Source organism: Sus scrofa, chromosome 8, assembly GCF_054392235.1.
Source record: "Sus scrofa isolate SSC_HxYL_T2T_F1_AM1 chromosome 8, Sscrofa_HxYL_maternal_Yorkshire_Landrace_v2.0, whole genome shotgun sequence".
NCBI lineage: Eukaryota > Metazoa > Chordata > Mammalia > Artiodactyla > Suidae > Sus > Sus scrofa.
The window spans coordinates 99,952,829-100,529,544 of record NC_139390.1 but is presented as its reverse complement, the minus strand read 5'-3'; the positions used below and the strand labels follow the sequence as shown (position 1 = coordinate 100,529,544).

General features: G+C 34.0%; 1 long non-coding RNA gene and 1 pseudogene across 2 annotated transcripts; both read left to right on the top strand.

Annotated features, from left to right (window-relative positions):
* Positions 1-142,218: 142,218 nt before the first annotated feature.
* LOC396566 (claudin 1-like) lies at positions 142,219-142,897 on the top strand (annotated as a pseudogene).
* A 55,784-nt stretch (positions 142,898-198,681) lies between these two features.
* On the top strand, positions 198,682-556,906 carry LOC110262017 (uncharacterized). Of its 2 annotated transcripts, XR_014812991.1 has the most exons (6): positions 198,682-199,165; positions 253,781-253,991; positions 449,110-449,186; positions 449,614-449,770; positions 453,791-453,983; positions 458,737-461,449. It is a non-coding gene; the product is annotated as an uncharacterized LOC110262017 (long non-coding RNA). The 2 variants fall into 2 exon arrangements; XR_002346500.2 differs by lacking the exons at positions 449,614-449,770; positions 453,791-453,983; positions 458,737-461,449 and adding an exon at positions 554,008-556,906.
* Positions 556,907-576,716: the final 19,810 nt, after the last annotated feature.

Sequence of the window (576,716 nt, the reverse complement as noted above, 5' to 3'; positions counted from 1 at the left end):
CTAGAAAAATCTTTTTACGGTTTATTTTTCAGAGGATTCATTTAACACCAGGAATTAAATAGTAGTGAATATTTTCATGATTATCATTTACTGATTGTTCCAAGGTAAATAATTGTTCTGGAGGTAAGAAAATGCAGGAGTAACTGAAAATATTTTAAAGCTAGAGGTCATAGATACTTAAAAAGAATTTACGAAAGGTCATCCAGAAGAACGGGAAATTTTGATAGAAAAATTATCTCAGAACCAGTTAGACAGATAATTAAAAGTCTACAGTTGAAATGTCATTAAGGTTAGATGTAATGATATCTATATTCCAAAGAACTGTAAGTCTAATGCTATATAAACGGTCCTAGAAAATAAATGGGATTATTTGACAGTGTATGAATTAGCATAAATATAATGTAAAAATCTGATCTATAATATAAAAATCATAGAATAATATTATTCTGATGATTGTATTATTTTATTAGTATAAAAGGCATTTTAAACATAACCTAAGGGAAGAACAGTGAAGGAGGAACAGATATATTCAGTTCTTTAAGTTTTATCATCTATTTTTCTCTCATTTCTACTTTATGCAGAACAGATCTGGTATCGTTTTTGCTGTTATTGCTCCATTTTTTAATCACATCTTTGCATAAAAGATGTTTCATTATGTTACAATAGGAAACCATAATCAGGACACATAATGCTATGAAGGATTTAAAAGTCTGCATAGGTACTAATAACCAATTCCTACCACTTTAGTATTTCTTTTATGTATTTAGTGAATAGTATTGCATATTATATTGTATGCATTATCTATTGGGTATTGTTGTTTAGAGAGACCCTTTTATTAACTTATTTTTTCTTTCTTCTGTAAAACCCTGAGGATTTTCATATTAAAACAAAACTGAACATATTTTCTAGGTTCTTAACACAGGTAAATATTTCTTAAACATATATTAATATATAATTTTAAAATATTAGACAGATTTTCATTAATTAAAAAATGAAAAATGAGATACACTACTGACAAGTGACGGCTAGGACTAAATTAAGGCAAATGAGATTCATTCAATTGCTGGAAACATCATTTCTTCACCAATATGCACTATCATATAAATCTTGCATATCAACTGAAAGCAAAGTGAGGAGAAGTACTCTAACATGCAAGAAGTTTGAGCTTATTTTATGCATATAATCTTGAAAATTACAAAGAAGGAAGAGACTTCCCTGACTTAAGAGAAAACTGAGATTTTATATGTTATGTGATACTCAACAGCATCAATAAAGGGAACTTATGAGCAGACTCTAGTTCAAATGAGCACTTTTGAAAAAAAAATCCTCAAAAATGTCTTAGTTTACTGCAATATTTTTCAATACTATGTTCCCTCCATCTAATGCTCTCAATTTGAAAATATCAAAACAATCAGCATGGCCTCTCTTCCTTCCATTACATTTGTCTACAGTGGCCTCAGCTTTTTTCAAACAAGTCATTTATTCTTATCTTCCAGCTAGAAAAACACAAGTGAGTTTCTATAACGTACCAATGCAGAGGCTGAATCCCTAAACCCTAGATAATTTTATCAGAATCTCTAGACTAAATCAAATAAAAAATTATTTTTAATTTCTCAGGTGAGTATATATAGTTTTCAGGATTATGGGGCAAATTTACAAATATTCTGAAATAGTGAAATCAATGATATCCAATAACAAAGTATTTTCAGGTGAATCTCTGCATTTTGTCATTCCTGCTAACACAATAAGTTCTAATATCGAGTATCAGTAGATTAAAGAGCCCTCATCAAATCAAATAATTTTCTACATACTAATAAGTAAGGTAAAGTGAAGAAGAAATATTATAAGAAAGCAGAAACTGCAATTTTTCAACAAGTAGTTTCAATAATGGGTGAAGAAATTCAGACTGTATGCTGGATGTTGCATATCTAATGTTGGCATTAACACAGAAGGACATATTAACCAAAACCAAATTTTATTCAGTGCTTCGAAAACACACACACACACACACACACACACACACACACACACATATACACCCTCAAGACACTCTTTTATCTTGGACAAAGCTGTGAATATTAGAAAAATCCCTTGGTATCATGAGCTTAAAGTCTTATGGACAGAGACTGAAAAAAAATTAAAAGGAAAACAATGCTGAATAAAGACAAAGTATGAAAGCAACAAGTCTAGTTAATGTGACAGTGCTTATTCTGATATAATGACCAGCTAAGATTTTTTTGAAAAATTGGAACCTAAATAATGAACAGTGATCAAACACTTTAAGCTCTGAGAGATAATGCCACATTAGGAAAAATTGGCAAAGCCCCTAGCAGAAAAATGTGATGTTTTCCACAAGTAAAAAGAAAATAAAAGTAAGAGTAGAAGAGTGATACATGGTTAAGTTCACAATTTGAAGCAAGGACCAGGACAGAAAAGCCTTCTGCAACAGGAAGTATTTTAATATTTATTTCACCTGCAAAGTACACTAAGGGCGGGGTTGGAAAAAAGGCAGCATAACGTGATTTATATTTTAAATATCTTCCTGACTGTTGTGAGAAAAATGTAAGGTGAACAAGAATGAAAGAAGAAACATTGCTCTGGAAAGACATGATGACAGTTTTAACATCACAGAATGGTAAAAAAATAATGGACTTGCTACACAATGGAAAATAGCATTAGATCTCTGTATTTTAAGTAGATATCAGTAATGATTTTCTTAGCCCAACTGAAACCCCATCTGAAGGGAATTATTATTTTACCATTAAATGTTCACATATAATTCTATCAACTGGCAATTTTAAATTTATAGACTAATGGTTATAAACTGCTCTCCTGAATATATATCTAGTGTTTTAATTTACACAATGGTGAAATACACCTTATATAGATTTATATTATTGGCAACACTAAAAAATTCCAAATCTGTAAATATACAGATTTGTGGTTAACTCAAAAAATCGGGGCTATTTAGGGACCCTAATATTTTTTTTTAATTCCTACCAGAAAGAATGGTTGAAACTAAAAAACAACCCCACTGAGCTGGAATTTAACTCTCCAATTTACCACACTCATTTTCTTTACTCATATGTTTCCTACTTGGCTACTGTTGGACTTATTTTCATATATCTTGTGTGTCAAAATCTGTAAGGAAAGAACCAGCTATAACTAGTCCTGGAAGAAATTTGAACTGAAATCTGCTAGATTATTACTGCTGTTTGATAAAAGAGTATACTTCTCCTTTCTTTTCAGGAAGAAAGTTTTGTTCTAACAATTTTATTTTGTATTGTTCCATTTAAAATTTACTGTTATTTTACTTACTATTGCAGAGTTCCAATGGAATTGTCACCATAACTGAATTCAATCAGCCTTTCTATCCCTTGTCATAGGATTCTGCTCTGACAAGCTAATATATAATGTTATGTCATAACTACAATACTATGGAAATAATAGCCAGGATTTTTCAGTACATGTCATCCCTTTCACAAACTGTATAGGACAGGGAATATGAATTAAAGGAAAAAAATCAGTCTACCCATATTCTTGATGAACTGGCACACAACAGGCTAGGCTTCATCTATACAAAATTTCTAATAGCAAAAATAATTGTGTAACTAGATCTTAAAATGAATAAAACTGGGGCTGGGTACCAGTCAAATTTTTCCTTAGAGCCACTGACATATTTATTATTATAAATTTTACTCAGATGCAATGTCTGAGGCCTACAGAATACAGTGATTTGTATAAGACCAAATCAGTTTTAAAAAGTGGAAGCAGGATTCAGATACACGTTTTTTCATTTGTTTGTTTGTTTTCCTGCTACATGACTCTGCCTGGAAAGAAGTTCCTCAGAATCTTTTTTAACTCTTAAAATAATGAGTCTTGTTTCAAACATAATAGACTACATTATTCTGCAATACAAAACAATTCTAAATTTCACTGCTTTACAATAAAGATTTATTCTTACCCAATCTACATGTCTATAGTGGTTTGGATTTATTCTTTATTACATTTCTCAGGACCCTGGTTGACAGAGCAGTTCTCTTTAAAGCATTTTCTTATTAAGACAAAGCAGGACTTCCCGTCGTGGCTCAGTGGTTAACGAATCTGACTAGGGACATTGAGGTTGTGGGTTCAATCCCTGGCCTTACTCAGTGGGTTAAGGATCTGGTGTTTCCGTGAGCTGTGATGTAGGTCACAAACATGGCTCGGATCCCGCGTTGCTGTGGCTCTGGCGTAGGCCAGTGGCTACAGCTCCGATTTGACCCCTAGCCTGGGAACCTCCATATGCCGTGGGAGGGGCCCAAGAAACGGCAAAAAAAAAAGACAAAGCAGAAAGTAACCTTGTCAACCATGAACTGGCTCTTAAGGTTTCTGCTCAGAAGTAACAAGTGTCACATTTTGATAGCCAGAGCAAGTCCTCTGCTGATGCTTGAGATAAATGATTGGTTATGTATTATCGTCTCAGACAAAGTGGTGCTGAATACTCTGAACAATGCAGTTTGCCAGGAAACCATTACAGAAATTACACCCTCAGAAAATACGCATTGGGAGAAATCATAAAATAATAGATAATCATGGAATCAATGTATATCACATAGTGAAATCTAAGAAGATTCTCAGAGTTGGGTCATAATTGCAGACTGTAATCGGAACTTAAATGGGCAAGTATGGCAGAGTTTGGGGACAATTCTGTGACTAAAAAATGTGAATATAATTAAAATGCTGAGAACTTTCAAGACACATTGAGTAAATAACAAAGTGAACTAATTTAATGACAAAATATATGGGTGACATAGGGAAAAGACTGCAAAGCACTATATTGGTCATATTTCAGCACCTATCAGACATCAACATTTAAGAGAGAACTAAAGAGAAGTTACTCATTAATAAGTGCATCAAAACTATGTACATTTACTCTTAAGATGTGTCCTTGCTATGTTTAAAAATGCGACCTTTTTTCCCATGCAGTTTAGATACAAAGGAAAGTGAAGTCTATGAATGTTTCTGTTTTCCAAATGAGGTTTGCTATTTGATTGCCTGCCAGACCACTTGGACACTCAGTCGGCAGGACAATGCAGATGTCTTGTGTGCTGCTGAACAGCTTTCAGGTGAAATAATGTCACAGGCAAAAAGTAAAACTGCCTTCCAGCATGAAAAATACTGGCTTTTTATTCATCAAGTAAATAACATTTGAAGCAGGCAGCCATATATATACATTTTTTTTTTCCTTGAATAGGTCACCATATATCATGCTAGAAAATTATAAACTCCCTTTGGAGGCAATTGAGCACTTTGTTTCTTTCTGCATATCAAACATGTGTCCTCCTAACTTTAGGATACTTAGTGGATTTTATAAAGGATTTTGACATATTTTGTGCTTTTATCTTCTTTACGATCCTTGAGAATCTTGTTGTTATTTTTCCTATTTCATTTAATAAAACTTAGCATCAGGCAAAAAATCGCATTTCCACATCAACATTGATTGCATTAAAAAAAGACAGCGTATTCATTTCACCACTCTTAGCACATTGTAGAAGTCCCATGTACCAGGTGGGCATAATTAGATTGGAATGTGGTTTGGCTGACAAATAATTTCCTATTGGCTGCATTATGCCTCTGCAGCATCCCCATAGAAAAGGAAATAAAAGGCAATATTATTAAGACCCTTTTGGAAAATACTTGATAGGCAATCATGGTTGATTTATGCAAAAATAGTTTAAAACTCCAACATTCTGGGGCCATACAATTAAGGAGAGCAAAAATTGTTTTAAAGTGATAATTTTCTAAAATCGTCCATTAAAACAAAAGAATTTGATCAATTTAATCTTGATAGTGGATTTACTGAGTTGTTCTATTTCAGTGACAAGTTTATAAGTCATCTACCCAGTAAAGAAGCTATATGGTAACAAAGCAGATATAAATAATAATTGATTTTATATTAACCCATCAAAATGGCCCATTTATTTTATTTGTAATGGGAGCAAGAATCATTAGTTTCAACAACTCCTCATTCCAGTAAGAAGATGAAAAGACACAGAAAGAAATTCTTATTCAAAAAATAAAGAACAAAAGCAAAACAGAGCAACACCAAGAAGCTTTGAAAGTCATTGGAAACAAATTCTGCTAATAACAAGTGAACTGTTACCTTGCATACAAACAGAATAAGATGGACGGCAGAGTTTATTTAACAGTCCAAACCTGGCCTATACCAGGGCATATTGAGAGACATTTACAGATTCAGTATTCTCTGCCATCCTGGTTCCTAGTGGGCTCTTAATAACAACTGTGGACACTTAAATTTGAACACAATTGTGAACTGATTAAAAAACTCCTTTGGGAGTTCCCATCATGGCTTACCCGAAACGAATCCGACTACTATCCATGAGGATGTGGGTTCAATCCCTGGTGACTCAATGGAAAGAAATCTGACTATTATCCTTGAGGATGTGGGTTCAATTCCTGACCTCACTCAGTAGGTTAAGGGTATGGTGTTGCTGTGGCTGTGGTGTAGGCCGGCAACTGCAGCTCCGATGCCACCCTTAGTCTGGGAACCTCCATATGCCGTGGGTGCAACCTAAAAAGCAAATAAATAAATAAAATAAAAATAAATTTAAAAACCCTTCAAAATGTTAATAGTTTACATAAATGTAAATATCATAATCCTATCAATCATCACTAAAAATTAGTGTTTTCTTGGTTACATTATAAATTTTGTCTCAAGTATAAATACATACCTCACTATATTCTATGTGAGATAAATAAATTTGTGGGCCATAATAACAGCAGATTAAATAAAATAAAAATTCAACACTATTAATGTTGATGTTATTAATATCATAATTAATAAAGTGCCTAGATAAGGAATATTCCAGATAGCTGGAAGTGTTGTCTAATTTCTCAGTCACCAAATTAACAAATGTCTTTATTTATTTGATAGTTTTAAACATAAATTTTCTAAAATATGGAGTTGTGAAAATGTTATATAGTTAATATTAAAAAGGCAGGCATGAGAAACAATTCTAGATATGGTAAAAATAATCTTATAAAGTAAATATTACACTAGGGAAAGTCACTGAGTAAAGTATTTTCAAATACAAACCAATCACCTTTTTCTAGAGTTCAGTGAATTTATTTTAATTATATATTTTGTAGTGGAATACTAACCAAGGAATTATTAGTTGTAATAAGATCAATGACAATCAATATTGGTCTTCACACGTGCACCCACATGTTCATTGCAGCACTATTCACAATAGCCAGGACATGGAAACAACCCAAATGTCCATCGACAGATGATTGGATTCGGAAGAGGTGGTATATATACACAATGGAATACTACTCAGCCATAAAAAAGAATAACATAATGCCATTTGCAGCAACATGGATGGAACTAGAGAATCTCATACTGAGTGAAATGAGCCAGAAGGACAAAGACAAATACCATATGATATCACTTATAACTGGAATCTAATATCTAGCACAAATGAACATCTCCTCAGAAAAGAAAATCATGGACTTGGAGAAGAGACTTGTGGTTGCCTGATGGGAGGGGGAGGGAGTGGGAGGGATCGGGAGCTTGGGCTTATCAGACACAACTTAGAATAGATTTACAAGGAGATCCTGCTGAATAGCATTGAGAACTTTGTCTAGATACTCATGTTGCAACAGAAGAAAGGGTGGGGGAAAAATGTAATTGTAATGTATACATGTAAGAATAACCTGACCCCCTTGCTGTGCAGTGGGAAAATAAAAAAATTATTAAAAAAATTAAAAAATAAAGAGATCAAGGGTGAAAAAAAAATATTGGTCTTCATTTGGAACTTCCTCCAAATAAGTCCTAAGAAAGGTCTTGCGTTCAGGTAATTTAGTTGGCTGATAATGATAGGAAGCAAAAGTGATGGATTAGAGAAGTGAGAAAGAGACAGGAGGAAAAGGTGATAAAGAATGTATTGATGAGTGAATTATTGCTATGGGTTAATGATCTTAGTTCTGGAAATCAATGCAGCTGAGAATAAGCACTGTATCTTCTTACTGGGGACTTGAATGACATTAACTTCCCACTCTGTCCCAATATCCTACTCCACCTGTCCAGGCTGTTACTGCCTTGAAGTGAGTCAAGTTCTACTGGAGACAATGCCCTTGGGCAAAGAAGCTAAAAAGAAGTGTGCAGCTGTTGCAGGTGAACTTAGATAGGCTTAAGGAATGTAGGGGTTGGGGTGGGAGGCATCCACAGCATCTTCTGCAAAAGCTACTGAAGGAAGCCATAAGAATAAACCACTTTTGTTATAACAAAATTTAGTGATATTCTTAGAAGAAAAATAGAAAGGGAGAAGAGTGACTTTCTATATTTCATGAAAGGAATATACATATTAACTAATTACATAATTTTTCTATAAGACCAAACACATCCAGTTTGTTGCAAAAAACCTATACAATCAACTTTGTTAATATTTCTTAAGCTCTCTTTTCTCTCCCAACCACCTACAGCCACTAAAATTTAGTCCCTCATTATTTCCCAATTAGAATTTCCTGCTTTCTGCTTTCATTCTTCCTCTTGTAATAACATTCCATTTTGTTCTTGGATATTTTAAATAATATAAAATGATGCAATGCTCTAACTTTAAAGCTCTATGCTTCTTCATTGATCTCAAGATGACAGAGCTTTCTTATCTGATTCATGCATACTTATCAAATGTATTCCCTTAACATTTTCTTCCCATGTTTTTTATTCTAGCAACAAGTAATTAGCTGGAATTAAAAAAAAAAAAACTCAATTAGTTTTGCTTTCAGGTTTCTACAAAATGACTAGCCCTTTGTCCTTCTGTGTGAAGATGCCTTTTTATTTAAGAACATGCTTTTTTATATGACAATTTCTTTTCTTTTTGTTGTTGTTGTTAAACAAGGAAATAATGAGTAGGGTAAGTAATAATTACCACCAACTCACCAAAATGAAAAACGGAATGTTTAAATGACTTTTACTGCCTCAGTTTTGGTTGAGAAACAAGCACATTCCTAAGAGTTCACCACGCAAATATTTCCAACTACAGTAAATGGACAAGGACCCACATGATGATTCTTAAAAGCCACAGACATGTGGAGGACAAAAAAGCCTAAGATTGTGAGAAAGGCAGAATATTGCCGAGGAATATTTCTTTGGAGGGAGCTCTGGTATTCTATAAATCTCATACTCCCTCCACCTCACTTCTAGTCAAATGAGAACAGCATCAATGGACCATTCAAAAAGGTCAAGCTGGAGGGTCACAGTGGACGGGTGTCTGACTCCAACCCAGAACATTCAGAAAACAAGAGAACGACTGCTAGTGGCTTTAGAGGCAGGCAAAAACAAGTTGTTTAAAATTCTTGGTTGCATTTGGGCAAGGGAAAACCAGGGAGTATTTGCTCAGCATTTCATATGAGCCAAATGGAAAGACAGGCAGCCTAAGAAAATTGTGGACTTAATAGGAAAAATTTAGATGAAGCAGGCCAGTGCAAGAAAGCATAATTTGATGAAGAGCCATTAACCAAAGGTGAAAGCAGAATTTGATGAAGAACCATTAACCAGATCTGAATGCATCATTCATTCCAGTGAAATATAGCTAAGAGGGCTTCAGCAGTGCATAGTTCCTAAAAAGGCATTAAACCACCCTCAAAAGGCAGAGGTTTAAATTCTCCTGGGCCCCAAAACTGCCAGAGGATGTAGAAATAGTGCTTGCTAAAGGTAATTTTTGTTTCTCTTAGTTCTCCAATGTGGTCAGAAACCACACTTGGCAAGAGAACAGAGGAAACTAGCTGGGAAGGAAAGACTGACCACATCTCTGTCAACAACCATAGATGATGATGACTCATGAGGGACAGGTGACACTGTTGCATGCAAGTGGATGGTCTAATGATCAAATTAAAGAACATTTAATGATTTAAAGTGAATACAGACACTTGCTTGCATAAAAGTAACCTGAAAAGTCATGAGGCTTACTTCAGTTTTCTTCTGAGAACAGAATAAAACCTTTTCTATTTTAAACAACTTGGGTATATCAATTACTCATAATTATATGGCATGGATCTTGTCAGATACAAATACATAGTTTTCACACATGTAAAAATGTTATCAATTATTATGACCTGCAAAATAATTACTTTTTTCAGATCACTGATGTTATTTAATCTTGTTTTGCTATCTTCAAGCAATTATTTGCCACTATTTAAAAGTGAGAGTTGCCAATTCAGATTTTCTGAGTTTGAATTGTAACTTCCTGTTTAATTAGATATGTGGTTATTAGGAACTTATAAAATTTATGAGCCTTAATTTCATTATATCAAGATACTATGGTACTTAATTGTGGAATTTTGGGGGGTTATTCAATGACTTATAATGTGATATTTCTAGCCTAGTGAGCTCTCAATGTTGCTATTATTATTTATGTTCTACTGGTATTATAATCTAAAGGTCCAACTCTTTGTTAATGCTTTTTTTCTGAGCTCCTACCAAAAGAAATTTTAATCATCTCACTCCAAATAAAGCAATGACCAATTTGCAATATTAGTGGTCTCATGTCAGGAAATTATAGCACTAGTTAAAAGTGCTATAATTTTTTAGACATATTAAAGAGGTCAAATGACATAAGTGAACATAGTATTTCCATACTGTTCACTTGATTTAGAATTATTTCCTTGTTGATAGCATTAATAACTGTCTGGCCAGTATTCAGTGATTTAGATTTGAAGCTTAAAGTAACACACATGTGTAAAACCCCTATATTATGCTAGGAAGCTGAGGATATTATGATGACATTGTCAGATTAACTCCTTCAGTGCTGCTAAAACTGGGCCTTACTATTAGGCTTTACACCCAGGGAAGATTTATAGGGTCTTGACCATGGACCAGATGTCCAAAAGCAGATATAAAAATGTACATTCCCTCGACATCATTATTTTCTTGAAAATAAGTTTATAAAATTTTATCTCTGGGCCTGGGCCTTGCAAGTAGGGGAAAAATCGTAAGACATCTTAGGTTTTTAATTTTAGAATTTCTGTTTTAAAGCCTGAATGTAAACATAGTGATTGATCTAAGTAATACTAAATAGGGTAGACAGTTTAAAAGGGTTGAAAAAGCTGAGAAGTTGTTTTTTCATTGTTTTTATCTGCAACTTAGCCCTCATCTGGAATTTTCAAAATATATTAAAATGAATATACGTGATAACATCACCTATAATATGTATTGATGCTTCAAATATGTCATGACAAATCTTTTTTTTTTTCCTTTTCCATAGTTTACATCTTGTCATAAACTATTTGCATATACTAAAATTATGAAGGATATTTGTAACTATAAAAACTAGGAATAAAATCTCTGAAACAAGATAGCACAAGTAATTGTGTTAGGAAAAAACTCTTTAAAACAAATTTTGTCAATAATGATTTCTCACAGAGAGCAAAAATCTATTTTAAATACACAACACAGGATCTCAGAAATGCTCTGTTCTCCATACATTGATGTGATGCAGAGAAACGCTCTTTACACTTTCTGTCCTATGAGAGGATCAGTAAAGATCAAAGGTCACTGCCCTCGACTCCATAATTTCTTTCTCATGTTTTCAAATGTTGAAGATATATGGCAAATATTTACTTTATTTAATTGAGTAGTGCAAAATAGATTTTCCCCAGAACAGTAATTTTAATCTAAAACTCTTAAGAAATTATATTGTCCATGTAGTGATATCTCAACTTAAATATTTTAAGTACAGAAGAGTAGCAAGTTATATTTTAACAAAAACACGCTATCTCCTTATGTGGATATTTCCAAAGACAGATGACACACTTCTGCATTTCAAAATAAATTTTAATTAAAATATATTCAGGAGTTTCCTTGAGGCTCAGCAGAAATGAACCCAACTAATATCCATGAGGATATGGGTTTGATCCCTGGCCTTGTTCAGAGAGTTAAGATTCTGTTGTTGCTGTGGGATGTGGTGTAGGTCACAGACACCACTCAGTTCCCATGTTGCGATGGCTGTGGCGTAAGCCGGCAGCTGCAGCTCTGATTCACCCCCTAGCCTGGGAACTTCCATGCACCACACCTGTGGCCCTCAAAATTAAATAAATAAATAAGTAAATAAAAATATAACAATGATCATTATACATTTAGATGAAATCATTGAATATTATCCTTTTACACGGAGGAAAATTATCAAAGTGAACACATAAAAAGCATACTATTTTCCGAACATTTAAAGAAAGCCCTTTGTGGGCAGATAAATATTATACAAAACTGTTTTCTAAAAGTAATACCTAGCTAAAAAGCATTGTATTCACCTACTTAGCCTACTTTATAAGTATAGTATTTGCAAGGAATAAATTTTGATTATAATATTTCCATATATTCACCTCTATGTTACTCCTGATAATATGCAGTGGCTAAAAATACACAGTAAGTATTAGATAAAGAGGCATTTTAACTTACACTGTCATTTTAATATAAGAAATAGTCATGACATACAATTTTTTGCAGCACTATATATTATCTTTAAAGAACATTTACATTGCTATTTTAAGTTCTCTTGGAATCTCATTACTGAAGGAAATATACACCAATAGACTAAAGCTGGCATATTTATGATATATATATGCACTTACACATACATATAAATTTTAAAGCAATGAGCACTTTTTTTTTCTCTCTGTAAATGGAGTGGCATCTTCTTCATGTGCTTTCCCATTGAAGAACTTTTCCAAAAATTTAAGTGCATCTATAATACACCAGATTTAATATCCTCAGAGTCAGGGTACTACTGCCAGAAGTGATGTATTTTTTGTGCACTGCTAACACACAAAAAGTGATTTAGAGGCTGCTGCTAGGCTGATATGTAAGTGGGAGCTTCACACAATTCAAAATTCACCAATATAAAACAAATTAAAAGCACAAAAATTATTTTATCCGACTATTTAAAACATAATTCTATATCCTATGATATTTATTACATAAGAAACACTTGCTTATTTTCATATAAACCTCTGAAATACTATCTTTAATAAAAATCACCTTTAGTAAATGATTTTTGTGCTACACTGTGCATATCTTGAGTGTTTTAAAACTCAGATTTTACTCATATTCACAGTAAAATAAAATATGAATTAAAAACTGCATAGCTGCTTATCAGAAAAATAAATTATCACAATAAAACAAATCAACTGATTTTTAAGAGAAAAAATGTAGAAAATATTTAAATATGGCTTGCCTTACATTTATGGGGAAACACTCTCTTGTCACAGAGTTTATGAGTTACAATGTTAATAATAGTAAAGAGTATTATTTTATTGACTATAACTACAAAAACACCTTTGAGAAAATATTTCCTTTCCAGGATCTTGACCTAATTGGACAGTTTTTATGTAAGCTAATTTATGTGGTCAGATAAGGCTTTCAAGGGAGCCAATTATGCCCTTTCCTACCATCAATAACACAGTATACCAGCCTTTTCTGGGGGCTTTTTACCTTTTTCGGTTAATATTGAGTTAAGTTGCACTCTTTGGGATAAATCATTCCTTCTAAGACTGTTATTGCTGCTGACTGTTAGCAAGGATTACCAGTAGAGCCTCTGTTTTGAAGAAAAAGGAAAATATTTTTTCCCAGAAATGATTTATTTTATTTCATAATCCATTAAACTGAGTTTAACTAACACTACAGAGGGAATGGAAAAACACTTTCTATCATAAATGAAAACTCCTGCAAATCATTACGGTAAGTTTTAAATTGAGATGCTAACAGATAAGTGAAACCAATACTTCTACACTTTCTCTGGTTTGGACATTAATGTCTCTGATGAAAACAGCACAAATAACACCTGAGAAAATCCCATCTCCAGTATAATCCTTTATAATATTCAAAGTACCAGAAAAACTGCAAAGCTGCTGTCCAAGATAAGACAAAAATGAGCTTTCTGTGCTCACATTTCATCCTCAATAGGATCTGGGTCCCTGGGACTGAAAAGTAGAACTGACCTCTTAAAGATGATATGTGCAAAATCTTTGTATTCATTCACATCTTTTGTGAGAAATAAAAAGAAATAATGACACTTCTGATTTTATCAAAATAAGGAAATTCTCTATGTTTAGATAATTGTGTATTATGTTTCAAATTCTTTATTATTATTATTATTTTGTCTTATAAAACATTCTGGGACAAGACTCAGATTCCTTTTTTTTCAAATTGCTATGTAATATAATCTAACTTTCAAGGGTAATAAAGTGATCCTTACATGGAAAGTAATTTCTTTAAAACAGTGAGAATATATCTGATTTTTTTCTAAAAAAAAATAGCAACAGTTGTCAATTCTTTCATTTTATATATAGAAAGTTATCAAACAATTTCTGAAAAAATAGAGCAACAAATTCCAAATAATTAAGAGTTTCAGGTAAACTCTTGGCCTGACAAATAATGCACACAAAATGTTCCTCACACTATGTGAATTTTTTGAAATTTCTGTTACATTAAAATTACCATGTACAATATGACTTATGGTACCTCTGCAATAAAGCACAAAGTACTGAATGACAAGAATCAAAAGTGGAAATGGTTTAGATTGCACTGTTTAGTACAAATTTAGAGTGCTCTGGAGTTCTTCAAACACCTAGATTTAACATTTTTGCTTTTTTGATAATCACCTAGTGAGAATGATAGTTAAATTTTGAGTGTTATTCAAAATATTTGTACACATTTAATTATATGAATTCGATACCTTCCTCTATGAATCTCTTTCTTTGGAATGTGCACTTTCCTATCTAGAATGGGAGAGCATCACTTCATTTATTTACCATTTTCCTCTGAATTTAGCTTCTGCTCAAGAACACTCAAATGGAGCTTGTTGATACAATAAAGTTGTTCAACTCAGGTATCATATTAAAAGTTTCTAGAAACAAAGAACATGCATAACATAAAACAATTTCCCTTTCCTGGGTTATAAACTAAACCCAAATTTATTTTTGTAGAGTTTGTCAAAAGTACAATACAGTATTTAATGATTCTATACTTTATGGGATGTAAATTAATTATCCTAAGTATCAGTCTCATTTGAAACTTAAATAATAATGATAAGTATGTTAAGTAATAATGATATGTATGTTAAGTAATAATATGAAAAATAAGTTAATCTAAAAAGAGGAATCTGCACAGTGCCTGCAACATTATGGATATCAATAAAATATCATTAATGTAATCATCACTATTATTGTCATTATTATCACATTTTCTCCATACCAGCCACGTATTTAGTTACATTACAAAATTGTCATAAATAGAAATCTTTCCTTTCAAATTACATTCACAATATTCAGCGAAAAATCACTCTATGATCATATTTAAAAATATATTTCTGTATCTGAGAAAATTATAGCCAAAACAAAGACAAACCAAAATGAAAAGCAACAAACAAAATCCCTTGGTTATACTAGTCTGAGCTCTTGCCTTCGATCAAAAGCTGGAGAGTGAAGGTGAGAATCCCTCAAATTAGTAGCAAATAGTGTGATAGTATCTACCCTCCACTGATTAAAGTCTGTCACAGATTCTGTACATAACAAAAAAAATATATCGTACACATTTTGCTTCCCCATGGGATAGAATTTCTGGCCATAGATGAATGTTCCCACCTGTAAAAACTAGAAAATCCAGATAACATGGAGAAATCATCTATTCACATACAGCAGAGAACTTCCTAACAAGATCTGGTATGGCAAAGATTCTGGAGAAGGAAGAAACTCTGAGGGAAAAGCTGACTTTCTGGAACTGCTTTTACTCCCAGGTACATTTGCCATTTCTGAACACAGCGTTGTGACTGATGCTTCTTTCCAAAACACACTTCCAAACAGGCAGAGAGCTGTTGAGAAGGACAAATGTATATAGAGAGCTTATGATGGAGATTTGAGTGGCTCAAGTACATGATCATTTTCCCCTCAGAATGTTTGACATATACTGAAGCTCCATGAAGTGGGAGGAAAAATCTATAGAAAAAGCTTCTAAAAAACAGAGAAAAAGCCTGCAGTTACAGGAAATAAATATAAAATGTAATTCATCAGATAAAAGGGTCCTAGTGAATATATGGGCTTTTTGTGGAAAACACCAGGATCCAGAGTGAGTAGGAAGCACAATGAGCTAAATGGGGGCTTTTATCCAGCTTTTTCATCCAACAGAGACTGTTCAATTGATAAGATTATGTTGACCACCTTGCATCCAGGAATAGGGCATGATGAGCCCTCTGTGGTACTGTATTTTAATATCTAGTGATTGGCAATGGATATAATATTTATGTGAATACCAAGTAACAGTGTATCCAATAATCAAGAAAAACATAACAGACCCACAGGTAATCCAGATATAATGACAGAGAATTACCAAACTGAAACACACAGTGAGAAGAAAATAAAAAAAGAGAATTAGAAGAATGATAGTCTCTGACTGGAAACGACATAACATATGCATAATTGGTGGCCCAGAAAGAAGAAAGGAGAAAATGTTGCAAATGTAACAAACAGATGATAGCTAAGAAATTTTCCAAATTATTAGATGTCCATTTAGAGACCCAGTAAATTCTGTGAAAGCTAAGGAAAAATCATAAAGAAAAAAAATGAAGTGTATCTTAATATGCCTTTGATTTGTTAAAAAAAAAAAAGGCAAAGAAAATCCTAAAACCAAATGGAAGGGCAAAGGATGGGAGCCAGGCAGAAATGATTATATGCAAACTTACAAGGATTTATAAACCTACTGAGGTCTAATTTTTTAAATTGAAACAAAAAATATTAAATATGTGGAATGTTTGAAAGTGCTGAATGGAAATAACCAATCATATAGAGGTTAATAACCAGCAATATGCCTATCCACAATAAGCCATCAAAATTAAAGAGAAAATTAAAAAATCAAATAAGCAAAATACTTATTCAAAAAATGCAATAAAATTTTAGTAAAAGGATTTCTTAAATTAGAAGAAAATTTATTATTGTGGAAAACATAAAATTTCATTAAAATGAAGAACTTAAAAATATAAACACTAAATCCTGTATTAATAAAAATATAAAATAGAAATATGGTATAAATAAAATTGAATATAATTATTAGATTAAATATTAATAAATTAAAAGCTGTCATTAAGTGACAAAGACTATCAAACAAAAAAGGAATGCATGAAAAACTAAAAGTACTAACTAAATGCTACTTACAACAGATGCATCTTAAACACACCAATTTAGATAAAAGTCTACAAAAATATCATTAAAAAGTACCTAAAAGAAAGCTGATATTTCTAATACTGGACAAAATAAACAAAAAGACACAAAGAACTAAGTGGTTATTATATGTAGTTCACAGTGGTATAGAGCTGAATATGCTGGGAAATTAAAATTATTTGGTGGATATAGATTTAAAATTTTAATATATTCTAGCTAAGATAGAAGTTAAAAAGAAAATTGTGGCATTAAATGTATATATTAGAAAACAAAGAAAAGCTAAAAATAAATTAACTATTAGTCCATCTGATAAAGCAGAAAAAAAAGTAATGAGAATTTTAAAAATAATAAAGACAAGAAAATAATTTAAAAATAAATGCACAATAAAGGGATATTTTACTGCAATATTAAAGATACACAGATATTACAAACACCATTATAACAATACTTTGACACTACTACTACTAATAATAATAATATGGGCAAATTCCTGGGGAAAATTATTAAATGCAAACAATGATAAAAACGTGTAAAGAGACAAACTTATATAAAGTAGAAATAAATTAATAATGTAGAATATTCTCACAAAATAAACCAAAAAACTCAGTAGATTCACTGTTGAATGCTTTCATATTTTTAGGACATGTAAGCAAAGGTAAACTTAAACAAACTCTTTTTTTTTGCTTTTTAGGGCTGCCGCACCTGTGGCATATGGAAGTTCCAAGTCTCGAATCAGAGCTACAGCTGCTGGCCTATGACACAGCTGAGGCAACGCAGGGTCCAAGCCATGTCTGTGACTTATGCCACAGGTCACAACAATGCCAGAACCCCGACCACTGAGTGAGTGAGGCAGGGATTGAATCCTCAATAGTCAGGTTTGTGCTGCTATGCCACAACAGGAACTCCCTACAAACTCTTTAATGGGATAAAATATAGGGGATGGTTTGTAACTTATTCTGTAAAGCCAAAAAGAACTTGCTTTTGACACTAGACAAGAACCAACTACCATCCAAACATTTTCACGAAAATAAATGGCAATTAAATAAAATTTAGCAAATGAGATGCATGAAATGCAATGATGTACACAAAAGAATAATACATCATGAACAAATAGGATATATTCCAGGAAAGCACATGTAGTCCATTACTGAAAAAAGTCAGAAAGAAAAGAGTAGCCCCTGACAGCCAGAAACTCTCCTGTCACTATTGGTTAGGCCTCCTCAATGTTGTTAGAAGTTGGCCTGGTGGACACAGTTAAGCTGTTGTGTGCTATTTAACATAAATATTTTCATAGAACACAAGTATCAGACAAGACCACTCTATGGCCACAAGGAACAAGTAAAATATCAGATTGTTTCACTATCAGTGCTGAAACAGACAAAATTATAAACATTGTCTAAATCACAAAAATGACTACACATTCCTGTATGCTGGTTAATATGAATGACAATTCATATTAACTACTTTTTCAATCTTGGCTGTAGCTTTGCCTTATTACTCTTAGATCTTCTGTCTTCTTAACCCTCAAGTTGCTAAAACCCCAAGATATTTACTGTCATGGAAAGATTGTTATGTTCATGGGGATCTGACTTATAGAATCATGTCATAAAAATATCTTGTGGTTTTCATTATTCAAAAAGAAAAGTTGTGGTTTTCATTATTCAAAAAGAAAACTATTATCCCAATGCATTTCAATATCTCTAAATAAAACTATTTCTGTGGTTTCTTTTTTGTAAAGCAGGATGATTTGCTTCATGGCATTATAGTGGTGTTTAGGATGCTATTATATCTGTTCCTGCTAAAGTTGCTGGTAAGCTTAAGCTTATTGGAAAAGATTCTCCAGTTTAAATGCACCTCTGATAGCACTTTTTCCTTACCAAGTTGCTAGGGATGATATGAAGAATAATTAAATTTAAAAACATGGTTTTCTTGCCTGAAAGAATAGTGTAATATTTGGCATCATTAGTATTCTAGTGCTAGAAAGAAGACCTCTTAGATATAGTTACTTCAAATGATTTATCTGCATGTGCCCATTTGCAATTCTGATATGACTTGGACAGGAGAACTGATAATATAAGACATTAGAGCATCTGGAAGTAGACCAAACTGTAAGTAAAGGAAATTGCCTATTTTTATGGATGACACTTATGCTATGTTTTTTATATAAGTAAAGCACTCAAGAGACACTGACATGGTCCTAAAACATTTTTAAACTATAGATGATTCTATAAAATACCACTCCTGGATTAAAAACCCTAGGTCAAACAAAACTACACTTTAGGTTTCCATTTTTAACCTGGAATAGAATAGAAGAGAGACTTTTAAAATAATGGGCAAGAATAAAACAGGGCTTTTAGGTACTTATCTTTTTAGGCTTATGATAACACATAAACACATATCATTCCCAGGAAGAGGAAAACGTCATTTTAAACCAAGGATGAGTCACTCACTCAACATTCCCTCCACTGTTATGAGCCTGGAGATATAAAACAATATCCATTTTCCCAAAGTTTTGTGTTAATCACAGGCTACTGTAAATTATTTCCATAATCAAGAACAGAAAAAGAGATATTGTTGTTAACAGAATAAATCAAAGAACACTATGGAATTCTAATTATTTTTTGTTGAGTTATTTGTTCTTATATTTCATTAGTCAATAACAGTATGTATTTTGTAAGCACTAAATACAAGAAAAATGAAGCACAGTTATTTGCATATTTTTGCTTTTGTCCCTAATTTAAATTGTTTGAGGGTAGTCATTGGAAGTGAGGGTTTTGTGTGTGTCTGTGTGTGTCTGTGTATTTATGCACATGTGCACATACAAATGCAAATCTAAATGTTTACTCAGAAGTTTAACATCTCAATAAAAAATCATTTGAAAAGCAGTGGCAACTTATATTTACTTCACTTCTGTTATTCTTTTGCTTTTTCTGACAGTTTTCCTCTCACATTTTTTGTTAGCTTTAATTAAGTTTTCTCCTTAGACCTGAAAGAAAACAAAACAAAAAATTGCAGGCTCAGTAAATTTTCTCAGAGCATACACAATTTGATCAGTTACTGCCTAGTGTCCATGTTGGTAATAAATGTTTAAATGCTTTTAAAGCAATTTTGCCTGATTAGTAATTAGTAGGTCAAAAAAATGGACTAAATGTTTTAGTGCTATGATTCCCAAACTTCTTGGGAGTGTAAGAATTTCCTGAAACACAAAAAATGCAGGCTCAGTGCTTTCACAATAGGTAATGAAAGAGACATGAAAGAAACTAACCCTGGTAATCTGTATTTTTAACATAAAATACTGTATTTCAAACATAAAATACTGTATTTCTCAGCATAATCGAGGATTTTGCAATGCAGACTCTCAAAGCCACATTCTACACTTACTAACTCAAAATCTGCATACTAACAAGCTATCAAGATAAATCCTATACTCATTAAAAACTAAAAAAATAATCTTTATCATATTCTTTCACTAATATTAGATAAGTGAAACCTTTTAATTAGTTTCATGCCCAAAGGGCCTGTATTATTTTTCTACTTTATATGAAATAATGCCATACAGAACAACTAGTTTCATCTTCCCAGGTTACAAATCCAAAATCTAAGACCATGGTATATTATTCCGATAAGTAAATGGGTCTTGATATCTAGTCTCCTATTCTTATTTTCTTCAAAGTTTTTTTGTTTTGTTTTGTTTTTTGTTGGTGGTGGGTTTTGTGTGTGTATGTTCTTTACAATGCTCTCTGATCGTAGCCTAATATTCTGCTATGTGATATTGTTTGCCATTTTCATGATACTTCTATTATTTCATAATATTCTTATATGTTCATTTATTAATGCTCTGATTCACTCAAGTAACATACTGAACTCCTACTGATAGCCATTTCATATCACTCATCATTAAAGCTAGTATCACATACACCAGTCTTTGATTATTGAGGACTTGGGATAGGAACATAACCCCATCAATATATGCCAAATAAAATCCTGTAAACCATTAAAAGTACTATTCAGTTGTAATTTTCTTCCCAGTGTATTATCCACCAATTGAGCCAAGAAGGGATTGCTGTTGCCCTAAACCTCCTTTGAAAACATTTGCATTAATTTTCTATCCCTGCTATAACAAGTAAACACCAGTTCTGAAGCTTAAAGCTATACACATTTTTTTTTTTTTTTCTCTCACTGAAGGTCAAAAACATAAATCAAGGAGCTAGCAGGGCTGGGTTCCTTCTGAAGCCTTCAGAAGATATGTTGTCTTGCCTTTTCCAGCTTCCAGAGGCTGCCTGCATTCCTTGACTCAACATCCAGTCCACCTTTGTTCTTCTGCGGTGACATCTCTTACTGTTGACTGGCCCTTCTGTCTCCCTCTGATAAATACCCTTATATTACATCGGGCCCATCTGGATAATTTCCTCAGCTCAAGACCTTTAATTCTAGTTGCAAGGTTCCTTTTGTCATTTATGGTAATTAACATATGCATAGGTATCAGGGATTAGGATGTGGATATCTTTAGAGGGCCATTACTCAGTACCACAATGTCTATACTTGTCATGGTATTTATCACTAATACCATATTAGAAATGTATTGTGTATTAGGAAGAAGGCAAAGAAAGACTAGAAAAAAAACAAATATAGACAAAGTTAGAAAATCAAATTAAGAATCAAATGAGGATATTAAGTGGTTAAGCTTTGATAGTTAAATATTGAGAGTTTTGGTTTTCTTAAGTGTAGGCTTCTTGTTAGGTTAACATGGATGTAATAGGAATTATTATTATTATATATTTTTTTACCCAGTCCTATATTGTTCTTATGGAAAATAGCAAGTAATGGTGCCACACACGCCATTTTGGTTTTTTGTCAAATTGCTTCTTTCTGACCAATATTTTATTCCAAAATGAAGCTGTGCTGTTGACTGCCTCGTAATCATAGTAATTGGATGGAGGTAGGACCCATGATCCAAACCTGACTGATTATACTTTTCTTAAAGTAGCTGAGGGAAAGACCTTTCCTTTCTGGAGGCTAAGCTCAAAGTTTATGAGATCCTTGTGGGAAAAGCCAAGGCAGAGGGCCTAATTCTATGCTTCCCTTTCCTTTTTCTTTCATATTAAAGAAAATTACTGTCTGTCTGTCCATCTACTATCTATCTACCTACCTACCTACCTACTTACCTACCTATTATCTAATCTATCATTCTTATATGGATGCATATATAAGTAGCAGTGTATGTACATAAGTTCTGTATCTCAAACTTTTTATTAAAAATATTTTCCTTACTTATTCTCTATTTATCCATATTGCCATATTTAAAGAATGAGCGCTGGCAAAATTTATTATTTTTTCTTATATTCTAACACTGACATAAAACATTTCAATGGGATACTAATCCTGGTTACCCCATTACCTAGAATACAAACTGTTTATGGCATTTAATCAAGAGTTTCACGGGACCTTGGAAGACTTAAGGCATATTCATACATACATATATATATATATGTATTTATATTTATATACACATATATAAATGGATGATACACAAATACAGAAAGTCAAATACACACACACACACACATATATACAAAATAAGAACTGTATACATGTATTTCTTCAGCTTTGTCCAAATATATTTTTGCAGTAGAACATTCTAACTCTTGGTGAGAAGAATGATTTAATAGTATTCCATTATTCTCTATCTAAATGAAATCACATTGTTTCCCTTTTAGAGCATTACTTAGGCAGTCTGACTTCCTCTGTCTTCCCCGATATTCATTCTACTTAGGATGACTCAAAGAAATCACAAAAGTTATTGATCTATCATAATATTTGTGTTCCTTAGTATGCATGGACTAGAAAGAAATGAGAAGTTAGCTATCTATATTGACCTTCTGGAGGACATTGTTGCCATAAATGCATCATTTAAATATTGCAACAACAGGGTAGGTCAAGCTTAAATGAAAAGCTGCTAAGTGACTCAGATAAAAGTATGCAGCCTGGGAGTTCCTGCTGCGGCACAGTGGAAACAAATCTGACTAGTATCCATGAAGATGAGGGCTTGATCCCTGGCCTTGCTCAGTCGGTCAGGAATCCGGTGTTGCTGTGAGCTGTGGTGTAGGCCGACAGCTATAGCTCTGATTTGACTCGTAGCCTGGGAACTTCCATATGCCATGGGTAGCCCTAAAAAAGTAAAAGGTATGCAGCCTAATATGAAGTTTTCTTTCAACTATGTCTAATTTTCATGTATAAAATACTACTTTTTTTTTTTTTTTTTTTTTTTTAAGGTGGGCTAGAGCACAAGAACCACAAATGTTTTAAAACTACCAGGGGGTAAAAATATTAATTAGTAGCATTGCCTTGTGAACTACTTAACAAGGTTATAAATTAAATTAGCATTGCAGTTTAAATATTAGGGAAAACAATGTGTTTTATTTACCAAAGCAAATAACATGTCATTAAGTAAAGTGTCTGACATGTTGAATAATAAAAGTTTTTTGGCCCATTTCAGAGAAATGCATTTTAGGTATGGAATAGAATGGCAACCTCTGGGGAAGGGCAGCATGGCTCACTACCTGTTAAAGGGAAAAATGAAGCCTAGCTCTTTACTGAGCAGTAAGATGCAAAATGCCTGATGCACAGTTGCATAGGAATTCATGCTTAACAAGAAATAATTTTATAAAACTAGATTTTGCCATCTAGGTCTTACATCTCATAGAACTGGAAATGATTTATTATTGATAGTTTACCTTAAATTCTCAGATTAATGAAGAGTTACAAGTTTCTGAATATAATAGGAATGAATTAAGAAGTTTGCAAATATGAAATAGGAAGTTTGAGTGCTCCAATTTTAGTATGACACATTTATGTATTACTTGGCGGCGGGGGGGGAGATGTACATTAATTTTTGACAATGAAGTCATCCTGACCATAACTGTAGATAAATTAACTAATCACTTCAGGTTGTGAGTCAGATTCTCAGAATGTTTTGCAACATTTATTAAAGCATGTAATTTTAAGACAGTAGTTTGTAATGTTCAGAGAGCCCACAATACACAAAAATACAATGATTACATACATATATCAACTATTATATCCATTATCACATTCACAATTGCTTTGCCTGATTGAGTGGTTGAGAGCATTAAAAATATTATTTTAAAAGCTTGAATGTTAGAGAAAAGAGAAATTAGACCTGACATAGTGAAATTTTCTATCAGCCTCCAAAGATGAATTTGTACTTTCACTAACAATAAATGCTACGTGTTTTTCAGCTAGTAGTATTTTGGCATAAGCTTTCTTTCTGTATTTGACTCTTAATTCACCCAGGTAATGTTCCCAAGATTCCATGTTTCAGTATCAGGTTTGAATGTCACTCTTGCCAGTTCTTATAGGATCTGAAAAAAGAAACTATAAAAAAGTTTTGTTTTGTTTTGTTTTGTTTAAGATAAGGCTTTGTGTACCCTTCCAGCGTATTCATTTGCCTAAAGTTTGAAAGATATACTAACTACTTTACTTTCTACTGGTTCCCACGGTCTAAGGCCACGTAATTTTTGTCACTGCAATGATAGTACTAAATCTATTTGTGTAACATGTTCTCACTCAATCTTAAAAATACAACTTTGTTTCAACACTTCTTTCAGGAATCAATGAATGTTTCTCATTGCCATCTTATCACAAGTTTGAGAAATTTTGTCACCAAATATCCATTGTGTGCTAATATTCTATCAAATTACTCTGTGTATTTTCCATCTATAGATTTATGCAACTGTAATTATAACTAGTTATCATTATAGCTTTTCAATCACATGCTATCTTCCACTTATAAAATAGACATTAAGCAGTTATATAGTTATACTGTGTTATGTATGAAATTTATTCTCCTTTCAATTGTGTGCATCTTGACATCAGCAGTTATGTCATATAAATTAATCTCTATTTCCTAATCTGCACAACAAAATGAATGCTAGAACAATGTAAGCATGTAAATATCTTAAATTTAAATAACAAATGTTCTTGGAGAGTAGTTAAACTTTAAAAAATATATTCAAGGACAAATATGAGATTGAGGTTATGCAACAATTTTATAATATTTAAAATATACTTTTAAAGTATACTTTCATTCACAGTTGATTTGCATTGTATAGTCTTTTGCTGCTCAGTTGAATGTAGAAGCTGAGAACTCTATTTCAGTTCTGGAATCTTAATTTATATTCCATTTAAGAATCAATTCACATTAATATCCAACATGTATAAACAGCTCTTATAACTTAACTTCAAAAAACCAAACAAGCCAATTAAAAAAATGGACAGAAGAACTGAATAGGCATTTTTTCCAAAGAGGAAATGAAGATGGCCAACAGGCACATGAAAAGATTCTCAACGTTGCTAAGCATCAGGGAAATGTAAATCAAATCCACAATGAGACAGCACCCCCATCTGTCAGAATGGCTACTATCAAAAAATAACAAATGTTAGTTAGTAAGGATATGGAGACAAAGGAAACCTCATATGCTGCTGTTGGGAATAAAAACTGGCATGCCCCTGTGGAAAAAAGTATTATGGTTCCTTGAAAAACTAAAAATAGAATTATCATACATATGACCAGCAATTCCACTCCTGGGTATATTTCAAAAAAAAAAAAAAAAAAAAAAAAACAACCAAAAACAAAACAAAACCAAAAATAAAATAAACAAATAAAAAACCCCAGTAATTAAAAAAGATACATGCACCCTAATGTTCAGAGCAGCATTATTTACAATAGTCATGACATAGAAACAACCTAAGTGTCTATTAACAGATGAGTGGATAAAGAAGATGCCATATATACACACAATGGAATATTACTCAGCTATAAAAAGAACATAATTTTGCCACGTGCTGCAACAACATAGATTTGGAGGACATTATGCTAAGAGAAATAACACAGAGAATGACAAGTGTCATATAATATAACTCATACGTGGAATCTAAAATATACAACAAACTAGTGAATGGCACACACAAGAAAAGCAGACTCATAAGAACAAACTAGTGGTTACCAGTAGAGAAGGGGAGAGAGGCCCTATAAGAGTGGGGAAGTGAGAGGCACAAACTACCAGATATAAGACAGGCTCAGAGAGGGAGCAAGATGACAGAGGAATAAGAGGTCATGCTCACCTTCTCCCTCAAACACATCAAAAAAACACATCAACATGTAAGATGACTTGCACAGAACATCAACTGAATGCTGGCAAAAGAACTTAAACCTCCAAAAAGGGCAAGAAACTCTTGACATAACTGGGTAGAACAAAAGAAAAAAAAAAAAAAGAGAGAGAGAAAAAAAAGGAATCAGGACTGCACTAGCATTCCTGAGAGGGAGCTGTGAAGGACAAAAGAAACCCACATCCTGGGAAGCCGCCTAACTGACTGAAAGACCAGCCAAGTCAGAGGATCATCAAAGTTGCCGAGAAAAGTGCAGCAGCTGGACTGAGAAAGGCAAAGCAGAGTGAGAGCTGCATAGATCATCTGAACCATCCCAGACACCACAGCCTGAGATGTTTGGGTGGGGGCTGGATGCTGAGACTTAGGCTCCTCAGGTCAGTCCAGAGGAGAGGACTGGGTTGATGGGGTGAAGATAGCCTAAGGGGCTAAGGAACAGTGCATCGTGGGCAGGGGAGCAGTATGCTATGGGCTGGGGAGTGAAACGCCAAGGCAGGTGGAACCTGGGAGAAGGTCTGGGCCAACAGGAGAGGGAAGGTGCCATTGCTGGGGAGGGCAAGAGAAGGAGGGGCAGACCGCCATAGGACTCTCCTTGCTCCTGAACATGCATGTGCATGCTTGCAGGCTCTCAGAGGGTGGGGAGGCTCTGGTTCAGGCTATGGGGGCTCTGGTGCAGTTTACAGACAGCAAGAAGCCTCTTGCTCATTTAGGGGAGACTGGGTACTTCCTGTGCAGGCTCCCAGTGGCCAGGCACCTTTTGTGTGGGCTAAGGGCACCATGGGGCTAAGTGTGATGTGGTGCCTCTTGCACAATCTACAGGTGGCAGGGATATATTGCAGTGGTCATCTTGGAGGCCAGAGGGAGACATGGCTTGCCAGCACTGGGGGCCTGTAAGTGGGCTCCACCTGGGACCCCAGTCACCTCAGGGGTTGACAAACAAGAAAAAAGGAGGACACTGCAACCAAGCACCATATGCTCACTGTTGCTCTCACTCCCCTGGGAACACACTCACCCTGCAGCTGCCACTGCCAAATGCTCTGGGCAGTACCCAGACACTTGGTTACTGTGCCTTCCCAAGACCCTACAACTAGGAGCAGCTGCATGGACTAAGTGGGACAAGGTGCTTCTTGGGTGGTTTGCAGGTGGCAGAGGCAAACCACTGCAGTTAACTCTGACTTCAGAGATGGGCATGGCCCACCACAACTGAAAAATCATTTGCAGCCCCAACCAACTCAAAGAGCACCACAGAGAAGGACAATGTGACGGAACACCAACTGTTGTTGCTCTCGCTCCCCTGGGAGCACACCTGTCTTGCTGCTGGCACTGCCAAAGGCTCTGGGCCATGCACAGATGCTTGATCACTGTCCCTTCCCAGGAACTGCAAATAGGAGCAGCTTTTGCAGCACCTCCTGTGAGGGCTAAGCAGGATGAAGTGTTTCTTGTATGGTCTACAGGAGTCAGGGGCACATCATCACAGTTATCTCTAGCTCCAGAGGGGGAGTGGCTTGCCACCTAGGAGTCCATGAAGAGTCACCACTTGCAGCCCCATTCACCTCAATGGCACCACAGAGGAGGGCACTGTAACCAAACACCACCTGTTGGTGCTCTCGAACCCGAGAGCACACCTACCCTGCTGCTGCCACTGCTCAATGTTCCAGGCAGTACCCACACGACTGATCTCTGTCATTTCCTAGACTTCTACAGCTAGGAGGAGCCTGTGCAGCACCTCCTATTTGGGCAACGTGAGATGGGCTGCTTCATGCAAGGTCTAGAGGTGGAGAGGCAAATGACCACAGTTATCCTGACTCCAGAGGCTGTCATGGACTGCTACCACCAGGGGTTCCTGAACAGGCATCACCTGTGGTTCCAATCATCTCAGAGGAGGGTATTGCAATCAAACACTAGCTGTTGTTGCTCTCTGCTGGAAACACACTCACCCTGCTGCTGCTACTGCCAAATGCTCTGGTTACCTTGTAGATCTGCCTAGAGCTCATTACCACTTCTAGGGCCCTGTAGCGAGGAGTAGCCTGTGCCACCTTCCTGCAGGTCCTCGCTGTTATTGAGAGCCCAATGACCAAGCACTCACTGCTGACCCTATCCATTGCCTCCTTCTGGCTGAAAACACACTGAGCATCCTGAGGATAATAGCCTGCTCACACCAAAGAAAGAGACAGCAAATATTCAAACTTCCACACCAAAAATAAATAGGAATCCCCCCCCAAAATACAAAGGGATGCTCTTGCCTAGAAGTAGCCTTACAAGGCTACAGTTTGGCTTCCCAAGAACTCACTGAAAAAGAAAAACACAAGCAAGACGAAGAAGCTCAGAAACCATTCCCAGTTAAAGGAACAGGAGCATTCACCTAAAGCAGTGAACAATGAAATAGACCTCTTCAGCCTGACAGTCAGTTCAAAAGAGAGACAGTGAAAATACTGAAGGAATTAAGGCTGAATATCAAAGAATTAAGAGAAGATATGAACAGTAATGCAGATTCCTTTAAAAAGGAACTAGAAAATATAAGGGGGAGCCAAGAAAAATTAGAAAATTCATTTGCAGAGAATGCAAGCTGAGCTAAAGGGAATAAAGAGCAGAATGAATAATGCAGAGGAATGAATTAGCAACATGGAAGATAGAATAATGGAAATCACCCAATCAGGACAGCAGACAGAAAACCAAATGAAGAAAAACATGAAAGCAATATAAGAGACCTATGGGATAATATATAGTGGGCAAATATATGCATAAAAGGAATTCCAGAAGGAGAAGAAAAAGAAAAGGGGATTGAAATTACATTTGAAGAAATTATGTCTGAAAACATTTCAGATCTAAAGGACACTGATATCAAGATACAGGAAGCACAGACGGCCCCAAACAAGTTGAGCCCAAACAGGCCCACACCAAGACATATTAAAATAAAAATGGCAAAAGTTGAAGATAAAGAGAGGATTCTAAAGGTAGTAAGAGAAAAGCAAAGCAGTAATTATAAGGGAACCCCCATAAGGCTATCAGCTGATTTCTCTACAGAAACACTACAGGCCAAGAACGGAGTGGAAAGATATATTTAAAGTGCTGAAAGGAAAAAATTTGCAACCTGGAACATTCTATCCAGCAAGAATGCCATTTAAAGTAGAAGGGGAAATAAAGAATTTCTCCGACAAACAAAAGCTAAAAGAGTACAATAATACAAAACCCACTCTAAAAGAAAAACTGAAAGGGCTTCTCTAATTAAAAAAAAAAAAAAGTAAGAAGAATTAGGATGGAGGAAACCACAATTGGAAAGCAATCACTTAAATAAGCCAGCACACAGATCTAAACATGAAGACGCCAAAAAAAAAAAAAAAAAAAAAAAAAAAAAAAAAAAAAGACATCAAAATCACACAATGTGGGGAAGGAAAGTAAGAAAATAGATTCTTTTTTTTATTTTAATGATGTGTTTGAGCCTGTATGACTATCAGGCTAAAAAGCAAGTAGATATACAAACAGGTTATCATACTTAAAAAATAGGACAACCACAAATCAAAACTAAACATAACTTTCACAAAAACTGAAAAGTACTCAAGCATAAAATAAATGGAAACCATCCAAACCAAGAAAGAAGAGAAATATAGAATCAACTGGAAAACAAGGTTTAAAATGGCAATAAATAAACATCTATCAATAATTACCTTAAATGTCAATAGACTGAACACTCCAATCAAAAGACACAGAGTGGCAGACTGGATAAAAAAGAAAAAATCTTCAATCTGCTGTCTACAAGAAACTCACCTTAGGGCAAAGGACACCTATAGATCGAAAGTGAGGAGATAGAAAAAGATATTTCATGCCAATGGACAAGACAGGAAAGCAGGAGGTGCAACACTCATATCAGACAAAATAGACTTTAAAATGAAGGCCATAAAGACAAAGAAGGACACTATTTAATGGTTAAAGAATCCATTCAAGAAGACGATATTACAATCGTCAATACATATGCCCCTAACATTGAAGCACCCAGATAACTACAACAAATACTAACAGACATAAAAGGAAAAATTGATGAGAATACAATCATAGGAAGAGACTTTAACACCCCACTCACATCAATGGATAGATACTCTAGACAGAAAATCAAAAAGGCAACAGAGAACCTGAAGGACACAATAGAAAAGTTAGACAATTTACATTTTCAGGACATTATACCCTTAAAAATCAGAATACACATTCTTCTCAAATGCACATGGAACATTCTCAAGAATTAATTACGTGGTGGGGCACATAGCTAACCTCAACAAATTTAAGAGTACAGAAATTATTTCAAGTATCTTTCAAGTATCTTCTATGACCACAATGGCATGAAACTAGAAATCAACCATAAGAAAAGAAATGAGAAAAACCTTACCACTTGGAGACTAAACAACATGCTACCTAAAAAACCAATGGGTCAATGAGTAAATCAATAAGGAAATTAAAAACCACCTTGAGACAAATGATAATGAAGACACAATCATTCAAATATATGGCATGACACAAAAGCAGTGCTCTAGAGGGAAATTCATAGCAACACAGGCCTTTCCCAATAAAAATCTCAAATCGAGGAGTTCCTGTCATGGCTCAGTTGTTAATGAATCCAACTAGGAACCATGAGGTTGCAGGTTCGATCCCTGGCCTTGCTCTGTGGGTTAAGGACCCGGCGTTGCCATGAGCTGTGCTGTAGGTTGCAGATGTGGCTCAGATCCCGCATTGCTGTGGCTGTGGTGTAGGCCTGTGGCTACAGCTCTGATTCGACCCCTAGCTTGGGAACCTCCATATGCTGCGGGAGCGGCCCAAGAAAATGGCAAAAAGACAAAAAAGAAAAAATCTCAAATTGACAACTTAACACACCATCTAAATGAATTAGAAAAAGAAGAACAAACAAAACCTAAAGTCAGCATAAGGAAGGAAATCATAAAAATCCCAGAGGAAATCAATAAAATAGAGATTCAAAAAACAATAGACAAAATCAATCAAACCAAGAGCTTGTTCTTTGAGAAGGTAAACAAAATTGACAAACCTCTGACTAGACTCACTAAGAAGAGGAGAGAAAAAAATAAATAAACAAAATAAGAAATGAAAAAGAAGTTACAGCAGATACTACAGAAATACAAACAACCATGAAAGATAACTATCAACAATTGTATGTTAACAAATTTGACAACCTAGGAAAAACGGACAACTTTCTAGAGACTTACAGCTTGCCAAAACCGAATCAAGAAGAAATAGACCAACTGAAAAGAGAGATCACTAGAAATGAAATTGAACATGGCATAAAAACACTCCTTACAAATAAAAGTCCAGCACCAGATGGCGTCACAGGTGAATTCTACCAAACATACAAAGAGGAACTTATACCCATTCTCCTTAAACATTTTCAAAAGGTTGAAGAAGGAACACACCCAAAGACATTCTATGACACCACCATCACCCTAATTCCAAAACCAGACAAAGATACCACCAAAAGAGAAAACTACTGACCAATATCTTTGATGAATATAGACACAAAAATTCTCAATAAAATTTTAGCCCTCTGAATACAGCAACTCGTGAAAAAGAACATACATCACAACCAGGTGGGATTCATCCCAGGTGCACAAGGATGATTCAACATACGCAAATCAATCAATGTCATACATCACATTAACAGAAGAAAACTCAAAAACCACATGATCATCTCAATAGATGCAGAAAATCATTTGACAAAGTACAACATCCATTCATGATCAAAACTCTTATCAAAGTGGGTATAGAGGGAAAATACCTTAACATAATAAAGCCATTTACGACAAACCCACAGCAAATATAATACTTAATAGAGAAAGGCTGAAAGCATTCCCACTAAAATATGAAACAAGAAAAGGATGTCCACTCTCTCCACTGTTATTCAACATAGTACTGGAAGTCCTAGTCACAGAAATCAGACAAACAAAAGAAATAAAAGGCATCCAAATAAGAAGAGAAGAGGTAAAACTGTCACTGTATGCAGATGACATTGTATTATACACAGAAAACCCTAAGGACTCAACCCAAAAACTACTTGAACTGATCAACAAATTCAGCAAAGCAGCAGGATATGACTAACATTCAGAAATCATTCGCATTTCTGTATATTAACAATGAAACATTGGAAAAAACTGTAATTGCAATGTATACATGTAAGGATAACCTGACCCCCTTGCGGTACAGTGGGAAAGTAAAAAAAATTTAAAAAAAAAAATTAAAAAAAGAAAAAAAAAAAAGAATACAAAAATACCTTTTAAAATTGTACCCCCAAAAATCAAATACTTGGGAAAACACCTGACTAAAGAAGTGAAAGACTTACATGCTGAGAACTGTAAATCATTAATCAAAGACATTAACGAGGATTCAAAAAAGTGGAAAGATATTCTGCGGGGAGCTGAGAAAATACAAGATGCCGAGGAAGGGTGCTTGCTTGAACGGTACAACTCCAGGGCAGTCTCCTAATAAAAAAAAAGAGGCCTGCCTGCAGGGCACAGTTCCGAGGACAGGCCCCAGAAGACAATAAGGCTCGCCTGCTGACATAGGTGGAAAACTAAATTTCCCAGGAAATAATTTCCATTTTGTGTTGCTGAGTGGGGATTGTTCCATGGATAACTTAGTCTTTTCTGTTATTCACTTGCTATTCAGTTTTTCTCAGTCTTTCCTGATTATTTACTTATTATTCTTATTTCCCATTATTATTGTCCTGTGGTGATTTGTGACTTAACAAAATTACAACAATAGTATATAATAAAAATTTCATCCTGAAGAACTTTTCCCCTATTTAAATCCAACTTAGTTAAAACATAGTGTTTATCTATTAACTAGTTATATAGTAAACTTTAGAGTTAGGATTTTAATGAGGTCCATAGAAGTTAGCCATATCTTATCCAAAAAAACCTAGCTGTGAGTTTTGTCTTTGATTTTAAAAGCCTTTTAGTGATATCTAATTTAATTAAGTTGGTTTATATTTACTTACACTATCTCCCTGCCATAACACTTTGAAGATAAGCACCAGTCTACAAATAAAGTTTGTAAATGCTAAATTCTTGTGTTTTATGGCCTCTTCAAAGTACTAAGTTTAGTTAAGATAGAGATCTTAAAACAGGATGCATAGCTGCTATACCACGTAATAGTTAACCAATGTACTTTTAACACTGTAATGTAATCTATAGTGAAAAACTGTCTATATAATCAACCACTGTTGCCAATAAAGTTTGAGCAGTCCAGCGCCCTGAAAGAAGGGACAAAGAGGCTGTCTCCGTAACTGTACATTTGCCGACGCCGCATCCCTCTCTGATCGGGAAGTGCACGCTCCCTGGCTGCCGGAGCTGGCCTCTGGCAATATTCCATGCTCCTGGGTTGGAAAAATTAACTTTGTAAAAATGGCCATATTACCCACAGCAATCTACAGATTCAATACAATCCCTATCAAATTACCCATGACATTTTTCACAAAACTAAAACAAACGATCCAAAAATTTATATGGATGGAACCACAAAAGACCCAGAATTGCCAAAGCAATCCTGAGGAACAAAAACCAAGCAGGAGACATAACTCTCCCAGACTTCAGGCAATATTATAAACCCACAGTCATCAAGACAGTGTGGTACTGGTACCAAAGCAGATATACAGACCAATGGAACAGAATAAAGAACCCATAAATAAACCCCAACATCTAGAGTCACTTAATCTTTGACAAAGGAGGCAGGAACATAAAATGGGAAAAGGACAGTTTATTCAGTAAGAATTGATGGGAAACCTGAACAGCTGCATGCAAATCAATGAAACTGGAACACACCTTCACACCATACACAAAAATAAACTCAAAAAGGCTTGAAGATTTAAATTTAAGACAAGACACCATCAAACTCCTGGAAGAGAACATAGGCAAAACATTCTCTGACATCAACCTTATGAGTATTTTCTCAGGTCAGTCTCCTAGAGCAACAGAAATAAAAGCAAAAATAAACCAATGGGACATAATCAAACTGACAAGCTTTTGCACAGCAAAGGAAACCAAAAAGAAAACAAAAAGACAACTTACAGAATGGGAGAAAATAGTGTCAAATGATGCAACTGACAAGGGCCTAATCTCTAAAATATACAAACAATTTATACAACTCAACAGCAAAAAAAGCTGCACACACACACACACACACACACACACAAAAGACAGGCTCAAAGATGTATTATAAAACACAGAGAATATGGCCAATATTTTGTAAAAACTAAAAATGGAAAGTAACCTTTAAAATTGTACAAAAAAATCAATCCATAAAGAGCAGTCTATTTTTTATTTTGTTTAATTTCAAATTAGAGTTTTCATATCTGTTTTCATTTAGGATTACCAAAATATGGAATGGAACATATTTTAATACAAAATTTTGAACCCAGTATTCAAACTCAAATATACCACCTTTCCAAACTCTTTAGTAAGATACTTTTTCTACTCTTGCTCTAACCATCCATCTTACTTTAATACTTCCTTATTTTAATTTATATTTCTTTCTGCTCCATACCCTTCCTGTCTCTCATATTATCAAGTCCACCTCCAAATTTATAATGTCATTATGAAATCTGAAATAAGATCTAAAACAAGTAGCACTTTTAAGTTCCATAAACATTTTTACTGGCACAACAACATAAATAATATTAAAAGCCACGCAACAAGCTAAGCACATTTCTTTGTCAGAAGCTTAACTCAATAATGCACACATGATGTAAACTTCTGATTCCAATGTTCTTTGATAAAAGATTCAAGTACAAATTCACACATTACTTTGGAGATCCTTGAATTCAGTTATTCAGTGATAATTAGTTCCTCTTGTCTTTTAGACTATTGTCCCCAGGAAAAAAAATAGATTACATAACAAGTTCCCTGGGATATATAATTTTCAAGCTCAAAAAAATATATTTTGCAGTTTTCCCTCACATTAGTAGTTATTACCTTTCATTAGTAGACAAGTGGATATACAGTAATAAATTCCTGACTTCAAGCTCTGTGTTCTGTGCTTATTAATGTCTTCATTTTCCATGTTTTTAATAGTAGCTTTATTCAAAATATCAAAAAATGAGTTGAAATATTAGCAGAATGGTCACTAATAAAATTGTTTAAAATTTTTATAATTACTCATAATATGTACAAAAATAACATTGCTGGATTAAACAGTAAAATATACAGTTACTATATATTATTTTACATTCACTTTCTTAATCTTTTGACTTTCTATGAGGTGCATGTGTCATCAAGGGTGAAAATTACATTAGGACAATGAGCTTCCAGGCATTTTACTTTGTTTTTTGTTTGCTCACAGAGAGGAAATCTTGAATAGGACATTTATTTCTAGTTGGGTACCTTCTCTGCTAAAGTTTAAAACAATCAGAAAAACAAAATGAAACTCTCATTGGGTTATTACAGACAATGTAAAAATCACTGGATTTATATGGTATTTAAAACATAAGGATTCTTTTCACACAATGAAGTTTATGAAAAGAGGAAATGTTGGCTCATGGAAAAGAGATGAATGAATACAATATGACTTCTGTTGGAGGGATTTATGATATATATTTAGCATCTTGGATAACATAATAAATCACTGTCACAGTCAATGTGAAAAATACATTAGCTGCCATTTGTTTTTCATCAGTCTATCTGGGTCCTTTTCAGATGTCATTTTCAAGATTTATACACCAGTTTTATTTCATATTATAAAAAGTCTATTACTGATTATAGAGGAACTCTCAAACATGACATTACTTTTAAAAAATTTTGAGACTGCTCACATGCATACTACCAGCTTCAGTGTGAAATCACTGAAAAAAAAAAAAAAGAATTCAATGCCAATGAATCCAAAGAGAACACAAATAATGATAAATGCAAGTCATCACAAATCCTTCTGTAGCTGAATATCATATATTGACATGTTCTATTTAGATAGCACTGACAGATTGAGCTCAAACATTTCATTTAATTCTGTAGAAGCCCATGCCCATTACATGTTATGTATATTGGGAAATCCACTGACAGTTTTCTATGTCCTGCGCTGCTGTGTATGCATCAGTACTGTATAGGATCATAAACTTCTAGTGGTTTTATTCTGTCAACAGGGTATTAATGTTTATATATATCAAGACATGTTATAATTAGCTTTGTTAATGGAGATGAAGAAAAAGAAGACCAAAACTAAGAACACATTTATAGTTCAAAATCATTTAGGAAAATCTCTTTTATCCAAACTATAAATGGAAATGTATAAAAGTCTTCTTGCTGATTAGTTATAAAAACTCAAATATTTGGGTAGAATTGGCTAGAAAGAATATAGTACAAAGAAATGGATACAAACAAGTGCTTTCACGTATCTTTCTATTGTTAAATAATTAATATTTTACTAACTTGCTCCCTGCTTCATTTGAGAGGCAGAGGATTTTTACAAAATCAATTCAAGCATTAAAGATAATTTTCTAAGCCCAAGTTTTTCATTCATTCTCATTATTATCGAATTGATTTTAATATGCTGCTGATTTAAATATTTTAGAGCAGCTATCATGTTAATCTTTAATAATTTATTTATTACATATGTATCAGATAGATGACAAATTTATTTAAAATTAGGGGAGTTTGATATACTATATAGATTAATAAAATAATGACAATTTTTGATTATATTTTCTTTTTAAAAGTTATTTAAAATGTTTTTAGTTGCACATTTAAAATGCTATACTAAATAAGATTTTTTTCCCCATGAGTAATCAAAGAGGAATTTAGAATTTGAATCTTGCCCATTCAAACTGATTTAAGGTGAGGATCTGCCCTTGGTCCTCTAGTGCATTTACATTAACACAAAAATTACATTTAAAAATGTTGTGTCCTCTTCTACCAAGTTAAATCAATGTGACTGCATTTTCCCTGAAGGCCAACATAAATGCAAGAATGCAATTTTAGGTGTGAAGGACCTCTATAAACAATATTCTACTTCCAGTTTCAGGAAGACGAAACCAAAAGATTGAATATGGTAACCTTCTGAACATCTTAATTACTTTTATATAAAAGGGATGATTTCTGTAGTGAACATTATATAATTCATTAAGATTAACATATGAAATAGAACAACAGCCCTAACATCTGTGCACAAGTACTGATGACAAAAGGAAAATAACATATTTGTATATATACACAAATAAATACATGTATACTTATATTTGTATTTTACTAAGTGTCCCACCACATGACCTATTACTTCAACATGCATTTTTCTAAAGGTGAAGCAGACTCCAATCTCGCACCTGAGAGATTAAATGCAAATATTGTCACGAGCATCACTACAATATTTAATTCCATCACTCAGAAATCCTATGCCAATTTGGAAACTGAAAAGACACAAACGTTCAGAGCTTGAAAGGGACTCAATAGTTAATATGGCCCAAAACACTGGTTTGTTTTGCACCATTTAACTTATTTTCTTCTTAGAACTTTCATGTCATGTGTTATTCAATTTAAAGGCAAAGAAACAAAGATGAATCTCAGAAAGTTCAAGTAACTGGCACAAGGAGGCACATGAAGTAACAGGTGTGTTATTGTGTTATTTAAGGCCAGTTCAGTTGTATTCCAGAAGTACATTTTGCTACTGTAGCTACCATTCTATATCCATGCCTATGAAAAGTATTGCCCAAATCATCTCACTTACACATTTGTCAAGAAAAAATACAAATGGCCAATAAGCAAGCACAAGAAAAAATGTTCAACATTGCTAGTTATTAGAGAAATCTAAATCAAAGTTATAATGAGGTACCACCTCACAGTGGTCAGAATGGCCATCATTAAAATACCTACAAATAAATGCTGGAGAGAATGTGGAGAAAAGACAACCCTCCCACAATATTGAGGGGAATGTAAGTTGGTACAGCTGCTGTGGAAAACAGGAACACGACACTGTAAATCAACTATACTTCAGTACTTTTTTTTTTTAAAGAATTAAAACTGGTAGAGCTAGAAGGAACTTTTAAGATCAGTTACCTGATCCCTGTTGTTTTACAGATGAAAAACCTAAGGTCAAATAAGTCATAGGATATTTCTAAGATAAAACATCTTTTAAAACCAGAGGCAGACCTAGAAAGCAGAACAAACAATGGAAGTTCTAGGTACAGCAGAAATGTCTTTCAAAGACCATTTTCATCATATGGATAAACAAATAATTTAAACAGAAATCAAGTAAAACACCTATATGCTGCACCTTATAAGGTAAATTTTGCTCAAAGTTTCATTCACATGCCACATACAGACTTTATTACTATTCTCTCTTGCCAGGTTTGACATTTTTTCCACTACATTTATAGTCTTTGTTCTCAAAGCAAATGTAAAGATAATGTATCCAAAATATCACTGGCAATGTTCTTCTTAAAAAAGGAAGTAAATGTTTTCTTTCAGATATTTTATTCTATTCTTGAGCTTACTTTCTCAGTAAATTATTAAAAACCTACCAAAGATCCTGGCTATAATTGAAGAGGCATGACAACTCAAAGTGGAATGTGGTGGGTAATTGAGGATTAAGCTCTATATTGGATATGGAGAACCTTCCAGAGAAGGTTCAATGAAAATGTGGCTCTGGCTATTTACATGCAGACTGGGAACTTCCACAAGCTGCAGGTAATTAATTGCTAGGTCTTGTGAAGACTAGCAACTGGAAAGACATGGCTGGTAGCAGTATAAGGACAGAAAAAGTTGTCTGATGAAAGATGCTGCAAAGAAAGTTATTGTGCTTTATAGTTCAACATGGCACCCATGGTTGGGATAAGGTATTATTGGTATTTATATATCTCTACTGTCTTAATAAGGAACAGATGACTGGAGGAGTGTTTGGGTATCTTGCCACACTGGAATTGCTGGATACACATAATATATGACAATGCACTTGGAGAGCTTAAGCACTTTCTCAGAATGTAGACAGTTGTAATCCCTTGAGGAAGCCCAGTACTTTGCAGGGTGCTGATATTTGCATAACACCAGGGAGTATTTTTCCATAAAAACCATGGATTATGCAACTCTGACCTTCCTGAGAGTTGATATACAAAGGAGTACATAGTATCAGTGTGACTTATAAAGCCATCTATATTATTATGGAACCCCAGGAAATATACAAAGTTGCATAAAAACTATGTGCATTTTTAATACCTTACCATTACAAAATATAAATAATATAATTGGTTATTAAATTTAATAATGTTATTATGCTTTGGTCACTATAACCAAATATTAGAAGAAAATGTTTATTTCTGCATTACAAGTAAGAATTACATAATTACATTCTATGCACAGTAGAAATTACAGTATAAATGCAAGCTTCGGTACCTCTGAAAATAGGAAAACAAACAAAAAACTATAATGAAAGCTTAAGGACGCTGGGCACTATTAAGAGACATAAACTAAATTTCCTACATCATCCTGTGTTCCTGATAATTAACCTAGGTTCCAAACAACTGAAAGGAAATATTACTAACATTAAATGTGTTTTTTTTTGTTTTTGTTGTTTGTTTGTTTTGCCTTTTCTAGGCTGCTCCCACAGCTTATGGAGGTTCCCAGGCTAGGGTCTAATAGGAGGGGTAGCCACTGGCCTACGCCAGAGCCACAGCAATGCCAGATCTGAGCCACGACTGCAACCCACACCACAGCTCACTGCAACACTGGATCCTTAACCCACTGAGCAAGGCCAGGGATTGAACCCGCAACCTCATGGTTCTTAGTTGGATTCGTTAACCTGAGCCACGACGGGAACCTCAATGTGTCGTTTTTACTACATATTTTATAAGAAAAACTCAGAGTTTCAAATTTGTTAAAAAACATAGTTTTTTGAGTACAATCATATTTATTCTGTGTAGTATTCTTTCCTCTTTTTGTTTTTCAATCTTATTTCTAATCTACTAAATTTTTTAGCCCAAATAGTTGCAATAATCCTATGTGCTTTGATTATTGAAAACACTTCTCTACTTCAATGTCACTTATGATATATCTGAATGTTCTTTTAAAAACCTAGAAGGAAATGAAAAATATTATTTACACACTTTCCTAAATTTGTTTAACTGTAAAATTATTATTAGCCTTTATGTTTATTTTGCTTTGATATTTATATAACATCTAATAAGATGAAATATTTTATGAAATATTTGTTACCATAACTATTATTTGTAATAACAGATTATGTAATTTTAGTACTGTGACTTTTAACCAATAGTTCTCAACTCAGTATCCACTTTTTATAATTTCTAAATTTGAAAATCGGAAAAAAGAAGAAAAAATAAAGATATTTTATTTTATTAAATCATGACTAAATACATTTCCCCCAAATCTCTATGCTATGAAGTTACAGGTAAGAAATTGATAACATACTTACATTTATATCACAGTCTCTTAGTTTATTCCTTTCTCATTTGACAGGCTTATGCATTGTTACAAATTCCTTTTTAATAAAATTAAAGAATGAGACATATGGATTTTGACTTGAATGTCTCAGTGTTAAAAGTTTATTATACAATGTAATTTTCTACTTTCCATATTCAACAAAATTCCACATTTTGGGATAATCCCAAAAGTCTGAGAAATAAAGTTTCACTATATAATAACTGTTTTATTATTATTATATTATTATTACTGGCATTTATAGGAATACTATCATATATCCTCAATAAATAATGAACATTCCTTTATATTTCTAGCTACAGATCTAATTCCTTATAATAGCTAATTATTCTTTTATTTTTTGCATGAGAAACAAATTTGTTTTTACAACCAAAAACATTGTTGTAACAAATTCCCTCATGCATACTTCCCTATGCTCTCCCCTATTACTAAAAAGTAGATAACAAATACTGAAACATATGGGATAAGGAATTAATTAATTTTAATTGTCTTTTTTCCTGATTACTCCGTTGAGAGGTAAAATGCATACTCTGTTTGCCCAATAATGGATACAAAAGACTTTTATATTCCCTAGCATTCCTATGAACACAATCATAAAATGAGGAAATTTTATTTATTGTTTTTTTTATTTCTTGACTCTCTGTGACTTTTGAACTCCATTTCATTTATTTTATTTAATTACTTTTTTGGCTATACCTGCAGCATATGTAAGCTCCTGAGCCAGGGACTGAATTTAAGCCACAGCTGTGCCAGCTTCAATCAGACTCAACCCACTGTGCCATGGCTGGAACTCCCTGAATTCAATTTTAAATGCATACTTTTCACTGGAAATTTCCCTTTCGTGAACTATCTGCTAACACTTGTCCTGAATTTTCTTTTTTTTATATTAAACTGTGTAAGCTCAATACTTCCTGGTTTTCAATATTTCATCAGCTATTTTGTAACTCTCCACCCTCTCACGAGACTTTTTGTTGTTCCTTTAAATATGTGTTTCTTGTTTGCTCTTTAAATTTTTACTTTCATGTAACAAAATATATCCATATTTTCATTTTTGACTTTTGGGATTCATGCCTTTCTTTAGAAAAATACACTCATGTTTAATTTTATATTTTAGATTAGTTACTTGATTTTAATTCATAATCTTTCTAAATTAGTATTTAAATTTGATCAATGTAGAAGACTACCTCTATATTTTCCAGATCATTTCAGAATACATCAAAATTTCATCTGTATCATAAATGCATTTTTTTCATGCAAATATTTTCATTGTGGTAAATATCATAATATTGTGATTAAAGCGATTTTATGGAAGGCTTACTCTCTGGTAGCTATGTCCTTTCATTGCTGTTCTTATTTTTAAATACTTTTTCTTAGTATTTCTGCTTATACTTTTCATTAGATAAATAACTGAGAACGCAATGTTCACAGAATTTCTATTATATGCTAGGTACTTTTCTACATACTGTAGATATGCATAATTAAGATCAACAATGGAAATGTAAAAGAAGTTGACAGAATCAGTGTCAACAGCACCGCTTTAACTGCATCCCTTAGATGCTGATAGGCTTCATCTTTAACATGGTTTCATAGAAATTATGCAATTTTATTTTGCATTTCCATTCTGACCAAGGGATCTCTAACAGTAACTCTCATTACTGTCTATTTTTTCTGTTGTATTCATAAAAGTCTTTGAAAAAAAGCATGCTGAAGTTTAATTTGTGACTTTATATGACCAAATTTGTTAAATGCCCCACAGCACTTGAAAAGAAAGTATAATTTCATTATCATAATTTTAAGTTTCATACACATTTATAAGTTTTTTTCAGTTCTTCCGTAATTTTACTAAGTTTTGTTCATTTGATCATTTGGATCATTTGAGATGACAGGTGCATGAATTTTGGCTATCTATACCACTTATAATATTTTCTATTCGTGTTAAATGCTCATTGGATTATTTTGAAACATTAAGCTACTGTTTTCATGTTTCACATGTACTCTTTCTGACAGTCTCATTTTCTTTCCAGATGCTATATCTTTTTACTTTTTAAAATATTAATTCAAAGGGGTTTTGTTTGTGTTTTCTGTTCCCCATTGATAAATGTGGGAGATTTTTTTTCAGACCCAGTAATGGGCACTCTTACTGAAGGATATGCACTATTCTAGCTTCTGGCTTTACAGACTGAAGACTCTCTTCAATGTGGTTACCAGAAAAGATTCAAAATATGGCTTCAATACATAATTACCATTCCTCAAAATCAAGTCTCATCAAGAACACTTGATAGTTTTAAGATGGAATCTAGTCTTTTGAGCTTCTCCTTATTAGCTATCTGAAACCTTTATTACTCTGTGTGCTCTTGTGTAGCACAATTAAATTTCTGCAGCTATATTATCCCATAAGGGTGAAACTCTGGAAAGAAGCATTTGCTGGATATTTTTCATATTTGGGAAGCCGTATAGTTACTCCTTTTGGAATCTTATATCCACACACAGTTTTCCACATTCATTCACAATTCAGAAACAGTAAGAAATTGTCCTAATTTCCTTATTCTCAGATCTCTGTTTCCTAAATGCCAACAGTCTTCTTCTTGTACGGGTGTGTAGTTGGTAGCAAGATTGTGATTGCTGTAGAGTCAATTTACATCCATAGTAAATTTATTTAATTTATATTTATTGAGAATTTTTTTTTCTTTTTGCCTCTTTGGCCTCAATAGAAAGACAAAATCTATAAGATAGAAAACCAGCATATGAGTTCCATATTAGATTTACAGCTATTTTACTGTTCCATTTCCTTAGAGTCAATACCAAAATAGAATAAAAACACTGCAACGGCTTTGGCTCAGTAAGTTCAAGCTTTCTATACTTTGAAAAGTATATAAATCTATATCTATGCAGTTGTATGTGGTAAAGGTGTCAAAAAGTGGATTATAGTTATGATGTATTTTGTTATAACATTTTAATGAATGCAAACACATAACTAAAACTATATCTTCTTGAAAATGAGGAAGACACATATTTCATGTGCAATAAATTCACAGTATTGAATGACTGACTGACATCCTCAAATATCATCTATTATTGAATAGTTTAATGATGCTTTGAAGCCAAAGAATGACAAAAATTAAATATCAACTGAAGTTGGGGGAATTTCTATGTATAAATGAAAAGAAAATGATGATATATAGAGGCTCCAAAGTTAATTATTATGGGTGTTCCTAAGATTTTAGTCATTTTTAGATTCTGCTGAAAGAAAATAAAGGACACTTATGAGAAAAAGAAAAAAAATAAAACGTGTAGTTAGCCAAACAAGATAGTGTAGGTCATTTTATACTTAGCTGTATAATACATCAAAATAATTCATAATTGTTTCTTCTTCTTTGAATTATGCCTGTTGCCAATAGTTTTATTTAAGTAGATGTTTGTAATCACAGCAAAATAAGTTAATTCTATTTCTTATATAAAACATCTTGGTTAAAAGCAAATACATATGACTAAACTTCACACTAAACTCTATAAAGAGACAAATATAATTTGGGAAACTCATCTTGGCAAGTTCGAATTTATTCAATCCAATCACTTAGTGAGCAACTCTAGGGGACAGAAGCCTATGTATGATCCCACAAAGGATACAAACTTTAGTAACTGGCCATCCATTTCTTCAATGTAAGGATAATCAACGAATAACTGAAACATCTCCGAATTAATTAGAATACAAGACAGGCTTCAAATTGAAGAAATCAATGAAAAAGATGATACAAATTCACAGAATCAAAAGAGTACAAAAGGAAAAACTCAAGAAAACATTCTTGCTTGTGTGAACTTACCTTTTAACAACAAACCTACAAAAAGAGAAGTAAACTTTCCAAACATTTCAAAATTGATTATAGCTATTATAACTTTAGAACCTTGACCTTTTGAAGCATAAGACTAGAACTCTAAAGCAAATATTTTCTGAATAGTGATGAAATCAAGCAGAACACCCTATGGGGCCATCCTGGGACATCCCCCCTTGTCATCTACTTACCTCTTGTCTGTTAAAAAAAATAAACTTTAGCCAAATAATAAATTTAATCACAGTAGTATGAAAATGCAGAAGCAAAGCAAAGCAGTCAAATAAGACTAAATGATAATACTTCAATTATTGAACAAACACAGATTGTTAGTTTATCCTCAAGAGCTATCTATAGACAATATCCTGAGCCACATCCTTGAGCTGTTTTGCAGATACTAAAACCTCCACAGGTGGAACAATTTAAATGATGACCAGACTGTAGCCACGACATAAGCCATTACATCTTACACAATTCCAAGAACTGGCCTCAAGTAGACTGGAGCAAATCAGGCCTTGCTAAAGATTAACTGTACTTAAAACAATCAAGAGGACACTAATCAGACCACCACATGACCAATTTCATGATGACTGTCAGGGCTGCTTGTGCTGATCTACATATACATAGCCCCCTTCTTCCACACATACATCCCTGAAATTCCCCTTTAAAAGCTCACAGCCCCTGATGAGCAGTCAGGAATTGGCTTTTGAACATGAGTCCACTTTCTCCCCAGGTTAGTGGTCTCATGAATGAAGTAAACTTTTTTTTCCAACCAACAACTGTCGCTTTTGAGCAGCTAACAGCAGGAACTGAGTAACAGTGAAAATATGTGTATTTCCACAAAATTATAAAGAACTTGAATCAATTTTGTGGTTATATTATTAACTCTATAATATGAATAATATAACCTGATTTATATGTAAATACCACCCATATAAAAATAACTGCCCATTTATTGTGAACTCATACTGCTTTTAACTGGAAAAGATGTCATCAGTGAAAAAGAAAAGACAGCAGACAATGCGATTATGGCAATAGATAATAGTCTTAGCCACAGCTGCTATAACAAATTACCATAACATGACAGTATATAAATGATAAAAATTTATTTCTTACAGTTCTGGAGACTGGGAAGTCCACAATCAAGGTGCCAGCATAGTAGGTTTCTTCAAAAGTGCCTTCTCTTGGCTTAGTAGGTGGTTACCTACTAAGTGTGCTCACTTCTTTGTGCCTGAAAGGTGGGGGGTTGGGAGGAGAGCAATTTGGAATCACTTTCTCTTCTTATAAAGGCATGAATCCCACTATGGAGCCCTACCTTCATGATTCCATCTAAGCCTAATTATCTCTCAAAAGCCCCACCTCCAAATATCATCATGTTGAAGGCAGGGCTTGTTTAAAAAAAGAAGGGAAAAAAAAAAGAGTGTCTTATGATCCATTTATGCAAGGATTAAGTAGCAACCTACTATAGTCACCCAAGGACAGTGTACTCTGAAGGGAATTCAGGATATAGAAAAATAGGATAAAGCATTTTGTGTTTTGGATATATGGCCTCTAAATAGTTAAGATGCATATATAAGGAAGAATTTCAATGACCTCAGATTCTCATATCTTCCCATACCTAGAAAAACAGTAAAATAATTAACTTGAGATGTCTGTTGTTTGTGATTAGCAGTAATCTTTTACTAAGATGTATGCTTGACCACATGTATACCCCAGCCAAAAAATATATATACTTATATATTTATATTTATACAGGCTTCCCCTATACCTCTTAGAGCTATAGAGGCTATCTCCTGAACTATAGTCCTCAGTAACATCACTGAATAAAACTGAAACTCACCCCTCTTACATTGTGTAATTTTCTCTAAGTCTATTGGTTTCAATATATGAATAGGGGGGTGTTGGGTAGGGGAAGGGTGTGCACAAAAATAGCAAATAAAAAAAAACAATGGCAGGTCAATTGCCTACTGGTATAGACAACCTGGTATAGAACAGAAAAAAGCAAGGAAGGAGAAAAGTAATTTTTATATAAATATTCAGTTTTAGTACACTTGATCAACATCAGTAACACAAAAATACTTAGCTATTCCTGATGATAAATTTTATAAGGTAGCTATCAAGGGGCTTAGTTAGTATTTAGTCATTATCAAAGAAAATGATATATAGCATTTAGTGACTGTGACCTTTCTTCTTCAATTTTGAGTCTATAGTTTTAATTAATGTGCCAGGAGAGGTTAGGGGAACATTCCATATGTGCAATAAGACCTTTCAAACCTAGAGATTTAGGAGGTTTCTTTGGCAAAAGTCCTAAGTCTGACTTCAAGTTATTTCCCCTCCCTCAGAAACAAAATGACCCTACCAGTAGCTCAATTTCAGTTGATCTCATTACAAAACTGACTTTTGCCAAATGTACCTACATAACTGATCGAGACAGTCCAGACAGTTCAACCCACACTCATGATCCATTTCCACAGCCATGTTCTCCATAAAGAGTGTCCTTAATCTGCCCAAGCCTTAGAGTGTGAGTTCTGTGCCCTGAGCATAAAGGGCAAGTCTGTTTCAGTTTGCAATATGTGGAACTGAGGCTAAAATAACTACAGCAGACACCACTGGGTTTTACCTTAGCTAAAAATCAGTCATCCAGACCCTGGCATTTTGTGAAAATTCTGTTAGTTAAGGATTCCAAAGAACCAGAAGATTTGGTTTTGTATCAGGCAGTGGAGTAGGGATAAACCCTATTCCCCTTACTGCCATGCCACCTTATCGCCTCAAAGGATTGATGTCACTTTCTCACATAAAGCCAAGAAGCTGAAGGGATAAGCTGGACACAGTCATCACCAGACCACTCGTTTGGGGGGCCTTTTCTAACTTTTTAGCCATAGATTCCACTTGACTCAAAAAGTAAGATTCACCAGATTTCCATGGCTGATGAATCCAACTGAACAAGATTTCATTAGTAAGCTGCATATCAGAAAAGCCTATTAGCTAGTAGCCCTTTCAAAATCCCAACTCCAAGTCACTCAAGGTTACCTGCCAGTAAGTGGTTCATCCTTGTGGATGAAGCCTCCCTTTGAAAAAGTTCCAATCAGCAAAACCATCACCAACAAATCGACTGGAACTCATGCTAAATCCTAATAAACATAGTAGTGGTAAAAGGCAGGTAAGTTTGCCCCATTAACTCACTTATGTATTCAGCTTTTCTCTTGCCTCATGATCCCTTTGTCACTTATGAGATGGGAAACTACAGGCATCCAAAATAAATTCTTAAGATACATTTATATGTAGATATAATAAAACAATACAAAGTCATTTAATCCTCTTTCATATTTATTCACTGTAATTTTTGCTCTATCCTACAGGTTATGTTCAGCATTTCTAAGTATACATTCAGAGGTCCCAGGTGATCCTTTTATATTCTAGATAGGGACTGGGAAGTACCTAGGGCTTGGAATAGATGATTTGGGGTCAAATTGTGGGCAGGGACTTAGCAGCTTCAGAGATTATTTTTTTCCTCCTTGCCTCCTCACCTGTTCACCTTCCAGTACCTAGACAGTACTCAAACTCAAGGATTCTTTCTATCTTCCCTTCCCCATGATTCCTATACTATGATCCTACATTCCATGGCACCATCACCCATTTCTATGCCCGTAGGTGGGCCAGAGACCTTTCTTGGCTGTCTGTTTCCAAGAGAACTATAAACCTTTGAATCCCTCCCATCCCTAAAATTACAGCACATTTGGATGACTGTATGGGGACTTCAGTCTTTGAAGTCCTAATCCTTAAATCTCCTAATCCTTAAAGCTTCTGAGATCAGGATAGAAGCAAAATAAGGAATAAAGGGAAACATGGAAAATGTCTCCATTCCTGAAATAAATTTGGTTCATCAAAGCCCCACCCGCTTTCGGGACTCCTGGATTTTGTTCCCACTGCTTAGAGGAAAGAGCAAAAACTAAAAGCACTGTGTGGGCTTCTTGTTTCAACCTTAGTTCTATAACATGACTTCAACTACCTTCCCAATTCTTCCTATAGGCAAGAGAGTAGAGAAAAATGTATTTCCCAATAGATCAAGCACTTTTCAACTTATCAACTATCTATTTACATTGACGCACAGGGCACTAATCTTTTCTTTCTGAGGTCATGTTTGTGCAACTATGTCTCATCTTTTTGTCTCCAAAACTTTTAATTAATGTATTTATCCTGACAGGAAACACAAAACTTCTGGTTCATAGGGACAAGTCAATTATTCACTTAACAGGGTATCTTAGCATCTGTTCCCTACGCCCCAGGTCTCTGCAGGACAATGTGTTGAGGGTGACACATGTAAGGGGACTTGTACTATAGCACAAGAACTATAGATGCATGCCTCAGATCAGGAATGAGGTATTAGAACTGAAGGGGAATAAATTATTCTCAGTTCTGGGTGGGTGAGTAGTGATAAAGGGATAACAAAAGCCTTTTTTAAAAAATCTCAGTTTGAATTTATTTTAGTGGACCATGTACTTGTGTTTTCAATGTCCATTCCTTTCCCTTTCTTCATGACTTTAAAATGCTGGGCAGATAATCACTCTCCCTTAATGGGTCAGAGGTGGCAGCACAGTTCCAAGGGTAGATTCAGATAAAGCTATGATAACCATGTTAATATTTGGCTAAGGAAGCACAGTTTATTTCAAATATAGTATATGACTTCTTTTAAAGGCAGCTTTTGCTTTAAATAGTTTGCACATAAGCTAAATCATATTCAAAGACTCCTATTTTGTTAGTATGTGAGGTTACTTTATGTCATGTTCATGAAGCAAATAAAAATAGTCTATTTTTATCAATAACCATATTATGATGACAAGATGACCATGCCTTGCCATATAGCTGACATTGGGAACATCAGAGAGGAGAGGAAGCAAGAATCAGAGTTTTTGATAGCACACTGAGATACTGCTTTCCAACTTATGATACATAATATTATTTTACTTAATCCACAGTGAATTAGAGTTGATATTTGCAGTTGGTATGACACGTCAGTTCTCTGCAGATACCAAACTTGGTACAAGGAAGCAGGGAAATAAAACATTACATTTTCTCAGTGGAGAAAGTAGGATGATGGCCCTCTGTCAGGATACTGCATTACACTCAGGGGACACCACTTCTATAGAATAACATGTCAATCTTACGCATGGAGTTGTGTATTGAGGGGAACATTTTAACTACTGCTTACTGCATCAGTAAAACCATTAATTTTGATACTATTTAGTATTAGTTAATAATGTATAGTTGTCAGAAACATTCATATATGTCATTCCAGTGGCTGCATGTGAAGGTAAATTAAATGTGTTTGATTAGCAAATTATTGAATAGACATAAAATCATATCTATTGCTGTAATAGTTTTCTATTGTTGCTGTACCAAATTATATTCAAAACTTAATGGTATAAAATAATGTAAACATATTACATTACAGTTATGGAGGTCAGAAGTCCAAAATTAATCTTAAAGGGTTAAAGTCAAGATGCGGGCAAGCTGGTTCCTTCTGGAGGTCCCTCGCTTCTTCAGCTTCTAGAGACTGCTGCCTTTTTAAATTCCTGGCCACATCATTCTAATCTTTGCTTTTGTTTGCACATTGCCTTCTCTTTCATTGCCCCTCTTTATCTTCCTACTATTAGGTCATTTGTGATTATACTTAGGATGCAGTAGCAGGATAATCCCCATTTCAAGATCCTTAGTCACATGTGCAAAGTCTCTATTAGTTAACATATTCACAAGTTCTGGGAATGAGGACATGGACATATTTGGAGGGCCATTATCCAGCACACCACAATTGTGTGTTAGGGTATTTTATCAATGATATAGCTTCTTTATTTTATTTCCTAATAATCTGTGCTTTGAAGGAGATAACATAGTTAAAGCAATGTGTAAGGCTTGTTTATCCTACCAAATGATTACTGCTGTGTTCTGTTTTGAGAATGAACTGTGAGAATAAAAATGACAATTTTATTGAAGAATCATGCCTCTCTAATCATGCCAATGATTAATGTTCAGGTAGATTTCCCAAATTCATCCTCTATCTAAATTGTAACAAAAATAAAATTACAGTGGTATATTTGTATCACTGGACAGAATATGTACTGTACTGTTTGTTTGTTTTTTTTTAATTTGTTTTGGTTTCGAATGTATCATGAACTGGTCAGAAAATTTTAATTCACAGAATTTTTTATTAAAAGTTGGATATCTACTTTCTGTTCTTTTCATACCTATACTATTTCCTTATTTTAGTTTCTAAGAATATAATTTTAATACCCTATGAACTGATAAGACAGTTAAATGAAATGCCATATAGTGAGTCCTGCAGTCTGTTCCTAAGATTGCCTTCTCTTAATTTGCATGCAAACTCAGAAAACATGATTCATATGCATGTTGTAATTCCCATATCACTTAAAGGATATTAAACATATAATATTCACAAAATAATTTGATTTTCAATTAGAAAATTATCAGAGGTTAAGAAAATGGTTTAGCAACTTCTCTTCTAGTTAACTGACATTATCCATGTTGACTCAAATTTTCAAATAGATCCCACTTGAAGAAGTGTTTTTTATAAATGTAACAGTTTCAATTTTAATATTATAACTTTTTTTTCTCAACTCAAATATCTTGCTTGCTTAAAAATATAGTATACACTTGGAATAGACATTCTAAATTAATCATTGATAAGGTATGTTATTGTCTACATGGTGGCTTCAACTTATTTTCATTTATACTACTTTAATTTGTGCTCAGAAATCATAATGCAATTTTGTTCATACTATTTTTAATTAGCAAGTTGTATTATAATTTTTCTATTATTTGTGATATTCACAATAAAATCATTTTTATTGTGTATTTTGTTCTTAACTGATATTTCTGTGTAGGAAATAGAACAACCTAAGATCCAAATTGGATATTAGGGTATGCTTTTTCCTCTATTGGCATCAAGATGGCATGACTATCACTACTATACACAGAATGATTCTCGACCACATAGAAATTCAAAGTAAAGTTTAGTGCAATTTTCAAAGTCTAACAATATGCTTGTTTTCCATCCATTTAGTTAGACTGAAGTAACTAATTCTTCTTTATTTTCTGAATTGAGTAAGATTAAACAACATCACTATGAACAACCTGCTATTTATGCATTTGGTAATCACAACTTTAACCATTGTGAAGTACCAATTTCAACCTTAAAAGTTGTTTCATTATAATATGCTGCATAGGTAGGTTATCACAAAGATTTCACAAAAATAAATGATGCCGGTGTCACCTCTATTGTGCTATATCTGATTATCTGTTTCAATACTTTGTCCTCTGGCTATAGTTTTATGCTAATTTAGTCTTCCCATCCTATAGGATATATTTCTTGCCTTGTATTTAGAAACTGAAGAGGCGGCATACTTTGTGCACTGTAATACTAATTATTGCTTGTCTTTAAACATAAAATCAAAACCTAAAATGAACAATTCAAATGCCTACATACTGATAGAAGAGTACTTTAGTGGGTTTATAGCTACTGAGTATATTTTGAACTTCAAAAGAATAGTAGCAACTTAAATATTCCTTAAAAGCACTATAGCCTGACAAAGATACTCGGAATTCAAAGAAGGAAATTCTCTGAAATGCAGATCTTCATTGGCTAGGTGGGCTTTTTCATCTATCTGTTCTACAGACATAAGCATTAAATATTATCCACAAGTTAGTGAATAAAACTCAAAAAAGAGTGGTATAACAGCTTCCAAGAGCTATTCAAAAAGAACAAAAGTGGGAGGGACACTGAAAAGTAGAGTTCTGGTAAGAAACAGGATTATATGTTTTAAATATATCACATAAATTATTTTAAGACAATACATATGGATATATTCTAGCATGCACATTTTTAATGATGGCCATTATACCTGTAAAGAAAGTTCAAATTTATTTGAAATCATGGAAACAATAATCATCATAATTTATTATGTTACTAATTATATAAGTCTATACTTGAAATTTTCTATTTCAGTTAGTTAACTTATTGCTATTTAAATGGACCATAAATCTTAACATGAGGGGAGAGCAGGTCTTTAGAACATTTGATTCTGAATGAAAGTATTAAGAATTTTTTTTAAATTTTTTCAGAATTTACTTAATCATTCATTCATTCATTCATTCATATGATGCTTCGCTGTGGCATACAGTGGCTTGATCTGGGAACTCAGTTCCTAGACCAGGTACTAGAACTTAGGCTGCAGCAGTGGAAAATCTGAGTCCTAACCACTAGACCACCAGGAAACTCACAGAATTTATTTTTAAATCTTGGGAATATTCTTATAGACTGAATTGTGATCTTCTCCACCCTAATTCATATGCTGAAGCCCTAACTCCCAAGGGAACTTCATTTGGAGATAGATCTTTAGGGAGATAATTAAGGTTGAATAAGGTCAAGAATGGGGTTGTAATACTACAGGATGAGTGTCTTTATAAGAAGAGAAAGAGATACTAAAGGTCTCTCTCTCCATGTACGTACAGTGAAAAGGCCATACAAAGACACAGAAGTAAGACGGCCATGTACAAGCCAGGTAAACAACACCTTGATCTTGAACTTCTGGCTTCCAGAAATATTAGAACATAATTTTCTGTTGTTTAAGCATCACAGCCTGTAATACTTTGTTATGGCAGCCCAAGTGGACTAATACAGAAAACATACTATTAAAGATAATAATTCAAAAGTAAACTACAAGATCTAGTAAGCAAAAAGTCCTGCAGTTATATGAACTTGGGTGTAAGGAGCTGAATAATCTCTAGTTCTCTGTAATTTATCTTCTTATAGCAAAAACTTCTATTTTCATATCTTATATTATCTACCTTAAGATAAAGCCAGCTTTTCCAGTTCTTAACGTGTTCATTTAGCTTGTCCTAATTCTTCCTTAGTTAACAGAATTTTTGGAAGAGAAGCAGTCTATAGCATAACATTAAGTCATAGGGTCTTCTGGACCAAAGACATTCTCTATCTCCCACTATGGGAACAAACTCATCTTACCTTTTCATTTATTATTGCTTCATATTTTCGCTACCTTTCTGACATGTCAGTGACTCTAAAACAAGATGTGCTATAGAAAATTGGGATGCTCCATTTAGAAGTAGGTGAAATGCATGGCATCAGAGGTAAAGGTTTTGAAAGGAAATGGTTTCAAGACTCTGCGGGGCAGACTCACTTTGCCACTCATTCTGTGTAATGTTGGCATGGGAAGTCCCTCTTAAAACTCAACCCATCCACAACATTTATATAGATATTGAGGCCAGGTTTTGATCTGAAGGTTTTCCAAACCTGCCTGAGATTTTTATCTTCGACTGTCTCTTCTCAGGAATCAGCTCATGGTAGAAGGAACCAAGAATTTATGTTTTCACTAAGCAACCATACATCTCTCTCTCTTTCTAATAAAGCTTCTACCCACTCCTCCTAAAAGTCTTATTATAAGTTGAGTAGGTCATCTGGTTCTTTACCTAGTATATTTTTCATTTATAAAAAAAATAAACTCTTAAGATCTGGTTTTTGAAATTGAATATCTCAAGTTATTACATCTCATACAGAAATTTTTCACATCAAATTAGCCACCTAAACCCAATTTTTCTCTAATTTTGAAATTCAGTTAATTTTGTTTAACATTTAAAAAAATCCCTTTCACTTTGATTCCTGCTACACTCATTTTCTCCTGTCAGTAGAGAATAGAAAACATCCTTGATGATGACTGAACAAAAAAAGAACTTCAGGCAATCATTTATAAATTTCTATGCATGGTGGAGATATGGACATGAGTTAAGTATCTCAGAATTTTACTATGCTTATTTATTTAGTCTTTATACTTATGATTTTTGTGTTTTAGTTTTGGCACAGTAATCATACGCATACAGTATAATTGTATGTGTCTAAAATATTACAATGGGAGGAACTAGGGCGAATGTTTTACAAGAAAAGTCATGATTTGACATTAAAAGTAAATTTTATTGAGCATTTATTATGTATAAGGACAATTACATAAACTCACGAAGTCTCTGCAAGTTAAGCACTGTGATCTTCATTTTATAGCAAGAGTAACAGTGTCTTAGAGGATTAAATGACTTGCCCACATTCATACAGCTAGTCTAGACAGGGCTTAAGGACAAAACCCATTCTCTTCTCATTATATAATATGTCTTTCAACTCTTTTAAAAATCCTTTAAAAATACCTATTTTGCTGTTTTCTGTATGCTATTTTCGTAACTCCCTCCAGTATACTGGGAGGTAGACAATACCTCAAATTTTAAAATGCATTATGATGGAGCTTAGAATGATAAAATCGCATACCTACCACAGGCTATTTATTAAATGGCAGGACTGTTTGACTGAAAATTTGATTCTTTTACTACAACACAGTGCGTCCTACTATAACTTCGTACAGATTTAATTCCAATGAGTAATCTCTCTCTAGTTTTAATATTCGTCCTAAAGAAAATATTGATAGATCTGCTTACTAATTTAGTAATTAAAATAGTCAAAATGGAAGAAAATTACTTACTTGTATGCAATTATAAAATATTAACACATCATTTGAAAAAAATATGATTTTTATATTCTTCAAAAGATTACTCAAAAGGAAAAACTATGTTTGACCTTATATATTCAGGAAAGTTAAATAATACCATTGAAATGGGATGAATTGTGTCTACCCCCAAATTTATAAACTGATATCCTAATCCCTGATAACTCAAAATATGACTTATTTAGAGATAGGTTCTTTAAGGAAGTGATTAAATTGAAATTATTAGAGTGGGCCCTAATCCAATATGGCCAGTGTCTGCATAAGAAGAGGCAATTAGGACACATAAACACACAGAAGTAAAACCATGTGGAGACACAGGGAAAAGATGGCCATTAGCAAGCCAAAGAGAGAAAAAAGCCTCACAGGAAACCGACTCTGTCAACACTTTTATCTCAGACTTCTGACTTCCAGAATTAAGAGAAAATATTTTTTTTTCTGGTTTAGACATCCAGTGTTTCATACTTTTTTTGGTATCCCTAGAACAACTACTTTTAAAATTTTATTCTGTCAGCAACATCTTCTCAGACCCACCTCTTAGAATATTGACAATAAAAACAAAAATAAACAAATGGGACCTAATCAAACTTAAAAGTTTCTACACAGCAAAGGAAACCCTAAACAAAATAAAAAGACAACCCACAGAATGGGAGAAAATCTTTGCAAACAAAGCAACTGAGAAGGGATTGATTGCCAAAATTTACAAACAACTTCTGCATCTCCATACCAAGAAAACAAACAACCCCATCAAAAATGGGCAGAAGATCAAAACAGACAGTTCTCCAAAGAAGACATACAGATGGCCAAGAAACACATGTAAAGATGTTTGTCATCACTATTAGAGAAATGCAAATCAAAACCACTCTGAGGTACCACCTTACACCAGCCAGAATCGCCATCATCCAAAAGTCTACAAACAATAAGTGCTGGAGAGGGTGTGGAGAAAAAGGAACCCTAGTACACTGTCAGTGGGATTGTAAATTGGTGCAACCACTGTGGAAAGCAGTATGGAGATGCCTCAGAAAACTAAACATAGAACTACCATTTGATCCAGCAATCCCATTCCTGGGCATCTATCCAGAGAAAACCACGACTCGCAAAGACACATGTACTCCGATATTCACTGCAGCATTATTTTCAATAGCCAAGACATGGAAACAACCTAAATGTCCATCGACAGAGGAGTGGATCAAGAAGAGGTGGTACATATAAACAATGGAATATTACTCAGCCATTAAAAGGAATGAAATACCAGCATTCTTAGCAACATGGATGAACCTAGAAGTTATCATGCTAAGTGAAATCAGCCATACAGTGAGACACCAACATCAAATGCTTTCACGGACATGTGGAATATGAAAAAAGGACAGACTGAACTTTGCAGAACAGATGCTGACTCACAGACATTGAAAAACTTATGGTCTCTGGAGGAGACAGTTTGGGGGGTGAGGGGATGTGCTTGAGTTATGGGCTGGAAATCCTGTGAAATTCGGTTATTATGATCACTATACAACTACAGATGTGGTAAATTCATTTGAGTAATAAAAAAAATTTTAAAAATAAAATTGCATATTACTCAAAAAATTTTATTCAGCTCACTTTCCCTCTAATCCTTAATATAAAAAAATTACACATCTGACTTCAAAAAGCACTAGTATTGCATTTACTCTTGAAAATGGAACCAACTGCATTTTCCAAACCCAAATTAGTTATCTTGTCAGAGACCAGAACAATGTGTGATCTGTTCATCAACTCACCTGTAGCAATCAGACACCTGCTAGAAACAGAGAATCTTATTTTCCATCTAAGGTGTGATGAATCTAGATTTTAAAAAGATCTCCCCAGTGATTCACACTCACAATAAAGTCTGAGAATCCTTGCTCTAGATTGACATCCACAGCCTTACAAATTATGAAACATCAAAATTTAGTTGAATTTCTATAAATGTGTTTAGTCTATATTTATAATTAATATTATTTTGTTATTAGTATTTAATCATTTGGGGGGATTTTCTGTGACTATATCTACTTGATCCTTTTGTCACCTGAAAGTGTAGTGGGAATCAAGAGAACAGACGATCTGAAGACTGTAGAGCCTACTCCACAAGGAACCTCCATGATCACATGACTCTGTTCATTAACTATAGCTGGGTGGTCATTATCACTATTATTCAATCAGTGTCCCCCCCCCCATTTTTTTGGCCTCACCTGTGGCATGAGGAATTTCCCGGGCCAGGAACAGAATCTGAGCCACAGCAGTGACAATACTGAATCCTTAACTGCTAGGCCACCAGGTAAGTCCCAAATAGGGATACTTTGAAAAGTGAAATTAGAGTTGTTCAGTACTTGAATAGGAGTCTGGGACAAAATTAAGGACTCTAACTGCCTGTAACTGCAACTGTGGCCAGTGAGAGATGTGTAGGTACTTCCAGACAGATATGGCAGAAGGGATGTTGTTCAAAAAGTGAATATGAGAAGTTCAGGGGGACTTTTAAAATTCATAAGGGCAAGTGGTTACTTTGTGGGTTTTTGCCTCCTTTACAACATCTAACTTGACAACAGTAAGAATCTATAACTTTCATGAGATCTTTCTGTTATGCTACTGCTACTCTGAAGTACTTCTATCCTACTCAGAACCTCTCATGAAAGTGGATGGAGAGTCACATCTAGCCATACATTTGTTTTATATAAATCAATGGAAAGTGCTATGATCTTCAAAATAGATTCCCTGGGAAATAAATGTCTTCATTTTCCTATGTAAAAATCAATAGTCCTTTTTCTGTTACTACAAGTGGGTAGAAGGATAGACTACTAATAACTAGGCTACATGTTAGGAAATCAGTACAGCTGACTGCTCGTGAATATAAAGTAGGTATCATTGGTCTGAGACAATAAAGTAGTGATGACATCAATAATAACAGAGAAGAATCTGTCTCATTTTACAGTGTGTGGCTATCTCTAGAACAATTAGTCCTGTTGATGTGACTTTGGACATTTCTCATTGCTTATTAAACAAATTCTAGTTTTATTTAGGTTGACATTGTGCCCAGACAAAAACAAAGCAATCCAATAAACAAATTTTTTTTTCCTCAGGTTCTTTGGTAACTACAGTTTTTTAAAACACATGTGCATGCACATGCATACACACACACACACACACACAGTCCAAGAAACATATAAAACAGCTACTAGGAGCAGCTATCATAGATTTTTATAAAGGGAATTAGTCACTCAGTTGTCATACATCTTTTCTCTTCCTCCCCATACTCTTCCAACTAGAATTCTAATGAATGGCATGTGGGCAGAAGTAAGGCACATCACTTCCATGTACAAAGCTGTGATTACAGCTCCAGGAGGATTAATGATCCTTTGTGTCTGGCTCACCACTTGAATGAGAACAATCCGAGGAAAAGTATCCAGGACTTTTAACAAAGCATTTATTTGTACCATGTTTCTCCGCCATGGTATATTTTTTGATACTTTGTATAGCAACCAGCAAAATTTTACGAAATGTGCTAAGAATGGGGAAACAGAAAGAGAACCTTTGATCCCTCATGAATTGTACAGCCATCTCACCTTCAAACAAACAAAAATCAAAAACAGGCCAAATTCTAGCACTTCCTCTATTCCAATAACCTTTTTCTGCTCTATCCAACTCTCAAGCAAGTGAAATTTCTAGTTCTATAATGTCTACGCACTCCTAATAAAGCAGTCAAATAAAAACTGGCTTGTAGCCATTGGATTCTTTCTATGTTTATAATGATCTTCACTGACAAGAAAAACTGAAGCAGCTAAATCTCCACATACAAAGTGACTTATTGCAAAATCATTAAAAATTTCTATTGTTTAGATGTATACGCTTGAAAAAAGGAAAATTTAGTGTATATATACACCTGAATATGTAGTATTCCTTTTTCTTATACATTTTCTTGCTCTACTTTAATTTGAGGAGTTGGAAACCAGGCAGTCCCAAAATAGCTTAAATGAATATTTTCATGTATCTGAATTTAAATGACCAGATAATCTTAAGTCAAAGGCAATAAAAAGAAGTATTTCAGCCCACATGTGGAAACCCTGTCTCTGTGGACTATGATATATCTTCACCTGAACTGTTTGAAAAGTCTCATTGATTTGAACAACCAAGAAATTCAATATTTGGGTAACTATTTATTTGTTTTTCTGTGTTTTAGTTTTAAGGATGATGCCCTTGAAACAACCCAAAATGCAAATATCTCTTAGCTTCCTCTCTATCCATAACCTTTTCTTACATACAGAAGTGAGTTACTGGGGTGTTAAAAATGCTGCCGATGGATATCTCAATAAAATTAAAACTAACATAAAAGTAGACCAACTGGTAAAAGGAATATTGACTTTCTCTTTATTGCCCATTTAACAATATGAAAGATAGTAAAATATAATTTTATGTTAGATAATGATAAGATTGTGTTCTACAACATTGTGTATTATGGCATGCTTTCCAGTCCTCTGCTTAATGTCTGCATATGAGAACTCACAACACATTTTCTTCATTAGTTGTGTATTTTCTAGCAAAAGTGACATTTATTCATCACTATTAGTAATTTTCTTTTACCAAATTATTATGTGTTACCAAGCATGTATACATACATAATACATTATAATCACTAAATAAGAAGCTGAGAGGAAATCAGGTTCTAGAAATGGCCGTATATGTTAATAAAGACTGTGTTTAGATGTACAGATAAAGGGAAAGCAGATGACATTAACCTCAGCTCTAAAGAAGGTGACTCTGGTGCAGGCCAGCAGCTACAGCTCCGATTAGACCCCTAGCCTGGGAACCTCCATATGCCGCGGGAGTGGCCCAAGAAATGGCAAAAGACAAAAAGATAAATAAATAAATTTAAAAAAATAAAGAAGGTGACACATTATTATGGTTTACTTAAACTTTTAAAATATTTATCTTCCATTTAATAACTCATTTTATATGTAGTTTTCTTTTAGATATTGCTTCTAGGTATTTTATTTATAATTGAAGGGGAAAATCATACTTTTCCACAGTGTCTTGATTGTTTCATTTTCCCCCAGTTAAACTGCATCATATATATCACACATCATTATTGCTGTGAACTGCAATTGCAACATTTAATATGGAAAAGACTCTTAGTTAAATCTCAGTTAGCTCTTCCTAGAAATTATCGATCTTTCTTTTAACCTTGTCAAAGCAATTTGGGTTTAGGATGAGGAAATGGGCTTATAAAACAAAGATGTTGATAGCACAATTAAAGTCTGTATAGCACATATTCTCAAATTAGAAGTGTGTTTAAGAATGATTGCCCTAGGCTTATAATAAATACGATTAGTGATATAATCATAAAGAAAAAAACTAATCTCTCATTTTATATGTGTGCAATTTGGTTCTATTACTCACACCGTCTGCTATATATCTTGTGTCATAACCCAAATAGCTTTAGTTTTAAGCAACTGAAAATATTAGTATTTTATATATTATTGTCATGTTTGTCAATTTTATTTTAATGATAGGCTATATTTCTCAGGAGTGAGATCCAGTTTTAAATTAAATATACATATAAATATTTGTCTTTCTATAGCTAGCTCAGTGACTTTAATATGAGACTATGCTTTAGAAACAGCTCATTACCCACTGACTTTTCAGCAGCCTCTAAAATTATTGTCAAGCCAGCTTAACACCCCATATTACTGTCTGGAGTTTCCCTGGGCAATGGTTGGAGGAATCTTGCCATATTATAGTTAAACCAAGTGGTGTCTTTTTCCTCTCTACTAAACAAATTCAGAATCTACTTCAAAAATTTCTTAATTTTTGTCTAAATGTGATTTTTGACTTACACTTGATTAAAGCTGTGAATAAGGTGAAAGACCATTCCATTTAACTCTGAAACCAAATTAGAGACTGCATAGATTGAAAGCAGTTTTAGAGTTGCTCACCTGTACTCTTGTAAGAAAGAAATTTACTAACTAGAGTACAGGGTTTACACACTATTCTTTTGACTTTAACATTAGTTTTCAATTAAAAAAAAACACTGTTTGCTAAAGTACTTTTACTCCACCTTTCTAAGAGAGCTTGAATTCTCTGGATCTGTATGTCATCTATCTATGCATCTATCAATCATCTATCAATTCATCTGTCTATCGTCTAATCATCTTTCTATCATATAGTTAACACTCAACTGTTGCAGTCTGTATTTAATCCTGTTGAGATTGCATTTATGTACTTAAGTATGGGGTGTGTGTGTGTGTGTGTGTGTCTGAAAGCTATTTGCCTATAGTTTTTTTCCTTGTGTCTACTTTTGGTATTACTGCAATGCTGGCATCATAGAATGCCTTTGTCTATTTTCTGGAACAGATTGTGAAAAATTTGTATTATTTATTTCTTAAGAGTTTATTAGAATTTATCAGTGAAACTCTCAGAATCAGGTATCTTCTTTTCCAGATAGTTTTAAACAAAAAAATAAATCATTTCGTTTAATAAACATAGGACTATCAAAGGTATCTGTACCTATTTCTTTTATTAATGATTTTTTTAAAAATTTTTCCATTATAGCTGCTTTACAGTCTTCTGACAGTCTTCTACTATACTGTAAGGTGACCCAGTCACGCATACATATATATGCATTCTTTTTGTCACATTATCCTCCATCATGCTCCTGGAATCTGGGTTAATAGATGTACCTATTTCTTCTTGATTGAGTTTTGGTAGTTTGGGTCTTTCAAGGAATTAGTCCATTTCATGTAGGTTGCCAAACTTATTGGCATAGGAATTTTTAAGTAAAATTAACATTATCAGTAATGATGTTTCTTATTTGACTCTTCACATTGAGTTTCTTCTATCTTTTTCTGTTTCTTTCTTGGTCAGCATTTCTAGAGGTTTATCACTTTTATTGATGTTTGCAAAGAGTTGCCTTTTGTTTTTATTCTTTTTTTCCAATTTCATTGATTTTACCCTAATTTTTCAGTATAATTTTCTCATTCAATTTATTCTTTATTTCATTGGTTTCCTTTCCCTAGTTTCTCATGATGGACTTTTAAATTAGTTGATTTTAGATTTTGTGTTTCTTTTGTTCCTTTCATTCTATATTAAAGCAGTGGTTTATGTAAGAAACTCTGATGATAGGAACAATATTGCATCTGTGAAAATATGAGTGTACAGTTCTGTTTATATGCAATTATAAAATGCAATAATTTGAAGTCAACTTTTTTCCTGAACAAAAGTAGTAGTCACTCTCTGAAGAATAAATTGAACAAATAAAATTTGCCTTTTTTTTTTTTTTTTTGCTTTTTAGGGCCACATGTGTGGCACATGGAAGTTTCCAGGCTAGGGGTCAAATCGGAGCTGCAGCTGCAGGCCTATGCCACAGCCATACCAGATCCAAGCCATGAGCAACTTATGTCACAGCTCATGGCAATGTTGGATCCTTAACCGACTGACCAAGGCCATAGATTGAAGCTGCATCCTCATGGATACAAGTTGGGTTACTTACCACTGAGCTACAACAGAAACTCCTGAAACCTTGCTTTTCTAAAGCAAGTCTTGAATGATATAAATTTACCTCTGAGCACTGCTTTAGCTACATCTACACATTAGCTTCTTTCATTTTCACTTTCTTTCATTTGAAATATTGTTAATTTCTCTTAGACTTTAACACATGGGTTACATACAAGTGTATTTTTCCAATTATTTAGAGACTTTCCACAATTTTTTCTTATTTTTTTAACCCATTTCTGTCATCCACCCACCACCTCTGGCAATGATCAATACCTTCTCTGTAACTACAAAATTGATTTTTGATTTTTTTGTTTTGTTTCTTTGTTTTATAGATTCCACATATAAGCAAGATCATATTGTATTTTTTTTCTCTGACTTATTTAACTTAACATAATGGCTTTGAGGTTTATTCATGTTGCTATAAATGGTAAGATTTCATTCTTTTTTTTAAACCACTGAACAATATTCCATTATATATATCACATTTTATTTCCCCATTCATTCAATAGACACTTAGGTTGTTTCCATAGCTTGGCTACTGTAAATAATGTGGCTACAAACATGGGAGAGCATATATCTTTTAGATTTAGTGTTTCCCAGCTATCTTTGCTTTTGATTTTTAATATAACTCCTTTATGATTCAAGAGAACATTTTGTGTAATATTTATTTTAAAAATTCATTAAAGATTATTTTATATAAGATATGGTTTACTGTGGTTATTATTTCTCATGAGTTTGAAAAGAATATGTATTCTGCTCTTTGATAGATGCTCTATATATATTAATCTGACCAAGTTGTCTGATAATGCTGTTCATGTCATTTATGACATCAATGACATTGTACCTACTTATTCTATCAATTACTGAGAGAAGAGGTGAAGTTTCCAACTACAGTTTTAGATCCTTCCCTCCTTCCCTCTTTCCTTCCTTTCTTCCTCGTTTTCCCCCCCCCCTCCCAAATATATCTATCTTGTCTGGGAGTATTTTGAAACTCTGATGTTAGGGGAACAAACACTGCCAATCATTTTAACCTATTATAGATTTCAGTCTATGTCACTATTTAGTTTTTCTCTTAACTACCTTCCTTACAGTTAGTGCTTGGATATTACAAACTTCTCCATTCCTTTAATCTATACAGATTTCTATTTTAAAAAAGATGCTTTCAGTAAGCATTAGGTTAGGTTTCACTTTTGCTTTTTTAATCCAAATTGGCATCTGTCTTCTTTCAACCAGTAAGTTTAGACCATTTCTAATCAAAATGATTATCCATATATTTGTATTAAAATCTATCACCTCCCTTGCTGTTTTATGCTTCCTCTATTTTTACTTCATTTTTTCTTTCTCTGAATTCAATTGTACATTTTTATAATTCCACTTTATCTCCTCTATTGATTATTATATAGTGGCTTTCCTAGAATTTATAGTTCATTTTAAAATAAGGAGTTCCCTATGTGGCTCAGTGGGTTAAGAACCTGACACAGTATTCAGAGGATGTGGGTTAAGGATCCAGCATTGCTGTGGCTGTGGTGTATGCCAGCAGCTGCAGCTGATTTGACCATTAGCCCAGGAACTTCCATGTGCTGCATCTGCAGCCCTAAAAAGAAAAAACATAAAACAATATATCTGCTTTTAAGAAATATTCAACTGTTTCATGTGTAATGTAACAGTATGTGCTGTATTACCCTCTCCTATCTTTGATTCTTCGTCAGGCATTTCATTTTTAAATGTGCTTTAAATGCTTAACTTTTAGAGTAATTACGAATAAAAATACTATTGTTAATGTACCATTATTCCATTTCCAATACTCTTTATTTTGTGTGTAGAACCAAGTGCCCAAATATATAATTTTCCTTCCACAGAAAGAACTTTCTTTTAACATTCTTTCCAGAGTAGTTTTGCTAAACATCAATTTTCTCAATGTTAAATGTCCATTTCTTTTTCACAGTTCAAAATGTTTTATGAAGCTTTATTTCAATACCATTCAGGTTACTTTTTTAAAGTATACAAAGAAATGGTTTTCAGTATAACCACATAGTTATGCAAATATCATGCTAGTTTACTTTTAGAACTTTTTTGTCACCCAAAAAAGAAACTCCATGACCATTAGCAGTCATTCCCTATTCCCCAACTTCCCCATTCCCCAATTTCAAATCTATTTTCTGTCTCTATAGATTTTTCTGTTCTGGACATTTCATACAAATAGACACAAACATTACGTGGGGCTCTTTTATAAATGTATTATATAATGTGAACACACACACACACACACACACACACACACACACACGTTTTCATACACTTTCTAATGGTCATTGCTCCAGGCACAGCTTAAGTAGGTTCTGTGCTCCTATCTCACCAAGCTACATTCAAGGTGTTGGTATAAGCTACAGTCTCTTTAGATTTGTTTAAGGAAGTGTTCACTTTCAAGCTCCTTTAAGTTCTTGGCAGAATTAATTTTCTTGTAGCTATGGAATGTATATCAATTTGCTTACTTGCAGTCAATAATGGAAAAAGAGAGGGAGTACACTGTTTCAGGTCTTTTACTTCTGACCCTCTTTTGTAAGTGCCACTTAGTTAGGGCAGACCATCCCAGATAATATTCCTTTTTAGTAGCATGAAGTCATCTGAGGCATGTGGATGTTCCCATGCCAAGCATCTAATCCATTCAGTGACAATGCTGAATCCTTAAACCACTCACCCACAAGACAACTCCAGCAAGAATATTCTTTTATTATTATTATTTTCTTTTCACAGCTACACCTGTAGCATATGAAAGTTCCCAAGTTAGGGGTAGAATCAGAGCTGCAGCTGAAGTCTATGCCACAGCCACAGCAACACTGGATCTGAGCCACATCTGTAACCTAGGCCCAGGCTTGCAGGCACACCAGATCCTTAACCCACTGAGGGAGTCTGGGGATCAAAACTGCATCCTCAGAGACAGTAAGCCACAACAGGAATTCCCAAGAACATTCTTAACAATATAAATTGATTACAGGAGTTCCCGTCGTGGTGCAAGTGGTTAACGAATCCGACTAGGAACCATGAGGTGGCGGGTTCAATCCCTGGCTTTGCTCAGTGGTTTAAGGATCCAGCAGTGCCGTGAGCTGTGGTGTGGGTTGCAGACGCGGCTAGGATCCCGCGTTGCTGTGGCTCTGACGTAGGCCTGCGGCTATAGCTCCGTTTCGACCCCTAGCCTGGGAACCTCCATATGCCACAGAAGCGGCCCGAGAAATGGCAAAAAGACAAAATATATATATATATATATATATATAGATAGATAGATAAATAGATTATTAACTCGAGGTTGAAATGAAGGAAAATGTAATATTAGAAATTCTCAAAAACCTTATTCATGTATGATATTATCTGCTACAATTGTTTTAGATATGATGACTTGTCAAAGTGGACTGTTATCGATTTGAAGCTGAATGGACAAAGTGCAACATTACTTTACTATTATATTAGAATTCTGGATCAGATTTTTTTTCTTTATTTATTTTGAGAAAGGAAACTTGTGAAAGGCTAGACACTGTAAATGCTACTATATAAAAGAGATGCAACATTTACTTTATTTCATCTCTAAAAGTAAGTCTTTCTCAGGTTTAAATGTGGAAAGTTGGGTTTTGTAAGAAAGATAAACTGGTTTTAAGAGTATTTCAAATGTTCAGCCTTGCTCACCAGAGAGTAACAGTCTCAGCTATACGTTCACAGCATTTTGAATTTTGCTTTATAACTCTGTGGTTCGAATATTTAAGCAAACTGATGCATTAAACTCACGGAATTTCTAAGACAAACTAGATGTCAAGTAGATATACCTGTGTATTTGTATATTATGGACTTTAAAAGGAAGCTGTGTATTTGGCTACATTTTGAATTATATAAACAAATAGTAAGTTTTGACATGAGAGAGTTTTAAACAGCTCAAAATGCCATCTACACAGATTATCTGGTTCTATTAGCACTTGTCTCTTTAAATCTAATCTGTGCTAAAAAGATAGCTTTTCTCTGCACTTATGCACTGTCTTATCACCTAGAAAAGTCTGTCAATTGTTCAAGATTATATTACCCTCCCCTGTGATCTTTAACATAAAGTTGTAACAAAGCTTCCTTCCCTTTTGTTTCATGTTAGAGTGACTGCTTTTATATTTGTTTCCATTTCTTGTTATAAGATATATAGCCAAGTAAAAGATCATTTTGGATACATCTTGTTAAGTAGAAGACAAAATTGGACATTAAGGCATACCTTTTCTACATATATTTGAACTTTCACAAAAGTTTCCAGAAGCCAGACAGCCAAATTTATTCAAACAGGCATACTTATGTCACATACTCCTGCTGTTTATACACTGGGTTTCAAAACAAAACAAAACAAAACAACAACAAAAAAACCATCAGGAATTTGAATTAAAGGAATAGTCCTAATTTTACTTAAACTTCCATGCTTGTGAATATTACATGTCTAGATGATTTAGCCTGCTTTGCGTGAAACCTTTAAGGACTGTAGCAAATGTGCAGCAGAAAACCAAATGATATGTTATTTCTCATTTCAAAGCTAAGGAAAAGATGCACTTACAGATAGAAAACCTCAGTTGGTTCTGTTGGAAAATAATATGTATTTTTAAAAGACAGACTGCTATTAGGGTCTACTGTGTCAATAAAATATCCTTTGCTATATATTTACCTAGTGATCTTTAGTGAATTCAGAGAAAGAATCTTAACATTATGATCAATCAGGTCAATTATAGGGTTGGGGTAAACGATAGTAGTATCTGCATGATAAACTTTCTTTCATCCCTTATACTGCTTCAAACCTGCACCTGCTTATGCAGCTGCAGGAAAAAGAACAGCAAAAAAGTAGTTTTAAAAATATTACAGTGAATTACAACGACAAGATGGGGTTAAACAGAACAAGATTCTAGGTTATAAAGTGCATTATACCAACTAGCTATTAATCTATATTTGCTTCTGTTCAACTTCCCTTCACTAGAGAGGATATGTGATAACTAATACAATAACAGGTGTTTCATAATACAAGAAAATGGAGTCATTACAGAAACTGTGTCCAGAAAAGTATCATAAGCGCATCTCCATGCAGATGAGCAGAACAAATGAGATTACTGAACCAACAGTAATGCACTGCTCAAACTGATATGTTTTCTATGAGACAAAGTTTTTATTCCTGATGAAAGGTGCTGGTGATTTATTGCCCAAAATATTTCAAACTATAAAAGTTTTTAAAATATCAGACATTTACTAAAATGGAGATTACATATGTAGTCTGCGTAAAAAGAACATGTTGTCACATATTACCTGAAAGATAATATTCTCACTTATGGTCCTTAATAATTCTTAGCCGCAACATCTTCCAAAAAAATTTTATGGCTGAAAAAATGTCATTAAACTTCTTGAAAAGTGCTGCCACTACTTCTGATACATGTGATAGAAAAATTTATTATTTGTATTTTAGTTATGTGTGTATATGTCTGTTTCAGATAAGATACTGTATATTTATATATAAGTTAAATGAGTGGAATAGTTTTTTAATGATAAAATGGTTTTAAATGTACTAATTTTCTTTACCTCAAAAGTAAGGCTGCTATATAGACATTTACATCTACATATCATCTATATATAACCATATCTATCTATCTATATCATCTTCACATACACACAAAACACAGTTCCAGCTAAGAAAAAGGAGTAACTGGTATCAAACTTGCCTTATTATCATAAACAACTATCAATTCAATGAAAAGCAGTGGTTTTAGGACATTGACAACAGAACCCAGGACTATAATCCCAGAGGAAAGGCATAAAAATAAGAGAGCCAGGAGATTCCTCTAACTTTTGCTTAAAGGTACTTTCTGGACTGAGGTGTACCAACAGAGCATCACAGTCTGACTTAAGGCGATAGAGATTTAAGACCAGGGAGGAAAAAATGGCTAGAATTCACAGGCAGAGAAGAAAAGGAGATCTACACAGACAAACAGCTACACAAATCTGCAAAGGGTGTCACCTTAACACATTTGCTAAATGACGAGCATTTCACAGAGAGAAGAATGACAAGGGTGTCACGGACTGAAAATGCACAGAACCCACAGAGAATTGGACAGTAATTTGAGTTCCAGCCAGGCACAGTAAGAGTCTTCCTGGAATACCTGGTATATTCAGTACAGATCTGAATAGGGTCACAATATAGTAGTAGGACTAAAGTGTTCTTGGATTAAAAGCTATTCTATACCAGTCCTAATAAAGCATAAAAGCAAGCCTAAAATTGTTAAAGTTTCAAGTTTCTAAACTCTTTAAAGCAAGATAGTAAACTCAGCATTAAAAAATATTAAATATATTATGTCCTACATCTCATCAAAATTAAGAACCACATATAACTTCTTGTTGAAAAGAGATGACAAGTACAATTTTTGGAATTAAAGAAAATCTGGATGGAATAACAATTAGTTACCACAGAGGAAAAGATCAGCCGCTTGATGACAAAGCAACAGAAACTATCCAAAATGAAACACACACACACACACACACACACACACACACACACACACACACACACACGATTAGGGAGAAAAATGAACGGAGATTCTGATTCCATGACAGTGGTAAAGCAGTGACCAGTCTAACAGCCCTGTGTAGAGTATGAAGGAAATAAAGAACTATTGCAGGATAAAAACATAGATACAATATCAAGAATCATTTTAATTATATCTCTGAAAATCAGTAATAAAGAGAAAAATCTTAAAGGCAGATAATACATGTAGACATGTATAAAAGAAAAAATTATAAAATTATTACTGAAAGTAATTTTTCATCAAATATATGCAAATCATAAGAGAATGGAACAATATCTTTAAAGTGCTAAAAATCTTTTTTTTTTTTTTTTTTTTTTTTGTCTTTTTACTATTTCTTTGGGCTGCTCCCGCGGCATATGGAGGTTCCCAGGCTAGGGGTCGAATTGGAGCTGTAGCCACTGGCCTACGCCAGAGCCACAGCAACGCGGGATCCGAGCCGCGTCTGCAACCTACACCACAGCTCACGGCAACGCTGGATCATTAACCCACTGAGCAAGGGTAGGGACCGAACCCGCAACCTCATGGTTTCTAGTTGGATTCGTTAACCACTGCACCACGACGGGAACTCCTAAAAATCTTTTTAAAGTAAAATGAAATCCATTTAAAATTTTACTTGAAAAAAAATTTTAAAAATTTACTCTTGGATATTCACAGAAGTTTTATTCATAATTACCCCAAACTAAAAATTACTCAAAATTACATTCACAGGTAAATAGATAAACAAATTGTGGTACAACCATAATTAGATTATATGCTGTGAAAATAAATAATGATTCACTGCTACATGCAAACATACAGATTTGTTTCAAAAATAGTGTTGTGTTCAAAAGGATATGGACAAACAAGCAGATGTGATATAATATTCAATTTTTACAAAAATCTAAAAAAGGAAATCTAGTTTATACTGACAGATATAACATCAGTGATTGCCTTGGTATGGGAATTGACAGCAAAAGATGACAGAGGAACTTTTAAGGATAATAGAAATGATTTTAATGCTGGTTACATGGGAATATGCATTAGTCAAAACTCATCAAGCTCATGTATTCAATTTCAATAAATTCATGTATAAAGTCTATAGTCAGAAAAATAAACATTAAGAAGAAACATTTTAGGGTTTAGTAACACAATTTAACATTCCTAGTATAAAGGCAAGGCAGTGTAATTAGTCTGTTAAATCTGGCATTGATAATGAGAACTGGTGACTTACAATATGCTAATATTATTTTAATATATTTTACTCCCATTTTATAACCCATGCTATTAATCAAAAGTAAAGTTTGTTGCATTTGTAAATAATTCTCATAACATGAAACTAATTCCTAAGATACTCTAATTTGAGTGATTAATGCTTTTCTTAGTTCCACTGAGCTGCAATAAGAAAGTGCGAGAGACTGGGTGCATGGCTTATAATGAACAGAAATTTATTTCTTAGTTCTGGAGGCTGAGAAGTCAAAGATGAAGCCCATTACCCACTCAGTGTCTGGTGAGAAACCACTTCCTGATTCAGAAATAACCATTTTCTTTCTGCATCCTCACATAGCAGAAGGGTGAGGAAGCTCTTTGGGGTCTCTTTTATAAGGGCATTAATCCCATTCCCAAGTGTTCCATGCTTATGGCTTAATCATTGATCCAAGGGCCCATTTCCAAATAACATCAAATGGGGCCTGGTTTCAACATATGAATGGAGGATCATAAACATGCAATCTATAGTGAATATTTAATATTGTCATTAATTATATTAATATTCACAAATTCTCATGTTCTGATTTTTGTTGTTCTTGTTATGTTGAATGGTTCAACTTATTTTTAAAATTCTCCTTGGTCTGCTCTTTCCCAGCCCTTCCCAAGCAGAAATGTGTGTTACCATTGTATCAGTCACAATTCCTTAGAGTCCACCAGTTTAGCCTGTTTTAAATTGAGAACTGCAAGGAACCCTCAACACACAGGACTCTGTCCAAAACCCTAAACTAAGGGACTTGAACAAACTCTAATATGTCTCCTAACAGCTTAAGACCCTGTCCCAGGAGGGATATGCTTGAGAATGCATGAGGCTGCCCAAAGAATCTCCCATTTGTTCTAGCCAACATCTCCCTTTCCTAGATCATTTATTAAAAAACAAACAAAAACAAACAACCAACCCAAAATCTTACATTTAAAATTCTGAAACTGTTTCTTTGAGAAATACATGTGAATATATCTCCTACAACATAGAACTGTCTTTCTCAAGGACGTGATAACCATTCCTTTGACATATCTATCAGAAAGGATAAGGCTTCTGTCTCCCAGATTCTCTGGCAGTATAAAAACTTAAGTAATTTCCAGCAAGGGAACAACTGGCCTAAGTGCATTTATACTAACCAACTGTGACTAACCATACCGAACACCAACTCGCCCCCTTCTCACTCCTTTCCCCTTAAAGCACCAGGCATCTCTGTACAGGTGGAGGAGAGCTCAACTCTTTCTCCTACTGTCTTTGGCTACAAAATAAAATCTGCAGTTACCACTTTAATGTATAGCTTTATTCATCTTTGACCACATAAAGTTAAATAGGTGATGCATAGTAAGTTAAACATACAAACAATTCTTCAGAATGGACTAATGGGTCAAAACTAAAACAGGCACCATCTTCGTAATTACTTCCATTTCTAACCTTAAATTGTATTTTTAATAAGTACTTTATCAAATTAGCAAACAAAATAAAATCAAGCTTTTATTAAAGTTGATAACCTTCAACATCCAGTTTATTGAAAATCCACTTTTAAGAGCTACTGAACATTCAACAACTTTGAGTTAACCTGTACAATATGGTTCTAATTGTAAGCACTTAAGAATATTTATTACCTTTAAACTGTTCCTTTTTCCCAGGAATCTAGTGAAAGCAAACATAAATTCACCAGATAGAGAAGAGGAAAACAGTAAATAAAGCACTTCTAACAATTATAAAAAGCAATGAATTGTATATTATTTTATAAACACACTTTTAAAATATTACTACTCTTAGAAACTGAATAATGCACATGAATTACTTGCTGCATATTACTCAGGAAATAGTAATTAAAATAAGAATAAAATAAATGCAGTTATTATTACAAATGCTGACAAACAAAAGGTTCTTTAGGAATTTTTAGATTATTAAAAATTATCCCAAGACTGCAAGCCAATCAGAGGTTAAAGCCTAGGATCTTCCTTTTTGCTATTTTTATATTTAACACTAAATCTTAATCCTGTCCTGTATATATTATATTAAAAGTATTTCCATTTTTGCATATATTTCATTTAAAACTGAGTTTCATCAGATTAGTTTTTGTTTTAGAGTCTTTGCAATAAACAGTAATCTAGATTTATTTACTTTTTTATCTCAAGTGATAGCATCTTTCTTCATTCATGAGTGAAAATATAGTGAGATAGATGGATGGACAGATATAGATAGATACTGTATATTATGGATAGCAAGCAATTACTATGAGATAAAAATAGCCTGACACTACTGATGAAAATAAAACATTTCTGCAAGATAGAAATTATAATTGCTTTGCTGAACTTAAGCTGCACTTTATACCCTGAATAAATTAGGCCATTATTATTCTATGTTCAAATTCCTAAGGGTACCTTGCCTTTGGTTTGTGTCTATTTAATTCAGATCAGTTAGTGAACACCTTTGGTTAATGTCATGATATTTCCATTACAGAATTCAAACTCTCCTGAAAGAAGTATGTCAAGTTGCTACCCTTCGGTGAAGGTGCATTGCATTAAAGACTCTTTGATTTTGGAGATTCTTTAGAATATGCTTCAAGAGCAGAAGTTATTAAGAAACACTGTACAAAGGCACAATTGATTCATAGAATCTTTTTCTTGCTAACATGTGCTATTTTTGCACATTTATCTTTTCTAATGAAGTCTTTCATAATTTTTCCTTTTCTTCATTTCAGTTGTCCTGTGCCAATCAATTTTCTTGCACTCCCATATTCAATATATTTACCTGTCACATTTTTATTAATTTCCAATGAATCCTATGAAGAAGAGCTATTTCAGGTGAGTATAGCTCACAGAATTCATTATAACCAATCAATTGTGTGAGTAGTGGTAATGAATAATCAGAATATATGAAATATTATCCAAATAGAAAAGAGTAATACATATAAATGAGACAGGACTAATCATTCCCTGAATATTACCACAATAATATTGCTCTTGATTTCATATGAAATGAAAATTACAAAATATTTATCAATTTGTTTTATCCTGAATACAAATGTCAGATCATATAGGATAATCTTTTGGATTCAAAAAATAGAGAATATTGGGTAAAGATGGTCTATATAAAGTAAAAATCACACATTTAAATGTTTGTATTCATAAGAATTTTGGCTTGAAACATTTCAAAAATAATATTTAGTAGCTAGCAAACTCTTGACGTACTTGAGAGTTCTTAGTTTACAGGAGTCATTGGCAAGAATCCCACTGAGAACAAAAGCATTATTATTCATTAGTTCATTCTGTTGACCTTGAGATATCAGCATCATGTGTACAGCTGGCAATATTGTAGGTAAACAAAAAAAAAATAAGGAAGACAGAGGAAGTAGGGAAAATGCATAAGTAGGAAGTAATACTAATAAAAATGTTCTTTTCTTGAGGCTTGAGGTGAAAGACTAGATTATAGTTTGCAGAATCAAGGGCACATAAGAATGGCACACAATGATCATGATTTATGGAAGTATTTTGGAAGGCAGAAAAATCAATATATATTCCAAAAGTTCTGTTTTGTTCAGATTACTCTGAACTGGTACCTCTCCTCTTATATAACACTGGCTTAAATATAACAGTGACTTAAAATATACACACATAAAATATCAGAACATTTTATTCTAATGAAAATAAAGACTAATTAATGCATGCATTTAGGTTCAAGGCTTATATATATAAATAATTTCTAGAATATTTACACAGAGTTTTGAAATTTGACTACATTAATTTGGAAATTTTAAGAATTGAAATTAATGAATCACTGATCTAAGTTTAAAATGCTCTTGGTCATTTGGCAGAATATAATCTCAATTCTAATTTCCTGTATTTAATTAAGCCCCATAATTTTATGTAGGATTTAGCAAAACTTATGAGTTATTCATGAATCACCTACTAGCTGTAATATACAGGCAAGAGTGTCTATATATACAGAAGCCAGCTTTTTGGTGCTATCCATACTCATTTTGATGAAGTGAAACCAGAGAAAGGCAAGTGGTGAAACAGCTGATTCTAATCATAGTTATTCCCAGCCATGTTTCATGGAGGACATTAAACAGGACATTATCCTTGTCAATATTTATTCTAATTCTTTAATTCTACTGCAAGGAATAAAATAAGTTTTTTTTTAACCTTTGAGAATTTGAATGTTGTTTTAAAAAGTTAGTTACTGAGAAAGTATAAATATTAAAGTATGTTGAGATTGTGTTTTAGTTACAACATAACAAGGAAAATGTTACTGAGGACCCTGAGCATTAAACATAAATGAATAGATGACAGACAAAGAAGCTTGGTATGAAATATGGACTTCAGGCAATACTGTTCATGGTAATTCAATTACTGTTATAACCATCCTCCACAGTGAGTTGTTGACAATATTGAATTTATCTAAACACAATATAACATAAATGTATCTTTTTTCAATGAAAGATTTGTCCAGATATATGCCCAAGATTGGGATTGCTGGGTCACATGGCAGTTCTATATTTAGTTTTTGGAGGCAACTCCATATTGTTTTCCACAGTGATTGCATCAATTTACATTTCACCAACAGGGTAGGAGGGCACCTTTCCTCCACAACCCTCTCTAGCATTTGTTATTTCTTAATTTGTTCATGATGGCCATTCTGGCTGGTGTGAGGTGGTACATCATAGTAGTTTTGATTTGCGTTTCTCTAATAATTAGTGATGTTGAGCATTTTTTCATGTGCTGTTTGGCTGTCTGTATATCTTCTCTGGAAAAATGTCTATTCAGGTCTTTTGCCCATTTTTTAATTGGGTTTTTTTTTTCTTTTTTTGCTTTTGAGTTGTATAAGTTGTTTGTATATTTTAGAGATTAAACCCTTATCAGCTGCATCATTTGAAACTATTTTCTCTCATTCTGAAGGTTGTCATTTTTTAAAATGCTTTTCTTTGTTCAAAAGCTTGTCCAGTTGAGTAGGTCCCATTGGTTTACTTTTTGCTTTTATTTCTGTTGCCTTGGGAGACTGAAAATATTTGTATGGTTGATGGCAGAGAATGTTTTGCCTATGTTCTCTTCAAGGAGTTTGATGGTATCTTGTCTTACGTTTAAGTCTTAAAGCCATTTTGAGTTTATTTTTGTGCATGGTGTGAGGGTGAGTTCCAGTTTCAATGATTTACATGCAGCTGTCCAATTTTCCCAGCATTGGTTTCATTGAAAACATTCATTTTTATTCCCAGCATCAGTTTCATTGAAAACTTTCATTGAAAAAGATACATGTGGGAGTTCCCTTCATGGTTCAGTGGCTAATAAACCTATGATCCATGAGGATGCAGGTTCAATCCCTGGCCTCGCTCAATGAATTAAGGATCCAACATTGCCATGAGCTGTGGTGTAGGTCACAGACATGCCTTGGATAGTGTATCCCTGTGGCTGTGGCCGTGGCTGGCAGCTGTAGCTCTGATTTGACCCCTAACCTGGGAACTTTCATTTGCAGCAGGTGTGGCCCTAAAAAGGAAAAAAAAGAAAGAAAAAGATATATGCACCCCTATGTTCACTGCAGCACTATTCACAACAGCCAAGACATGGAAACAACCTAAATCTCCATCAACAGACGAATGGATTAAGAAGATGTGGTATATATACACAATGGAATAATACTCGGCCATAAAAAAGAACAAAATAATGCCATTTGCAGCAACGTGGATGGAACTAGAGACTCTCATACTAAGTGAAGTAATTCAGAAAGAGAAATACAAATACCATATGATATTACTTATATTTGGAATCTAATACACAGCACAAATGAATCTTCCCACAGAAAAGAAACTCACAGACTTGGAGAGCAGACTTGTTGTTGCCAAGGGGGGAAGGGGGAGGCAGTGGGGTGGACTGTGAGTTTGAGGTTAATTGATGTAAACTACTGCATTTGGAATGGATAAGCAATGAGATCCTGCTGTAGAGAGCAGGGAAATATATCTAGTACTTGTGATGGAACACAATGAAGGATAATGTGAGAAAAAGAATATATATATATACATGCATATATATATATATAAATATATGACTGGGTCATTTTGCTGTACAGTAGAAATTGACAGAACACTGGGAAATCAACTACATAATGGAAAACAAAAAAATCATATTAAAAATAAAAAAAGTATAACATATATATAAATGTTTTCCTAAATTAAATATATGGCGAAAAAGCAAAGCAGAGTAGTGACTCTCTGTGTGTGTATTGTTATGATACTGTGAAGACTATAACAATTGCTTCTGTAAAATTAACTTTTTTTTTAAATTATTGATTTAAAAAAGTTTTCTTTCAAGATCTTTTGATTATTATATCGAGCATAACTTAAACATGATTAAGGAGCTGTAATTCTTACATTACTGTACAGCCATCACAGTATAAGTTTAAAATCAAATCTGAGAAGCTTGTTGACATGATAAATTTAGTATTATTTTTATCCTCAGAACCTATACATTTGTATATTGAGTTTAACTTTATTTCCAAAGCTTATATAAATATAAAATTTCCTAAAAATAACCAGTTTCATATTTTCTATAAATGCAAAATCATATATTTTGATGACCCTTATTAAGAACACCTTTTAATTTACAGGACAAAATACATGCAGAAATAACTGCTGAACAAAAATGTCTACAATATAATGAGTAATCATCTGCCAACAATCACTTCTTGTAATTCGAAACTATTTTTTCTTCTCTTAAAAATATGAAATAAAATAATTACCATGTTTAATTAAGGTCCTCTTTACAGTACAATCTTTTAAGGCCTGTATTTGTTTTTACAAATATAGATCGACAGATGCAGATATACAGACAGATAGTAACACAAAGAAATAATAAATGCTAATGCAAAAATGAAAAAGATGTAAAATAAAAATATATCTAAGTGGCTTTTATAATGAAATATACCTCCATGCATAATATGAAGCACTGAATATGCAAAATGTCTAGTTCAATTAATCATTTCCTTGTCTTTCAGACTGTATGAAATCATTAGCTAGGCAATGTAAAAAAAAAAAATAGTGGTTTATGAGGCCTTAGGGGTAAAGAAATAATAACATAAAACATTTCAAGAATTTTGCAAGGCCAATTCTGAGTATATTCCTTTTCAGACTAGTTTTTAAATTTCATATGCTATATAATACTATTTTATGTGCTTCAAAATATTTAAGTGGCTTCATTGCTTTTTTGTTGTTAAGGCATTTTAACTGGAGATGCTTTGAATTTACTATTTTTGTGTGTTTCATTCACCATGGATACACACCCAAACATTAAAATAAGTCATATCATTTGCAGTTGACCATTCAGAAGTCTGTACTTTCTGAAAAAGGAGTAGCTCAAATTCACATAGCTACTTAAAGCATTTCCAAGTATCTGTTGTCTCTTTAACAAAGATGAGTTCTTAAAATATTAGCAAGTACGTGATTTGGTTGGGTGGATAACAACATTGGTTTTCCACAATCAGGTGACTTTCTTAAATAGAATAAAATTTTTTTTTTAAGATCCCTGGAAAAGAGAAGGTTAAAAATAGAAGGTTGAGCTTGAAACATTGGGATGAACATTACTTAAATGCATTCTCTATTGCAGATTCCATCAATGACAATACATATGGAATACATTGTACTCATAGGCTCTAAAATCTTGCAAATGAGTAAATAACACTTTTTCATCTTGATTTGTGAGTATTATCTTACCTGAGCAGAAATTCCTTGGTGGCTGCATTTCTCTTTTCCCCCCTCTGTCATGAGCATTGTTGCATGAGAAGTATAATGTCAAACTAATCATTTTGCTTTTGTTGTTAAATTTTGCTTTACCTATCTGGAAGCTTGTTTTCTTTCTTTTTTTTTTTTTTAATGGTTATCTGCTTCCATTTTAGAGTTCAACACTTTTACCAGTATTTCTGATCAATCCTGCTAAAACTGAATTAGTCTTCTAAATCTTTTGACTCAAAATCTTTAAGCTAAATAAAATTGTTTCTATGATTTCTAAAAAGTTCCCTTTTCCACAATAAATTTTTATACCTTTAAATGTTCAACCCTTGTATTTTCAGTATTTGCATTGTTCACCAATTTTCTTGTTTTTCATCATTAATTTTATTGCTTTATATTTTGTAATATTTATTGCACTTGATCTTTCAGAATACCAGTGTGGGTCATAACACTAGCATCTACTGAAATAAGTGCATGTGGACACATTACATTTTAAAAGTATTCCACAAATATTGGTTCTAATTAGTAATATCAATCTTCCCCCTTCTCCCTTCCTCTTCTTTCTCTTCCAAAGCTTAATACACTATCAACAACTTTTCTAATGTTTTGCTTAAATTTCCTTTTAGCCTGCTGGATCACCTTAGGTTTAATGCTATTTTCTTTTTGGGTATTCATGACACAATTTATACTGCTGCTCAGACATAGCTCCTGGTTTTTGAGAAGTAGCAGTCTCTGGTCCACCAGCCAGCAATAACCCAGTCTGAGTATTCCTTAAAACCAGTTTCTCTGCTATCCAGTTTTTCAACAGCCAAAATTAGAGCTCTGTTCCATCTGACTCTTTTGATGGAAAACCCAGGGTCAAGTTTAAACTCACCAGACATATCCTGCCTGCAAACAGCAACTGCTAATAGAATTAAGAGGTGAGAGCAAGAAGCATGTGTTCAGAAGAGATGAAAGCAGCTTTTTGACAGTATTATTTCAGAATTATGCTGTGCCTTATATATGCAAGCACTTTAATAGTATCAATAATATAAACTGTAAGACTATTAAACCTTTAGTATGTGTCAAACACAGAGAATACAATGGTCTTAAGGCTTTGGTTGTTAGAAATAAGAAGAAAATGGAAATAGTGCTTTATGAATATTTCTCATAGCTTCCCACAACACTTTAAAAAGAACTTTTTTAAAAGACAGTGATTTAGGTATTTAAAAAAGGGATTTTGCGGGGGAGAGGATTAAGATGGCAGAACAGAAGGACTGGAGCTCAACTTCTTTCCTAAAAACAACAAAATTCACAACTAAAGGCTGAGCAATCTCCACCCAAATGGACTGGAAACCTTAAAAATGATACCTTACTCCAGAAGAAAAAGAGGAGGCCACATCAAGAGGTAGGAGGGGTGATTTTGTGATATAAACAACCCCATACCTCCGGGGTGGGAAGCTCCACAGACTGGAAACTGGTTCACAGAGACTCACCTACAGGAGTGAGAGTTCTGGGCCCCACATCAAACCCTCATGCATGGGGATCTGGCACTGGGAGAAAGAGCCTCTGGAGCATCTGGCATTGAAGGCCAGTGGCGCTTGTGTGCAGGAGCTCCACAGGACTGGGTAAAACAGAGACCCCATTCTTAAAAGGCACACACAGACTTTCACATGCACTGGGTCCTGGGGCGGAGCAGGGTCTCCATCGGGATCTGGGTCAAGCCTGATTGCAGTTCTTGGAAGACATCCTGGGAAGGCAGGGGTGAGTGTGGCTTGTTGTGAGGGATGGACACTGAGGGCAAAGCTCTCAGGAATATTCAGCAGTGTGCCTTTCTCTGGAGGTGGCCATTTTGGGAAAATCTGGCCCCACCCAGCAGTCAGCTGCTGAGAAGCCCCAGGGCAAACAACAACCCAGGTGGGATCACAGCCCCACCCCTCAGTAAATAGGCTACCTAAAGACCCCTCAGGCACACAGCTGCCTCTAATCCCAACCAGAGACTAAGCCCCACCCACCAGAGGGATTAGAATCAGCTCCACCTACCAGTGGGCAGGCATCAACCCCTCCCATCAGGAAGCCTACAGCAAGCCCCCCATACCGACTTTAGCCACAAGGGGGGCAGACACCAGAAGTAAGAGAGGCTACAATTCTATTATCTATAAAACGGTCACCACACAAAAAACCTATAAAAATGAAAAGACAGAGGACTATAACTCAGATGAGGGAGAAAGGAAAAACCCCAGAAAATCAGCTAAATGATGAGGAGATTCTCAGCCTCCAGGAAAACGACTTTAGACTGTCGATGCTGAAGATGATGCAATACATTGGAAATAAACTGGAGGCAAAGATGGATAACTTACAGGAAGCACTGACCAAAGAGGTACAAGATGTAAAACTTAAACAAGAAGAGATGCAAAATACAATAACTGAAATAAAAAATTCACTAGAAGCAGCTAACTGCAGAATACAGGAGGCAGAAAAACGAATAAGTGAAGTGGAGGACAGATTAGTGGAAATTACAGATGCAGAACAGAAAAGAAAAAAGCTTGAAAAAAAATGAAGAGAGTCTCAGAGAACTCTGGGACAACGTTAAATGCACCAACATCCGTATTATAGGGGTGCCAGAAGGAGAAGAGAGAGAGAGAAGGGGACAGAAAAAATATTCCAAGAGATAATAGCCGAAAACTTCCCTAACATGGGGAAGGAATCACTCACTCAAATCCAGGAAGCACAATGAGTACCACATAAAATACACCCAAGGAGGAACACACCGAGACACATAATAATCAAACTGACCAAAATTAAAGACAAAGAGAAAATCTTGAAAGCAGCTAGGGAAAAGAAACAAATCACATACAAGGGAACCCCAATAAGGTTATCGGCAGGTTTTTCAACAGAAACTCTGCAGGCCAGAAGGGAGTGGCATGATATACTTAACACAATGAAAGGAAAAAACCTCCAACCAAGATTACTCTACCTAGCAAGGCTCTCATTCAGATTTGAAGGAGAAATCAAAACCTTCTCAGATAAGCAAAAACTGAGAGAATTCAGCAACACTAAACCAGCCTTACAACAAATACTAAAGGAACTTCTCTAGGCAGAAAAGACAAGACAGTAACAGGAAACAAAAATGCCACACATAACAAGGCACACCATAAAGGTACATATACAGTAAAGATACGAAATCATCTATGCACAATTATACCACCAAAATCAGAAATCATGAGAAGAGGAGGGTACAAATGCAGGACACTGGAGATGCACTTGCAATTAAGAGACCAACAACTTTAAACAATCTCATATACATATAGACTCTTATATCAAAACTCAGAACAACTGCAAACCAAAAATCTACAATTAATACACAAACAAGGAATCTCTGGAGAAGAAATATATCTCATAGTAAATAAGCGCCTAATCCACCATGAAGGGGGTCATTTGACCTCATTCTTGGAATGCTTCTTAGATCTGATTCTGATTTCCTCTCCATCAAAGAATTTATAATAATTAGAATTAAATAATGCCACTGTACAATTAAATAATACAGTTCTACAATTGTATTATTAATAACCATTTCTCTCCATGGTACAATGTAAGGTCTATAATGTCTTGTTTATCACATCACCTAGAATGGTGTAATGCCTATATTGAAGAATCAATAAGATGTAACAAGTTGTGAGGACATATTTATATAATTACACTGTTTTTTAACCAATTTATGCATTTTATATTTTACTTATTTTCAAAGGGTGTATTATTTTTGTTATTCTTACCAGTTAAGTTATTTTTTATTATGCTATATAAAATATTTAATGGTATATAAGGCTTTCTTCTTTATAAATTTTGGTTGTATAATTACAGAATTTTAATATAATGCTAATTTTTAAAGAAAAATTGAAATGTAATAGATAATACTAAATAGTAAGGATGAAAGCCATACAAAATGGGATAAAGTATAGAATAAACTTCCTATTTGTGTCAGCATATTTTCCAACCATTTCTCTAGAGGGAGTCACTTTATCTCTTTCTTAAGATCCATGATATAATAATCTGTGTGAATGTAATTGTGTTTAAATATATGTATTTTATTCTGTAAAAAAAATAAAAATTCAAAAAAAGACAGTGATTTAATGATATCAGTAGTAGTTTGTGTTATAGAGGTTAAACTTTTTTTCTTCTGTGCAAGGAGTTAAAAAATAAAATAATTACTGGTATAGTTGTGCCTGTCTTGGTTCATGATAACATGTCAGCACTTTTGCCCTTCATTGCTTTGTACCATGAGGGAAAATGACAATATAGAAAAACAAAAGGAAAAAAAAAGGCAAATTCTGACTTTGTAGTGTTGTAAAAATAATTTTGACTTGGCAAAATACTGAAAGCACCCCCCCCACACCCGTAACTGGGTCTTCAGGGATATGAGGAATCAATCTTCAGAAATCTTAGATATCACCACATCTGGCACCAAGGTAAGGTGGGAGGTGGTTTGTCCAAAGAAAGGCAAAACAAACCAAAGACAAAACAATCAAATAAAGGGAAGGTGAAAGCTGCTAACACATTTCTCTGACTTTCAAATTTGTTCTGGATCGGCAGTGGTCATCTAATTACTTCTGGATGTTTTATAATACACTGAAAATATGAATATTTATCACAGGCATGCTCTAGTCATTTATTGTGCTTTAGTAGATTTGTATCTAAAATTTATAATTCTTAGACTTTAAATATTATTTAAGTATATAATTTTATTTGATTTTACTGGTGTCCTTAAAAACAACTACTTTCACAAATCAGTGTATGAATAACAACAAAGAAAGGTTGACTGATCAATAGAGAACTTTACTTTCCAAACTACAAAATAAAGCAAAGATCGTATGTACTGAGTTAGCTCTAAGTATGTCTTTTAATTTACATTGTTTTTCAGAATAGTTTCATTATACTTCAGATTATCAGAATAAAAAAAAAATGTCTATCACACACTGTAGAACCTTTCAAAGATCACTGGTGCTTTCACTGTTCCTGCACCATATTAATGACCAACCCAGTAAGAAAGTGTTTATGTATGCAGATCACCTCTAATTTAGTGCAAGTGATAATTCCCTACTGTCTAAAATACACTGCCTTGAAGTAGTATATGTTCTCTACTGTTTTCTATTTCAGCATTCATTAAATATTATTTCACTGCCTCTTACATGTATTGATGCAGGAGAGGTATAGTGGCAAACTAAATCCTTTTCTTTTGGTGTTAAGTTTTCTTTTTCCTATCTAACATGTTTTGGTTTTTAGCTTCCATTTTTAAGAGATTTCAAATTTTACTAGTATTTCTGCTCAATCTGGCTAAACCAAATTACCTAATATGTTAATTTTTCTTGTGCCTGCTCAAATTCACTTTGGAAACTCTACTGAAATTTTTATTTCAGTTATTTTACTTTTCAGCTCCAAGTTTTGTTTTAGGTTCTCTACCTTTTTAATGATATTTCCATTTTGTTCATACATTGTTTTTTTGACTTCATCTATCTCTTATTCTAATTCTTTGAGCATCTTTAGGATAGGTGCTTAAAGTCTTTGGTAGATCGGCCATGTTGAAAGTTTCTTTTTGTTTAATTTTTCTTCTTTTAAGGGACATATTTTTTTTGTTTCTCTATATAGTTTGTGAATTCTTGCTGTTCTTGAAAAGTGAACATATGTATCAAATAATCTGAACGCTCTATACATCAGATTCTTACCCTTTCTAGTGCTTTCTGCTTTGCTTTGGTATTTATAGGTTGTTTTGTGACAAAGATCAGCCTGAGGTGTAAATGTAAGGTCTTTTAAGATCTTTCGGATTTTTCAGCTGTTCCTAGGTATGCAGAGTGAATTAATTTCCCTTGTATACAGAGTTACTTTTCAATGTCTCAGTCTTTAGTGTCTTTCAGGGAAAAAAAGAAAAAATGGAGAGAAGAAAAAGATATCAGCCTTTGAAATTCCCTGGAACTCACTTTAGCCAGATGAGGAGAGTCTTGAATGGAATGATGTAACAACAATGGCTTCCCAAAAATCACTGATCTGAATACAGACCCCTAAGCATCCAACCTGATTCCCACTACCTGCTTGCAAGCTGCTCCAGGAAAACCTGTGCTGCTCTTTGCACGAGGCTGTCGCATGGGGCATGGGGAACCACTGCTAAGCTGATACTGACCAAAATTAACCACAGTTCACCAGCTAAGTCTTCTCCTTGAAGTTGCAAACTTTCATTAGACTCTTGAGCTCCAACACAGTCACATCAGATAGATTCTGCCACTGTAACTAGTGGGGAGATGGATTTCTGGTGTTTCCTACTCTATCAACTTTCTAGAAGCCATTCAAAATTACTTGTTCTTTAAATAAATAAAGTTATATTAAAAATCTTCACACAAAGAAAACTGCAGGCCCAAATGGTTCCAATGGTAAATTCTACCAAACATCTAAATAATTAATAATATAAATAACATATAAAATCTTTTTAACAAAAGAAGAGGGAACATTTTCCAATTAATTTTAATGGGCAACCATAACCCTGATAGCAAGAGCAGATAAGCTATTATAAGAGAATTATAAACCATGATCCTTTAGAAATCTATATGCAAAGATAAACAAAATCACCCCAAACATAAACATAATATTGGCAAATAAACACAGAGATATATAAAGTAATATATTATAATCAAGATGAGTGATTTTTAGAAATAATGATTGGGTTAACATTTAAAAAAGACAATGTAAATCTCCATGTTAATAGGCTTAAAAACAATAGATGCAGAAAAAGCCTTTGACATACTACAAGAACTATTCATGATAAAAATCTCAAGGCAAATAGCAATAGAAACAAGCATATCTAATCTGATTTAAAAAAATCCATTGAAAATCTACAATTAATATACTTAATGGCAAAATATTAATGCTTTTCTATAAGATCAGGAGTAAGTTGAAGATTCCTCTTTCATTACTTATATTCAATAGTTATTGAATGTCTCGGCCATAATAAAAGAAGAATAATACAAATGTTTAATGATTTAGAAGGATGAAAGAAAACTGTTATATATGGTGTATTTTTACACATAGAAAATCCCGAGACTTTATCTCAAATTATTAGAATAATAAATCAGTGCTGCTGCATGCAAAGTAATTTCACAAAAATAAAATTTGTTTATGCTAACCAGAACTAAGATTAAAAAAAATTGCTTCAAATTATAATAACATCAATACTATAAAATGCTTCAGAAGCTTAATAGTATATGCGTAAGGTCTTTAAACTACTGAAATTAAACAAGACCTACAAGAATGAAAAACTGTCCAATGTATATTCATTAGAACATTCAATATGGTTAAAATGTTAATTGCTCCCCAATCAATAGGTTTAATTCACTTTTTATAAAAGATGACAGATTCTAAAATATGTATGAATAAGAAAAATATCTAAAATAACCAAAATAATATTGAAATAAACAAAATGGAGGAAATCAAATTTGAAGTGTATACACGGCTAGATTAATCAATAGACACATTAGCAAAACTAAATTCCATTACAGTCAAAACAGTTTGTTTATTCAAAATACACTATTGAAGAAATACATATGCAAGTCAGATACTAGTAGAGAGAATATCTGTCAAATATTACTGGATAAAGGACTCATATCTAGAATATACAACTAATTTCTATAGAAAACAGAATAGCCAAATTACTTCCCTCTCTCTGACATATGCACAAACATGCAGAAACACATACACACAAATAAGAAGTTCTAAGAAATGATTATTTACTCAATACTTTTCTCCAGTGAAATGCAAGTCAAAGCCACAATAAGATTATTCTACATAACATTAAGAATGAATCATATTAAAAACTGCCTACAGTAGATACTGACGAGAAGATGAACAATCTTGAATTTTCATACATTGTTGGTATTTCTGTACAGGAGTAAACACATAGCTACCCTGAGATGTAGAAAATGCTATGTTCTAGGTAGTAATTCAAGAGAAAAGAAAACAAATCTCCACGAAAGTCTTGAAGAAGAACCTTAAGAGTGGATTTGCTCAAAACAGCCAGAAACTAGAAACTTCTAAAATATCCATCAAGAAGAACAAAGTGTGATATTCATACCACAGTATCACTTATTACATTAAAATAATAAAATTACACAAATTGAACAAATACGTGTATGGACATGCATGAAGCTCAAAAGTGTTACACTGAGAAACAATTGAGTGGATGAAGCCATAAATAAACTGTATATAATGTATAATTCCACTTATTTGAAATTCTAGAACAGCAAAACTAATTTGTGGTGACAGAAATTAGAGCAGTGGTCGATTAGGCATTGGGAAAAGGGTGTTTGACTGGAAAGGAATATGGGGGTGACTCTTGGTGTAATGCAAATGTTCCATTTTTTGATAGAGAGATGGATTACATGAATGTTATGCATTCTTCAAAATTTAAAATACACTTCCTAAAGAATAAAAAGAAAACGGCATCAATCTATTATTCATTCATTTATTTATCTCTGTCTCTATTAAACACTTTAAAAAAAAAAGACTTAGGTAAAATGAAATGCTAGAGACCATAATGAATATACTACACATCAACTAAAATAAATCTAATGTACATGGAATTAGAAATGAACTTTTCAATTTTATTTGGAAATTGTAAACAGATTTTCCTTTTCTTCAGTGTTTCTTGTTATACTGAGATCTTCCACCTACCATTACACAGGGAAAGCTGCTTAGGACAAATGAGCCAATTGTATCATTTACAATATGGTGTGTGTGTGTTTTAAACCATAGCAAAAGTGAGGTTAAGAATAAATTTTTTTTTAAGATTTTAACCAAGGTAAAAGATAAGTATTTGAAAGAGAAAAAAGTTATTGTTTTACTAAAGAATATGAGGCTCCCAATTAAAAAAAAAAAAAGAACAAATGTTTGGGGGGAACAAAAGCATGAGGCTTATTCATAAACAACAAACAAGACAATTATCCATGAATCAGTACTCTATCTAAAAGAAGAAATGTGGATATAACTTGATTACTGAGTCAAATCCTCTTTTGGTTTAAAGCCCAGGGCAAAAGAAATGGTCCAGACAGTAGATGCCACTGCAGAATTAATCTGAGAACTATGAGAAAAAATATCTATTATTCTCTGAGTGTTTCATAAGTGGGTGTTAATGACATTTTGTAGAGGACATTTTTTAAATTTTGGGATCCATCTAAAATATTCACCCCAGTCGTCGTGACAACCAGAAAGGATTCCCCACACATTTACAAATGTGCCCCTAGGAACTCGTATCATCTCCTCAACCCCCCTTTTTTTTCCTACCTGCCACCTTGTAAGCAATTAAACTATAAGTCTTATGAAACTACATTTCTTTCAGGGAAACCCTACAACATTGGTTATGTGAGCAGTGTGGTAAAGAAAGACTTAAAGAGAGCTAAGCTGGGGGGCTAGACTATGAATGGACTTAGAGAACACTGGAAAACATTGTGGTAAGAAGCATTCAATATTTACCACCCTACTTGGAGTGTAAAAGATAGATTGAGCATAGTCTACTCTGTCCAAAAGACTCTTGAGAAAAGTAGGGGTTCAAAGAAATTGTGAAACTGGTGGTCAAGCGATGCTGTAATGAAGGGCTGTGACAGTGGAGGCATGTCTCCACAGTGCCTAGAAACATACTAAGTGACTTGGTAGTTCTGGGGATATCAAGGAGGACAGAAAATGTTTATGAATTAAGCAAGCCACAAGCTCTGAAAAAGAGTGGTTTATAATTCCAAGATTGATCCTGAAACTCAAATCACTTCCAGAGTTCTCAAAGGAAGAAGGAAGAGATTCATGAGATTATTGCCTAAGTGGTTAAAAAACAATCAGAATTTTAAATGAGAGGAGTTTTTATTTTACTATTTTTATTTTCATTGTTTTACCCTTGCTTAGCAATATTTATGGTTACCAAGGGATACTGGTGTTGGGGGGTGAACTAGCGGGTAGGCATATATGCAAACTGAGATCTATGGAATGACTGGCCAATGGGGACATGCTGCATAGCACAGGAAACTCTATATACTATTATAATCTATGTGGGAAAAGAATGTATGTGTGTACATGTATAACTGAATCTTTTTTTTTGTACAGCAGAAATTTATACAACATTGTAAATCAATTATACTTCAATAAAACTTGAATTCAATAAAAAGTGTATTCAAAAATTAGTCAAATTCTTAGGAAGATAGAGAAGAATGAGCAGAAAGAAATTAAGGAGTACAGAAACATAAATTTAAGGCTAAAATACTGGATTCTGTATTTCTGAAATAAAATCTCTTCTGAAAGTTTTAGTAATATAATTGGATGCTGGAGCAGGCTTCAGATAATTTTATTTTGAAAATGGAGAAAGAGACTGTTGCCAGACCAAGAACTTCAGGGTGAAAGTAGCCAATTACTGAGAGTTTGTATATACATATTTTTTCATGGACCTTTTTCTTTTGCTTGCATAAACCCCAAGTTTTTAGAGTACACTGAACTCTTTAGTCAATGACAAGCAATATGAAATTTATAGTTGGGTTTCAGAAGGCAGAGATACATTATCAAGTGCAGTTGCCTGGCCTTCTAGAAGCCCAGGTTCCAGTGACTCTGACTTTCCTCTGGAGTCTCGCATCTCAGGCCTAGAGACTCCTTAGGACCTGAGAGCTAGGTTGTAGGTTTTGGGGGAAATCAACCCAAATGGCCTGTTGTCTTTAAGCAGCAGAGTGTGGTTGTTGCCAAGCTTACTGTTTAATCCCTCACTTTGTCAGGAATTCCAATCAGAAAATTCACCAGAAATTCTAGTAACACCCAAGATGAACTCACTGGAGAGAAGGAAGCCAATGACAGAGAGTAAAAGGATAGCCTTGGGAATTAGGTAGAATAGCCTGAGCTATAAAGAGATCATATTATCTTTTATCTATAAAGGACAGACTTCTGTGAAAGTAAGAAGCTGAGATAATCCTAACAGTTAACATTTAATGAGTACATTTTAGGGCTCTCTTCTAAGAATTTTATAAGAATTAAATCATTTTCTCCTCCAAGGACTCCTCAATAGTAAGTGATAAAATTATTTTATGGTTAGTAACTGAAATACAGAGAAGCTGAGAAACTTGCCGAAATTATAGAGCTACTAAATGGTACAGCCAGGGGATCTGCCTCTAGGAACTTCAGTATCAAGTACCACAAAATATTCAAATTAAATAATACTCTTCCTCAGATAAAAGATATGAGTTTCATTCAGTATGCATACTAACAGGTGTAATATGGATAAATATCTAACACAAAGATTAATGTCTCAATATCTTAGTATAAGAGAACAGCTAGGTGAAAATTACCTAAATATTCTTTATTGGAGACACACTGACGTGCTAGAGTAAATCATATGGCAGATAGACACTGCCATACGATTCCTTCTATGTTTAAGTGTAAATATCACGCACATATATCATATTAATACACTACATAAAACTGTGTCTCTTACAAGGAGTAAAAAATGCCTATCTTTCTAGGCCTGTGGAACAACTTTATAGTAAGTCCACATAGGCCACAAAAAAATGTCAACACTTTTCATATAACATGAACTATATCAGTGATACACTATGATATGTCCAAGATTTATATAAAAGGAAAATAAAACATAAAAATATACCTGAAGAAAATTTAAGAAAACGTTTTATAAAATTAAATAATATTAGAAATAATAAGATAGAATTTTATAAATATAAAGAATACTATGGGAGTTCCTGTTATGGCTCAGCAGAAATGAATCTGACTAGAAGCCCTGGCCTCACCCAGTGGTTATAGACACAGCACTGCTGTGGCTGTGGTGTAGGCCATCAGTTACAGCTCCAATTTGACCCCTAGTTTGGAAACCTTCATATGCCATGGGGGCGGCCCTAAAAAGACCAAAAAGAAAAAAAAAAAAGAAGAGGGGGGAGAGGACAAGATGGTGGAGGAGTAGGAAGACACGCTCGCCCTCTCCCACAAACACAACAAAAAAAGCACATCTACAGAAGAAATGACTCGCACAGAACAGCAACCAATCGCTGGCAGAGGAACCTAAACTCCAATAACGGCAAGAAATTCGTGACATTATTGGGCAGAACAGGAGAAAAGAGGAGAGTGAGAGAAGGTGAATCCGATCGGGATGGGGGCTCCCGAAAGGGAACTGCAGAGGAGAAAGGGATCCTGCACCCTGGAAAGTCACCTACCGGGCGAAAGATCAAATGAACCGGAGGAATCTCCAGATGCAGAGAAGAGTGTAGCAGTAAGTTGGAGTACGGAAAAGCCGATCAAGAACCCAACGGACCATCTGAACTACGGGCACAGTCACCAAAAATTGAGATGCCTGGGTGGGGGCTGGGCACGAGTCCTCGCCTCCTAAGGTTAGTCCCCGGGAAAGGGCCGGGGGATGCCTGGGTGGGGGCTGGGCACCAAGACCTCGCCTCTGAAGGTTAGTCCCTGAGAGGGGGCCAGGGGTCGCCTGGGTGGGGGCTGGGCACCGAGACCTCGCCTCCGAAGGTTAATTCCTGAGAAAGGGCCGGGGAACGCCTGGGAGGGGGGCTGGGCACCGAGACCTCAGCTCCAGAGATTAGTCCCCGGGCTAGGGGGGCGGGGAAGAGCGGAAACTGCTTAGGAGGTCTAGAAACAATTTGACGGGCAGAGACTGCCTGGGAGACTAGAAAACAAAGCTGTCGCAGAGGAAGGGAGCAATACTCCAGGGGCGGGGAAGTGGAAAGCCGCCTCAGAGGGAACCTGGGAGAAAAGCCTGGTCTGCGCCCGTGCTGGGGAGGGGAGAAAAGAAGGGGTGGGTCCCCATAGAATACCCCCCACGCCACAGCAATCTTACAGGCCCACTAGCTAGCTGAAAACTGTGCTTCCCAGTGCGTCCCCTCCCCCCACCCCCGCCTCGCCCTAAGCGCTCACGGACCTGGGGCTGCCTGCCATCCAGGAGGGCTGGCCTCAACAATTGCCTGAAGCCTACCACCGCAGGGGCTGTCCCTGCACAGGCCTGCTTGCCCTTTGGAGGGGCTACACTTCCACAGAGCAGAACCAAACAGCACCAGCCCCCGAGAAAAGGCCTGCAGCCTAGAAAAGCTAGAACAAGCTTAGCCAGGCTGTGAATAGATCGGCCTAATTCTCGGACGGTGTTTCTGAGTCGGGTTGCCCTGGGGAGGAGCCTCTTCGGTATCCAACGGCCCTGCTACCCGCCCAAGCCCCCAGGGGATGCTCTAGTGGATCAGCTGCATAGGACTGCCAGCTCCAGGCAGGACCCCCTGCAGCCCAGAAAAGCTGCAACAAGCTCAGCCAGACTGTGAAAAGATCCACCTACATTCTCAGGCTGTCCTTCTGAGTTGGGCTGCCCTAGGGAAGAGCCTCTTAGGTTCTCAGTGCCCCAGATAGCTGCTCCAGCCCCCAGGGGGTGCTGCACTCCTGAGGAATAGCTGCCCAACACCGCCAACCCCCTGTAAGAACTCCACAGCCTAAAAACACCAGAGCAAGCTCTGCATGACCAAGTGAAATCTGCTACCATCGCGGTGTGGACCTCTCAGTCCTGTCTGCCCTCAGGAAGTCCTCCTTTGCTTCAAAGAAACACTGTTAGCCCCATCAACACTCCAGAAAAGCCACACTGCCTCAAAAAAAGATTGACCAACAACACCAGCCCTCAGGAAATATTCCACGGCAGTGACAAGGCAAACACTGCCCGATAATGGAGAGTACAACTCCCTCAGGAGAAAGAAAACAACAAGCAAGATGAAGAAGCTGAGAAACCACCCCCAGTCAAACCAACAGGAGAACTCACCTAAAACAGTCAACAATGAAACAGATCTCGGCAGTCTGACAGACCTGGAGTTCAAAAGAGAAATAGTGAAAATACTGAAGGAATTAAGAGAAGATATGAACAGTAATGCAGATACCCTAAGAAAGGAACTAGAAAATATAAGGAGGAGCCAAGAAAAACTAGAACATTCATTTGCAGAGATGCAAACTGAACTAGGGGCAGTAAAAACCAGAATGAATAATGCAGAAGAACGAATCAGTGATATGGAAGATAGAATAATGGAAATCACTCAATCTGGTCAACAGACAGAAAACCGAATCAAAAAACTGGAAAGCAATATAAGAGACCTATGGGATAGTATAAAGCAGGCCAATGTATGCATAATAGGAATTCCAGAAGGAGTAGAAAAAGATAAGGGAATGGAAAATATATTTGAAGAAATTATCGCTGGAAACTTCCCAAATCTAAAGGATACTGGGTTCAAGATACAAGAAGCACAGAAGGCCCCAAACAAACTGAACCCAAACAGACCCACACCAAGACACATCATAATAAAAATGGCAAAAGTTAGTGATAAAGAGAGGATCCTAAAGGCAGCAAGAGAAAACCAGAATGTTACCTACAAGGGAACCCCCATAAGAATATCAGCTGATTTCTCTACAGAAACACTACAGGCCAGGAGGGAATGGCAAGAGATATTTAAAGTGCTAAAAGGAAAAAATATGCAACCTAGAATACTCTATCCAGCAAGAACATCATTTAAAATAGAAGGGGAAATAAAAATTTTTCCCAACAAACAAAAACTTAAAGAATACAGCAACACAAAACCCAGGTTAAAGGAAATATTGAAAGGGTTTCTCTAAACCAAAAAGAAAGTAAGGAAAGGGAAGAAAAAAGAAAAGAAAAAAAAAAAAAGAAGAGGAAGAACTAGGCCTGAGGAAATGGCAATCAGAGAGCAGTCACTCAAATAAGCCAGCATACAGATTTAATCATGAACATGCTTCAAACAAAATAAAATTAAAAAGAAAAAAATAAAAAAGAGTCATCAAAATCATAAAATGTGGGCAAGGGATGTTAGTAAGTAAATAACCCTTTTTGTTTATATGTATGTCTCTCTTCTTAATTTTAATATAGTAATGAAGTGTTTGAACTTACAGGACCATCAGGCTAAAACACACATTTATGGGAAGGGGTTAGCATACTTAAAAAACAGGGTAACCACAAGCCAAAACCAAATATTGCATTTGCAAAAAATGAAAAAAAAAACACTCAAGCAGATAATAACAGGAGACCATCCAGCCAAAAAAAAAAGAAAGGAAGAATGGAGAATCATAGAATCAACTGGAACACGAGGTTCAAATGGCAATAAATAATCATCTATCAATTATCACCTTAAATGTCAATGGACTGAATGCCCCAATCAAAAGACACAGAGTGGCTGAGTGGATAAAAAGGCAAAAACCTTCAATACGCTGCCTACAAGAAACTCACCTTAGGACAAAAGATACATATAGATTGAAAGTGAAAGGGTGGGGAAAAGTATTTCAGGCCAATAGACATGACAGAAAAGCAGGAGTCGCAACGCTCATATCAGACAAAATAGACTTTAAAACAAAAGACATAAAGAAAGACAAAGAAAGACACCACTTAATGATTAAGGGATCCATCCAAGGAGAGGATGTTACTATCGTCAACATATATGCCCTAAATACAGGAGCACCCAGATACATACATCAAATATTAACAGACATAAAGGGAGATATTGATGAGAATGCAATCATAGTAGGAGACTTTAATACCCCCCTCACATCAATGGACAGATCCTCTAGACAGAAAACCAATAAAGCAACAGAGGTCCTAAAGGAAACAATAGAAAAGTTAGACTTAATTGATATCTTCAGGACACTACATCCAAAAAAAGCAGAATACACATTCTTCTCAAATGCTCATGGAACATTCTCAAGAATCGACCACATATTGGGACACAAAGCCAATCTCAATAAATTTAGGAGCGTAGAAATTATCTCAAGTATCTTCTCTGACCACAATGCCATGAAATTAGAAATCAACCATGGGAAAAGCAAAGAGAAAAAACCTACTCTATGGAGACTAAACAACATGCTACTAAAAAACCAATGGGTCAATGAGGAAATCAAGAATGAAATTAAAAACTACCTTGAAACAAATGATAATGAAGACACAACCTCTCAAAATCTATGGGATGCTGTGAAAGCAGTGCTCAGAGGGAAATTTATAGCAATACAGGCCTTTCTCAAAAAAGAAGAAAGATCCCAAATGGACAACTTAACCCTCCACCTAAACGAATTAGAAAAAGAAGAACAAAAAAGTCCTAAAGTCAGCAGAAGGAAGGAAATGATAAAGATCAAAGAAGAAATCAATAAAATAGAGACTCAAAAAACAATAGAGAAAATTAATAAAACCAAGAGCTGGTTCTTTGAAAAGGTGAACAAAATTGACAAACCCCTGGCCAGACTCACTAAAAAGAGGAGAGAAGGAACCCAAATCACCAAAATTATAAATGAAAAAGGAGAAATCACAACGGATACAGCAGAAATACAAAAAACCATAAGAGAATACTATGAACAACTACACGGCAACAAGTTTCACAATCTGGAAGAAATGGACAGTTTTCTAGAATCTTACAGCCTGCCAAAACTGAATCAAGCAGAAACAGACCAACTGAACAGACCAATCACTAGAAATGAAATTGAAGAGGTCATAAAATCTCTCCCTACAAATAAAAGTCCAGGACCAGATGGCTTCACAGGTGAATTCTATCAAACATATGAAGAGGAATTGGTGCCCATCCTCCTTAAACTCTTTCAAAAGGTTGAAGAAGAAGGAGTACTCCCAAAGACATTCTATGAGGCCACCATCACCCTCATTCCAAAACCAGACAGAGATACCACCAAAAAAGAAAACTATCGCCCAATATCATTGATGAATATAGATGCAAATATTCTCAACAAAATCTTAGCCAACCGAATCCAACAACATACCAAAAAATTATACACCATGACCAGGTTGGGTTCATCCCAGGTTCACAAGGATGGTTCAACATACGCAAATTAATCAGCATCATACACCACATTAACAAAAAAAAGGTCAAAAATCATATGATCATCTCAATAGACGCAGAAAAAGCATTTGACAAAGTCCAACATTCATTCATGATCAAGACCCTCACCAAAGTGGGTATAGAAGGAACATTCCTGAACATAATCAAAGCCATTTATGATAAACCCACAGCAAATATAATACTCAATGGGGAAAAACTGAAAGCCTTCTCACTCAAATCTGGAACAAGACAGGGATGCCCACTCTCACCACTGCTCTTCAACATAGTTTTGGAAGTCCTAGCCACAGCAATTAGACAAACAAAAGAAATCAAAGGCATCCATATAGGAAGAGAAAAGATCAAACTGTCACTGTATGCAGATGATATGATACTATACCTAGAAAACCCTAAGGACTCAACCCCAAAACTCCTTGAACTGATTAATAAATTCAGCAAAGTGGCAGGATATAAGATTAACATTCAGAAGTCAGTTGCATTTCTGTATACCAGCAATGAAACATTAGGAAAGGAATACAAAAATATGATACCTTTTAAAATTGCACCTCACAAAATCAAATACCTCGGAATACACCTGACCAAGGAGGTAAAGGACCTATACGCCGAGAACTATAAAACCTTAATCAAAGAAATCAAAGAAGATGTAAAGAAATGGAAAGATATTCCATGTTCCTGGATTGGAAAAATCAATATTGTGAAAATGGCCATCCTACCCAAAGCAATCTACAGATTCAATGCAATCCCTATCAAATTACCCAGGACATTTTTCACAGAACTAGAACAAACAATCCAAACATTTATATGGAACCACAAAAGACCCAGAATCGCCAAAGCAATCCTGAGAAACAAAAACCAAGCAGGAGGCATAACTCTCCCAGACTTCAAGAAATACTACAAAGCCACAGTCATCAAAACAGTGCGGTACTGGTATCAAAACAGACACACAGACCAATGGAACAGAATAGAGAATCCGGAAATAAACCCTGACACCTATGGTCAATTAATCTTTGACAAGGGAGGCAAGAACATCAAATGGGAAAAGGAAAGTCTATTCAGCAAGCATTGCTGGGACACCTGGACAGCTGCATGCAAAGCAATGAAACTAGAACACACCCTCACACCATGCACAAAAATAAACTCCACATGGCTGAAAGACTTAAATATACGACAGGACACCATCAAACTCCTAGAAGAAAACATAGGCAAAACACTCTCTGACATCAACATCATGAATTTTTTCTCAGGTCAGTCTCCCAAAGCAATAGAAATTAGAGCAAAAATAAACCCATGGGACCTCATCAAACTGAAAAGCTTTTGCACAGCAAAGGAAACCCAAAAGAAAACAAAAAGACAACTTACAGAATGGGAGAAAATAGTTTCAAATGATGCAACGGACAAGGGCTTAATCTCTAGAATATATAAACAACTTATACAACCCAACAGCAAAAAAAACAATCAATCAATGGAAAAATGGGCAAAAGACCTGAATAGACATTTCTCCAAAGAAGACATACAGATGGCCAACAAACACATGAAAAAATGCTCAACATCGCTGATTATAAGAGAAATGCAAATCAAAACTACCATGAGATACCACCTCACACCAGTCAGAATGGCCATCATTAATAAATCCACAAATAACAAGTGCTGGAGGGGCTGTGGAGAAAAGGGAACCCTCCTGCACTGCTGGTGGGAATGTCAACTGGTACAGCCACTATGGAGAACAGTTTGGAGATACTTTAGAAATCTATACATAGAACTTCCATATGACCCTGCAATCCCACTCTTGGGCATCTATCCAGACAAAGCTCTACTTAAAAGAGACACATGCACCCGCATGTTCATTGCAGCACTATTCACAATAGCCAGGACATGGAAACAACCCAAATGTCCATCGACAGATGATTGGATTCGGAAGAAGTGGTATATATACACAATGGAATACTACTCAGCCATAAAAAAGGATGACATAATGCCATTTGCAGCAACATGGATGGAACTAGAGAATCTCATCCTGAGTGAAATGAGCCAGAAAGACAAAGACAAATACCATATGATATCACTTATAACTGGAATCTAATATCCAGCACAAATGAACATCTCCTCAGAAAAGAAAATCATGGACTTGGAGAAGAGACTTGTGGTTGCCTGATGGGAGGGGGAGGGAGTGGGAGGGATCGGGAGCTTGGGCTTATCAGACACAACTTAGAAGAGATTTACAAGGAGATCCTGCTGAATAGCATTGAGAACTATGTCTAGATACTCATGTTGCAACAGAAGAAAGAGTGGGGGAAAAAACTGTAACTGCAATGTATACATCTAAGGATAACCTGACCCCCTTGCTGTACAGTGGGAAAATAAAATAAAAAAAAAGAAGAATGCTATGTAAATTTATGCATGAATTAGCCCATGGTTTATCTGTGGTCTCAATCAAGAAATTTTATATTCAGACAGGAAAAGGGAAATGAAAATAAAAGACAATCATTGCCATAGCGAAATAGGTAAGGACAGTATATACTTAACTTCTGCAAAGGAATTCAAGTGTCTAAAGTAAAATTATAAAATCTCAAGGTCAAAATTATTCTTAAAGGTTAAATGTCTTTCAACCTTTGAATCCATTTCTTATTTATTTACTGAACAATGAATTTAGCAAAGTAGCTAGATTCAAGATTAACATTCAGAAATCAGTTGAATTTCTGGACACTAACAATGAAATATTAGAAAAGGAATATAAAAATATAATACCTTTTAAAATCACACCCCAAAAAATTAAATACATAAGAATAAACATGACCAACGAGGTGAAAGACTAATATGCTGAGAACTAAAAACATTGAGCAAGGAAATTAAAGAGGACTCAAACAAATGGAAATATATTCCATGCTCCTCAGCTAGAAGAATTAATATAAAAAAGGCCACAATGGCCAAAGCAAGCAATCTAGAGTCAATGCAATCCCTATTAAATTACCCATGACATTTTTCACAAGAACTAGAACAAACACGCCAAAATTTTTACATGGAACCATAAAATACCCAGAATTGCCAAAGCAATCCTGAGGAACAAGAAACAAGCAGGAGGCATAACTCTCCCAGATCTCAGACAATATTACAAAGCTACAATAACCAAGACAGTGTGGTACAGGTACAAAAAGAGACATATGGACCAATGGAACAGAATATAGAATCCACAAATAAACCCAAACACCTATGTTCAATTAATCTTCAACAAAGGGAGCAAGAATATAAAATGGGAAAAAGTCTCTTCAACAAGTGGTGCTGAGAAAACTGGACAGCTACATGTAAATTAATGAAACCATAATACACCCACACACCATGCATAAAAATAAACTCAAAATGGCTTAAAGACTTAAACATAAAACAAGATATCATAAAACTCCTGGACGAGAACACATCCAAGAAACATTTTCTGACATCAACCATACAAATGTTTTCTTAGGTTAGTGTCCCAAAGCAACAGAAATAAAAACAAAAATAAACCAATGGGACCTAATCAATCTTAAACACTTTCACACGGCAAAGGAAACCATAAAAAAATCAAAAAGACAACCTATGGAAATGGGATAAAATAGTTTCAGATGATGCAACCAACAAGGACTTACCCCCTAAAATATGCCAATGACTCATACAACCTAACAGCAAAAAAACCAACAACCCAACAGAAAAATGGGCAGAAGACCTAAACAGACATTTTTCCAAAGACAACATATGGATGGCCAGCAGGCACATGAAAAAATGCTCAACATCACCAATAATTAGAGAAATGCAAGTCAAAACTATATTGAGGTACTACCTCACACTGGGCAGAATAGCCATCATTAGTAATCTATAAATAACAAATGATGGCAAGGGTGTAGAGAAAAGTGAACCCTCCTGCAATGTTGGTGGGAATATAAATTGGTACAACCACTATGGAAAACAGTATGGAGCTATCTCAGAAAACTAAATATAGAACTATGATAAGATCCAGCAATCCACTCCTGGGCATATATCCAGACAAAACTTTCATTGAAAAAGATACATGCACCCACATGTTCATTGCAGCAGCATTCACAATAGCCAACGCATGTAAACAACCTAAATGTCCATCAACAGATGACTGGATTAGGAAGATGTGGTATATATACACAATGGAATACTACTCATCCTTAAAAAAGAACAAAATAATGCCATCTGCAGCAACATGAATGAAACCAGAGACTTTCATACTAAATGAAGTAAGTCAGAAGGAGAAAGACAAATACCATAAGATATTATTTATATCTGGAATCTAATATACAACACAAATGAACCTATCTACAGAAAAGAAAGAAAAACATGGACTTGGAGAACAGACTTGTGGTTGCCAAAAGGGATGAGGAGGGAGTGGGATGGACTGGGAGTTTGGGGTTAGCAGATGCAAACTATTCCATTTGGAATGGATAAGCAATGAGATCCTGCTGTATAGCACAGGGAACTATATCTAGTTACTTGTGATGGAACATGATGAAGGATAATGTGAAAAAAAAGAAAGCATATTGATGTATGGCTGGGTCATTTTGCTGTGCAGCAGAAATTGACAGAACACTGTAAATCAACTATAAAAATTTTTTAAAATAAAAAATACATAACTTCCATGGCAGATACAAGTGCTTATCTGTTAGTGCCAATGTCTTTATATTAAGCTGGGTTAAGTCTTCCTGACATATCTTTCTTCAACATGAGAGTAATTCAGATATTGAAATACTGTTAGCATTTGAAATGTCCTCTATTTTAAACCAAAATATATTAAAATCCTTTACCACTTTTTCATTCAATATAAGTTCTCATTTAGTCTTCAGATTCATCTATTACAAAAATAAATTTTTTAATCTCTAAAAGGTAAACAGTATTTCAAAAATTCCAATTGTAACTGCTTATTTAAACAAAGGTTTTTTTTCTGGTCAAGAGTTTCCTTGCTCACACACCTTCTTCCTTATATGAGCCCCTTCTCAATCTGTTTTCATTTCCTGGCATGATAGATCTCCTTTAGAGCCTATGCCTATCCAATATTTAATCATTCACAAGATTATGAATTTTCTCCCAAACTTCATCCTTTATTTTTCCCCTTTTTCTAGAGACTTATGATTCATAATACAAGTTTGGAATATTTTATTATGCTTTACATTATTTGCTTTCATAATTATCTAGACTTGGAAGTATTTATCTCTGTTCCACCTAATTTATATATCTATTTAAGTCTGAGTTAAAAAATACCTGACCAAATTAATGTAAGTAATGCTGATATTTTAATTGTAAGCCTATTGAAGAAATACTCATTATCAATTAATGAAAGCACTTCTCATTGTAATTAACATCACCAAGGTATTAATGTCTAATTATGATAACATTATCAATTTTCTTAATATCTCCATTAATGAATTGTGGTTCTTTATTATTAGTTGATCTTCTCTAATTACAATTTCAAATGTACTAGTCACAGCAATCAGACAAACAAAAGAAATAAAAGGTATCCAAATAGGAAGAGAAGTGGTAAAACTGTCACTCTATGTAATGACATGATACTATATACAGAAAACCCTAAGGGCTCAACCCAAAAACTACTCCAACTGATCAACAAATTCAGCAAATATGAGGATATAAGATTAACATTCAGAAATAAGATGCATTTCTGTACACTAACAATGAAATACAAGAAAAAGAATACAAAAATATAGTACCTTTTAAAATTGTACCCCCAAAACCAAATAACTTGGGAATACACCTGACCAAAGGAGTGAAAGACTTATATGCTGAGAACTATAAATCATTAATCAAAGACATTAACGAGGATTCAAAAAAAGGAAAGATATTCCATGCTCCTGGGTTGGAAAAATTAATTTTGTAAAAATGGCCATATATCTAAAGCAATCTACAGATTCAATGCAATCCCTATCAAATTACCTATGACTTTTTTCACAGAACAAGAATAAACAATCCAAACATTTATATGGAACCACAAAAGACCCAGAATTGCCAAAACAATTCTGAGGAACAAAAACTGAGCAGGAGACATAACTCTCCCAGACTTCAGACCATATTACAAAGCCACTGTAATCAAGACAGTGTGGGACTGGTGCCAAACAGACAGAGAGACCAATGGAACAGAATAGAGAATCCACAAATAAACCCAGACACCTACAGTCAATTAATCTTTGACAAAGGAGGCAAGAATATAAAATGGGAAAAAGACAGACTTTTCAGCAAGTGGTGCTGGGAATCCTGGACAGCTGCATGCAAATCAATGAAACTAGAACACACCTTCACACCATGCACCAAAATAAACTCAAAATAGCTTAAAGACTTAAACGTAAGATAAGACCCCATCAAACTCCTCTAAGAGAACACAGGCAAAACATTCTCTGACATCAACCTTATGAATGTTTTCTCAGGTCAGTCTCCCAAGGCAACAGAAATAAAAGCAAAAATAAACCAATGGGACCTAGTCAAAATGACAAGTTTTGGCACAGCAAAGGAAACCAAAAAGAAAACAAAAAGACAACTTAATGAATGGGAGAAAGTAGTTTCAAATGATGCAACTGATAAGGTCTTAATCTCTAAAATATACAAACAACTTATACAACTCAACTGCAAAAAAGTCAACAACCCAATTGAAAAATGGGCAAGAGACCTGAATAGACATTTTTCCAAAGAAGATATATAGATGGCCAACAAGCATATGAAAAAATGCTCATGCTCAACATCACTGATTATTAGAGAAATGCAAATCAGAACTACCATGAGATAACACCTCGCACCAGTTAGAATGGCCATCATTAATAAGTTCACAAATAAGAAATACTGGAGAGAGTGTGGAGAAAAGGGAACCCTCCTGCACTGTTGGTGGGAATGTAAATTGGTACTATCACTATGGAAAACAGTATGGAGGACCTTAGAAAACTATATACAGAACTATCATATGACCCAACAATCCCACTCTCAGGCATATATCTGGACAAAACTTTCCTTGAAAAGACACATGCACATGCATGTTCCCTGCGGCACTATTCACAATAGTGAAGACATGGAAACAATCCAAGTTTCCATTGACAGATGAATGGATTAAGAAGATCAGTTATATATACACAATGGAATACTACTCATCCATAAAAAAGAATGAAATAATGCCATTTGCAGCAACGTGGAAGGAACTAGAGACTCTCATACTCAGTGAAGTAACTCAGAAAGAGAAAGACAAATACCATATGGTATCACTTGTATCTGGAATCTAATACACGGCACAAAGGAACCTTTCCACATAAAATCATGGACTTGGAGAACAGATTGTGGTTGCCAAGATCGAGGGTGAAGAGAGTGGGATGGACTGGGAATTTGGCAATCTATTAAAGATGCATACTGTTGCCTTTGGAATGGATAAGGAATGATATCCTGCTGTATAGCACTGGGAACTATATCTAGTCACTTATGATGGAATACGATAATGTGAGAAAAAGGAATGCATATGTGTATGTGTGACTGGGTCACCTTGCTGTACAGTAGGAAATTGACAGAACACTGTAAACCAGCTCTAATGATAAAAATAAAAATCATTAAAATAAAAAAATGAAATGCATCTGAAGCAAAGTCAAATTTAATTCTTAGTATATTGAAACAAATAGATATTTATATTGAAATAAGTAGATATCAGAAGTTGAGAGCAAAAAAAAAAAGTTGAGGTACACATTTCACCAATTTTATGAGCCTCTATTTAAAAGTGTCCTGAAAAGCCAACATATGCTATATATTTGGCAATACTATCCATAGAAAAAGAAACTTTCTTCCATGCCTTAAAGAGTTATTGTTGGAAGGGGGGAGGGAGTGGGATGGATGGGAAGTTTGTGGTTGGTGGATGCAAATTAAAACATTTTTGGAATGGATGGGCAATTGGGTCCTACTGTACATCACAGTGAATTGAGTGTGATTGGGTCACTTTTCTATACAACAAAACTGAAGAAACATTGTAAATCAATTATAATAAAAAGAGTTATTATTATTATTTATTTTTTAAATTCTAGTGACATGAGTATTTACGCCTACTTTGTGTTGTTGTTTGGCCACATCCCCAGTGGCATGCAGAAGTTCCCAGGCCAGGGAGTGAAGTGACCTGAGCCACAGCAGTGACAATGCTGTATCCTCAGTCTTCTGAGCCACCAGGGAGCTCCTCATGTACATTTTTAACCCACAGTTCTCCTCCAATAGGCTAACTTTGGCTTAACCAATTGCATGTGCTTGGTATCAATTGTACACTAGCAATAACATTCAAAGGTTTCAGAAGAAGAAAATATTCTTTCTCCTTAGGATGATATCACACTGTGCAATCCTTATACATGTAAATTGTTATTTTAAGTAATATTCCTTCATGGCTGCTAATAAAACAGTCTACTTTTCTTTTACTTCCTTACTAAAAGAGCATTATTTTATTTGTGCTTTGGGCAGTTGGTTGCTACTGATAAGTATAGGACACAATGACACTTCTGTCCACTTGCCAATGATTACATGAAAATGCCACATCTCTAACCAATAACACTTAAGTACATAAGGTTTCTGAGAAAACAATCCAAATAGGACATAGTATAGAAACTAATATTTTACTGCCTTTGAATACTGTCATGTGAGGACATGATGGTTATCACTCCACGAGTCACTATAAAAGTATCAGAGTGAAGACAAAGAAGTGCTTATAAGACAAAATAGAAAACATTAAAACACTAAATCAACAAATATTTCATCTATTGTATGTAACATATTATGTTTGTTACATTTCTGCATATTATGTTTGTTTCTTGAAGCCAAAGACATCTCAACTGATGCACTATGTTTGTGATACTGTTTTACTATTGAAAAAAACAGTAAATACTTTGTTATACAGCAGAAATTGGTACAACGTTGTACAATATTGTAAATCAATTATAATTAAAAAGGTTAAAAAATTTTTTTAAATGGAAAAGAATATGAAAAAGAATATATGTATGTATAACTAAATCACTTCGCTGTAAGCAAAAATTAACAAAATATTGTAAATCAACTATACTTCAATAATAAAATTAAAAAAAAAAAACAGGTGGTTAACGATCATCGTCAGGTCTCTGCTTAAGCCAGGGTTTGGTCCCTGGCTTGGGAAATTTCATGTCTCAGGTGAGACAAAAAAATAAACAGTAAATAGAAAAGTAACTAAATAGTTCAACCATTTAGTATAAGTTTTAAAAAAAATTACAAAAATTTAAAAATGTCTGTATTTTGGAGTTCCTCTTCATTGTGCTACTCAACCACATAAAATAAGTCTATCCACTATGACCCTTAATTTATTTGCTGGGAAGCAATGATTTTTGGCTCTATGGTAAATACCAAATCAGATGTTCTTAGAATACTGAGATTATCATTTGCTTAATGTGATTGAATAGATTCAGCCTAAAATTTTAGACTACATAATACATTAATTAGATCTGGAAAACTACATTTTTTTTTTATTTGAGCAGGGTTAGATGTAGGTTTGAGGAGACATTTTTGGATTATTCTCAGAAATTTCATTATCTCAATTTTTTACATGGGGATTTTAGTGAGAGATATCATTTTATTTAAATGAGAAAACATTTAAGTAAAATGACAAGTATATGTCTTGTAGGTGACTGTGCTTACTCTCCTCTCCAGGGGATAGGGATTTTTTTGTTCCCTGAGAGAGATGGGAGAGATGAGGAGGCTTTATCTTTCCCTCAGGCTGGTCCATTTATTTATCTTTCATTAGCACCCAAAGCTTTCCCCTAGCCCCTTATCTGACCCAGTCTTTCTCATGAGTACAAGATGCTGTTCTAGAAGAGCCTAAAAGTCTGTGCAAGCCCATTTATTCTTAAAATATGTGGCACCCAGATATTTCATACACTTCAGATAACAGTTGGATTTTAGCAATTCATTGAAATTTTATCTGCTTTTATGGAACTCCCATATTTTTCTGGCCCTCTGCTCCAAGTAAGGCTGTACTTGTATTCATAACTCCCCTTGGAAGTGTGTATTTATCCTTAGATTTCGAGATAGTTTGTTGCCTCCCAGTCTCAGCTCTCTAATGCATTCAAGATTTCTTAGATTATCTTTTTTTTTCTTATTTTTAATGTTTCTGTGACACTCTCTAGCTTTTCACATCCTAAGTAGAAACGAGAAACTGCTGACTCCTTTTAATTAGGCCAGCATAAACTTGATACTTAAAGAACATGAAACAGAAAAGAAATCACACTTCCAACTCTGTTACAATGAGAGACAAAAAATTACCTCACAAAAAACTCTTGTAAATGGAATCTGGCAATAAACAAGAAAAAAATGTCATTTTCAATGACAAAAAAAGAAAAAATATATATACATATATATTACGTTAAAGAGCTTTGTCTCATAAATTCCAATGAAATGTTGAGATAAGTAAATAAATTCTGAATAAATGAACGATGTATCATATTCACTGATTATGAGATCCTCATTTGAAATATGCAACTTCTTCCCAATCTGATCTAGAGATTAGGTAGGTTTACATGTGAGTGTAAATTGACAAACATGTTTCTAAAATTTCTATGGAAATACAAAAAATAAATAATAAGATAATCCTGAAAAAAAGAGGAAAAGATAGATTTTTAAAAATAAGGGTTATCAGGGTCCCTTATAAAGCTGTGGGAATTAAACAGTGTGGTATTTGCGTGAATTTAGAAATTCTCTAATTTCTGTTTGAGAAATAGAGCAATGAAACAGAGTTCAATCAGAGATCACATATATATGGTCACTTAACTTATGATAAATATGACACTGTAGTGCAAGGAGGGTAGGATGGACATTTTAATTAACAAAAAAAGCTTATTAACTGAATCTTCACTGGAAAAAATATATATTAACTTCTATCTATCACACTACACAAAAAGAAATTTCAGATTGCTTGGACATCTTCAAATGAAAGGTAAAGTTACAAAACTTTGAAAACACATGAAACTATCATTGTAGCCTTAGAATAGACTGGCATTTCTTAGAAAAATTACTAAAGGATTACCAAAATATTAATTTGGATATATTGAAATGAGTAATTTATTTGTTATTAAAAGATAGCCCTGAGAGTAAATGTGCTCTGCAGAGCAATACCCAGTCAGTACTTCTGACCATGCACAAAAACTGAAATACATTAAAAAAACACCTCTATATGCCAATTTTTTTTAAGCACATAAAAAAGAAAGCCAATCCAGATTGATAATCAGGCAAAAGAACTAAAAAGACCGTATTAGGGGATGCCCAGCTTAGTAATAAGAATAAGAAAAGGTGTTCAATATCATTATTAAATAAAGGTACACAGAAACCACAATACAATACCACTACACCCATAATAATAGAAAGGCTAAAATGACAGAAAAAGAAAATATGAAGTACACATGGGTATGAAATAACTGGAAATCACGGGGTGCACATACTTTGGAAAATTAATGGCAATACTTTATTAAAGGTGAGGGTATGCACACCTGTGAGATAGGGATTCTATTTCTAGGGTTATGCATTCCATAGTTTGGGTCCTCTGGAAGCCAACTGTGAGATAGAATTTAGAGTGGAAATGAAATTTGGGAGTGTAAGAAGCTTCTAGGAAGCAGATTTGGGCAGAGTCAAAAACTGAACTTCAAACCAAATTTGGACAAAGTCTGGACCAATCCTATGGAAAGCTCTACAAGGAGATCTTTCTGAAAAAAATTGTCTGAAGACAGCCTGAGATGACCGGCCTCCATATCCTCACCTCATTCTTTATTCAGAAGCAAGCTTCCCAGGAAGGGTATGATCAAAGTAGTTTTCTGTGCCTGGGGCAGACCATAAAGAAGATGACAGCTGGGAACTGTTTGCTGACCAAAGACCTTGCAACTGCCAGCATGTTCTTCTGGATCTGGGCTGGTATGTCTTAGTCTATCACAGTATTTAACAGAAACGCATGCACATATTCACATGTGCACAAAACCACAAACTAGTAAATAACAGCTCTGTATATAATGGATAAAAGCCATCTAGAAATAAAATGTTCATTAATGGGAGAACACAACAGGTATGGTTTTTGCAAATGTAGTATTGAGATAAATTCCAGTTGCACAGAGCAAACTTGTGTGAATACATCTATATAAAATTCAGAAACAGGAAAAACTAATTTTGTCATTAGGGAGTTGACACTGAGAAAACTGGTTAATAAAAGTGGATGGAAGAGGCTTTTGTTTCATTTGGGTGTTTTATGCCTTGATTTGGGAGTTGGTTATATGAGTGCATTTATTTTATAAATATGCCACTGAACTAGACATTTATTTTTATTGTACTTTTTTATAAACATTTTAACATAAGGACTTCCAGACATTCAAAATAGCTGAAATAATCTTATAATGAACACCAATATTCCCATTGCCTCTGTTATGCTGCTAACAGTTTAATGTTATATGACTTTTCATAATATCTTCTACATAACAATTTCCATGATTTTTATATATATTTTTATAAATGATACATGCAATATATTCATCTTTAAAACTGAATATAAATTATTACTGAATATTCTTAGAAATCTTTGATGCCTAGAGGTTTTTTTTGAGGAATATAATGTGTCTATATATTCATATGTATGTTTATGTAGAGAATATGCAGGAATCCCTGCTGTGACTCAGTGGGTTAAGAACCTGAATAGTATTCATGAGGACGCAGGGTCAAACTCATTCAGTGGTTTAAGGATCTGGCATTGCTGCAGGTACAGCTCTAAAAAGCAAAAAAAAAAAAAGAAAAAAAAAGAATATATAATGTGTACATGCATAAGAATACATAGTTGAGAATGGTTAAATACTCAAACACACATAGAAGGATACGACATATTCCTACAGCTTAAAAGCTTATAAATGTATTTTGCAAGTTACCACACTCATTCATCCAAATATACACGTATTTTTGAATTCCAGAACTTTTCTTCCTAAATCATATATTGGAAGTGAAATAAAATTATTTCCTTATGATCTAATTTATCAGAATGATACAAAGCTTTGGATAAATAATTTTTATACATTCACTAAAATTGCATTTATGGTTTTGATTGTGAGGTGAAAAGAAAACAAAGCTCTGAAATAATGGAATACGACTAATCAAAAGCATTCTCCCTCAGTGATATCAAGGTTGTCGCAGAATTAGAATTATAGTATTATTACATAACTGAAGGACAAGTGGTTTAAATTTCTGTTTTATTTCCCTATTCGGTGGAGAAAAGAAGATGTACAAGAAAGTATTAGAAAGCTTAATACTTAAAAACAGTCAAAGGTTTTTAAAAATGATGTGTATGACATTGATATTCTCTCTCCAGGCCTACTGTGAATTTCTCTAAATTGTCTGTAGTGGAATCAAAAGGCACTTACTAATAATCCACATAAATAATATAAATGATAAATTCCAACTTAGTGAATCATGTATCATAGACAAGCACTAGCTACAATATATGTATTGTCTTACTTTATCCTCTCCATTACCCTGTCAGTTTATGTGAAAAGATGCTTTAGTTCAAAGCTTCACAGTGTGACTTCCTCTGCTTCAATTGCTAGAGATATTTTTCTGCCCCAAACTCTTCAATTATTTATTTATCCATTATTTATCTATGTCTCAGCAGAACAATGGTTTGCTACCACACATATTTTCTAAATCTGAATGTTCATAATATAACTTCTTGAGGAATCTGGCTAGTCTAGCTGAAAGGAATGAAATTTTTCAATCCAATCAGAACATGCCACTCCTTCTTTCAGGAAGTTTTTCAAACAAATACTTTAACTTGAAACTATCATAAACAATTCTGATGATTTACTTGGAAAAAAAAGAAAACTGAAAATTAGACCCAATGTTTTATTCACTTTTTTTTTTTTGATAGTTGTTTTTCAAATGTCAGTGATCATTGAAAAATGCCACTTTATAAGACATGGTAATATGTCTACTGATCTGAGAGATACTGAGATATCACTGCAACTAATATACTATATACAAAAATAAAGCTATATGAAATATCTATTCTATGTGATTTTAATATTATATTTATATTTTCTTTATGTAATATTTCTTTATTCAATGAATTTTATTACATTTATAGTTGTACAATGATCACCACAACCAAATTACAGCATTTCCATCCAAACCTCCAGCACATCCCCCCACCCCCCAAACTATCTCCTTTGGAAACCATAAGTTTGGAAACCATAACCAAAGTCTGTGAGTTAGTATCTGTTCTGCAAAGTTCATTGTGTCCTTTTCTTAGATTGCACATGTAAGTGATAGCATTTGATGTTGGTATCTCGCTGTCTGACTGATTTCACTTAGCATTATAATTCCTAGGTCCATCCATGTTGCTGTAAATGCTTTTATTTCTTCCCTTTTAATGGCTGAGTAACATTCCATTGTGTATATGTACCACAGCTTCTTTATCCACTTCTCTGTTGATGGACATTTAGGTTGTTTCCATGTACTGGCTACTATATATAGTGCTGCAATGAACATTGGATTACATATACATTTTTGAGTCATGGTTATCTCTGGATAGGGAGAGATTTCTATATCAAATGGTAGTTCTATTTTTAGTTTTCTGAGGAATCTCCATACTGTTTTCCACAGAGGTTACACCAATTTACAATCCCACACCAACAGTGTAACAGGGTTCCCCTTCCTCCACACCTTCTCCAGCACTTATTGTTTGTAGACATTTTGATGATGGCCATTCTGGCTGGTGTAAGGTGGTACCTCATAGTGGTTTTGACTTGTATTTCTCTAATGATGAGTGATGTTGAACGCCTTTTCACGTATTTTTTGGCCATCCATATGTCTTCTTCGGAGAACTGTCTGTTTAGATCTGCACATTTTTTGATGGGGTTGTTTGTTTTTTTGGAATTGAGCTGCAGGAGGTGTTTATTAATTTTAGAGATTAATCCCTTGTTGGTTGCTTCATTTGCAAATATCTTCTCCCATTCTGTGGGTTGTCTTTTCATTTTTTTAGGATTTCCTTTGCTATGCAGAAACTTGTAAGTTCATTTAAGTCCCACTTGTTTATTTTTGTTTTTATTGCCTTTACTCTAGAAGGTGGATCTGAGAAGATACTGCTATGGTTTATGTCAGAGAGTGTTTGGCCTATGTTTTTCTTTAGAGTTTTATAGTATCTGGTCTTATATTTACTTATTTAATCCATTTTGAGTTTACTTTTGTGTATGGTATTAGGAAGTGTTCTAATTTCATTCTTTTACATATGGCTGTCCAGTGTTCCCAGCACCACTTATTTAAAGGGCTGTATTTTCTCCATTGTATATTCTTGCCTCCTTTGTCATAGATTAGTTGATTGTGGGTGTGTGGATTTAATTCTGGGCTTTCTATCCTGTTCCACTAATCTATATTTCTATCTTTGTGCCAGCACCACAGGGTTTTGATGACTGCAACTTTGTAGTAGAGTCAAAGTCAGGGAGCCTGATTCCTCCAGCTCCATCTTTCTTTCTCAGGATGGCTTTGGCTATTCTGGGTCTTTTGTGCTTACAAACAAACTTTAAAATATTTTGTTGTAGTTCTGCAAAAAATATCCTTGGTACTTTGGTAGAGATTGCATTGACTCTGCAGATTGCCTTGGGTAGTATAGTCATTTTGACAATATTCGTTCTTCCAATCCAAGAGCATGGTATGTCTTTCCATCTGTTTGTGTCATCTTTGTTTTCTTTCATCAGCATCTTATAGTTTTCAGAGTATAGGTCTTTTGTCTCTTCAGGTAGGTTTATTCCTAAGTATTTTACTCTTTTTTACGTGACGGTAAATGGGATTGTTTCCCTAATTTCTCTTTCTAATCTTTCATTGTTAGCATATAGACATCCAATTGATTTCCGTGTATTAATTTTGAAACCTGTGACTATGCAAAATTCATTGATGAGCTCCTAACAGTTTTCTGGTAGCATATTTAGGATTTTTAGGTATAGTATCATGTCATATGCAAATAGTGATAGTTTTACTTCCTTTCCAATTTGGGTTCCTTTTACTGCTTTGTCTTCTCTAAGTGGAGTGTTGTATCTGTGTTATCATTTGCTTCTATATATTTTTTAATTTCCTCTTTGATTTCTTCAGGGATCCATTGATTGTTTAGTAGCATGTTGTTTAGTCTCATGTTTGTGTTTCTTGAAGTTTTTTCTTGTTGCTGATTTCTAACTGTATAGTGTTATGGTCAAAAAAAATGCTTGATATGATTTCAATTTTTGTAAAGTTATATAGGCTTGATTTGTGGCGCAGAATGTGATCAATCCTAGAGAATGTTCCATGTGCACTTGAGAAGAATGTGTTTTCTGCTGCTTTTGTATGGAATATCTTATAAATATCTACTAGGTACATCTGGCCTAATGCTTCATTCAGGGCCTGTGTTTCCTTGTTGATTTTCTGTCTGGATGATCTGTTTCTATAAGTGGGGTGTTAAATTCCTCCTCTATTATTGTACTATTGTCAATTTCTCCTTTTAAGGTTGTTAGTAGTTGCCTTATATATTGAGGTGATCCTATGCTGGGTGCATATATATTTACAATTGTTACATATTCTTAGATTGATCCTTTGATTACTATGTAATGTCCTTCCTTGTCTCTTAAAATATACTTTAAGGTCAATTTTTTCTGATATGAGTATTGCTACTCCAGATTTCTTTTGATTCCTGTTTGAATGGAATATTTTCTTCTATCCTCTCACTTTCAACTTGTATGTGTCCCTAGAAGTGAAGTGGGTCTCTTGAAGACAGCATATATATGGACCTGGGTTTTATTTTTATTTATTTATTTATTTATTTATTTATTTTTTGTATCCATTCAGCCAGACTCTGTCTTTAGGTTGGGGCATTTAGTCCATTTACATGTAAGGTAATTATCGATATGTATGTTCTCATTGCCATTTTATCAACTGTGTTGGATTTGGTTTTGTTGCTCTTTTTTCTTTCCTTCTTCTCTTGTTCTCTCCTCTTGTGGTTTGTTGACTATATTTAGTGTTGTATTTGAGTTGATTTTTTGTGTGTTTATCAATTGTGGATTTTTGGTTTGCAGTTAATCTGAAGTTTTGATATAAGTATATATATATATATATATATATATATATATATACGAGATTGCTTTAAGTTGTTGGTCTCTTAATTGCAAGTGCATTTCCAGTGTCCTGCATTGGTACCCTCCTCTTCTCACGATTTCTGATTTTGGTAGCATAATTGTGCATAGATGATTTCACATGTTTACTGTGTATATGCCTTTACTGGTGAGCCTTGTCATTTGTGGCATTTGTGTTTCTAGGTGTGGCCTTTTTTTTTCTGCCTAGAGAATTCCTTTAGTATCTGTTGTAAGGCTGGTTTAGTGTTGCTGAATTCTCTTGGCTTTTGCTTATCTGTGAAGGTTTTGATTTCTCCTTCAAGTCTGAATGAGAGCCTTGCTGTGTAAAATAATATTGGTTGGAGGTTTTTTCCTTTCATCATGTTAAGTATATTATGCCACTCCCTTCTGGCCTACAGAGTTGCTGCTGAAAAATCTGCTGATAACTTTATTGGGGTTCCCTTGTATGTTATGTGTTTCTTTTCCCTAGCTGCTTTCAATACTCTCTCTTGGTCTTTAATTTTGGTTAGTTTGATTAATATGTGCCTTGGGGTGTTCCTTCTTGGGTTTATCTTATATGATACTCATTGTGCTTCCTGGGTTTGAGGGAGCAGCTTCTTTCCCATGTTAGGGAAGTTTTCTGCTATTATCTCTTCGAATATTTTTTCTATCCATTTCTCTCTCCTTCTTCTGGCACCCCTATAATATGGATGTTGCTGCATTTAACATTGTCCCAGAATTCTCTTAGAATGTCATTTCTTTTCAATCTTTTTTCTCTTTTCCAAAGGGAAAAGAAAAAAAGAAATGAAGGAAAAAAGAAGATAATACAATCATTTCAACAGTGATGGCTAGGATAGGGGATGAAATGTTACCTTTGGAGTCATTGAAAATTTTGTATCTTTATTATTCTTGAAGTCAACTGAATAAATCATCATTTTAAGCTACCATGCTTTGGGATGTGATTATCAATAAATAAATATGAATGGATAGTTGCTACAATGGACTTTTTAAAAGAGTCAGTATGAATATAAAGGATTTCATTCAACTAACTGACACAATACATATATTGTGTCAACCTTATTTCTACTATTTCTTTTTTCCTTCATTTCTTTTCTTTTTTTTTTTTAATGCTTTTTAGGACTGCGTCTGTGGCATATAGAATTTCCAAAGCTCCAAAGCTAGGGGTCAGGGTTGAATCAGAGCTGAAGCTGCAGGCCTACACCATAGCCATAGCAACACTGGATTTGAGTCACATCTCCGACCTAGACTACAGCTCACAGCAATGCTGGATCCCAGGCCCACTTAGTGAGGCCAGGGATCAAACCCTCATCCTCATGGAAACTGGTCAGATTCATTTCCGCTGAGCCACAATGGGAACTCCTCTTTCATTTCTGAAGACCCTTCTTTGTCTTCAGTGACCTGACCCCAAAATCAGGAAAAAGGTCATTTTGGAGTCTGATTAACTAGATGTGAATCCAAGCTTTATCAATTTCATGCTGTTAAGATATTGGAAAACTTCTTAACCTAATTCACTTTTCTTATTTGCGAATTAAGGATAACAAAAGCATTTATATCACCGGCTATCTCCGTGAAGTAAATCCTGCCTTGGTATTGCTGAACAGATAGAGAAGAAGCTTTGCAGGGAAGAAGAGCACTTTACCTAGCTGTTATTATTGGTGGACATCTTGATTAGGGCTGCTAACTGATCCCGAAGGGGAAGGAGTCTACTTGGTTTGCCTTCCATTGCTAGGGTGAGAGTCAGAAAACAATAGGTCTGAAAGCCTTCTTCTGTTGAGCAGGGTTGCAAGAGATGCCTTGCTGATGTGCTATTTCTCCAATTCCTAGTATCCCAAAGTAGCTCACCTTCTTTTTATTGCCTTTTAGAGTCTTCTTTTTTTTGTCTCTTGTGTCATTTGCACAATTTATAATTATTCATAGCAGGAAGAAACAAGAAAAAATGGCTCAGTGGAATATTTTTTAGACCAGAAGTCCATTATGTATTTTATATAGAAACATGTTTCATCTGGGAGCTAGTATTCTCTAGCTTCTAATTTACTTCAGGGGTCATATTTCAGAGCTGGTTCAATCATGATGCTAAAATGTTACAGAATAACAATATTCTACAAATAATGCTCTCAATATTTTAATTAAAATTGTTTTTATAAAAGATAATGAAAACAAAAACCTAATGATATAATGACAAAACAATTACAGCATAGTATCTTTTTATTCATAGCATCTTGAAGCAAATGGCAAATTGAAAGAGATAAACAGGATTTTATTTATGATAACTATTAAACTATGAAATAATACTTCCATTGTTTATGCTAAATTGTAAATTTTTTAGTAATGGTCAAATATCATGGTTTTGTTATTAATGGGTATTAGTACAAATATTTGGATTGTATTTTAATACTATTTTTTGAGATATAATTGGCCTGTGCAAAATTTATTGATTTTCATGCAATTAGATGAGATTGACAAATGTGTATAGTTTTGTACTCATTGTAAAAATCCAAATATAAAATATTTTCACTATTGTTTAAATTCAGGTGTACTTTGTTTTAATGCAAGTATAAACATAACATAGATTATATTTACTTATTTAATATAATTGTACAATTAAATCACTCTTTAGTAAGTTTAAAATCAAGTGTTTAAAATAACATTGACACTGTAATTAATTAGGCATCATAAATATTGGACTCAACAAATGAACTATGTTCCATATGCACTTTCTTTTTTTTTTTTTTTTTTTTTTTTTTTTTTTGCTATTTCTTGGGCCACTCCCCCGGCATATGGAGGGTCCCAGGCTAGGGGTCGAATCAGAGCTGTAGCCACTGGCCTACACCAGAGCCACAGCAACGCAGGATCCGAGCCAAGTCTGTAACCTACACCACAGCTCACGGCAACGCCAGATCGTTAACCCACTGAGCAACAGCAGGGGGCGAACCCGCAACCTCATGGTTCCCAGTCGGATTCGTTAACCACTGCGCCACAATGGGAACTCCTCCATATGCACTTTCTATAAAGCTGGAATGTTTATAGAGTTCCTCCCATTACCTAATTGTGTTATATTTTCACTTTTATCTTTTTGTGCTTAAGCTTTCAAGAACTGAACTTATCATTTAAGAGGGAACAATTTCTTTACAGAAATGCAACCTCTTTCATCAGTACGCTTTATGTATTAGTCAATTTTTGGTTGTAGATGATAATAATTCTATAGGTAATACAGGCAGACAAAAACATGACACTAGGAATTAGGTCCTCACCATTATTTGAAGGGCTGGTTAGAGTAGTTTCTGAGGAGAGCTTCTAAAGAATTCCTGGAGCTCATCATAAGAATGGTAGAGCTAGTAGTATGCTACTTTTGTTACAGCTAGGGTGCTGGAGATTCAGAATATTGCCTGTACAACTGCTGGCTCTAGTGCCATGCTACTTTGCTATTTATTTCTCCACAGAATCAAATTTTATCACATTAAGATAAAATCTGGGATTAGCATATGCACTCTGTGGTTTATGTAATGACTGGCCAATGAGGACCAGCTATATAGCACAGGGAATTCTACCTAATATTCTATGATAATCTATATGGGAAAAGAATCTGTAAAAGAATGAATGTGTGTACATGAATAACTGAATCACTTTTCTGTACAGCAGAAATTATCACAAATTATAAATTAATTATTCTTCAATAAAACTTTAAAATGTAAAAGAATCTAAGAAGAATGGTTAGTTCAAATATTAATAAATGTCTGTAAGTTAAATACAAAATAATATGCAATTTCATGTAACTTATGGTACATTGTCCATAAAGTATAGGTTTCCATGAAAACTGCATTGAAAGGCAATGCATTTTCCTTCACACTTCATAAACACTAGATACAAATATCTAATGCAAATTTCTTTACTTCTTTCTCAGCTTTGAAGCTGAAGCTGGAAGGTTTAAATATGTGCATTTCAATTTAATGATGTGAACAAATTTCTTCTGTTACCCCCTTCCCTGTTGGTCATGAATTTACTCTGTGGGCTTCCAATGTCTCTTATAGGAGTACTACATATTTCAACTCAAACCAGGACACTTCTTTATCCCTTTCATTTTATGATTTTCCTCTTACAATTTTCCTTTCTTTGCTAAAGACTTTGGTCATCATTTTTAATGTTTTGTATACTTATTTTTAGTTGTGGTATCATTTTTACTCCATACATTACTGATTTACATGGCAGGAAATGTAAGAGACACTATCGCCCAGGTTCCTGATAATCTGGACCCTAATTGTACCCTTGTATTGAAAATCACAATTGAATTCTCCAGCGTATTTTATATTTATCTCAAGAAATGTCTTAAACTCAACTACCAAGCATATATCTTGGATATCCTCAGCTATATAATTTTTAATAATCTTATCTATAGGAACCATCTGTTTCTGCTATTGTCTTATTGCAATTTAAATTGGGAGGGTAAATATAAAGGAAGTTGCTATGATTAGTGAGTGATTACCAACTTGCGTGTCACTTCCATCCAGGTATCCACAGACTCACTCTAAATTTGCATGTATTTTGTTTTGTTACTCTCTAAGCACCAAGAAATTTCTGCTTCAACCACTGATTCAGCGAACATAGCATTTCAGCCTTGAACCATGTCTGAACAACGCTATCATCAGCTATAAAGCTGAAGACTAGACACTGGCTCCCTTGTTACTGTTAAACCTAAGAACAGCCTTGTTAACCTGCTCGTCAGGAAAAAGAAAAGAAAGGCAACTTCTCCTCTTATAGAAGGTAGGTCATCATGTAAAACCTGAGCTGTAAGGGAGTACAAGAATGCAGTCTTTAACTTTGCCAAATTGAGTAGGTATTTAGTCAAAATATAAGAAATTTAGAATGTGTCTAAATAAGCCAGTCTGAAATATCTGAGCAGTAACCCCCTCCATCCTGAAGCTATTCAATATCCAAACCTACTTTTTCCAAAGTTTAACTTCAAAAGAGTAATAGGACAGGATCCCGTCTAACATAGTTCAACTATACCTTACACAGATTAAAATGTGCTAATCTTTGCCAAAGTAGGTTTGTGAAAAAATTAGAGGGAAAAGTTTGGTAAATAGAAGCATACAGGACATTGCAAGAAGGAAGTAAAAGCAAAAATCCATTATATGCTTGATTTTTTTTCTGATCATGGAATGTTGGACAGTATTTATACCATTCACATTTTTTGATTTGTACTAAATTATCCAGGTTTCCATAGCAAGATTTTGTTCCTCATGATCTGAGCTCTCGTCTTGTCACAATGGAGTCCTTCTAATCCTCCTTAAATTTTACCCCTTGACAAAAAATCTAGGAGGCACTGAGGAGTCCCACTCCAAGTCCAAATCCTCTATGTGATCTTTAATGCTTGCCAAAAAGCAATTATGAAGACTTTATCCAGCAGGCCTTATATGGGAAAGATACCTCCCTAACACCAGCCTTGATGCACAGACAATACATTGCAGTCTCTGGAAGGGGCTTTGGTCAAGGATTCGGATGCCCTTGGCTCACAAACTTTTTGTGCATATCCCTGGCCCAGATGCCTCCATTTGCAGACTCTTTACTGGAGACACTTAGCAGGGGTCTTTTCCAAGTGCCACCGCTCAGACTTCCTTATTGTAAATGGTGGGGGAGAAAAGGGAAATCTTGAGGACATTTTTATCCACCCTGACTTGATACACAGTATATTTCCACTTCTAGACTTTCCTTCCCTGCTCCCTCTCCAACCCTCTAGATCTCTAAAATAGGAGGAGCCTTTCATTCACAAATCCTTGGTGGTGAGATGATCCCTACACCTGTGTTGATCCACCTGACTCTCACCCAGCTGTTCTATGGGGGAAATGTAACATAGGGGAAACCATTAAAATTTCCCCCTTAGCCTCTTATACCATCTCAGTAAGCAGTTAAAGGCTAAACTAACACTATCATTTTAGCTTGATATTTTCATTGACCACAGCAGCTCAGCTCTTGACAGCAATTAAGAGAGTACGTTTGGGCTTTGCTATTTTCACTGATTTTGTTGTGTAACATAAATTTTATTTCTTGATAATAAGGATTTAATAACACCTAGGTTATTTTGGTAACATATTTAATTTTCCACTCAGTGGCATGTAAAAATATCATACGTATAAGTGATCCCACATTATTTCTGTAGTTGGGATCAACTTAAACTTTCTCTTGCACTATCAAATACACTATCCAATTAAAAGTGAACTGTATCCTCTGCCTACAATCTGAGGTGAAACTTACAAAAACTATAAACCTGACTCTTTTATTCTCTATTTTTATTTATTTATATTTTGCCTTTTTTGGGGGTGGGTGGGTGCACATGTGCAGCATATGTAACTTTCCGGGCCAGGGTCAAATCAGAGCTACAGCTGCCGGCCTACACCACAGCCACACCAATGCCATATCTGAGCCGCATCTACAGCCTACACCATAGCTCAAGCCAATGCTGGATCCTTAACCCACTGAATGAGGCCAGGGATCGAATCCATATCCTCATGGATACTAGTTGGGTTCATTTCTGTTGAGCCACAATGGGAACTCCCTATTTTCTATTTTAAGTCCAATTAAATTCTTGTCACTTTTATTAGAACAAGTTATAATCATTGGATGATCTAAAGGCATTTGATATTTAGCCCAAGCTGAATTCTCTACTCTCATCTCTTGACATGTGCCCCCTACACATGCTCACATACACACACACAAATTACTTGCAATTCTCTTAAATTATGTACTCTTTCTCACATAAGTATTCTGTAAAACACACTCTGTATTGCTATAAATATTTTTCAGTTATCTTTCTTAGTCATAATTGATACTTTAATTTCAAACTTACTGTGGGAAGATTTTACTGATATTATAATTTTGTGTCCTTAATGTAGGCATTAGAAATCTATGGTCCATGGTGTTTATATTCAACCTGCAAGATAATAACGCTTTCAGAGTTTCATTTTTTTTTCAATTTTAAATATTTTGTGACTTGAAAAATTACTTAACATTTCAAATTTCTGTTTGTCTATAAATAAAGGTTTTTTTATGGCACAGCCGCAATAATTCATTTCCATAATGCTTATGGATGTTTTATGAAATAATGCAGAGTTGAATAGTTGTAACAGAAACCATATGACTGTCAAAGCCTAAAATATTTGCTATCTGACCCTTACAGAAAACAACGGCTGTTACTCACTCTAAAGTAGTCCATTAAGATATATCTTTATTCCATATTACTGTCATTTTTATGTTTATTTATCTGCCTGCCAGTTACAGTTTTTTATAAAACTCTAGTCTTCTGAGACAATGACATTCATAATTAGTTCTCAAGTACTGGCATGCAGTAAACAAAAAAATATTATGAAAAATGTGGTCTCAATTGTTAAGCAAGTGGGTAAGAATAATCTTCTCTTTTATTAAACCTCTTAGCTTCCAAACCAAGAAGTGATTGCCACTCATTTTTATCTTACTGTTCTTGTCATATTAATTTGAACAGCAATGCTCTCTTCTTCAAATTTCTTAGTAATGTTATAAATCTGAACTTTTTTTTCTAGCCACTAAGAAAACGCAAAGCCTTTCTACATAATAATGAGTCATCTAATTAAAGTGACTGAATTATCCAGTAATGGATATTAAAAATATTTATGTGAAACACTGAGTCCAGGCTTCATAAACTAGGTGCCCTGAAGAGTCTGGGAGTATCATGAATTTAAAATATAAATATAAACATAAAAATAAATATACACACACACACACTGAAGAGTGAAGCAGTGGGAGCGCTGAAAATATTTAACAGCCTAGCCTCTCCTACTTTCTATGGTCAAATCACAGATTCCTCTAAAGGTAGAATCTCTTAAAAGCAAAACTAAAGTAGCAGAGAGGTGGGCAGTAAATAATGTTTAAACCTGCTCTCTTCACATATTTAAACTTAAGCAATGCTGTTGGCTACTTTAAATTCTCTTCTCAGAAAGTTATGAATTGGAAAGAAAAACACCTTTGAAGAATTTAAGCAGTATAATTCAGCATATGTATTATGTTAAGGGTATATCATGTGATCTGGCACAAAATTTCAGCAATTCTAATTAAAATATGGATCAAAAATGTTAAATAGTATCTTTCAGGTTAAAAATGTTCTTTCAGTTAGGATTTTTTCCCATACATATTATGAAGTATTTATGATAAATAAAATTGGTATTTGTGGTTTTATTTAATAGAATAATTGACAATTCTACTTATTTCAAATTAAATAAGGACAATTACACGCCAGCTGAGAGAACTAGTTAACAGCACTATCCGTATTTTCCTTCATCAAGTATATTGAGATAGTTTGATAACAAGGTCTAATAAAACTAATGACTACTCTGGAAAAATATGTATAGAGGTCCATTGCTCATTATTGAAATGGGTGATATTTTTTTGGTTTGTTTTTTGTTTTTTTGTTTTTTGTTTTTGCAACTGATTTAGATGAGTTTCTAATATATTTTAGATATTAATCCTTTATCAAATAGATTGTTGCAAATCTACTCTGTTGAATTTACATATATATATATATTTTATTATCTCCTCTGCCTCACAGATTTTTTTTAAGTTTAATGTAGTCCCATTTATTTATTTTTGGATTTGTTGCTTGAGCTTTAGGTGTCACATCCAAAATATCATTGCCATGACCTATGTCAAGGAGATTTTGCCCTGTATTTTCTTCTATGAGGTTTATGGTTTCAAGTATTGCATTTCAATATTTAAACCACTTTTAGTTGATTTTTGTGATGTAGATAATGCTCCAACTTCATTTTTTTACATATGGATATCCAGTTTTCCCAACACTTTTTATGGCCAACAATTTTATAACAAAAGTGCTCAAAATCACCAACCATCAGGGAAACGCAAATCAAAACCACAATGAGGTATCGCCTTGGAATAGATACTACCAAAAAACAAGAGATAACAAGTGTTGGAAAGGATTTTGAGAAAAAGATTACCCTTGTGCACTAGAAACCCTTGTACACTTGTTGGTAGAAATGTGACTTAGTATAGCCATTGTGGAAAACAGTATGAGGTTTCCTCCAAAGATTGAAAATAGAAATAACATATAATCCAGAAATTCCACTTCTGGGTTCACTAACTCTTTTCTCTCCACTTCCAGAGAAATGTGTGGAGTGTTCTTTGAAAATGAATAAAACAGGTTAAAATTAGAGAAAAAGCTTGTTGTATTGATTTACTCTACTGTCAAACTTGAAGTTTATATTCACTTAGTGGAAAATAAAGATATAATACAGGAGTTACCGTCATGGTGCAGTGGAAATGAATCCGACTAGGAACCATGAGGTCGTGGGTTTGATCCCTGGCCTCACTCAGTGGGATAAGAATCTTGCGTTGCTGGGAGCTGTGGTGTAGGTCGCAGATGCGGCTTGGATCCCGCACTGCTGTGGCTCTGGGGTAGGCCAGAAGCAAGAGCACCAAATAGAACCCTAGCCTGGGAACCTCCAGATGCTGGGGGTGTGGCCCTAAAAGGACAATCAGAAAGATAAAGACAAATACCATATGATATCACTTATATCTGGAACCTAATATACAGCACAAATGAACCATTCCACAGAAAGAAAAATCATGGACTTGGAGAATAGACTTGTGGTTGCCAAGGGGAAAGGGGAGGGAGTAGTATGGATTGGGAGCTGGGGGTTAATTAACAGATGCAGACTATTGCCTTTGGAATGGATTAGTAATGAGATCTTGCTGTGTAGCACTGGGAATTATGTTTAGTAACTTATGATGGAGCATGATAATGTGAGAAAAAAGAATGTATAATGTGTGTGTAACTGGGTCACCATGCTGTACAGTAGAAAAAAAATAATGTATTGGGGAAATTAAAAAAATTTTAAAAAAAGACATGTAATACACATTTGACACATACTTACAAGCTTAACAATAGTCCATGACTATATGAAAGGTACTAAGACATGTTTAAATTTTTTTTCTTTCAGATGTTTTCATGACTTTCAAAGGTTCTATATAGATATAGTTAAAAACAAATTATAGTCTAGCTTGAATTATTTAACTAAAAGTATAAAATGATTAATCTGCTTCCTATTTTCCGAATTTGGGACTCATGCAAATATATTAATTAGCTTGTTCCTTTCCCCTCTACATATGTCATCTTTGATCTTCAGTCTGACAAAACAATACTGTTATTTAATTGCTTTCTCATTCTGATAATAGTGTGATTTTTTTGGAGAATTGTTATAGCTTAATAGTATTTAAAACTATTGGGAGAAATATAAAGGTAAATTAAACTATATTTAAGTAGCATGTGAAAAATACAGATTATGAGCAACTCGTAACCATGTTAAGTCATGAACCCATGAACCAACAAAGGGCTGAATAATTAGTGATATTCAGACAAAATGAAAAAGTTAATGAACAAAAATGAAAAGAATTTTTCACATGATCATTCTTAATTAGTGCGACTGAGAGTGAAGGAAAGAATGTTCAGTGAATGTGAACAATAAACCTTTTCCAAATTATCTCAGAGGCTACATTTTACTACTCTGTGTTAAAGGTACTTTAAAAAAAACTTGGGCATTATAGTAATGCTCTAAATAATAGCTAGATATGCACAGATACATTAGCTTGAACAAATTATTTCTGACAGGAACAGATAGACTCAAGTGTGAATAATCTTAAGCAAAACAATAAAAAGGTTTATTCTAGACACATGTGCTTCATTCAGATGTATGCATGAGTAAGTTAAGTACCTTCATCATTAAAATAAATTGCCTGAAAATAACTAATTCGTTCTTCAGTATATTTATATTATCTAATTTTACTTTGTTTTTTTCTTTTTGGGGAGCATTCCTGCAGCATGCAGAAGCTTCTGGGGCAGGGACTGCATCCAAGCTACACACCAACCTGGGCAACAACAGTAACAAGGCTGAGTCCTCAACCACTAGGACATCAGGAAACTCCTAATTTTACTTTTAATTATTCTGGATGGAAAAGAGATAGCTTAATACTATTTAAAAATATCTCTGAAATATATCCAGTTCTTTCCTATATGATCTTTGATATGTTTAAATAAATAAATGCAAAATGTTGAACAATTTAAGAACTAAATTTTCTCAAAGATTCAGAGTTGAGAGTAGTATCCCTGAAGATGGCTTATCAAAATATGTTTGAAACTAACCAATGTGGGGAGTTTCTGTCGTGGCTCAGTGGTTAACGAATCTGACTAGGAACCATGAGGTTGCAGATTCGATCCCTTGCCTTGCTCAGTGGGTTAAGAATCCAGCACTGCCGTGAGCCGTGGTGTAGGTTGCAGACGCAGCTCGGATCCCGCATTGCTGTGGCTCTGGTGTGGGCCAGTGGCTACAGCTCCGATTTGACCCCTAGCCTGGGAATGTTCATGTGCCGCAGGAGTGGCCCTAGAAATGGCAAAAAGACCAAAAAATAAATTAAAATAAACACGCTACTATACATAAAATAGATAAGTAACAAGGACCTACTGTATAGTGCAAAGAAGTATGCTCAATAGCCTATAGTGGAAAAGAATCTGGAAGGAAATATATATGTTTATATTTATATTTAACCGTGCACAGCTGAATTGTTTGCTGTGCATCTGAAACTAGCATAGTGATGTAAATCAACTGTATTTCACTACAAAAAAACAAAAAATCTCTGTGTTGAGCCATTCTAAATTTTTATTTTCATTTTGCAGTAGCATGTATACCACAGATATTTGAAAAAAAAATACATTATAGCATATAATTAAATTAGGATATACTGCTGTAAATATTCTTCTAGTCTTTCAGCTGACTACATCAGTTCATTTAAGCAGATATTTAAATAGATCAAATATTCAGATACATATTTCCGAACAGGCGGGGAACAGAGTCCTGGCCAGTGTGCTGTGAAGGTCTGCTATACAGCTTTCTGGTCAGCGAAACCCATCCCAGGTGATACACAGGTGATACAATGCTATTCCAGCCCATCTGAATAATAATTGTGATCTAAATAAAGGCTGATGGCTCTAGTGAGAATTTATGGACTTTGAAAAGCCAATTACATATACCACTTTCAAAGAAATAATCCAAAATAAAATACATTAAAAAACAAGTAAAACAGAAAGCTGAGAACTAATTCAGCAGATCAATGAAAATGAAAGAAAGAAACTGTATTGATGTTACTTTCTGAAAGCACAATTCAAGGATTAATTGATATAATGTGTATAGAGTGAACAGAACAATCCATAGCATGTTTTAAGTGCATATAATGGAGAAAAAAAATGTACTATAGCTTGTAACACCAGTATTGTCAATGGTATGATGGAACAGGTATTCTTATACTATACTGTTAAAATTAGGAGACAGTAACTGGAAGCCACTATACAAATTAGGCATATCTGCTTAGAATCAACAATTATACTGATAGAACTCAATCCCACATGAATACTCAAAAACAATGTAATCACTGTAACACTGTGTATGAGGAACATTTAGAAAACAATTAAATGTCCACTTATAAAGAGATAAGTAATAATTACATGCATAGTATGTATTCTAAAGAAGATATTTAAATAATAACATTTTTATCTAAAAATTACAGGGACGTGTGCATTAAAATGGTAGAGTAAATAAAGACAAATTTTGTAGGTGTTGATGTTTGTATATTTTGTTCCTTGAGAGAGTACAATGAACTGTTATTAATGTGTTTATTTATGGGAAATGACTTTAGATAATTATGAGCTCAGGGACCAAGAAGATCAGAACTCTGCTTTTTTATTCATATCTTTTACTTGGTAATTTTGCTAATTTCCTAAAGCATGTTATCATGTTATTTCTAATTTGAATAAATAAGATATCTAACTAGAGAATATTAAAGGAAGTGCGTATTTTATTTGAAAGAGCAATAAAATACAAAATACTGATAGTTTTGATAATAGAGACTTTAGGAGTTAAGAGGAAAACTAACAAGCTAGGTTGGCACCATGGCCTCTCACCTATTATTTAATTTTTCCATATGTGAAAAGCATAAGTTTTAGTTTTACTGTACCTTTATAGTGATTAATAATTCAGAAAACAAGTTATAACAATTTTAGTCCTCTATTTGATTTATATGGATATATTCAGTAAATGTTAATAATTATATAATCATAAACACACTAAAAGACAAAGTCAAATAATGAAATTTGATTAAACTGTGAAGTTATTTTCTTAAATGAACATTTTTAAGTAAATAATTTAATTCCTAATTAGTTTATTACATTTTGGATTTTTAGAACATATAAGTGCATTCTAGCCTTTTTCATTGAATTGATTTAACACAACTACAATCAGTAAAATTTTAGTCTTATATACTATATATGTTCATTACTTAATAACTACATGTATAGCCTCAGCATATATTTTTAAATAATACTGCCCTAGCATACTTCCTGATTTGTTATAGCATAGTTATAAATTACTTTTAGATTATCATATATAAGCACATTTTATAATATGCGTTATTACTAAACCTTTACTTCCAATACTTAACTGTTGTTATTTTCCAAACGTCTCTGAAAGTACACTCATATCGTTTGCAGAAAAAAAGATAATTTGCCCCTATTAATTTTGGCTATCTAATTTTTAGGACATTAGTTAAAAACTTCTACAGAAATGTTAAATAATAGTTGGACTATGTATTTTTCAATTTGAAAAATATAAACTAATTTTTTCATAAAAATATTACTCTGTGTCCATACTTTTAATATTTCCATGAACACAGCCACACATTTTTTATTTACTGGTCTCATTTCAGTCTTTTCAAGATTTTAACTATAGATTTCACTTCTTTGACAAGATAATTATTAGAACTTTATAAATTTGTAAGTAATGACATGTTTTTCTTTCTGAGGGATATTTTTTGGGCCAGTATTGCCTTAATATTTCTACTTTCTGTAGTGCACTGATGGAACTAATTTTCACATCGTGAGGTATGGGGAAGTCATTCTGGCTTATACATGATTTGGCTTGAACTTTATGCTAACTAAAACAGTCTGTCTTGTCGCCTGCCAAACATACATTCTACATCTGCTTTAACCATTAGAGAAAGAAACAAAAATATTTAAAAATCAAAATGGAGTAACAGTGATTCAGGCCTCCAAAATGCAGCTGGGTGGCTAATGTGGATGTAGTTTCATACACTTTCCTGAAAACCTGAACTTTCTGAACTGTATCAGATTCAAGGACACCACCATCCTTTCTCACAACAGTATCTGCCAGTAGCTACCTGTTCCAACGTTCTGGTCTCAAGGTCTCATTGTAACTATGCAAATATATCGGACCCCAAGCAATCCTTGCTTAACAAATAACCTTTCTTCTTTCTACCTCCAATTATAATTCTTGACAAACAGCTTATGTAATTTTGTGGTTTGACTTTATAGGCCTCCCTGCTATTGTGTAGTCCAATGCAACAGAATTCAAGTGCTTCCTGAACCCCGTGTCTCCTGGCTACAGTTCTCAGTTTGGCTCAAATAAAACTCTTTTCTGTTCCTCTTCTAGATTGGCTTATTGATTATTTCCATCAACAGCAACATGGCTTCTTTTATTACAGAAACGTCTGAAAATATTTAACACCCAACTGAAAGATAATTCATGTTATTCAATGCACAATTCTTAAAATATAATCTCTATTTACCTATAGACACTGTGGTTTGCTCTAAAGTGAGAGCTATTCACTTAATTTCTTGATTAGTATATCATTTTTTTTCTTATTTTTTTCTCAGGGTTTTTTTTTTTTCCTTGGTTATTTTGTTTTTGTTTTTGTTTTTTTTTTGCCATTTCTTGGGCCGCTTCCGCGGCATATGGAGGTTCCCAGGCTAGGGGTCGAATCGGAGTTGTAGCTGCCAGCCTACGCCAGAGCCACAGCAACGCAGGATCCGAGCCAAGTCTGCGATCTACACCATAGCTCGCGGCAACGCCGGATCGTTAACCCACTGAGCAAGGGCAGGGGGCGAACCCGCAACCTCATGGTTCCTAGTCGGATTCGTTAACCACTGCATCCTTGGTTATTTTGATACTATGTCAGTTGCCTCAATTATCTCCAGTGTGTGTGTGTGTTACCTTTAATACATTAGTATATTATATATTTTTCTTCTGTATTACTGATCCACATCACAGTATTTCAAATAATTAATTGTATTGGTAACAATTATTACAAATAATTGTTGGTAATTTACTAACATACATAATGGGAACAATTTCATGTTTGGAAAAATCAGAAAATAATAATAAATTTTCATACTTTTAGTGGGAAAATTTATGGACACAGCCCATATAAGTTATCTAAAACAGTACCCTATCAATATAGGCTCTAAGAAAATGTTAACTATTTTAAAGTAAAATCGTAGAGCTTATGTTTTCAAACTTTTATCTTTATGTCTCCATCAGACATTAGCTTAAAACTCATTCCCATATTCTCTTAATCTTTATTCCTAAAGTAAGCAGAACACACAAAAAAATCTACTTCAGACACTACTTCCATCATGATTAGCATGCAGATGTAATGGGATGACATACATGTCATTAACAGCTTCTATGCAATAGTGTGATGAGCATGAGTTTCCATTACATGAAATACAGATTAATGTTTGTTGTCTATCCTCTTCCAAACTCCAATGGAGCACAAGAATTCTTACTTCTCATGCATTTTACTTTGTGAATAAGGCATTATTCCCCAAAATGCCAAATGTCAAAAATAATGTCTAAGACCTAGGATTTACAATAACCTACCTTAATAATTTCTATTTACCTATAATATTGACATAATCATAACAGAACTACATTTTATCCATCATATTACTGCCTAATACACATAAATCGGCATACATGTAATTTATCTCCTCACCTGCTACTTTGCAGGAATTGTTAAATAATGTCATATTTCAAATTCTCATACTTCATCATTCATTCCCTCTTTGTCCTACATAATCAATTTTCTTCCTGTCCTAAGTCATCACCATGGATATAGAAACTTGCCATAGTATCTCCCATTATAACAAAATTAATTTTTAAAAATCCTTTCAATATCCCATTCTTTTCCAACTACAGCTACATTTCTCTACTACTCTTATTAATTCCATCATCTCTCAATGTTTTGAGCAAATTTGAGGTAAGCATTAATCTCCATAATTTCAATGAAACACATCTCTACTTTTTCAAACACCATACTGAATTGTCATGTCTGTCTAAATCAGCCTACCAAGGCATATTTTAAATTGGTTATTTCTTAAAACACTTTCTTCAACTGTCTTCTAAAACATCACTCTGTTGTTATTTCATCAGCAGCTCCTTCATCTTTAAACATCAAGATATGATTTTATCTTTCTATATGTATTTACTTAACAGGTGCTCTCATTCAGTTACATATCCTTTAAAATCCTCTACAATGGATAATCACAAAATCTTTTTTAAAATACTCTGGGCATATACACTGAACAGTAAACAGATACTAATGATCAGTCAATTGCCACTCTTCTGCACATGAGTGTCAAAATATATCTCCAACAACACAAAGCCAAAACCAAACGTGTGATGTCCATATAAGCCACATACATTAAAATTATCTTAACAAAAACCACAATTACTGCTATCTCAATAAATGGAAACACCCTTCTTGTTTCTTGATTAAAAAATCATGAAGCCAATCTTGTTTTTTCTTGTTCTTTCACACTGCATATAAATTCATTAGATTACTTGCTTATCTCACCCTTAAAATATATCAAGATAACTATCTAGTTCTCACCTATGACAATATGTCCACTTTACTAGTGGTCCAGGACAGCATTATTTCTGACTGGATAATTTCAATAGCTTCCTTATCTGCTTCTATATTTATAGCTTTATACTAAATGCAGCTCTCAAAGTGTTATTTAAGCCAAAATGTTCCTCTGGTCTAAATCCTCCATTTTTTCTCACATTTCACTTAAACTAAAATAGAATCCTTTAATAAAGGTTAGAAGTTCTAAATCATCAGGTCCTCTGTCCTGTCTTTGTTTCTTAAGAGTCTCCATCTTAATCATTGCACTCTAACCACATCTATCTTCTGTGTTTTTTTGTTTGTGTGTTTGGTTAATACATAAAGACTATTTCTCCCCAATAGCATAAGAATTTACTGTTTCAAACTCTGACTAATCATCCTTTCTACACATGGCTTTTAGCTCGTGTATATTCTTCTTATCTCTATTAAAATGTCACCTAGTCTTCAAAGCCTTCTATGCCTTCTTTATGTAGGATACTAATCCCTCTTCTTAGTTCCTCCCCACCTCCAATACAGCCCCTAGCCACTTTTCTGATTCTGTTTTTCCCACAGTATATTTTAGCACTTAACAAAGGAGGTATCTTGTGTCTGGTCCATGAAGACAAGATCTTGTCTGTTTTAACCCTACTCTATCCTAGGGGCCAAGAACAATAATTTGGCATATGATATGTAGCCAATGTGCATTGAAGTAATACTTAAATGAGCACATACTTAGTAATGTATAAACAGCACCAATATTTGTCTTTAAAATGCTTAAAATATAAAAAATACAGCCATCAAAAATATGATACTGTGCAGAAATTACTCAAAGGTGATAAAGAGGTAATCAACATCAGGAAATGACTTTAGATCCTAACAGGGACTTAGTGGACATCACAGAACAGCCAGACATTATAAGATGAGGATATAAGACAAGGACATAAGGAGCATCACAGGTAAAGAAATGTCTAACATATACTTTGCTTTGAAATTTTGGACCGGGTATATTTTAAAGGATTACTATTAAATGTTAGCACAGCAGAATCTCTCCCCCCAAAATTCTTTTTCAGAATTTTAGCTTATACTAAAGCTATGATAGTTCCTGACATGAAAATTGGCCTTTTATATATGATGATTTTTTTTTCAAATCCAAGATAAGTACATTATTAAAAAGATTTTTTTATCTTGTTCTGTCTATTATTTGATCAGTAAAGATTATTTTACTGTGATTTCACGTTATCATTCTTTTTTTTAAGAATCCCTATCTATTCCTACTTTAAACAGCAGAAACCCTACTATTATTTTAAGAGAAATGTCCTTTTATCATCTATTTCCAGTGCAGTTCTTTAGAAATCCATCCAATTATAAAAGTCTTAAAAATTGTACTTATTTTACAATGCTTCATTCTGTGTGAGTTCTGTTGTAATTTTTACAAGAAATATCTTGAGAGAAGAGATGCATATTATGCAAAACCTGAAAAAAAAGTCAGTGATTTCCAGCATCAAAGGTCATTTATTCTACTGAGAGCCTAGTGACCTTTAAGTTAATTTCCTATTTTATGGATTTTTATAAATTACTCAGTAGTGTGGATTATGTATAGAGAAAGCAGACTACATAACTTCAAATTTTTTTCAAAACATTTTGTGAATCATGAGATAAACAGCCACTTAAGTAATCTATATAATTGTGATAAATGTTCAAGTAGAAATAATGGAATGAGGGAAGTCCTTATAATGTTGAATAAAACACTTTTTCCACACTTAACCTGTAAGGCAAATAAATCTTTCAAAACTGTGTTCAGTGAGAATACAACATCTGTATTAAGTTAATGTTACAAAGGATAAATGCAAGTGAAACATCTGGGTTACTCACAATAAAAATTCAGTATCTGTATATAAATTACAGGAACAATTACAAGTATGAGTCACCAAGCAGGTAAAATTCTCCTTCTTGGTGGAATGAATAAGGGGATGGCACAAGAATGTCCCTTCACATAGAATTAGAAAGTGAGCGGAAATGAAGTACTTCCCAAAATTGGAGCCAATAGTGACACAAACAAGATTAAAAAGTCATTTGATAGTAGTACTGAGATTTGACACTATACACTCTGGTTGCACAGCTTAAAATGTATTTATTCATCCTACTAAATTTCCATCCTTTCACAAGACCTCTGTGAGCTACCAGCAGGAATTTGGAACACCCATCCAGCCTTTTAGATCCAAACTGTTATGTTTATGGACATTATTATTCCTACTCTCAAGTAAGCCCTGCATTATGCTTTGTCATTCAATATTAACATGCAAAGTCTTGCATTAAACTCATTTATATGAATTACCATTTATTTTATTCAACACTCAACAACTGTGGTTTATGTTTCCCTTTTCTCTGGATTTTAATGTAGGAAGAGAAAATTTTATTGTCACCTCTTCTTTTACTCAAATTTATACTGTTTTGGTCTTTTGACTCTTCTAAAACTTTAGATTTTCTTCCTCTCTGCTCTATCAGTAACTAAAAAGTGTATTCAAGTATATCAACAGTTATAGGATATATTTTAAGGTATAGTCATAAATCATAGCATGTTTTTTAAAATATTTTTGTTATATGCGTAAAGGCAGGCAGGCATGGACTGTGCCGGCCCATATAAAGTCTCTAATTTCTTACTTACAGAATATCAGCTTGGTCAATGAGCCTAAGCCCAGTATTATGTTTGCTCTCATATACTCATGACAATTTTTTCCCCTTGATTTTCCAGCCTTCATCTATGAAGGCTTGATATTGTGATTCATTTCCTATAACAGCAGTATAGGTGGAAATTTCTGTAGAGGTTTCTGTGAAAAAAAGCACAAATGTGCTAGCCAGCCTTCCTGCTTCCACTTATTTTGCATTGACTATGGATGGGATAAATGAATTAACAGCTGATATCTTGCACCATGAAGTAGAAAACATGGGAGAAGATCAGAAGAAGAGGGATACTTTTCCCATGATAACACTGTGTATCTGAAACATTCAAAAATTTATTATTTGCTAAATTTTTCTAAATGAGTAAATACATTTTAATATTCACCCATATTAACAGGCAAATGTTACTTGCAATGAAAATCTGTCTAAATAATTGGGAGTATCTTCCATTCAGGGTAGAAATATTCATATTACTGGCCCATTACATTTTATTAAGCCAGAAGCAAATTCAATCAAAAGAAGTAAATGTTTTCCCTAACTTTTAGGAAGATAATAAAATAGGTAAATTTTATACTAAGATTTTTCTATAGTTTTTCAAAAAATCAGTTTAATAACTACATGGAATATTCTGAATTGATATAATTCATGTTTCAGAGAGATTTGTAATTGGAAATACTGTTTTCATGCAAATCTGTTTTTATTTTAGTGTTTGATATTTACATAATTAATTCACACACTGTGGCATATATATGCCAGACTTAATTTCATTAATTAATTCAAATAAGGTTCAATGAGAGATTCAGACAAAGACTGTAAGGTCATGTTATGTACTTCATAAAAACAATTTCTTGAAAGAACTGAAAGAAATCGGTAACCATTTATATCTCTGTCTTTCATTTTTCCCTTTTTGAAAAATGAGCCTGGCAAATTTTACTTATACTTAATGCACATAATGGTTAGTCTAAAAACTATTTTATAAATCATACATGACCAGAAGAGCTCTGTTTGATTTTTCATATGACTAGATTCATGTTGCCTTTCAAACTTTTTCATAAATTGTTGTATAATCTTATCTCTTTCATAACAGCTCATAACTGAGTCCATTCTTCCATACAACACAGTAATTAGGATGTTCATGGCTGGCTGAATCATAAGTTTAAGAAATGTTTTTAGATGTGACAAATATTCTTTTTTTTTTTTTTGACCAAAATTTAGGCAGGCTCCTCTGAACCCTCTTTTTGATTACATCTCATCTCTGGGCAATATCTAGGCCTAACTAGTCTGGTTGTAGCAAGCATCCTCCTAAGTCAGTTTAAGAAATTAAATTAACCTCACTCTTGATATCTGATCTCTCATGCTATCTGACCGGATTCCTCATCCTCTACCCTTGATGTCTGGTCACTGTGCCTGCTTTCAGCAAGAATCCTGTTCAGTCAGTTTGACAAAATCATGCTATCCTTTTAGGCTTTCTCTTACTAGTTTTCCATCAACTTATGCCTCCTAATCCACTCTGTTACTTGGTTATATATTCCCAGCTATCTTCGATATTTTGAGGGTAGAATCTGATCTCTGTTCTCTATTACAATAATCTTGACACCTAGCAAAATAGTCCTGGATAAGAAAGTATTTTTTATGGTTTTAATAGGTATCAGAATAACTTTTCTTTAACAGAACTACCATAGTTAACTGTTGATGCAGAACTACTCAATATGATCTGCAGTTTTTATTTCAATTATAGTTCACAGTTATATTGTAAAAACATGTTTACTTTGTGTATAGTTTTTTCATACAACAAATTACCTTTTATTTGCCTAGGCATTTGTTTGAGTTGGAAATTTTACCTTCTAAATGTGTATAAAATTAAGTAAGATTGGAATGCTGTAAACAGACCACATGAAAAATAAAACTGTAAAAATCAGTTAATTCTATTCTCAGTGCAACACATTGCTAATGAAGCAACTTCTAAATGTCATCATCCTCGATAAAAAGTCATGAACTAAAATAGTCATGAGTTAATTGGAGAAGAATAACCAAAGTATTGGCCAGGTTGAGGTAAGTCTGTGCTATCTTTAAATGAAATAAAATGAAGTATTCTGAAAAATATTTATTATTTTAAAAGTCCCATTTACTAGCAAACAATCTTATAGTAACTACCCACTGTCACCATAGTCAAGGCAATAGATTGCAGTTATCATCTGTAATTAAATATTTCACATCATAAAAATATTTTAAAACTGAATTGAGTTTTAAGTCTTTAAATATTTGAGAGTTGAAAATTTAAGAGCATATAAAAATTTTAGAAAAGGACTTTCATCAATAAAATATTCAAAAGATGGTAAATTATGCGTGATGATTTAATATATGCAAATTTACAAGTGATATGAATAGTAAATTTGAATAGAGAAAATATGTACATAAATGAATGGTATTTCAAAATCTAAGCAAATTGATGACTATATTATGTACTTGTCCCAAAGGTAAATGAAATATTAATTAAGAAACTTTCTTCCCATTAAAGGGCTAATAAGAGGGTATGAAGGAAAATTACTAATTTGTTCCATTTTCCTTATTTTTAAGAATTTTGTTCAATATATTATTATCTTCATGGTTTACTATTATTTTTATCAAACCGTTGTTCTTATCCCATCTTGCTTAATGCTTAACAATATAAAAAATATGAAATTAAGCCTAATCTTTGGTGGTCCAATTTATCTGGGTTTATTCTTACTGTTTTATCCTTAAAAGTCATTGTTGCTGGTATTACTAGAGATTGAGTCATATGTTATACATGCTTCCAATATGACTTTTTTGAGATCAGGCAGTCAGTTATTCTTACTTGATATAAAAGAGCAATAAAAAATCCATTCCCATTGTTTTGTGTTTTTTTTTTTTTTGTCTTTTTGCCTTTTCTAGGACCTCTCCCGCGGCATATGGAGGTTCCCAGGCTAGGGGTCGAATCGGAGCTGTAGCTGCTGGCCTACGCCACAGCCACAGCAACACAGGATCTGAGCTGTGTCTGCAACCTCCACCACAGCTCATGGCAACGCTGAATCCTTAACCCACTGAGCGAGGTCAGGGATTGAACTCGCAACCTCATGGTTCCTAGACGGATTTGTTAACTACTGAACCACAATGGGAACTCCTCCATTTCCATTTTTAAATGCTTCTGAACTCACAGTGCATTGGTTTATAAATTATTTGATTCAATCAGATGCAAAATCAGTAATATAATTTGACCACAGGTCTGATACTCTGTAAAGTATTTTTAAAAATGTAAAGTTTGGAGTTCCTGTTGTGGCACAGCAGAAATGAATCCGATTAGGAACCATGAGGTTGTGGGTTCGATCCCTGGCCTCATTCAGTGGGTTAAGGATCTGGTTGTCACCACGAGCTGTGGTGTAGGTCGCAGACATGGCTTGGATTCTACATTGCTGTGGCTGTGGTATAGGCTGGCAGCTGTTAGCTCCAATTCAACCCCCAGTCTGGGAACCTCCATATGCCATGGCTGCTAAAAAGCAAAAAAAAAAAAAAAAATTTTTAAATTTTCCAAAATACCATCATTAAGCAACACACTGTTACAAAAATCTAAGTATTTAAATGTGCAACACTTTCTCATAGTGAGTGAATATTTGCTTCTTATCTACTGTCTTGGCCTAATCTATAATTGAGATGTGAACCATCCAACTTTATTGGTCACCTTTGTTTTGGTCTTTAGCTTTAGAATATTATCAAGGGCTCCACATTCATTTGAAATAATAATACTGAAAATGTAGCTCACTGATTAAAGATTCAGTTCCAGAACTCTTCCAGGAGACATATGGGGACTGGGGAAATCACACATATATATATATATATATTTAATTTCCCTCTTCTTAATATAATTATACAAAAATCAGGTTAAAATGAGTAGAAAATAAGAGGTTTTCATTGCAAACTAGCTGAAATACTACATTCCAAAATGTTAAGGAGACAACTTATTTACTTAGCAATAAATAGTTTCATTGTTTTAAATTTCTAGTAAGTATAACTACAGATTTTTAAAGTCTCTCAGTGTTGTCTACCTAAACATTTTCCAGGCTACCTCTCTGAGTCTCTGTCTAACTCAAATAATCATTAAAACACACTATTCAAATTTACCTCACTAAGCACTTGCTTAAAACAAGAAACAAACATTTTTCAACTAACGTCATGTCAAAAAAATTATAATTTTCCATCTAATGGAATTGCAATTCAAAATTTTCTCTTTTGGATGAAAAAATTCCACTTAGGAGTTCCCGTCGTGGCTCAGTGGTTAATGAATCCGACTAGAAACCATGAGGTTGTGGGTTCAATCCCTGGCCCTGCTCAGTGGGTTAAGGATCCGGTGTTGCCGTGAGCTGTGACGTAGGTTGCAGACATAGTTTGGATTCCGTGTTGCTTTGACTATGGCATAGGCTGGCAGCTACATCTCTGATTAGACCCCTAGCCTGGGCATCTCCATATGTTGCGGGTGTAGCCCTAGAAAAAGACACACACACAAAAATTCCACTTATCCTTCTATCATTGAGATTAATAATAATCAAAAGACATAAAAGGCTATTAAGAAAATTTTGTCAACTTAAAAAAATAATTATTTTTGTACTATTCATGCTTTATACTTTTAAGTATACATTTAATAAAATTACATCAGTTTATAAACATCTGATATATATTAAGTTTAGACCGTACTTTTTAATGAGATTCCTAGTTCTCCTTCTGTTTATTACTGATGTTTCACTTATTATATATATTTTATTTTTAAATTTAGAACAGCCTTTTCAGATCCAGTGTGGACAGATCTTTTTGTCTTATCGTTTGAAAAGTTCATCTCTACCATTTAATAAGCATTTTAATTTTTTACTGAAAATGAAAGGTTTCTACTCTAAAAGATGAATCAACTTTCCAATCTTAATTGTACAGATGCATCAAATTGTTCTGACCAAAAGTAAATGATTCTATTATACAATGCAATGGAGGAAAGGATTTAAAGAACATTTCAATCAGACCTGTACTCTGAAAACTATAAAACATTGATGTAGGAATTAGGAAATGATACAAAAAATGGAGCGGAAGAATTACTATTTTTAAAATGTCCATACTACCCAAAGAAATTTATAGATTTAATGTAATCCCTATCAAAATACCCATATCATTTTTCACAGAACTAGAAAAAATAATCCTAAAATTTATATGGAATTACAAAAGGTCACAAATTGCCAAATCAATCTTGAGAAAAAAAGAACAAAAGCAGAGGTGTCATGCTTCCTGAAATCAGACCATACTACAAAGGTACTCTTCCCAGGAAGAATGTCTGTTCAAGTCTTTTGTTTTTTTAATTCAGTTCTGTGTTTGTTGATACTACAGCTGATCACCTGTTACACATTCTGGATATTAACCCCCATTGGTTGTCTTATTTACAATCATTTTCTGTTTCAGTGGGTTGTCTTTTCATTTTGTTGATGGTTTCCTTTGCTGTGCTATCATTTTTAAGTTTAATTAGTTCCCATTTGCTTATTTTTGCTTTTATTTATTTTGCCTTATGAGACAAGTCCCAAAGAGTATTACTGCGATCTGTGCCTATTCTCTCTCTTAGGAGTTTATTAGTTTCAGGTCTTACATTTTGGTCTTTTAAATACATTTCGAATTTATTTTTTTATTTAATATGAGGAAACGTTCCAATCTCATTGCTGTACATGTAGCTGACCAGTTTTCCCAGCACCACTTACTAAAGAGACTGTCATTTCTTCACCTGTCATAGATTAATTGTCATAAATGTGTGGGTTTATTTCTGAGCTCTCTTGTCCTGTTCCATTGATTTGTGTGTCTCTATTTGTGCCAGTATCATGCTGCTTTGATTACTGTACCTTTGTAGTATGAAAAAAAAATGCACAAAACTGCTAATAATCAGAGAAATGCAAATAAAAACAGCAATGATATATCACTTCACTACTGTCAAATCAGCTACTGTTAAAAAAAAAGTCTACTAGTAACAAATTTTGGAGGGGATGTAGGGAAAATGGAACCCTGGTACACTGTAGGTGGGACTGTAAATTGGTTCAGGCACCATGGAAAACATTACTGAGGTCTCATAAAACATAAAAATTGAACTAACACATGATCCAGCAATTCCATCACTGGGTAAATATCTGAAGAAAATGAAAACACTAAGATGAAAAGATGCATGCACCCCAGTGTTCACAGCATCATTATTTATAAGAGCCAAGACATGGAAGTAACCTCAGTGTCTATCAACAGATGAAATATTATTTAGCTGTAAGAAGAATGAAATCCTGCCATTTGCAACAATGTGGATGGACCTAGAGTATTGTGCCTAGTGAAGTAAGTTATAGAAGGACACTCTGTTATCATTTACATGTGGAACCTAAAATGTAAAATAAACAAATGCATATTAAAAAACAGGAAGAGACTTATAGATACTGTAACATTATTTTCTGAAATTTCATCTTTTGTTTTCAGTATTGTTTCAATTTTTCATCTAATTTTAATTTCTGCTCTATTTTTTCTTTATGCATAACTTTTCTCTGTACTGAACTTCTAATTATTGTTCTATCATTCACAAAATGTTGTCAAAATAGTCCAAAATCAATGAAGCATATTCTATTATACTAACTGGTCAATATAAACAACTTGCTTGTTTCTCCATTTAAATATAAAACGGTATTTTTTTCATTTCTCGTCAATTTTTTTTGTCCAAACCCATGACATGCAGAAGTCCCCAGGCCAGGGACTGAACCTGTGCCACAGCAATAAACAGAGCCATGACAGTGACAATGCCAGATCCTTAACCAGATGAGCCATCAGGGAACTCATTTTTCATCAAATGTCATAAAAATATATTATGTTTTTTATAACCGAAGAACTCCAGGAAAATACTTTCTACTGGGAAAACTTTTCCAATCTTCCAATGACCTTAAATTTTATCTTCAAAAATATTTTTACAAGGTATAAAATAATATTCTTAAATATTCTGATGTTAGATTACTGGATTTAATTTGCATACTTCTGAACTTTTGAGTTTTAGATACATTTACCACTTAATAAGTTCCAATGTACTCAACAACAGAAAATAGCTATATCCAGATTATGTTTTTAATAAATTATAAAATTAGAAAATATACTAAACATAGTTGTATAATTTAGAATAAGAATGATAGGAAAAAAGAATAAGAAAGAGAGGTATATATTTCAGCAATGCCTAAAATATGCTATTTTATAATTTGAGACAATATACTATATTATTTAGACTAAAATAACCTAAGGAGGGAATCACAGAAAACTATGTATTTTAATAAAAATACTATAAATAAAAAATTTGATTATTACAATATATATGATAGTTTCAATGATAATGACTTTCTAAATGGTTTCAATAATTTATATTTTAGTCAACATACAAGAACACTACAAAACTGCATTATTTTTATCAATAACTTTATTACACTGAATGTCATCTTACCTGGGTAATATTATTTTAATACATACTCTTTCCATTTCTATCTGACTTATGTGGTCTTCACATAAAGTATATTTAGCTATACTAAATAGAGAATACTAATCCCTTAAGCCCAATATATATAATAGTCCAATATGGGGTAAAAGTTAAAAAATATATAGCTTTAAACTATCTTGATATTGAACTACTGTTGATATATTTCCTCAGTTATTAACATTCCCCTTTCAGGTTAATACCAGTCATCAAAAATGTGGAGTACTCCTGACCCTTTTCCAAATGTGTAAATTAGTAATATAATGGCAATATTCAGATAGGCAAATACAGACTAAGCTCACTTTGATGAAAACAATGTGAGGTAAAGCTTCCCTACTGAGAATCATCTAAGTTTGTGAAATAGTAATTTGGAATGGCTATATGTGCTAAGTATATTGAAGAAAAGAAAATGTGGAACACATCATCTGTATCATCTTTATGTATATCTAATCATTTCATATATATATAATAAAATTGAAATATATATAATTGGAAATGTATTTCCAATTATATAGTTACAAATATATTGTTATATGTATTATATATACAAATATATTTCATATTATACATAATAAAATTGAAATATATATAATTGGATGTATTTCCAATTGTATAGTTACAAATACATTAAGATATATATGCAACTATGTAATCTCAAGTATATGTGGCATTTCAAATTATATAGTAAATATGTATATATCCCACATATAAAATAGCATATATAAATGAAATAGTATCAACAAAATGTCAAAAAAGTATTATTTTATCTATAGTATTCTCACTTAACTTTTTTGGTTTGCTTTCCAAATTTAATTTGAAAAGAAAAAAAAAGCATTTTCCATGAAACAAAAATAATAGTCTCAAAAATAAAGACTTTTTTTCACTTGAAAAAATAAATACTTTAAACAATGGTGCAGTAAAAAATAAATACCCATAAACATTAAATATAAGTCTAACATTTTCAAATTTTATTTTGTTACTTAATTCTCCCCTATCCCTCTCTCATTTCTTCTCTTTCATTTTTAGCATAAAATGAACTATTTTCCAAACACCTATAGATACATCAAACAGAGCATTTTCCTACAATGTCAAAGATAATTTAGCTCATAAACTAGTACTAAGTATTCATTTTCAGAGAAGTATTTTTTGTACTCTAGAGATATTGGAAACAATAGAAATCAAAATTTATTGAAGTTCATATTACTTGATAATTAAACAGAAGTTTCTTTTTCTTTTCTTGTGTGTGTGTGTGTCTTTTTGCCTTTTTCTAGGACCGCTCCTGTGGCATATGGAGGTCCCCAGGCTAGGGGTCTAATCAGAGCTGTAGCCACTGGCCTATGCCAGAGCCACAGCAATGAGGGATCCAAGCTGCGTCTGCGACCTACACCACAGCTCATGACAACGCTGGATCCTTAACCCACTGAGCCAGGCCAGGGATCGAACCTGCAACATAATGGTTCCTAGTCAGATTCGTTAACCACTGAGTCACAAGGGAACTCCCCACAGAACTTTAATTTCTTAAAAAGCATTCTATTTTAAAATTATTTAAAGGATTCTGTATCTGTTATATGGCTTAGGTAACATCCACATTACACTAAGAAAATATTTTGAAAATTAGATAAATTGTCTAAATACTGTATCTACTGAAAGGGTGCACATAGAGCTATCACTAAAAATCTGAAAATAAACAAATATTTTTGAACTATAAAGATCGTAAGTCAGTATCTCTACACTGGCTTTAATTACACAGTAAGTAATTTAATCTTCATTAACCCTCATATATTCATTACAGAAAGCAACTTGGAAAAAAAATCACTCAAAAAAAAAAAACCAAAAGAAGAAAAAAAAACCATAAATAATTTCCATTATTTAGCTAGAAAATTACTAACAATAGATTTAGATTGGAATAATTTGCTTTACAGAACAATGTTATAGTGTTCAAATTAGACACAAATTAAAAAGATAAAACAGATTACTCATTCAATAGTTTGGTGGCTACTATGCAAATCAGATCATCTGTCTAAAATGTGGCCAGATGAACATTTTTCTGTAAAGTATTTCTTGATTTCCATATGGTGTGTCAGTCATTTCACAGGTCCAGATAGCGGTTGACTTAGAAAGATGACAATAAATGCTTTTAAACGCTAAGGTCCAAAAGGCAAGCAGATATTTCTGAAACTGTATACATAGAGTAGATCCTTAAACACGTGAGATATAGCAGGTGCCAATCCTGCAAACTGTTGAAAATTCATAGAGATATAGATATGCATAAGTCAAAAGCATATGTAAAATATTTTATTTGGAATTTAATTTATAAGAAGACTATATGAAAGTCACATATATTTGACTTTCATAAGGTGTTTCTTGAGGTATTTTCATTTTTTTTTAACTTTTTTTTTTGCTTTGCCACAATAAGGTGAGATTCATCATATATGTGGCACCAACGAAAAAATAATGAGAGCACAAGGAAATCTTCCACAGTTAAACATATTACATAGTTAAACATATATATGTTGCACTCATATACGTTGTTCAAATTCAAGCTTTCAGCCCCTTGAATGCTTTTCTTAGTATATATAACACACATACAATTAAAGAAAAAGTTATATAATTGGCCAAGAAGTCTCCAGTTTTTCCACTACTAAATGCTTATAACTCAAGAGGATATATTTTGATGTGTAAGTATAACTGCAACATGAAACTACTGAAAAGCAAGACAAATTTTCAGAGAAAAATTCAAGAGGTTAAAAAAGTATAGTGGGAGCCCAGTGGCTCTGCGTCTCAGTCCCGAGCCGGGAGCAGCAGCAGCTTCTTGCTTCTCAACTTCAGCGCCCACCCGGCCCTAGACCCACACCCCTCGCATCACCACCTGCAGCCCCCGCGCGGCGCCGCCACCCCCGGGAGTCCTGGGTGGGCACCTGCAAACTCCGCCTTGTGCACCTGCGGCCCTTGAGCCGGTGCTAGCGCCTGATCGAGCCAGAGCTATGGCCAACGCGGGGCTGCAGCTGCTGGGCTTCATCCTGGCCTTCCTGGGCTGGATCGGCTCCATCGTCAGCACCGCACTGCTTCAGTGGAAGATTTACTCCTACGCTGGTGACAACATAGTGACGGTCCAGGCCATCTAGGAGGGGCTGTGGATGTCCCGCATGTCGCAGAGCACCGGGAAGATCCAGTGCAAAGTCTTAGACTCCTTGCTGAATCTGAACAGCACTATGCAAGCAACCCGTGCCTTGATAGTGACTGGCATCCTTCTGGGACTATACCCATCTTTGTGGCCACCACTGGCATGAAGTGTATGAAGTGCATGGAAGATGATGAGGTGCAGAAGATGATGAGGTGCAGAAGATGTGGATGGCTGTCATTGGGGGAGTGATCTTTCTTATTTCAGGTCTGGCTATCTTAGTTGCCACAGCATAGTATGGTAACAGAATTGTTCAAGAATTCTATCACCTCATGACCCCGGTCAATGCCAGATATGAATTTGGTCAGGCTCTCTTCACTGGCTGGGCTGCTGCTTCTCTCTGCCTTCTGGGAGGTGCCCTACTTTGCCGCTCCTGTCCCCGAAAAACAACATCTTACCCAACACAAAGGCCCTATCCAAAACCTTCACCTTCCAGTGGGAAAGACTACGTGTGACAGAATCAAAAGGACAAAACCGTGTTGGAACAACCAGAAAATGGACATTGAAATACTGTCATTGACATTGAGATCTTCGACTTTTGACTGTTAGAGTCTGAACTATGGTATAACCAAAAAAATATTATTTTTTTTAAAATACACATTGCTAAAAATGATGAGGTCTTATTTTATCTCCTTTCCTCAATACGGGAGGGAAGCCATTTCCACGTGTATTACTGCTTCCCACTGAGTAATCATCTCAAATGTGGGGAGAGGGCGGTCCTTAAATATATATAGATATGTACATATACATATTTTTTCTATAAAAAATTAGTAAAAACTCTTATTCTCACTATGTTGGTATAAGCATACTTAAAATATACCTAAAAAAGAAAAAATATATATTTAATTCTGTTGATTAAATAAGTAGTTTATTTGGTATTTTTCTCTTTTTTATCTACACATATATAATGGGTCAAATATCATTTACCTCCTTCGTCAGCTTTTAGTGTCTTTCACAGAAGACCTGACCTACTTTACCAAATATGAATTATTTCAGTTCTTCACATGTGCTCTTTTCAGTTCTTCACATATGCTTATGTCATATTTTTTTTTGTTACTATACTCTTACGGCACTTGCTTTGTCATCAGTCCTTCTTCATGCGTTTTTTGTGAGGTTAGGCTTAACTCTTGAGTCTGATAAGACATTTTATATGCATACAGGTTAATTCCTAAAGTCAGTAAGATTTAACAAATTAGAGTTTGGGGAGCAGATCTTTCTGTGCGAGCAAATGATATATTCCTGTTGACCTTTCCACATGCTCCCTGTACTCTGACCTCTGACATGTTTGTTTGCTTTGAAAATATTTGTCCCACTGAGGAGCTGTATGCTGCTTTCAGGTGTTGTAACACAATTCTATTGATTGGATTTTTTTTTAAGCTACTTGTTCACAGTTGTATATCCTCCCAAATAACCTGTTTTCTTCCTCCCTTCCTCAACTGTATTGTTTTGTCATATAGTTTACGTCTTCCCAGAAAGGGATGGCCTGTTTGTCTGAATGAAGCGCTAGGCTTTCCATAGATAATCTGATGACAAATACTCTCTCTGTAGCCATAGGCAAGTCACTTCATTTTTCCCCTCTTTTCCCATCTGTCAAATTGAGATAATGATACTTAACCAGCTGGTAGAGTAGTATAAGTATTAATTAGTTGACATTATGCTCATTCTTTGAACATGAAATATGCCTAAGTAGTGTTTTTATTTGCTAAATTGTTTATTAAGAAGTTGTTGAACCAAACCTACACACAGGCCTTCCCATCATTCAGCACCTTCCTTTTTCCACAGGCCCACTTCCTTCCTTACAGCTGTGGCCACCATGTTGTTGGTGCTCTGTTCCATTTTAACAATTGCTAGGAGTTTTCCAGTCTGTGGAAAACTCTCCTTCACTTGAGCAAGATGATGTCATGGAAAGGGTGTTGACTTCAGGGTCTGATTTGAGCCTTGGTGCTATCAATTACTGTGTCAGTTTGGGCAAGGCTCTTGGTTGCCCTAGATTGCTTCATTCATAAAAAGAGGATTGTAATTCCTGACCTGCCTACCTCACAGGGCTGTTGTGGGGATCCAATGAGAAGGGATACAGGTTAATATGGTTTTGCAAGGTGAAAAGTACTGTACGAGGGGAAAGAATTAAGGAATTTAAGTGCCTAGGTTTTGGATTATTTTTCAAATGACTGAAAAGGGAGAACTCTTAAGAAATAGGTTTCTTGCCTTAACCAGCCTCTCAAGTGAAGAGATACTAAAGTGAGATTCAGCTAACTAACTGAAAAGATTTCTAGAGCAGCCTTAGTTTTCTTCAGTCAGTATGGCCTGATGCTTTTTGTAGCTAAGCTTTTCTCCTTTCAGGAATGCAGACTTGACCTAGGACAGGTTTGCAGATGTAATGGGTAAAACAGAAGTGTAAGGGTTGGCAAAGCAAAGAATGGAAGATTTGTTGAATTGTATTACCTTGTGAGGGTAGACAAGGTGAATGAATATCTGTTAAGTGGTATCATCAGAGTTGTTGCTATTAGCTGGCAGCTAACACTGCTAGAATAGGTAGTTTGGGGATGGAATTCACAGTGAAAGCATGTAGAGGAAGTCATCCAAAGGGATGCATTTTAGGATTTGAACCCAGTCAATTTCAGTGTCTTCCAAACCTGAAGTCTATGCCCCTGGAATGCATAATTTAAAGAACCTCTGCTACCTACATAGATCCTAATGATGGGCAAAAATACATGTGGTTACTAGTGGCTAGACTCAAAAAAGAAATCCATCATCCAAGGTGGCCAACAAAATTGTTAACAGAATTTATCCGATTTTGGTATTTTTGTACTCTGCTACCTTACCTGGAAACAAACAAATAGATGTTTTGGGGGTTTTGTAATAGGAATTTGTATAAAGCATTACTTTTTCAACAAATTGTGTTTTCTTTAATATAAAATTAAAAAAAAATAAGAAAATTTAAAAAGTATAGTATAGTTGATTATTTGTGAATTCATCTGCTGACTAGAAAGTATTTATAACTCCCAGAATCAATACTCATGACACTTTTGTGCTCATTCCCAGACATAATCAGAGCAGCTAAAAATTGAGTTGCCCAACATGCATATTCCCATCTGGACAAAACAAGGTAATGCTTTGGCTTCTTGTGTCAGCTATTATAAGGTAATAAGTGTTCTCATCATGGTTTATTTAGTACTACTCTTTCTGAATTTTGTGATTTTTTTGGAGGGGGTGATTTTGCTTTTAAAATGGCCCACAAAGATAGTGCTGAAAATCTATCTGGTGTACCTAAGAACCAAAAGGAAGTAACATACCTTACAGAAAAAATATATATTAGGTAAACTTCATTCAGGCATGAGTTACAGTGTTGTTGGCCATGAGTTCAATGTTAATGAATCAATAGTATGGTACACACAGGAAATTTGCTGATCTTTATATAAGGATGCTTTGGAAAGTGATGAAGTAACATCTGGAGTGTTTTATGAAGCTATGGAAAAGATGGAAATGTGGCTACATTTATAGGTTGTTGAGATGATGTCTGATTAAAAAAAGAAGTGGACATCATTGTTTTAAGGATTCAAGACAGAGAAATTTACAGTCACTTTATTCAGCATCAGAAAAATGTTAAACCCTTCTCAGCGAGGGTTGGCTGGCTTGCAAGTTTCAAAAGGTAATACAGTGTGAAAAATGTTAAGCTTGCAGGTGAAACAGGTTGTGCAGGTCAGGACGCTATGGAAGAATTTTTTAAGTGTCTGCTAAATGTTATTTAGGAAAAAGGTTACTGAAGAGCAAGTTTTCAATACTGACGAGAAGGCTGATTTTATAAGAACATAATAAAGATATATAGTGAAAATGTAACTTCAGGGATGAAAACATTCTGAACAGAGGGTCAAAAGAACCTGATCTTGTATTTTTCCTAAGGACAGTATTCAGTACTTGGTAATTCAGTATTCATGGTAACATTATGGAATGTAACTACTGCAATTAATAATGACATTGTATAAATAAACATTAACAATAACTCTTCAAAGTACAGAAATAGAAATGTTTTTAAAATTAGTAAAGGATGAGGAAAATTATTTAACCTAAAGTATACTAGAAAAAATGTACACTACAAAATAAAAAAGTTGGCAAATTTAACTATATGACTATAAAAACTAAGATAACGGTTACGTTTTCCATTTAAAAGACAGATATTTTTAAGTGGATTTAAATCCAAAAGACAAACCATGAGAATAAAAAAAGATCAAATTATTTTAGATAAAAGATGACAGAGGGATAGATAGATAATTAGATAGATAGGAAAATACAAAATAGACAAAGCCATTTAAGTCAAAACATGGTGGATATAGAAATGATGGGCAATGCATTATAATGATATCTCTCTTATTGGAAATTATACAATAATTCCAAATATGAATATATCTAATAGAAAAGTCAGATATATGACAAAACTAAAATACATTGAATTAAAAATTAATATTTAAAATACAAATAGGTTTTCTGTTTAAGATTTAGAAAGCTAGAAAGGATTCCACTCCCACCCTGATGACGATAAAAAGACAACCTACAAAAGTGTAACTTTTCTTGCACTTATAAGAAATCCAAGATTGTAGATAACCAACTAGCTAAAATCCAAGACGTCTTCATAGACATATAGATATCTTCAAAAACAGGGAGGAGATATAAGCACCGGCAGAAAAAGTAAGACCAGATTTCTATTAAAATTGGTAAAAAGAATTCTACAGAAATGTTTAACAAATTCCTAAAGATCTAGTGTAGACTAATATGAGCAGACAGAATTCCAAAGAACCACAGACACAGGGAATTAATTCCCATTGGCAAGATTTGATTATGGACCTCATATATTATCATTAAAAACAAAAAACCGACGACAGTAAGATACCCTCTATGGTGCAGGCCTGGAGCAGGGAGCATGGTTGATAATGATATAATGAATCATAAAGAAGAGAATAGCAGAGGAAATACTCTGAAGGATAAGGTTAAACCTTTTTCTCAAATTACAATACAAATCAAACCACGATTTAAGAACTTTTGAAAACATGAATAAAGATATATATCAATAACACATATACACATACTCAACAGAAAGAAAATATTGAAGGCAGCTAGGAAAAAATGACAAATTACATGCAGGGAAAAAAAAAGAATATGGAAGGTTTTTTATCAGTAATAATGCAAGCCAGAGGACAATGAATCAGCATTTTTAAACTGCTGAAAGAAATAACTCAGATTTCTATACCCAGGTAATTCATCTTTCAAAATAAGGGAGAAAGAGTGTTTCAAACAAAGAAAAACTGAGAGAAGACTTTTAAGTGTTGGAGAAAACAAGAACACTCTTGATGAACAATTCTATAATGAAAATATCTTTCAAATATGAAGCCAAACTCCCTCTCCACTTTTTCGGCACATGCAGACATTGAGATATTTTAATAAGTGAACTATAAGAATTGTTAACACTGAGTCCTTGGGTTGAAAGAATATAATACCAGACCAAACAGGAATCTACACAAAAATATAAAAATTTACAGAAATGATTAAAATAAAGGTAAATATAATATATGCATTTCATATTTAAATCACTTTAACTATATTTGCATATCTAAAGAACAAAGAGTGGCAGTGCAGAGTGAGTTTATAAGCATATTCAAAAATAAAATAAAACAAAGGCACAAATATAGAGGAAGAATTTGAGAAACTGTTGAACATTTTCTACACTATATATAAAATGACACAGTAGTCTTATTCAATGTGTTCTGGATTTTTGCTTCTAGAGTCATGAAGTATATTGGTCTAAAGCGCTTGTTTTGTACTGTCTTTGGTCTGGTATTAGTGTAATCTTTGAGTTGGAAATTGTTTCTTCCTCTTTAATTTTCTAAAAAACAGTGTAGCATTGGTGTTCTTTCTTATTTTAATAATTGAGAAAACTCACCAATGAAACACAGTGATAGAGAATGGGCCTGGAGAATTCCCTTTTGTAAGATTTTTTAACAGTGATGCTAACATTGTGAGGGCAACTGCCAGTGTCCGGAGACATTTTTGTCTGTCACAACTAGGTAGGTCCTACTGGCATTTAATGGATAAAGGATGTTGCTAAACATCCTACGTGCACAGGACAGCCTACCATAATGAATATTATTGACATAAAGAATCAATAATGATGAGGATATGTGATGGTTTATAAATATGAATTTAAGTTGTTTATAATTAAAATAATATTCAGATTATCTCTTCATCTTGGATGAGTTTCGGTAGAATGTGGTCCTGTAAGACAAGGTCCCTTTAATATAAATTGTCAAATTCTTATGTGTAGAATTTTCCATAATATTCCTTAATTAAATTTAAATGTATATAAGTTCTGTACTGCTATCTGATGTTTAACTCCTAAAGTGGTCATTTTTACGTTATTTTTTTTGTCAGTCTTATTTGAGATATTTTTCCCCCAAATCACCATTCGATTGCCTTTTTACTGTTTGATTTATTTTTTAATTTTAATATTTCCTCCCTTCTCCTTGCTTAAGCTTTATTTTGCTCTTCATTTTTTAGCTTCTTTTAAGGTGGAAGTTAAAATTAACTTGAGATCTTTCTTCTTTAAATATATAAATATCCCTCTAATCACTTCCCTGGCGCTAATTCAGAGATTTTACTATATTTAATTTCTTTTTTCATTCAGTTCTATTCTAGTTTTTTTATTTACTATTGAATATCTCTCTTTAAACAATAGTTTAGAAATATATTCTTTAATTTCAAATTGCTTGGAGATTATCCTGCTAAATTTTTGCTGTAAATTTCTAGTTTAATTCCATTACAGTCAGAGAATAGAGGTCACAGATTTTATTTTTAATTTTTTCTTTTATGACATATAGGTCATATACTGATTTGAAGAATGCCTTCTTCCAGCCGCCTCCTTTACAGAATCTTCCCATACTCTCTGGTTTAGATAAGAAAGGCTGCTGTCTCTTTGCTCTTGTTTGCTTACTGCCAGATGGCTGTGGCTGAGGAGGCTCTTCACAGTGTCTACATTTGCCATGCAAGTGAGCAGGAGGGAAAATGGGTTGTTACCTTTTTGTGAATGTTTGCTACATGCCAACAGAATACTTCAATAGGGATACCCCACAGTCTCAAAGCACAGGTTGCCGTAGCATCAGAGTGCTTAGCTCTGCTCAATATTGCACAGGGTAGGATATCCACAGGGTTCTACTCCATATTCTCTAGAGAAATACCATCTGTTGAGGAAGAGTAAGGTTACAATTTCCTCTGTGATGGTCACCTAAGGTACAGCAGGTACAATCAAAAGGGTTGATTACATAAAACTGCACTCTTTCCAGTCTTTTGACCAGAGAGAAAGGCTTTTTTTTTTTTTTTTTTTTTTTTTTTTTTTGGTATCCTTTGTGTCTGTGTTGTTTCTTAGAACCCAGGCTGGGATACACAGGAAGCAAAAACAAAACCAAGGAATTCACCATCAGATCACCTTTTAATTCTCAACATTTCTCTCCAGGACCCCCAAGAATCTGAGCTCATCTTTAGGAGAAGAACCAGTACTGCCCTCTAGGTGTGAGCTTGATTCTATATAAATTTTATATTCTTATTTGCTTAGTGTAGCATTAAAGGAATATACTCTTATATTTATCCAATTAAAAAAAATATTATAGTGTCAGAACTGGTTAGGGTTTCCATTCTACTACTTCAGGAAAAAAGGGAAAGAAGATTTTTTTTTTTTTCTGGCAGCCCAGCTCATGGAGTTCCCTGGGCCAGGGGGCAGATCTGAGCCACAATTGCGACTTAAGCCACAGCTAGGGCAATGCTGTATCCTTAACCCACTGTGCCAGGCAGGAATTCCCAAGACTCAGCCAATCCTGTTGCACCACAGCAGGAACTCCAAGGAGATTTTTAAAAATAAGAATTCATTCTTTTGTATTAAAGATTTGAGGTGCACTCTAAATAAAATGGAGATAAAAAAGTTTACATTTTAATTTTAAGGTTATTAGCATACAGAGCCATGAAACTTAAATTTCTCCTGAGAGTTAATTTCTTTCTGGGCTTTATATAAATGTGCCAATATTTATCATTGTCTAATATGAAATATTAGTGAATCTACTAATCCAATATTGATCTCAATTATTTAGGATATTTTGCCTTATACAACATATACAGATGTAGTGTAGGTTAATATACATAAAAAATTATAGGACATTTTGTTCAAACCTATTACACCAATTTTTTCATGTTACATTTTCCAGTATTATAAACATGTGTTATCTTGTTTATCTCATTAAAGAGAATGTTTGAAATGATAACTAAAGAATTTTCGTTAATTTTATAAATATGGTAAATAAAAATATTACTTCAGCATTAATATTGATTTCATGATAGGGAATGTGAGGATTTTATGAACCTACTTAGGAAAAGTTAGTTTTATTTAGCTTTTGTGCTGTACTATTACTATTCCGAATATATGCCAAACTATAGTTATAATAAATTTTCTCATTTATTTTTACATAAAATGTATTTTACTGTTATAAATCCAAAGATACTATAAGTTTCAAAAAGTATAATTAAAAGTATATAACAATTAATTAATACATCCTCTTATTGGATAGCACAAAGTTACTCTTTACAGTGTAAATGATGACAGTGCACATATTCATTTGCAATTTTGGCAGACAGATTTTTTATTACTCACATCTGTCAAATTCAGTAAGATTCACCTCTGAAATATGTAAAAATAAAGGTTGGTCAGTGATATTATATATTATCAAAGGTAAAGTATTCTTACTGAACAAATGTGATCCCATATGACAATTTCAGAGTCTCTTCTATTTGCCCCCTATTATCAACAGGGGAAATCTTCTTTCTTTATTCCCCACTAATCATTTCTGACAAATAGTTGGCAAGCTTAATAGTGAAGAGCTGTCCATAGGGTTCTAGGTCAATTTCACCCCTTGGGAAGAAAGCACACATGTCTAAAAATAAATGCCCTCCAAGAGAGGAAAAGGACAATGCTTTACATGGTGCTTTAGGACTTCTCCCCCCGCCACTCCCCCGCCCCAAGTATTATATAGCTTTGTGATACAATTTAACTGTTGTTTCAGGTGTCTGACATGACTCATGTTTTCCCATCCTATTAAGGAATGCAATGGTTTTATAAAACTCCTTTAGATCATCATTTAGTTTGAGTTAGCCTCAACTAAGAGACAAACAAAAATTCTAAATTCTACTCAAAATACTAATGAAAATACCTCAAGACAGCAGAAATATAATATTTGTGATGTGATTATGTGTTTATATGTGTGTGTATGTGTATTTTTACTAGTTAGAAAGTTTAATAACTTGGAAGAAAAAAATCTAATTCTAGCAAATGTGGTAGATAGATGGGTAATTAAATTTCCTGGATGGCTGAAACAGACTTAGCATTTTAAATCTGATGACCTATGTGTAAATTTAAAGACCACTCACTGTTCCCAATTTTTCCACAAATAGTGATAATTGCACTGAAAATGACTGTGATGACATCCTTGCAACTATGCATCTTTTTGGATCTAAGTGTAATATTTTTGTTCATCTGTTCTAAGATTTATATAGTATTTATATTCTAGATTTGGTACTAATCTCATACAAAATAAAAACATAAACATTTTGTAACCTCATGCTGTAGTACCTGTTATAATGATGAAGTGGATTTTGCTTTTTAATTACTCATTTTTGCTCTCGCCATTAAAAGAAACATATGAGTATACCGTTGGTCTTTTCATTGATGTAACTGTTCCACTATATTTTTATTACTATTATTGCATTACAGTATAAAGTTTAAGACTAACATGGACTTTATGCTAATTGATACTGTGCACTTTTTTTTTTTTTTTTTGGTCTTTTTTAAGGCCACACCCCCAGCATACAGAGGTTCCCAGGGGAGGGGTCAAATCAGAGTTATAGCTGCTAGCCTACAATGCCACAGGCACAGCAGCACCAGATCCAAACTGCATCTGTGACCTATATTGCAGTTTGTGGCAACACTGGATCCTTAAACCACCAAGAAAGGCCAGGGATTGAACCTGTGTTCTCATCGATATAAGCTGTGTTCTTAACTGGCTGAGCCACAATGGGAACTCCAATACTGTGTACTTTTCAAATGTGTATACTTGTATAAATATACGTAAACAAAAATATTAGAGTATTTTCACTCCAAACATATTGGGGATAAAATACTCCCTACAGGAAACATCAACATAGAGTCTACATCGGGGGTAGTTTTTAGTCACTCATTTAAACAGAACAAAAATGAAGTAAGTATTAATTGATTTAAATAGAGAATATTAAATGAAAAGATAAAGCAGTAAAGAGCCTAGAGAAAACTGTTCAGTTTGCATATAAATTAGGTAATTAGCCTCTCACCTGCCCAGGTAGAAGTTTATAACCTTAATTAAAATAATTATATAAACTTCCAAGACTCATTAGGAAAACTGAGAAAGAAAATAAAATGCATTACTGCCCTTTATGTAATTTTACTTGAACTTCATTAACAGCATTTCCATAGATTAAGTTGATTTAAATATTTCCATGCACATATCCTTTTTAGAGCAGAAGATTTGAAAAGTTTTACTTAAAAATAAAATAGAAGATAAAAATTTAATCTCTAGAAAATGAAAGTAAATAGGATGAAAATCTGAATGACTTTAAAAAATAAATTTTGTTGTTTACTCCAAATAAATGTGGTCATCTTATAATGCTTCTACAATTCTTGTTTTTATAAGCATAAATATTAATTTGTATCTTTTTAGGGCCACAGCATATGGAAGTTCCCAGCCCAGTGGTCAAATTAGAGCTGTAGCCACCAGCCTATACCGCAGCTACAGCAATGCCAGATTTAAGCCTCAACTGCAATCCACACCACAGCTCACAGCAACACTGGATCCCTAACCCAAGGAGCGAGGCCAGGGATCAAACTTCTGTCCTCATGGATGCTAGTCAGATTCAATTCCACTGAGCCATGATGGGAACTCCAAACATTAATTTTTAATTATTTCTAAAGACACTTTATTTTAAAAATATTGCAAAAGAGTTAAAATTCTATGGTTTAACAAAGTCTTAGCTACAGAGCAGATCAATTCTTTGATAGTTTAATGGGTAAAGCATGCACCTATTTAACACTAATTCATTTAATAAGCATTTATGTAACATCTATAATTAAGAAATTGCTGAGCAGAGAAGTGGGGTCTTAAAATGAAGGAGACAAGTTTCCTGATTCCAAGGAATTTATGTACTTGTGATGTTTATAAAAACAAACAAATGAACAAGAAAAATACATGGTGGTGGTTATAGATGTCATTAAGCTGTTAATGTGTAAGTGCTAAATTCAAGCACAAAATAAAGGGAAAAAATTTTTAAATTATATATTATAAAATATATAGCATATATTTAAGATATCTTAAACATGTTTTAATATAGTAATAAAGATAAAATATTCTAATTCATGACAGATGATAAAACTGAAGCTAAGAAAAATCTGCAACTTTATATTCTGAAAAGCCTCATGAATTATTTGACTAACATTTGTTAAACAAAACAAGTGGATATTATAGACCCTGATATAGAAATATAAATACTGCAGTTCCCATCATGGAGCAGCGGAAACGAATCCGACTAGGAACCATGAGGTTAAGGGTTTGATCCCTGGCCTCTCTCAGTGAATCAAGGATCTGGCTGGCATTGCTGTGAGCCGTGGTCTAGGTCGCAGACACGGCTTGGATCTGGCGTTGCTGTGGCTGTGGCTGTGGCGTAGTCCAGCAGCTGCAGCTCCAATGAGACCCCTAGCCTGGGAACCTCCAGGGTGTGTGTGGCCCTAAAAAGACAAAAAGACAAAAAAATAAAGAAATATAAACACTGACTCAGAAAAGAAAAAATATTGGAAAATATTAAATTCATGTATGAGAACAACATAGGATTTAAGAAAGGGAATAATAAGAGCCAATACATAGTAGGGAGGATAGAAACAAATAATCAGTAAAGTAGTTAAAGTATTAGAACTGTTCACAGAAGACCTTAAAATAGAATGAGTAAATACATATGGCAGTATGCATAGGGTGAGAGGGTAGTTGAAAATTGACATGATTGGAAGAGTATGATAAAGAAAATAGCATCATTAGGAAAATGAAAACTTCATTAAGGTTTATGAGATGACTGATTTTAAGTCTCTCCCTAATACCTGTGGCATGTGAAGTTTTCCTAAACCAATGCCACAGGTGTAACCAGAGTCATGTCAGTGACAACACCAGATCCTTAACCTGCTGAGATACAAGGGAACTCCAGATAAAACTTCTAAACAAAAATCCTTGAATAGTCTATGGTTGGATTTTGTGTTATCCTAAAATTTACCTTAACTCATTCCATTCCAATCACACCAGCTTTCTTATGGCTTCTTCTATCTGCCAAGAATGACTGTGTCCCAGACCTTTGTCCTGGCTTTTGTATCTGCTCAAAAATTCTGACCCAGATACTTATATGGCTTTTCCCTGTCTTCTTCAAGTCTTGCTCAGCATCCACTGCCACAATAAAGCCAACACCAAACACTCATAATTTTGTATCATTCCCTTAGGCAATTCTTTTCATTCTTTATTTCTGTCTATATGTTAGGAGAATCTGTTAAAATACTCTAAGAGTTACTTCTGTAATATGTTTATTTTCCATTTCCTTTCCACTAATAAAACTATAAGAAAAGGACAGGTAGTACTATCTATTATCCATTGTAAAAAACACCTATAGTTTTATAATCTATATTGATTACTGTTTATCTTCCATGATGTCTCCTCCCATAATTAGGTAATCATGGGTCATGTTTTTCTGATTATTCAGTTAAATATTCTCAGTGAACTGGATATTGGGTGGCATACAGTAGGTATATATGAGTATTTTTAATGAAAAAATTAATTTTCTAATTTTTGCTCAGTCATGTTTATAAGAAGACTACTGTATTTGTCTTATTTATATAGAAGACAAATGTATTATTGAATAAGTTCATTTAATTTTGAGGTAAAAAGTTAATTTACCTGAAACTAATAAGCAATTATAGTAACACTGCAGGTTACAAAACTAATACATAAAATGCAATAGAGTCCAGAAATAGACCTGCATAAATAAAGTCTAGTAACAAAGAAGCAAAGGCAATGCAATGAAGCAAATAAAGTTTTTTTTAAAAAAATAGTGCTGACACAATTAGGTATCCACATGCAAAAAAAAAAAAAATACATCTAGACACGTACTTTACACCTTTCACAGAATTAACTGAAAAATGGGTAACATTTTGTAAAATACAACATTATAAAAATTGTAGAAATAGCATAGGAGAAAACCTAGATGACTCTGTGTATGAAAACATCTTTTTAAATACCACACTCCAAAGACTCATAAATATGAGAGAAATAATTGATAAGCTAGACTCCTTTAAAATTAAACAACAAGAAAAATGCAGTTCTACAAAAGATGATGTCAAGGGAATGAGAAGGCAAGCCACAGTCTGGGAGAAAATATTTGCAAAAGACATATTAGATAAAGGACTTATATCCAAAATATACAAAGAGCACTTAAAGTTCAAGTATAAGAAAACAAGCAATGTGATTTAAAAGGAAGAAGCGATATCATACAGGCACATTGTGACAACCTGAGTTCTATTTCAGGAATCATAAGAGAAGCTGTTTTCCTACTACCTTCAACATATTTTAATATTTATTCACTTGGTTTCATGCACTGTATAATTATTATAAATTAATACCTGATTCTATAAGGTAGCACTTAGTCACATTCCAGTACTGTTTTGCCACTTTTTTTAAACTGTCTTCCTGCTTAAAATTTTTTTTTTAACAATTGGGATAAGTTAGGGATGGTTATTTTATGACAACTAAACTAATACTGTTTTATCAAGTATCAAATGCATCTATTTGGCTTTGTCAGAATTCAGAATAAATGCTTTTAGAAAGAGAGAATTCTAGGAAGTTTTCTTAAAATAAAACTCACTTGATTCAACAAAATATACTTAAAACATACTTAATGTGGTTTTCCTTCCAAAAATGGCTATTCCTTGAGTTCTTGGGAATAAACAATGCCTCTCCATAAAACTGCCTATCAGCAAATCTGCACATTGAGCATCTCAACTATAGTAAGTTTCTGAAAACAGGCTCAATTTGTCGCTTACGTGGTTTTTATAAGCACTTTTCAATTAACCCTCTGGAAAGTAACTCTCAATATATATAATTTTATATTACTTTTCACAGTAGCCACTTAATTCTGAAGCACAATGAACACAATATGAATTAAGCAAATACACAGCTGTTTCAAAAAATTGAATTTCTTTCTTAGTAGTTTATTCTTTCAATAAAAATGGAGAGAAGACCACTAGTCATTTCATTTTTTATGGATGGATTGATTCATTTGAGTTTCATCAGGTGTTCTTATGTTTCAGTTATGATTCCCTTCAGTGAGCTGAAGGAAAATATATTATATGCTACATGAGTTTTTGATCAATTTAACATACATATACAATTACAATATTTTTCCCTATTTGGCTGTTAGGATTTATGATAGTTCTTTATTATTTTACATCTGAATACACTATCTTTATGTCTGTAAGAAAATGCTGGCAGTGAGATTTCTAACAGTTATAACAGATATGTCCCTGTCTTTTTTTTGTTTGTTATGTTTTTCTTTTTTCAGTCTCAAGGCATACGGAACTCCTTGGACTGAATCCAAGCCACAGCTGCAACCTACACCACAGCTGCAGCAATTCTGGGTCTTTAGCCCACCACTCAGGGCCAGGAATAGAACCAGCACTGCCACAGGGACAATTACCAGATCATTACCTCACTCTACAACAGTAGGAACTCCCTCTGTATTTCTTTTTTTCCTCAACAGAATGCAGAATGTAGATTAAGTACACATTCGTAGGGAGTCTCAAAATATATTTTGACTAATAATTCAGTTATCAAGAACTACAAGTAAATGTCATTGCCTCCTATATCTATATTTCTATACATTTAATCACTATATGCTTCCTATTTTACATTCTATAGCATTCAAATAAAACTATCTCACATGTACAATATACTCTTATTTCTGGTTTTCTGTCATTAAATAGGAAAACATTCACACTTTAGTGTAAATCTAAACCATGTCTCTAACTACCAATTCTAATCCGTGTCCACCATTTCCTTAATTATAAAAAAATTTCTATACTTTTCTGAAATAATATATATATATATATATATATATATATATATAGATAGATAGATAGATAGATAGATAGAGAGAGAGAGAGAGAGAGAGAGAGAGAGAGAGAGAGAGAGAGAGTTCCCTTCAGTTTTTTCTCTTCCAACCAATTTATGAGTTAAGACTTACCAGCAGGAAATCTTGACTCCTACAAATAAGTACTTGAGTCTTTCTCAAATAAGTATTTGAGTCTTATTATTTATTTAAATACTACCTACTCAACACTGTGCTAGGTTTTTTTGCACAGTGATGCAGTAGTGAAACAATAAATAAGGCCCTTGTTCTCATGAAACATATATATTCATCACTGGCAAATAGCACAATCCTTAGATTTTGTGATGCAAAGAAACTTATTTGTTACATGTTTACCTCTTTAACATCAAGTATTAACACTTTGGCCATTATATTGATCATATTCCCTTGGCCCCAAGTTTTTGCACAAAGCTGATTCTTGTCAAATCAGAACAAGAATAACAGCAACAGAATCATCAAAGAAAGGATGAGAAAATTTATTAGATACTCACATGTTTGGGTCATTACGGTAAGGACTTTGCGTATGTTTTCATTAACTTATTTTATAAACTCTACATCTTATATCAATCTTCTTTTAATCTGTATTTGCTATTCAGTTTTCACTTTAAATTTCTCTAACCTCTTAAATCTCACTTGTATGAACCAACAGTATTTTTCCCATATTCTTTTTATGGCACATAACAGACTATATATGACTCTAGGCTCCTTGCCATCATTGTTTTCACAATTGCTTCATGTTTAATACATATTTACTGGCTTAATAAATGTGCCAATTATAAAGTTTTTTTACTGAGAGTAAGGAAAACTATGTGAGTTAGGGTCTTCTGAGACCAGATACCAAGATGGAATTCCACATGCAAGAGGTTAATTAGATATAATACCTTTGAAAGAAAAAAGGTGAAGATGGAGCAAGAAGAGAATGACTCCAGATTGTGATGCAAGTCTGCAACTATAAAAGGAAAAAGACCAGGAATGGTGGTTGAGAAAGAGGAACTTCCGACAACAGTATGAAGCTGAGAGGTTCTCAGCCAGTGAAAAGGCACCAGAACAAACATTGTCATTTAGAAGAACGACTCAGGAAATATGATCTCACTTACATGTGGAACCTAAAAACCTTCAATATGGCAGTACAATGGTTGTTACCAAGAATAGAGAGGAAGAAGAAACTGGCACTGCTAACTAATCAAAGGGTACACAGTTGCAGTTATGCAGGATAAAAGAGTTCTAGAGATAGTTATGTAGGATGAATATGATGGCTACAGTTAAAAACACTGTATTTGAATACTCCAAATTCGTTAATGGAGTAGATTACAGGTGCTATCACCAAAAAAAACCAAAAAAAAATTAGCTTTAGTTTGATTATAATCTTTTCACGTGTGTACATATCTATTTATGTATATTTATATATATATATATGAGACATCATGTTGTACATTTTTAAATACATAGTTTTTATTAAAATTTTAAATAGGAAATAAATTCTTATTGAATGTATGCAACTTTATAGTCATCTTCCCATTTCAAATCTTGTTTCTATTAAGTGTACCATTAAATTCTACTAATATAGTCTTCAAAATAGTTCCCCATTTCCTATTTCTAATTTTTCTATTTTCTTTGAATTACCTTAGTAAAGACCTATTTCATCTCTATTATAAATAATTTCATATAGATTTTGCCTGTATCATGTATATTTAAAAGTTATTATTTATCTGTATCATATCCTCACTGTTTATTATAGGTTAGGTTTGCCTTCCTAATGTTAGATAATCTTTTAGACAGTCATATATACTGCTTAAGCATTTCATGGTACCTTGAATAACATGATCATACGCAATTTTAGGCATATAGCAGACAATCAATAAAACTATTACGTTGAGTTAAAAATTAAAAGGCATTAGCAAGTTATAGTGCAAATATTGATATTTATATTATTATGAGCTCAACTCTCAAATGATAACCCATCATCAGATGATAAGCATTTTTTTTCAGCAGACGCTATTAATAGTCACTGCTCAACATATAGTGTAAAATATTTGAGATTGATAAATATTTTATAACTAAAGGTAAGAAAGCCATTAAGGAAACCCCACAATTTTTATTGCTTCTAAAAACATATCATAATTTAGGTTTATTGAATAGCCTTCTTTCTCTGCAGAAAACCACAACATCAACTCCGCCCTCAAAAAAATCCTATAATAAATCAACATTGTTAACGTACAACAAATAATGATTCTTTTTTAAACTTCAGGATTTTTTTAAAGCAAATGCTAAGTATAATGGATCAATTAAAATAAGACTTATGTCCTTGGAAGTTTTAAAATTCAATAAAAATAGATATGGTATTCTAAACATAGGGTATGACAAATAGCCAGGGATAATCTAGCTATCAAAAATAATTGATTAGGAATAATTGATTATTCCTAATCAAAATAATTGTCATTAGGTAATTTTATAACAAAATTTGTACTCATTAGACTAGTAGGCAATTTCTATATACATCTCCGTATCATTACTCTTAATCTTTCATGTTACCTCTTATTTTGACAGACATTCTATTTTCATATCATCTAAAAATTATATCACATTTGTCATTTGATGAAATTATTCTTCATTTACTTGAAAAGGACCCATGTATATATTCAATGTAATTATTCTAACTCAAAACTATCTTATATAAAAAAGAATTGCAGCATTGCCGATCTATCTTTCAACATCTCATATGTTGATGTACATAAGTGGCTGGTATGTACTGCCTCTTTTGATTCATTTCTAGCAAGTAATAATGAAGAATTATGCACATTTGAAAGTAGATTAAAGAATATAGAAATAATAATATTTCCATTTTAAAAGTTACTATATCAGTGAACCACTGCAAAAAATTCTGGCAAGGATACCTAAGACAGAAAAATTACAAGTATATATTCTGAATTCTCCCAAGCAATTAGTCCATTGAGAATAGGACTGAAATAAGTCCCTACAAGAATCACTGCCACTAAACAGAAATTATAGACAGGGAGCTGAAAGAAGTAGTCAGATAAGAATTAGGGATATTCATTCTTTGAGAATGCACACTGACACATGGGAGTTAAAGTGACTGACACTTCTAATTTCTTTTCTCTTTTATCATCTCTCTCTATATATATATATATGTATCCCTATTATTTTTCAGAACACTTGGAAAACTCAAATCTGCATTTATCAGCCTTCTTGCACTTTGCTAAATGTACTTAGAAGCAACGCAACTAATTTCATGTGAGCAGAAATGGTATATGCAGCATACAATTGGTATTTTTAAAAGAAATGTGTGTCCTCTATATCTGTTACTAGAGTAAAGAATTCATAACCTGTTTTATTTCATACATGAAGAGAGAGATGAATCTAGATCTAAGAGCAACAAAATAACCCAACATAATGGAACTAGTATAACATTAGCGAACTTCTCAAATTTTTATATGGAAGACAGGTCTGTTTCCTTAAGTCATTCTTCCTGTTTTTCATGGAATTTAAGATATCATTAACTATTGCTTTATTTGCATTATTAAACATTTTGGAATTATTTCCAATTAAATTCTAGCATACTGATAAATATTTTCTATATTCACCAAACAGGATTTTAAGTTAAACAGTAGTGTTTTGGATGCCACTGATTTCAAATATCCTGTAACTTTATATTACAGTTTATTTTACAGTATAAATTATACAAAATTAATTATATATTATATACTACACACACATATTTCCTTACATTAAGTAAAAATGAAAGTGGAAAAGCACTACCCAGTATAGATAACTAGTATGTCTCACATATAGAAAAAAATCTTAATATCTATATTCTCTGTATCTCCCTCCATTATTAACCCCATATTTTCTGAATCTGTTAATGTGACACTGGTCAGGGTTACACCTCTGATCTGTGAGGATCCACTTAGTCTCACAACCAGGTCCCTACATGCAGCACCAGTGCTAAGGATTTAACCTCTATTCCTATGATCTAATTGTCATTTCTACTTTTTAATCTATTTAATAACTCCATTATTGCTCTAGAGGAGAGCAAGTTGTTTACACCCTAATGGCAGTTCTTTTCTCTTTATCTCTTTTTTTTTAGTCATCTTTAAAAAGTTTAATATCTGCTAAATAAAAATTCCTTTCAGTATTTACATCAAATAGGTAATTCCTCCTATGATCTGACTCAATTTATACAATGGGTTTATATCTATGCTCTGTCCCTACAATGATGTTCTATTTTTTAGTTAAGACACACCCAGTCCTCTTCTAATATCCTTAATTTTAATCAAGCAGATTCTACAGATTCATTATTTTATCATTTTTAATATCTATTCATTCCCTTTGCAAACTTCCTATTTTTTAAACCACTCTTCTCACACTACCCCAGGTTCAAAATTCTCTCAAAGTCTCCTTATGAAAGCAAATATCCTAATCAAATTATAACTATTTTAAATAGTATGCAAGCTTTATACATTAATAGAATGCTATAAACCTTTCGGAAATGACATGTCCAAACTCTCATTTACTCTAAACAGAAGTTAGCTGTCACTAAAAAAAAAAGAAAAAATATTTTGATGAAAACATTTTCACACATATAGTAAAAATATTTTTAATCATGGAAAATTTTTCAATTTGAAATTGCAGAAGTAGTAAATGCATTTCTGTTACTTCTAGAAAAATCTGTTTTTTATAAAGATAAAAATAAAACTGTGTTCTCTAATAGAATGGGGTTCATGTGTCCTGATTTGCCTGGAACAGTCAAGTGCATTGATCTGGGCAATAAATGAAATGAGCCTCTCATAACATTTAATTATGGGAAATGGGATTACTGCTCACATTAAGTAAAAGTGGAAAAGCAGCAACACTCAGGATACTAGATGGCAAAACCGGGTGGATAAAATGCCAGAAAATAGTCAATAAGGAATAGGTGAGGGTGGACAATATAGGAGTAGAATGTGTCTGAAGTCAATAAAAGTGAAGTAATCTGTTTTAGGGAATGTTTAAGTAGAAGTACATGGAAAAAGCCTACACAGACAATGGTATTTATTTTGTTTAGAAATTTTCTTATATATTTCTAATATGCCTTGGTAGGGTTGGCATCCTAAGGACAGTGATTCTGATTTTTATAGATAAGTTATTCTTCTCTCCAAATATCTCAGTTCAAATTATAAGCAGTTAAAGAAAATTAAACTAATAAAATATTGATAATGTTAAGAGAAAGAAAAAATTTTGTGAACTTAATGTAAAAATCTTTTCTTAGCCTTAATATTTGCAAGTAATTTACCAACAGATTTACCATGCACAATTATGTTGAATGAGAATCGAAACTTTTGGAATAAAAAAAGTTTGTTTTTAATTATGTTGTGACTGATGCCCTGAAGTATATTTACTGGATATTTTATCTATTGTTAATACTGTATCTCATGAATTACTTATAAACAAGGGAGATCAATATTTTTGAAAGTTCTGCAAATAATTTTATAATTCAGCTAGGAATTGCCTTCTTCATTTGCCAACATTATTATATTCTATGAAAAGTAAACAGCAAAAATAATTTCCAACTGCTACTCATATGGAATTCTTACTCTTCAACCACCTCAAATTGACTAGATTTTCTGTAAATCATTTTCCTATCGATTTTATCATATGAATTAGAAATAAGTATTCTCATACAAAAATAGTGTCCATCCCCCAGTCCTCCTAAATATTTACTACAAATCTTAATAACCCATGAATAACAGAGATATTTAGTGCCTAATGTCTAAATTCTATTTCCTCTTTCAAGCCTTATACATAAAGAGACTAGTAGAAATCTCACTGCTAGAACTGTGCAAAGTTATCAAGGATAATTGGTTTCAGAAAGAAGGTTACTTGCCAGGCATTAGATGAATCAGACATTACTTTCTGTTTACTGAATTCTCTGCAGGCAAACAAATACCAAGGGCTCAGAAACATTTGTTAAAATAGTGAATTAAATCTACATTAAATACAGGATTCATATGCTTTCAGTGAAACAATTGAAATAGATGTTATAAAAAGTATTTGAAAATTTCTATCAGAATGTTTTAAATGGCATAAATGTGCAGAGTTACAAAAACAAATTTTGGAAAAATTCTTTAAGTAGTTTTAAACCACTGCAAAAATAGCAGTGTAGGGAAACTGTTGACCGAAACTACCCACCTTGGCCCGGCAGGTTAATCTGCTTGCATGAGCTGTCTCACAATAGGACACCCCAATAAGGAATACAGTGCTGCCTGGAAAACTAACCTGGAGAATCTGGGAGACCCAAGAAGACAGAGGAAACACCAGCCCATGATATGTATTATTAAACTAATGGAAAGAATTGAGGAGAGACCAATGGGAGGAAAGAGATGGCCAATTCCAAGAATCCTGAGTGCTAGAAGCTAACTCGGCTAAGAGGTGCACATAGACCTGGAAGGACCATGAGTCAGACCAGATATGGGCCCAGTGACATAAATGGTCAGAGACAACCTGGAAACTAATCTCATTAGCATAAAACCTGAGGCTATGATCCACATGAGAGCAGTTCTCCTAGGTCCCCTTATCCTGCTGCTCTCTCCCTGGGCAATCCTTTCCAATAAAGTCTTTTGATTTGTTAACACATGTGTCTCCAAGGACCATTCATTTCCAAGTGTTAAACAGAAGCCCACTCTTGGGCCCTGGAAGGGGGTGCAAGAGTAAGGAGATAGTAAGAAGATGGGCAACACAAGTATCTAAAAGTAGAGGTCAAGGATAGGAAGAGAAAATGAAGTTGCTACCAATGGAGTTTAAATATATAAGTGAAATCATTTTCAACAAGTAATTCTATGTCATTCAAGCCAAAAAGTGATACATTATAAATCAACTAAAATTTATTAAAAGTGTTAAAATTTTTAAATCAGGTTAAGGAAAAAAAAAAAAAAAAAAAAGCGAAGCCTAAAATAAAGAGAACTTAGCCTAGTGAGAAACCATAATTTAGCTTCTTATATACTTTGATCTAGAAGATTAAGAATTTGAAATGTTACTATACATGTAGGATTGTGACTCTGAGTCATTTATTAAAAATAAATCAGAACAGTTATTTAACATTAAGAGCTAAATAGCTTGCTTTGATGATACATATTTATTTCAGATATTTGGACCTGCGATTATATTTTTCAGGACTTGTCAAGGAAGAAGAAAATGTAAGAGAACTTTCTTACAAGTATACTTAGTGTAAATGAAACTGAGAGGATCATATGGGCCCTTATGGGTATAAAAGCCCCTTGTTCCCCAGTTCTTTGTAAAGGGAAAAAAAAAAATCTTTAGTTTCCCAGGCCTTTCCTGAGTTCCAAAGAGCAAGCATAGGTAGTTACTAATTAAGCAAGAGGAGGGGAGGATGCAGAAACAAAAGAAAAGCAGTCAACCAGTAATAGAGGGATAAAGCAGAGTGGCAGTTCCTCCCCAAGGGGTATACATAACAATGTATCTCTGAGTTTTCCTATTGGAACTAAGCTCCCCACTCAGCTGGAGGATGGTAACTTCCAGTGGAGTATCAAAGTCCTGGAGCACCATCTTGTTGCCTCATCACCAGCCAATCAGAAGAAAGTCATACAACCCACAGGCCTCATCCAAAATTTTGCCTTTAAAAACTCTTCCCTGAAAATCATTGGGAAGTTTGGGTCTTTTGAGCAGAAGCTGTCCCTACGCTTTGCGTGGGCCCTGCAATAAAACACTGTGCTTTTCCTTTCCCTTCACCACAACTCAATGTCAGTAACTGGGTTTGCTAGATGGCAGGTGAGTGCACCCACGTTGGGCTCAATCATATAAGCATAACCACTGGTTCCAGAAGTTGGTGTCATATACCATTTCTTCTGTGTGGGCCTGTACCATGGCATGGACTTCTCCTGAATTTTGTCAAGTGAGAGTTTTCAGCATTTTTTTTTTCTTCATTTTTTTTTGCTGTCCCATGGCATATGGAGCTTCAGAGATTAGATCTGGGTCGCAGTTTCAACGGAAACTGCAGCTGCGACAATCCCAGATCCTTAAGCAATGTGCCTGGCCAGGGATCAATCCTGTGTCCCAGCACTCCCAATGTGCCATGGATCCTTGGGCCACAACAGGAACTCCTCGGCTATTTTGTAGTGCAGGGTAGTGCTGCTCCTTTCCTTCATCTTCCTGTTCTTTCACATCTTCAAGGGCTTTCACAAGGTTATCACGCTCCTAAATCAATTCCATTAGTGTTTTTCAAAATATTCATCTTGCCAACACTAGAGATCAGGATGAGGTAGAATGTGATTTGTTTTCCCCAAACACCATTGATTTTAATGAACAAATTATTTTTTCATGAAAGGGCTGTTCCCAAAATTTAATTTCACTTCAGTCCTGCAAAGAGTCTTCATGATTTAACAATTCATACTATTCAACAGTTTCATATTGCTTTTTTTTTTTTCTTTTTTTGTCTTTTCTAGGGCTGCACCCACGGCAAATGGAGGTTCCCAGGCTAGGGGTCGAATTGGAGCTGTAGCCACAGGCCTACGCCACAGCCACAGCAAAGTGGGATCCGAGCTGCTTCTGTGACCTACACCACAGCTCACGGCAATGCCGGATCCTTAACCCACTGAGCAAGCCCAGGGATCGAACCCGCAACCTCATGCTTCCTAGTTGAGTTCGTTAACCACTGTGCCATGACAGGAACCCCTCATATTGCTTTCAATGTTCATTCTGTCTTGGACTTTTCTCAAAGCACAACTCTTTTTTTATTTTTATTTTTTTGGTCTTTTGTCTTTTTAGTGCCACACCTTCGGCATGTGGAGGTTTCCAGACAAGGGGTCTAATCGGAGCTTTAGCTTCCAGCCTATGCCACAGCCACAGCAATGCCAGATCTGGGCCGTGTCCACAACCTACACCGCAGCTTATGGCAACGCCGGATCCTTAACCCACTGAGCCCCTAACCCACTGAGTGAGGCCAGGATCGAACCTGCGTCCTCGTAGATGCTAGTCAGATTTGTTTCCCCTGCACCATGACAGGAACTCCAAAAGCACAACTCATTTTTAAGCAGTCTTGGATGACTAGGGATCTTCCTCTTACTGCCAAGAGTTTAAATTGATTTTACTTAATTTTCTCTGAAATAAGAACACCAATTCTCTTTTTACTGTTTAATCAGACAGTCTACAAATTTAATTATTCAGATTCTGATGCTCTAATATCTTTGAGTGGAAGCTAAGCCCTTTACACTCTCAATTCCTATTTCATATTCATTCATTCACTCACCTACTCAACAAAACTTGGTAACTTGTTTGTTGAGTCTTATATTCATCTTTATGCATTTCATCTTGACTATATACACACGTATTCTCAGTCATTCACATCTCTACATAATGTGTCTTGACTATCCCTTGTCCCTGGCTTTAGCTGTGGGAAAAAGTGATGAGAGTCAGGTCAATTGGACTAGTGAGTACCCAGATTCGCTATGGACAGGATAGGAAAAATATTTTTATCTCTGCTTATAAAAGGAAGAAAGCAGCTATCCTCTTTCCATCCTGAAAGGGTCTCCTCCGTTTGCCAATCTTTTGTAATTAAAGTAAAACCTCTCCAGGAGCTTGATGGCTTTTATGACCTATAGTTGCCTCTAAATTCTGGAGTTTCAGCTTTTGACATTTAAACACACAGAGATAAAGCTCTAGATTTCCTAATACCCTGTGGCTTAATTTGGGGACTTAGTAACTGAAGATTTAGTAATTTTAAGAATAATTGTAACAATGTGACCCTTTTAAGAAGGTAAGGGATGTGTGACTGCTTTCATATCAGACTGATTAACTAGAGAAATGCCTACAAATTTAACTCTCATGATTCTCAGGGTATGTGTGAGTTCTAAGAGGCTAGGGCTTTTGATAGGATCATAGAGCACGTCAAGAAAGTTTTACTTTTCACACTGCTGCTTGTACAGCACAGCACCAGGTGGAAGTAGCAGTTCTGTACTACTCCTGGGAAATTCAAATAGTTATATTTTGCAAGTATTTTAAGTTATCTTAATCCTGGGGCTTTGCCAGACCTTTTAAAAGTAGCATAATATTTATTCTGCATGTCTTTAGTAATGTTTTTCCAAAATAGAATAGCCCACTGAGTTTTCATTATAACCTATACTTTGACACTAATATCTATTTTCCACAAACTCTGCTCTAAGTAGCTTGATTTATCTTGTACATTTGGAATTTGTATAAACTCATGAAATTATTTTTATTTATGTATCATTACTTATCTGGATTCATGTGACTTTTTTATCTAATAATTATTTTCTAATAATTTGATATTCTGCCAAAACACTTTAAGTATACATCTGGTATGTTAACAAGTAATAAGCCCAAAATGTAGTCATTTGACCCCTGACAGCAAACCAGCTAGTCTAAAATTTCCTGATCAGTCCTACTAAGGTTCTACATAATAAGACTCCTGCAGTTCCTCCCCACCAAAAAGGATGACCTGGCCTGAAACAGGGCCCCCTTCCCCCATCCTATTAATAACTTCCTTGTCCCACCCTCCTTCTACATGCAATAACCTTTCCTTTTGTACAACTCCTAGGAATGTCCTTCTGTTTATTAGAAGGGACACTGCCTGATTCATTGAATCATTGAATAAAGCTAGTCAGATCTTCAAACTCACCCAGTTGAATTTTTTTTAAGAGGTATCTTAGTAAATAACTAAAAAAAAATTTCAAGTAAAGACACCGCTGATGCTAATTCTTGTTTTGAAAAATAAAACCTGACAAATCACATTAAGGTAGATAAAATATTACTCAGACATCCACTTATGGTTTGGGTATACAGTTTGACAGGCATTGTGAAAAAATGCCTCCAAGTGTCTTCACTTTAGGATATAAAAATCACTTTGTTATTTTTCTAAAAGCTATTTTTAAAAACGTCAACATCCTTTTAAAGTCATGCGTCCACAGATTGGAAAGAATGCCTGTTGATGTTTGTAAGCAAAATTATAATATTTAGAGATGGCTTGATTTAGTTATTCTTAAACATCTAATATTTGGCATCGATGTCTGAAAATTAACAAACATTCATCCCTTATATTTACAGGATTTTTCATCTCAAAACTCTTTTTACTTGCTGATTTCTTTTTTGGTTCTGCAAAATTAGGCTTCCATTTCCAAAATATATTCTTTGCAAAAATTAACAATGAACAACAAAATCCACTTTTTGTTAATTGTAAAAAATATACATATATATCTGCCATAGTAATAACTTAAAACTATGCAAGCTAATGATTGTTATGAATGTAATTCTTATTAAACCTCACTTCTAGAAAGCACCTAAATTTATGTTTTAACATAAAAAACAGATGAAAAGATGACACTAAAATAGATGAAAAGATATTTGCTATTCAATTAATCAAATGTCTGTGAATTAGCATCCATTCAGATGCTTTGAAGATTCTGCTAGGTGGATGAGAAAATGTGAGCAAGTACTAACACAACATTTGATACCTTGTTAATTGAATTTATTTCCTCAGTGACTGACAAGTTAATGTCTACATTGCTAAAATAAAGTATAAGAAGCACTTTCCCACAGTTCAGCAATTAGTTTAAAAGACAGATTTCAATAGGAATTTCTATATTTTTCTTTAATTAAAAACATTTCTCTTTAAAGGTGTACCACACTTATTATACCAAAGAACTGCAGAAAAAAAAAAAAAAAAAGATTAGAAAACATCAGGCTATCTTACTAGGATCTCTTTCTTTAATCTGTTTAATGTTTTACTACCTACAGCAATTTTCAATCTGATATAGCAGGTCCCCATTGGCAATCATTCAATATACCACAGTGTGCATATGCCAAGTCCAAACCCCCAGACTATAGAGCACAGGGACCTCCACCCAATATTCTGTGATAATGTATATGGGAAAAAATCTGAAAAATAATGGATGTGTGTATATGCATAACTGAATCGCTTTATTTTACAGCAGAGATTATCACAACATTGTAAATCAATCATACTTCAATAAAACTTTTAAAAATTAAAAAAATATAAAAATCCGCACTGATACATTCATGCTTTTCCTATCATGAATTTTTTTTGATCTACTTTCTAAAGTAAGCTTTATGAGATATCTTACCTAGACATTTGCCTTTAATAAGCATAAATAACTTTCCATTTATTATAATCCTAATTTTTACAGTATTAGAGAGGTATACACAGGTGAAAGCATACATAATAATGACAGCAGCTCTTTTGCTCCTTTCCTGTTTGCCTATTTCTATTCCCCTATAACCTTAAAATAACAAACAAAAATAAGACCTAATTAATTATAGGAATGAAAATGTTATGGTTGTGCTGTCTTCCTGGTTCTTGTATGCATGCAGCAAGTAATTGAAGCGGCAGATGCATCAGAAAGGTCAGAAAGCGTAATCGAGTTTATTGAAGCAAAAGCACACTCTCAGAGGGAAAACAGGCTTCCTGGCACCGCCTTAAAATTGAGTTTTTCTTTATATCCCCATGCTGCAGACAGGAGTGAAGACCCAATTTTTCCTGTCCAGGCCCACTATGTGTCCATGTAAGGGCTGAGTGCTGACTGGCCTCAAGTGTATGTCTCATCTGCATGGGGCATATTTGATCTTCTGGTTGGTCTCCGGCAGGATACCTCATCTGCCTAGGGAATGGGGCATAGGGATGTCTCCGAAAAGGTCCCTTGACTGCACCTGCTCTTGTTGTTGTGTTCTTACTGTTTAACCATGGGCATCCTATTTCTGGTGATGATTAATGGGCTGTTCTGACTCATCCATGTCAGGTTCCTTATCCTATCCTATCTAACAAGATCACTAGGCAGTTTAATATAACTCCTGACTTACGATCTCCTGAATGCACACCATGCCTTACCTAATGTGTTGATTTTTTTCCTAGATAAAAAGAAGAATGAACAATTAAAGCAGTTAAAAAATGACTAGCTTTCTACCCTCAACAGCCCTCTTAGCAATCCTGTAGGCAGATCACTTGGGCAAGATAACATCTGTAGAAAAATTCAGCTAGTCTGCATACAATGGAGAATGGTGCAGAACCCAGCCCCTTCCTCAGAGATTCATTGAGATTCTTCTTCCTTTATTCCCTTTGAAGACTATCATGGTGAAACCATGTACCAGACCCTAAGTCCTTGTGTTTTGAAGGAAAAGGCTTTACTTTAGCCTCCAGGCCTCCCCTCAGTCTCAACAAGGCTGACTCAAGAATTAATGATTAGGAAATTTTGTTATAGCTAAAAAAATAGCTAGTTAAAACAGTCTCCATTACGATAAGCTTTGCCTTGGCCCATTAACTTACTACTAATGATTACTTTCTAGTTATAGTTTATATAGCATCTAGTGTTTTCTTTTGTAATTGAAACACTCCCTAACAACCATTCCCTATAAGGAATCTTCTTTCCAGAGAAAAGATCAAGGAACCATAACCCCTGAGACAACCAGAAACCATCACTGGACTGACTGACACCAGATAGGACGACTCTGAAATGATCTATGGAGGGAAAATAACGTAGACACTTTAAACAATAACCCTGTTTTCCAAAATAAACCTATAAAACCCCTTGCGATTCCCTCCCAAGGCAGAACACACTTTTGACACATGAGCCTGCTGTGGTCTCCTTTGCCTGGCAAAGCAATAAAGCTGCTTTTTCTGCTTCACCCAAAACTCTTGTCTCCAAGACTTAATTGGTGCTAGTGTACAGAGGCCGTGTTTCAGCTACAATGGCTGAGCAGAATGTCTGGAGTTGGTCCCTGGACATGAATAACACCTTCTCCCCAGATTGCCAGCTTTTGTGATTAAAGGACATTCTCTTTTTATTGACACTTGGCAAGCAGCCAAGCCTGAATTCGATAACAGTAATTTTGAGACTACATGATATTTTACTTATGCTTTAGCCACTGATGATTATTTCAGTTCCACAAGACAAATATTTATCAATCCTTTATTTATTCAAAACCTACATAATATTGTTTAGAATGCGAAGAAAGCTATGTAACTCATTGCCACCAAAGTATTTATAATCGGACTGAAAGGTAAAAACAAAAACAATGAAAATTCTCTACTTACCAAGGGCACCAATTAAACTATAAAATCTTAGCAGGAAAGGGAACTAGGTAGGAAGGAAGGAGTAAAGCATAAGGCAGCAAAATGTGCTACCCCAAAATTTATCTCTTTGGCATTAATCATTTTAAGCTATTTATTTTTCAAGAAACAGTAGACATGGGAGAATCCCTAAAAACCGAATAGGAATTACCCTTTTGCAAACAATATTTATATTTGTATGGGTGCCTTCCTTTGCTGTATCTAGAAAAGGAGCATGACCAAATCATTAGAAACTCTCATCAGCAGATAAAGCCATGATTTAAATATGCATCACATGATTAATCCTATTTACTGTGCTTTTCCTGGCAACCTCTCATAACTTACTCTCCCCACCCTTGGCATCCTCTTTTGTCTTTAGCTAAAGATAATATTTAAGGTGAGGGTTCTGGCCATTTTGACAAGTTACTCAGTTCGCCTTGGTCTCTCCCATGTATGCCTGTAATTTAAATTTTTGTTTGTTTCCCTATTAATCTTTATCATGTAAATTTAATCCTTAGGCCAACCTAAGAAAAACCTAGAGGATAAAGGAAAAGTTCTTCCTCAGGACAGTAGGCAGAAAAGGACGGAGAGAATAAGAGAGGGAAGGAGGGAAAGAAGAAAGCAACAGAAATAACCCAAAAAAGGAATATTTTAAAGTGGTGGGTTGGAGGAGTTCCCACTGTGTCTCAGTGGTTAATGAATCTGACTAGGAACCATGAGGTTGCAGGTTCAATCCCTGACCTTGCTCAGTGGGTTAATGATCCGGCATTGCTGTGAGCTGTGGTGTAGGTCGCAGATGCGGCTTGGATCCCGAGTTGCTCTGGTCTGGCGTAGGCAGGCAGCTACAGCCCCAATTAGACCCCTAGCCTGGGAACCTCCATATGCCGCGGGAGCGGCCCCAGAAAAAGGCAGAAAGACAAAAAGACAAAAAAACAAAAAAATAAAAAGATAAAGTGGTGGGTTGGAGTTCCCATTGTGGTGCAGCCGAACAAAACCTAACTAGTATCCATGAGGATACAGGCTCAATCCCTGGCCTCACTCAGTGGGTTAAGAATCCGGCACCGTGGTGAGCTGTAATATAGGCTGCAAACGTTTTGTTGTGGCTGAGGATTAGGCTGGCAGCTGTGGCTCCAATTCAAACCCTAGCCTGGGAACTTCCATATGCTGCAAATTTGGCCCTAAAAAAGCAAAAAAAAAAAAAAGTGGTGGGTGATTTAGCCTACCATTAAATTTAATGATATTGTGCTTCCTTGGAAAAGAAAACAGGAAAACAAATCAAATGCCATGGGTGGGGAGAGAGGATGACAAAAGGGGAAAAAAAAAAGTAAAACAAAAAAAAATTATGACTAAATGATAATTAGTGGAAGTGGTACCATTATGTATAAAAGGCACCTTATCTGGAAGATAGTTTTTGGTGTTTTTTAGGGATATGTTGACTATACTCAAGATTTTAAATTCTCCCTCATAAGACTCTATGTATATAGATATAGTGATATATATATATATCTTTATGTTTATATATTAAGTCATATATACATACTATCTCATAATATATACATACATATTATACATAACATAATATACATCATATATATAACATATATAACTATCCAAAAGTATAAAATTAAATAGCAATAAGAGAGGCAGAAACTAACCATTATTTAAATTCAGAAGGGAAAAGATAATTTTATTGAGTGTTGAATAACGTTTTTATGGAATTGCAACTGGTCAAGAAAGGCTGAATAAGGACACTTCAGTTTAAGCAGAAAAGAAAGATAACTTGAAATCCTTTACAGTGTAAATGCCTAGAAATGCTGAATAGAATATAATTATCATTGCTTAAAGTGCATAGTTGAGCTAAATAAAATAATATAGAAATAAGAATATCCAAAGAGAAGTAAAAATTTAATCCTTTGAGTAGGAATGGGGTAGAGAAAAGGAAATAGAAGGGACTGGATTTTAAGATATAAATGCCCTTAGCAGTGTGGTGGGAGGGTCAGTAATTTATTTCCTTGAGAATAAATTTGAAGGAAGGAAGGAAGAAAGAAGACAAGGAAGGAAGAAAAGAATGGGAGGGAGAAAGAAAGGAAGGGAGTGAGAAAGATAGGAGAAAGAAAAAGTTTCACAGCATGTACTTCAATGCACTTAGTTCATCTCACTCTTTGGTAATGATTAAAGACTTAGTAAAGGGATGTATTAATTTTCGTTTCCTGTACAGATACAAGTATTTCTTCCTATGGAACATATAAACTCACAGATTTACTACCTTATAATATATCTAACCTGGTGCTCATAATTTAACATTCTTTGTTTAAATTGCTTCTAAATACCTCAGCTTATCAGTGGAACTTTGGACTATTTAAAATCACCTTAGTAGTTCTTTCATTAATTCATAAGTTAGATAAGCTATTTAAAATATATGTATTCTATATTTGTTCAAGAGCTATGATTTTAACTTTCTAAAAATTCTACTTAATGGAGAATCAGAGATTAGGTATCTCTGACCTCCTGGCAATTCCACATACTAAGTACCCACAAGTCAATGTCTAGACGAACATTTTTGCTAAATCTCAAGGGGCATAAGGTATTTTCCACTATTTTCAAATGTTAAGAGAAGAAAACATAGCTGACGATCTGTCACTAGCACCCTGTGCCTTATTCAGAATTAAAATGAGAATTTGTAATAATCATGTGGGCCAGAAACCTTAAACATGAGAAACTAAAATCAAAATTATTATTGGAAAAATCAATATTGTGAAAATGGCCATACTACCCAAAGCAATCTACAAATTCAATGCAATCCCTATCAAATTACCCAGGACATTTTTCACAGAACTAGAACAAACAATCCAAACATTTATATGGAACCACAAAAGACCCAGAATTGCCAAAGCAATCCTGAGGAACAAAAACCAAGCAGGAGGCATAACTCTCCCAGACTTCAAGAAATACTACAAAGCCACAGTCATCAAAACAGTGTGGTACTGGTATCAAAACAGACACACAGACCAATGGAACAGAATAGAGAATCCGGAAATAAACCCTGATACCTATGGTCAATTAATCTTTGACAAGGGAGGCAAGAACATCAAATGGGAAAAGGAAAGTCTATTCAGCAAGCATTGCTGGGAAACCTGGACAGCAACATGCAAATCAATGAAACTAGAACACACCCTCACACCATGCACAAAAATAAACCCAAAATGGCTGAAAGACTTAAATATAGGACAGGACACCATCAAACTCCTAGAAAAAAACATAGGCAAAACACTCTCTGACATCAACATCATGAATATTTTCTCAGGTCAGTCTCCCAAAGCAATAGAAATTAGAGCAAAAATAAACCCATGGGACCTCATCAAACTGAAAAGCTTTTGCACAGCAAAGGAAACCCAAAAGAAAACAAAAAGACAACTTACAGAATGGGAGAAAATAGTTTCAAATGATGCAATGGACAAGGGCTTAATCTCTAGAATATATAAACAACTTATACAACCCAACAGCAAAAAAGCCCATCAATCAATGGAAAAATGGGCAAAAGACCTGAATAGACATTTCTCCAAAGAAGATATACAGATGGCCAACAAACACATGAAAAAATGCTCAACATCGCTGATTATAAGAGAAATGCAAATCAAAACTACCATGAGATACCACCTCACACCAGTCAGAATGGCCCTCATTAATAAATCCACAAATAACAAGTGCTGGAGGGGCTGTGGAGAAAAGGGAACCCTCCTGCACTGTTGGTGGGAATGTCAACTGGTACAGCCACTATGGAGAACAGTTTGGAGATACCTTAGAAATCTATACATAGAACTTCCATATGACCCTGCAATCCCACTCTTGGGCATCTATCTGGACAAAACTCTCCTTAAAAGAGACACATGCACCCGCATGTTCATTGCAGCACTATTCACAATAGCCAGGACATGGAAACAACCCAAATGTCCATCGACAGATGATTGGATTCGGAAGAAGTGGTATATATACACAATGGAATACTACTCAGCCATAAAAAAGGATGACATAATGCCATGTGCAGCAACATGGATGGAACTAGAGAATCTCATACTGAGTGAAATGAGCCAGAAGGACAAAGACAAATACCATATGATATCACTTATAACTGGAATCTAATATCCAGCACAAATGAACATCTCCTCAGAAAAGAAAATCATGGACTTGGAGAAGAGACTTGTGGTTGCCTGATGGGAGGGGGAGGGAGTGGGAGGGATTGGGAGCTTGGGCTTATCAGACAAAACTTAGAAGAGATTTACAAGGAGATCCTGCTGAATAGCATTGAGAACTATGTCTAGATACTCATGTTGCAACAGAAGAAAGTGTGGGGGGAAAACTGTAATTGTAATGTATACATGTAAGGATAACCTGACCCCCTTGCTGTACAGTGGGAAAAAAATATATATATATATTAAAAGTAAATTCAAAATCAACTATAATGGAAAAAATAAAAATCATAAAAAAGAGTAAACCAATTATAATGGAAAAAATAAAAATCATTTAAATAAATATTACAAATAAAATAAAATAAAAGTAGGGGACAGCTATAAAAAAAGTAAATTCACAAACAAAAACGGTAAAATACACAGTGAAGAAAAATCCACTATCAGCAAGAATGAGCTGACACAAAATAGCAGGATTATAAAATTTTGTGATAATAGATTAATAATCTGAAAGAAATTTACTACATAATAAACGTATATGTAATAGGTAAATTTTTAAAAAGGAATAATAAGTAACTGTTGGCAAATAAGATAGCTAAAAGTAAAAATAAAATCACTGAATTTAAGTAAAGTTTCTATAAAGAAATAATTATAATAGTAAAAAGAAATGACAGAGAAATACAAAAATAAAATTATAAAGCATAGATAGAGATGGTCCAACAGACATTTTTAGATCTTTCAGATGCAAAGGTAAAGAGGCAACACCCAAGGGTAATAATAGGGCATTTTCAATAAATCATTAAATAAAATCATCCTCAGATTTAGAAATTTGACAAGGTTTTAACAGCAAATATAAATAAATTCAAACAAGAAGTAACATTTATTTGGTGAATTTTAAAGAAAAAGTTCACCAAAAACAATACACAGCAATGCAATGGAATAAACTTCTAAGTGCAAAAGAAATAAAATATCATATACAGCAATGAAAGTAGAAAAAAAGACAAAATTTAAGGCCAACAAAAGTTTTAAGAAATCATAACTCTTTGACTGACTGAACTATTATAAAAAATAGTACAGGAAGAAGGAAATAAAGCTCAAAAGGAAAGCATAGGAAACAAGAAGGAGTGGTAAATACAAGAACTGTTAAATGTCAGAGAAAATCTAAATAATCACTGATTCCTGGAAAATTATAATACTATGGTTATTAATAGTAATTGCAAAAACTCATTGCAAGGATAAAATATAAGATGCTTCAAATACTGGAAAACTATATGGTGACTATAGTTAGAAGTAATTATTATGTATGAAGTTAGTTAAGATAAGGAGATCTCAAATATTCTGACTTCACACATAAGAAAGGTAAATACATGACGTGATAGTTATATTAATTAGCTTGATTGTCATCATTTCATAATACATATGTTTATTAAAACTTACTTTGTATATAGAGAAGATGGCTATATGAGGAGAGAGGCAGAGGCTGGAGCTATGCATTCATAAGTGAAGAATGCTTGGAGTCACCTAAAGCCAGAAGCAAAGAAAGATTCACCCCAAGAACCTTTGGAAGGATCATGACATAACTACACCTTTGTTTTGGACTTCATGTCTCAGAAACCATGAAAAAAATATTTTTCTGTTGCTTTAAGCCAAAAATGTTTGTGCTAATTTATTGACAACCCTAGTAAACTTTATACTGGCCCTACGAGTAGACACTAAATAAACACTGATTATAAATCTACAATAATCATGACAATGTGGCCTTGACTCAGAAATGAAGAATTTAACTATTGGAGCATAACAGGGAAATAATAAATAAATGTGAGACTTTTGATATCTTATGTATAATTATATATCAACAATGAAAATGAGTATTCAAAAAATAGCAGTGGTACAGCTGAAAACACTATGGAAAAATTACAAATTGTTTCCCAGCATCACACTAAGTTCAAATGTGGAAAACATGTTATGCCACATCTAAAGAAAATATATCTTATTTAAGCAAATGGAATATTTCAGGTGATTCCATTGATCATTTTACATTATCATTTAGTGCTTGAGAAAGTCTCCTCTATTTGGTGAGGCTATGGGGAAAAGGAACTCTAGTCTTTGTATAGTGGGAAGAGAAATTCACACAACTACTTTGCAAAGTACTTGTCAATACCCAGAATAAATGAGGATCCACATGCTCAAAGTTGTGAAATCCCCTCCTCCACACCTGTCCTGCAGAAATTCTAACGTGAACAAGGACTCCATGAACAGTAATTTCATGACTGTTTTTAACATTTAACATAATCTTTAAATGTCTTAAATATTTCTTAATATGTAAATGATTTCTATTATTTATTTAATGAAATCCTACATACAAATTTAATAAAAATGGATTTTCAAGTGTCATGGGGAATGGATCTCCAAAATAGTAAATTAGAAAGTATGCACCAAATTACAAATTAAAACAGTAATATTTTAATTTTGATGATATAAACAATATTACATGCTGTGTATAAATAGTCTATACATACATTTATAGTTAAGGGTATAGAAATATGCCTGGGGATAATAAACATCAAATTTAAACCAGGATTTACCTCTTACAGAATTTCTAATAGTAAAATCTTTTTTATGGTTTTGTAGCTGTATCAAAAGCTTTTTTCTATTTTTGGCATGTTTGAAATATTTTATAATTAGAAGCTGAATATTTTAATAAATATATTGCTTTTTAAAAAATGATAGATGATTGGGTACTATTAGTTAACACATGACTGGATTAATCATTTATTCTAATTCTGTTAAAATTCAGTGGAAACTCTGAAGATTTGCGAACAGAATTTTAATTTGTCATAACACTAAGAGAACTGTTAGATTAAGTGAAACAAATTTATGATGGGAAGGAGATCAAAATCTTTGCTATTTTGATATTTAAGGTGAGGCATAATGGTCCTAGAAAACAAGATATAAAAAAGATGTAAATTATTTACCATTTGACTCGGTGTATCAGAAGGATAGGAATGATGGTGGTCACACTGGATGGAACAGGGAGGTCTTCAGTAGCAGAACTTTTTGAATACAAATTTGTTATATTCTGCTTTTTAAATTTTGAAAGAACATTTTCAGTTTCAAATAAAATCATAAAGATGCTTTGTATGAATAAATACAAAAATTAAAGAAATACAAAAGAAAAAACATAAAATAGTTATTATGGAAGTGTCAACATAAAAATGAGAGGTGAATTATGTAAACCTGTGTGGCTGGTTAAAAACAAGACAACACAACAAACTTTAGACTGTAAAAAATACTGCTTTCCTGACAGTATTCTTTCTTCTTAAACTCCATAATAGTTTCTGGAAATCAGAGGTAACACATTTTATGACTCTATCCTACTCTAATTTTACAGAAATCACATCCTTAAACTTTCTCTTTACATCATTCATGACTGTGGTTCTATTGGCATGATTGTGGTTTATGACAATGGTTCTACTGAACACCGTGACACTTTCTATTTGACAAAAAATTAGGATTTCTTAAAAAACACTTTTTTTAATGGCAGACATGGACTACAACTGAAATTAGGATTCATCTATCCTAGTTTCTATTCTTTCATAGATGCTCTAACATTTTCAATTAACATATGAAAAAAAATTTTTCTCAAAGATAAAAATTAATTACAAATAGAACAAAACTATTAAATTCTTCAAACATAGTAATTTGAGTTATTGGATATAAAATACTAAATTAAATTAAATCCTATAATTAAATTATTCAATGTTGTAGAATTCTCATTTAGAAATGCTTTTTTTTACCCTACTGAAAGACTTTTAAGAAAAATTCTATGGTACCATAACAAATAATTATACAAAGCAACTGCTTCATATTTTCAAGGATTGTGATAATGATTACCACCTTCAAAATACTATTTCTACTGCTGCCTCAAATTCTATGACTAGTATCTTATTTTAAGGAAAGTTCATGAACTCAAGTCTCCAGCTGAATAAATGCTTAGCGATCAAATTTTTTTATAATTTTGATATAACATTTTATAATTAAAATAATTCACAGAAAATTCCCATTTCTGGCCTACCTGGGAAAAATAAAAACTACCAATATGTGCCCTCAGTCTCATATGGCAAGGAAATGTAAATAATGGGTATTCCTTTTAGACAGGACAAATGCTCTCCAATTCACAGTGTTTACACTAAAATAATATATGTATATTTATTATACCTTATCCAGACTCTTTATTTACCTTTGCACTCTGGCTTACTTAGGAAATGGAATTTAATTGTGTAGATTTGTAATTTTGTGAATTAAATATACCTCCCCATGAAAATGGCAAAATTTCAAAATAATCATTATAATTTAATGTAAAATAACTGATTAGAATAACCCCTAAAAGGCAATGTTTAATGGGAAAAAATAAGGAGGACTGTGAGTATCAGAGCATGAAGAGGGGTGAAAAGTCAGTACTTTGAGGGAAAATGGATGCAGTGAAAATATGTAATGTATTGATTTTCCTCCCATTTGATATATAGTATTGCAACAATAAAATACAGCCTCAACAATCTTTAACTCTCATTCCATTGAGAGATGGGGTCTAACATCTCTGACCTTGAATCTGGGAAGCACCTATGACTTCTTAGACTAATACAATGCACCAGAAACAATACAGTGTAACTTTTTAGATCTGGTCAGGATTGACCATGGGACTTGTGCTCAGCCCTCTCAGGACAATTACTCTCAGAATGTCCTCTCTCTGCCAGGCTGGGAGAAACTAAGCTATGTGAAGAGATTTTGCATAAGAGTCCAGGTGACAGGCCTAGTTCACCCCAGCTTTCATAACCTCAAGGCCAGGTGACAGGTATGTAAGTACAGAAGCAGCCTCACAGGTGGACTTTCCCCCAGATATCTGAGTCACCTCCAGGCATGTGTGCCTTTTCAGCTGATACCCTATCATGAGAAGTAGACAAGGGCCATCCCCACCATACCTTTTATGAATTCCTGACCCACAAAACTTGTGATTACCATAAAAGTATACTGTCTTATACCCTACTGGAATATATAGAAAACATTTTATTTTTTACAAGCCTCTATATAATTGAGCATTGGTTTGTCTCTTCAATATTTCTTCCAACTACTCTCCTTACACTCAAACTAATGAAGTTTTCTTTTATTACCACCAAAAACCCAGGGCGTTTTTTTTTTTTTTTTTTTTTTTTTTAATACATTAGGTAGGCTGAACTGTTAATTCATAAAATATCCTACATTCCCAGGATATTTTACAAAGCTGGACCCATCTCATTTGTTTAGTTGCAAATGTCCCTCTCTTCAAATGTTATCATTAGAGGACATTTCCTTCACTACCTTTTCATAGCACCTGTGCTTCCTCTACTCCTACACTTATAGTCCTTTATGCCATATTTATCACATTTATAGAATCAGTTAAAACCTGATATTCTCTATTTATTTACTTGCTTTCTGTTGTCCTCATGTAAGGTACAAGAGTCCCAGGATACAACCTCAGTTTTCCACATTATTCTGGTAGCTTTAATCACTTAAAATACTGTTAACTGAATGAATGGAACTCTGTACTTAATAACATCTTCAGACTGAATCTGTGACATAAGTATTAGTACTGCTTTCAGTTAGTACAGGGTTTGACTGTAGGTAACACAGACTGCAAATAAAAGCACTCAGCATACAATAGGTTTATCTTCCCTTGCAAAAAAATCAGATGAAGGCAGTCCACAACTGGGAAAAAAGCAGCAGCACAGTGACATTCAAGATTTGAGTTATAGTCATAAACTGACATTATTAACAGGTCCTTAGAGTCCAGTGTCACATAAGGTTGCATGATGTCTCCAGCATCTTGAGGCATGCTAGCCATATTCTAGGCAATTAGGAGAGAAAAGGCTAAAGCACCAAGGAACAAAGGATCAACTACATACAAATGAAGTGTGTACTGTTTTAAAGACTCCTGGAAACCTCAACTGTGAGATCCACTTATATTTCATCTAGGTTAACAGCCAAACCAGGAAGCACTGATATTTTAGCTTACCAGATGAAAAAATGCAGGTAAGAGAAAACATTTACGAATAGCTTTTGCATAGTCTATCGTATAGCCTATCAACATTGTTTCTCAAGATCTTTCTTTCTTTTTAATGTATATCAGAAAATCATCACACAAAGTGGCTGGCTAATTAACTTATTTTTTACATTTTAAGTAAAAAAGAAACGTGTGTGTGTATAAAACTAACTTGTATTTCGTAAAAACCTTTTTTTTTCCTTCATAGGTATGTGCCCTCTGAAGGCAGCCTTCACATCTAGGAGATATTAATAATAACAAGAATAGCTGTGATTTATTGAGTTCTTCCTATATAGCATTTTAATTTACTCATCTAGAGTCAATATTAATATTTCTACTTTTCAAATAAGGAAGCTACAAATAAGAGAGATTCAAAAAATGTGCTCTTATTTTATACAGCTAATCAGCCACACAATTGAAATATGATTCCATATTTATGAAATTCCAAAGCCCCCATTCTTACCCTCTATGCTAAAGGTGAAACTTGACCAAAGGGAAGATATGCACTGCTATGGCTGATTGCAATCAGAGAAAACACCTGAGAAAACAGGGAAGCTACTAAATATTTTCCAAAGTGAACGGCACTGATTCTATGAGAAACAAATATTGCCAAGTAACTGCATTTACTACCCAGCAATTCCTCTAAGAAATATTGACATAAATGTATATCCATTTCATGAAAAAGGTCTGCACAATACTTGCCACAAGAAACACTACATAGATAAGCCATTTAATGTATTCTGAAAGAGCAATCCTGATGGGAGAAAGATCTCTCCTGTTAAATAAGCTTTTTCTTTATACTAGCTTAAACAGTTATATATTTTTTGTCTTATAGCTGGTAACATGCCACTTTTTTTTCTGAATCTCCAAGAGGAAGCTATCTAATTTTCCCAAATTTATTTACATGTGCATATCAATTTCCCCTTACATTCTATCTCAAGAAACAAGTGTTCTCAAGAAACACTATATAGGAGACTTGTTCTTTGAGATCATTACTGGCCTATTTTTGATCCTTCAACAACTATTCCTGGGTAATAATACTTTATAGATTATTAAAACACTGGTGCTCTGTTACATATATAGGCAGAATCCTTTATAGGAGCAGAAAGTAAACACTTGAAGAGACTGAACTGGGGACCATGATCACTTCAAGCTGCTTCTCAACATTTGCCTGTGGGCAATTTACCAAATAAAATATTCAATTATTAACTTGATTCCTATATCCTTGAATTTTTTTCAATATGTTTATGGATTCTGATAAATAAGACTCTAATTCTAGGGGTATATAGCATTAGTTCTGGAATTTCTAAAGTAATTTTCATGACTTCTTATCATCCATGGAGTTCAAAAGATTAAACTGTCCTTACTAGTTAAGAGTCATGTGGGGAAATGTTTAAACCTGAGGGAGACACAGAGTCAACTATATGAGAGAATCTTTTATTTGGTTGAAATTTCCAAACAAGCCTCACTCACACGCTGAATTCTATTGAAGTTTAGTCTTTTTATCTCTTACTGTCTTAAGTCACGTATTTCATAATATTATGCAGAATGACTCTCAAATGAATAAGCTAAATAATAACTGTATGAGTATTTCACAATCACCTTTTCAAATAATGGAACAAGTTTCCATTTTTCTATGAGTTTTTCAGGATTTTTTTTAAATTACCTGATGATTCTTTATAATTTAATGAAAGGGCTTTTTAAAAAAATTCTCCTGAATGATAAAAATCAGAGAAGTTTCCAGACAAATGATGAACTGCTCTTACAATATACAGAGCAATCCTCATTATTTATAACAGGTCATTTTTCCAATATGAATGATTATAAAAGGATTTTTTTTGTTTGCTTTTAATTGTTTCAAAATAAGCCGTGCCAAAAATGACGTCTCTCAGGAGGTGACATATATAATAACTGAAAAAAAATTAAAAGCAAAATTAATTAAAATTTTCATTAATTAAAATTTTCATTTTAACTTTTGTTAATTTTAATGAGTCATAAAGATTAATCGACATAAACTATCCTCTAAAAGAAATTACAGTGAAGATTAGATAATACAGAAATAGCAATTACACAAAGAAGATAGTGATGTCATAAGAGAAGTGCAGATAAAATACTATAAAAACCAAATGAGGAAGAGAGTGTTTCAAGTTTTGGGAACCAGGGAAGTTTCTTCTGAAAAGTTGGCATTTAAACTCAACATAATAGAAAACCAGGCAAAAGATACGAACAGTTATTCTGGATTAGGGGAAATACAAATAGTGATAAACATATGAAATGATCCAAACATTACTAAAAAACAGGTACATTAATTAAGATAACTAAGTACCACTTTTTCCTCCAAGACAAAAATAAAAATATAAACAAGGAATATGAGAATGTGGGGAAACAGGCAGGTTCGAACTATGCTGGTGTAAGTGCATAACTGGGAGTTACTCTTAATTACAATTCTTACATATTCTGTAGTCTATAAATAAGGCTCTGCCTTTCCACTTTTGGAAATACTTTGTTGATAACTGTGCAAGAATGTCAACTGCAGTATTGTGCTGCAATTAGAAAAACTCTAAATATTCATCAGTATAAGAATGGCTAAATGAAAACTTTATTCATTATGCAGACTATAATACTGCCATTATAGCACAATGGTTAACGACATGACCTATCTGGATTTGAATCATTTGTTCCTTGTACTGACCTGGAGAAAGTACTTCAGTTGGTTGTTTTTTTTTTTTTCCCCTCCTCTGTAAAATGGACATTAACAGTGTTACCTCTTTCATTACTTTGTCATGATGGTTAAATGAGATAATGTATATATCATACTTAATACTTGGTGCACAGAGAGAATCCAAATAAATCCATGATTACTTTTCATATTTTTAATCTTAATGTTATTCTCATGATAAAACTTTTATCATATCATCATATACAAAAAAAAAAGAACATTTCAAACTAACCCATTCTGAAACACTTTAAGGAAAGTATACTCACAAAAGTCAATTGTGCATATTTTCAAAAGGTAAATGTACATGTATTTATAAAGCATTTAATTATATTTAGGGAAAATAACATCAAAATGGAAACAACGGTTATCTCTGAAGAAGGGACTATGTTTGGATAATATTCAAATAAGGCTTTAAGGGTTTTTGAAATGTTTTAATTTTCTGTAAGGAATATATATTACTTATGCAATTAAAAGGATTTGCATATTAAATATTAAGTGGCCAATTGAAACCTGTTAAAATGGATGGAGATGGGTGCATGTGAGTAGTAATGTACTCAGGTAATGAGAAATCGTGGTCTCCTGCAGATGTCTAGAGTAGTAGCCTTTGGGTAGCATAGTTATTTTGGTTGAGATGATTATTACTGTTAATTATTATGAGGTTATTTCTCAACACAGAAGAGATATTACTGTTTCAAAATTTTCATTGTACATTATCTGCAGAACTCTGACACCTCTCTCCATTCCAGTTCAGTATTCTGGTTACAAGAAAGCATTCTTTCTCTATTTACTCTTCAGTGATCTAACACCAATAATACCAGTCTATAGAAACAGTCAAATATAACAAAAAAGCACATTAAAGAGTCAAACATCACCATGTAATAGACATAAAAACACCTCATTAACATTTTTATAACACCCTCAACTGAAATAAGCAGACCACTCTCAACTTTAACATCTGGTTCCCAACAATTCTTATTTGGGTGATAACTTTTTAAAAAACAAATGCTGGGCATTTTTCATTGACTTTTCCTCAAGTAACAGCTGTTCCTTTAGAACAAAGTATATGTGTGTTGAAAGCATTACTGATGCTCACGTCTGTTTTGTTCTGCATGAAAAAGCTTCACATTGGGTGCGATTCAAAAAGGCAAATAATTTCAAATGTTTTAAATGGATTCCATGGCACTAGTTTGAATGTGGATTCTTGTGATTTTTAGAGTATTTTCAGCCTCAATTCTTATATTCAAATTTTACATTCAAATTATAGTTGGAAGAACACATTCATCTTCAGGACAAAAACATTTGTTTTCATGTACTCTTGTGCATCTTTAGGTTATCCATTACATTGACAGCTTATTCTCATAAAGTGTTTGGCCATGAACAGTAACATAATACATCAAAACACAGAAAATATCCATGAAAAAAAATAGATATGGTTCTTCTTCTCCTGAGTGCATTTCTACCAGATTCCCTTAGGATAATTCCTGTTTCAACTTAGGCTATTAAAATTTTTGCTGAATTCAAATCACCTCATCTGCTGGAACATGTGGAGACAAATACCCACAGATGTTTGCCTGAAGGTTCAGGCATATTTAAAGGCAACTTAATTATAAGACACTATGAAGTTCTCCCAATTAATTTGCAGCTAAATATTCTACATCTGCTTAGTCTTTTGAAAAAATTAAAGAAATATTTATTTTCACATAATTATGGATTTGGTCATAGGTTAAAACTGATATATGTTGTCATTCTGAAACTAAATTAGACCAAATTATTTTTTGATAATGTTTATTATAACACAAACATACAAGTTTCTGCTAGTAATCTCTATTTTGTCATCTATTTATTTCATGGTATATTTGCATATACTCTTTAACTTCTTGGAAATAAATACTAGATACTTCTTAAAACTTCTTAGAAATAACACTAAACCTGTACAATTAAATTAAAATTGTGACTTCTCCTTCCACGACACACAGTTTACTTGGTTCTTTGACTTTGTGAATGACAGAAGCTGTTTGGATCACTTTTCCATATTATCACTTTAAATTACTCTATTTTTGTTCATTTTTTTTTCTTTTTTCCATATAGTGGATATTCTAAACATTCACCAACTTTTCAAATAATCCAAACCACACTTGATCCTCCTATTCTTAGCAGAAAGACTGTGTCTTCTATTTTCCAAAATAATGTTAATTTTATCATTTTTAAATTGCTGACTTTTTTTTTGTCTTTTTACGGCTGCACCCAGGGCATATGGAAGTTCCCAAGCTAGGGGCAGAATCAGATGGAGTGGCAGCTGCCGGCATATACCACAGCTCAGGGCAACACCAGGTCTTTAACCTATCTGCCGAGGCCGGAGATTGAGAGCACACATCCTCACAGATACTCGTCTGGTTCGTTACCGCTGAGCCCCAACAAGACTCATACATTTCTAAGTCATATGAGGATTTTATTTCTCCTCTACTCTAACTCCTAAGTATTGAAATCTTTCAATGTTTCTCAACTCATTCCTTTACATTAACATGATTTCTTGAGATAATACAAAATGACTGTATTGTGAAATTAGACTTGCATAAACATGAAATCTTACCGAATATCAAGATTTACTAGTCATTTCAATAATTCAGGCAATGATTAGTCACTGAAAAGGTGTGGTGTTCAGTCAATTTAATCTAATTCCCTGGTCCCTGGTTCTTTTGTCAGATATTCCTTTACCCAAGCAGATAGACAGGATTTCTAGGGAAGTGTCTGAACACTTCACTTACATGGAGGGAACTTGTCGGTTATAAAATATTCTCATTCTCTTACCTAGAAAGTTACAGAGCATATGGGACATTTCCTAGGGAGTCATCTTCCATAAGCGCATGGATCCCTGCTTCTGCAACCAAAGCAAACCTAAATGGCCAGTATCATTTTGGTAAAAGCATTTCATAGGTAATCATTATCCTGCTAGCAAAAAAACCCAGTTTGATTGTGGTATCCTTGTTGTTAGTTGGGTTTATTGCTGGGCTTTCCAAACTGTTCCATTGATCTGTATTTCTTCTTTCATTACACTTTATTTAGGGTCTTAATATCAGCTTTTTTTCTTATACATCATATATTTCTAGTAATTGGAGTGGTGATTACAGGTTCATATTTGAAAAACAAATAAATAAAAAAGTCCATGTTTATTAAACTCTGTATTTTATATGATTCATGGACATAACCATATACTATGTACATTCCAGGTCTTTTCAGATACTGACTGCCATTAATCTTAATGTAATAGGGCCCATACCACAGCCCAGAGGTATCAGAGAATAATATTTTATCCATCCAAATCCAAAAAATTCTATAACATGAAAGACTAACTCTTTTTATCCACATTCTGTTAGGGAATAATACTAAAGGCCACAATGTCTAGTGATATCTAGACACAACTTCTGCTAAATGGAGTTTTTCCAAAATTTTATTTCCTTAGTTTGTCTCTCCAAGAATTCCTGTCCCTGAAATTTAGACAGAATATTCTATAGTGATTAAAATATCCAATGGTCCTTCCTGAGTGAAGGTTCAAATTTATTTCTACTGTTGTTGAGTATGGAAGAGTCATCATTTACTAGGTGCATTCAGTCAGAACTTTTTCTTCGACACAGGATGATTTTCAGCAGCAAAATCCCCCCAAAACAAGCTCTCTCTAGTGTCCCTATTTGAAGTGCTGAGTCTTTGGAATCACAATGATGTCTCAAAAAGAGACAATACTCCTATGACCAACTCCCACAGTTCTTGCAAAATGCCTGATACAGGGAGACCAGTGTTGAATCTGCCACGTATGTTTTTGGCATTACAACATAAAGTATTTTTCTCTGATACCTATGAGCTGTGCATGAGGAAAAGACGGGTCCTATTACATAAAAATTAATTAAATGTGTATAGTTTTATCTGCACCCCACAATATTGTATTTCATGACACTCTCAATTAGGAATTTTCTATCGCCAACTATAATATGGTTGTGCCATATGACTTCCCATAAATGTCCACTGTGAATCTCTGAGAGGAGTTATTTGTGATTTCAGACCAGCAAATCAAACCCAAACCCACCTTCCCCTGGGGCTTTCTGGGTTTCATTTTTTCATTCTTTAAATTAATTCCTTCCACACTCACACTGATATATTTGAAGGAACAGATGATATCAAGCTGTGACATACCAAGCAGGGGGCCACTATCTGCTTTCCACCGTACCTAGGGAGTTGTCTTAGCAATGTATCATCTTGTTTTATGTGCACATGGGGCACAGAAAGTGTTGCACAGAATCCTCTGCTCTATGCAATTCATTGGTAGTTTTTTTCTGGGGGAAAAAAAATCCTAGAATGGTAAACAAAGCCTAGGAATTAAATAATATCTACAGTCAATTACTGATAAGCTGAGTAATTAGGGGGCACACCGTCACTTACCTTCTCTAAATTATACAGGTAAAACATTCAAATCAGTAGCAGTCCAATTTCCCTCTTCTATAGAAAATAGGCCATCCAATTTCTATCAACATTGGCCATTTGCTGGGGCAAGAATGGCAACAGGTAGTTACACCCTGCTCTCAGCTACTTGTATGGAAATGATGAGTTCCCTCAATGGGGGTATAGTCTTCTTATAAACAATGTTCCCATACACTATGATTTCATCCTACTTTCAAACACTCCCTTTCAATATCAGGCTTTGCAACTCTTCACATATAATGTTTACACATGCATAAAGTAACAAGAGCTTTGCAAATATACCCAGTAAACATTTGACAAAGTACCTCGGGGGTGTCTGAGCATCAAAAACTAGCTTCCTTTTCTTTTAAACTTAACATTGCCAATCTTTTTTCTTTACTGCAGTGCAATTCTGATTATTCCAAAATGATCATTTGATTACTTAGCCCAGGTTCAACATAATTTACTCTCTGCCCATTTTAACAAACACAAAATGAATTCACAGTTGTTATTTCTTCTCCAAGGTGTATTACATAATCACCACTACATAAGTTTATCTGCTGCTTTGTAAATATGCTTCATTATTTCATAATTTATTCTTTTTTTTTAGGGCTACACCCACAGCATATGGAGGTTCCCAAGCTTGGAGGTGAAGAGCAGCTGTAGACATTGGCCTATGCCACAGCCACATAGGATCCAAGTCACGTCTGCGATCTACATCACAGCTACGGCAACGCCAGATCCTTAACCCTCTGAGTGAGGATGGGGATTGAACCTGCATCCTCATGGATACTAGTCAGGTTCATTACTGCTGAGCCACAACAGGAATTCAAAATTTATTCCTCAAATGTTTTGTTCTATCTTTAGTCATCAAACAAAATTTTATCTACTTCCCATGACTCACTTGGTAAAACTACAGCCCTGATTTCATGCATGTCTCCACTAATTCTGGAATTGTTTTCAAGCACGTGAATGCAGTTGTAGAAAAACACACAGCTGAATCATGCTGCCATACCTGTTTATGTTTCTCCATGAAATATAGCAATGTGGTATTTATCAAGATGGGATACAATAACAAATAACTCTTCTCATTTTTACATCTGCCACAGGAAGTTTTTTTGTTTGTCTGTCTGGTTGATTGCTTGGGTTTTTTTTTGGCTGCACCTGCAGCACGTAATCTCTTGGAAACTATGACCTTAAAAATCAAGTGTGTCCCTAAGGCTCCCAAATAAATCCATTATTCTCCCATAAACCATCACATTTTTCTCTCATGTAAGATTAGTTTATAGATTCTTTTCTCATTTCAAATCTCTCAGTGTCTTCTTCCACAATCTAACTGCCAGCTGATAATTTTGGGGGATTTTTGGTTTTTTTTTTTTTTTTGTCTTTTTTTGTCTTTTTTTGGCCTTTTTCCAGGGCCGCTCCTGTGGCATATGGAGGTTCCCAGGCTAGGGTTTGAATCGGAGCTGTAGCCACCAGCCTAGGCCAGAGCCACAGCAACGCGGGATCTGAGCCGCATCTGCAACCTACATCACAGCTCATGGCAACGTCGGATCCTTAACCCACTGAGCAAGGCCAGGGATCGAACTCGCAACCTCACGGTTCCTAGTCAGATTCATTAACCACTGCGCCACAACAGGAACTCCATGATTTTGTTTTTAATGCAGTGAAAAAATAAAATGAAAGCAATCAGGAGAAAAAGTGAACAGGCTCCCACTACAGCATATACTTAATACCAGTATCTTAGCATACCATTCATCTTGTGTATTACTATAGAGCACTGTTTCTCAGCCTTGTTTCTATTGACAGATTGAGCTTGATAAGGCTTTGTTGGGCCGGGCTTGGGGAGAGTGGGAGCTGTCTTGTGCATTGCAGGATGTGATTCGGCATCTGTAACCTCTCCTATTTCAAATCAGTAGCTCCTTCTTCCCTATTCACCAACTGTGACAACCAAAAATATCTCCAAACATTGCCAATTTTTGCAAAATTACCTTTTTGAGAACCATTGCCAGAAAGGAAATACTCTTGCCAACCACATCTTTTCTTTTTTACTCATTCTCTCTGGTTACACCCAGACCTCTTTCAAGGAATGCTTTTCTCTCTTACATAACTAATTTGTTCTTCCTTACTGGGTCATTTCACTGTCATACACATACACTATTATTTCTCCCATCTTAGAAAACAAAAGTAAATAATCAACTAAAAACCTTTTCATATCAAATCTTCCTTGCCGGATACCAACAGGGAATTTAATTCCGTTTTCACCAAAACTCCTCAAACAAATCTTTTATACTCAATATCTCCATGGCTACTCATTTCATTCTTAAATATCCTCTATGTAAGTTTTTGCCCCAGCACAATAATTAAACTTCTCCTCTGCTCTTAATGGCTCTTTCTTTTTCTCACATTACCTAATCTATTAGTTTCTTGTTTTTTTTTATTATTTCTCTAGTCTATTTTTATTTAATACTCATTTAGTTTCTTGGTTTTCTATTATTTCTCTAGTCTATTTTTATTTAATACTCTTTTAGTTTCTTGGTTTTCTATTATTTCTCTAGTCTATTTTTATTTAATACTCTTTTAGTCTCTTTCACTGGTTTCTCCTCATTGCCTAGAATTCTTAATGTTGGAATATCCTACATCTCAGCATTTGATTTTCCCCTCTCTCATCTTTCCTTGCACTTGCTTTCTTGGTGATCTCATTCCATCTCACGGCATTATGTGCAATCTAAATGCTAACGACTCCCAAATTTATATTCCCATGCCACTTCTCTATCCAGAATTCAACACTTTTAAATTCAATTGCATTTTTTAAACTTCTACTTGAATGTTGTGACTGGTCTATTTTTCCTGAAATCCATTCCTCACTCTCCCCTGCTCGATTCATGACACAGATAACCTGAACTTGGTAGGTTGTGTATCTCAGGATTTCCTAAAAACTGGTGTCCACGTGGGATCAAATCTTGGGAGACGTATGAAGAAGGATGAAAAGCAAGAGAAAGGAAGGATATAGCTATTCTTTCAACCCCTCTCTGTCTTGGTGTCAGCCCTCATAACAAGTGAATTCCTCCATGGCTCCAGCTCCTTTTACACAGGCTCACTGTAGTTCCAATTTCAACCAGCAGCCCCTCTCCTGAGCTCTGGTAATGCAGTCTCCTTTCTTTGTCTCTCCTTCTAAAAGTGGTAGCAGTCTCCTGTTGTTGCTGGTTCTGAGTTGCCTATTTCTTGACTGGCTTTTTTAAAGCTATTTTTATCATCAATTACCTGTACTAATTCCCTTTGTTTTAAGTTCTCAATGATTTCTATTTTCTTGATTGGGTTCTCACTGTCTAATAGACATGTCATAATAAGGATGACTAAAAATAAATGCTGATCTTTATTTCCCTGGATCTGCCATACCTGTTTATGTTTCTCCATGAAATATAGCAATGTGGTATTTATCAAGATGGGATACAATAACAAATAACTCTTCCCATTTTTACATCTGCCACAGGAAGTTTTTTTGTTTGTCTGTCTGGTTGATTGCTTGGGTTTTTTTTTTTGGCTGCACCTGCAGCACGTGGAAGTGCTCTGGCCAGGGATCAAACCCCCACCAAAGCTGGAAACTTTCACCACACAGGAACCTCCTGCCACAGGATGTTTTAAGAGAAACTCTTGAAAATAGTTTATGTGACTTCCATCCACACATTACTTGCCAGAAGTTGCTCAGTGACCTTGAACACAACTGCATATACCACTGTCATTCCAAGATACCATTATCCAAGCCAGACATCTACCTTTAGTTCTCCTTAACATACCACCTTTCTAAGTCACTGATTTAGATTCAGCTTACTTGAGTAATTAACTTTGACTTTCATCTAATTCTCACTTAGATCATTGCTAAAGACTCTTATTTTACCTTCTTATCTGCAGGGTCAAACTTCTCTGGTCCTTTCTTTAAAATTATTTTCTTGAAAATTGCATTCTCATATCAACTCCTGCTTAAAAGTACCAATAAGCTTCTATTGCCCCAAACAAAAGCTCAAATTCCCTTACTTGTAATGTTTCATATGACCTAGCCTCCTATCTATTCTATGTCCTTATCCTCATCTCTCATTTATTACTGTGGCCCCTCCCTCATGCAGCATAAATTTACTTAGCTCAGCTTATATTCAATCCCTTACTGGTAATAGACAAATGTGTTTGCTACGTTCTCTCAAAGTTCTTCGTATTTTTAATAGTAATTGTCACATACGATTTTATTTGCTTACATTACTTTTCATCAATATTCACTTCAAACGCTGTTCTCTTTGAAGACATCCTTTACTCGATGCTATATCAATAAAGCCCAGGAAAATAAGCATATGTAAAAATAGCTTAAATAATTTTGCTTTCAATTACTATGTACCTATCAATTCAAAGTATTTGTTTCTCTTTTTCTGAGAAATCTATACTAGAATTTTTCATTTTATTATATAAATATTACATAGTACAACATGTATTTTCCACTTCTAATGTACTGTTATTATTATTCTACTAGATATTACTTTCATTCCTACAATCAATCATAAGGTCTATATTATCTTCTCTACTGCACTTAACTGGAGATTGAAAAGAGTTAGGAAACATGTATTTGAAAGCAATAACGAACATACTTTGAAAGATTTCAACATCTGGAGTTCCCATCGTGGCTCAGTGGTTAATGAATCCGACTAGGAATCATGAGGTTGCGAGTTCGATCCCTGGCCTCGCTCAGTGGATTAAGGATCCCAGTGCTGCCATGAGCTGTGGTGTAGGTCGCAGAGTGGCTTGGATCCTGCGTTGCTGTGGCTCTGGCATAGGCCAGCAGCTACAACTCCGATTAGACCCCTAGCCTGGGAACCTCCATATGCCACAGGAATAGCCCTAGAAAAGGCAAAAAGACAAAAAAAAAAAAAAAAAAAAAGGATTTCAACCCATATCACACAGATGTTATATTTAATTACTAATTATATTAAGTGGTGTATTTATTTATATTTTTAATTATACAATATATTTTGTCATCCTTAACACTGATATTAGGCTTATGGAAGTGTAATATGCACCATACCTCAGGATGCATAACCTGAATTGTATATAAATATACAAGAAAAATATGATTTGAAAAATACAGGATCAATTCATATTGCTGGCTTATATAGTGATTATTTATGCAAAATTTTTTTTTGTTTTACAACTCCATCCATCATAACCAGTTGTTATATAAATAAAAGTTTAAAAATATATATTAAAGTGAAAATTTAATGTGCTTAGTAATAAATAAAACTAATAATAATCCAGCAGTTCTAAATTCACAAAAATTAAATATGCCTGGTAAACCAAAGATATCCAACCTAAATTCTATGTACTTAATTATTTTCACTTTTTATAGATTTAGGACTTCTAATTTTATTACTTTTTTTTTCTATGTGATATGATGAGTTGGCCTCAGGAGACCTTTATTTACAACTAGTTTATTCCATTACATACATTTGGGTTTTGTGATTTCCTGGACTAAGAGAAATCTATTTATGTAGTCAAAGTTCAGGCCATTTAAAATCTTGCCTGCATTCAGTTACATTTTTGTTTTTTGTTTCAATGTGTTAAAAGTTACCTCATTTCATTATATTGCATTTCTATTATTTAATATTTTTAAAAAATACATATCTTGAGACATATGAATAGAATGAATGCATGTGAGCACATAGTCTAATTTAAAAATAGGAACAGATAAATAGTTCTGTAGTTATTTTTCATTATCTGCCACATAAATGCAGTTATACTTTTGCTTTTGTGCTTAGAATTCCCTTCTTTTCTTAATAAGCATGCACTTAAAACTCTGTTTTGGGATCCGGACAAGCTGTATTTGAAATCTGTTTCCTTCTTCTTCCAGTTGCTTTTGAATCTATTCCTAATCTTTATCCCCGGTTCCTTTCCAGAAATTTAAGTAATTTTGAAAAGAATAGAAAACAGTGAATTCATGAAATAGAGTGTTTTCAGATTACAAAAGCACAATGTGAAGTCTTTTATTGTAAAGGATATTTAGCTGGAAAATAACTAAGTAGGACCAACACTATATATCAGGCTATGCAAAGAAAGATCCTAGGTGATATATGCAATTCCATTAGTAATCTCAGGAAAAGATGATTAAATTTAGATCAATGGTACATGTAAAACACTGTGGAAAGGAAAGAATTTGTGCAAGCCTGCTTATTCCAAAGGCTACATTTAAAGAGCAGCACCTGACCTAGTAATGAACACTGGTTATCCACAAATAGTTTCAAATATGAAACTCAAAGACTGGTAAGTAACATAACGGTGTTTTCACTTAGTAAAAAATATTAACAAACCAAAAACCATCAGAAAAATAAAAGCACCAGTGAAGAAGCCCCTGTCTTATCCATAAGCCATTTCAAAGACCGTACCTACAAAACTAGGAAGAAACTTCTAAGTGTGAGAAGCCCCACAGAAAATATTTTTAGCAAACACTATTAGGAATGACTCTGAAAGAGGCCAGAGAAGGGCCTAACTGGGTAAAAATTTGAAAGAGACAGAATTTGCTACAATTGTCATATTTTTTCAAGGGCATCTAGTCAACAGACCAATTCCCATGAATTTAATGATCTAATCATGTATCTAATTTTTGCTATTCATCCTAAAACAGGTCACCATTTTCTCCCATCCCATCCATGCAATAGATTCACTCAAATATTCTACCCACTTCAACACTTGCTGTCAAGTAATTCTCTTCTCTGCAAAGCAGCCAGCACTGTCTTTTTCTAACTTAATTATGCCACTTTAGATTAATTGGAGGATAATCCAATTAATCCAGACGGTTCAACATTTATTTAACATGAACTCTGAACACAAAAAGAATGAAAAATATGTAGAGTTGCAAATGCTAAATAAATAAAATAAGAAAACTCTCCTGTACTAAATACTTTTATAACCGATCACGTAAAAGTTTTCATTGACTGCCAGTATCCTCATCTTAACACATACGGTGATATTTCAAATAAACAGAAAGATTACCAATGGGAAGAAAAAAGTTATATTGATATTTTTCCTAGATAGGAAAAAATTATATTGAAATCAGATCTCTTATTAACAACATTAGATACCAGCTGACAAGAACAATATCTTTACAAGTATAGAGGAATCCTCCTTTACCAGAATTCTATACAGAGGCAAAACAAAGGATAATGTATTTAGCTAACAAATACAATTTCATAAACAATAAAAATAACCAAAATAATTCCCAGGCTCTTCAAAAAAAAAACAAAACAAAACAAAAAAAAACCTTTATGTATTATTTAGCAAAGTGAAAAATTGAGATAAAAAAGTTATTCCACCCAAGAAACAGAACTAATCCCGAAGTAACAAGAAATTCTATGTTGACCACTATGAGGCAGACTGATAGAGGATGTCAAAATTAGACCTTCTTAGATTCCCCTTCTACAAGAAAGTAGATTCAACTTCATAAACTGTGTGATTAAAGACCCAGATGATCTTAAATATAGATACACTGTACCCTCCATCGTTAAGAACACAGAGAAATGAATATTAATTCAGTCAGATTAGTCTTCATACACCGTAAGCCTGGGACCTCTATCTGTTCTATTCATCAGCATGTTGAACAGAGACTGACCTCGCATTTGTGATTAATACACTTTAAGTGAATGAATAAATGGACAATTGAAAGCATTTTTATAGTCTGTTTTTCAAATGTTAGCTCTGATTGGGAGCTTGTACGTATGAAAAGCAGACATATAGAAAGGAGCTGCAAATATTCGTCAAATCTAATCTTTCAGTTTCGCCCTATCAGTTACTTTACTTTAGCATTACACCTTTCAAGATTATGGTGTAATGTGAGGACCCAGCACTGACAGTTGCCTGCCTAGGGTAACACTGGGAAGCCAGGGGGCAGGCAAGGGCTCCATCTTCTTGGGGCCCTTCATCCCCACCTGGTTCGCCTACCCACCTGGGGCCTGCCACCTCTCCACCCACCTAGTGCCTCTAGTATCCTGGAACACCTGCCACCACCAACCCTCCCAACTTCGCAACCAGCAGTCAGAGCCCCGAAAGCCAGCAGGGCTGGGAAGTCCATGAGATGGTGTCCCTGACAGGCAGGATGAGAGCCTGGCTCCACGTGCTGTGGATCAAAGTGGGTGAATGAGTCTCACCTGAGTGGTCTCTCCCCTCCAAGGAGGGAGGTGAGCAGCTAATGGCCTGAGACTACTTGAGACTCCCATCAGGGCTTGTGTAAAAATCCACGAGAGGAGGTGATGACAGGCCATGTCAAAGAATGCTAAGTGGCTAAGCCACTGTCAACCACCTCTTCCCTCACTGACCTCACTTGCCAGCTGTGGCTGCCACTATCTAGGGAAGGTAAAGACAATTTGACACCCCACCCCCACCCCCTGGCCATCTTGGCTGCCCTTCCCCAGCCAAGGGCTTGGTGCTCACCCATCTTCCCACCTGTTCATGCCCCACCCTCTGTCTCCTCATCCCCACATGGGCATCAGTGGCCTCTCCTCAGCCACTGTCCCATCCTGCCACTGCTGGCCCCCTTTCCTGTGGTGCATCTGCTTTCTCCTCACCTCCTTGTCCTCATCTCAGCCTTTTCCAGCCAGGTTCTGCCCTCGTCCTTGTCAGGGTCACAATCTTACCTGAACTTCCTCTGCTGATGCAGTGGTGGAAGAAGTGCAAGAAGTCCAAGGCTGCAGAAGGACAAGCACTGGAAGGTGTACCAGATGTCAGGTCTGCAAATGACTGTCCAGTAAGGCTCCCAGCTCTAAGGCCACTCAGCCAGGAGCCTGGCCAAGGAGGCCAGCGGCAGCCAACACAAGGCAGCTTAAAGCTCAGATGGAAACTTTACAGATTTAAAAACCTGTCTCTGATGCAGGGAGAGTCTGTTTATTTCCTTCCACCGTTTGTCTCCATAAGGCTGCAGGATATAGAAGCCTCCTCTCCCTCTAGGCCTGGAGTAGGAGTCAGTGCAGGCCTTCCTCCACCTGTCGCCAGTAGATGAGAACCAGGACCAGGACCAGTCCAGGGAGCTGACGTCCTGTGAGCCCGGGTGGGCTGCCACTATGTTCACCATCACTTCCAAAGGGCTGGCCTACAGGCCAGTGACAACAGGTCTCTGAAGGTCTTCTCTTCCGAGCCTGGGGGTCAGGGCACTTTTGCCGGACCCAGTGTTCTGGCTCGCGTCCCGCGAGGCTACCGTTGCTTTTGCTTTTCCTCCTAAAAAAAGTTTCTGGTAGAACTTGACAGTCTTTCGGAAGTTTCTTTTCTCTATCCTGAGCTGCTGTGCCAGCTCCCAGTGAGGAAGGAGGTGCGGTGAACCCATGGTGCCTGACCCTCTACCTTCGCACAGCCTCTAGGAGACAAGTTAACAAGCGTCTGGTGGCGGGTTTGAGAAGAGGGTCGGCAGTGCGCAGGCGTCTGCTCAGTGCTGAGTGGAAAACAGGAACCAGCCCACAGGTGAATTAGCAAACATCTTGGTAACCTGGAGGGAAGCAGATTGGATTGACTAACGTTAAGAAAAAAAAAAAAAGCCAAAATGTGTGAGGCAACCAGTGGAGAAGCAGAACCCTTTACCAACTGTCCTCCAAGATCTCCGGCCCCCAACAGCCACTCTAGAGGAAAGGCGGGCAGAGCGGAATGGGGCTTGTCCACTGCTGCAGTGGGTCCGAACTGCATAGGACCTGGCCTTCTGGAGAGTTCTCCAGGCACTGCATCCAGGGCTGGAGGGGTGGAGCCTAACGGCATAGACCACACCTGTGGCACAAAGACAATCCCGCCTCAGAGCTCAGCATGTAGAACCTCTGAAGCCGCCACTTTCCGCCCAGGGATTCCATCCGGAGAATAACAGCCAGTTGGGGTTTCTGCCAGCCCAGGTCTCAATGAGGGAAGCGGAACCAAGACTCCGAGGCTGCAGGTGAGCCAGAAACCCCTCAGTTCTGCTTGTTGTGCCCAACACTACGAGGGGGATCCCACCTTCTTCCTGGAGAACTTCTATCCTTAGGAAGAGGATTCGGCATCTCCCCAGTAGGGCCCACAAGCTCATCTGGAGGGTCAGCACCCTAACCACCATATGCTCCCCTCTGTCCTGTGGAGACAGGCGTGGTTCTTCTCTCACATCCAGTGCTGAGGTGGTGATGGTGGTTAGGGAAGCCCTGAGAACAGGGCCTGCTCCCGTCAAGCGGGGAGAGGACAGCTTTGCCCAGTTGCTCTCACAGAGGGAGACCTGAGAAGCCTTAGGGGTCCCTGTGAGCTAGGCCTTGAGTCCTAGTGCGCTTTTAGCCGGTATGGGGAGGTTTCTGCCGTCAAGGGCTGGGCTGAGGGCGGAGGGCAGTGTCCCAGGGAGGTTTGGGGCTGACAGAGGCCCAGGGGAAACCACTTTCTGTTAACGAGGGTCAAGGTGCCTCCAAGCCCTGAAATAGCCACACTAATGGGAGCAGGAGCATTATTCTAACAGCTAAATATTTGGGCTTTCATTTTTGCAAAGTCTAATCAGATTAGGTCCAGACAAGGTTTCTCTCAGTCTCATTATCCTACAACAATGGACTTTATGGGGAGCATCTAGTTCTGAACAGTTTTGCAGAAGTAAAAGTGCAGGTGGCATTTTTAATTAAACATCTAAAAAGGGAAAAAAAAAATGTAAAATTGGGCTTCTTTATTAATTTGCTTTTGTCATACATTAATCATCTTAATGGTTTTTTGCTGATTGTTAGTAACTGGTTTGACCATCTTCAGCTTGTGAAAAAATACCTCTTTATTCCTCCAAATAGTTATTTAAGAATTCATTCTCCCCTAGTGCCATAAATTCTGTATATCTGAAAGCCATATTTTTTTTTTCTCTGTACTTCTCAAGACGCTGTAAGATGAGTTATCACAGTGGATTTGTCCTGTTGGAATAAATTACCTTTCATGAACCTGAACCCTCTGTCTTTAGCCAAGTTTTCTCCTGTCTTTAGGTGTATTTTCTTTGGAGTCACTTTCCCCCTTTTTTTTCAGAGAGGAAACATTAGTTTGAGAAACCTGAGATTACCCTATACTTTAATATTCAATAAGAAAGATCTGTGTATTTTAAAAATTTCTGCCGGAGGTCCTTGGATTTTCAAGTAATTTAGACATTTTTCCCTTTCTAGGTGGCTTGTGTAAAATAAGACTTTAACCAGGCCACAAAATAAGCTAATACAAATATCTGTGTTTATGTGGGAAATAGATTCTAAATGAACATATTTGATGGGAAACATTTAGATAATCTCTGACTGAGATAGTCTAATAGATGTGATTTAATACACTTTGACAGATCATCTTTAGAATGATTGAGTCACTTTGCATATTTTATATATTATGTGTTGGCTGTCCTTTGTCAGAGATAAAATTATTGTACCTGACCTACTTCTCACATTACTGGCTAATGAGTGTTACTCCTCATGGTATCATGTATCTATCATCTGTCATAAAAATGCTTTAAAATTTTCACTTATATTCAGGCCCCTAATTTCAGTTTTCCAAATTCATACCCATGAGCAAGAAGAGAACAGGGATGAAGTTTTCAGTACCTCAGAAAAAGGAATCGGGGAGGTTGGCTCTCAGGTGGAGTAAGTGTGACCTTTCAGGGGCAGGGAATTTATTGAGATTGGGCAATTAGTAAAGGATTGGTAAATAGAATGAAGTAAAGATCTGGAAGTGAGTTTTAACAAGCCATTGATTGTTAAGGGAGCTGTTTACCTAGGTGAGTAGAATACTGCTTCAGATAAATTGATCTACAAGAATTTCCTAAAGCAAATGGTCATTTATTTACAGTTTTATTTTTTTCTGAGCAAAAATTTTTTGGAACAACCAATTCGTTTTGACTCAGTTTGTCTTGGTTCTTAGTTTTAAGTAGTGTGTTATGTTAACACAGAACATTGGGTTTCAGTACCTGATTTCCATTGTATCAATTTTCTGAAGTTGGTAATAGATGGGCAGATGTTTTTTGTAAAGCTCCAACTAGAAAATGCTTTAGGCTTTGGGGTCCATGCAGTCTCTTGCAACTACTTGATTTTACTATTTTGGCCCCAAAGCAGGCACAGATGATACATAAATGAATGTGCCTGCATGTGTTCCAGAAGTTTTATTTAAAACATTAGATTAAATGCAGAATTACCTCAAAGCATCAAAATTCTATAGACATTTTTCATGACATACACATTCATCTATCACATATACACATAACCAACAAGTAGAGTGCCCAAGATAAGTGCACATGTGTACATAGACTCAATAAAACACTGCTTCAATTGGCATTCACTTTAACCTAATTTCTCATCTGTAATAAAGCATAGGATTTTTATAGGATTTTGTGATATTTAAACTAATGCTAAAATACATAAATCAGTCTATAATTTTGATAATTTTTCATGTAAATCAGCAGAAATGATTGAGATCAGTGGGTTTTGAGTGTCTTAATGTAATCAGTATTTGTTTTTGATATGTCAGTTGTAGAGAAAGTGTATTTTATTTTACCTTAAATGTAATTCCTAGCAAGTAAGAAGCTAAAAATTTCCATACTCCTAATTTCAAACATAAGCCTAGAGTCACTCTGAATTGCTATTACATACTTGTAGGCAATTTGGAATTTTCTGTAATATCCTATTTCTTTTGGGGAAAAAAAACTTATCCAAGTAGGAAAATATTCTTACAGTTTTTAAAAATTATCTTGATTTTATTTAAAATACTATAATAATGACAAAATTTATTAAATACGTATGTATATATTTCATATTAGGTAATTTATTAGGTTGTATTTTCTGACACCAAGATGTTATTGGTTGCACAAAAGATTTATAGGGAGAAATTTCTGTTAAGTGTTAAGGAGAAGCAGCAGATATTAAGTATAGGGAGGCTTCAGACAGAAGTGCAGTTCTGATTCTTCTCAGGAGAAGGATTAGGACAGAAGATCTTCAGCCTATAGCACTGTTTTAGTTAGTTTTGCACAGGCCATTGAGGAGTACTAAACCCAAAGTCTTATGCAAGAAGAGTCCCAGGATTCCTAACAATGTTTCTTTAACTAGTACTCTCACCACGAGCCAGGAGCAGCCTTAGGAAACATGACCTCAATGCAAATACACTCATAAAATCAGATGGGCAGCAGCTGGGGCTGCCTGTCATCTATGTTCCTTGAAGCAAGAGTTTATGGCTACCACAGAAACGAAATATTGATGTGTTAAAAAAAGGAAAAAGAGAAAACAAAACCTTGCAGTGATAACTTTTGGTGCCATTAGATGACATGAGTCATAGGTTTCATAATTTCTTAAGGATGTAATTATTATATATGCATGTATATAAGTTTTCTCACTTTAGGAATTCTTCAATAATAACATTCTGTTTTATGTAATCCTGATTTTTTAAAAAGTGACTTAAAAGGAGAAGCTAAAATCTTCAGCTTTAATTTTACCAGTAGATTTTTAATGTTTTGTAATCATAATGTTTAATTTGTGCTGTTCTTAGAACTTTAATTATGAAGCTAAATTGTACTAATACCCATTAGGTACTTCTTAATTGAAGGCACATCATATGTCTGATGTGGCAGTACTAATTGGTGTAATTAAATTCTAATATGCATCAGTAGCCTAATTTTAAAAAGTGAATAAAAAGCAGACAGAAATAAGTCAGTTCTTGAAACTGCATAGCTGTAAAATACATAAATACATTTGTGTTTGTAACATATGCGTTTATTCAGTACAGACAACCCATCAATTATTATTTCAAATTAATTTTACCAGGTAACTTGAAATAGAGAGTAAGAAGGATTGGTCAGGTGAACATACATGTGAATTCAGAAAGATGGTCATTAAATTCAAGAAGGAAAATGACTTTCTTTTACAAATTCTTACGTAAGTCAAATCCTGTGAGAGTAAATGCATTTCTTATTGTAATATATTTTTGTGTGAAATTACAACCTGCTTGCAAATTACATTACTGGTTGTTCAAGCAGGAGGTGGATCAGGAGTGAGCTCCTGCTCTGCTAAAACTTATCACTAAAACATCCAGAAAATGTTTTTTACATGTTCAAAAATGCTCATTCTTTCCTGCTCTTACATCTTATTTGTTCATGCAATAAATATAATTTTAAAATAAGTAGAGTAACCACTTACTGATGATACATTTTATCTTGATCTTTTTACTGTAATTAGTAATGGAATATATATTTTATTTTTATACTTACCTGCGAACTTAAAATACAGAATTACGAATCATTTTAATTTCCTTATTTCTGAAATCATCTTCTTCGAGTAATCTTTTTTAAAGAAATAATTAATACAGAAATTTTATTAGGCAAACTGAGCTTCTGAGCACAAATCCCAGTATCTGTGCCAGTTTAATTCATAATGATTGAAATAACTGAGTATACATATGAAATGTATTTTCTCTTTTTAGTTTTGAGAATCTATAAAGTTAACCTGTCTGGATATAGGTTTAGAGCCAACTTCATGTTTGCGTGCCCTGTGCAGTCACACAGGAGACAATGGGTATAATGACATCATATTTGGTTTAATGCTCTGCTCACACCATCTTGAAATTCTTTTTATTTTATTTTATTTTCATTATTGCTGGTTTAGTGTTCTGTCAGCATCTTGAAATTCTTGATAGGTTTTAAACAGGACACCACACCCAGGTTGGTTTTGCACTGGGCCCCCAAAATTATACAGCAGTAATTTCTTACAATCAAACCTTTTAATGTACTGAAGACATGGGATACTAATGTTTGAAAATTCAAAAGGAAAATTTCAAAGTACATTGTACTTTGCAGAGGTAATAGATTTAAAAGATTAAAAGAGAATATGCCATTATTAAAGACATGTATTATTGTTATTGTTGAAAATGTTGCAGCTCACTTTCAGAATGTTCACTGCCCATTTACTTTACTACTGTACTTTGAATTATTGGCAGCACTACATTTCAAAAAGAGATTTTTATTGAATTCAGGTACTGTAAAAGTTATTAGTTCTCTTAGGCCTGTCTGAAAGAAATAAAGATTTTTCCTCAATTTGCAAAAATATTAAAGTAGTTCCATAGCCTTATACATTCTGATGTTGGTCTGAACAATTTAACTGGACTCAGGAAATCACCAAAGCATGAAACAAAATAAACTTATCACAGCTTACTGTTATCAGTGACTTGTTAAGATTTTGGAAAAATAAAGATTCTCCACTCTAAGGTATTTGGAAATGGAGAAGGTAAAGAAAAGGATACTTATGGAGGCAATATTACTGAGTTTAAAATAAATTAGTAAATACCACAAATAATCAGTACAATTACTAGATGAATCTTTCTCGGTGGCTGATTGTTGCTGTTTATAATCTAGATATCTACTTCATAAATGTATGGAGATAACATTCACAAAGGTAACAAGTTTAGATGAATAAATCAATCCACTAATATATTAACCAGCTAAAGTCAGAGCAATGATAAGATGTTGACAAGGAAATAATTTGAGAAAATATAGTGAAAATTGGTCGTGTGATTTTATTTTGGCATTGCTTTCTACTTGGAACAGCGGTTCAGGGAGTGTTAACATAGAAAAAGCAATATCAGAGTTGTGGAATAAATTGCAAACTTAAAATATAACTTAATTCTATAAGAGAAGTTAAATATTTCATGGAAATATTTTAGGGATGGGGAATCCAGACACAGATTGAAATTAAATGAATGTTCAAGCTGGGGGCAGGGATTCATCATCGAATGGAACACTCCAATAAGCAAGTGATTTTTCACCATTTTAAAATTTTCTAACACATTTTTTTCCCAAACCATCTTTAACCTAGAAGCAGAAACAAAAGACACAAAATTACAGCTAATTTTGTTGAATCTGGGTTGGCTCCACAGAGCACAGTTGGAAAATGATTGCATTTAAGCTAAACATATGCAGAATTCCTATAAATTTCATTGCCGTAGACAAAAATCTATAAATATGGTAAAATAACAGTAATACGTTAAGCATAATATGCATTCATTTTGTTTCCTTAATGGTATAGTCCTGTATTAATTTGCCGAATGTGATAAAATTTCATTTTAAAAATAACCAAAAAGCAATATATTTCTCTCTCAAAAAAGTGTAGCAAAAAGGTGAGAAAAATACCTGTAATCATAACTTCGAAGTATACCAGTTTGGATTTATATAATACTAGACAATTTTCTGTATGTTCAAACATGAGGAGATTTTTCATTAAGTAAAATCATCATAAGAACTTCACCTTGAGTGATGTTCCAGGTACTGGAAATCCTTTAAGTGATCAGAACGATTCTTGAAGTCACTGAAAATATTAGGTTAAGTATTCTGAAAGTCACAACTTTTCACTTCTTTCAGATGCTGTCAGGAATGAAACACTGTACCTCATGCTTCTATTTCTCTCTCACTTCTTACTTTCACATCACCTATTATTATACTTTTTTTCTTTTTTTCTTTTTTTTTTGTCTTTTTGCCATTTCTTGGGTCACTCCTGCGGCATACGGAGGTTCCCAGGCTAGGGGTCCAATTGGAGCTGTAGCTGCCAGCCTACGCCAGAGCCACAGCAACACAGGATCTGAGCCGCGTCTGCGACCTACACCACAGCTCACGGCAACACCGGATCCTTAACCCACTGAGCAAGGGCAGGGATCGAGCCCACAGCCTCATGGTTCCTAGTCGGATTCGTTAACCACTATCCCACCACGGGAACTCCAATTATTATACTTTTATCACCATATGGCTCTGTATCTCCACCAGAATCTATCTCCTTTCCTCCTCCATCTCACATCTTGATCGGTTTTCTCGAATGATTGTGCTCTCATTAACAAACACTTCCATATTTTCAGTGAAAGCTAGAACACAGTATACCTGGAAAATATAAACCTTGATAGCCCTTTCAGCAAGATGCTGTCTTTTGCTCACCCCAGTTTCATATACCTAATGGTTGAGAGGTTTGGTGTGTGTGTGTGTGTGTGTGTGCACGCATATATGTACACACACACACACACACATACATATAATTCGTAGCTTCCAGGCTATTACTGTTCTTTCGTTATGCAAACAAATATTACCAATGAACTTTGCACTCGTATTACTTATGAAATTTATCTGTACCAAGTATTCCATTTCTATATGCTCTTTCAAACCATTTAGTTTCTTTCCACCATGACACTTTTGCATTTGGTTTTCAAAGACATTATTTCAGTTGAAACCCCACTATTCTCTATTACTTCTACCTCAAATTGGTATCTCTTCAAAATACTACACCTCAATTTCTTGATCATCACATTCATAATAACTTTCCTCTTCTTTGTTTTGGAGAGCAAGTGTTTCTTGATATTTAAAAATTAATTTAAAATGTTTTACTCTTTGATCATCTATACTGTTCATTTCATCCATCACCACTTGTTCAAGACTTGCCCTAGGTCAGGTTTTAACCTCTTGATTGTCAGTCATTGGACTCCACTATCTTGTGTCTCCCATTTAGACTTGTCATTACTTTTCCAGGAAGAATTTCATATTCCGTCATTATAATTACCTGAAAGGGTTTTAGAAAAAGTACATTTTTGTAGGATATAGATAGATAATGAGAATATGTTGCTAAACAGTGGTTTATTTTAATAATTTTCAGGTTTATTTCTCCAAAGCAACTTTGTAAGTAGCACTTATTTTGGATTTTGTGAATCTATCTCAGGTTACTTAATTTAATTCCTATATATGCTTTTCTTTCGTATGCGGTGAAGCAAGTGCCAATAGTTTAATAGTTCCAATTCAATTCAATTGTAATGCTGTCTGCCTATATTGTACTGAATTTTTTGTCTTTTTCCAAACCATTTTAAATTATTTTTATTGTAGTATATTGATTTACAATATTGTGTTTTGGGTGTACAATGAAGTTATTCAGTTATACATAAATATAAATCTCTTTTTTAGATTATACACTCTTATAGGTTATTATAAGATATTACATATATTTCCCTGTACCATATAGTAGGTTCTTGTTGATATCTATTTTATATATAGTTGTGTATATATGTTAATTCCAAACTCCTAATTTATCCCTCCCCTCCTTCCCTTTTGGTAATTATAAGTTTGTTTTCTATGTCTGTGGGTCTATTTCTGTTGTATGTATAAGATTATCTGTATCACATATAAGTGATATCATATGAAATTTGTCTTTCTCTCTCTGGCTTACCTCACTTAGTATGAAGATCTCTAGGTCTATCTGTGTTGCTATAAAATGCATTATATCATTCTTTTTTATGGCCGAGTAATATTTTATTGTATAAATATACCATATCTTCTTTATCCATTCATCTGTCAGTAGACATGTAGGTTGTTTTCATGTCTTGTCTATCATAAATAGTGTAGCAATGAACATTTAGGTGCATATGTGGTTGCAAATAATGGTTTTCTCTACATACATATATGCCCAGGAATGGGATTGCAGGATCATATGATAGTTATATTATGAAGCTACAGTGTTCAAAACAGTATGGTACTGGCACAAAAAGAGAATTATAGGCCAATGGAACAGGATAGCCCAAAAATAAGCCCACACACCTATAGTCAGCTAATCTATAATGAAGGAACTAAGACTACAGGATGGAGAAAAGACAGTCTCTTCAATACATAGTACTGGGAAAACTGGACAGCTACAGGGAAAAGAATCAAATTAGAACATTCTCTAATATCACACACGAAAAATAAACTCAAAATGGATTAAAGGGGAGTTCCTGTCGTGGCTTAATGGCTAATGAATCCGACTGGGAACCATGAGGTTGCGGGTTCGATTCCTGGCTTTACTCAGTGGGTTAAGGATCTGGCATTGATGTGAGCTGTGGTGTAGTTTGCAGATGTGGCTCAGATCCTGTGTTGCCGTGCCTGTGGCATAAGCCGACAGCTATAGCTCCGATTAGACCCCTAGCCTGGGAACCTCCATATGCCACAGGAGCGGCCTTAGAAAAGGCAAAAAGACAAAACAAAAAAAAAGCAAAAAACAAAATGGATTAAAGGCCTTGATTTAATACTGAAAACTCTAAAATTTCTAGAGGAAAATATAGACAGAACACTGACATAATTTGCGGCAATATTTTTTTTTTTTTTTTTTGGATCTGTCTTCTAGTGCCAGTAATGGGAATAAAAACAAAAATAAACAAATGGGAACTAATTAAAAGTTCCTGCACAGCAAAGGAAATCATAAAAAAAAATAAAAAGCCTACAGAATGGGAGAAAATATTTGCAAATGATGAGGCTGAAAAGGAATTAATCTGTAAAATACTCAAACAGCTCATACAGCTCAATATCAAAAAAACAAACAACCCAGTCAAAAAATGGACAGAAGACCTAAATAGACATTCTCCAAAGAAGATATATGGATGTCCAAAAGGCACATGAAAATATGTTCAATATCACTAATTGAGAAATCCAAAACAAAAATATAATCAGGTATCACCTCACATCAATCAGAATGACCATCATCAAGTATTCTACAAATTACAAATTCCAGAGAGGTTGTGAAGGAAAGGGAACCCTTCTACATTTTTGGTGCTAAGGTAAGTTGTACAGCCACTGTGAAAAACAGTATGGAGTTTCCTTAAAAAAACTAAAAATTGTACTGAGTTTTTTTGTATTTCTAGATTGTGGCTTTCACCCTACTATAATATTTCTCCTTGATATATTTGTTACATCTGTGAAAAGACACAGATTGTGTCATCCTCTTGAAACAGTAACTAAACACTGCTAAAAGTATGTAACTTTTGAGTTGAATGCTTCATTTTGGGGGAGGAAATAAAACATTGTAGGTAGATTTTATTAGTGTGATTGATGAGTATAGTCAAAATCTTCAGGAAGGATGATTTCTTATGACTTTTGACTGTATTACAATGAAATCAGATGATTTTTATTGTTTTCTTCTTAATGTTAAATCTGAAAGAATGGTTATTTACATCCAAAATTTCCACTTATCATTAACTCTAAGAAAATTTCCTTTTTTAAAATTGACATCATTCTATAAATCTCTACAAGATTTGATTTAACTAGAAGGTATATTTAGTCCAAATTGGGAAAGACTAAAACCTATGTGACATCATTTCAATTCATTGTGTTGAAGCAAAGTGAACCATAATCATTTTAGCATATATTCAAGGCCATTACTAAATTATGTACAGCTGTAGAAACAAAAGATGGGTCTGCGTCTGCCTTGCTTGTTAACTTTTATAAGTGGCTTGAAAATGGTAATTAAAATCTCATTTAAGCTCACTTGTGAAGTTGTGACACTTAATTCTTAGATTCTGAACATGCTAGTGACTGTTGATTTCTCTTGCAAGTTTTCAATAGCATTTTCAGAGGTGCATAGCAAAATGACAGTATTTGCGTTAAAAGAGAAAAACAGCAAACCTCAGAGTTTATAAGAGGATGCTATTCCTGAAGCCCAGAGTGTTTTAGAGTTTTTTGGAGTCTGATACATTTTTTTGGACTTAAAATGATATTTTAAAATTCTGAGGCCATGAACATAACCTCCCATGTTATAGTCTATAAGCTGTTGTTTTGATTTTTAGATCCAAAAAACAGCATGGGTTTAATTGTATGATGCTATGTGTTAGGAGCTGTAATAGGCTAATATAATTTTTCTGATGGAGTTCATATGATTTACTATTATAAAAATATATTGAGTTGCCTAGATAAAAAATTTAACTTCTCCAAATCTTACTATATAAAATAAAACATCTCCCTCAACAAATTAGCCCAAATCAGTTGTAGACTATTTTTTTTTTTTTTTTTTTGCCTCTTTCCTTTTTGCCTTTTCTAGGGCCACTCCCGTGGCATATGGAGATTCCTAGGCTAGGGGTCTAATCAGAGCTGTGGCCTCTGGCCTATACCAAAGCCACAGCAATGCAGGATCTGAGCCGTGTCTTAGACCTACACCACAGTTCACGGCAACAACGCCGGACCCTTAACCCGCTGAGCAAGACCAGGGATTGAATCCACAACCTCATGGTTCCTAGTCGGATTCGTTAACCACTGAATCACGACGGGAATTCCAGTTTTAGACTATTTCTGAGCGATTTTTATTTTTACCTTAGAAACTGTTAACTGATACAATTTTTTCCTCTTTTTTTTTTTGTTAGTTTGTATGTATTTATTTACTGGATGTCCTCTTTTTAAGGCAAATGTAGGGATGGTAGGCACTTCCTATCCTAGAATTATGATGCAAAAATAAACCTGATATTATTTTGCCAAAGATTTTTATGTTAATAGAAGTTAGAAAGTGGAAAAAAAATGCAAAATGAGTTCAAAAACTTTGAGGAAAAAGTGGTATGTCTAGTTATGTCAACCGTTTTATGTTAAGTAAACCTTTCAGAGGGAGATTCCAAATAAGGCTGAACAGCTGGCAGAAGTTCTGGACTTCATATAAATTTTTTGCTGCATGGCATTTAGGCTATTGACTCAAGTGGCATAAAGCCATTAGGAATTAACAGAATAATGATAAATCATATGAATTTTTGCTTATAATAGTAATTTTATTGCCCACATGTAGGTACTATAGGGGCATACTTACAGCAATAAAGCATAGGAAATCATATTTGTATTTGGGTATTGACCTGTTGCAGCAAAATGGAGCAATAACGGGTTTGGACTGATCTTTCTACTTATTGTTTAGAACAGATCAAAATCCCTTTGAATTAAGGAAACTCTAGAAATATTGAAAGTACTAAATTCATGTATACATTTCAAAAGGAAGAAGATGAATAATTTATTACAAGTAATACATAGGGAAGAGCAGACCCAAAGGAACAATTAGATTTTTTTTATAATGATAATATCCATTTGCAGATTAAGAAATGTCCAGCTACTGAAAGTTAACTTTGTTTCTTAACAGATTTTTCTATACAATAATTTATTTTACTTCTACATTTGATTTGATTTTTAAATCAATTATACAAGTTATCTCATGGCTGAATGAACAATTTTTTTTCTCACTTTTAATTTATTTATCTGCCAAACTATACATTATCCACTTCCTATGCCAGTTTTGGCCATAATATTGTGGGCAACCATTGTACAGTTTACCAGTTAACCAATGTATTTATGTGACGACAAATGCAAAATATAACTTTGCAAAAAAATCAAAAGAACATAGGAAAAATTGAGCACAGTCAGGTTTAATATGATATTAAATATTTTCAACATTTTGTACTATACACTTCCTCAAATAAAGACTAAATCAATGCTGAATGTATAAAATTAATGTTGGGTAAAATACAAATAAACATTTTATCTCCATATAATAAAAAGAATTTAAGACTAGTTCCTATTTAATCTTAAGCATAAAACTTTGAAAATACTGACAACACATATTAATGTTTAAATTTAAAATTAACACAAATTGCGTTATTACTGCTATAATTTTGTACACTTCAGATATTATTAAGCTTTAAGATATAATTTGCATATAAAATTGTAGGAAACATTAAGGATAAAAGAATATGTTTTGGGAGTTCCCATTGAGGTGCATCAGAAATGAATCTAACTAGGAACCATGAGGTTGCGGGCTCGATCCCTGGCCTCAATGAGTTAAGGATCTGGCCTTTCCATGAGCTGTGGTGTAGGTTGCAGACATGGCTCAGATCCCGTGTTGCTGTGGCTGCAGCACAGGCCAGCAGATGTAGCTCCGATTAGACCCCTAGCCTGGGAACCTCCATATGCCTTGGGTGTGGCCCTAAAAAAAAAAAATACAGGGGATATGTTTTCTACATACTATTTGAATAGCATTACAATCTCCATATAAATTTGGCCTGATTTTTAGCTTCTATCTATTCAGAAAAATATTTTCTAATTTTATTATTATAGTTGATTTACAGTGTTCTGTCAGTTTCTGTAGCACAGCAAAGTGACCCAGCCATATATATATATATATATACACTCCTTTCTCATAGTAAATTCCATCATGTTCAATTACAAGTGATTGGAAATATTTCCTGTCCTATGCAGTAGGGCACCATTGGTTATTCATTCTAAATGTAATAGTTTGTATCTACTAACCCAAACTCCCTATCCACCCCATTCCCTCCCTCTCTCCTTTGGCAACCACAAGTCTGCTCTCCATGTCTGTGAGTCTTTTTCAGTTCTGCAGATAGGTTCATCTGTAACATATGACTCTACATATGAGATGCAATATGATATTTGTCTTTCTTTTTTTTTTTCCTTTTTGTCTTTTGTAGGGCTACACCTGCGGCATATGGAGGTCCCCAGGCTACTGGTCTAATCGGAGCTGCAGCCATCGGCCTATACCAGAGCCACAGCAACATGTGATCCAAGCTTCGTCTGTGACCTACACCACAGCTCACAGCAACGCAGGATCCTTAACCCACTGAGCAAGGCCAGGGATCGAACCTGCAGCCCCATGGTTCCTAGTCGGATTCGTTAACCACTGAGCCACGATGGGAACTCCTGGTATTTGTCTTTCTGACTGAACTTCACTTAGTATGAGGGTTTCTAGTTCCATCCATGTTGCTGCACATGATGTTATTTCGTTCTCTTTTATGGCTGAGTAATATTCCATTGTATATACATACTACATCTTAATCTAGTCATCTGTAGATGGACATTTAAGTTGGTTTCCATGTCTTGGCTATTTGAATATTCTGCAGTGAACATAGGGATGCATATATCTTTTTGGATAAAAGTTTTGTCCAGATATATGCCTAAGAGTGGGATTGCTAGATCATAAGGTAGTTCTATATTTAGTTTTCAGAGGAACCTCCATACTGTTTTCCATAGTGGTTGTACCAATTTACATTCTCACCAACAGTGTAGGTGGTTCCCTTTTCCCCACACCTTCTCCAGCATTTGTTATTTGTTGATTTGATAATGATGGCCATTCTGACTGGTGGAGATGGTACCTCATTGTAGTTTTGATTTTCGTATCTCTAATAATTAGTGATGTTGATGAACATTTTTTCATGTGCTTGTTGGCCATCTGTTTGTTTTCTTTGGAGAAATGTCTGTTTAAGCCCATTTTTTGATTGGGTTGTTTTTTTGCTGTTGAGTTGTGTGAGTTGTTTGTGTATTTTGGAGATTAACCCCTTGTCAGTTGTATCATTTGAAACTATTTTCTCTCATTCTGTAGGTTTATCTTTCTTTTTTCTTATGGTTTCCTTTGCTTTGCAAAAGCTTGTAAGTTTGGTCAGGTCTCATTACTTTATTTTTTGTTTTTATTTCTAATGCCTTAGAAGATTGACTTAAGACAAATTTGTGTGGTTTATTGCAGAGAATGCTTTGGCTATGATCTCTTCTAGGAGTTTTATGGTGTCTTATCTTAAGTTTAAGTCTTTAAGCTATTTTGAGTTTATTTTTGTGCAGGGTGTGAGGATGTGTTCTAATTTAATTGATTTACATGTGGCTGTCTAGTTTTCCCAGCACCACTTGTTGAAGAGACTGTCATTTTCCCATTTTATATTCTTGCCTCCTTTGTTGAAGATTAATTGACTGGAGACATCTGGGTTTATTTTTGGGTTCTCTGTTCTGTTCCGTTGGTACCTGTGTCTATTTTGTACCACACTGTCTCGATTACTGTGGTTTTGTAATATTGTCTGAAGTCTAGGAGAGTTATGCCTCGTGCTTGTTTTTTTGTATTTTTTTGTTTGTTTGTTTTCCCCACTCAGGATTGCTTTGGAAATTCCTGGTCTTTTATGTTTCCATAAACATTTTTGGATTGTTAGTTCTAGTTCTGTGAAAAATGTCATGGGTAATTTGATAGGGATCATATTAAAACTGTAGATTGCTTTGGATAGTATTGCCATTTTAATGACTTTACTTCTTTTAATCCAGGAACATGGAATATCTTTCCATTCCTTTGAATCCTCTTTAATTTCCTTGATTGATGTTTTATACTTCTCAGTATGTCTTTCACCTCATTGGTCAGGCTTATTTCTAGGCATTTAATTTTTTGAGAAGCAGTTTTAAAAAGTATATATTTTTATATTCCTTTTCTAATACTCCATTGTTAGGGTACCGAAATGCAACTGATTTCTGAATGTTAATCTTGTATCCTACTGCTTTGCTGAATTTGTTGAAATGTTCAAGTAGTTTTTGTCAGGAGTCCTTAGGGTTTTTCTATATATAGTATCATGTCATCTGCATAGAATGACAATTTTATCTCTTCTCTTTCAATTTGAATATGCCTTTTATTTCTTTTCTTTGTCTGATTTCTGTGGCTAGGACTTCCAATACTATGTTGAATAAAAGTGGTGAGAAAGGGCATCCTTGTCTTATTCCAGATTTTAGTGGGAAGGCTTTCAGCTTTTCTCCATTGAGTATTACATTTGCTGTGGGTTTATTGTAAACAACTTTAATTATGTTAGGTTCTTTCTTTACCCACTCTGGTAAGGGTTTTTATCATGAATGGATGTTGGATTTTGTTAAACACTTTTTCTGAATCTATTGTGATGATCATGTAATTTTTGACTTTTATTAATGAGGTGTATGACTTTGATTTATTGACATATATTGAACCATCCTTGTGAACTTGGGATGAATAACACTTGATAATGGTGTATGATATTTTTTATATGTTGTTGCATTGGGTTGACCAAATTTTTGTTGAGAATTTTTGTGTCTGTATTCATCAAAGATACTGGCCTGTAATTTTTTGGGGGCATAGTATCTTTGGTTTTGGTATTAAGATGATGGTGGCATCATAGAATGTCTTCAGAAATGTTCCTTCTTCCTCAATATTTATTATTTGTTTCTTTGTTTTTGTCTTTTTAGGGCCATACTTGTGGCATAAGGAAGTTCCCAGGCTAGAGTTTGAATTGGAACTGTAGCTGATGTCCTACACCACAGCCACAGCAATGTGGGATCTAAGCTACGCCTGAGACCTGCGCTGCAGCTAACAGCAGTGCTGGATCTTTAACCCACTGAGTAAGGCCAGGGATCAAATCCACATCTTCATGGGTACTAGTCAGTTTCTTTACTGCTGAGCCACGATGGAGCTCCTCCTTCTTCCTCAGTCCTTTGGAAAAGTTTTCATAGTATGGATGTAAGTTATTTGTATGTTTAGTAGAATTTGCCTATGAAGCCATCTGGTCCTGGACCTTTCTTTGTAGGAAGTGTTTTTATTACATATTCAATTTCATTTCTAGTGATTAATCTGTTCAGGTAATCTCTTTCTTCTTGATTCAGTTTTGATGGGCTGTATGTCTCTAGAAAGTCCATTTCTTCTATGTTGTCAGATTTGTTGGCATATAATTGTTCATAATATTCTCTTATATATTTTTTTGTATTTATGAAGTATCCCTTGAGATTTCTCTTTTTTCGTTTCCTATTTTGTTTATTTGGGTTCTGTCTCTCTTCTTCCTGGGGAGTCTGGCCAGAGGTTTGTCAATCTTGTTTGCCCTTTCAAAGATTCAGCTCTTGGTTTTACTGATTTTTTACTGTTGTTTTTTGAATCTGTTTTATTGGTTTCCTCTCTGATCTTTATGATTTCCTTCCTTCTGCTGACTTTAGGTTTTGTTTGTTCTTCTTTTTCTAATTCTTTTATGTGGTGGGTTAATTTTTCTTTATCTTTTTTTAATTTTGCCTTTTCTAGGGCCGCACGCACAGCATGTGGAGGTTTCCAGGCTAGGGGTTTAATCGGAGCTGTAGCTGCCGGCCTACACCAGAGCCACAGCAACACAGGATTGGAGCCACATCTGCAACCTACACCACAGCTCACGGCAACAACGCCAGATCCTTAACCCACTGAGCAAGGCCAGGGATCAAACCCACAAACTCATAGTTCCTAGTCGGATTTGTTAACCACTGAGCCATGATGGGAACTACGGGTTAATTTTCAGTCTGAAATTTTTTCTTCTTTTTTAACGTATGCCTAAATTACTATGAACTTCCCTCTAAGAAGTGCTTTTGTGTCATCCCATAGATTTTGAGTGGTTGTGTTTTCATTAATAGTTGTCTTGAGGAATATTTTAATTTCCCTGCTGATTTTCTCATTGGCCCTATGGCTTTTTCATAGCATGTTTTTTAGTCTCTATGTAGTCTGTTTTTTCTACTTTATTTTCCTGTGGTTGATTTCTAGTTTCATACCATTTTGGTCAGAGAATATGCTTGAAATAATTTCTGTATTCTTAAATTTGTTGAGGTTACTTTTGTGTCCCAGTATGTGGTCAGTCCTTAAGATTATTCCATGTGCATTTGAAAAGAATGTATATTCTTTATTTTATTTTATTTTCTGGATGTAACGTCCTGAAAATATCAGTTAAGTATAACTGTTGTGTTGAGTCATTTAGTATCTCTATTACCTTAATTGACTTTTGGTCAGAGTATCTGTCCATTGATAAGAGTGGGGTGTTAAAATCTCCTATTACTGGGAGTTCCCATTGTGGCTCAGCAGAAATAAACCTTACTAGCATCCATGAGAATGCAGGTTCAATCCCTGGCCTCGCTCAGTGGGTTAAGGATCTGGCATTGCCATGAGCTGTGGTGTAGGTTTCAAACACAGCTCAGATCTGGCATTGCTGTGGCTCTGGTTAGGCCAGTGGCTACAGCTCCAATTAGACCCCTAGCCTAGATACCTCCACATGCCATGAGTGTAGCCCTAAAAAAAAATTTCCTGCAATATTCCCATCAATATCACCTTTTATATCTGTTAGTATTTGTTCTGTGTATTAGGTTGCTCCTATATTAAGGGCATATATATTGAAAAGTATAATATCCTCTTCTTGAAATAATCCTTTTATAATTAAAGAGTGTCCTTTATTGTTTTTATAGCCTTTGTTTTAAAATCTAGTTTGTCTGATGAGTATTGCTACTCTCTCTTTACTGTCATATCTATTCAAATGAAATATATTTTTCCTTCCATCACTTTCAATTTATGTGTCCTTTTGCCCTAAGTTGAGTCTCTTGGAGGCAGCATATTGTAGGCTTTCGTTTTTGTTTTTGTTTTTTTAATCTATGTCTTTTGATTGGAGAATTCAGTCCATTGACATTTAAGGTAATTATTGGTAAATACATATTTATTGCCATTTCAACCCTTGTTTTCTAGCTGATTTTTTTGTTCCTTTATTTCGTTATGTGATTTCCTTTTATGCATGTATTCTCTTCTTTTTGGTTTTGGTGAATTTTTTTTTCTTTTTCTTTGTAGGACCACATCCATGGCATATGGAAGTTTCCAGGCTAGGGGTTGAATTGGAGCTACAGCTGCCATCTTTTGCTCCAGCCACAGCAACAGGGGATCCAAGTCATGTCTGCAGTCTACACCACAGCTCAAAGCAGTGCCATATCCTTAACCCACTGAGCCAGGTCAGGGATTTAATCCACATCCTCATGGATCCTAGTTGGATTCATTACCACTGAGCCACGATGGAAAATGTGCAGGTATTTTTTTTTTTTTGGTTTTGATTTGCAGTTGCCCTGTTTTTCAAATGTGTTAATGCCTTCCTATATTTGCTTTCTGTAGCCTGATAGTCATAAAACCTCGAAAACATTCTAAAAAAAAATAACAATCTAGATTTTCTTTCTTTCCCAACATTTTATGATTTTTATTTTCCTTTACTACATCTTTAGTTTATCCTTTTTCTATTCCTTGTGTTTATCATTGCTTTTACACAGTTTTTTTTTTTTTTTTAGAGCTATATACTGACTTATTTCAGTGAATATGTTCCAATTGTGATTTCCTCCATCCTATATATTCTTACTTCTTTTACTTCTTTCCTTTTTAGAGGAGACCTTTCAGTGTTTCTCTTTGAATGGATTTGTACTCTTTTTTTTCTCTTGTTCGAGAAATTATTTATTTCTTCCTTCTATTTTACATTGTAATCTTGCTGAGTAGAGTATTCTAGGCTGCATATTTTCCTTTTAGAATTTTGAGCATATCTTGCTATGCTCTTCTGGGGTGTAGTATGTCTGTAGAGAGATAAGATGATAGCCTTTTTTTTTTTTTGTCCTTTTAGAGCTTTACCTGTGACATATGGATGCTCCCAGGCTAGGGGCTGACTCACAGCTGCTGGACGATACTGCAGCCACAGCATCATAGGATCTGAGAGATTTCTATGACCTACACCATAGTTCATAGCATCTCCGGATCCTTAACTCACTGAGTAAGGCCAGGCATCAAACCTGCGCCTTATGGATACCAGTCAGGTTTGTTTCTGCTGAGCTACATGGGAATGCCTGAGAAGTCAGCTTATGGGGGTTCCCTTTAAGCACCTTATGGTGATTCAGCCTTCTGGGGGTTCCCTTTTAATTAACTCTTTTTTTCTTCCCTTCCTGCCTTTAGAATCTTCTTCTAATCTTTAAATTTTGCCATTTGTATTACATGTCTCATTGTGCATCTTTTTGGGTTCAACTTGTTTGGGGCCTTTTGTGCTTCCTGTATCTTGATAACTGTTTCGTATAGATTTGTAAAGTTTTCAGCTGTAATTTCTTTAAATACATTTTTTTGGTTTAATTTTAATTTATTTTTATTTTTTTCCACTGTACAGCATGGGGACCAAGTTACACTTACATGTATACATTTTTTTCCCCACCCTTTGTTCTGTTGCAATATGAGTATCTAGACATAGTTCTCAGTGCTACTCAGCAGGATCTGCTTGTAAATCTAAGTTATATCTGGTAACTCCAAGCTCCCAATCCCTCCCATTCCCTCCCTCTCCCATCAGGCAGACTCAAGTCTATTCTCCTAGTCCATGATTTTCTATTCTGAGGAGATGTTCATTTGTGCTGGATATTAGATTCCAGTTATAAGTGATATCATATGGTCTTTGTCTTTGTCTCTCTGACTCATTTCACTCAGGATGAGATTCTCTAGTGCCATCCATGTTGCTGCAAATGGCATTATGTCATTCTTTTTTATGGCTGAGTAGTATTCCATTGTGTATATATACCACTTCTTCCGAATCCAATCATCTGTTGATGGACATTTGGGTTGTTTCCATGTCCTGGCTATTGTGAATAGTGCTGCAATGAACATGCGGGTGCATGTGTCTCTTTTAAGTAGAGTTTTGTCCGGATAGATGCCCAAGAGTGGGATTGTGGGGTCATATGGAAGTTCTATGTATAGATTTCTAAGGTATCTCCAAACTGTTCTCCATAGTGGCTGTACCAGTTGACATTCCCACCAGCAGTGCAGGAGGGTTCCCTTTTCTCCACAGCCCCTCCAGCACTTGTTATTTGTGGACTTATTAATGAGGGCCATTCTGACTGGTGTGAGGTGGTATCTCGTGGTAGTTTTGAATTGCATTTCTCTTATAATCAGTGATGTTGAGCATTTTTTCATGTTTGCTGGCCATCTGTATATATTCCTTGGAGAACAGTCTATTCAGGACTTTTGCCCATTTTTCCATTGATTGATGGGCTTTTTTGCTGTTGAGTTGTATAAGTTGTTTATATATTCTAGAGATTAAGCCCTTGTCCGTTGCATCATTTGAAACTATTTTCTCCCATTCTGTAAGTTGTCTTTTTGTTTTCTTTTGGGTTTCCTTTGCTGTGCAAAAGCTTTTCAGTTTGATGAGGTCCCATGGGTTTATTTCTGCTCTAATTTCTATTGCTTTGGGAGACTGACCTGAGAAAATATTCATGATGTTGATGTCAGAGAGTGTTTTGCCTATGTTTTCTTCTAGGAGTTTGATGGTGTCCTGTCGTATATTTAAGTCTTTCAGCCATGTGGAGTTTATTTTTGTGCATGGTGTGAGGGTGTGTTCTAGTTTCATTGCTTTGCATGTTGCTGTCCAGGTTTCCCAGCAATGCTTGCTGAATAGACTTTCCTTTTCCCATTTGATGTTCTTGCCTCCCTTGTCAAAGATTAATTGACCATAGGTGTCAGGGTTTATTTCCGGATTCTCTATTCTGTTCCATTGGTCTGTGTGTCTGTTTTGATAGCAGTACCACACTGTTTTGATGACTGTGGCTTTGTAGTATTTCTTGAAGTCTGGGAGAGTTATGCCTCCTGCTTGGTTTTTGTTCCTCAGGATTGCCTTGGCAATTCTGGGTCTTTTGTGGTTCCATATAAATGTTTGGATTGTTTGTTCTAGTTCTGTGAAAAATGTCCTGGGTAATTTGATAGGGATTGCATTGAATCTGTAGATTGCTTTGGGTAGTATGGCCATTTTCACAATATTGATTTTCCCAATCCAGGAACATGGAATATCTTTCCATTTCTTTACATCTTCTTTGATTTCTTTGATTAAAGTTTTATAGTTTTCGGCATATAGGTCCTTTACCTCCTTGGTCAGGTGTAGTCCGAGGTATTTGATTTTGTGGGGTGCAATTTTAAAAGGCATTGTATTTTTGTATTCCTTTTCTAATATTTCATTGCTGGTATACAGAAATGCAACTGACTTCTGAATGTTAATCTTATATCCTGCTACTTTGCTGAATTTATTAATCAGTTCAAGTAGTTTTTGGGTTGAGTCCTTAGGGTTTTCTAGGTATAGTATCATGTCATCTGCATACAGTGACAGTTTGATCTCTTCTCTTCCTATATGGATGCCTTTTATTTCTTTTGTTTGTCTAATTGCTGTGGCTAGGACCTCCAAAACTATGTTGAAGAGCAGTGGTGAGAGTGGGCATCCCTGTCTTGTTCCAGATTTGAGTGAGAAGGCTTTCAGTTTTTCCCCGTTGAGTATTATATTTTCTGTGGGTTTATCATAAATGGCTTTGATTATATTCAGGAATGTTCCGTCTATACCCACTTTGGCGAGGGTCTTGATCATGAATGAATGTTGCACTTTGTCAAATGCTTTTTCTGCATCTATTGAGATGATCATATGATTTTTGACTTTTTTTTTGTTAATGTGGTGTATGATGCTGATTGATTTGCGTATGGTGAACCATCCTTGTGAACCTGGGATGAACCCAACCTGGTCATGGTGTATAATTTTTTGGTATGTTGTTGGATTCGGTTGGCTAAGATTTTGTTGAGAATTTTTGCATCTATATTCATCAATGATATTGGGCGATAGTTTTCTTTTTTGGTGGTATCTCTGTCTGGTTTTGGAATGAGGGTGATGGTGGCCTCATAGAATGTCTTTGGAAGTATTCCTTCTTCTTCAACCTTTTCAAAGAGGTTAAGGAGGATGGGCACCAATTCCTCTTTATATGTTTGATAAAATTCACCTGTGAAGCCATCTGGTCCTGGAGTTTTATTTGTAGGGAGTGATTTTATGACCTCTTCAATTTCATTTCTAGTGATCGGTCTGTTCAGTTGGTCTGTTTCTACTAGATTCAGTTTTGGCAGGCTGTGAGATTCTAGGAAATTGTCCATTTCTTCCAGATTGTCAAACTTGTTGCCATACAGTTGTTCATAGTATTCTCTTATGGTTTTTTGTATTTCTGCTGTATCTGTTGTGATTTCTCCTTTTTCATTTATAATTTTGGTGATTTGGGTTCTTTTTCTCTCTTTTTAGTGAGTCTGCCCAGGGGTTTGTCAATTTTGTTCACCTTTTCAAAGAACCAGCTCTTGGTTTTATTAATTTTCTCTATTGTTTTTTGAGTCTCTATTTTATTGATTTCTTCTTTGATCTTTATAATTTCCTTCCTTCTGCTGACTTTAGGACTTTTTTGTTCTTCTTTTTCTAATTCGTTTAGGTGGAGGGTTAAGTTGTCCATTTGGGATCTTTCTTCTTTTTTGAGAAAGGCCTGTATTGCTATAAATTTCCCTCTGAGCACTGCTTTCACAGCATCCCATAGATTTTGAGAGGTTGTGTCTTCATTACCATTTGTTTCAAGGTAGTTTTTAATTTCCTTCTTGATTTCCTCATTGACCCATTGGTTTTTTAGTAGCATGTTGTTTAGTCTCCATGTAGTAGGTTTTTTCTCTTTCCTTTTCCCATGGTTGATTTCTAATTTCATGGCATTGTGGTCAGAGAAGATACTTGAGATAATTTCTACGCTCCTAAATTTATTGAGATTGGCTTTGTGTCCCAATATGTGGTCGATTCTTGAGAATGTTCCATGAGCATTTGAGAAGAATGTGTATTCTGCTTTTTTTGGATGTAGTGTCCTGAAGATATCAATTAAGTCTAACTTTTCTATTGTTTCCTTTAGGATCTCTGTTGCTTTATTGGTTTTCTGTCTAGAGGATCTGTCCATTGGTGTGAGGGGGGTATTAAGGTCTCCTACTATGATTGTATTCTCATCAATATCTCCCTTTATGTCTGTTAATATTTGTTGTATGTATCTGGGTGCTCCTGTATTTGGGGCATATATGTTGATGATAGTAACATCCTCTCCTTGGATGGATCCCTTAATCATTAAATAGTGTCCTTCTTTGTCTTTCTTTATGCCTTTTGTTTTAAAGTCTATTTTGTCTGATATGAGTGTTGCAACTCCTGCTTTTCTGTCATGTCTATTGGCGTGAAATATTTTTCCCCACCCTTTCACTTTCAATCTATATGTATCCTTTGTCCTAATGTGAGTTTCTTGTAGGCAGCATATTGAAGGTTTTTGCCTTTTTATCCACTCAGTCAGTCTGTGTCTTTTGATTGGGGCATTCAGCCCATTGACATTTAAGGTGATAATTGATAGATGATTATTTATTGCCATTTGAAGCTCGTGTTCCAGTTGATTCTATGGTTGTCCATTCTTCCTTTCTTTTTTTTTCTTTTTTTTTTTTCTTTGGTTGGATGGTCTCCTGTTATTATCTGCTTGAGTGTTTTGGTTTTTTTTTTCATTTTTTGCAAATGCAATATTTGGTTTTGGCTTGTGGTTGCCCTGTTTTTTAAGTATGCTAACCCCTTCCCATAATTGTGTGTTTTAGCCTGATGGTCCTGTAAGTTCAAACACTTCATTACCATATTAAAATTAAGAAGAGAAACATACAAACAAACAAAAAGGGTTATTTACTTCCTAACATCCCTTGCCCACATTTTATGATTTTGATGACTCTTTTTTATTTTTTTCTTTTTAATTTTATTTTGTTTGAAGCATGTTCATGATTAAATCTGTATGCTGGCTTATTTGAGTGACTGCTCTCTGATTGCCGTTTGCTCAGTCCTAGTTCTTCCTCTTCTTCTTTTTTTTTTTTTCTTTTCTTTTTTCTTCCCTTTCCTTCCTTTCTTTTTGGTTTAGAGAAGCCCTTTCAATATTTCTTTTAACCTGGGTTTTGTGTTGCTGTGTTCTTTTAGTTTTTGTTTGTTGGAAAAAGTTTTTGTTTCCCCTTCTATTTTAAATGATATTCTTGCTGGATAGAATATTCTAGGTTGCATATTTTTTTCCTTTCAGCACTTTAAATATCTCTTGCCATTCCCTCCTGGCCTGTAGTGTTTCTGTAGAGAAATCAGCTGATATTCTTATGGGGGTTCCCTTGTAGGTAACATTCTGTTTTTCTCTTGCTGCCTTTAGGATCCTCTCTTTATCACTAACTTTTGCCATTTTTATCATGATGTGTCTTGGTGTAGGTCTATTTGGGTTCAGTTTGTTTGGGGCTCTCTGTGCTTCTTGTATCTTGAACCCAGTATCCTTTAGATTTGGGAAGTTTCCAGCGATAATTTCTTCAAATATATTTTCCATCCCCTTATCTTTTTCTACTCCTTCTGGAATTCCTATTATGCGTAGATTGGCCCGCTTTATATTATCCCATAGGTCTCTTATATTGCTTTCCAGTTTTTTTATTTGGTTTTATGTCTGCTGACCTGATTGGGTGATTTCCATTATTCTATCTTCCATATCACTGATTCGTTCTTCTGCATTATTCATTCTGGTTTTTACTGCCCTTAGTTCAGTTTGCATCTCTGCAAATGAATGTTCTAGTTTTTCTTGGCTCCTCCTTATATTTTGTAGTTCCTTTCTGAGGGTATCTGCGTTACTGTTCATATCTTCTCTTAATTCCTTCAGTATTTTCACTATTTCTCTTTTGAACTCCAGGTCTGTCAGACTGCAGAGATCAGTTTCATTGTTGACTGTTTTAGGTGAGTTTTCCTGTTGGTTTGACTGGGGGTGGTTTCTCAGCTTCTTCATCTTGCTTGTTGTTTTCTTTTTCCTAGTGGAGTTGTACTCTCCATGGCCTGGCAGTATTTGCCTTGTCACTGCCGTGGAATGTTTCCTGAGGGCTGGCGTTGTTGGTCAATCTTTTTTGAGGCAGTGTGGCTTTTCTGGAGTGTTGTGGGGGGCTAACAGGGTCTTTCTGAAGCAAAGGAGGACTTCCTGAGAGCAGAAAGGACTGGGAGGTCCCTACCATGATGGAAGCAGATTTCACTTGGCCAGGCAGAGCTTACTCTGGTGTTTTTGGGCTGTGGGGCTCTTGCAGGGGGCTGGCAGTGCCAGGCAGCTGTTCTGCAGTAGTGCAGCACCTCCCCAGGGTTGGAGCAGCTATCTGGGTTACTGAGAACCCAAAAGGCTCTTCCCCAGGGCAGCCTGACTCAGAAGGACTCTCTGAGAATATAGGCAGATCTTTACATGGCCTGGCCAAGCTTCGTCTAGCTTTTCTGGGCTGCAGGGGCTCTTGCAGGTTGCTGGCAATCCTCGGGAGCTGTTCTGCAGGAGTGCAGCACCCCCGAGGGAGGGAGAAGCTAGCTGGGCTGCTGGAAACCCAAGAGGCTCTTCCCCAGGCAGCCCGACTCAGAAGGACTGTCCAAGAATTAGGCGGATCTTCTCATGGCCTGGCCAAGCTTGTTCTAGCTTTTCTGGGCTGCAGGCCTTTTCCTGGGGGCTGTCAATGTTTGGTACTTCTCCGCAGGGGTGTAGCCCCTCCAAAGGACAAGCAGGCCAGGGAAGGGACAGCCCCTGCAGTGGTAGGCTTCTGGCAGTTGTTGAGACCAGCCCTCCCTGATGTCAGGAAGCCCCAAGTCCAGCGTGTACATTATAGGTGGCGGGGGGAGGGGGAATGCACTGGGAAGCACAACTTTCTGATAGCTAGAGGGCTGGTAAGCTTGCTGTGGCGTGGGGAGAATTCTATGGGGGCCCACCCCTTCTTCTCTGCCCCCCCCAACTCTGGCACAGACACTGCTCTTCTCCCAGGTTCCCTCTGATGTGACTTTCCACTTCCCTGCCCTTAGCGCATTGCTCCCTCCCCCTGCGACCCTCTGCTTTCTAGTCTCCCAGGCAGTCTCTGCCCCATCATACTTGACAGACCAGTTTTTAGACCTCCCAAGCAGTCTCCGCTCCACCCCCTCCCAGCCCTTTCCCAGAGACTAACCTCTGGAGCCAAGGTCTCAGTGCCCAGCCCCCACCCAGGTGGCTCAATTTTTGGTGACTGTGCTGGTAGTTCAGACGATCTGTTCGGTTCTCGCTCTGCTTTTCAGAACTCCAACTTACTGCTACACTCTTCTCTGCACCTGGAGATTCCTCCAGTTCGGTTGATCTTTCTGTCGATCTAGGTGACTTTCTAGGGTGCAGGATCCCTTTCTCCTCCACAGTTCCCTTTCAGGAGCATCCATCCAGCTCGGATTCCCCTTCTCTCACTCTCCTCTTCTCTCTTGTTTTACCTAGTAATGTCACGAGATTCTTGCCATTATTGGGGCTTAGGTTCTTCTGCCAATGATTGGTTGCTGTTCTGTGCGAGTCATTTATCCTGTAGATGTGTTTTTTTTTGTTGTGTTTGTGGGAGAGGGTGAGCATGTCCCCCTACTCTTCTGCCATCTTGCCTCCTCTTTAAATACATTTTCAATAACCTTTTTTCTTTTTCTTCTCCTTCTGGAATCCCTATTATGCATAGATTGGCCCACTTCATTGTTTTCATGTTTTTTTTCATTGATTTTCAGTCTTCTGTCCTGATTTCCATCACTCTGTATCGAAGTCACTTATTAGTTCCCCTACAATATTCATCTGCTGTTCAGTGCCTATAACTCGGCTTGTGTCTCTGCAAATGAATTTTCTAATATTTCTTGGCTCCTCCTTATATATTCTAGTTCCTTTCTAAAGTAATCTGCATTACTGTTCATATCCACTCTTAATTTTTTAATGTATTTTCACTATCTCCTTTTTGAATTTGGTGTGTCTTATCCTGCAGAGGTCTGTTTTAATGTGTGCTCATTCAGGGCAATTCTCCTGTTCTTTTAACTGGGAATGACTCCTGAGCTTCTTCATTTTGCTTATGTTTTTCTTATTCTGTGATTTTATGGAAAACAACTCCTTTAGTCTTGGAGACCTAATTATATGTGAACCTGCCCAAGTAGTTTATAAGGACTTACAAGTTTGTGTTTTTCATTTTTTTTTTTTTTCCATGAAGGCTGCTTTTGGTTTGGATGCTTGCTGTCTCTTTCCTCAGTGTGTGAAGACTGTTATCCCCTTGATAGTGGGTGTGCCAGTATATGGCTTTCACTTGTTTCCTGGGAGATGAAGGCAATGGGCAGGGCCTGTAGTCATTGCCTGGTTGGTGGGCCCTTGACAGTGACCAGGACCCATGTGGAGGCAGAGCAAGCTGCTCCTGATTGCAGGGCTCTGGAAAGTGGCAGTGACCCTCAGAGAGGTGTAGGCAGTGCCCAGAACCTTTGGCTGTGGCCACAGTAGGGCATGTTCATTTCCAGGGTATTGTAGGCAGTGGGGTGGATTTTGGTTTCAGTGTTGTCCTCTGTGGTGACCCCTGAGGTGACTGGAGCCACAGGTGGTGCTTTTTTACTGACCCCTAGTGGGGCAGGTCATACCCACCTCTGGAGTCTGAAATGGCTGTGGCAATTTGCCCTTGCTACCCATAGCCCTTGCAAGAGGTACCCTGTCATCCAAGACCCCGTATGTGTGCAGAAAAAGATATTCCTACGGTGGTCTCACCACTGCTCCTCTGGCTCTCACCAGCAATGGCACCTTGCTTCATCTGTGGGCCCAGGCCTCCTCCTGTGCTCCCATGGCTTTGGCACTCCACTCCCCAACCTGTGGGGTACCACTTCTTAGCCCCTAATCAGACAGACAACCATAGTTCTCTCCCCAGAACTGACCCACATAACCCGAATTTCAGCACCCAGCCCCAGCCTGATTGTCTTAGGCCGTGGTCCTGGCAGTGGTACCAATGGTCTGTGCAGCTCTCTCTCTGTTTTTCCCTCCTCAGTCTGGCTGCTGCACTTTTCTTCAAGGCTTTGAGGCCCCCTGTTGGCAGCAGCTGATTTTCCCATCAGTTAGGTGTCCTCCCAGGGTGTAGGTTCCTTTTCTCTTTCACAGTTCTCTCTCAGGAATGCTAGTCCCTGTACCTTTCTTTTTTTAATCCTTTTTTTTTCTCTCTCTCTCTCCCTTTTTCCTTTTGTTCTACCCAGTTATGCAGAGATTTCTTGCCCTTTTTGGAGGTTTAAGATCTTCTGCCAGTGATCTGTACATGTTCTTTGTGAGTCGTCTATTTGTAGATAGTTTTTTTTTTTTTTTTTTGAGGTGTTTGTGGGAGAGGATGAGTGCCACATCTTACTCCTCTGCCATCTGGAGTCTTCTTTCCCTGAAAAATATTTTAATAGATAATCCCCTTTCCTTATCTCTCATCATATATTTATGTTTCTGAATTCTTGAAGTTTAGGGCATGTACACATATATTGTTCTGATTGTGTGCCTCTGTGTTCATAAATAATTCATGATGCAAGCAGTAGACTTGACTCTTCTTCTTATTTTGCATTTATAATAATAAATTTGTGTCAGTTTTTGCTCTAAATTAAATGATAAACCTCTTGATTTTTACTTTTATATACTCTTAAATTTGAACTTTGCTTCATATTGTGTTGATAACTTCTGAAAAAATATACATCTGTTTTCTATGATTTAATATTGACAGAAACAAATCCAACAACCATTAATTATAATGCATAAAGGTGTGCATTTAGATGACAGAAATATGTTTTTGTTTTTATGGACCTTAATGTAAACCATGTTCCTCAGGTTAATGCACTTCATTTAAGTTTCCAAATACAAACTATTCTAGTACTTATTTGGAACATATGTAGATAGGAATTCATCTTAATATGTAGTAGTTACATATGTAGGAGTCTCCACCAATTAAAGAAAAGCAAAATAAAAATTACAGTTAATGCAGTATTTATTATATATTCTTTCTGATTTATTTTCTGAAGACAAGTTGTAGAACTTTTTTGAAAAACTGATGACAAATTCCCAGTGTAGAAAAAGTTGGCTCTGAGGAATTTTTTGAGGAAATTATCTATGTTTCAGTAACAGAAACTCCTTGAATCAGTACCAAGCTCCTACTTTTCTGCTCATGTGGACACTATCTAAGTATAGTTACAAAGTTGTAACTATAGGGATTGAGTAATATGTGAAATAATGTTATAAAATATCCTAAAAATATATTAATGTCTACATAAATATTTGAAAATTAATTTTTCAGAACTTTTAAGGTAAAGAGGATTTTAATATAACTGTAAAAAGTTATCTCTTTTAAAAGATAAAGTGTTGCTTTTTTCTTATTGTTTTTAATCAGATGCGAGAACAATTCACAAATTCAGAATTCCACTGTAATCACAATATCTACTTTGAATTTTTATTGTTGAAATAATGCTCATTTTTAAGTAGTAGTTATATGAGTAAGAAAATATATTTCTTCATGACTTTTACCTACAAAATTATAAAATAAATATATTTGCTGCTGATGACTTATTACCTAATTATTTAATATATTTCTTTCTCTCATAAGAATGATTAAATGAATTAAACAACAGTTACATGATTAGATTCAGTAGGAACATTTATGTGATACTGTGCATACTTTTGAATTTTCAAGGTCAATCATTGCATAGAAAAAAATTATTTCTTTAGAAGACAAAATACAGTACTTAGTCTTGAATACATTTGTTAGTAACTAGAATACATTCAAAAACATATTTAAGAAGAAGTAGTATAATCCTATTTTAACATACATGTAAGAGGTTGTCATTAGGATATCAACAAAAGAAAAATAAGTTAAAAATAAAAACATTCCAAAGTCAAAAACAAACTCATGAAAAAAATATGCCACAATATCTGTGGTTTTATTTTAGTTGTGAAAAGTAGAAACAAAAACTGAGCCAGCTATTATTTTTCATGGATTCTTCATTGTTGATTTTGCAGGATTAAGTAATTAGGGCATTCAGATTTTTCTCAATATTACCTTGATTGTCTAACTTCAAATTTAGAGCCCACCATCATTTCCCTCTTCATTTTCCCACCAGTCATACACACTAAGATATTATTCCACTTATAATCCAATGAATGACTTATTCAGGTATCTATTGTGTGCTTGTGCATTTTCATCTTTCAGAATACCTTTTCACAAATTTACACCTATAATAAATAAATATAAAAAACAAATATAAAAATAGTATATTAAGAAGTTCTCACTGTGGCATAGTGGGTTAATACTGCTGTGGCTCCAGTCACTGTGGAGGTATGGGTACAATCCCTGATCTGGTGCAATTGGTTAAAGGACCAAGCATTGCCACAGCTTTGTTGTCAATTGCATCTGCAGCTCAGATTCAGTCTGGTTGGTTAAAGGACCAAGCATTGCCACAGCTTTGTTGTCAATTGCATCTGCAGCTCAGATTCAGTCCTTGGCCTGAGAGCATCCATATGCCACAGGTGTTAAATATATATATATATATATATTTAATTAATAGAAAATGTGAAGTATAGGAAGACCAACAGGAGATAAGTGACTCTGAGAAGATAGTTTATTACTTATAGTTCCCCAGAGAAGGGAACATGTCACACCAAAGATGGACAGACACATGGGGAATCACCAGGGTTACTCACAAGGCAGAAGAAGGAGGAATTTTGAGCAGCAAACTTTATTGTGGTTTTTGTGGAAGGAACAAGAAAAGCAAAGTAAGCAGGCTTAAAAGACTGGTTAGTTTGAATAATTTCAGTGGCTCTGGAACACAGGGTCATCTCTAGTTGTCTGGTACCTGGGGATTGGGTAATAAAGGCAGTGGTACAGTGGGCAAGAATGTGAAAACCTGATAAGGGATGTGTTTGGGAAATGCCTGGTTTGTTTTTGAAAACTGAACCTCCCAGGAGGGATCAGAAGGATGTGAGGTGGTGAGAAGGAGGTAAAGGACTGACTCAGTGAGACTCAGGCAGATAATTGGATTGTCAGAATAGGATGTACCTGGCATATGCATATAAGCAGAAAGCATTAAATTTAAGAAGCTAGAAACATATTAATACAATTATTCCTCTACATATTACATAAACAGTTACATAAACTTTTCCATAGCCAGTATATCATAATTGATTTTTTGTAAGACTTAACACTTGTAAAATTTTTGATGCACCTCCCACTCTTCGAGTAGATACTCATAACTCCTATTTGAAGGTGAAAAGTATGTTAATATGCCTACATTGGTACATTACATAGCTTACAACATGCAAAAACATTTACATCTTTATGTCCATCCATAACTTCCTTGATCCAATAAAAGAGCCTGTTAATTTTTTTCATTTAATGATAAACCCTCAAATCGAACTGGCTCTATACTAATTTCTTAAAAATACTTTTTTCTTTCTTATCTGTGTTTAATATTTCTGCCTCACCTGAATTCCCTTCATTGACATTTTTCTTTTCTACTATGTTTTTATATTGAAATATAGCATATATAAGTACACAAATCATAAGTACTCTGCTCAGTTAAATATCAAGTGACCCAAATTTTCAATATTACCAGAAAATAAATTTAATCTCACCAGCATCTTATAATCTCTCTTCGAAATTCCCAAAGGCATACTATCTTATGCCCCTACCAGCAGTGTATGAATGTTCCCACTTAATTCCATTTTTTTTCCAATACATTTTTTTTCCCACCAAATTGCCAAGTCTGTTGGGTAGGTGAATTGTGATTTGACTTTTTAAATCACTTAATTACTAAAGCCATTGGGCATATTTTCATATGTTCATATTTAGTCTTTTGAATTGTTTATTGTATGTGTTTTTCCAGGACTCTTAAACATGTTTATGTTTCACTTAAAAATTTTTTTTTGTTTCTGAAGAACCATGAACATAAATTTTTATGTGCTAGTCTACCAGCTATTGTTTTGATTTTTGATTGACAGTCAGCATAGATTTGATTTTGTGATGATGCATTTTATGAGCCAAGATTTTTTTTTTTTCATTTCAGGAATTTACATTTTTTTTAATATTTTTTTTTATTTTCCCACTGTACAGCAAGGGGGTCAGTTTATTCTTACATGTATACATTACAATTACATTTTTTCCCCCACCCTTTCTTCTGTTGCAACATGAGTATCTAGACATAGTTCTCAATGCTATTCAGCAGGATCTCCTTGTAAATCTATTCTAAGTTTTGTCTGATAAGCCCAAGCTCCCGATCCCTCCCACTCCCTCCCCCTCCCATCAGGCAGCCACAAGTCTCTTCTCCAAGTCCATGATTTTCTTTTCTGAGGAGATGTTCATTTGTGCTGGATATTAGATTCCAGTTATAAGTGATATCATATGGTATTTGTCTTTGTCTCTCTGACTCATTTCACTCAGGATGAGATTCTCTAGTTCCATCCATGTTGCTGCAAATGGCATTATGTTATTCTTTTTTATGGCTGAGTAGTATTCCATGTGTATATATACCACTTCTTCCGAATCCAATCATCTGTCGATGGACATTTGGGTTGTTTCCATGTCCTGGCTATTGTGAATAGTGCTGCAATGAACATGCGGGTGCATGTGTCTCTTTTAAGTAGAGTTTTGTCCGGATAGATGCCCAAGAGTGGGATTGCAGGGTCATATGGAAGGTCTATGTATAGATTTCTAAGGTATCTCCAAACTGTTCTCCATAGTGGCTGTACCAGTTGACATTCCCACCAGCAGTGCAGGAGGGTTCCCTTTTCTCCACAGCCCCTCCAGCACTTGTTATTTGTGGACTTATTAATGATGGCCATTCTGACTGGTGTGAGGTGGTATCTCATGGTAGTTTTGATTTGTATTTCTCTTATAACCAGCGATGTTGAGCATTTTTTCATGTGTTTGTTGGCCATCTGTATACAAGATTTTGTCTTTAATGTAGACATACAGTCAGTAGTACATTGAGTGGAGAGTCATTTCTATTATTTATCAGTTGAAATGCATTTATGCATGAAATTTTGACAAAAGCTAAGTGTCCACATATGCAGGAATCTCACTGTGCCCCCTCTAACTTTATTTGTATTTGCATAAATCACTGTCTGAATTGCTCTGCTACTTTTATTAACTAACTGAACAAATCTTTTCACTCAGTTTTTCCTTTTTAAGATTTACTTTGATATTTTTCTCTATAATTAATGATCTTGGAATAAACCAATTTGATGTATGTGTTAGTATTCCAGTGGTTGAGTAGATTCTCCTTAGCTTTTCTGTTACAAATGACATTAATTTTTCCATTTTTTTCTTTTGTTAACAATGTTATTTTGTTCACACTTGTCATTTGGAGCACATGAACAAGAATTTCTCTAGGAATGAAATTCTTGGGTCACAGGGTTGTGCATGCTTAACTATGTTAAATGCTAATGTTTACCAGTCTAAATAATGCAAAATTGTTATACGTTGTGATCACATCAATTTGCATGCTAAAAAGCAGTTAAAAATTTTGTATTTCATATTAATTTTCTTGACAACACATATGAAATGAGATAGGAATATATGCTTTTTTAACAATATAAATCAATCAACTTACTTTAGCAGTTACTAAAATATATTTTTCAAAATTGTATTTCCTAAATATTTTTAATCATTGAAATGCAATGGATTTTGATATTTTCTCTTATATCCACCCACTTTGCTAAACTTTTTTAGTAATTCTGATAATTCTAGGTCTTCAGCTATGCAGTGTCAGATATATTATACATTTCATAGGATGACAAGTTTTATATATGCTTGAAGGTATGAGGCCACAGATTATTGGAATATTCTTAGATTTATTATTGTCACATTCTTTATCCTTAAGTGAAAATCCTAAACAATTTCAACTATATGTGAGAATATCTTTGGGTGGTAATAAGACAGGAGCCTTTTGTTTTTTCCAAATTCTTTTTTTTTTTTTTAATTTTTTATCTTTTTAGGGCCTCACCTGCCGCATATGGAGGTTCCCAGGCTAGGGGTCTAATCAGAGCTATTGCTGCCAGCCTACACTAGAGCCTCAGCAATGCCAGATCTGAACTGCATCTGTGACCTACACCATAGCTCACAGCAATGCTGATCCTTAACCCACTGAGCAAGGCCAGGGATTGAACCTGCAAACTCATGGTTCCTAGTTGGATTCATTTCCTCTGTGCCAAGACAGAAACTCCATGTTTTTTCCAAATTATTTTCTTATCAAAAATAATGACCCTATTTTTTTTTCAGTTTGAAAATATGCTCATTAATTTAAAATGCAGGCATTATGAACTAAATGTTTATGTCCTCCCACAATTCATATGGTGAAGTCATAATCCTCAAAGTGATAGTATTTTGAAGACGGGGCCTTTGGGAGGTAATTAAGTTTAGATAAGATCATAAGAAGGGGTTCTCATGATGGGATACATACACTTGAAAGACACCAGATATCTCATTCTTATTCTCTCTCTGTCAACTCTTTCCTGGCCATATAAGGGCACAGCCAGAATGCAGTCATCTCTAAGCCAGGAATAGAGCCTCTACCATAACCTGACCATGTTAGTGTCCTGATCTTGGACTTCCCAGCCTCCAGAAAGTGAGAAACAAATTATTTTTGTTTGTTCACCAATCTGTGTTATTTTGCATGTCAGCCCAGGCTAAGATAACAAGCAATAACAAATATAAAGTAAGTAACAGGAAACTAAATCCATCATGCAAAATTCCATCAACAATAACCATTTTCAAAATTTACTGACTGGCATTTCAGGTGTTTCCCTAAAGCTTAGAGGTTAATAAAAATATAGGTAAAGGAAGATTTTATAAAATCAAATATTAAAAAAGAATTGTATGTGATTACATCAGAGGATACATATTTTGTGCATATAGACTGATTAGGATCTGCATATTAGTTCCAAAATAATTTTAAAGTAGAGAACATATTTTGAAAAAAAATAGAATTATAGATTTCTTGCAAGGAACAAGAGAGCAAAGTAACTTTTATATGGATAAAGCAGATATTGTAGAATGTGGTTTATATCCTGACATGAGTCAGCTTCCTAAACTTGAATTTCAATGTGACATAGCTATACCCATGCAGACAGAAGCAATATTGAACCAGACCAGGACTCCTTTCATAGGTGATTGCACATGTTTCTGGAAGAGCAGAATGGATGCTTATTGCTTGTGTTTTCTTCTAGGAGTTTTATGGTTTCAGGTCTTATATTCAAATCTTTAATCTTTTTTCAAGTTAATTTTTATATATGGTATAAAAAATGGCTATTTCATTCTTTTGAATGTAGCTACCTACTTTTCCAGTACCATTTATTGAAGAGACGCTCCTTTCCTCTTTGTATATTCCTGTCTTGTTTGTTGTAAATCAGTTAACCATATGTGTATGGGTTTATTTCTCAGTTCTCTGTTCCGTTCCACTGATTTATATACCTGTTTTTAATGCCAATACTATACTGTTTTATCACCATTTTGTAATACAGCTAATATGATATCTTTGCTTTGTTCTTCATTCTCAAGTTTGCTTTTGTTACTCGGGGTTTTTAGTGATTTATTTATAAATTATAGGATTATTTGTTCCATTTCTTTGAAAAACGCTATTGGGATTTTGATTGTATTGAATCTGGATTGCTTTGGGGAGTAATTTGGACTTTTTAACAATATCAATTATTCTTATCCATGACTGTGAATATCTTCTCATTTATTTGTGTATTCTTCTTTCTTTTTATTAATGTCTTAGAGTTTTCAATATATAGATTTTTCACCTCCTTGATAAAAATTACTCCTAGGTATTTTATGATTTTTGCTGCAGTAGTAAATGGGAGTGTTGTATTTATCTTTCTCATAGGTAATTATTAATATATATCAACATAACATATTTTTGTATTGATTTTTATTCCTGTACTTTTACAGATTTATTGATTTAGTTCTAATAGTTTTGCAATAGAATCTTTAGGGTTTTCTATATATTGTATCATGTCTTCTGTGAATAGTGACGGTTAAGTCTATTTATCTGTCTGCACCTGGTAGACATGTACATAGGTACATAGTATTACAGTATTTCTCAAAACAGAAATGTCAAGAAGCAGTCCCAACTTCGAGCCCCAAATTTGCAAATTAGCTTAACATACTTAAAACATTTGTTTGAGTTTGACTGTTTCTTTTTTTTTGGCTTTTTAGGGCCACACCCCCGGCATATGGAGGTTCCCAGGCTAGGGATCTAATTGGAGCTACAGCTGATGGTCTACGCCACAGCCATAGCAACACTGGATCTGAGCTGCATCTGCGAGCTTCACCACAGCTCATGGCAATGCCAGATCCTTAACTCACTGAGCAAGGCCAGGAGTCAAACCCGCAACCACATGGGTCCTAGTTGTGTTTCCTCTGCTCCACAAGAACCCCTAGTTTGACTATTTTATGCCTGCTTTGCAGTGTGTCTAGTATGCGTGGTGACACATAAGCAGAATTATGTATGGTGTTAAAGTAATCTAGTACTAAATTTGTTTTTTTATTTGACCCAGAACCATGTGTGTATAGAAACTTTGGCGTGTCTTATAATGGTGTCTTGAGATAAAAGGATTAGCCTTTTCTATAGATGGTATGTAGTGAAAGAGATACGGCATTTGGTCGCTTTTGTCCTTTCTGATCCTAAATTTTTCTTCTCTGTGTAAATTTTTTGGGGGAGGTCTTTTTATGTCCACACCCATGGCATATGGAAGTTCCCAGGCTAGGAATGAAATCAGAGCTGCAGCTGCCAGTTTAAGCCACAACCACAGCAATGCAGGATCCACTGTGTCTATGACCTACACCACAGCTTGTGGTAAAACAGGATCCTTAACCACTGAGTAAGGCCAGGGATTGAACCTGCATTCTCATGGATACTAATCAGGTTGTTTACTGCTGGGCCACAGCAGGAATTCCTCTCTCTGTATATATTAACCTGGATTTAATTCAGGTCTCTTTCCCTTCACAATTATAAATATCATTCTGGGTATACCAAAATCTAAGAACTTTATTTCTTATCACTGCTAGTGCCTTTTTTTTCTGTTACCACCTTTTTGTCACAGTTTTCTACCATGGTCTGTGCCGGCTTTCATGAGCAAGATACATATACATTTGCCCTTCTTTAGTCTTTTCAAATTCAAAAATGAAAAGAAGAGTCAGGAATTGCTAAAAGCTGGTTACTCAAAACCTTAGGTGTCAAAATCTGATATAGACAATCATGTGCAATACTTAATATTTTATTAATATCAATAAGTGCATCCATTTGATAATAAGATTTTGACTTGATTTCTAAATCAGTGACCTTAAATGAAAAATTTCAAAATAGAGACCTTCAGAAACATTATCATTTAGGGCATGTTTTGCTTTAAACAGTCTTTTAAAGTTATTCTTAATGTTTAATCCATCATACTCTGACCTTCTCCATAGGAAAAGAAAATGTAAATCTTCTAGACAGTAGAGAACAAACTGTCAGAAAAATGAAACTATTTTATAATACCTGTACTTCTATAATTCAGTGCTAAACCCAACTGTCACTTCAGTTGCTTTACATTTTTAACAGAAAATATTTACCTTCTAGCTTTGAGCATGAGAAAAAAAAATCATCATTTTCCATAAGGAAGAAATCCATGTATTAGGTTCATTAAAAGAAAATAATGGCGCAATTAGTCTAGATACTCTTTACTAAATTGTTGAAGGGACGAGAACAACACAAGAGAATGCAGTACCCTGGATTAGTGAGATTGAAGATTTTAATCACCACTTGGTTTAAAAGGCCACTGGCAGGGCAAGTAGACTGAACCTCAGAAGGAGAGAGGAGAACCATCTTGAAAGGAGCAAAAATCTATGCTTTAGGGACAAAGCCAGCACCAAGTTGGAAGCCAGAGTTAAAAATAGCCTATCTTGCTCTTTGCCTTCCTCAAATCTAAGTCCTTTGCTCCACCCCATTCAGTTCACCAAGCAGCCAGAGGAAGAATGAGCACTTGTCGATAGATTCCATGCCAAGCAACTTCCAGGGCAGAAAGTACAGGAGAAGCCAAGAGTAGATCTGTAGGGCAAGCTGGTGTCCACAAATAAGGATATATACATTGTTCATTGGATTGACTGATTGATTGATTACTGATCCTTTTGGGGGCTACACAGGTACATATGGAAGTTTCCAGGCTAGTGGTTGAATCAGAGCTGCAGCTCCCAGCTTTGCCTTAGCCACAGCAATGCAGGTTCCAAGCCTCATCTTTAACCTATGCTGTAGCTTTTGACAGTACTGGATCTTCAACCCACTAAGGAGGCCAGAGATTGAACCTGCATCCTCATGGATACTAGTCAGGTTCTTAACCTGCCGAGCCACAATGGGAATTCCTGACCTAATTTATTTTAGTATGCTTATTTTATGTTTAAGATATTTCAGCTTTTTTATTTCTATATATTCATTTAGTCACTTCTTAGTGTTAGATTATTATATGTATTATTTATTTCAGTGATTTCATTGTTAAACCTCTCACTTTTCTAAAGATATAGAAAGTTCTTGTATCCCTCAGGATATTAATTATACTCATTTGGAAGTCCTTTTATTGTTCTTTATTGTCATTCCTCTGCTATTGTATAGATCCTTTGTTTGTTTATTTTATTTTAAATTTTGCCCTCTGAACTTATAGACTTGGCATGTCTCTAAATGACTATTGACCTTCCTTTCCAACTTTGCATTTACTTTAAAAGATGAATTTCTGCCAGATTCCTTGATTTTACTGAGCAGTGTGCTTGGTGGAGAACAGATTTTTATGCTACTGTAGTCCATGTTTTGCTTCCTTGACCATAGGAGTTTTTTCAGTCAGGGAAGAAGGCCATTAGGCAATGTGTATCTAAATGTTGCCAGCTGATAACTTTTCTTTGTATCTTATCCAAGTTCCTACATTCAGCATACCTGCATAAGTTGTGACTCACTCACTTTCTAAAACAAGACTCAAAAATTAATAGGCCTAAGATAATTTACTTGACTACGCTGGATTTAAATTATTTTCTACTAGTAAAAAATATCAAACAGATTTCAGAGATAGTTGACAGACTGGGAGATAATTAAAACATAGATGAAGAATGATAGTAGAACACCTACAGATCATTTAGGAAAATGAAAGTATCTGAGTAGAAAAATGGTAAAAGCACATGAATGGAAAATTTAGTGCAGTAGATCCAGAGACCTCTAAGTGTATCAGTCATTAGGTAAAGCAGATTAAATTTATGAGATAGAACCTTTTAATTTGATATGTAAAAAAGCTAATCAGTGAAGTTTAAATTTTAATAATTATAAAACTAATCATGTAAAAAATTAGACCACAACTTTTTTATTTGACATTTATTTATGAGACATCCTTGTTATTGCAGTAGCTATAGTTTATTTTTGACTGTTCTATAGTGTTCCATCATTTATATAGATTTCAGTTTCTCTATTTTTTTATACATATTTGTGTTGTCTGAAACTTTGGATGCTTAGGAACAAAGCATCACAAAGGTGATATCAAAAAGGACTTTAAATGGCAATTTTTGACATCTATTAAATTTTGCAACACATATCTTATAAATGCAGCTTAATTTCAGGCACCATCTGTCTTAGAGAAATAGTAACACATATGCCCATAAAATGCTATAAAAGAATGTCTGTTGCAGCTTTTTGGGGGTAACACTCAGATCCTTATAAATATTTTAAATGTCCGTCAATAGAGAAATGGCTAAATAAACAATGGTATATGGAAGGTTAAAGGATGATATAGATTAACATGTGCTGCATCAATAAGATTTAGAAAGCATATTAAACTTATATGTGTATATATATATATATATATATATATATTTTTTTTTTTTTTTTTTTTTTTTTTGCTTTTCAGGACTGCACCCACGACATATGAAAGTTCCCAGGCTAGGGGTTGAGTTGGAGCTGTAGCCGCTGACCTATGCCACAGCCACAGCAACCCAGAATCTGAGCTGAGTCTGCAGCCTACACACCACAGGTCATGGCAATGCCATATCCTTAACCCACTGAGCAAGGCCAGGGATTGTACTTGTGTCCTCATGGATGCCAGTCACATTCGTTAACCACTGAGCCACGACAGGAACTCCTAAAAATAAAAATATATTTTGTGCTTAGAAATGCACAAAACATTAGATTATCAAATCTGACATGCATCAGAGGTCTTGAGAAAAAAAAAAAAAAACAAAAAAACAATTGCAAGTATAAAAAGTATTTCAAGGCACACGTAAAGTGAGATTAGGCCAAGTCATATTGTAAGGCTGTCTAGCCCACATCTTTCCATGTCAGACATGCTCTGGCCAAGGATGACAGTTGTTATTTCTAAGTAAAGTGTTTAGTCACCTCTCTTAGCCAGAGGAAACATTTAGATCATGAAATACCTCTTTGTCTTTGGATGGTCCACAAAAGTATGTTTCATAAGTCAAAGGATTTTAAGTTTATTTGCTATAAATAATCCTAGAAGTAAATGTATGTTTTGCTTAAAGTATTCTGTGGATAAGGAATTCACTACTGGAAAATCATCAGTTTGTTTGCCAGGAGGTCTGTAAGTACCATATTTACCAAGACATCTGCCCCCTTTCTTTGTGTCTCAGCATGTTCCATCTTAAAAGGAAGGGATGAATTACACACCTATTGTTTATCTATTTTCTTTCTAGATGGTTTATGGCTAAAATATGTGATAGGTTTTTCTGTAAACTTATATGATATTTGGGAAATGTCTGGAAGTATGCTAACCATGCTGGTAACAGGAATTGAGGATGAACTACCACACAATAGCTTTCTTTCTAATTATTCAATATTTTTTTGAGGGTAATACTGTACATACCTGTGTTACTTGTATAACTAAAATGTATTTAATATAATTTCAATATGTTATAATTACATTGTGTCTAAGTAGGACACTGTCATTGGTTTTAGGAGACACACATAGTAGTGTTCATGAGTGAAGCACAGGGTTCAGCAATCTGCTGTCCATCCACTTGAATCTGTACTGCTGCTTATTTGTACAACCTGCAAGCTAAGAATGATTTTTACATTTTTTAAATGGTTGAAAAAAAAGTCAACAGAAGAATAGTATTTCATGATATTTAAAATTTTATCATAGCCAGACCCATTCATTTGCATATAGTCTGTAGCTGCTTTTGCTCTACATCGGAAGATTTTAGTAGTTGTGACAGAGACGACAATAAGGCTCACAAAGCTTAAAATAGGTACTATTTTGCCATTCGTAGAGGTAATAATTTGCTGACTCCTGGGGGGAATCATCATGGTGTTCACAAGCAATTTTTGAATCAGCTTAAGAAAATTTGCATACACATACATAGATTGAGTTACAAATATACGCCTATTTATTATTTTGCAACTTTTCATGTGATGTGACATATTTTCTACATAGTAAAGAAAACTTTTTTGCAGCTGATGAATTTCTAGACAACATAGTCTCAGTTCATATTATAATAATGACTTTGGCTGTTGATGTCATAAAATCTTAGGAGGGAATCTATATTGAGGAAATTATTTGAACAGTGAAGAGGGGGAAAGACAGAAATAAATAAAACAAAATACAAGATGAAATGAACTAAAGATGGGAGTATAATGTCATGGTAGGGTAGAGATTTACAGAAGTTCCAAAAATTATTTGGGTAAAAGAGGCCATGTGTTTTTTTGCAACATCCAAATGGCTCTTACTTCTGTTTTATTTCCAGCCTTTACATTCTAATAATCTTTTCTAACATGATGAATTGAGCTCTGTAGCTTCTGTCATTTAGACTAAAATTTGGTTTACTTGAAGGTAAGAACTATCATACTCTTAGTTATTTTTCAGAGTTGGGGATATATGTGAAAGTCATTATCCATGTGTTAAATTGAATTAGATGGCCAGCTGGCATATAGTCAGTGAATTCAAGTGGACAATGAGCTAAAAATGAGCTCATTAAAACAATGTGTTAAAAAAATAATTTCAGTGAATGGAAATGTAATCAATAATTACTCTCTTATTGAGGTAATACATCCAATTACTACTTTACAGAATGAAACTTTCTAGTCTTGCTTTTATATCTCTACCAAACTGAAATAATTTTGGTCTCTTCTAAATATCATTCTGAGGACCTTACTAAGCTAATTTCTATGTTGGAATACAATAGCGGAATGAATTTCAATACTTCCTTGTAACCACTGTATTTTACTTGTTTTCCTGAGGAATAGAAATGTTTTTACCTTCGACCCAAGAGAGCTGTGGAATAAACTCTCCAATTATTTTCAATCTAAACATATTTGATAAAACAGGTAGAGGAATTTTGATCAAATAGATACTCATATTTTTGTGATTATTTTTTAGGAGTTTGCATACTTTATAATTTTAAAACTTTAAATTTTGCTTAAAAATGAAGTGGTGATTTAAATCTTTTAACTCATTATTTTTTTTATCTTTCTTTTTATTCTCTGAAGGTTTCTTGCAAGTTTTCCTTTTTCTAGAATGATTCAAGAAAAAATTAGTTGACATACCAAAAAATGTTAACACAGAATCCTTCAACTGTACAGCACCTCTACTAAGTAGCAGGTTACAGTTCATTGTATTAAAACTCATGAGTTGTCTCTATGTGGTGCTGAAAAACGTAGCTTTCAATCTTAACAGTGTTTCTCCTGAGATTTCAGTGGCTAGGTCATAATCTCATTTTAAGGATTAGGATATTTTTAGATAGAAGAATGGAAAGAAAAAATATCATATATGAATTTCTAGTATTCTGAGGATTATGAAAGCTTACTCTTCATAGCATGTCCACCTACAGTTTTTAAGATACATAGAAATATTCTCTACTGGCAATAAATGGCACACAAGTGCTCGTTTGTTGATTCCTTTGAAAGACAATTTTTTAAAAAATTGATTCATTACTGTAAATGTTATCACATGTATTTGTGTTGTTAAAAGTTTGTATATGAAAAACTATGAATTGGGTACTAGGTTTATTATTCATAGATTATAAAAGAATGATGAGGGAGTTCCCGTTGTGGCGCAGTGGTTAATGAATCCGACTAGGAACCATGAGGCTGCGGGTTCGATCCCTGCCCTTGCTCAGTGGGTTAAGGATCCCGGCATTGCTGTGAGCTGTGGTGTAGGTTGCAGATGCGGCTCGGATCCTGCGTTGCTGTGGCTCTGGAGTAGGCCGGTGGCTACAGCTCCGATTCGACCCCTAGCCTGGGAACTTTCATATGCCGCAGGAGCAGCCCAAGAAATGGCAAAAATCCAAATATATATATATATATATATATATATATATATATATATATGATGATAGTAAAGGAGAGTGGAGAAGGTCTTGAAAGAAGACAGTACTTTCCAAAACTAATAACAGATTCAGTCATTCATTAGACAGCCTAATGAATTCTAACCTAATGAAATTATTTAACTTTCAAATTCTTAATTCAGGTTATTAACAACAATGAAGTATTTATATACCCTCTCCACATTAATATACTTTGGGAATTAAGATAAATAAATAAACAACCAAACCTTTCTTGTGTTGTTGAGAAGGTAAGTTAGTATTATGGGAGAAACTAGCTTCTAGCCAAGTCTTAATTAGGCTACCTGATTTCTTTCATTTTTGTAAACTGTTAGTAATACTTATAAGAACAGTGTGTGGATAAATGAAATAAGATGTGTAATAGTCATTCAGTGCATATGGTTTTCACACATAGACAAGCTAACGTCCTTTCTCACTATTAAGTAGACCTTATCAGACAGGGACAACCTCGTTTTTCCATCACGAGTTTTACAACTTCTCTACATGTGCTCCTCTTTTCTTCTATTTTCCTGTCTTCATAGCAGAATTGTTTCCTTCTATCAAATTCCAATCCCTCCCTCAACTCTGCCTCTTACTCTACTAAGTTTTTCTCATTAACAAGTTATTCCTTTTTTAATATTTTTCATACTTTTATTTTTTTTCTGTTATGGTTGTATTACAGTGTTCTGTCAATTTCTGCTGTACAACAAAGTGACCCATATATACATTCTTTTTCTCATATTGTCCTTCATCATGTTTCATCACAAGTGACTAGATACAGTTCCCTGTGCTATACAGAAGGATCTCATAGCTTATCCACTACAATGCAATAGTTTACATCTACTAAACCTAAAGTCCAAGTCCATCCCACTCCCTCCTCCTCTCCCTTTGGCAACCACAAGTCTGTTCGTCAAGTTCATGAGTTTGTTTCTTTTCTGTATATAGGTTCATTTGTGCTGTATATTAGATTCCACGTGAGTGATATCATACAGTATTTATCTTTCACTTTCTGACTTATTTCACCTAGTATTAAAGTGTATAGTTCCATCCATGTTGCTGCAAATGGCATTATGTTGTTCTTTTTATGGCTGAGTAGTATTTCATTGTGTATATGTATATATATATCATCTTCTTAATCTATTTCTGTGTCAATGGACATTTAGGTCATTTCCATGTCTTCACTGTTGTGAACTGTGCTGCAATGAATATGAGGGTGCATATATCTTTTTCAATGCAAATTTTGTCTGAATATATGCCCAGGGATGGTATTGCTGGGTCATATGGTAGTTCTATATTTAGTTTTCTGAGATACCTCCATACTGTTTTCCATACTGGTTGACCAGTTTACTTTCCCCCCACACCCTCTCCAGCATTTGTTATTTGAGGACTAGTTAATGATGGCCATTCTGATCAGTGTGAGGTACTCTGTTACCTCTTAGTAATTCCAATTTGCATTTCTCTAATAATTAGTGATGCTGAGCATTTTTTTCATGTGCCTGTTGGCCATTTGTATGTCTTCTTTGGAGAAATGTCTATTCAGGTCTTTTGCCCATTTTTCGATTGGGTTTTTGGGTTTTTTTGCTGTTGATTTGTATAAGTTATTTGTATATTTTAGAGATAGGCCCTTGTCAGTTGGATCATTTGTGACTATGTTCTCCCATTCTGTAGTTTGTCTTTCTTTTTTTTTTTTTTTATGGTTTCCTGTGTTATGCAAAAGCTTGTAAATTTGATTAAGTCCCATTGGTTTATTTTTGTTTTTATTTCTATTGCCTTGGGAGACTGACCTAAGAAAACATTTGTACAGTTGATTTCAGAGAATGTTTGCCTATGTTCTCTTCTAGGAGTTTTATGGTGTCTTGTCTTATGTTTAAGTCTTTCAGCCATTTTGAGTTTATTTTTGTGCATGGTGTGAGGGTTTGTTCTAGTTTCACTGATTTATATGCAGCTCCTTTCTTATTGAAAGTTTATAGTGACCTTCTGTTTCTCTTCATTTATCACTTCATTTTTAAATCTTCTTCCCCCCACCCAAAAAAAAAAAAAAAACTCAACAAAATAATTAGTTACAAAATCTTCTCTAGTATATCCGGCACTGTCTTTAATCCAGCTAGTCAACTTATTTCATTCCCTAAAGTATTTCTTCTCTATATACCTTTTCTGCCTTAGGTTTCACATGCGTCTTCATAGGTTGGAAGGCCATTTTATATGATGATGACTCCTCAGAATATTTCAAACGCTGATAAATTGTTTGAGCTATATTCTGATATAATCATCTACTTATATCTAATATAGGATCTACTTATATCCTCATCTGAATGTTTCATGGGCAACTCAAAATCATACTCTTTCAAACAGAATTTTAGTTCTCTGCTTCAAAGCTGTTTTTTTTCCTCCCCTCTTTTTCCTACCGTATCCAGTACTGTCACTGATTTTGTCATGTCTAATACTTTCTAATCCTACCCATCAGTAGTTCTTGTTCTTCAAATATCATTTCTTAAATATATCTTCCATTATACTCAAAAGACCCTATCTTCTCATCTTCTCATGCTTTTGGTTAGTTTCCTGATTTTACTGTGTTTATTCTCATTCCTATGAAAATCATTCTCAGTTTAGAAGACCTTGTTTTTTATTTGTGTACTGTAACTAAGGTACTTTCCTTCTTCTGCCTCAGCTCCTTAAATCACATTTTGAATACAGTTAAACATCTTTTTTCAAGGATGAAGGATCCCTCCATGTTTTGAGCCCTGCCTACTCTCTACCCAAGGCACCATTTACCACCCTGATTGTGATGATTCCAGCCCCTTGTGATGCTTAGAGCACACTTTTCCCATATCAGAGACTTTTCCACAAGGTAGTACTTTGTCTTAGAAGACTCTTTGTTTGATTCTTCAATAAAATTATTCCTTTCCATTTTATGTTTAATTTTCTCAGAGGGGCCTTACCTTCTGACTCCATGATATCACATTATTTGCTATAACAAAATGGTTTATTTCTTCACAGATTTTGTCATATTCTATCATGTTTTTGCTTATTAGATTATGTCAATTTTGTATTTTAGACACTGTAATATAAAAGCCCTCATGGATAGCCATTAATTTCATAATTTAGTGCAATGCTTAATAAAATTTAAAAATCTTATTTTTTTAAGTTATTTTACAATTTTCATCTTGAAGTAAGTTCAGACCTAAAAAAATATGCAAAAGTACTGCAAAGAATTATTATATATTCTTCACCTAGTTTTCCCCAATATTAACATACATAGTATGGAATTATTGAAATTAGGAAATAGACATAGTATGAGGTATTAATCTACAGTATCTATAGTCTCTATTCATATATTTTGTTAATGCTTCCACTAATGATCTTTGACCAGAATCAAAACCAGGTCATCCATTGCATTTACTTGCTGCATTTCTTTAGCTTTAATGTGTTTTTTTTTTTTTTTTCTTTTTTTCCCGTACATACAGCATGCATAATTTCCTGGGCCAGGGATCCAACCCCACAACCATAGTCACCCAAGACATTGCAGTGTGCGATAACAATGTTGTATCCTTAACTCTTTGAGCCACAAAGAAATTCAATTTCTTTAGTCTTTCTTTTTTTTTTATTTCTAGGATAATTCCTCAGATTTTCTCTGTCTTTAATGATTTTGAAACTTTCAAAGAGTACTGACAAGTTATTGTATAGATTATTCTGAACTTTGTGTTTTTCTGATATTTCCTTATGGTTAAATTCATTTTGACAAAAGCATCACAATTCTAAGCCTGCCTTTCTTGATGCATTCTATTAGGAGGCACGTGATGTCACCATGTCACATTTCTGATGATGTTAACTCTAATTGCTTGGTTAAGATGTTGTCCATCAGATTTTTCTATTTTAAAATTATTATTTTAAATAATTATTTTGTTGGAATATAACTTGGACACTATGTAAATATCCTGTTTCTCATCATAACATAACCTCCAAATTTAGCACTCTTGACTGAAACAATTATTTGGTATTTTGAAAGTACTGAGCTTCTATTTACATTATTTCTTCTGTATTTATTAATTAGGACTCTACCATATGGGGGGAATTTCCCTTTTCCCTTTTCATTTATTTATTCAGTTATTAATTTAGATTATTATGGATTCATGTATATTTGGTTTAGTTAATCTTAGAAATATATAACCTTTTTTTTCTGCTCAAATTATTTCAGTTTTGGCTATTGAGAGCCACTTCAAGTTAGCTCCAGTGTTCTTTGGCTTATCTTCATTATTTCCTGAGACCTCATTTTCTTACATCAGAAATTATTCTGGACTTATATTTCTTTGCTCCAGCACAGCAATCAGTCATTGCTTCAAGAAGTCCTAGTTCATTTAATAGGAGAATAATGTGAAACCAGAGGGCGAGGTATGCTCATTGCTATTAGAGTTTTACTGCTTCTAGATCTTCTCAGTGATTAAAGCTAAGCAATATATAAATGTATATACACACATAAATATATCTATGTCTGTTTCTTTATGTATCTGTTTCTCTTTTTATCTTAGGGGAAAAAAAAAACACATAAGTGCAGACTGGTATCTCTATTTCTTTCTTTTTTTTTTTTTTTTTTATCTTTCTGTCTTTTCTAGGGCTGCACCCATGGCATATGGAGGTTCCCAGAATAGGGGTCTAATTGGAACTGTAGCCACCAGTCTACACCAGAGCCACAGGAATGCCAGATCTGAGCTGTGTCTGTGACCTACACCACAGCTCACGGCAACACAGGATCCTTAACCCACTGAGCAAGGTCAGGGATCGAACCTGCAACCTCATGGTTCACAGTCAGATCCGTTAACCACTGAGCCATGGTGGGAACTCTGGTATCTCTATTTCTAATCCAACACTGCAAGGTTTATTCTAGTCTACCCTCATTCTTACTATAATTTTTTCTGTAATACTGAGATAAATGGCTTTTTCTCTAAGAGTGAGATACTTGTTATGTATTTGCTTTTTATTTCTGTGCACATTCTACTTTCTAGCAGATTGGCTTTGCATCTGTAATAGTGACTGATATGCACTTAATACTCAAAAAATATTTGTTAAATTAACAAATGAATGAAAATTGTGAAATATACTTCATATATGATGTCATTCCAAAGGAGAAGTCTTTTGTGGTAATGTTCACTTGATTTACCATCCTGCTTTACTATTTCCCTAAAATCTATATTAAGACATTATTGTTTGCAACTTTTAGGTGTTAATAAATAAAACATATGGACCATACCATAGTTATTTAACTGCATTCATTTCTTGAGAAATATGAATATATTTGAAATCTTTGTCCACCATGTATTTTATCTTATTGCTTTTGTTGTTACGTGAGAACTTTTGGGAGAAGGGCTGTGAGAAATATTAATACATTACTTAGGGTTAATAGATGCAGACTATTGCCTTTGAAATGGATAAGCAATGAGAGCCTGCTATGTAGCACTGGGAACTATGTCTAGTCACTTACGATGGAGCATGATAATGTGAGAAAAGAGGATCTATACATGTACGTGTAACTGGGTCGCCATGCTGTATAGTAGAAAATTGTCAGATCACTATAAATCAGCTATAATAAAAAAATAAAAATCATTATATAAAAAATATTAATTACATTATAGATTATGAAAGGATGATTATAATACAGCTTCCTTTAAAATGATAATCACCTCCAAATTAATCACACTATAATATTTTTAAAATAAAGTGCTTAATTTTTATTTTATAGAAAATAATTTTATTTGGATAGTCAGAATATTATGGAATAAACTCACATAGGATATTTTGACACTACTACTTGGGGAAAACGTATTGAAAAGGTTTTAAGACTAAAGAATATTTGTTTAATCGTTTCAGAATTCATTTTAACACCATGAAAGAGTATGTATTTGTTCAATTTTCACTCACTACACAAAGCATTAGATAAAAGAAGATTTTCAGTAATAGCATTTCATTTTGAGTCTTACCAATCCTTTTAGTTTTGGTATAAAAAAAGACTATTAGCTTTTACTCTGTTGTGTTGAATTTTGATGATTTTTGACAGTCTTCACCAAGACACTAAAAGAAATGAGACTTGCCAGTCGAATAAAATATGGTTTCATTAAATTTACCAGCAAAAAAATAGCTGTTTCTGCCTCTTAACTTTTTGACGTGTTGTCTTTTCCTAATTCTCTTTTCAGCATCTATATAAAAGACAATAAAAAAATGTTATTTTTGTGTGTTCAAATGTTTATCTATAATCAAGATAATAAGCAAGCTTTACACTTTAGAACTACTGCATTTATAAATATAAAAATGAGTACAAAATCACAAAAGCAATCAATAGGAATTTTGTATTAGCATGTAGTAACAGTAACATAAATATTTTATATGATATTTTGTAGCATTTATGTAATATATATATAATATCTTGTTTAATTTTGTCACAAAAATAATCATCAGATAGTAATATAATTTTTATAGGTTAAAAAAAATGGCCTGTGAAAAAGTACACATTTTTTTCCAAAAGTTGTTAGTAAGATACTAAAAACTCTAAATATTGTAAAATTTCCATTTTATTTTCTTTTTTTTTAAATTTCCATTTTCAAATGATACATTCCTTCGTCTTTAGATTGTATTGTTTTCAAATGTGTGTTTTGTTACCTCTGATAATTTGAACTGGCTATCTGAACACATTATTGAAAAAAAAAAGTTTAAATTAAGCATATGGGATGAGTGTGGAGTTAGTTTCCTTAACTTTAGAGGATATGTTTTGAAAAAATGGGTTTCCATGAAATAGCCTGTTATGATCTTGCTTTCTAGAATGCCTAGATGTAGAAGTGTATACTTAAAATCACTTTTGAGAAGAAAATTGATCTCGTTTAACTTTTCTGCAAGTGAGCATTATATTAGATTATGAAAATATATTATAAAACATGGAGAATAAATTTATTAAGGGAAGGAAACTAGGCAGTCATATAATTCCTATTATAAAATAACTAATGCATGTAAACTGTGTTATTTTGAAAGGTATTTTAAAGGATGTGAAAAACAAAAAGCAGATTGTTTCATATATCAGATACTCCAAGAAGCAGTCATAAAACTCATTGTTTTTTCATATCGGTGCATTTTTGGAACTTGCTGTTTTTACTATTCCCATTTTATAGATGAAGAACACAAGATTCATTTTAGTGTCATTTAATCATGTCATCAAGCCAGTTCCCAGATACATTATTTTTCCTTCTTTTGTCATGAAACAAACAAACAAAAAAAAACCTGAGAGATAAAATCAGCATCAAGTATGTGCTAAGCAAATAGCATATTAAGAAAGCACAGTAAATACTGATTAGGGGTTGTAAGAATATTTTTGTTTTTAGGCTACTAAGGTAAGATATAATATGGGAGCCAATAAAAGCAGATAATTAGGAGTCTCCCTTGTGGCTCAGTGGTTTAAGAACTGGCAGTGTCCCTGAGGATGCAGGTTCAATCCCTGGCTTCACTCAGTGGGTTAAGGATCTGGCATTGCCACAAGCATGGCATAGGTCATAGATGCGGCTCAGATCCTGTCTTGCTCTGGCTGTTAGACAGGCCGACAGCTGAGGCTCCAGTTCAACCCCAGTCCCAGAGCTTCCATATGCTGCAGGTGTGGCTGTAAAAAGAAAACAAAACAAAACCACAGATAAATATATGAATGAGGACCTGGGGTATAAATGAGCCAGTGTGAAATAAGAGCCATTTCTTATTTAAACCAAGATAGAGATAAACTCATTCAATCTTTAGATATTTATTTTTATACCACATTAGATGCAAATATCTTCTCTGAGAAAGGCCACATTTTATTTAATCTGTTACAATACCTAAAAAATAATAGTATACTAGGGAAGAGACCAACCAAAATGTTTCATAGTTATTTATTTTCATGCAACATATAACCTTAGGCATACTGAGTTATTAGCTGCACCATATTTTGCAGCTTACTGCCTGAAAACAAAATTATTTTATTGTTGTAGGGGATAGCTTCTTGTGAATGAGTCATTTAAATAATATAAACTTGAGAGACTTTCAACACGACACTGAGGTATTAATGTCTATGCATATCTTTAACAAATGTCTGGGTCAGCTAAAAACATCAGGCTGAGTTGTTAGGAGACGTAATGGAAAAACTCAGGGTAACATCACCAACAAAAGCGGATGACAGGTAATCAACATGAAATTCAGAATATAAGATTAATTACAAATTATAAATCCATGGTAGAATGGGCAGCACTGAACTGTTTTTGGCAAAGATAAAATGGAGATAAAGGGAAGTATTGAAAGATCCTGCAGTCCATAGACCACAACCATAAATCACCAAAATTACTTGCCCCAAGGGAAAAAACCTACTCTGAAGAAAAACACTGGGAACAAAATCAAAATGAATCAGAGACTGAGTAAGACAGAGGAAGAGAGAGGAATAGTCTGATGAAGGGTGAGAGGAGAGAAGAGAAGGAAGATAATTTTTAGAAAATAATTTGCAGAAATAAAGACATATTTAAAGGGAACATCAAATTAAATCAAATGGAAATGATGTAGAATATAATAAGTGATACAGAGGAGAAAAACAAGAATGAATAGGGAAATCTCTCCAAAAATGGGAAGATTAAAAATTGAGAAGAATATTCTAAATCTGGAACTTGGACAAAGGAGAGCATATGTGATGATTTCCCCTTTCTAAAGGAGAAAATTGAATTAAAAAGATTATATAAATTATTTAAGAAAGTGGATAGAAAAGTAGGGAATATTGACAAGACATTGATAGCAGTGTTTTATTAGGAAGATATTGAAGAATTGTTTTAATGATTATAAAAGAATATAGTACCCAACTTATATTTTATTAATTTAAATGTATATTATGCCCAAGGAACACAGGACATCATGGACTATTCAGAACTTCGGAAATATGGTTCTTGGGATCACTTTCTGAGATACTTCCTAGTTCTTACAACAAATGATCAGTTCAGACAAACATAGCATTAAGCCTGTAGATAATTATTATGTATGTTAAATTTTGAATTATGACTGTTATTCTGCTTTTAAATGTATTGAAAGGTAAAGATAATATAATTCACAAAAAAATTGAAGAGGAAGGTAAATGAAAGAAGAATATAATGAATGCTTTAGCCAATAAAAGGATAGTGAATAAACATAAACATTAGGCCAAAAAAAGAGAGAAAAAATAATGGAGGGAGGGAAAAGAGGATATTAGAGAACATTATCATTAGTCATTGAAAAAAATCAATGGAGAACATTAAAATGCATTGAAAGACTGGTGTATTTTATTACATACGATTATGTAAGATAATGGCACAAAAAGATATAAAAATATTTATTAATATCAAATGAATCCCCCAACCTCTCCCAAATGTAAATATAGAGTAAGATATACACACATATATACATATTTTAAATTATATATATATAGTTTATAAAGTAAAATATATCATGACAGAACTGATAACCACCATACTAAGTATAGCAAACATAAATGAGCTAAACACTTCAGTCAGTAAAATATTTTCAGATTGACTAATGAAGCAGAATCTAATTCATTCTGTGCACCAGAGCATACCTAAACAAGCAATTCAGAAAGATTTAAAATTAAAGGAAGATTAAATATTGCTCTTGTCTGATAGTAAGTTTGTGCAGCAGGTGTCAAAATTTTGTTTGATGCATGATAGTATTTAGTGCAAAATATATGTAACAAGGTAAGGGAGGAAATTTTGTTCCTAAGATTTGATTCTATATTCAAGGTGTAAGAGATAAGGTGCCAAATTACAAGTTTCAGAAAGCAGAAATGACGGGAGATGAAAGGAGAAATAGATATATATATTAAAACTGTGCATTTTAACATAGTTTATCCCATTGCAAGTTATTGATAAAATTAAATAAACCTCACTTTCAATTTTTAAAAATGCTCTAGTTACTGATACTTTCTCTTTGACCGAACTTCTGTACTTCTTCTTTGATTTTGCACCTTCCTTGCCAGGCCCACATAGCCCAGTTTTTGCAAGAATTCTACTAAGCCAGTTTAGAGAGAATGTTCCCCCTCTGGTGTCTGATTACCTTTGATATCTGATCCCACTGTCCAACCTTCAGCAAGAATTCTTTTAAGCTGGTTTAGCAAGACTCCCCCTTGATCTCTCTGCTTACTATTTTTCCATCCATTGACTGCCTCACCTCCCACCCAACTGTGCTCTTTGGCTATAAATTCTTGCTTTTCTTTGTTGTATTTGGAACATAGCTCATTTTTATACTGAAATCTCTTTTACACCATTGCAGTAGTATCGCTATAAAATTTATCTTTACCCAGTTTACCTACTGTCTGGCTCTCATTCTCTGTTACACTAATCTCTGAAGGATCAATTTCAAGGAAAAGTAATGGATGGAAGAGTCTGTTGTCCAGTCTAGAATGGAGAGGATGATGGTAATAGCTTTGATAATAATAGTGGCAACGGTGATAGAAGGGAGTACATGTGTTGGGATATATTTTGGAGAAAGAAATAACAGGACTATCAGTTATTTATATGAGAGAAATGAAAGATAGTAAATGACAGTTCCAAGTCTCAAAAACTTAGAGAACACTCAGAGGTAGAAATAAAATTGTGGGAGTTTTTCACATATAGGCATTTAGAGCAATGATTTTTTTTTTTTTTTTTGCTAAATCGATCAAGCAAAATTTTCGACGAACAATAGAAATTAATACAAAATAAGCCAAGAAAATAAGTATGTCAAAATTAAGCTGAGAACAAACAGTTGAGAGTGATAAGAAGAAATCTAGATTAGTTTCTGTTCTTGTTTTTTTTGAAGAGAAGCAAGTTGTTCATTATTTGAAATGCTCCTGAAACTTTGGGAAATATAGAAGTTATCGGTAGCCATTAAAAGAACACTTGCATTAAAGTTTTGGACAAGAAACTAGATTAGAATAAGATAAATAGGTCTGTAATGTCAGAATTGTGGCATAATAGAAAACCTAAAAGCTCTCATTAGAGAAAAGAAGAAATGCAACATGAACTGTAACAATTCTCCATTTAAATATATATTAGAGGATTTCAGGTTCAGGCCCTCACAAAGTAGCTCACAGTGAACAAGCCCACACATTGAAGTCAGCTATGAAAACTGGGCAAAATTCTTTGAAGGCATTAAAGAACAACCAACCCATAGGAGACTTGAGAGGGCTTATTATTAGGAAGAAATAAGCCAACAAGATGAATTGCATTTCCAACTTTTTTTTTTCCTGACAGATACTTCCCAAATACTGATGTGAAAAAGAGACCATAAGAAGAAAGGAAGTTTCCCCATATTGAGGGATGGAGTTCAGAGTCCAAGGCACCCAATGAGTATGGGACTCATGGAACCAAGGTCTGAGACTGGGGTAACCGCAGAGAAGATGACCACAGATCTACAAACAGATCTCCTTTTCTGTGGCCCACTTCAATGACACACAGGTACAAGGTAAGACTTCAAGAGTCCCCACAAAAAAACAGTAGATGGGAGACTGAGTGCTGAGCTTAGATTTCAGCTAGTGGTGAAGAAGAGAAAGAATTGTATTCAAACAGAATCGTGGCTGGTTTGGGAGTGGGGAACTACATGGTTAAATGTGGTTATTCTCCAGGTTTTAGCTTTCATGTAATGCACAGTGCATTCTGGGTGCATCTCAAAGTATTAAAATAATTATTTAATCAACTATATATAAACACTGACCTTGAATAGGCATGGAGAAAAAAGCATGCCATAAACCAGGGTAATGATTAATCTAATTTTTATAAATGAGATCCAATTTAAAGTATGGGAGTGACCACATTCTCAATTTAAATGAGAAAAAATATGGGAGTCCCTGTTGTGGCTCAATGGGTTGCAAACCCGACTAGTATCCATGAGGATGCAGGTTCAATCTCTGGCCTGTCTCAGTGAGTTAGGAATCCAGCATTGCCGTGAGCTGTGCTGTCAATTGCTTGGATCCTGCATTCCATGGCTGTGTTGAAGGCTGCAGCTGTAGCTCTGATTCGACCCCTAGCCTAGGGACTTCCATATGCCGCAGGTGCAGCCCTAAAAAGGAAAAAATACATACATACATACATACATAAATAAGAAAAATTCCATCATCTCAATACGAATACATAAGATGTATCTTAACAGATATAGATACAGAAAAAGTATTGAGAGAATTCATTATGAATTTACGATATATATACACACATACACTTATTAAAGAAAAATTTTAAAAGAACATTATTAACCTGATAAAATGTATCTTTTGAAATCCTGTAAGTGGCTTATGATATAATGTGAAATAATAGGAGTTCCCTTGTTACATAATGGGTTACAGATTGTGGGTTGTCGCCACAGCTGCTCAGGTTGCTGCTGTGGTGCAGGTTTAATTCCTGGCCCAGGAGCTTGCACATACCACAGGCATGGGAAAAAGAAAAAAACCTCTTTTTAAATCTATGAATAAGAAAATGTGTTAGTTAGCTTCCTGTGACTGTTGTAACAAATTAACACAAACTGGATAATACACACTTTTACAATTTGTAAGCCAGAAATCCAAAGTCATTTTCATTGGGCCAAAACCAAGGTGTTAGCAGGGCCATGATCCCTCCATAGACTCTAGGGAGAATCTGTTTCTTTGCCATTTCCAATTTCTAGGGCTACATTTTTTGGCTTATGGCCCCTCCTTCCATCTTCAAGGAAGCAATGTAGCCCCTTCAAATCCAGCATCACATAACCTTCTGTCTTCTGGGTCGCATATTTTTCCCCCTCTTATGACGCTTGCATTTACATTTAAGTCTCACCAAGATAATCCATATAATCTGCCATCCAGAGAAGCTTAACTTTATCAGGTCTGTAAGTCCTTTTTCTTGTATAATGTAACATTTACTGATTCCAGGGATTGGGACCTGGATGTCTTTGGAGGCTATCATTTAGCCAATACAAATGACCTCTCTTGCTGCTTCCATTAGGCAGTGTATTTCATGAATAACTTTAAAAGAAGGCCTGCTCTTAAGGAGAATTGAGAAATGGTTCAACATTTGTGGGATATGTTGGATAAGGGGAATTTTATATTTTTAATGGAGTATATAAAATACACTCATCTGAAGATAATAATGACAGGAAAAAAATGGAAATGATGCAGTGTGGAGAAAGATCGACTATAGCAACCAGGTAATCCTTTAGGAGAAAAGTTTGAATGAGAAACTGAGTAATAATTGTAGGATTGCTGTTTGATAGATAAATTTCACAACCTTTTTTTTTTTTTCACAATGCTTCTGGACTGATCTTAATGACTTTACTGTCAATAGATAATAATTTGAGTGAAAATTAATGCCTGAGATACTAAATCTGTAAAAGAAGAGAGCATAGGGAATTCATAATAGTTTAAATGGAAAAAGTAATTGGTAGACATTGAATGAGAGCAGTCACTTGATGTGACATAAAAAAGCATCTATATGTGGGACAAGAAGTTTTAAAATTTGTACATCATTGATTTCTCAAATTTCTATCCTAAATAAATTACATGTTCATAAAATGACTTACGAGCTCACTAAGGATAATTCATATACTCTATTACTTACATAATTTGTTTCCTACTTTTTTTTTGGATGGGTCATATTGTGAAGTTTTTATGTGGCCACTATTATCATTACTTATCAATTTAAAATTTAAAATAATCATGCCTTTCATAGGGTCTAAATTTCTATGTATCCTAAACCTTAATATCTCAAAATGCTAAATTACAGAGAAAGAAAAATATGTGCTAAGTACATTTCAATGTAATTTATTAGAATATTGTATATGATAAAGGTGCTTAAAACTTCAGCCTCATGGTTGATAGTTGCGAACTGGAACCTAGGTTGTAATACTAAAAAATCCAAAAATACAGTAAAGATGAGTTAAATAATTTGATCCACCATTGAAGGTCATCAGACTGCTGACAAAAGGCTAATAAAGCCCATGACCATTTTTGGTAAATAAAGTTTTATTGAAATAGAGCAACATCCTTATTTTTACATACTGTCTATGGCTACTTTTGTGCTACAATGACAGATTTTGAGTGATTGTGGTGGAGACCACATGGCACACAAGGTCTGACATCATTAGCAGCTGGCCTTTTACAGAATGGTTTCTGAACAATTGCCCTAGTTAATCTCAGATTCAGTGTCACTTGTGAAACAGTTTTGCTTATTGTGGCCATGTTTGATTCTCTTTCCATGGACAATAATTATTACAGCCTCTAGCCAGAAGATTACAATTATTTTAAGATTACATTATTAGGAATGGTACACTTAATTAAGGCATAGTTGTTACTTCAAGTATAATTAATGAATTCAGGTATATTGCCCTTATGGGATATAATTAATAGGCAGTTATATCACTACTGTGTAACATAGTTAAAATTTAAATGCTCATGACTTTATAGAAGTTAAGGATAGTCTGTTTATTGTTAATTATAGCACGCATGATCTACTTCATGTGATAGTACTCATGTAGCAAGTTATGTTGTAGATAATTTTTTTATATATAGTAGTTGATTAAGAGAGAATTCCTGATGATTAAGGAAGAATTCATGGAAATGTGGTTGAGAGGGTGATGGAGAAGACAAATTAATATATTCATTTACCAAGTTATATTGTCCTTCAAGCAAGAAAAGATGGTTTTCACTGTCAACATCCATATAAATGCATTTGTCATATAATTGATCTTTTATTTCTGAATGAAATGAATGAAACATAATTTACACTGATTTGATGTACTCTTAGACATTATTTATTTAAAATTTAGCCTAAAAACTGATATTTGATTTTATTAGTAACATATTCCAAACTTGAAATGTGTTAAATACAGATGAAGAATTCTAGATCATAAAGACCCTGAAATGTAGGGCTTCAAGATTTACTTTAATTATTTATATTGCATATTCAAGTTTGTAATGAGGACAATACATATACCTTCTGTGTCTGTTTGAGGATAGTAAGGTGTCAAGTACTTGAGTAAAAGATTTGGGCCACAGATGACAAATAGTTACAGGGGCATACACCATAAACTGCACGTGGACCTAAAAAATATTTGGATTATTATACTTTGTACTTGGTCTTTGTTTCCAAAAAGAAAACAACTTAGAAAGGAGAAATGGTATAAATCTTGAGTACAAGTACTTTCTTAGACCCTTAATTTTTAGGAAAGAATACACTAGAAATATGTAAGTTGGTTTCTTGAGAGACAACTCTCAGCTTGTTGTATTGCTCTGCATTTTATGAATAGAAGCACAAGCTATAGTTTTTCTATTTCATTTTCAAAGATGTCTAAATAGTGGAAGACTAAGATAGCGTTTATGACAAGATAACAGATTTTCTTATTTTCCAGTGTAAAAAGATAGTGTCTCCCTCCATAGGAAACATCAGACAAGTTTGCTTACTGCTCATGTATTAAAGATTTGGGTTACCTATACTTGAGGTTCTCCAGCTGTAACACAAACTGTGTGTACAGCATCCTTTAGGGCCCCTTTATACCATCTCCATCAGGATTGAGGAAAGAGAAACCAACATGAACAGAAGCTCATGCATCTATGTGCCTTTTCCAAAAAATAAGGTCCTTTGTTTCGGACCAAGGTTCTACATGTCTCCTGCCAGTATCCATGAGGTTGGCTACTTTGTAAGATTGCTAGGAGTGTGTTATCTCAGATCTTTCACAGTTCCTGACACTATTTCTTTAAAACTCTGTGGATGTATGCCCCTTGGAAAAATTATTCATACTTAATGCTTATTAATATCCCAGTTAAATGACAACTATATGGAAGAATAGATCACTTAAATCTGTGTCTCAGATTGCTCTCTTTAAGGTAAATAAGATATGTACACATTTCTCTGACTGTTTAGCTATGTTTCTGTATTGAAAAGAACTTTATATAAAGTCACATAAAATAAGCCAAAAACAGACAGTTGTCAATTTAACTTTTACTTTTCAAAACAATTTTACTGCTTTGGTAAGTGTCCTAATCATCAGCATTACCTTGAATAAGACCAAAGTTTAAGATTTATTGTGGTTCAAGTGCATTTTTCCCATCTATAGAAAATTAGGAATTAACAATTGGCATAGTTTTAGAACAATCTTGGATAATGCCATTTGGAATTAGGTTATGTGATAGTTCTTTCTTTCCTTGAGAATATACATAGTTAGTAAACTATTGATAAATATTCTTCACTATTTCTGATGTTGATAATGCATGAAATAAATTACAGATATTGCAGCAAGTTTAGGAAATGGAAGAGTATAAGTCTTTGAAAATATTGTGATAGCCCTCTCAGGTTGGAAATTGGATAATCTGTTTTTCTTTTTCTTTTTGTTTTGTGGGTGTTTTTTTGTTGTTTTGTTTTGTTGGCTGTTCCTTTCCCTTTTGGAGAATTAAAGAAGTCTGCCTCTCAATAACTGTGGAAGAAAAAGTAAAGTTACAGATAATGTCATTATCTCTTAATCAAGAATGATCATTATAAGAAGTGGCACTTAATGCAGTGTTATGTGTCTCTCTAATAATTGGAAGGGCTTGTGGAGATGGTCTTTTCCATTAGTTAATTCTGCGCCTAGATAACTTCTATCTTATTGCTCTCCTTAATCCTCTTGCAGTGTTATCCTTATGGTTAAAGGAGTTTAGCAGCACTCCTGCATTCCAGCTAGGGGAGTGGTGTAAGAAAAAGCCTAATACAATCAGCTTTGTATTTAGGAGATAACTTGGAATATATGCCCCTGGTATCATTCACATTATGATTATCATTCACATTCACATTAATAGTTGTGTAGGAAGCTATGAAATGTAATCTACTCATGATCATATTACTGAAGATTCTTTTTCTATCATTCATAGATAAGTAAAGCATATTAGTGACAATTAGTAAACTCTACTTTGAAGAAGTTGCCAAGTCTTTTCCAACTATGAATATTGAGAAGGTTTTGCAGCTGCACTTTCAACTTGGAAATATGTATACAGGCATGCAATGATAAGAATATGAATAACAGTAACCACAAGATGTAATAACAGACATGAAAAACATTTATGTTAATATTTTATTATTGCTTTTTATTGCCTTTGGTAGAAAATAAATTAACTAGAGAAAAATCAATTTGATATATGTGTGTTAAATGGATTTATAAAATTTATAGATCACTGAAATCCTTTTAAAAGATAAATTAATTAGAGCCTAGCAAAAATAAATAAATATGTATTTTGGTAAATTATTTTTATTTAATTATTCTTCACCCAAGGCTAGATAATAGGTACTATATTCCCTACAAACTTGAATTCTTTTAAGCTTTGAAATTCCATCTAGAGAAAGTAGGAGCACAGTTTAACTTAAGTTTGAATGAAGGATGTGTAAATATATATATAACTCTTAGAGTAGAAAGAACCCAAAATGAAATAGAAGAACAAACTATTATCAATGATCTTTCTATACTATTAGCAAATTTATTATGATTTACTATGAGAAGATTGTTTTAGCTTCCTTGGTTCCACTCTCCCAAGTCCCTAACTATTAATTCAGTGGAAAGGAAACTTCAGCTGTAGTTTCAGTTTAATTTCTTTGCTTGAGATATGCGGTGCAGTTAATTAGAATCATACAATCTTAAAACAAAAAGGATCCTTAGAGATTGTCTAATCCTATTCTTTCATTTAAGCATGTGGAAATGGGTTTAGCAATCTTACTAAGGTCACACAAATTCAAAAATATATACTTAGAAAGTCTTTATGATAAAATGCAAATTAAAAGTATAAAACTTAAATGGTATTTTTTAAAATTATAGTTGATTTACACTGGTGTGCCAGTTTCTCTCATACTATCTTCTACCATGTTCTATCCCAAGAGATTGAATGAAATTCCCTGTGCTATATAAAGAATTGCATTACTTATCCAGTCTAAATGTAATAGTTTGTATCTACCAACCCCAAATTTTCTATCCATCCTACTCCCTCCCCTTTCCCCCTTGATACCCACAGGTCTGTTCTCTATGTCTGTGAATCTGTTTCTGCTTTGTAGATAGGTTCATTTGTGCCATATTTTAAATTCCATATGTAAGTGATATCACATAGTATTTATTGTTCTCTTTCTGACTCATCTCACTTAGTATGAGAATCACTGGTTGCATCCATGTTGCCGGAAATGGTATTACTTTGTTCTTATGGCGTAGTAGTTCTCCATTGTATATATGTAATGCGTTTTCTTAATCCATCCATCTGTCGATGGACATTTAGGTGATTTCCAGGTCTTGGCTACTGAATATGCTGCGGTGAACATAGGGGTGCATGTACCTTTTTAAATTATAGTTTTGTCTGATAGATCCCAGGAGTGGGATTGCTGAATCGTATGGTAGGCTAACTGGTAGTCCCTTTTCACAAATTAGTCATAGGTGATATTGCTAAATCTTTAAAGAAGTTATTACTTTTTTCTTTTCACAACCCTTAATTGACTGCCAATCAAAAAAAATGTTCAAAATCTTTACCATTTCCTATGAAGTCTGTGTGCACTTACCCCTGCTGTGTCTCTGACTTCATCTCTGCTCTGCATGGGCATCCTTATGGGAATATCACAAGTACATTCCTACACCCAGGCCTTGTATGATGCTTCTACTTTCTGCAAGAATCTCCCCTTAATTATGCTCCTGCTAACTCTCTTATAACTGCTCATTATATTCAAATGGTACTATTCTGTGATGGCTTCCTCAACAATCTTGTTCAGAATCTAACACTTTCTCATTTCAGAACTTTCTAACCCCTCCCTTGCTCTTTTGTGTGTGTGTGTTGGGGGGGGGGATAGAATTTAGCACTATCTGGCATAAAACACATTATACTTTGCGATATTGTCTATTGTCTTTCTCATAATACCAGAACATAACTTCTATGAGGACAATACAGTTTCAAAGTTTTATTCATTGCTTTGCTCCATCCACATAAATGTATCTAACACATAGTAAATGCTCTTTAAGTCTGAAAAGTTATCCTTCATTATATTTTATAATGGATATGCATGCATCTATCGATAAGCCATAATTTATCTAGCAATCTCTAAATTTGAGTACTTTTGCAAGTAAGAATAACATAGTCATGAAAATAATTATAAGTACATATATGTATACATATGTGTTGTCATGGAAATTATATGCATATGTACATAGATGATCTTATCTAATAACATTTATAGGTGCTTTTGTTTGTGTTATATAAAATTTGCAATTTTAAGCTAGTGTTCCGGATATTGATAAAACTTTAATAAAATAGAGACTAGTATTAAGAAATACTTGTTAAAGTAGCATCAAAATACCTCTTCCCATAATATTCATCAGAGAATTCCAAAGAACTCTTTTTAAATCTCTGGGATAGTGTGTGTAATATTTTCCAATGTTTTCTATATTGTTTTACAAACAACTTCTACTCTAGAATTTCAAGTTTTACGTGTGCATGTTGAATCATTGTACTATTCATTTGTGAGCCTGAAATGAGAACATACAGAATCTCAATGTGTTTAAATTATGCATCTATGTAATAAGAAATATATATAAACAGAAACAGATCATTTGTTTTACTATTCATTAATAAAGTAGGGATAACACTGCTTTTACTCTCTATTTTGATACAGTGTTGGAATTACTAATATAAGGTATGAATTTAGGAGTAAATTTGAGGTTAGAAAGTTGGAAAGATCAACAGTTTTATTTTTTCACATGTTTAGTTTGAAATGGATATTTAATTGAAACATTTTTTTCAGCAAAACATTAATTATAAATAAAAATCAGCTATATTTTTATTTTTACCTAAGATATAAGTAAAATAGGAAAATACATAAAGACCACAATAGCTGTTGTAGTTGGGTAGTAGGATGTCTTCTGATCTTTTGGATATAGTGCATTGTTCAGGTTTTTAACAATGAAACTTTGCTAATTTAAAAATCTTCAGGGAGTTCCCATCATGGCTCAGTGGAAACGAATCTGACTAGGAACCATGAGGTTGCAGGTTCGATCCCTGGCCTCGCTCAGTGGGTTAAAGATCTGGCGTTGCCATGAGCTGTGGTGTAGGTTGCAGAAACGGCTTGGATCTGACATTTCTGTGGCTCTGGCATAGGCCAGCAGCTACATCTCCGATGAGACCCCTAGCCTGGGAACTCCATATGCCACGGGTGCTGCCCTAAAAAGACAAAAAAAAAAAAAAAAAGACAAAAATAAATAAATAAATAAATAAATAAAAATAAAAATCTTCAAAGATGTTATAAAAAGAAATAATTATATTACTTTTATTTTTATTACTTATGCTGTGACATTTCAGTTGAGTTGACTGACACAAAAACAGCATTAAGAGTTTTATAAATATCTACTGTATGTGTTTTACTTGCACTGCTAACCCAGCTCCTTTTAAGCATGTCTTGTCATTGTCTAGTTGATATAATTCATAGGCTACACTTGGACTGATGAGTTCCAGCTATTCCAATATAAATTTCTCTTTATTTACGGGCTGTTTCTGGAGATGTGGGATAATTTGAGTATTTAATTTGGTGACTCAGTATGACCTATTTTATATTAATGTGTGAAAAATATAAGTGCTAGAATATGTGTACAAGAGAACATTTGTCTTTTAATTACATTTGGAAACATACCATTTCAGCGTCTTGTTTCAGCATAAGACATTTTTTAAGATGATATTACATATGTGTATATTCTTTTAAAAATCTAAGAAAGTATATTCCACTCACATAAAATATGGAAGACAGTAGGAATAAGTGAAAATAAATGTATTTCAGGATGCAAATATTTATATGATTACATTTTTCTTTGCTTAAAAATAATATATTCAAATCTATTGAGGGGAAAACTGCAATGTTATAGTTATAAGAAGCCCTTAATTCAAATACTGTTATTTGAATTAATAATGCACAAGCTCTAGAGAGATGTTTATCTAGTAGAGCCTCTCACATCAGGGTTTTTACCCCAAGTGATGCCCCAGGATCCCTAATTCTTGCTCAGCCACCCAACCCTGGAGTAATTCATTACATCAACTTTGAATGTTAATATAACAATCACAGTTACCTCAGGTATTTGGGCTATTAGTTAATTGAATTGATATATTTGAACATGTTTTGTATAAAGGAAAATTCTAAACAACTGCTAAGTATACAGAGAAATTAGGCAGCAATCATATGTAATCCTGTGCTTTTTCAGTTGTTTTGCCATAGAAACATAATGCAAAGGAAAATTTATATAGAACTCCAGCTCATAAAACTAGAAATAATGGAGATATTTTCAGTAAGTCAAGGACTAAATTGAATTGAGGAGCCATGTGTTTCAAATGCAAAGTCTATTCTTTATTCTAATGCCAATTCTTTATTCTACTGCCAATGTTAAGGCATCTCTATACAAATCCAGTAGATGGGACAAGTGAATTTGAGTTCTGCAGTTCTGTTTATATCATGACTTTACAAATTAATTACTATAATTACTGTCTTAAAATTTTAATATTATGAGGTATCATCATAAAGATAAAACTATAGTCAGTAAATTATTTACAGGGGAAAAAAAGCTTCACTGAGGCAATGCTTTGTCAGTGAGTTTATTTGCATCTTAGACAATATGATGATTCTCTAAAATGGTTAACATGATCAAGGATTTTTCCTTCAGATATATATTTCTAATATCCAGAAGTCTTTATCAGTGTCACTAAAATATAAATATATTATTATCCTTAAAAATAATTAAATCTGTGTGATGCTAATAAGTAATTTTACATCTTTTCTGTGACTGTGAAAACATTTTTTTTATTTGATACCCAAAAGTTTAATATACATGACAACTAAATCAATAAACTTTCCTCATTTTAACAGTTAGATTTAAGGATATTTGGTGTTTCAGAAAAAGAGTTTTAGCAACTGAAAATATGAAAAATATTCAACAAAATAGCAGAAGAAAATCTCCCTGTAATAAAGGGCTACACATATTTCAAACACAAAGATACATCATGTACTTGGAAAATTATTTCAAGAATAGAAAATAAGTTGCATACTGGTTATGTTATAAGCTTCAGTGATTAAAAAATAAAGAATTATTTTATGGAAACAATATTTTTAAAAGAAAAATTCAGCATGCAATTAGACCATGTAACCATTAGCATTCATTTACAGAAAAAAAAATGTGTTAATGAGAGAGGGATTTATGACCTAAAATTATAGCCAAATAATATATTCAATTATTAAACATTTAAAATAGCAGTTCTTTACAAGCATAAAATAAATGAGGGAGATGGGAACTTTCCTTCTTTAGAAAAAAAGTGATGAATTGCACATATCCTAGAGATAAATGCAGATGTGGCAATCAAGTGGTTGACAATGAACTGTACACACACTATGTAAGAACAGAAAAAACAAAAAATAAACATAAAATGTTGAGTTACACAACTTAAATATGATAAACTTTAAAAATATGTGAGAAGTATTGAGAAAATAAGGAACATATGGAAGGAAGCATAAATGCATTAATCTTTTGCTTAGCATGGAATCAGACATTCAAGTTGCATAATTCAAGAGAGAGGAGAAATATATAATTTCATATGTGGTCATGTTACATGGTATATTTCAGTCTCCCCAAATCTTATGAATAACAGCAGAGCGGATCTGTCAGAAAAAGCTAAAACAAGAAAGACATGCTAGGTGACATTTTAAATAAAACTGAATGCCAGGTAATCTCCACAAACCTCATGATTCAATTGCACAATTAAATTGTCCAAAACCCCACAATACTGGTCTTATAAAAGATAGAATGATGTATATGTAATAGAGCAAATAGTGAAACAGGGCTATTCACTTACCTGCAAGCTTTAGAAATGTTTTAAATGAAAAAAAAAAAAAAAGTGATATCTGAAAGGAGAGGACCCTAGGAAGAAACCTGCATGGATAGGCCTGAAAAGTTGAAATCATAAAAGAAAAATCTTCACATGCTGTGAATTTCAAGTAAGTTTGAAATCCTGTATATGGAGAAGGTGGAACAAAGAGGACCAAAAAAAGTCTCAAGCCCTTTAAAACTATGAAATATCCAGTAAGGCTGAAAAGGTAATGGCAAACAACTAGAATAATTAACTAAATTGCAGGATGTTGAGGAGAAAAGAAAGAAAAGGTAAAGGAGTAACAGAAGAAGACCCCAGAATAAGTAGATCACAGAAAGCTCTGTAAGTAAAAGCCAACATCTGACATTCAAGGCACTGTCAAGAAAGGAATCTCCAAGAGAGAACAAAAGGCAAGAAGCAGGAAATCTCTCTAAACCATTTTAGTCCTTAGACTCAGAAGGGCTGTATTTTGAGGAGGCAGCCCTCAAGCCATGAAGCTGAGAAAGCTATCTTAACCCAGCTCCCCACATAAAGTTTCTAGTACTCCATCAAGAGTAAACTTGTTTAAATATAGAGAACATAAACAGATTCTGTAGTCAACAAGTATAGAACAAGATAAACCATGAAAATGAATATCCTAACATAGAGACAGACAAAAAGAGTGATAATTTAAAAAACACACAAAATGGAGGAAAACTCTAACATTATATTTTAGCTAATATTTATTTCTTAGTTTAATATTTTAAAATAATTTTATATTTACAAAAAAAATGCAAAATATTACAGAGAGCTCCTGTATACTTACATCTAGCTTGTCTTAATTGACCTATGGTCTTATTAAGATGTTAATATTATCAAAACCAAGATATTAAATTGGGAACAATATCACTAACTGAATGGCAAACTTTATTCAAATTTGCCAGTTTTCCATTGTCTTTTATCTATTTCAGGATACTATCAAGGATCCAGTTGCATTTGGTTATCATATCACCTTAGATGGTGAATAATATTTCCTTGACATTAATGACCCTGTAACTTTGAAGACTAGTTTTGAGATATTTTGTTAAATGCATGTAGAGTTTGCCTAGTATTTCCTCATGATTAAATTGAAATTATGTATCTTTGGAAAGTGATGTGTCCTCAGTGCATCCTACTGGGGTACATAATGTAGCTATGATTTATTATTTGTGGTGGTAATCTTGATTATTTCAATAAAGTAGTGTCTGCTAGGTTTCTTTATTGTAAAAATATGATAGTCCCTTTGTATTTAATAAATATCTTAAGGAAGACATTTTGAGATTATGCAAATATCTTATTTATTCTCTGAGTTTTTCTCAATTTTAGTATCCACTGGTGTTAAAATAGCATCCTATTCCCTCTTGCATTCTACCTTTTGCTATTTACTTCCTGAAGGTAACCAGTCTCATTATTTATGGGTTATCTTTCATGTGACTTTTGTACAAGTGAGTGGATCTTTGTATATTTTCTTTTCTTTTTTTTCTTTCTTTCTTTCTTTCTTTCTTTCTTTCTTTCTTTCTTTCTTTCTTTCTTTCTTTCTTTCTTTTTTTTTTTTTCTTTTTAGGCCTGCACCTGTGGCATATGGAAATTCCCAGCCCTGAGGTCCAATCAGAGCTACAGCTGCCGGCCACAGCCACAGCCACTTCAGATCTGAGCCTCATCTGCACCCTACACCACAGCTCGTGGCAACACCGCATCCTTAACTACTAAGTGAGGCCAAGGATTCAATCTGGAACATCATGGTTCCTAGTTGGATTAGTTTCTGCTGCATCACAACAGGAACTCCCCATGTATATCTTCTTATATCTCCTTATTTCTTACATGAAGTGTAGCACTCTATATATATTCTTTTGCGATTTGCTTTTTTTGACCTTACAGTATATCTTAAAAATCATCAGTTCACCTCTCTCATTCTTTCTTATAAATGCATAATACTCCTTTGTGCAAGCATTTGTAAGTTATTCAAATATCGCATATATGTGGGCATTTAGGTTGTTTCTAATATTTTGTAGCTACTGACATGCTGCAAGGAATGATGTAAATACATATGTTTTATTGTAGTTGGAGGTATGTTTTCAGGGTAGATTTTTTTAAAGTGGAATTTCTGCCTCAAAAGGTAAGCACATAGGTAGTTTTGTTAGATTTTACTAAGATCTCCTCCAGGAAAGTTATGTGAGTAGAGTTTCTGTTCTCACCAGCAATGAGTGGAAGTGCTTGTTTCCTTACAGATTCATCAGAAGTGTTGTCACTCCTTGTCATTTCAAATAGTCTGATAGATAACAGTGGTATATGAGTGTTATTTTAATTGGCGTTTCCCTAATTATGAGTAGAAAATTGAATATCAGAAGATGTACACAGAAAACATGCAATAGTGGGACAGAGATAATTCTAGTCTAAAGGCTGCTTTCACTCAATCTAATTAAGCTTAAAAACAGATCTTTTTTCCCAAGTAATTGAGCTATGTCCCAAAATAAGGTTCACGAATTTTTACAAGGGCACAAAAATATCCACTACCTAACAAAATAAAACTCATTATGTTTATCAATAAAAATTACCAGGAAGGCACAGTAGCAGAAAATATGGAATCTTAGGATAAGATGAGCTAATAGAAATAGACCCAGAGAAGATATAAATGATAGAATTAGAGACACAAATATTAATGTCAGATTTAATATTATGGTGAATAAAATACAAGTTGTAGACATATTGCAATGAGTGGTGGTTATTACTAGGTTTAAAATTGTGTTTTTTATTGTTTTCTTACATATCTATCTGTAGTTATCAAAGCTATAATAATCATTTAGTTTTTTACTTTTTACTTTTTATTTTAAATAAAATATGCTAATGTATGTTTATTATTAAAGTTTATCAAGACATATTTCAATTTGTTAATCTATATATACACTAAATATATAGATTTAAACATAGGATTGCAGGTATTAAATATATATATTTAAACCATAGGATTACAAGTATGTATTCCTGGAATACCATAAATTTTAGGAAATTGTATGGAACACATTCACATTCCTTTGTGAACTAAGAATAACCTTAATACAGAAATAACTGAATTTTGAGGAATCTATTTTATTACTGTTCGATGAGTAGATAAATATATTATCATTACACTTGTCACTTTGATTGACAGTGGTTGTTTTATTATGTTTGGAAAAGTTAAATATTACTGTTTGGTAATGCATTGTGATCCAGTATCTGTGCCACTGACTTCCCAGATACCAGTATGATCAAATGGAATCAAATCCAATATATTCTTTGGTGCCTACTTTTCTATATCTTTCACTTTTTTACCGAAATTATTGGTACATAGTTTTCTTTCAGATTATCCTTGTATAATCTATTGATGAGAAAATTTACCAAATGGCATTTATCAGAGCTTTTCAGGTGGATTATAAATGACTTACTTGCAACTCGTTTCACTGAAGAATGTAATGAGGAGTTCCCGTCGTGGCGCAGTGGTTAACGAATCCGACTAGGAACCATGAGGTTGCGGGTTCGGTCCCTGCCCTTGCTCAGTGGGTTAACGATCTGGCGTTGCCGTGAGCTGTGGTGTAGGTTGCAGACACGGCTCGGATCCTGCGTTGCTGTGGCTCTGGCGTAGGCCGGCGGCTGTAGCTCCGATTCGACCCCTAGCCTGGGAACCTCCATGTGCCGCGGAAGCGGCCCAAAGAAATAGCAAAAAAAAAAAAAAAAAAAAAAAGAATGTAATGAAAAGTTTCTGTCCATACTGAATAATACTGGAATTTAAACAGAAAAGAGATTTCCATGAAAACACCACCACTATGATCGAAATGTGAAGTTCATTAAGTTTTGACAACTTCTCAACTGTTAATATGGTGGCTTAATAGGGTAACTTGCTTTTATATGCTGCTGTGTTAAAAGGGCAAAAGGGTACTAGAGTTTTGAAAGGCTGACATTTTTGAGAAAATTTGTAAGAAATTTTCTAAATGAAGTGTTTTGATTTTGACTTATAAGTCATTTTGTCCTAACATAGCACATACTATTCCTTTCATTATTACCAGCTAGTATTTAAAATTTCATCAAAACTCATGGTAGCTTGGAGTCTTTTCCTTAACTCACTACCTGAACCATAAGGTTTTTTTGTAATTGTATTCTTATTCAAACAGTGGCTCTTAAGGGGATAAATTCAGGTTATAGAAATGTTTCCATGCACACCAAAAATACTCATTATACCAGAAATTTAGGTCTTAGGAAATGGATTGTCTCTCATTAAAACTGGTTTGCTGGGAAAAATGGTTGATCTGTATTTTTAGTTCTTTTTGTTTAAGTAAATTGAATGAACTTTCAAATATATATACATTTTTCATATATATATATATATATACATATATATATATGAAAACCCTGGAAAAAAGAAAGAAAAGTAAATCAGTTGAGATACATTCGTTGTTCATGATCAAAAGACCCAATATTATTAAATGTCAATTCTTAAATTGATTTAAAGATCCAGTGTTATCCCAATTAAGTCTCAGCAAGTTATTTTGTAGATAACAATAAACTAATTTATTTTTTTATAATATGAAATGCTAAATGTTTTATTTTTTTATTTTTAAATTACTCAATGAATTTTATTACATTTATAGTTGTATAACAATCATCACAACCAAATTTTAAAGCATTTCCATCCCTAACCCTCAGTGTATCCCCCTACCCCCAAACCTCTCTCATTTGGAAACCGTAAGTTTTTCAAAGTCTGTGAGTCAGTATCTGTTCTGCAAAGAAGTTCATTTTGTCCTTTTTTTTTTTATATTCCACATGTAAGTGACAGCATTTGATGTTGGTGTCTCACTGTCTGACTGACTTCATTTAGTATGATAATTTCTAGGTCCATCCATGTTGCTGCAAATGCCGTCATTTATTTCCTTTTAATGGATGTGTACTATTCCATTGTGTACATGTACCACATCTTCTTTATCCACTCCTCTGTTGATGGACATTTAAGTTGTTTCCGTGTCTTGGCCATTGTATGTAGTGCTTCAATGAGCACTAGCATAGGCCAAACACTCTCCAACATAAACAACAGCAATGTCTTCTCAGATCCACCTCCTAGAGTAATGACAATAAAAACAAAAATAAGCAAATGGGACTTAATTAAGCTCAAAAGTTTCTTCACAGCAATGGAAACCCTAAACAAAATGAAAAGACAACCCACAGAATGGGAGAAAATCTTTGCAAGCAAAGCAACTGACAAGGGATTAATCGCCAGAATTTATAAACACCTTCTGCAGCTCCATACCAAAAAAATGAACAACCCCATCAAAAAATGGGCAGAAGATCTAAGCAGACAGTTCTCCAAAGACATACAGATGGCCAAGAAACACTTGAAATGTTGTTCAACATGTCTAATTGTTAGAGAAATGCAAATCAAAACCACTCTGAGATACCACCGTACACCAGCCAGAATGGCCATCATCCAAAAGTCTACAAACAATAAGTGCTGGAGAGGGTGTGGAGAAAAAGGAACCCTATTACACTGTTGGTGGGAATGTAATTTGGTGCCACCACTGTGCAAAACAAACTCATTTTAAACATTGAGTTGTCTAGACAGTACTGTTGAAGAACATATTGACGAAATCACATTTCCTAATTTTGCCATTTGTGATAAAGCTATAATAGAGCATGCTATTTTAAAATGACTAGACACATGGATAGATGGAATAGAACAGAGAGTCCACAAAAAGACCTAGGCAAATACAGCTTGACCTTGTTCAAAGTAATAAAGACACATTAACACAGAAAAGATAGACTAGTAGGCTTTAGCTGTCACCAACAAATAATGAAGGTATAATTTGGTGACCACCAGGAAATAAATAAATCATGCACCTTTCACTTTAGATATAAATTCACTGAAGATCTTTATTTGCCTTAAATATAAAATAACAAAACTACAAAATTTATAGTGGGAAATTTAGGAGAAAATCTACATGATTTAAAAGTTGATTAGTTTTCATATGCAACACGAAATTACAATCCATGAAAAATAATATGGACTTTATTCAATTTTAGCTGTTTACTCTGTAAAGGACAGTGTTCAAGGAATAGAAAGACAGACCCTTGACTAGGAAAATATATTTTCAAGACATATCTAAAGAAAGACTTCCATGAAAAATATTCAAAGAATTAATAAAACTTCACGATAAGAAAACCCTCAAATTAAAAAGTAAAATAGGAGTTCCCATTGTGGCTTAGTGGTAACAAAGTCGACTGGTATCCTTGAGAACATGGGCTTTATCCCTGGTCTTGCTCAGTGGGTTAAGGATCCAATGTTGCTGTGAACTGTGGTGTAGGTCACAGACGCAGCTCCGCCCCTGCTTTGCTGTGGTCTAGGCTGCAGCTGCAGCTCCAACTCAAACCCTATCCTGGGAATTTTGGTATGCTGCAGGTGTGGCCCTAAAAGACAAAGTAAAATAAATAGGTCAGTAAGAGTAGAAACCTTACCAAATGTTTTATACACACACACACACACACACACACTAACATGTATACATATATAAATTCCTCAACATTGGGGGATTAGGAAAACAATATGCATTGTACATTAGGGAAAAGCAAATTAAAATACTAATGAGATACCCTGCTCATATATTAGAATAGCTAAATACCAAAAACTGACAATACCAATTAATTTTTGTTAAGAATGTGGGACAACAGAAAATCTCATTCATTGCTGATAGGTGGGACCTCCATATGTCGCGGGAGCAGCCCAAGAAATGGCAAAAAGACAAAAAAAAAAAAAAAAGTACAATCTCTTGAGAGGACATCTGGCCAGATTCTTAAGCTAAGCATAGTGTTACTATAGGTGCAGCAGTTGTGCCCTGGTGTATTTACCCCACTGGTGTGAAAACACACAAAGAAATTAAAAAAAAAAAAAAACCCAACAACTGAGCACATATGTAGAAGTCAGTTTTATTAGAAATGGGCAAAACCTAGAAGAAACCAAGATGTCCTTCAATAGCTGAATGACAAGCAAGTGAGGTACAGTATGTGGAGATGTTTGAGTTGCACATGGTCTGCAGGCACAGGGTGGGAAACAGGAATTCAGACAAGGGCTAGAGGAGCAGTTGATGAAAACATATGTTGCTTAGATAGACTGGAGGCACATAGAATGCTGACAGTTGTAGGCTGAAGCACAGGGATAGACACACTCTGAAGGGACAGAAAGGATCCAAAAAAGTTTTAAAAAAACTGGTTTACTTTTCTCAGTTTATTAGCTTAACAAATAAACATTTTTGTTTATACTTCAGTTTTTTGTGTATAATAGTGCATCAATTAAAAATTGAAGATTTCTCATTGTCAATTTAATACTTAGTACATAGTTTTTATATTTATATATATTCTATAGGGTTGTCACATGTCAGCAACTTAGAACACCCCCAAATTATGGATATATAAATTTGAAAGCACTGCCAAAAGTAAAATTACAGTGAAAATGCTTCTTTTAAAAAGTAAAATTTATTGATATAGGATGATTTATTTTAAAATTGTTGTACTTTGTGTCAAGCATTAGTCTGAATGTTCATACTATGAAAAGATCTCTGCTTTTATATCAATAGATGTATGGAAGAATTATTTTAATGCTATGGAATAAGTGGGTCTATAATTCATAGTATACTTGCAATTACAAAATCATTTGAGATTCTATTAAATATAATGTCATGAAACTGTACAGTAGTTCTCAAGTAGATGTAATAGCATTTCTACTCACTGGAAACATTATTGATTTATTTCCTCAAGACTATTAAAAAACAAGTTTGATTAAATATCTTGTTCTCTTAAAGTCAGGTTTATATATTCCCATTGGCATGGCCATTTTGGATTCAAACATTATTTTTGCCATTTCAGACAAGCTCTAGGTAATCTAGCTCACAAATCCAATTGAAGGGCATTTTCATAAGGATAAACAAATAGAAGGCTGTTCACTCAATAATTGTTTATTTTCTTAAAAGTATTTATATAATTCTAATTTATTTTAATAAATGTTGAAATGCATACTTACTTTGTGAGATCCTTTGGTTATAAATTCCTTATCCTACTTGTGGTTTTGTGCATGTGTGTGCATGCCTTTGCACACATTTGGATTTGGATTTCATCACATTCTCTCTAAGGCTTTTTTAAAAATAACTTCTAAGACCGTTTATAGAATGGATTTGAATATGGGCCAAAGGTCTTCTGATGATGAGTTAATTATAGGACTGTAGAAACTATTTTGATACTTTACAGTTTCAGGTGTGAAACATTGTATGATATTGTCCACTTAATAAATTTGCTTTAGTATTTATAGTCTGCAAATGAAGTATTTTACTCAGTAGATAGGTATCTTTGCTATTTTGTTTACTTAAAATTTTGAGACAAAGCTTTTTATGTGTGCATAATTTCTTTTATTGTAGAATGAAGATCTTCATTTTGATAAAAAGGACATGACTGCCTCTTTAATATTAAAATAATATGAACTTTTCATTTTTTTCTTTGTATTAACAGCCTCTATCTTTTACTGAATAATATACATTACTTATGTAGTAAGATTGAATATATAATAATTTAAATAAAAATTTATGTTAATCTGAAATGATCCTGAATATTTTTTCAAGCTCTGAAAGTTCAAAACTTTAAGAAGTTTTAAGTTTTAAACTTTAGCATCGATTTTTCCTTTTTTTTAAGTTTATGTGATTTTTATTTTTTCCATTATAATTGATTTACAGTGTTCTATCAATTTCTACTGTACAGCTGATTGACCCAGTCCTTTTCTCACATTATCCTCCATCATGTTCCTTCACAAGTGACTAGCTATAGTTCCTTTTGTTATAGAGCAGGATCTCATTGCGTATTCACTCCAAATGCAATAGTTTGCATCTACTAACCCCAAACTTCCAGTCATCCCACTTCCTCCCTCCCCCTCCCCACAAGTCTGTCCTCCAAGTGCATGAGATTCTTTTCTGTAGAAAGTTTATTTTTGCCATATTTTAGATTCCAGATATAAGTGATAGCATATGGTGTTTGTCTTTTTCTCTCTGACTTACTTCACTTAGTATGAGAGTCTCTGGTTCCATCCATGTTTCTGCAAATGCCATTATTTTGTCCTTAGTGGTATACCACTGTGAAGTTATTTGTGAACTTGTTAATAATGTCCATTCTGACCAGTGTGAGGTGGTACCTCATAGTAGTTTTGATTTGCATTTCTCTAATAATTAGTGATGTTGGGCACTTTTTATTGTACCTCTTGGCCATCTGTATGTCTTCTTTGGAGAAATGTCTATTCAGGTCTTTTGCCCACTTTTCAATTAGGTTGTAGTTTTTTTGCTGCTGACTTGAGTTGTGTAAGTTGTTTTTATATTTTAGAGATTAAGCCCTTGTTGGTTGCATCATTTGACACTATTTTATCCCATTCCCTAGGTTGTCTTTTTTTATAGTTTCCTTTGCTGTGCAAAACCTTCTCAGTTTGATTAGGTCTCCTTGGTTTATTTTTGCTTTTATTTCTGTTGCTTTGGGAAACTGATCTAAGAAAGTATTTATACAGTTCATTTCAAAGAATATTTTGCCGATGTTCTCTATAGGAGTTTTATAGTGTCTCTTCTTGTCTTTAAGTCTTTTAAGCCATTTTGTGTTTATTTTTGTGCATGGTGTGAGAGTGTGTTCCAGTTTGACTTACATGTGGTTGTCCAGTTTTCCCAGAACCATTTGTTGAAAAGACTGTCTTTTTCCCATTTTATATTCTTGTCTCCTTTGTAGAAGATTAATTAACCATAGTTGTCTGGGTTATTTCAGGATTCTCTATTATGTTCCATTGGTCTGTATATATGTTTTGGTACCAGTACCACACTGGCTTGTTGATTACTGTGGTTTTGTAATATTATCTGAAGTCTGGGAGAGTTACACCTCCTGTGTGGTTTTTGTTCCTTATGATTGCTTTGGCATTCTGGGTCTTATGTGGTTCCATATAAATTTTTGGATTGCTTGTTCTAGTTCTGTGAAAAGTGTCATGGGTAACTAGACAGGGATTGCATTGAATCTGTAGATTATTTTGGATAGTATGGCTGTTTTCACAATATTAATTTTTTAAACCCAGGAGCATGGACTATCTTTCCATTTCTTTGAATCCTCTTTAATTTCCTTGATTAATGTTTTAAAGTTCTCAGAATTTAAGTCTTTAACCTCCCTGGTCAAGTTTATTCCTAGATATTTAATTTTGGGGAGTGTGATTTTAAAAGGCATTGTAATCTTTTTTTTTTTTTTTTTTTTTTTTTTTGTCTTTTTGCCATTTCTTGGGCCGCTCCCATGGCATATGGAGATTCCCAGGCTAGGGGTCGAATTGGAGCTGTAGCCACTGGCCTATGCCAGAGCCACAGCAACGCCGGATCTGAGCCATGTCTGCAAACTACACTACAGCTCACGGCAACGCCAGATCCTTAACCCACTGAGCAAGTCCAGGGATTGAACCCGCAGTGTCATAGTTCTCAGTTGGATTTTCTAACCACTGTGCCACGATGGGAACTCCAGGCATTGTATTTTTATATTCCTTTTCTAATATTTCATTGTTAATGTACAGTAATGCAACCAATTTCTGAATGTTAATCTTGGATCCTGCCACTTTGCTGAATCTGTTGATCAGTTCAAGTAGTTTTTGTGTGGAGTCCTTAGGGTTTTTTATATATAGTATCATGTCATCTGCATACCGTGATAATTTTACCTCTTCTCTTCTGATTTGGATTCCTTTTATTTCTTTTGTTTGTCTGATTGATGTGGCTAGGTCTTCCAGTACAATGTTGAACAAAAGTGGTGGGAGTGGGCATCCTTGTCTTGTTCCAGATTTTAGTAGGAAAGCTTTCAGCTTTTCTTCATTGAGTATTATGTTTGCTGTGTGTTTGTCATAAATGGCTGTTATTATGTTGAGCTAAAAACATCTATTTTTCTGATGTTACTTTTGCATTCTGTGTATTTGCATTTTTACTTGTGTTCCAAGAACATGTTATGTCTGAATTTTTAAAGATTTCATTTTATTAACACTTCATTATAGAATAAGATGAAAAAATTACATTAAATTAGAAATAATATAAAGGAGAAGCTTAAATGTATATCTAAATTATACCATAATATATAGCAATGTCACTTATACTTTTTGTTCCAGTATCACAATTTTAAACATGATATAATGGGAAAATAAGTGCCAATGAAGTAAGCATGTGACTTTGACAAGCAAAAAGACTAAGGGAAATAATTGACATTTGACTCACTTGATTTTTTTTCCTTCAGTTTTGAAAAAAAAATGTGAATTTTGTAAGTCTGTATCAATTTATATTTCTATTTTTCAAAAGAGTTATTTTTTGTTTAATTTGACTATAACTTTAGGATAATTTCATGTGTATATACATTTAATCACTTTAAGTTTTTAGTCCATGAACTTTCAGGAACAAAGTTAATTGTTCTGAACTAAAATTCTTGATTTTACATCAAAATCCAAATGTTACTACAGTATGATGGTCCTAAATGAAATCTTTTTTTCCAGCACAAATTGCAATTTCAAGATAAATAATGTTGAGATTCCACAAACCAATAAAAGGGCTTCTCTTTGTGAAAATTTAGGCTCCAAATGCAGAAGAAATATAATGGCAGCAAGACTATAGAATGCATTAACCATTGTTAAAAGTACGATTTTTTTCCATGGGGCAAGGAGCCTGGGACTTATGTTAAGGTATGTTCCCTCTATACCCACTTTGGTAAGAGTTTTTATCATGAATGGATATTGGACTTTGTCAGAGGGTTTTTCTGCATCTATTGAGATGATCATGTGGTTTTTGTTTTTTGTTTTTTTTTTTTTTTGTTAGTGTGGTGTATGATGTTGATTGATTTGTGTGTGTTGAACCATCCTTGGGAATCTGTGATGAATCCCACCTGGTCGTGGTGTATGGTCTTTTTTATATGTTGCTGTATTCGGATGGCTAAAATTTTGTTGAGAATTTTTGCATCTATATTCATCAAAGATATTGGCCTATAGTTTTCTCTTTTGGTGGTATCTCTGGTTTTGGAATTAGGGTGATAGCATCATTATAGAATGTCTTTGGGAGTGTTCCTTCTTCTTCAACCTTTTGAAAAAGTTTAAGGAGGATGGGTCTAAGTACCTCTTTGTATGTTTGGTAGAAATTGTCTGTGAAGCCTCTGGTCCTAGACTTTTATTTGTAGGAGTGTTTTTATGACATATTCCATTTCATTTCTAGTGATCAGTATGCTCAGTTGATCTATTTCTTCTTGATTCAGTTTTGGCAGGCTGTAAGTCTCTAGAAAGTTGTCCATTTCTTCTAGGTTGTCAAATATGTTCGCATACAATTGTTGATAGTATTCTCTCATAGTTTCTTGTATTTCTCTTATCGATTGTGACTTCTTTTTCATTTCTTATTTTGTTTATTTGGGTTTTTTATCTCCTCTTCTTGGTGAGTCTAGCCAGAGGTTTTTCAATTTTGTTTACCTTCTCAAAGAACCAGTTCTTGGTTTGATTGATTTCATCTGTTGTTTTTTGAATCTCTATTTTATTGATTTCCTCTCTGATCTTTATGATTTCCTTCCTTATGCTGACTTTAGGTTTTATTTTTTCTTCTTTTATGAGGAAGGCCTGTATTGCTATGAATTTTCCTCTAGAGCACTGCTTCTGTGGCATGCCATAGATTTTGAATGGTTGTGTCTTCATTATCATTTGTGTCTAGGTATTTTTTAATTTCCTTCTTGATTTCCTCATTGACCCATAGGTTTTTTAGTAGCATGTTGTTTAGTCTCCATGTAGTCAATTTTTTCTCATTTCTTTTCCCGTGGTTGGTTTCTAGTTTAATGCCATTGTGGTCATAGAAGATACTTGAAATAATTTCTATACTCTTAAATTTGTTAAGGTTAGCTTTTGTGCCCCAGTATGTGATCAATTCTTGAGAATGTTCCATGTGCACTTGATAAGAATGTATATTATGATTTTTTTGGATGTAATGTCCTGAAAAAGTCAATTAAGTCTAACTTTTCTGTTGTGTCATTTAGTATCTCTGTTGCCTTTTTGATTTTCTGTCTAGAGGATCTGTCCATTGATGTAAGCAGGGTGTTAAAGTCTCCTGCTATGATTGTATTCCCATCAATTTTTTCCTTTTACGTCTGTTAGTATTTGTTGTATGTGTTTGGGTGCTCCTATATTAGGTGCATATATATTGACAATTGTAATATCCTTTTCTTAAATAGTGTCCTTCTTTGTCTTTCCTTATGGCCTTCGTTTTAAAGTCTATTTTGTCTGATGAGTATTGCAACTCCTGCTTTCCTGTCTTGTCCATTGGCATGAAATATCTTTTTCTGTCTCCTCACTTTCAATCTATAGGTGTCCTTTGCCCTAAGGTGAGTTTCTTATAGACAGCAGATTGAAGGTTTTTTCTTTTTTATCCAATCTGCCACTCTGTGTCTTTTGATTGGAGCATTCAGTCCATTGACATTTAAGGTAAGTATTGATAGATATGTATTTACTGCCTTGTTTTCCAGTTGATTCTATGTTTCTCTTCTTTTTTGGTTTGGGTAGTTTCCATTTATTTTATGCTTGATTCCTTTTCAGTTTTTGTGAATGTAATGTTCGGTTTTGATTTGTGGTTTCCCTGTTTTTTAAGTGTGTTAACCTCTTCCTATATCTCTTTGGTTTAGCCTGATAGTCATATAGGGTCAAACACATCATTAAAATAAAAAAGAATCTATATTTTCTTACTTTCCTTCCCAACATTGTGTGATTTTGATGTCTTCTTTTTAACATCTTCATGTTGAGATCTGCATGCTGGCTTATTTAAGTGATTGCTTTCCCATTGTGGTTTCCTCCATCCTAATTCTTCTTACTTTTTTTTTTTTCTTTTAAATTTAGAGAAGCCCTTTCAGTTTTTCTTTTAGAATGGGTTTAGTATTGCTCTGTTCTTTTAGCCTTTGTTTGTTGGGGAAATTCTTTATTTTCAATTCTATTTTAAATGATATTCTTGCTGTATAGAGTATTCTAGGTTGCAATTTTTTTTTCCCTTCAGCACTTTAAATATACCTTGCCACTCCCTGCTGGCCTGTGGTGTTTTGGTAGAGAAATCAACTGATAGCCTTATGGGGGTTCCCTTATAAATAACGTTTTGGTTTTCTCTTGCTGCCTTTAGAATCCTCTTTAACTTTTGGCATTTTTATCATAACATGTCTTGGTGTGGGCCTGTTTGTGTTCAACTTGTTTGGGGCCCTCTGTGCTTCCTGTATCTTGATATCAGTATCCTTTGTATTTGGAAAGTTTTTAGCCATAATTTATTCAAATATATTTTCAATCCCCTTTTCTCTTTCTTTTCCTTCTGGAATTACTATTATTCATAGATTTGCCTGCTATATATTATCCCATAGATCTCTTATATTGCTTTCATGTTTTTTTTCACTTGGTTTTCTGTCTACTCTCCTGATTGGGTGATTTCCATTATTCTGTCTTCCATGTTGCTAATTCATTCCTCTGTGTTATTCATCCTGCTCTTTATTCCTTTAGCTCAGCTTGCATTCTCTGCAAATGAATTTTCTAATTTTTCTTGGCTCCTCATATTTTCTAGTTCCTTTCTAAAGGAATCTGCAGTACTGTTCATATCCTTTCTAAATTCCTTCAGTATTTTTTTTTTTGTACATTTTTTTTTTTGTCATTTCTTGGGCTGCTCCCATGGCATATGGAGGTTCCCAGGCCAGGGGTCGAATCGGAGCTGTAGCTGCCAGCCTATGCCAGAGCCACAGCAACACGGGATCCGAGCCACATCTGCGACCTACACCACAGCTCACAGCAACGCCGGATTGTTAACCCACTGAGCAAAGGCAGGTATCGAACCCACAGCCTCACGGTTCCTAGTCGGATTCGTTAACCACTGCGCCATGATGGGAACTCCTCCTTCAGTATTTTCAATAACTCCCTTTTAACTCACTGTCTGTCAGGCTGCAGAGGTCTGTTTCATTGTTGACTGCATTAGATGAAATCTCCTATAGCTTTAACTGGGAATGGTTTCTGAGCTTCTTCATCTTGCTTGTGTTTTTCTTTCTCTGTGAGTTTGGGGAAGCCAAAATGAAGGCTTATAAGGCTACTTCTGTAAAATGGCGCCTTTGTATTTTTGATGGGGTTCCTATTTATTTTTGGTCTGGGAATTTGAATATTTGCTTTCTCTTGCTTCAGTGTGAGCAGGCTGTTATCCCCAGGATGCTCAGTATGTTTTCAGGGAGAAGGAGGCAATGGGTAGGGCCAGCAGTGAGTGCCTGGTTATTGGGCTCTCAATAGCCCAAGGACCTGCAGGAAGGTTGCACAGGCTACACCTATTTTCAGGACCCTGTGTAATGATCTCTAGGCAGATCTACAAGGTGACCAGAGCATTTGGCAGCCCCATTCACCTCAAGGGCACCACAGAGGAGGGCCCTATGACCTAACACCATCTGTAGTGGCCATAGGGTTTGTGAGTTCCCAGGGGAGTGAGAGCAACAACTTGTGTTTGACTACAATGTCCTCCTCTGAGGTGATTGGAACCACAGGTTATGCCTGTTTAGGGACCCCTATTGGTAGCAGCCCACAACCGCCACTGGAGTCAGTGATAACTGCTGTGGTTTTCCCCTGCCACAGGTAGACCTTGCATGAAGCAACCTATCTCACTTAGCCCACATAGGAGGTGCTACACAGGCTACTCCTAGTTGCAGGATCCTGGGAAGTGACAGAAATCAGGCGTGTGGGTACTTCTTGGAGCGTTTGGCAGGGGCAGCAGCGGGGCAGGTGTGTTCCCAGGGGTGTAAGAGCACCAACAGGTGGTGTTCGGTCACATTGCCCTCCTCTTTGGTGCCATTGAGGTGAATGGGACTGTAAGTGGTGTCTGTTCACAGACCCCTAGTGGTGGCTAGCCACTCCTACAGCTGGAGCCAGAGATAACTGCCGTAGTTTGCCCCTGACTCCTGTAGACCATGCAGGAACCACCTCCTCCTGCTTAGCCCCCACAGAAGATGCTGCACAAGCTGCTCCTAGTTGCAGGTTCCTGAGAATGGACAGTGATCAAGCATCTGGGTACTGCCCAGAGCATTTGGCAGTGGCAGCAGCAGAGCAGGTGTGCTCACAGGGGAGCAAGAGCAACAACAGGGTGGTGTTCCATTGCAGTGTCCTTCTCTGTAGTGTCCTCTGAGGTGGTTGGGGCTGCAAGTGATTTTTGTTCAGGTATCCCCAGTGGCAGCGGGCCACCCCACCTCTAGAATCTGAGATAGATAACTGCAGCAGTTTGCCTGTACCACCTGCAGGCAACACAAGAAGCACCCTGTCCCACTTAGCCCACACATCAGGTGCTGCACCAGCTACTCCTAGTTGTAGGGCCTTGGGAAGGGACAGTGACCAAGTGTCTGGGCACCACCCAGAATGTTTGGCAGTGGCAGTGGCAGGCCACGTGTGTTTTCAGGGGAGTGAGAGCAACAGTGTATGTTGCTTGGTTGCAGGGCCCTCTTTTTTGCTTTTTTTTGCCAAGCCCCGAGGTGACTGGGGTCGCAGGTGGATCCCACTCACTGGCCCCCAGTGGTGGCAAGAAATGCCTCCCTCTGGACTCTGAGACAACCACCAGGGTCTGTCCCTGCCACCTGTAGGTCATGCAAGAGGCACCACATCGCACTTAGCCCCCTAATGCCTTTAGCCCACACAAGAGATGCCTGGCCACAGATAGCCTGAACAAGAAGCATCCAGTCTCCTCTACATGAGCAAGACGCTTCTTGCCACCGCCACCCCATCCTGTGAGAACCTGTGGGTGCACATGAGCCTGCTCTGGTGCTGGGAGTTCCCTGTGGCAGTCCGCCCCTCCTCCTCTCGCCCTCCCCAGCAGTGGCACCTTGCCTGTCATGCAGGTCCGGACCTCCTCCCAGGTTCCCCCTGCTTTGGTGTTCCACTCCCTAGCCCATAGCATACTGCTCCCCCTCCCATGGTGCACTGCTTCTTAGCCCCTTTAGGCTGTCTCCACACCGCCAACCCCAGTTTTCTTCCCAGGACTGACATCAGGAACCTAAGTCTCAGAGCACAGTCCCCACCTGAGCAGCTCAAGCTATGATGTCTGGGCTGGTGGTTCAGATGATCTTTGCAGCTCTCACTCTGCTTTGCCATTCTCTGTCCAGCTGCTGCACTTTTCTCGGCAACTTGAGGTCCCTCAGACTCAGTTGATCTTTCCGTCTGTTAGTGGCTTCCCAGGGTATGGGTTCCTTTTCTCCTTCACAGCTCCCTCTCTGGAATGCTAGTGCAGTCCTGATTCCTGTTCTCTCTCTCTCTCTTTTTTTCTTTTGTTCTACCCAGTTATGTCAAGAGCTTCTTGCTCTTTTTGGAGGTTTAAGTTCTTATGCCAGTATTTAGTGGATGTTCTGTACAAGTCGTTTTACATGTTGATGTTTTTTTTGATGTGTTTGTGGGAGAAGCTAACCGTGACCTCTTATTCCTCTGCCATCTTACTCTACCCTCCCATCATTGGTTCTTAAGCTTACCCACGTGTAAGAATAATGTGAGATATTTCAAACTACCCACACCCCTTCTTAAAAACTGGTTTGTTTTCAGTGAACCCGAGTGAGACCTAGAAGTATTTTCAGACTCATTGTGTGATTTTATGATTAGCCAGGGTACAGAGCCACAGATTCCATCTCTAACAAAAATATCATTATTAGTTAAAGTGATTTTAAACTTGAATATTTGTAATCTTGATTGAAAGCAGAGTACTTATAATAGCACCCTACCTTGGGCTTTCAAGTATTTATAATATTCTTCTATTTTTATTTCATTAAATATAATCTGTCATTCATTCATTTAAACATGATTCTGAAACACATTACAAATTTCACAAAGCTTGCATTTTCTAAATACCAACACACTAAATATGCCATTCATTTCTTAAAATAGTATGTTTACTTAAAATTTACTTGTTGCATTGAGTCAGTTGAACTTAAAAATGTAATTATTAGTTACTCAGCAACAATAGGAAGATTTTTACCATGTCTAAAGAAATATTTCAACAGTGATTTCAAAAGACCGGTATTTTCTTTAGGTTTTAAGCACAAGCTTTTCCTTTGTTCTCTTTCTTTTTCTTTCTTTTCTTTCTTTCTTTCTTTTTTTTTTTTGTCTGTGTATTTGAGGTTTAAATTAAAAAAAAAATCCTATGATTATCTTTAAAGCTTCTTTCTCAAAGTAATTAATCCTTTTTCTTAGGAAATTACCAAGGTAAATTAAGAATATCATAATTGAAGTTTTCTCATGTAAATGAAATGTGCTGAGAGACTGTGTTGGAAAATTACTATTTTAAAAAACAATCAAATTAAGTCCTATACCCCAGAGTTTCAGAAATGTATATGTCACTTAAATTTTTTCTATGATGACCATTGCATTTTTCTAACTAGAAGATTACCTATTCTTGCCTCAGATAATTTGTGCAGTGTATTATTAGTCTATTTTGTTAAAAGTAAGAATTACTGATGTTTATCTCATGGTGCATAATCAAATAAAATTTTGATTATGAAATTGATATTTATATCAGTAAATATTGTATAACCATATTTACTAAGCATTTCTCTTTCAAAAACTTTTCTAGAACTTACTAGTAAGTTCAGTTTTTATATCTGAGAAAATACATCTTGGATTTTAGAATTAGATTTAGTCTTTATGGTAAGTCAGTTTACCTGACAAATCTCAATAGCAAATGCTAATATTAAAATATTAGAAATTTTCTTATATATGTAAACTTCAAACTACAGGAAAATAGACCCTACTAGAAATACAAGTGAGACTTACAACAACGTGGCCAATTTCTCTATTTTGGTAGCAAGATAGATGGGCTACAAATTTGGGCTTTATCACTCATCAGTGAGTAGGTGATTAATAGCTATACCCATAATGAAATAGTAGACAAAAAAAAATATCAAGTGACACAAGGTTTTGAAGAGGAAGTTCATTTATCAGTACTACAGCAATTGGTAGGGGAAAAAGTGTATATTCTACCCTGAGAATTTGTAACATAAGGGATATTCATCATGTTATTTTTCTTATGGATTATATGGTCTTCAATTACCAAATTAAAAATTATGTTATTTTCTGGCCAGTGATGCTTTGGGGGTTATTCAGAGGAAATACAAAATCATTCTAGAGCAGCAGTTAGAAAATTTTCCTCTGTAAAGGGCTAGAGAGTAAATATTTTAGATCTTGGTCATTGTAAAGAGTAACATATAGCAGAATATTAGCAAAAAGATAGAAAATATGAGAAGACAAAAGACATGGAGGATAAAACTTGAAAAAATCAAGGAACATCTAATATAAGTTCCTGAATAGAGAGAATGGAAACTATGAAATAACAATGACTTGCTTCTACTTCTGGGAAGGATGGAGTAGTTGGATGACCCATATCCCCAGTGTAATGACAAGAAAAAACTGAATTAATTTTAAAAATCATATTTTTAGAATATCAGAGAACTTTGGAAACAATGATGAATAAATACAGTGCATGCTCAAAAGAGGCACAATATTAATACATGTGAACAGGTGGTTGTCTAAAACATTTGCTATGTAGAAGCAAAAATATGGAATAAAACAAATTCTGAAAAACACTCAAATAGCTATAAAATGAGAAGGGAATCAATATTCAGACATTATTAGGTATTGTGTGTTAAAAGGAATAAACTAGTGGTATTGATCCACTTTAAGTCAAGAATATTTGTACGGGAATGAAAAGCAATTATTCGGTCAATCTAGTGAAAGTCAGAGGAAGAGCAAAGTCATGGGAAAGATGTGGCGACAATTAGAGAAGATGGATATCAGGGAGGACCGTTAACTCGGAATTGGGTGCATGTTCCTATCCAATACATGTGAACTTTTATCCTGATGGAATCCTCAGGTGAAGAGACAGAAAGTAAAGCCTTTAATTGACATAAAATAAATAGTCAGAGACTTATTTATACTAAGCCAGAGTATTCAAAGCTATTGGAGTGTATTGAAGGATTAAAGCAAGAATGAACTAGAATATCTGAGAATACCTTTAGACTGTGATTATCTTGGTGTTCCAGCTATTTTCAAATTTTGAGGTGGAGTTAAAGTGGTCTGGGATTGGTAATGCCTACAAAAGCGTAGCTTCTGGACGAAATTACCTCCACAGTAGATCCCAAAGCATTATTAGAAATTGTTTACACTAATTGTGTGAACTTGGCCAAGTCATTCATTCTCTGAGATTCTCAGTTTCCTCAACTGTAAAGTGAATGTAAAAGTGACTACCTTGTAGGTATGTATTGAGAATTAAGTTAATTAATTTTGTAAATCATTTAGAACTGAGCCTGACACAAGCGTATGCAGTATAGTGTGTATGTGTGTCTGTTGCTTTCCTATGTGCATGCTCAAATCATGCATACATGAGAGAAAGAGAACAATAAACATGCTGTCAAGGATAACAAATCAACAAAAGAGAAATAGAATATAACTTTAAATTACAGAATTATTAAATAGACTGACCTTAAAGAAAAGTAAAGTTTAACCACATTTAAAGGAACAAAATACAACCTTGAAGATGCAGGTAGGAAAATATAAAAGTGAACTTGAAATATTTTAAAAAAGAAACATTGATTACAAAATAACATAAAACTGCTAGAAAATAAGCCAAGGGAAATAGCAAGAAAGAAAATGAGAGAAAATATTGTTGAGTTAAAAGACAAGTTAAAAGATAGAATAGGAGATAGAGTTCAAAGGACAAAGGCAATAACTAAGGAGATAATGGATGATACTTTTTAAAGTACTGATGAAAGACAAATATAAACAGATTTAAGGAGGCCAACAAATTCCCAAAATAATTGAATTGCAGAAAACAGAAGAGAAAAATCTTAAAAACTGTGTGAAAATAAGAAAGATTCACTCTAAAGAAGCAGCAAAAAGGCTGATAGCTAATTTCTCACAAGAAAAAAAAAAAGTGAAATCACAGTAAGACGTGTAAAAATTTAGTGAACAGAAATCTCTGTTAAATAGAGTTTGGAGACCAGAAGGAGGCTCTCTTGTGCTGTGACAGCAACAGAGCCCAATAGGAAAAAGAAAGACTGATGTTTTTTCCTGGCAAGGACTTAGACAATAAAAAACATGTATATGGATTCTTTTACCATAGGCCATACAACTTCCTTTTCTCTTTTATAAAAATGGGTCTTGCTTCGTGGGGGGCTTGCATGTGGCTAACCATGGTTGTAGCCCCAAAATTTCAGTTCTTATAAACTCATATTTTCTGGATAAACATCTAACAGTTCATTTATTTCAGGTCAGCAGTTGAAATGAGAACTGCAACATGTTTAAAAAATGCAGAATTCCATATTTATTAAAATATATTCCAATAGTGAAAGTAATATAAATATTTAAGATAAATCAAGACTGATAATGAGGTGTAAATATAACTTAAATAAATAAAATTCTAGAGGATGTAATTCAAATTGAAGGAAAATAACCTTCATGTTTTAAGCAAAAATTTACCTCTTAAGTACTTTGCATAACACATAAAATTAAGTTGCAGTTTTTTAAAATTGGTTCCTTTATAAATGGGGTTAAATTTCTTACATAATTCTAGAAGACGACATAGGTATTTATTAACATTAGAGTTAAATATGTGTTTAATTTCTAGATCTACCAGTAAAAGATAGAAATTGAAATGTAATTTCCAAACTAAGAAAAACAGATAATAGAAATAAAAATGAATGGATGAAAACAGAGAACTAATTTCATCAAGCTGGATAGATATAACTTAACAGATTTAACACACCTACACATACATATACACACACATACACATAATTTAATTTATATAAATAGATAAATATCTTGCATGAGTCATCCAAAGGCATCAGACTTGAAGGTGGAGGAACAAAATCTCAGTATATTCTGTCCAAAATTAATAAATTTGAGGTACAGTAAAACAAACAATAAAACAATAGAAAAGTTGTAACATGGGAATGCCAGCCAAAAGAGAGCTGACATAACCATATTCGTATAACCAAAAATAATCTTATACAGCAGGCTGTAAAGCACAGAATTTTACCTAGTATTCTGTAATATCTATGTGGGAAAAGAATCTGAGAGAGAATGAATATGTGTATATGTATGACTGGGTCACTTTGCTTTTACAACAGAAATTTTCACAACCTTGTAAATTACCTATACTTCATTAAAACTTAAAAAAAAAAAGTCTTGGAGTTCCCATCGTGGTGCAGTGGTTAACGAATCTAACTAGGAACCATGAGGTTGCGGGTTCAATCCCTGGCCTTGCTCAATGGGTTAAGGATCCGGTGTTGCCGTGAGCTGTGGTGTAGGTTGCAGACTTGCAGACGTGGCTCAGATCCCGTGTTGCTGTGGCGTAGGCCAGTGGCTACAGCTCCGATTCAACCCCTAGCCTGGGAACCTCCATATGCCACAGGAGCGGCCCAAGAAATGGCAAAAAGACAAAAAAAAAAGTCTTGGAGGCAAAATGATTATTAGAGATAATGATAAAGAATTATACCAACGTCTTAAAATACATAAGGTAAAAGTTTTTATATTTCAAGGAAATTATAGTCACAATAGAACATTTTAACTTAATTTCTCAGTCACTTATATAAGTAGGGGAGAAATATTAGTAGAAATGTGGGAAGATTTGGACTACCTTAAATGCATTTGATCTAACAGGCATATATAAAATACATAACTACTGCAGAATGACCTTCAATAACAAAAAGCATATAGTGGGTCTGCTTGTAATAATGGTGATGTAATATGCAAGGATTATATCCTCCCACAGATAACAGACATACACTTTGGACAGAATATAATAAGGACCAAAGACCAATAACAAGCTGATAGAGACTAAAGGAGAGTTAAACTAAAAAAGGAGAAATGCATGAGATGAAAACATGCACTGATACCGCTTTTGACCTCCCCTTCTTTTGATACCAATACCTCTTTACCAATGTACTTCTCCTGGGCTTCTAATCACAGATTTTTCTCTCTGGTAAAAAGGATGAGGACATCATCTAAGGCCAATTGAATTCTCTTCCAGAAATGCACATCTTTAAAGGAAGCACACAAGACTAGAAAGGAATGAGAGCTCAATTTTGTGATTCCTGTGTCCATGAGAAAAGCTCACTAGTTTTGCTACTGATGCCTAATTCTTCTTTGGCTCCTTTCCTTTTCATGACTTTGTTTTTCATTGTGTTATTCAATTCTGTAAGCTTACCAGTGTGTTTCATATATGTATATATTTATTTATCAGATATATATATACACACACATATATGTATTTGCTTCAATTAGAGTGGATTTCTATTTTCTGCAAATAACTTCAATAACAAAAAGAAAAGAGCTTAGAGTATATTCCATATGTTGTTCCTAATGGAACGCATCAATAATAATAACTGTATTAGTAAACATAAATAAAAATGTCTATAGGATGGAATACAAAAACAGTGCAAAAAGGAAATGGAAAAACACCCTTAAAAATCAGTGCTAATTATGACTCTGAAAGTAATCTGCTTACAATTCCAGATTTTGTTAGAGAACAGTTAGAAACCCATTTCAGTAGCTTGCAAGAAGTGGCTTGTATGAAACAGGAAGAAACAGGGGAAAATGCAAATGAAGAATGAGCAGACTTTTCTTCTGCACCTTCCTTACCTCTCTCAGACTTAATATCATTGAAAAGACTTACACCCTGACTCTGGATTAGGCTTTAGCTTAAGGGAATCTTGTGGCTGCTTTAATTTTGTATCCAGAACACTGATACTTTCTCCATATTAGCATTAAGGCTGTTTCACTTTATCATTTGTGTATTATTTGGAGTATTACTTTAATTTCCTTTTAGAACTTTTGTATTACAATTTGGCTAACTGACAAAGACGATTAATTTTTTTTTTACCTTTTTTTTATTACTCAAATGAATTTATCACATCTGTAGTTGTATAATGATCATAACAATCTGATTTCACAGGATTTCCATCCCACAGCCCAAGCACATCCCCCCACCCCCCAAAACTGTCTCCTCTGGAGACCGTATGTTTTTCAATGTCTGTGCATCAGCATCTGTTCTGCAAAGAAGTTCAGTCTGTCCTTTTTTCAGATTCCACATGTCAGTGGAAGCATTTGATGTTGGTGTCTCATTGTATGACTGACTTCACTTAGCATGATAGTTTCTAGGTCCATCCATGTTGCAAAAAATGCTGGTATTTCATTCTTTTTAATGGCTGAGTAATATTCCATTGTGTGTATGTACCACCTCTTCTTGATCCACTCCTCTGTCAATTTAGGTTGTTTCCATGTTTTGGCTATTGTAAATAGTGCTGCAATGAACATTGGAGTACATGTGTCTTTGTGAGTCATGGTTTTCTCTGGATAGATGCCCAGGAGTTGGATTGCTGGATCAAATGGTAGTTGTATGTTTCTGAGGTATCTCCATACTGTTTTCCACAGTGGTTGCACTGATTTACAATCCCGCTGACAGTGTACTAGCGTTCCTTTTTCTCCACACCCTCTCCAGCACTTCTTGTTTGTAGACTTTTGGATGATGGCCATTCTGGCTGTTGTAAGGTGGTACCTCATCATGGTTTTGATTTGCATCTCTCTGAGTGACGTTGAACATCTTTTCATGTGTTTTTTGGCCATCTGTATGTCTTCTTTGGAGAATTGTCTGTTTAGATCTTCTGCCCATTTTTTGATGGGGTTGTTTGTTTTTGGTTTTTTTTTTTTGGTACTGAGCTGCAGAAGTTGTTTACAAATTTTGGAGATTAATCCCTTGTCAGTTGCTTTGTTTCCAAAGATTTTCTCCCATTCTGTGGGTTGTCTTTTCATTTTGTTTAAGGTTTCCTTTGCTGTGCAGAAACTTTTAAGTTTGATTAGGTCCCTTTTGTTTATTTTTGTTTTTATTGTCAATATTCTAAGAGGTGGGTCTGAGAAGATGTTGCTCTTGTTTATGTCAGAGAGTGTTTGGCCTATGTTTTCCTCTAAGAGTTTTATAGCGTCAGGTTTTATATCTAGGTCTTTAATCCATTTGGAGTTTATTTTTGTGTATGATGTTAGGGAGTGTTCTAATTTCATTCTTTTCCATGTGGCTGTCCAGTTTTTCCAGCACCACTTATTGAACAAACTGTCCTTTCTTCATTGTATGTCCTTGCCTCCTTTGTCATAGATGAGTTGGCTGTAGGTGCGTGGGTTGAATTCTGGGCTTTCTATCCTGTTCCACTGATTGATATTTCTGTCTTTGTGCCAGTATCATGCGGTTTTGATGATTGTTACTTTGTAGTATAGTCTTAAGTCTGAGACCTGATTCCTCCAGCTCCATTTTTCCTTTTTCAGGATGTCTTCGGCTAGTCTGGGTCTGTTGTGCTTCCAAACAAACTTTAAAATATTTTGTTCAAATTCTGTGAAAAATGTCCTTGTTAATTTGCTAGGGATTGCATTGAATCTGTAGATTGCCTTAGGTAGTACAGTCATTTTGATAATATTAACTCTTCCAATCCAAGAGCATGGTATGTCTTTCAATCTATTTGTGTCATCTTTGATTTCTTTCATCAGTGACTTACAGTTTTCAGAGTACAGGTCTTTTGTCTCTTTAGGTGGGTTTCTCCCAAGTATTTTATTCTTTTGGATGCAATGGTAAACAGGATTACTTCCCTAATTTCTTTTTCTGCTCTTTCATTGTTAGTGTATAGAAATACCATCGATTTCTGAGTATGAATTTTGTATCCTGTGACTTTGCCAAATTCATTGATGAGCTCTAACAGTTTCCTGGTAGAGTCTTTAGGATTCTCTAGGCATAGTATCATGTCATCTGCAAATAGTGATAGTTTTACTTTTTCCTTTCCAATTTGGATTCCTTTTATTTCTTTTACTTCTCTGATTGCTCTGGCTAGGACTTCCAGAACTATGTTGAAGAGTAGTGGCGAGAGCGGACATCCTTGTCTTGTTCCTGATCTCAGAGGGAATTCTTTCAGCTTTTCACCATTGAGAATGATGTTCGCTGTGGGTTTGTCATATATGGCCTTTTATCATGTTGAGGTAGGTACCCGTTATGCCCACTTTCTGAAGGGTTTTTATCAGAAATGGGTGTTGGATTTTGTCAAAGACTTTTTCCGCATCTATTGAGAGGATCATATGGTTTTTATTCTTCAGTGTGTTAATGTAGTGTATTACACTGATTGATTTGCAGATATTGAAGAACCCTTGCATCCCTGGGATAAATCCCACGTGATCATGATGTACAATCCTTTTAATGTATTGTTGGATGTGGTTTGCTAGCATTTTGTTGAGGATTTTTGCATCGATGGTCATCAGTGAAATTGGCCATTAGCTTTCTTTTTTTGTGGTATCTTTGTCTGGTTTTGGTATCAGGGTGATGGGGGCCTCATAGAATGAGTTTCAGAGAATCCCTTCCTCTGCAATTTTTTGGAATAGTTTCAGAAGGATAGGCGTTAGCTCCTCTCTAAATGTTTGATAGCATTTGCCTGTGAAGCCATCTGGTCCTGGACTTTTGGTTGTTGGAAGTTTTTTAATCATAGTTTCAATTTCAGTTCTTGTAATTGGTCCATTCATGTTTTCTATTTCATCTTGGTTTAGTATTGGAAGATTGTACTTTTCTAAGAATTTGTCCATTTCTTCTAGGTTTTCCGTTTTATTGGCATATAGTTGCATATAGTAGTCTCTTATGATCCTTTGTATTTCTGTGATGTCCGTTGTAACTTCTCCTTTTTCATTTCTAATTTTATCAATTTGAGTCCTCTCTCTTTTTTGCTTGATAAATCTGGCTAGGGGTTTATCAATTTTGTTGATTGTTTCAAAGAACCAGCTTTTCATTTGCTTGATCATTTCTATGGTTTTCTTCATTTCTATTTCATTGATTTCTGCTCTAATCTTTGTGATTTCTTTCTTTCTACTAACTTTCAGTCTTGTCTGTTCTCTCTCAAGCTGCTTTAGATGTAACGTTAGCTTGTTTATTTGGGCTTGTTCTTGTTTCCTGAGGTGGGCTTGTATTGCTCTAAACTTCCCTCTTAGAAGAGCTTTTGCTGCATCCCATAGGTTTTGGAGTGTCGTATCTTTGTTGTCATTTGCTTCTAGGTATTTTTTAACTTACTCTTTGATTTCTTCAGTGATCCATTGGTTGTTTTGTATCCATTCAGCCAGTCTATGTCTTTTGGTTGGGGCATTTAGTCCATTAACATTTAAGGTAATTATTTATATGTATGTTCTTATTGCCATTTTAGTAATTACTTTGGATTTGTTTTTGTTGCTCTTTTTTCCTTCCTTCTTCTCTTGTTCTTTTCTGCCTATAGAAGTTGCTTTAGTATTTGTTGTAAGGCTGGTTTAGTGTTGCTGAATTCTCTCAGCTTTTGCTTATCTGTGAAGGTTTTGATTTCTCCTTCAAATCTGAATGAGAGTCTTGCTAGGTAGAGTAGTCTTGGTTGGAGGTTTTTTCCTTTCATCGTGTTAAGTATATCATGCCACTCCCTTCTGGCCTGCAGAGTTTCTGTTGAAAAATCTGCCAATAACCTTATCAGGGTTCCCTTGTATGTTATTGGTTTCTTTTCCCTAGTTGCTTTCAAGATTTTCTCTTTGTCTTTAATTTTGTTTAGTTTGATTAATATGTGTCTCGGTGTGTTCCTCCTTGGGTTTATTTTATGTGGTACTCATTGTGCTTCCTGGATTTGAGTGAGTGATTCCTTCCCCATGTTAGGGAAGTTTTCAGCTGTTATCTCTTGGAATATTTTTTCTGTCCCCTTCTCTCTCTCTCTTCTCCTTCTGGCACCCCTATAATATGGATGTTGGTGCATTTAACGTTGTCCCAGAGTTCCCTGAGATTCTCTTCATTTCTTTTCAGTCTTCTTTCTCTTTTCTGTTCTGCATCCGTAATTTCCACTAATCTGTCCTCCACCTCACTTATTCATTCTTCTGCCTCCTGTATTCTGCTGTTAGCTGCTTCTAGTGAATTTTTTATTTCAATTATTGTATTTTGCATCTCTTCTTGTTTAAATGTTATATCTTCTGTCTCTTTGGTCAGTGTTTCCTTTAAGTTATCCATCTTTGCCTCCAGTTTATTTCCAATGTCTTGCATCATCTTCAGCATCAACAGTCTAAAGTCTTTTTCCTGGAGGCTAAGAATCTTCTCATCACTTAGCTGATTTTCTGGGGTTTTTTATTTCTCCCTTATCTGAGTTATAGTTCTCTGTCATTTCACTTTTATAGGTTTTTGGTGTGGTGACCTTTTTGCAGATAGTAGAATTGTAGCCTCTCTTACTTCTGGTGTCTGCCCCCCTGTGGCTGATGTCGGTATGGGGAGCTTGCTGTAGGCTTCCTGATGAGAGGGACTGATGCCTGCCCACTGGTAGGTGGAGCCGGTTCTAATCCCTCTGGTGGGTGGGGCTTAATCTCTGGATGGGATTAGAGGCAGCTGTGTGCCTGAGGGGTCTTTAGGTAGCCTGTTTACTGAGGGGTGGGGCTGTGATCTCACCTGGATTGTTGTTTGCCCTGGGGCTTCTCAGCAGCTGACTGATGGGTGGGGCCAGATTTTCCCAAAATGGCCACCTCCAGAGAAAGGCAGGGCTGCTGAGTATTCCTGAGAGCTTTGCCCTCAGTGTCTGTCCCTCACAACAAGCCACATTCACCTCTGTTTTCCCATGATGTCCTCCAAGTACTGCAGTCAGGTTTGACTCAGATTCCCATGGAGACTTTGCTTTGCCCTGGGACCCAGTGCATGTAAAAGTCTGTCTGCACCTTTCAAGAATGAGGTCTCCGTTTCTCCCAGTCCTGTGGAGCTCCTGCACACAAGCCCCATTGGCTTTCAATGCAAGATTCTCCAGGGGCTCTTTCTAACCGTGCCAGATCCCCACACATGAGAGTTTGATGTGGGGCTCAGAACTCTCACTCCTGAAGGTGAGTCTCTGTGAACTAGTTAGTTTCCAATCTGTGGAGCTTCCCACCCCAGAGGTATGGGGTTGTTTATATCACGAAATTGCCCCTCCTACCTCTTTTTATGTCCTCCTCTTTTTCTTCTGGAGTGGGATGTCTTTTTTAAGATTTCCAGTACATTTGGGTGAAGAGTGTTCAGCTTTTAGTTGTAAATTTTGTTGTTTTTAGGAGAGAAGCTGAGCTCCAGTCCTTCTATTCCACCCTCTTAATCTCATCTCTGATTGAGGCTTATTTTTTGACTGTCAAATTTCAACAAACCTTCCTCACTAAACTGAATTATTTCTAGCTTTTAATTTAAAAGGAGAGATCTGTGACTTTTCCTTTCACTTGAACACTTAGGGGCCATTGTAGGTTTATTAATTGGCTTGATTTCATTATTTCAGTATTTTTGTGTATCATGGAATAGGGAAGTTTGAGGAAAGACAGGGGAGTGGTAGTCAGTGGAACAGTCAGAACGCATTAATCAATTAAATTTACCCTCTTTTATGTGCCTGATTTGCAAATGCCTCTAAATAATTACAAAAATAATATCAAAGATCATCATAACAAAATAATAATTAAAAAGTTTGAAATATTGTGAGAATTATCAAGTTGTCACTGAGACATGAAGTGATCAAACAGTGTTGAAATACAGTACCTCTAGACTTACTTAGGCCAGTATAGCATCAAACTTGTTTGTAAAAGGGTAATAGCTATGAAGCACAATAAAACGATGTATGCCTGTATTCAACTGGGTAAGGTAGATTCCTTTGTAACTTCTATCATGTTCATATTCTTTATTCCCTAAACTCTGGCTTAAATTGTAAATACCTCAAATGCATTTTACAAATATTAGTGAAACAAAGTGAAAATATCTCTACAAACCAAGGAAGGGATATAGGTAGTTACTTTATTTCTAATTTCCTTCACTACAACAGGTAGTAATTGATAGTTACCACACCTTTCCTCCACTAGCCACTTTGTTTGCTTTATCTACAGAGAGATTTTTTTTTTTTTTTTGGTTTTGATAAAAAGAAATATGCCTTTTTTTAAATTTCTGAAATATCAGAATGTTTGTGGAACTATTTTCCTTTGACTTCTAACATTTGAGTAATACTGCTAAAATATATAGAAATTGATCCACTGACACAACCCTCCCTTTAGAAAAATTGTAGGTAGACCATAAGGAAATTTTTATCTTGGTGTTTGTCAAGGTAGATAAACTGAGTATGGGAGAATAAAGAAATACAATTTATCCAACATTGTTAGGTTGGTGGTTCTTACAGTAATAAAGATCAGGAGATATAGGATAGGAACCCAGATAACGCATATTTGAAAGTATACAGGCTTTAAATGCCTGTGGATGGAACACAAAGATTTTCTGATTTCTTTTAGTGTCTAGATCCCAAGTAAATTCCTTAAGCATTCCAGCCCATCCCAGATAAGTTAATGGAAACCAAAGGAGAGGTTCCTATTAAAATATTTACAGAAAGAACAACACATGACTCTGTTGACTCCTTTGGGCTTAGAGTTCAAAATGTGAATCTGAATACTGAGTTTGTCTTCATAGTTGAGAGCATCCTTGTGAATCTGAGATCTCTCAAGCAACCACTTCTGTATAGAGTTCTAAAAACAATATAGAAAGATAGTATATGTGATACATAGTTTTTCTGATATATTTAATTACAATAAATAAAATTAAAACCATAAAGTAAGTTAAAAATAAATTCAGTTTAAAGTTTAAAAAGAAAGTTTCCTGGTGGCTTAGTGGGTGAAAGATCTGTCATTGTTACTGGTGTGATGCAGTGAGGCAGGTCTGCTTCCTGACCTAGGAACTTCTGCATGCTGCAGACATGGCCGGGTGAAAACACAGAGAGAGAGAGATTGTAACTAACTCCTCTGGATTATTATGTGATGAGAAAATGTGATAACCCCAAGACTGTTAGCCATGGAGCAGATTAGAAGTAATATGAATGACTACTTCTGTTACTTCCTAATGTGGAAATTTTCTTTGCAAACTCAGCTCTGGGGACTTTAGGGTTTATTCTATCTTTTGAATTTTGCCTTTCTGCTATGTTTAAATTAGTAGTATGCTTCTATTGGAAAATATACCATCTAGTCTATTAAAAAGTATATGCAGATTGGTTTAGGAAATGTTTTTAAAAAGATTAACAACTCTGCAGGGGAAAAAAAATGCTTTTAACTTTATTTCCACAACTACTCACTAATTGAAAATAGAACTTTGCTATATACTCCTACATGGCTCTGTTTATGATTTTGATGAAAATAGCAGTAACTAATATCCAGATCTCATATTAATTAGTGCATCTTCTTAGGAATAATGGAGTTTAAAATTAACTTAGAAGGAGTTTTTAAGAAGCAAATATGTAATTCAGTGGTGGTTTAGAACTAATCATTAGATAATAAACCATAGGAAATTCTATATTATAATTACTGTTAACATAATTTGTAGGACCATGTTTTTAGTATTAAATTTTAAAAATAGTATCTAAAATTTCATTAATTCTCTACAAAGCTAGTGTATCCATTAAAAAATCAAGCAAAATATTGACTCTTGAAGGTTTATAAAGAGAAATCACATTATACAGTACCTCTTCTTATAGAGTTGTAAACTATTTTCAGACTTTATCAGGTTCTAAATGAATAAGTGTATAGTAGAAAATATGAGGTTTTTCTAGTATGGGCAATATATGAAATTACTGTATTTGAAGAGATGACTAGAATACTCCTGCCCATTCAACTATGAACCATAGAATTCCTCTGAATTATAAATCAGATCCTCTATCAGCATTTCACTACCAGTTTCAACTGTACTGCTTTCAAATAAGTTAATCGTAGTTGTAGAACATGCTGCTTATGCCTGAGAACTAGTGACTTGAAGGTCCTGGCTGTACAGGGTCCACCTGATTGGATAACAGCTATAGGGATCAGATGTCATCTCTCCTGTAACATACCTTTCACATCAGTGTGTACTGCAGACAGCTGAGAAGTTTTGCTCTAAGCTGCAAATATACCTGACAAATAATACGTAAGGGTAGAAATGTCAAAATGCTTTTAAAATAGACAACAGATTTTCTGCTCTTAGCTTGTTTTATCGCTAAAAAAGATTTGCTCTTGTGGCACAGTGGGAATGAATACAACTAGTATCCATAGGATGTGTGTTCGATCCCTGGCTTCGCTCAGTGGGTCGAGGATCCAGTATTGCCATGAGCTGAGGTGTAAGTCACAGATGCGGCTCCAGTCCCGTGATGCTATGGTTGTAGCCTAGGCCAGCAGCTTTAACTCCAATTCAACCCTTAGCCTGGGAACATTCATATGCCTCAAGTGAAACCCTAAAAAAAAACCAAAAAACAAAAAAGGTTTCCGATTCTGTCCTAAAGAAGCAAGTGTTTCATATTACAGCTTTTTTCTTTTCTGGTAACAGTTGTATGATGCAGCATGCTTCATAATTCATATGTTGAAAGGAAATGGGAAATTTCTATTCCAATAATGAAATGCAGGTTCATCTTTTGAGCCTGATTAGGCCATAGTTAGTCACCTGTACACCGTGAATTATTATCAATCTGGAAGTAATGTATGAACTATTAGATGTTAAGTCTGGGTTCCTCTGGAAACTTTGAAGTATAAAATGGAAAGAACTTGCCATGATCATTTGACCAAAAAAGGGCTCATCTCTGTCCTTTGAGGTGGGGTGAGATTGCCCTTATTCACCAATGCTGTATGGGGAAAGAGTAGATACTTGCATAATACCAGAATTCCATTTAGAAGAAGAAAAGAGGAATGGACTGATGGTTAGGCAATTAACAGTGTTTATCCATTGCAAGATGAAAGACAATGTTTTATTTCTATTGTGATGGCTCAGAAGAAGAACATAGTGGGCTTTCCAATTTTGATTAGATTTTTGTGGGAAATGGATTAAAACAAAACAAAACAAAAACCCTCCTACAGTTTAATCTCTATCCATGTTTCTCTATACTAGATATCTCTTGGATTAGTTATTTTAAAAGTATATTTGACTTTCTTTTATAAAATTATCATTTTGCAATTTCAAACACATGCAGATAATGTGTTTTTCCCCAACAGAATTTTCCTTTTTTAAATCTAAAACTACTTTTCAAAAACAAAAAGTGACTTTCATAAACTTGTGTCTTATTAAATATGATGCCTTTATTAACATTATAGTTTCTAAACACAATTTAAAACATAAATATATATTTTTAAGAAGTTGGTAATATTGTTTCAACTTAACCTTGAAAAAGTAAAAAAAAAAAAAAAAAAAAAAAAAAATTGAGAGTCTCAGTCCTCTAGCAGGCAAAGGAGCTCAGAAACAGTAATCTTAGTGCTAGCCTGGCAGACACAATCTACACGGAACTTAATCAAAATAAGATTAAAAGTCCATAGCAATTTCCTTGAGTGGCCAGTCAGATGTCCCCCATTACAGTCACGAACCAGTCTGCCCCTGGGACCTATTTCAGAAATAAATTGGTTCGTAGATGAGCTGATGCAGAAGAAGGAAAAAAATAATGTTTTCTTGAGATTGTGCCCTAAATTGTATCAAGTAATACAGGAAACTTCAAAGTCTTTTTATTCTGAAATTTTTTCTTGCTTTATATCTTCTTAAGTGTATTAGTATCGTATTAACTAATAGTTTATGTGAACTTATTATTCAAATTCGTATTTAATAGGTGGCATTAAATAAGCAACAGTCACACTTTGGCAGTTGTTCAGAGGACACTATTCAGTTATTGGAAGAATTGCATAATTATTTTATTATTATGGCTTAGCAATCACAAACATTGCATAATATGGGAGATGCACCTCAAAAAGAAACTATCAATCTGAGGAAAACTTCCAGACACATTTCTTTTTTTTTTTTTTTTTTTTTTTATTATTTTCCCACTGTACAGCAAGGGGGTCAAGTTATCCTTACATGTATACATTGCAGTTACAGTTTTTTCCCCCACCCTTTCTTCTGTTGCAACATGAGTATCTAGACATAGTTCTCAATGCTATTCAGCAGGATCTCCTTATAAATCTATTCTAGGTTGTGTCTGATAAGCCCAAGCTCCCAATCCCTCCCACTCCCTCCCCCTCCCATCAGGCAACCACAAGTCTCTTCTCCAAGTCCATGATTTTCTTTTCTGAGGAGATGTTCATTTGTGCTGGATATTAGATTCCAGTTATAAGTGAGATCATATGGTATTTGTCTTTGTCTTTCTGGCTCATTTCACTTAGTATGAGATTCTCTAGTTCCATCCATGTTGCTGCAAATGGCATTATGTCATCCTTTTTTATGGCTGAGCAGTTTTCCATTGTGTATATATACCACTTCTTCCGAATCCAATCATCTGTTGATGGACATTTGGGTTGTTTCCATGTCCTGGCTATTGTGAATAGTGCTGCAATGAACATGCGGGTGCATGTGTCTCTTTTAAGTAGGGTTTTGTCCGGATAGGTGCCCAAGAGTGGGATTGCAGGGTCATATGGAAGTTCTATGTATAGATTTCTAAGGTATCTCCAAACTGTTCTCCATAGTGGCTGTACCAGTTGACATTCCCACCAACAGTGCAGGAGGGTTCCCTTTTCTCCACAGCCCCTCCAGCACTTGCCATTTGTGGATTTATTAATGAGGGCCATTCTGACTGGTGTGAGGTGGTATCTCATGGTAGTTTTGATTTGCATTTCTCTTATAACCAGCGATGTTGAGCATTTTTTCATGTGTTTGTTGGCCATCTGTATATCTTCTTTGGAGAAATGTCTATTCAGGTCTTTTGCCCATTTTTCCATTGGCTTTTTTGCTGTTGAGTTGTATAAGTTGTTTATATATTCTAGAGATTAAGCCCTTGTCAGTTGCATCATTTGAAACTATTTTCTCCCATTCTGTAAGTTGTCTTTTTGTTTTCTTTTGGGTTTCCTTTGCTGTGCAAAAGCTTTTCAGTTTGATGAGGTCCCATGGGTTTATTTTTGCTCTAATTTCTATTGCTTTGGGAGACTGACCTGAGAAAATATTCATGATGATGATGTCAGAGAGTGTTTTGCCTATGTTTTCTTCTAGGAGTTTGATGGTGTCCTGTCGTATATTTAAGTCTTTCAGCCATTTTGAGTTTATTTTTGTGCATGGTGTGAGGGTGTGTTCTAGTTTCATTGCTTTGCATGTTGCTGTCCAGGTTTCCCAGCAATGCTTGCTGAATAGACTTTCCTTTTCCCATTTGATGTTCTTGCCTCCCTTGTCAAAGATTAATTGACCATAGGTGTCAGGGTTTATTTCCGGGTTCTCTGTTCTGTTCCATTGGTCTGTCTGTCTGTTTTGGTACCAATACCACACTGTTTTGATGACTGTGGCTTTGTAGTATTTCTTGAAGTCTGGGAGAGTTATGCCTCCTGCTTGGTTTTTGTTTCTCAGGATTGCTTTGGCGATTCTGGGTCTTTTGTGGTTCTATATAAATGTTTGGATTGTTTGTTCTAGTTCCGTGAAAAATGTCATGGGTAATTTGATAGGGATTGCATTGAATCTGTAGATTGCTTTGGGTAGTATGGCCATTTTTACAATATTGATTTTTCCAATCCAGGAACATGGAATATCTTTCCATTTCTTTACATCTTCTTTGATTTCTTTAATTAAAGTTTTATAGTTCTCGGCATATAGGTCCTTTACCTCCTTGGTCAGGTGTATTCCGAGGTATTTGATTTTGTGAGGTACAATTTTAAAAGGTATCATTTTTTTGTATTCCTTTTCTAATATTTCATTGCTGGTATACAGAAATGCAACTGACTTCTGAATGTTAATCTTATATCCTGCTACTTTGCTGAATTTATTAATCAGTTCAAGTAGTTTTGGGTAGACACATTTCTTAAAGGGAGAGTAGATTATTTCTAAAAGTACTATATCACTGAAACTTCTTATCTAGATAGAGGTATCTCCCCCATTCTTGTTATTTAAAGTAATTGATCCAGATTTTTCATAGGGCAACTATCAATTTAAAAAGATGACTAACACCAAACTATATAAAATGATCTATGGATTTTTTGCATTACTTTTGCATTATTGCCACATTTGATTATCTCAAAAACTCGAATATCTCACGAAATTTTACAGACTATCATTACAATTTTATTGAAAAGAAAACTGTGGATATTAGAAGTTATAAGATGTTTTTCTCACGTGGATACAAGTATATGGTAACAAGTACCCTAAAACCCAGTTTTATCATTCCAAGTTTAAACAGCCTGGTACCTCATCAGATTGCCTCACCTTATCAGTGGCCTTTCTAAGGACTTTGTTTTCTTTAGACAGTGTTCTCAAATTCAGTTGTGCATGTAAATCACCATTGGTTTTTAATAAAAGATGGATGCTTTTGCCATGACCCCAGAGAGTCTGACTGTAAGTTCAGACTGGGAACCAATTGAAGGATGCAGGTCATGGGGAGTTCCCTCAATTGTGTATAGAAGAGTTGGCCATGAAGACTCAAGATGTCTCAAGAGTTCTCTGTCTTTTACTTTAGACTTTGGTCTAATTTGCACAGAAATGCCACTTTTGAATTTGAGTAAACACATGGAATTTTCCTGCTTTTATCTTTAAAGTAATTACAGCTTTTTTCTTAAACTAAGTTTGTTTTGTATAGATTCTATCCTGAAACATAATAAAGGGCCAGGTATAAGATCTCTATGGGAATTCCTCCTCCTAACCTCAATTATACCCTTTGCAATTTGACACAGAAATATCAGCGCCATTTAAATTTGCTACCTCAAAAAGATCCTTACATAAAGGAGTAATTTGTATAAGTTAGACTTTATTTGGGCAATATAGAAAATGTCAACAAGGAAATAAGTTGCTGAAGCTAATTTACCCAAATGACAATTTTACCTGAAATAATACATTTCCATCCACTGCAGAAATTAATGTTTAGTTCATTAAGTTCTAAGTTTAATGGTAGTAAATAAGTAGCAGAAATTGACCACACCTTCCCAACAATATTTTTTTGTAAAAGAGAAATTTCCTGCTTATGTTTACTATATAATTTTATATATCAGGCTAAGACATCTGGCTATTTCTATGCTTTCAGTGTTTAACAAATTCCTCATCTATACATTTTCCAACTGTCAAACATTTTAATTTCTTGACTAGAATATTTATTTATTTATTTATTTATTTATTTATTTAATTTATTTATTTAGTGTGTTTCCTAGGGCCGCACCCACGGCATATGGAGGGTCACAGGCTAGCAGTCTAATCAGAGCTGTAGAACATTTAATAAACATTTGTGCAAATAATTTTAGACCTCATTGTTTCATAAAGATCAATATTTTACTATTTCTATGTAAAAATGAATCTTTATTGACTCTCATATTCCAAATTTGAACATACTTCCTCATCATTTATTCTTACACTTTAATACTTGCCTTGGTTAAAGATATTTCATGATATCATCAAGATTCACTAGTACTTTTTCATCTTGTATTATTTTAATTTATTCATCCAAAAATAACTTTGAACTACTACTAAATGTAATTCAACCAACAGTATTTAGTGGGTGATTATTAGTGTACAAAGCACCATGGTAGATTTGTGAGGGATATAAAAACAAGTGTGACTGGTCCACATTCAAAATATCTGCAGTCAAATAGGGGGAAAGAAGCTCTGTTATAAAATATATATATATTAAAAGGACATACTAAAATACATTTTGACTGCCTTCAGCTCTCTTTGCTGAACTATGAAAGTTTAAGTAATTATTTTCACCTCACTCCATCTGATATTTTTTTTTATGCTTTTATTTTTCTTTTTGTGGGCCATCAGCACTATATAGTTGCACACACCTGGTGTGTCTGGTCTTCAGAGGCTAATCATCACATGATAGTATTTATGCTTTTTGGTCTGAGGATAGTGGGTGCTTTGGGGCAAAACTGAATGACTCTCCCTTAGCCAATCCAAAATTACAAGAAATCCAGACACAGAATGCCTGAGGTATCCTCAAATGAAGTTAGATTTTAATTGCATTGCATATCCTTTAGTACAATGTATAGATGCTCAAAGCAAGTACAATTGTTTCTGCTTGACTCTGTGACTTATGTTCATGGTGTTAGGTTTAAATATAGTTTTTGTAATGTCTGCTTCAGTGAGGAAATGAAAAAAAAAATTGACCCAGAACAACAACTTTCTGTAACAACCTATTGGAGATTGGTTTGTGAGGCAAAACAGGGATGCCAATACAGTACCAATTGAATGAATAAAGTTTTGTCAATTGGGCTTCCACTCATAAATGATTTAAGTTGTTTAGGTTAAAATATTTCATGTTAACATTAAATTAAAACCATGAACATATTAAGAAGTAATAAAAATATATTCAGAGAATAAATTTTTTCAAGGATATGTCTTAAAGATGCTATATCTCATGTATCATCATTATAAATAAAACATACTACATTCATGTCATATTTTAAACCATTAATACATAGTTTCAAATCATTTCTTATGTTAGTAGGCAATTTGTGTGTGGTAGCCTAATGTGGTAATAAGACCATAATTATTGGTTTCAGACAGGATTATGTTTTAATCTGGCTTTTGTAATGTGCCAGTTAAGTAAACTTGATTAAATTAAGTTGAATTTCAGATTTCATGCTTATAAAGTAGTAATAATATTGATTCCCCAAGAGTAGTATATTAACCATCTGTATGAAGTTCCTGGAAATATTAATCTATAAACAAAGTACTGTCATTAGGTATCATTCCTAGGCCTGGTGCTGAATATGCAGGATTTCTTTAAACGAAATCCATGGTATAATCTTTTCACTTATGGTAATGGGGTTTTTGTCAGTTTGTTTGAATTAGCAAGGATTACCGATTTGCCATAGCATAAAATACACATTTAGATTATAAACAAATCTTCCTTATATAATTTCAAATTGAGAAACATTCCCCTGCTACACTTCTTCAGTGCCAGAAAACCTACTTTTAACCAGCACAAAATAGAGTACGAGTTAACTGTGATCATGACAGAGACTCTATGGACGGCATAAGAGGAGGTGATACCATGTATCTGTCAAATGACTAAGAAATGCAATTTCATTCTCTTAAAGATATTTTTTTTTCTTACCCAATAGCATTGAATGAACACTAAGCCCTGACCAGTTTTCCACTTTTATGACTCTATCATTTCTCACAGAATTTCCCTCCCCCATAGTGTGAGGAGGTAAAACCCACTCCTACCATCTGTTCTCATCTCAAACCTCCAGTATTTTCCATCTTCCTCCCAACTCTGCTTATAGCACTTCTTATGATTTACTGATAAAAAAGCACTTAGAAGTTCCTAATGTTCCTTCCTATCCATGTATCTACCACCCTATTTGCCTCTGTACTCCCCATCCACACACACACTCTTTCTTCTCATGGCACATAAGCTCTTTAATGTAAAGCCAACCCTCACACCGTTGTGTTGGATAATATTCTCTCTTGCTCCATTAAAGACTTTTTCCATAAATTACTCTCTCTTTATTCTGAATTACAAATTTTACTCTCCTTTGACCCCATGTTACCCAGTAACACCCTTCAGATTTGTTTACAATTTTAAAAGATTAAACATGAAACAGAGAAACTATCACACAGATATATCAAGAGGCTGAAAAATAAATGTAAAATGAGAACGGTGGAAATCTCACACTTGCCCTTCAGAAATTACTACAGAATTTAACGTGTGTAAATATTAGATACACTAATCACATCAATTACTAGTTGTAAGTACACCTTTTCCTTCACCAGCAGCTGTCCTGAATCACCTATTAGTTGACTATTAACATCTCAAAGTAATATTCAAAGACACAGTTTGATAGGTTAAAATATTTTGTATTTACATCAAAATTTTCTTTTAGATAATAATTTCAAAAACATGTTAATATGAGGTTCTGAATAATTTATGTTCATTACATACCGTATTATTTAAGTTTACATTTACTTTTTCAGTAACCATTATGCACAAGTATTTCCTAAAATATACTTCTCAAATTGCTTTTGATTTCATTATCCATTTCATTATTTTGAAATTTTATATTACAAAATTATTATTTGCAGTTATTAAAGGTAGGCTCTTTCTAGATTTCTTTTAATCTATAGCTGTTGGTTTCTCTATGCAGATGTTCAAGCATAGACCTTTTAAAATTCACATTTTTGAAAAAAAAAGTATGACTACTCTCTAGTTCAGTTCTAAAAGACATTTGCCATAACAACAGCACAATCACTTTGTATTGAGTCTTAAACCTCTTAGCAACTAGCAACTAGAAGTTCGGAGACATTTTCTTCCTAATGTTTTATAAAAACATGAAACCATCTGAAATCGCAGAGTGATTTCCACTTCTATTTCTAGCTATGATTGTATAAAAATATTTTACTTTCAAGAGTAGCTCTTTGACTTTTTTAAGCTGTTTTTTTTTTTTTTTTTTTCCTCCTTTCTCCTTGGCTTAGAAATAGATTCTAATGTGGAATTTTAAGATCAAAGATCACCTCAGAGTTCCCTAGTGGCCTAGTAGTTAAGGATCTGGCATTCTGGAATTTTCACTGCTGTGGCACAGGTTCATTCTCTGGCCTGGGACTTTTCATATGGCATGGGCATAGCCAAAATTTTTTTTAAAAAAGATCATTTCCATTAAGTAACAAATGAATGTCCATTTCTAATATTTGGGTACATACATGATTTTTTTTAAATTTATTAATACTCTCTGTTGCCTGCATTTACCTCTTTACAAAAAGAAAAAAAATACTATTCTGAATAAGTCAGACTTTTCCACATCTTTGATAGAATACATTGGTCAAACAAAGCAATGGTAGATAGGCAAACTGTGATATAATTGGCCCCTTTGAGCACTCAATACAATTAATTGTCAAAAAAAGCATGCCCCACACCATCAGTCTCCTGTTTTTCCACTTAATTTCTCTCTGCTTCTTCTTGACCTCTGCTAAAATATTTATTTTTTTATAATATTTCCTTCAAGTCTGCATGTAAGGGACTTGCATGTCTCTATTTGCAGATAACATGACAAATGAAGAAAACCTTAAAGACTCCACCAACAACCTGTTAAAACTAATTTTTAAAACTAAAAATTCAGTAAATGTGGATAATATAAATCAATATATAGAAATCACTGGTATTTCACACTGACAACAGATGATTAGAGAAAGAAAACAGTCCCATTTACAGTAGAATCAAAAAGAGCAAAATACCTAGAAATAAATTTAACCAAGGAGGTGAAAATTTACACATTGAAAACTATATGACATTGATTAAAGTAATTAAGATACAAGTGAATAAAAAATATTCCATGCTCATGGATGGGCTGGAAGAATTAATTTTGTTAAAATGTGCATATTACCCAGAGGAATCTGTGGATTCAGTGTAATGCCTATCAACATTCCAATGGTATTTTTCACAGAAATAGGAAAAATAGTCCTAAATTTGTACACAATTAGAGAAGACCCCTAATAGCCAAATTTGCCACTGATCAATGTCTAGGGATAAAAATCTATATGTTTCTCTCTTTCACTCTTTCTTTCTCTCTTTCATTCTTTCTTTTCTCAGTACTGTTTTCCATAGTGGCTACACCAGTTTACATTCCCATTAAGGGTATACAGGGTCCTCATTTCTTCACATCCTCACCAACATTTTTTGTCTGTGGCCTTTTTGATGATAGCCGTTTTAACAGGTGTGAGGTGATATATCATTGTGATTTTGATTTGCATTTCCCTGATGATTAGTAATCATGCATGTGTTGGCCCTCTGTATGTCATCTTTGGGAAAACATTGATGTAGGTGTGATTCCCATTTTTAAAATAAGGTTTCTTTTTCCTTCTTTTTTTTCGGTATTGAGTTGTTTATATATTTTGAATATTAACCCCTTATTGGTCATATCATTTGCAAACATTTTCTCCATTTGGTGGGTTATATTTTCATTTTGTTGATGGTTTCCTTTGCTGTACAAAAGCTTTTAAGTTTAATTAGGTTGCACTCGGTTTGTTTGTGATTTTGTTTCTTTTACCTTAGGAGACAGAGCCGGAGACATATTTTTATGATTTATATCAAAGAGTGTTCTGCCTATGTTTTCTTCTAGGAGTTTGATGGTTTCCAGTCTTAGATTTGGGTCTTTAATCTATTTTGAGTTTCTTTTGTATATGGTGTAAGACTGATTTTTAAGAATTCTTTCTTTCTGCTTGCTCTTGTCAGAGGTCCCAGGATCTCTCAGCTTTGGCAGGCCGTAAGCAAGCAGTGTCTAGCCAGTGGAGAGTCCCATGGATGTGCAGCATATAGCAGCCAATAAATTGTTCCTTCTTCCCTTCTAGATTCTTTGGTTTGTCTAATAATTAGTTGGACATGAGACAGATTAACAAAAGAACAAAATTTAATTTTGTACATACAAGGGTCCCATAAAAATATGAGTCAAAAAATGACAAAAGCAGGAATGTTTTAGACAAACAATAAAGCTGTGAAGAATTGACAGGACTAAGAGGTTTGGGCTTAGTGTAATAAAGTGGTGAAGAAATAACAAGGTTTGTTTATTCAGCCTTCTCAGCTCTAGGTTCTCTGATTCTGGTACAAAGAATGCCCTCTCCCTTCCTAATACAGGGAAAGTACCCTCCAAATGGAATATTTATCTCCTGCTTTCAGAGGGACAAAGGAGAGTCAGAGTGTCCTTCTTGCCTTATCTGTTTCTCAGATACTTTTAATTCAAAATAATCAGTATTCCAAAGTGGAATATTTGGGGTTCTGTATTCTGAACCCCTACATCTGAAATTCAGACAGAATTGGCCTTTGAGCTCAACAGTAGGTAGTATACTAGAATAAAGCTAACTTTATCTTCTACATGTTCATCAGTTTTTCATTCATTCATAGATTTAAATTTGTATGTTGTGTGTGAACTGTTACAAGAGTTATGTTTTGGGTTAATGTTGTTCAATGAATATAAAGTTATACAAATGAATAAATTCTAGATATATGCTATACAATGCAGTGACTGTCATTAGCGGTATGTTGTTGTACACTTCAAAAGTTTGTTAAGAAGCTAGATTTTATTTATGTTAAGTATTCTTACCACAAACACATACACAGCAAAAGGACACAAGATAACTCCTGGAAGGATGAATATGTATTATCTTAACAGTGTGATAGTATCACAACTGTTTGCATACGCCCAAAGTCACAAAATTGTGTGCATTATATATGTGCACTTTTTGTAAGTCAAATATATTTCAATAAAGCTGTAAAAAAAAAAAAAGGCTCTAACAGTCATGCTATAAAATGCAGTAAGAAAATGTCGTATCTAAGTGTTGTAAATAGGGCAACTGATATGAAGAATTCTTTAATAAATCATCATACCATGAAAAGCATGAAGACACATTTTTTAAATTCACCTTTTCAATATATATGGTGATCTAGTTTAAAATTGGGATGCGCCAAAATAAAATGTATTTAGAGTCTTCCATAAATAAGCCATACAGAAAAGATGACACAATCAAACAAACCAAACAGGGAAGGACACACAATTTTTATCCTCAAAATACAATAAATGCAAATATCTTTAAACAATATGGGAAATTTATGAATCAGGAAAGTGTCTTGTTTCAAAGAGAGTAAATAGGTAAGTAGTTATATTTTAATTAGATTAAGATTGGATGAATTAGATTAAGCCTCTAAGGGAGTCTTATTTGGACCAAGCCACTAATGATGGTGATCAATGATTGAGGAAGAATGTGCCACTGTATTGACTACAGACGGGGCAGAAGTCTACAAAAGAGTTCATTGAGGAATAGAGTAGTAAATAAATGGCTTCATAATGAGAATTTGTATCGATCCAGTTCTGGGGAAAATATGCAGGATTTGGATAGAGAAAGGGCAAGAAGGAGGGCTTCCCAGATTGGATCAATAATGTAAGCAGCATCAATCTGCTATAGGTATTCTTAAATAGAGATGTTTGTTATGCTTTCCATTACATTTATTAAGTAATTTTCTACTCACCTGTTTCATTCTGCCAAGCAACTGATCCCCCTCAAGTTAGTCACATTCACTTTTGATTCCCTCTTAACTCATAAAATAGCATCTGACACTCTTGAGTTTAAAAATTTGACACAGCTTCACTGAGGTCAGGCAAGATGTGAGGACAGTCAGATAAATACACCTCCCCTCTTTTTTATGGATCTGAAATATCTTTTCTCTAGAAAGTTGTATTGTTATACAAAAGATCTATTTGGCAATTCGTGGTTAGCTTTTTATCTATTCAATTGTTCCCTGGCATTCTTAGAATAGAAAAGAGAACCTTTTAAGAATAATAACACACCAATTACCTTTAATTACTCTCTACCTTTTTCAGTTAAAAAAAAAAAAACCAAAAAAGAAAAAAAAACAGCCACTTTCATTTCAGGTTTAGTTTATGTCTGAATAGAACATTTCATATTTGAAACCCTTAATGGAAAGGCTTTCCTATTTTCCACTATGTTCTTTTTCTATTTAATATATTCTCTAAATTCAACACATTATTTAAAGTGCCATCCATCTTCCTAATCAACTTAAAACGATGAAGAAGCACAAAAGTAAAGCTTATTCTCTATCTATATTTCATTCGGTAAGTTCCATTTGCACAATCAAGTAAATATTGACTGTAAAACACATATTTTAAATTCTGTCTGTTTACATAATACTGTTTGCAGAAATTGGATAAAGCAGTAGTATAAGCAAGGTAGAAAGTAAAATTATGTATATTATTTGCCTGGTTCAAACCCTTGTACCTTTAAATAAAAAAAAAAAAAAAGTAAAACATAGGGAAAAAAGAGGCAGTTATGAAATTTGAAGGACTAAAAAGAGAAAATGAACTGGGAATTTTACCTTTTTTATTAGAAAGAAACATTGAACTTTAGGCAAAACTTTTACATTATGCGTTTCATTTACCCCCCAGAAAAATAGTAAATATTCATAAAATCAATAAGGTACATTTGGGTTTAATAACTACATGGGTTTAAATGTAAAATCTGTTACTTGTTCCAGTTATTGAAATAATAATTTTATATATTCTTTTCGAGTCCTATAACTTATGTCAAAATTTTCCTCAGAATTCTATTTACTAATCTTTGTTGAAATTTTGGTATAGGGAGTTCCTGCTGTGGCACAGCAAGTTAAGAACTCGACTAGTATTGCGTCATAGCATCATTTTTTTTGAGGGAATATGATTTCTGTCTGAACATCTATAACAAAATTTTAGCACATAGAAGCTACAGTAGGGAGTTCCCGTCGTGGCGCAGTGGTTAATGAATCCGACTAAGAACCATGAGGTTGCGGGTTCGGTCCCTGCCCTTGCTCAGTGGGTTAACGATCCGACATTGCCCTGAGCTGTGGTGTAGGTTGCAGACGCGGCTGGGATACCGCGTTGCTGTGGCTGTGGCATAGGCTGGCGGCTACAGCTCCGATTAGACCCCTAGCCTGGGAACCTCCATGTGCTGCAGGAGCGCCCCAAGAAATGGCAAAAAGACAAAAAAAAAAAAAAAAAAAAGCTACAGTAATTCTAATAAATAGTAAAGTAGAAATATCACCCTTTGTAACAACATTTTAAAATATATACTTAGTATATACACTAATCCCCATTTCTAATAATAACTAATAAATAAAACTGTGTTGTCTTTATCATATAATTAATAGCTGGTTTCTTAAGGAAAAAACTGTAATTAAATATTTTACTTTTATTTAAACCATGTGAATCTATATTTATTTGCATTCCCTTGATAAATGACCAGGGCATTCCTTTCAATACAGGTGGCCATTAAAAAAAAAAAAAAAAAAATGTGTCTTTTGGAGTGTAAAAAGTTAGCAAAGGTACTTATGAAGTGATCTTAAGGCAGAAATCATAATGGAGTTTCAATTTTTCTCTTTTTTCATCTTCTAATATTCTCCTACATTTGCTTTATCAGGTAAACTTTATTGAATGTATCCACAGTTTCCAATTCATTTTTAGCATAGAAATAATAGCTTTTAACTTTTAAATTTCTGTGACTATTCATTTGACTATTGTCTTTCTAAATTACTAGCTTTCTGAGGGTAAATAAAATGATGGCTTAGTCTGGTGATGTAAATCCAGTGACTAGTACAAGGTCTCTGGTATAATTCAAAAAGGTTTTGTTAAATAATTAAATAAACAAACAAATGTATATATGGCACAAATAGAATTAGATTGGAATAAACCTACCAAACTATCTCTTTAGAGGAGAATAAAAGGATTAGGATTAGTAGAGTAGACACTTTATTTACCCTCACAAAACTTGTAATTTAGACAGGGTTAATTATATTTGTATTCATATATTTCCACTTACTACTCTTGTTATCTTTGGCACGTTTTCTAACCATTCTAGTCCTAGTTTTCTAAACTGTGAAGTGAGGGTGGTAATAGCAACCAACACATTCATGTATCATTAGCATTGAATGCTTTTTTTTTTTTTTTTGTCTTTTTGCCATTTCTTGGGCCGCTCCCGCAGCATACGGAGTTTCCCAGGCTAGAGGTCCAATCGGAGCTGTAGCTGGCAGCCTATGCCAGAGCAACAGCAACTTGGGATCTGAGCCGCGTCTGCTACCTACACCACAGCTCAGGGAAACGCCGGATCGTCAACCCACTGAGCAAGGGCAGGGATCGAACCCACAACCTCATGGTTCCTAGTCGGATTTGTTAACCACTGCGCCACGACGGGAACTCTGCATTGAATGCTTTTATTTAAAGCACTGAATCTTTCTAATGCATAAGTACTCAAAAAGGTTTGCCATTTCTGTGTTAATATCAACTTTTTAAATATAACTTTTTTAAGTTGATTTTAAACACTTTTTTATTTGTGAATTAATTTTATCATTTTAAAAGTAATTTAAAAGTTTGCTTCATTGAGTTCCCTTTGTGGTGCAGCAGAAATGAATCTGACTAGGAACCGTGAGGTTGCTGATTCGATCCCTGTCCTTGCTCAGTGGGTTAAGGATCCAGTGTTGCCATGAGCTGTGGTGTAGGTCACACATGCGGCTTGGATCCAGCGTGGCTGTGGCTGTGGCATAGGCGGGCAGCTGTAGCTCCAATTAGTCCCCTAGCCTGGGACCTTCCATATGCCATGCGTGCAGCCCCAAGACAAAACAAAACAAAACAAAAAAGGATTTGCTTCTATATATGATTCGTTTCCTTCCTTTGCCCCTTAAAAGTAGAAATTGTGACTTGATAAAATGGTTCAATCTCAAAACTTCATTCTTCATTTGCTACATTTGCTTAGTGCCTGATAGGAAATTTACTCTCTGCTTTTTGTCATTTCAGTTATATTTTGATCCATATCCTTATAGCTGGATTTACAACTTTTGTTTTCAGTCTAAACAGAATTAAGAATATGTAGATAAGAGCTTAGAAACATCTGATTTGCTAAAGATAAAAATAGTGATTAAAAGTAAAAGACTGTAAAAAAAGTTCTTTGGGATCCAATAGCTAAACTGAAGAACATTTTTTGATCTTATATGTTGTTTTAATAGATTTATATTTCCTTTAAATGGTTTTGGAATGCCATGTGCTTGACAATCATGATTTATTTTCTTGTTTGAATGTTGATTTGTATATATTGGGATTCAAGTCCCCTTCAAGGAGATTAAAGTCTCTGGCCAAAACAAGAATGACCAGACCCTTATAACCTCACCCTCATTGTAATGCCCCTTCCCCCACCTTGAGCACCCTGGCCAACTCCCTGCTACACCCTCCTAGGAAAGATGTGTCGCCTACTCCTCACCCGGCCTCTGTAGGGGAGATGTACACACAAAGACAAGGGAATTTCCAGAGACCTTTCCCAGCAACCCATCTGCCGTGCAAATGAGGTACCATGCCTGAAACCAATCAGAAGATCCAATATGCCCTATGCAGGAGACCAGTCAACATTCAGCCCTCACACAGGTGCAATTGGCCAGGGCTAGAAGAATCAATGGGCCTGGGCAGGGAAGAATCAGGTCCTCAATCCAGTCAACAGGGTTATAAAGGGAAACCCAATTGTAAAGTAGGGTCAGTCCCTACTCGGAGGATGGCCCACTCTCCCTCTGAGGGTGCACTCCCACTTTAATAAACTTGCTGTAAAATTTTGCTTTGAGGAACCTGCTTGCGCTTCCTAAAAGATCTGTAAGACTTTTGAGCTGCAGCACTTCTGCTTTAAATGCTGACTTATGTTTTTCGGTGAGTTTACCACTACAATTCTTTGCTAGGAGAAAGAGCCTAGAAAACAATGCAGCCATGAGGTTCATACTAGGGCTGTAACATATAAAGCTCAATAAACTTTTTAGAAATTGTGAATTTATATAGTCTGTACAGAGAAGTTAAAGCTTTGCCTCTTCTTGGAGTTCCCAATGTGGCTCAGCGGGAATGAACCCAACTAGTATCCATGAGGATGCAGGTTCAATCCCTGGCCTCGGTCAGTGGATTAAGGATCCAGCATTATCATGAGCTGTGGTATAGACACAGCCATAGCTTGGATCCCACATTGCTATAGCTGTGGCATGGGCTGGCAGCCGCAGTTCCCATTCAACCTCTAGCCTGGGAACTTCCATATGCCACAGGTGTGGCCATTAAAAAAGGAAAATTGCCTCTTTTTCTCAATTGAGACTATCCTGGGAGCATAATCATTGTCATATAGTGTTTCTCTAGCAGTTTCCTCTGTTTTAGTGAGGCAGAGAAAGCAGCAAAGTAGTATATTGAAATTCTGTTGATCCTTCTTCATATGAACTCTTCAAGGAATGTATTGTGATACATAGCAATTTGGGTTAGGTGTTCAGTATACCTCTACTCAATAGAGAGAAAAAAGTTATCTCCAAATTCTTTAATTAAATTTAAAGAAAGATTTTTTAATATTATCTCTTTTAATAAAATATATGATATGAAAATTAGAGAAGATAGTTTCAGAGTCTAGTATTTACATATGAGAGCAATGGTATAACACTAAAAGTGAATTTGTCTAGAATATTAAAAAATAAATAAATTCCAATAATAACAATTGTGGAAATTAGGAAACTACTTTATGGAGTTCCCATTGTGGTGCAGCGGAAACAAATCCAAATGGTGTGTCATGAAAAAAACAATTATGTTTTAGCATCAATACTAAGCTAGCTAGTATAACCAAATTCCCACAGACTTTGTACTGATAAAACTTTGGCTAGTATAACCAAATTCCCACAGACTTTGTACTGATAAAACTTTGGCTAGTATAACCAAATTCCCACAGACTTTGTACTGATAAAACTTTGGCTAGTATAACCAAATTCCCACAGACTTTGTACTGATAAAACTTTGTTACTAATATGTTTTACTTATATTTTTAGAAGTAGCATTAACTGAGAAAAGTTTGATTATTGGTTAAATTATAAAAATTCAACATCATGTTAAGAAAATCTGTAATGTGCCTGAGAGCTTTAAACTGGAAGCTAACTAAATTTCAAAAGGAGAATACCAGCATTTGCACAGTATTATGTTATTCACAGTTAACTGCACTAAGGGTAGAAAGTTATAATTCAACTATAATTACCCAGTGTCACTTGCCCTTATGATAAACTCATAATATCAAAAGTGGGAAGTATATTGTGTTTGAGTCATTTCCCTCTTCATGTCTGAGGGAGTAACTCTTTATTTAATCAATCTTTGAGGAATAATCACCAAAGACTTAGACTTCTCTAGAGATTTCCTTTATATAGGTCAAATCTCTGCTATAACTTCAAATTGAATATAATTTTCACCAATAAAGAATACAGAGAGTCAGAGTTCCTTGGTTCCTAGGCCTAATGGTCACTGCAGTGGTAGGGGTTTGATCTAGAAACTTCCCTATGACACAAGTGCAGCAAAAACAAAGCAAAACAAAACAAAAAAAAAAAAACAGAATGTGAAATAAATCAAGGAAAAAAAATGTATATGGTATATTTGAGCCCTCATATTGAAAGATATAATTAACCGTATGTCAAATAACCATATAAAATACTATAAGGTTAGAAAATGTTTAATTTTAATAAATTACAAGTGAATATTATTAAAAATTGAACATATCACTGCTACTAAATAATTTTAAATATTAAAAATTATGTAAAATTATTTTCAAATGTTCTATTATACTGACAGTTATCTATATATCAATTGATACTGTGCTATATTGGTGCATTTTTTTGGAGAAGATGAATGCATATACACAGAAAATTGCAAAGTTAAAGTTCATTTCTTGACTATATTAAATATATCTATTAATCTCTCATCATATTTCTCAATACTACTTGAAGTTTTGAAGGTAGGCCGTTTTGAAGAATGAGGAAGTTAAATGTAGATACACATAAATCCTGCAAAATCCTATATAATCCTAAAGTAATTGTGAAAGGCACAGATTTTTTAATGTTTTTCTGTGAGTTGTACTGACTTTTAAAATCTATTTATTCATTTTTTCCCAAAGCGCAGCATTTCTCAATGTAAAAATACAATTTAGAAGAAAACAAGAAGAAATGGACAAGTAATATCCATAATATAAACTAAACTTAAATCTTAGGGTATCTGGCAGATATATATACTATTAGCATCCTAGGAAGCAAAGTAGAATGAAACATTCTTTAATTGACTATATTTTACAAAGATAGAATAGATGAATAGATTTTATATTTAAAACTTGTTCCTGTGTGATTTATTTGCTGAAAAATTGTTTTCATATTGAAAAAAAATTATCTTCAATATATCACATATGAAAAATTAGTGAATAAAAAGGAAAACGCTAGCTTAACAGAAAGTGCTGAAGTTGCTCTGTTGCTCAAGTATTGCCTTATGAAATCCTGACTAACCTAGGTCAAAAGGAGAGCTGAAGCAAAGACATACTGACACTTTATTTTTGTCTTTTTCTCTTGGCCTGGATCTTCTTTTTGTACAGCTCTCCAAAGAGAATCTGTCCCTTGCAGTGTCACAGCTGTACTCCTCTCTTCTCACTCAATTATTGTTAGTTGTAGTGATGTGTGTGTGTGTGTGTGTGTGTGTGTGCGTGTGTGCACCTGTGTGTTTTCTGAGGTTATGACTCTGCTTCAGTCTTAGGCAGGCACTATGACATGTCTTGGAGGTGTGGCCTTCACAGATGATTTCAGACTTGCTTCAAATAAAAATTATCTTATGTGCATTTTCTATTCCTCCACTAGAGAGGAGGTATTTCCCTATTTCTCCTAAGTGCAGAGGGTTTTCACTGATGTCCTCAGGCTAGAAGCCAATAATTTAAAATTGTATGTGTCAACTTGACTGGGCCACAGGGTACCCAGGTATTTGTCAGACATTATTCTGGGCATGTCTATGATGTTGTTTTTGAATAAGATTAACTATTGAATTTGGAGAATGAGTAGAGCCACTCCCTAGTGTGAGTGCCTTTTATCCAGTCAGTAGAAGGCCTGAATAGAACAAAAAGTCTAACCCTCCTACAAGTAACAGGAAACTCTTTCTTCCTATGTGTTTGAGCTGGGACATCAGTCTTTTCCTGCCTTGGGCCTCAAGTTAAAACATTGGACTTTCTGGACTACAACCTGCACCATTAGCTATCCTGATTCTCAGATGTTCAACTTAGTGTGAAACCACGTCATCAGCCCTCTGGGCCTCTAGCTTGCCAATGGAAGACCTTGGGACTTCTCAGTTTCCGTAACGGCATGAGCCAATTCCTTATAATAGATCTCTTTCTACATACATATATAATATTGCTTGTGTTTCTCTGTAGAACTTTGACTACAATATAGTAGGTTAAGGCTTTTTTTTTTTTTTTTTTTTTTTTTTTTTTTGTCTTTTTATGGCCGCACCTGTGGCATATGGAAGTTCCCAGGCTAGGAGTCGAACTGGAGCTACAGCTGCCATCCTACGCCACAGCCACGGCAACATTGGATCCAAGCCAAATCTGTGATCTACACCACAGTTCACAGCAACGCCAGGTGCTTAACCCACTGAGCAAGGCCAGGGATCAAACCCACATCCTCATGGATCCTAGTCAGGTTAATTACTGCTGAGCCACGACATGAATTCCTAGATTAAGTCTTTTATTCCATATAGAAGATAGGTAAGATGTATCTGCATAGAGTTTCTATAGCAGCTGCTGTTCTACTTTCCCAGCCAGTCCAGAGGGGTGGCTTCTCAGCATTTCCCCCTAAGTGTCCCTTAAGTGTCCAGTGAAATTTTTGGAAGAAAAGTCTTAATAGTGTGTGAGCACTTGATGTCTGCAGTCCCTAGTGACACCGTACTCCCATGCTAATATGTTATTGGCCATTAGCAATTCAGTTAGAATCCTAGTTTCATCTTCTTATTGGTGTTTATGGTATTTGAAAGTGTCTATTTCAGTTGAACAAATGTTCAGGTCCTATTTTTCCACTTGAATATTTGGTAGACACTTCACATGTAATGTGTTTGCAATGAAACTATTATTTGTTTCCTCCATAACTCCACGAAACGTTTCTTTGCCTGCTCATTCCTATGTAAGTTGTATCATCCTGCATCCTAGAGGGTCAAGTTAAAAATATGAATTCATGTTTGATATCTCTCTTTCCCTTAATCCTATATCTGAACTCACAGAAAAAAAAAGTGCATTCTTCCTATGTTCTGATACATTAGAAAATATATTCCTAAAGTTCCTGTGTTATTATCTCTCACCTCCAGAATTCTGCTTTTATTTTCAGCATCGAGATATATTCTAATGTTCAAAATATAAATCATGTCACTCCATAACTCTGCTCAAAACCTAGCAATGACTTTGTCTTGCTCTAGAATAAAGTTTAAACCCTATGCTAGGGCCATTTAGAGCCTAAATCACTCCCTCTACAAAACTGCTTCTCAAATAGTTCTGTTCCTCATACTACATGCTATAAACTCAAGTCGCAAAGTCTTTCTTGTCCTTCTTCTCTTTCCTGAAATACATTGACATTAATTTCCACATGAACAGTTTCACCTCTGTTTTATTTTAATGTTTGTGTGGCTATTTCCTTAAAAAGGCCTTTCCAAATAACCCTAGGATTCTGCTTCTATCATAGTCACCCTTTATCTGTTAGAATAGTTTTATTATCTTTGTAACATGTAATCCAATTATTGTCTTTGTTTTTTGTCTTGGAGCTGGTTGCTTTTCTATCTTTGGAACCTAAGCTTCATGTAGGAAGAAATTATTCATTGCTCTTGAACTACATTGGTCAATCAGTAAATATGGACTAAGGGCATGGAATCAATGTCCTGGAAAATAGCATTCCTGAATATCTAATTGAAATATAAAATGAGATGTAATATGAGACTCTTCTAGATGCCCCAATATTGGTTATTATGACTCCAGGCTAAAATTTAACTGCCACATTTTCTAAAGGGAGTTGAAAGCAATTGATAAGCAGATCCCCCCAATCACCACTTCTACTTCTCCATTTACTCACCCCCAAATAAAAAGCAGAAAAGAAGAAAAGTGGGAAAGAATATGAGGAAAATATGCAAGGAAAGTGAAGAGTCTCAAAGAAAATTATTCATAGAGCCTGAGGTGTCTGAACAACAGAAAGCCTGCTGTCAAACTCTCTGATTTGAGGTCTGCTCACATAGAGGACCAGCTAAACCAAGGTTAATGCCTATTTAAGTGCAGAGAAAGCTGAAGAGAAAATTTAGGAAAGGTAAATGTTTCAAAAGTGGATAAGCATGCATTCTCACCATTTAGTTTGGCAAGGATGAGTGCATTTTTAGGTATGCCATGAAGTTCAGTAATGTTTGAGTTGTCTTAGATGTTCTCACCAAAAACAAACAAAAACACAAAACAGCTTCCCAAGCAACTTTGTGAGGTGTACTTCTGCAGTTGGAGCTAGCAGAGGAAAGGAAAAGCTTAACTCATTAAAACTGTGCAGCAGGGTGATCCCCTCCACGATCCTCTGAACATTTATACTTGCAGTATTCAAAGTCATTTGGGCACTAGTCATTCTCTACACAGCAGGTACCTGACAGAGGCCCGCCAACCTTACCTAGAGACTCAGATGCTTCCTCAAGGAGTATATATGTTTATTAAGAGATTCTTGTCTCCTCCTTCTCCTTCTCTCTGACTCTCTGACTCTCAACACAATGGAGATCAGAAAGCCCAGTGGAGGAAGGAAAAACATCTACATTTCATTTCTTTCTCTCTCTCTCGCTCTCTCTTTTTTTTTTTTTTTTTTTTTTTTTTTGCTTTTTAGGGCTGCACCCGTGGCATATGGACCTTCCAAGGCAAGGGGTCAAATTGGAGCTGCAGCTGCTGCTGACCTACACCACAACCACAGCAATGCCAGATCCAAGTCGTGTCTGTGACCTACACCACAGCTCACAGCAATGCCAGATCCCCAACCCACTAGTGAGGCCAGGGATCGAACCCACATCCTCATGGATATTAGTCAGATTCGTTTCCGCTGCACCGCAAGGCAACTCCCTACATGTGATTTCTGATTTTGCACATTTCTTTGCCTTAAAACTGTGGTAATGTGATTCCTGCTTGCACATGCAGCTATTATTTTGTCTTCAGAATTAACTCTTATTTTAAGCAGAGCTTTAAAAAATGTAACCAAATACCTATTACCAAGTCATCTTTTTATGTGATAACTAAGAATCATCCATCACTTTATGAGTCTGAGTCTCTCTTTTTTATTAGAATATAATACAGTTTCCCTCTATATTTCATTAGACTATCAGAATCCTATTTTCCTCCATCTAATGAGTTCTTACAGTTATGATTCTTTTAGGAAGAAATATTTGCCTTAATTAAACTCAAAGCGAATATCCTTTATTCCTGCTGTTTATTAGTCAATATTTAGAAGTGCATTCCACTTCCTTACTTGGTCTGAGCATCTGATTTTTCATCCCAGTCTCTCCTAGGCCTACTTTGCACCACAGTGTAGCTGGTACACTGTACAAAGGAGCTTCTGCTAAGGTTTTTCATCTATTTACATAATAAATATCTTTGAAGTAACTTATATAATCTAGGTTATCCTCAATGTTAGTGCCTACATATTATAATAAATTTCCAGCAGAAATTCATGGTAGCGAAAATCAACATTTTACAGTAATTTTCTCTCACATGAAAGTTAAGCATATTGTCCTAAATTGGTCAATATATTATTCTACAGCTTTGACTTAAGTAGGAAGAACAAATTTAAAAATCAAGAACAGTAATTGATCTAATAACATACTAAGTAAAAAACCTACTTCCTCAAATGATACATTGATAGGGAAATATTTGAAAAAAATCCTATTTATTAGTTTGCCAATTAAGTTAGATATTCATAAGGCATTTCTTGCCATCTGCTTTATTTAAAGTCTCAGTAGAATATGACTGAATTTTCAGTTTCAGTCTACAACTACTTTTATTATGATTTAAATCAGAAATAGCATTCATTCTCTGTTAAAAGACAAAGGTATTATAAAAAGCCTGCTTAGAAATCACTGCATAATGAACCACTAATCATGACACCTGTCTGTTTGCTGCTATGGACATTTCCATAGTACAAAACTTCTGTTAAAATTCAGTACAGGGTTTTATAACAGTATATTTATAGCTATAAAGTCTATATTTTTAAATCTAATATTTTTTCTTTTTTTTTTGTCTTTTTGCCATTTCTTGGGCCGCTTTCCCGCGGCATATGGGGGTTCCAAGGCTAGGGGTTGAATCGGAGCTGTAGCCGCCGGCCTACGCCACAGCCACAGCAACGCGGGATCCGAGCCGTGTCTGCAACCTACACCACAGCTCACGGCAACACCGGATCCTTAACCCACTAAGCAAGGCCAGGGGTCGAACCTGCAACCTCATGGTTCCTAGTCAGATTCGTTAACCACTGAGCCACGATGGGAACTCCCCTAAATCTAATTTTTAAAGTCTAAATTAAATATTAAAGTTTTTATTATTTCTCCACAAAAATTAGAAAAAAAAATAACATTTTCAAGAGAAAAATATAGAAGCAAAAAGACATCAGAAAAGAAAATTAAATAATAGCAGGTATATCACTGAAGACATATTTTTGAGGGGAAAAAGGATGGAGAGCTGAATGGAGTGGAAGGAAATATAAAACTGTGTAACTAAGATTTACTGCAGTTTCTTACAGATAACTTCTAGTTCTGTATCAACTGTTAATAATTAATCTTTATTGCTTTAAGAAATACTAAATAATCCATTAAGTGAAAATAAAACCTGATCTAAAACAGCAATTTTTTATTTTTTTACAGCTTTATCATTTGGCAGGCCTGAGTAGACATGGCATCACTGAGAATAGCTCTGGAAATTCCAAATGAATTTCTGGAAGATCACTTGGAATTTCCAGAGAGCTTGGAAATTCACTTCCAAGACAACTAACAACTACATAATGAACCACTAATGTTTAAGGGCTGGTGGTTGATGGTAGGTAGGGGTTTGGACCTAGCTGGGGCTGTCAGCTGACTCCCATAGGTGGCTTGTCCCTCTCCCAATTTGGTGACATGGTATTTACTGAAAGAGAACAATTCATAGCAAGCATTTCAAGAAAGAAAATGGGATAATCAGGGTCTAATAAGGGGTAGATCCATAACTGATTCTCAAGGAAAGTGATGTTTTCCTTGTATTCTATTTGCTAAAGTATTCAAAGACCCACCATCACCAGCATAGGAGGCAAAATAAAACCCTTTATGATGGAGAGATATGAACTGTCTTTCCTTGAGAGTAATTACAGAAGATGTGTGGTCATCTTTGTTTCTCCTTGCCTAGTTATCAGTGCATTTATGATTCCAAACTGTATTTCAACATTATTTTTTTCTATTATTATATGAATCAGTATGATCTTTAAAAACAGGTTCACAAAAATAAAAGAATACTTTTGTTCTAAATGACTTGTAATTTTAAAAAGTATAATAAAAATGTTTGCTCCAGCAGCCATATAAAATTTTTAAAATTGGAAGTGGCTGATGAATATATTAAGTGATATAATATTGATGGAATATCAGTGCCTAAGAAGATTTAAAACATTTGGTTTATTTTCCCTTAAAATCTAGAATAATTCTTATTGAAGCATTGCGGTGTGTTTTATGCAGTAATTTACTGGATACATTTTTGTAGTTTTCGAATATGTTTATCTTCATCAATAACAAAAGATACTGTAGATTTTAAAATCAGCATCACTTAAAACCACTTAATGTAAAATATAACAGTCATATCTATGAAAAAATAAGAAATAGAACAAGGAGTCATGAAGTATAATTTTCATGAATTTATATGTGGAATGGATTTATTATTTTCTGGTGAATTTGAGCTCTTAATTGATTAAACTAATATATTATTTAATATTCAATAATTAGGTATGTATAATATATAATGAGTTAGCAGTTTTATTTTTATTGAGAAGTGAATATATGAAATTAAATTTTTCTATTTAAGAAGGATTGCTTTTTTCTAATTCATATAAATGTGGCTTAGTGTTTATATAGCCTTTTCAATCTACTTTGTCAGGCTAAAATTTTCAATTCATGTTCAGTCATTCTTCGAAGAAAAATGAAGCAATAATGTTTATGAACAATATATTCTTAATGCTAGATGTATTGCAGGAGTTGATGGATATGGATGTCACCTCCTCCATAAAGAACAAAACAACACAAAAATAAAAAGACTGAAAACCTCATCATCAGCTCCTCTAGAATCCATTGACAGAGAAAATAATTGGTGGCTTCCAAAGTAATTAGCTGATGGACAGAATTTTGTATTGTTTCCCAACATGAATAATAGGATCAGGAATATGGTTACTGAGTGATGGGATTAATTTTACCAAATAGCACAAGGAAGGCAACCTAAGAATGTATTTACTGTGGGTGAAATGGCATAAAGAGGAAATTAACCAGATATCCTAATTTTTACTATCTCTATAAGATATACTTTCTGGGAGACAGTTATATACTCTAGGCTTCATAATGTCATAGTTAAGACCAAAGATATATCTGAGCTTAAGCTTGTAAAATCAATGTTTTTAAAAAATAAAATTGCAAGACATTTATTTCTTTAATGTATTTACTTTTTTTAAGTTAAGAAAAATAATTTGAGATGTAGAGTAGTATCTTGATTTACTCCCTCAAAGTATATTTCTCCTTTGTCCTTTATAAATACTATTTCTGTATATTAGTTTCTCATTCTAGTCACCATTTTCATTTTGAGGAATAAATCTATCACATATCATGTTAATATTGTAATTCTGCTCATTTCCTTTTATTCAAGGAATTTAGGTGAATTAAAATAAAACAGTCTCGTGGACATGCCAAAATTATATTTGTAAATTCACTTTGAAATGTACTTCTTATAAATTAATTGGGTAGAAAGTGAAATGAAAATGAATTTAGTAGAAATAAAGAAAAAATAATTTTAAAATGACAGTTCTGTATTTGGGAATGGATTTCTTTCAAGTATATTACATGAACATGAAAATTATGATATGTGGACTTTTTAGCAGCCTAACCATCCCTTTCATGAGTGTCCCTACAGATGGCATGGAAGTAATGTATGATTTAAAACTTAAGAAAAGTGGTAAGAACAAATGTAAATCTTATTTGCGATATATTCTGAAATTCTTTTAGTAAAAACAATCTGGTAGTAATAATCTAGACATTCTAAAGAAAAGAGTCTCAGGAAGTTAGATGCCAGAATATTCTTACTGTCAGCCTCTACTTTTCCTTATGGCAGGTAATTGGCAAGCTAAACTCTGAACATTGTCTCCAATTAATTATAAGTAATCAAAGTCAGCCTGAATATGGATTTAGCACCATGTAATTTATTGCTAAGTCACAAATGGTCTGAATAAGTTATATTCAAATAATTTATTATTTCTAGTGATAAATATAGAATTATTTTTATAACAAAATATTTATCCTCAAATTTGGGGCTGTGTAGGATACATAGATTATAAACAAATGTAAAGTTGACATTTAAATGGAATTCTGAAATAGATTACTTCTGTTAATATATATAATACTGATCTTTGTTGAATTTAAATGACAACTGTTTACAAGAAACTATTTCTAAGTAAATATTTCTTGACTGTGGCCATTATTGCTTTGTGTTTCTAAGAGCACATAAAAACCAACTGGTATGAGGTGCACCACTACCTCCAAATGACTTTTCAGGGTTATAAGAAAACATTTTTCCTGGCAGTAGTTTAAAATATTGCCCAGGTATTTAATTTTTTTAAGCCTCAACAATAAGGAGTGTGAGAATATTCAGTAGAAAAATATATTTCTATTTTTACATAAGAGTAGATTTAATATTTTTCTCTCAATCTTAATTTTTGTGGCAGAACCCAACCAGCTATTGCCTTACTTGTTCTTACAAATGTAATAATACTGTGTTGCTATTAAGCACCCCCCAAAAATGTAGTCAGTTGATAATCTTTAATAGGTTTCATAAATCAACCAATGTTTTTCTTATGTGCACATAGACAGGTAGTACCAAATAAGAAGCAAAAAATATCTTTTATTCCTATTCTTTGGCACAGTAAATTGCTTTTGGTTCCTCATCACACTAATTCCAGAACATGATGATCCTTGAACTCAAACTCCTCGTTTCGTATCTGGATAAGAGAGGATAAAACTTCATTGTTTCTCTGGAGTCCTCTTAGTATAATTTAGTAAACAAGACTTTAATCCTGTTAGATTATATTTTGCAACACATTTGAAATCTGAAATCTTTTTTTTTTTTTTTTCTTTGTCTTTTTGCCATTTCTTGGGCCACTCCCTCGGCATACGGAGGTTCCCAGGCTAGGGGTCTAATCAGAGCTGTAGCTGCCGGCCTATACCAGAGCCACAGCAACACGGGATCCGAGCCATGCTTGCAACCTACACCACAGCTCAAGGCAATTCCAGATCCTTAACCCACTGACCAAGGCCAGGGATGAAACCCACAACCTCATGGTTCCTAGTCAGACTGAGTCGTTAACCACTGAGCCATGACGGGAACTCCCTGAAATCCTTTAAATCCCAACTGAGATGTGATCTTTTCATGAAGCTTTCTTTGGCCAACCCCTCCGAGGTGATCTCTCCCTTTTCTGGTACATTTTAGCACTTATTCTTGGTATTATTTTGAGGGGAACATAGGGATAGGACTCACTTTTTTTTTTTTATTTGGTCTTTTGTCTTTTTAGGGCCGCACCCACCACATATGGAGGTTCCCAGGCTAGGGGTCTAATTGGAGTTACAGACGCTGGCCTATATCACAGCTACAGCAATGCCAGATGCAAGCCACGTCTGCAACCCACACCACAGCTCAAGGCAATGCCAGATCCTTAACCCACTGAGCAAGGCCAGGGATCAAACCGGCACCTCATGGTTCCTAGTCAGATTCATTTCTGCTGCGCCAGGACTGACTTCATTTTTTTTTTGTTTTGTTTTGTTTTTGGCCTCTTTTAGAGCCACATGTGTGTCAAATCGAAGTTTCCAGGCTAAGGGTTTGAGTCAGAGCTGCAGCTGCTGGCCACAGCCACAGTCACGCAATGCGGGATCTCAGTCACATATGTGACCAACACCACATCTCACGGCAACACTGGATCCTTAACCCACTGAACGAGGCCAGGGATCAAACCTGAATCATCATGGATCCTAATCAGGTTCCTTTCCACTGAGCCACAACAGTAACTCTGGTATATGTCTCATCTGTATATAATTTATACATGCATTAGGTATCAGAATTATAATATATAGTTTGGCATTTTTTTCCTCACTAGCTTAGTACCATATATCTCATATTTGGTGTATTGGAAAATAAGTATTAAAAGCAAATGAAAAACTCTTCTACTTTAGGTCTTACTACAAAGGCATTGTTTACTGTGACTCAGCCCCGTCAGAACCTTGACATTCTGGTCCCAGAAAGTTCAGAAAAGTTCTGTATATTATGAAGAGCCCAGAAAGAATATCATAAGCATAAAGGTTGTCCTAAAATATGAAGGAAATACTCTGGAACAGTAGTCTCATTTGTCATTTAAAATGAAAGTTTCACTCAGGATAGGTCAGCCTCCCTCAATGTGGAGCATAAAAATGTGGAATTTTGTTCTATCAGGACTCTTAACTTTAGGCATCACCGTTAGTGGGTATTAAACACATGAGAGCACCCACCTTATGCTGACCTAGTATATATGACAACACACATTAATTTACTTGGACTTACTAATGACATGATAAAAATAAGTAAAAAAAAAAAAAAAAAAAAGTAGTATCATTTGCCCTAAGGAGAATACTTTTATCTCTTTAATGAAAATTCCCATGTCGTGGTATTACATAAAAATAGGGTAGTCCATTCATCTACCCTTTAAAATATTTTTTTATTTTTTGACCACCCTGCAGCAAATGGAATTCCCCACCCAGTGATCAGATCCAAGCTGTAATTGTGACCTAAGTCGCAGATGTGGCAACGCTAGATCTTTAACCCAGTGTGCCAAGCCAGGGATTGAACCTGAGTTCCAGCACTCCCAAGACACCACTGATCCCATTGTGCAACAGTGGGAACTTCTATGTGTGCTACGTTTTTAAATTAACAGACTTTTTTTTAGAGTAGTTTTATGTTTACAGAAAAATAGAGCAGAAAATCTAAAGTTCCCATGTATCCCCTTCCCATCTCTCACAGCTTCCCCTTTTATTAACATCTCACATTAGTGTAGTACATTTGTTACTACAAATTGATGAACCAATACTGTTGAACTAATGTTGACGCATTATTGCTGAGTCAGTTGTTTGCGTTGATTCACTCTGTATTGTACAGTTCTATGGGTTTGACAAATACTTAACGTATCCACGATTACAGTATCATACAGAATAGTTGGAGTGCCCTAAACATCCCCTCTCACACCTATTTATCCTTCCCGTCCCTAACCAGGAACCCCTGGTAATCATTGAGCTTTTACTGTATTTGTGGTTTTTCCCTTTCCAAAATGTTTTGTGGATTGAATAATACAGCTTGGTTTCTTTCACCTACTGATATGTATTTAAGTTTCTTGTGACATTCCATGGCTCCACCATAGAGTGGATAGCCTTTCCGTGGCATGATAATTCATTTCTTTCTTTTACTAAGCAGAAAATTTTAACAATAGAGAAATTGATTCACTTGAGTGACCTCTTCACAGAGAAGAATGGAAACACATTTTTCTTCTAGAGAAACTAAGGAAAAACTAGAGCCAAAATTTGAATTTGACAGGTAAATTATATTATTTCATGCTCTTTTGAGCAACTTATTTGTATTGAGAGGAGTGAAATTACTAAGCACATCAAGATGACAACATTTAATTGCCTTAATTGACTTATTAGATATTGAATTTTGTTAAACAGTGTCAGGGGTTGCTTTTTATTATGCATTATTATCACATTTTAAAGTAAAATTCATTTTCTGATAGTATACAGAATTATGTTATTTCCTGAATACATATAGCTGTCTCATTTTTCATTCCTATAGAAATCCACTTTATTTATAGAACTGTAAATCCATTCTAATTTTAATTTATTTTTTTCCTTGTTTGCTATTTTTAAAACAGCTTCAGTGAACGCATATATGTATTTTTCCGGTGAGAATCTGAACATATCCCTTGAAGTAGAATTGATTTGTCAAATACTGCAACATATTTTTCAACCGGAAGTGTGTAATTGTATTTCAAATGATTTAAATTTGTATTTCCCTGATTCTTATATGTATTGATTATTTGGATATCCTCTTTTAGGAATGTTGGACCCTAACGGATTTTTTATTTATAATGGCCACACCAGCGGAATATGAAAGTTCCCAGGCTAGGGGTCAAATCAGAGCTTCAGCTGGGACCAACACCACAGCAATGCCAGATGCGAGCCACATCTGCACCTATGCCACAGTTTGCAGCAATGCTGGATCCTTAACCCACTGAGCAAGGCTAGGGATTGAAACTGCATCCTCACAGACACTATGTCAGGTTCTTAAAGCTGCTGAGCCACAATGGGAACTCCTCTAATGGGAATATTTGATATATATTTTATGTAATGATCCTTTGTTATTTTGAGATAATGGAGGACAAATCATCAGATTAAGGAATTTCTGTTTCCAGTTTGCTAAACATCTTTCATGAATAAGTGGAATATCATTATTGGATTTTCTTTGCGGTGTATATAAAACATAGGAAGAGATAATCATCTCTGAGATTAGATTTACTTTTTTATTTTATAGTTTTCTTACCTAGTTTTGGTCTCAAAGTTATACAGCACAAGAAAACAAACAAAAAACACTGAAGAAAATTGTCTCTTTTTAGTCTCCAGATTTGCTTTTTAAATAGAAATTCCTTGAATACTTAGGAATCTGCTTTGTTAAATATTTTGGCCAGTTATGTGTGTGTGTGTGTTTAAAATTCATTTAGTTATGTAAATAGTTATGTTTCTATTGTCGTTTTTCTACTTATTCTTCACCTTGGATAAGAAATGTTCTTTAAGATCATGAATTTCAGTTAAGTTTTCCACTTATCTCCAAATACTGCATATTGTTTTGCATTTGTTTTAGTCTTTTGTGATCCATAACATGTCCATTTGTATTCTTGATACTGTTCATGTGTGCCTTTATTTTTTTTGTCTTCTTTTGCCAGAATTTTGTCTATGTTTAGTCTTTGCATAGCTAGGCTATCATTTTGTTCTCTCAATTGTATTATTATCTATCATTTTTTCAGTATTTTTCATTCATCACTATTCCTAATATCCTCCCAACTAATTCAAAAAAATAAAAGTACTTTAACTTGGATAATATTTCAACATTTTTTTGCCTACTATTTGAATTTCATCTTATTTTTATACCCTCTGTGTAGTCCTTCTCAGCAGTTCATACAGTCATTTATACGAATTAATTAGTTTCTTCACTCCTTTACTTTGGTGTAAATTTTCCCACCATGGCCAATTTCAAACTAGTTATGCTTGTTAAAAATTGCCTTGAAAATAATGATTTGCTCTCACAAGGCTATTTGAACAAGTTCTAGCACACTGTTCTTTTCTCCCTTTTCATCTTTATTTCTTAATTCCTTTTACAAACAGCTTTCTCTTTTCTAAATCTCATTCTTTGATAGTAACTTTAGTAATGATCTAAAAATGGTGGAATCTCATTTAATGTGTCACCAAACCTGTTTAGTAGAACAGGTTGAATCTTTGATCTAGAGATTGACTTACTAGTTTTGTGATGTTTGCAAAAATACTTAATCTCTCTATACTTCAGCTTCTACATCTAGAAAATCAGATACTTGATACAGTCTACTTAATACAATTACTGTAAAGACCAAATAAGTTTGTGTGTGTAATGCTTTAAAATAAAATGACTGAGGAGTTCCCATGATGGCGCAGTGGCTAACGAATCTGACTAGGAACCATGAGGTTGTGGGTTCAATCCTTGGCCTTGCTCAGTGGGTTAGGGATCCAGCGTTGCCGTGAGCAGTGGTGTAGGTCGCAGACACGGCTTGGATCCCACATTGCTGTGGCTCTGGTGTAAGCCGGCAATAACAGCTCTGATTAGACCCCTAGCCTGGAAACCTCCATATGCTGAGGAAGCAGCCCTAGAAAAGGCAAAAAGAAAAAAAAATGTAATAGTAATAATAAAATAAAATAACAATAAAATGACTGATGTGGAAGTATTCATTTTTTTATACACTCATGTATTTATTTGCCTTGTAACGTAATTTAACTGGACACTGAACTGCACAAAGAGTAATTTTCTCTTATTACTTTGGAGGTGCAATTGTATTTTTTCCAGCTAATATTATTGCTATGGCAAAATATTAGGTAACCAAAATATCAGTGTTTTTACTCTTGTTTCTTCTTTGGGTGCATGTGAGATTTTCCTTTGTCTTTCGTGTTCTGCAGTTTTATAATGTTATTGTGATGTTTGATTCTTATTTATACTGTGTTTGAAATAGAGTTTTTTGTTTGCTTTAATGCTGTCTAAACTCAATTTTGAGGCCCTGGCTAGAGGCCAGTCCATTTCCTATCTTGAGCATTTACTTAAGTGTATACCTTTAACAATCTGTCTTATTGAATTCTCATTTTCTGACCAATGTACAACTGCCTTGATCACCACAGGGTCAAGTACCAGACAAGAGACCGGCCCTGTGCCCCAGGGTCAAACAAAATGACTTTAATTAGCCAATCCTAAGAGTGCTTACCCTGCCTTGACCCTTCCTGTTTGTAGAAACCACAGCAAAGGAACCTGTCCACAGTTCCTTCCTCTCCCTCTGTCTTATAATCAATCCCTGTGCTTTACCTAACTGGTCCTATTTATGTGCTTGGTTCTCCGTGGGAAACTCCGAGAAATAAAATTAAAAAACTTGTTCTGGTTTCCATCTCTCCATCTGTGCCTAGCCTCATCATACCTAAAGCATTATGGTTAAACAGTGCTAACCTTAAGTTATTAATAATTTTTATATATCCTGAAGGCCTCAAGGATAGATACAAAATTTATGCTGTTTTCCTATCTCTCTGTGTGAGTCAGTCAGTCTATCCTTCCAGTAATCAATTAGTCCTTGAAATTAAGTTTTTATTTTATAGTCTTGGTTACCACCTTCCACACTGATTAACTTCACCTGATTTACTCATATGACTGTGAACTCCAAGCTTCTTGACTCCTAAGAATGCCAAACCCAATTGCCAGACCCATCTCTGAATAGCTCAAACATCAGCTTTCACTTAGTTCTGGGGTATGCCTTGCTTTCTTGCAGCGATGTTTTCCATCAGCTATACGTTTAAGAGAAGTATTTTCAGTTGCAGCTTCTACATAGTATATATGAAGGAGGATATCAGGTTATATTCTGCATAATTTTAGTAAGAAATGTACGACATCCACTCTTTAAACAACTGAAATGTATCATCTATCTGCAAGCAACCCCTGCCTTAAAGGGTTCTTGTTAATGTTGCAGTTGATCTCCACAGTAACATCTTCAAAGAAATGTTTGTCTTACTGTTTCATCTTTGCTCCTAGCTCTTCATTCACTCCATCTCAGTCTTGTTTTCCCTATATTCTTGGCAAACTACTTTTTTGATTCTCCTGTCCTGCCACCTTGAGCCTTTCTCCTAATACTTCTTCTTATCCTGTTTCTGGATTAAGTAAAGCTATTTCTTTGTTCTCTGTGCTGGCTGTTTATGAATCTTGGAAAGCACTCCATACATTTTTTTCATGCGGCTGAATGTTCTTATTTACTCTTAAATTCTTAGAGTATTTGTCAATTCTTCAGAGTGTGTTTATTTAACCATCCAAACCTAAGCACTCACCCTCTCCCTTCATTCTCATCTTTGTATACTGGTTGTTTTTCTTTAGAATCCTGAGAAAACCTCCAGTTATATTTTACTATATCTGTATGTTTTTATTCATTTAATAATCTTTTGGTTAATTTATTTAGGCATAAATATAAACTTGGAAGACTCAGTTTAATGATCCCCGTTATTAGTACATAAATAGGTGTGTCTGAAGCATAAATAATATGATCAATATCTTTCAGTTACAATAATGGAGCTGAGACTCACAGGTTGATTTTTCAAGCCCAGTGTTCTTTTTACCATATTGACCTTTCTTACATGTGATTATACACTAAATCTTAACTAGTTTTGTGTAGTGAGTACATACTACAAATCCGTGATTACCCACCAAATATCTTTCACCAAGCATTGGTCTGGATAATTGTATCTTCAGTTTACTAAGATTATGATACAGTAAGATAATTACTGTATTCTATGCTAATTTTCTATTTTTATTCACTTGAAAAGTCTGTTTCATATTAAATCACCTGACTCTTGTTAGAAATTATAAATAAAGTTAGACCCATTTTTGCATCATGTTCTTAGTGGTATCAATGTTCAAGGAGATAATAGAAGTCATTATTGCCATTGACACCAATTAATCCCTATTAGACACCCACAGAGTTCCTGGCACTTTAACAAAATGCAGAAGAAAAATTATGTAGTAAAAAGCCCTTGAATAACTTAAAATTTAGTCCATAAAATTAAACACTATTAAGTAGTATCCTGAAAGGAATGTATGTTTAGGTCTAGAATTAAGAGAAGTTGAAATTTTTTGAAAATTGCAAGTATATTTCAAACAGCATTTTTTCCATAGTTGAAGTTAATCTTGTGTCACAATTTATTGTTGGATTACATATGTTATCAATATGCCTAGTTGAAACATAGATATGTTTGAACAAGATAAAACATCACCTATCAACTTTAATTTTAAATTGGTACATCAAAATTTTAAGCTGAAAATAATCTATAATAATTGTTGTCATATAAAATAATAGCTATAAAACTTGTGAGTCAGAATAAGTTTTAATTTCTGCTTTTCCAATTACTCAGTGTGTCTTAGTTTCATCTTACACATCTGGAAAATAATATTTATAATAATACTTATATGGATGTGAATAAAATTTAATTATGTCTAAAATGGTACTTAGCCATATGTGTTTGGTATTGTCTGTATATATTGCTTATTGTTTTAGCTGCCTAATAGCTGTTCAAACTGAACTTAATCATTTTAAATGAATAGAGAGTAATCTTAGGTTTATTTTTGTCATTGTTTGGATTTGGTTTTGAACTTTATAGGTCGCTTTTATTCAGATGGTTTTTTTATTTATCTGTTTTTGCTCTTTAACCTATCTAAGAAAAAGCTTAAGTGGATTATTTTAATTTCATCTGTTGTGACTGACCCCACACATATGTCTGTTTCTAATTTATTACTTTTAATTTTTGATACTGGCTTGCTCATATTTTTTTCCATATTTAAACTCTGGCAGGTTTTATTTTTCAGATACAACTACATCATTATGTTTTATTCCTTCTTACAATGTAACAATGACAGCACTTTGCGGAGCGATGAGCTCTAATCTCCTCCAAATCTAGATTGAGCTTGGTGACATGTTTCTATTGAATAGAATGTGGTAGAAGGATAGGTCACAAAAGTTAGCTTTCAGCATCCTCTCTTTCAAGAAATGTTCCCCAGCTCGTAAGTAAACTTCAATAACATGGAGAGGCCACATATAGGTGTTCTTCCCAACCAGCTAGTTAAATGAAGGATCAACGTCTTAACACTGAGTGAGATAAGTGTCACATGATTCCAGCTTCCAGTCTTTCATTTGTATAAATGAGAAAGTAGTAGAGCAGAGGTAAAACATCCCTGGTATACTCCATTTAAATTCTTGAACGTTAGAATCAGTATAATATTATTTTTTTGACATTTGAGGTAATTTGTTATGCACTAGTAACTAAAATAAATAGCTTTTAAAATTATTTTTTTAAAAATTTCTATCCACATGTATTATGTTTTCAATGTATTATTTTGGTTATGGGATTTTTGTTTGTTAGTTGTTTGTATTTAGGTGCATGTATGTATTTTCTGTTTCCTGAGGTATTTCTTATCTTTAATTTTTGCGTAGGCTCGCTTCATACATTTTTGTATTAAATTTAAATCTCCATTTCTTGATGAGTCAAAATTAAACAGTATTCATAGAAATCCTAATATATAAAAAAAAAAAAAAATGGGAGTTCCCTTCATGGCTTAGCAGTTATCAGACCCAACTGGGATACATGAGAATGCAGGTTTGATCCCTGGCCTCGCTAAGTGGGTTAAGGCTCCGGCCTTGATGTGAGCTGTGGTGTAGGTCACATATGTGCTCAGATCCCGCATTGCTGTGGCCATAGCATAGACCAGCAGCTGTAGCTCCAATTCTACCCCTAGCCTGGGAACTTCCATATGCTGTGGGAGTATGACCCTAAAAAAGCTAAAAAAAAAAAAAAAATGAACTTAAATTTCCTTCATAGTTATTATTCATGCCCCTTCTCAATCTAGGTTTTTTTTTATATTATTATGGATTCTTGATATTCTAATAGTTATCCTTATAATTTTCAATAAAACTGAAATTTTATTTACTTATTTAATTTTTATAACCCCACAATATATATCTCCTCCTACTATTTAATTACTAATGCATTGAGAATTCATGTCATCATCTAATAGTATCTATATATTTTTGTATTTATTTAGTTTTAAATATAAGCAGGTTCAACATCTCCACTAATGTTATTGTAAAACATCAGTCATGGAAATATGGCTGCCACATTTTCTTCTTAATTCTTTTGAGTCTGTTCTCTAGGTTTTTTATTTTTTCTTTTCCTTTCCCCAGTTATATTTTTTCTCATGTTTAAAAATATATCTACAAGATCCCTTTGTATTTGAGTCATTATGTACCTTTTTAAAATCATTTAAACATTTCTGTTGCATTTGGCACTTGATGCTGACAGTGAAATACCTCTGTCCAGCACCCATCATCCTTCCTGTCACCTAAGCTAGCTGACACTTAGACCTCACACAATTAAAATTCTGTCTAGATAACAAAGCACTTTTATTTTGTAGATATTTAACTGCTGAAAGTTTTTGCCAAAATAACATGTGATGTTCAAACTATAATGTCAATTCTTCCTTCAATAAATTAAAATCTATTTTCTTTTTTACTCATAGGACAGCATTTTTGGTAAAAACTACACTGTTGAAATGTTTTGACCATATTTTATGTCTTTTTTTACCTTATTTATTAATCTTTGATACTTTGTATTATTGCTGATTATCTCAAGCCATTTCCCATATGATATCTATCTATATAAAACACATTCTTATATTTTCTGCTGCAGTGCTTTTGATTAAGTTTGAGCTATACTTTTCCTATATTCCCAAGAAATTTTAAACCGAAATTTATCTAATCTAGTTATTTTAATATTTTATTTTTTTGGTTTCTTTATTATACTCAATGATAATTCAGTTTTTTATCACATGACAAACTTTTTTAGGTTATTAGCTCCAGCTTTAGCTACTTATATAAAATTTCATTGAAGAGGTAATATTTATTTGTGCTATTAAATGAGAATTGAAAACACAGAGATGGGGCAAGAGTACAAATTTTTTTCTCATATTCATTCACAGAAAAAAACATGAATTAAGATAAATATGTGAAAAAAATAGTCAAGTATAAATAGTTAAATTTAAATTATAATGCAATATTGTAGGGATTATGAAGAGACTCAGGCTGGAATTTGAAGTTAAGTGATACAATGTAGACAACTTTGACAAACATTCACAAGATTGTGAATGTTTTTGAATATAGATAACTGAGTTTCCATTTTAATCTGTGTATAAAGGAAAGTTGTTAATTTAGGAAAAAGTAAATGACATTATTAGATCAGTAGTTCATGGGAAACAAACAGTAAAACATAATGCACACATTGGTGGTAATTAGCAATAGGAAGATAAATTCAAAGCATAACAGCATTCCAGTTTTTTCTCTAGTTTAAAAAAATGGGGTTCTAAAATAGTAGAATTGCAAATACAGTGGAGGGGGAATTAATAGAGATGTTATAGAGGTGAAAGTAACAGAGTTTAATTATTTTCATTAGAAGAATGATAGTTTTTTTTAATTGCACACATTTGAACAGTAGATATAGGGTGATTTAATCAATTTTCTCTTTCCATGTGCTGATTCTTATTAAATTTCTTCTTTTGACGGACACCACCTTTTATGTTAGTTTTCTCATTTGAAATAATAGTATTATAACACATGATATTTTTGCGAAAAACCCCAAACAACTGGTTAGGAGATATAGTCAGTGGTGTCTCTAAGCAGAGAGCCTAGCATGATACAGGTAAACAGAAATGTCCATGTGCTTTTGCTTCTTTCTGTACACATATTCCTCCACCTTCCTGACCAAGCAAACAATAAATGGAAAATTAAACTTTGTGCTTATATATGTCTTTATTGTATTCAGACCTTGTTATTAGTTGGCAAAAATGTTATGAAAAAATGTTATAGATTCCCACAGTAAGGTAAAAAGCAAAATTAATTATAGAACAGTGAAAATTGGTTATGAATAGATAATATGCATTCTAAGACTTAGTTTACCTATTGAAAAAAGATGGCAATGACCTCATTGATAGCAGGAATTTCTTGTAGCATTAAATTATTTTATGTTCTAATGTCCATACCAAGAAAAAAAAAAAAAAAGGAATGAGACAGAACTATAGAACTCTGAAGAGTTTGAATTTCTGTAAGCCTTTTTAAGTGCATGAATGTATAAGGTGTTTATTTTCTAAAATGTCAATGTTAGCACTTTATTTTTAAGAAACAAAGACTACAATACTGTTCTGAATGACAGGAAAACAAGATTAGGATATTTATTTTGAAAACCTATTATGTGAGCATTCAAAGCAAAAAAAAAATTCTATAAATAGAATGAATTTTAGGTTCTCTGTATGTTGAACATTATGTTTCAGTCACAGAAACATTTGTGTGATTTTTGCCTTGCTAATCAGTTATAAAATAAAAGCAGTGGAATTGTTTATAGAAAATGTTTAAAAGCCAGAAAGAGCATTTATGTGGCTGACAGAAAGTTTTGTCTTTCCATAAAAAAAACTTGAAACGTCCAAAAGAGTATACAAAGTGAAAGTTCGTATACTTAAAGTGTTTTTATTTATGAGATTAAAAGAAAAAAAACTACTGTTACGTTGTTTCCATAAAATGTTATAAATGTGAGCAGTGGAGACAATAACTTCTGAAATATGATTGATATTGTAGATTTCATGAAATATAAACTGTCATATATATACAATTAATATACATGAAGGATTTAAGTTTAAATAGATTTATATATTCTCCATATTAAAATAATTTATGGATCATAACAGGATATTCCTCTTATATCTGAATAAAATCATATAAGAATAGTAGCTTAGCAAAACTATAAGACAAGCAATAATTCACATTAGAAGTGTTCTACAAAATTACAAAATCCATGATTAGAGAAAATTTATTTGTCAAAGGAATTTCAAAGATGGGTCACCCTTCTTCAAGATTTCTGTCTTTCTCTTTTGTAATGGAATGAATTTCTATTAATCACTTCAATTTATCATGTCAAAATCCATTTTTAACTTTTAATTAAGCCTGTGAAATATAATATCTTTCAAGATGTAAAAATATATCTGAATTGTTCGATGAAGTATTCTGATAGTGTTTTGATTTTTATTAAAGTGAGTTTTAGTCAGATTCAGTAATGTAAGTTTTAAAAAACACTTCCATAAAAGCTTTCATAGAATGCTTATTTTAATTAATAGAAAAATATTGCATCTTAGCAGAATATTTCAATGTACAGGAAACATGTTTTCCTCTAGCAAGTGACTGGTGTTTATTTATATTTCCTTTTCATCATTATTAAACAAAATAATAACAGCAGCATTTAATAAGTTTTTATATCCTCAGAGCACTCTCATAGGAGGCTGAATATAGCATATAAAATATTTATAATTGTTGTCCTCTGAAAAAAAGTTTAATATAAGTAGCACTATTATGAAAATATGTGTCTGAAGATACAAACACACAATAAAGAGTTTAGGATTAATCTAAATGTTTATATGAAATGCCATCAGCTAAACTAATACTATTTTGAGGCAACTGGTTAGAAACAGATGTCTTAGTATTTTATTTCTCTATATTCTTCATCTTAGTTATTGGCTGTTTTTTTGAACTTTATTCATAAGGGAGAATAAATTCACTTTATTGAGTCAATAGCATAAACCCTCTATTGTACCAGTGATCTACTCTCTCCTATTCATAAGGTTTGGACAACATTTTTTTGTTTTTGATTAAGAAATTTTGAGTGATTTATTGTCTAATTTTAGTCATCTATTGTGTTTCCCACTAATACAGTCCTGCCTGATATTGTGATAATACTCTTTGATATTTGGTAAAAGAAATACTTATGACTTCTGGTTTATAGTCTCTGCACTTGTGGCTTCTTCTGTGTAACAACTCTGGTTCCTCTCCAGAATGCTGAGTGGTTTATGGAGATTTTAGTTTCAGGAAAAAAATAGGCCCAGAATTATATTATATAATAATTATATATAATATATAATTATATGTTTTTTTACTTAACAGGGTTAAAACATGATATAGACAGAGATTAATAAACTGAAAGAAATGGATTTCTCACTGTCTTGGAAAATGCTAATCTGATGTAATTATGTGATGCAAATATTCTATATTTTTTTCTACTTTAGAATGGAAAATTTTTAAATTTTATTCTATTCTGTTTTATTCCTATATAGAAGGAATAAAAAAGTCAATATAAATTTTTATACACATAAATATTCTTGAGAAAAGGGATAAAGATGATAGTTTTACTAGCACACTCATTTTAAGATTTTAGGTAGAGGAATGATAGTCAAAATAACAGATTAAAATTTTGTAAGTATTTTTATAGTCATTGAGAGAAATTAGGGATAGGTAAGTATTCAATGAATTGTTGTTCTAAGCAACAATATTTCTAGAGATAAAGAATTCTAGGGTAATAAAATATGTAGATAACATTGCTGATATGTAGTTATTAATGTTAACTATTATTTTATGATCTTGTAGTATGTTGAGATAGCAATCTCTTGAGTTTAGATTATGAAAAATACCATAGTTTTCATGTATTTGAGCAATTTATTATGAATTGCAAGTTTTCTTTTCTTTTTAACTAACTGAATTGTTGATTTTTATTGTCTGTCCCCAGTGATAAGTAGATTATTGGTGATATGTCCCTTTAGAATTTAATAATAAGCCAGAAGTTCAGGGTTCTGTAAGCCCACTTAAAGAGTATTTAAAATTGTATATGTCTAGAAACTTGAGATTCTCTTCCAAAAATGGCCGTAGGTTTCAGTATATTCTAGAAAATGTCCTGCTTAAAAAATAAACGTAGACACATACAGAGTTCCTTTAAAAATTTTAAGGGGAAATTGCTATATTTGAATTATTTAAAATAATATTAAAGATTTTTTTAAAAGGGAAGAAAATACCCCTAAAATCTAAAAGATGTAAAGCAGAATTAGAGCAACAAAATTTTATCAACATAAATTTCTGGTTTATGAAAAAATAAAATTTTAGGAGTAAAGCATGAAAGGTACAGAGAGGGAAATTAGAAAACAAAACAAAAAAACAAGAATATATAATAACCCAGAGTGTAAATGACAGATCTGATTCAAAACTTATTAGGCACAAACTGACAAAAAGCAGAAAGAAGAAATCAGAGAGAATTTTAGCACAAGTCTTGGGAATGCTGGTACTTTAAACAAACAAAACAAATGGTAAAGCTGTAGGATTTCTGAATAAGATTATTGAAAAGAATAATCCACATACAAAAGTAGTCTTATTTCCATATAACATAATTTGCATATTATTTTTTCAGCCACATAGAAAATTTACATGTATTGATGGGATATTAGGCTTTAAAGAATGAAAACACATGTCAAAAAATTGACATCAGGCACATTCTCAGAATACAAGATAACATTTAAATAATAAAAAAAATCCTTCTATATAGCATTGGAAACTATATCTAGTCACATGATGGAGCATGATGGAGGATAATGTGAGAAAAAGAATTATATGTATATACATATGTGTGTGACTCGGTCACTTTGCTGTGCAGTAGAAAATCGACAGAACTCTGTAAACCAACTATAATGGAAAACATAAAAATCATTAAAAAAAGATGTTTTTTGGCTAATCTAAGGTAAACCAAGTTTGTTGGAAACTAAAGATAAAATTATTTTTCCAATATGTTCAAAAAATTTTGAGTGCTGCATGGGAGAAGTGATTCAGTTTTTCTATGTAAGTAGTGCTTCCTTGAACTTGTTCCTTTTTATCCCATGCATATTTGCCAAATATGTTGTTTATTTTATTAATCAATGCAAATAACACACTTTGAGCTTTACTGATCATTCCTCTTGCTTTTTTTATGTAAAATCTCTTTATTTTACATATTTAAATATTTTACGTGCTTTACATTTTGCTTGAGATGATTCATAGAGTAGGCAGTTTCTATTATAATGAGTAATCTAAGGACAGATACTATAACATGCATCCTACTATTAATTACATTTAAATCATTTATGGTTTTCCTATCCATGGATCATATCTTTATGTGAAAAAAACACCATAATCACGATTTTCTTGCTATTATAATGATTGAAGTAAAATAACCAGGCCTATGTTGGAGATTGCACTACTCAGAATGAGAATGGGTATGTAATAGCGATATTGAGAATATGAATATGAGATATGAAAAATTCCAGAAATGCCAATGGAAACAAAATGAGATACAGTTACTAATTAATCATTTCATTTAAAAAATATTGTAGTAAATACAAATGGGAATGTGAAAAATGATGGGAGTTTAGTACAACCTCTTTTGAAAGCAATCTACAATACCTAAGAAAATAGAAAATTCATTGACTTTAAAACCAAATATTTTTATTCTGCAGAGAGAGAGAGTCTTGTGGATATCTGGAAAGGATTCTCTCAAGAAAAGAATGTGGCCAGTGCAACCCTGTGACCCATAGCTGTCTGGAGGGTTAAAGCAAATGGCTAGAGCTGAGGGGCTGTGAGCCATTGAGTAATAGGACATGGGAGTAGTGCGATGGGTGGTGAGATCCCAGGCTAGCAAAAAATTTGACTTTTATTCTGAGCAAATGAAAAGGCATGGGAGAGTTTTAAGATAATAATTCATTTTAAGTTTTAAGTCATTCTGGATACTAAGAACATGCTGTAGTACTATGTTCATGCCCTTGTGACTAGAATGAGGACACCAGTTAAGTGGGAAGCTAGTGTGCATTGATCCATGGCAGCTTGGTTGTGTTATTCCTAGAAGGCACAAGGTTGGTAGTAAGACAAGCGGTCAGATACTTGGTTTATGGAAATATCTGGAAGGTGTTGACCTAAAATTTCTGAGATTTTTATAAGGTAAAGTATTTAAATTTCAGTATTTTTAAAATATTTTACATGTTGGAAATATGAAATATGACTAGATGTTTATAAATATTGAGTATTACTAAAATGTATACTATTATCCTCTAAGGTTGTATGTTTGTTTGGTAAAGAGAATCTGAGGTTTTAAATATTTAGGAATGTATTTATGTTTTAATATATATTCAAAGACAACCAAACTGTCAATAACAAGAATGTTGCTATTGATGGCATTAGATATAAATTATTATAATCCATGAAGTTAGTTTAGGATGCCTCTCAGAAATGTGAGTTTCAGTGATTGGTTTGCATATAAAAATACTAAGTTACCAGTTTAGGTTTGGTGACTGTAATCTCTTTATCAATGTACCTTTAGTAAATGTAGGCAAGAGGGAATTTTAAAAGATTTAGATGAAAATACCTGAGGAAGATATTTATAGAGAGTATATTGTGCATATTTGGCTGGCACACATGGAACTAAAATAAGGTTTGTTTTAAATAAATAGGATGATCTATTTGTTTAGAATAAATAATATTGAAAACTTTAACTTAATAAGGTTAAATATTATGTTAACTACTATTGCTGGACATTGGCCAAACAAAGCAGAGTAAAACCCTGGCTTCCTAAGTCCACTTTCTCAACCTTTGTATAGTTAAGAACAAGATAAAACAAACATACAAGTGACTATCAATACTTCTGAAAGCATCTTAGATGATCACTAGGCATAAAATGTATACACTGATAAATAACTTTGTTGAAACATAACATTGTGGAAATAGTCATAAAATTAAATTCTGGTAGATTGTTTGGCATGCATAAATATATAGCTTTTCCTGCTAGAAAACCTGATATTGACACATACAAAAAGAATACTCTGCTACTTCTTTCTCAAGTGCGTTCTTTATATTTCTTTGTGAGGGTTTCAAGAAGAGAGTTGAAATACAGCAATCACAACTGTATTACTCTACAATATGAATGATAAGCAGATCTTGAATAAAATTGTCACAACTATTTGTGAACTCAAGGCAATATAGTACAATCTGGGTAACATTTTAACAGTATTTAAAGTGTGTTTTGTGAATCATCTTGGAATGCTTATTTCCTTATGTTTGTTTTATAAAATGATGTGTCAAACTAAGGTCTCATGGTGACTCCTGACACAAGGGTATAAAGGTTTTAAAAAATAAAGTTGACAGGTATTTTATAAAATTCATAATGCAGAAAATTTGGTTTGCACAAAGCCCACATTTGAGTGTCAGAATTGAGACGTTTTAAAAATGTAGAAAGTCTTATGTGAAAATATTATCTTTTAATAAAATTGTCCTTAATGTTATTAGTATAAAAAAGGTAATGCTTCGAGTCCCCACTGTGGCACAGTAAGGATCTAACTGCAGAGCCTCAGGTCACTGCCAAGGAAAGTGTTCAATCCTTGGCCTGGCACAGTTGGTTAAAGGATCTGGAAATGCCTCACCTGTGACATAGGTTGCAGATGTGGCTCAGATTCAGTCCCTGGCCTGGGAACTTTCACATGCCATGGGTGTGGCCATTAAAAAAAATACACTTTCAAAGTCCTTTGGTTAATTTTTTGGACCACAAGCGAAATTTTGAGAGTATTCATTTATTTTTTTAATTTATTTTATTGAAGTATAGTTGATTTACAATATTGTATGAATTTCTGCTTTTCAGCAAAGTGATTCAGTTTTACATATGTATATATTATTTTTCATATTCTTTTCCATTATGCTTTATTATAGGATATTGAATAGAGTTCCTTGTGCCATACAGTAGGACCTTGTTGTTTATCTATTATTTATGTAATAGTTTTCATATTCTAACCCCAGACTCCTAATTCATCTCTCCCTCACCCTTCCTCATCCTGGTAACCACAGATATGTTCCGTGAGTCTGTTTCTGTTTCATAGATAGGCTCATTTGTGTCATACTTTAGATTGGACATATAAATGGTACCATGGATTATTTGGCTTTCTTATTCTGATTTACTTGACTCAGTATGATAATCTCTAATCTCTAATCTCATCTGTGTTGCTGCATACGGCATTATTTTAATCGTTTTTGTAGCTTAATAATATTCCAGTGTGTGTGTGTGTGTCTGTGTCTATGTTTTTGTGGCTGTTTGTTCATCTGTTGATCATTTAGTTTGCTTCCATGTCTTGAGTATTGTAAATTGTGCTGTTATGAGCATTGGGGTGTGTATCTTTTCGAATTATAGTTTTGTCTAGATATATGCCTAGGATTGTGCTTGCAGGACCACATGTCAACTCTATTTTTAGTTTTTAGGGAACCTCCTTATTTTTTTAATTTTTTGGTCTTTTTAGGGCTGCATCCATAGCAGTCACATCAGCGATGTTGCAGCCACGGCAACACCAGATTCACCTCTGCGACCTACACTGCAGGTCACAGCAGCGCCATATCCTTAACCCACTTAGTGAGGCCAGGGATTGAACTTGTGTCCTCATGGATACAGTCAGACTCATTGCCGCTGAGCCACAACAGGAACTCCTACTTTTTAATTCATGACTGCACCAATTTGTACCTCCACCATAGCATAGGAAAGTTCCTTTCTCCACACTCTCTCCAGTATTTATTATTTGTAGGCTTTTTAATGACAGCCATTCTGACGGGTATGAGGTGATACCTCGTTGTGGTTTTGATTTGTTTCTCTCTAATTATTAGCTATTATGGGTGTCTTTTCATATACCTATTGTGGACTGCCTACCCATTTATCATCAATAGCATAAAGAAATATGTTATAAATCCTAATAAGAATAAATATGTTTTGATAGCTGGATGATAGCTGAGTTGGTTGCTGATGTTTCATTCATAACTTTAATTCATATAGCCTCTCACTACAGACAATTTTGCACTTCATTTAGGGAAACTCTTGTAGGGAGAAGATAATTCAATTTCTTCTTTTTGATCAATTAATATTTATTCAGTAAAATATGGACCCCCCTAAGAAACTCATTCTTTTTTTAATCCCTGTGGCTCAGCCTTTGGAGAAGTAAAAGAGCCTGAGCTAGAAGGGTGGACTCTGCTGTTCCTTTTACTTTTGTATGCTCTCTGAAGAAGGAAATTGGCTTGTGACCCCTCTTTAAGCCTGTTGTCCTCCTCTTAAAAATATCTTTGTACCTTCATTTTGCTTACGGTGTTTTATTAATAATTATTGACTAATTTTGCATGTTTTGTAGGCAGAATGGTTCTTCTATTTACATTGTTTATGCCTGATAAATTGCATAGCAACCTTCACTGTTCAAGTACAGGGCAGCCTTGAATGGAGTGTCTGGTTATCATTTAAGAAATCTATCTGTCTCTATCTTAGCTTATTTATCTGATGCTTAGGACTAAATCAAGTAAAACAAATTGTTTATATTCTTGGAGTGGAAAAACATGTATGGACTAGTTAAGCATCTCATTGACTAAGAGTGTTTCTGTCTCTGTCTATCTGTCTATCTGCCTACCTGTCTTTATCCTCCTCCTTCTCATCATCATCTATCATCTTTCATCAACTAAGAGACAACATGGTCACTTACTTCTTTTCAATTGGCCAATAAGTCAACATCTGTATTCTATCTTCGATTGTTTTTAAAGTTCCTTTGTGTAGGTACTCATTTTGAAGGCATATAATACTCACTCATAAGGCTCTTGAGATTAAAAATTCATTTAACATTATACATTTATTCACATGTTGTATTCTTTTAAACAAGATTCAGGAACAGGATGAATAAATTTTCTTACCTAAAAATGAATGTTAAGGTATAAAACTAAGTAATAGATCAGGTTTAATAACATAGGAAAATAACACTGAGTAAAGAATCAAAGTGAAATTCTTAGTCTATATAAATCATTTTATACATTCTGGGTATAAATCAATGCATGCCTAAGGTGGGAGAGTTATCACTCCATTCCAGATCATTGTTCAAAAATAATAACAAACTTCCAGAATATCATCCTCTTCTGATATTGTTTGTTCCTATTTGAGAATTACTTATATGTTTATATCCAACTAAAAGTGCACTGTGTTACATAAACCTAAGTACATAGTTTCAATAATTTTTATAAAGAAAATTGTGATAGAAAATGTTTATGGAATCACTGTAATATTAATTTTTATTAGAAAAAAAATTGAGGTCTACTTAAAATTCTAAAATTATATGTAGTGTGTGAAAAATGTATATTTTTGTTTTTCTATAAAGGTAACTAATGAGTAAAATTAGTACTGTATTTGAATAACATTTTGGTGAAAAAAATATTTTATTATAATATGTAAATAATTCATTTAAACACAAACTTTAGATTCATTCTGAAATTATATATATAAATATATGATAAATTATATACATATAAGATGTTGATGGTGGTTCAAGGTTCCTGAGCTCCTGGAGTTCCTGTCTTGGCACAGTGGAAACGAAACTGATTAGGAACCATGAGGTTGCGGGTTTGATCCCTGGCCTTACTCAGTGGGTTGAAGATCTGGTGTTGCAGCTCAGATCTCGCTTGGCTGTGGCCTAAGTCTGCAGCTATAGCCTGACTAGACCCTTAGGCTAGAAACCTCTGTATGCCATAGGTATGGCCCTAAAAAGCAAAAAACAAACAAAAAGTTTCTGAACTCCTGTGATTGCTTCTTTCGGGTATTTTTTTCTCGTGAGAATTTGGGCAAGTAATTTTCTAAATCTCTTCTTCCTCATAAATAAAAATGAAAACATAGTCATCTTTATGGACTGGTTGTTAGGATCAAATTAAACAATAAAATTATAGCTCTGTATCAGTGCCTGGACAGATAACAACAAATTATCAGTATGGTCAGTATGGTGATTCTATAAATAAGTATAATTCAAATTAGTGTGTATATGCAGCCTATTTCCTTAATTGCTATATATAAGCATTTATAACAAGTGAGGGGTATAAATATAAATATAATTGTCACATATCATCTTCTAATTCTACTCTTAAATAATTCGTTTTAACCTCAAAAAGCATTGAGAAATATTTATTTCTTCTATTGTATTTTTAACAAAATGTATGGAGACAAAAGAATTCCAAATTTTTTTAGAAAGAAAATTTAAATTTAGCTTCATTATAATCAATATGACATTACTTTTAGCCTGTTTTTTTCTGATTTGGAGAGATATGACTTTGCATATGTTGGTTTACAACGATTTTAAGCTTAGTGTTGGTGGCTTAAATCATATATAAATATGTATATGTAAATATGGCATGTATATACATAGCACTGGTGGATACAAACTCAGCTGTTATTCATTCTGAATAAATTTTCCTTACTAATAAAAAGCAATCTAAGAAATTTTGACGGGATAGAGGGAAACTGGGGAATGTTACATATAAAATGACGGATTACATAGGAATGTTTGCTTCCCATGTTTTCTTTATGCATGGGAATTAGACCATAATTACAGTACAGTATTCAGGCTTTTCCACCAATTTTTAATGGTAATTGCACTTTTTCAGGCCTGAGAATGTATCCCACTAAGATAAGCCGTCAGTGTCAGTGTACTATGTTCACTTCCAAGTTCTGATATATGTTAGATTTGAAACAACAAGTTGTGACTTGGTTTCAGCTAACAGAATTGAGTATTGAGTTTTGATTGGTTGCCTGTGATTTTGGGTTTTTTTTGTCATTTGCCTTTTTTTTAGGGTCGCACCCATGGCATATGGAGGTTCCCAGGCTAGGGATCCATTCGGAGCTACAGCTGCTGGCCTACGCTAGAGCCACAGAAACGTGGGATTCACGCCGCGTCTGTGACCTACACCACAGCTCACCACAACGCCAGATCCTTAACCCACTGAGCGAGGCCAGGGATGGAACCCACAACCTCATGGTTACTAGTCGGATTCGTTAACCACTGAGCCACTATGGGAACTCCTGGTTACCTGTGCTCTTACTCCCCAGTAGTCAGGAGAGAAATGGAACTGGTCAGGCTAGTTACTTTAATCTTCCACTATACCCTGTTACCTATGTTGAGATCTCCTTACCACATATATTGTTGAGTATTTTCTTACTACTTTTTTCTCAATATTTGTTTTTTATTTATTTATTTATTTATTTATTTATTTATTTATTTATCTTTTTGCCTTTTCTTGAGCTGCTCCTGCGGCTTATGGAGGTTCCCAGGCTAGGGGTCCAATCGGAGCTGTAGCCACAGGCCTACACCAGAGCCACAGCAATGCGGGATCTGAGCCACGTCTGTGACCCACACCACAGCTCACGGCAACGCCAGATCCTTAACCCACTGAGCAACGGCAGGGATCGAACCCGCAACCTCATGGTTCCTAGTTGGATTCGTTAACCACTACGCCATGACGGGAACTCCTCTCTCAATATTTGTGTGAATACTTTATAAAAAGAAGATGCCTATTAATAAAAAAAGAATTTGAACTACTTAGTACAGAATAGGAATTCATTCTATAAAGCATGTAAATTGTGACCATATCCCTTCACAGCTGTTCTTTTGGTGCCAATTCAATTAATCTTTTATATCTATTACCTACAGATATGTGAAACTTCTTTTATGCGAAGTTTTGCATTTAATATGTATGTAATTTTTCTAAGGTCAAATTCATTTCATTTTCTAGTTTCCATGATATTACAATAATTGGGGCCCTCAGCTCACCAAAATATTTTCTCATTCTGAGGATCAGTGTTGTCATACATCTTAGTTGCATGTAATTTTATCAGTGAACTTTCAAACTTTTGCTGTACTGGGCACCTGTAGCAGAGAAGTAAAGTAGTATTTGACTTAAAATTACTACAGCATTCTCCATGTCATCCACTCCTGATAGTTTCAGTGACTTGAATGGTTACTATAAACAAATGTTTAATAAATTCTGAATTCTATATGGTATGTTGTAACAGTTTCAGAAATCTCATGGTATAGAGTTTTACAGATACCACCCATGTACCATCCCACAGAGATGACACAGTGTTATATCTTTATCTGTTTAATTTCATCATTTAAACCTCAGAAAAAGGTTTTATTTTACTCATGGTAGTTGAGTAATAAATAAGAGTGATAAAGGCCACAATTTATTTCCTTTTTTTCTTGACCTGATTTTCTAGCAAATTAAGCCACTAAAATTTAAAGACATCACATTCTGTGCTAATTAGAATACCAGTTCTCTTTACTGGCTAAGGCTACAAGTTAGCTTCCAGGAATGTTGATGGATATGAAGTTCTGTATACAGACTTTACCAACCAGCCTCCTGTAAAAGATTTCCAAAGAGTGACCCTATTTTGGTTAGCAAGTCTTTTTTTTTTTTTTTTTTTTTTTGGTCAAGAAGATGAGTCTTTAGGAAATATTTATATCTGCCTGACTCATTCCTGAAGATATCTGCAGAATGTTTGCAATGACAAACCCAGTGTTACTCAAACGACTGTGTATGTTGCTGCAGACTGATGGAATGTGTTCAGTTAGGAAAAATGATCTGTACCAAAAATAACCATGCCGTGAAGCTTCAAAGGGGCATGGTCAACACCCAGTAAAGTTCTGCTTACTAAAGTGGGCCATAGAGATTTCCATAAACACACGTCAAAATAATCTGTAATGTTCCATTGCCAAGTCTCCCTTGCTCAGGGTTGCATTTCCATTTTCCTTAAATGATTTCATACATATACTCATTTGGCATATTTGAGGGAGCGTGTTAAGCTGTGATATACCAGGTAGGCAGCAGCAATCCATTTCCCGTCTCACCCAGGCAGCTATCTTAGCAACCCATCATCCTGATTTATGGCCACAAAAAGTGCAGAAGATCAGCTCTTCAAATTCTTTTGCCCTATTGATATGATTTATAGTATTTACTTCAGGCCATCTTAAAATTAACCAAAAGCATAAGCAAAACCTATAAACCATGTACTGAATGATCATTGCAGTCAAGTACCCATAAATTGAGTCATCGGGTGATTCTTAGCGCATAAAGATCAGTAGGAATCCAAATTTCTTAAGTGAAAAACCTGTTTGGAGATTTCTACTAATAGCAGCCACTAGTACACACCATGTACACATTCTTAGTTTTGTCTCTTGGGCAGAGATGATGGCATGGAAATAGCATGATTACACCAAACACTGTTTGTGACATCATTTGTGACCATTTTATCCATCTGCTCTGATTTATCCCTATTTCCATTTGTTTGAATCTTATCATCCCCCTCCGCATAACCACCATGGCCATACTTTCTTAGCTCAGGAAAGGCCTTAGCCTCAATCAGAGCTGTTAATAATAGCAACACCGCTAATATTTCCACTTTGTGCCACCCCTGGCAGATGTCATGGGATTGCAAAGATAAATAATCACAGGATATATAAAAATTAAGGTAATTATTTTAAAATCTACTAATATCATAGTAACAGGTTAAATTTTTCTATATACTGTGTTCATTAAAGTTTTAAGGATTTTTGACAAATTCAACATCAGTTACTGTTTAAAAAATTTGTCTCTTTTTCCCTTCCTCTCCCATAATTCCCTCCATTCATCATTCTTCATCCTTTTCCTTTGCACATTCTTTCACTCTTACTCTCTTACTCTCTACCTTGCATCCCTCCATCTATCCATGGATAAACCTAAAACTAATGTCTAAATGGTGAAACACCAGAGGTATAAGTCAGGACTCAATCAAATTAAGACAAGTAGGCTCAAAATCATTTTTATTTACCATATTTTTTTTCCCCTGGAATCACCACCAACTCAAGCATTTAAGAAAAATAAATCAATTAAAATAATAGAAATGACACAAATTTATTTTTATTTTATGCAGTGTGATGTAGTATTTAAATCAATACTATAAGTAAGTGAAAAATTAATATGTACAAGAACAAATGTACATAATATTAGTATAAAATTTGTATATGAATAGCAACAGTTTATTTTCTGCATCAACAGCTGACCCAAAAATTTTAACAAAATAATTTGTGATAGCAGTAAAAATGATAAATTATACAACAAATCACTTAGGAACAATAACAACCCTACTAGAAAAACTTTTACATTATATTGATTTAATATAATGTAATATATATATATAATATATATAATGTAATATATTTAATATATATATAAGTGTGAGGATGTGAAGTGTTTTTAGAGGTAAATCAATACTTTAAATATGTTTATTCTCATATTAATTAATTTGATGTATGTTTACTTACATTTTCCTTTTAAACCTGGGAAAGCATATTATAAAACTCACATAGAATAAAATATAGGAAAAGAGGGAAAGTGTGGACAATTGAAAGTAAAGATGAAAGACCAAGCTAATAAATTTGGTTACTGGCAAATAAATAGGCAAATTGTACAAGGAAATAGAATACTGATGCTTAGAGCAATTCAAATATATGTGAAAATCCAGTGTACAGTTGGGGCAGCACATGTGGAGAATATAATCAGATTATGACAAATTACTAATCATTTAAAGAATAAAAATTGGGAAATCTCTCATTTCATACCCCAAAATTAATTCCAAAGTGATTAAATATTTCTTTCTGTTAAAATTTGTGGAATAAATAATTGGAAATATTTCCATAATTTTTTAGTGGAACATTTTATTAATAGGAAAGAAGAAATAGCTAGGTAACAGTTAAAAAAACTATCATCTTTAGTTGGGAATAAGAAATTATACCTTAAACCAGCTAAATGCTGTCTTGGTTTGTTTTGCAAATACTTCAAAAGGTCAAATGGTATAAATAATTTGGCTTTGTTTACAGATAGGCAGGTGCCCTTATACATTGCTGGTGTAAACTTTAAGGACTTGAATATAATACTTATCAATTTTTTAATCCAGTAATAACTACACTAAAGAAATAACCACAAAGGATAACCTGACCCCCTTGCTGTACAGTGGGAAAATAAAAAATTTAAAAAAAAATAACCACACGCACAAATATATGTGTATATGTATTTGTGTATATATATATATATGTATATATATATATATATATATATATGCATGTGTGTGTGGTATATATATATACAAATATATACACACACATTTATACACATATAGATATAAATGTGTATTTATACTCAAATGCATGTATACATACAGTAGGTCTTTGGAAACAGTCTAAATACTTAAAATTTTTATAGTGATTTTTATTTTTTCCGTTATAGCTGGTTTACAGTGTTCTGTCAATTTTCTACTGTACAGCAGGGTGACCCAGTCACACATACATGTATACATTCTTTTTTTCTTACATTATCATGCTACATCACAAGTGACTAGATATAGTTCCCAGTGCTCTACAGAAGGATCTCATTACTTAAAATTTAAAAAGTTGAACATTTTTAGGAAGGTCTGTTTGAGCAGACACCTAGGAGAAGTGAGGGAACAGAGTGGGTATCAACAGAGAGAATGCCAAGTTCAAAGGTTACAAGACAGAAGTATGCTTGATGACTTAGGGAAACATCTTAGAGCCCAGTGTAGTTAGGTCACAGTGAGCTGGCAAAAATATTGTTAGGCAAGTGGATGAGTGGTAGAGAAATTCAGCATCATCTGAAGCTTTTCAAGGCAAAAAAAGGCACTTTGCTTTACTCTAACAAAAGGTACAAGCTACTGAAATGTTTTGGGGAGCATAGTGTTTAACATTAACCAAACTTTCAAGTCTGAAGTAAAGTTTTATATTCAGACCTTCTTCTGTGGGTGTGGATTTCTGAAGAAATAATTTGAGTAATTGTAAATGGATGATTTAGGTTACAATTGTATTATAGGTTTTTTTAATTTAAAGCATGCATAATGCATAAAAATTAATCTTTGAAGACAAAAAGTGTACATAAAATTCATTTAACTCCTTAAAATTTAACATCATTACCTACAACTTGCCTTATACATTCAGCTTAATTATAAAAATATAATGAGCTAATGTACAAATGTGACAGATAGAGGATATTGATATTCAATGACTTATTTGCCCTCCATTTGGAAAAATACTTCATGCTTTATAATTAAGAATTATCTTGATTCAAAGTACTGCTTATAATACTTTGTAATTTATTTAAAGTCTTAGGGTCTCAGTTATATAATATAGAAAATAGTAATAATGAGATCAAGCTTGAATTGTTACTACTTGGATTGAAATTCCTAGACTTCGTTATAAAATTCCTTCAAAGTAGATTGTGTATAGCAGTACTCACAAAAGTAAGCTTTTGCATTTTATATGTATCATGTCATAGTAAATGTGTGTGTGTGTACATATCCTTTACATATACACAAAACGTATCTAGGTATAAAAGGAGAAACTAATGTTCTATTACTAAAATTTGCTTGGAGAAAAGCAGTCATATGTATTTTTTTAAATGCAAAAAATTGCTACAGCAGTTGCCACTTTTATCTAGCTTTTTGTTTGTTTTCGTCTTTTTCCCCATTGAGATATAATTTACTATGTTATGTTAAATTTAGTTGTAAAGCAAAGTGATTCTATCATACTTTTTTTTTCAGATTCTTTTCCATTTTAAGTTATTATAAGGTAATCAGCATAATTCCCTTTTATTACACAGTAGGTCCCTGTTGGTTATTTATTTCATATTTAGTAGTGTGTATATGTTAATCTCAACTCCTAATTTAACTCCCCCTGCCACTGTTCCCCTTGGTAAGGGAAGATGTTTTCTGTCAGTAAGTCTATTTTTGTTTTGTAAATAAGTTTTATTATTATTTTTACTCTTTATAGGGCCACACCTGTGGAATATGGATGTTCCCAGGCTAGGGGTCAAATCAGAGCAGTAGCCACTGGCCTACGCCTTAACCACAGCAATGCCAGATCCTTAACCCACTGAGCGAGGCCAGGGATCAAACCTGCGTCTTCATGCATACTAGTCAGATATGTTTCTGCTGAGCTATGATGGGAACGCCCATTTGTATTATTTTTTAGATTTGCACATGCAAGAGATATCATATGGTATTTGTTTTTTTTTCTCTTCACTTGCTGTGATAATCTCTAGATCCATCCCTGTTGCTGCAAATAACATGATTTATTCTTTTTTATGGCTGAGTAGCATTCCATTGTGTATATGTACCACATCTTCTTTATCCATTCATCTGTCAGTGGGCATTTGGGTTGCTTCCATGTCTTGGCTATCAGAAGCAGTGCTTCTGTGAACATCAGGGTGCATGTATCTCTTTGAATGAGAGATTTCTTCAGATATTTGCACAGGAGGGGCATTACAGGATCACATGGCAACTCTTTTTAGTTTTTTGTTTTGTTTTGTTGCTTTTTTAGGGCCACACCTTGGCATATGGAAGTTCCCAGGCTAGGGGTTGAATTGGAACTACAGCTGTTGGCTTATACCACAGCCACAACAATGCAGCATCCTAAGCCACATCTGTGACCTATACCATAGCTCATGACAATGCTGGATCCCTAATCCACTGAGCAAGTCCAGGGATTAAACCTGCATCCTCATGGATACTAGTCAGATATTTTTCTACTGCACCACAAAGGGAACTCCTTATTTTTAGATTTGTAAGGAACCTCTATACCGTTCTCCATAGTGGTCACACTGATTTACATTCCTTTCCTCCACATCCTCTCCAGTATTTATTATTTCTAGAATTTTTAATGGCCAATCTGACTGGTATGAGGTGGTATCTTATTGATTTGTATTTCTCTAATTCATAGAAATATTGAGCATCTTTTCCTGTGCCTTTTGCCCATCTGTATGTCTTCTTGTGAGAAATGTCTGTTTAGATGTTTTGTTCATTTTTTCATTTGCATTGGTTTCTTTTTTGTTGTTATTGAGTTTAATGAGCCTATTGTACATTTTGGAAATTAATCCCTTGTCAGTAGCATCATTGGCAAATATCTTCTCCCAGTCTGTAAGTTGTCTTTTTGTTTTGTTTATGATTTTTTTCCCTTGCTGTGTAAATCTTGTATGTTTAATTAGGTATTATTAATTTATTTTTGTTTTTGTTATCATTACTTAGGAGATGGATCCCAAAACATATTATTGTGATTTATGTCAAAGAGTGCTCTGCCTATGTCTTCCTCTAGAAGATTTATAGTATCCAGCCTTACAGTTAGGTCTTTAATCCATTTTGATTTTATTTTATATATAGTGATACTGAATGTTCTAATTTCATTCTTTTATGTGTAGCTGTCCAGTTTTCCCAGTGCGTGTTATTGAAGAGAATGTCTTTTCTACATTGTATATACTTGCCTCCTTTGTCAAAGATTAGTTGACTATAAATGTGAGGATTTATTTCTGGGCTTTCCCTGTCCCATTCCACTGATCCATATGTCTGTTTTGGTGCCTGATGACTGTAGCTTTGTAGTATAGTCTGAAGTCAGACAGTATGATTCCTGCAGCTCCATTCTTCCTTCTCAAGATTTTTGGGTATTTAGTATCTTTTGCGTTTCTACACACATTTTAAAATGTTTTGTTCTAGTTCTGTGAGAATTGCCATTGGTAATTTGATAGGTATTGTATTGATCTGTAGATTGTTTTGGGTAGTATGGTCATTTTAACAATATTGATTCTTTGAATACAGTATTTCTTTCCATCTCTTTGTGTCATCTTCAGTTTCTTTCATCAATGTCTTATAGTTTTTGGAGTACAGATGTTTTGCCTCCTTAGGTAGGATTGTCCCTAGGCCATTTCATTCTTTTTGATGCAGTAGTAATGAGATTGTTTCCTTAATTTATCTTACTTAATATTCATTGTCAGTGTATAGAAATTCAGCAGATTCCTATGAATTAATTTTGTATGTAGCGACTCTACCAGATTCATTAATAAACTCTAGTAGTTTTCTTATAGTATCTTTAGTGTTTTCTATGTATATTATCATGTCATCTGCAAACAGTGATAGTTTTACTTTATTTCCAATTTGGATTCCTTATATTTATTTTTTTTCCTTCTTTGATTGCTGTGGCTAATACTTCCAAAACTATGATGAATAAAACTGGGGAGAACAGGCATCCTTGTCTTATTCCTGATCTTAGAGGAAACCCTTTCAATTTTTCACTGTTGAGTATGATAACTCTGTGTTTGGCATATATGACTGTTACTATATTGAGGTATGTCTCTGAAGAGATTTTACCATAAATGGATGTTAAATTTTATCAAAAGCTATTCATTGTTGTTGAGATAATCATATGGTTTTCACTCCTCAATTTGCTAATGTGGTATATTATAGTGATTGATTTGCAGATATTGAAAAATCCTTGCAACCCTGGGGTAAAACCCACTTGATCATTGTGTATCATCTTTTTAATGCATCATTGGAGTCAGCTTGCTAGTATTTTCTTAGAATTTTTGCACCCATGTTCATCAGTGATATTTTAGTTTGTAGTGATATAAGTTTACCTTAGGATACAAGAAAAACCTCTAATAAACAACCTACCTTATGCCTAAAGCAACTAGAGAAATAAGAACAGACAAATCCCAGAGTTAGTAGAAGGAGAGAAAAAAGAGCAGAGCACAGATAAATGACGTAGAGACTAAAAAAAAAAAATCAATGAAACTAAAAGCTTGTTGTTTGAAAAGATAAGTAAAATTGGTAAATCTTTAGCCAGACTCACCAAGAAAAAAGGGCCAAAGTCAATAAAATCTGAAATGAAAAATGAGAAGTTACAATAAACACCAAAGAAATTCAAAGGATCATAAGAGACTACTACAAGCAACTGTATGCCAATAAAATGGACAACCTAGAAGAAATCAACAAATTCTTGAAAAGTACAGTTTCCCAAGACTGAACCAGGATGACAGAAAATATGGACAGGCCAATTACCAATTCTGAAATTGAATCAGTAATTTAGGAACTCCCAGCAAGCAAAAATCCAGGACGAAATGGATTTACAGATGAATTCTACCAAATATTTAGGAAAGAGGTAATGCCTATCCTTCTGAAATTATTCCAAAACATTGCATAAGCAGGAACACGTCTGAACTCATTCAATGAGGCCACATCACGCTGATACCACAACCACAGGAAAAAAAAAAAAAAAAAAAAAAAAAGAAGAAAGTTATAGGCCAATATTTCCAGTGTTTCTTTTTCTTCTCTTTTTAGTTTTTTTTTTTTTTGTATAATGTTTTGAAATAACTTCTTTTGAGACATGTTTGAGGATATTATAAAATTATTTTGTTCCTAGCAGATGTCACTTAATGATATCTTTACAAATTTAATTTTGGAATTTCAACCAATTAGCCAAACAAATCAATTAAAAAAAAAATACTCACAGGAGGTTTCTTTCTCTTTTTTAATGGCCACAAGGGTGCAATTTACCTTACAAGAATTGGTTCCAGTGTGTTTATGCTCTAATAAATAACAAAAAGCACTTTAGTTTGACAACCACTCAACTGTTTCCACATAATCTGGCTATGGACGTATAGTAGATGCTCAATAAAATGTGATGAGTTTTAATTTATAATTTAGTGTTCAGAGAAGAATGAGGGAAATGCAGCACTTCTCAGATAGACATACTTTGACACAGTGACTTAACATCAATTATCAAGAGCCAGTGTTGCCTGGGTATGTTTTCCTTATCATGAAGCTTTAGGTAATTTGCTGACCATATACATTGGAGACAGTGAGAAAACCAGTAAATGAGGAACCATAGAAATATTGACTCTTAATAAGTTCTGAGACCAAGAATCATTTTTCTACCTTAAAATATTTCCTATTGAGGATTTGTGATTTTCACTGGGGACAGAGCATGTATTTAGTAATTGAAATCTGAAAATGAAGATAGCTGATTTAACAAATTAGTATTAAGTAATACTAATGAAACAATAATTAAAGGCAAAATATATTTTCTTGTTTTATCTCTGCAAAAGATTATAGTTTAGAAAGCATTGTTTTACTCTGGTGGAATAGAGCATTTGTCTTGATACATCTGTCAGAGATAAACCATCTTTTTGACTAAACTTTATTGTTTTTATCACACTATATAATGAAGTATGATCTATTCATAAAAATGTTATAATGTATGTGTATTAAGTGTACCATGAACATTACTAAATCATGAGAATATAGTAAATTTTTTGAATCTGTTAACGTACACAGAGCAAAGGCTGTATATAATTGGAAAGGTTTTTCTACCCCTTAATTGTATGTGATGCCTCTTAATAATGTTTATTCTTAAAGAAACTTAAGATAATTTTAAAATGACATTTCCTAAATGATCATTATGAAAAAGTGAGATAATATTATTTTATAGTATTTTATTAGGTGATATTAGGTGATGTTTAAAAGCAGGAGCTAAAAGAACAGCATTTTTAAACGTGTTCCTGCTGGTAAACAAGTAAAATGAGACATTTTACTCTCACATTTGTTAATACTGTCTGATTTAATTAGGTTGATTTATTATCACTTCCTTTAAAGAGTTTACTTTATTGTGTCTCTGTGAGTACTATTGTTGTTATATTTGCCAGTGTTTTCCAGATTCCTTAAGAACCAACTGTCACTTCATTTTGTTTAGATAACTGGTCAGCCTTGTTATAGGTGATCATAAATATGACCAATTACCATATAACTCCAAAAAATGCTCATTTTAATAGTCCTGTAGTAACTGGGTTTGGCACCTCTAGTAATATATCAGAGTTGGGTTTACTCTAGTACAAATTTGGTATATATTTCATGGAGCACACTTCGCAAAACATTATTTTGAGAGATGGTCTCCTGATTGTGTTAATGATTTTAAAAATACAGCATTATGTGAGTTAAGTTGAAATATTAAGACAGTTAGAAGTAAAATATTTGATAAAATATGTATCTTTTAATAACTAATGTTTATTATTGTTATGTAGTCTGGGAAGGCTTTACAGTTTATAAAGCCTTAAGATAACATAGGCTAATTCTGTATTTTATTGACTAAAAATATGTTTTTTTAGAATCTGAACTCCATACAAACGGTAATCATATATTTGGGGTATGGATGTATAGAAGAACTTTGACAGGGCATTCATTCTTATTTGAGCTTTTAGTGATAAAGAATGGCTTAAGAAGGAAAAGAGAAATGTATCTTTAGCTAAGCTAAAGGACTGTTTTAATTCAGTCAATTCATGCACATGTAATCATAAAATAACAACTTACCAATATAATTGGTTTATATTGGTATAGAAACATATGCTATATTTAATTTTTCAGTATATAGCATAAAATTTATATCTTTGCAGTGTTTGGAGTCAATCTATTCTATTTGGCTGAATCTAACATTTTTTCTTATTTGGGGAAAATACAGTTTTATTAGACTGATATGGCTAGTTATTTAAATTTGAATAACATCTTCCAATAATCAAATGGACGTTTGTTCTGTCTACTTTAAGAAACTTCAGCCTCTTTTGTAGAGCTGATTTTGATGAGAAGATATATTATGTAATATTTTGGACTTGTGTTTTATTTCATTTTGCTAACCTTTTATTAAGATATAACACATATTCACAAAAGTACACAATTCACTGAATCTTTTACATTTTTATATTTTACGCACTTGTATAATCAGAACTAGATTCATAAATAGAATTTGACAAGAATTCAGAAGCGCTCCAAAATATCCTTCCAGTTACTCCTAAACCAATGGTAATCATCAGTTTGACTTCTACCATTGTTATATTTCTTATTTGTCAACTTTATACAAATATAATCATACAGCATGTATTCTTTTGTTTGTGACTTCTTCCTCTATCATAGTTGTGCAATTCATCAGTCGTGCATTATTGTAACTTTTCATTGTCATTATTGTCTAATGCACCATTTTATGAATATTTCACAATTTACTTATCCATTCTACTCTTGATGGACATTTGCGTAGTCTCCAGTTTGGTCCTTCAAACAGGAGAAGACTAAAGGAGTCTCATTTTTGCACAGTGTCACCAAGTCAGGTGTCTTGGTCTATGGTAGTGGGGGTCACAAATTTTTATAGGACATATCCCTATATAAGCCTACTAACCAAAGACCACTTGCAACACACCTTCAGTTAAACAAAGTAGGATGTATTGGTTTGTTGTGGCAGTGGAAAATGGAAACAGAGATTCATGAGATATTTCAAGGGGGAGTCAATGAAGGGTACTTATAGAATATGAAGGGCTGGAGTTAGCTGTATGATTCGTCAGATCTGTAAACCAGCCAAGTGACTGAAAAAGTCAATTCCTTTAGTTTCAGAAATATGATTCTGGGCAGAGTTACTGTTAGGCATATCAGTAGTCTTATATGTGGAAATAAATGCACTGATGAGGTATTTGAGCTTAGAGATCTGTCTTTTATGTTATGTTTGATATTTTTTACTTATTTTGCAAGCAGTAATAGCATTTGGAAAGTTGTTTCTGCTTCAATTATTTTTTAAATTGTTATTTCCCCAATACAGTTTTTTTTTTTTCTTCTGTACAGCCTGGTGACCCAGTTACACAAACAGGTACACATTCTATTTTCTCATATTATCATGCTCCATCATATGTGACTAGACATAGTTCCCAGTGCTACACAGCAGAACTTCTTCAATTTTTAATTCTACTGTCATAGCCTAACTGCTTGTAGGCCTGCTTTTTACTTCACAGATATTTATGTCTCAGGAAGAGAACCAAAACAGTAATCTGATGCTCCCATAACAATTTTACTTTTGTTTTAAAAATTATTATTAAATAAAATGTGTCCATGCATATCAATGCCAACACACCTGATCACATTGTGCAAGGAGAAAATCTATACATTCAGTTTAGAGAATGTACGGAAAAAAGACATGGTGAACATTATCTTTCCAAATATCTCTTTGTCAAATCAATTTCAGCTCAGAAGTTTAGAAGAGATTATTTTTTTAGGCCAACCAGTTTGCCAGAAGACAAATTACTACCACTTAGAAGAGTGTAGACTCCAAATGGAGTGATTGTAGGACAAATATAGTGCTTTTCTGAGAGATATATACTGCTTTTCCATAGGGATTCTGTTGGCTAATAAGACGGAAAACATATTTATCAAAAAAAAGACTGTTCCTAATGTCTCAAATACAAGCAAGCTGAAAAATTTAGTGGTCTTCATAAACATTTGTACTTAACTGAAGATTTTTTCTTTCTAAATTAACCGTGAAAAGGGGAACAAATATTTATGCTAATCTACATGGGAAAACTAGTTTTTTGGACAGTGGAAGTGAAGACATGGCCTATAGCTTCAGTTTTAAAAAATCTAAAAATGCTTTGAAATGTAGAGATTAAATAGAAAACAAAAACTGGATAATAAGGAGATGTGTTTACTTCTCAACACTTTAAGAAGATGATAACTAATATCCTCATTGATTTCATGGAGAATTCAGTTGTCTTTCACATAAATGTTTCACCATCAGCAACTATATATTTCCACAATCCTCATAAGTGCTTGAGTCAAAACCTGTGTAGAATGTCTTCTTGTTTGTTCTCTTTTATCATATCCTATACCCAGTTCACATGAAGGCATTGGATATATGGGAAAAAAGCACACTTCAATTCTGAAGTGGCCTAGCTTCCTAAGGGCTTGGCAGGCAAAGAACCTCTGAGAAAATTAGAAAACAATCACCCCCCTATTTCTCAAGGTATTCTCAGTCTTGCCCTAGGGCTTGGAGAGTAAACAACTAGCTTCTCTCCTGGAGGCCTTTGTGAGAATGTCAACCTTCACACACTAAGACCATATTTTTAGCGTTTAATTCCAGCAAATCCAATCAGTTTTATCTCCAAAATATGTTTTAAAAGATAGCTACTCTTATACACTCCATTGCTACCACCATTTTCCAATAAACTAACATTTCCTTTCTTTAGGATTGAGACTGTGTCCCACTCTCTGGTCTTCCCGATCATGCAGTTGGGGTGTTGTAGTCTATTCTTCACACAGCAACTTAAGACTTTACTTCAGTGCCTTTTAACATCCTTTAGTACCTTTCCATGTCCCTCTAGCTAAAAGAGAAATGACTCATATTCATCAGAAATGCCCTGATTGAGTCTCCTTAGTAATCCTCAAAAATGCTAACTACAGTTCTGATAACTACAGTTTTGTTAGAACATTTGAACTTGCTGTCCACCCTAACTGAAGTGATTTCTCCTACAAATAAAGATGGCTGCATCACACTTTTGTTTAAGTGTAGTTTCTTCTGAATATATTTAGAATTTCAACCATAATGGCAAAAAAATCTCAGCTAACACTGACTAGCTAACTAGTTGGTTAAATTTATCTCTGATAGCACAAACTAGATCTTTAAACAGTGCTAGCAACAACAGCAGAGGCTATCTAAGCCGTCAAAAAAGTTCCATCTAACTACAACACAGATGTATTAAATGCTATATTTTATCTTCAAAATAGACTTGAATAATTAATATGGTCACTATTTTTAAAAAATAAACTGAGTTTTAGAGCTATTAATTTGCTCAAGAGCAAAGGATTTAAGACAGTAGAAAGTCAACTCTAGGTCATTCTGAATTAACACCTGCGGGTTATAAAGAAACTGCTGGTAAAGTAGTCAACTTCTGTCTCTTTTTTATTAGAACTTCCATGATATTTGACACACTAGATTTACCTTCCTCCTTGAAACAGTGTCCTGTTCCATCACCAGAAAAACAGGAAATGGAAATAAAAGATTCTAAAACTGCTTGATTTTCCAATCACTCCTTTACCTGCTCTGGCACCCTAACTATGCATACTAGCCAACACTTCATATTCATTTCTAGATTTAGAATACCCTAATAGGTTTTCTAATCCAATTGTTTCCAAATTACAGATGAAATTAAAATATAATTGCATCTCTCCTGGGTCTCCTCATTCCCAGTCCTGCCTCTGTAAGATAAGCGTGTTCCAACTGAGCTATGCTGCTCTTCCTCTCTAGAGAAACTTCTTATCTCATAAAAATCATCTTTTTTGAATAAAAAAGGAAGGATATGGGGTAAAGGTCATTCATCTTTAGATATTACAGAGCTGAAATTGGAACTTCAGAAATCTGAATTTCTTTTATTGCTTCTTCTGTCTTATGATCTCTCATTAAATAGTTCACCAAATGTTAATCAAAAATGGACAGTTCTAATTTCCCATCCAAGTCCAAGTATATATCTTCAATTACACATTTAATCTTGGTGACTAGCATACGTTCCAATTCATCATGTATGAATCATGTATGAATGAAGTTTCATATTTTCACCAGTCATTTTTTAAAATTCCTCTATTTAGCTTTTCTTTAGTTTTTGATAGACACAGATCTTTTCCTAGAAATATACACTAGACAAAACAGAGATTTTTCACTTCCTTTGATCTTTATCCATCATCAACTATTCAGCTACAATAATTTCCTTTTGGGTAAATATTTATGTTTGGACATTTGTTTACTAACTGTTCTTTATTTTCTTGAAATACTATATGCACATACTGTATTTTTCAAATAATGTTAATAATCACAAAAGTTATAGAATAAAAAAGTAAAATTTCTGCTAGGCTCTTTACATTTCCCAGTGTTTGTTTGGATAAAGAAAAATATTATTATTTACTCATTATGCATCAAGGATTGTATTTTCTATTAGACTCATTAACTTATGTGTTCGTAGTCACTTTTCTATATTGCTTGCTCTAATTGATATGAGCATTATTTTACTTGTTCTTTTATGTCCATGATTGGACTTCTGCTCTATAATGACTCCTTAAAAATATGTAGTGGCAGATCAGATTATTTCTATTAATTACTGTCTATTAAGAACAAACTCAGTAGTGTAGAAATACAACTTCTATCTCCAAAGGATAAAATAAATGACTCATATCAAGATCAATTTTGAGAACAGGTTATCCCACCCAGTCCACTAATAGGTGTCTAATGTATAGTTTAAGATTGGAATAGGAAGGTTGAATTGTCCTATGTGAGAGAATAGGACTAAAGTTCTATTAAGAAATTATTAAAGTGCTACTTAAAATGCCAAGTAGATTTGATAGAAATAGAAGATTTAAACCATTCAAAAGAAGACAAGGAGCAGGTAGTTGTATTCAAATAGTTATCATCATTGGTATCTCTTTTGCCCCTCAGCTTTAAAGGGCCTGGGAAAAACAAAGAAACATCACACCACTATGAGATCTGGAAATAGTGGATTCAGGCAAATGGCTTGGCTCCCAAAGCTATCAGATCTAGGATGGAAGTAAAATCTCCCACCCCATTTAATTATAGACTGGCAATGCCATATATCACTAATAATTTTCAAGTTGAATATAATTGATAAATTATGTAGCTGCTTTTTTATATTCTAGAAGAAATAAAAATTATTATGCAGAGGCTTTATGCATTCTAAACTAACAATATGACTAAAGCATGCAAGCACTATGCTAAGTTAGTCTATTTAGCAGTGATTTTTTTTTAGCTTAGCTTACTCTGCTAAAGAGCACTCAATTATGTGTGTTACCAAATATAAATTCCTCTCACTGCCTTCTTTCAAGTCATTTTATAATCTGTCATATCACATTTATTCACCTTTATTTTATATTTTTAAAAGTTTGCTTCTTGTAAGTCTTACACTATCTGCTAGGCTCCTTGAATGGATATCCATCTACCTAGAATATTCTTTCCAGTATTTATTATCTAAGCCATTTTTGCTGCCAGTTACATAGACATTCTGTCATGTTAATTGGCCGTTTCATACATGTGCTTCATTCTAGAGTATACTTAAGAGACCTGAAAGTAAAAAATATGTCTTATTTATACCTTATCAAGTAATTCTGAGATTATAATGAATTTGAAGACTTTTTGTCTTTTTAGGGCCACACCTGGCACCATATGAAAGTTCCCAGGCTGGGGGTGGAATCATAGCTGTAGCTGCCAGCCTATACAATAGCTACAGCATTGCAGAACCTGAGCCACATCTGCAACCTACACCAGAGTTCATGGCAACACCAGATCCTTAACCCTCCGAGCAAGGCCAGGGGTTAAACCTGCATCCTTATGGATACTAGTCGGGTTTATTACCACTAAGCCACAACAGACACTCTCAATTTGAAGATTAATCATTTTAATTGATATTTTCCACAAATACCATAAGCCTATTTCTGCATACAAATGGTAGTATCTGAGTACCCATTTTGTTATTCTTTACCTTAGGTGCACAATTAATTAATGTGTATTCTGAGAAGATATAAAATTATTTCAGATACATATTTTCCCAAAATAGAATCATACAATTAAAGTGCTTTTTTTGTTTGTTTGTTTTTTGGGTTTTTTTTTTTTTTTTTTTTTTTTGTCTTTTTTAGGGGCGCACCCTCAGCATATGGAGGTTCCCAGGCTAGGGGTCTAATTGGAGCTCTAGCCGCCAGCCTACACCACAGCCACAGCAATGCGAGATCTGAGCCATGTCTGCGACCTACACCACAGCTCATGGCAACGCTGGATCCTCAACCCACTGAGCAAGCCAGGGATCAAACCTGCAACCTCATGGTTCCCAGTCAGATTCGTTAACCACTGAGCCATGACGGGAACTCCTAAAGTGTTTTAATATTCTTTTTAAATACACAAAAAAGTGTCAGAATTCAGTGACCTTTATTTTTTATTTTGTTATGTACTACTTAAAGCATAGTGCTAAAAAGTGGGATAAATTAAGCCCTAATTTATCTTACAAATAATATTATGATCTGAAGAGAAATAAAACCAAAGCTTTTTTTTTTTCTGTAGTGACATATCATCTATAAATCAAATAAATTACATCATTTGTATCTTAGATGATAAGTAGATATATCTGAGAATTTATTTTATATTTAAAAAAAATCTTTGTATCATTGAAATTATAGCCAGTGCCACTTTTCCCAGATTAATATCCTGGTTATTCTACAGGAGAAAAATAAACTAATAAAAAGTGTATGAATATAAGTATTTCATTAGGTGCTTAGTATGCTCTATAGTTAAATTACTGCATAAGATTACATGGATTATCTACTTCCATAAATCATCTGTCTGGATTAATCAGTATGTTTGCTAAGTATAACAGGTACCTTTTATGCACTGTTAGTTGGGAAGATTATAAAAATTACATCAGTAAATTAAGACTAGCTATGCACTTCACATTTGAAGATGTAACTATTATCCACTTATTTGAAGAGTGGTATATTTTTTATATTAATGTATTTTCAATTTTACAATAGTAAATATTACAGTAAAGTGTCAAACACTGTGAAAGCAGAATATATTATTATCCATAATTAAAATAAAAATTTGAAAAAAGAGAGACTTAGATATATGGAATCAGGTAGGAAAACCAAGAACATAGCAATTGAAAGGGTTAATGCAGAGGTTAGCCTGCCTTTTCTGGATATTTAACAATGGACTTAAAGCATTTAAATTCAATGTTTATTGTAACATATACATGTAAAGATAACCTGACCCCCTTGCTGTACAGTGGGAAAAAAATAAAATAAAATAAAACAAATAAATAAATAAATAAATTCAATGTAGACACTAAGAATGAATTTCTGTGAAAGCATTCACAAGCTGTCAGCTGTACATACCCAATTTTATTCAACTATCAAATTCTGGCTATATCAAGGCAGCAGTCACGAGTTGGAGGAGACTTGAGGTGCAATCACCACAACAGCAATTATAGGTTTCATGTTGCAGCATATTTCAAGTCAAATCAAATATTTTATAAAATAGAATTCATAATATTGACCTACTCTCTCCACCCCATTCTACTTTGGTAATTATAAGCTTGTTTTCTGTAGCTGTGAATCTATTTCTGTTTTGTAAATAAGTTCATTGGTATCATTTTTTTTTTAGATTTAACATATGAATGATATCATATGGTATTTGCTTTTCTCTTTCTGACTTACTTTACTTAGTATGATAATCTCCAGGACCATCCATGTGTGGAAATGGCATTATTTCATTATTTTTTATAGCTGAGAGGTATTCCATTATATGTATTTCTTGATCCATTCATCTCTCAGTAGACACTTACATTGCTTCTATGTCTTCACTATTAGAAATAGCACTTTTGTGAAAGTTGAGATGCATACATTTTTTCAAAACAGAGGTTTGTGCAGATGTATTCCCAGAAGTGTGATTTTTTAATCATTTTGACAACGGTATTTTTAGTTTTTTAGGGATTCTCTATACTGGTTACCATAGTGACTATACCGATTTACATTCCCACAAACAGTATGGGAAGGTTCCCTTTTCTCCACACCCTCTCCATCATTTGTTATTTGTAGACTTTTTAATGATGGCCATTCTATCTGGTGTGAGGTGGTGCCTTATTGTAGTTTTGATTTCCATTTCTTTCATAATTAGCAATATTGAGCATCTTTTCACATGTCTGTTGGTCACCTGTATGTCTTCTTTAAAGAAATATCTGTTTAAATCTTCTCACTTTTCATTTGGATTATTTGTTTATTATTGAATAGTATCAGCTGTTTGTATATTTTGGAAATTAATTCCTTATTGGTAGCTTCATTTTAAAATATTTCTCACAGGGTGTAGATTGTCTTTTCATTCTTTTTTTCAGTTTTTGTTCATGGTTTCCTTTACTTTGCAGAAGCTTACGAATTTGATTAACTCCCATTTGTTTATTTTTGCTCTTATTTCTATTTTCTTGGGAGATTGACATAAGAAAACATGGTACAATTTATGTCAGAGAACATTGTTTTGTCCATGTTCTCTTCTAGGAGTTTCATGGTGTCATGTCTTATATTCAGGTCTTTAAGCCATTTTAACTTTATATTTGTGTATGATGTGAGAATGTGTTCTAACTTCATTGATTAATATTCATCTGTATTGCTTTCTTGGCACCACTTACTGAAGAGACTATCTTTTCTCGGTTAGATATCCTACCTCCTCTGTCAAAGTTTAACTGTAGGTGTGTGGGTTTAATTCTGGGCTCTCTGATCCGTATGTCTGTTTCTGTACCAGTACCACATTGTCTTGATCACTTTAACTTTGTCACATTGTCTTAAGTCTGGGAGAGTGATGTATTGCCTCCTGCCTTTTTTTTTTTTTTTTTTTCCTGAGGATTGCTTTGGCAATTCTGGGTCTTTAATGCTTCCCTATAAATTGTAGGATTATTTGTTCCAGTGCTGTGAAAAATAATGGGTAATTTGATAGGGATCACATTAAATCTGTAGATTGCTTTGGGTAGTGTGGCCATTTTAACACTATTAATCCTTCCAGTCCAAAAGTGTGAAATATATTTCCATCTCTTTGACTTATCTTCAGTTTCCTTTATCAGTGTTTTATAGTTCTCAGCATGTAAGTCTTTCTGTGGGAAATAGCTAAATGAAGACATAATATAATTTAAATGACAATATCAGTCCAAAATGCTGTTATTAGAATATGTTACTATATCAGTTATATGCATATACCATTATAAAGGCATATTTTGAATATTATTAATGTTGACTGTTTATTGGATGTTTATATATCCTTTGGTTAAAAAGAGGGAAACTGTAACTTTTCATCTTTTAAATTTTGTTCACTGTGTGACTAATTCAGATATTGAGATCAAATATATTTCAGTAGCCAGGCACTGAATATAAGTATAAATGGAATTTCTTCTTCTATTAGAGAATACACTTCAGTTAATACTAAATTTGACATTGGGTACACCTGAGAACCTTCAATAGCCAACTAATTTAGAAAGATGATTTACTGAAGACAAACCAGAGAGTGAGTTATTAAAGCAATTATCTATAAATGAGAAATGAGAAATGTTAAATCCCTTTTATTTAAATCTCAAGTGGATAATACATGACTCTGCATCAATCGTAAAAATGATTCTTTGGATTTCCAAGCTGATTTCATTGGAAAAGCAAATTTGTCATTTGCACATCTCATCTTCCTGAATATAAAGAAAACAAAATTCATTTTGTCTCTTTTACATTTAGTCAGTATTTATTTATTTATTTATTTTGCTTTTTAGGGCCATACCTGTGGCATATGGACGTTCCTAAGCTAGGTGTCAAATTGCAGCTATAGTTGCCAGCCTACGCAACAACCACAGCCATGCCAGATCTGAACAGCATCTGTGATCTACAGCACAGCTTACGGCAACACCAGATCCTTAACCCACTGAGTGAGGCTAGGGATCAAACCAGCATCCTTATAGATACTAGTCATATTCATTTGTGCTGAGCCACAAGGGGATTTTGGTTATTTTATATATATATAAGGACTTATTTATGTAATTATATTCCTTATTTATATAAATAAAGGGTTATTTTATATATAAAAATACATGGAAGAATCACAATTTAAAATATGGTAATGGACGAATCACATTTCCATATTTTAATACATGGAAGAATCATAGTTTAAAAAACTGATGTAAAACAGGTTGGAATATAAAGCTATTACAAATTTTGTCCTTGTTCTGATTTGTTCTATAACATACAACTGATAAATTTTAATTGCCTCAATTTCAGTTTGTTTTTTGTTTTTGTTTTTTTTTTAAATATCTAGGGTCAAGTTTTCATTTCAAAGCTTTAGTGAAGATTGTTAATATCTGTGTTTATGTTTGAGATTATCCAGTTAGTTAATGCCATTTATAAACCTGATTATTTCATGAAGTCTGGAAAAAAAATATATTTTCCCTAAAATTTAACTTCTTGACACCAATACATGTATTTTTCAGGGTGTATTATTGCTAGTATTTCAAAGAGAGATGAGATTAGCCATGTGAATTTTCATGCCACATGAGGGAGAAATAGGGGAAGATGAGGGAGGAATAGGTGCAGGGGGAGAAAAGATGCTAAGGATCTGAGAGGGCTTCATCTTACATATGCAACAGTCTCTGCATTTTTATTCTCTTCAGCGTTTTCTGTCTAGAGTAACAAAACTTCAAAATTTAATGGGTTCCCATTAAATAGCATCTTATCAAAATCTTATCTTTAGAGAACCTAGTTAAGAACATATAAATGATGAAAAACTATTTTGCATTTATTTGTTGTCCATAAACTTTTGGCCATCTCTCTGATAATTTAGTATGGGTTTAGTGGGGACTGCTTCTACTTTATTCTTACTTGATAAGAAGCCAATAATCTGAATATTATATATTTATAAATAGTAGCATATATTATTAAAATTATTAAAGACTTAATATTGATGTATAACACACACATAAAGAACTGCATAGATTATACGTGTACAGCTTAATAAATTAAAGTGAACAGAATCACCAAATAAAACATTATTCTCAAACTAAAAACCTTCTTACTCCTGTCCCTGTTTATCTCCTCAATCCTCCTGAGACATAAACTCAATTCTGACTTGTAAAATCATAGATTAGGTTTGCTGACTTTGGAAATGTGTGCAGTGGAAAATATTTCCATGAAAATATATTCCTTTGTGAGTGGCTTAATATTCTCAGTATAATTTGTCACGTATTTTTGAATATTATCCATCATTATTTCTTCAAGTAATGATTCTGTCTCATGTCTCTTTCATTTCTTCCGGGACCCCAATATCATGTACGCTGCCCTCACTGTATCCTATATATCATGTATGCTCTTTTTAAATTAACCTTATAATTGTCTCTCTAAAGTTCAGTGTGTGCATTTTCTTCTGATAAATCTTTGAGTTTAAACGAATTTTTTTCAGCTTTTTAAAATCTGTTGTAAAATCTACTCATTGAATTTTGAATTTTAATTTTTGATCTTCAGTTTTGCAATTTCCACTTAACTATTATATTGTTTTGCAATTTCTTACTCTGCTGGAAAATTTTACCTTACCATTTTTCATCTGAAACATACTAAATTATTTTAAGATGTATATCTGGTAAATACATGGCTGGATCATTTTTTCACTTGGCTTAATGTCAGTTCATATACATTTACATAACTTATTGTTTTTATTATCAGAGTTTTCCATGGAAATATAGACATTATTTGAGGTTTAGGATAGTGCTATTATTTGAGGTTTAGGATAGTACTATCTTACATGAAGTTTGTTAGGGTAAATTAATCTTAGATTAGTATGGTAGGAATATATTGCCTGGATATAATCAGTCACTAATGTTAGTTTTGAATCTTTAAGTCTTTGTGAAGTATTGGCTCAGTCTATTATTAATCTTAATCCTAGAGTGACTTTCTCCCTATTTCCCATTCTAAACATTTCTAACAATAGTCTCCTTTTTGAAAGACCCTGAACTTCAAATTTTTCCTCTGCTTCGTAAGACCACTAGAAGCTTTGTATTAACTTTGTAGCCTCTTATTAACAGACTTTGGCTCAGATCTTTAGGCTTTCAACTATGCTTTTTGAATCAATGTCACAAGGAACCAGCAGTGCCAAATATTGTGCTGACATTTCTTGACTTTCCTTATTTCTTTCATTTTGGTCCTTCAAGTCTTCATTGATTAAGAGCTTTTTAGAGCCGTTAAACTTTTTTAACACACTTGAGATTTCTTAGTATTTCTTACTAGTATTCTTAGTTCAAAACCACCTATGCCAGAAATAGAACTAATGCATTGTTAGATTTGTCACCTGCAAGAAAATGAAATAGGCAATTTATGTGTTTTATAACAAATAATGTTCATAACAACCATAAAGTTATATAATATTCACTATTATAGATCTTCACATCCGTATTATCCAAAATTATTTAAATTAGAATAAAACATGCTCTTGAATAATTTGAATGGAAGCCTAAAAATGTGACCATATACAAATACATGGCTTCACTCTGGGTTTCAATGGAATACAGTTTGGTACCATCAAAACAGACTTTGAAAAACTTATTTAATGATTAGATAAACTGGTTTTATGAAAATCTCTATGATACCTAGAAAATACATGTTTGGTCAAGTACTTACAAGGTTCAGATTCATTACAAAGAAAGTTTGATTGATAGATGTCTGATTGAGGAAAAAAGTAACTAAAAAGGGACCAATCTGATCACTTCATATTTTATAGGTAGTTGAAAATTTATAGCCATAAAATAAAGAGGTAGGAGTGTCAAATATAAAAAAAGTAGGTTACTAAAGAACTGTTTCTTATTTCATAAATTATAATGGTTCACAAGTAATACTCTTTAAGCAATAGTAAAATTTATAAGAAAATTATGTATGAAAGTAATGACTAAAGATGGTCTCTACAGGAATTCTGTTTTTTCTGCAATGCAAGTAGTTAGGGGTGTGTGTGTGCATGTCTGTATGCATGTACTTTGTAAAAGCCTATGTAAACATTACAGTTGCTCATATAATCCCATCTCCACAAATTTGTTTTAATGCCAGTGCCACATAAGAATTGAATGACAATGTTAGTGTGGGTATACTCCAGAGAAGAATAACCGATAGGATGTGTGTGCATAGAGAGAGACATTTATTTTAAGGAATTCAGTTATATACTTGTAGGCGCTGCTGTGTCTGAAATCTGCATGGCAGGCTGGCAGACTAGAGACCCAGGGAAAGGCTCATGTTGTGGCCCAAGACAAAAGGCAGTGTGAAGGCAGAATTCTTTTTTCTTTCCAAGATGTCAGTCTTTCACTATATAGGCCTTCAACTGATTGGAAGAGGCCCACTCATATTATGAAGAGTGATCTGGTCTATACTCAGTGTGTTGATACAGACATTAATCCCATTTTTAGAATTCCTTCACAGCAACCTCTGAACTGGTGTTGGAACACATATATGAGTACTGTAGTATAGCCATGTTGGCATATAAAATTGACCAGTGCAATATCCCAGCAGTTCCTAATTCATGACATTACACACACAGAATGTTGAACTTTATTTTTCTTCAGAAAAACAGCAAGTTCAGACTGTCCAGTGAATCATAAAATCTAGTGTTTAGAGTATTTCAAGAGCTTTATGGAAGGAGAGGTAAAAATATGTTAGATTCAGTGATAGTCCCACATCTTAGTTGAGCAGAGAGAATATAAGGGAGTTGATATGTTTCTAGACTTTAGTAAAGCTAATATAGAAACCATTCGAGATGTGTATTCTTCTATCAAACTCTGAAGTGGTTCTGGTAAGCAGGTTCTCAGGAAAAGACAGAGTCTCTGCCTGTAACTGATCCTCAGAATATAAAATATTTGCTTCCTTAAAGAGAAATTGCAATTCTTCAGTAAAAATACACATTGATGTGTGTATATATACACAGTCATCATTATTCATTAATTCTATTTTTGCACATTTCCCTGCTCAATAAAATTTATTTTTAACCCCCAAATCAACATTCCTTGGTACTTCTGTGGTTATTTGCAGACACACCAATGTGGGAAAATTTCAGCTACCTACATGTTCCCATCTAAGATGAAACAAGGTGGTTCTATTTTCTGTATTCAGCTCTTATACTATAAATATATCCTTTCTGTGGTCTGTTTAATACCATACTTCTTGGACTTCTGTGCTTTTTGTTGGTGATTTCACTGTTTAAAATGTCCTTCAAAGGTAGTGCTAAAGTACTGTACAGTGTTCTAAGCATGTCTGTGATGTGACTTACAAAGAAAATATATGTGTTAGATAAACTTCATTCAGACTTGAGTTATAGTGCTATTGGCTGTTCTTTCAATATTAATGAAGCAACAATATGTATTAAATAGGGTGTCTTTAAAAAGAAACACACATAAAAAGAGATTATGTGTTGCTCAGTTGATGAAAATGCTGAGCCCAGAGGCTCACAAGTACCTAACCCTGTATTTCGCTTAGGAGTAAATTTTCAGTATATGTTGATTGAGTGTTCCTAGTTACTATATAAAACATGACTACTGTAGATAATGAGAATCAACTGCGTGTATGTGCATGTATCTGAAATAGCTGTCTATCAAGACATGTATTTAATATTATATAAGGAAAGCAGTCATCAGTTTACTATGTGAGCTTTTAGGTTGAAAATAAGATTATCAGTTCAGACCCACCTTACTAAATTACTGATGAGTATTAGCCAGTCTAGCACTTCACCTTTGATGCATAGGCATGCTATGGGCACAATAAATATTTCGGATGGCACATATAAAACTTTTTCTTAATGTTTGTTGAAATTTTAGCCATCAGAGCTATTGCAAGAGTGATAGCTGTTGTGTTTTTAACCACCTTTTCTCCCTTTTATCAGATGTAGACTCATTTTTGTAATTTAAGCTATAATCTTCCTATGGCTGAAGTTTAATGACAGAGTGATCATGACTCTCTGAGTGAGCTCACAAACCAAAAGCATTTCATGTGGTCTGTTTCCAAAATGGATTTAATAAACACCACTTGGTATATGTCAAGAAAAAAATATACATGTATATTTTAGTAATGTAATAATGCTGTAATATATATCTATACACATATATATGTAGAAATAGATAGTAAGAAAGATAGATATGGCAAGAGGTTGTGAGTGAGACTCACTCATTTTAGCTTTGGGGTAATTATTAGTGAATTTAACTTTCAAAGGACCATTCTGATTATAGGCCTTATGATTTAAAAAAAAAGTCACATAATTCCTTTAACCCTAGCATGTCCCAGTTTTAAGCCAGCAATAATGATGGAATTTTTCATTAACTTTATTGAGGAATAATTTACATTCATTAAAACTCTTATATCTTAAGTGTACACATCCTTGACTTGTGACAAGTATATACACTTGTGTTCCACTCTCAGCTCCATAGTAGCTGCTATGTATGAAGCATTTGGTGGTGTCCCTCTGTACATACAATCTATAGCTCTCCCCAGGTCACTTTCGGGTGATCCCCACATTGATTCCTTGGATAACCTTTCTAAGCAGCCCCCTACTTTGGTGCATTCCTGCTTCCCTAAACTCTCATCTGTGCCTGCTCAGTTTAGTAAGACCACTATGCTGTGTTTGGAATTCAGTTCTCTTTGCTACTATTGGGAATCTTTTCCCAGGCATAGATCTGGCCTTACCATGGAATCTTGCTTTCTTTTTTCTCTCCTCTCTGAGATTACAGTCTTGTATTGACTTTTGTCACTGTCTTAAAGCAGTTACTTCATATTTTCTATCCAGTTTTATACTTTATTGTGGGTAAGTGTAAGTGTATTGCTAGCTACTCCTTTTTTAATGGAAGCTAGTAGTGTAGGTTTTGCACCTCTATGGGGGAGGAGAAATCCAAAGAAAGGTGTGTATGCCCAAAGAAAGGTGTGTATGCTTAGTTATTCCTTTTTTTTTTTTTTTTTTTTTTTTTTTTAGATAAACACTCTATTTCTTATTAGTGATTTTGTCTCCTGTTCCCTCTTCCTCTAGATACTCGTGGTACCTCAAGGGAGTCTTACTGGGAAAGTATTTCCATAACGTAACTTTGGCTTTCTTACCTGCAAACTTTTGTGTGAAATAGAGATTGGGGAGGCATCTGCTTTCTGCTATTTCTTGGCTTATAATATGTTTCTTAATAATTTGTAACTTATATACATTCCATGAAAGTAGTGGATTTGCCCACTCCCTTGTCATAGTTTGAGTTTTCTGGAATGGAGAGAGGGATATGGACTTAGCCATGCAAAATATTTCTGGTAATAACACCTGTGAAAGGAAAAGTGAGGAAGGAGGACTAGACAGGGTTAACCACATGCTTGCAATGAAGATATGACTGTGAGCCCAGTAGGCAGGTCTGAAGCATAAATTGCCCATTAGAAGTATACCAAGTACAGTGGAAATGAGAAAGCCATCATACACTTTTTTGCTTAGTCACTGACTGGGGACCATCCTGAGAAGAAGTGTTATCAGTCACTACCATAATGTTTGTTCATTGGCTGAGGGTCACCTTGTCCTTGGCTTGTCTGGGTCATGGTTTTGGAAAGTGTGCCAGAGTGGAGATTATTAAGCATGCCTTGGGCTGAACTTTCTGTTAATGTGGAAGAAGATTGACAAATACAGGAGAGTCGGAGCAAATAAGTATTAGAACCAGATTTTTTTTACTATACAAATAAGAAAAAGTGGATGCCAGAATAAATCCTGTGGTGATGGATTAAAATTGGAGGGAGTGGCATGAACTTATAGTTCACAGAGAGAGAGGTAAATAGATTAATAGATAGGCAGATGATAGATAGGTATATAAGATAAAAATAACATGCATATATTTTTGTGTATTTGATTTTTAAACATCATTCTTGACTTAAAGAAAAAGGAAAAAAAAGAGGTTCTTGAATTAGTGGCTGATTCCAGAAATAAGACAAAATCTATCAGGCAAAACCAAAAGAAATTTTACTGAAAAGTAAGAAATTATTCAGATAGTGTTAGTAATATGCCTAAGAGTTTTAAGAGGCTCTTACTAAACTGGGAAAATATGAAAATATATATATATTTAAATTATAAAACATGAGTTAAATAAGAGCCCATAATTCTTATCTGATATAAATAAGTGAAACAAAAAATAAATGAGGAAGAAGAGACAGTTCTACCCTGTGGTATAAGTGTTAATATCTTATAAAATACTTATTAATTACTTATTAATTAGTAATTTAATATACTTATCATTAACCTTACAGTGGAGAATTCAGGAAGTACCATCTTAAACAAGTGATGAAAGGTAGTAACTCCAGTAATGGAAAAAAGTACCATCATGTGATTGCTGATATAATCCAATGACAAGAACACAGAACCACTTTTTGTGTGTTTCTTGACTCACCACACACTGTTTATGCATAAGTTGTGCATAATTTGTAAGGGAAATTAATCGAGGAAAATTCTGCAAAATAGGTGGCCTATATTCTTCAATTATAACAATGTTATGAAAGAAAAGGAAATACCAAGGCACTATTCCAAACTTAAAGTTACTAAAAAGATGTGATGACCAAAATCATCACATGACTCTTGACATTACAAATATAACTGAGAATACTGGTAAAATTTGAATGGTATTGGTAGCTAAGATGGTAATAAAATTCAATATTAATTTTCTGATTTTGCTAGTTGTACTGATATTATGAGGAGCGGGTCTCTTTTTTGCATATATGCATTAAAGGTTAATGGACATCATGTTTGCTATTTACTTTCAAATAGTACAGGAAAAGAAAATGAAGACATGGAAATGCTAAGGCAAATGTGGCAAGGACATTAATTATAGAGGCTTAGTAAAGGCTATATGAGAGCTTTTTGTGCTATTGCAGTCTTTCTGTGAAATTTGAAATTATTTTAAGATAAACAAATAATATTGCTGAAAAACAAAAAGTTGAGGCCACTCTGACAAAGAGCTGGAGGTTGCCAGCTAGCCACACTGCAGGCAATGGAAAAATGAGGATTTCTTTAAAAAAAATCTGGGTAACACATCACATATCTGCCACAACTCTAAGACACTTACTGCTTCAAGTGATTACTAGGAGAATCAAATTAAATAAACTGTCACGTTATAAACTATAAAGCCGTCTATAAGTTATATTACTTCACTATATTTTCATTAGTACAAATTTCTTCCTTCCTGCCTTTTTCTTCCTGGGTCTATCTTCATAGTACAGAATTTGGTTTTTAGTATTTCTAAATCAATTTAGTGCTTAATTTAATTCTGTGTTACATTTGTTTTTGTATTCCTGTTAAGTTTCTATAGTGATTTTGATACAGCAACTTAGTCAAAGTTTACTTTGTAGCTGGGAAAAGTTAATTCAGTTTCTATAAAATATTTCATTTACTATCAGTAGCTACTTTAGGCCCTGGGAGAATCTTCCTTATCTCTATTATTTTCACTCTCTTCAAAGTAAACAGAGGCAGGTATTGTTATCATATCTTGGAAACTGGAAAATTGAACCTTGGAAATTTAATGGCATGCCAAGGTCATTTTAACTTGAAAACACAGCTGAATCCATATTTCGTGTGTAGAATAAAGATTTTTAAAAATTCAGTATAATCATATTTGGGTATTTGCAAAAGGTTACAATTTTTAAAAATCAACAGAAAGATAAGCCATTTCATGGCACCTAGGCAATCAATGATAATGAATATTATGTAGATTTATGTGCAACAGTGAGGAAGCTAGGCAAGATTTTGAAGCTTAAAAAAAATATACTATAATTTCTCGTTTCCATTTGTGCCATGAACTCATTGGGAAAATTGAAACCTCTTTTTAATACTCGGTCCTACGGTAATGACATCTGTTTCACTACTTACACAAATTCTAATAAAAGTAAGTAGTAACCATATTATTGACAACTAAGCTTCCCTTAGCTGATTTCATGGAAGAATAATCTATTTGCATTTGCCAGGATAAAATTATTTCTGTATCCATGCAAATTATACTATTTTGTAAATTATATTGCAATTCTGATTGCCCTGTTAACATAATTTGTAGTATTTATATTTTAAAGCTTAGATTTTACAGAGATATTTAGATTAGCTAAAATAATCGCTAATATAGTGTTTTATGATTTCTAAAATATTAAACATAAACTTTTGAAAATTATCTTTTCCATTAAGTATTTTCAAGTATTCCTTGTTATAACGTATTTGAAGTTTGAAGAATATTCACATTATTGTTTTATTGATTGATGCTAAAGACACCTGGAATAATTTCTAACCCATTTTAAAAGATATGTGTCCTTAAGTATATACATTTTATGGAAAATTGCAAATTGCAGAGAATTATAGCTATTTAATGTTGAGTTTCTATGTAATGGTTAGGTAATGTTCAAGAAGTTACTAAAAACAAAGTATCTCTATACCAGCTTTATTGACCTTGCAAGAAAGATACACTGTTATTTACTGTATTGAGCTGAAGCATTTTAAAGGGCCCACTGGGTCATTTTACAATACATTTTACAAGTGTGTATCGTTTTAATGACCAAGCAGTTACCCTCTTTTGGTAATATTCTTTTTCCTTTATGTCAAGCTTGTTGGAAATTTCATGATCAGAATGAGAATGAGGGGGCAGTTTATTATAATAAAAATGTAAGTATTTTCCTTTTAGGAAACATTAAGTTAAAAATTTTAAAATACGGTAGTAAACAAGCAAACAACAACAAAAACAAAAGAACTTCAAAGTTTTATTTATAATGTAATTTCACTTTTCTCTTCCCCTAAAGTAGAGGTATATTTAATGCATTTTTTATTCACAAATGTAATCTCTCACAAATTATAATGAGTTAGTATACCCCAATATAAAATAGAATCCCCTAATTTTGTCTTGAGACCAGTAGCTTACTTGAGTTCTAATAACCCTATTGTGATCAAACCTGAAAGTATTAGTATGTGCCTTTTTAAAGCTTAACTTGGTAAAAGCTGTTACTTTATTGCACTGCTAAATGTTAGATTATATTTTTAAAAAGTTACGAATGTTCCTATATTAGTCAAGGTTCTCTATAAAAAGAGAACCAATGTAGTTAGATGATAGGGAGATAGATAGGCATATATTTATTCAGGAGATTATGAGGAATTGACTCACATGATTATGGAGGCTGAGAAGTTTTACAGTCTGCCATCTTCAAGCTGGAGACCTAGGAAAGCCAAGGGAGTAGTTGCAGTCTGAGTCCCACGGCCTGAGAACCAGGAGACCTGATGGTATAAGTCCTAGTCCAGGGCACAAGAAGCCTTACGTCCCAGCTTAGCAGTCAGGCAGAGAGAGTGAATTCTCCCTTCCTCCACCTTTTTATTCTCTTCAGACCCTCAACGGACTGGATCACAGTTTACCCTGAGGGCCATCTGCTTTAATCATTCTACAGATTCAAATGTTACTCTCTTCCTGAAACATCCTCAGAGCTACACCCAGACAGAAAATTATACTAGATATCTGGGAATCCCGAGGCTCAGTCAAGCTGATGCAAAATTAACTTCACATTTTTTGTATTTCAAAATTTATGTAATTCAAATTGTAGTTTAATCTTCCTTAGTGTTTTCTGCATAGAATAAATGCCGTCTATATGGTATATGCAAAAATATTTTTATATTTAATGTATAAAAACAAATTATGTTAACATGGTGTCTAATCAAGAAATTTAATGTAAAATATAAAGTTTGACGTTGTAACTCAGGTAATTTTAGTATTCTGAGTTTACCCTAAGTATGAGATTTATGAGTAGAAAATGTGGTTCATGCAATAATATGCCTTCTGTAGAACCAGCAGACAAACCACAATCATAGCAACATATAGATGCTAAACTTGATGGCCCAAATGAACAGCTGACCTTGTGTTCTAATAAGCATCAGGCAGTCAAGGAAATTTTTATTTTTTTAGCTGTGTATCTGAGGTGCGTAAATTTGTCATTTTGCATAATAAAGTTGTCTAATATGTAATAATTATAATCTAATATAGTTGTATAATAATAAATACAATCTAATATAAAGATGTATCTAATATTAAAACCAATGCTGACATACCTAGAAATGTTTTTTAAGATGATAAAGACAATAGAAAACTTTGGAAGTGGGCATTCTTCTCCTTGTTGCTAATATAGTGTCTATTCCCTTTGTTTACTCCTGTAATTCTTCTGACTGGAAACAAAAATTCTCACTTGCTTTCTTTCCTTCTAGTCCAAGAGCTTAAAATTCACATTTATTCTGGTACCACAGCATACAACTCAGTTGGGGTGAATTTTGCACCTCAGGCTTGTTTTCTTGCTCCTCCTAAGAATTTAATTAGATAATTAGCTTTCTCAGGTGTAAGCAACAGATGCCTCACATCTGCTCTTTGTATGTGACTAGCCAGGAGCACTTTCCCCCCAACTTTGGACTGAAGAAATTCATTGTGTCTCTTTAGTTGGCTTTTTCTTGCAGACATGATTCCAACTGGTCCTGAAGCTAGTATATTGGTCCTTAATATTATTTCTCCCCAAGGAAAGTAACCTACTTTATCTCTTAGCTTGTGCTGTATGATCAATGATTGTTCCTGTCTTTCTGTCTCTGTCTAGGACTCTAGCTTTTGCACTTGTCTCTGAACTATTTGCATATAAAGAAGTCTTTTTTTTTTTTTTTTTTTTCTGATGTAGTTTGGCTTTCGTAGACTGAATATGTTCTCACTATTTCTTAGGATATGTGTGAGCATTTTTGTTTTGTTTTGTTTTTCCTGTCATAGATAAATACATATTTATTTATATGACTTGGCACCTTTAGAGGCAAGCATTGAAAATGACTAGCTGATCTGAATTAAAATTACTTTATGGACTTCAGTTATCTTAGAGAATCATCCAGAAGAATAGAGGAATCTGTTGGAAAATAGAAAGAAACAAAGGGGGCCACAGAGCTAAGGCAAAATCATAGGACAGAACATTCAGAGTAAAAGTCGTCCCAGTTCCCATCAGAACTGTCAGCACTTAAGGCCTGGTGGCTATAGTGGATGTTGCTGCTTTTACTGCAGCTATAACAGAGGGGATCTTCACCATACTCTTTTTTTTTTTTTTTTTTTTTTTTTTTTTCACCCTAGTTCCCAGTTCAAAGTCTGGTGCAGAAGTCATCAATTATCAGTGCCTAGATCACATGCACTAAATTCCAGCTTCTAGGAAAGAAATTTAAAACCAGTCTTATCCTGGAAATCAACAATAAAAAAAAAAGAAACCTCAAATATGAGTAAATAGTGAGAAACTAGGCTAGCTATATAAATGCAAAAGTATACTACTCAAGTGCAGCATAATTGATATCATGCAATCACAAATACAGATACCTAAAATTATACAACACATATCTGCAGTGTTTTAGTTGAAAAAATTTTAGAGGGTGATGGAAAAGTTGTACATTTTGATTGTTAAATGGTTAAGCATTTGCCCAAGTTAATCAAATCTGTGCTACGTGTGTGTGTATACATGCACATTAATAGCTGTGAAAAATTACATTGTATTAGCATTTTTATCTGCATAATCCACTTTGATATATAGTTCTGAATATATCTGATACAATCCCATTTCTAATATATACACTTAATATATAGATGATATAAAGTTATATAATTCACATTTACGCAAACACTAATACACAAATACCCATGAAAATAAGGTTCAAAAGGAAACAAAATCAGAATTTGAAAATATTGTGTTTAATGAATAAAAATATGCTGTTCCTTACTGTGATCCATATATATATATATATACTTTCGGTACAAATTTATGCTGTACTTAATTGTTTTAATTTCACAGTATGTTTCAGAGCAAAGTAGATAGACTTTGTCAACATTTTTTGGAGCTAATATGTCTTTACTATTTCTAAATTATCTTCTAGTTTCTTAAGGTAAAACTATAAAGCATTTGTCAGCAATTTCCCAAGATAAAATAAAGAAGTAATAATTAGGCCGCAATTCAAGTTTTATAATGTCACATTTATACCACTGTAATTAAGGGTCTTCAAGCTTTTCAATTACATTCTTATACCTTTTTTTATTTATAATTATACTTCAAGAAAATAATTTGTCAATTTTTCGAAATGGAAGGGAAAATCAAAGCTTATTTTTGAGCTAGAATATTTAACAAATTTTGCAAAGGAATAAATAATTTCTTCTTTCAATACTGTAACTATTCCTCTTTCTCAACAGTCCTAGAATATAAACTGTTCAAAAATACTATACAAAAATTACATCACCTAAATAACTATTTATGAACATTTCCTATCCATATGTAGATTAAATAGGCAAGGTATCTTTATGTAGATTAAGCAATTAATGATTTAAGAAAAAATATCTTCAACCAATGTATTGTATGATATGTATTATATAGTATATATATGTTTTACATTTTAAAAATCCTATATTAAAATTTCGTAAAGGCATTAAAGTATTTTTTAGAGTAAGTTCGTACAAGGCACCTACGGAAGTTTAATACTGAACTAATGGTGGCAAAAATGACTCAGGCATATATGAAATAGTATGACTCTTTTTCAGACTGAGTCCCTACTCTATCCACATTTGTGTTATATTCCTGTCTGTGCTATTCATTTACATCCTTTACACGAACATTTCCTGACTCTTATGCTTGTATCTGAGATGGGAAGTTTAGATATTTTACCAGTACATTGTATGCTTAGGTAATGTAGACCTCTAACTACTTCTAAGAATACTAAATGAAGCTATAAACCTGATTGGGGAATAAAATTATAGGTTTATCATCTTCATCGTGAAATGGGTTTGATAAGTGACTTGCAGGTTTTTTGTTTTTTTTGGTTTTTTTCATGTAAGGAAATGTGTGGTGGGAGGTAGGGATGCTGATGGAAGTCTCCTTCATTGACCAAGTGCTTTTAAGCTGAGCATTCTCATAGTAGAGGCATTCTGAAGCAGTTATCAAATAGCCTTGGTCTCCAGACATGTAGACCTGCAAAGAAGTTTTTAAAAGTCCCTGAAGTCTCAAGACAACATTTTTAAATACCTATTTTTCAGTTAAACTTGTTTTTATGTAACTTTTTTAACATATGAACTATTTTAAGCACATATTCTGGCTTACTAATTAAATAGTAGTTTTATGACCAATCCAATAATTTTTCTTCATTGCAAATTGCACTTTGCAATAATTCAGATACATACGATCAATACCTAATTACTTAGAATTTAAGTATTTTCAAATGCAACTAAGCTAAATTTAAAAAAATAATTCAGACTAACTGTATGTGAAAAATTGACTAAATTTTGCTTTCCCAAAACTCATTAGAGTATTTGTAGTTATGCTTTAAATCTTTATGATATTGAGTCCATTTGGGGGAGTCAAGAAAAGTATAGCTAGCATATATGAAACTAGACAAAAATTACTATTATTTTTAGGGATTACTGCTTTTAAGGTTTTATAGGCATTAAATGTGTAATTTATAAAGTAGCAATATAAAAATTTATTAAATTATATTACATATTTCAATTTAAAGATCCACATTTTTCTGTCTCTAAGCATATTTTTTAAAAGTTTATTATATTATATACTAACTATAAAGTACTAATAATTGATATATATATAAATTTAATACATGTTTTACCATTGTGTAATATCTGTTGAATGTATCTTAAAAGCAATATCTTCTTATTGTGCATTAAAATGTGACTGTTGCTATGTAATTTCAACATTGATGTAGGGGATATAAAAAGAAAATGACTCAAACCAGGCAATGATGCAAACACCCACCCCAACAACACACACATACCGTGAACAAGAGTATGACTACCCAGTGTAGGTCTTTATTTCCTGAAAAAATAGTAGTCTAATTGTAAAGTTTGGATGCATAATTTAAAAAGGATTACAATATATATAGGTATTCAGGTACTCACTAAATAGCTCAGTAGCACAGACATGCCAATTCTAAGCCATTAAGCAACAATAAAATGAAGTATGAAAATCTGAAATTACCACTCTCTTACTATTCCTTGTGTTGTTCTAAGTAAATGAGGTCATTTTCCATAAAGAAAGTTGCTATCTTCAGGGAAGCTATGTAGAAATCAGAAAAGAAAATAAACTTTATGCTACCATAAATAATAATAATATCAATAGATTTTGTTTCAAAGTAGTTTTCTCACTGTAAATATACATACAAATATATTTTTTCAGCTTTTAAGTAATTATAATAATATAATAATAACTATTTTCATTGTTAAATAAGTACTGAATTATGAGGTTCTCTACCCAAAGGTTTTGGATTGACAACCTGTCATTTACATTATTTCTCTATTTTTAAAAGCCTTTGTTCTTTATAACTTTATCTCTGTGGAAAAGTAGAACTGTATTTTTCACAAGTAAGATGGTTCAAGGGTTGGATGATTAAATAATTACAGATATGCGACATTTTCAATAAATGAAATGATGAAGTCATGATTAGAGTACTACAAAGTTTCTGATACCATAGACTTCCAGTTCATGGATTCAATTTCTCTGCATTGGATATATTCTCTCATTTTATGGAAAACTTAAAACTCTGTATCAGAACCTTTGGGAAATCTCAAAATTGTTAGTGAAGTAATTTTATTGACTTTGCATTACCTGTATTTGACCCTAAGGATATTTTCAGGGTGTTCTCTTTGCTTGGTTCCCAAACAGGTATGCTTATATTACCAATCACACAACACAAAATGTAAACTAACACCTCAATATTTTATTAAAAATATTCAATTTCACATTGGCATCCAAGTTACTATAAGTCTTTTGTGGATAGATTATTCCCTTTGCTCATTTAAAAAAGAATTCAAATAAAACATTAAAAAAATTCCAATAGTAAGAGCTTAGAAGATTTGCTTTAGCAAATATTAAAACAATAGCTGTTGGACTAAGGGTTTCAGGGTGGGATAAACTCTTCTTGAGACCAAAAATATGTATTACTTTATGATCTCATAAAATGGTATATTGTGCAGCCAAGAGGGAAAAGAGAAAGAACTTTCTCTTAATCGGAAGATAGGAAGTCCTTTCAAAGAAAATGTCATATAACTTTCAGTATTCATTGAATTTAACTATTTTTCTAAAGTTTAAAGAAAGGAGACTATTAGATAATTTATTCAATATTTATTGAGTGCTTATTATTTGTTGGGAGTGTTTTATGTGCCAAAGATAACAGTAGATTAAAATCAGAACAATTTCTCCTTTTTTGGAGTTTGCATCTAGAGGAGAAAACATAACAGATGAATAAACAACCATATAATACAATATTGGTTATAGGTTCTGTGAGGGTAAATCATGCACACCAAGTGGACCAAGTGCTGGTTTAGATAGAAGAGCTGGCATTTGACAGGCGAACCAACCCTGGTGTAACTTAGGGTATTACATTCCAGAAAGCTGGGGAAGGAGAGGCAGCTGGATGGAGGTGCGTAGGGATCCATCCTAAAATTCTTGAGCCTCATGTTTGCATGGAGAATTTGATGACCAAAGTACTTGTGGGTAATAAGAGGAAAAGTGGGAGATAGAAGGTTAGACAGAAGTTGACAGAGGCTGGGTCTTATAGCACCTTCCAGGCCAAATAAAGAATTTTATTCCAAGTGGAAGAAAAGCTATTCAAATATAAACAAAGAGAAATGACATACTGTAATTAAAAGAAAAAAAAAGTTTTCTCTTGTTTTATGGAGAATTGATTTGGAGATCCATTAGGGAAATAGGCAAAAGCAGAAGCAAGGAATTAGTAGCTGTGTTGATAGCCTAGGCGAAAGATATTAGTTTTGGCAGTGATGATTAAAAATTACTTAGAATGAGGCCATATTTTCACTATACATCTAAAGGAATTTTCTAAATGATTTGAAGATGAGTTTAAAGAGAGAGGATTAAAAGTTGATGGCTGGGAAATTGCAATATTTTAGCTTCTTGAAAATTGCCCTAAAATATCCCTAAAGACAATGATTCTCAATATCTGTGGTGGGTTAGGAGAGAGGAAGTTTCCATATCCTATAGAGTATTTGGAAATTTGAGTTTGTATTTTGTTGCCCTAATGATTGAAGGGACCAAACTATTTATTCTTGAGGATGTTTATCTTTGATGTACTTGACATCCTGGGTTTGGGACAATCTCACATAATGAAGAATTGTCCCTTGCCTTGAACAAATTTTGGAGCCTAAAATAACTATTTCTAGATCCAAACATTACACATTTTGAATAGTTTCAATATATGTTGATATTTCCAGAATTATACATAACATACAAATTAAAATATTTACCAAGAATCACTCTCATGAGAATTTTTTGGAGAAGTCATACTATTAAAAATAATTCTACTGGAGTTCCCGTCGTGGCGCAGTGGTTAACAAATCCGACTAGGAACCATGAGGTTGCGGGTTCGGTCCCTGCCCTTGCTCAGTGGGTTAAAGATCCGGCGTTGCCGTGAGCTGTGGTGTAGGTTGCAGACGCGGCTAGGATCCTGCGTTGCTGTGGCTCTGGCGTAGGCTGATGGCTACAGCTCCGATTGGACCCCTAGCCTGGGAACCTCCATATGCCGTGGGAGTGGCCCAAAGAAATAGCAAAAAGACAAAAAAAAAAATAATAATAATAATAATTCTACTTATTGCCAGTTGGAAAATCAAATACAATAAAGATAAATATGGGGATTTCCCAGTGTGGTACAGTGGGTCAAAGATCTGACATTGCCGCAGGTATAGCATAGGTTGCAGCTCAGATTTGATCCCTGGCCTGGAAACCTGTGTATGCTGTGGATGATGGCCTCCTCCTCCCCCCCGAAAAGGAGAGAGAGATATATGTGTCTGCATATTTATCTATTGCATGCATTATGTACCAGAATTTTTTTTTTAATGTCCACCCCCCTGGCATATGGAAGTTCCCTAGCCAGGGATTAAATCCTAGCCACAGTGAACTCATCTTTTCTCCCTTCTATATTAATTACTCTTGCTCAAAAAATAATTGCATACTTAGTTACATTGTATAACTATTCCAATAAAAGTGAGTATTAATAGACAGTTTATATTTAGAGTAAATCATAAGAACAATGACTAAATTTCATTAATTTTAGCATAATAAACATGTATCAGGAAGACTTGGGTTTAAGTTTAATCTCTGCCATTTCAGTTCTTGCAACTAACCCTTAGTGTCAACTGTATTGTTTACATTACAATTTAAAACATACATTGTGTTTTGCAAAGACATTTCTCAGAGTCTTTGAAGAAACATAATGAAAAGTTGAAGTGGTTTTTTAATGGCATAATGATTCATACAAAGGGGTTACTATCAGAATCATGAAAAAACTCTATTGATATTTATAATTTACTACAGTAACTCCCAGAGAAGTCTACATCCTAATTCCCAGCACCTGTGAATGTATTAATTACATGGCAAAAGAGTAGTGTAAGTGAGAGAAAAACATGTATAGCGTTATTTAATAGCATTACTTCCTATCAGTTATATATTAATATCTAGTTTAATCCTCACAATAATCCTCTGAAAAAAAAATACTTTCATTTTCTCAGTTTCACAGGTAAGGAAATAGAGGCTGAAGGAGGTAAAGTTGCCTAAGCGACCTGCCCAAAGTAAAACAGTTGCCAAACAGTAACTGTTTAATAAATTTAAGCCTCATGCCTTCCTATGTATTCTACCCTCTACTATTCTCAGCATTGTTTTGTCTGTACTAAGTGTAAGTAAATCATGGCTACTTTACAGAGTCAGAAATTGCATATTTTTCAAATATGAAATGACTTTACAAACATTAACATATTTACCTTTTTACTTTTCTTCTGTGGGAAAATTCTGATAAATTATATTTGCAATTCACTGTTGAGTATTTACTCTTTCTAAAAACTCTTCTAGAAAATTGAAACAGTTACTTTAGAACCTCATGTATTCAATTTGAATGGTCATTCAGAAGAAGGAAAATCAGAGTCAGAAATATGAAAAAGGATGGGTATTTCTCAGTATAGTAGAAGTACGTCTTTTTTGGCAAGATGTTGGGTATTGGTGTCTCATTTCTTAACCTCTACTCTTTTATCTTCTTAAATTAGCTGTCATTTGGGTTCTGACTTCACAGAGACAGATTTTCTGATGATTTTACTCCTTCTTTTCTGGGCATTTCAGTAGCCTCTTAACTGGTTTCTCTTCACTCCCCAAAATCTCAAACTGTGCTCACAGATTAGTTACAGAAATTTCCTTAAAATGTAAATTAAATCAAGTAATATATTTGCTTAAAACCTTTCCTCATGGCTTCCTGTGTAATTTGAGCACAGTTGTACCCCATACTTTGAGTGCAAATCCACTATGCCTTTCTTACACTGTGTAAGCTGGCCCATATCATCATTTCTAAGCTTGCTTTCTTCACTGGCTATGTTCCAGTCCAAACACTCCATTAGTTTGATTTTTCTTCTTCCTTTTTTTAGCCAGTATGTGGTTTTTACCTCTTTCTTCAAAGTACTTCCTCAAATAGCCCCTATATCCCTACATTCTGTTTTTATTTATTATAAAATGTATTGAGAAATGACAATATCTTTTTTATTTCCTCTCACCATTTGAGCTTTAGTTGCACTTATAATAACCGTGAGAGTATGTTTGTCTGATATGTGTAAAAAATATTTTTTGAATTAGTAACTATTAACCTTGAGTCCATCTCAGTGACCAGGTACATCAATGTTTAAAGCTCATTTCTTAGACATACACATTGAATACATATTTTCTACCGTTAAATTTGTACACATCTGAATTAAGCAAAACTAGGAAATATATTCATATCTAATTCTAGTCTATAATCTTGGTATATTTTAATTAGGTCTTACTAATTTGGTATCAAGTATAATGATCTTCAAAAATATATCAATTTACTATATGTTATATCATGTTATGCATCATATATAAATGCATTATACTATTATACAAATGTATTACATATTATCAGATGGGCTTCCTGAAACTCAGGAAAGGAATAGGTGAACTATTATTGCTAAAACATCATTTTCATGTCTGCAGAAAGATTAGTTACATTTTTTCACCATCATTATGCTCATTATATGTATATATATATATGTGTGTGTGTATATATATATGTACATGAATATATGCTTCAATATTGTGAAGTCTTATCTTAGATTTAATGTATCTCTCATATATTTTATATAGCTCTTCAAAATTGATCAACCTGAAATAAAAATAAGTTTGGGGAATGTAATTCATGATAAAATGGACATATAGCTTTTGTTTTTGGTTGGGCCCATACATAACATGTGGAAGTTCTCAGGCCAGGGATACAACCTACACCACAGCAGTGACAACACAGGATCCTTAACCCACTGAACCACACAGGAATTCCTGTAACATTTTTTAAAATACACACATGTTGGAGTTCCCATCATGGCGCAGCGAAAATGAATCCAACTAGGAGCGATGAGGTTGTGGCTTCCATCCCTGGCCTCACTCAGTTGGTTAAGGGTCCAGCATTGCAGTGAGCTGTGGTGTAGGTTGAAGATGTGGCTTGGATCCTACATGGCTGTGGCTGTGGCATAGGCCGGCAGCGGTAGCTCCGATTCTACCCCTAGCCTGGGAACCTCCATATGCCATGGGTATGGCCCTAAAAAGCAAAAAAAAATGAAACGAAAAAGATGTTGTAAAACTAACACATATATTTATCTTTAATCCCTTTATTCTTATTTTAAAATTAGATATTAAAATGAAAGTAAAGTTTATTAGAAAAATATGGGAATACATAAATAATATTGATTTTTATTCTCACTGAAAAATCTGAATTTCACAGTTTCAGTGTCAGTAAAGAAATGTATTTAGTTCTTCAATTTTATTGTGAAAGCAATGTGAAACAATGCTCATTGAAAAGTCATGTGGACTTAAATTTAAACCCTGGCTATGAAATTGCTTCAGTATTAAGATAAGCTCCAGGGATGGGTTTTAAATTCCAGTCTTTTAAAAAATTTTATATGTCTTTGATGAGCAATTTCTCATGTTCATTCCAATGAACAATAATGTCAGGGTAATCAAAAACAAGAATTTCAATTCCAAACATATCCCTAGAGATGGCATCAATATAAAAGCAATTTTTATCTGGATAGGCTTTGAATTTCTACTATTTCTGGGGAATTTGTTCTGTTTCTTTATTGATGGTAAATAACACAGTAATACTTATTTTGATACTAAAGCAGATTAATGTATTATGTCACATCATATTTATTTCATATGCCACTCTAGTGCAGAAAACATAATTTTTAAATCCTTCTTATCTATTTAGTTATCAATTTATCACAATGTATATTTAATACCTATTTCAACTTCTATTTCACATTATTTTAATCTTCCATTACAAAATAGTTTATGACAACTTTTGTTTAGTGTGTGTTGATAGTGCTCTGAAGACCTAATATGTTTTAACTCACGTGATTCTCCCAATAACTCAGGAAGGAGCCAAGTCATGGAGAGAATATACATGAACTTCTAGATCAAAGAGCAGGTCAGGGTCAGGATCAAGATTTTAGGCTAATAGCCTGAATCTAGAGTCTATGCTTCTAATCAATAATGGACAGGCTCTAAACAGACATTTTCCAGGAATGAATTTAGTGACCAAATATATGTGTTTGTATATTATACATAAAATAATATGATACATTATAATTTTAGCATTTAAAGTTTTAAAGAATATTCTGAATATTTTAAGCATATGTTTGGAATTTAATTTTTTATCTCTGTATATACTTTAATATTAGCATGGTGTATAAAAAGATAAATATCAATTGTATCCTTTGAGTAAAAATCAATAGAAAAGTCAAAGTTAGTTTTAAATCTTCTTTCAGCAACTTAAAAATAATTATTTTACTTATGTACTTTTCTATCTAAACTAATTCTAATACAGTTTTAAATACAAATAACGTCATATAAGTTAGATGATAGATAGATGATAAATAGATGGAAGAAGGAGTGGGGGAAGTATAGGACTTCCCAAAGAGAAGAGAGGCATCCAAAGGAGACTAAAACCAAAAGCAACATGGATTAGAAAAAAAACTAGTCATTTTTGCTTGGTAGGAGTCAAAGTTTTTGATAGGTTCACAAGATGATGTGATTAATAACAAGAATATAGTCATTTTGTATGCCTAGTTTATACATATGTGGTCACAGTTCTACCAGAGAAAATAAATTACATTACAGTCAATTATTTCAGAAAAGTGAAACCTAGAAAGAGAGAGAAGGTATAAAATAAAGAGATGAGTGTTGGTTACCTATACATGTAGGAAATGAGCAGCACATCAGGAACATTCCCTCTCTCTGACCTTTTCTTCCTTCTAACCACTGTCAGGAAAGGTTCTCAGTTTCTAGAGATACCTGTGATTAGATTTAGCCCACCCAAGTAATCCAAGATTAAATCTGCACCTCAAGATCTTTAATTTGCTCATCCCTGAAAAATATTTTTTTCACATTATATAGAAAGAGTAAGGCATTCCAGATAAGAGTAAGTACATAAATAAATGTATGATAGGAAACACTTTCAACTGGAAAGAAGTTCCCTTCCTGTTCTCTAAGAGAGAGTTCCACATGAATGACACCAGCCAAGTTATGGGACTTCAAATTCAATACCCTTTCGTTATTTTCTGTGAATCCTCCTTCTGCTGCTGCTTTTTTTTTTTTTTTTTTTCATGTAATGCATAAGCTCGTAGATTTATCTGATCAGGCTCTCTAGTTTAGAGACAAATTAAAAGGCCAGCTAATTTCAAAGCAAATATAGTTTCTTTTATCCCCCATACAATGTACTCCAACCCTTGTCATGTCTTAATCATTCTGATCTCTTAAGTGATGGCACAGTAATTTTATTTAAGCCATTTAACAGATTATTCACTTTTAGGAAGAAGTCATAAAAATTATTTGTAACACAAAAAATATAAATATGCCTTTAACCCTCCAGACTTTCAGATGTTTGTGTAACTTGAGTCCATATATGCTTTTTGTCTCTTTTGGTGCCATTGTTTTGAAACATACCAGCCAGTGCCAGTTGTATTTAGCAGATTCTCTGTAAGGGCAAAGTCAGAAAGGGCTGGTGGGTAAGTGGGCCTGTAGTACTGTGTACTCTGTAGTAACCTACTCAGGTTTGGATTCAGACTGGATACATATCAGTTTTGTGATCTTGGACAACTTTATTTTGATTTTTCTTATCTGTAAAAAAAAATATAGTGATAATAATGACTTAATTTCTATCACTGTCAAATGGAAAAAATGAGTTAATATTTGTAAAGCAAATAGAGCTAATGCGTAACAGATTCTATATACAATGTAAATAAAGAAAACAGACTTTGGTCATGTAGTTTCATAATATGATTCTTTCCAGGTTGTCAGATTAAAGTTTGCATCATTGATTTTTTTCTCTAATATAAAGATTTAATTAGTCAATATGTATAATAAAGATAACAATAACATGGTGTTTTATTCATAAAGAATACTCAATACATTGTATATGTTATTCATTTTGGTATCATTATGAGACAGTAACTTAATTTTATTTACTGAAAAATCAATCTACTTAGTACAAGAAACCCTAACTCATACAATATGGCACAAATGAGCAAATATATGCTTAAAAATAATCATATCTTGAAAAAAAAAATCCTCCTAAGGCTTCAGAAGGAAAGAATGTATAAAAACAGGAGTTTATAATAGTTTATAATAAATGAAAAATATGAAAACTAGTAATTTCATCTTCACTCAGTGTTGGGCAGAAAAAAGTCAAATGAGTTATGACTGAAGATCATATAAAATTTTATTATTTTAAATATAGCAAATTGAATAAAATAGATGAAATGCTCTAAATAATGACAATTATTTTTTAAGTGAAAGTTAGGAAAGAATATAAGAATCAGTGGAAAATAAATATCTACCTCTCTCTGTCAAAGCATGAGTCAGGGAGTTATCAGAGAGAAAGGTACAAAATTCAAGGAAGGTCTATCTGGTAACATCACCTTAAGTGTAGCAGGCAATAGTTACCTAGGAACAGAAATTACCCCATACCATTAAGAAAAGAACTTCTTTTGAATTCCATTAATGGGCAGTGTATTTAAAGAATTGTGGCACAAAATGACAAGCAGCAAATAACTAATAGCTTGTCATGGTAAAAAAAAAAAAAAAAAAAAAAAAAAAAAAAAAAAAATTAGGTTGATATATGTGTTGTATCTGTGTAACACAAGGATATAACATCTTTGTGTCAAAAGACCATACTTTGATGTGTAAGTGTCTACAGAAAGGCCAAAATAATTAAGAAACCAACCTATCTACATGCTAAAAATCTGACAAAGATATAATAAAAGTGAATCTAAGTCAGTAGTTATTTATTTAAGGGAAAAAAAGCATTAGTAACAGCAATATAGAATCATGGAGAACACAAGGCAAGTTTAATAATATCTTTATTCCTCTAGAAAATTTTGGGAACTTTCATCTATTTTTAGAATAAATTCTCTATACAGGAGTCCTGCAATGTTATATTAGAAGTAGAAACTTTGCTAAATTCCTAAATGTAAAAATCTTGGTGATCTCTAGTGTACCCTTGTAATATGCTAATTTATGAAAATAAATTATTTCTATCACTTAATAACATTAATAGATTTTTGTCTGTATGAATGAGCTGCATACACACAAAAAAGTTTGAAAAATACTTCCCTAGGTGTTCATAAAAATTATTTGGTTGGCACTTTCTTGTAATTTAATCACCTCTCATACTACTTCAAGTCAAGAAAGGAACAAAATGGGTGCTATTTATCTGCTCTGAAGGTTTTTTAAAGCTGGTTGGAGTGACCCATCTTTGTAATCTGATGCCTCGCTAAATGACATTGAGTTTCATTATACTCTTATATTTCTGAGTACAGGAAAGAAGTAATTTGTCTTCAATGCAAAATAGAAAGCAAAGAGCTCATTTGGGCATTGTATAGAGAATAAAAAAGAAGGGACTGACCTGGTGAAAATTACGTATTCATGGAATATATTACACTAAATTGCTCTGTTTCTAAACGCAATCCTATAATCTTTAGGTGGAAAATCTCCTTCGGCTATGGTGAGTTTTTCCTGCATATGGACTACAGTACTACATTTTTATTTGCTTATTATTGATTCATGTTGTTCATTTTTCAAAAGCAAGCCATTTTGTAAAAAATATTTGCAAATAAAAACATAAAACTAGGCAATATATTCTTCAAATGGAGGTTTATATAAATAGGCTATAATCTGATTTTTCACTTAAAAATCACAGTGTCTAAGGATCACTATTGTTTTCATCATTGTATTTTTAATAACCGAGCAGTATTTTTAATAATTGAGCAGACCGAATCTTTCAATTTAGTGTTTCTTTTTACTTCTAGGAGAGAAATTATAACTACTATACTTTGCATCTTTTCAATGTAATTAAAAGTCATTTAAAAATATAAATATTTAAGATTCTCTTGTATCATAGGATTTTGTATTGCTAAACCTCATATGAGAAAATCATATGTATTCATCTGTGTATGCACATATAGAGAAATAGATATGGATCATAAATATATATTTGTATGTATATGCATGTACACATAAATATCAAAATACAAAAATATATGCACATGTATACACACTGATATATTCTAACACAGTTATCCCACATACACATATAAAGCAAATACACATAAAGCAAATATCTGAATTCTGGATTGGAGGAAGACATCTTATTTCCTCAGAGAGTATCCAACATTTGATTCTGCTGTTGGCTTTAAATAAGGAAAAATAATGAGGTTAATTCATTATTAAAGAAATCCTTGGAATAATTTAAAATGTTAATTTCCTTTCAAGATTTTCTTTGTTTTTCAGTATTGTTATATTAAAATAGCATTAGAATGCAAATTGCATAACCATAAACTTGGGTAAAACTTTTTTTTAAAGGAACCTTATTTTAATTTCTTAGGAAAGTAGTCATATGTGGATTGTAAAAAAATCACAGTTTGCCAGAGTAAAGTCATGCTCAGGTGCCCAATAACTATTAAACAAAGATGAATAATAAATGACAGGTTAATTACAGAAAAAAAAAAACTTTTTAAAAATCCTTTTTTTGGGAGTTCCCGTCATGACGCAGTGGTTAACGAATCCGACTAGGAACCATGAGGTTGCGGGTTCGGTCCCTGCCCTTGTTCAGTGGGTTAACGATCTGGCATTGCCGTGAGCTGTGATGTAGTTTGCAGATGCGGCTCGGATCCTGCGTTCCTGTGGCTCTGGCGTAGGCCGGTGGCTACAGCTCCGATTGGACCCCTAGCCTGGGAACCTCCATATGCCGTGGGAGCCGCCCAAGAAATAGCAAAAAGACAAAAAAAAAAAAAAAAAAAATCCTTTTTTTTTTTGCTTTTTAGGGCTGTACCAGAGGCATGTGGAAGTTCCCAGGCCAGGGGTCGAATTGAAGCTACAGCTGCCACCCTACACCACAGCTCATGGCAATGCTGAACTTTAACCCACTGAGCGAGGGTGGGGATCGAACCCACATCCTTATGGATCCTAATCAGGTTTGTTAACCTCTGAGCCATAAAGGGAACTCCCAAAATTACATATTCTTGAGTTCCCATTGTGACTTAGTGGTAATGATCCCGACTAGGATCCATGACAATGCAGGTTTGACCCCTGGCCCTGCTCAGTGGGTTAAGGATCCAGCTTTGCCACAAGTCACAGATGTGGCTAGGATCTAGCATTGCTGTGCATTTGGATAGTCCAGCAGCTGCAGCTCAGATTCGACCCCTAGCCTGGGAACTCCATGTGCCACAGGTGTGGCCCTAAAAAAATAAATAAAAATAAATAAACTTATTGAACTTCATCATGTAAATGAAATAAACATATAAACTAATTTACCTGTATTTATGAAGGTACAAGTGAATTCTTAGATTTACTACTATATTAATTTAATTCACTGTCCCTCTAATGAGTATAGTTTCATGCTGTTCCATGATATAATAGAATAAAAATTCACATGAATTTTATGCCCTAAGCATTATATTGAATTAAGTAATTATGAGATTATGATAGTACCTACCCATACAAAATTTATCCTTTTGTCTGTATCCTAATAGACTGAAATATCACAGTAAAATTTTCTAGTACAGATAATGTGAAATCCCCACAAGTACCTATAATTTTAAGTACAAGTAATATGAATATGTTTTCAAGATTAATAGAAATATTTATTATTCTCCTGATACAATACCTGAAATTTTGCTTTTAATGTCTTTCAAGGAATGACAAAAATGTCATTTAAAAATTATATTATTGACATGTCATAAGTCAGAAGCTTCTTTATCTGTTTCTAGCCTTAGCAAAGAAAATAAACAGTTTATGCAAGCATGACAATTTTAGATTCAAATCTGTTTTGCAGTTCCCTTTGTGGCTCAGGAGGTTACAAACCCAACTAGTATACATGAAGATGCAGGTTCAGTCCCAGGACTCATTCAGTGGCTTGAGGATCTGGCATTGCCATGAACTGTGGTGTAGGTTGCAGATGCAGCTCAGATCTTGTGTTTCTGTGGCTGTAGCGCTGGGTGGAAGCTACAGCTCCAGTTTGACCACTAGCCTGGAAAATTCCTTATGCTGCAGATATGGCACTAAAATGAAACAAATAAAATTCAATTCTAGTTCAGTCATGTATTTTAGGTTCATTTCAAGCAAAATCCTAATTAAAATATTCACAAAGAGCTGGGCTTTTCTATTAAAAAATAAAGTTAAAAGTGATTTTCTTGTTTGTAATATCCTGTGGCTTTCTATGTAAATGTCTTTTAGAATATGCTTTATCCCAGATTCTAATTTTTATTAAAATTATGTTTAAAAAGTTATACCCTGTTTTTGAATTCCTGGACGTATCTACATCTCTGACCCCATTTTTAGGGTAAATTGACGAAGTTAGACAATGTGTTCAGTTTCCTCAGAAAACTCCATAGTGTTATAAAATGACTGGCAAGATTAATTAATTACATAATGTGAAATTTAGTTCTTAGTTATTTGCACTAATGTAGCCTGAAGATGTGAATAACCTCAAATGAATTCGTATTCATTCATGGCGAATGTTTGAATTTATATTGGAATGTGGAAGTGGTGAAGATCTGGAAGCTTATTTAATACAATATAACAACATGAACAAGAACATGAGTAGAGGTTGCTAAATTGTGAAGTATCCTCATCTGTCTTCAATATACAGCTATTCCTTGAAATCTCCTCTCAGTAGGAAACACTTTGCTTTCTCAATTTTTCTTATAATGTTTTCGTGAAGTGAAGCCTTCAGATATTCTCAATTTATATTCCCTCTTTGTCTGCTAAGGAAAACTTTTAAACTGCATATATTAAAAAGCAAATAGAGGAATTTGAGATGTATTCAAGTGAATATTAATTAGAGTAGAAGTCTGGAAACAATTGTAATGGAAAAATAAAACAATATGTGGTAAGAAGCCATTTTTATAAAACCTGGAGTGATAATATCCAGATTAGTTTCTGATGAATGCCTAAGTGTAAAAAGACTTCCATAAAAGTATGTCTTGCAATTTCAGATGCATAAATATACATATTACTAATTAACATTAAGAACACATATATATATATATTAATCACTAAGAAAAGTAGAAAAAAGTGGGGAGGGTAGATAAATATTAATTTCTCTAGTAAAATTACCTAGTAGAATGTAATATTTTTAAATGTTTCAGAATTCAAATCAAACCTAAAATATCTAGTGTGGAGAGACAAAGTAAACAAAAGTGGGATACCAATATATATATTTTTGTTTTTTATGGCTGCACCCTCAATATGTGGAAGTTCCTAGACTAGGGGTCAAATTGGAGCTGCACCTGCTGGCTCGTGCTATAGCCAAAGCAATGCAGGATCCAAGCTTCATCTGTCTTTCTCTTTCTGACTTACCTCACTTAGTATGACAGTCTCTAATTCCATCCATGTTGCTGCAAGTGGCATTATTTTGCTCTTTTTTATGGCTGAGTAATACTCCATCATGTATATATACCACATCTTCTTAATCCATTTACCTGAATATGGACATTTAGGTTGTTTTCATGTCTTGGCTATTGCCAGTAGTGCTGCAATGAACACAGGGATGCATGTGTCTTTTTGATGGAAAGTTTTGTCCGGATATATGCCCAAGAGTGAGATTGCTGGGTCATATGGTAGTTCTATGTGTAGTTTTCTAAAGTACCTACATACTATTGTCCAAAGTGGTTATACCAGTTTACATTCCCACCAACAATGTAGGAGGGTTCCTTTTTCTCCTCACCCTCTAGAGCATTTGTTATTTGTCGTCTTACTAATGACGACCATTCTGACCAGTGAGAAATGGTACCTCATTATAGTTTTGATTTGCATTTCTTTAATAATTAGTGATGTTGAGCACTGTGCCTGTTGGCCATCTGTATATCTTCTTTGGAGAAATGTTTATTCAGGTCTTCTGTCCATTTTTCAATTGGGTTGTTTGTTTTTTGGTGTTGAGTTGTATGAGTTGTTTGTATATTTTGAAGATTAAATTCTTGTTGGTTGCATCATTTGAAACTATTTTCTCCCATTACATTGGTTGTCTTTTTGTGTTTTTTATGGTTTCATTTGCTGTGCAAAAGCTGGTAAGTTTGATTAGGTTCCATTGGTTTATTTTTGTTTCTAATTTTTATTACTTTGGGAGACTGATCTAAGAAAACATTTGTACAGCTGATGTCAGAGAATGCTTTGCCTATGTTCTCTTCTAGGAGTTTTATGGTGTCTTGTCTTATGTTTAATATATGGCACAAGTGAACCTATATACAGAAAAGAAACAAACTCATGGACATGAAGAGACAGACTTACGGTTGCCAAGGGGGAGAGGGAGGCAATGGGATGGACTTGGAGTTTGGGGTTAGTAGATGCAAACTATTGCCTTTGGAGCAGATAAGCAGTGAGATCCTGCTGTATAGCGCAGGAAACTGTATCTATTAATTTATGATAGAACATGATGGAGGATAATATGAGAAAAAGAATATATGTATATATATGTATAACTGGGTCACTTCACTGTATAGCAGAAATTGACAGAACATTGTAAATCAAGTATAAAAAAAGTTTTAAAAAACACAATAAATTTTAAAACCTTAGCAAAGAAATGGAAAATCTCAGTAGACAAAGGATGCAGTAATGAAGAACTAAATGGATAGTTTTTTTGTGTGTGTCTTTTTTTTTTTTTTTTTTTGTCTTTTTAGGGACGCACTCACGGCATATGTAGATTACCAGGCTGCAGGTCTAATCAGAGCTGTAGCCATCGGCCTACGCCACAGCCACAGCAACGCCAGATCTGAGCCTGGTCTGTGACCTATACCACAGCTCACGGCAACGCCAGATCCTTAACCCACTGAGCAAGGCCAGGGATCGAACCTGCAACCTCGTGGTTCCTAGTCAGATTCGTTTCCACTGTGCCAAGACAGGAACTCCTCAAATGGAAATTTTAAAACTGAAAAATACTATTGGGAAAAAAAATCCCTGTGGATATATTTAACATCAGACAGAGGTGACAAAATAACAAATCAATGGACTTAAATATCAGAAAAAAATTGTCCAGTGTACGCAGAAGAGAAACTAGGTTGAAAAAATATTGGCAGATCTCCATGGACACACGGGACTATAAAAAATCCCCACCATTTATGGAATCATGGTCATCTACAACTAATAATAATATGATTTATGCTAAAATAGTCAAGTTTTAGTCCTATATGCTATGAACTATATGTGTTCTAAGGTGCAAGGAGTTTCTTAGGAATTATCCTTCGAAAACAAGAATTATGATAAGGTATTATTTATTTTTACCTTTTACTGTCCTCACTTGCATTGAGCAGTTGGGATAGTGACTGCATGGCAACTTGGGAGAATAGTACATTCTAAACCAGGAATTTTGAGTTTCCAGACTTCGGTTCAGTTTCCTCTTAAACCTGCCTAAAATTTAAGTCAGTCATTATGTTATGTCTCCTTTTTAGGAAAAACTGTTGTGATCTCTAGTATGCTATGGTTTTTCCAACTGATGAGCAAAATGAAAGAAAGCACTGCACAATGGAAGCCCTAGGGATTTTGTCACCTTCCCTTAAAAATCAAATTCTTCTAAAAAGAACATCATGAGTGCCTTCCAACTTTGCTCCCCAACTTCAGAAATGTAAAGAAAAGAAATAACGGCATGGATTATGAGAATTACCTAAATTGAAGTAATAGAAATAAAATCGCTTTAAAAACCAATACACATTTTTGTACTTTCCAGTTTAGATTACTTTTTTATAACCAGTGGTGGAATCATAGGAAAGCAGATAACAATGCTGCACATTACTTACTAAGAAAGCTTTAACATAACAGTTGTAACTGCTGCTGTCTAGGACTTAATATTATTTGTACCATAATTTTAAAAAATATACATATCCCATAAGGGACTTTGATATTAATAACAGTTGTTGATCTTAGATAAAGTTGCTGATTCTAACTTAAGATAAATATTAGTATTTTTAATTTTCCTTAAAAGTGAAAAAAGAAATGTCTCAATTGATACTGTTCTATGCTAAGTATTCTGGATCATTAAAGCAATTTTGAGTGCTGAATATCTGTATATTTCTTTATAGAAACATACCTAGATAAATATTCTGGTGTTAAAAGGAATGTAGATACTCATACTGATGGTGCTGGGGTTTATCACCTTGATGAGAAGGCAAGCTCTGTTCCCAAGAAATAATTAAATAACAATATTAGCCAACATTATTATAAATAATAGAAGAGATGAATGTGACATTTTGCCTTTGACAGTTTCTCTAAATACTTACTAGTCTACACAATATATCCTTTATTATATTGGTAATATAAATAATATCCTTTATAATACTGATAATATAATACTGGTATATATAATATTGGTAATAATAACCAGTAATATAATAATTGTATTTAAACCATTTGCCATTCAGTTGACTTGGATTAGAATTATTTATTTTATAAATCAGGTATTTGTGTTTATTATTAACCTATAGCTATCATAGAAACAAAAAATTATATAATTTTTATGTTATTTTATATTACATAATTTACTTTTATACAAGCAAGTCTGTTAAATTAAATCATGTCTTCTCTTTTATTGAATAGGTACATTCAATAAAATAATGTACAGCATTCTTCCAGTCTGTACACCACAAGAATGCATGAATTGAGACCATTTACTACTTCTCAACTTTCCAATAACTTCATCGTGTTTTAAATACATGTGCTTAAATACCACACACACATATCCACACAAACACACACATATATATAAAAAACACTTTCACTGAAATATGTGATAACAAATGAAACATTTTCTTAATAGTAATAGGTAATTATTTCATATTAAGGTTAGTTATTAAATTAAAAATAGTTATTAAATTCAAACAAATATTTTAGATTTAAAGCAGCCAGGATTACTCCAATTATAATACAAGGACACTATAGGGACAGCTGCTATACATTCTATGTGCCAGGTGCAAAAACAATATACTTTTCTGGTTGTAATTAAAAAGTACAATAAATCCTCTTTTAATACTCTGAATGTTACACATAAAATATTTCCAACTCAGTTGTATTTTATTACCTTTTTTTATTCTGTTTGAATACCAACTTTCTGTTCTATTTGAACATTAATTTGTAGGTAAAATAATTCTAAATTTTATATTAAAACATTATTTACAAATGTGAAGTTAATTAAACCAGAAAAATTCAATGGAAATATTGTGTTATTTAGTCACTTGGAATGCCTAATTAACTAATATTTCACAATACTCTTCTTAAAGAAAGCTTGCTTAAGGAAGACAGTTTTATAGGCTGGCAAAATACTTGACAAAATTCTAAATTCCATATCCATACTCATTGCAGACAGTATACATTACATCATAATTTTAAAATAATTGCGTAAAATGACAGTATGCTGTGTAAACTAAAACATAATCATATCTAATTCACAGTTAAGAACTCAGTATTGTGCAAATCCATTTAATGTAATTAGCCCCATCCTTTCTATACACTCACGTTTTTAAATGTATAATAGTGCCCGAATGTAAATTTCTTAGGAGAATTCTAAGAAATAGTATATAGATACAGATGATTATCAACTATGAAAGACATATGTTCTCTAAGCATTAAAATAACAGTTTAATCTTTTCATTCTCTTTGCCCAACCTAGAAAAGTTAGGTTAAGCTAGGCTACACTTGGGTAGCAAATAAGATATCAGAGCTTTGCCACAATAAATGGTTTATTCTCTCTGGTATTAAAATCCAAGCATGTTAGGTGGGCAATCTTCTATTTGATGATTCAGAACTTCAAGTTTCTTTCTTACAGGAGCTCCCAATCCACTAGAGTTTCAGGGGTCTCCATTGGATACATTGTATTCAGCAAGGGAAAACAAGAACATGGGACCTCATGAGAGGTGTTAAACATCTAGCCTAGGACTATCACTTGTAACCTCGTTTCTTTAGCCAGAACTTTCTTATAGCTTCGTCTTTTAATAAAGTTGAGAAATGTAGTTTATCTCCATATCCATGAAGAAAATAACTGGGTCTGGTGAATTCCTATCATCATTCCAGCTATACTGGCAAACTCAAAAATCGACCTGCCTAAATATGACAATTTGCTTGTTAAATTATTTTTGGTGTGGTTGTGTTTTGGTAGCATGCTAGAATTGCAAATTCATCACCAGTCTCTCCCAGGCCAACTTGAAAAACCACAGACCCAGATGAGCTGCCATCCCTATGACATCAGCATTTGCCTCTAGCAATGATAACTCCCCCATTTTTATTTTCAGGCAACTAATTGTATCCAGAGCTGTATAGCTAATAGGAATATAATCTCTATGTTAAAGATAAATTTTCTAAAGTGATTTTGTTGCCTTCCATCTCCCTTTAGAAAAAAATATTATTTATATATGCACACAAATCTATTCATTATTAAACACTGACAATAAATACAATAGAAATATATAATTTCCCATATGAAATTATAAGCTCTTTAAAGGTAAGAATTAAGCCTTAAAAGTTTTATATTCACAGAATTGGCAAGTCTTAAAACTCATATAATTTCCCCAGTGTGAAAAAAGCTAACTTAGGTATAAAGCCTCTAGTCCTTAAATCATATATATACACAATCCAACATTTTCTGTTATTTGTCTACCTCTCCAGCATTATTCTGTGATATGTATCCCCTTTCTCTAGACATAATATCCTTCTTTTGAGTTCATTATATATCCCTTCCCAGTCAGAATCTTTAAGCATATTGCTATTTTTTCCTGGAACTCTCTCTTGGCACTCTCACAATCAAAATTCTATCAATGTTTATATGTTTATGTATATTATACAAACAGAAATGTATATTGAAAGCTTTTGCTAAGACATCCTGCCATTAGTTCTTCCCATTTTTTTCCACTGCTTCACCTGTGGAATCACGTAATCTTATAGCATCTTGTCCTTCTCATAACAATTGTCACAATTAAATCCTTTAAATACTCATGCAGGTTTTCATTTTGTCAATCTCACACGTAAAACTGTCAGTGACCGTTAATATATTTTTTGCACTGTATTCTTAGAAAATAAAACTGCACACGACACACATTAGGCCCTAAATAAATATTTCTAGATTCAGTCAGTGGGAAATAGGCATCTAAGTTTGTTTACTTTACACAACATCCAAATACACCAGAAGAAGGAGGCTAAATACATATGAAAGACACACTTGTGCAAACATAACTACAAGTCCTCTCATAGTTGACCCATAACTTATTCTATGAGACACACACATGCACATTCAATTTTTTTTCTTCTCCTTTCAAATGGTGTCATATCTTTCACCAGGCTATTCAGGCTACTTCCCATGGTAGTGCCATGGTTCCAAGACAATGTGGTTGTTTCTTAAGACCTAGGTTCAAAATCTGCAAAAGATCACTTCTACCACATCCCCTTGGCAAAAGCAAGTCACAGGGCAAGCTCACATACAGGAGGTGTGAAATTAGACTTTGCTTCTTCAGAGGGAAAGCTGCAAATTCACACTAGGAAGGACATGGCACAGGGGTAAATAATTGTGGGAAGTTTCACAATTAATCTACCACCATCTCTCCCTGAATGGTCAGATCAAATTTGTTATATCACATAACCTTGCCACCTAGTCACTACCATAGAAAGAAAAAAAAAAATGTTGCTTCTCTCTGAATCTCCCATATGGCTAACGTCAAAAAAAACGTTTTAACAAAGTTAAAAAGACAAGGAAGACATTTGAGACTCTTGCAATTCAACTCCAGTAAAACAAAAGTCAGGAGGGTTTTAGGTGCTGAGGTATGCTGGTGGAAAAGTACTGGAGGACATTTTGTGAAAGGGGAGGTAAGTCAATGGAATGTATGAAGCACTTTGAGTTATTTCTGAGTTTGCAAATGCTTCTCTCTGTGTTTTGGCCAACTGTGTTTGCTACTTGGCTACCAGGAAAGTTAGGCTTATAATTCCAACAGAGACCACAATGCAGGGGTTCTATTTTTCTTGAGAATTACCTTTCAAAGGGGTGGCTCCCAGGTCCTTAAGAAAGACATTTCTGGGATCCTAAATCAGGCAAGAAGAGATTTATATGCATTTCACAGTGGACCAGAGAAAAAAATTGCAGTGACATGTTATCTAATGTAAATGCTTTAAGAAGAGGGAGGTCAGAGACCTACCATCAGAAAAAAAATTTATCTAAAATTGAGTCAACCAGAGGAGAATGGTAACAAGGCTATCTTGGTCACCAAATGTATTTCATGCACACAATCACCTTCTCTATCAACTGCCTCCTCTAATTATATTGTATGTTAAATTAAATTTATTACTTCAAAAGCAATTGTATTTATCTTCTTTCTCACTTCATTGATTATATGTATGGTTATATTTATGTACATATATAATCCTTTTTTTCTAAATCTATGAAAATAGTTTCTAAATCTATTTTATTGTTAGTGTTACATGTATAAATATTACAGGCAAAGTGAAATTATTTTACCATTTTATAGTTAATTTGTTTACGTAAGTAACTCTGAATTATTTAGATTAAGAAAAAGAAAACCCTGCTTTACTTCAATTGGACGTTTTTATCTTAGACTAAATTAGCCAGCAGTTTTACTATCACATGCTATCTCTTAAAAGTGGAGTAGCATTTATCCTTATGAACAAACTTGTAGAAGAAATAAGATTTTGCCATTTAGACTTTGCTCATGAATAAAATGCCTTTAGGGGAAAATAGAAATGACTTTTTTCTCCCCATTTTCTTACCCAGAATAACAGCTCAACTGACATAAGTGAAATTTTATAAAAAGAGACACATTTTGTTTGGAGACAAGTATGAAATATTCCAACCTTAAAGGTGGACTTTTCTGAAAATGGTGTGCAGAGAAAAACAACAATGTTAATGGGAGAGCAGTTATAGGCTCATCTATGTTGTTAACATAAATTGCATTGCCATAAAATTGTACCATCCTTTTCTACACAGAATCAAGAGCATTTTATCATAACAAAAGACTATTCTTTTCAAACTCAATGGGAAAGAGGCAGTAGTAGAATTCTTATTAGAATGCACAGTGATAAAGAATTCAGCTCAGCTATGTCTTGTAAATGTGCAAGTTCAAAGAAACTTTCTTATAAATGGACTGACCTTCAAAATAGTAATATCATACCTAAAACAAATCTGCTGCTTAGGTACCCTGGGACTTTTATATACATATATATATACATATATATATATAGTAAAACTAATACATGTTTTACTAATACAGGTAAAACATGTATTAGTACAAAATAAAATAGGTCTCCAACTTTAGAGAAATACATGAACAAATAATTTTCATCTATGTGTCATCAACTTCCTGATCTTCAGAGTAATGGTGTTGTCCCTCCTCTTTATGGCTCTGGTAGTTGAACTTGCCACAGACATCCATTCAGTTTCATGAGTTGTCTCATCAGTAATCTGGGAATCAGACTTTACATCATACAGCAAGACATGATCAACATCAGTGAGGTAGTGAAATGCAGTCAATCCATCAGAATTGATGTTATGTTAGCTGTGACCCTGCTCTACAAGGCTGGTCATGTTCAGAAGATGGATTTACTTGGATTACATGAGCAGCTGCTGAAGGTAAGTAAGAGCAAGGTGAATATGGGGAAAGTGTAGAGAAGTGAAAAAGAAATCATGATTGGTACCAAAATACCATTTCAGAGCATGGAGATATTATTAGTTAAATTACTGAAAATAAGTTTGTATAAATACACATATTTCTTCATTTTCACATTTGATACATTTTTAGCATGTTTTTTTTATCTATTTTGTATTTCCCCAATACATTATTTTTTTTCTACTGTACAGCATGGTGACCCAGTTACACATACATGTATACATTCTTTTTTCTTACATTATCATGCTCCATCATAAGTGACTAGACATAGTTCCCAGTGCTACACAGCAGCATCTCATTGCTAATCCATTCCAAAGGCAATAGTCTGCATCTTTTAACCCCAAGCTCCCAATCTACCCCACTCCCTCCCCTTCCCCCTTGGCAACCACAAGTCTATTCTCCAAGTCCATGATTTTCTTTTCTGTGGAAAGGTTCATTTGTGCCGTATATCAGATTCCAGATATGAGTTATAGCATATGATATCTGTCTTTCTCTCTCTTACTTCACTCAGTATGAGAGTCTCTAGTTCCATCCATGTTGCTGCAAATGGCATTATTTTGTTCTTTTTGATGGCTGAGTAGTATTCCATTGTGTGTATATACCACTTTTTCCTAATCCAGTCATCTTTCAGTGGACATTTGGGTTGTTTCCATGTTTGGCTATTGTGACTATTGCTACAGTGAACATACGGGTGCATGTGTCTTTTTCAAGGAAAGTTTTGTCCAGATAGATGCCCAAGAGTGGGATTGCTGGGTCATATGGTAGTTCTATGTATAGGTTTCTAAAGTACCTCCATTCTGTTCTCCATAGTGGTTGTACCAGCTTCCATTCCCACCAACAGTGCAGGAGGGTTCCCTTTCCTCCACACCCCCTCCAGTACTTGCTATTTGTGGACTTCTTAATGATGGCCATTCTGACTGGTGTGAGGTGGTATCTCACAGGAGTTTTGATTTGCATTTCTCTAATAATCAGGGATGTGGAGCATTGTTTTGTGTGCTTGTTGGCCATCTGTATATCTTCCTTGGAGAAATGTCTCTTCAGGTCTTTTGCCCATTTTTCTATTGGGTTGTTGGCTTTTTTGCTTTTGAGTTGTATAAGTTGCTTGTATATTTTAGAGATTAAGCTCTTGTCCGTTGCATCATTTGACACTTTTCTCCCATTCTGTAAGTTGTCTTTTTGTTTTCATTTTGGTTTCCTTTGCTGTGCAAAAGCTTGTCATTTTGATACATTTTTAATGCTCATTTAGAACCAAAAATAAAAAATTGCAACCTGGCAAACACACCTTTATTTTACTTTATGGTAGTAATAAGATTTATATTTTAAAATCTGAGGCAAGGAGTTCCCATTGTGGCTCAGTGGTTAACGAATCTGACTAGGAACCATGAGGTTGTGGGTTCGATCCCTGGCCTCTCTCAGTGGGTTGAGGATCCGGCGTTGCCATGAGATGTGGTGTAGGTCACAGACCAGGCTCAGATCTCAAGTTGCTGTGGCTGTGGCATAGACCGGCGGCTATAGCTCCGATTGGACCCCAAGCCTGGGAACCTTCATATGCTGTGGGTGCAACCCTAGAAAAGACAAAAAAAATTAATAAAAAAATAAAATCTGAGGCAAAAGAAAAAAAGGAAGTTTTTTTTTTTCTAATGCTGTTTGACTTAGTTATCAGATTAATATCCAATTACAATTTAACTTTTCTGTAATTCAGGTGGTTCTCAATCCTGCCACATCTTATGTGTTGTGTTGGAAGAAAAAAAATGATCATTAAACAGCAATCAAAGGCTATCTCTTCTGTAAATAACCTCTGGAGTAAAATGAAAGTTTTATTTGTTTTTTGAAGTATAGTTGATTTACAATGTTGTGTTAGTTGCTGGTGTATAGCAAAGTGATTCAAATACATACATATCTTCTTTTTCAATTTCTTTTCCACTATGGGTTATTATAAGATATTGAATATTCATTCTCTGTGCTCTGCAATAAGACCTGTGTCTATTTTATATATAGTAATGTATATCTGTCAATATCATGTTCCTATTTTATGCCTACATTTCACCTTTGGTAACTATAAATTTGTTTTCTATATCTGTAAATCTGTTTCAGTTTTGTAAATAAGTTCTCTTGTATCTTTTTTTGTTTCTTTTGTTTTTAGGGCTGCATCTGTGGCATATGGACATTCCCAGACTAGGAATCAAATCAGAGCTGTAGCCACAGACAAAGGAACACAGGATCTGAGCCACGTCTGTGACTTTCACCACAGCTCATGTCAATGCAGATCCTTAATCCATTGAGCAAGGCCAGGAATTAAACCTGAATTCTCATGGATACTAGTTAGGTTTGTAACCTGCTGAGTCACAATGGAAACTCCTATATCATTTTTTTTTTAGATACCACATATGAGTGATATCATATGATATTTGTCTTTCTTTGGCTGACTTCACTTACTATGGTAATGTATAGGTCCATCCATGTTGCTGCAAATGGCATTATTTTGTTCTTTTTATGGCTGTATAATATTCCATTTGTATATGTACCACTTCTTCTTTATCCATTTATCTGTCTGTGTGCACTTATGTTGCTTCCATATCTTGGCTATGGTAAATAGTGCTGCTATGGGGTTCATGTATCTCTTTGAATTTGAGTATTCTCAGGGTATTTGTCCAGGATTGGAATTGCAGAATCATAGTTTTTTTAAGGAACCTCCGTATGGTTCTCCACAGTGGCTGCACCAAAATACATTCCCAACAATAATGTAAGAGGACTCCTTTTTCTCCACACTCTCTCTAGCATTTATTATTTGTAGAATTTTTGATGATGCACATAAAAATGCTAATTCTCCCATGAACTATAATATATGCTAATGAAATATTTTAAATATCTTATATGATTTTAATCTTCAAATAAAATCATAAAATTTACATATTTTATGTATTGGCTTTTTCTACTAATTACTGTATATATACCTATATATATCTCTATGTGAGATTTATCCCTGTTCTTTTGTATAATAGAAATTCATTTATTTTTATGATGTAATATTTTATTGAATAAATATAACACAATAAAGTTGACTTCGAAGTTTTTACAATTACAAGTAAAAAATAAATGAATGTTCTTATACATGTCTTTTTATAAAAATATGATTACAGGAGTTCCCATTGTGGCTCAGTTGAAACAAATCTGACTAGCATCAATGAGGATGCAGGTTTGATCCTTGGCCTTGCTCAGTGGGTTAAGGATCTGGGGCTGCTGTGAGCTATGGTGTAGGTCACAGAGGCAGCTCAGATCTGGCATGGCTGTGGCTGTTGCATAAGCCAGCAGCCACATCTCCAATTAGACCCCTAGCCTGGGAACCTCCATATGCTGCGGGTGCGGCCCTAAAAAGAAAAAAATAATAAAAATTTAAAAAATGTGATTACATGTAAGAGAAGGGTAATGTAAATAATGAGTGAAGTTGCTAGGTCATTATAAGTTGTTTTATTTTGTTTTAAAAGATCCTCACAATTTTTCTAATTGTATGTACCCACTTGTAAATCCACAATCAATGTATAAGAGTTCCAATTGCTCCAGAATGTCACCCATACAAGTTATTGAAAATCTTTCTCGTATTAGCCATTTCAATGAGTTTATAGTGCCTGTATTTATTCTGTATGGTTCTCCATGAATAATAAGGCACTATACTTACACCTATTTGTGTTTTTATTGACTATATTAGTATCTCTTTGTGATATCTTCAAATTTCGCTTCCATTTTTCAACTAGATCATCTAGCTTTCTCTTACTAATTTGTGTATTTTCTTACAGATAGATATATTTTGGATATAAGAACTTTGCAAGTTGCATGTAGCACAAATGGATTTTTCTAGTCTTTTATTTTACATTAATAGTGATGTTCTTACATGAACAGAATATGGCATATTAATTAACTTCATATTTACACCGGTGAACTTTTCGCATTTCAATTGTGAATTAATTTTTTGCATGTAGTGTTTGGCAGGGGTCATGAATAATTTTCTTCCGTCTCAATATTCATTTGACACCAGCATTTATTTAAAAATGATCCTAGCCAAATGTAAACATTGCCATAAATCAAGTTTATGCTTATATGTAGGGGTAGTTTTAAACCATTTATTCCCCTGCACTTCTCTATTTGTCTTTCTTTTTTTTTTTTTTTTTTTTTTCGTCTTTTTTTTTGCTATTTCTTTGGGCTGCTCCCACGGCATATGGAGGTTCCCAGGCTAGGGGTCGAATCGGAGCTGTAGCCACTGGCCTACGCCAGAGCCACAGCAACACGGGATCCGAGCCACGTCTGCAACCTACACCACAGCTCAGGGCAACGCCAGATCGTTAACCCACTGAGCAGGGGCAGGGACCGAACCTGCAACCTCATGGTTCCTAGTCGGATTCGTTAACCACCGCGCCACGACGGGAACTCCTCTATTTGTCTTTCTTTATGGCAATATTACATTGTTGTGTTTACTATTTGTCCTAATTACTAAATGCTGATAATTTATCAAATTTAAGTCCAGTAATTTTGTGTTTGTTTTTGCTTTTTGCTTTTTAGGGCCATACCTGTGGCATATGGAAGTTCCCAGGCCAGGGGTCGAATTGGAGATATTGCCGCTGGCCTAAGCCACAGCCAGAGCAACATGGGATCTAAGCAGCATCTGCAACCTACACCACAGCTCAGGGCAGTGCCAGATCCCGAACCCACTGAGCAGAGCTAGGGATTGAACCCACAGCCTCATGGATACTAGTTAGATTCATTTCCACTGTGTCACAACAGAAACTCCCACTAATTCTGTTTTTGGTTTGTTTGCTTTTGAGACTGTCATGTAGCTTCTTAGCCATTTATGTTATCACAAATATTACAAAACAAGCTTTTCATTTTATATTAGATATCCTGGTAGGGTTGTGTTTGGAAACACTGGATTTATAGATCAATTGGTGTAGCACTCACATCTTTACATCTCCTTATATATGACCTCAGTGTATACAGTATTTAAGTCTCCTTTAATTTCAATAATATTTTGCAGTTTTTTGGGTACAGATCTTGGCCATATTTGGTTGGGTTTTGCATCAGTTAGCTTTGGAATATTATGTGGCATCCCCATATTATCAGCACGAAACAATATATACACAGTTTAGTTCCCAATTTTATGGGTTAGCAATTTGGCCTAGCCTTGGAGTGGTTCTACTGATGTGAGCTTTGCTCAGCTGATTTTAGTTGAGTTCACTTATGGATCTGTATTTTGTTACTATTGTATGTCAGTCTCTAAAATAATACCAGTGACTCCTGCAAATTTAAATCCCACGGTTCTGGGGCTGTGTACCATATCCTGTGTGCTGACATCTAGCCTGCCAGTTTTCCATGATGGTCATAGGAACTATTTGTTTAAATGTCTTCCACTGTATGATTTCACTGTATGCAGCTGTAATAATTTAACCACGTGGCCATTTTCCATTATGTGCACTATGTATATAGATAGAACTCATATTTTATTTGTATGATATGATGTCTTGGATATATTGGGAAGGTCTGAATACAGATACCTAGTATACAATTATATATGTCTTTTTGAATATTACTTTAGAGTTTTTTTTACCTTCTAATATTTGTCCATGTTTATTAGTGAATAGATAATTAAAAAAATACAAATAGCTCAAGGTGAGTTCTGTTCTTCCATCTCCTGATCCTGCCTCAGGACATGGAGAGAATGCCACAATAATATAATCATGAATGTCAGGAGTCTTTCTAGATGCTAATAGTGGATGACACAGAAAGTCAGGGGCAGTACCAGGATTCAGTTCAGTCCTAGGAATTGAGGTCGGGGGAGGGAGAGGTAGGGAAAAAAAAATGTTGTTTCTTCAATAACCCTTCCTATAAACATAGACATGTACTTCTGCAATTAAAGGGAACTCTTTCATGCACTGAGTGCAATGTATTTTGATTAAAATTTCCCTGGTTGTTAAATATTTCAGAAGAAGTATATTTAAATATTTCAGTAACATTAAAATTTTCAATGAGACATTTTATTTCTAATACATTAATAATGACAAATTTAGAAACTTGTTTCTTATATTCTTTAATTAGCTAACAAAGGAAGCAGAAAAGGAAGCTAATGTTCCTTAACCTTGGCACTATACTAAATACTTTTTGTTTCATTTTGCATTTGTGTGTACGTTTGGAAAAGCTTTGATATCAGTGTTTCAAAATGTAAAAAATTATATAAGGAATACATAAATAAAACCAAGCTTTTAAATATAGCTTGGAAAAGTAATCAATACTTTTACAAATTGGAGAGTGACACAGATGTTAACTATTTCAAATATAACAGTCTTTATTAAAATTATTAAAATGTTTGAAATTATGTAGCTGAGAGGAGACCTCACATAACTTTATAGTTGAAAAATTGCAACATATATGAGATATAGATGAGTCAGAAAACTCTGTAGATAAATTTGGCACATCCACATAAGTTAATCTCTTTGATCACATCACACATAGATAATTAAAAAGTCCATACATGTAAACAAAGAAAAATAGAGTGCATCAAAATGTTTACCCAGTATAAAATATTATGGGAAGAAATATATTACACAATGTCCTATTTTTAATAATATAAGATGTTTTAAATTAAAGCTACTTATGATCACTTAAGAAAAGTAAATTTGTGTTGAATTCTCCTATATATTTTTAATTTGCAGACTTTTAAGAAAAGAGTATATTAAGTAGTTTGATAATAAGAATAAAAAAAAGTGACTCAAAGCAAAATGTCAATTTTTGTTAATAATCATTAAATTTATCCATTCATTTGTTTTTGTTATAATACTTATTAACCCCTTGCTATTCCTCAGGTTTTCCATTAAACATTAGGAATTCAAAGACAAAGTGGGATGGTAAGCTATATAATAATTCCAAAAGATTTGTCCACATCCTAATCCCTGGAATTTTTGAGAGCTCTTTACATGGGGGGATCAGGGGATGGGGAGGCTTTGCAGATGTGACTAAACATCATGACACTGGAAAATTATCTGGGATTTTCTGGGTGGGCCCTAGTGTAATAATTGTATCCTCCTAAAGGAAGACAGAGGGAGATTTCCTACACAGAGGGTAAGGTGATATGAAGTGGAAGCAGGCAGAGATTTGAAAATGCTGCCCTTGAAGATCGGAGTGATGCAGCTAAGGAAAGCCTGCAGCCAACAGAAACTGGGACTAGATAATGAGATTATCTGATAGTTGCACCAGAGCCAGTGTGGACTAGTCAGCACCTTGATTTCATCCCAGTGATACTGATTTCAAACTTCTGGTTTCTATAACTGTGATACAATAGATTTCTGTTGTTTGAGCCATCCAGTTAGTAGTAATTTGTTACAGCAACCATAGGAAACTGATAAAATTGGGCTTTCAAAGCTGTCATAAGGTAATTAAATATGTATAGATTTCTTAGACCTCTTTGGTGGACTTCCTAGTTGATACTAGAATTAGAGCCTTTTGATGATTTCTGCAAATTTATGCCAGGTTATAATTAAAATATTTTTAAATAGATACCTGTACAATGAACATGGGCGCAGTTCTGATTATATGTGTCTTTGATTCTCCTAACATTATACAAACATAGGAAAAAGTGATTTGTTTTTTCTGAATCTCAGTTCCTTGCTTTTCATCCATTCTATCCACATTAAAAAAGCAAATATAAATATCTAAACCCAGAAACTTTACATCCAAGGCCACAGAAAGCGTATCATTATCACATATTTGGAATAAGATGGAAATAAACTTTTATAACTTTAGAGACCATTCTATACATTAAAAATAAAAACACCTTAGATTTTTTCTATAAAGGTTTTCAAATATTTTTCTAGTTTATCAAAATCATTTATTATAAAAGCATTGAAAAATCAAAGGAAATATTTTAATATTTTCAAAATTTTTATTCATGCTCATTTTTGGAAAATTATATTTCACCTGTATTACTATTTTAGGAATAATAAGGAGTATTCTTGGGGTTTATTTATTTATTTATTTTTAGCGCCACAGGTGTGGCATATGGAAGTTCCAAGGGTAGGGGTCGAATCGAAGCTGCTGCTGGCCTACACCACAGCCACAGCAATGCAGGATCCAAGCTGCATCTGCAACCTATGCAACAGCTCATGGCAATGCTGGATCCTTAACCCATTGATCAAGGCCAGGAATCGATCCCACATCCTCATGGATACTAGTCAGGTTCATTATTGCTGAGCCACGACATGAATTCCTGGGTTTAGTTTTTTAAAAACATAGAATACTATTGAACTCTGAGAATAATGGTTCTAGTGTATAACGCCCATGTTAAATTATTTACTTAAGATGGTTACATTTTGGTATTTACTAGGTTAATTGGACCCTCTCAATTAATGAAATATAATTATCCAACTAATCTTAATAGAGCAGTTCTGATGTTCAGATGTAATGCTAGGTGTCACATGAAAGTTTAAGGCCAATATTTACGGCTCTAGAAGAAAAAGTAACATAAATACTGGGCAATTATATGAAAAGATTTAATTGAGAAACCACTTAAAATGGTTTGAAAGGGTTTTAAGGAAACTGAGAAGGTATACATGGTCCAGAAAGCCTGAGGAGGAGTTGGGGAGGTGGATCAGGAGCTCGCATCACCCAGGCAGCATCAATTACCGGAAGTGTGCTTAAATGCAAAAGTCTATGTGCCTTACTGGTGAGCTCTTGTAAAATACCTGCTTAACTGCAGCATAGGGAGTTGTTGGAGTGTCACAGATATTCATGAGAATTTCAGGAGCTGTAGCAAGTTCTGAGAACCACTCACTACTGCATCAGAGGAAGATTTTTATGGTTACCCTAACCTTTGTTGGCAGCTTTATAACCTGCAGCATCAGTTTCTCTGACGTTCAGCCTCCCAGCTTTTTCTCAAGACATACAGGTCATTAGTTATATATTACATCCTTTATATCAGGCCTTGAGAAAGTGGCGTCTGCTCTACCAACTGAAGTTGAATGATTGTTTCTACGAAAACTCCTTTCTCTTTGTGGATTAAAGTCTAAGCTTCTTTGTGAAGCACATATGCCTTTCATGAATGCACATTTAGCTTTATCTTCACTTCTCAAGGTCATTATTCTTTGAACACCATGTTCTATGCACACTGATAGTACATGGCCTAATGGTGGAATACTGGAGGCTGGAAAGCAGTTAATAAAAAACTGTATGTATGGTCTTTAGTCCTGTTTCAGGGATGCACCTGCCCATGGGGATTAGCAAAATAAAATATACAGGACAAAACTATAATTTCACTTGAGAAACCAGATCAGGGTGTACCTTGGTAGGACTGCATGCATGTCTTCCAATGCTGCAGAAATATGTGTGTGAGTGTGTGTTTGTGTTGTGTTTGTGTAATCACATGGAAGCCAGAACATTATTTCTAAATGTATAGTATTATTTGTCACTTGCATTAGCATTAATGCAGTTTTATTATTTCCACTCTAGACAGACAGAAGTAGAAACTTTTTTTACTGGAGCCAACAAATCTACATTTTTAAAGGTCTCTTTAAATCATTCTGAAAATGATTAAATTTGAGAGACTTTATTTTAATTAATAGTGTTATTTAGAGTTCTTAAGATGAGTTTGTGTGGTGCTTCAGGCTACAATTTTTTAGTAAACTAAGGACTTAAATTTAGAAGTTTGAGGTTTACTGGTAGGAGGGTGACACCAAGTTAAAAAGAAATTGTACATATTTGAAGGGTTTTGATATTGTTTGAGCTTTCTCCCTGCTTCTAAGTTTGATTTTTATAAACAACAATAAGGCTGTCTTTTCTCCATTGTATATTCTTGCCACCTTTGTCATAGATTACTTGGCTGTAGGGGTGTGGGTTTAATTATGGACTTTCTATCCTGTTCCACTGATCTATATTTCTGTTTATCAGTTTTGTTGATTTTTTCAAAGAACCAGCTTTTCGTTTCATTGATCTTTTGCATGGTTTTCCTCATTTCTATTTCATTGATTTCTTCTCTGATCTTTATGATTTCTTTCCTTCTACTAACTTTAGGTCATGTCTGTTCTTCTCTCTCTAGATGCTTTAGATGTAAAGTTAGGCTGTTTATTTGAGCTTTTTCTTGCATGCTGAGGTAGGCTTGTATTGCAATAACTTGCCTTTTATAACTGCTTTTGCTGCATCCCATAGGTTTTGGAGTGTTGTATCTTTGTTGTCATTTGTTTCTAGGTATTTTTTCATTTCCTCTTTGAATTCTTCAGTGATCCATTGGTTGTTTAGTAGAATGTTGTTTAGTCTCCACATGTTTGTGTTTTTTGAAGTTTTTTGTTGTTGTTGTTGATTTCCAGTTGTATAGCATTGTGTTCAGAAAAGATGCTTGATATGATTTCAGTTTTCTTAAAGTTACTGAGGCTTGATTTGTGGCCTAGAATGTGATCAATCCTAGAGAATGTTCCATGTGCACTTGAGAAGAATGTGTATTCTGCTGCTTTTGGATGGAATGTCCTATGAATATCTGTGAAGTCCATCTGGTCTAATGCTTCATTCAGGGCCTGTGTTTCCTTGTTGGTTTTTTGTCTGGATGATCTGTTCATTGGTGTATGTGGGGTGTTAAAGTCCCCCACTATTATTGCGTTATTTTCAATTTCTCATTTTAAGGCTGTTAGCAGTTGCCTTAAACATTGAGGTGATCCTGTGTTGGGTGCATATATATTTACAATTGTTATATCTTCTTCCTTTGATCATTAGATAACGTCCTTCCTTGTCTCTTATAATATTCTTTAAGGTCTATTTTGTCTGATATGAGTATTGCAACTCCAGCTTTCTTTTGATTCTTGTTTACATGGAATATTTTCTTCTATTCTCTCACTTTCAATTTGTATGTGTCCCTAGAAGTGAAGTGGGTCTCTTGAAGACAGAATATATGTTGATCTTGTTTTTTTGTTTTTTGGGTTTTTTTTGTTGTTTTTTTTGGTTTTTTTGTTTTTTTTGTTTTTTTTGTTTTTTTGTTTTTTTGTTTTTTTTTTTGTATCCATTCAGCCAGTCTCTGTCTTTAGGTTGGGGCATTTAGTCCATTTACATGTAAGGTAATTATTGATATGTATGTTCTTATTGCCATTTTATCAGCTGTGTTGGATTTGGTTTTGTTGCTCTTTTTTCTTTCCTTCTTCTCTTGTTCTCTCCTCTTGTAGTTTGTTGACTATATTTAGTGTTGTATTTGAGTTGATTTTTCTTGTTTGTATGTTTATCAGTTGTAAATTTTTGGTTTGCAGTTACCCTGAAGTTTTGATGTAGAAGTCTATACATATTCAGTATTGGTTTAAGTTGTTGGTCTCTTAGTTGCAAGTGCATCTCCAGTGTCCTGCATTTGTACCCTCTTCATATGATTTCTGATTTTGGTAGCATATTTGTGCATGGATGATTTCCTCCCTTTACTGTATATATGCCTTTACAGGTGAGCCTTGCTATTTGTGTTGTTTTGTTTTTTGTTTCCCAGATCACATAGAGAATAAAGTAAAACATTAATTGTCATCTTCTTAACCAAATGTTACTGTGTATACCACATAGGTGTTAAATACAACCACTGAGGAATCACAGACTGTGTGGGAAAAATCAAGATTGAATATGTGTAATGCTTTTATACGTGTCTTTCCAGAAAATGGACCATATTAGAAGAGTATCAATCACAGTAGAGATCATTCTGCCATTGGAATTTATAAGAAATCTTTATGATTTAAGAGAAAATTGCCTCAAAAGATGAATGAAAATCCATCTAATCTTGATGACTTGTTTTAGATAGTCCCCAGGTAGTCAAAATTATCAACTCAAATATCTAAAAATTATTGAAGTAATATCTGGAGAGCCCTCTCAGATACATGGGAAATGTGTTCAGAGTGGTGCAATGTCAACACACTATGGTATTTTCATTTTATTTTTCTTTCAGTATTGACTAAAAAGATATAAAAATTAGGTCCCTGTGTTCTGAGAAATGAAGTCTTCTTTAGTTTTGAGATGTATAACACATATAATGAATTTTTTTCATTCTCTTAGATGCTATGGTAATGAGTGCCTGCAAATGATTATTATTTTGAAGAATAAAAAATAAATTTATATATTTTAGAGAGAAAGCCCTTGTCAGTGGCATCATTTGAAACTATTTTCTCCCATTATGTAAGTTGTCTTTTTGGTTTTTTTTTTTTTTTAAATGGATTCCTTTGCTTTGCAAAAGCTTGTCAGTTTGGTTAGGTCTGATTGGTTTATTTTTGGTTTTATTTCTGTTGCCTTGGGAGACTGACCTAAGATAACATTTGCATGGTTGATATCCAGAGAATGTTTTGTCTATGTTCTCTTCTAGGAGATTGGTGGTACCTTGTCTTACATTTAAGTATTTAAGCCATTTTGAGTTTATTTTTGTGCATGGTGTGAGGGCGTGTTCCAGTTTCATTGATTTACATTCTGCTGTCCAGTTTTTGCAGCACCACTTGATGAAAAGACTGCCTTTTTCTCATTTTATGTCCTTGCCTCCTTTGTCGAAAATTAATTGAATGTCAGTGTCTGGGTTTATTTCTGGATTCTCTGTTCTGTTCCATTGGTCTGTCTGTTTTGGTGCCATACCACACTGTCTTGATTACCATGGCTTTGTAAAACTGCCTGAAATCTGGGAGAATTATGCTCCTGCTTGGTTTTTGTTCCTCAAGATTGCTTTGGCAATTCTGGGTCTTTTATGGTTCCATATAACTTTTTGGATTGTTTGTTCTAGTTCTGTGAAAAATGTCATGGGTAATTTGATAGGGATTGTATTGAATCTGTAGATTGCTTTGGGTAATATGGCCATTTTTACAATATTAATTTTTCTAACCTATGAGCATGGAATATCTTTCAATTTTTTGAATCCTCTTTAATTTCCTTGATTAATGTTTTATAGTTCTCAGCATATAAGTCTTTCACCTTCTTAGGCAGGTTTATTCACAGGTATTTAATTTTGGGGGTACAATTTTAAAAGGTATTTTGTTTTTGTATTCCTTGTATAATATTTCATTGTTAGTATACAGAAAGGTAACCAATTTCTGAATGTTAATCTTATATCCAGCTACTTTGCTGAATTTTTTGATCAGTTCGAGCAGTTTTTGCATTGAGTCTTTAGGGTTTTCCCAGTACAGTATCATGTCATCTGCATAGAGTGACAGTTTTACCTCTTCTCTTCCAATTTGGATATCATTTATTTCTTTTGTTGTCTGATTGCTGTGGCTAGGACTACCAATATTATGTTTAATGAAAGTGGTGAGAGTGGGCATCCTTGTCTTGTTCCAGATTTTAGTGGGAAGGCTCTCAGCTTTTCTCCATTAAGTATTATATTTGCTGCAAGTTTGTCATAAATGGCTTTTATTATATTAAGTTATGTTCCCTCTATACCCACTTTGGTTAGAGTTTTTATCATGAATGGATGTTGGACTTTGTCAAAGGTTTTTTCTACATCATGTGGTTTTTGACATTTCTTTTGTTAATGTGGTGTATGACACTGGTTCATTGGCATATGTTGAACCATCCTTGTGAACCTGGGATGAATCCCACTTGTTCATGATGTATGATCTTTTTTATATATTACTGGATTCAGTTAGCTAAAATGTTGTTGAGAATATTTGCATCTATATTCATCAAAGATATTGGCCTATACTTTTATTTTTTGGTGGTGTCTTTGGCTTTGGCATTAGGGTAATTGTGGCTTCATAGAATGTTATTGGGAGTGTTCCTTCTTCTTCAACCTTTTGGAAACAACTTATACAACTCAACAGCAAAAAAGCCAACCACCCAATGGAAAAATGGGCAAAAGACCTGAATAGACTGTTCTCCAAGGAAGATATACAGATGGCCAACAAGCACATGAAAAAATGCTCAACATCACTGATTATTAGAGAAATGCAGATCAAAACTGCTATGAGATACCACTTCAGACTGGTCAGAATGACCATCATTAATAAGTCCACAAATAGCAAATGCTGGAGCGGTTGTGGAGAAAAGGGAGCCCTCTTACATTGTTGGTGGAAATATATATTGGTATAACCCCTATGGAAAACAGTATGGATGTACCACAGAAGACTATACATAGACCCAGAAATCCCACTCTTGAGCATATATCTGGACAGAACTCCTTTAAAAACGCACAATTGTTCATTGCAGCACTATTCACAATAGCCAAGACATGGAAACAACCTAAATGTCCATCAAGAGATGAATGGATTAGGAAGATGTGGTGTATACACAATGGAGTACTACTCAGCCATAAAAAATAATGAAATAATGCCATGTGCAGCAACATGGATGGAGTAAGAGATTCTCATACTGAGTGAAGTAAGTCAGAAAGAGAAAGACAAATACTATGTGATATCACTTATATCTGAAATCTAATATATGGCACAAATAAACCTTTCCATAAAAAAGAAATTCATGAACTTGGAAAACAGACCTGTGGTTGCCTAGTGGGAAGGGAGAGATTGGGATGAACTGGGAATCAGTAGTTAATAGATGCAAACTAGTGCCTTTAGAATGGACAAGCAATGAGATCCTGCTGTATAGCACTGGGAACTATATCTAGTCACTTATGATGGAGCATGATAGAGGATAATGTGTGAAAAAGAATGTATATATGTAAGTGTGATTGGGTCACTTTGCTGAACAGTAGAAGATTGACCCAACACTGTAAACCAGCTGTAATGGAAATAATAAAAATCATTAAAAAAAAGAAAAATAGTTTTTTCTAACTTGTGTTTCCCTTTTGAATCCTGGATATGATTGTTGAACTATTTATCTGTGGCATGTTGGCTGAAACAATTAGAGATAGATCAGAATTAATTCTTTGAAGCATTTGTGGTTTTATGTGTATCTAGTTAAACTATATTTAGATTTTCTGTAGTTACAGGGTTTTGTAATGTGAATATTATAAAAAAATATATTGAATCTATGTGCATATCATATGCTTTGAAAGAGACCATCTGCTCTTTTACACTGCGTTATCACAACATTTACACATAGTTCTGAAAATAACCATTTAAGATTGAAATCTTAAAATACCCATAAAAATTAATTGGTTTTTTTACTACCCTTCTGAGTTCATTGCATTACCAGTATGGATATATATTACACTGTATTATCTTTTTTCCATCTCATTACTCTTTTTTGGCATCATAAGAACAGAATGTTTTAAGATTAAGAACATTGTAGAATTTAAAACTCATGATAGTTCACTTTTATTAAAGAAAAAATTACTGTTTTAAAAAATATTTTTTCTATATCCACATTAGTATGAAAAGTATAAAACATTGAAAGTTATCTAAATTATACAAACAACCAACATTCATTCTTTGATGCATTTACAAACCAATAAACCTGGTTTTCTAATTTATTTTACATATGAATAAATTTAAAGGTAAAGATCTCTCTTTTGCCAAACCTATCTTATTCAAGTATACATTTCATTTATTATAACATAGTTTAATATTGTGTATTTCAATCTATTTAAAAATACACAGAAAAGTTGAAGACTGATAATTGAAAAGTATAATGAAACATGATGGAAGTCATCTTATTTGAGATGATCTCTGGTTCATTTCTTTGGTTCCATTCAGTTTTCAGGTGAGTCAGTGTAAGTCTGCTGAGGTCACATGACCTTTGCATTTGTAAGTGAACCAAATATCCATTCACAGATTCTGGAAAGCTTAATGCATTCCAAGACTTCTTGCCATTTCTGTAGTTTTATAATACCTCAATCTCCTCTACCCATAGATTTTGATTCTATTGTCCTCCTGATGTTTGGTTCAGTGTCAGACCAGCTGCCATCTCTTCATTACATCTGCAGTGGATTTTGCTTGAACTGTCCATTGAGCCAAGAGTATGCTTGTCACATAAAACTTAATATTTTGTTGTAGGGGTCTCTGTTCTGCACTGCAAAATATTTAGCAGTATCTGTGGCCTCTGCCCTTTAGGCACCAGTGTCAATCCCCACCAAATGATAACAACCAAAAGTGTCTACTGACAGATATCCCCTAAGGGGGCCTCCTTTCCCTGGTGAGAAAAACTGTACCAGAAAAAAAAAAATTAAGTCATTAGTTTTCAAATATACAGTACCTCTCTGCTACCTCTTCTTATCCATTTCTGAAAACTCAAATTTGTAATTATTTTTTCAACATTGATCAACCATGGTTTCTATCATGGAGAGTTCATATTTTCATTAAAAAATGAGGTAAATATCTGATTTTTAATACATACATGTATATTATATGAGTATATTAGTGTGCATGTGTGTTTAGTATATTCAGTCAGAAGTTCTGAAGAGTTTACATTAATAGATAACATCCCCAATAAATAGCAATCTTTAATAAATATAAATTTGGATATCAAAGGTATATAAAATGTACCTAGAATCATTTTACTTTATCTTTGAAATTTTACCGTTAAAATATCTGTCATGTAATTACCCAATTGCAATGTTATTTTATACCACATATTAAATATTTTTATATAACACATTTAAGTTATTGATAAGTACATAAATACATCTTTAGAGGTGAAAAACCATTTCAAGAATAAAAAACAATCTCTAATCTTTAAGAATAAGTTCATGTAGGGAGTTCCCATCGTGGCGCAGTGGTTAACGAATCCGACTAGGAACCATGAGGTTGCAGGTTCGGTCCCTGTCCTTGCTCGGTGGGTTAACGATCCGGCGTTGCTGTGAGCTGTGGTGTAGGTTGCAGACGCGGCTCGGATCCCGCGTTGCTGTGGCTCTGGTGTAGGCTGGCGGCTACGGCTCCGATTCGACCCCTAGCCTGGGAACCTCCATATGCCGCGGGAGTGGCCCAAGAAATGGCAAAAAGACAAAAAAATAAATAAATAAGTTCATGCAAATATTTAACTACATAGTAACTTTATACACACACACACACACACACACACACACACACACACACACACACATAAATATCTTTACTACCAGGCCTAAAATACTGCAGATTTACATTAAGAGAACCTGGTATAAATTTTGTCATCTTTTTCCACAAGCAGTACTCTCCAGATGAAATTTGTCATGCTGTATGTTAAACTAATATGTTATACTTAATTGGAAAAAAAAAAGGCTATAATTACTTGGTCTAATGAGTATTTTTAGGGAAAGAGTTTAGGCCTCCTTTTAGTGTATAACTGTAATACTCTGCTGACAGAGAAAAGATAAGTCATTTTCATTTTTAAGAAAAGTAGGGTAATAAAGTTGAGTCAATATTACTGACTTGGTGTCTGCATTGAAATGATTTTTTTAAGAGTTTTCAACAGATAGGTAACTAAGAAAATGATTCCTGAAGGAACAAAACATCATTTGCAAGTAAATAAAAAATAGAAAAAACAAATTTTTATTACAATTAAATTCAAATAACATCGTAAGACTTTAAAAATATACATCATCAACACAGATGCACAAATGAAAGAATTCATGTAATATTGAATACAAAGAGGTACATAAGCTGAAGTATTTTATAATGAATGATAGGTCTCTGTAGTATCAATAATTTAGGAAATCAACCAACCTCAGAAGGCAAGAGGAAATCTGTTTTTCTTGTGACCTTTCCAGTAGTCCCGAGGACCAAGTAAGTAGAAGCAGCTATAGTGAGACATCAAATACAACTGATTTCTATCTTTCTTCTCTTACTTTTACTATTGTTATTACTACAGTGTTATCAGTATTTTAATTCTCACTCTCCTGAATGTATGTTTTCCAAACAGTGTTAGCACCCTTTCTTTTTTTTTTTTTCCCCCTAACTTTCATTTTAGTCTCTGCTTTAAGCAAAAACAATTAGGATTTACAATTAAAAGGAAAGTTGAATATAATTTTTGTAGGTACTTTAAAGCAGAACTTATCTTGCAATTTTTTTTTGATACTCAAAAAGTATTTTTAGAGAAAAACTATCTACAGGCAACTTATTTGGCAGGCATTTATGAAGGAGTTTTTAAGTTATACTTTATATGCATCAATCACTTGTGGATGAAAAATATAAAACTTAGCACACCTATCTAAGAAGAATATACTCTTATTTAAATTTAAATAAGATAAAAGTTAACTAATAATCCTTGATATTAGTATAGGCAAAGCATATCCATTCTAAGTACTTTTTCGTACTTGAGTACATTTGTCTTCCCCCCTTAAACATGCTTTTCAATTTCAGTTTCAAAAGTAACAAAATATCTGATAATATTCTGTGTAAGATAATGATTTCAATAACTTTGTGTCTCAAAGCATGTAAACAACACATTTATCTATCTATCCTATCTATCTTTGATCATTTTTATTCTGGTATTGGAGGTTCAGTGAGCTCTTATTCTCTCTCAAAACCTGTGTTTTACTCTTAATTGTTGCAAAACAGTGAAATTAATAGAAGAGCTGACTGTGGGAAGTTAAGCTGGTATTCATTTGAATTCTTTTTGACTGTGTATCTTTCCTTTTTTTCCTAAACAAATTACTTAACTGCTCCAAATCACAGCTTAGTCACCTGAACAAGAGATGATAGCAATTTCCTCCTTGTACTGTTAGGTCAGCTTTGCAAATATTGTCGCAAAATTCTTTTGTTCCCAATGTTCCCATGAAATAAAGCTATTCTATTAAAAATATTTTGGTTTTCTAGATTAGCAAATATACTCGTGCAACAGGGTGCACCTTTGGATAGAATATATTAACTCTGTGTAATTACAAAGGAGCATTTAGATCAATGCAAAAATATTTAAATCACCAGAATGCTCTGAAAAGAATGCTTATCCTTATTATGCAAATATTTAATTATGGTTTATTCTTGGACAGATCAAATCATTGAACTCTTTAAAATAAGAACATGTCCTAACCTTGAGAACTTCTGCTTTAATCTCTTAAACAGAGGAAAAACTACTATCCCAGACCTAGGAAGAGTCAGCTTATGTGTTTCAGTATCTTTTTTTGTTTTGCTTTTGTCAGAACCATGGCTCTAATGGTGAAATGGCCACCAGAACATTTGAAGATAAGTACTTTTCTGTGCAGAGTTTTCATTTAGGAGCCCCTTATTCATAACATCTTTTACTATATATTCGATTTGATTTGATTTGATTTGATTCAATTTGATTCTACTTTTCCATTATGGTTCTGATTAATATGTTCTGCTAAATGTTGACCAGACCAAGTGATTAGTGGACGCATTATCTTCCTCCTTCTTTAATGGTAATTCTTCTAATGTTTACCATAATGTTTGTTTATGAAGATGTTGTTTGTTTACCATGATAATGTGATGATTTTCTAACATATTAGTCATTATATTAGGAAGATGCTTTACATTTACAGTTTGCTAAATACTTTTGCCAGAATTTTCCATGGTTTGTATACTTATTGAGCATCTCTTTTTTTTTTTTTTTTTGTTTTTTTGTATTTTTTTTTTTTTTTAATTTTATTTTCCCACTGTACAGCAAGGGGGTCAGGTTATCCTTACATGTATACATTACAATTACAGTTTTTCCCCCACCATTTCTTCTGTTGCAACATGAGTATCTAGACATAGTTCTCAATGCTATTCAGCGGGATCTCCTTGTAAATCTATTCTACGTTGTGACTGATAAGCCCAAGCTCCCGATCCCTCCCACTCCCTCCCCCTCCCATCAGGCAACCACAAGTCTCTTCTCCAAGTCCATGATTTTCTTTTCTGAGGAGATGTTCATTTGTGCTGGATATTAGATTCCAGTTATAAGTGATGTCATATGGTATTTGTCTTTGTCTTTCTGGCTCATTTCACTCAGTATGAGATTCTCTAGTTCCATCCATGTTGCTGCAAATGGCATGATGTCTTCCTTTTTTATGGCTGAGTAGTATTCCATCGTGTATATATACCACATCTTCCGAATCCAATCCTCTGTCGATGGACATTTGGATTGTTTCCATGTCCTGGCTATTGTGAATAGTGCTGCAATGAACATGTGGGTGCATGTGTCTCTTTTAAGTAGAGCTTTGTCCGGATAGATGCCCAAGAGTGGGATTGCAGGGTCATATGGAAGTTCTATGTCTAGATTTCTAAGGTATCTCCAAACTGTTCTCCATAGTGGCTGTACCAGTTGACATTCCCACCAACAGTGCAGGAGGGTTCCCTTTTCTCCACAGCCCCTCCAGCACTTGTTATTTGTGGATTTATTAATGATGGCCATTCTGACTGGTGTGAGGTGGTATCTCATGGTAGTTTTGATTTGCATTTCTCTTATAATCAGCGATGTTGAGCATTTTTTCATGTGTTTGTTGGCCATCTGTATATCTTCCTTGGAGAACAGTCTATTCAGGTCTTTTGCCCATTTTTCCATTGATTGATTGGTTTTTTTGCTGTTGAGTTGTATAAGTTGCTTGTATATTCTAGAGATTAAGCCCTTGTCAGTTGCATCATTTGAAACTATTTTCTCCCATTCTGTAAGTTGTCTTTTTGTTTTCTTTTGGGTTTCCTTTGCTGTGCAAAAGCTTTTCAGTTTGATGAGGTCCCATGGGTTTATTTTTGCTCTAATTTCTATTGCTTTGGGAGACTGACCTGAGAAAATATTCATGATGTTGATGTCAGAGAGTGTTTTGCCTATGTTTTCTTCTAGGAGTTTGATGGTGTCCTGTCGTATATTTAAGTCTTTCAGCCATTTGGAGTTTATTTTTGTGCATGGTGTGAGGGTGTGTTCTAGTTTCATTGCTTTGCATACAGCTGTCCAGGTTTCCCAGCAATGCTTGCTGAATAGACTTTCCTTTTCCCATTTGATGTTCTTGCCTCCCTTGTCAAAGATTAATTGACCATAGGTGTCAGGGTTAATTTCGAGATTCTCTATTCTGTTCCATTGGTCTGTCTGTCTGTTTTGATACCAGTACCACACTGTTTTGATGACTGTGGCTTTGTAGTATTTCTTGAAGTCTGGGAGAGTGATGCCTCCTGCTTGGTTTTTGTTTCTCAGGATTGCTTTGGCGATTCTCGGTCTTTTGTGGTTCCATATAAATGTTTGGATTGTTTGTTCTAGTTCTGTGAACAATGTCATGGGTAATTTGATAGGGATTGCATTGAATCTGTAGATTGCTTTGGGTAGGATGGCCATTTTCACAATATTGATTTTTCCAATCCAGGAACATGGAATATCTTTCCATTTTTTTACATCTTCTTTGATTTCTTTGATTAAGGTTTTATAGTTCTCGGCATATAGGTCCTTTACCTCTTTGGTTAGGTGTGTTCCGAGGTATTTGATTTTGTGAGGTACAATTTTAAAAGGTATCGTATTTTTGTATTCCTTTTCTAATGTTTCATTGCTGGTATACAGAAATGCAACTGACTTCTGAATGTTAATCTTATATCCTGCCACTTTGCTGAATTTATTAATCAGTTCAAGGAGTTTTGGGGTTGTGTCCTTAGGGTTTTCTAGGTATAGAATCATGTCATCTGCATACAGTGACAGTTTGATCTCTTCTCTTCCTATATGGATGCCTTTTATTTCCTTTGTTTGTCTAATTGCTGTGGCTAAGACTTCCAAAACGATGTTGAAGAGCAGTGGTGAGAGTGGGCATCCCTGTCTTGTTCCAGATTTGAGTGAGAAGGCTTTCAGTTTTTCCCCATTGAGGATTATATTTGCTGTGGGTTTATCATAAATGGCTTTGATTATATTCAGGAATGTTCCCTCTATACCCACTTTGGCGAGGGTCTTGATCATGAATGGATGTTGAACTTTGTCAAATGCTTTTTCTGCATCTATTGAGATGATCATATGATTTTTGACTTTTTTTTTGTTAATGTGGTGTATGATGTTGATTGATTTGCGTATGTTGAACCATCCTTGTGAACCTGGGATGAACCCAACCTGGTCATGGTGTATAATTTTTTTGATATGTTGTTGGATTCGGTTGGCTAAGATTTTGTTGAGAATTTTTGCATCTATATTCATCAATGATATTGGGCGATAGTTTTCTTTTTTGGTGGTATCTCTGCCTGGTTTTGGAATGAGGGTGATGGTGGCCTCATAGAATGTCTTTGGGAGTTTTCCTTCTTCAACCTTTTGAAAGAGTTTAAGGAGGATGGGCACCAATTCCTCTTTATATGTTTGATAAAATTCACCTGTGAAGCCATCTGGTCCTGGGCTTTTATTTGTAGGGAGTGATTTTATGACCTCTTCAATTTCATTTCTGGTGATTGGTCTGTTCAGTTGGTCTGTTTCTGCTTGATTCAGTTTTGGCAGGCTGTAAGATTCTAGAAAATTGTCCATTTCTTCCAGATTGTCAAACTTATTGCCATATAGTTGTTCATAGTATTCTCTTATGGTTTTTTGTATTTCTGCTGTATCCGTTGTGATTTCTCCTTTTTCATTTATAATTTTGGTGATTTGGGTTCTTTCTCTCCTCTTTTTAGTGAGTCTGGCCAGGGGTTTATCAATTTTGTTCACCTTTTCAAAGAACCAGCTCTTGGTTTTATTAATTTTCTCTATTGTTTTTTGAGTCTCTATTTTATTGATTTCTTCTTTGATCTTTACAATTTCCTTCCTTCTGCTGACTTTAGGACTTCTTTGTTCTTCTTTTTCTAATTCATTTAGGTGGAGGGTTAAGTTGTCAATTTGGGATCTTTCTTCTTTTTTGAGAAAGGCCTGGATTGCTATAAATTTCCCTCTGAGCACTGCTTTCGCAGCATCCCATAGATTTTGAGAGGTTGTGTCTTCATTATCATTTGTTTCAAGATAGTTTTTAATTTCCTTCTTGATTTCCTCATTGACCCATTGGTTTTTTAGTAGCATGTTGTTTAGTCTCCATGGAGTAGGTTTTTTCTCTTTCCTTTTCCCATGGTTGATTTCTAATTTCATGGCATTGTGGTCAGAGAAGATACTTGAGATAATTTCTATGCTCCTAAATTTATTGAGATTCGCTTTATGACCCAATATGTGGTCGATTCTTGAGAATGTTCCATGAGCATTTGAGAAGAATGTGTATTCTGATTTTTTTGGATGTAGTGTCCTGAAGATATCAATTAAGTCTAACTTTTCTATTGTTTCCTTTAGGATCTCTGTTGCTTTATTGGTTTTCTGTCTAGAGGATCTGTCCATTGATGTGAGGGGGGTATTTAGGTCTCCTACTATGATTGTATTCTCATCAATATCTCCCTTTATGTCTGTTAATATTTGTTGTGTGTATCTGGGTGCTCCTGTATTTGGGGCATATATGTTGACGATAGTAACATCCTCTCCTTGGATGGATCCCTTAATCATTAAATAGTGTCCTTCTTTGTCTTTCTTTATGTCTTTTGTTTTAAAGTCTATTTTGTCTGATATGAGCGTTGCAACTCCTGCTTTTCTGTCATGTCTATTGGCATGAAATACTTTTCCCCAGCCTTTCACTTTCAATCTATATGTATCTTTTGTCCTAAGGTGAGTTTCTTGTAGGCAGCATATTGAAGGTTTTTGCCGTTTTATCCACTCAGCCATTCTGTGTCTTTTGATTGGGGCATTCAGTCCATTGACATTTAAGGTGATAATTGATAGATGATTATTTATTGCCATTTGATCCTCGTGTTCCAGTTGATTCTATGGTTCTCCATTCTTCTTTTTTTTTTTTTTTTTTTTTTTTTTTTTGGTTGGATGGTCTCCTGTTATTATCTGCTTGAGTGTATTTTTTTTTTTTCATTTTTTGCAAATGCAATATTTGGTTTTGGCTTGTGGTTGCCCTGTTTTTTAAGTATGCTAACCCCTTCCCATAATTGTGTGTTTTAGCCTGATGGTCCTGTAAGTTCAAACACTTCATTATTATATTAAAATTAAGAAGAGAGACATACATACAAACAAAAAGGATTATTTACCTCCTAACATCCCTTGCCCACATTTTATGGTTTTGATGACTCTTTTATTTTTTTCTTTTTAATTTTATTTTGTTTGAAGCATGTTCATGATTAAATCTGTATGCTGGCTTATTTGAGTGACTGCTCTCTGATTATGGTTTCCTCAATCCTAGTTCTTCCTCTTCTTCTTCTTCTTCTTTTTTTTTTTTTCTTTTCTTTTTTCTTCCCTTTCCTTCCTTTCTTTTTGGTTTAGAGAAGCCCTTTCAATGTTTCCTTTAACCTGGGTTTTGTGTTGCTGTATTCTTTAAGTTTTTGTTTGTTGGGAAAAATTTTTATTTCCCCTTCTATTTTAAATGATATTCTTGCTGGATAAAGTATTCTAGGTTGCATATTTTTTCCTTTGAGCACTTTAAATATCTCTTGCCATTCCCTCCTGGCCTGTAGTGTTTCTGTAGAGAAATCAGCTGATATTCTTATGGGGGTTCCCTTGTAGGTAACATTCTGTTTTTCTCTTGCTGCCTTTAGGATCCTCTCTTTATCACTAACTTTTGCCATTTTTATTATGATGTGTCTTGGTGTGGGTCTGTTTGGGTTCAGTTTGTTTGGGGCCCTCTGTGCTTCTTGTATCTTGAATCCAGTATCCTTTAGATTTGGGAAGTTTCCAGCGATAATTTCTTCAAATATATTTTCCATTCCCTTATCTTTTTCTACTCCTTCTGGAATTCCTATTATGCGTAGATTGGCCCGTTTTATATTATCCCATAGGTCTCTTATATTGCTTTCCAGTTTTTTGATTCGGTTTTCTGTCTGTTGACCAGATTGAGTGATTTCCATTATTCTATCTTCCATATCACTGATTCGTTCTTCTGCATTATTCATTCTGGTTTTTACTGCCCCTAGTTCAGTTTGCATCTCTGCAAATGAATGTTCTAGTTTTTCTTGGCTCCTCCTTATATTTTCTAGCTCCTTTCTGAGGGTATCTGCATTGCTGTTCATATCTTCTCTTAATTCCTTCAGTATTTTCACTATTTCTCTTTTGAACTCCAGGTCTGTCAGACTGCAGAGATCAGTTTCATTGTTGACTGTTTTAGGTGAGTTCTCCTGTTGGTTTGACTGGGGGTGGTTTCTCAGCTTCTTCATCTTGCTTGTTGTCTTCTTTCTCCTGAGGGAGTTGTACTCTCCGTTATCGGGTAGTGTTTGCCTTGTCACTGCCCTGGAATATTTCCTGAGGGCTGTCGTTGTTGGTCAATCTTTTTTTGAGGCAGTGTGGCTTTTCTGGAGTGTTGATGGGACTAACAGTGTTTCTTTGAAGCAAAGGAGGACTTCCTGAGGGCAGACAGGACTGGGAGGTCCACCCCACGATGGTAGCAGATTTCACTTGGTTCTCAGCACCCCCTGGGGTCTTGGGCGGGTAGCAGGGCCCTTGGAGACTCAAGAGCCTCCTCCCCAGGGCAGCCCGACTCAGAAAGACCGTCTGAGATCTTTTCCCGATTCGGCCAGGCTTGTTGCAGCTTTTCTGGGCTGCAGGGGGTCCTGCCTGGAGCTGGCAGTCCTATGCAGCTGGTCCACTAGGTCTCAGCACCCCCTGGGGTCTTGGGCGGGTAGCAGGGCCCTTGGAGACTCAAGAGCCTCCTCCCCAGGGCAGCCCGACTCAGAAAGACCGTCTGAGATCTTTTCCCGATTCGGCCAGGCTTGTTGCAGCTTTTCTGGGCTGCAGGGGGTCCTGCCTGGAGCTGGCAGTCCTATGCAGCTGGTCCACTAGGTCTCAGCACCCCCTGGGGTCTTGGGCGGGTAGCAGGGCCCTTGGAGACTCAAGAGGCTCCTCCCCCGGACAGCCCGACTCAGAAAGACCGTCTGAGATCTTTTCCCAATTCGGCCAGGCTTGTTGCAGCTTTTCTGGGCTGCAGGGGGTCCTGCCTGGAGCTGGCAGTCCTATGCAGCTGGTCCACTAGGTCTTAGCACCCCCTGGGGTCTTGGGCGTGTAGCAAGGCCCTTGGAGACTCAAGAGGCTCCTCCCCGGGGGAGCCTGTCTCAGAAAAACCGTCGGAGAATTAGGTCGATCTATTCACGGCCTGGCTAGGCTTGTTCTAGCTTTTCTGGGCTGCAGGCCTTTTCTAGGGGGCTGGTGGTGTTTGGTGCTGCTCTGTGGAAGTGTAGCCCCTCCAAAGGGCAAGCAGGCCTGTGCAGGGAGAGCCCCTGCGTTGGTAGGCTTCAGGCAATTGTTGAGGCCAGCCCTCCTGGGTGGCAGGCAGCCCCAGGTTCCGCGAGAGCGTAGGGGGTGGCGGGGGTGGGGGGAGGGAATGCACTGGGAAGCACAGCTTTCTGCTAGCTAGCGGGCCTGTAAGCTTGCTGTGGCGTGGGGGGTATTCTATGGGGACCCACCCCTTCTTCTCTCCACTCCCCAGCACGGGCGCAGACCAGGCTCTTCTCCCAGGTTCCCTCTGAGGCGGCTTTCCACTTCCCCGCCCCTAGAGTATTGCTCCCTTCCTCTGCGACAGCTTTGTTTTCTAGTCTCCCAGGCAGTCTCTGCCCCGTCAAATGGTTTAGAGACCTCCCAAGCAGTTTCCGCTCTTCCCCGCCCCCCTAGCCGGGGGACTAATCTCTGGAGCCGAGGTCTCGGTGCCCAGCCCCCACCCAGGCGTCCCCCGGCCCCCTCTCGGGGACCAACCTTCAGAGGCGAGGTCTCGGTGCCCAGCCCCCACCCAGGCGTCCCCCGGCCCTTTCCCGGGGACTAACCTCTGGAGCCGAGGATTCGGTGCCCAGCCCCCACCCAGGCGTCTCAATTTTTGGTGACTGTGCCCGTAGTTCAGATGGTCCGTTGGGTTCTTGATCGTTTTTCCGTACTCCGACTTACTGCTACACTCTTCTCTGCATCTGGAGATTCCTCCGGTTCGTTTGATCTTTCCCCCGGTAGGAGACTTTCCAGGGTGCGGGGTCCCTTTCTCCTCCGCAGTTCCCTTTCGGGAGCGCCCGTCCCGCTCAGATTCACCTTCTCTCACTCTCTTCTTTTCTCCCGTTCTGCCCAATAATGTCACGAACTTCTTGCCGTTATTGGAGTTTAGGTTCCTCTGCCAGCGATTGGTTGTTGTTCTGTGCGAGTCATTTCTTCTGTAGATGTGCTTTTTTTGTTGTGTTTGTGGGAGAGGGCGAGCGTGTCCCCCTACTCCTCCGCCATCTTGTCCTCACACAGCATCTCTTTTTTTAAGAAGCATTTTCATGAATAACACCTGATGAACATAAGTCATAATATTTATTGGAATATTTGAATACCAATATGCCTCAAGCAAATAGGAGTGGTCTCTTTCTAACAGAAGGGGATTCGGACTTCCCTTGTGGCTCATAACAGAAGGAGATCCAAGAAGAATTTTAAAATACAACCTGTATTCCCATCAGTAACTTTAAAACTTACACTAGCTTGTTTATTTATAAAATTTACTGTTACTTTTATAGTTCTTTACAAATAACTTTTAAATAGAAAATTTCACATGGATTACCTTATAGAAGAAAAAACAGCATTAAATGTAATCAAAATGCACAATTTTGGGGAAAATATTTACAGGTCCATATCTGATAAGCATTACTGTCTATAATACATACCAAACAGCTCAGTGACAAAAAGACAAGCCAATTAAAACTGGGTAAAATACTTAAATAGGTATTTCTCTAAAGAATATACACAAATGACCAATAAATACATAAAAAGATGCTTAGAGTAATTAGTCCTTAGGGGAATTAAAATTAATGAGATATCACTTCATGTCTCCTATGATGTTTCCATTATTAATACCTGAAAGAGATGGAAAATAAGATACGATGAAGATGTGAAACAATTAGAACATTTGTAAATTGTTGGTGGGAATGTTAGATGGTGTAGCCACTGTGGAAAACAGTTTGAAACAGTTTGGTTCCTCAAAATGTGAAATACAGAATTACTGTATAAGCTAGCAATTTGACTACCCATTATATACCCCAAAAAATTTTAAATGGGGATTTTAACAGATTCTTATACAAAAATGTTTATTGCAGAATTGTTCACAATAGCCAAAAGGTCCAAAAACTGATGAATGAATATAGTGTTCAGATATAAAAGGAATGAAATTCTGGTGCGTGCTACAATGTGACTGAACCTTAAAATGTTAAGTTAAATAAACCAGACACAAAAGGATAAATATGATATGATTCCACATGTATGAAATATCTAGAACAGGAAAATTCATAAAGAGATAATGTAGATTAAAATTTACCAGGGACTAGGGAGGAGAAGTGGTAAATTACTGGGGATACAGAGTTTCTGTTTATGTGGGGAAAATTTTTGGAAATAAATAGTAGTGATGGTTGCATAGCACTGTGAATGTAATTACACCACTGGATTGCTCATTTAAAATGGTGTTACATTTTATGATATATATAGATGTATGATAAATATATAGATATATATTCCCACTATAATAAAATCTGTGTATCTGTATAAAAAAACAAAAACAAATGTCAATTTGCAGATTTGCAGTGATTTTTGTTTACCAATTAAAAATACTTAAACATTAGAGATAAAGGAAGAAGGCAGTTTGAACTTAGTATGAGCTAAGCTAAGTAACAAATCCAATAATCAATCTTGTAAAATTTTCTTTCTTTTTTGGGGTGGGGGGGCTTTTCATCTTTTTAGGGCTGCACCCGCAGCATATGGATGTTTAGAGGCTAGGGGTCGAATTGGAGTTATAGCTGCTGGTTTATGCCAGAGCCATAGGAACTCAGAGTCCCAGCCGTATCTGTGACCTACACCACAGCTCTGGCAACCCCGGAACCTTGGCCCACTGAGCAAGGCCAGGGATCGAACCCAAGTCCTAGTGGTTACTAGTCAGGTTCATTAACCACTGAGTCATGATAGGAACTCTAGAAATTTTTAACAGATTATTTTAAACATTGATCCTGAAATAATAATAAATAATAGTTGAATGATTGGAAGTCAGAATTCCATTTTCTCACATCTGTAAAATGAGGGCATTGGAGGTTTCACGGACTCAGATATACTGATTTATGTCGAATTTTTCTGTTCATCTTAACAAGTTGATGTAAATGTCATTAAAAACATGAACTATCAACAAGATGCATTTATTATAGAAACCACATCTATGATTGTATCGATTCCCTCAGTTTCATGGATTATGAGACTGAGTAAAAGTATTGAGTATAACAAGTAATATAGAGGAAAACTAGCATTACTGGTATATCATCTTGGAAGTAAGCAGTTTTAGTTGTATTGTGAATAAAGAATTTCTTGTCATGTGAAATAAATGTGGAAAGCTCTGTCTCCTTTCAGCGAATAAACGAAACCAGAACTTTCCGATTTCTTGGACGGCTGAATTGCCAATCACTTATAAATTGGTTCAGTGGCCTTCACAGAAAGGTTGACTTCCTTTCTCAGAGTCTCAGACACTCAGAAAAATTCTATAATTATGACAGTAAGTTTTATTCTTCTTTATAAGAAAAATCAAATAAGGTGTATTTATCATTTAATGTATTTGTAAATACTGAGGAAATTTTATATGTTGAAGTGATTCGTATAATTCTCACAAATGGAAAATGTATAAACAGCACTTATGATATCATAGAATAAGTAAGGAATTGAGTCTGCTTTGAAATTTTGGACTATAATAACATATGGAGTTATTTCCTGTACTAGTTAAGAAATGAAGTTTATAGGACTAGGTATTAGCATGTAAAAGTGTATAGACCAAGCTCATGTATTTTCTTATAATGTAGTTTCACTGTAGATCAATTCCCATTAAACAATCACATTTACTTTCATAAGCTTATGTTCATGATATCTAAAATTGCTTTTTTATGACCTCATTTTGGAGATGAATAATCTGCATATTCAGGAATCAACTAAATTTGAAAAGTGAGGCTAAAAATGAGGGCTACATTGTTTCAATGATTATTTAAATAAACTCAAGTATTTGTGTTAAGTTTCAGGCTTCCTGATCCAGATTTTTTGTCCTCTTTTTATCTACTGTATCTATTTATAATCCTTTTCCTCCCACAAAGATGTTGGTCACAGCCTGCTGTGAGGAGCTTTCTTTACTCTTATGTTTCCTTTATGGAGGTAAGGGTTAATGGCAGCAGGCAAGACTCCCTGCAGTAATCTGGGTCAGTTATGTTTTACAGATCAGTGATTTCTTTACCAAAAAGAATCTTAAATTACAGCTATGAATACACACACACACACACACACGTACACGCACACACAGACACCCACTAACCTTTCACTTTGTGCAAGAGTTAATATAAATGGAATGAATGTCTAATGGAACATAAAAAATGAAAATAAAAAGTAATATGATGGAGAGAAGATACATAACATCATGGTTACTATTTCTGTATATTTTCCTAGGATTGTATCCTCCTTTGAGTAGTCTCATTTATGAAAAGATGTAATCTCCAAGAGAAAATGTAATTCCATGGCCATTTCTAAGCTTTAAAAAATGTTTTAATCCACAATCTGTAGGTTCTCTTATCATAACCATCATGACCCAAGTAACTACATCAAGCATGCATATTACTCTGGTAAAATTTTGAGATACATTACAACCCAGCCCATACCCACCACCCAAAAACTATAAATTAATGGCACATGAAACTTTAAGCTATCTTTTACTAATATCTAAGAATTAAAATTTACTTTTCATGCTCTTCTGTGATTATAATAAAAAATTCACTCTAAATAAGTAACCATCCATACAAATAGCATACTATCAAAAGTAGTTCAACTATAAATTGCTATTTTGATATGTAAAGAAAATGAAAGAATCACCACTCTAACAAAAATATTTAATTTTTATTCATTATGTTTATGCTTTTCTTTTCATAAAATGTCAGGCAAAAGAATGTATTTTCTGGGAGTTCCCATAGTGGCTCGGGGATTAACAAACCTGACTAGTAACCACGAGGTTGCGGGTTCGATCCTTGACCTTGCTCAGTGGGTTAAGGATCTGGCATTACCATGAGCTGTGGTGTAGGTTGCAGATGCAGCTTGGATCCTGCATTGCTGTGGCTGTGGTGTAGGCCAGCAGCTGTAGCTTCAATTGGACCCCTAGCCTGGGGACCTCCATATGGTGCAGGTGCAGCCTAAAAAGACAAAAGAAAAAAAAATGTATTTTCTCTCTTTAATTAAAGCATGTCTGTTATACACATAGACATTGTAAAAAAGTTGTAAGCTAGGAGTTCGCATGTTAAATTGTAGTGAACGTCTTAACAATATTAAACAATTTTATAATTCTATAATTTTTTAATGATTGAATATTATTTATGACTGACCATCATATAGATTTAATGTAACATTTTTAGTCTTTAGAAAATGTTCATCTTTTCATGTTAATAACAAATGTAATGAAAAAAGCTTCAAATTAAATATATACATATGTGTATATAATTATAATTTTATGGGACAGATTTCTACAAGTGACAGCACAAAACCCTATAGATTCTGAGATATATTGTGAAATGGTGTTCTAGTTGGTCTTCTAGAATGATATACCTTCTACAAACAGTGCATGCAGTTTCCTATTTTCTTTGATTCTTGGTATCATTTTATACTGCAAATTTATTAATAACAATTTTGAGGTAGACACTACTGGAAAAATTAAAATTTCCTTTATTTCTATGCCCATCTTTTTTTATTAGATATTTGTTTGAATTTGAAAAGTTCTGTTAACCTGTTGCAGCTATTCTTATTATTGATGTCTTTTAAGAATGATCAGATGTTTGAAAAAAAATAGTTTTCTAATGTTGATGTTAATCATATTGTACTACATTTATACATCAGATATTTGTTTCACTTATAAAATTCTAGTAGCAGTTTAAGGTTATTTCTTACAATATTAAGTCACTAAAGTAACTAGTATATTTGTACAGATTAAAATTTGATTCAACAATTAATAACCTCTCTAGAGGGAAATAAAAATAACTGAAATTTTGGCAGGAAATTTCTTTGAATTATCATTATAAAATCTAATTAGAATACAGTCTTACAAATAAAAGATTTAGCAGTAGCACAAGTTTTAGTATGAAAAAGTAAATCACAAATTGAATGTGAATTGGACCATATATTCCAATTGCTATCTTTCAGACTGTATAAAAAATACTGGTATCTTATGAATTATAACATTAAAACGTAATTAAATCAAGCTTAAAATCTATTAAAAGATAAATATGAATGCATTTGTCTCACTCTTACCAACAATCACACAATTTTTATATTGTTATTCCTGGCTGGATTTCTAAAGCAGAAAATTTTAATAAATGTAGATTTTTTTTAGCTATTAATCCTTAATTTTATTTTCAACCAAAATAGAAATATGTTTATTTTCATAAAAATTTTTAAATTAAGATTATATGATTATTTTTCAAAATAATTTTTCACAGTTTCAAAATACATAAAAGCAAAATCTCTCAACACAAACATCTATACATAATAGAATAATTGCATTGTGCACCTTTACAATTCTGATTTAATTATGTGCATGTGTGAACCATTATAAGGGTGGGTCTGTAATTATTTACAAAATAAGACCATTGTGGTCAATATTGCATGCTGAACACAACACTAGATAAAATAATTTGGGATACTTAGTCCTGCACATTGAAAAGTTACACTTCTGAAACATACATTATCACAAATTTTAAGTAAGAGTGCAGGGAACCTCGTCCCTCAATACAATTGCTAAGAGTGTGCTTAATCATCATGCAAAATTTAATTTCCAGTTGTAACATTATTTCAGATTGCATTTCTATGAATACCAGTAACATGAAACAATTTTTTGCCTATTTTTGCTTTTTTTTGGACAATTTTGTCAAATTTTTTTTAACATACATGACTTTTTCCTCCTTTGAGTTATTCATTTTCTGTATCAACAGGTTTTTCTCTATTGCTGATAATAAGTTCATATTACTTGTGATATAAATATTTCTCATAGTTTCAAATATTTGAGCTAATATTTGTGTTTGTTTATATTTAAAATTCCTTGAGTTGTAATTCTTATCTCTTTTTTCCTTTACACAGGAAAGTGATTTTGTTTCTATGTTTTCCATATCTTATGTTTAGTGTATAAATACCCACATGCACCAAAGCCGATTATTTATTTTTCTTGTACTTTATAGTTTTATTTTTTTAATTTTTTTAAATTTATTTTTTACTGTTGTTCCCCCAACACACCTTTTTTTTCCCACTCGTACAACATAGGGACCCAGTCACACATACATATATACATAATATTTTCTCCCAGTGTCACACTTCATTGTAAGTATCTAGACATAGTTCTCAGTGCTACACAGCAGGATCTCATTGCTAATCCATTCCAAAGGCAATAGTTTGCATCCCTTAACCCCAAGCTCCCAATCTACCCCACTCCCTCTCCCACCCCCTTGGCAACCACACATCTATTCTCCAAGTCTATGATTTACTTTTCTGTGGAAAGGTTCATTTGTGCCATGTATCAGATTCCAGATATGAGTGATATCGTATGGTATTTGTCCTTCTCTTTCTGACTGACTACACTCAGTATGAGAATCTCTAGTTCCATCCATGTTGCTGCAAATGGCATTATTTTGTTCTTTTTGATGGCTGAGTAGTATTCCATTGTGTGTATATATCACTTCTTCCTAATCCAGTCATCTGTCGATGGACATTTGGGTTTCTTCCATGTCTTGGCTATTGTGAATAGAGCAGCAATGAACATGCGGGCGCATGTGTCTTTTTCAAGGAAAGTTTTGTCCAGATAGATGCCCAAGAGTGGGATTGCTGGGTCATATGGTAGTTCTATGTATAGGTTTCTAAAGTACCTCCATTCTGTTCTCCATAGTGGTTGTACCAGCTTCCATTCCCACCAACAGTGCAGGAGGGTTCCCTTTCCTCCACACCCCCTCCAGTACTTGCTATTTGTGGACTTCTTAATGATGGCCATTGTGGCTGGTATGAGGTGGTATCTCATGGGAGTTTTGATTTGCATTTCTCTAATAATCAGGGATGTGGAGCATTGTTTTGTGTGCTTGTTGGCCATCTGTATATCTTCCTTGGAGAAATGTCTCTTCAGGTCTTTTGCCCATTTTTCTATTGGGTTGTTGGCTTTTTTGCTTTTGAGTTGTATAAGTTGCTTGTATATTTTAGAGATTAAGCCCTTGTCCGTTGCATCATTTGACACTTTTCTCCCTTTCTGTAAGTTGTCTTTTTGTTTTCATTTTGGTTTCCTTTGCTGTGCAAAAGCTTGTCAGTTTCATTAGGTCCCCTTGGTTTACATCCTGTAACATAACATTAACTCATTCTCTTAGTTACAAATTGATTTTGTTTTTATTCTTTTACATTTTATAAGATCACAAAAATTGACCAGGTAATATAATAAACTGTAGTGAAAATAATTGAAAGTATCAGGGCATGTAAAGACTGCTGGGAAAAAGTTGATTCCTGTGGAGTCCTTTTGACCTCTAAAATGATATTTATTTAACTTGTAGTATTTTTAGAAGATGTGAAAACTGTAGAAATTCTAATATGACTGATAACTAGACACATACTCAGTTATAATAGAAAATTTTATAGAACTGAATGTTCTTACGTAAATACATCATATATGTGTATATTCATATATATGTATTTATGCTTATATGTGTATTTATGTATATATATATGTGTGTGTATACATATATGTGTAATTGGAACATATACTTGATTCTTATGTATATACCAATTTAAAAAAAAAAAGGTTTGCTAGATTCGTGTACACCAAAATTGAACCTGAAAGTACACTTTAAAATGTTAGCAGTCTGCTCTTATATTTACAAAAATAAATTATTTTTCCTTTGATTAACTACAGTTTTCATGAATTATTTCTGGTAGGTTTTTTTTCCTTTAACTTATTTGTTCTCTGAAAACTACCCTTTAGCTTGAGACATTACAATGCCCTCCAAATTAGTCATATTGAGTTTCTTATCTTAATAAATCATGGCAAATATACTTAAAAGGAAAATTCATTTATTTTACTCAGAGTGTTTATAATTTCAAGACAAATAAAAATGATAGATTTCAATAAAGGATGATATATATATATGTAGAGTGAGTATAAATATAGATAGTTAATGGAGTATTAATTTTAATATGACAGTAAAAATAGCCTGAATTTACTCTGATTATTTGTGTATCATTTCTATGTTTAGTTGGACTGAGCACCAGAAATCAGTATAAATGTACAGGAAAGAGCACAACATAGTATTTAAAGGTAATAGCTTACTGTTATTGATAGAAATGGAATTCCAGTCCTCTAATAGAAAAGTAAATATTACCTGGGTTTACAGAAATTGTAAAGCATCTTTTCTACAAAAGTATTGTATTTTGACATGGGAATTGTTTTTATAATTAAGAAAAATGGGGAGTTCCCGTCGTGGCGCAGTGGTTAACGAATCCGACTAGGAACCATGAGGTTGCGGGTTCGATCCCTGCCCTTGCTCAGTGGGTTAACGATCCGGCCTTGCCGTGAGCTGTGGTGTAGTTTGCAGATGCGGCTCGGATCCTGCGTTGCTGTGGCTGTGGCATAGGCCGGTGGCTACAGCTCCGATTAGACCCCTAGCCTGGGAACCTCCATATGCCACGGGAGCCGCCCAAGAAATGGCAAAAAGATAAAAAAAAAAAAAAAAAAAAAGAAAGAAAGAAAAATGGCACAGATAGTTACACAAGCATTCTTATTTCATCATACTATCCTTTCAGACTATGATTAATACCTTTTTATAATCACCTTATGAATAGTTCACTTGTGTACATTTTCACCCTTGAAGATAGCATATCTTTTTGTTTTTTCAATAAATTCTTGAAAATCTCCCCTCCTTTCAGGTTGTGCTTTGAATTTGACAGAATATATAGCATTTCATTTATACCTACCAGTAATTATATGTAAGTGCAATTTTTCATTTATTCTCTGTAATATTCCTATTTGCAGGCAATATTTGGTCCCGGAATAATTTTAAAATTTGAAATGCAAAAAATGAGTATTTTTTTCTTAAGAAAAACAAAATAATGGACTCCATTGAGTCACTGCCATGTTGAAGAGAGTTTTCTGTAGAAATTATAGCTAGTAACCCTGGAGTATAATCCTGACTAGAACTTTTATCAAATACGCCATTGATTTTTGTACCACATTCATTTTGTTTTGTAGAGAGAGTGGCAACATAGGGCTCACATTCTAAGGGCAGTATAGAACTTCTATGGGCTGGCAGATAGAAAAGAAAATAATTAGCTATATTCACACACTGTATATTGTGCATAATAGCTTATTCTGCCTAAAGGAGTGTATAGGTTCCTTCAGACCACACCTCATCCCACTGTGTGGAGAACATGTCAGAACACAAGAAAAATAAAAGTTCCTATCCTTAGTTCAAAACTCATTTATCAAGAGAGAGCTAGGAGTTGCTGGTGAAAGAAAAATAAGTATATTTAACAATCCAGTAGGATTTGTTATACTTTGAACATATATATATTCATGATTAAAAGTAAATAAAGGAAAAAGAGAAACACAGGTATTGCCTTTTTATAAAGCCATGGCCACCACAAACTGAAAGACCTTTTTATAATGGATGGACACAGAGGAAGCATTGATTACAGAGTTTTTTTTTTGTTTTGTTTTTTGGTTTTTGTTTGTCTTTTGTTTTTTTAGGGCCAACCTGCAGCGTATGGCGGTTCCTAGGCTAGGGGTCTAATCAGAGCTACAGCTGCCAGCCTACACCATGGCCACAGCAATGCCAGATCCGAGCCACCTCTGCAACCTACACCACAGCTCACGGCAGTGCCAGATCCTTAAACCCACTAAGCAAAGCAAGGGATCGAACCTGCAACCTCATGGTTCCTAGTCAGATTCATTTCCACTGCACCACAACGGGAACTCCAATTACATAGTTTTTAAATTAAATCCCTTATGGTTTCACACATTCTTCAGTGGCAATAGTTTGATAAAACACTAGAAAATTCTAAAATGAGAGAATTGTGTCGGGGGGAAAATTGAAGATTAGAAAAACTACATGATTTCTTTCTATTTGAAGATAGATTAATGCATGTATAATGTAATGCATTAACAAATATATTATGTTCACATATTTGTGCAAAAAGTTTTTCTTCAATATATGTTTTGTAGTAAAGAATAATAAAATTGTATTTTAGGGTTTTTCTACTTTTTTCAGACCGAACACTCGAAACAGTGGAGAGCTCAATAATTAGTTTAAAAATGTATCATGATCACAGCTCAAAGTAAGAAATCCCTTTGATTAAAAAAAACAGCAGAGTGGCAAATGAAATGGGGTTCAGAAAGTGAACTATATTTTTCTCATGTGAGAAAATCTAAAGATTTTATTGACTGTTTTCCCTGTTTCTAACAAAAATGTCTCTGAACATTTCTTAGATGTGAACACTCAGAAACTTGAAAAATAAACTATGATTTACACTTATGTGATAAGTCCAGATATATAAAGGTGGCTATATTTTGATGCAATGCTATTTCAAAACTTAAGGAAAATATATGGAATATAAAATACCAATTTTATATATCTAATGCATTTGTAAGATTTAGTATGATGGTTTCTGTGTGGGAGTTTCTGGTTCAGTTAAAACTGTTCTATATTTAATTATAATTTAAACCTTTAAAATGCTTTTATTTTCTTTTTGCAGACAATAGAAGACCTAGTTTAATGTAACCTATTTTCTAATATTAAGTAGATAATTTAGAACATAGTGATCTACATTTTTATTGAGTTATTTATCAGATATGTTAGAGAAAGATAATACATATACACATAGCCATACTCTTACATATGTATGAGTATTATATTCACATGAATTTACATTAATGTCTACATGTGAGTATTTGTACATACATATGTACTTATATATTTATTCTGGAAATTTAAAGGATTATTCAGTAAATGTATTAACTTAAAAAAACCCAGCTCTCCAAAATTCAATAACATTTTTAACTTTAATAGAAAATATTTTACCTTAACAATATAGCAACTTTTCCTTAATGCATTATTTGAGGTCATTTAAAGGACATGATGCTGGTACATGAGCTGGACCCAGGCAGTCAAAGGCTTTTTATCACTTCCTCTGTCCATGGGATGGTTCTCTGCCTGCTTTCCCCACACTAGAAGCTGCCTTAGGATATAACCTTGACAGAGCAATGCAATATTGAGACCATCTGGACTGTAGATGTGACTGAACCCAGTTAAAGCCTCTCTATAAACTTTAAAGATTTTGGCAGGTGGATGTGGAGATAAACTTGTCTTGCCTCCACACAAGACAAGCCTGTATGTTAAGGTCTCTAGCTTATTAAATCTGCCACCTACCAACCTGGAAAGTCCTGCCTTTTTCATCAGTCTCTCCTTGCCCTCTGTGTACGGGGGCCAGTTGCACATCTCACCAGGAGAGTGCCCATGATTGCAAATCAACACACATGTAGTGATTATGTTTAACTATTAAGAAAACTGTGAGCAAAACTTTGAAAGAATAGAGGTCAAAATATTGAAGTTAAAAATTTTAATGCAGCCTGAGAATAACAATATTCAAGAGTAATGGAAAATGTCATACTAATCAACAGCCTTAACTATGATACTCCTCAACCATAAAAAGAACAAAATAATGCCATTTGCAACATCATGGATGGAACTAGAGATTCTCATACTGAGTGTAGTCAGTCAGAAAGAGAAAGAAAAATACCATATGATATCACTTATATCTGGAATCTAATATATAGCGCAAATGAACCTTTCCACAGAAAAGAAAATCATGGACTTGGAGAATATACTTGTGGTTGCCAAGGGGGAAGGGGGAGGGAGTGGGATGGATTGGGAGCTTGGGGTTAATAGATCAGACTATTGCCTTTGGAATGGATTATCAATGAGATCCTTCTGTGTAGCACTGGGAACTATGTATGGTCACTTATGATGGAGCATAATTGAGAAAAAAGAATGTATACATGTATGTGTAACTGGGTCACCTTGCTGTCCAGTAGAAAATTGACAGAACACTGTAAGCCAGTATAATGAAAAGAAATAAAAATAATTATATTAAAAATTTTTAATAAAATTCAAAAAAATAGACTTAACTATGGTTTATTATTAACTGTATATAGGGTGAAAAGCTCACAAAGTATAGCCATAAAGCAGTACATATATAGGTATGCAGATATAGGACACAGGTTGTGTATTTTTTAAAGGTAAGCCAGTGTATCAGGGTGGTATCTGTTTATGTGATTTATGTCTTGGAAATACTAGTAATTTTTTGTTGTGGGTATTTTGGTGACTGTTGAGAAAGTTCCATGGAGAACTGAAAACACAGAAAGAAAATGATTTCCTGGTATCAGAAAACCTCTTAATTCTCCTAATATATTAAAGGTTACTAAGATAGCTAAATATAAAGTCTAATATTTAGGTTTCTGGAAGTTTTGGAGTTGATCTTTTTTTTCCTGATTTTTGCTTAGGATAATTTATATGATATATAAAATCTGAAACAGGGGGTTATATAAGTAATTTCCCATCTATAAAGTAAAGATCAAAATTACATAAATCCTTCAGGGAAGATATAGAGAAACTTAGTTTCACATCTAACAAATTAACTACCCCCACATTATAATAAACAATAAATAAGGAAGGATTCTAAGAAATCAGGGAATGTAGGGCTTTACTAGAGAGCATAATCTTAAAGAAGTGTGTGGCATATTAAAGAGTTCTGTTTCATAGTAAAAAAAAAAAGCAGTCTCCAAGAGGAAGAGAATAGAAGTGCAGGGATTATTTCACAATGTATAAAAGTATTGAATCGCTTTACTCTTCATCTGAAACTAATACAATATTACATGTTAATAATAACTCAAAAATTAAGTGGGAAAAAAGCACATTGCTTCTTACTTCAGTGTCAGTAGATCTTATCCAATAAATATGTGTATCATCCTCATCTTTGTAGTTATCCCCTCAAAACAGATAAAAGGGATGGAAAATAATTTTCTAAGGATAAGGAAGAATACATAATGAATAGAGATGACATATTAAAAATATTACAGTAGCAGGCAGGAATTATTTTTTGATCTGTAAAATCTTGAAAAGTGAAAAAAAGGAAAGAAACTGCTGACCAAAGGGAGTGAGATCAGCAGAGACCACTAGAAGACTGAACAGTATGGTAAGAAGAAATAGAAGCTCAGGGAATCCTACTGGAAAGTTCCTTGAAGGAACTAATGAAGTGTAAATTCATTTAAGAGCAAAGTACATGTGCACTGGTGGAAGAAAAACTGTGCATGAAGTGGATGGCCAGAAGAATGTATGTAGTCAACTCAGCTATAAAAGATGACAACCTCCAAGATTTGAATGTTCAATAATGCAACTATTTTCAAAGCTTTACTGGGAACTTAATGGGTTGCTAATACTACAGTCCCCCAGTAATTCTCATGTATTTCTCATGTATTTACTCTAAGTATTAATCACTTCATGATCCATTCATTTCCATTTTTCTCTACCTCCTTCATTTTTATACAACGTTTACCAATGTAGATACAGTCCCTCCAGGACAAAAAGATAAAATGTAGATGCATTTTGAGGAACCATGTCCTTCTCCCAAATAACTGATATGATACAAACTTAGAAAGTGAAGAAAAGGAGCACAAATGGTGAATGGATCTTGAGAGGAAAAAAAAAAGGGATACACAGAGCTTTATAAGTGGGAAGCAGCGCAAGGTTTTTCTATCCTGTAGATGACAAAGTAGCATTGATAGAAATTATCATCAAGCGACTTAGGGTGTTGTAGTGTATGTTTTTTCAATAGAGCAATGTCTCTCTTTTAGGGACACTTGCAGACTTCATGACAAACAATAACTAGTATGGTTCATGCAGACATGCGGGGAACCACTTATCAGTGACTAGGATAGAAATGAATGGAGTGTGAAGTGTCCTGGAAGCCTAGGAAGCTTGCACTTTTCCATAATCATAATGAATTTAACTGGGATATGGATTTTTATTTTTATTTTTATTTTTTTGTCTTTTTGCAACTTCTTGGGCCGCTCTTGCAGCACATGGAGGTTCCCGGCTAGGGGTCTAATCGGAACTCTTTGCCTACGCCAGAGCCACAGCAACGCAGGATCCGAGCCACATCTGCGACCTACACCACAGCTCATGGCAATGCCAGATCCTTAACCCACTAAGCAAGGGCAGGAATGGAACCCGCAAACTCATGGTTACCTAGTTAGATTCGTTAATCACTGCGCCACGACAGGAACCCCTGGGATGTGGATTTTTAAATAGATAATGTATTTTGTTAAATAAGAATCTTAATATGTTAACATTTTCTTAGTATCTTCGGGGAATTTTTTTTTTCCATTGAATTACGCACACCAGGGTGCTAGGAATGGAGAAAACACCAAAAAAAGAGATAAATTAATGGTGAGCACGAATATATCTTTAAAATATGTATGTGCAGGTGTCAATTTTTTAAAATGATACAAAATCAAATTGCAAGAGATTTTAACTAAAAAACTTCAGATAAAAGCTGAAGTCAAAAATAAGCAATTAGTATGAAATCTTAATTAACTTATTATATCAAGAATAATTTAGGGTATGAAGTTAATTAGATTGCAGAGTAATGTGTTGTAGGGATATAGAGACACATTTTAATTATCAAGTGTTTATAATTCAATCTAACTTACACTGCCACAAATGAGAATAAAAATGGATAATTACTATGGATAATTTTGACTTTGAGTCATGAAATTTATATTAATAATAGTGTATGATTTCACAATATAGAAAAGTTAATTGAAATTTTATTTTGTGTTAGTTCTGCTCTTCCGGAGACTTTTAGCAAGGAACAAAAGACCATGTATTTCTGTGTGCAATGCAAATGTCTTTCAGTTACTATGCATATGTCTTCCATATTCTGTGCTGTGCCACAGTACCATTAACTATGTGGCTTGTAAACATCAGAAATGTATTTCTCATAAATTTGGAGGCTAGAAGTCTGAGATCAGGGTCCTAGCCTGATCAAGATCTGGTGAGAGCCTTTCTCTGGGTTCGCAGATGGCAATTTCTTATTCTATCTTCTCAGGGTGTAGAGCAGAGCAAGAGGAACCAAAATCTCTTATGACCCATAAGGACACTAATCCCATTCATAAGGGCTCCACTTTCATGATCTCATCATTTTTAATTATCCATATCTCAAAGAGCTCACCTCCTAATACTCTCACTTGGGAAATAGGATTTTAAAATAGAAATTTTGGGGGATACAAACACTCATTCCATAATTGTATTTTTCTGTGTCCTCATAAGTGACTCAGAAAAACAGGAACTTTTAGAATGGATTGGTTGCAAAAGAAAAACAATATTCAGCAGTATCCCAGTTTAAGGCATCACTTTAAATGGTATGTACTGAGAAGTAACACTTTCCTGAATATCTGTTATCAGCCTTTAAGATGGTCCAAGCGGGAGTTCCCATCGTGGCGCAGTGGTTAACGAATCCGACTAACAACCATGAGGTTGCGGGTTCAGTCCCTGCCCTTGCTCAGTGGGTTAACGATCCGGCCTTGCCGTGAGCTGTGGTGTAGGTCGCAGACACGGCTCGGATCCCGTGTTGCTGTGGCTCTGGTGTAGGCTGGTGGCTACAGCTCCAATTAGACCCCTAGCCTGGGAACATCCATATGCCGCAGGAGCGGCCCAAGAAATGGCAAAAGGACAAAAAAAAAAAAAAAAGATAGTCCAAGTAGAATGTTTATATACAAACTGGGGGACATTTTTCATACTGCCTATAATTTATGGAATAGAATGAATAAATGTTGAGACTATTCATTGCCAACGCACCTAGTATCAATGAGAATTACAGCTTAATTAGCAATGAGAGTCTCTTCAGAAATAGCATATCTAAATCCACAAAATTCCTTATACCTCAAAACAGTGAAGTATTCATTAATTCTTTTTTCCCCCCAATAAATATGTATTTAGAGCATTCCCCCAATAAGTATGTATTTAGAGCATGCTTAGTGTGGGAGCAACTATGCAAGTTCATGCCTATAAAGAAATGAAGATCTAGAATCTGTCCTCAACTTATGAGTCCATCACAGTGGGTAGGATAAAGGTATTGTAATGGATTTTAAATATAGCAAGTTAAATGAATAAACAGTACTGATCCTAACAGCTTTCTCTCCCTTTTCCCTGTCTAGGTCTCTTGGTATTGTTTCAGTTTTTAAATAATTGAATACATCAAAACCTATAAAGTCCCTAGATCCAAGAGGCTTCTCTTGCTCTCTCTCTACATTAATCACAACTGCAGCAGTCTCTTTAAATATATAAATTTTATCATAGTTGAAATTATTGTACATATTTTTTCTTTCATTTGATTTCCAAACCAGACCCGAAGAATGAGGAGGGAAAATTTTGTCTGTTTGGTACCTTGTTCAAGATCTTGTCTTTTTGGGGAGTTTGAACCCCACCAGCATCCATGAGGATTTGGGTTCAATCCCTGGCCTCGCTCAGTGGGTTAAGGATTTGGTGTTGCTGTGAGCTGTGGTGTAGGTCACAGACACAGCTTGGATCTGGCATTGCTGTGGCTCTGGCATAGGCCAGAAGCTACAGCTCCAATTCAACCCGTAGCCTGGGAACCTCCATGTGCCTCGGTGTGGGCCTAAAAGATCAAAAAAAAAAAAAAAAAAAAAAAAAAAGATCTTATCTTTTTTATTCACCATTTTTTCATTGTCTGACACATAAGTATTTGAATGAACTTCTAATATATTCTTCAAGTCTTATGAAATCCCTTTAATGATGTTTTTATCCCTATTTTCTCTTCTAGGGCTTCCTCAAAGGCATATATTTGCTTTGCTTACTGACGTAATGGACACTTTTAGAAGACAAAGTCCTCCAAATATTGTAAGTTTAGCAAGTTAAATTTTCCTTTGTGATTACTTTATCTTCCATCATCTTTTTTTTTGGCCAAAAGTAACAGAAATTTATTGGCTCATAGTTTTTGGAGGCTAGAAGTTTAATATCAAAGTGTCATAAGGTCCAGGCTACTTCTGAAACCTGTGGGGTTATCCTTCCTCTTCCTCTTTTTACCTTTTGCTGACCCCAGATGTTCTTCAGCTTTTGGCTTATGGATACTCCATTTTCACATGATTTTCCCTCTGTATGTGTCTACTTCCATATCCAAATTTCCCTTTTTATAAGGACACCAGTCACATTGGATTAGGATGTATCCTAAGGACTGTGATTAGCTATAAAGACCCTATTTCCAAAAAAGGTCACATTATGTGGTACTAGGGGCTAGGACATCAACATGTTTTCTTTTTTTTTGCAGAGGGGATGTAACTCAACCTATAGAAAATGGTGATATATGGAAATATACAAAGAACAATACCATAAATTTTCAAGAGTTTATATGTACATGTGTAAACACAGATAAACATATTTAGAAATGGACAGACTGAACTGATAATTAGTTCCTGCTGCTGGTGGTGGGTATTCATAGTAGATTTTAGCCTTTCCCCTTATCCACAGTGTTTACATTTTTATTTACTTATTTATCTTTAAATTTGTTTGGCTGCACCTGCAGCATATCACATTTCCCAGGCCAGGGATTGAATCTGAACCACAGCTGTGTCCTATGCCACAGCATCTTCTACCACCTTGAAAAGAGTAGAGTTTCAAAAAATAATTGTCTCATTTTGATAATATTATAAAATTTCTCTACTTCCTCTAAAGATAAAATTATGAGTTTTACATTCCTATATAAAATCAATTCGTAATCATGATGTCTCTGTTAAACTTTGTATTCATTGAAATATGTCATCCATCAGAATACTACCAGTTCAGACATTTAAATTAACATTATTAATATTTCAATAATCACTAGGGGTAAATGTTTGTAATTAAATAATCTGACATGTTGGGTATCTATAACAAAGTGTTTGATTTAATAGGTATGGTACCACACTGTATTTAGCATGAAAATTATGTTTGATTTTCTAGGTGGAACAGATATTTTCTATCTATTTGTCTATCTGTCTTGCTAATAATGAGTGGTTCTTTCAGCTGAGTTACTCAAATTCCAAAGGCCAGAGGGATCTACTCTTTCTTATATATGTATATGATTTTCATTATATGCTACTGGAATTTATGGGCATTTAAAATGAGTTAATTAAACTCAAATAATCTAATTTAATACAGAGTGGAATGTGATATATGTTTCCAGGAAAGGAGGAATTAATCAAAATGCCTAATTTTAAGTTATCCAAAAATAATTTAACATGCATTGGCAATGATAAGAAAATATTATAATCTTTGCATGTAACTACTATTCTTAAATATACCCAATTTTTATATAAATTGAAAGTTATATGAAAGTGGTGTTTCTTTTTATTCATCCCATTAAATGAAGAAAAGGCATAAAACACCCCAATCAACCTTCATATTATTATTATAAAGGGAGTGAACTGTGGAGATGATATGCCTAATTATCCCTTTTATAATAATTTTGTTTTTCTTTAAAGTATGAAAATTGTGTGCCTCCTAGACAAATCAAGAGCATTTATACTCAGACAGGGAATATATATTTATAATGAAAATTTAGATTTATAGTAATGAGTTAATTATAAACTTGGTCTGAATATTAAAATTTTACTTGCACTGAAGATAAAATGTCCACTATACTTATATTCTCCTCAATATATAGCACCTATCACTGCAAGATAAGGAGAAAAAATGTATACAACTTTATGCTAGGATTTTTAAAGTAAATTATACTCAGTTCTTAAAAGTAACATAAAACTTTAATACTCTTAAAGTAACAGATTTTCTGCTTTAGTTTATTTGGAATATAAACATTGATTTTATGTAATTTGAGTATGGTGTTGTGTAAATATTTTTTATCATCATTAATATATGAGAAAGACTCATATTTATGTTCTTATTTAAACATGTCAAATATAGCTTAATACTTAATTTATATTTCAAATTAATTGTAAAAATAATCAGAGTTTTGGAAATTAATTTAAAATCATATTGTATCTTTTTTATTTAATGGAAAGTACTAATTGTAGAAAGGTTAGAATATACATAATCAAAGTAAAAAATTACTTGTTACTTGTCCATGATAGAAATATTGGCAACAGTTTGGTGGAAAATCTTCTCATGTATAATTCCATTTGCAAGCAAGTATATATTTTTGCTATGTAGTAATTTGATTTTGATGCTCAGATATCTTTGCACTCTGCTTTGGTTAACTGCAACTCATTCAATTATTTAATCATTGTTTTCTTTGCTAGGGCTCAGTTAGGTTTTGGAGATTAGGTTTAGTGATTAGTGAGTACATGTCAGTCATATTCTAAGAGCTGGAGATAGAGCAGTAAACAGAGGAAACAAAGGTTTTGTCCTTTATGTGATAATGAGGTAGACTGACATTAGCATATGAAGAAATTGTGGGGCAAAAATCAAATGGTAGAAAAAGCTATACTGTGCAAAGTATGAGACAGAGTATGATTTTCAATGAAGAAAGGAAACATTACATATAAGGTGATGTTTACATAGAAACATAAAATATAGAAGCCGTGGAAATATCTGAGGGTAAATATCTGATTCCAAATAAAGATAAGAAAAAAATTCAAACATTCTGCAATGATGCCATGCTTGCCCTATTCTGGGTAAAGGAACAACCATAGGAAGCTCATTTGGGGATGTGTCCTGGAAACAATACATGTCACTCTTTGTAGCCCTAAATAGGGTTCTTTTTTTTTTTTTTTTTTTTTTTTTTTGCCTTTTCTAGGGCCGCTTCCCATGGCATATGGAGGTTCCCAGGCTAGGGGTCGAATCAGAGCTGTAGCTGCTGGCCTACGCCAGAGCCACAGCAATGCCAGATCTGAGCTGCGTCTGCAACCTACACCACAGCTCACGGCAACGCCGGATCCTTAACCCACTGAGCAAGGCCAGGAACCGAACCCACAACCTCATGGTTCCTAGTCAGATTCATTAACCACTGCGCCACGACGGGAACTCCTAAATAGGGTTCTTGAAATTCACCATAAATTTGATGAGAATCCATTGATAAGGTTGAACTGAAGATAAAATGTCCACTACACTCATATTCCCCTCAATATATAGCACCTATCACTACAAGATAAGGAGAAAAAATATGTGTCTTAAATGAAATAAATTACACATTGCTACTGTGTCATATCATCCTGCATACCTCAAGGAAACTGCTGTGAATTGGTGATGATCATTCCCTTGATTTTTCTTTCTAACAGAGTTTCTCAATAAAAATATAGTGAGAGCCAAATATTTAATTTTTCTGATAGAAAGAGTTGAAATTATTTTAGTATATTTTATTTAACCCAATATATCCAAAATATTACTTCAACATTTTACAATATTAATGACATATTGTACATACTTTTATAAATCAGTGATCCATCTGTTAATTATAAAACATTTGACACATCTTGCCTTAACAAAATCTAAAAACTCTACAAGTAAAACTCCACATAATAATTCAGTATCAGAAAGGTTACTCCTATTTTTCATTTTACCCATACGATATTTATAATGAAATAGTTTTGCCATTTAAAATATATGACTTAAATATAATTTTTTAGATTTCAAAAATATCTTCAGTAGTAGTAAGCATATTCTCCATGAAATTATTTCTAACAATCTTATTTCTCAGAATCAAATATATGTGTATATGTGTATATATATATCTATAGCTATGATTTTGTGAGTTTAAATTTGGATTTCTGATGTATTATACACATAAAAATATTGTATAATTCTGTGATAATGCAGCTGCCAAAATATCTACTTTAAAAATACATGTTAGGAGTTCCCATAGTGGTTCAGCAGGTTAAGAACCCAACATAATGTCCTTGAGGATGCAGGTTTGATCCCTGGCCTTGGTTGGTGGGTTAAAGATCTGGCGTTGCCACAGATGTGGCTCAGATCCCCTGTTGCCGTGGCTGTGGTGTGGGCAGCAGCTGCAGCTCTGATTTGAACCCCTAGCACAGGAACTTCCATATGTGGCAAGTGTGGTCCTAAAAAGGTTTTAAAAAAAGGACATGTTAATGATAAACACAGGAGTTCCCTGATGCCTCAGTGGGTTAAGGATCTGGCATTGTCACTGCTATAGCATAGGTTTGATTCCTGGCCGTGGAACTTCCACATGCTGTGGGCATGGCCAAAAAAAAGTTAGTACATAGGTTTAAAGATCTTGTAACACTTTTTTCACTTGCCATTTGAACTATTTGCAGTCAATATACCTTTCTTAGTCCTTTGAGATCTGATACGAAGCCTTTGATGTTGAGTGTTTATTTTATACTTAAAGCATATCACAATTCAAACTTGACACATGTCATGTGCTCAAGAGCTGTATGTGGCTAATAGCTATAATATTATATAACTTCTCTTTATATTTTATAAAATGCATTTATGTGTCTAAAATATATACACACACATATATATATTTATATTTGTTTTGAATATAGGCTTTTGTGCTTTGTGAAAAGTGATGATAGCAGTTCCTACTGTGGCATGGTGGTTTAATGATGTGCCTTGTCTCTGTGGAAGCACTGATTAGATCCCAGGCCCAGCACAGTGGGTTAAGGATTCAGCATTGCTGCAGCTGTGGCATGGGTCACAGCTCCAGCTAGGATTCGATCCCTGGCCCAAGAACTAACTGTAAGTCACAGGGCAGCTGAAAAAGGAAAAAAAAAAAAAAAAGTGGCAATAAATTTGATAATTTGTTTTAAATTCTAGGAGTTGTAATTTATTTGTAGCATTGACACATTACTGGATGAAAAATATTCTATGTTATTCAAATGATAAAAATCTGCAAATGATAGAATGTAAGTTGTATTGGTGTTTTATGGAAGTTAGGCATAAAGTGCATGGATGTTCTTTGGATTCTATGCCCCTTACCTCTCATACCCAATACATAGTCTTTCCTAAATGTGTCAGGAAATATATTTTAAAATAAAAATATTTAAAAAGGCAAAAGAAGAAGAAACAACAGGAAAAAAAAATCCTTTCAGAAGTATTAGTGGCAGAGATAGCAGCATCCATATCCTTGTCTCAAGCTGTGTCCTAAGCTGCTTCTTTGTGCTCTGCTGCGGGTGGCATCTCAGGCTCTTCAGTGGGACTATCAGGACCTTCTGAGGACCAGCTCTTTTTTTTTTTATTTTATTTTATTGGAGTATAGTTGACTTGTATTTGTTTCAAGTATATAGCAAAGTGAAATCAGTCATGCATATAAATATATTCATTCTTTTTTCCCATATAGATTATTACAAACTATTGAGTAGATTTTCCTTTGCTGTATGGTAGGTTCTCATTCAATAAATGCTGGAGAGGGTATGGAGAAAAGGGGACCCTCCTACACTGTTGTTTAGAATATAAAATGTTTTCAAGGACAAGTTTTGAGGCCAAAGTATCCATGGTCCCCAAACCCGATTACACTGCTACCCCAGTATTTCAAGTGATTAAATTACTCCCAACAGATTTATTTCCTTCCCCTGTCTTTTTTAAAAAGAGACTTTTAAAATTTATATGTTTGTTTACTAAAGAAAACATGCAAATAGTAACAATGGACTCCTAGGAGAAATACAGTGACCATGATCAAAACAGTGCACACAAAATTTTATGAAAGAGAGATGAAAATATTCAGGATAAGGTAAAAACAACAAAACTTAAATAGCTCAATAAGCATACAGTACATTAAAATCATAAACAGCATTTACTGGTAAAGAGATATCCTGTCTTATATTATCTATCCTGTCTATCTACCCTGTCTATATTAAGGTGAGTTCTGACAAATATCCAAAAAGATTTAACCCCCCTATTATGGAGATTTTTCAAGAAACAAGATAAAAAGGGGTAATATACTCAATTCTATAAGGTTAGTAGAATCTTGCCAATAATACTGGATAAGGAAAGTTCAAAAGGGGTTATTATTAAATTTTACCTATATGCGAACACAAATGCAAAATTCCTAATCTAATGACCTAACTACTTATTCAACAGTATATTTTAAAACAATATGTCAGATCCAAGCAGAATATATTCCAGTGGGCAATCATAGTTCAAATCATTATATAATTAATTCAATGAGCCACGGGGTGCCCAGACATTTACTCACACATGGTATTCTAGCTATGTCTGGGAGGGTGTTTCTGGATGAGATTAACATCTGAATCAGCAAACTGAGTAAAGTAATTTGCTCCCTCTAATGCAAGTGAACCTCATCCAATCAATTGAAGGCCTGAATTGAATAAAAAGGCAAACTTTATTAGGAGTAGGAGGAAATTTCCTCCTTCTTGGCTGCCTTTGACCCAGGCTGTGGGTTCTTTCTTGCTTTTGGGCTCAAACTGAAAGATGGGTTCTTCCTAGATTTCAAGTTTACCAGGCTTTAAGCTGGAACTGCACCATCAGGTCACCTGCCTTCTTCGCTTGCTAACTGCCAATTTGGGGATTTTTCAGCTTCCATAACCAATGGAACCAATTCCTTATAATAAATATTTTTTCTCCCTTTCTCTATATATTTCCATACTATTTGTTTTGTTTCTTTGGAAAACCAATACAGCTGGTTTAGCCATATTAACATAATAAATATTACATATGTCTTTTATTATTCTTTGTATGCATAGATAACAAATCATTATTTTTTTTCTCTTTCCCTAAATCTCTCTCCTCACTTCCTAATCTTTATCCCTGTGTTCATTTCTCAACTGAACAATTTGTATGTAGTTTTATTGCAAGTTCTACTTTCAGGGAAAATCACACTTAAAAGAATACTTACCAGGAAGTGTTGTAGGAAGCAGATCCATGGGATTAAAGTCGGGAAAAGGAGCTATCAGTAGCTTGATGGCAAGAAAGGACACAATATCAAGTGACTGAGGATAATCCCTATTATGCAGTAGCATCCAGCAACTAAAGATTTCACTTATGGTGACTTAGAAATAAGTGGATGGAAATTGTTACATTTAGAATGGAAAAATAACAAGATACTACTGTATAGACAAGGAACTATATCCAATCTCCTGGGATAGACTATGATGGAAAATAATATAAAAAAGTATATATCTTATATATACACACACACAGACTATATATATCATATATACACATACACACACACATATATATATGACTGAGTCACTTTGCTGTACAGCAGAAATTGGCATAGCATTGTAAATCAACCATACTTCAATTAAAAAAAATAAAATTAAAAATAGAACTAAGTACAAGCAAAAGAGACAGCCCTAGGCTATGCAGAAGTTGTATCACTATATTTCTTGAGGTGTGAACCAAGCCTAAACTGACAGCATCAGCGTTAGCAGGAAATTTGTTCAAAATGGTAACTCTTAGGTGCACTATAGCTGTACTGAATCAGAAACTTATCTTCAGGACCCACAATTTGTGTTTTAATAAGTCCTCCAGGGGCACTGATGCTCAACTGATGCTTTAGGATTTGAGAACAGTAATGATCATAAGGATTATACAGTCAATACCTTTTTTAATGCTTTATAAGCCTTGAAGAAAAAAATTACAGCCTCAGGTTAGCTAACTTTCAACTAGGCATGTCAAAAAAGCAAAAGTGATCTAGGGCTGGCTATGTGTGTCAAAGTCAGTGCCCTGATTGGAAATGAGTGGGTCTCTTGAGACCTATGATGAAAACATTTGAATGGATGCATATGAGAATCTTTAACACCAGATAATACTGCTGGGCCAGCATAGGCAGCCAATCTTCATTGAAAGAAAAGTCTTTTTCTCTGTCTGGAGGATACCATGCCAAAAAAAAGAAGAAGAAGGAAAAAAGAAAAAAAAGAAATCAAACAAAAATTTCATCTTATGTGAATACTCTACATTGGTGATTATCTTCCTCAATACCCCGTTCTCGTTCCCTAATTGTTTCCACATCACTAACAAAGGTGAGGTCACAGAGCACTTTAAGTTGGGTAATACAGTCATTGCTCTAAGAAGAAAGAATTTACCCATTACATTAATTGTAGTACTTGAGTAATAACACAAATGAGAATGGGTCTTGAGGGGATTGGACCTGGAAGTAGAATACAAGGCTAGTTGGAACAGATTATTGAAATGAGATTTAAGATCCTGGCAAGAATAACAAAAAGGGTCATAATACTCTGCTGGGATGATCCTTTGATGTTTTGCTGTCAGTGTCCTGAAGAAGTGAAGTAGCAATGTCCAAACTGTCCTGTGGAGTATGCAGAAGACTTTAGGATGCACAGTGATGTGACATAGTCAAAACAAATATATTACATAAGACCAAGGAATATATAAATGGATGATGTTCTCATAAAAGGCTAAAGAGACTTTATCATTACAAAAAAAGGATACATCATTGTTTGCTAAGTGTTTGATTTCTTTGGAATGCCAGCATTGACCTTGACAGCTGTGAAACTGGGCTTTTTTGTTAATGGGAATGATAGTATTCTTGAATAGCAAAGGCCAGATAGTGACAGTTAAATATCAAATACAAGGCAGAAATAATTATTGTAATGAACAATAAGGGCTAAGTGGCATTCGAAAGTCTCTATGTCTGTAGGGATTTCTAGTGATAGCTAATAGACCACAGTTCACCAAGAGTGAGCAAAGTAGCAAGTGATCTGATTGTTGCTTGAATTTTAGAACAGAAAAATCAAGTCAAAAGCTGGTGAAAATTATGTCAACTGTCAAAAAGGAAAATCTTGATTCCTCATCCAGTTTCCATATCCGAGAAGTTCTTAAGCTCAGATCCCATAGTTTGGAATGGAGGCAAGATTTCTTTGAGAATGACCCTGAATCACTACAAATAAGAACAATACATATTTTTCCTATTCTTCCAAAAGTATTCCTAATTATTTATCAGAATAATTTATATGGTTGGAGGCAGAAAGGAGAAATAACTAGATCTATTGAATGTTGTAGATTCTATAGGTTTGGAATTCAGATAGGCTTGTCTTTACTGCATGATGCTGCAGTCTCAGCTTGAAAGACCCAACAGTCTTAGCTGGAATCATCTGAAGTTTCATTTACTCACCCATCGGGACCAAGGCCAAAATAATTAGAAGACCGGGACTGCTGACTGAAGTCCCTACATGTGGGATTTGGCTTCCTCACAGCATGGCTCCCTCAGGGGATTCCAACTTATGACAGGGCATCTCAAGGCTGCAGATGCAGGTGTTAAAGGAAATGAGGTAGAAGATGAATGGCTTTTTATGACCCAGGCTCAGAAGTCATACAGCAACACTTCTGCCATACTTCCCTGGTTACAAATGAGATTTGAGGGAAAGGGACAGAGATCCCATTTTTTAAAGGGAGGAGTGCCAGTGATTTTGTGAATATGCTTTAAAAACTTTCAGGTGTGGTAGCAGAGGATGGCTTATAATGTCATCTCCCTCTGTGTTATCTCTTGATTCTTGCCCACACACAGCAACTATCTGGAGGTGCAGGCATCTGGCCAGGGGTTCTTCCAGCTGGGAAGTGCTGCAGTGATACTGGGATGGAGCCAGTGGTCTTGCTGTGCAGGGCTGGAGCAGGCAGTCTCTCATGGCAGGAACGTTTGGTTCAGGACTGGAGTGGCTCTGGATGCTACCTCGCCTCAGTTTGAAAGTTACAGCTCTTTGATAGGGCAGTCTTAATGGCCCATTCCCACCCCAAGTGAACAAAAAATGCTACCTGTCGCTGGTTGCCTCTTGATCACAATCAGGAGTCAAGTTCGTAGCAGTGTAGAGCAGATTTTACTTACGCTCTCAGAGAGAGCTGTCCTGGGTAGGAACTGGCCTGACTACAACTGAGTCTTTCCTTATATCTCCATACAGCAGACATGTTTGGGGACCCCATTCTCCTGTCCCACGCCCACTACTTTTCCTGTCCCAGCACCGCTGCATGGTGTGAAAGGGCTGAGTGTTGTTTGATCTCTCGATGGGGGATGCATTTCGATCCTCTGATTAGTTCCAGTTGGGAATGCCTTATTTGCATGGGTAACAAGTAAGGGTGAGTGGGTGAGGAATGGGTGGCATTCCTTCCACATGAGCATCCCAAGCTATTAAAGGTGGGGGAAGGGCCATTACAATGAGGCATGGCCCGAGGCTTTTGGGTTTAATCTCCTTGAAGGGGACTTGAAGCCTGTAACAAAACCACACAGTTAGCTTCCTAATGTTTATCCCCCACTTCATCCTTGCTGCAATGGACTGAATGCCTGTGTCCCTCAAAGTTCATATGTTGAAATCCTAATCTCCAAGGTGAGGGTGTTAGGAGGTGGAGCTGTTAGGAGGTGGTCAGGTCATCAGGATGGGGGCCTCCTGAAAAGGATTAGTCCCTCATAAAGGGTACCCCAGAGAGCTCTCTTGCTATCTTTCCACCATGTGAGGACACACAGGAAGATAGCCATCTATGAACTCGGAAGTGGGCCCTCAGCAGTCCTCAGATTTGCTGGTTCCTTAATCTTGGACTTCCCAGCCCCCAGGACTGTAAGAAATATGTATTTGCTGTGTATGCCAAAAACAAACAAACAAAAAATTGTAGACCAGAAGCTCTGAGATGACTCTGATAAGTAATGGACTTTGTAGGCAGGGAGTATACAGAGACCAGATGATAAATGTAGTTCTAGTGTACCTCAGCATTTCAGCAAATAAAATAACCACAGGTTCTCAGTTTCTTCATTCCCCTGAGTCTCAAGTAGTTGCTTACAAGAGGTACATTTAGAATTGACAGAGCTCTCACTTGGGTCCACTGACCTTTAATGTAAGAGCCCTTAATGAACAGCAGGGTATAATTGGAGGCCTCTGAAATGGAAAAGCTACATCCTCTCCTCCTTTAAGGTATTAAGGCTAGCTGAGCAGTGACACTCATCATGTCCACACTTATTTCCCATTCAAAGTGGTAAATAATGCCAGAAAACTTAACCAAATAGTAGTCTCAATTCTAACTGAACTGAGTCATCGTCCCCATTACAGCTTTTATAAAATCCACACTGGGGGCAAAATATAGACTTTGGAAATTTTTATAACTTATTGATCTGGATAATGCATTAGTTTCAACCCTGATCAATAAAAAAGATAAAAATCAGTTCTTGTGCACATAAGAATAGCAATTTACATATATTTTGCACCAGAATTATGTTAACTGTCCTGCCCTGCCAAAAGATAGTTCAAAAAGGCCTTGAGCATTCTGATATACCACATAATTCATACTGGCTCATTGCATTCATGCATGACATCATGCTAATCCTATCTAAAGAACAGGAAGTAAAATGTACACTAGGTGCCCGAATGAAATGTATGCCTGCTAGGAAGTGAAAGAAACCCTACAAAGATTCAGACTTACTGCACAGAAATCTTTAATAAGAGTTCAGTGATTTGGGCAATGGACCAGGAATTCTATTAAGGTAAAGGAGAAGGTACTGGATGTTGCATCTTCTACCACTATGAATGAAGCAGAGGTTATGGTGCATCTCTGGAGTTTGTACTCTCTCAGAAGACTACTTTAATAGATGATTTTATGTGTCAGCTTGCTAGGTCATGGGGTACTCGGATGGATATTTAGTTAAACATTATTTTGGGGTGTTTTGTGAGGTTTTTTCACTGGATGAAATTAACATCTGAGTTGCTAGACCAAGTTAACCAGATATCCTTCCCAAAGTGGGTGGTTATCTTTCTATCCATTCAGAGCCTGATTAGAATGAAAAGGTGAAGGAAGGGAGAGTTTGCTCTTTGAGGGCTTGAGCTGTAAACTTGTTTTCCCGCCCTCAAACTGGGATTTAAAGCACTGGTGTTCCTGGTTCTTAGGGCTTCAGGCTTAGACTGGAACTGTATCACTGGCTTTCCTGGATCTTGCCTTGTGGGACTTTTCAGCCTCTACAATCTCATGAGCCAATTCTTTGAAAATCTCTATACTAGATAAGAAAACATCTTACCTCATCTTTTCCCACCAGAACTCCTTAGGTTGTTACTTGTCTTGAGTTGGAAAATAATTTGTATTTATACCAATAAATTTATACATCTTTGTAATTTACGTACTTTGTAGAGAATTCTAAGTTCTTTAAGAGATGACAAAATATTTTGGTTTTCTACTGCCATGAACATTAGGTCCCTGCATCATGCCATTATATGTGGAAAATAAAGTGCTGCAGTTAAAAAACAAAATCTTATAGTTGTCTCTCTCTCCCTCCCTCTCTCTTTCTCTGACACTGTTGATTTTGTTTCCATAACAGGTTGCAGTGCAATCTGCCCTGTCTTTGGGCTGTATGCTGTATCAGATACAACAGGGCTAAATCAGGTGTGTTAGATGGGCAGTGTTAATCATAAATATCTACCTTCATTCTCCAAATTTCTATCATTTCATTTTAGTAGGGATTAATTTACACCGTGATAAGGTCCCATGTGCTTACTTATATGTGTATGGCTAATGATTAAACTTGAAATTTTAATAGTCTGTCTTATAAATCTATTTGTTACCCATGTAACATAACCTGTCAATACTTTTACTGACGCATTATCAGAAAAAAAGTGTGCTTTTTTAACTATGGATTAGGTGTACTTTTAGAGAGAAAAATGAAATGTCTCAAAGACAGTATTCCTTTGATTTTTGTGTAATTTCCTGACAATTTCTATGTAAATATAATTTGATTTAGGGTAGTTTGCAAAATAGGGCAGTCACAATTATTTACTTTTAGATACTTTTATATATTTTGATACAGAAAGATATCCATGATACTACAGAATTCAGTGTATATGGTAACAGATTGGCAAAACCTTTAAAATGTATATTTTTAAATATATATGTAAATATACATTAAATATGTATATTATATTTATATGATATAAATATAATATTTATATAAAACCTTAAATATATACAAATATATATTTTAAAATATATCTTAATATATAGAAATATATATATTTCTATGAAGATGTCCATGATACTACAGAATTAAGTGTATATGATAACAGATTGGCAAAACCTTAAAATATATATAAATATATGTTTTAAAACATATATTTCAAGGGTATAAGGTAGTTGTTATTATGTATATCATTTTATAGATGAAGAAGGTGGGATGGCTGTGATTTAAAACTAAGCCTGCTGTCACCAGAACTGTACCTATAATCATTATACTATGCTACTTCTCTTTGTATATTTATTATTATCACATTTTGATATATTATAAATATATATTCATAGGTGCATGGGAAAAGTCCTACCAGAATTATACTAAATTGTTAACAAAGCTGTCTCTGACAAATAGAATCAGAATTGTTGTGATATTATTTAAATAATAATTCCTGGGAATACATTGCATTATATCAAATAGGATATGCATTATATTGTGTTTCATTATAATTAAATCACAAAAACAAAAAGTTGCATTAAAAAGCAAAATAAATTTAGATCAACAGATGTAGAAAACAGTGCAACTAATAATTCAAGAGAATTACAAAAATTACAAAATAAAAAAAACAAGAGAACTCAAAAATTACATAGGAAAGATTATATAACATAGAACATTAAGTGAATTAGCTATGAATAATATTTAGCTCCTTATAATGTTGTGCATAGTGATCAACAATGTTTGAAAAATAAATATATAGCTACATTGGATCTAGGAGTTGGGAGAGTGAGTTTAGGGGTTTGTGGATATGTGTGCACATCAGTGTATGTGCACAGCTCTTCGAGTGGGGCAGGAGGGAGAGGCAGAAATGTGGAATAAAGTTAAATGTTTATGTTCCATAATTTTTTAGTAAAGAGAAAAATCTCAAATGAAAATACCAAAAAGTAGAAATATAACCTTAGTAAACCCTGAAAAAGAAACTACAGTTTTAAAGTCCAAAAGTTTCTTAGGAGCTACAGTGTGCATTATCGAGGATGCAGAATAGTAATAACAGCAGTGCTTTTTATCAGACAGATTTACAATTGTATGCAGCACACTGGCATGCCATGGTGACCTCTGTTCTCATGGGGACGATGAGACAAATGGATATACGAGCATTTCACCACTGTGGGTTGAGCTCACAGTGGGTCTGCTGGGTCTGCAAACCCATCAGGTGTCTATTTCTTCAGTCCCCAAATATATGTCAATTGGAATAGGCACAGTGGGTAACTGGAATAATCTTTTCTTTGAGCCTTGCCTGGCAGGGTAAGAGCTATCATAGTGAAACCCAAGTGCATATTTCTAAGACTGCTATCTTCTGTAGGGAAGACGTTTTCATACTTCTGCATTGGCAGGACTTTTTTGAGCAAGGAAAACTGACATACAGAGAATGTGCCATTTCCTGCAGTATTATTTGTTCTTCACATTTTAAAGATGTTATATCTAGTTGTATTATTACATTTTAAAGGTAATAAATCTTTGATGCATTTGTTTATATTCCAAAAAGCTGTAAAAACAGGCTTCTTTTCAAAGAGAGTATTTACTTACATTTTAAAGAAGATTTCTCTCCCTCTCTCCTGGGTAGGAGTTTGGGGAGTTGAATGGGAGTAGTATAAAGAGTTCTTATACGAACTCCCAGTCACATAATTAAAGGCCCCTCTCCTGTAAACATACAGGTGACATCTGTCCTCCTCTGTAGCCCAATGGGGATTAGGGCACAGGAAACCAGTGCTGTTATTGCTGTGATAAATCTGATCTCTAATCTAAAAACCTCATGTTTGCTCTCAGGGCAAAATAAATATTGTGAGATATTATAATACAGATTTATTATATATTTAAATGAATATATCTAAATAAATAGTATATATTGAATAACATAGATATTAACAACATACTAACCTCCAGCCAATAAAGTAGATTTTAAAAAATTTTGAATCCCATGGGAAATGGCAGACATTAGTACAACTCTTAAATATCTAAAGGATCCAAGGATTCATCATATCTGCATTTTAACCATCTGGCTCAATTATAAACCAGATGGAACCTAGAGACAGAAGGTGGATAACTGCAAACTCAACCAGGTAATAAACTATATCTTCTCTGCCAGATGTGATATTTTTGCTAGAGAAAATTAACATGGCCTCTGGTACATGGTATGCAGCCATTGATCTGGCAAATTGGTTCTTTTCCATTTCTATCAGAACAGAGGATCTGAAGTGATTTGTAATTCTTGGAACAGATCTCAGCATTCATTTACTGCCTTGCCTAGGGCTGTGTTATTTCTTCTTCTATCTTAACATCATCCAGAAAGACCAGGACCAGCTGGCCATGCTACCAATATTGAATTCTTCCACATTGATGAATGAGAGTCTGAATCCCACCACCAGAGAAGCCACCAATACTAGCAGAATTGCTAGTTTAGTTTGTCGGGAACCTCGACTAGACAACAGGGAGGGAGATGATAAGAGATGCTGGATACCAGTTATAGTCCAGAGCTCAGCTGCCTTAGTGGAGGATATAGTTTGTCTCACTAACCTTCCTATTTGATGTTGCCCTTCAGATAATAAGTATGCCAGGATCCTGGAACTCATAAAAGATCTGCTCTCAATGTAGCTGAAAGTATAAATCCTAGTGGATTGTGTGACGTACTACCCAGATTCCCTTTCAGTTCCTTGCAGCACTCCCAATAGATGTTTTTAGTTGTCTGATCTCTTCTGCATTTGCCTCATCTAAAACAAACAAACACCTCCGCTTAAGGTTACGTTTTGTCTTTCTAAGGTAGCCCACAAACAATAATTACATGTGATGAGGGTACACAAGCCCAGCCTCCTCACCCCAGTTGAGAACTGCTCTGAATGGGTAGTAATTCCCTTGAAACTGGTTGAGGTTTTTGTTAAGACTGCATCACAGCCTAACTTCTCCCACTAACCCGGTCCTGCTTCTTTCCTTTCCCCTTCAGAGGTTTTTGCCTCAAGAATATTCCCTAATACATTTCTGTGTGCTATTCTCCATCTGAGAGTTTGCTACCTGGGAAAGCCAATGTGCAGCAGTTGGTAAAAGATTGTTTAGTATCTTGAAATCCTTAGCAAAAGTGAGATTACATTATGTATGTTTTCATAATTAATAGCATTACCATATATTGGAAATGGCAGTGCAGCTCTTAATAGATTCTTTTCCATACAACATTTAGTTCAGCATGAATTTTTAACATTCTCTTGCTTGAAACACTCTGATGATATGTACTAGCAGCCAAGTGAGCATGTACTGTAATTCCATGTAACCTGTCATCGTAACCAGCAATGTGTCAAGCCCGAGATATTTAACAAGACAGTTCAGTAAAATTATTCATTGTTTTGTTACCAACACAGTTCTTTTGTTTTATTTCATGTTTTTTGAATTTTACAGTCTTTAACATCAAAAATAAGTGAACAGTCTATGAAAATTGTCCACTTGATAGGGCTTGATATAAAATTGATATTTTTACAAAATTTAATAACTATTGTCATAAAATTTTTTGTCAGAGAGAAAGCTTGTCATTTCCCCCTGAGGCATTTTCTCAATTCTAAAAAAAGTAAAGAAAAATGTTCTCAGTTGATATTTAACAAAATGTGTAGCATCAAATGTATATCAGTAAATTACAAATAATTTCCATAAATTTAACCTTAAAATTCATAGAAGTATATTTTATATTTCTAAAAAAATGTATAGTTCTAGGAATTAGGTCATAATGATTTTAAGTACAGATAACATTTTCCCTGTTGCATAATTTTGCATTAATATAATATTTACAAAACATATTTTAATAGAAAACAAAGTTAGAATTATTTTTAAACTTTCATATATGTTTATTTTGAATTTACATTTACCTTTATAAAATGGTACTATGTTTCCATATAGCTAAGTTCACTGAGGTAAGATCTCCAATTATTTTCTGTGTATTTTTGTTCTGAGAGGTAAGTTTTATTCAGGTTGTATGTGTGAGCAAATTGAATGAATTATTTAATTTTTTAAGACCATGGATTGCAAATATCAGTCTTTGATAATTAGTTGCATTTGGGACGCAGTGTTGTTTTATAGCCTTTCAGATATATGGTTAAAAATCTGTTTAAAAACAGACATTAAAGTGTACTTCTTTAAAAAGCAAAAAAAAGGTAAAAAATGGAGATCCCATCGTGGCTCACTGGAAACTTATCTGACTAGTATCCATGAGGACACAGGTTCAATCCCTGGCCTCACTCAGTGGGTTAAGAATCCTGCATTGTCATGAGCTGTGGTATAGTTTGCAGGTGTGGCTTGGATCTGGTGTGGCTGCGGCTGCGGCATTGGCCAGCGGCTACAACTCCAGTTTGACCCCTAGACTGGGAACCTCCATATGCCTTGGGTGTGGCCCTAAAAAGATTTAAAAAAATAAAATTTAAAAAAGTGTACTTCTTTGGTAACTCTAGTTAAGCAGCAATTACCTCTCTTCACTCCAAAACACCCAGTTATATAAAATTACGGGAATCAAAAAGGCATTGACCCAGAAAGACAGGAATGGGAGAAGAAATAGTAGAAGACTAGTAAGGTAAAAAAACAAAACAAACAAAAAACTTGGAATATTAACAGCAGGTTTCAGCATATGCTGCTGATGACCCGGGACACAGCCCTCCAGCCCACGTATAATTTCAGTTTCAGCTGTGGTGGTCAGTGTTTTCAGAGATCAGACTCACTTCATCACACAAAATTCCCATCTCAAGTTCGCACCATGAATTCCACTTTTGGATTTAGAGCTGACTCTTGAGCAACATGAATCTAACCCACTGAGAAGGACAGCCAGAAAATGCAAAGTACGCACTGAGGAGAGAAACCTTCAAAGAAAGGAATGAAAGTCATAAGTCCTCCAGAATTTTCTCTTTTAGGTTAACAATTCTGGGTTGCATTTGATAGACATCGTAGGAGTAAAGACAAATCAGCACTAGTGATGGTATCATTGCCCACAGCAGTGCCCTCAATAATGGAAATTTAGCTGCAAAACAGACGGATGTGCACCCTTAATGGTCTCCTATGATAAACTCAGAATCCTTGTGATATTTGCTTTCTATCTGGATTTTACTTATTATATATCTTGGCATGGTTTTCTTTGAATTTGTACTCTTAGAGGTTTGAACCTGTAAATTTATTTCACTAAATTGGCCAAATTTAGGATTTTTTTTTCAGCTATTATTTTTCCAATTTTTTTTTTCATGGCCCAAACTCTCTGATATCACCTTCTGGAAGAATGAGATACATAGCTTTTGCTATTAGACTTCTTGATAGTGTCCCACCTGTCACTGAGTTTGTTCATTATTTTCACCCTAAGCAACCATAAAAATGGACAAAATATATAACAAAATTATTTTCAGATGTTGGTAAACATTATAGAACACTGATTTTTGATGCAATAAGAGTACTTGGGTGGAATCCTAGTAACCCCCTGACTTTCTGCCTGGAGTGCTTTTTAGGCTGTAGTACAGGGAGGTAATATTCAAGCAGATCATAACAATGAAGCTCATGATGCTCAAGACACACCTTCAAATTTCTTAACACAGCTGAAAACTTTGAGGGAAGTTTTAATACCATCTAGGATGCTCAATATTTGTTTAAATAGTAAAAATATGTCTTTATTTTTTCTAAATTAATAAAAAGAATCATAAAACACCCAACAATATGGAAGTAAATAGATCAGACATGTATGGCAGCTAGAGCCAGTGTTATGGGCATGTGACCTGGGCAGTTACACAGGGCCCTGCTCTCAGAAGGGACCCATGCTTTGTTTTATGCTCTGCTGTCTTGAAATTCTGTATAATTTTTGAACAAGAATCTCTGCCGTTTCATTTTGTTCTAAGCTTACAAATTATGTTACTGGTCTTATGGATAGCAAACTCCTCCAACCCAGAGTACTGGTAAGAAATTTTATAGTTCATGGGGTAATGCAGCAAAATGGGCAACCTCATGTGAACAACTATGTTCAAAATTCCTGTATTTCTTCTCAACAAATATTTGATTTTTACTGAATGTGACATACCCAATTTTTACTTAAGAAAATATGCTAACATATTTCAATATCAATTGATATTCTTTTTTTTTTTTTTTTCCTTTTTAGGGCTGCACCCTCAGCATATGGAAGTTCTCAGGCTAGGGGTGAAATTGGAGCTGTAGCTGCCAGCCTATACCACAGCCACAGCAATGTAAGATCTGAGCATTTCTGTGACCTACACCACAGCTCACTGCAATGGTGGATCCTTAACTCACTGAGCAAGGCCAGGGATCGACCCTGCATCTTCATGAATACTAGTCAGATTTTAACCTGCTGAGCCACAGCGAGAACTCCCTTAATTGATATTCTTATCCTAAGTAATTTTAGATAAGTACTTGATATTGTATAGATGTCCTGGTGTCTATTTTAATCAGTATTTCTATCATTGAACATATATACTTTCCAATATTTTGCAATTAGAAACAACTTTTGAGTGGAAAATTTATTTTTCCTATAAATTTAGTTGCTAGGTTAAACAGTAAAGAAAAGTCATATAATATCCTATCAGCATAACTTCCTTGGCCTGTAAGTTTAATATTGTTAAATTTCTTTCAGTGATGAATGTTCAAAATATATGTGAAAGAGTTATACTGAACATGCATGTAACTGGTAATTATTTTTTAAATATGTATTTAGCTCATAGAGAAGTAAAATATGCAGGAAAAAAGTATGTAATTTTATACATTTTGTTTAAGAACATGAAATAAACCTAATTAGTTTAATTAACCTTGGATTTGGCATCTCAAATTCACGGTTCCTAAATGTATAAAAGTATCTGTTTTCTATTATGCCTTTTTTCCCCTGTGCTTTATACATAGGTAAATATTCACATCTCTCATTTGTAAACACAGCTAGAAAAATTATGCCATGCCATTATTCTTGAAAAATTAATTTTATCTATAACTTCTCTCTTATTATTTCACATTTATAAAGATTGGTGAGTGAACACCTCCTAGGAATATATTATTGAGAGTGAGAAGAGCTCAGTAGATTAAAAAATCTAATTTTTTTTTCTTGATTTCCTCAGGGTCTTTTATTTATTTTTTTCTCTTTTTTATTTATTTTATTTTATTTTTTATATTACTCAATGAATTTATTACCTTTATAGTTGTACAATGATCATTACAACCCAATTTTATAGCATTTCCATCCCAAACCCCCAGTGCAAAAGATCTAAATTTTTACGGCTCTTCAAATTTGTTTCTGCACAAAATTTTAAGTAAATTGAAGCAATATTTGATGCACTGATGTTGTCATCAACATTACTGTAAGATGTTTCATTTTATTCTTTTCTAAATGAACATAAGCAAAGCAACTGTTCAAGGGAATTTTCATTTGCATAACAGTTAAATTGAACTCTTTGCCAAATTTGTTGTGACGTATTCTTTCACTTCTGTGAAATGTTTACCATTTTTCTATTTACCCACATGTTTGGATAGTTTTTGTAGTGATTTTCTGTAATAAGAAACAAAGAGATCTTGATCTAAGGCATTAGAAATTTACTTGAAGAGGAAAGACGTATTTCAAAGAGCACTTTGTTGGGTTAAACCAATGCAATTTATTGATTGATTGCATGTGAGGTAGAGAAGAAGGAAAAGTCTTGTCTGTTGTATGATTATATGACTGGATGAATGACCCCACAGATCATCAAGACAGGGATTATATTTAAAAGAGCAATGACAATAAATACTTGTTTTGGGCATGTTAAATTAAAGAAGACTTGGGGGATATCCATGTTATGAATATACCAGGATATAAAGGACTACTGTTCAATGAAAATTTCAAGAAAGATAAAAATTTATATTATTTATGAGTCACTAGAATAGCTGTGGAATATGGTTGTACCTAGGGAAAAGCCTGTTAGCATGAAAATATTAAAGAGATGAATAAACTCCCCTAAAATATATATAGATTGAACAGGAATTTTTTAACTTTGAAATTTCACCACAGTTAGAAATTGTCTTGTTTTAAAACGTGTCCCAAAGATTAGAGAATATTAAACATACATTTTAACCCTTACCATTTTGGTCTTCCTAAAATTAATATTTATCTACAACTTGGATTTTTTTATAAAAATGTGGCAACTATAACATTGAGTGTACTCAGGTTGAAATTTCTTTGAGATACCCTATTGGCAATTTGTACCTTCAGATTTTATTGCTTCATGTTATGCTATATAAATTTCCCAAAGTTTAAAACACCAGGCATATGCTCTTTTCCTTATGAGGATGAATAGGTTAACAGGACAGTATTTGTCAGAGGTTTTGTTATGAGGCCCATCTGGTTGGTTAAGCTACTGTTGCTTTTCTTATTGTATGTTTCTCCCTAATTACCTATGTGTTGAAAAATAGACTTCACCTAGATCAAGAGCATACAGATAGGGTTGTTACCCTTCTGGATTCTCAAGGTCATCCTTTCAAGTAGCTCTTTCCATCCAAAGAGTTTGCCTTCTTGTATTTATAGTTCATGAAATAAATATCCTATGTTACAGTGCTAATTCTAACACTGTCAAAGAGATAGTTAAATGACTTGTGTAAGCTAGGTTGTAAACCTGACTAGTATAGAATGCATTGTTTTATCAGTGAGCAAAAGAAAACTTATTACCTCCAAATTCAGGTTTCTCTCCTTTCATTTCTCTTGTCTTACAATGTTTTAGAATCAACATTTAGTTTAAATGTATTTTAATAACTAATTATGAGATTTATCTAGATTGATTATAGTTACAAAGGAAATCATGATCTCTAAACCATTCACTTGTCCATAATACAGTAGAATGACAAGCTCATAATAAAAGGAAATGTTTTTGGACAGGGGAAGAAATATAACCTGAGGGTATCTGTGGTGGAATAAATATCATAAAGGACTTCCATCATGGCTCTTAAATGGGAAATGGCATTTTCAGCTACAGCGCTCAATAAAGGCTTTGTAAACCCTAAAGTAAAGAAAAACCAAGTATCAATTAGTTCCATTTTTTTTCATGATTGAAGGTGACATTTTAATACAAACACAGAAACTTACAATCTTTGTTAAGTTACAATCCCTAATGATAGGGAGAATTTTTGATTAAAACTATGTTATTATTTCACATTTATCAATAGAAATTATAGTGTCTTGGGTCAAATACAATTTTATGGTAATATGATCAAGGTTCTAATGAGCAAAAATTTTATTATCTTTCATTTTGTGTTTAATTTCAGTACTTGACTTTCAATTAAATTCTAAACAGTTTGTATTTCTTAACACACTACTGAATTTGACAAATATTTTGACTACTTATTACATATAGATTACTTTATAGCCACCAACGATTTGTGAACTAAACATAACTATTAACACAATATTTGTGCTGTAGCATATATACTTGCAATGATAACATTTTCTTTTCAGGGGAGGAGGGTGATAAGTACACTTTTTAGTTTTCCATGATTGCCTTAAAATTGAACTTACAAAAAGATGGTATTGTTCTTGTAAACTGACTTCTTATCAAAATATTGACTTTGCAAGTTGTAATTTAAAAACAAATAAAATATATATAATTTAAAGCTTCATGCATGTCTAAAATTCTCAGGAAAATATGTAGATTTATGAATTTAAACACCTCTATCCAAGTTTTTATTTTTACTGTGGTTTTGTTTCTTTCCATACTTCAAAATTGGTTTTCCCTAAGGAATTATTTTCCTATTTTTTTTTTCTTTGCTACCTTGCACTTTTTTACAGTGCTTTTCAGCTTCCGGGATTCAAATGCATGTGTGAATCCTCTATCTCTAACTACAGCTATAACTTCTTATCCTTAAAGTGCTCATTTTACAGAGGCACGGTAGTCCCCCCCTTATTGCATCCCAGATACCCCAGTGGATGCCTGAAACCTTTGATAATACAGCATCCTATTCAAACTATGTTATTTCTTATACATACGTACCCATGGTGAAGTGTAATTGATAATATAGGCAGGGTAAAACAATATCCAAACTGCCAGATTTACAACTTTTGTGTTTGCAGGCCATTGTAGAGAAAAATAGTAATAATAATAATAATAATACTTGAACACAAGTGCAGTGATGGGGAAACTGTCGATCTGATAACCAAGATGGCTGCCAAGTGACTGAAGGGCAGAATACACCGGAAAGGGATGAATCAAATCCAGGAAGGATGGAGTAGGGTAGTAGGAGATTTCATCATGCTGCCCAGAATGGCATGCAATTTAAAATTTATGAATTGTTTATGTCTGTAGTTTTCCATGTATTATTTTCAGACTACGGTTGGCCACAGGTAAATGAAACCATGGGAACTGAAACTGTGGATAAGAGGGAGCTACTGTATAATCAAAGTCTCCACTTGGAAGTCTCAGACTCACATACAAATTTAACTCATTTTCTTCTTTTCTGTAACAGCTCTTCCTACTTATATGTTTATTTTTTGATAGTTAATATCCTCCCAATCATCCATGTTTAAAATAGTTCCACTTCTTTTGTACTCCATGCCTACATGTAATCTATCTCTCCAGTGTTACTCAACCCTAGTCTTTCTTCTTGATTCTCTTTTTATGAAATATAACAAGCATGCACAGGCTATTGTAATATCAGTTCCCTGTTTCTCCGGCCTTCAAACTTGCCCAGGGAATCTAACACCCAACTGCAAAGTAATCTCTATACAACACAGTTTAAAATGTTTTCTTTCCAATATATATTTGATGACTGTTTTTTTTAATAATGTGAAAACTGTATCTAGGAGTTCCATACCTTCAATCAAATATCTTTCTAGCTTTATTCCTTATTTCATTCAATCAGAATAAACTTGTGTCCCTCATATATGATTCAAGATTATGTGTGTACCCTCATAGTAACCTTTGAACCCTTCCTAAATCCTCTGCACATTTGAAAGCATGGTTCAAATTCTGACTCACCTAAGAAGCCCTCCCTAAATATATGAAAATGCCCCCATTCTTACCTGAGTCCTCATAATTCTTCTTTTGTTAACCCTTTATGACTCATTACTTTCTCAACTTAGTTATTCTGTAAATTACCCTTCAAAATAGTCATCCTGTTTTCATATGCTCCACCCACCACAACTAGTACAGAACACATTAAGTATATTTCTGGTAAATCTTTTTTGAATGAATTATATTTACCTTAAAATTTAAGTGATTAGATTACTTTAAGTTCACAAGGAGCACTATCCTAATTTAAAAATAAAAATAAGAAAAATAGCATGATTATTAAGGGCTATATTTTGGTAGTGCACTGACAGGTTACAAATTTCACTTTTACAGATTAGAATAAGTCAGCAGTGGGGGATATTTTCCAGAAAGAACAGTGCAGCTATCCTCAAAAGGACTGAAAAAAAGGAAATAATATTTATTCACACTGAAGAAAAAAATGACCTTAGCCAAAAAAATACCAAATTTTTGAAACAAATCTATATTATTGATTTTTTTTTTCCAGACATGGGCAGTGTTACATCTTCTGCAGGATCATTGTTTAGTTCTATAAACATATGAGAATACCTCTTAGGATTCCTGAATGTGATTAAAACATGCTGCTTCTTATACTCCTTGGAACATTGCCTCAGTGTTCAGATATTAGTTGGATAATTTGGAAAACACCTCTGGAAATTCTATTATTTTGCACTTTTTAAGTTGGGATGGAATACGACAGCAGCTCTCAATCACACATGGAACCACTTCCACAGAGTCAAGTTTCACGGGAATTTACCAATCTGATCTGTGAAAGTCACATGAAATACATATCATGTGAAGTTACATATCATGGAAGATGTTAGCCCATTAATTAGATTTGGTTAATTATCAATTGCTATAGTCAGTGGCATATAATCAATGAAAATTTGATTTTTTAGGTACCCTAATTATATCAAAGTTAAATGGAAGTGAGTAACACTAAAGCACCATTTTATTAGTGAACACTGGTTCACAGAGATGAAATAACTCCACTAGGAATGTTCAGCAACTTTATCGATTGGTCTCATTTTATGATTATGAATGCAAGGGAATCCTTAATCCTATCCAGGACTCATATTGTACTTCTCTGGTCAGATCACTCTTTCCTTTATTTCTGCATAATATCTCAACAGCTCCTTATCCTTCCTAACTCTTAGATGAGTCCTTTTTTCTCCATTTCAAAGAGAAAATAGAATCAATCAGAGAGAACTTCTACAAGCTCTCACAACCACAATCACCCATCTTTCAGCATCTGAATCCATCTACTCTGCTTTCCTGCCTGTTACAGGACAGACAGTGCAGAAGCTGTGTAGACATCCATTAAGGCCAACTTTTTCACAAATTTAATTTATATCTTCTTCCATTGCCTATTCAAGATACTACTCAGGTCAGCCTCTTTTCTCTTTTCCACATCATATTTCTAGTGGATGGTTCCCTTTAGTGTACAAAAATGCCTTTATCCTCTATTTCTTTGGCCAGAATAATCCCTACCACTTGCACCTCCCCACCCCCACCAAATCCAGGTAATTTTTCTCTGGAAAAATTTAGCACTGGATCCAGGAGTGCCAACTTTTTAAGTTTTTGAAAAGATGCTGTAACTACTTAATTATTGGGATATTGACAACCAATTTAAAAATTATTTATTTTGAAATAGGTATTGAGATTATTATCAGATGTCAAAATCACTGTTATTGCTATATATATATTGCAAATGGGGGATTGCCTGGATTTTGAGAAAAAAAAATGGTACCCATTTAGGAAAACTATTTGCTACAAATGTTCAAGTATGCATTCATACTCACTTGCTTCATGTATTTGTGGAGGTGGATGTTCATAGATAGGGACTAACACCTAACACAGTCAGTATTCATGAGAATGAGAAAGGATTAGTGAAGCAGAGCATCTCTACATAAAGGAGTATCATATCTTTCCATAATTGCCATGCATTTTGCTTTTCAAGTCTTGTACCCCATAACCAATATGGCTCTTATTTGTACTCTGACTGAAAAATTGAATTTGTTGTGTACTGTTTAAATACTTTGAAGAACAACTCTACCATATCTGGCAAAATCTAATTTATAAGTCAGTTGTTGTCAGGAAAGGCAATGGTAGTGCAAATATGTCCTATATGACAAAACTCTGCATTTCTAAAAGCAAGTGCACTTTTAAAGTAGTTACTGTTTAAACATATTTAATACTAAGAACACTAATGGCTCTCTTTACCTAGTAAAGAGAGCATGTCAACTAGTATGTTAGCCATTGGAAAATTTGACTTATTAGTATTCTAGTTATTTATATTTCTTCTTCCTTCTCCTTCAGATGAATTACAGTGCAAAAGAATCTTTTTTTTTTTTTTTTTTTTTTTTTTTTGGTCTTTTTGCCTTTTCTAGGGCCGCTTCCGTGACAAATGGAGCTTCCCAGGCTAGGGGTCGAATCGGAGCCGTAGCCACCAGCCTACGCCAGAGCCACAGCAACGCAGGATCTGAGCCGCGTCTGCAACCTTCACCACAGCTCACTGCAACGCCGGGTCTCAACCCACTGAGCAAGGCTAGGGATCGAACCCGCAACCTCATGGTTCCTAGTCGGATTCGTTAACCACTGCGCCACAATGGGAACTCCTACAGTGCAAAAGAATCTTAACATGAACATTTTGATGAATGCCTTAAAATAAGAATCAGATGCAAAAGTATATTGTGAGAAAGACCATTTTGCAAAAATTAAATGGCTAAGAATCAGTTTTACATATTTAAATGCCTCGCTCACATCAAGTATCTAAAATTATTGGTATTACATTCTGACCTGAGAAAATATTAAGTAGCTTTCTTTGAAAAAAGGTACTGCCATGCTATAATTCTATGTAAAAATTTGAACTGATTATACACTATAAAAAAATGAATAACAAGCTTACAGTAGAAAAGCTGACTGAGAAACAACATTCCCCTTCAAGTAGATGAGACATTTCTCTGGACCTCATGGTAGCAGGCGAGGAGAAGATGTGTGTAACTTTGAAAGAAATTAGAAACTTGGGTATTACAAAACCTAATATTCTAAGTGCAGATTAGTAATCATGTTTGCAGTTTAAGGGACCGTAAGATTATGGATTATTAGTTAACAGAGGATCATGGGACTGCTAGAGTTTTCATTCATGCAGAGAAAGAACAGAGGGAGCCAAAACAGGATACTTTTGTTGCTATTATCAATGAGTCCTGATCTTCATCTGTGAGATTACAAAATTTACACAAAGCTGTCTTCTGACAATAGCCATATTTTTATCCAGTGAATTAGGCAAAAGAGAAACCAAAAAATAATGTATTTTTCCAAATAAGATTAGTTTAATTTTATTTTTATTTATTTATTTATTTATTTATTTGTCTTTTTGCCATTTCTTGGGCCGCCCCCACAGAATATGGAGGTTCCCAGGCTAGGAGTCGAATTGGAGCTGTAGCCGCTGGCCTACGCCAGAGCCGCAGCAACGCGGGATCTGAGCCACATCTGTGACCTACACCACAGGTCACAGCAATGCCGGATCCTTAACCCACTGAGCAAGGCCAGGAATGGAACCTGCAACCTCATGGTTCCTAGTCAGATTGGTTAACCACTGAGCCATGACGGGAACTCCCCTAGTTTTATTTTTAGATTAATAGTATTTTAGCTATAAACCTAAAATTTAATTTATCCCTCTGTCCACTTTTGCTATTGTTTCTCAAGATATCAAACTATATTTTTAATCTCTAAAGAAACTTAATTTTAGAATTATTTTTTAAAGTTTATATTTAACTATAGTAATAATGGACTTTCTTTTAAAAGGAAATAAAATCCTAAATTCTCATTGTATAATTTTATTTTCTGTATTGTGTTTTAATCAAATGGACATGTTGTGGGCTTGCTATATCTGGCCTGGGACAAAGTCAACAATAACTTAGATTTGTCTATTTTACAAGATTTTAAAGTGACTTAGATTTGTCTACTTTATTTTATGAGATTTTAAAGTGACTAACAATACTAAGGAAAAAAGAAATCAAAGAAAATTTTGATATTTTCAATAAAATCACAAATTCAAGTGTATTCTTTTATATAGCAGGCATTATAATACATTTTTTAATATCATCTGGGATCCTCTAAATACTAACATTGAGAAAACAATAATGTATTAAAATAAACAGTATAGTGGTTAAGAGGCCAGACTTGTAGCCTAAGTACTATACATGATCTGTCATTAACCTGCTGTATGACCTTGAATGTATTATATAAAGTCTTTGTGCCTAAATTAGTCATTTAACATAAGAATAAGATGAGAATCTACCTCCTAACATTTTTTGTGATGATTAAATGAGCTCTTACCCATTAAGTGTTTAAAATAGAATGCTTGGCATATTGTGAACATTTAGAAATGTGTTCTTTTGTTAATTATTCAGTTTTTTTGGCCATGCCCACAGCATGTGGAAGTTCCCAGGCCAGAAATGGAACCCACACCACAGCAATCACAGTGCTGGATCCTAACCTGCTGTACCACCAAAGGATTCCCCCAAATTAGTTGTTGTTGCTAAATTTAATATGCATTTCTTCATTTAATTTGTATGTCAGCAGTAAAAATTGGAATATTTTAATCTCCCTTTTAATTTTGAGAAAATGGAGCTCCAAAAAAATCTGAATACCCTAACTAAAATCTTGTTTAGTTCCAGGATTTAAAACAGGCAATCTGTCTCAATACCCCTGTATATTTAAGAGAATTTCACCGTTCTTCAGACTAACAAACATAGGAAGTAAAAAAAAAAAAAAAAAAAAAAGTTGAAGAAGAATTAAATTCCTACTCTTTTCTTGAATTAGACACATTTCTTTTAATAACTTACCACTAAGTGTCCATCTCCAGTTGTACCTGATATGTGTATGCTTAGTGTACTTTCATTTCTTCAAATAGTCTCTTAGTTCTCAATTTTCATTCTCTTCAGGTGTTGGTATCAAATATCATGTCCACATGTAAAGCACTGTTGTATCACGGCTTGACTTATAACAAAAGTCCGTTGAAGACAGATCATTTTGTTTCTAAATGAGAGCTGTGCTGACACATTTTTTAATTGTTCCATCTTTCTGCTCTAACTAGATTCTGTTTAGATAATTCTCCCCAATTTGATGTGACAGTTTAAATTGTGTTCCACTCAAACCTTAAACTCTGCCAAGAAATTATGAAGTGCCAGGAATAACTGACAACACATAGAGCCAAATACTATTTGTTTCAATGAAACGGTATTTGCAAATACATTGTAAGCAATTATCAAATATGTTTATATTGCCTTTCTCTGATGCCAATCCATAATTTTTGTTAACAGTACATACAATCAGTTTACATAAAACCATTTCCTCCAAGGTGTCCTTATAGAAATGTGTTCCAAATGGCATTCAGTCATAGGTGCCAAAAGGGAATCCATACTGGGCTTTACATGCAGACAGTAAACCATCTGCTAATGAGCTATCACATTTTTACTACCTAAATATTTTGGCACATAGTATCTTAACTAGCAAAAACACTGAACAAAAAGCTTATTTACTGCAGGATCAAAGGTCAAACATGTATCATCACAAAAATCAAGGGAGACTTTAGCATTTTCACTTTAAAATCCTCTTTATTATATTTTTGTGTTGTTTCTAACAAGAAGGAGATTTTTTTCTTCTATACATTGTTTTAAGTGTATATCTATAATCACTTTTATTTGTTTTGTTTTGTTTTTTAATGACCTAACCTATGGCATATGGAACTTCCTGGGCCAGGGATTGAATCCAACCTGCAGCTACAAGCTATGACATAACTGTGGCAACATCAGATCTTTCAACACACTGAGCCGGGCCAGAGATCCAACCCATGCTTCCTCAGCAACTCAAGCTGCTGCAGTTGGATTCTTAACCCACTTCATCATAGTGGGAGCTCTATAATCACATGTCTTATTTAACAAAGATGTTTGTGTAAAAGGCACCAAACTGAGCAATTAAAGACACATACTTATGCATGAGAGGGAGTAAATACGTATACATAATGTGTCTGTAAAGAGGAATAGATGATAGAAGGGATAGACAATATATATTCACACACATATAAGATGTTTGATTAAATTTATATATAAATATAGAAAGATGTTTACATACATACATACAGGTATATCTGTGAGTATGTGTGTCTGTGTTTCTCTGTGTATTTTGCCTTAGTATTTGGATATTTTGAATGTTTTAGATAAATTTTAAGTAATTATTGTTAGGCATGCCCTTAAACCACCTTCCATTAAAAGAATGAGAGAAACAAACTGATGTACTACTTCAAATTTTATTGCACAAGGAAGAGGTTATTTCTATTACTCCAAAAACAAGACATTATCTTTCAGCTGCAAAAATCTTAGGTATTTCATCCAGTAAATATCTTGATAATTTTTTTCTCTATTAATTCTATTAAGATTAAATTAAACATAGACTAAAACATAGTGTAATTAAAGTAGAAGATTTAGCATCTTTTCTTTTTTATGCTGTTCATTTTTAGTCTTTACAATTTAATTGAAGGATAGTTACTCTTAGAGAGGATCTGAATAATAAAAAAAGACATATTTCTATTATTATTTCTGAATAATAACAAAAGACATATTTCTAACAATCTCTTTGCAAATGACATGAAATTATAGCTCATCATTACTAGTTTATAGGTTTCTTTTCCTTTTTTTGAGAAACGTAAAAATACTAATCCAACTACACCGAATTTGAGGGAGTTCAAGTTTAAAACAGAGTTTGTGGTGTTTTCGGATATAACTTAGAGCTTTGTATCTCCTTTAATAAAGAATTATGCAGTTTTTATTTCTGTTTTATTTGAGTATGCAAATATTAATTATGAAAAGCAAAAGCTATAAATACCTTTAAGATATTTTAGCAGGTGTCAAAACTTCTTGAACTTATGAAACTTATTTATTTTTAAGGTATTAATAAAACTATGCAAAAGGAATAATTATTTTTCAATAATTAGTGACAGTTACATGGAAAAAATAACAGAAGTTATAAATATATGCTATTAAATATTGACTAGCATTCCTAAATATTTATCTGTCCCCATCATCGTGCATTTTAATTGCACATATACAGCTCAAACTACCATATCTACTCTAGTAAGTGATTTAAAATAAAAAATATTTTTTAAAAAATATAAGAATTAAGTCACATTTAGGTGATTATTTTGTTTTCTTTGTGCTTAGTTGGTTTGTTGTCTCTGAGTTGGTAAGAAAGTGTTGCATATATATACACACAGGCACATATATAGCATATTTAATGTTAACAAACTATTCTTTTGTGAAGAGACTTCACTAGCTGATAAACAGAAATACTGTTTAAAACTTCAGCAGATATCATACAATTATAATTATAAAATAAAATATCAGCTAAGAATAAATGAATCACAAGGAAATATCTAAATAGACATTTATCCATTAAAAATGCTTCTTATAGGTTCTAAAATAGAAATTAATACAGGGCACACAGGTTTTTTTTATTATACTTGATATGTGATTATTTGCATTTTTTGAAGATGGTTCCCAAACTTGTATATATATTATAATTATGTTTGAAACTTTAAATATTATTGGTGCCTGAATCTCAACCTAAAGATTCTAATTTAATTCATCTGCAATATAGCCTGGCTATCTGTATTTTTTAATTTTCCAGGGTATTTTTAATGTAAAGCCCATGAAACACTAACTTGTATCTCTAGGAGAATGAAGAAATTGAATTTTGAAGTCTAACATAAGTATAAAGAAATATCATTCATGACTCCAAGCATAAAGTATAGTTTCTCTATAAAATCTTCTCTGTTTTCACTAGTATTTTTCATTTAAAATCTGTTTCTATTCTTCTGGTATAATGTGTATTATAGCTTCTTTTCAGAACTCTAAAGTGTAGTGGTGTGCAAGGTCTCCAAATTTCCTATTTAACTTAGAACAATTCTGGCTTAAAATAGCCATTAGGATTTTAAATATTAAATTTGTTCTTTCTTCAAAGATGCAAAAGATCAGTGTGGAAGTTGAAAATGCTTTCAGCTTAGAGGAAGCATCTGGGAACAGAAATTTCTCCATGTTCAGATTTTGCATATTAAATTTGGAGTATTATATCACTACCTAGCATGTAGAAAATCCATTACACATACACAGGCACACATGTTTACATGCTCACTCACATACAGGCATATGTGTTTAAAAGACATTAGCAGAAAATACATGTTTATATTAACTAAGCAAATATATGTCTGTAACTATTTTATTTATATCGGTAAGATAGTTTTTATTCAAAGAATACATTAACATAAACCTGATACTTCTCTGTGTGGGATTTCTTTTTAATTATAGAAGGAATGATTTTCACATATACACAGTAAAGTAATTATATTAAGAGAACCGAATTTTAAATTACTATAGCATATGTCTAGCTAATTCTAAAACACGTAATTTTAAATATCTGATGTTCAGGCAAGCTAAACATGATATTTCAATTGTTTGCTATCAAATTGCTCCATTTTAGTATTTCCAACACAAATACAAAATTTTTTTCTGTGCAAAAAAGTGTAGTAAAGCCCAAAGGATTTTATCCTCACTCTAAAATATACACTACAAGAGGTTCTTAAATATCATAAATATTATTAATAATATGTTCTGTTGTTTGTTGGCATATGTTTGGCAAAGAACAGTAGTAAAAGACTTTGAAGTTGGAATATACATTTTGAGAGAATCTTTCACAGGTGTTGAAGCTGTATGGGCCTCAGATGTTCTTAAAGATCTGAGACAACAGAATTTCTCTCCAAACCATTAAAGTTTGAAGAGCAACTGAACAGATGTTCATTCTTTCATTTAATATTTCAGACAGCTGCATAATGGCACTGTGTTGTTTTTTCATCTCTTTTTTTAAAAATTACATTTAAAACTAAACTTGGTTTAAGGTCACTTCTGATGACAGTTTGAACTGGTCTGACAGCTGTTTAAATGTTTTTGACATCTGCCCAGGAAAGTGGAATTCCTGTCTTTCTTCTGACTGAATTGATGTTACATTAAAAAAAAAAAAAAAACCCAGAAAACAAAAAGTTTGTTCTTTAAGAAAGTCAGTAAAAATGAAATAATTTATTGAAAGGTGATATATTTGTGTGTGCATACTTGCATATATTCCTTTCATATATAATTTGCCTAAGCAAGAGACACATAATATTCCCAGAACTGGCATAATATAAATGCCTCACGTGTGATTAAAATTAAAAGGGTTTATTTCATTCTTACTTTATGAAGTATAAAACATTATTGCTTTTAAAAAAAGAATTCCCAAATGCTCAGTGTCACTTCCTCAAGCGGTATGGCAGATGGCGAGCACAGATATATTAAAAGTAATCTGTGCAGTAACCTTAAATATACATTCAATTATTAGAGATTAGTCTGAGTTAGATTGCATGAAAGACCTATGGGATGCCCAAGTCTGGTCTGGCTGGACTTTGTTTTTCCTCATGGCTATGGGTTTTATTTAGGGAACTGAAAGACCTCTGGGATGTTTCAAGGTCCGGTGAGTACCTGAGTTGAGAAATTGCCTGTCGGACATATTTTACACTGTATGACAGACAGGAAAGGAAAACTCTGAAAGTTTGAGGTTTGAACCTGATCTCAAGGGATATCAGTATTGTGTTTTGCCTCTGAGTAAGCAAAAATGAGTTGTGTACAAATACGACAAAATGTGGTATGTAAAATACACTTATAGACGTTTATCTGAAGAACTTGGGGCACCTTTCTGAAAGTTCTGTGCATGGTTTACTTAGATACAGATCTTAAAAGGAGGGCTACCATAAACAGCCTAGTAGTATTCATGGTAGTGAATGTAAACTTAGGAAGCTGAGAGCTACTTGGACAAATCTTAAAAGAAATTGGACATTACTGGAAACTACCATCAGGAAACTACCTATTCACACATAATGTCACAGTGGTGTCTCTTATATTCTTTAGTTCCTATTTTAAACAGAACTTCTTTAAATTACAGTGTCTTTTTTTAGTTTTAAGAAAAATACACCCTTATAGGATAATTAAAATTTTAAATAGGTTTATTTTATTTAAACTCAATGATCATTTACTTAAGCACCAAAAAAATCCCAGTCCCCTTGCTTAGAGGCAGGGATAAAAAAAGAAAGGAGGGGAAAGAAAATAAAATTCAAGTTCTTAAGGTACAGTCAAGAATGTTGTATAGGATAAAAAAATAAGTAAACAAAATTAAGTGAGCTTGTTAATATCGTGTCAAATTAAAATGTATCTTTTCAAAACTGTGATGACTTTTAGTTTGTTTTAATAAGCATCATAAATCTTCAATAAGAAGATAGAGAATTAGGCCAGACATTATCCCTATGTGTTACATATTGAGTCCAAACATAGTTTATCTTTTTTATTTCCTGCTACAGTTTTTTTTTTTAATTTTAATTTTATGTATGTGTTCTGCATCTTCAAGAAAGGGATAGTCTATATAGCACCTGTATGCAAATGAGGAAGAAGTCCCCTGGCAGCTTAGCCTTACAGGAGAATCCTGGTGACAGAGGCCTTGTCTCTTCACATTCTTGTACCCATGCTCCAACCTACACCCGCACATGTCAGGAATTTGGTTTGGTCTGACATTTACACCATTAGTAGTAGAAATAATCCAAAATTTTCTCATCCTAAATTGAAGGAAAGTTATTGGATTTGATATTAGCCAAGTATAAGAATCAAGAACCATGAAGTGACAGATTGGAAAAGAAAGGACCTGAGGACATAGTCCATCTGATGCATGTCAGAACGGACTCATTTGTCCATTCCATTAGAAAAGGTTTCCATGTGTGTCAAGGGAGTTTGTGGCCTCATGAAAATCTGTGAATTTATGAGAAGGAGGTGTCTCTCCTCTACTGCTTTCAGATCTCTTCAAGGGGCCTGTTACCTCTTGCTTGTCCTTACTCTTTAATCTATCATTATGTATATGCATTGTGAATTATTTATTTTAAGTGGAACACTTTTGCACTGGATAGCCTGTTTTGTATACCTGTACTGTGTAGTTCTGAATATAATATAGTATTTCATAAATTCATTTGACTGTAAAATTATCTAGTACATGCAGAGAAGAGATTGGTCATTGTCAGAGGCAGGAAGTAAGGGTGGATGAAATGGGTGAAGATGGTAAAAAGGTACAAACTTCCAATTATAAAATATATAAGTCATAGGGATATAATATGCAATAAGGTGACTGTATTTAATATTACTACATGATATATTTGAATTTCTAGAAGAGTAGGTCTTGAAAGTTTTCAAGAAAAAAATTGTATCTGTGTATGGTGATGGATATTAACTAGACTTGTTTCCATGATCATTTTGCAGTACATACAAATATCAGATAATATGTTGTACACCTGAAACTACTATAATATTATATGTCAATTATAGCTCAATTTCAAAAATTATCCTCCTTCCAGGAACATTTTGGAAGACTTTTCTGTAGAGATCAGTAAATATTGAAAATATTAAATTATATTAAACAAGTATATTATTAAATTCACTTAATTTTAAAAAAACTTGACTTCATCATAAAATGCTAATTAAATCAGTACAAGTTATATCTTAAAAACTATATCTATACTCATGTCTGTATATATTGAGCACACAATTTCTATTTATTTATTTATTTTGCTTTTTTTAAATTTTTTTCCACTGTACAGCAAAGGATCAAGTTATATACATTATATTTTTCCCCCCCACCCTTTGTTCTGTTGCAACATGAGTATCTAGACATAGTTCTCAGTGCTACTCAGCAGGATCTCCTTGTAAATCTATTCTAAGTTGTGTCTGATAACCCCAAGCTCCTGATCCCTCCCACTCCCTCCCCCTCCCATCAGGCAACCACAAGTCTCTTCTCCAAGTCCATGATTTTCTTTTCTGAGGAGATGTTCATTTGTGCTGGATATTAGATTCCAGTTATAAGTGATATCATATGGTATTTGTCTTTGTCTTTCTTGCTCATTTCACTCAGGATGAGAGTCTCTAGTCCCATCCATGTTGCTGCAAATGGCATTATGTCATTCTTTTTTATGGCTGAGCAGTATTCCATTGTGTATATATACCACTTCTTCCTAATCCAGTCATCTGTTGATGGACATTTGGGTTGTTTCCATGTCCTGGCTATTGTGAATAGTGCTGCAATGAACATGCGGGTGCATGTGTCTCTTTTAAGGAGAGTTTTGTCCGGATAGATGCCCAAGAGTGGGATTGCGGGGTCATATGGAAGTTCTATGTATAGATTTCTAAGGTATCTCCAAACTGTTCTCCATAGTGGCTGTACCAGTTTACATTCCCACCAACAGTGCAGGAGGGTTCCCTTTTCTCCACACCCCCTCCAGCACTTGTTATTTGTGGACTTCTTAATGATGGCCATTGTGACTGGTGTGAGGTGGTATCTCATGGTTGTTTTGATTTGCATTTCTCTTATGATCAGGGATGTGGAGCATTTTCTCATGTGTTTGCTGGCCATCTGTATATCTTCCTTGGAGAAATGTCTCTTCAGGTCTTTTGCCCATTTTTCCATTGGGTTGTTGGCTTTTTTGCTGTTGGGTTGTAAAAGTTGCTTATATATTCTAGAGATTAAGCACCACTGCTATTCAACATAGCTTTGGAAGTCCTAGCCACAGCAATTGGACTAACAAAAGAAATAAAAGGCATCCATATAGGAAGAGAAGAGATCAAACTGTCACTGTATGCAGATGACATGATACTATACATAGAAAACCCTAAGGACTCAACCCCAAAACTACTTGAACTGATTAATAAATTCAGCAAAGTAGCGGGATATAAAATTAACATTCAGAAGTCAGTCGCATTTCTGTATACCAGCAATGAAATATTAGAAAAGGAATACAAAAATACGATACCTTTTAAAATTGCACTTCACAAAATCAAATACCTCGGAATACACCTGACCAAGGAGGTAAAGGACCTATATGCCGAGAACTGTAAAACTTTAATCAAAGAAGATGTAAAGAAATGGAAAGATATTCCATGTTCCTGTATTGGAAAAATCAATATTGGAAAAATGGCCATACTACCCAAAGCAATCTACAGATTCAATGCAATTCCTATCAAATTACCCATGACATTTTTCACAGAACTAGAACAAACAATCCAAAAATTTATGTTTATTTTTTCCATTTTTTTTATTACTCAAATAAATTGATCACATCTGTAGTTGTATAATGATTACAACAATCTGATTTCGCAGGATTTCCATCCCACAGCCCAGGCACATTCCCCCACCCCCCAAACTGTCTCCTCTGGAGACCATAAGTTTTTCAATGTCTGTGAGTCAGCATCTGTTCTGCAAAGAAGTTCAGTCTGTCCTTTTTTCAGATTCCACATGTCAGTGGAAGCATTTGATGTTGGTGTCTCATTGTATGGCTGACTTCACTTAGCATGATAGTTTCTAGGTCCATCCATGTTGCTAAAAATGCTGGTATTTCGTTCTTTTTAATGGATGAGTAATATTCCATTGTGTATATGTACCACCTCTTCTTGATCCACTCCTCTGTCAATGGACATTTAGGTTGTTTCCATGTTTTGGCTATTGTAAATAGTGCTGCAATGAACATTGGAGTACATGTGTCTTTGTGAGTCGTAGTTTCTCTGGATAGATGCCCAGGAATGGGATTGCTGGATCAAATGGTAGTTCTATGTTTAGTTTTCTGAGGAATCTCCATACTGCTTTCCACAGTGGTTTCACCAATTTACAATCCCACTGACAGTGTACTAGTGTTCCTTTTTCTCCACACCCTCTCCAGCACTTCTTGTTTGTAGACTTTTGGATGATGGCCATTCTGGCTGGTGTAAGGTGGTACCTCATCATGGTTTTGATTTGCATTTCTCTGATAATGAGTGATGTTGAACATCTTTTCATGTGTTTTTTGGCCATCTGTATGTCTTCTTTGGAGAATTGTCTGTTTAGATCTTCTGCCCATTTTTTGATAGGCTTGTTAAAATGGACAAAAGATTTGGACAGGAACTTCACCAAAGAAGATAGATGAGATGTAAATAAGGAAATTTTAAAAATGTTCATTGTTATTAGTTATTTCATCATTATGGAAATCCAAATTAATGAATACACAATAAATTACACAAAATAATGAATACACAATATATTAGAATGGCTAAAATTTAAAAGGAATAATGCAAGACAGTAGAAACACTCAAGCATTAATGGGAATGCAAAATGATATTGTTTTTCTGAACTATGGTGTGGAAATTGATTTTAAACTTAAAAAATACTTACTGAATCACCTGGGTTAGCATTTATTCTAAGTATTAATGCTAAAGAAATGAAGATAAGTTCATAGAAAACCTAAATATAAATGTGTTAAAGTGGCATTATTGATAATTGACAAGACCTGGAAACAGTCTCAATGTTCATTAACAGGTAAATGGTTAAACAGTGTTATATCATTCAATCAGGTTATTGGCTAGCCACAATGAGAAAAATTCTCAAAGGCAGTATACTAGGTGCAAGAATCCAGACTCAAAAGGTGATATCATCTATGATTTACTTGACATTCTAGAAAAGACACAAATGTAGGAGCAGCATGACAGAATTATTTGGGATATTTGAAATGTCTGTTAATTGTCTGTGGTTGTGGTTGTTAGAAACTATTCATATATAAAAATATAAATACCTATTCACCAAAAGGTGCTTTTCTTAGTATGTTTATTAATAATAATAGTAACCAGTAATAATAGTAACACCAAGATGGAGCTAAAGCAATATCACTGGAGATTATTTTTAATAATTAAATGTATTACTCTTCTTTGTTAAATGTCTTTTATAAAACAAATTTTTCAATATGGTTAATATGCTAATTATTCTTTTAGAAAAGGATACCAACCTAGAAAAAACTTTATCTTTTAAAAATGTGGTTGCAAACTAAGAGTGCATTCCTTGCCCTATTGTGTTTTGAAATTCTAAGTTTTATGCTTCTTCAGAGAATAAAATTATTTGCTACCAATACTGTAGAAAAATAATTTGAAAACTCATAGTAGTGGGTGAGACAGCAGGTAATAGAAGTCTTCTTCATGTAATGGTGGCCAAATCAATATGGAGTTGAGGTCATCACAGTCAGTAATAGGAGCTGATTCAGAAAGACAGCTACTTACCACCATAGGTTGAAATCAGACAGCTGTGTTATGATTCTAGGGATGGCCGAGTAATTTATAGCAGTTATATTCACACCTTTAAATGAGAAAAGTGAACTCCACAACCTGAGATTTAGAGCAGTGGGCGGGGGGAATTGCAGTACTGCAACTCTTGACTTAAAAGGAAAAGGAAAAACAGGAAAAACGGTAGTATATATTTTAAATACATCTTTCAACTTACCTAAAACTGTTATAATTAAGAAGAATGAATTAATGTTCAACCTAACATGTTTATTCTGCATTTCTTCATGGAAAGCTGCTTTAAAATAGTTTACTAATGTATCAAAAATACTCAAGACATAATTAAATGATTGTTTCTTTTATATTTCATTCTTTCAAGTTCAGGAAATTTAAATAATGTTAATATTTTTAATATTTTAAATTGGTTAATTAAAAAAAGTACCCTACTTGGAGTTCCCTCATGGTTCAGTGGGTTAAGTATCACACAGCGTTGTCATTGCTGTGGCTCTGGTTGGAGCTGTGGTGCAGGTTCGATCTTTTGTCCAGGAATTTCCACATGCCAGAGGTATGGAAAAAAGAAATTGCCCTACTTAATTTTCTTCCCTTCTTGCATGACAATATCTTGGAGCTTTGGTTACTTTTAGGTCCCTAGTATTACTTCACCATCTCCATTTGAATATATCCTTTTTTACCAAATTTTGAAAGAATATTTATCATGAATTTTTCTCCTCATCCCCATCAAATTTTAAATACCATTCTTAGAAAACACAAAGTATTGCTTTCAATAAAATTCTAATTATTTATACTTAGAAAGCACTTTTTGCTATATTTAGAGTTGAATGTTATAGTATCCTAAGAAAATTGCTATCATAGGGATTCTGAAGTAAGCTAGACTAGAGGAAGTTATTGTTTATTTCTTTCCTTTTTTTGAAGGAAGATGGGCACCAACAGCAATGATACTGGGAAGGAAAAATCTCAGATTTATGAGATTGAGTAGGTAAAATACATAAAATGTTTGATTAAATAGTTGTTGAGGATGATTAAGAAGAATGAGTCAGGATGACTGCTATGTTTCAAGTTTGATTGACCTAGAAGACAATGCTGTCATTCAACAATCAATAAAATGCAGGAGGTACAGTCTGGGGGGAGAGAATGAGGTTACATTTGGATGAGAAGTAAATTTTACTCTTGTGAACTATGCATTGTTTGCATTTGTTACATTATTTCCAAAGAAAGGTTATTAATATGCATCATCTAGCATTTTGTGCTGTGAGTCCAAATCCACTCAAAGTCAGAGCTGAAAAAAATTGGTACTTAAACTCAACATCTTGTGATTTAGTTTCTGCCTGTAGAATACTGCTGTCACCAAAATATCACAAGGGAAATGACATCTTATTCTTCATGAGAAAATTAAAAATTTATCTTAAGAATAAAATTTCAAGCTAGTTAATTTCTTAGCCAGCCACAATGATACAAGATAGATGACTGATACTTGTATTTTCTTCAATATGTTAACCAAAGCTCCAAATATGGAACAAAATGAGTTCTTAAATTTAACACATTTTGCCATAAAATTTGATCTTTACAGGCTTCTATTTTATCTCTATATAATAATTTATAAATATATTTAATATAAACTGGAATATTATAAAATCGTATAAATTCATTAGCTTTAAGAAAATGATGCAAATGAGGGTGTGTGTGTTCTGTAGTCCTGAATGTTTATTTTCTCTCACCTTTTTTTCTTCCTTTCTTTCCTTTCTTTTCTTCTTTTTAGGGCTGCACCTGTGGCTTATGGAAATTACTTGGCTAGAGGTCGAATCAGAACTGCAGCTGCCAGCCACAGCTACAGCCACAGCAATGCAGGATCCAAGCCGTGTTTGTGACCTACACCACAGCTCACAGCAACAATGGATCCTTAACCCACTGAGTGAGAACAGGGATTCTAATCAGATCCATAACCCACTGAGCCACAACTGGAACTCTTGTTTCTATATTTCAAATCCCATCCACCTACAGAATATGTTTCACCAATCAAAATGAAAGTTTAGCCCATTATTCATAATTAGATTTAAATAATTTTTACTTATGTCAGAGTTCATTGTAACCAGCATGTTTTGTTTGCTGGTTTTAATGCACAAACCTTGACAAATTCTACCTCGTTTTTAATATCAACTAGTAATTGCTCATACATTAATATAAAAACAGTCCACAAAGAAGAAAATATTTGCAAAATATATAAGTGATAAAGGACTGCTATGCAAAACATAAAAAGAAATCTAAATGATATGAAATCAAACCAGGCTGTTTAAAAGTGGGCCAAAGACTTTGAGACACCTCATAAAAAATGTATAGATGCAAATAAGCATATGAAAAGATGTTCCACATCATCTTGTCTTCAGGGAAATGCAAATGAAAACAGCAATGAGGTACCATTTAACTCCCATTAGAGTAGCCAAAATCCAGAATACTAACAACACTGAATGCTGGCAGGGATATGGGGCAACAGGAACTCTCATTTATTGCTGGTAGGAATGCAGAATAGCACAGCCACTTTAGAAACATAATGTTTGCTATAATCCAACAATCGCATTCCTTGATACTTGCCCAAAGGAGTTGAAAACTCATGTCCACACAAAAATCTACATTCAGACAAATGTACCACTCTGATGGGCAGTATTAATGATGAAGAGGCTCTGCATGTTTGGGTACACAGAATGTATTGGAAATCTCTGTACCTTCCTCTCAATTTTACTATTAACTTAAAACTTCTCTAAATAATACAGTATTAAAGAAAGGTGACCTTACCTACAGAAGAGTAGAATGAAATTGAAAAATATTAAAAAATAAGTATAAGAGTTCCCATTGTGTCACAGTTGAAACGAATCAGACTAGTAACTATGAGGTTATGAGTTTGATTCCTGGCCTAACTCAGTGGGTTAAGGATCTGGCATTGCCATCAGCTGTGGTGTAGGTTGCAGATGTGGCTCGGATCCTGTGATGCTCTGGCTGTGGCATAGGCTGGCAGATGTAGCTCCTATTCGATCACACTTGGAGTGTGACCTAAAAACAAACAAAAAAATTAAAATTAAAAAAAGGCGTGGATCATGAGCTTATAATTTATTCTCTTTAGACACCCAAAATATATTAATTGCAAATAAATAAACGTTAGAATAGAATACTATCCCCATACTCATATATACTCATCCTTAAAACATTTATTGTTTGAGGAGTTCCCGTCATGGCTAAGTGGTTAATGAATCTGACTAGCATCCATGAGGACACAGGTTCGATCCCTGGCCTTGCTCAGTGGGTTAAGGATCCTACGTTGCTATGGCTGTGGTGTAGGCCAGTAGCTGTAGCTCTGATTTGACTCCTAGCCTGAGAACCTCCATTTGCCATGTGTGTGGCTCTAAAAAGCAAAAAAAAAAAAAAAAAAAAAAAAAAAAGTATTGTTTGAATACACTTTCATAAATTATCATATTGTATTTATTAAATATATACTTTAGTTTTAATTTAATTTAGCCATAGCCATACATAAATTTTACATATTTTCCCCATTACACTGTATGATCATTATTATCTCACACATATATTTTATTTCCATTTTTTTCTTAGAGAAGTTTTCTATGAATAAATGACACATTAAAATTACATGCACTTTGAAAATTTATAATTTTTTTATTTAAATATAGATGATGTACAATATTGTATTTTACAGTTGTGAATATACATTTATATTTATTATAAAATATTTTCTATATTCCTCGTGTTGTACAGTATATCCTTGTGCCTTATTTTATACCTAATAATGGGTACTTCATTATCCCCTACCACTATACTGCCCCTACGCCCTGATGTTCCCCTACTGGTAACTACTAATTTTTTTTCTATATCTATGAGTCTGCTCCTTTTTTGCTATATTCACTAATTTGCTGTATTTTTTAATTTAGATTCCACATCTTAGTGATATCATATAGTGTTTGTTTTTCTCTGTCTGAATATTTCACTGAGCACAATGCTCTCCCTTGTTGTTGCAAATGGTAAAATTTTATTTTTTATGGATGAGTAGTATTCCATTCCGTTGTGTCTGTGTGTGCGTGTGTGTGTATACACCAACCACATCTTTATATCTATCTCTTGATGGACACTTAGGTTGCTTCCATATATTGGCTATTATAAATAATGCTATTATAAACATTGGGTGTATGTACTTTTGTAACCTGCCTTCACTGATCAAGATCAAGCTTTAATTGTTCTTGCAAATTGAATGTGGCTTCATGTAGTTTAGACAGTATATCACAAGTTTCCTTTAATGTAGCTTATGTAATGTATCACAAGATTACTTTAATCACACCCTATATCTAGAACACCAATGAGATATGGGTCACTATAGTAATGGGTGCCTAAGTTGTTTTCAAGATCTTGGAACTAGTTCTTACCCACAGCTCAAACTGGTCAAGACTACCAACAATTCAACCAGGCCTGCCTGAGTGCAGGATGGACAGATAGACATCAGTGGGCCAAAAACCCCATGCTCAGATCATGTTAATACTACCATTTTCTGAACTTGAGTCCCATGAGGAAGCATTTAACTCTGATAAGCCTGAGCAGAACAGTGTTCATCCTTGCCTTTACCTGCCTTCAGTCACCTTCCCCCATACCTCTGACCACCACATACATGTACCCATAAATATCCCGAGCCCCTATCCTTTTGGGATGTGGATTTGAGGCATGTTCTCCCATCTCCTCCCGTGGCTGCCTCGTAAATAAACCCTTTCTCTGACACAAGTATTTGACTTTCTGTACATTGCCTAAACAAACCCAGTTTGATAATATAAATAGGTATTCATCAGTTAACATTTTTAAAATGATTATCTCTATTTCTTTTTGAGACAATTTCCTAGTAAACTCTAAGACAGTCGAAGGTGAATTGTACCATCAAGTCTCCTCCCAAACTCTTCACAGACTAAGGAGCTGCTGTTTTTCCTCCACTCAGGGGCATCTAAGAGGACTGGAAAGTGGCAGCAACTCCAGCCACTTTTTCTTGTCACTTCTGGCTTTTCCTCAAAGCTGAACTATGCCTCATTTCTTCCCCAATGGGAACTGTCCATCCTAAGCTGATTGTTAGGGCAGAATCAGTCAAAAGAGGAGGGTTAGAGCCTGCATGCAGGTGCCCTTTGGAGAAGTCAACTACCTTCCCACTCCTCCAGTCACAGGATCCCAGATGCCCTCTTGGAGATGTGACACATCTCTCTTCTTGTACTTCTTGGTAGTGTCACAGGGTTGTTAGGACCCACCCTCCATTACACTATTTCTCTTTTTCTCATATTCCAAAAGGAGTTCCCAAAAGGAAGGGCTATGTTTGTTCTAGCTATTTATTGTTCTATCCTAAGGTCCTGAACCCAGGACAGTAAGTTCAAGCTCAGAAAGAGGCTCAAGTGCTAGCCTTGCCCAGGAATATCTCAGACCCGTGACTGGGAAGGGAGTTGGTGGAGGGAGATCTAAATGTCCATCAGGCAGCAGAGCTGACATGCAGGAGAACCAAGATTGCTTCCTATGTAAATCCCTCCCACATACAGAAATACATATGCTCCTCTCTCCCATCTCCCAGACGTGTATGGGCCCAAGCATTGATGATGGAGCAGGCATTGCAGGGACCTTACATTTTTCCTCTTCTGCACTGAAACGAATTCAGCTTAGAAAATAAGATATTTCTACTTTTCCTAAATTTGTAGAGAAACAAGTGCCATGATACAGAGGACAGCCTCCCTCCTGTTTGCTTTTGAAGCATTTCTTCAAACACCAAAGATCCTCTGGAGGACGACAAGATGGACAAAAGGGCAGGAGTGTAGAGAGGTCCTGCTTCATGAATTTATGGGTGTTTAGAACTTTAGAGTGTCTGAGAATTTACCTACTTTTCAGTTAACAAGTTAGCTTGCAAAACTATTATAGATACTTGCATAACACAGGAAACCCCTGGGTCAGAGACAAAATAATGTATTACTTACAGCACCGCAGGCAGCCTTAGCTTGATGTTCCAGTAGGTTTCTATTGCCCTCACCAGGGCAATGCAGGGCACATCTAGGGGTGACGTGTTTGTGTTACATCTGAGAACCTATGAGTTTAGAAAAATCCCATGTTTTATAAGAAGTCTTAGAGTAAATATGTCTGGCATTTGCCTCAGAGGGAGACATATTATCCTGGTCAGGAAACATCAGTCTTCTTCTCCCAGAGGAGACACTCCTTTTATCTTTCAAGGTTCTTTGTGTTATAAACATCCTTGAAATGATAGTCTAGGACAGAAACTATCACAAGCTGAGTAGAAACACTGGAAAACCACTGTCCTCCACAGACATACCTCATAGCATGTTCTGTTTGGCAAGGAACTATCCTTATATTTTAATTTGTTTTTGTTTTGTTTGGAGGACCAATTTATTTATATCTTGCACATATTATAGGAATAATTTGTGTTTTTTCATCTTTTTAAAGATTCATTTATAGCCCATTACCTTAATATGGAAATTAAATGTCAGAGGAGTGCCTCAAAAATATCACACTTGAAAAACAAGGGGAGGTGATTGTATCATTCAGGGTTGGTATAGGCATTGGGCTTATGTATCACTTAGTAAATATGGGAGAAGTTTAAAGATTCTCCTTTCTATTGCTGCTTCTCTAAGTAAGCCCTCAGTAAATTTATATTAATCAAGTACTTCTGCCTTTACATTTAATGTTTGTTTTCTATTAGTTTTCAGTGCTGTGATAATTTATAATGTTTAATGTTTAATAAGCATTTAGATAGGAGGTCGAGAAGTTGCAATGACACCTGCTAGTCAAGTAAAAGTTTGAATTAGAATAGTATTTTGTATTCCCTTCTCTTCAGAATGTATGGAAATGAAAATCATGTATGCCTGGTCAGGAAAAACAGGTAACTGCTTCCTTAACTAATATTTTTCTCATATAATCTATAATCTCTGTTTACATCCTTTCAGTTTTTTTCTCTTTCTACATTTTTTCTTATTTTCCACCCTCAACATATTTGTATGCATCTTGGCAATCTTTTTTTTTTTTCTGATTTAACGACCCTTAAGTTTCTTGGATTAATAAATCAACAGTGATTTTACTTAAGGCTTGTTATTTTCATTTCAGAATCATATATTTACTTCAGATTCGATCTAACAGGCATATGTGAATCTTCTAACATCTCGAGGCATATTTTTCTCTCCTTTGGCCTTGGCGATCTTTAGTATTTTAAATAGCTTGCTGTTACTTTCAGTTGCTTTCTGCTAAGTTAACCATGCTACTTCCAACACTTAGCTTATAATTCCCTTTTGTACCTTTTTTCCAACCTGTTCCTAATGAATATTTAAGATTTAATTTCCATATCACTGACACTTTTCTACACTCTGCATTTGTTATAATCATACATCCAATGTATAATTTGATATATTTCGTATCTTCCAGAAGACCCCACAAAACCCTGAAATTAATCAAATGTCAATCATGCTTTATGATAGAGCCACTGTAAATGTGGTATGGGACATGTAATACAAAAAAAATCTTAAGGAAAAGTTAATTACTAACAATGTAGCAAGAGATAGTCTTCCAAAGGTCCTGCACATTACTAGTATGCTGAGAACAGAAGCAGTGGACTGGTCACTTTTTCTTTCTTTCTTTTTTGGCCATACTCCCAGCATATGGAAGTTCCTTGGCCAGGGATTGAACCTGTGCCACAGCAGCGACCTGAGGTGCTGCAGAGACAATGCCAGATCCTTAACCCGCTGAACTACAAGAGAACTCTTGGTCACTCTTTAAATGGGCCATTTCTCAGAGAAGATGCTTGCAGTCTTGATGTTATACCACCCCTCCAGAGAAAGAACAGGTTTACAACAAAGGTAGTGGATGACTTTAGCTCAGTGTTTTCTCTCCTATAGTGTTATCAGATGAATCAGATCCCAGAACTTGCCACTTAGAAAAATCAATACTGAGAGAAAGAAAAGGTGCAGAGTTCCTGTTGTGGCTCAGCAGGTTAAGAACCCAACTAGTGTCTGTGAGGATAAGGGTTCAATCCCTAGCCTCGCTTAGTGGGTTAAGGATCCAGTGTTATCCTGGGCTGTAGTGTAGGTCGCAGATGTGGCTCTGATTCAACTCCTAACCTAGGAATTCCCATATGCTGCAGATGTGGCCCTAATTTTAACAAAAAAAAAAAAAAGAAAGGAAAGGTGCCTTTAATCAGAATGCTGGGGAGATGGTAGCCTCAAATATCTCCCCAAAAACACCTCCGAAGAATCTGTTCAGCCCTGAAAGTTATAGAGGGAAGAAGGGAAATTATGTCAGTTCATCACTGAGATAGGGGGTCAGAGTCATTGCCATCCCCCAGTGTGCAGGCTTGTTGACTCCTTATAACCTTCCTCTAGATGCTGTCTTGTTCGCACAGTTTGGTCACACAGTTTGTTTGCAAGATTACTGAAGGAGAAGTTAGGGAAAAGATCTGGTTATCGTACATTACTTATTTTTTATTTCAACTTCTTTGATCTACAGAAAGAACAAGTTAGGCAAGGTATGGTGTGAATAAAAGAATTGAAAGATGTGCTTGGACCAGAGATGAGTAGACCATGGGGGTGCCTGTTTAAAAAAATATATAGTAATAATATAGCTTTGCTAAAGTGACAAGGAAAGGGGGTTTCTACTATGGGCAGTTTCCTTCAAAGAACTGCTTACAATAGCATAACGCTCTGTGTGCGTAGTCCTCCACCTCAGCCCACCTGTGCTGACTCTCAGGGGTTGAGGGACACGGGGAAAGAGCACTAACAAGAAACTCTTGCTACAACTTTTGTGTCTAGTAGTAAAGTTACTTGTCTTTGATCCAGGTGTGTTGTGTATTATGTCAACATCCATAATTTATTTTATTTTATTGGGATATAGTTGATATACAATATTGTATTCGTGTCATGTTTACAGCAAAGTGGTTATACAGATATCCATTCTCCATACCCCCACCCCCGTAGGTAATTACAGAACATTGAGGAAACCTCCCTGCCCTGTCCTTGAGAGTTATCTATTTTGTATACAGTAAAGTGTGTATGTTAAGTCTATCCTCCCAGTTTATCCCTCCTCCCCACAGTTTCCCCTTTGGTAATCCTAAATTTAATTTTGAAATCTTTGAGTTTATTTATGTTTTATAAATTAGGTTCTTTTGTATCATTTTTATTAGATTCCACATATGTGATATCATATGATATTTGTCTTTGGCTTACTTTACCTAATGTGATAATCTCTACGTCCATCTATGCTGCTGTGAATGATATTATTTCATTCTTTTTTACGTCTAAGTAATATCCCATTGTATATTTGTACCACTTCTTTATCCATTCCTCTGCCGAGGAACCTTTAAGTTGTATCTATGTCTTGGCCTTTGTAAACGGTGCTGCAAACAACATTGGAGTGCATGTATCTTTCTGAATTATGGTTTTCTCCAGATATATGCCCTGGGTTGGGATTGCTGAATCATATGGTATTTCTATATTCAGTTTTTTTAAGGAAACTCCATACTGTTCTCCATAGTAATTGTACAAATTTATTTCCCACCAACAGTATAGAAGTGTTCCTGCATCCATAAATATTAACCAACTGTTTTTTTAGCTTGTAACTAGGGTAAAATCTCAGACCTTTCACAATTCTGTATAATACTGTATACTCTCTGTTATCAAAAATAATTGAGAGCTAAATATTTATACTTGCATAAATATTTATAGCTAGTTCAGTTTAATGAAGTATATAGTTTGTTTAGTACTTATTTATTTAATGAAGTATATGTTTATTGAAACCAAAGAATAATCTTTATTAGTTTTTACTGATCCAGAATTGGAATAGGAAAAAACTTTAACTGGCTGTTACAGATACAATTAGAAATTACTGAATGTAGTAAAAATGCAATTGTACAAAAAGTTCAGTTTTGTGAAATTATGTTAACATGTGTCTGTCGCCGGTTGTAAGCATGGCCTCAATTCCTTCTTTAAATGTTAAAAAGTACTTAATTAGTAAAGGAAATGTCTGAATTCAGAATTATACAAGGCTTCTGCAGATGGTGAAAATCATGAATTGAAATGATAACCAACAGTTTGGGTAAAAATGGTTATTTTTATTGTTCTAATGAGTAAAATCATTATACTTTTATATAATAGTATCTTTTTCAATATGCATAATCATTTTCCCTAGACAATGGTACTAAAATATTAAGCAAGTGAATCTTTTATTTTCCGTAAATTTTTTGAATATCAGTAGATGAAAGAATAGGATATTCAAGTTTTCAGACTTCTAGAGCTTAGTTAGGAGCTTCCATAAGAGACAAATTAGTTTTATAGTTATTTATTTTTAATAAAACAATACTATCCTCTGGAGTGGCATATGATTTTTAAAATTTTAATAATAATTATTCATTTAAAAAATAAATAGTACAAAAGAGAACTTTAAGATGACTCATTATTCCTTATATCATTCTGAATATTACAAATAGGCACATATTTAATGAATGCAAAAAGTCAGCCAACCCATTAAGATATGAAATAAAAATAAATGTTACTCCACAGCTTTTTAACCTTATTAAATATATTACTGAAAACATTTTCTTATCCTTCCATAAAAATATTTTTAGCTACTTATATTATTTTTATAATATAGTTCCCATGCCTGCACCAAATTTGTACAACCTTATTTTTTTAACATACTCAGAGTAATTTGTTGTATGAATGTAAAACAATTTAATTATCAGTTGTGTATTAATTATCATTTGTAGGTTTTAGCCCCCACTCACATCTCAATACACATCATATAAACAGTGCATATTATCTTACCTATGTATTGATGTAATTTTTAAAATATACTGGTGGCTTAATTTTTAGTAGTGAAGTTGTTGGATAGAGACTATATGTTTATCATGAAAAGGTGAACAATTTGTATTCCCATTCACAAAGGAAGTTCCTATTTTAGAAGAATATGATAGAAAATTCTTGTTAACAAATTTCTATACATCCTCTACTTCTTATAATATTAGAACTTATTTAGCTCATTAATCAGTCTGTTAATACACTGAAAAGACCAACAAATACAAAAGATTTTTAAATACATAACAGTAAGTAACTGGTATTGGAAAATTAAAGCAGCTAGAACATTTTGTGAAATCTGTGTGATCAGCTTCTTGGTAGCTAGAACATTTTATAGGAGTAAAAAATACAAATTGGTGTGATCTAGGTCCTATTAACAGTGCTATTGTTGATGAAATCCTATGATAAAACGTATGGAAATCTGGAGTTCCCTGGTAGCTCATCAAGTTAAGGATCCAGCATTGTCATTGCTGTGGATGAGGTTGCTGCTGTGGCACGGGTTCAGTTTCTGGCCTCAGAACTTCCACATGCCACAGGTGTGGCTAAAAAACAGAATATAGGGAAATTAAATCCAAAATATGGCAAATACATTAACATAATTTTATGCAAATAATTATTTTACGATATAGCATTCTGATTTTTTTTCTTTTTTTTCTTTTCTTTTTTTTTTTTTTTTTGTTATGTCCATAGTATGTGGAAGTTCCCAGGCCAGGGAATGAACCACAGCAGTTACCCAAGCCACAGCAGTGACAACACCAAATCCTTAGGCACTAGGCTATCAGGGAACTCCCAATATAGCATTCTGAATTTGCTAACTCACATGTCTCCCTATGGTTTTTACTGACAGCCACTTATTCTATTTTTATTTTCTGCCAAATAACTTAAATGCTTAGAAACAACATGTTATAACATGAAATATAGAATTTCATAAAAATATATGGTACCTTCATTAGAGTATAAATTTTAAATCTACCCTTACTACTGTTACAAAGTTATATTTGCCTTGTATTTTTCTATTCCTTTTGATGTATTACTTTGCCATTATTATATAAAAACTACTTACTTTGAATAGCAACAACCTTTTAAGTCTATGTTAATATACCAACATGATGGTTTCCTAAAATCAACCATACTAGCCCTGGGTACTACATAATATTATATCCCAGTGATAAAACCTCAAAAGTTTCACAATTATTTTATTGCTTCAAAAGATAAAACAGTACTTGCTTTTAGAACACTGTTCTGATTTTTCTAAAATTTAAGTATTTGTTATAACAGAAATTTTAGCCTTCAAAATAGAATCCTAAATAATTAAATATGCATATGTACTCTATTTGATATTCTCTTTAAATGTAGGGCAACAGAAGGGCTGCTGTAACAGAGAGTTAGACACAGAGCTTACTGATGGGTCTCAGACTGTGCCATTCTGCGTAAGACTGGGCCTGCTGTGCAAGCTCTCCTCCCTTCCACAGGCTCCACAACCAAGCTTCTAAATGGCCACATCTTTGTGCATGTGGTGAGCTCTGTGGATGCTTATACACATCTGAATACTTTTTACTCTATGCCTAAAGAAGTAATTTGAAATGAATATTTTTGCTAAATTCCCATCCCATGAAACATTAAGTAAGTGTTTGAAAGAGGCTGCACTTACTTCAAATGTATGTATAATAAAATATTTAAATCTGCTTTAAAATTCTCCAGTGATAACCAAATAGAAATTATACTAAAACAGTAATGTTGATAACAATAATATGAAATGTTATTGCTAAAATTATGTAAGGCAGAAATGAATACTTTTGAACATACTTATCAATGAATATATAATTAAATATATGGGCTGTTTTGTTTGGGAATGTGTATGTGAATGCATGTATACATAGGCACATTCAAATCCACTTAAAAGCAGTTTTAAAAAATTACTTAATCTATAAATTTTTAATACTTGTCTTTAGCTAACCTTGTCTTAGTTGTAAGTTTTCTGCTGTTGCCCATAACAATAGGCAAAAGATTCAAAGAATTATAAACATTAAAAAGTCTTGTCATAAACATAAATTCCCATAATGAGCAGTTGAATCCAAAAATGAAATATAAGTTGCATTGCTTTTAGGACTACAAACTCAGCAGCTTCTAGTTTTGCTTTCACGGTATACATAGTTTTAAAACTTTTTAAAAACAAGATCAACAGAGCTATCAGACTTGAATCACAGCGTTCCAGTACTCTGATCTTCTCTTCCTCAGCGGCAAGCATTCACTTGGTTCATCGCACAAATATGATCATTTTAGAAGTTCAGTCACATAGTATAGTGAATATAACTGGAACAACTTTCTAAGAAGTCTAAAGCTGTGTATGAATATATATTAAATCATCTCTACATTTTACAAACAGCACACAAGCATTTTCTTTTATTGATTTTTTTTTTACAATAATTGTACTAAGTTAGCAAGGATTTTAAGAGTATAGAAATTGAGACTAGGCCGAAGGGAACTAAATTTTTCTGAGGACTTTCTATTTTCTATTTTGCTTATACTTTTCTAAGCTAAGATCGCTTCGCTTATGCTATTTTTCATCTTTTTGGAATTGGTTAAGTGGTTGTTCATAGTCTTAGAGTTTTTTTTTTTTTTTAATTATACAATAGAAAGATTCTATTTCTACTGAAAAGGTAAAGTCACATGAAAATCAAACCCACCACCACATCAATATACACAAGGTATTAGTCTCTTTATATTATTTAAACATAGAACTAATATTATAGATTTGTGATAACAATAACAAAAGCAATAATCATAACCATAACAATAATTTCAGATGTTTTTATTTACTGAGCCTTTTCTATATTCCAAACACTTATCCTTCCTATCTTTTGTTTCAGAAAACTTAAGCATCTTAGAATATTGTCCTAAGGGTAGTGAAAAGTGGGGTATCTAGGGGTATGGAGTAGGGAGGTGGGGGCTGACTTTTCAGTGGAGGTATGTTAGAAAGAAATGAAAGTTTCTCATAAATGAGGAAAGAGTCAATTGGTTCTGTGCAGGGTATTTATGTGTGCTTACCTTCCTTCAGTCATTCAGGGGAGGTAAGGAATGATTTTGTGGTACTCTCTGGAAGTTTAGACTCTATACATTAAAACACTCTTTTCAAAAGGATGCCTGGCACTTCCAAGAGTGTTCTTAGCACAAAAGCAACAGAACTACCTGTGGATGGAAGACCAAAGGTGCTTTCTCCAATTATGCTATGAAAACCTTTATACTAACCAGTGGGGTGAGAAAATCCAAGGAGCCTCCCAAATAAGCAGACTGATTTCCTGTTAGCTAAATGGAGTGAAAGATTAGGATCAGATTTATTCTGATTTTTACCAGATCAGTTAATGTAGCAGCATTTCTCATTTTTCAGAGTAATATTAATTACTGATACATATATAGAACCATTTTAAAATAAAAAAGTTGTGTAGTGTATTTTATGTCCTTCAGTATCACAAAAATCAAAAGCTTTGGATGAAGGGAGGATATGTCTTCCATTCACCTATTTGTAACTGAATAAATTGATACTTGGTGTGTGAAATAATACAAAGTTATCCTCCACCCGCCTCTGATTTCATAGTTTGAAAAAGTGGCAGAACCTCACTGATCCCTTGTACTGAAAGGAAGGAATGAGAGATTATTTTTGTTTGTGTGTTTATGTGCTTTATTTTTAATTGTTTTTAGTGATGATGTCTGTGTGTTACATCTCTTATGTACTATTATAATTCTACACGATAAACACTGAGTACTTTTATATGATTTAAGCTAAGCTTTTCAGACGTGAAGATAAATAATTCATTGTTTTATCCTCACTGTATATACTTTTATAATTGAACTTCATATTTCATTAAATTTAAGTTAGGTTTATAATTATAAGTAGGCTTGTGCTCTCACCAAAAGTAGAAAGCACGTATATTCACAGAAACATAGCAGAAACACAGGGTAAGTAAAACACTAATTGATGGAATCAGATAAGGATAGTAATTCAGATTAGAAGAACACTAGTTTCTACTCAAAAGAAATAATATAAAGATAATAAAAAGTCCTAATGCTAGGTATAGAAACTTAGTATGTTACATCAAAACTGCATTGTCTTTCAGGGAAAAAAAAAAGTTTTTAAAGGAGTATAAAACCAAGGACAATAATGTTGCAAATACCTTTTTAATTGAATGAGCAGTGCTTGATCCAAGAGCTGGAAAAATCCAAAATTTAAGCTAAATAAAACCAACAGTATTAAAGGAAAATAGATACAAAACTAGATTTGTGCATTTATGATTATATTTATAATATTTTTGTTTATGTTTGAGAAGGAAACTGCTACGTTCTATTCAAAGCTGAGAGGGGCTATGATAGCTGATCAGGGACTTTTAGGAGGAAAAGAAGAACAAATTAAATAAAAGTAAAAAGAAGATAGTTTTAATTAATAAGTGTGAGAAGGCTTCGCATTTGTGTTAATACCAGCAAGAAACTAGTCTTCTTACATATTTTAAATACTAAAACTAATATTGGAGATTTGCTATAACAACAATAATCATAACCATAACAGTAATTTTCAAATCTCTTATTTATGAGCCTCTTCTGTATTCCAAACACTTACCTTCCTCTCTTTTGTTTCAGAAAACAAAACTTAAAACATACTAGGAGATTGTCTTAAGGGTAGTGAAAAGTGGAGTATTGAGGAGTGTGATAGGAAGGTGGGGGGGTGACTTTTCGATATATTGTGTTAGAATAGTGAGCCTGGCTCAACTAAAAGCAGGTTAAAGAATATATATTCTTGCCCACTAAATTTGGGATGCAAATGTGGACACCAAAATAGCATGTTTTACACAAGAGGGATTCCAATTTCTATTTAAGCTGCATTTTCTGAGTCATTCCTCTTCCTTAATCCGCTTTTAGTTTAAATAGGCTCATTTTTCACACAAGCACCAAGCCTTCTCATATCAAATTAATTAAAATCATTTTCTGGTTTATAGATTACACACCTTATTTTTGCTTTTATTTAACCTGTTAACTTCTCTTAGTAACAAGAAACACTTTCACCAGCTATCCCCTCTGTTCTAGGATTGTTTTCCAGTACATGTTGACAGTCTTGGCTCTTTAAGAAAGCAGTTAATCAACTCTGGCTCACTTGACAGACAAGGGTAGATAGAACTCTTTAACTCAAGATTCCAACCCAGTAGCCTTGAGGTGGTGTTTGGGCATCTACATTTCTTTTTTCATCTACATTGTGTTACCACTGCACACTTAGGTTAAGGAAGCACTAGTGGGTAGCAATTAATATTCTGCAAGTAGCAACTCTGCAGCAGTGTTCATTTGCAATTCAGTGGAATTTAAAGGTTCATTACTTTGTCACTTTCACAAAAGATGAGAAGGCTATACCAAATTTGAGTTAATTAACTTATTAGAGGTTATAAAATGCTATAAGGGTTTTATCATTGGCCAATCTAGTCCAGGCCTCTGACATGGAAGTGGAAAATACAAAGCATTACTGGGGAATTTTTAATTTAAAGCAGTTAGTGATTTTTTTTTTTTTTCCTTTTCTCCTTTGGGCCAGTAGTTTGTGATTTTTCACAAAGGCTGTGGGAAAAAGGGAGGACCTGCAGGGATATATGGTTGTTTTAGTGCTTTTCCTGGTTCTAAGCAGGTGAGTAGGTCCTGATTCTATAATAGGTCACCCCTTTGCCTCAGACAAAGGTTTAATCTCTGATCCAATTTTATTTATTTACTTTTTTGTCTTTTGTCCTTTTAGGGCCACACCAGTGGCATGTGGAGGTTCCCAGGCTAGGGATCTAATCGGAGCTTTAGCTGCCAGCCTACACCACAGCCACAGCAATGTGGGGTCTGAGCAACGTCTGTGACCTACACCACTGCTCACGGCAACACCAGATCCTTAACCCACTGAGCAAGGCCAGAGATCGAACTTGCAACCTCATGGTTCCTAGTCAGATTCGTTTCCACTGCACCACAACAGGAAATCCTGATCCAATTTTATAAAGCTGGCACTTTGGTCTTGATCTCAGTTTTCTCTATTATTCGCTTACTGCAAACCCTGTACTGGGTTATGACTATGAACTGTGGAACAAGACTGTCTATTTGAATATTAACTTTGACACTAGCTATGTGACCTTGATGATCACAGTGTTTATGTATTTATCTACGTGAGGACTGTGTATGTGATCTATGTATGTGTGTGTGATTTATCTGTGTATGTGGGGAACATATGATTTAATTAATCTAAAGTGATTAGAATGTTCCTTGGTGCACATTGCTGTTGCTATTATTATTGAGAAAAATACATAATTAACTGACTTTTTATAAACCCCATTAAAATAATGCTATTTTGGTAAATTTTAAAAATGGAAATGTTGAGTACAACAGAATGTTCATCAATATATTAATGCATTCTCTGGATCTAAAGAGGCAAGCTAATTGGGTTACCACATTATAATGCTTATTCTTGAAATGAAGAATGATAAAGATATGAGTTAGCCATACAATTAAAAACACAGACATATTTGTTCTAAAGTTTAAGCAGCCATAATCTCATTGATTAATAATCTTTCCAAAGTATGTATTTATCCAATAAATAACATCTATTGAATATTATGTGATAGAGCTATATACAGTAGGCATGGTTTAATCTTGAAGAATCTAGAGTGGAAATAAGCAGAAGCCTTATCAAGTGTTCTAATATGGAAAAATTAAGATTTTTATTAAAGTCCTGAATAGAAACTTCTGCCTAGATAAGGGCAGTGTCAGGATTGCTTTCCACAATGGGGAAAAAGCAAAAGAACAACAACAACAAGAAAAACAATACGGCAACAACATTAAAAGAGAAGAGGTTGATTACAATTTAGCTATGTGGTGTGTAATAAGCACATGCCTTTTGTTAGGTTGAAAGAGCTGAAAGAGATCCAGTGTGACAGGAGCAAGGACTGGGGAGGCGATAAGGTAGATGAGAAATAGAAAGTGATTAGAGAGCTTGGGCTTATCAGACACAACTTAGAATAGATTTACAAGGAGATCCTGCTAAATAGCATTGAGAACTTTGTCTAGATACTCATGTTGCAACAGAACAAAGGGTGGGGGAAAAAATCTAATTGTAATGTATACATGTAAGGATAACCTGACCCCCTTGCTGTGCAGTGGGAAAATAAAAAGATTATAAAAAAAAAAAAAAAAGAAAGTGATTAGTTAGGCATAAGACAACTATGAGATGCCTGTTCTCAGTCTTTTTCCAAGGGGACGAGAACATAAAATGGGAAACAGTCTTTTCAGCAGGTATTGCTGGGAAACCTGGACAGCTACATGCAAAGCAGTGAAACTAGAACACACCCTCACACAATGCACAAAAATAAACTCAAAATGGCTTAAAGACTTAAATATAAGACAAGACACCATCAAACTCCTGGAAGAAAACATAGGCAAAACATTCTCTGACATCAACCTTACAAATGTTTTCTCAGGTCAGTTCCCAAAGCAACAGAAACAAAAGCAAAAATAAACCAATGGGACCTAAACAAACTGACAAGCTTTTGCACAGCAAAGGAAACCAAAAAGAAAACAGAAAGACAACTTACAGAATGGTAAATTGCAACGGACAAGGGCTTAATCTCTAGAATATGCAAGCAAGTTTTACTACTCAACAGCAAAAAAGCCAACAACCCAATGGAAAAATGGGCAAAAGACCTGAAGAGACATTTCTCCAAGGAAGATATACAGATGGCCAACAAGCACACAAAACAATGCTCCACATCCCCAATTATTAAAGAAATGCAAATCAAAACTCCTGTGAGATACCACCTCACACCAGTCACAATGGCCATCATTAAGAAGTCCACAAATAGCAAGTGCTGGAGGGGGTGTGGAGAAAAGGGAACCCTCCTGCACTGTTGGTGGGAATGTAAGCTGGTACAACCACTATGGAGAACAATAAGGAAATACCTCAGAAAAGTATACCTAGAATTACCATATGACCCAGCAGTCCCACTCTTGGGCATATATCTGGACAAAACTCTACTTAAAAGAGACACATGCACCCGTGTGTTCATTGCAGCTCTATTCACAATAGCCAAGATATGGAATCAACCCAAATGTCCATCGACAGATGACTGGATTAGGAAGAAGTGGTATATATACACAATGGAATACTACTCAGCCATCAGAAAGAATGAAATAATGCCATTTGCAGCAACTTGGATGGAACTAGAGTCTCTCATCCTGAGTGAAGTCAGTCAGAAAGAGAAAGACAAATACCATATGCTATCACTTATATCTGGAATATGATATGGCACAAATGAACCTTTCCACAGAAAAGAAAATCATGAACTTGGAGAATAGACTTATGGTTGCCAAGGGGGAGGAAGTAGGGTAGATTGGGAGCTTGGGGTTGACAGATGCAAACTATTGCTTTTGGAATGGATTAGTGATGAGATCCTGCTGTGTAGCACTGGGAACTATGTCTAGTCACTTATGATGGAGCATGATAATGTGTGAAAAAAGAATATGTACATGTATGTGTAACTGGGTCACCATGCTGTACAGTAGAAAAAAATTGTGTTGGGGAAATAACTGTTAAAAAATAAAGTAGCAGTCTGCCCTCAGAGTTTTTAATCCATATCTCTCACTACCTAAAACATGTCCCCTCCTTCACACACGCACACACACATGCACATAAACACATGCACATACACACACATGCACATACACACACATGCACATACACACACATGCACATACACACATGCACATGCACACACATGCACATACACACACACAAGCTAAGGAGTAAACGTGTAAGCTTGGTGAGTCTGATGCTGAAAAATTTTTGAATCTTTCATGAGTGATACCAAGATAGAATATTGGTAGGCTAAGATAGAGTATTCATGGGATAAAATGGAATATTAATGGAATAAGATGGAATAGCATTGATGAAACAAGGAGAAAGGGCACAGTGATTACATAGAAGCAGCATGGCAAATAATATTTCCCCCTACTAGCCCTTCATCATTTTTAGCCTCCTCTTCATCATTTGAATCCAATATAGTCATATGATAACCAAAATATGTTTTGTTGCTTGTGATCAATAATTCAGAATTGTAAAATTACCCAGTAAGAGTATATCAGGTAATAAGAAAAAAAGCAACTGGTAGTTCTCTGGGGAGGACCCAACAGTTGGTGTTGGTAGAGCATTCATACTGCTTGAGAGAAGCCTTGAGGTAGGAGGGAACAAGGCAGAGTTTGCTGACTCAGACATCAAGGAAGGAGGTTTGAAAAAGAACAGTGTGTTCAACTGTGGGACTATTACCTAGTGGTTAAGTAAGATTAGGAATAAATACTAATCTTTGAATATATAGGGACCAAGAAAATATTATGACCTATGCAAGATGTAGGGATTATGGGCACAAAGTGATCTGATGAGGTTGAGGAGTAATTGGAGAAGAAAAAAAATTAGGAATCCTTGTTACTGTAACCCTATCCAGTTGTAAAATGATATTTACATTCTAATTTCCATTTTTCTAAAAAACTCTAAATCCAGCCCCACTATAGAATTTCACACATTTAATTTAAACTTATTTTATATCTCCATATTAATAAACCCAATAATGTACTTGTCTTCTTCTACCCCAAATCTGTTTTACCACAATTTTCCCCATCTTGGTTGATAAAAACTTTATAATAATTGTTGCTCAGAGAAAAACCATAGAGACATTCTTGATCCTTCTTTTTCTTTTATTCGAAACACCCAATCATCCACACATTCTTTGACCTTTAAGATTATTTCAGAATCTGACCACTTCTCATCTCCTCCCAGCTACCTCCATGCTCCTGGCAAAATACCTGTAAACATGACTTCCCGAAGCCTTCCTGCTGGCTTCTCTTATCTTACCCTTGCTACAGTGCTTAGCCTTATCCTTTAAAAATGCAATCTGATCACGTAATGTCTCTGTTCAAGACATTTCAAGTGTTTCTGTTTCATTCAAGGTAAAAGCTAAAGCCCCAGCTGGGTTCACAAAGCCCTACATTATATTCTGCGTTTTCCATGCTCATTTTTTTTTCTGGCCTCAGGATTCATTCTACTCTAAGAACTCTGGACCCTTTTGTGCTTAAGTCTAACCATAATCCTACTTTTAGCATTGATGCAAAAATGCTAAAAGTATTCTCTGCCTGGAATACTTTTCCCAAAGATATCAACACAACTAAACCTCTCACCTTAAAATATTTATTCCAACATTGTGCTTTCACAAAGCCTATCATGATTCTTTTTGCAAATTGCAACATGACTTCAGCAAACACCTAATTCCTTACCCTCTGTTGCAACTGCTACCATCTAATATACTATGTATTTATTCTATTTATTTTTGGTATCCCACTCTAGAATACAAGCTATATATTTTTGTAGTATTTTTATATAATAAGGTACTAATTACAAGTGATAGCAGTTATGGAAGCAAAGTAGTTGCTTGATATTTAATTATATTGAATATAAATATATTTTTCATGAAGTTTAACTATAAAGGAAAGAGAAAGATCAGGGAGGAAATGAAGAGGACATAGGGTTGAGAGGCTGAATTTTCTGTTTCTACTTTCTTTTGTTTTGTAGAGGAATAATAAACATGTATCACAATGCTAGGAAGGCACCTATAAAGAATAGATTAAAATGATAGAAGAGAGAAAAAGTCAAAGCATTTTTTGATATCTGTTTTTTCCTATTCTCTAACATCTTTATGCTCTATATAATTTTACACGTATAGAATAAAACCAATAATAGACTTTCTGCTTATGCATCATAATTTCTTGAGAATAAGAATTTAAGAAAATTTACTTTGGTTCTAGGTGTTGTCAACTTTTTCAGTTACAGAAATTGCATCTGTATTTTTCTAGATTTCAGTGTTTAACCCTTAGGAAGTAACATCATTTCTTTTCAAACTCTTAAGAGAAAATTATAGTTGTATTTATGTATTAAGCCTTTCAAATCAGATGATAATTCTCATATTCTACATTAATTATAAAAATAATAGTCTGCTAATTTATAACCATTAAAATATATGCTAATATTGGTAACAACTGTTCATGTTGAATTCATACCTAAACCCATAATCTCATAAGAATTTGGGAAATACTAGAAGAGGAAATATCTACTACCCACCTCACAATAAAACATTATTTTTTTCATATAGTCTAGGAGGAAAGCTTTTCTAACATATATCTGTATTGCATTAAGAGGGGAGACTAGTTTTTGTTACCAAACCAAACTTGGGTTCCATTTGCCCCCCTCGCAGCAGTCTGCTGACATCAGGCTGTGGTGAAGGAAAGTACACAGTTTATTGCAAGGTGTTCTACATGGGGCCAAACAAGGAGCACAGGCACCTCATGATCAGAAGACCTGGATGGATTTCAAGGAAGGGTTGTTTTTGTTGTTGTTGTTGTTGTTGTTTAATTTTATTGGAGTAAGTTAACTTACAAAGTTGTTTTAGTTTCAGGTATACAGCAAAGTGAATCAGTTGTATGTATAAATATATCCATTCCTTTTCAGATTCTTCTCCCATATAGGTTATTACACACTGTTGAGTAGATTTTCTACTCAACAGTGTGTAATAACAGTAGGTCCCTGTTACCCATCTATTTTATATATAGTAGTGTGTAGGGATGAGGTGAGGGAGAAGGTCGTGAGGTGCTTGATCAGCTCATGTGCTTCCTTCTGATTGGTTGGTGGTAAGGTAACATGATAATATTTCCAGAACCCCAGTCATACAGTCTTCTGCTTCCATCCAGTCTGGGTCTCTGTGCTGGTGGTCAGAATGCAGTTAATTTTTCATACCAGGTGGTGGTTTTACTATCTGCAAAGCAATTTAATATGACTAAGAATGTTATCTGTAGCTCTTTAGGAGGCACTAAAGAAGGCCCTGAACTTCGTTTTCTGACTTAACTATTATTTAGTCCGGCTTGACTGTTTTCCTTTGTTTTTGTATTTTCTCACTTCTCTGGTTGAATGTGCTCTTTGGAACTTGGAGAAGGTATGGGAGCTATAACTTTTCTTTAAACAAGATGTGGGAACAAGGTAGGGGTGAGGGTGGGGTCCGTCTCTGCGAAGGCCCCACAGGGTCTTACTTGGTTTTATTTCTAAATGTAGGGTAGTGGTTACCTAATAGATATCTTCCCTGAGAAAAATATAGTCAGATCAACAAATACCAAAATGCTCTTTCAAGATATGCATTACAGAGAATTCAGAGGCAGGATAAATATAATATATGAGCGTGTGTACATTTTCAAGTGAAATTTAAATTGTCTAATTAATATATATATACTTTGTATACAATTTCATCATTTATTTTTTATTTCTTAAAAATCATATTTAAACACTACTATATATAAAATTAATAACTAACAAGGATGTATGAATAACACAGGGAAATCTACTCAATATTCTGTAATAACCTATATGGGAAAAGAAGCTGAGAAAGAGTGGACATATGTATACATATAACTAATTCACTTTGCTGTACCCCTGAAACTAATACAATATTGTAAATCAACTCTACTCTAAAATTTAAGTAAAATAAAATAAAAAATAAAACATGCCATAAAAATTTTTAAATAAAAAACTATTTTTCTTTATAAGAAAAAATATGGTCAATGTGATTTTTATATAATAATGCCAGTTTGATTTTTAAAGCATCATCTTTTAATCTGGATTTAATGTGTTGTGTTGTAGAGAGAGTCTTGTTTGTCTCAGTCTAACTGAATGTAGGCCACTGGCCTCCTCCTATAGCACAACTTTTTCTCATAAATGATAAATCTTTATTTTTTTTTCTTATACTCAAAATAAGACTCTTTGTTTCCCCTTTCTCTTCTCCTTTCTGTAAGTAAATACTGAGCCAAAAGACAAATTCTTCTTCAATGCTAAGATTTCCTGAATCCTCAGAAGGGGTATTGTATATATAGAACACACACCCCTCAGCAAACTCACCCACCCACAAACACACATTAATTTTTACTGTTATTTTCAGTAATTAGATTCACATTTTTGGGTACCATACAAATAAAATTTACACACGCTCAGTCAGCCTTATTAAAATCTTTATCTCGTAATATTTGGTTCTACTTGATTGTGGAAAAATACTCTTTAAAAAGTTAGAATAGCATTCCACAAACTGTGTTTTTGTCTTTTTTTTTCTGGGGTGATGAACCATAGAATTTTGGTCAAATGATCTGAAATTTCTTATGGTGGATATGGTTTTTGTCATAATCAAATTTGAAATGTTAAAACATTTTATGATTTAATTAAACTAACCTACTTGAGATGATGTTGAAAACTACAACACAGTGGTATAGCTTTCACACAAAACTGTACACCAAGAAACAAATAATTTACAGCAGTGTTTTAAAACTTTTTAATGGTTCTGGCCTAAATGAATTGATTAATTCAATTAGATTTTTATACTCTGTTTTCCTTTGGAGCAATGATCTTCTCTATAGAGTGCCTTCATCTATAGAGCTCCTTTATTTTTGAATGTGAAGAGGAATTCATTTATTCGTCACTGTAACCAATGAATACTTGGGTTCTTACAGCAGTTTTTAATCCACTTCTAGTCCCTGGGGACTCAAATGAGATGTTGTGCTTGCCCTAAGAACCTACTCTGAGTTGAAAAAAAAAAAAAAAGGTAATTGAAATCAGAATGGTAGGTCTAATAATTAGACTATAAACAAATCATGGAAGGGCAGCTGTTGAGGTTGCCCCCTTTGGATCAACATATAAAGGAACTACTGGGGAGAACAAAACCCCAAGTTAACTTTAGTAAAGGTATAGAAAAATTAGAAAATTGAGGCAAAATTATCTAGGTTTATTTACCAATATAGAGGTACTATGTATGTGCAAAAGAGGAGCCCCTTCTTGCATCTTTTCTCTCTCTTTGTCTCTCTGTTCAGGCCCCCCAAATTTCCATTGTCACTGAAAAGGTCTCAAAAAGCAAGTAAGAGGAAGGTAACCCATCTGCATCTTCACTGTTTATTCAGCTTTAGAAAACCAAGCATATTTCTTGGTATATTTCTTGGAGAAGAGAGGTTCTGGATCTTTTTGCTACAATCCCCCACCTGTCTCCCCATCTCCAAAGCTTACACCCATGTTTGGAAGAAGGAAAAGAGACAGACAAGTTCCTGCTAATGGGAAGATCCAACTGGGGAGCATCCTGGCTTTAGTCCTGCCCTCCAACCCCATATCTAAATCATCTAGATACAACCCCTCAAAGATGGGGATGGAACAAAAGATCTTGTGCTGAACATTTATTTTAGAATATCATAAGAAAAACTAATTTGATATAGCACCTTTTCATGATGGGGATAAGTAACAGTAAAAAAAAAAAAATGCAAAAGATGATTGACTAATGCACACAAAATACTTCATCTCTAATTTTAATTGTTTTTATAATCTGAAATGCTTGTAAACCATTAATAATATTCATTTTTAACCAATATATTGAAAAAGTATAGCATTATATTGCTACAGATAAAATAAGTTTAGAATGAAAAAAAACATTTAAATAATAAGAATAGTTTTTATTTGTTTGTTTTTTGTCTTTCTATTGCTGCACCAGTGGCATATAGAGGTTCCCAGGCTAGGGGTTGAATTGGAGATTTAGTTCCTGGCCTGCACCACAGCCACAGCAATGTAGGATCCAAGCCATGTCTGTGACATATACCACAGCTCAACACGGATCCTTAACCCACTGAGTGAGGCCAGGTATCGAACCTGGATCCTCATGGATACTAGTCAGATTTGTTTCCACTGAGTCATGATGAGAACTCTAGAATTAGTCCATTATTTTATCAATGTTGATTGATTTTGTAAAGTGAAATATACATTTTCTGTTCATTTATAACTTTTTATTTAAATAATAAGTTTTGTTTTCTATTCTAGAACTTTCTTCTCCTTGTTTACATGGTGTTTATTGGTTCTTGCAGAAAAATATATGTTTTATTTTACAGTCACTTAATAAAATAACTGCTTATTCTCCTGATATCCTTTTTAAGCTAGATTAATTGTTAGCATGTTAACTCTTAACAACTTCTTCCCCAAGATAACATACTCAGATTCACATTCATATGTGTTGAAAACTGAAGTATGGACTGATGGAATAATAGAGACTGACTAATTCCTATGTTAAAGATAACATTAGAGAATATATTTTTTCTAAAAAAACTACCTAAGATATTTACTCAAATATTCAAGTTTTTGTTCTAGTCTTCCTTTCCATGTCCAGTGTGAATTCATGTACTTATTATAAGATTGGTGATGAAATGGATGAGTTTACCACTTTAAGATGTTAAAAGTCTAATGTTTCTTTGTTTGTTTTTATTTGTCTTTTTTTCAGATATACATGCTGTAAATCATTTATCATAGTCTGTAGAACACATATGTTTTCTTATTGGTGTAATTTTACTTGAATTTTTTCTGAGAAAATTCTAGAATTAAATACATAAATAATACAGAGAGAACCTATTGAAACCTTTACTCAGTTTCCCCTAGTGGTAAACTATTGCAAAATATAGTACAATATCACAATGCTCACATTGATACAGTCAAAACAGAACATTTTCTGCAATAAGAAGAGCTCTTACTATCTTTTGAGTGATGTGTAAAGGGTATTGTGCCTTCTTTTTTCCTTTTTGATCTTCTTCATCCAGTTCTTCTACCCCTCATCCCCACCTCTGGCAACCACCAATCTATTCTCTGTGTTTATGAGTTTGTTTTTGGCTTTTTGTTTGTTTTTAGATTGCAATAAAAAATGATTCTCCACTTATATCACTTAGCATACTGCCTTTTAGGCCCATCCACATTGTCACAAATAGCAAAATTTCATTCTTTTTATGAGTAATATTAACTTACTTTCTTTAATAATTTCTTTATCCATCCAAAGGTGGACACTTAGGTTTTTCTATAGCTCAGCTGTTGTGATAATGCTGCACTTAACATAAGGATGCATGTATCTTTCCCAGTTAGTGTTTTTGTTTTCTTTGGATAAATACCTCTAAGTAATATCGCTAGATCATATGAAGTTCTCTTTACTATATACTATTTTTATAGCGGTCGCACCAATTTACATTCCCAGCAACAGTCCAAAAGTGTTCCTTTTCCTCCAAATCCTCATCAACATTTGTTATTTCATGTCTTTTTGATAATAGCTATTCTAACTGGTGTGAAGTGATATATGTCACTATAGTTTTGATCAGTATATCCCTGATTATTAATGTTGCTGAATATTTTTTCATATACCTCTTGGCCATATGTATTTTCTTTGGAAAAATGTCTATTCATATTGTTTGTGGGTTTTTTGCTATTGTGTTGTATAAGTTCTTTATTTATTTTGTATATTACCACCTTATCAGATATATAACTGCATATATTTCCTCCCATTTGGTATGTTGCCTTTTCATTTTTTTTTTTTTTTTGTCTTTTTGTCTTTTGTTTGTTGTTGTTGTTGTTGTTGCTGTTTCTTGGGCCGCTCCCGCGGCATATGGAGGTTCCCAGGCTAGGGGTCGAATCGGAGCTGTAGCCACTGGCCTACGCCAGAGCCACAGCAACGTGGGATCCGAGCCGCGTCTGCAACCTACACCACAGCTCACGGCAACGCCGGATCGTTAACCCACTGAGCAAGGGCAGGGATCGAACCCGCAACCTCATGGTTCCTAGTCGGATTCGTTAACCGCTGCGCCACGACGGGAACTCCTGCCTTTTCATTTTGTTGATGGTTTAATTTTGTTGATGGTTTCCTTTGCTATATGGAAGCTTTTTAATTTGATGTCATCTCACTTGTTCATTTTTGCTTTTGTTGTTTTCTCTTTTGATGTCAAATTCAAAAAATCATAACCAAGACCTCTGTCAAGGAGTTTACCACCTATATTTTCTTCTAGGAATTTCACAGTTTCAGGTGTTATGGTCAAGTCTTTATCTATTTTGAGTTAATTTTTGAGCATGTTATAAGACAGTGGTCAAGTTTCTTTCTTCTGTATGTGGCTGTCCACTTTTCTCAACACCATTTGCTAAAGAGACTGTCCTTTCACCATGATGTATTATTTACTCCTTTGTCATAAATTAATTGAATATATATGTTGTTCATTGGCATTTCCCTGAGGACATATGTTGTGAAGCATTTTTACATGTTTATTTGCCATCTCTATGTCTTCTTTGATGAGGTGTCCATTAAGGTATTTAGCCATTTTTAAAGTGGATTATTTATTTTATTTTTGTGGAATTCTAGAATTCTAGGGACTAGAGGCTTGGGGTATTTATGGTTGTCTATAGGATAGTCAGAGGTATAGGAGAAGGGAAGCAAAAAGCAAGGTAACCATTGCTCTGTTTAGGCCTATCTGAGTTGTATGCTTCTTCATGGGACTCATGTTTAGAAAACAGCATTGTTAGTATGATTTGAGGGTGGAGTTTTTGGCCCACTGCTGTCAAAAGGTCATCCATCCATCCACCTAGCACTTAGGTGGTTCTGGTTGAATGGTTGGTGATCTCGACCTGTTTGAGCTGAGTAAGAACTATTTCCAAGTTCCTGAAAACAACTAGGAAACCATTGCCATAGTGAGCCATACCTCAGAGATATTATATCTATAGGGAGTGTTTAAAAGAGTCTTATAATATATTATCTAAGCTACATGAAGCTTGGAGGGTATTCAGTTTACAAGAACAATTAAAGTGAGCTTGACCTTGATCAGTGAAGGCAAGTTACAAAAATATATGCACCCCAGTGTTCATAGTAGCATTATTTACAATAGCCAAGATGTGGAAACAAACTGTCCATCAGTAGATGAATTATTTTAAAAAGATTGTGTGTGTGTGTGTGTGTGTGTGTGTGTGTGTGTGTGTGCATGCTCATGTGTACGTGAGTGCATGTGGTATTACTCAACCATAAAGAATGAAATTCTGCATTTGCAACAACATGAGTGGACCTAGAGGGTATTATGTTTAGGGAAATAAGTCAGACAGAGAAAGGCAAATAGTGTATGTTATGTATCTTATCACTTATATGTGGAATCTAAAAAATAAAATGAAATAACAAAACAGAAGCAGACTCATGGAGAACAACCTAATGGTTCCCAGGCTGGAAAATGAAGTGGGGTGTGGAGGAAGAGGTAAGAAAGGAGTAGGGAATTAAAAGATTCAAATGATCATGTATAAAATAAATAAGCTACAAGAATATGTTGTACAGCATGGGGAAATATAGTCATTAGTTTACAGTAACATTAAATGGGGTATAATCCATAAAAATATGAAATCACTGCATTGTTCACCTGAAACTAACATTGTAAATCAACTATATGTCAAAAAATAAATTAATTAATTAATTAATTAAAAAATAAATAAATAATCATTATCACTCAATTTTAAAGTATTTATTTAATACCTTTAACCTTGAATACTGATAAAATTATATAAATAATTTTGTTGTTCATTTTAAGATTTATATGTTGCTAACAACATATTTTTAAATGGTAGCCTATACATATATGATACTGTATTTTTAAGACATTTATAGATTAGACAATATTTCAGATGGGTTAAAATTAGTAATATCTAATATTCCTTAAGTCATATATCAGATCTAATGATATTTTGTGTTACTTCAAGTTTTTTGATACATACATACAATATATAATGTCTATGATATTTATACCACATACTAGATACTCAGGGTTTATTTTCATTTGAATCAATGAAGGAATTATAAGGTGTAAGAATTAACTGTACTGGAATGAGGAGTTCCCTGGTGGCCTAGCACAGTTAAGAATTCAGTGTCGTCAAGGTTGTGGCTTGGGTTCAAGCCCTGGCTCAGGAACTTCTTCCACATGCCATGGGTGCATCCAAAGAAAAAAAAGAAAGATTTAACTATATTAGAATGAGGTTAAATGATAAAATGGATATAAATACTAAAAAGAATAAATAAATATGTAAATTTTTAAACTCCTGTTTTCTGTGATTATACAAAATAACTTGAATATTGTTTAAAATTAATGTAATTCCATACACTAAGTCTGTTTTGATCATATTGCTGTCATTGTTCATGTTGTATAATTTGCAGATACACTTCAATAAATATGATTTAATAGTTGTTAAGTGCACGTTATGCAGTGTTCATTTAAAGACTTAAGCTTTTACTATATTTATCTCGATTTTCAAACAAAATTTTAATTCACAGTACATTAATTTCTATTATGTCTTCATGCTTTGTCATTAACATACTTTCATTATTTCAATAAGCAAAACCAAATATGATATTAGCTGTTTGGTTCCATGCTTCAGTAATTTCACCGAACAGCTGGAAGATGAATGTAGATGCCTATTGCTTTAATTATATTTATTGATTCTAGTATGTTTACATTCTTATTTATTTTTGAGCAATAGTGTATTTATATCTATAAATTGATTAATGGATAGTAATCTTAATCATGAATTAGTAGAATCTGTGGCTGGCAAAATAATATGTTTTCTTGCAAATTACTTAAAGTACAGATGCCAAGTGTATTGCATTCTCCATTTAACAGGAGAATTGGTTTGCCAAAAAGTCCTTTTATCATTAGCTATTCTCATATAGCTGTCTATTTCAAATAAGCTGCTTCACAAAATGCGATTTCCAAATACCCAGAATCTCAAAATGATTCCAATCTTGAAGTGATATATAAATGATTCCAAATCTTGAAGTGATATATACATTCCAATCTTGAAGTGATATATACATTCTGATACTGTCCCAGTAACAATACTTGAAAAAGTTAACTTACATTAATTCTTAGCTATTTGCATAATGTTCACTATGTTTTTGAATAATGGGAATATCCTGCATTGAATAGCAATTAAAATGTTACACAACTAGGATTTTAATGTGTGAAGTTATCAAAATTATAACATCATTAGGTAACAGATATTGAAAAACTTTATAGCGCTAAAACTCATTTGTTTTATTATCATTTCATGATATACAAAATTAAAATATTACTTATCTTGATCTCATTTTTATTAAAATATAAGCAGTTATATCTAAGTTCTGATTTGTTTTGTTTTTATAATCGAGTGATATTTATTTCTTACAGTAATTTACAGGAATGGAAGGAATATAAGTAGCTTTCATTCATATGCATATATGATATTATTCTGACTATGGGAGAAAGTATTACAGCTATTCAGTGATTTACTAGTTAGAATGAAAAAGTCCATTGATAATCTTATCAAAAGTTCTAATTCCTTTATCATAGATTTTATAGTGTATTACTGACATGAATTTTCTTATTTTGAAATTAAGGATTTCCCATTGTGATGCGCAGAGGAAATGAATACAGCTAGTAACCATAAGGTGGCAGGTTGGATCCCTAGCCTTGCTCAGTGGGTTAAGGATCTGGCATTGCTGTGAGCTGTAGTGTAGGCTGTGGACACAGGTGGGATCCTGCATTTCTGCGGCTGTGGCATAGGCCGGTAGCTGTAGCTCCCAGGTTCCCAGCCTGGGAACCTCCATATGCAGCGGGTGTGCTCTAAAAAGCAAAAAAAAGAAAGAAAGAAAGAAATTGAGATGTCAGTTGATTGTGTACACAGATATAAACAGGGATGAGATTTTTGTCCTTAAAGATAAATTTCAAAGGAAGAAAAAGTCTGATGCTATTCAAAATCAAGAAAAAAAAAAACCCTGTTATTCAAAAGGAGGTAAATGAGTCACCAATAAGTACTAATTAGTAGTTTAAAAAAAAAAAAAAAACAAAAACAAAAACAGGAGTTCCCGTTGTGGCTCAGTGGTTAAAGAATCCGACTAGGAACCATGAGGTTATGGGTTCGATCCCTGCCCTTGCTCAGTGGGTTAAGGATCTGGTGTTGCCATGAAATGTGGTGTAGGTCGCAGATGTGGCTCAGATCCTACGTTGCTGTGGCTTTGGTGTGGGCCGGTGGCTACAGTTCCGATTGGAGCCCTAGCCTGGGAACCTCCATATGCCACAGGAGCAGCCCTAGAAAAGTCAAAAAGACAAAAAAAGAAAAACTGTAAAAGTTAAACTTTACATTTTTTTCATTTCAAAGACAATGAAATTTTGATCGTTTTAAAATTAAGGCTCATATGGGTAGAAGGGAATCTTCAGAAGTATGCATTACTTAAGTAATCTTATCAACTATGCTGGATTGCCTCAATACATGATTCTGAAAATATTTAAATTATTGTTTTACTCACAGTAAAAGCACACATCATGTCGCTTATTCATGAGTTATCACCCATTTTTTATTGAGACATAATGGACGTATGACATTGTGTTAGTTTAAGGTATGTAACATAACGATTTGCTGTATGTATATATTACAAAGTGATTGCCATGATAATTTAGTTAATATCCATCACCTCAAGTAGTGACAGTTTTTTTACTCGTTATGAAAACTTTTTTGTTCTACTGTCTTAGCAACTTTTAAATTTAGAATCTAGGATAGTTATAGTAACCTGCTGTACATTATATACCTAGGACTCATTTATCTTATAATTGGAATTTTGTACTTTTTGGTCAACTTCGTCCACTTTTCTCATTCCTTAGCCCTTATTTCTGGCAACCACGTATCTGTTCTCTGTATTTATGATTTTTTTTTCAATTCTACAAGTAAATCAGATAATACAAAATGTGTCTTTATCTTTTTGACTTATTTCACTTAGCATAATGCCCCCAAGATCCATCCTTGTTGTAACAAGTTATCATGGCTGTATATATATATATATATATGTGTGTGTGTGGGTGTACATTTATATATTTAAATTTTGTGTATATAATTTAGTTCAAATATCAATATATATACAAATGTTGATATGATTTGAACAAAATTATAGATATTTTTGATTATTAATAATATAGCCAATTAGCAATATCTCAATACATAAATGGTACTTGATACCATGATTCATGTATAGATAAAATTGTTTTCTGTTATCTGCTAGTTTTGGAAATACTCTGTTCTTGTAATAGCAGAGAAATGTGAAACACTGTATAAATGTACAGCCTTGTATAAATGCGTGGTGTACAGTGTTTGATTTGAAACACATATATTATACAGTAATCACTACTATGGTGTTAACTAACACCTACATCCTTCCATATAATGACCATTTCTTTTTTATGATGTGGACATCTAAAATTTACTTTTCTGGAAGCTTTTAAGTATATAAAATACATCATTAGCTATATTCACCGTGTTATACATTAGTTTCCCAAAGCTTATTCATCTTATAACTGGGAGTTTGTACTCTTTGACTGAATATCCCTGATTTCCCAACCCCCACAGCCCTTGGAAACCACCATTCTAGTCTCTGTTTCCATGAATTTGATTCCACATGTTTGTAAAGTCACATGGCATTTGTCTTTCTCTGTCTGATCTATTTTACAGAGCATAATGCCTTTAAGATCCATCTCTATTGTCACAAGTGTCAGGATGTCCTTATGTCTCATGGCTAAATAATATTCCATTGTGTGTGTGTGTGTGTTGTGCATGCTCTATCCATATATGGCATCTATATACCCCTTCTTATTTATCCACTTATCCTTTGACGGACAGACACTTAGGTGTTTTCATATTTTGGCTATTGTGAATAGCCCTGCAGTGGATATGGGAATGCAGATATCTCTTCAAAATCCAGTTTTTCTTTCCTTTGGGTACCTACCAAGAAGCAGAATTGCTAGATCATATGGTAGTTCTATTTTTAATTTTTGAGGAACTTCCATACTCTTTTCCACAGTATCTGCACCAGTTTACATCCCCACCAACAGTGCGTAAGTGTTCCCTTTTATTCACATCCTCACCAGCACTTGTTATCTCTTGTCTTTCAGTAATAGCAATTGTAAAAGGTGTGAGGTGATAGCTCATTGTGGTTTTGATTTGCATTTCTCTGATGAATGGTGATGTTCAGCATCTTTTCATATACTTGGTGGCCATCTGTATATCTTCATTGGAAGAATGTCAGTTCTGTTCTTCTACCCATTTTTTAACCAGATTTTTGTTGTTATTATTGTTATTTTGCTATCGACATATATGATGTCTATAAATTTTGGATATTAAACCCTTATCATATATATGATTTGCAAATATTTTCTACCATTTTGCAGATTACCTTATCATTCTCCTGATGGTTTCATTTGTTGCACAACCTCCATTAGTTTCTAAGTCTCATTCTCACCTTTGTTCTGTTCCCACACCAGTTCTTACATGTTTTTCTTTAAATAGTGTTAAATGATTTTGTTCTGAGTAATTCTTTCAATGTTTTCAATGTTCCTCCAGTTTCAGAACAACAATAACTTCACTAAGGTAATTGAATACTCACCAAAAAAAAAAAGAGGTGATCACAGAGAGGAAAAAGATTTAATTTAGATTTTAATTTAGATAAGATATTGATAACTTTCCCAGGCTCTAGGTTGCATGACCATCATTTTGGGAGGAAAGAAATCCTTCATTAATTTCCAAGGAGATAAACAAACATTACAGGTATAAAAACTGCTTTCAAAAAAATTATATGCTCTTCTTTTATAAAAGTACCCCAACTGAAAAATGCATTAACTTTGTGAGCACAGAAATACACCACAATCAGAAAAAATGAAAATGTTTTTTTAGATTTGGGAGCTAAATTTTCACATATCAGATTGTGTAATTTAGAATATAATAAAGATCAAATAAAAATAATTTTAATTATTAAAGATAATTTAATTGTGTGGGAGTTGTAAACTGCAATGAATAGGAAAATACGATATTCTTTTATTTAAAATCTTCAGCTATGTAATCAAGTAAAGAAGAGTATTCTTTCTTCCTTTCTCTCTTTCCTTCTTCTTTTCTCTCAATCTGTCTATTCCCCGCCCCCCCCCCCATACACACATCTCCTTCTCTTTCACAGCTTTATAAAGTTTCTTCCTTTTTATCCCACCAAAATTTAGGTTGCAGATGCAAATTCATTTTGAAAAAAATTTATAAACAGTTAAAATTTAGCATCCACTGAATTTCCAGTTTTCTCAGAGTCCTCCCTTCCTTATAATTATTTTAAGATACCTTTATTTTTTTTCATTTTACTTTCCCATTATATCTCCCATATTGTAAACACATCAAAATATGTTGATAATTATTTTACAAGTATAGAAATGTATTAAATGTAGGAAGCTCAGTAATGCATAACACAACTTGATGAATATCCAGAGGGAGAATACATTAAAGGAAAAATGTAATGCCTATTTCATGGAGGAATATTTAAATATGCATTCATTTACAATTTTATTTTGGTGCAGTTATATATTAGACTTAAGAATGGTGAATTTATAAGATGTTCTAGATTTAATTGATCTAATAGAGTAAATACTATACTTGCAATTCAAGGGCAAATACAACACTTGGGTTATCCAATACTGAGTTAGAGGACAGGTAGACAAATTGTGTAAACTGTTATAAATATCTATCGCTATTAAAATTACTACATAAATAAAATTTAAAATAGTATTTAAGGATACCACAAAATAGTAATTATCCTTTTCATGTCAGAAAAGATTGTGTAATATAGCAGGAAATGGTTCTAGAACTGCATTAATTTTGTGGGACACAGGGAGATTTACCAGAAATATGAGACAGCGCTAGTGTTATAACAATGGCACTGTATGTAAAAACAGATACAGATGCCTAAACTAACACTATTGTACTCGTTATAAAAGAGAAATTGGTGAGAATAATATGTTTATATGAAAAAAACTAAAAATGTTCATAGCAGATGATATTTTAAATATTTAATTGGAGTCATTGTAAAGTGTTTCACTAAGACTAACTGGTATCTCTAAAGCAGTTGTTTTTAGTTTCCCCAGTGTAGCTTCTGTGAATATTCCTTCTTCAAGATACCTAAAGCTAGATAGAAAACAGAAGTCCAATTAAAATGACTTAAATTAGAAAAAGGAGAGTTTATTAACTCATATAACAACATTCAAAAGAATAAGGACCATCAAATAAGATTGTTTTCTTGCCCCTTTCACTTTTAGTTTAGAAAAGAAACACTTTTCTCCTCAAGATCTAGAGCCATGGTGGGGGTGGGGATGAAGCATTTAGAAGGATTGGGTTTGCTTGCTAAGCGGCAGACTCCTTCTTGACAGTTTTGGGAGATGGGGGCCTCTGGCAGTCAGGACAAGTGTGTAGTTCTCATTCTTCCTGCCACTGAGTAGAATTCCCAAGATCCAGCGAGTCTGTAACATTAATCACATCTGAAACTGTTTTTTTTGTTTTTTGTTTTTTGTTTTTGTCTTTTTGCCATTTCTTGGGCCGCTCCCGCGGCATATGGAGGTTCCCAGGCTAGGGGTCAAATCAGAGCTGTAGCCACTGGCCTACGCCAGAGCCACAGCAATGCGTTATCCGAGCCGCATCTGTGACCTACACCACAGCTCACGGCAACGCCGGATCCTTAACCCACTGAGCAAGGCCAAGGATCAAACCCGCAACCTCCTGGTTCCTAGTCGGATTCATTAACCACTGCGCCACGATGGGAACTCCTCACATCAGAAACCTAATTTTAGCCACATGGTGTAATATTTTCATAGGTTCTGGGGTTTAAGGCACAGCCATATTTGTGGAGAAGTATTATTCTGACTTCTGTGCATGGCATTCACAGTGTGCCACAATAACTTTTATCATAATTGCAGGACTTAATTTTTCTTCTAGGTACAGTGTACTTCACTGACTAAACTTCTCAACCGTATAGGAATTCTTTCATGACTTAGTTTCCCCTAATCTTGGAATTGACTCAAAAGTTCTAATAGTCAAGTCTCCTTTGAATCAAGATGAAGTAGACGTCTACTCCAAAACTGTATTAAATTATCAGTGTGCTCTACTCTAACTCATGGCTTTAGTTCTAACCATCACAAATTCCTAAAATTCCAGAAGAGAGAGTTTGGAAAACAAACAATAAAATGCAAAATATAAAAATTTTAAAAGGTTTCAAAATGAAATTTCAATACAATATTAGGGAGGTAAAAGTAATAGAACATTTCTTTGACTCCAAAAAAAAAGTAAGAAAAGGAATCAGAACACTGATGGGACTTTGCATTTTTTAAGTTATTTAAGTTATTATTATTTTATGTAATAGTTTAATCTGAAAAAAAGTAAGTCAGGTTTATTTCTATTTAACTTGCTCTTTTTTTGTCAAAATTCTAAGTATTATGCTCAAGTATATTATAAAAACTCTACCAAGGAAGAAACAAAATGTTAAATTCAGAAGTGCTTTAACATTTGATATTAAAAGTCTGAGAATATTATCTTCTCATTTCTCTTCCTACTGACACAATAAAAAGAAAATGAGTTGATGATATTCAAAGAAAAGTAAAATGAAATTCAATGAAATATAAATAATAGTAGTAAATCTGTCATATGTTTACAATCCTTTGATTTCTGCCCAAGTACTCAGGCTATTTATTCATAGATGAAAATGTTTTATAACATGGTTAGAGTGGAGACTGTTCTCATTTGACTAAAAACAAGAGATATAAATCTATCCCTTTCTTCTGTAGACTGACGTACCTGTATGAAGTAATGTGATGCACAGAGATAACCCCTTCTCTGTCTGTTTTGAAAATAGCATCATTCTTGTCTTTCTTTTGTGTAATAGAGCTTGACATCTGCTTTTCCATATATAAAATCTAGATTTCTGACTTTTCTATCAAGATAAGATATATTCTTTTTTTTTTTTTTTCTTTTACAGTCTCACCCATGGCATATGGAAGTTCCCAGCTAGGGATTGAATCAGAGCTTCAGCTGCCAGCCTATACCACAGCCACAGCAAAGTGATCCAAGCCTCGTCTGTGACCTACACTGCAGCTTATGGCAATGCCGAATCCTTCTGAGTGAAGCCAGAGATTGAACCCATATCCTGAAATGAATGATGCTAGTTGGGTTCTTAACACATTGAGCCACAACCAGAACTACAAGATAAGATACATTCTTACTTATGCTCTTTCCTTTCTTAAATGCTATGTCCGCACAATCAGATTTAGACTTAACTCTGATTTCCCAGTACCAACAGAATAGATTTATTAAATCTAAGCCCATTACCTCATAACAAGCTCCATACTGCATATCCAGATTGATTTCACTTTCATATTCTAAACTCGAACCATCAATAACATTTCACCTCTCTCTGATCATTTGGAGATTTTCAAAATTGTGTACCTTTCCCATAATATTTATTCTGCCCTAAGATACTTTTCTTCTAGTTTTTTATATGAAAATTTGTTAAAAATTATAATATTGCCATATCATCTTTCTTAACTCTGATTTCCATCATTCAAAGAAGCAAGGAATAGTAGAAAAATTGTGGGTCAGCTTTGGATTCAACTTGAATTAGATTGAAGAACACATCCTGCTACTTCGTAGCTATAGGAAAGGACAGTAATAAAGTTATATAGTAGATTCTAGAAATAATCTTCAAAATGTTATTATAAATATCATTAAATATATTACAAAGAGTTATAAGTGTTTCTCAAGTAAGATATGCAACACTTGGCTCAATGTTTGACTTGACAACAAAAAATATCTTATTTTTGTACTTTGTAGGAGTGCTTTTGTGAGTAAAAAAGAGAGTACTTTGGACACCTTGGCATAGACGATATAAAGGTGAACTTCTTTTCTGCCTTATCATTACATAAATAGAAATAGGGGTTGTTTGTCTTTTTCACAACTCATTCCAAATATTTCTATAGTGCGAGGTTCTACAATTAACATTAACAATTAACATTCCTCTTCCCCAGCAACAAGAGCAACACCTCCATCCCTCCCATGTTCAATCAGACACCCCTCCTGATATGATTTAACAAATATATTAGATGAAGCCATATATACATATTTATAGATAATTGTAGGGAATAAATGAGAGATGAAAATAAGTTGATCAAGATGATGAGAAAGAAAAGGGTAATAATTCCAGTGATGTGCAAGAGAAACAGAGAAAGAGAATAGAAAGAGAGTGAGAGTGCATTAAAGAGAGGATATACTTGAGAGAGAGAGACCAAAATCTAGGAAGGTACTTGAGATGTATATCTGAAATTAATCATGGGTTTGCAGTGAGCATTTACAACTTTCTTCCTCTATTCTTTATCTACCTGTTTTCATTCCCTCAAAACCTCAGATGATTGGTGTTATTTCCTCTCAAGTGGGATAATCCAAAACTTTATCTTGAATGGTCTGAACTTTGTTGATCTAGTCTGTAGAGAATTACAACCATTTTACCATTTTTGCTGCTTCTTAGAGTACTACCAGCACTCCATACATACTGCTTACTTTCCCAATCTGGGCAACATTATTTCTCCTTAAAGTTAATACTAAAACTAATAATAATGTGCATGTATCATATATTACATATCAGGCACTTTTCAAAAAGCTTTGCAGGAGTTCCCATCATGGCTCAGTGGATAACGAATCCGACTAGGAACCATGAGGTTGCAGGTTCGATCCCTGGCCTTGCTCAGTGGGTTAAGGATCTGGCGTTGCCATGAGCTGTGGTGTAGGTTGCAGATGCGGCTTGGATCCCACGTTGCTGTGGCTCTGGCGTAGGCCAGCAGCTACAGCTCCGATTCGACCCCTAGCCTGGGAACCTCCATATGCCGTGGGAGCGGCCCAAGAAATGGCAAAAAGACAAAAAATAAATAAATTAATAAAAAGGCATCATTAAAAACAAACAAAAAAAAAGCTTTGCAAATTTAACTGTTAATAGCCTCATAATACAGATGAGAAAATTGAGACCCAAATCCTAAGTAAATAAGTGCTGTTAACCACTTACTTTTGTTCTGCTTGTTCACCTGAGACTCAAACCCACTAGTTTGTCCAAAATGTAGTCAATTCTGTTATATTTAGAAACATTTCCTCCAGTGAATAGGAACACCTTTTAGAGAGATGATCTCAGTCACCAGATGAAGAACAAGCTATTAAGAAAATCACTTTAAGGTATCGGTCCTAGACTCTTTAGATCCTGACTATCAAAGAAACAATACCTTATAAATGCCACTAATTCAGACTATACTGACTGCATTGTAAAGGTCCAAATTCCAATATCCCAAAGTGGTATTCCCAGCCAACATGGCAAATGTCTTTAATAAGTTACTTTATAAATCTGCTGGGCTAGGTGCTTAGAAGATGTTTAGTAGATATATCATTATTACTATGTACCAGGTACATGCATTAATGTAATTGAAGTCTTTGAATAAGAAGCAAGACTGTATGGGGTAGCTTTAGTGTTAATGTAGCATTTGATAAAATCTTTTCTTTTGACTGACCAAAGTTGTCTAAGAAAAGGAAACCAGTCACCCCACAAGGGTATTATCCTAGGACAAATTACTCTCCCTTGCCGCGATAGACATTGTTCAAAAAAATTCACCATTCTTCTGGTGACTGGTTCCTCCAAGGAAGAGTACCATATTGGGAGCTCAGTGTTGGTTTCCATGGCTGGCAAATTTGGCAATTTTCCATATCAGATTATTTGTGTCATTTGAATAAAAGGCCTTCATTTTTCTTTTTTTTCTTTTTTGAGTTTGTGACAACCTTCCTGATTGCCATTAGGGCCACTTTGTTTCAGAGATAGTTGGCAAGCACTTGGATTACTCATTGATATCCATTAAATAGGTCATACTGTTTACTTGATAATGGAGAGTCTTGGACACTCATGGACACTCATGGGTGTCCTCATGAACATGACTTGAGACACGAACCCCCTCAGATTTTCAGTCTCTTTTGAAAATCCATACTTATACTCCCCTCCCTGCCCCCGAACCAGTCTTATTTCCTGATAAATTGCATGGGAAGAAAATGGTTCAGCAGTCCCTTAACCTATTTTTTATCTTTATCATGGAAAACAGGTATCCTTGCAAATATACTCAGAGAATTTACTAGTAGAAGGTAACAGGGAGTCCTTATCTTGTGCACATTTGGCAGAAAGTGCCTAATCTGTCTAGGAAGCTTATAAATAAACCTGAAATTTATGGATCTAGACAACATTACTGGCTGAAGAATGTAAGATAAGTTTTGTAGTAATGGGATATAATTGAACTTGTGCCACAACAGAAATGCTCTTTCTCTTTAAAAAAAATTCCACATACACTACTTCAATATTATATGCAAATCCACACTAAAATATGTCCTAGGCAAAAGGGAAGATATATGCAACTGAATTGATGTTTTCAGACTTCTCCAAAAGAAGAAGTTTTGGCTTGTGTTTAGTTCTTGCCTGTATCTTTTGAATTATTAGTAAAATAATTTAAAAGAAAATATGTCCAGTTCTGTCCCTCTGTACAACCATGGTGGTATTAAGAATTATCTTTATATTACACCAAAGTTCTAACAAGTCAAAAATAAGTATATCTGTGGTGGTCTACTGCTACAAATGCTGCAAGTCTAGATTGTGATTAGGACCATCTAAGGTATAAAAATGCCTATGTGTGAATGTGTCTGGAAGCGTGAAGAAACAAGGGGTGAAGATTTTTACCACGTCCTTGATAGAAAAAGAATGGAAAATATATATTTCACAGACATCAATAGCTAGAGTATCTGAGTTGTTATCTAGTTCCACTTACCTCTCTTTACAGATGAGAAAATATAGTCTCAATAACGTCTTACTCAAGCTACAATGCTGGTTAGTTGTTGATTTTAGACAAAAATGCTGCTATCTCAACCCATTTTATGTAATCTTTTCTGAAAGAGGTCATAAAAAGTAGATACCAAATGGAATGACAGCCAGGGAGTAAAACGGTCAGTATAGCATGGAATCTAGATGAGCAGTAGAGATACTTGGCTCCAGAGTATATGCTGCCTTGCCTGCTGAATTGTCATCTTGGAATTAGGCTATTTTGTACTCTGCAGGTTTTTTTTTTTTTTTTTTTTTTTAAATGTGTAAAAATACATGTTAGCAGAAACATGGAAAAGATGATGCAGTGAAAACAGATAGAATGACACGTTGCTTTTCCTCAAAGTAAACCAAAATCCCTGGAAGGTGGAATTCTGTTTTAGCACAGATTAAGAATCCAGTGTTGTCACTGCAGCGGCTTGGGTCACTGCTGTGGCATGGTTTCTGTCCCTGGCCAGGGAACATCCATATGCTGCCAGTGCAGGGGTGGAGGTGGGCAATCCCTGGAAGGTAATAAAATATTGAAACATGAAGTTCCCATTGTGGCGCAGTGGTTAACAAATCCGACTAGGAACCACAAGGTTGCAGGTTTGATCCCTGGCCTTGCTCAGTGGAGTAAGGATCCAGTGTTGCCGAGAGCTGTGGTGTAGGCTGGTAGGCTGCAGACACGGCTCGGATCCCGCGTTGCTGTAGCTGTAGGGTAGGCCGGTGGCTACAGACCCCTAGCCTGGGAATCTCCATATGCTGCAGGAGCGGCCCAAGAAATGGCAAAAAGAAAAAAAAAAAAAAATTGAAACATAATCACTAATGTAACAGAGGCAAAGTTACATAGTTGTAATCAACATAAACTACAACGTATTTTTGAATTTATCGGACCATATCTCAAGTCTTTCCATGGGAAATTACAAAGGGCATTGGAATCTCTAAAATACACAGCCCTGAATTGTATAGAATTTATTTCTGTTTCAGCTTAGAAATAGTTTGCTAAAATGTATAATGCACACAGATTTTTTTCCCCTTAGTTCTGTATAAAAGGTTTCAGAGTTACCTGGTTCAGTTTATCTTTTATGTACTTTATTTCAAGATTAATTTCACATAAATGAAGGTTCTAATTTATCTATTTTTTCAATCTGCATCTCAATTGCACTTCTTAGAGTCTGCAGTTACTGTGTTACTGAGTCCATTGTGGTATGGAGAATAGGGGTTCACTTTAAAATATATAAAAACGCATTTCACATATATACTGTTACTTATTTAATTAGAACACTTTAGGTCAGTGTTTGTTTTTCCCGTTCATTACAAATAATTAATAGATGGCTGTTTTGATTTGTTATTACTGCCCAATATTGTATTTTCAAAATCCACATGGAAAGACTAATGCGTGCTTCAACACAGCTATGGCCGAGAGTAGATATTAAACTGAAATCCACTTCGGGTATATTTGCTCCGTAAATATTTCATGAAAGCACTTGAAGGAAGATAGGAACGATCCCTCTGTGTACTGGGCAAGATTGCTCTTCTCAGATAATACCACTACATACAGTATTTATTGGCTTTTATACAGATCAGAAAGGTTGCTGACAAGATGTTGTTATTCTGACTGAATAACCTCAACTGCAATTGAATATATAATGACTGCTTAAGCATATGTGACAGTATTCTTTGGAAAACACAATGTTGAAAGCATTAGGAGGATTTCATTTTTAAGGGAAAATGCGTATCATATTTTGCTTATATTTTCAGGTCATATATAAATATTGAAAGTTAATATATGACTTCCATAAAAAAGTCAACCTACCAGAATCTAAAGGAACCTATTTACATAGATTTATATTGAGGTATTATATTTTTTACATGAAACTTATATCTTCGTATGGTTAACTTTATTTCATATTTATTCTATGCTGAATTACATTTGCACTAGTTATTTTAATAGAATTTATATTTTAGAGAAGTTTTAGGTTCACAGCAAAACTGAGTAAAAACACTTCTCCCTGTGGCTCCTGCCCTCACAAGTGTGCAACCTCCCCAACTATTAACATCCTCTGCCAGAGTGGTACATTTGTGACAGTTAATGACTCTGCAATGATACATCATTATCACCTAAAGTACATAGTTTAACATGAGGGTTCACCTTTAGTCTTATGTATTCCATTGCTTTGAACAAATATGTATACAGTTTTAATCACAATAATAAACATTGTGACTATATATATATAGCTGAGTGCATGCCCTCCACATGGTAACAATGCATGATAATTATAGTCTTTAATAGAGTAGCATTTTACACTGGTAAAGATTTCCTCATATTTGCTAAGTGAAACATTTGATTCTGTATTTTTGCTAAACAATGCAGAAAGGGAGAGAAATCCAATGACCATATGAAAATTTCCTGTTTCTAATATAAAATAAATAGTAACTTTTAAATAACTGAGTTTGTCAAACTGTTTCCATTTCTGTCATAATTAACAAATCTTGTTCTGTAACATGTTTTTCAAAGCTCTTTTTTGTTTTGTCCAAAAAAATGGACTTGTGTTGGTCATGTAGTGGTGAGCATAGCTGCCTTCCAAGAAAATGAACTAAATTCTGGAAAAAGTATGTGAACTCCTATACATAAAGAATAATTTAATGAAGGTATTTTAGGCAAAAAAAATCATATATTTTAGAATACATTGTAACCATGACTTGTAAAATGTTTTTTAATTATCTCCATAATGATATTCTCCCCAGTTTCTTATATATAATATATGACTTCCATATATATTGTTGTGATATAATAAACATAAGTTGAAAAATTATGGGTAAATATCCCACTTTGCAAAAGTTGTGATAGAATGCTCATAAAATGTACAATAATGAAATTGTTTCGGTTCAATATATTATTCAAAGAAAATTTTCTATAGAAACTTCATTGCAGTTTGGGCTGCCAAAGATGAAATTTAGAAAAAGAACTTTGAAAGCAAAGTAACTTAGAAAGTACTATTAATTCATAATTCCAGTGCATAAAAAAGCATGTTATATTTCCTTTTTAATTAAAAGACTAAGATTTGCATTAGTATAATATTAGCAAAAAGTTATTCAGTTTGATGAATGGAAATATAAAAAATAGGACAGTCAAAAGGACATTGCTCTGCTGGATTAAATTTAGTCTGAATAAAATCTTTAGCAGTTAAATAGCTTTTCAGAAATTGTTGAATGTCAAATATCTCTAGGCTCTCAAATTGCTTAGTTGACTCATACAAGGGTGAATCAAATACACAATAATATGTATGCTTCCTTGATTCACTAGTTACTTGGAATTCATTTTTAAAAATCGAATCAAAGTTCTGTTTTAATTAAATTCATAAGACACATGTTCCATCACGTGTCCATGGCTATGATTCCCTAGTAAATACAAAATATGGGACAACAAGAAGAGATAGGACTGCATGTTTAGTTGAAAATCTTATTTTTCAAAACTACCCATTCATAGAATGAGTCTATAAAATTCTTGTACTCAGGTTAACTTTCAGATGTTTTTCAGATTTGAATTTTTTACTCAGAAAATTTTGGAAAATATGAAAGTATAATCATGTATATTACCTATTGTGCTACCTTTTTTGTTTTTGTTTTTGTTTTTTGATATCACATAATTATTGAGGTATTTTTACCCGAGCACAATCTTGCACAGATGCATTTCCCAGACTGTGGTATTATTTCTTTCTCCAGCAGGCCCCTGGCCTCTTCTTTGCAGCACTTGGTCTCCCCTCTTCATCACTTCACTATCCAGGGGAAGTCTTAGGTGATTTGTCTAAGGCAGCTCTAGCTCCAGGATATTTCTCTCCTGCATTACCTACCTCTGGTCTAAAGAAAACAAACTCTTTGCTTCTATCAACTTTTTTGGGGGTGGGGGTGGGTGAGGATTTGAAGCTTAATTTCAGTACAGCCCTCTGTCTCCTGCTGCCCTCCCATCTTAGGCTGAGTCTGTGTTAGGCCCCCACATTCCTGCTTATGGTACTGATAGAATTTGTTCCAAAATGATAGACTTGCAGTTTGCTCAGTGCCTGCCCTGCCATAGCAAAGCATTGAAATGGTGGGCTTTTTAACAAAGTTATTAAAGCAAAAGTATGTTTTCAGAGAGGGCACACACATGTGCAGTAAAAAAGAGGGTCTACCTCACTCTACAATTGTTTTATATCCTCATACCATGCCTAAGGGCTGAGCGTTGTTTGATCTCTGTATGGGGCATATTTGATCTTCTGATTAGCTTCCAGCAGGATACTTCATTTGCATGAGGAACAGGTTATGGGGTGGGGTGAGAAATGGGGACAGTCCTTCTCTACCAGGCTGGTCAAGGTGGGGGAAGGGGCATTACAATGAGACATGGCCAGACGCTTTTGGTTTTAATCTTCTTGAAGGGGACTTGAAGCCTATAACAGTACAGAATGCTCAGCTGCTCCTGATGTGATCTTCTGTCCCCTGACCTCAGGTATGGTGGAACTGCCTCTCTGGCCTTCCCCCAACATGGTAGAAGCAACATCAGAACTGTCTTCAAAGGAACCTCTCTCTCTCCTAATTTTTTTCAACTTGGCTTATTTGAAAAGCTAACCACTCACTGATGTTCACTAAATCTGACAGAATTTCTTTTATAATATTGTAGCACATTCTGCATAGATACCCTAACTCTCATAATAGGGTATCAGGTACATGTCCCTATTTAGTTGTTCTCAGAAATACTGGCAGAATTCTCTGCAAAAAGCTGATAACACACGTGTAACATCCTGCTAGAAAGTTCTAAATGCATATTTTCTCCAAAATTGCTATGATGACAGCATCAAATGAATCACGGAAATGAATAGATTGCACTACATACATGAAAAACTTTTTAATAAATGTCTAATAAAAATATATTTTCCATTCACTTCACCTAACACTAAGTGTTTTGAAATTTAAATTCTATTAGTGTTTATGTCCTATATTCAGGCTGCTTTATGTAATCATTCAAAATTCCTTATGTAAGTTTTTAGCCTACATACCATTTTCTGTATGACATCAGTCTAAGCAGTTTCCCTTTTTTAAATGTACTTTCCAAAATGACTTTTAATCAATTAAAAGATATAACAACACTCTCATGAAATTTGATTTAGTCACTGAATTTCAAAATATTTTCTTCTTTTAATAGCCCTATTTTGGGAGAAGGTGATTGCTAAAAGCCTATAAAAACAATTCTAATTAATAAGTGTAACTATTTATTTAGAGAAAATGAGTGCCAATTATTGGCCATTGTAGAGGTAGTTATCATGTAGCCCCATCATTTTTGTAATACTATGTTTTTTGATGCATCAAGAAATGACATTGTGGTAACACTAGGGTGAAGGTGAACTTTTAAATAATGGTTTGTGGGAGTTCCCTGGTAGCTCAGCCTGGTGTTGTCACTGCTATGGCTTGTGTCGCTACTGTAGAAGTTCAATCCTTGGCCCAGAAACTTCCCCATGCCAAGGTGCAGCCAAAATTAAATAAACAAACACGCAGTTCCCATCATGGTGTGGTTGTTAACGAATCCGACTAGGAACCGTGAGGTTTCAGGATCAATCCCTGGCCTTGCTCAGTGGGTTAAGGATCTGGCGTTGCCATGAACTGTGGTGTAAGTCGCAGATGCAGCTGGGATCCGGTGTTGCTGTGGCTCTAGCATAGGCTGGCAGCTATAGCTCCAATTGGACTCCTAGCCTGTGAACCTCCATATGCCAGAGGTGAAGCCCTAGAAAAGACAAAGAAAAAATTTAAAAATAATTTAAAGAAACACATAAACAAACAACTAAATAGATAAATATGATCTGTGGGAACTCTGTTCTACAAAGAATTTAGGTTATAATTCAAGGTAATAAAAATATTCTATATTTAAGCTTTTTAAAATTTTTTCTCAAACTTAAAAACTAGAAATTCATTATAGTTATGTAGTTTCACTTATTTGTAAAAAATTAAGCATTAGAATGTAGAGAATAAAATATTTGAGCAATCAATGTAGTGAGAGTGTGAGTCTAATAGTTTACTAGACCTCAAGTAATTTAAAGAAATAAACTATATAAACCATGGTAAATTTTATTTCATATTCTGTTAGATTTTTAACACAGATAATTATATATGCACTTGTGTGTATGTATAATATGTATATAACATATATTCATATTTTTATGATTGTAAAATCCTTATAAATATCCAAAGGAAAATATTTCTTAAAACATCTCATGAATTAATGAATTGATAAATGAAAATCTAATCACGATTTATTTGTTCACTTCACAATCTGCTGCATCTCTCTAATCCTCTGTGAAGAAGATAAAGAGTTTCAGAGTGAAATGGGTATTCAACAGAGAGACTAACATATTCTGTCACTGTTAGAAAAATGGATTTACGTTTTACCAGGATGTTGATTTTCTCCAGTGATACTTCATGATAGGCATATTCAGTCAGTCAGCTCTTTCTATATTAATTGAATCACTAAAGCATAAATTAAATATGCTTTTAAACTTTGATTTTAACATAATAACTGGGGAATATATAAAAACTGTTACCTTTTATATTGAACACATTACCATATCTTATTTTCTTTAGTCATAAAAGTATACACAAAACTAGTTTGGGTAAGAATACAAACAAAAATAATGAGTAATGTAGATCTGACCAATGAGTTTAGTGAAGACATTCTAGGCAAAGATAAGGATTATGTTGCAGTTTTATCTGGCTTATTAAAAACCAATCTTAACATTTATATTAATTTTTGATGTCTCAAAATGGAGTCTGATAGCATTTTGGGAGAATCAGTTATGATAGTTCTTAAAATTACATAAAAACCTTATTACATAAAGTTTAGTATTGCGATTGATGCCACATTCCAATGAATTCTATTCAACCACTCTTTGTACAGTGCTGCTTTTTTTTACCCTCCCCCCCCCCCCCGTTTGTGGTTTCTCCTCAGTTTTTCATTTTATTCTTCTTTGGAAATGTTTTGGCTCTAGAAAGTTTTTCACAGTGTGTCCTTTGTTGGATTATATGTCATTTTAAATTTCATTAACAGTCCTTTAATTTTTTTGTCTTTTTAGGGCCACACCCACAACATATGGAAAGTCCTAGGCTAGGGGTGGAATCAGAGCTATAGCTGCTGGCCTACACCACAGCCACAGCAACAGCAGTGCAGAATCTGAGCCATGTCTGAGACCTATACTACAGCTTAAAGCAGCAAATGATCCCTGATCCACTGAGTGAGGCCAGTGATTGAACTCACATCCTCATGGATTCTAGTTGGGTCGTTATCTCTGAGCCACAGGGCAAACTCTGATAGTCCATAATGTTTACTATGATAAACATTTTGTAATTGATTGGATAGTTAAATTAATAGGTCTCATATCTATTAATTGATCTCTTTTTTCTATACTTTATTTTAAAATTTTTCTCTATAATATATAGTCCCTTTTTTTCTTGTTGTTGAAGCAGATACTTTTATTTGACCCATGTTACAGGTGAGGAAACTACATTAAAGGAAATTAACTCATTTGATGTCAATGAGAAAAGAGAAAATAGTTATTTTGGTCTTTGTTCCCAGTTTCTGCCCGATTTATTTTCTAAACCATTTTTTTCTGTCCTCAAACTGTTTTCCTCTTCATAAGGATCTATTAATTAAACATTTTTTCTAGTAATTTCTGATAAATATATTTAGAACAAAGATGAATATTTTCTAACTGCTGATTTCTTTGATCCAGATTATGAACTAATGATAACATGCCTTGCCTTTATGCATAAAATTTTAAAAGTTAATTCATACTTTTAACAAATATTTAACAATGATATTCTGCATAGTAGGTCTGTGGAACTATAAAAATGTTATCTGCCTTCAAAGAACATAAAAATTTGGAGAGAAATTTTAATATATGCATTTGAGATTATCAGATTATATGTGTATAGTTTGCCCTTGTGATTAAATTGACAATGATGAGTAAGGTAATTAACATTTGAAATATATATTCAATAGATTAATTCATTGGTCAACTAGTCTCATATTTTACTGTTGACAGTATTTCAAATTTTAAATTATTTATGCTTGGTTACTCAGAATCAATTATTTTTCTTTAAGAAGTATCAGTGACAATCATTTAGTGTATGCTCATTCCGTGTTGAATATTCTGAGAATAAAGAGATGATTTGGCATGAAACATAAATGTATTAAATATATAGACAACTTTGAATATATATACAACTTCAAAGAACTTGTGATCTATTTGGAAAATTAAGTGGACACACTTAATTTTAAGTATATTAATGAGAAAATTTTTTTAATTATTTAAGTATATTAATGAGAAAATTTTTTTTAATTATTTGTCATAGAAAATCAACATTTTTCAAAGAAAAGGCCAAGTTTAAGATTATAGTCTCTATTTATAAAACCGGTAAAACTTTATGTATGAACATTAATACTCATCAGGAGATTTTTTAAGTTTATTTGACAGAATACAATTCTAATGCAATAAATAGATCAAAACCATATATATAAAGATTTAATGTTATGTCATTCATACTAGGAGACAAATCTTACAAATATTTGCACAGATATTAAAAATAATAGAAATGAATACATTACTTTATTCCTTATAGGACACATTACTTTATGCCAGTCACTGACCTAGGAGAAGTATTTGCCACATTACGTGACACATATTAGTAGTGCTCAGCCCCCTCAATTCAGGAAGTTATGAAAGAAAATACCCAAGTTATGTTTAGCATACAATTGCAAGGTTACTGGTGAAGGCATTCAAAATGAGCTTCCCCACAATGCACTGCTTTTACGTGAGGATTATTTTGAGCTAAAAACAGTTGAGACCCTGAAGCCTCAAGAGAAATCCTTGCCTTTCCTTTAACTACCCAGAAAAATTTAAATTGGTAGACTTTCCCCAGATTCAAGTTATTACTAGAGATAAATTTTACCTGAAATGGCCCATCCATATGACAGATCAAATGTCTAATTACCAAACATCTGTTCTTCTTCTTATTGTTCTGTGAATGACACTCCTGTATTTGGAAGCCCCAGACCCCCATTCTCTTTTTGGCTCAGGATCCCTTGTGTACGTCATTTTACCCTTCTGTTTTTAAATCTTTCATGTATGTGATAGTTTCTGCACATGCAAAATTAAATTTGATGTTCTCCAGTTAATCTGTCTCATGTCAATTTGATTCTTAGACCAGCCAGAGGAAACCAGAAGGGTATAGAAACAGTATTTTTCTCCCCAACACTGGCTGGAGAGGGCATAAGATGTCTCTCTTCAAATGCTACCATTCCCAACTTGTCAGCTTAATAGGGTACCTGGACTATACACTATGTTTCAAAGATCAGAGAAATTCTGCTTATGTATGAAGAAAGCTCTAAAATTATAAAGTAAGTCTATTAAATACTCATTTTTAAATTACTCAATTTTATTACATTTATAGTTGTACAACAATCATCACAACCCAATAAATACTCATTGTTAACAAGTTCTTTTAAAACATTTTTTCTTAAATTTTATTTGTCAAACATTTAAATAACAACTGCCTATATACCAGACCTGGGCTAAGTATTGTAGATAAAAATAAACAAAGCATAAATATAACATTAACTCCCTTCTAAAAGCAGTCTACTGAGAGAAGTGAGTATAAGGAGATAAGTACAAAAAATTAAACTTTCAAAACATTTATAAATAATGTATTCTAAGAGCACCTAAACCCAGACCTTTGGAATAGATAAAGGAGTATTGTTTGAAAGAGTTCAAGATAATAGTTTTAGGAATCACGTTTTTCCAATTTGTTAAGTGGAAACTTGAGTGTGAATGAAAGTACCATTCACAGAATCAAAACATAACATACATTTAAGAGCCTGACTCTGGTGGGAGGCAAATATTGATTTAAATCTTTTGTAAACCAATTCTGTGCGTTGCCCTAGGATTTTCCCTACCACATGGCCCTTTCATCATACTCACAGTGAATTATCACAAGTGGCCTGACCAGGCAATACAAAGGTTGGCAAATGAATTTAGTGCTGTGTTGCAAGATCCTTGCCCAACAAGGATAATGGAAACTTAAATGGGAAGAAAGAGATCAATTTGAGTTTTTTCCCAGGAATCAACATGAAATTCAAAAGGAAAGTGAGTTGCTCTTGTAATTGCTGTTTTGTTTTGATATGATATGGGGCATGGAAATGCAGAAAAGTTCATATAAAGATGAAGTTCATAGTAGAAATCCATAAATGATGATTTGTTGTGATTGTTAGAACTTATTATGATTATTGTTCCTAATACTATATTTAGTAGGGAAGTATGTAGTTAAAATAATAGCCTACTCCATGGAGCTGCTTTGAATCATGAATAAATTTCTAGTTCCAATCTCCATAAGACTTAATATATCCCAGTGCCTCCTCATCCCAGTAGGTGTGTTTTCTGGCTATTTTTAATAGTTAGTGAAGTTTAGTCTAGTCAAAGAATTTGTTTGTCATTTCTTGATGTGTATCAGTAAAATAAATGTCCTCTCATCCTTTATTGCTTGAGCAAACAAAAATGCTTTGTGAATATAGGAAAGGGCTTGATGAAAGGAATAAAGATTAAAAGGATTAAGAATGATTATTAAATGAGGATTAAAATGATTATTTAATGAGTATTAAAATGGTTATTGAGAATATAGATATACATAAATTGAGAAGATATAAGTAAATTATTAGTGCTGTTTTAGTCTATGAATTTCTAGAAGTTCTAGAAAATGTGTTTAATTGTTGAAACTGTTTTTGCTTATGTAATAGTAATTTGTGTATACCTTTTATATATATCTTTGTAATCTTTAACAAAGCATTTCATGAGAAATTAGCATCATGACTTGATCACCTTCCTATGATATTCAGTGTGAGTTTTTTCACAGTGTTTCAATGATTTACCAATGTTTCTGTTTAAGTCTCTGGAAAATTAGGTTACATGAAGTCAGAATACATAGATATATTAAAATGTGGTTCTTATTCAGGATGTAGCCAAAGTCAACGTTCTCTGGATTTTTAAAATTAAAAGAGTAGGAGCAAGAAAGTTTTTATTTAAGCATGCATCATGCATGTACTATCAAGGTGAGGTTATGTAATATTAATTTAACATATTTATGAAAAGTGATATCTCAGACACTATTGTAGGCCATTGCAAATGTAGGCATGTTATTTTATTACTCACTGGTTTGTCAGGCTTCAAATAAAAAAATAAGATTCAGGCAATAAGTGGAGGCGCTCCATCAGGCACTGCTCTGCTGATGCTCTAATATCATCTAGAGTATTTATACAATTTAGATGCATAGCTTTTTCATGTGATATTCATGTTTAAACACTGCTCTTAAGTGATAGTTTTTCTTTTTCTTTGTTATGTTTTTTCCCCTCAAAAAAAAAAAATCTGATTTTATACACTTGCTTCATTGATTAGTTTTAGGGAAAATGAGTTTTTTTCTGGTTTTAGGGCAAAGTAGAAGACTCATTTGTTAAATTAGGCATTTGCCTAATGGATATAGGAGGATCAGCAAGATTAAGGTCATGGATCTTTTCTTGTTGTCAGATAATGTGTTAAATAAAATCAAAGGGATGATAAACAAGGGTAATTGCAGAGAAAAGCATTCCCTTAGGGCCCAATCCAGAAATCTTCTAAAATGTAAATTTTCAGAGTAGACACTCAAAATATTCTTTGAGGAGATAATAAAGGCAAATAAGAGAATTATTTTCAGGGTATCAAATTATCCTATTCAATATTTTAAGAAAATGATAAAACATTTTTATTAGAATTCTGATCCATAAATACATTTTTGTGATCAGTAGAGTTACCTGTGGTAAAAGCCAGTGTATTTTTATAACAAAGGAAGTAAAATGTCTTATTAAGACAAATCACAATAGCATTAGAATGTATATGTAATCCCAAATTGACGGAACTTAATAAATTTAGAAAGGTGGAAGAATTAAATTACTTCATTCAGATGGAAAACAAATTTGAATTATTTTGTCTTTAAAAACACGTTATAAGCATTAAAAAAGGAATCCTCGAAACCCTTGCCTAAGTGAGAAACAAAAAGTGTGATGAAGAATAAGAAGAAATAATGATATAATGGTTGCTTTATATAGAAAATTAGGGCATTTTGATGGTAGCACTAAATCAGAACATGCAATACTTTCTGGGAAAAACAAATACCTTGACTAAGATGTTTCAAGTTCAAAATCTAAGATTAAAAGCATAAATAATAAATGAAGACATTAAGATTAAAAAGAGCAAATAAATACTAGAATTTTTATTCGTGTTTTTAAATTTGAATACTGACATGATGAAATAAACCATTATTTGAGAACATAAACATTTTTTAATTTTATTAATGGAAACAAGTTAAGTTGAATGGACGTTTTGTGAAGATTGAAAGAAATAGGAGTTCCCATCATGGCTCAGTGATTGACGAATCTGACTAGGAACCATGAGGTTGCAGTTCGATCCCTGGCCTCGCTCAATGGGTTAAGGATCCTGTGTTGCTGTGAGCTGTGGTGTAGGTCGCAGATGAGGTTCAGATCCTGTGTTGCTGTGGCTATGGCATAGGCTGGTGGCTACAGCTCTGATTAGACCCCTAGCCTGGGAATCTCCATATTCTGTGGGTTCGGCCCTGGAAAAAGACAAAATTAAAAGAAAGAAAGAAATGAATGTCATATATTTTGTATTTATAATCTTGAAGAAAAAGACAAATAGTTTCTATGTTTAAACTATACACCTAAAGGAGAGAGAAAGAATCACAAAGCATTTGATATTTACCATTTTTCAAAATAGTAAAAGGACGTAAGAGGACAGGGACAGTGGTAGTATTAAGTTAAAGAGATTTTTATATTCTACAAAAATGTATTAATGTACAAATCATAATTTCGCCACTAAAACTCATTTAATATTTTCTACTAGCATTTGTTAAGTGTCATGTAGTGAATAAATATAATTTTATGAAACAAGCAATTTGGGGAAAATTTTGGGATGAGAAAACTATTAAATTATAGTCAAATTCCACTGCTAAAACAGTAACTGTAGCTTGTTAATCTTGCCATTTTATCTCTAGACTATAAAGCTGAAATTAAACTCAGGGCTAGTAAAATATGTACTTAGTAGCTGATAGATTTGAAAAACATTGATCATTATGTTTAAAATTTAAGGCTGATATGCTAATTTTACTTGTCATTTATTTTATGCTCCATTATTATACAGTCACTTTATACCTATATACACTATAGTTTTCAATTTACCAAACTGGTATTGAAAACTAAGCTGTAGTCCTTTATATCAACAAAGCACAAGAATCTACACTGAATAATATATACTTGATAAAATCAGCATTATTTTAATGAGATTTAATGTTTTTATAATCTTGTATTATTTTTCAATGGACTGACTCATTAGTAAAATTTTACTATCAGAGTGAGAATGTTTTGCCATCAGAAACTCAAAAGAGATACAGAAGATTTTAAAAGTTCCTGCCATGAGTGATTTCCAATGAAAACGATAGGCAGACATAGGATCTCAGGGAAAAATTTTTAGAAAGCACAGAAAGAAAATTCAAAACTGGATTATATCATGATCTAGATCAGAAAAGTGGCTTTAATTAATTTATTTTTTAAACAGCTACAATGTTCAAAGCTGTAAATAAGGATTACAGTTTGTACTCAGACACTGATATTTGCAATTCTAATTTTTAGCATATATTAAATTGAATATATAAGCAACTTAATTCATGAGAAACTTATGAATACACGTTTTATAAGAACAATGTATAGTTGGAAACATTAATTTATAATTAACAACATTAATCTTAAGAATAATTATGTGCCTTCCCAAAGCCCAAGTTACACTCAGAAGTGTCTATTTTGAGAACCCTAAAATTTTAGATAATTAGACAAATGATTAAGATCTGGCATAGAGCAAACATATGGGTATAGAAATAGTATATAATATGTGTAGTAAAAAATATAAAAGAGGGAAATAAGAGTAATTTAGTTCTGGGGAATGAATAATCACTTATCAAATAAATAGTGTTTTGAACAGCGTCTCTAAGAAACTGAAGTTCAGCAATTCCCTGGTGGCTCAGCAGGTGAAGGATCCAGCTTTGTCATGCTGTGACTTTGGTCACTTCTATGGCATGGCCAAAAAAAAAAAAAAAGAGAGAGAAAGAAAATAAGATTTAACAAGTGAAGAAGGGACACAATTTTAAAAACCATGATTTAAATCATTCAAAGGTGGTAGTTATCAACTGTGTAAGATGAGTCGATAGACAAAAAAAGCAGAGCCTCACCTTGTATGGTGACCGTATAAATTCTAAACTATTACACAAGGAATTTGTCAGAGTTAAAAACAAATATATGTCAGTTGTTGTGGTGCTGTGAATACATTTCTTAATGTAAATTTAAAATTTGGGAGGGGGTCTTGAAAAGTTTATTATTGGATATAGTAGTTTTTCTATGTATATTATTTAGTACTTGTGAAATCAGTACATAACTTAGTACATGATTAGTACAATCATTGTACTAATATATATATTTTTAGTTGATGCACTCAACAACAGTTCATTTAGTCATGAGCTCCAATACAATGTTTTTTAGGCCAAATTACTCTAGATTTTAGTTGCTCGACTGTTACTTTTAATGCCCATTTGGCATTATGTCAAGGTTATCAGTTATACTCAACAGAAATATGTAATCAAGGAATTCAGGTAGATATTTTGGTAAGCCATTTATGTATAAAATATAAGTAAATTTTTATAACACTTCATTGGAGATATCTCAGTTTCTCTAGGTGAAAGATACCTAAATGTCTGAATTTCAATTATTATTAACAAATATAGTAAAATATATTAAAACATTTCCATAAAATGTAGCTTTTAGAACTTTTACAAGAAGGACTTCTAAGGCAATTAAAAGCAACTTCCTTGAAAAAGTGGAGTGTGCCCATATGTAGGAAATTATAGAAACATTAAGAAATAAATCTTTTGGAATCTCCTAAATAAAAGGTAATATCAAATTCTGTCCACATTTTTATAATAAAAATCAGTTTAATTGATTGGATTTAAATCAGCAACTCTACTAGGATCTATAAAAATGTTATATCCCAGTAATTTATTTTATGATGACAAGCCAGTAATCTTCATTCTAGCAGAAGTACATGTAAACATCATGTATTTTTGTGCTTTATACTTCTGTAATGCACTGCCCAGATTGAAACCACCTTTGCACTATTTGGACTTAACTCATACTCACTGTGTAGTTAAATATGACCTTGTCTTTGCTCACTCAGAGCCCTCAGAAGGAAACAACCCTGCCGATATTTGATTTCAGACTTAGAGCCTCCAAAATTTGAAATAATAAATTATCTTGGTTTTTAAGCTACCAATTAGTTTTCTGTTATGACTGCCCTAGGAAACTAACAGTCACTGAAGATGTTAATTTGGATTGGATCAGGTGAGGGAAGTGTGGTGTATACCACCTTCTTAAGAATATCTAAGTTATGTACTGTTATGTAAAAATTCTTTAAGGAAAATTTTCCCCTCTCCACTTTTGGTCTCATACCCTTGAAAACTCAGAAGCCACATTGAACCATGTACTGGTTGCATGAAAACATTTTATTAGATGAAACATTGTTTAGGAGTATATTTAAGCATGCAATGTATATAAAAGTTATTTGATGTAACTCTTTGTTTCATGAGAACGTCTAGGAACCCTGATTAAATATAAATATGTGATGAATACATGTGTATTTATATGCATATGTTTGGTTTGAATCTCCAAAATTATTAAGAAATTGTATCAAAAGAATCACTAATATTATTGGAGAATTCTAGAATTTTAATAATCACAAAATCTCTATTTGAATTGAAATAATGTGACTGTGTTCTTTGAATCTATCTAATATGGTCATGATTCAAAATGTAGTCCACCTAATCTGTTTATTTCATATTTTTATAGGGCCCAAGTGTTGTTTCCTTGTATTTATCAATGAATGAAGTCTTGCCTCATCAGATATTTATATATAAATGATGCATGAATTTTATTTCTTCCTTTCACTATTAAGCTGTGCTAAACAAATGAATGCTCATAGTTTTAGCTGAAACGCTAAATTATGCAAATACTGCATTTTCTGTGATTCAGCATATAAATTGATATGGGAAGTGATTCAGTGGAACTTTCTGCTTGATTATTTTTCTGTATTTATTGAACGTACTATTCTAAGGACTGCTTTTCTAACCTAGTTTTCTATTTGGGTAGCTGCAAGATTGTGACTATGTCTAGTCTCAATACTGGGGTTTTTCTGTGACTTTGCTGAGATTGGCAGCAGCATTTCATGGTTCTGCCATGTCATGGAAAAGTACTACCAAGTCAGCAGTGTGCTCTGTTAGTTGAAGATAAACCAGAGTATTAGGGCCAATTCAGGTCCATGTCCCTTTCTGGCAATAACAGGCATTTTCTGTCCAATGCATCTATACTTGGGTGTAGATATCCAAGCGGCAGGGTCCTTTTTGAAATCTGTGGCTCCATCACATTAAAACCACTTCCAAATGAGGTAGTCCTGCCTTTCTGATGTTCTAGCCTCTTCTATCACTCAACCCTCCAAATTAGGGAGTTGCAATTTCTTGATTGTATTTCTGTATTAGCTCTTAATATATCACAACTTCCTCATCAATAAATCTATCTTCAGTATGTCTGACAGGAATTTTTAAGATTATGTGATGCCATATTCAGGCTTCTTCTGATGAATACCCTCAAATGTTTTTAATATCCCTTTGGTCATTTTTATTTGTGTGTGCATGTATGTGTATGTGTGTGCATTTGTGTGTTTGGTGCTAAGTACATGTGTACAAATCTCTCCCTTTTCTAATCATTTCAGTGAAATTTTTACCTCTGCATCTAATAAACTCTATGAGACTATGAAAATTATAGCCAGGTCCAAGCATGGAGAAATATTTCTAATATAAATTAAAATTTGAATGTCTATAAATTGTATTTACACCATATTTACAACTAAGTACAATATGCAGAGGGAAAAAATAGAAGCATATATTAACAGTGCTGCTACAATAATAAAAATATTTTTTTAAATTTCTTTCCAGGGTTTCTGATTTATTTACTGATTTTATTTTTCTGTAACATCAAACAAGTAAAATATATTATTGCTGCTGTCTAATAATATTGAACACTTATTATTTACTAAGTGATATATTAGGCATTTTATATAAATTTTGTAAATTAAGCATATAAACAATTCATTAAGGTGGACATAACCTAATTTTCTAGATGAGGTCACTGAGATTTAAGGGTAATAATGATAACCTGAAATTTATGCAGCTGTTAATTAACAAAACTAGTATTCAAATTTGGAACTCTAGGACTTTACAGTTCTTTTCCAGTCCATAAAATTACAATGCCACTTAAAAAGCTTTGGTCTCTGCCCCATCAAGATATATGTGCAGATATGAGTGAAAAGAATCAGTTTTAAAGATACAACAGAGTAATGTATTTTAGCTTGGTTTTCCAATGACATTCTTTCCTGATGACGTGAAATTAGACATATTTGGTGTTTTTGGTGATAAAACAAATTCACAAGCGCCAAAATATTAAGGAAATTCTATTTTCATATTGATAGCTCCATAATAACATTGTTTTATTCTTGTCCTTTTATCAAGGTGATATTAATGACATTGATGTAATGAAAATACATAGCTGCTAATAGTTACTTGTATTTCAAGCATTTTAATAATGAAATATTTTTACCTAGAAAATATTTTTTTACCTAGAAAACAGAAACCAGAGAATACTTCCAAATCAAGTGAAAGCTACCAGCAATATATGAAATAAATACATTAAATATAAGAATTAAAGTGGAGTTAAGAAAGACAGTCTGAACACATACTTGAAGAATATGTTTTTCATCTATTAAGCATTAAAGTAAAATCTAGGTAACTCTATAACGAGACCATGTGTATTTGCTTTTGAATCACTATCTGATCAACTTGGTATTTTTTGATGCTAATTAGTTTGCACCAACATTTACCCTATCCGGCCTTAAACAAAACAGAAGACTCATGAGGATGAAATACAAATTTTGCAAATGTTAAAGGAATAAAACATCTGCAGGATATTTTACATGAGCATCATAGAGTATATCCCAAAAGGCATTGTCTGAAACTACAAAAAAGTTTGTTATTCATATCAAAATGAATAGCACACAGTACATTTGGGGGATCAAAACATATTGCATTCTAATTCTTCTCTTATATCTCAGATTTTCATATGAAAAGTAGATAAATCTTTCATAGGTCAGCTGCTATTTTGGATCCCACATATTTCTATTTATAACATGATATATTTACTTCACAGATCAAAAAGGCTAATTATCTTATGAAAGTTAGCTTAAGATTATAAATGAAGTACAAGGTCAAGTCTTACAAATGCCAGAACAAAGTCCCTTTCATTAATTTATACCTCTCCTTTCTAAACAGAGACTGCTTCATATAGGTATAAAGAGAATCGTCTGCTAAAACTGTTGTGAACTTCCAACTAGTTAACTGTAAATATACTAGTTCCACAAAGGAAACACAAATTTCAGATAAAAATTATGTATGCTTTATTAAAGTGTAGCTCAAGCTATATTACTGCCCCCCCACAATTTTTTTTTCCTAGCCCAAGAAAATCTTTTTGCTTGTATACACATAAGTCATCTCTACATAAGATTACTTGTATTATTTGAATACAATATTACAATATTAACATGGCATTTTAATATTTATATCCATTTGGAGAGTATAGCTCACAAGAGCTACCATTTAGTGTGTACATTGTACAACCATATAAATAGCTATTGTTAACCATTTTAATAAAAATGTGGTTTAAGCTATTTGTAAACAAAAAAATCTAAGCGAGTTGGGATTCAACTTAATGTGTTTGATTCCAAAACGTCTAGGAATTACTGTCTGAATTCCCAGGCACCTGGCTGGGAAGCAATTGTCAAATACAACAGTGGAGTCCTCCTCAGTAAAGATCTAGAAATTCAGGTGTGTTTAGGTGAGCCAGATAAATAAATGAGGTCTTAAAGACCCACTACATTTCTCCCTTCAACATCAACAAGGCAACTTCAGAGTAAAAAGCAAGAAGCTTATTGGATAAGCCTTTCAGTCAGGCACAATTAAGGCTTGTTCTCAAGGAAGATGAAGGGCAAAGAAAAACTGGATCAAGAAGCCATGAGGGCTGAGTAGGTAGAGCTTGTAGGCTGTTGCAGCCCTTGCCACAAGATGGCAACAGAGCTAAAAGAAACTTCCTTGAAAAAAAAATTAACTCTCCCTTTGAATTTATTGGATATGGTTAGTTTTAGCATCTTTTATGAAGACTCTTCAGTATCATCAAGCAGAAAAACAAAACTAGTGAATTTTATGAGGTATATGAATTGTTTTTAGCACCAATATGTCACCAAGAGTGCTTGGTACACCACTGATCCATTCTTTTCATTCATTGATTTCAAAGGGTTTATTCACATCTGCTGTCTGGCACTAAGCTAGACAATGAGGAAGGAGATACTTTCTGTGCCTTTGTAAGCCACAATCTAAAGCCAATCACAATTTTCATCAGCTTCTTAATCGAGGAAAAAAATACCCTCAAATTTGCCCTATTAAAGAGGAAATTATAAAATACAAATGAACCTCATAAACTTCAAGCTTAGGAAGTTTTGCAAGGCCAAGTAGAAAATGGAAAATCAGGCAACTACATGTTTCCTCCAAGTGGTCTACAGGGTGTTATTTCTTACTCTTCTATACCACTGATCCTTACTCTCTTTGAAGATCAGTATTACTCATCAAGGGTCCATGCTGCTATTCCCTCAAAACTGAAACTTGAAAATAGCTTTGGTTTTCAAACTTCTCAATTTACTTTAATTTTACTGATCACTATAGCAAGTCAGTCCAAAGATCATTGACTCATTCACTGAGGAACCTAATGACAAACTCCAGAAAGGCAACTACTTTTGCCAGGTTTTTATTCTTGACTCTTAAATCTGTGCAAAGGAAAGAAAGGGTGAGGTCATCTTTAATAAACAAACCAGCTTAGATTCCTCATGAAAGGTCTAGGACTTGGAGTGCACCAGATTTTCTTAGAAGGGTCATAGGTGGGGCAGAAAGGAGAAAATTTTTGCATCATATTTATGTACTCTGAAATACGTAACATTTTTTTTCACAAGCAAAAACATTTCCATTAGGAAGATGTTTCAAGGTATATAAGTATGGAGTAGGGGGAGTTCCTTTGTGGTGCAGTGAATTAATCATCTGGCTTTGCCACTGCAGTGGATCAGTTCACTGCTCTGACATGGGTTCCATCCCTGGCCCAGGAATTTCCACCTGCTGTACGTGTGGCCAAAAAAATACTGAATGGGTAAAAGGTTAAAGGCCATATTTGTTAAAATTAAGTAATCACCATGAGTAATGATTGAGGATTTCATAGACAATTATATGTGATATTTAGGCAAAAACTTCATCAACACTTGCAAACATCTTTAGAGAGGAATAAGCATTAAAGCCTTCACTTTAAATTAGAACTTCATTTCTTTAGAGTTGAGATAATTAGATATTCCTTCAACTTTATACTTCATTATATTTGTTCATAAAGCTAGAGGTCACAAATGTATGAATTAAAATATACTGTTTAAAATAAAATTGCCTTTAAACTCTTTATGAAAACTGATGACTTTAAGAAAACCAAACTAAATTAGTTAATGATGAAACTTTGCACACTTGTCAGATTCATCTAATTTACCTCTGATATGTTTTCTAAAATCTTAATTCCAATGTGCTATTTTCTTTTCATCATACCTTAGTTTCACTTTTTAAAATTTTGTAAAGTGGTGATTAAAATTGCACATTTTTCATACTACAGTATTATGAACATGTTTTCCCTGGGGTTCACTGATAGGCTAGAATTTTTTCAAAAAATATTATAGAAGCAAATATTGTTTACAGTTTGCAAAAAATATATATAACCATGGGAATAATAAAGTAAATTGTTTTATCATAAATCTCAATTATTTGTAATTATGAAATCATTACAGTTAAAGCAATGTTGTAGGCTTGCAAAAAATTATCATCTTTGGAAATTTATAGGTTCACTTAGAGGTCTTACATTTTTTTCTCCACTCTAATTAGAAATGTACTAACATGAAGGTTATATTCCTATTTTTTATTAATGACTCATGTATTTACTTCTTTAGAGTGAATATTTTGTATACAAGAAGTAATAAAAATGAATGGGAAATACTTTTCAAATAAATGCATTCTAAGGATTTAAAATATCCTTCCATTCAATAAATATTTAATGAGCAACAGGTATACATCAGTACAAAAGTAAAAGAAACATATTTCTGAAATCATGCAGGTTACTTTCTAATATGTAATGTAAATACCCAGAAAATACATAATATGTAATTCAGATAGTGGTTGTTGCTATGGATAAAAATAAGGTAGTGAAAAGGGAAAAATGTGTGCCTAGAAATGAACTAAAACTTAAACAGGATGTCAGAAAATGCATCATTGAGTGGGGACATTTAAGCAAAGACCTAACAGAGTGTATGAAAAAAATGTAACTAATTGAAGGAATATTTTTCTAGAAAAAAGAAAGAGCCAAGACTCTGGACAGTAGAATGCCTGGTATGGTCAGGAAACAATAAGCCATAGGCTAGAGCAAGATGGCTTGAGAAGCATATGAGTCACAATAAATAGAAATGGAGTCAGACAGATAATTGTGGGATTATAATGAGATTTGTAGCCTGTTTTAGGATCATTTGTGGAATAAATAAAAAATAAAAAATTCAAATATCATATTGAATAATATTTATTAATTAAATAAAATGGGAATCCAATGGTGGATTTTAAACAGAAAAGTGAAAAGATCTATCTCATGCTTATAAAGAGTTATCCCAGTTGTTTTATTAAGAATTAGCTCAAGGGGAGCAAAGATAGAAAGAGGAATATTATTAAGGAGTAAATCAGTTATCCAGATAAGAACCAGAATATTGGGTTATTGTCCAATATTATGGATTAGAATAATGGAAATATAGTTAGGAAAATAGTAGTTTAATACTAGAAATATTTTTAAGGTGTGACAAGAGGATTTGCTTTTAAATGGGATGTGTGATGTGGGAGAAAGAGAATAGTCGAGGATAATGTCATGATTCATACTTTGAAACTGGAATAGAGGAATGGTCATATGGATTTGACAGAATGAAGGAGAGGAGCTTTGGGAAGAGGCCCAGCATTTCAGCTGAGTCATGTCCAATATACCCTCAAGGATAAATATCAAGAAGATATCATAAAGATGGTCTATTTATGAGTCAGAATCAGGAGAGTGGTCCAGGCTTGAGCTATAAATTTGCAAATCATTAGCATGGATATGGCATATTTGAAACTGCAAGATTAGGTAAGATGGCCAGCAAATAATTGTAGTGAGAAAAGGGAATAGAGCAAAAGTGTAATCCTGTGCTATCCAGTATTTAGAAGTTAATGATACAGGGAAAATCAGCTATGTAGGTTGGAAATAAATGGTCAGAAAAGGAAGAAAATATGGAGAATGTTCACTGTCTTGGAAAGTATGCAAAGACAATAATAGAAGGAAATGAAGAGCAATTCCAAAATGCTAAAAGTTTGAGTAATGTTAGAACTGAGAAATATCCATGGGATTTCCATTGTGGACATTATTTATAATCTTAACAAAAATTTCATGTGGTGGAGTGAGCATAAAGTGAGCATATACGAGGTTGGCATGGATTAAGAGGGATCATAAAAAGAGAGTAAGGATGTGCAATGAGCTTAAGAAATTATTTTTAAACTGTTCTAATAGGGAGCAGAAAAATACGCCAGTAGCTGAAGGAGGTTGCAAAGGTGAGGGACGGTAAAGAAGGTGAAAATATACTAGAATCGATGGATTAAAGATGCGTTGGAATTTAAGAATTATTAGAGTTTAGCACTGAAGTTGAGTGATCTTAAAAAATAAAGCACAAGATTTAAAAGGTTAAGATATATGAGGCATGTGGAATCCTGAAATTGATATTGCATCAAAAATATAGTTGTTATAGACAATTAAGTGTGCTTTTACCATAAGATTCACAGATTATACAACCTAAAACTCTTGGAAGAGGATATGTCCGATAGTATCTAATAGTAGCTGTGAGAGAGACTGCTGGTACTTACAGATTTCTTCTCTTTCACAGACATCACTAGACATGTATCCCCTTTCCCATATATGCAAGTGAGACCACAGTAACATGGTCAGTACAGTTCTCATGGAAATGATATACATATTTTCAAGATTTTCTTTTGGACTTCCCCCTCCCATTCTTTTTCTTTACTGTGATATGCCAGTTGAATAAAACAGTGTAGTAAAGAGCTGTTACCTCTTATAATATTGTATAGTAACACTGTGGAAGAAACATGGGTATCTGAATAATAGCATAAAGAAGGACTACAGGTGTTAAATGACTCTTAAGCAGCAATGTGGTGGCAGCCACTAGGTTGGCTTGCCACACTTCTGTGGACTTGGTCACTATGGAAACAATGGGACAAAATGGATTGAGACAGTATATTGCTTATGGTACAGAAGGTAGCAGGAGCTTCATGAGCTTCATGTTCTCTTAGGTCCCTGTCCCTTGAGTTCAAGAGGGGCAGCAAGGAGGTGGACCCAAGAAGAAGGTCAGTCTCTAACAGTGTAGTAATGGGTATAGAAAGAAATTTAAAAACCCCTTTGCATTCCCTTTACAAGGGTGTTGCATGTTCCTGTCCATTTCCAGTGTTGAAGAAGGGCATGAACAAGTATCAGTGTATCTATCAAAGATGAGAATGCTTAGTAAATGGTCAGAGTGCCGTGGTTGAATAAGTGGCCCTTAAAAAAGGCACATTCATACCTAAATCCCTGGAGTCTGTTAATGTTACTTTATTTGGAAAAAGACTCTTTATGATATAATTATGGATCTTGGGATGAAAAGAACAATCTGGATTATTAGGTGAACCCTAAATTAAGCAGTAGATTTTCTTATAACAGACCCAAAGAAAAAGAAGATCAAGAGGAAATGTGACCATGGAAGTAAAGATTGGAGCAATGTAACCAAGTGAAGGAACGCTGACAGCCACTGGAAGCCCTAAGAGGCAAAGAACAGATTCTCCCCACACCATCTGGAGAGAAGACAGCTCTGCCAAAACCTTGATTTCAGGCTTTTGGCTCAAGTATTAGGGGAGGTAAAATTCTCAGTTTTTGGTAATTTGTTATGACAGCCCTTGGAACCTAACACACAGGGCCAAAAGTAGAATTTATTAACACTGAGCTGAATGAGTTTAGTCTGTATTCTGGGTAAGATGACATTGGCTGCAGAGGCAAGAAGAGCATGTAGCCTGAAAAATGGGCTAGGTAAAATCAGTAGAGATTGTATGGAATAAATGGGAACATTCAAAATATGTTATTTTCACCATTAATAAGCCATGCTTTGTTTGCTAAATAATTTTCTGTTCATTAAGTTGATTTCATTCAAAAAGCATGTATTGATTTGCTGCTCATGGGTCTAATGGTACCAGTGGTACTAAAGGGTAAAGGACAAAGTAGACCAAGTAGCCACCCTACAAATGTACTCAAAGGGATGGATTTAATAAGCAAAGCACCAGTATTAGTAAACTGAGTGGTAAAAAGTTATTCAATGATGATGTCACAACATAGAGAAAATCTATATGTGCACTTTGAGAAATTAGAGTGAAATATATTGGATATACAGGATATAACCAGATATAAAATGAGAAAATGAGAGTGCTAGCTATAGGAAAGAAAGGTAGTTGTTAAACATACTATTAACCACATTTGTGTTTAGCACACTTCCAAGATCAAAGATATACTAAGTGAAATTTCTTTTTCTTTCTTTCTTTCTTTCTTTCTTTCTTTTTCTATTTCTTTCTTTCTTTCTTTCTTTCTTTCTTTCTATTTCTTTCTTTCTTTCTTTCTTTCTTTCTTTCTTTCTTTCTATTTCTTTCTGTCTGTCTGTCTGTCTTTCTTTCTTTCTTTCTTTCTTTCTTTCTTTCTTTCTTTCTTTCTTTCTTTCTTTCTTTCTTTCTTTCTTTCCCTTCCTTCCTTCCTTCCTTCCTTCCTTCCTTCCTCCCTCCCTCCCTCCCTCCCTCTCTCCCTCTCTTTCTGTCTGTCTGTCTTTCTTTCTTTCTTTCTTTCTTTCTTTCTTTCTTTTTTTTTGGAAAATCCTTCAGTGCGTGGAAACTCCAGGGCCAGGGAGCCAACCCAAGCCACAGCAGTGACAACGCCATCCTTAACCACTGGTCCCCTGGAGAACTCCAGACATTTCTTATAATTGTGCAGGTCCAGTATAAGTAGAGTGATAATCCATTTATATCAACTGTGATGTGGGTATTTTTGATTATCTATATTTAATTAATCACTATATATATATTCTTTAACAGAAGAAATGACAAAATAAGCATAGGAGTTAAATATTATGAGTGCTGTAAGGATTTTGTAATTAAGTTATGGAGGTAAAACTACTGGGGTAAACTATAGTCAGAATTGTTAAGTGTACAGCTATACCTCTCTACATAGAGATGCATACTCGTATCAAACCTCATATGTTAATTTTAAATGCTATTAATGTTCGGAGGCTAAAACAAACTAAGGCAGGTTACACTTGTCAGGTATGATTTCAAGCAGCAAATGGGATCAGAGCTAAACATTAAACATCTCAAATCATCAAGAGAAAATGAGGAGAAGAAAAATATCAGAAACATAACAGTAAAAACTATCCCAGAGCTGAATGATATAGGAATTAAAATAGAAAGGATGTTAATGTCTAAACAGAGTAATGAAAAAAACAGTTCACCTTTAAAAAAATATTTCAATTATGTCAAAATATATATTGGTATACCATTTTAAAAGATACAAAATCTAAATCTATTATTTTAGATAAATAATAAATCTTACACCTTTAAATAAATATTTCAATTGTCAAAATATATATTGGTATACCATTTTAAAAGATACAAATCTAAATCTATTATTTTAGATAAATAATAAATCTTACAGAAAATGAATTAAACTGTTAAAAAATTCTTCTAATAGTTATTAAGAAATTATTGGAAAACTGCTTCAGAATTTAAGAGAAGGTAATTTTGACTGATAATTTTATTTCCACTTATCTCCACTACTTCCACTTATCTTCAGGTTCTACTCCCCTTCCCAGTGGTACTAAGGAATAAAACAAGAACAAAGACTAGGGAAAGAATGGTCCAACTCAGAACAGGAATAAATGGGAGTCCCATGAAATTATACATACTAAAATTCTAGACAAGTTTGCATTACAATGAATCAACTGAATGGAATTCATCAGGAAGGAGATCTCTTAGGGAAAATATCTCTAACTATTTCTAGGAACATTTCTTGAGTGGCACTGGGTTGTGACATTAAACTCAGGCATGAGAGAAATCCAATGCTAGCACAATGTTTTTCTCAAAAATGAATATTCTTAGATAGCCATAGAATTCTAAAATTTAGTAATTACTTTCAATGCTGAGAATTAATTTAAATCCCACAATTGAAAATCAAATTGAAATCGCAAAAGATTTAAGTAGTGTTACAAAGAGAATAAGAATTGCTATCATCATTGAAGATATAAAAGACATAGTTGTTAAGTCTGGGAACTTGAAATTTGGGAGGAAAGGTAGATGGAAGTTAGGGAAGACTAATACTGTTAACATATAAAATAAGAGTACAGATAATGTTGTGGGCAATGGAATATTAAATAGAAATACCAATGTACTTTTTGAACTGTATGCAGTTGACCCTTTAAGTAGTGGGAAGGGATAAAAAAAAATCTGTCAGTTATGTCCTTATCTATCAAAGGAAGAGATAAATGCAATATATCTCAAGCTGATAAAAAAGCAAAAAAAAAAAAAAAAAACTTTAAGCATAACACTTAGAAAATTATCTTTGTATTAGTTAAGAATTCATGCCAGGATACCATAAACATTTAGAGTGGTTCAGATAAAACAGAGATTTACTTTTATAAGGTGAAGGATAGGCAGTTCAAAACTAGGTAAGAAGTTTTACTCTGCATAGTCTTCCAAGGATCCAGGTCCCGGGTATCTTTTTCCTCGGTCTTCAGAAAATGCTGCCCAATCTATTTGATTAGAGCTGACTGGACAGCACTACCCTGCTGCATTCTAACACATGGATGGGAAAGTGAGAATGTGGGAGACAGGTACCTTCCTTTTTAAATAACATGACCTGAGAATTTAACTCACACTCCATTAGACCGAAAATTAATCTCATGGTCACATCTGGGTGGAAGAGAGGCTGGACAATGTAGTTTCCATCTGGGTAGCTGTATACCTGCTAAGACACGGGTGTTCCTACTACTCTATAAGGAAGTTTTGATATTGGGAACAATTAGTGTTGTCCTTCACAATCCACTCTCCTGCCACTCAGTGTCTAAATGCACACTCTTTAAATACACCATACCCACCCCTTCAACAGGAGACACTCCCAAGAGTCTTCTCTACTTCATTTATCTTAAAGCTCGGGATGTCTGGCTCAGGTCACCACAGGCAGTATTTTCCTACAGTTCACTACTTGGCTGTATAACCAGTTTGGTTCTTTTCTTACAGCAACATCCCAGTTGTGATGCCACCAGCCACAGTGTGAAGCCAGGAAGCTGGAGAATGGTAGGAGAAACTGCAGCTCTAAATTCTTCCCTTAGTCTTATGAAGATTTAATTGGTGAGTTTATAATTTGAAAACAGCACACCACTTTGTCTCTCTGTATTTAACGTATTTGAGAAGTTTGAGATCTGTATTTCTTTTATAACTTGTGTCAGTGAACTAAGATTCTTTTATAACTTGTGTCAGTGAACTAAGAAGCTGAAGACATGCAATTCATGTTTATTAAGCAAAAGATTATCTGAAAATGACTCAGTCTACACTGGTGGTCTCAAAAATGGGTTTCCAACTAGCTTGTGGTCTTTCCTTTAAGTAAATTGAGACTTTTTATAATCCGGAAAGGCAGAAGAAATATTTTATGGGTTCTAGTCTGAAACTCTTATATAACACATTAATTGCCACAATAAGCAATCCTTGGCTATCAGAGTAAAACAATGTTGTGTTAGTTTTACTTTATTATATAACAATAGTTAATGATTCTGTACCTTAAATAAAATGTCTTCAAATTAAAAAAAAATGAAATGCCAATTTCAGCATTAAAAAGGATATAGGCTAATTTTTTTAATTGTAGCAAAACTTGACATTTCATACACTTAAATGTATGTAAGAAGTGTAGTTCTGTTTCCCAGAACAGTCTATTATAGCTGGACAGTCAGGCTCCATAACTGGTTATGTTCCATGAACATACCTAGGTACTTGGGTTTCTTCATTCTTACTACTCTGCTCTCCTCCAGAGCATCTTACCTGCTTGAAAGAAGCTGGTTTACCAGCACTGCATTTGATGTACTTGAGAATGAAGAAAGAAAGCAAATGAAAGATCATTATCTTAATTTTAAAAAAAATTGTTTTGTTGTTTATTTTGTTTTTTGGCTGCACCCACAGCATGTGGAAGTTCCCAGGCCAGGGATCAAACCTGCACCAATGAAGTGTTCGTTTTTAAAATTTGTGATGAGAATCTGTTCCTCTGCCATTGGCTTGAATTTAGTCACATGGCCACATCTGGCAATAAGACAGGCTGGGAAGGGAGGCTTCTAGCTTGCACAGAGTCCTATTGCTAAATGGAATAAGGGCAGAATAGGTAAAGGGGGGAAATTAGAAGTCTGCCATAGGAGACAAGTAGTGAAGACTTTTAAATAATTAAAGGGGTTATTGGAGATGGGGATTAAGGAGAGGATGGATGATGGCCAGAAATCTATTTTTGTAACAAAGCTGTGTGGTAATTATTTGATATTTAAAAAATCGTGTTGCATATAATACTTTGAGTATAATAAAAAATTAAACCACAGAATACCATATAGCATTGGTGTTATAAAACATTGGAAATTGTGAGGGAAAATTTGAAGGAGAGTGAGCAAAGACGTAGCATCAAGTTAAAAATGTCTACAATTGAAAACGTAATGTAGGAGTTTCTCATACAAAAATTAACACTGAGAGCTTTGGATAGTGCTTGTAGGAAGAAATAACAAAGCTTCCTAATTTTTCTGAGGTTACTAAAACAGAAGTGCTCCCTTTTTTCCAATGCTACAGTATGGCTCCTTAACATTAACATTTTTTTAAATCTCAAAGAACTATAAGAGAACAAGAAAAAATGGTAGCAAAATAAATAAAAGAAAAAACCTTTTATCTTTTATACTTCAGAGTTCTTGCCTCAGACACAAAGTAAAATTGATAGTGAGGGATAGGCTTAGACTTGTGTATTATATGAAGGCACATATTTATGTGCATGTGGGGTGTGTGTATGCATGCGATTGGAGAAAGAAAGAAAAGCCTTTTCAAATAATATAACTTCATTTCTGTCTTATTTTTAAAAAGAAGTTCCTATTGTTAACTAATTTCTTCTTATTTGTGTTAGTTACACTGTGTGCTTCTAGTTTTTAAATAATAATATGAAATTTCAAAGTAAAATGACAAACTAGACAGAATATGTGTGTTTTAGATCTAAATTCTAATACATATGATATTCATGGATGTAAATAATTGCAGAAGTATATAACTAGGAGAGTCAGCAGGGTCTATATATTTAATGTATTCCTACACCATTGATTTAGGAATAAGAAAACTGAGACTCAAATTATACATTGTACTCAAGATCATTGTACTAATTTTTGTTAGATCTATAAGTAATACCAACAAATCTAACTACTATGAGATTATGAGCAGCAGGTGATGGAATTTTGATCCTATATGGCTAGACCATCTAATTGTCACACATATGCAGACTCAATGAAAATAACTTTAAAAACTTACTCATGAAGTTGTTAGTTTAAAATGATGTTTGACAGACAAAAATAAATAAAATGATGAATGTGTCATTCAAATTAGAAAGAAGTTTCAAGAAATATTCTTACTCAAATGTGTTTAGATTATATAATTATTTTAAATGTACAATTAAAATTTAATATCTAATTTTATTGCTGAAATAAATCTTTTCAAAAATTTATCATGGTGACACTTATGTTGAAATAAAGCAGTTTTTTGAAGCTATAATTTTAGCAAATATAAATATTTTAATTTGTAACATGAGTTATTATATTTAATTATTTTTAAAGTTATCAGTGCCATGTAAGAATTGTTTTTCTCTTTAAAAACAAAAGTGCATTCTTTACAGTGAAAATAAAATCACAAATGCATTTAAAATCATGTACATATATTTGATTAAGTTTAATCCTAGTATTAAAATTATTTATCATTTATTTTATATACAAGATTCTTCTTCATTTTGAAGACATCTGTGGAAAACTCTTCCTTATGTATCTTCTGTAATACCAAAATATTGCCTAATTTACTTATTAGAAAGACCTGAAACCTGAATTTCAAATATATTTCCAGAAGTATGCACAATCATTTATTTTTCATCATTAAACATTGAGATAGTAACCATTAGATCTTCACTATCCAAAAATGATCATTAAAATCATCATTATGCAGCTTCTCTGTTGTCTCCTGATTAGAGAACTGGCCATGCACCAGAGAACTGTGCCCTGGAATTAGCGATAAAGGCCAAGTGCACCCAGCGATGCTTCTACTTATGCAGCTAATGCTGCTCTGCCACCCAGCAAAAACCTTATGAAATTCTATGTTAGCTGCTTCACTGCCTTTTGATATCTGAGAAGCCATTCTTCCTTCAAGCCTATTATAAATAAGTGGGTTAAAGAAAGAAAATATATATGAAATGCTGGCGGAGTGAAAGAAAAAGCTTATTCCCCACTGTGGCATATAATCACTGCACCTGGCCTTCTGGATGTGGAGGGAATAGTTATTAAATGCAAGAGAATGTAGAATTGTTACAAATTAGAATGACTTCTCTTGAGCAAAGCTTAACATTTTGACTAAGTTTTACTTTACTTTTTAGGAAGAGAAGTGTGTCAGATAAATTTTTATTAATACAAAAGACATTACATTATATACAGAAAATGTGAAATGAAACTTGATTTCATGGATTTTAAAATACATAAATTTTAAAACATTAGTTTGTTTTTATTATCTGCTTCAAGGAAAAAACCCAGTTCTTCACCTCTATAAATGATAGTTTTTGGAAACACTAGGCTAAAATATTTTGACATTTTAGGACATAGTAAATATTTTATGAGCCAAAAGGGCCAGTTCAGTTTATTGCATTGGCTAATTCTAGGCACATGAACTTTTTCAGTGGAAATAAACTAGTCTGAAAACTAGAAGAATGTTTGATGGCATGATTAAATTATATATAAAATGATCATGACATTTAGAACATTCACTTGCCTTTACTAGATTTAGTATTTGTAAAAGTAGCTGTGAAATGCTTGTTATTGACTCAGTTGAAATGTAATTGATAGGAAAGAGGAGTTTTACTGCTCCTTGTGAAGAAATTACTTGATGGTGATAATAAGACAATAATGAACTGCATCATGTTTTTTAAACGTAACAAAATGTCCAACCTCATACTAACAGAATGAAGTAGAAAAGACATGCCTGTATTCCATGAAAAAGTTAAGTTATAAAAACAGCAATTGAAAAATATCATCTCTTGAAAACAACTTTTCAGAGAATTATAGCTTGACCCTGTATCATTATTAATAATAGAACCTACATATAATTTATTGTAATGTTGCCTCCATAACCATAATATAAGGATCAGATTATAAGTACTTCATAGTTAGTAGTTAAATACATAAATTATATTTTGAGCTATTAACGCAATTCTATCACCTTTGTTATTAAAAAGTATTTTCTTATAGAAATTGATGTAATGATTAGGAAGTGAATTCAGTTAAGAGCCCACATATTTGGAGAAAATGAGATGTTCGAAGAGTACACACATTATGGACTGTACTTTGACTCAATTATCCTCACACGTCAGATTTTAAACCATAAAAGTTAGAAAATAAAATGAGCCCCCCCCCAGATACTTAGTCACATAATTTTCTTTCTTAAACATGTGCCTTGGACAATCATTGTCTGGCATTAGTGTTTATCAGGAATTAAGGCATACAAATCTGGAGTTGCCCAGATTGATGTTTCCATACAGTTTGCGGAAAAAATGTGAAAACTTGTGTCATTTTCTCACCTTTGTCTATTTTCTACCTAAAAGTTGCTTGCATGTTCAACCCCTCAGTGAATTAATGTGAGCATGTTTTTATTCCTTCAATATTGTATATATTTATGTAAAAAATCAAAAATGTTGCACATTGGTACAATTTATTGAAAGAACAAATGTACTCTGAATAAGTTAAGATTAACATCATGGAAACAGGAACCTATAATTAATTTGGTAATGTGTACTAATAAGTTAAAAAGGATTATCCTCTCAATGTCTGTGAAAAGGTTTGGTATTTACTAGTGCTGCAGGAAAATGGCAATAAGCATCCACAATTCTGCTACCTGAATCTCTTCAGTGAAAATAATCATAAATTACCCTCTCAACTGGAATATGAGAGGACATTGACTGAGAGCAGACACTCAGATCTTCCTGTAGAAAGTCTGGAGATGCACAGAAATAACCGTAAAAAGAGAGAAAATAGGCTTCTAAGTTAATAAATAAACAAGAAGGCAGAGTTTTATGGTTTCCACTGGAGAGTAGAGCCTCTTTAGCAATATGAAATTTAGGTAAGGCATTGAATTGAACATGAACTTTTAGCCAGTGTATAAGCTTAAGTACCTCAATGCATGATAAAGGTCCTGATCCAAATTGATGACAAGGTCAGCTGGCACTGGTATAGCCTGGTCACAGCTTGATTAATATAGAATACTTCAGATCTGGCCAGTTTAAGGAAAACATAATTCTTTGCTGAATCAGACAAACTTTTCTCCAAGACTATATATTAACCATATAATCATTTTGGCTTAAGTAAGAGGAAGGGGAAGTTTATTAAAGAATTCTAAAGACTATTTGTATCTATCTATCTGTCTACTTTATATCTCTGTATTCATGCATGTTCCCTTAATAATAATTACTGTGGCATTCTTAATTGATCCTCTTGTTGATGTCATACTTCAGAGTTAAATAACTCTTGGATATGTTTCCAGATAAAAATGCAGACTAGAAATAGTGCAGTTATGACTGATATATTTACCACAATATGACTGCTCAAAACTTATTTAAATATATTTCTGAGAAAAACGGGAATAGACGCTATATATATATATGTAAGTATATGCAAAGGATCAGATTATAAGTACTTCATAGTTAGTAGTTTTTGCATATACATATATATATGTGTATGTATGGTTGTCTTTGCATATACATATATATATATATGAGTGTGTGTATGTATGGTTTTGTTTATTATTGTTTATCCACTCTAAATGTAATAGTTTGAATCTTCTGGTTTCTTATTTTATGGATTGAAATATTTTATCTAATGTAATATATAAAATTCAATTACATAATTCTATAGAATTTCCCCTGAAGACTACTTTAGCTGCATCCCACAATGTCTCTTAAGTCTCAGTCTTCAGTGAAGATCATTTATTTCAAGGACTCTTGAATATTGGAAAGATCCAGGTATTTAGCCATTGGCACCTCATTAGGTTGCGCTTAAATAAATGGACTAACAAATTCCTGCATTAAAGCATTCAATTTTGACTTTGCTAGAGTTTATTTTAGGAGAAAAAATTTGAATTTCTTGTTATTACTTGAAATATGTTCATTCAGAATAATAATTATCCAAGTGAAGATTTCTGAGTAAAGAACCTCAATAATGAATAAGGCATTCATAGTATCCATCTTCAAGAATATTATGTATAGGAGTTCCCATCGTGATGCAGCGGAAATGAATCCGACTAGGAACCATGAGGTTGTGGGTTCTATCCCTGGCCTTGCTCAGTGAGTTAAGGATCCAACGTTGCTGTGAGCTGTGGTATAGGTTGCAGATGCAGTTTGGATCTGGCGTTGCTGTGGCTCTGGCATAGGCCGGCAGCTACAGCTCCAATTAGACCCCTAGGCTGGGAACCTCCATTTGCCGTGGGTGCGGCCCTAAAAAGGACAAAACAATAACAACAACAACAAAAAGAATATTATGTGTAAAGGGGATAGTTGCATGACCAAATAAAAGAGTATGAAACAGTGGTAGAAGAAATACAATAGGAGCATACCTCTGAAGTATTTAAAATATTTTTGAAAGGAGGGGATCCTTTCATATATCCTAGAAGACATGTTCGATTCAACACTGAAAATTAAAGATATAGTATGAAATAATGCATAAATAAAAAGAAAATATGAAAATAACAATCACACATATTTTTGGTTTTTGTTTGGCTACATGTAAACTTAGGAAGTGATTACATATATAAGGATTATGTGGTGATCTAGGTCAGCTGAATACATTTATCATCTTTTTTTGTGTGTGTGAATTGTATTTGACAAATGCACCACTAAGGAGATATCTTAGTTTAGTTATCTTGTCAAGATGAACAATTACATTTCCTTTTATTTAAAATTAATTATAGTTTATATATATTGTGCCAATTTCTGCTGTACAGCATACTGACCCAGACGTATGTATGTATATATACACATACACACATTCATACACACACTATACACACACACATATATACATATGTATATGTTCTTTTTCTCATACTGTCTTCCATCATTATATCCCAAGAGACTGGATATAATTCCCTGTGTTGTACAGGAGGACTTCATTGACTATTCATTGTAAAAATAATAGTTTGCATCTACCAACCCCAAACTCCTCATTGATACCACTCCCCTTCTCTTCTCCTTAGCAATCATAAGTTTGTTCCCCATATTTGTGAGCCTGTTGTTGTTTTGTATATAGTTTCATTTGTGCTATATTTTAGATTCCACTTGTAAGTGATGTAATATGGTATTTTTCTTTCTTTTGCTGATTTACCTCATTTAGTATGATAATTTCTAGTTGCGAAGTTCTCATCGTGGCGCAGTAGGAACAAATGCGACTAGGAACCATGAGGTTGAGGGTTCAACCCCTGGCCTTGCTCAGTAGGTTAAGGATCTGGCACTGCCGTGAGCTGTGGTATAGGTCACAGATGCGGCTCGGATCTAGCATTGCCATGGCTCTGGTGTAGGCCGGTAGCAACAGCTCTGATTAGACTCCTAGCCTGGGAACCTCCATATGCCCTAGGTGCGGCGGTAAAAAGACAAAAGACCAAAAAAAAAAAAAAAAAAAAAAAAAAAAAGAATTTCTAGTTGCATCCATGTTCTATCTTTTTTTATGACTGAATAGTATTTCATTGTGTATTTGTGCCATATCTTCTTAATGCATTCATCTGTCAATGGACATTTAGGTTGTTGCCATGTCTTGGCTATTGTGAATAGTGCTGCAGTGAACATAGGGATGCATGTATCTTTTTGAATTCCAGTTTTGTCTGGATGTATGCCTAGAAGTGAGATTGCCAGAAGAACAATTATGTATTTTAAAGCAAGTAGTTGATATAGTTAGAATTTTGCATGACTTCAATGATAAAGTAAATAAGGCAAGGCATTTTAAATGAGATTAATTGATAATCAATAGTTCTGGCAAAGCGAGAAGTATGAAATATACCACGGAGCTCCAAAGTGTATCACTTACAATATGAAGAATATAAATATGCCAACATTTCCAAGACATCAAGGATATATACAGTACATCAAATACTCAGTCTTCCACTTTTAAACTTTGTGTCATGTTTCTGATAGTCAGAGACCCAGGATTTGGCATTTTTATGGCTAGATATCAGAATAGACTGCAGTCTTTATTTATGTGGAGAATGGAACAAAAACAGCTAAATACTGTCCTTTAAACAAATTATTTAACCCACTCTCTCTTTTGTGTATGTTATTCAAAATATTATGAATAATGTATTATGAAATTATCTTATTATTTTATGAATAAACTTCAGTCCCTGCCCTGAAGAAGCTTAGGTGTAGAAGAGTGCAGTCAAAATATGTTATCATGAGCAGTGATAAGAATTTGTGAAAAAATGAGTAATTCCATAGGCATGGTAATAAGCTTTTGAAAATAAGAAATACTGGTGATAAAAAGAGAAATTCCAATGCTATTTAAGGATAGGGTATGCATTAAGAAAGATATCAAGTTGAATAGTGACAAATTTCTTGAAAATTAGTGTTTTTTATTATAGATAAGCAAAAATAAGGCAAGGTATCCATAAACAAGGAAAAACATTTTAACAAATAAACAATGTATGAGGTGTTTTAGAGTAATGGTAAGCAATTTAGTTTGCATGGAGGATAGATTTCATGTTGGGGGATGTGACTGGACAGTTGGAATTGGTTCAGGTTTCAGAGTATCTAATATCCATCTTGGAAAAATATTCCAAGAAACTATATAACACAAACATTTTTTTGAAAGCTTCTGTGCCACTGACTCAGAAATACATAGTAAAAAATGGAGTATTAGCAACTGTGGAAAGATTTGACACAGCTAAGATCATTATCAGTGAAAGCAGATACTGCAAATGAAGGAAGACACAATTTGTATTTGAGTTCATATTTTTCCATATTGTTATAGAACAAATCACAGATGTAAAGTATTAACAAAGACCTCTCAAATGTAGAAATATGCTTTTGTGATTCATATTGAAACTTCATTTATTTTTATATTTTAAAGTTGACATCTTATATGATTGGTTTTGAATTAATTTAGATAGGGCTTAAATAATGCACTTTACAGATTGATGAATATGATTTAAATTTTCTTTTTATCACAAGGACTCTACTACTATTATGCATTTAGTTGTCAAGATGTAGTCAGTTATTTCATTGTCATATATGGATACTTTGCTTCATCCCTTCTAAATGAGCTATAGAGGAGAAAAGCAGAAAAGAGAAATTAACTTTTTAAAAGGAGGTACTAAGGAGTTTCCTTGTAACCCAGCAGGCTAAGGATCTGGCATTGTCACTGTAGTAGCCTGGGTTGCTACTGTGGTGTGGGTTCGATCACTGGCATGGGATCCTCCATATGCTGTAGGTATGGCCAAAAACAAATAAACAAAAAAATAAACAAAGAAGCTGCTAAACATTTTTTTAAATTAATTGGAGCAAGGATATGGTGCAAACTTCAATTCTGTCTGATAGTCATAGCATCTCACTGTATTTTATTATGTCACTTAACCGTGGACTTTTTATTATCTTTTAAAAGTATTTCATTAGCATCACACCTGAATCATAGCAATTATCCAACACAATTACAGACCTAGGTGTTAACATCTGAATACAGAACATTAGCATTTTGAGACTCTCTTTAAATGATAAACTTAACCGCAAATTGTACAAAAATTTATAAATATTAAATAGCATAGTTTCCTAATGCAAAGATTGCCAAAATTAGTTTTACATAATAAGAAAGAGATAAAGTACACTGAAACAAGTTTTCCTTTTCGAAGTTCAATTATGTGAGCTTACGCTACAATTTTTACTTAAGTTTATATTTTAATTGCTATTTTAGGAATCAGAAAATAATGTATACCTATTTTTATTACTCCTTTAATCCTTAGATAGAAACACGGGACATCCAATAAAATAGTTTGTGGATTAATGATATAATAATCAATACTAATGTATTGTAGTATTGATATATATTATTAATATATTACTAATACATTTATGGTTATATATTCATGATCTATTAAGGTATTTTATTTTCCCACTCTAGCAAACTGTAGTTAGAATAACTGGTAAAACTTAATTGTAACTTCCTTGTTGTCTATTTTTTGGGAATATTACTAAATTAAAATGTTTTCCTAAATAATATTTAATTGAAATAATTGATATCATATTGGAAGTCCATAAAAACAGATAAAATATAGTTTTACAAAATAATATAGAATAATAAGCTAGTTTGTATTTGTAGAATTAAATTGGTAATGCCATTGGGAAAGTTGTAGATCTCAAAATCCCAGGACCTGTTTATTTTAAGATACAGTCCTTCAGGATCTTTTTGATAATTATTCGACATTCTTTCTCCCAGTGCTGTAAGCAATGTTCTATAATGATTATATATTAGCACTTGATCATAATCTATTAATGTTACTTCATTTTTCAATGGATTTTTTTTCCTTGAAAAAAGATCAACTTGGGACCATCTCTAATATGAGGATGTGATAGAAGTTTTAATCTTGGCAAACAAGTTCAGTATATTAGTAAATTTAATTTTAGTTTAATAGTTTTAAATTTGTCTTATAATCAAGCTTCGCTTATGAAAAAAACCTCACTTTAAAACCAGCATAAACACAAAAACATTTCTAGAAAAGCAAAATAGACTTTAGAACACAGTTTCACTCCTGCATGCTTCCAAATCTTTAATACACACTCAGAATTATTTTGTGTATATCTTTTTAAAGGTATGGAGTATTTCCTTGATAGTTACGCTAGAATAGCCTAAATTGCTTAAAATAGCATATTCTCAAATTTTCCTTAATGTATGCATTAAAACTGGCAACTTTATAAATGAACATTTTGTTTTAATTTATCCTAACCTGCGTGCTTTGCTTGCTTGCTTTTTTTTATTTTTTTTTTTCTTTTTGGCTGTGCCCCACAAACAAGGATCCAGCCCACACCACAACAGTGACAATGCTGGATCCTTAACCTGCTGAGCCACCAGGGAATTCTTTCATTCTTTCTGTTATCCATAAATATCCCCCCAAGGGAAATACGTTCTACTTTTTTTTGCTTTTTAGGGCCGCACCTGTGGCATATGGAGGCTCCCAGGCTAGGGGTCCAAACGGAGCTGCAGCTGCCTGCCTACACCACAGCTACAGCAACGCAGCATCTGAGCCGCATCTTCGACTTACATCACAGCTCACAGCAACGCCGGATCCTTAACCCACTGAACAAGGCCAGGGATTGAACCTGCAATTTCATTGTTTCTAGTAGGATTTGTTTCCACTGTGCCACAACGGGAAATCCCATTCTACTTTTCTAATGGTAATTTTGGCCTCACTCTGCTCAGAGAATATCTAGAAAATACACCAATGGTCCAGAAACTATAATTCCTATAAACCTTACTAAATGGATTCCTTACACTTTTACATTTTATTCGTTAACATTTTTAACTAAACTTTCAACACATGTGTAAAACTTTTCTTATCTGTTGTAAATTACTTTTATCTTTGATAAATTTAATGTAATAACTGTTTGCTTAAGATCTTATAATTTTTTTATTTAATTTCCTTAGTAGTATAGAAGCATATTTTGAAAGAGATCAGATGTAAGGGTGAATATTAAATGAATGAAGGGGTGGAAGATTGACAGTTGGTAAGTGGGAGATAATATATGGATAGGAAGAATACATAAGTGATAAAAACAAATAAGCCTACATTAAAATTTTATTGGATTTAGTAACAGAAACCATGGAAAAAGAGAAAATTTAATGAAATGCATATCAAATTACATCCTTTTTTAAAAAAAATTCCTCTTGATTTTAGTAGAAGAGTTTTGGAATGGGAGTTAGGAACTTGAATTTCAATGCCACATATTATGTAAATCTTACATAGGTCATTTTGTTTTGTAGGAAAAAGGCTATTCCTACATTTACTATAACAAACCTTTTATTATTTTTTGCCTGAAGGTCTTCACATTTTAAAGCATGTTGTGTGCAAAATTAACACTTATTCTTGGCTAGGAAATGTTTATATTTTAACTGAGAATAATAAAATAGAAGTGTTGCTCTATTCATGCGTATGTCTCATTGGGAAAGCAATGTGTGACCAAGGAAAATTTTTTGTTCTTGTTTTGTTTAGTTTGGTTGCTTATTTTTGCTTTTATATAAGATTACCTGTATGTCTATGACTTACTCCAACCAGGATAATCACTCTTGTTTCATTATATAATTATGCTTTAACACTACATTTATATTGTGGGATTATGAATAGACCAAGGAATTGTCATTTTTTTCCCCATAGGGATATTCTAGGTTAGTGAGTATGCTTTCTAATTTAACATTAAATAATAATAGTAATAATAAAATAAAAATATAAAGGTTTATAAAAAATAAACTCAATATACCACACATTATTCTAAATATTGTAACATGTATTGATCTGTTAATTCTCTTCCCAACTGATTAATATCTTTATAATTCTTAAGGATAAAGAAAATGAAATTTGGTGAAGTTGGGTACCTTATTTAAACTCAGAGCTAACCAGAAGTGGAGTCAAAATAGGAAACCAAGCATTCTAATTATTGGGTAAGTTATTACCCAGGGAGCAAACTAGTCCTGAGTGCTACATCTAAATCCCTTTTCTGACATTTTCTTTTAGTTCCAGTTATATGGCCATTTGTTCACTTCAGTGGGCTAGAATAAAGGTGATTACCTAGAAGAAAAAAATTGATATTCTGAACAAATACCAGGAAATTTCTTTTCCTATTTAAAACAGTGGTTCTGCAACTGAATTGATCATCAGATTTAACAAGGACTGAGAAGCTTGCTAAAAATAAAAGACTAATTAATTTATTAATTAATTTAAAATAAGTTCTGGCACCACTCTGAAACTCCAGAAGCAAATTTCACCACTACAAAATCAAGCTGTCCATGTTTTCAACAAATATTTTAGGAGTCAATAGCAAGGATAAAATCTGCTGGTAGATGTCTTTATAATTCTCATTAAGGCTGTATCCTAAATGAACATCTGTTGTGTAATCTCCTAAAATTAACATAGAAATTAGAATTTTTCTCAATGAAATTATATCATCTTCATACTAATTTGAATGTTGCACCACTAGAAGTTTTATCATTTTTTTGGAATGAGTATGTTGGGAATTATCTTGTGGACCTAAAATATCATGTTCCATTATTCTAACAAATAAAATTTCAGTATTTGGCCTTGATACTTAAGCCTACAGAATGCTGTTGGAATATATATCATCAAGATAAGAAAGAAATATATTTATATTTTAACTTTTCATCTTTCTTCTTTTGCATCTACAACAAAACAGATACAGGTGTAGTACAATTTTACATAGTTTAAATATCCTTGCAAATGCTGATAAAGGAATTTTATAGGATACAAGACTTTGAATAGTATAAACTTGTATTTAATTTCTAATATCTCTGTGATTATTTTTAATGGTTTACTTAAACTATGTGTGACCCTGTAATAATATATAAAATAATTGGTTCTGTTTTCTCTAGTATGTGCATATTTCAGTGTTTTCGCATTGACTCATAAGAACATTATTGTCATTCTCCCTTTATGACATGCATAAAGATAATAAATCTATGCTAAATTTCTCATTTAAACAAAATCTCAGAGGTATTAGCTCTTAATAAACATTTCCAATAACTTTATATTAGGGATGCTACCTACAAAATGTCCAGTGATGTAATAGAAGTTTCTCTTACTTAACTTCATGTTAAGTAAGCATAATAAATTGTCCTGGTCCCACCTTGTAAAACCTGCAAATTATCTGTATTTCAGAACCTACTCTTGGAAAAATACTACAGAACAAAACACAGAAAACAAAAAGAAGGGGCTTACTTGTGTGTCCATAGTCATTTTATTAAACATTTCATGCCTGCACAATTTTTGACATAAAAAGGCAAGAATATCTGAGGTTTGCGCCTTTGTGAATGTGAGACCATGAAATGATTATTTCTGACAGGCTCTCCAGTGAGGGAAAGACAGCTTGACAGATACATAGAGCTTTAACTATAACACTGTGCAAGTTCCAGCAAATAAGTGATACCATTTGTGGTTCTGTGTTATAGCAGACTACTACAGAAACTAAATTGCTTAAAATGAGCTAAATTCTATTATGTTAAACATTAAACAAACTGTTAAAATTAGTATATATTTGAAATATTTTTTAGTATAGATTTTACAATGCTATGAAATCTCCCTGTTTTTAATAATATGTTTTAAAATCAATGAAAATACAGAATCTCTATCTGTCCTAACATTTGTTTAGTTTGTATTTCTAAGATAATGTTAGCTGAAGTAGCCAACTCACTCTAGGCTAGAGAAATTATAAATTAACATAAGGTAGGTGAATATAAATGTGTGAATACATATATTATTGCCCTTTCTGGTAATGTCCTCTTCCTTATGGACTGAATTTTGCTCAGTAGCTTTGAAAATGACAGGTGACATAGAAAAATGTCTCTCATAAATATTTTATTGAAAAATATGTCTTTTTAAAATAAATATATCATTATTCATTTTCCACATGTTATCAACTATCTTCTATGTGTGTGCATGTAACAATAATTCTTGAATTTATTCTTCAACAAGTAGGTCTTACCTAAACAAGGTAAGAGAGTTCTCCAAACCACATTATATTTCTTAGCAAACAGACATATTTCCACAAATATGAAATCAGAAGAAACTCAATATGGAGAAGCCAAATATTTTACAGAGAATAAAGTGTGAATGTCTCATTAGTTTATTAGTTTCAACGCTGGAAAGGTTAAGATAGCAAAGAGTTACCCTTTAAAGGTTTTATTAATGAGAAAACATCCTCTGTAATCATATAACTACCAGTAGCTACCAGCCAGAAACTTCAGTGTCATAGTTGGTTCCTTTTCAAATAAATCAAGAAATTCTATCAATTTCACATATTAAACCCTATGAAATCATTGATATTCACCTCTACCTAGCACACAGCAACTTCAAGTGTACAAATCTCTCCAGTTCTCATCATACCATTACTTCTGGTGATTTTCTATAAAACCATCTCTCCCCTGTATTACTGGAAAAGCATCCATCTTGATGGCCTCAGTACAACTTCTCTGGTATTGTGACATAACTTGGTAAAAACACAATCTTTCAGTGATGATCTGTAAACACTCAGATAGTCCCTCCAAGGGTAAAGATCAAATGGCTTACAGCATTATTAATACAACGTAGACCCTGATTGCTACTCTTTCCTTCCTTGTTAACTTTAATGACCAGAACTTTTCCCTTAGCTAATTACTATTCATCTTCCAAGTCTTGGTTTAAAAATGGTTTCCTCCAGGAAATCCTTGGCCCCTCAACCAGGGTTTAGGTATACCATCCACCTTGTCATCTCTGGTTCTTATTGCAGCAGGTGTCACATTGTGCTTGATTAATGTCAGGTTCATCAGTACCCCCCAAATGATGATAATTTTATGAGGGTGATGGTTTTTTTAAAAATCCACCTTTACAGCACATCACACATTGTTAACACATATAGGCAGTCAAACAATAATCTATTGCAATTGATGCTTTCACTTCCAATACAACCTTTTAAAAAAAAAAAGTTTAAACATGTCTACACAAAATAAATCCAAATATATTGAATACCTGAAAGAATCCAGTATATATCACTGTATATACTGTTACTCCATCTTTAAACAAATGCATGTCTATCATCTGCTATGTTATAGACTCCTTTCTCTGCACTTGGGAACAGAGTTTTAATCTGTGTTCTTCCCTCATGAAATTTATCTTTCAGTGGGGTTGAATGGGAAGGGGAAATTGAAGAAATGGTTTGGATCTGGGCTCTACAGCATCTTTGTATCAGTAGATATGTTATTATAATATTAAGTTTGACAATACTGAGCCTATATTCACACCCCTAACTAATTATTATGCCTTTCCAATGAAAGGCTGGAGGCAGGGTGAAGGTCAGGATTGGGAAAGTAAACAGTGAAAGAAGAGACAGATAAAATGATCATAGTTCCCTGGCTTATGTTTCTAGAATGTTCTTGTAGAGAATTTGAAGTACTTTTGAAAAAGAGCAGAACCATGTGCTCTTCCCCTCACCTGTCTTTAGTCTGTAGAAAAACTTTATCCAAAGAATGTTTACTCAGAGAAGTGAGAAAGTACAGAAGCAAAGGTAAACAAACAGAGCAAAACAATAAAAAGTTTAGTTAGTAGGCAAAGTCAAGAATCTTTAGTTCCTTCTCTCAAGGGCAATGGATAATATTCTGAGCTATATCTTGTAGAAACTGAAACCCCGACCAGGTGGAAGAGGTTAACTACGTAATGACCAGACTATAGCTATCTCATAAGCTGCCACAATTCCAAGAATTGGCCTCAAGGAAATGGGAACAAACCAAAGCTGGAACTGAAGATTAACTGTGCTTAAAACAATCAAAGTGACGTGACACTGGTCAGGACACTACATGACCAATTTCAAGATGATTTTCAGAGCTGACTGTGCTGTTTCTTCTTCTTTTTTTTTTTTTCTTTTTGGCCACCCAGGCCAGGGATCAGATTTGAGCCACACTTTTGACCTAAGCCACAGCTGCAGCAACACCAGATCCTTAAACTGCTGTGCCCCAGAGCTGGGGATTGAACCTGCGTCTCCATGCTCCCAAGATGCTGCTGATCCCTTTGCACCACAGGGGGGAACTCCAAAGCTCTTGCTCACTTATTATCAGTTGGGGTTGGGGTGTGAAATCAGCCTTTAGGTGGAAGTCTGCACCCACCCAGGAGGCCAGCCTCCAAAATAAAGCAAATTTTCCTTACCACCAACCTTGCTTCTTTGTTGGTTGGCTTGAGAAATGAGCAGCCAGACTCCACTTTTGATAACACTTTGAATCTCTAATCTTATTTTTTCCTGTTTAGATATTGCCTAGCTACAAAGACCTTGGTCCTTCTGTAACATAAATTGCATGCCTAAGTGTTTTGTGCTCCCAAGTCAGTCCTGTTTGTTATACAATCACTCAGAAGATCAGAGATTCTATTTATTAGAATTTCAAATTTTTCCTCTAATTGCAACAGTGCCTGCTTATAAATGATTGGGGGAATAGAAAACATGGGTACACATTCATTAAAATGCAACCCCTCAAAGGAAATACATAGAGTTGGTATGTTCTTTTTTCTTTCTTTTTTTTTTTTTTTTTTACTACAAAGGATGGACAATAAACAAGGTAGATAAATTTTAAGATACAATTAGCATCTTACCTGTCACAGGGAAATGGCAAGATATAAACAGTCACAACTTGTCAGCCTGCTATATAAAGGCAACTCACAAATTGTTGTATTTGGTGTCCACATTGATGACTTTCAGTGTGTAAAAAGAGTGATTACCTAGATTTTAAAAGTCAAAAGACTTTAAATTTTAAAATGTTTATTTTCATTACCCTTTGAAAAATAAGATTTTGTAACTCTAAGATCAATTTCTCTTTGGCATCTATCTGCTGGCAATACATTATTCTCTTTTGATAGGACATTTTCTCACAAGTTTTCTCTAATCTCCACAAATTTCCAATTGTATTATATCCAATCTATTTAACTTACTTATATAATCACCCTATGTTTAATGAGTAATTATAATTGGCCCAGTGTTCTATACTCTAATGGCATTTTATACAATTATCTTGTTTTTGAAGAATAAACTTTATGCAAAAAGCCATGCTAGCAATCATTTCTTAAGGAAATTAACCTAAAATTTATGTGTGAATCAAAATCTCTGGAGTACTTAATGTGCAGATTTTCTGGTATGTTCTCGGAAAGAGATTAAGTGGATATGATTACATCCCAGGAAACTGGTACTTTTTCAGCCCCCTCATATGAGCCCCCTTAAGTTAATACATTTGCTCAGATTTCTAGGCTTTGTGGAATAATGATAATAGGAAGCAGTTTTACAAAATCATCTAAAATTTTGAAATGCATAAAATACTAAAAGAGGAACTTATTCAATTGATTCTTTCATGTAGTTAAAATTACTATATAGAAGTAAATTTAAGAGTTCCTGCCATGGCACAGTGCATTAAAAATCCAACTGCAGCAGCTTGGGTCACTGCAGAGGTGCAGGTTAGATCCCTGGTCCAGCACAGTGGGTTAAAAGATTAAGCATTGCTACAGCTGTAGCATAGGTCACAGCTGTGGCTTGGATTCAATACCTGGACCCAGAACTACCATATGCCATGAGTGTGCCATAAAATTTTAAAAAATTTTAAAAAGAAGTAAATTTAACTTATGACAAAGTAGTGCTTAAGCATTCATTGCTTATTAATATTGTGAGAAATTGTTGCAAACACCCTATTTGTATAAAGTTTATATATTTATATACTAAGCTTAATTTGTAACTATAACATGAAAACCTAACCAAGATTAAAATATATCTGATTTATAATTCCTTGAGAAAGTAATCAATTTCATTTATAAGATGTGATGCCTTAGTAGTATGGGGAGCCAGTTTTTACATATTTAGTTTCCTCCCTTAACAAATATGACTTTTCCTTAAGTTGGACTTAAATAAGTGGGAAATTAGAGAAGATGCTTCTGCAGTAAGAATCTTTAACATAAGTATCTTCTAAATCCACTATTATAACCTGTATTTGTTGTCCAACCATTGTGTATGCCTTGGATCTCACTTCACCATCATACTGGTAAATCCCTCACATGTTTGATTTTGTAGGATCTCCTGTTTTGTAGGATATCACACGTTTTTTGTTGTTTCTAGCTTCCTATATCCTTTTGTGGCTATATCCCCTGTTAGGTTACTTTAAAAGTTTTATATAAGACAAATTTGTCATTGTTAGCCAGTTTTATAACTCAGGTACAAATTCCGCCGTCACATTTGGTCGATATAATAGGTATAAAAGTTTAGGTTACAAATTATTTCTCTTCACAACCGTGACACAAGTTTTAAATTTGTGTGTGTGTGTAGTTCAGTGG